We start from the raw sequence: 576,716 nt of genomic DNA, 5'->3' as shown, positions 1-576,716 counted from the left end.
TTGAGTTCAAGTTCTCCCTCTGATAGCCCATGATTTGAATTGTGTAATTTTGAACAGTCGTTTATTCTCTGAGTGCTTTGGGCAGCTCTTTAAGATTAGAAATTGCAGAAAAAGTCTCAATCTTCATTAGTGGGTAGGTCATATTGACATTCTGTGTACCAATGCAGTCGTACTTCAAGTTTCTATTTCTTTAATAATATATTGTTTTTCAGGTCTTTGGACAAAGATCATATAGTTAAATTAATTCAGGAATACTGTGATTCTTATCATTCTTTTCTCCTTTTCTGCCATACAAAATTTGGAGCTCTTTTGTATTTTTTTTTCCTGTTTGTATATCACTGTGACTGATGAACTGATTTCCTGGAAGCAAGCCTCTCTTTAGGCTAGAATCAAGCTTGGCTACTTATCAGGTAGCATGGACCATCATTGAAAGCATCCTTGAAATTCTTTCAGCTTGGAAATACTTGTTTTTGTTCCACTGATTTAGTATTTAAGAATCCAAGGAAATGATTCACATTAAAACTAGTTTGCTAACAATAAGTAGACTTGGAGGTGGAGTGAGAAATATAGCCAAGAATGTATTAATTTAACCAGTGTTTGTTAAATATCTTCTCTGTGCAAGGCTAGACTGTACACGAAAGAAAAAAAAAATCTGTTCCTGCCCTCAAGGAACTTACATTCTTCTGGTTTAAAACACAAGTTGTACGTTAAGCAAATACATGGAAATTTGAAGAGTTTTAATAAGCTTGAAGAATTATGAAAGGCTTTGAGTTGGAATGAACTCATGAAGATTTTGACTCCTGAAGAATTTTAAGGGTTCATTAGGTTTCTCTTAATAAGAACACTGAAGAGCTAGCTTTTGAATCTCCAAAATATTTAGTAGAGTTCAGAAAAATCTGTAACATTTCATAAGGATACCATCTGTAGATATTAAAAAAATCATTAGCTTCTTTAATGGCATTGGAAATAATACTCATGGCTAACAGTAAGGTAAGATACTATTGTATCCAGGCTGATGACCTGTTGAGCTGTCTTGCTCTGGGATTCTTATCCAACTATCCCAGCCTCCACTTTGTCTATTTTTGATTATACAGCCAACTTCACAGTGGTTGTATCTTAAGGTTAGTTGTTATACAGATCAGTAAATTCTGACCAAGTAACTTTGTCAGACCTTTTTGAAATTAAATTCTTAGATTCTTTTTAGTGGTCATGATAACCAGTTGCTCTGTCCTTACAATTAGCCCAATAAATTATAAGCCTCATGAGGACAGAGGCCAGGTTATTTTTTTTCTCCTAAAGTATCTTGGATTATGCTTGGTAGATAGTAATATTCAATAAATATTATTAATTTGATTTTGTTAATACAATTGACTATATAGACTTGAAATGCTAATTGGCTGGAGCATTGGTTTCAAAGATATAGAAAAGGGGCCATTAAACCCTGCCGGCCACATGATGACTTCAAAAACCCCATTTTAACAATGTCTATATTTTGTTGTAGTTTTATTTTTTTGTTAAACATTTGCCAATTATATTTTAATCTAGAGTTTGTAGGCCTTACATTGCCTTTTTGACATTTGTGGTCTAGCAACACAGTTCTGTTGGCAAATCAACCCACAGTTATTTGTGTCAAGAACTATGCCAACCTATGGCACATTGAAAAAGGCAAAAGATAGTCCCAATATGCAAGCAGCAATGAATGGACAAACAATATAAACTGGAAATAATCAAAGTTATTTAGGGTTTGAGACTGAGTTTTAGCTGGAATTTGAAGGATGCTAGGGAACTCAGGAGGAGGAGATGAGGAGGGAAAGCATTACAGGCATATAGGAATAGCCAGTGAAAATGCGTGGAATCAGGAGATGGATCTCTTGTTGAAGGAGGCCAGTGTCATTGGATTGAAAAGTACAAGGAGGGGGACTGGGGGGATATAAGAAGTGGGGAGACAGTTTATGAAGTGCTTTGAATACCAAAGAGGATTTTTAAAAATTTATTCCAGGAGGTAGTAGGGAACTCTGTAGTTTATTGAGGAGGGAAGTGATATGGTCAGACTTAATGCAGATATTTGTCATAGTTTCCTGATTCTGAGACCAGCTCTCTAGCATTATGCCTGCCTCTCATCTTTGAAATTATAAACATATTTCAGGCATACATAATATAAAACATTTGGAAATGTTTTTATTTAATCTTTTTAGCTGTCAACCAGCTTGGGGAACAAAAGGATTAATTTTAAATTTGGGCTTCTATTTAAACTAGAACTTTAAATATTTGTGAGAATTGTTTACTGTATTGTATGTTTTAGTCAATTTTAAAAATTCTTTTTCATTGTAGCAAGCAGTGTTGAATAAGGAGGAGACTAAGAACGATACCTGCATGAAGACTGAATTGCTGAAAGATATTACAAACAATAAAGAAGAAGGTAAGTATATATTTTCAGTTAAGACCTTTCCTGCCATTATTTGAGTCAGTGGATTTGACATTGGTAAATAAATACTGAAGCCTTTATTGTTTTAGTCTTCAGACTTCATTTAGTATAATAAATTAATTTTTCTTGAATGGGTATTCAGTAGTGCTTATTGCATGCTATATACATACTAGTTATTGCTTATGAGAAAATATTTTTTCCATAAATGGTATTGTTGCATTTTTTCCCTTTTCTTTTACTTTGAACTGGACAGAATTTGTAGGGTATGTATGTAGGTTCATGAAATGAATTGAGTAGGGAATCAAAAAAAGACTTTATCTCAAAGGCAATTTCTGGTCTGTTTACTTTACTGTTTACTAATATATGATGCTGTAGTTTGCCTAGTTTTATTGCCTTCTTACTCCCCCTTGATTAAGAAGTTGACTTTTTGACCTTTCTGCTAAATTATTTAATCTGCCTGATCATCAGCTTTCTTTTTCATAGAGACCTGAAACTTGTTTTATTTTTTTGTATGTGAGAGCCTAACATTTAATGATCAGTTAATTAACTGTATCCCTTAGTTTCTTTGGTTATTAGTAGTCCATATTGTTTTATTGAACTATTTTTCATATCTAGCACATTTTTATTGATATTTCTTGTAACTTGGTAATGAACAGTGTTAATCATCAAATACTTCATGAAATGTTTTTGCAAGAGATCTTGCAAAAACCATATCTTCATACCTCTGCATTAATTATCATTGTCTCTTAAAACTAAGTTTGGAAAATGCTTTCCTTAGAATTCGTCTTTGTGTGATTGTTCATGGATTGGCATCAATATCTTACAGAGGAAGGAAATAAGGCTGCTCTTTGGTATCTGAGTAACACAGAACTATACTACATTTGAATATTGGAAGGAACCTTGGTAGTCATTAGCCTAATGAAAGAAATCTCCATTATAACATATCTGGCAAGTGACTATCCAACCTCTGTTTGAAGACCTTGAAGGAGAAATAAATTCACCATCTCTTGAAATTGTTCTTTCTATTTTTAGGCAGTCCTAATTGTTAGGCATTTTTATGTTCCTTAACTGGTTTCTGTGCTACTTAAACCCATTGCTGCTGGCTCTACCCCTTTGGGCCACAAAGGACAAGTCTACTCTTCCACTGTGACATCCTTTCAATTACTTGGTTAGATATTATGTTCCTACTAAATCTTCTCTTCTCCAGGGTAAACATCCTTAGTTCCTTCCGTTGATTTTCTGTAATATGAACTTAATTGTTCTTCAGTTCATCAGTATCCTTTTAAAACTTTTATGTCCAGAACTGACCATAGTACTATAGTTGATGTCTGACCCAGACATAGTACTAAGGGACTAGGCCCCTTACTTCTGAAAGCTATTTTTCTGAAATGCCACTCAAGATCATATTACTGTTTTTGCCTGTCATATTGCACTTTTTAATTATATATTGAATATCATTTCACAGGTGTTTAGACATTTTTCAGAAAAGTTGCTGCCTAATCATGCCTTACCCATTTTGTACTTGTGAAATTGATTTTTTTTTTTTTTTTTTTTTTGTTTTTGCAAGGCAAATGGGGTTAAGTGGCTTGCTCAAGGCCACACAGCTTGATAATTACTTAGTGTCTGAGGCCAGATTTGAACTCAGGTACTCCTGACTCCAGGGCTGGTGTTCTATCCACTACACCACCTAGCTCCCCTGAAATTGATTCTTTTTACCCTCAAACCCACATTTTCTTTCTTTCTTTCTTTTTTTATTTTTTAAGATTTTTCAAGGCAATGGGGTTAAGTGGCTTGCCCAAGGCCACATGGCTAGGTAATTATTAAGTGTCTGAGGTTGAATTTCAACCCAGGTACTCCTGACTCCAAGGCCACTGCTCTATCCACTAAGCCACCTAGCCTACCTCAGACCCACAGTTTCTTAATGGAAAGAATGTGGAATTTAAAGTAAGAGGACTTAGGTTCAAATCCAAAGACTACAATTTATCTTTGACTTTAATGTTTGTGGGCATCAGTTTTCCTCATTTGGAAAATTATGGCGTTGTACTTAATTGAAAAATGAAGGTGTTGGACTAAAGTGGAAGGCCTTTCAAGTTCAAAATATATAGTATTGTATCTTTACATTTCTCTGTTGAATTTTATTTTATTAGATTAATTCAATCTCTAGACTTTCAAAACTATTTTTGGATCTTGACTGTCATTCAATGTGATGGCTATCCCTCCCAACTTTGTATAATCTGTACATTTGATGAATATGCCCTCTATTTTTTTCCTGATAACTAATTAAATGTTAAAAATGTTAAAACATAAGTCCAAGCACAGATCCCTGTACCATTACATTGAAGACCTCTTGCTAAGTTGACATAGAACCATTCATAAATATTTTTTCATATTAATCATCTTTTAATTAATCACATTTATCAAAAACTTTATTTAAATCTTGGTACCCCTCACCTAATCTACTGCAACAAGCTCCTAATTGCTCTTCTTTACTCAAGTTGATCCCAACTCCATACACTTAACAAAGTGTGAAAATCTTTTAAGTGTCTAGAATTGACTGTATTTCTTTTACTGTATTTCTCTCCCCCTCCCCCTCTCCACTATTAACTTCCCATGGCTTCCTTCTGCCTCTTGGGGAAAAAAAAATAGAAACTCCTCTTTTTTTTTTACTTTTGATCTATTTTACAACCTGATTTCAACCTATCTTTCCAGTTTGATTTCAAACTATTCACTTTTCTATAATCAACAATTCAATAAAATTGACTTCATTGTATTGTTCTTAGAGGGAACTCATCTCTTATTTGTACAATGCCTTTCTCTCATGCTGGTATAAATTTCTTCCTCCCTGTGTCTCAGAATCTTTGATATACAAAGTCAGCCCTATACTCTCCTGCCCTTAACTACCTTGCTTTTATTTTCTGTTAATTCTTTTGTGGGTACGTGTTGTCTCATCTCATAGTATGGAATCTTTTTTAAGAATAGGCATCTTTAAACAGCATTTAGTAAATGCTTGCTGCTTGATGACACTAATTTATTGCAAATAATGATCAAAGTACAAAATATTTTTGCACAATTTCATTCTAGATTTAAAAGTGACATAGAGTGCTGGCCCTGGAATCAGGAGAACTGAGTTCAGATTTTGCTTTAACATTTAATAGCTGTATGACCCTGAGCCAAGTCACTTAATTCTGTATGCCTCTGTTTTCTCATCTGTGAAATGAAGTGTCAAGGGGTGGCTAGGTGGCACAGTGGATAAAGCACTGGCCTTGGAGTAAGGAGTACCTGGGTTCAAAACTGGTCTCAGACACTAAGTAATTACCTAGCTGTGTGGCCTTGGGCAAGCCACTTAACCCCATTTGCCTTGCAAAAACCTAAAAAAAAAAAAGAAGTATCAAACTACTTTAATATCTTTACCTAAAATATCCCCAGTTAGGTCACAAAGGGTCAAATTTGTATGTTTTTCAAATGCTTGCAGATTGATAACAATGATTTATGGCAAGTAATCATCAAAATACTAAAGATTTTTGGTCAAATCTCAGTCTAGATTTGAAAGTGATTTAAATGGACATTGATGCTGGTCAGAACACAGCAATCTTCCTAAGATAATTAAAGATAATTTTTCTCTAGCAAGTTCAACATGTTTTTAAATACATTGCAACTAAGATTGCTTAGGGGACAAAAGAGTAGAAAGATACTTGACTGTTGAAATGGGTACAGAAATTGAGACACAAAACAACCAGTACCCAAACTAGTAACTGAGGGACTACCAAATCCTAATTTAAAAATTGCAAATCTTTAAATCCATATATTCTAAAAGAACTTAGAATACTGTGACTCTTGAGTGTTCCTATTTTAAGATTGTCGTTATTAGAATAGCAAAAAGAAGAGCATCTCCTGAGGTCACCTTGGAGAAGTATTTGAAGGGACAGAGAAAGAAAACTGAAATCAGCTTCTCTCAGACATACCCAAGTCTGCCTCATCATTTCCTTAGCATTTGAGCCTTCCATCTTTCCCTTCCTCCTTCTCTGTACCTATTCTTTTCTCTTGTTCATAGCCAAACCCCTAGAAAGCCCTGTCTTTATTTATTTAACTCTGTATTCTTCCCTTATACCCACTTCTCAACTCTTTGCAATCTATTGCTGGACTGAAATTGACTTCTCCAAGGTTAGAAGTAACCTCTCTTTTGTAATATTTTATAAATTTTTTTAGTATGTTTGTTTTATTTTCACATCTCCCTCATTTCACATAACTAATCAACTATCTCTTATAACAAAAAGTAAAGAAGAAAATTCACATTTTATCACTATATTAACTGAAGTAAAAAATAATGAAAGCTTGAACCAAGATAGTAATTGTGTGAGAAGAGAGGAGGAGCATAGAAAAAACATTGTGGAGATAGAAAAGCAAGATTTGGCAACTAATTGGATACATAAAGTTAGGACTGTTGGCTAAAACCAAAGTTGTGAATATTGAGAGACTGAAAGGATGGTGGTCCTTTTAACAGAAATTTGATTGATTGAGGTGGAAATAAAGGGTTCCAGAGATGTCTTTGGAAGATCCAGTTTAGAATGTCTAATGGGCAGTTGGTAATATAGGGCTAAAATTTAGAAGAAAGGCTAGAGTTGGATTTATAAACCTTTATGTTATCTGCATAGAGATAGTAATTAAAACTTGGTGACTTGATGGAGGTAACAGTTGTGTGTAGAAGGGAAAAGAATGTCCAAGACAAGAGTTTTCTTTGGGTAGGATTAGGAAAACCCAAAAGAGAGATATTATACAAATGGAGAAAATAGTCAGTGAGATCATTTGCAGATTAAAGGCCACAGAATGTAATTAATTGAGAAAAGAGATTTTTGGTTATTTTGGGGAGAGCAGTTTTAATTGGATGAGGAAGCTAGATTGCACACAGTTGATGATTGAATTAAATGAAAGGAAGAGAAAGCCCCAAATATTGGTAGCCTTTTCTAGGAATTTTGCCAAGAAATGGTAGAGAAATATAGGGCAGTACCTCACAGATCAGCTTTCCATTCTCCCCCATTGATGAGATTATATCATTCATTTATGAAATGATTTTTGACCATCCTGATTTTGACCTTCCTGAACATTTTCTGAGTTGTACTTCCTAAAATGTTGTGCCTAGAATTAAACGCTACATATTGCCTATCATTATAGTCTTGGACACTATACTTTTTTTTTATTTTTATTTTTTGAATTTTGCATGGCAATGGGCTTAAGTGACTTGCCCAGAGGTCACACAGCTAGGTAATTATTAAGTCTCTGAGGTTGGATTTGAACTTAGATCCTCCTGACTCCAGAACTGGTATTCTATCCACTGTCCCATTTACTTGCCTAGACACTACACTTTTAAGATTAGTCTTTTGGACTACCATATTATTTTGCGGATTCACAATGAATTTGCAGTCCACTTAAAGACATAGTCATAGAACCACAGACATCCTCCCCCCCCCCCCCAACACATCTATCTTTATCAGTCACGCTCTTATCTCACCAAACATCTTCAAATTTCTATTTGTGAAATTAATTTTTAAAAACTTCATATGTAAAACTGACTTTTTATCTTTTTTACAATTTCAGTTTTAGATTTGCTTCAAGATCTAGTGAGAAATTTTTTTAAGTGCCTACTATGTGCCAAGCACTTTGCTAACCCTTTGGGACATGAAAACGGGTAAGAAAATCAACCCAGTTCTTTTGATCTCAAGGAAAAGCACAGTTTAATGGAAGAAGAAAGCAAACAAACAACTATGAATGAACAAGACATATTGGATACCTTGGAGATGATTCCAGAGGGGAGAGTACTAAGATAAGAACTAGGAACAGCTTCTTGCTGAAGATGAATTATTAGCTTAGACTTGAAGGAGGCAGAGACGAGGAGGAAAAAAGTTCCAGGCATGGGATCAATCCATTGCTTTGTTTTTGGATCCTATCATACAATGTGCTAGTTATACTTGATTCAGTTAATGCGTCAATTATACATTTAAATCATTGATATTTAGAAAAAAATGAAACATCACCAGGCCAGGTGTAGATATTTGGGAGACTGACTTTCTCTTTGACATCAATTCATTTAATTCCTTTTTGGGTTCACCTATTCAATCCGTTCCAAATATTGTTCTCTTCCATATATCTCCATCTTTTTCTCAATCATAACATGAATTTCCTGATCTTCTAGTCTAGTAACCCTGTCAAAAGGAAATAAGGTTGTGGGGTATGAACCTATTCTTCGCTAGTCCATGCTTTCTCTTAAGTTCACTATTGTTCTCTTTTGTATTTTCACCAGCCCATTCATTTAATAATATTTCCTAGGATTTTTGCCAAGAATTTAAGTCAAACCAAGAACTATTCAGCTATAGTTTCATACTCTATTTTTTTGAAGGTGGCAGTATTATTTACTGTTTCCCAATTCTTCAAGCACCTTTTCCATGCTGTATGATACATCAGGGGTTACTCAAAATGGATTGTATATGCTATTTATGATTCTTCTGTATTTAAAGATGGAGTTTATCTGGGTTTGATAACTGAAACTTAATTAAGGGGTAGTTAGGACCTCTTTTCCTCATATGTTAGGGAAAAAGTTTTTCTTTTGGCAGAGAAAACTGAATGAGAATGAGCAGTTCTACTTTCTTTTGTTTGTCATTATCTTTTCTTATTCTTTCATTGATCCTTCTCTTCTTGAAGGGACATAATAACTATTAGACCAAGCCTTCCCTTTTTTAGGTGAAGAAACTGTGATCCTGGTAAGTTAAGTGACTCATGAATGGTAGGAAAACTAGGAGAGGGCAATGTCATAAAAAGCCAGGAAGAAGTGCTTGCATTTGGGAGGTATGGTTAAACTGTCTGAAATAATTGTGAAGAGATCAAGAAAGTGACATTTGAGAAAAAGGGACTTTGTATGTGGAAAAAACAATGACAAAAATAATGAAACCCAACTTTATATAATTATAATGACCCAGATTGTCCTGGTAAAAGACATGAAAAAATGCATTTTCTTTCCTTGATTGGATGCTATTATTGCCTATGTGGAAAATTTCAGTTGACATAATTGTATTGAACTACCTTTCTCCCCATTCTTTTGTTTATTTTTTGTTACAGGCAGGGTAAGGGGATGGCAAAGATGAAATTTAAAAAGATTTTGATTGCATATAGTTGGAATAATTATTGACAAGCATTAAAAAAATTGTTGCTAATTTTGGAGATGCCATTTTTAATCCAGCAGTAGAGTTGGAAGTAAGAGGGAAATGAGGTTGAAGAATCAGTTAGTATAGGTAAGTTTTAGAGTTTGTGAAAGGGAAGAAAATTATAGCACAGTAGTTTCAGAGGATATAGCAGACCAAAGTGTTGTTTAAATGATGAGATAGATTTAGATATATTTGTAGATACTAGGGAAGGAGCCATTGGATCAAAAGAATGATGACTAGAATTTTCAGATGAGTGGAGATAGGATGGGATCATGGGCATAAGTACAGAGTTAGTCCATGGCAGGGATGATGACTCTTTGAAACAGGTATAGAAGAGGAAATAAGGAAGGATGATAGTGAAAAATGATTTTTTTACATTCTGATATAATTTTTAAAACTGAAATATTCAATTATTAATGTTGACTATAATCAAATGGTAGCATAATAATAACATTCCAAAGCCAATAAGTGATTTATTATTTGCTACTTTAATGTAGATTTTTTTCATTTCTCTATTGTTGTCACAGAAGTGATAAGAAGGTAATATCTAATGAATTCATTTGTTTGTGACAGCTGAAGCAAAGAGAATTCAGAGTATTCACAGAGATGAAACCTTGGTCTTTTTTTTTTTTTTTTTTTGCTGTGAGTTTGGGTAGGATTTAAATGTTTTTAAATTATGGTATAAAATTTATGCTCATTAGGTATATAATTTATGCTTATTAAAATGACACATGCACAGAAACTTCCAAGCAATACTTTTTCCCTTTTGTATTATTCTAAGGGAACACTCCAATATCCTTGCCAAGAAATCTATTTGTACAAGTATGGTCTACAGGACCACGAAGAGTCAGAAACAACAGAATGAACAGTAGTTTAGTTAGAGTTCTGGGCCTGGAGTCAAGAAGACCTTTAGTTCAAATTTAACCTTAGACACTATCTTTGTGACCCTAGGCAAGTCACTTAATCTTTATTTGCCTTAATTCAGTGAATGAGACAGTAAACCAGTTCAATATATTTGCCAAGAAAGCACCTTGGACAGATTTTCCACGGGATTTCATAAAGTTGAACTTGACTGAAAACAACAAGGGAACACAGATAAGATTAAGCATTTTCTCAGAGGCTTATATTTTAAGAAAGCAGTCCTTGATGTAGAAACTACATTTAGTCAAGTAAGCAGCTTGTCTACAAATTAATAGCTTCAGGTATTGTCCAGAGCACCTAGAAGATATTTGATTGTTCCAGAGTCACATATTCAATATTTATGTGTCAGCAGTACTTGAACTCAAGTCTTCCTGTCTGTGACGCAAGCTATCTAACCAGTACCACTATGAAGCTTCTCCTATTAGAAAAATGTTAACAGAAATCTTCTCCCCTGCTAGTCCCCCCCCCCCCCCCAACCCAGAAGGATTCAGTTTCCCAAATTTTTATGTAGAATGTTTATAGTGCTGGGATTTTGAAGATGAAAGATACAAGATCCTTAAAGTATTTATGATTTCTTCATTGTACACATTGCTTTCACTGATCCATTCTGTCTTTCAAGCAGTTGATTTCATTAGCTGTGTTTGAAAAAAAAAATCATTCTTGTGACTGATACTCTGTTAAGGCATCTAGAGTAACATTCAGTTTTTGCCTTCACAGTTTAGAAATCAAGTTATTAAGCATTTATTAAGTGCCTGTTATGTGCTAAACACTGAAGATACAATGCAAAACAAAAGAGTCAGTTCTCTTGAAGACCTCTTGGTTGAATGAGGGAATCAACCTGTGCAAGTTGAAAAAAAATACCTCAGTTGAAAGACACTAAAATTAAGAACATAGAAAGATTTCTATTAGAATGTAGGGTTTTGTATGGCATGTGAAGAAAATAGAAAGCTAAGAGAAGAAACCCAGGAGTTGTTAGAGGTAGTGTCTTTTGCTAGAGTAGAACGGAGGCAGTTAACAGTTTGTTGTAAAATGTTTATTTGAATGAAGACTTATACCAGGATGATGACAGTATAAGAAGTGGTGAACCAGGTTGGTGAAGGACACTATGTCTGTCTATGCTTTATAAAAATTAGTTGAAGGAACTAGCATGGGTTGTCTAGCATGGTGAAAAGAGGACTAAGGAAAGAATCACACTATTTTGCACAAAATAGTATCTTTGATATTAGAGATTTAAGTTGTTCTGTTTGGGCCCTGAAGGCAAGTCCAAGAATACTAGTTAGAGGTAGAAACTTAATTTGGGCTTGATGACTGGAATAACAAATGGAACTGGCCTTTAGTGGAATGGATTGTCTTCTGAGTCTGTGAGTTCTTTCTTAATGGAAATAATCCAGCAGAGATTGAATAACACTTGTGAATGTTGTACTGTCTGCAGATGCATACTTTTATCATAATATTTAAAATTTTCTTCTAAGTATAAATGAGTTGTATTTTGTTGACAGTTTTTTGAATTTAAGGATGTGACTAATTTTGAATATTCCTTTTAAGACAGATTTTATTTTTGAGTTTTACAATTTTTCCCCTATTCTTGCTTCCCTCCTCCCACCCCCCACAGAAGGTAATCTGTTAATCTTTGCATTGTTTCCATGGTATACCTTGATCTAAGTTGAATGTGATGAGAGAGAAATCATATCCTTAAGGAAGAAAAATTAAGTATAAGAAATAGAAAAATTACATAATGAGATAACCATTTTTCCCCCTGAAATTGAAGGTCTTTGGTCTTTGTTCAAACTCCACAATTCTTTCTCTGGATACAGATGGTATTCTCCATTGCAGATAGCCTGAAATTGTCCCTGATTGTTGCACTGATAGAAGGAGCAAGTCCTTAAAAGTTGATCACCACCCTATGTTGCTGTTAGGGTATACAGTGTTTTTCTGGTTCTGCTCATCTCGCCCAGCATCAGTTTATACAAATCCTTCCATGCTTTCCTGAATTCCCATCCCTCCTGGTTTCTAATAGAATAATAGTGTTCCATCACCTACATATACCACAGTTTGTTAAGCCATTCCCCAATTGAAGGTCATTCACTTAATTTCCAATTCTTTGCCACCACAAACAGGGCTGCTATGAATATTTTTGTACAAGTGATGTTTTTACCCTATTCATCTTCTCTTCAGGATATAGACCCAGTAGTGGTTTTGTTATATCAAAGGGTATGCACATTTTTGTTGCCCTTTGTGCGTAATTCCAAATTGCTCCTCAGAAAGGTTGGATGAATTCACAGCTCCACCAAAATTAGATTAAGAGTCCCAGATTTCCCACCTCCCTTCCAACATTGATCATTGTCTTTTCTGGTCTTATTGGCCAGTCTGAGAAGTATGAGGTGGTACCTCAGGGATGAATTAATTTGCATTTCTCTAATAAGTAGTAATAAGTATGGATCACTTTGATTTCCCCAGCTGTAAATTGACTTTGCATATCCTTTCACCATTTGTCAATTGGGGAATGACTTGTTTTTTTTTTTTTGAAAATTTGACTCAGTTCTCTGTATATTTTAGAAATGAGTCCTTTGTCAGAAATACTAGTTGCAAAGATTGTTTCCCAGTTTACTACATTTTTTCTGATCTTGGTTATAGTGGTTTTGTCTGTGCAAAACCCTTTTAATGTAATCAAAATTTTCTAGTTTGTTTTCAATAATGTTCTCCATCTCTTCCTTGGTCATAAACTACTTCCCTTTCCATAGACTAAGTAAGACTAAGTCTGATGAGAAGAAGATTCAGGTGGTTCTAACCACCTCCTTTCTTCCCCTCTAATGCAATAGATCTTTTGTACCTCTTAATGCAATGCGATTTACCTTGTGATTTACCTGATTCAATCTCCTCCATCCTCCTGCCTCATTAATGTCTCCCCTTTTAAGAAGATATTCACAGAAAAGTCATGAGTGTCCATCACTTCTGGTTAATAGAGTTACAATTCTTGAGAGTTATTAGAGTCTTTCTCCCAGGTAGAGATATATAGCCAGTTTCATCTTATTGGATAGCAGTCTCACGAATAAGTCATGAGTGTCTATCTCTTCTGGTTAATTTAAGCACATTCTCTCTAATGGAGTTACAATCTCAAGAGTTATGACACTCTTTTTTCCCACTTTGAGATATAGCTGGTTTCATCTTATTGGATAGCAGTTTCTCCCTCTCCCCCCCTCCCCCTTTTAACCTTTTCATGTGTCTCTTGAGCCTCCTGTTTGATTTTCTTTTTAGCTCTGGTCTTTTCATCAGGAATTGTTGGGAGTCTCCCATTTCATAAAATGTCCATCTTTTTCCCTGGAAGAGAAGGCCTAGCTTTGCCAGGTAGTGGATTTTTGGCTACCCTCCAAATTCCCTTGCTCTTCGGAATATCTCATTCCAGGCTCTTCTATCCCTTAATGTTGATGCAGCCAGGTCCTGTGTAATCCTTACTGTGGCTCCTTGGTATCTAAATTGTTTCTTTCTGGCTTCTTGCAGAACTTTCTCTTGTATATGATAGTTTTGGAATTTGGCCACAACATTCTTTAGTGTTTTCATTTTAGGATCTCTTTCCAGAGGCAATCGAGGTCTTCTTTCAATACAGTTTTGCCCTCTGGTTCCATGATACCAGGGCAGTTTTCCATCATTAAATCCTGTAATGTTAAGTCCAAGCTTTTTGTCTCTTCAGTGTTTTCAGGAAGATCTATATTTCTTAGGTTGTCCCTTCTCAATTGGTTCTCAAATTCAGTTTTACTGATGAGGTATTTTAAATTTTCTTCTATTTGTTTCTATTTTTTGGTTTTGTTTAACAGGCTCTTTTTGCCACATGAAGTTATTAGTTTCTGCAGATGCCATTCTTTTTTTTAGATAGGAATTTTCTTCATTTACCTTTTGCAACTCCTTTTCCAATTGGTGTATTCTATTTATGAAAGAGTTTTCCATTTGACCAGTTGAGGTTTTGAGACAATTGTTTTCTTTTTGGCATTTGCCCAATTGTATTTTTCAATGATTTGTTTTCTTGTTGGAAGGTGTTAATTGTCTCTTTCAAATCTTCCAATTGATTTTTAGACTCCCTGATTTCCTCAAGGAAGTCTTTTTCTGCTGGAGATCATATCATATTCTCCACAGAGGTTCTACGTCTCTCCAAGTTAGATTCTTTTCCTTCTATGAATTTTTCTATTAGCCCTCCTTTTTCTGTCCTTTCTTCATTTTACTAAGACCTTATGTTGGCAAGGGTCTGGTTCACAGTGGTTTGGTGTTGAGATCCACAGAGACTTTATTTACTGGGCTTAGTAACTCCAAGTTGGCTGTCCAGAAGACTGTGTTGGTTGCTTTTTCTGGAGTGACCATAATTTGAGGCCCTCTCCCTTAACTTGGAGTTGTGGTTGAAGCTGTTGAGTATTTTTATCTTTGATCCATGGTGGATTTTGCCCTAGGGCGAGGTAATTGCTCTCCCTGTTCATAGCTGAGGGAGGCATTCTGCTCACATGTCTGGGGTAGAGGTGGGCTGTAATTGTGTTTGTTCTGGGAAGAGGCTTCACCTGAAATGAAGTCCTGGAACTCTCCAGCTATGCCAGCAAGCTCCAGACCTTCAGTGCCACAGCCTTTGCTCACTAGTTGGCTGATTAGGCTTGCCCTGCTTTTAGGCTTTCAGGCTCTAGTTTGCTCCGCTGATCAGGCTAGTCGAGCTCTCAGACTCTCACCTACCCCATCTCTGATCAGACGGGTTGCATTTTCAGTCTCAGGATCTTGGCCGCCTCATTGATCAGGCTAGTTGAGCTCTCAGGCTCTGATCCTATTCTGTGCTCCCAGTAGAGTCAGCCCTCCTCCCAGCTCACCCACCGATCCCGGAGGACAAACCTTGAAGTAGATCTCCTTCTCCTACTTTATCTTTCTGGGTTTTGTTGATCGGATTTCTGTTAAGAGGTTTGTTTCATATTATTTTTGAGGGAAGATCAGGAGGTTAGCACTGTGCCTGTCTTCTCTGCCACCATCTTGGCCCTATGTATTCTTTCATTACTATTTTGCTTTCTGGTTCCATGATATCAGGGCAGTTTTCCATCTCTAAATCTTGTAATATTAAGTCCAGGCCTTTTTTCTCTGCAGTGTTTTCAGGAAGTCCTATAATTCTCAGGTTGTCCCTTCTTGAAGGTCAGTGTTTTTGTTGATGAGGTATTTTACATTTTCTTCTATTTTTTTTGATCTTTTGGTTTTGTTTAACAGAATCTTTTTGTCTCATGAAGTCATTAGTGTCTACACATTTCATTTTTTTTTTTTTTAGAGAGGAATTTTCTGTATTCATCTTTTGTATCACCTTTTTCAGTTGGTCAGTTCTGTTTTTGGAAGGTGTTTTCCATTTGCCCAAGTGTAGTTTTGAGAGAATTATTTTCTTTTTGCATTTGCCCAATTGAGCATCTGGGAATTATTCTCATTTTGTATTTGTCCAATTGTATTTTCCAAGGACTTGTTTTCTTGTTGTGAGATGCTAATTTTCTCTTGAGTTTCATTTCCCAACTTTTCTTTCCTTTTTTTTTTAGCACTTTAGCCTTTTTTTAATTTTTTTTTTAGGTTTTTTGCAAGGCAAATGGGGTTAAGTGGCTTGCCCAAGGCCACACAGCTAGGTAATTATTAAGTGTTTGAGACCAAATTTGAACCCAGGTACTCCTGACTCCAGGGTCGGTGCTTTATTCACTGCGCCACTTAGCTGCCCCCTTCCCAACTTTTCCAATTGATTTTTATACTCCTTCCCTATTTCTACAAGGAAGTATTTCTGGGCTGGAGACCAATTCATATTCTCCTCAGAAGTGCTAGATCTCTCTGTATTGGCATCTATTTCTTCTGAGCATTTCTCCATTGGTCCCCTTTTTGCTGTTTTTTCCCCTTCATTTTTCTAGGATCTTTTCCTAGGCTCTCAGAGGTTTGCTTTTGAAAACCCTAGAGGCTTTGTTCACTTGGCTTAGTAATTCCAAGTGCTGGCCAGTAGGGGGTACTGGTTGCTTTCTCTGTCATGGTTGAAGCCCTCTCCCAATTATGGAGGGAGTGAGGGAGAAGGTGAGGAGTGTGTGAAGAGGGTTAGCAGGGTTTGAGTTGACCTTGAATGATGGGCTGGAAGCCAGTCTCTCTTTCAGCTGAGTGTGCTCTAAAGTCCACATCTGAGCCTGCAGGTGGGGTATGGCTGGGTTGGCTACCATTTGTTCCTGGAAGAATCCTCAGCTCCATTCTCCACTGACCAGATGTGCAGACCTTCTCTCCCCCTGGCCAAGCACTCTGTACTAAAGTTGGATCTTGGCCCCACCTCTCACTAAAGACTCTGTGGCTAATGCTGGTCTTCTGACTTTCTCCCTCTGCTGTCCCTGTGCTGACCCTCTGGTTCACAGAAGATCCCTTTAGACAGACCTTGTTGTTAGATGTTCTTTTCCTAGCTTCTTTTTCTGGGTTTTGTCAATCGAGTTTCTGTTAAGAGGTTTTTTTGTATTACTTTTGAGGGGACACCAGGAGCATTTAACACGGTGCCTGTCTTCTCTCCACCATCTTGGCCTGAAAGTGATTTTTAAATGTTTTTTTCTTAATATGATTAATTATTTTCCTAATGTTGAATTGTCTTTGTATCTCTAGCATAGTCAATCAGTAAACATTTATTAAATGCCTACTATGTTCCATGAATTGTGCTGTGTACTAGGGATATAATAAGAGGCAAAAGACAATCCTTGTCCTCCCAACTCTCAGTCAAATAAGTGACACAATATGTAAACAGCTTTGTAGAAACAGAATAGATGTAGGATAAATATGAAATAATCAACAGAGGGAAGGCATTACATTTAAGAGAGATGGGGAATAAATTCCATTAAAAAATAGGGTTTTAGCTGGAACTTGAAGAAAACAGGGAATCTGGAGGTGGAAATGAGGAGGAAGAATATTCTAGACTTGGGGAATAGCCAGAGAAAATTTCCAAAGTCAAGAGATGGAGTTTGTAATTCCTGTAGCAAGAAGGAGGCCAGTGTCAATGAATCAGAATATTAGTCTGGGAGTAATGTGTAAGAAGATTGAATGGGATACTTGGTGTTGAATTTTGACTACCAAACTTTTGATTTCTTGTGTGTTTCTGAGGCAATGGAAGCCACTGGAATTTGGGTCAGGTTGTAAAATGGTCCAGCCTGCTCTTGAGGTAAGTCACTTTGGTAGTTCAACAAAGACTGGAATTGAGTAAAGAGTAGACTTGGGGCAGGCTAACCAGATTTTGCAAAGGTAAAATTGACACTCCTTGACAAACAGATTTGAAGTGTGCGAGTGTGAAATAGTGATAAGTCCATAATAACACTTAAGTTGCAAGCTTTGAGGGTGTGGGAAGATGATGTTGCTCTCTAAAGTAATAGAGAAGTTCGGAGGTGGATAGAGTTTAGGGGGAAAGTTATTGAGTATAGGTTTGGTTATTTTGAATTTAAGATATCTATCTATTGGACATGGAGTAGCTAAGTGGAATTGCTTGGCTTAGAGTTATGAAGAGTATAAATCTGAATTTAGACAGTAGCTTTATGACTCTTGACAAATCATTTAATCCTGTTTACTTCAGTTTTCTCATATGTAAAAGAAAATGGAGAAAGAAATGACAAAGTACTCTGGTGTTTTTGTCAAGAAAACCCTAAATAAATATGTTTATAAAGAGTTGGACATGACTAAAACAACAGGACAACATTGGACATCCAATTTGAGATGTTGGGAAGACAATTGGTCATGATTGGAGGTCATCAGAGAGATTAGGAAAGAAAAATTAACATTAAAGTGAAGTAGGGTAGAGGGAGAGGAGAAGAAGGCTTCAGCTTCACCCAGTTGGACACCTAAGGAAAGAGGATGTGACCCAATTGAGAATCCAGCAAAAAGAGTGAGAAAGAGCAATTTGAAAGGTGGGAAGAGAACTTGAAGAGAGTGGTACCCTCAAAATCTAGAGATAATCAATATGAAGAGTCTATAGATTCAACTTTATCTTCATGAATAAATTTTTAGATATTTTACCATAGTCTTACTGACAAAATTTTCTTTAAAATATTTGAATTGATAGTTGTTAATGATAGTTGTTATTCATTGGTTTAGGAATTAGAACTTTTTTCTTACATTAGACTTTGGTAAGGTATTTTCTTGATTTCTCAGAATAATTTATGTAGTCTATAACCATTAATTTGCTCCTTAAAAGTTTGATAGAAGATATGTTCTAGGAATTTCTTTTTAGTTGTAAGTTGGATTAATTGTCCACAAGGGTTCCTTTGAACTCAACAATTTTTTAGGTTTTTGGGTTTTTTTTGCAAGGCTAATGAGGTTAAGTGGCTTGCCCCAGGCCACACAGTGTGCAGATTTGAACTCAGGTACTCTATGTGCAAATTTGAACTCGGGTACTCCTGACTCCAGGGCCGGTGCTCTATCCACTGCACCACTAAAATGCCCCCATAATTATGTTTTTCTTAAAAACAAATATGCAAAATAAAATCTTTCACTTGCAGTATTGCTGAATAGACCAAAACTTCATATCATATTTTATCTTTTCATTGGTTATGCTGGGTCTCCTTTTTTAAATGATCTTGAAAGACTTGAAAGACTTGTTGGATTAGAAGTGAAAGTGGCAGCTGTAGGTGTGTATAATAATAATGATACAGGTCCTTTGATTTTTCTTTTCTGTGCTGTTTACATTGAAGGAGGACTTGGGCAAATTTTTCTCTAGCTCTTATTCTAGAATAGGAAAAATAAAGACAACACTTAACAACTAATCCCAATGGATTGATAAGAAAGCTCCTGATATCCAGAGTTTCCAGGGACTGAGGGCAACTCTGCTATCTCCTTGTATAATAGAAAAATGAAAGGAATCCCTTCCCTCAATTTTTCAACATGGTTACTGATGAAGAGGGGGAGAGCCTTAGGGACTTCAGGAGAGAGATTATTTCATTAGGGATAAGGGAACCTTGGCTGACACTAACTTTTAACTTGAGGCCCAGCCTTTGAAAGCAATTTCATTCTCTAATGAGAATAGGAATGTTTCTGTTAGCCACTGTTGGCGGTTTACTCTGCTATATTTTGAAGAAGGGAAGTAAAAGGCTTGGATTAGATTTATGACAGATTAATTCTTACCAATAAATGACCACTTAGATCAGAGTTTTAAAACCTGTACTTGATTGATAAGCCCTTGGGGTTTGGTAGAAGAATGTATTAGCTAGAAGAATGTATTAGCATTTGCTGGGACATTTCAAAAGTAGTGTTTGATTTTTGATAGGTAAATAACTGAATTGTCCAACATTTACATGTTGTTTGCCACCCCCTACCCCCACTCCTGTGATTCATTTTTGTAAGTCTGTGATGTCAAATTCAAATAGAAAGAGATAAGATGAGCTAGCTAAACCATATATATATGGCTTCCCAGGGGTTTAATATTTCCTTAGAAAACCACAGATTAGCAGAATCCATGTTGTTTTGTATTTGTTTTTTGTTTTGTTAAATATTTTCTAGTTATATTTTAATCTGTTTGGGGCTACATTAGGGAGTGCTGGGCTGCAATATACCTGTTTGTCATTTTTGCTATAGGGAGATGTGGACTATGGATTCCCTTTTTCTGATGCAATTAGCGATCTACTTTTTATTTGTCTGGGAGTACAAAGAATGTCTGGGATCACACATTGCTGGTTTGTCTGAGAAATAGAATTTGAACTCAGGAGTTTCCTGACTCCAGGAGCAACACTGTCTATTATTATTATTATTATTATTATTATTATTATTATTATTATTATTATTATTATTATTATTATTATCATTAGGCAAGGCAATGGGGTTAAGTGGCTTGCCCAAGGCTACATAGGTAATTACTGAGTGCCTGAGGCTGGATTTGAACTCAGGTACTCCTGACCCCAGGATTGGTGTTCTATCCACTGAGCCACCTAACTGCCCCTTGTCTCTCATTATTTAAGAATAATACTTCTAAATGCTTCTTTTCTTTTATTTCCAAATTACACCTCATCTTCATCTTATAACTTGGTGTCTTTTTTCCAAGTAGAATCAAATGACCTTGTCAGAATTAAAAAGTACAAATATTGCCACTGATAGAATATATATTGAACTTTTTATTCACTGTATTTTGGACAAAGAACAATAAAAAAAGAGAATTTTGGTAAAGTTATACAACCTCTAAGAGAATTTTGGTAAAGTTATACAACCTCTGTCCTAAAATTTGGGGCTCTGATGTTTATTTTTTTTCTTTTTCTTTTTCTTTATTTTTTAGGTTTTTGCTAGGCAATGGGGTTAAGTGGCTTGCCCAAGGCCACACAGCTAGGTGTCTGAGACCGGATTTGAACCCAGGTACTCCTGACTCCAGGGCCGGTGCTCTATCTGCTGTGCCACCTAGCTGCCCTACTTATTTTTAAAATAGTAAGAATTATTATTCAGACTGTCCTTAATATGAATTGCTGGTTATGCTCTGAAACAAATTTTGTTTTGTTCTCCTTTAGCATATAGTAAATGGTACATTTATAAATATTTTTTACTAAACATACATGCTATTAACTCAATCTTTCCTCATTGCTTACTACATAATGAAGTTTTTTTTTTACTTGGAACAATGAAAACTTTTGCTTTCCATTTTCCCAAATAACCGGGACTTTGTTTTTCAGGTAGATATTTTCATTATTTTACTTTTTACTAAATATTCCTATTAGTTAATAAAATCTACATAAAACTATTTTTGGAACATTGATATACTTTTAATTAAGTTAATAAGACCAGAAATATTTTCTTTAAAATGTACACTTTATTTTTATTTTCCCCCAAATTTTCCTGAAGCTTTAGCCTTATTAATTGACTATAAAATTTCTTAACCAATGTATTTGAAATTTAAAAAGTTATGTATGAAAATATGAACACCTCTCGTGTGGACTGTAGAATTTAAAGTGAGTATTTTTTGCCAAGCAGCTTAAATTTGGTAATATTTGGTGCCAATTCTGCTATAGTCTAGGAAGTTGGTCTTAGGCAGAGCACAAAATTAGGGAAAGGGAGGACCTTCAATTTACACCTGACCCCTTTACCTAGTCCCATAATTTTTGGGGGTCAATCTAAGAAAATTCCTGAGCTTCAGTTATGTTACATGGAAAATATAGATACTAGTATTGTATTGGCTACCTGACTATTCTTCCAGTGTCAAATGGGATCAAATGAGGGAATATTTTAGAAACTGAAAAGTGTTATATAAATTAAAAATAGGTACTGTAGGATAATAAAAAGAGTCAGAAGAGCTAGGTTTTAGTTTTCTCTTGTGAAATGTGATAGCTGATCTTGTTAAATTCTGATTTCTTCTTTTGTAAAATGGTGGTATTAAATAGAAAAATGAATTTCCCATCTCACATAATTGTTGCAAGGAAATCTCTTTGTAAACCTTTAAAATCACTACATATAATTGTGAACTGCTAAACCATGTTTGACTTCTTGTGGCCTCTTTCCGCAGGGGGTAATGCCATGGCTGCTGATGAAAGTTCAACAGAAAAGCAAGGAGGGGAACCTCAAATGGCAACGGATGGTGAAACAAATGGTTCTTGTGAAAGAAATGAAGCCAATAGTCATCCCAATCCAGCTAAACACACTCAGGACAATACAAAAGCCAGCCCACAGGAACCTGCTAATAAACTAACCAGAATAGCTGAAAATGGAATTTCTGAAAGAGATAGTGACTTTGGGAAACAAAACCATGTGAAAGCTAGTGATTTCACCCAGACTTCTCTCACAGGAAGTAATGGCTATATCTTAACCAAACAGACATTACCAGAACAGCCCATAAGGACTACCAGCACTTTGGCTTCTTCTCTTCCTGGCCATGCTGCAAAAACACTTCCTGGAGGATCCAACAAGGGAAGAACGCTAAGCTCATTTCCTCATGTACAGGCTACAACACCTACCAAGCTAGGTGAAGGGAGTAAAGATCTAGATCATAAAAAACCTGGCACTACAAATCCTGATGTTAAAGTTCACAGAGCTCGGAAGACTATGCCTAAGTCCATCCCCAGCTTGGTAATATACTCCCTGCTGTATTGTTTGTCTCTTGAATGTGTTATTTTTGATTATTGACCAGAAGGGTGTGGGTTGAGAAGATGAAAAGGGCTATTTCACTTTGTTTTTTCCGTTTGACTTATGAAATTAAAAGGTTTATTTTTATATGTCAGATAATCATGGTCAGATCATTGATATACTTTCTTTTTCAGGGTTGTTGGATGACCAGTTCTCCTCTTTTTTGTGCCCAGGGCTCCAGAAAAAAAGCTTATCAAAATATAGTGCTTCAGGAGTGAGTGAAAGACTTATTTAGGAAAATTACAGAGGATTCTGAGTCTTTTGATACTTATAGCTAAATCCTTTCTTTTTTAATAATGCCTGGAAGTGTGCATTAATTCAATATTTGAAGGAAAAGTTGTAGAAGAGGATGAGGGAGAGAAGAAAAAAAAGGAAGAAGATCTTTTAAAAGTATATTAGCAGCCTTGGCTTCCCACTTAATATTCAGTTAAACATTCAGATAGAGCTATAGTTTTCATTTTGGGGCAGAAATCCACCTTCTTATAGTATATATTCATGCTGTGCAATTGCTGGTTCCATAAAAATCTTAATTCTGCTTTGGGAGTGTGAAACATAAAGAAGGGGCAGATCATTGGACTATGTTTTGCCTTAACAGGATGAAAAGAACCTAATTCCCACTTCATGTTGCAGAAAAAAAGTTGTGTTTGTTACTGGAATACCTCTTTGGGCCCTGATATTTTTGGGGAAGTGACATCTTGGGAAATTTGCAAAAGAAAGGTCAGAAGGAGGAGGAACGAGAAAACAGGTCATAAGGTACAATAGCAGACTGATTTTTTCCTTGCTAGTGGAGGATAAGAAATGTGTTAGAAACAACTACCTTTGGCCCTATTAATTTCAAAAATACAGTTCATATGTGAGAAGTGCTAGATTAAGAGATGGGGAAATTGGGTTCTATTCCTAGTTCTGACTGAATGCTCAAGTGATCCAGACTTATGAAAATACTAAAGTTGTTTTAGATTTCCTGTTCTATCCTTTGATCTGTTGTTGTTTTGCTAGGCATTGGGGTTAAGTGACTTGTCCAAAGTCACATAGCTAGGTATTTATTAAGTGTCTGAGATCAAATTTGAGCTCAGGTCCTCCTGACTCCATGACTTGTATTTTATTCACTGCTCTACCTAGTTGGGTTTCTTTAGTTCCTTGTCTCTACCAAATCCAGAGGCAGTAGTGACTCAAAACAGCTATAATAATCAGTCAAGTATTTATTAGCCTCTGCTTTGGGCCTTTCTTAAGTTTGAGGACATAAATTCAGTGAATGACACAATTTTTCCTTCTGAGGAACTTACATTCTCATGGATCGAGACAAGAATACATATAGACAAATATCAAACAGAAAGGATAAATAGCAATAAGTTCAAAATAATTTAATAGGGAGAATGCTAACAGTTGAGGGAATCATACTTGCCTTCAGGTAAGGTTCCCACCTTAACATCAATTGAGACTTGTAGAAGAATCAATGAATTTAAGAGTAAGAAATTGCCCCCAGGTCGTCTGGACAGATAGTATAGTTAGGGAGAGAAGGGAGAGGTATAAGGATGGTAGAGAGAGTAACATAATACTGCTTGAAAGGTGGGCTAAAGCCAGGTTTGAAGGATTTTTAAAACTGAACACATCAGACTATTTGATTATGGAGATATCTATTAATTGAGCAAGGTAGTGATGTAGTCAGATCAAAGCTTAAGGAAAATCATTTTGACAGCAGTGTGTAATGGATAGAAGTGGGGAAAGACTTCAGGTAGGAATACCAGGTAAGAGGTTATTGTAATAAGGTGAAATATGATGAGGACTTGAATTAAGATGGTAGTATATGAGTAGAGAGAAAGAATCTTAATGCAAGAGATATTGAGACAGAAATGGGAACAGTTTTTAGCTGATTTTTAGGATGAGTGAGAATGAGAAATTTAGGGTAATGCCATGTTTATGAACCAGAGAGACTGGTAAGAATGATGGTGCCTTAGAAATAGAGATGTTCTGGAGAGTAGTGGTTATTTTGGCAGGGGAAAGATAATGACTTTTGTTTTGGATTTGCTGAATTTGAGATTTCTTTGGCACATCCAGTTGAAATGTTCAAGAGGCAATTGGTTATGTGAGATTGAAATTGAGAATTTGAGGTTTGATATAGAGCAATAGGAGGCAATGGGAATGATAGGCCATGAAAATTGGAATCCAAGAGTGTTGTCTGTTTGACGCAACACTAAGAGCTTGTGAGCTGAATAATGAAATGGCAGTGGAGACTGAGAAACAATGGCTAAATAGGTAGAAGGAAAATGAAGAGAAAATAGTTTCGTGAAAGTAGTCCAGAGAAGAGAGAGTATCCAGGAAGATAGGGTGATTAGCATTGGCAGATATAGTAGATAACGAGAAAAGATAAGCACTGAAAAAAGGCCATCAGTTTTGGCAACTAAATGATTATTGAAAATTTTGGAGCTAATAGTTTTAGTCAGTGTACTGTCTCAAAAGAAAAGAGGAAGTAAAGACATGAAGTGTAGTCAGTTTTTTCTAGGAGTTTGCCTGAAGAAGGGGAGCAAGATTTAGGTTGATGATTTGAATAGGGATAATAGGATCTAGTGAAATATTTTTTAAAAGATGGTGGAGATGAACTTATTTTAAGTCATTTGGGAAGAAATCTGTAGTTAGAGATTGACAATTATAAAAGTTGGAATTAAGGGCACACAAACAGTGACCAACCTTGGCAAGGTTAAGGGCTATCTCATTGTCAGAGACTGGAACAGGAAGAGAGACTAGGGAATGATATCAGTGGGTCTTAGGGAAGTAGAGGTAGCTCATTTCAGTAATTAATTGTCAGAATTCTCAGTTAAAATGGGGGGAAGAAGTGTTTTAAAAGTTTGAGGAGGGAAGTTTGCAAAAAAAAATCTATTTTTTTTTATTTTTTTAGTTTTTTGCAAGGCAGATGGGGTTAAGTGGCTTGCCCAAGGCCACACAGCTAGGTAATTATTAAGTGTCTGAGACCGGATTTGAACCCAGGTACTCCTGACTCCAAGGCCGGTGCTTTATCCACTACGCCACCTAGCGGCCCCTATTTTTTTTGCAAGGCAAATGGGGTTAAGTGGCTTGCCCAAGGCTACACAGCTAGGTAATCATTAAGTGTCTGAGGCCGGATTTGAACTTAGTCATTCCTGATTCCAGGACCTGTGCTCTATCCACTATGCCACCTAGCCGCCCAGCAAAAAACATTTTTGAGGTGTAAGGTAATCAATTAGGGGAAAATAACACTTGTCTTGCTATGGTGAGGTTGTTTGAAGTTGTGTCTTTTAAATTTATAATGTACCTAGTCTACAGAGTTGTGACTTCATTTGGTTATTTTTCAGAAACAGATGAGTGCAGATGAAGGAAGTAGACTGTGAAAGTAATCCAAGAATGAAGTTTTTAAAGGAACAATAGTGGTAAGACAGAGGGGTTATGGATTCCAGCATAAAAGACAAAAAAAAAGGGTAGTTTTATTGACAAAGAGTAAGGTCAAGATTAGAGAAGGAGGAAAATAAAATCAGATCAGAGGCAGTAGTATGAGATAGTTAAATTTGTGTGAGAAAGTACTGAGAAGTGGAGAGTTTAAAGGTTTCCAAGGGGTAAGAAATAAAATTTAGGGTTCAAACAGTGAATGAATTCATAAAAGAGACTCAAGACTCAAAGACATGAGGGGTACTTAAGTCTTATTAAGCAGTTGCAAGGTTATGAATGCAGACTGATCTTTGGAAAATAAGCAGCAAATGGGGGATATTCTGTGACTTATATGGGGAAACAGGACTTGGGTATATGTGCTGGAAGGGATGGGATGGGGGGGGTCAGTGCAAACACAGTTTAATGGATCATCTCAGAATGCTCAAGGATAATTAGCTCATTTTGAGTCACAGTGACTCTTTGGGTAATACCTGTTATCGCAGTATTTTTTGTTGTCCTCTAACCTCTTACCTTTTGTCTGTTTGGAATCCTTTGGGAGGCAAGTTCAGTGCCCTACCTAATTGACAATATTTGAGTACCCAGGAAAGTTTTTATCAACCCAAAGTCTTGTACAAGATGGTGAACTTTCCTAGAGATGATGCAAAGACAGTTTTTCTATAACAAATATTTCTTAGAATATACAAAGTTAGCATAGAAAGGTACAAATTTAACTATTTGCTTTATTCCTAGTATTTCCTCTATCGCAAAGATGATTTTAGGATGAAAGGTGGATAGGGAAAGGTTAAAGATTATAGCTAGAGGAATATTGGAGATTTCAATTGGGGAAGTGAAACACTTGTTGGTAATGTTGAATTTTAGTGTATAATCATCTTTATGTATTACTCAAGTGGAGTAGGTCGTAGATTTTAAGTCCTCTAGTACAATGTTGGAAGTTCAGGAGGAGAGGAAAATGATAAGCCAGGTACAGATCTTTGTTAGAAAAGAGGGAGAATTATTGGGGCAGGGGGTGTTCTATAAAATAGTTGCTATACTCAAGATTGGATGGAATATTTTGATAATGTGAAATTTGAAGGAGGAGAAGTTGAGGAATAATGGTGGCAAAGAAAGAGTCTGGAAATAGCTGTATGGAAAAAATTTTCTTCTTCTGGACTATTGTATAATGGATTGTGGGTGATAGAATAGCCAGTGATATAGAGGGGGATGAGGGATATAGTGTCAAAGAATGTGTTAGAAGAAGGTTTGGGATGAAGGTAGGTTTTTTTACTATGAAATTGAAATTTCAGTAGGCATAGTATGGAACATTGATAAGATAGGGTTGAAGAAAAGAGTTGTAATAAAAATATAATAAATAATTTTTTACATAATATTTATATATTTATGTCATTGGTTAATAATATATTTCTTTGTACTATAAATATCAATATAAAGAAATATAAAAAATAAAAGTTGTGGTTTGGGATAGTTTAATTTTCTCCTTTTGCATCTGGTGATTAATTTATACCAAGGTAGAGAGAGAAGCAACTTAGAGAAATTGTTGGATGTAGGAATAGTAAAGGATGGTAGGTAAAATTAAAGATTTTAGTTTCCAGGGGATATTGTTGCTTAATCTGCTTATTCTGTTTAGGGTTTTCAGTGTTGCGGAGGACATTGGTTCTGTACCTGTTCCTTACTGCTACTGTTCCCCTCAGGGATGGCAGGGCAAAATTTTGCACCATCTCCCGAATGGTACCAAAGAGATTTTTTTAAAAGCTCATATCTGACCATGTGTTATCCCTACTACTCGGTCATCTTCAATGACTTCTTAGTACCTGTAGAGTCAAATATACACTCCTTTTTAGTTTTAAAAGTCCTTTACCATCCAGTCCCAGTCTGTCTTTCTAAACTCATAAATTTTCTCCAGATTTTAAATTTGTTCCTCACACACTACCCATTTTTATCCTCAGTTTTGCATTGTTCCCCTTGCCTGGCATGCACCCCTTCCTCTTCTGTGCCTCATAGAATTCCTCTCTTTTTTTAGTACTGAACTCATGACACCACCTTCTACCTGAAATGTTTTGTGATTCTCAATGGTGCCAGTGCCTTGCCTTTCAAACTGCCTTGGTTTTTATATTTATCCTTGATGCATTGCAAACACACATATACATATTCTTACATCTCCTTGTTTTTTCACTTTCAAATGAAAATTCTATATGAATAGTGTTTGTTTAATTCATTTTATTTATATCCTCAGAACCTAGCACAGTGCCTGGCACATATGTGTAAGTGCTGTATACTTATTGATTAATAGATTTACCATAATCAATTGTTACTAGTTTTCTACCTGATTCTTTACCTTGTAATTTATAGCAACAAATTCAAAATCATAGGTGTAGCAATCATTGGTTCTTGTGGTTAGTTACTGCCTTCATATTGTAATAAAACTGTACTCATAAAAAGTTTCTGATAGTTTTCCCCATTATTATTTTTATTTATTTTGTTCTTTTTCCATTTACATGTAAAATTTTTTTTTGACATTCATTCTTTAAAGTTTTGGGCACCAATTTTTAAAATAAAAATTATCAAGAGGATTTAATGGTCTCTCCAGGGTTTTAGAGGAAAATGACAGGTTGGTTATAAGTCTAAGGCAGTGAATCTCATAGGTACTCTCTGGAAATTGAAGTATTAAGTCAGATTAATAATGAATGAATGATAGCTCATTTAATATCTTATAAAATACTTGAGTTGCTGAGTAATATTTTTTCATTCACAGTTAACTTTCTAAAGAAGAATATGCAAAAATCCTTTGCTGAGTTATTCATTAGAGAATCATACTCTTTATTTTCTTATAGATCAATAAGGAATTAATCTGCTATAGAAGTAGAAAATTGTAAGGTGCCTGCAAGAGGATATAGTAAATGATTCTTCCTTTAAAGATTATACAAGTTTAGAACTTCAAGATATACATAAAATAAAGAAATTAGAATAATACAAATTATGATGCTATGAAGTATGAAATGATATAGTATAGACACCATGGAATGTTAGTAGTCCTGAGAAAAGAGCCTATGACTGGACTGGTTGGGGATATATCATATCTGAATTTGTCTCTTTGAGATTATAATGGTGATAATAGTTGAAAAATATGACTTGTTCTAATTTATTTTTATATGACACTTTTCAGAAATGCACCTACTATTTAAATATATAAATATATATTAAATATATTATAAATATATTCAATATATATTCAATATACACAAATATAAAAATAAATAAATATTTAGATATAAATCACTTTAAATTGATGCCAGCTGTGTTATGTTTATAATACTTTCATACTTTACAAGATCTCAGTTTATCTTCCTGCTTTGGAAGATATTTTGTAAGATGCCATGGCCAATTTCCTTCTTTTCTTAATTTATCTAGAAAGGCCCCCGACCCCCCCCCCCCCCCCATAACATTCATAGTTCATTGTACCTGTAGGAATTAAAGCCTTCTCAAGTATCATTTCATGATTCTTGTACTCATTAAACATCTAGCTAAGAGCGATGTTTATAGAAAGCAAATCATGAAAATCATAGTTTTTACTAAAACTTTAAATTAGATTTTTTTAAACTCTAGAGCTTGCCTTAGATTGTCATTGTATGTCTCCAAGAAAGTATTTATTTTGATATCTGTTTTGATGTGTATGTCTCCTCTGTCATCCTTTCAGTCTTTTATTTCATTTTGCTCTATAAGGAAAAATCTATCGTCATTGTAATGTTTATTGCCCTTTACTTTCTAATTTTATTCCTAGCTTTTGTTTCCTTGGTTCCTATCTTGTCCCTCTTTTTGCATGACTTTCTAAGTATTGCTTCTTTCAATAAAACTTTTCATTTTAAGAATCCTTTAAATACCCCTTTTTTTTTTTTTTTTTTTTTTTTTGGTAAGGCAAATGGGGTTAAGTGGCTTGCCCAAGGCCACACAGCTAGGTAATAATTAAGTATCTGAGACTGGATTTGAATCCAGGTACTCCTGACTCCAGGGCCGGTGCTTTATCCACTGCGCCATCTAGCTGCCCCTAAATACCCGTTCTTAATTAATTTCATCTTTCAAATATTTTTTGCCTTGATTCAATCATGTATAACTCTTTGGGACCTCATTTAGAGTTTTCTAGTAAAGATACTGAAGTTGTTTACCAAATCCTTTTTCAGCTCATTTTTCAGATGAGGAGATTGAGTTTAAATAACTTGGCAGTTTCACGCAGATAGTATATGTCTTGATATCAGGATTGAACCCCAGAATTTGAGAGTCTTCTTGACTCAAGGTATAACACTGTTACGTTCTGTCCCACTTAGCTGCCCCTAGCTCTCTTAGTATAGGACCTTGAGGTAAACTTGAGATGGACTTAGGAATTATCCTGAATTCTGCCTTCTTAACTGAAGCTTTTCTTTCACCTGAAGATATCATGCTTCCTGTCATCCTTATTTTCATTCCCTCAGTGAACCAGATTGAGCTTGGGTGTCACTTCTAACCCACAAATCTCTCGTATCTCAACTTTTACCTCAACCTTTTAATCAGGGAAATTTAACACTGACTCATTATTTTTGTTCAATCCATGACCATCATTCTTAAAACTTAAAAACTATTCGACTTAATAAATTCTTAATTTCTCATCTCCTTTACTCTACAGACCTCTTTATGCATAAAAGCCATAAACTTTTATGGCTACATCCTTTACCTCATCATTATGTCACTATAATATCTCTAATATCTGTTTTTAAAATTAATTTTGTTTATTTAAAGCAATCAGGTTAAGTGACTTGCCCAAGGTCACACAGCCAAGCCGTTACGAAGTGTCTGATGCCGGGTTTGAACTCCCGTTGTCCTCACTCCAAAGTTAGTGCTCTATTCACTATCTTATCTAACTGCCCTTAGCATGAGGGTCTATTAGGAAATAGGGGAAAGAATGGTTTCCATTCTGGACGTGTTCGCCTTTAGATGACTATGAGACATCAGCCACTTGACCTTTGCTAGCTGTTTGACCTTGGGTATGTCACTTAATCCTGATTGCTTCAACTCCAGGGCCATCTCCAGTCATCTTGATTCATATTTAGCCAATGGACCCAGATGTCTGTGGAGGAGAAAGTAAGACTGGTAATTTAGCACAACCCTCCTGCTCACTCAAATCCAATTCATGTGCTTGTCCTGGCATCACCTCCCTAATGTCGTGGTCTTCTTAAAAAATGGACATTATCCTTCCAGTCACCAAGTTTGCCACCTAAGCTTCATCCTCTACTCTTGCTTCTTCCTCATTGCCTATACCTGATTAGTTGCCAAATGTAATATATTCTACTACTACTAAATTATCTCTGATTTATTCATGTTTCTCCACTCATAAGATCACCACTCTAGTTGATGGAGGTCATCAAAAACTCTAGGCTGCAGACTAGTGTTAACAGTCACTTTGTTGAATTCCAGGTTATCTTTCCCTTTCTCCATCATCAGCTGCCAGATCATAGAATGTCAGATCTGACATTGGCATTCCCCTGCTCAAGAATCCTTAGTGATTTCCTCTAGTATTAGAATAAAAATTCATCCTCTTAAAAGCTCTTTACATTGCCTTCAGATTGTCTTTACAGGCTTATTTCTTAATATGATTTCATGGCATGCTTGCTTTTTTTTCTTAATAAATATTTCATTTTTTATATTATTTTTACAGTTATATGTAAACATAATTTTCAATATTCATTTTTATAAGCTTTTGAGTGAAAAAAATTTCTCCCTCTTTCCCTTCCATCCCTCCCCCTCCCGAAGACATCAAATAATCTGATACAGGTTTTACATGCAAAATCATGTTAAACATATTTCCACTTTAGTTATATTTTAATGAAGAATTAGAACTAAATGGGAAAACCATGAGAAAGAAAAAAACCCCAAAACAACAAAAAAGATAAAAATAGTATGTTTCGATCTGCATTCAGATTCTTTGGTTCTTTTCCTCGATATGGATAGCATTTCCCATCATGAGTCTTGGAATTGTCTTGGAAAATTATATTGCTGAGAAGAACTAAGTCTGCCTTAGTTGATCCTTACACAATGTTGCTATTTACTATTTACAGTGTTCTGCTTCTGCCCTCTTCACTCAGTGTCAGTTTGAATTAGTCTTTAAGCTTTTTCTGAAATCTGCTGCCTGTTCCTTATTTCTTATAGCATAGTAGTATTCCATTATATTCATATACCACAGTTTGCTCAGCTATTCCTCAATTGATGGGAATTCCCTCAATATCCAATTCTTTACCATCCAAAAAGAACAGCTATAAACATTTTTTAATATGTGGGTCCTTTTCCCTTTTTTATGATCTCTTTGGAATTTAGAGCTAGTAGTATTATTGCTGGTATGCACAAAGTGGTATGCACAGTTAACAGTCCTTTTGGGCATAGTTTTAGATTGCTCTCCAGAATGGTTAGATTAGCTTATCATTCTAACTGTGCATTAATGTTATAATGGCATACTTGTTTTTTAAAAAACATTTTATTTGTTTTCCAATTATATACAATAGTAAATTATACCCATCATTTTGTTCAAGGCTCCGAATTCTACAATTTTTCCTTCCTCATCCCTTCCCTCCCCAGAAGGTTTTCTGACAGTCTCTACATTGTTTCCATGCTATACATTGATGTAAATTGAATGTTATAAGTGTAAACACAAGAATAAACCTACCCCCCCCCCCCCCCAAGAAGATGGGAAACCTCAAGAATAGAGGGGAAAAAAATTGTACTTCAGTCTGTGTTCAGATTCCAATGGCTCTGTCTCTGGGGTCAGTTCCTTTCTTTATCATAAGTCCATTAAAGAAGTTGCTTCTATATTTTCCCCACAGTTGCTATCACTAGCTATACCTCCACTCTTTTCCTCCTCACTCTCATTTATTCTATTCTTTCTCTCCTTTCATCCTGGCTCTGTCCAAAAGAGTGTTGCATCTGAGTACCCTCTCCCTTGATCTTTCCTCTTTTCTGTCACCTATTCCCCCCCTTCCCTCCCCCTATTTCCCTTCATCCTATTCCCTTCCTCCCATCCTTCTCCAGGGCAAGACAGATTTCCTCACCCTATTAAGTGTGTATACCATTTCCTCCCTGAGCCATTTCCAATGAGAATGAAGGCTCACTGATTTCCCCTTGCCTTCCTCCCTCCCCTTCACTGAAAAAGCTTTTTTTTGACTCGTGTGTGAAATCTCTCAGCTTCTTCTTCATCTCCTTTTCCTTCCTTCTAGTACTTTCCCCCATCGCCCATTGACTCCATCCCTTTATCACATCATACCATTATATTCCGCTCCTTCCTATGTCCTATCTATATATGCTCCTTCTAACAGCTCTTATAAATGAGAAAGTTCATATGAATTATCAATGTCTTCTTCCCGTGCAGGAATACAAACAGTTCAACATCATCAAGTTCCTCATAGTTAGTCGCTCTCTTCTGCTCCCTCTGGTTCACCAGAGTCCTGTACTTGGAGATCAAACTTTCTGTTCAGCTCTGGTCGTCTCTAGGAAAGTTCGCAAGTCCCCTGTTGCATTGAAAATCCATCTTTTCCCCTGAAAGAGGATGTTCAGTTTTGCTGGGTAATTGATTCTCGGTTGTAAACCAAGATCTTTTGCCTTCTGGAATATCATATTCCAATCCCTTCAAGTCCTTAATGTCGATGCTGCCAGATCCTGTGTAATCCTGACTATGGACCCTCGGTAGTTGAATGTCTGTTTCTGGCAGCTTTTAGAATTTTCTCTTTGATTTGGGAGTTTTGGAATTTGGCTATAATATTCCTGGAAGTTTTTCCTCTCAATTTCTATTTTACCCTCAGCTTCTAGGATCTCAGGGCAATTTTGCTGTTATTATTTCTTTTTTTTTTTTCTTTTTTAGGTTTTTTTTTTGTAAGGTAAAAGGGTTAAGTGGCTTGCCCAAGGCCACACAGCTAGGTAATTATTAAGTGTCTGACATTGGATTTGAACCCAGGTACTCCTGACTCCACGGCCAGTGCTTTATCCACTATGCCACCTAGCCACCCCTGTATTATTTCTTGAAAAATGAAGTGTAGGCTCTTTTCCTGGTTGTGGTTTTCAGATAGTCCAATAATTTTCAAATTATTTCTTCTGGATCTGTTTTCAAGGTCAGTTGTTTTTCCACTGAGATATTTCACATTTTCTTCTAATTTTTGCCTTTTTTTTGAAGAGTTTTATTTCTTCCTGATTTCTTGAAAAGTCATCAGCTTCCTTTAGTTTCATTTTGCATTTGAAGGAGTTATTTCTTCAGAGAGCTTTTTTTATCTCCTTTTCCAGCTGGCCAGTTCTGCTTTTTAAGGCATTCTTCTCCTCATTTGCCTTTTGTTTTTCTTTTTCCATTAGGCCTAAACTGGTTTTTAGCATTATTTTCTTCAGTATTTTTTTTGCATTACTTTCACCAAGCTTTTGATTTGGTTTTCATGATTTTTCCGCATTGCTCTCATTTCTCCTCCCAATTTTTCCTTCACCTCCCTGAATTGCTTTTCAAAGTCTTTTTTGAGCTCATCCACAGTCTGTTTCCATTTTCTATTTGTCTTGGAAGTTTTGGATGCAGAAGCTTCGATTTTGTTGTCATCAGAGTATGTGTTTTGACCTTCCATAGGACTGAAGTAATTCTCTATGGTTAGATCCTTCTTTTTCTGTTATTTACTCATTTCCTCAGCCCAAGGCTAATTTACAGCACTTCCAAGGCTTTGGGGTTTTGTTTTTGGGGGGGGGGGCACTCCACTGGGACCTTTATTCTTCCAAGGTCTTAAGCTCTCTAGCCCATGTGTGCTTTCATATGTAGATGACCACAGCACTACCCTCTTCCCTGAGGCTATAAGGCAGGATCCAGCTATCTTAGTAAGGAAACCTAAAGGGCACCCTGATTCTTGAGTGTAGGCAAACAGCAGAGTCCTGCCCCAGGAAGAGCAGAGAGATCTCTGCAGATTTCCCTTACCTTCTTTGGGGGTGCAGGATGCTTTCTCCTGATTCTCGCTGGAGGTTCTGTGGTTGGTGCTCCTCACTCCACACTCACCCAGGGGCAGCAGAGTTCTCTCCTCTCCTCTTCAAGCTGTTGCTGGTGCTCTCTGGGCTGGGCTGGACTGGGTTTTGCTGAGCTGGGCTGGGCTGCACAGTGGCTTTTTTTCCCACTCCAGGTCCTGGTGAAGCACACTTTTCATGTGGAGGTTCTAAGTTATCTTGGACTGGGAAAATGTATCACTCAGTCTTTCTGTGGGTTCTCCCCCTCTAAATTTTGGCTAGAGCCCTCATCTGTTTGTTTTTTTGGGGTTTGGGGGGTCAGAGTTGTCGTGAAATGCTGCCTTCATGCTGCCACCTTGGCTCTGCCCCCGCCGGCATACTTGTTAATACTCAGATTGAAGATCTTATATTTTGTCTCTTTGCCTGTGTATTGGTTGTCCCTATTCCTAGAAGGTACTTCTAACTTGAGACTCTTACAGCCTCTGACTTCCTTCTAGGCTCCACTGTGCCACTCATTGGCCAAAGTGGAGGTAAAGGTGTTTGGGAATTTTTGGATTCATATCATTTCCAGTATTTTTAGTGGTACTGCCAGTACTTGGTTCTCCTTCCCTGGTATAAATATTCTTCTTAGACAAGACTTAGGCATTGCAGAAATTTTCTTTATGAAAACGAGCTTTTTTGGAAACCGAAGTGTGCATTCACTAGCAGATAGTCATTTAGTACTGACAGTGAAGTGTACTTTTACTTCCAGGGTTGATTATAAAATTAAATAATTGTCTTTTAAAATCCTTTATAACTTGGTCCACCGCTACCCTTAGTCTCATGTGCCCTGTGATCCAGTGACATTGTCCTCTTGCATTTTCACTGCTTGTTCCTCATGTATGGAATGCATGCTCTTTGTCTCTGTTTCTATCTGTCTGTCATTCTCATTCTCATTCTCTCTGTCTCTCTGTCTCTCTCTCTCTCTGTGTCTCTCTCTCTCTCTCTCTCTCTCTCTCTCTCTCTCTCAATTTCTCAATCTCTTTGCCCCCCTCTTGGCTTGGCTTCCCTGACTTTTGTCTTATCCCACATAAAATACCACCTTCTATCAGAATCCTTTTTTGATCCTCCTCAATACTAGTCTTATAGATGCATTAATATGATTCAAATTAGAATTGAACCAGCCATAAATGGGTATCTAGTGCCATCATAGCAGATAAGAGAAAAATCATTTGGTTTCCGAAAACTTCAGTTGTGTGGCTATTAATAGTTAGATCTTCATATTATGTCTTGTTAATCTTCATATTTTGCCATTTATCTAACATCTGATTTCTCTATTTTGTCCAAAAATTTACTTGTCAGGAACCTATATTCTTTTTAAAAAATAAACCATAAAGATGGAATATAGTTATCATAAAGATAATTTTCCCAGCTTACTAATTATACTAAAAATATAGTTTTCAAAACATTAGAATATTCTGATTTTTCCCTAAATTTTAGTTTTACTTGTATATCTAACTCTGAAGGGATTATGTATATTATCTTGTACTTTAATTGAATTGATTTCTGTTATTTTGGTCTGTCATAAAAATCTTTTGATTATATAGATTTTCATTTTAACAACTTTTAAAAAATAGAACTAAACTTTTCAAATTAATAAATATTAATTACTCACTGTATGCATCTCTTGACAGCTCACCCCTCCATTTGGAGAGGAATGTATGTATATCTGTGTCTGTATGTGTCTGTGTATATTTGGGGAATGCTTTCTTGTACACCTGTGAAATAAGACTTAAAAGCTCGCATTTCTATGGTGCCTTAAGGATTCCAAAGGATTTACTTTATAATTTTTTTCATAACAACTTTTTGAGGTAGGTAATGAGAACAGGGGAGCTAGGCATTTCAGTGAATAGGCTGCAGAGCATAGAATCAGAAAGACCAGAGTTTAAAATCTGTCCTTAGTCACTTAACTGTGTCTATTGTGTAACACTGGCCACTTCACTTAACCCTTTTTGTCTCAGTTTCCTCATCTGTAAAATAAACTGGAGAAGAAAATGGTAAACCAGTATCTTTTGCCAAGAAAAGCCTAAGTGAGTTCATGAAGAGTCAGATGCAATTGAAAAGAATTGATCAATAAAAGAAAGAGACGGTGTGTGTATGTGTGTACTTTGGGTCAGGTCTTGAAGGATGAGTCATTATGACAAAGACTATATTTTTTTTCTACTTTTTATAACCCTTAGCCTCCTACAACCTACATGTGAAAAAGCAATCAGTAATTAATTACTTGTCAGATGAATCTTATATGGGAGACACTGAGGAATACAGCTTCAAGCATAGGCTGACTAGAAATCCAGAATTTAATATTTTTGAGGCAAAGAGGAAAAATGAAATTGAATAACTTGAATTTCATGTAGACTCATAAGAGTTCACCTTGGTTACACGTGGAAGGGACTTTAACAATAGAATTTATCTTCTCCCCTCATTTACAAATAAGGAAACCAATTTACACAAGCTGGATAATAGGAGATCCAGGTATTTGTATTTAGTTTATTCTTGTTATTTTCAGTTTTGTATTTGATAACTCAAAAGTGTCCTAATATTTGAATGATATTTATTTTTCATTAAACAATATAGTAATAATTATAACTTGAAAAACTTCCTATTACCATTTTAAGGATTCACCATATATTAGAATCCTTTTAATTTTTTTCTTATCCTTCAACTTGAGTAGAAGATAGAAAATTTAAGTGAATCATAAATGTTGATCGTAGATTCAGAACAGAAGGGATCCTTAGAGAATCCCTTTCTTTATGGTTTATATTGATGTTTACATTGGTGATTTTTCTCTCTCTGTTCAAGACTGTTTTGAATTTTTCAATTCAATGAATTTTTTGCCCGGGAAGTAATTTATGTCTAATCTAGTTGGTAACTAAACATACTTTGGTGTGCTGACTTGGTACCTACCTCTTTTTCATATTAACTGTATAAATTCCCAGAAAATAAATAAGACAGATATCTGTAATTATGCAGTGAGGATTCTTTTGGAAAAATGAATGAGGAAGCAATTGGTGTTAATCCAAAACAAAGACTGACTAGAGATTACTAATTTGTTTTAAGGCAAAGAGGAAAGATGAACTTGAATAGACAAATAGAATTCCATTTAGACTCATAAGAGTTTAACTTGGTTAGAGATGGAAGGGACTTTACCCTCTCCCCTCCCTTACAAATTATGAAAATTATCAGCCAGATAATAGGAAATCCATGTCTTTGTGTTTAGTTTAAACTTGTTATTTTCAGTCTAGTATTTGATGACTCAAAAGTGTTCCAAAAAAGTTCAAAAGTATATATTTATTATGGATCTTTTTTGTTATAAAATAAGATCTATTTAAATTTTAGGTGCTTGAAGTGCAAGATGCTCTAGAAATGAAATTTTTCCTGTACTTGCTTGAAATTAATAAAAGCCTGTCCTCAATGTGAACCATGTAACCATCAAAAAATCAACTTTAATTTTGGGACTTGAAAACACAAAAGAAAAATATTTTTTCAAGAAATATCTTGAAGCATCAAAGAAACTTCCTTAGAGTTACATATTGGTTTACACTGTTAGGGTCCCTTAGGATGATTGAGATGACTTTATAATGTGGATTAATATGACCAATTAACAAATCTTTCCTTGCCCTGGTTGTTTTAGGGCAGTTAAACATTTTGTCAGACAAGCATCAGAGGTTCTTTCCCCCTTCTAGTATGTAGAGGTACACATTCCTTTCATACCCATTCTGACCTGTATATTGATAAACAAAAACTTATGATGTTACAAATGGATAAGCTTGTGAGCCTTTAGCCAGGAATGGAGGTGAATGGATCAGGGGCTAAATTAAGATTGATAGTGAATGTATATAGGAAACTAGATAGTGGTTAGGTAAATACCAATGACTTTGACACAGTATGCTTTATTGGAAAGATCATTGAATTAATCTAAGTTAGAAATATTATTTCATCATATATTAACCTTGTGATTCTGAACAAATCATTTGATTTTTCTGAGCCTTGACTTCCTAACTTGTAAAATAAGGATAATAATAATAATAACTTGCTTATCTCACAGGCTTGTTTTTGCATATCATATGTGATTATGGCTGTGAAAGTGCTTTGTCAACTAGACAAAAGTATTGTACCAGAGGGAAATGTTATAGTTATTCTCGTACCTTTTAATTCAAATACTACACCTTTCCTTTATTCATCATTTTTATTACAATATTTACTTTCCAGCTGTTTTTTAGTCATTTTTTGTATACAGAAGTACTATAAAACTAATCCAAGATTTTTAAAATATTGCTCTGGTATTGATGATTTTGTCCATTTGTTATAAGCCTGCTAATTGCAGTGTTTTTGGTTAGGATCTAGACTTTTAGTTTTATCAGTATTGGACACTCCCAGAATGAAAGCTGGCTTCATCAATGCAGTTTTGTAATTTACCTATAACTTACTATCTTAGAATGTTGCAAGGGCCTCTGAGTTATCAAGTGTCCAGCACAGCTAGCTTTGAAACTATTTCTGACTCAAGGGCTAAGACTCTTCTGTCCAGGACATCATGCTATAATTCTTATTTATAATAGCCTTGCTGATAATAATTATCTAAAACTTTCCTTTCTATATCTTCAGATTTCTGTAAAAGATTGCTAGACTGCTGTTTATATAGTTTTTCTTTTGGATTTTATTAACATTTAAGTTGGGAAGATTATTCTGATTGGTAGATGTAGGATTAAGGTAAAGCAGATAAATCCTTTTTTGAAGACTCTTCCACTTTTCCATGTTTACTCATTTCTGATATAGTCTGCTGCTTAGCAAGAATTGGAAAAAGGTTTAAAGTTCTCCATCCAGACTGAGTCACCATGATAGATCTTTCTATATATAGAGGTTCATATTCCTTTCATACCCATTCTGATATCTACATAACAAACATAAATTAAAGACAGTGCAAATAGATAGACATTTCAATCCCCAAACCCCTTTCCTCCAAGAGCAGCTCAGAACTTTTTTTGGAGGAGATAAGGAAACTATGTTATTTGATGATCTTTATGGTTTTTAAAAAAATGTCCTAGAAAGTCATCTTGAAGAAGCATTGTTCATTTGTGTGGCCCACATTAGCAGTACTGCGTGTGTTTTGGATTTTTCTGTTCATTTGAGTTCTTTGATAAAATAGTGTCTTCTAGTATTATTTAGTTAACAAAATACCTGTAAGTAAAAGGCAAAAGTCTGTGGCGTGAATGGAATGAAAAGCATTTTATCTTTCTTCTGTAGTAGTCATTGAAATAATGTGAGTCTGAGAAGGTTAAAGCTAATTCCTAGGCAGATATAATGGTGATTGTTAGCACTTTTTTTGGCCACATTGTGTTGCACTGTTGTAAGGGGTATGGGATCAAATGACAATTCATTCATTTGTTTTTGAGGGTGAATATAAAAAGTGTTGTATTTTTGTCTTCTCACTGTTGGATATTCTTTTTAGGTTTTTGCAAGGCAGATGGGGTTAAGTGGCTTGTCCAAGGCCACACAGCTAGGTAATTATTAAGTGTCTGAGGCCAGATTTGAACTCAGGTACTGCTGACTCCAGGGCTGGTGCTCTATCTACTTTATCACCTAGCCGCCCTTATTATCTTTTTCTTAAAACCTAACCAAAAAAACCCTAACTAAATCCAGCAGTTCTGATTTTTATTTGTTGGTCATTTGAAGTATTTTTCTATTTAAAATAGTACAGTTTAGAAAAAGTTTGCTTACATATCTCTTCTTCATCTATTTGCTTTCATGTTTATTTTCTGGAATTTATATGTCTATATATGTCTGTCTCACATACACACAGACACACACACACACACACACACACACACACACACACACATACATTCAGTCTACATTTTAAGTATTAATCCAGCCTGTCAGAGCTCACTGTCCAAAGAGCACTGTTCCTGGGAGCATGAAAGAAATGAATTTAGTCTCCATGCTTATATACTTAAAGTAAAATTCAAGTTCTATCATCTGGAAGTGAAAAATACTGAAATAACAATTACTGGTAGAGGAATTCAAATTTTAGTGTAAACAAATTTAATAAATGAAGTTGTTTAAAGAAAAATATTTTGAGGTAATTTCTAAAGAGAGAAAGAGGCAGAAATTTGTAGAGAAATTAATTACAGATATTCTAGGTGGAGTTTATGACCAGTTTATGAAAACACAAGTAAATAGGATATTTAAGGACATCCTGATGGTTTGTTTTAGTCTTCATTAGGGAGTTATATGAAGTTGATATAGAGGAGGAGTTAATGGAGTACCTTCAAGATTTGTTAGAGGAATTTAGATTTTATGTAGGATTGGCAGTAGGGAACCTGTTTAATTTATTGAACAGAGAAATACGGCATTTACATGTTGGCTAGTGTCGTGTTTAACTCTCAAGGTCATAGAGACACAGAAATAGGAAAGGCCATAAAGAGCTATAGTTGTAAGTATGTTATAGAAAGTTATGTTAGTATATACCAGAAGATGTTTGGGGAAATAGATAGACTCTGAGATGCATTGAGGTCTAGTGATGAGAACCAAATAGAATAAGTAGTAAAAAATTGAGACTAGCCAAATGCTAGAGAAAAGGAACTGGAGAAAGTCCAAGAAGTGTAAATTTTGGAATGATTTTCATATAGATGATAGTTGAAGTCACCTCACATGAGATAGTTTTTTTGATTATTTAAGATGAAATAAAACAAAAAACTAGCACACCATGATTCAGGTCATTGTCATGAATTTTTTTTTTTTTTTTTTTTTTTTTTTGGCAAGGCAATGGGGTTAAGTGGCTTGCCCAAGGCCACACAGCTAGGTGATTATTAAGTGTCTGAGGCCACATTTGAACTTGGGTACTCCTGACTCCAGGTCTGGTGCTCTATTCACTGTGCCACCTAGCTGCCCCCATTGTCATGAATTTTTAAAAAAGATTACTAATTTGCTTTTTTAAAAAGTTCTTAAGAGCAATTATTTCTTATTACCTCTGTCTTTTAAAAAAATAATCATCTTAAGGCTTTAACTTAGACCAAGAATACTTTGGTCATTATTCATATGTTTTATAGCACATATAACACATAAAAAGATTCTTAGGTAAATTAGTTGATCTTGTCCTCTTCAAATACAAACATTTTCAATTAAGGGGATTATCAGGAAAAACTAAATTTTTTTTTTTGATTGAAAATGTTATTTTAGTGACAACTTCTTTGCACTTAGTCATTAATTCTCTTTGTTTTGAAGCATGCCACCAGTAAGGACCCCAGAGAAGTTCGGGATTCTAGAGATCATAAAGAATCAAAGGAGGAAAGCAACAAAAATGTTTCAGAGTTTGGAAAACAGCAACTTTTGCCCCCTCTCTCATCCCTTCATCAGTCGCTACCTCAGAACCAATGCTACATGGCCACCACAAAGTCACAGACAGGTAAGAGGGAATACCTAACAACAATCCTTGAAATCTGTTGATTAATGTGTAAAGTATCTTTTCTGTAGAACATAAGAACCCCAAAGAATGCTTGAATTTTATTTCCCTTAGAATTGCTAAATCTTTTCATATTTACCCCTGAGATCTTTGATAAGTTTTTTTTATGCTTTATAGGAACTTGGTGAAAACAATTTTTTTCTTTCAATACATTCTTGTCTTAGTAAATTAACTAAGATTTCCTGTCTTTTAATACTTCTTTTTTTTTTTAATCTTAGGTGAAAGTTTTCATTTTTTTTAGGTTTTTGCAAGGTAAATGGGGTTAAGTGGCTTGCCCAAGGCCACATAGCTAGGTAATTGTTAAGTGTCTGAGGCCACATTTGAACTCAGGTACTTCTGATTCCAGGGCTGGTGCTCTATCCACTGTGCCACCTAGCCGCCCCAAAAGTTTTCATTCTTAAAATATGACAAAATAGTATAATTTTGGATTGAAAACTTAGATTTGTAGAACATTTTCAAAGAAGTGCATTTTAGAAGATAGGGAAGAAAGAACTCTGGAGGAGGGAATTAGTTGATTCACGCTTGAAATACATTTTTGCCATGCTTTGTGAATTTGAGCCCAACCTTCACCTTCCTGGGTCTCAATAGCCTTCTCTTTAAAATGAAGTCATGGGATTGCCAAAGTCCTTTCCAGCTGTGCTCTTATCCTATGACTTGGAAGTCCATACAAAAACTCAAAATTAAGCTCACCAAGTTTATTCTGATTATGACTAAAGAGATTATTAGAGGATTTTTTGTTTCAATGAATAAATTATTGATTTTTTGTGAACCTGTGAGTGTTTATATTAATATAGTTACTTTTTGAAAGATGTAAGGGTGCATGAAAAATATTTCTTTTAAGGATTTTAAGCTTTGCTTCTGGAAACTCCTTTACACTGTTGCTTCGTGATATATGTAAAAAAAAGCAAATTTATCAAAAGTAAACCAGCTCCAGTATTGAAAGATTCCAAATTAATGAAGATCTCATTATTTTAATTTATACGAGTACATACATATACATTTATATACACATATACACACATACATACACAATACACGCTTATACATATTTATCTATTTATTCGTTTTTTCATTTATATTTACTTTTTTTTAACTACCACATTTTGACCACAAAGGATACAGCTATTTTGGGGCTGCATAGGAGACACATGCTTTCATCCTTACCTTTAAGGAGCTTGTAATCCAATTAAACAGCACCTTGTAGTATCCATTTTCAGAGCTAATTTAGTTCTACTTAGTTTTATTAAAAGAGTAGTTAAACCTAATTTAACATTTCCAATGACTTTTCTTTCTTTTTTTTTTTTTTTTTGTTTTTTTTTTTAGGTTTTTGCAAGGCAATAGGGTTAAGTGGCTTGCCCAAGGCCACATAGCTAGGTAATTATTAAGTGTCTGAGGCCACATTTGAACTCAGGTACTCCTGACACTAGGGCTGGTGCTCTATTCACTGCGCCACCTAGCCTCCCCTCCAATGACTTTTCTCAAAGCATTCATTTTTTTTTTGTTTCCTTTCTGCATTGTATTTTTCTTATCTGCAAAATAGAACTTCTTGTGATCATTATAACAATAATATTTCTAAGTTGCTAAAATTCTAAAATTAATAAATTCAAGAAACCTCAAATTCCTGTTTCAACTCTTTCCTTTTCTAGTTTTATTTGTAAATTAAGGGATTGGATTCCATGATCTACTGTTTTTAATTTCCAAAATCTACAAATCTGTTCACTTAGAGAGATGATGCTAATGAAGCTAGAATCTTGTATTTATTCCTCCATAGCCCCATTATCTTGTTTATAATCTAAGTGCCTGCCTTTGGTTACAAGACTGATCACACTAGAGACCATACACAGATCAGGATTTTTTTTTCACTTACTGCTAGAACACAAGTGTTTTTTTTTTGTCCTCTTTATGAGTGCATTAGTATCAAATCTAATATTTAAATTATCTCAGGGTTAAATGGGTGAACAAATGGATTAAAAAAATCCTATTCTTAATGTCTTTTACTGTATATAGCAGGTGTCATACTAGTTTACAGGCAGAAGTGGAGGTGAAAGTCAAGTGAATCTTGCTTTCATTTTCTTTTTCTTCCCATTCTTACTTAATAACATTAATAAGAAACAGTTGTCTATCTTTTAAAAATTCCTTTAAGTTTTTTCAATTCAATATTATTCTACATCTACCTTGAAAAACTTTGTGCAAAGAATTAGGGAAAATATAGAAATATATAATTTACTATACCTGTCCTTCATAGAGGTTTGAATATATATCCAAGGACATGATCAGGATTCTGAAAGGCCATGTTCAGAACCCATCCACTCCAGTGAATCTACAACTGGATTCCAAATCTTTATTCTAAAACATAATCTATTCATGTCAGATTATTAAACTTCAAGCTTAATAGAAATGATAGAAAAATCAGCTTTTTTTTATAGCCAGTTGCTCCAGGTTGGCATTTTCTGGTAGGAGATATTTTGATTATTAATTTTAGCCCTATGTTAGCTGAACTGGTGGTTCTTATCTAACAGATATCAATATGTAAGTGTATTTTATATAATTTATCTTAACTTTAAGGAACTTTGTTACTAAATTAATATCAGTTCATTAAATGAACATATGTGTAATGTCCCAGTGTCAACTCATTGCTTTTTAAAAAATTTTTATTTTTTGCAAGGCAATGGGGTTAAAGTGACTTCCCCAAGGTCACACAACTAGGTAATTATTAAGTGTTTAAGGCCAGATTTGAACTCAGATTTCCTTACACCAGGGTCAGTGCTCTATCTACTGCTCTACCTAGCTGTCCCACCACTCAATGCTTTTTGAAGAATGATGCACATTGCTGTACAAAGTCCTAAGCATATGGTGAATTTATGTTGATAAAATTATCCCATGCTATTATTTTATGCTGAAAAGCCATGTCTAATTTCTTTTCACAATAATAATGTTCTGGTGTTTTAAAAGAAAATAGAAACTGAGAAAATAATTTGTGTTATATGGGCTTTGGTAGAAATTTCAGTCTATTAGGTATCTGCCCACTGACTGTTAAACTTCAGGCAATAACTACCTAGCAGTTTCTTTCTTTTTTTTTTTTTTAAGAGTAAATGAAAACATTGCTTCTTTATTAATGGGAAAAATTATTCACAATTGTAGGTTCACGGCTACACACACACACACACACACACACACATGTGTATGTGTGTGTGTGTATATATATATATATATATATATACATACATATATATGCTATTTTCAAATAATCTCTTTTAACAAAAAGAGAGAGCTTTCTGGGGAATAACAGTGAATGGATTTAATAGCTAACTTATAGACTAGAAAGAGGAGCTTTAACACCTTTTCTTTAAACACTACTAGAATCTACTATCCCCTCAAATAGTCCTTATGTCTCTTCTCCCTTTTGCAACTAGTATCCAGGAAAAAAAATGTTTGCACTTGTTGCTTTCACTTCCTCTTCTTTTAATCCTCAACTATCTATTCTGGAATAGATATTCCAAAATAAACGGTATTCTAGCAGCTAGTACCTTCTGATTTTATTACTCTTCTGAAACTTTTGTATCCAAAATTACTAACAATCTCTTAGTTGCCAATTCTTATGGTTTTTTTATCTGTTCTGAGCCTACTTGTTTTCTCTGTTACATGACATTGATTTTGGATGCTCTCTTTTGGGATTTCATGATTTTCCCTCCCAGCTTTTTTTTGTGACTTTTTTCTTTCTGTCATCCTTGTTATATCCCTTAACAATGAGCATTGCTCAGAACTCTACCTGGTTGTCTTTCTTTCTCTAGGTTTTTTAAATAAACTCATTAGCTCCCATAGATTTAATTATCTCAATACAGAAAATAATTGCTATCATTTGTTTTGTGCTTACATTGTACCTGACATTGAGGTACAAATGATTCACAGATTTGGATGGCCAATTCCATTCTCTTCCTGATCCTGAGCTTCATTTTTATTTCACCAAGTACCTCTTGGACATTTCAAATTGTAAGTTGTCCTTGATATCTCAGATTCAACATGTTCAAAATAGAGCTCATCCTCCTCTCTAACCATTCTTCAAATTTTAAATTTTTGTTTAAGGTATCATTGTTTCCCTATCTTTCAAGTTTATCACCTCAGCTTTATTCTTGGTCCTTCATTTTCATTAACTCCACATACCCAATCAGTTGCTAGTTTTTGTCATTTTTTTCTTTCTTTGTGCAGCAGTTCACATCTGACCCACTTCTCTCTACTTTTAAAGAGTACTACTTTAGTAATTTTTCTTGCCTAGGTTACTTCAACAGCTATTAAATAATTCTCTCTATCTCAGTTGTCTCCCCAATACATTCTGTTCTTCACATAGTTGCCAAAATGATTTTCCTTCAGCAAGAGCTGACCCTGCCACTCATTACCTACCATTCCCCCTCCCCCATTCAAAAAATCTTCAATCTCCCCCTTTTCCTCTAGCACCAAATTGAAATTCCTCTGTTTAGTTTTTTTAAATCCTTTGTATCTTAATGCTAGCCTATTTTCCAGCCTCATCATATGTTATTTTCCCCTCCAGTACTTCACAGTCCTGCCAAGCTACTCTTCATCTCCTGCCTCTGAGTCTTTATATAAGCTACACTGCTCCACCCCTTTTCTCTGACTCCTTATTCCTGAAATAAAATATCTCTTCCCTCTGTTGCTTTAGAGGAATTCTCTCTTCCTTCTAGACTTTGCTCAAAGTACTTTAACATGAAATCTTTCCTATTTCTACTGATTTGGTAATGTTCTTCTCCCAGCAACCTTCCACAGTACCTTAATTTAACTTAAATTTATTTATATTTATTCTCTTCATTTTCTGAAATAATATATATGTACTTGTTTCCTCATTAGAATATAATTCTTATGGATATGGATTGTTTCAGTGTATTTTATAACAGTGTCCATAACAATGCCTGACTCCTAGCAAAATACCTTAAAAATGTTTGGTGGTTAATTGATTGATTGTATACCAGCAATAACCAATTAGGCACTTTCCTACTGACTTGTTTTTAGAGATATATATTTACGTTGATTTTGACTATTTTATTATTCATAGAAGTGCCTGGCACATAGTACACACTTAAATACTTGTTGATTGTTATAGGAACAAATAAGTATATGATTTATGAAATAAATATACTGTACGTAATAGTCAATCAGTAAGTATTGATGATGCTGATGATGATGCTGATGATGATGATGACAATGAAAAAGTGTGTTTAAAGGTCACTACTGATCTTGGCTTGTTTCATTGAAACTAGATTGCTTTTCTTTGCTTAAAGTCATCCCATTTCTATGGTTGATTTTACATTTCTTTGAGAAAAATTTGCTCTCTTACCATAATAGGTATCTTTCCTCCATAATGACACATTAATTTCCTAGTACAATTATCTAAATTTTCTAGCTAATCTATTCTTTCTGTTTAGACATTTTCTATCAGTCACCTCACCCTGAAACCCCCGACCCCCACTTCCTTGCAAATCCTCAAATTTATATATATCTTTGTGTTTGTATGTATGTGTTTGTGTGTGTTTGAGGATCGACTTGGAGATTTCTGAATGCTAGGAAAGTATTATGGTGAGTTAGGAAAAAATAAACATTTGTCAGTGAGGTTTAATTTTAATTGAGGTTTATAAAAATTATGATAAGACTGTCCTTTTAACTTAACTTTCTTTTATTGCTTGCTTTTTGTTTATATTAAAAATAGTATTTAGTGACATAAGTTGTCTTCAGCTATTTTAATTAGGAATTCATTTTTGGTAAAGTCTGTAAGATTTTTGTTAAGCAACAGAACTTATTGTTAGAACAAGGAATTTGTCAGTGTTATCTATAAGACAAGACAGTGAAAGCACCCAGCTCTTATTGAAGTCCTGGTTGATATAATTGTTCAGAGTGGTAAAGTTGAAAGGCATTGGATTTGGAGACTAAGAACCTTGGTTCAAGTTTTGTTATTTATTGTTGGTGAACTTTGATAAATTAACTCTTAGCTAATTAAAGTCAATTAAACTCTTATTCTTAGTTGCCTCGTCTATAAATTGAGTGGGTTGATGGTCCCTAACATTCCTGTGACTCAAAATATTATTAAATTATTGCCTAAACTACAGATTGAGGTCTTTGAAATTAATTTTCTTGATCTTATATCTGCCAATTTAATCATATCAAACATATAACATTACACTAATATTAGCAGTTTCTTTCCTTAGAGCCATTTATATGTCAAGGTGTTAAAAAATGTTATGAACTTACTACTTTTTATCACATTTTTTACTAGGTTAACCAAGACAAGAAGAAAGGAGGGAACATACATCTTTGTGTGCTCATGAGATGATTGAATAAAATTTATGATAAATTTATTACCCTTTATATCTATTTATAAAAACATTGATATTAACTATTATGGTATATCAATCAAAAATTAAATATTCATCAGTTTCTATGTAATTTTTAGAATGTTACCGTATAGAACAATACAAAGTTATACATAGTATGCTTCTGAGTTCTCTGGAATAATTTGTACAGTTTTCTAATATTTATAAGCTTCAGTTGATATTTGATTTTATATTTGTGAATGAAGATCTTAACCTATTTATACTTAGCTCATGTTATTCTTTGCTATGTCCTTTCATAAATAATTCATAGAGGATCTTCTCAATTGACTGAAAACTTTCTTCCCCCCCCATGTTTCTTTACACTAGTATAACATTCTGTTTGTCCCTTTTTCATCCCTGACTCTTTGTAATTGATTCACTTTTTCTATTATTTATCTCTTTGATGACATTTTATAACATTTTTGAAGCATTTCATTGTTAATAATATGCTGCAATCTACTTATGTTCATAATGGATCCTTCTATTGTGCTTTGGGTCACTGGCAGGTTTTTTTTTCTTCAGAGATAGTGTTCCATGGTTTGTGACCTAGTCAATGAAAGCATAGTGGTGGTGTGACAGAGGGACAGAGGGAGGCATCATTTGGGAATTAATGAAAATGAATCTGTATTTTTCTCAATCCAGTCTTCTATTTGATTCTGGGTCTAAGTCATCCATTTGTAAATATTTTCTAAAAATACATGTACTGATGGGTTAATTCAGTGGACTGTTCATCCAACTACATGCAAAATTCTAGAAAATAAACATTCTTCCTTCATTCTATACTTCCTTTCCCTTGTGGTTTAAGTGAACTCTTTAGAGTAAAATTAGGGTTTTAATTTTGAGGGCATATACTGTTCTGAACCTTGATGTAATCAGCTAAATGTCACCTTCATGATGAGAATCCCTTCCATTTGCAATCTATACAGAATATTTTTTTATGATACTAGTAAACATATTTCTCTCTATTTTATGACACACTTCATATTGCTAATTATAGGATCATTCTGTGATTGTATTAAATATTCAGTAACATTCTATAATATTAATACCTGAACAATTTATACCTTTTTGGAGAACTTTTAAGTCTGCAGTTTGCAGTACTGGTTAATTTTTTTTTTAATGCAAACTAACAATAAATGTATTCAGATTTTGTATTCTCAGTACTTTTAGTTAGTCACTTATTTATGAAAATATTCTTGGGTATTGAAAATCATCTATAAAAATCTGACTGTCTCATATTTTGTATCAAGGTTACCTGAGATTCATGGGTTTTTTTTTTAAACTATAAATCTATAGATATAGGGAAGTGGATTATTATATATATATATATATATATATATATATATATATATATATATATATATATATATATAGTTTTTAATGTCCTCTCAGTCTCTTTTTGCAGTCCTTTTTTTTTTTTTGGCAAGGCAGTGAGGTTAAGTGACTTGCCCAAGGTCACATAGATAGGTAATTATTAAGTGTTTGAGGCTGGATTTTAACTCAGACACTCCTGACTCAAGGGACAGTGCTCTATCCACTGAGCCACCTAGCTACCCCTTGCAATGCTTTTTAAAAAAATTATTTAAGGTAATGAGATTAAGTGACTTGTCCAAAGTCATACAACTAAGCAATTACGAAGTGTCTGAGACTGAATTTGAACTCAGGTCTGCTTGACTCCAGGGCTGGTGCTCAATCCAATTCTCCACCTAACTGCCCCAGGCAGTGGTTTTTAAAAATTTTGATTCTTTGTCTCTGTGATATTTTGAAAATTGATCTCAATGTTTTAAAATAATTTCTAATTTTTTTTAAAATTGGCATTTCCTCTTCATGTGACATTGATCCCAGATATCTATGTACTTATGTGTTAGTTCCATCAGTTATTATTGATGATGAGAATAGATCACTAGAGAATCACTAGCAAACATGTACCCTTTACTATTTATTATCATATTTCACCTATAATTTTTAATGAGATGATCTGCATTTTTTTTTTTTTTTTGTATTTTTTTGCTGATGCAGATTCATTTTCTCCTTCATTGCTTTTAGCATGTTTGGAAGGCAATTTTTGTCATGAAATTTTCTGCTTTTCTCATCCATGATATTTGTACTTATTGTTGTAGATACAGATGCACAGTTCTTCTGTAACTTAGTCTTAGAGCTATATGGGGCCCTGAACCAATAAGTTTGTGCATTAAACTTTTGCTTCTATTGACTGCTTTAAGAGTATAGGATTATTGATCTCAAGCTGGAAGAAGGTACCTTAGATACTCTCTAGTTCATTTCCCTCATTTTACAAGCGAGGAGACTGATACCCAGAGAGGCTAAGTGACTTCCCCAAGGCCATAGAGATAGTAAAGTAAGTCATTTTGCTTGTCTGGGAGATCGAAGTTGACCGATTCAGTTTTGAGACTCTTGGTTATGTGAGTGCTTTACACTAGTCAAACTTCTTTAGCTTTGTCATTTGCTTTTATCCTTATCATTTACCTTTATCTGTTCCCATATTTCAGAGTCAGCAACTATATTGAATAATCATTTAGCTCTTGTAATAGCCTTGTTTTCCTCAGATCTTTAATTTTTCTAATATTATGCTGATTTTTACATTTCCTATACCTAATTTATGTTCATGCACTTCCTCTAATACATTCATATCTTTTAGATACAGTTATTATTCTTTGTGTCTTTGTCTTTGGTGTTTTATTCTTGCCTTGTCTAGTACCTTCTTTCCTCTTAAAGGAAATAAAACTTGTTCTATAGGCTGGAAGTTTCTGGGTAGTCTATAAGTCTCAGATTTTGATTTCTAATCTTGAACTATATTTTCAAACATTTAAAAAAAAATCATTTCCTTCTCCATGCACTCTATGACATTAATGTCTTTATGCCCACTTTGACATTAATGCCACCAAGCATTGAGGCATATTTTAATTTTGTTTCAAGGGTATTGTTGGATCCTTTATAGGATTTCTTTGTTTCTTTATTCGTAGCTACAAAGTAGCTTGTAATATAATTATCTTCATACTGACATTTTGCTTCTAAACACTGGGCAATTTTTGGTTTGTCCTTCTTTAGGCCCCATCTCATTATGTGTATCATTTATCAGTAAACTAGCTGATTTTCCTCCCCCCCCCCCGCCCCCATATCCACATTCTCCTTTTCTCTACCTCTTCAAATAGTAGGAAGTATTCGAGAAGGAAGCTTAAACAAATGAAGAAAAGGGTGAAGGGGGAAACCAAAGTGACAGGAATGTTTTTATCTAGTCATTTTGAAAAAGCTGTTTGTGGATTGTAGTGTGTAATGTGTTCAGAACCAGGCTGGGAAGGTTACTGTTTTTCTTGGACCTTCCCCCATTTTTAAGGTAGGTATAAAGTAAAGATCTTTTGTAAATCTAGTTGTAATTTATAAACTAAACAAGTAAAAAGGGTATAACTGCAGTAGTTCTGTTAAAAGTATTAAACATGCTTAAATAGTATTTCACTGATTTTGGTGATCATTCTGTTAACTGTCACCTACTTTTAAAAAATGTTTGAATAGTATTTCCTTCTTCTCTCTTTCTGTTCTTTCCCTTTTGGCTTTTTTTTTTTTAGCTTGCTTGCCTTTTGTTTTAGCAGCTGCAGTATCTCGGAAGAAAAAACGGAGAATGGGAACCTACAGCCTGGTTCCTAAGAAAAAGACCAAAGTTTTAAAGCAGAGGACGGTGATTGAGATGTTTAAGAGCATAGCTCATTCCACTGTGGGCACCAAGGTGAGAGTGACGTGTGAGGTACTTGCCTCGTGTGCTTTTTGGAAAAACAAAGGGTACTATATTTCCAGTCCTATCATGATGGAGGGCGTCGTGTGAGAATTTCTGTGATGGCAGTAGCTTGCTGAACTTCATGTTTCATACTGTTCTGTTAGAAAATTTAGGGCACAGAAGACTGTGTCTAAATAGGTAATTATTTCCTCCATGTCTGGCTATATATCAAATACATTTTAGTTTTTGATTCAGTGCTATATTTCCATTCACTTGAAAGCCTCATTTTTATGAGATTTCAAATTTTCATTTTGTCAAGGAAATTGCTATGAACCTACCTTGATACCATTTGCTTGCTCACATTTCAGAGCGAGAAGGATGTAGGTGATAGTAGCCTTCATGTAAATGGAGAGAGCTTGGAGATTGACTCAGAAGAAGACGACTCTGATGACTTGGAAGAGGAAGAAGATCATGGATCTGAACAACCCCCTGCATTTCCTGTAGAAGATAATAGGATCTCTAAAGAGAGTATATCTGAAATTGATAGGTCCCAAAAGGTATTTTAAAATCTTAAGAATTAAAATTGGAACATGGAGTGCAAATTTGGCAGTATTTGCTGAAGGTTAGCGTAAATTTAGAAAATTGATTAGGGATAGCCACTTTAAGGTCATTAAAAAGTTTTATCACTTTTTGCCTTTAGTTGGAATTTTGTAACTTTTTTTCTTTTTTTCTGTATAATCAGCCAATCAATAAATCAACAAGTATCTCTTAAGTGCCAGCAGACACTATGCTAAGTGTTGCAGGTATAAAGATACAAGTGAGGCATTTCTTGTCTTGACTTGGTTCACATTCTTTCTTTATTTCTGACAAGCGATCATAGGTCAATTATTTTTGGGCTTGGTGAAAATAATTCATCCAACTAGCTGATATTTATCAGTTATTTGACAACTTAACTGCATATTTTCTGGATATGTTACCATAGACTCATATTCCTAGTCCCTAATTAGACCTAAAAACCAAGAAATTACTTTGAAAATAAATTTAGAAAATTATATTTCCATTCATTTTTCACTAGAAATAGTATTTTATCATTGAATTCTGAATTTGTTGGATTGTGGGAATAAGAATGTATTCTGTTAGTTTTAATTTTTCAAACTGATGTTCATTTCTTCTTGAATCTCTCCCTTTAAATTGATATTCCTAAAACACAGGTCTGATATTGTTTCTCCCTTGTTCAAGAAGCTTCTACCCAAATTCTGCTGTTTGGCATTTATAGCCCTTCACTATCTGATTCCACTCATTTCTAGATTGATTTCTTATAACTATCTTGATGCACTCTATATTCCAGCCAAACTGGCCTATTTTGTGGTCTGGTATTTAAGGCACAGGGCAGCTTGATTGAGCACTGGCCTTGGAATCAGGAGGATGGCAGTTTGAATTCAGCCTCTATTGCTTACTAGCTGTATGCCCGGGGGCACATTACTTAACCCATGATTGCTCCACACCCAGGACCATCTCCAGTAATCCTGTTTCATATTTGGCCACTGGACCCAGAGGGCTGTGGAGGAGAAAGTGAGGCTGGTGACTTAGCACAGCATCCCCTCATTCAAATCCAATTAATGTGCTTGTTATGGTATCATCTCCTTAATATCATGGTCTTCTTCACGAATGAAGGACAAATATTTCATACTCATACTCTCTCTCTCTCTCTCTCTCTCTCTCTCTGTATATGTGAGGCACAGGACCTGAATTCAATTCATAGCTATGTAATCTTATGCAAGGGACTTAAATAATCTGGGCCTCAGTTTTGCTATCTATGAAAAATAAGGTTTAGCTACATGATCTCTTAAGGTCCTTTCTAACCCCAGGTCTGTAATTTCTTATGACATTCCATCTCCCTTCTTCTGTGTGCAAGCTCTCGGGCCTGAATTATTCATATTGAATCCCTAACTGTTTTATGGTTCACTTTCTTTCTGTTCCACCTTTTTAAGATGCCTTTCTTGATTCCCTCAGTTATTAATGCTATCCTCAATCCTTTTTCTTACTTTGTATTTATTTTTGGTATTTCCTAATTTGTGTACATGTTGTATCATGCTGTTGTCTCCCCATTTCCTACTGTTATTTTTCTCTCTAAATTGGTAACATGAACAAATTCTTAGGGAAAGGGAACATGGGTACCCATACTAGCAGGTAAAATTTATTGGGTCTTTTAGTATGTTAATGGCTTATATTCTTTAAGAATAAAATTTCTTTCAGCTTACTTATCCCTTAGTTGGTGAAGAGAATTGGAGGAGAGGGTTGTCATCTTTTTAGGCCATGAGGGTTAGTAAGATTAGTCTTAATTAAGTCTTGGCTTTTTCTCTGTCACTTAGCATAGTTCCTTGTATATGGTAGATGCTTAATAAATTTTGAATTAAATCTTTTCTTTTGGATTTGTGCTAATTTTAGATGGAAGATGGGGAGTCTGAAGAAGAACAGGAATCTGGAGAATCTGGGGAGGAAGAAGAAGATGGTGATGAGTCTGATTTGGTAAGAGACACAGTTATCTGTTCTCACTTTTTTTAATTTAATATTTATTCACATTTTGTACAAATGTTTTTTATACATTAATAAAATATTCTTGTTTAAAAGTAAACAAAATACCCCCTCCCCCCAAAAACTATAGACTCGCTTGAGCAATAAAGTAAAGGGGAGAGAAAAAAATTAAAATTAAAAAATAGTAATAATTATAGGTATGGCCAGGTGGTGCAGTGGATGGAGCACCAGCCCTGGAGCCAGGAGTACCCAAGCCCATATCCGGCCCCATACACCCAACAATCACCCTGCTGTGCAACATGCAAGCCACCCCAACCTCACTGCCCTGCAAAAACCCCAAAAAGAAAAAAAAGACCCAAAATAAAATAAAATAAAATATTAATAATAGTAGGGGCAGCCGGGTGGAGGACAGAGCACTGGCCCTTGAGCTGGGTCCAAATCTGGCCTCTGACACCCAAAGATCACCCTATGCGGCCCCAAGCAGACCACCCAGCCCCATTTTCCCTGCACTCCCCCCCAAATAATAATAATAATAATAAAAAATGTGCTTCAGTCTGTGTTCCAACACCACCACCTCTGTCACGGGTGGATCACATTCTTTATGGTAAGTCCATCACAAAAGTTACTTCCATAATTTTCCACCATTGCCATTGCTGATCGCAACTCCCTCCTTTCGTATTTCTCCACTACCATGTACTATATTTTCTCTCTCTTTTCACTCTGACTCTGCTGTAGGGTAGCTGAGTGGTGCAGCAGACAGATCCCTGGGCCTGGGGCCAAGAGGCCCCCGAGCCCATACCACCCCTTAGGCCCAGCATATACCTGGCTCTGTGGTCCGGGACAGGCCATCCAATCCCAGCCCCTTGCAAGAAGTAAAAAAGAAAATGTTTATATCTGACCACTCTCCCTCCATGGTCCATCCTCTCCTCCATCACTTATATTCCCCCCCTTCCCCTTGTCCCCCCCCCCCCTTCTTACTCCAGATGCCTATACCCCATTGAGTATATATGCTGTTTCCTCTCCTAGCCACCTCTGATGAGAGTGAAGATTCCCTCATTCCCCCTTGCCTTCCCCCCTGCCATCTCATTGCAATGGTTCATTTTTTTTTTTTTTAGGTTTTTGTTAGGCAAATGGGGTTAAGTGGCTTGCCCAAGGCACTGCTAGCTAATTATTAAGTGTCTGAGACCAGATTTAAACCCAGGTACTCCTGACTCTAAGGCCGGTGCTTTACCCATTAGGCCACCTAGCCGCCCCTATAGCTCATTGTAATAAAGAAAAATCTTACTATATGAAATATCTTGGCCTATTCCCCCTCTCCTTTTTCTTTCTCCCATTATATTTCCCTTTTTTTCTATTGACTCCATTTTTACACCATATTTTATCTTCAAATTCAGCTTTCTCCTGTGCTTTTTCCTGTAGAATCTCCTTCTACCTTCCTGCTCTATTAATTGAGAAGGTTCATATGAGTATTATCAGTGTCATTTTTCTATGCAGGAATACATGCAGTTCATCATCATTAAGTCCCTCATATTTTCCCCTTCTTCTCCAATCTCTATGCTTCACCTGAGTCCTGTATATGAAGATCAAACCTTCTGTTCAGCTCTGGCCATTCCAACAGGAACATTTGAAATTCCCCTGGTTCATTGAAAGTCCATCTTTTTCCCTTGGAAGAGGACATTCAGTTTTGCTGGGTAGTTGATTCTCAGTTGCATTCTAAGCTCTTTTGCTTTCCGGAATATTACATTCTAAGCCCTATGAGCTTTTAATGTAGTCGCTGCTAAGTCCTGTGTGATCCTGACTGCAGCTCCATGATATTTGAATTGTGTCCTTCTGGCTGCTTGTAATATATTCTCTTTGACTTGGGAGTTCTGGAACTTGGCTATAATATTCCTGGGTATTGTTATTTTTGGATGTCTTTCTCAGGGAGATTGGTAGATTCTCTCAGTTTCTCTTTTGCCCTCTGCTTGTAGATTTATGAGAGAGAGCCTAAGAGATGATCTCTCTTGTCACCATTTTGGCTCTTGTTCTCACTTTTGTAATAGCACTTAGATTATTCCAAGTAAGTATTATTTCAATAGTGATGGTAGTGCTCTCTTAAATGATTATCACTTCTTATGCCATAGTACACCATTTCATTATTGACTCTGACCACAAAATCCTCTACATGATCATCATCTTTCTGGTAATGAGCACCTGGGTCACTGCTAATCTCTTTCTTGAATCCTTTGCTGTGTAGGAGAGCTTGCTAGGGCTTCTTTACTTGACATTGTTTTTGAGAGCCCATTTTTCATCTTAATGCATTGGAAGCAATGAAGTACTGAATGAATGTTGTGTGAAAGCTCCTCATTCCACCTCTGATATCTTCAGGACTACCAGGAAATTTCTATTATCTTATATCAACTATTTATTCATGGATCCTGTTGGAAATCGTATGTGCTTCACCTTTCTTTTCAGTATGCTGAACTAGTTAGTATGCTGGTGGGAGTCACAGAATAGTTCATTTCCATTGTGAATAAGGAAGGTGGTGTATTGTGGCAACATGTTAAGAGTACCACTTTTGAGGGTACATCTTTGTCCTGCCACTGATCCTTCTGTGACCATGGACAAATCACTTTTCTTCTCTGATCTTGTTTGTGAAATGAGGTTTGAACTAGCTGATCTTTGAAGGCTCTTCCAACCTTGAATCTAGGTATTTCTCATGGAATGGTGAGGAATATTTCCTGTTTTTATTTTGATTCTGAAAATGTTCTCTTGAATTATATCTGTAACTACTTATTGTGTCATCCTTTTATATGCAAAAATTAACTTTTCTTGGGTTGTGAAGGCCCAGAAAGGGAATTTTAATTCATGTTGTTTTAATAAGGATTTTGTAGTTGAAGCAGGAGTTGACATCAAATATAAGAGGAAAGTATAATGCCTTGTATACAGCATGCACTTAGTAATTTGTTGAATTTCTTTGAAGTTTCATAATTTTGTTATCTTGTAAATAAATTTTGAGTCTTCATTAAACTTTTTTGCATTAAAAATCTTGAAGAAACATATAGTTGATACCTAATCCACCATAGAGAGGTTTATTTTTTCCATTTATGAACTTTTAACCAAAAAACCTTTTTTTTTGTATTAAAATTACTAAAGTTTCTGAATCATAATTAGTACTGACGTTGAATGTAAAAATACTAGATTTGGGGTAATGTTGGCCTTCATTAAAGATATAAATGCTATGTACATTACAGTTAGGCACATTCAAGTCCTTGACCCAGAAAGATATTTAAGGACTGATTTAAAGGATTTATTTGAAGAAACAGAATTCAACAAGTTGCTTTTTGGGGGGGGGCAATAGCGAGGAGCAGGGGTTAAATTGCTTGAACCATTTTGCTGCTCACACTTTTATTTTATGTGAATTCTCTTTTGATTTTTCCAGAGTTCGGAATGTAGCATTAAGAAGAAGCTTCTGAAACGGAAAGGAAAGATAGACAGCCCATGGATTAAACCAACCAGGAAAAGGAGGAGGAGGAATAAAAAGAAACAAAGTAGTATTTTAGGTATAATTTATTGAATGTTTGTATTTATGAAACTGAAATGATCCTAAGTAGTGTTTTTTCTCCCCAGCTAATCCTTATCTGTTTATTATAAATCATAAAAATAAATTTCCCTCTTTTAAAAGCAGTTATAAGAGGAAGATTATTTAATTATAGTATGGAAATCCAAAAAAATTCATATTTATTTCTGTAGAAGTTTTGAGCAATGGACTCTAAAAGAAATCTTACAATCTAAATTCTTAAAATCTAATGTTAAATACAGAAGACTAAAAAGTCTTATTAGGACATGCTCTTAGGGTAACTTACCAATTAAAATTTAGCACTGTAATATTTTTGAGGTTTTTGAAATTCAGAGTCCAAAGATAATTTTCGTAAATTGCTCTAGTTGAGAGAGCCAGTAAAATTGCCCATATTATAATATCTGTTGCACCCATCTTCCCCAGTAACATGGGACGGCCAATCCACTTTTTGTAGTTGAAAGAAGTTGAGAAGGCTTGTAAATATACATAAAATAGAATTTTTTTTTTTTTTTTTTGCAAAGCAAACGGGGTTAAAGTGGCTTTCCCGTTGCCACACAGCTATGTAATTATTAAGTGTCTGAGACCGGATTTGAACCCATGTACTCCTGACTCCAGGGCCGGTGCTTTATCCACTATGCCACCTAGCCACCCCTAAAATGGAATTTTAAATAGATGTCTTTGAGGAAGCCCAAAAGGTGTGTTATTCTTACTTGTTGATATAATTGGCCCACCTTGTCACATCTTTGTTGATAACTCATAAACAAAGCACATCAGAAAGACTGCTGCTGGCATCTTTTTGGCACATGTCTTAGCCCTGTACAGTAGGGGCTTTCTTGTCCTTCTCATCTATTCTATGAAGAGTTACTGTATATCTAAGAATTAGAATATTCTGTTCCCTTCTCCTTCTTTTCCAATAGATGTATATAAAAGTGCTATATGTGTTTCTCCTTTTTAATTTATTTCTTCCATCTACCCATTCATCCTTGGAAAGGGGAATCTGAGATTCCAAATTGACTGAATTATTAGAAAGAGATGGTATAATAACAATGATAGTTATTATTTATATAGTGCTTTAAGGTTTGCAAAGTGATTTATAAGCTATCTCATTTGATTAGTAGTTTTCATGTCTTAAGTTTTTAATAAATATCTGAATTAATTTAATAATTTATGTTTGCTTTTTAGGTTCTATTAATGGTTTGTATTACAAAGACCATGTTTATTGTGAAGCATTTATTTTTAAATTTGAAAATTGATAAAGAATTATTTTCATGATCCTACACATTTATGCATTCAGTTCTATGTGTTTATAAATGATTTTTGGACTATAATTCCTAATTTAGGAATAAATTTGCTGGAATTGTTAGAATGAATGAACTTGTTTTAAGATGATAGTATCAAGAAGTGCTCCTGAAGTATTAGCAGCTATTCCAGTGTTACATGTTATCTGTTTTCTGAGAATCACTACTTCCAAATTCACTAGGTTATAAAGGCTGAATCTCCTTTTAGACACCTGTGCACTCATGTCTTTTCATCAGGGCTCCTCTGTCAAAGTTCATTTTCTTTTTTGCTGTTGATATTTTATTAACAGTATGAATCTGACATATTTGTAAATTCAAGGTGAAAGATTCATGATTGGAATGGAATTTTCCTCTATCACATAGGGCTTTTGAATTTAAAAAACATCAAAGCTGAATAGCATACTATATTTTTACTTTTGGTGGTAGGAAAGGATTCATTCATGCTGGGAACTAGCATAAGGTTATTACTTTTGTTTCTTGATGTATGAAAGCATGTGTACAGCATTAATGTATACACTTTTGCCCTATTGGGTGGTTGGATAGCCTCTCAGACTAACATACATAAAATAATGTAGATGCAAAGTCTACAAACATGCTTGTTTGTTTTTTTAATACTGGTTGTGAATTATTTCTCCTTATTGGAAAGTTAATCGATTAGTATCTTTTAAATTAATCTACTTCACTCTGTTCTCTGTATTTATGAATATTTAGTTTGTTCATTTCTTACCTTGTGAATTTGAATATATTCCAAGGCCTACTGGAACTTTTTCAATCTAGAAAGATTTAATTGAGTTCCAGTCTAACTTGACTTCCATAATTTTAAAGAACCCAATGAATGGTATGCATTATTTTTCTTTCCTCCTATTCTTTATAAGCAGTTTTAATTCCATAGAAACAGATGTGCTTCTCTTTTTGATCCCTGTAGAGAATATCACCAATGGCTAGATCTAAAGTAGCAAAATTTCATCTTCCAGAATCCGATTTTCCACAAATATAATCTTTAAATGTCTTAGACTCTTTGGGGAGGGGATAGTAAGGGGGGTATTCTTTCATGCTCCCATTGTTGATCTTAACTCCATCTCTAGTGATATACTTTCTATTACATCAGATGGGTGAGTAGTAAGATGTCCCCTTTCCTTGTCTCTATTGTTTTTTACATAAAATGATTATGAATTCATCTGGTATGAGGATTTTTGATTGGTCTGCAAGTTTGGGGCTTTGATCCAGCTATTTATTTCTTAATATTTTGAAACTGGAAGCTGCTTTACTAACTGTAAGTCTTGACCTCCAAAATCCAAAAGTCAAGATTTTTTTTCCCTTTTATTTCTTACAAAACTTTTAAGTAGTCTAGATTCCTTCCCGATTTATTCTAGTATGTGATTACATCATCTAGCTGATATAGTTGCAGTGAAAGGTGTTTCTGCATGTCAGTGCTTATATTTTTCTTAATATTCTCTTTATATATTTTAATGAAATGGAATTTTGTATATAGCCTAAGTAAATGGCTATAATATACTTAGATATTTTATGGTTTTTTAGCTTATTTATTTATGTGGATTTTAATAGACTTGTGAATATGGCCTTGATAGTGCTTTACTCATAATGGATGTGGCCTGCATGTATACGCAGTGTTTGATTTTATGAATATGTGCATATATGTATATGCATTTTAAATATAGGTACTGAAACATACAAGTCATCTTTGGGAAGCACAGGACAAGCTGGGCAGGAAAATAGCATGGACTATATGGAGGTTTCTCTGGATTCTCTGGATCTCCGAGTAAAAGGAATTTTATCTTCACAATCAGAAGGTGAGTGTCAGCTTTCTAAATATGGCCATGTACCATTTTGGTTCTTTGTTTGCCTAGTTTCTTCTCTGTATTAAGACAATGCCCCCTGGTGGATATTAATAAGAGGATTTGATGAGATTCATCTCTTAAAGGTGAATGTATAGGGAGAGATATCAAAATGTTGTAGTGGAATAAACTGGGAGCATTAAACATATTTCACTGCATGTATCAGTGGTGATGCTAATTTTTACTTGTAAGGATCCTTTCAAAATATCATAACTTTAGCTTTGGAAAGAAACGTCAGTGATCATCTAGTGTTTTCCAGATATTCTTGATTTTGCACTCTAATATGTATATATTTTCTTACTTTTATATTACATTCATCTTATATTAATTACATACCTATTACAAAATAAGTAAAAATTGAGATAAATTGATCCTAGAGTCACTTGAATTTCCTGCGATTTATTGAGTTGGAATTTGATAAGAGGTTGTGAACTTTACAAAAAACAGTTTGACAGAAGTCCTCAACCCTAGCTTGGGTAAATAGATAGAAAGGGACAGATGGGAGAGATGTAGATAGAGAGGAGACATGATTTGACAACTTACTGGATTTGTGGATTAAATGTGACATTGAAATTGTGAATGTGGTTAACTAGAAGGATGGTATTATCCTTGACAATTTTGAGGCTTGCTTTCTACTCATTAGACAGTCCTTTTAAAAATGAAAATTATGTTACTCTAGAATAGCCTGCTTTTAATGATGCAGTGCTGGTTCCATGTAATCACAACTTCCTTTACTAGATGTTTTACTAACAATTCGTTTATAAATATGCTTTAGAATATTGCCTAGAGTCTGAGTCAAACCCAGTGCTACTGTTATAATTTTTAAACTGGGACAACATTTGCCCTTCTTCAGTTCTGTGGAGCTTTTTTTTTCCCCACATTATGCTAGAGATCCTTCTCAGTGGCTCAGCAATCATATCTGCCTATTCATTCAATACCTGGGGATATAGTTCATATAGGCCAATTGACTTGGAATTCATTAGGGTGGCTATTTTTTTGCAAATCTTAAAGTATATACACATCATGATGATGATGTTGATGATGATGTTATTTGTCATTGTTGCTATTATTTTCCTTAATAGATGAGCTATTATATTATTATTTTATCCTTTATACTTTACCAGATTCTCTCCATATAAGAGAAAATTAGGAAATAAAATTAGACTTGAGAACTGTGCCTCACCTTTGTTATAGGTTTTCATTTCTTCATTCTCTTCTTTTTTTTTAATAAAGATCTAAAACAACTAAATTTCCTCAGATTATTCTCAGCACTCCTCTAGGATTACAACTATTATGTTCACTTTTTCTTGCCAGCTCTTGCTTCCATCATCTGTAATCATTCTTTTAGAATTCATGCTGGTTAGCAAAATCTTTCGAACTCTTTATCCCTTTGCCTGTTTATTGCAGTTGTTTTACTTGAGTCATCAAAATTTCATTCTTGGGAACTTTTTATTCCTTTTGCTGACTTCATTCTGGAATTTTAAATCATAGGGTTTCTAGCCATGATTTCTTTGAATAATTTAAAGTCTTTTATCCAAAAGTCTAGCATGCATGATAGAGTGTTTCTGGCTTCCTTGAAATCCTATATCACAAGCTCTGTGATAGAGTAGTATAGTTTTTCCTTGCAATCAGTCTCTCTTTATTGGTAATAATAGTATCCTAACTAGACTCTCCTATTTACTGATTCCTCTATCTTTTGAAAGCAGATAAGTTAGGAACATATCTGCTCATCTTTTGCCAGCAAGAGTTCCAGCAGATGTCCACAATTTGAAGTCTGTCATCACTTCCTTTGTTCTAGGCTTAAAACTTGTTCCGCAAATTCCTCTTCTATTTCTTTTTTTCTGTTTAGGTGGTCTATAGTATTCTATTTCTGTATCATTAGATCTTTTGTTAAGATTCTGTCATGTTTTTACCTTTTGTGGTTTCTTCATCTTGGCATATCTGCTTAATATACAATATTACCTCATCCCACCAATTTATAAATGTTACCCTATTTCTTAGGAATAAGGTAGACATTTTTAGAACTATTTTCTAGCCATAGATCTCAGCTTACCAAGTCTCAGTGATAATGATGAGGTAAAATTTGCCTTCTTTTGTTAAGATCTCTAGTTTACCTTATTTGAACTTATTTCATTACTAGAAGGCTGAATCCTTGATCATGCTTACAGAGTGAGATTCTGGAGTTAGACATCTGAACTTCTCAGGCTTATCTGATTGCTGTAATAATTTTGGAAAAGTTATTCAAGTTTTTCATAGATTAAAGCTTTACCATTTTGGGGGGATAGAACTGGATCTGTTATTTCTTTGGTATAGAGAATTCTTGGTGAGGAAATTGCTAGAGACAGACATCTATTGTTACTTAGAGTCTTAACAGAATCTGGGGCTCAGAGATAAGGGGACTTTCCCAGGCTGCCACTTCTTAGTCAATGTTTGAGGTAGGACTTGAACTCATGTTTTCTTTGACCTACTATGCCACATACTCTCTAATAACTTATCATTCAGAATTAATAAATGATTACTTGATTTGGATCTTGTGAATTTTATGTTGTGGCTTACGTTTTTAAAGATTATTTGTGGAGAGTGGCGGAAAATGATAGGTCTTATAATCATTAATATCTCTTCATTGATATCAAGTTTTTGATGATTTCACATTTTTGTGTGGATCCATATATTTATCAACAAGTATTTAATGAGTCATAACTTTAAGGCTTAAAAGATACATAACTTGCATTTTTAATGTTTTTGAGCTCCTAAATCATAATTTTTCTAAAGAGCTCTTTAAGAGGACCTAAATCTGTCATCATATCTACTGGAAAAAAATTCTATTTATCTCCTCCCCTCCACTCATTTCCCATAAATCCAGTTGCATTTTGATAAAACAAAAACCACAGAACAATCATTACTGTTCTACCATTGCAGCTTACAAAATCACTAAATTTTAGATTTGGTAGGTACCTCAGTGACTATCTAGAACAACTCATATGTGAAAAGAATCATCATATTATTTCCTTTAAACTTGAAAATAAAATTTAGTCCAATCAAATGTAGATTTAAATATGAAACAGGCTTTTGACTGTCAGATTATTTTTTTGCCTAAAAATTAGAAACTTAAGTCAGACTACTGTGTTCTAGTCCTATTCTGCCTAGTATTCACAGTATAGTTTTAAACAAATAAGTTAGAATCTTTAGTGTTCAGTTTATCCATACATACAATGAAAAAAAATGCAGAATGTATAGGTGTCCCTACCAGCTCTAACATTCTAAGACTATTTGATATTGAAATGGAGTGGAAGCCAAGACTTTAGAGCAGGGGTTCACCTTTTTTTTTTTTTGAATGTCTCTGGACCCCTTTCCAGAATAATATATTTTAAAAATATAAAGAAGAGGGGTGGCTAGGTGGCGCAGTGAATAGAGCACTGGCCTTGGAGTCAGGAGTACCCGGGTTCAAATCCGACCTCAGACACTTAATAATTACCTAGCTTGGGGCCTTGGGCAATCCACTTAAGCCCATTGCCTTGAAAAAAAATATAAAAAAGAAAATATAAAGAAGAATACATAGAATTATATAAGAAATCAGTTTGAAATACAGTTATCTAGATATTTTTTTAAAAAATCTACTTTCAAGAACTCTAAAGATCCTTTGCCCTCTTTCATTTACAAGGCACACCCACAAGCATCCATGCCCCCCACATATAATATTATATATGTATGCATGCATGCATGCATATTTATATGTAGTTCTGACTTAGAAATAACTCATTTCCTATTTGAAAAATTATCAAAGCATTTGTAAAGTCAGTTTTTGAAGGAAGAAATCTAAACTATTAATAACCTTGTGCAAAAAATATTCTAAATAATTAGAAAAATACAAATTAAATCAGTCCTGCGGTTCACATCCATCAGATTGGCAAAATTAGCCAAAGAAAGTGGAATATACAAATTTCAGAATTTTAGAGTTTCAGTGGAACAGGCACTTCAGTGTACTGTTGATGGAGCTCTGAATTGCTGTAATTATTCTTTAAAGTAATTTAGAACTATGACTAAAATGTTATTATAGAATGCATATTCTTTGACTTAACAATTCCATTACCAGATCTGTATGGTGCCAAGAGATCAAAGAAAGCTGAAAAGAGTCTATATATGCAAAAATATAGTAACTCTTTTTGTAGTGTGAGAAAGAACTGGAAACTAAGGGAGTCCATATCTCTTAAGGAATGGCTGGCTAAGATGTGATCTATGAATGTAATGAAATATTATTTTAAATAGTGATGGAGGGGACAGTATTAGAGAAAGTTGGATGTCATATAAATTGCTACAGAGTGAGGTAAGCAGAATTGGGACTTTACAATGTAAACACAAACTGTTTAAAAGACTTCATTCTGATCAACACAGTTCAACAAGACTCATGCTGAAGAATGCTTATATACCTACTAACAAAAAGAGGTTATAGTTTTTTTTTTTTAGGTTTTTTTTTGCAAGGCAAATGGGGTTAAGTGGCTTGCCCAAGGTCACACAGCTAGGTAATGATTAAGTGTCTGAGACTGGATTTGAACCCGGGTACTCCTGACTCCAGGGCCAGTGCTTTATCCACTGCGCCACTCCCTGGAGTCAGGAGTACCCGGGTTCAAATCCAGTCTCAGACACTTAATCATTACCTAGCTGTGTGACCTTGGGCAAGCCACTTAACCCCATTTGCCTTGCATAAAAACCTAAAAAAAAATAAATTGATATATGCATATAGATGCAAACACAAATACATACAGATGTATCTTATCTAGTTTGGTTGTCTGTGCATATTTAAATAAAGAATCGTAGTTTTTTTGGTGGGTAGATGAGAAGATCGGAAGCAGGGAACATAATACTAGTTATAGAATTTTGTAAATTAAAAAATGGTTTAAAAACCCTTCTATAGAATAAATCCTTTATCATTAGAAAAAGAAAAGAAAATGGGCTAATTCTTTTTTTAATATTAATGCTTTGTTTTCCAGTTATGTGCAGTAGTAGTTTCTACCTCTGATTTTTTTTTTGTAAGGTTTTGAATTTCACAATTTTCCCTACCCTTCCTCCCCTCTCCCCTGCCCCCACACAGAAGGCAATCTAATAATCTTTACATTGCTTCCATGCTGTGCATTGATCAAAATTGAATGTATTGAGGGGAAAAAAAATATCCTTGAGGAAGAAATAAATTATTAGAGATAGTAAAATGATATAGTACATAAAGACAATTTTTTTTTTTTTACAAAACCTGAAGATAATAATCTTTGGTCTTTATTTAAACTCCACAGTTCTTTCTCTGAGAATAGGTGTTACTCTCTGTCACAGATACCCTAAAATTGTCTGCTTATTACACTGATGGAATGAGCAGATCCATTAAGGTTGATAATCACCCCCATATTGCTGTAATGGGGTATAATGTGTGAGGGGCTAATTCTTACAGAATCTCCTTAGAATAGTAATTACAAAGTTAAATATTTCTTTACTAAGGATGAATAATACTGGAGACTGGACTTAGGATGTAAGATCAAAGGAATGATCAAAGTTGATAGTTAGATATTTGAGACTTGTAATTAGGAGAATACTACCATCAATAGGAATGCAGATCTAGAGGGTCAGAATAAAAGACACTGAATTTAATGACATAGTGAGATATGTGTGTATCAGCCCAGGGGCAACTAAGAGCTGAATTTGTAGATTTGGTAGTCATAGGCATAGAGTTCAGTATTGATGTTAACAGGTTTGGATAAGCTTGCAAGAGGAGAAACAGTATTGAAAAAGCAGAACAAGATAACTGGCTGATTGGGAGAGTTATTTGTTGAATATTTCTTTGCATAATTGTTGAGGTGTGTGGCTTTTCTTCAGTTGTAGTTTCCAATATAACCTTCTGGAGTCATTGGTATCTTAGCGAACTCTTTGGCTTCACTTTGAATCAAAAGAATTCGCGAAGGATTACATATACAGATAATCAAGTAATGTAGAAAACATGACTTCTTATCTCAACTTTCTCCCTATTTGGTATTTTTCCATTATTCTTCAAGAATGCCTTGATTGGTGCTACTAACTAGCAGTGTAACTTTGTTTGCTTATTTATAGTAGGATGGAGGCATCTAGTAGAATAGAAGAGATTAGGGGAGTATCATTTTGCCAGGGTTCCCAGTCTTCCTCTGACTCTTGACTTCTGGCAAGTCATTTATTCTCCTTGGCCTCAGCTAGATGCTTCAGTGAATACACCACTGGTGAGAGGCAGGAAGAACTGAGGTCAAGTCTGACCTCAAACTAAGAGCATTGTGACCTTGAACAAGTCACTTTACTGCTGCCTCCCTGTTTCCTTATGTTTAAAATGGGAATAGTAATGGTTTCTGCCTTCTAGAATTATTGTGAGAATAAAATGAGATATTTGTAAAGTCCTTTATGATCCTTAAAAATATACACTGTGTTAATGCTAGCTATTAATAATAAAAATTATAATGGTAACAACAGCTAATAATTTTAAGTAGTATTACTATATTTCTTTTTGTCACTAAAATGAAGAGGGTTGGATTAAACCCTCAATTAGGATACTTCAGTCCTATCAGAAGTAGCTCTGAGGTCTCACTCAGCATCCTTTTATTCTTACCCTCTTGATCTCTACATTGCTATTGATGGTAGTATTCTCCCTAGTTTCAAGTCTCAGTTATTAATAATAATAATACTCTCTCATTCATTCAGCAAATATTTATCACATGCCTACTCTGTGGATTATTTAGCTAAAAGCACTAAAAGATATGGTCATTACACTTAAGTAGCTTATAGTCTAGTAGGAGGATAAGATAGAAGAATAATGTGAGATCTGAAAATGAAAAAGGGGGAATGGACTGTAGATTCAGGAAAAACTTCCAGGAGGAAGTAAAGCTTGAGTTAGCCTTTAAGTTGTTTTTTTGTTTGTTTGTTTGTTTTTGTTTTTGGCAAATCAGTGGGATTATGTGACTTGCCCAAGGTCACACAGCTCAGTAATTATGAAGCATCTGAGGTCGGCTTTGAACTCATGTCCTCCTGACTCCAGGGCTGGTGTTCTAACCATTGGGCAACCTAGCTTCCCCTTTGAATTAACTTTAAAAGAAAAGGAAGTGAAGAAGAGGAAGGTAGTTACAGACATTGAATACAGCATAATAAGCAACAGAACAGAAGCAGGAGAATACAGGACCTATGGTGGGGATAGACTGCTGATTAGGTTCAAGCAGAGGATTTGAGGACATTGGGAAAACAGGAAAGTGCCTGATTTGTACAGGTCCTTGAATATCAAGTAGTTTTGAATTTTACTCATTAGTCACTGATATTTTAATTTATTTTTTGTTGTGGGCTAGATGATAATAGAATTAGATTGATTCAGAAGAAGTTTGTTGGTCAGATTAAAAGAACAATCATCAGTGATTCCATGTTAACTTGAAAGAAGATCTCCAGTGTAATGTATCAGGGATCTTTTTATTAGTCTTGTGCTATTTTAAATCTTTTAATTAATAACCTGAATAAAGTTGTAGTTGCATTTACAGATGACTTTAACCTGGGAAATTTAACCAACAAACTAGATAATAGAATCAGAATCCTAGGTTATCTTATCTCTATTTTGTATATTCCTATATATTTACATGCTGTCTCATCCCTTAGAATAAATTGCTTCTTAAGAGTAGTAAATATTTTGCTTTTGTTTTTGTAGCCTCAGTACTTAACACAATGCCTGGCACACACATAGTAAGGATTTATTAAATTAAATTTTTACACTTGAGTTTAAGAAGTCAGTTTCATGAGTTTATGAGTTTCATAAGATGAGGGAAGAATTTAACAAAAATTGCTTTTTTGACTTATATTGGTAATTTGATGGACTATAAGCTTAAGATATGTTGTGTGTTATTAAGGCTATTTAACAAAAGATAGTGTTACTATGGAATATTTATTGAATGTTAATCATAATTTCCAGGAGTAAGTGGTGATACTTTACCATGGTCAGACCATATCTGTAATATATGTAGTGAGTTTCTAGAGAAAAATATTCATAGTGGAGAAGAACCTTGAATTCCTGATACAATATTAGGTACTTCGGAGATGCCTAAACTGGTGAAGATGGAAAAAAATCTATTTTATTTGACAGAAAGTAATCTATGAGACAAGTTCACTAATATGCTAGGAATGACGACTGTATAGTGTTCATAGAGTAAGGCCCCAGTGTCATTTGTCATAGATTGATAGACTTTACACCCTAGCCAGTCAAAGCCCTTGAAAAGCAGTAAAATAGTCTGTTGATTTTTTTTTCAGGTTAAAAGAATATAAGGGATTTTAGGGGGGGACAAATCATAAGCACCATGAGCAGTTGGCGGTATTGAGATGGACCTTGGTGTCTTCTATCATTCATAAACATGTTCACGTGGATCCACATGCACTGAAGCATGGCACCCTCTGCTGATGAAGATGTGCTTAACATTGTTTATCTAAAACATACTAGAGGTCCTCTATCCTTAGTGCTTTTTGAGTCGAGGAGAGGAATGAAAGATCTGTTTTACATTTAATTAATAGAGATATATGAGAATATTAATAGATCGGAATGTCTGAAATATTTAGTTACCTTGGTTCAAAGTTTTCTATATATTTTATACAAATAGGGAAGATGAAACCCTGATTATTCCTTTGATCATGGCACTTCTTGGGGAATCTGTATACAGATAATCTGCATGCATACAAATATGTTTTAAGTATGTGTATGCATGTATGTATTATATGTATATATGTTTGTGTCGAAAAAGAGAAGAGAGCAATATCTACAGGGTATATGCTACAGTATAACTGCTTTTCATTGTTGTTTGTGATTGAGTTTCTGGACCCTTTATTAATTTTTTTTTTTTTTTTTGTAAAGGCAATTGTGGTCTAATGACTTGCTCAGAGACAGATAGCTAGTAATAAGTGTCAAGTATTTGAGACTAGATTTGAATTCAGATACTCGTGATTCCAGGGCTGTTATTCTGTCCACTGCACCATCTAGCTGCCTTAATTTTTTTTACCTTACTAGTGCTTTCCTTTATGTCTTGACCTCCTTCTGTTTCCTCAAATTATCTTTTCTTTAAGAATTGGGACCAAGGGGCGGCTAGGTGGTGTAGTGGATAAAGCACTGGCCTTGGAGTCAGGAGTACCTGGGTTCAAATCCGGTCTCAGACACTTAATAATTACCTAGCTGTGTGGCCTTGGGCAAGCCACTTAACCCCATTTGCCTTGCAAAAAAACCTAAAAAAAAAAAAGAATTGGGACCAAAAATGATAACTTAGAATTATTATAATTGATATTGATTCATATAATAATTGATAAAATTATTATAGTTCTATTCAGTACTATATTGTATTTCAGATTTTTAATGGGAAAATATTAAGTCTAACTAGTTTAGAATTCCTAAATGAACATATTTTTGTAATTGTTATAGTAAGGAAGGTCTTCCTTTGGGGTTTTCCTGTTATCCTTTCAGTATGAAGTATTTTTGTACCAAAAGAACTAAACAAACAATGTGTGTGTGTGTGTGTGTGTGTGTGTGTGTATGTAATGTATTGTTTACCTCTTTTTATAAGGATTTTTTTCAGTTCTTTTGAATAAGGAGAATTTTTAATACTTTGAGAATAGATTGATGGATGTATCATATCACATCAGTCCTACCCAGAGAATCTTGTGAGAAACCAGATCATCGCAGATAGCAAGGCAAATCACAAAATCTTTTTTCTCATCTATCTGTCTTTTTCATTGTAAGAGTGTGTGATGGAACTATTATCCACTTTTCGTGTGTGTGTGTGTGTGTGTGTGTGTGTGTGTGTGTGTACATGCAACACACAATGTTGGTAATTAAAGAATAGCCTGATTCATGTAAAAAGGTGACTGAATGATTATAACATTCTTGTGACCTCTTTGCCTCAGCTTTTTCTTTTTTCTTTTTGGCAAGGTAATGGGATTAAGTGACTGGCCCCAAGGTCACATAGCTAAGTAAGTATTAAGTGTCTTAGGCCAAATTTGAACTTAGGTTCTCCTGACTCCTGAGCTGGTGCCATATCCTCTGCGTCATCTAGCTGCCCCATGCCTCAGTTTTTTTTTTTTAATATTAAATTCACTTAATGGTTTAGGCTTGTTTTTTCTTTTTTTTTCTTTTTTTTTCAAGTTTTTTTGCAAGGCAAATAGGACCAAGTGGCCTGCCCAAGGCTACATGGCTAGGCAATCACCAGGTGTCCAAGACCGGATTTGAACCCGGGCACTCCTGACTCCAGGGCCAGTGCTCTGTCTACTACGCCACCTAGCTGCCCCGAGGCTTGTTTTTTCAATATAATTTTGAGAATGTATAATGAAATTACATATCAGTAAAAGCTAGTAGTAATTAATTACATGATGTTAAACTTTTAGACCATTATCTTTATTGACCTAAAATGAACCTGAAACATATTATAATTCCTCAATGAATTCTTTCTTCTTTTTAGGTCTATCCAATGGTCCTGAAGCAGTGGAAATTGATGGCCTCCAGGAAGTGCCTCTCTGTAGCTGTCGAATGGAAACTCCAAAAAGTCGTGAGATTACCACTTTAGCTAACAATCAGTGTATGGCCACTGAAAGTGTAGATAATGAGGTAAATGACATCAGTTTTTCTGTACATATAGAAATTGAAATTGTTGACATCACCATTAGAAAGTACAACTTTTCTAGTTTTTTTTTAAGGAAAGCAAGCTTTTGAAGGATCAAATCTATAACAGTTTTTTTTAGAAATTGGAAATTTGGAAATTATTGTATACTTAAGAAAGTTTATTCAGTAGTGAACTATTCTTGCAGATTCACTCAAAGTTAGTTTTAGACTTCTTGTTATGTTTTTGTAGTGCCTTTCAAGTCTTCTCACATCTTATTCCACATCATATGCTCTTGAATGAAGAAACATTGGTCTTCTTTCTCTCCCTTGAAAAATTATTCCATTTCCTGACTCTGTGCATTTTCTTTTGTTGTCCCTCATATCTAGATTGCTCTCCCTCCCCATCTCTGCCTCCTGGCTTCATTGACTTCATTTTTATCCCAACTAAATTCTCATTTTTTTATAGGAATCCTTTCCTAGCTCCTCTTGTTTCTAATACTTCCTTTTTTGTATAGATTTGTTTGCTTTTTTTCTTCTCCATTAGATAGTGAGCTCTTTGAGAGTAGAATTTATCTAGTACTTAGCATAATGCTTGTACATAGTAAGTGTATAATAAATGTTTATTGACTAACTTGAAAAAATGGATTTAAAAAAATTGATATTTGTTGAATCAAAGTGCATGCAGTATGAGTATTTCTGTAAAGTTCTCTCCTATCCTGCTATTCACCCTAGAGTTAAAGGCTGGAGTTTTGGTTTATTGTCTCCTTTCCATGAAATTAGAAGCCCCCAAATTTTCACTTTCCTAATTTAAAACTGTCTACATTATGCACAGGTATTTTTTCTCCAACAACATATGTATTTTCTCATAAATCAGGGCAACTTCATAGAATTAATACTGAATTAAGACAGTTGTTCACTCTCACTGAATGTTTAGATTACTCCATAGACCACTGGATGAATGCATGGTACTTTATTCTTTGGGCATTTAAACTCTGGAGTATTAGGTTTGTAACTTGGTAGTTACTTTCTTCCCTTTGATCAGGCCTTTTATGTCCTTTTTTCTCAACTTCCCAAGCAGACTGTACCCTAGATTTTTTGCATTTCCCATTGCCATTATTTGCTTTCTCTGAAGGTCTTTCTGCCTCTGCTCTGTCACTAAGCTTCCTCCCCAATATTGCTTAACTATCTCTTTTTTTGTTTCAGCTTAATCTCCAAGTCAGTTTTTTGTGAAATGGAAAAGGTGGAAGTGGGGGAGAGAATTAAGAAAAAAAAAGATGCCAAGAGAGAAGTGATGATTTCTTTGACTCTTGAAATCCTCTGCTGTTATTTTTTCAGCAGTTGTACGGAACTTGACTTAAATGTAGATAGAAGAGAAATTGGTCATAGTGCCCAGTCTTCCAGACTCCTTTTCCTTTTATATGAATCTTTGAATTTTTGTTTCAAATTGTTAATGGTTGCTATCACAAGAATTTTCTTGTCAATTGTAAAAGAAAAGTAGACATTGGAAGATAATGCATCTAAGAGAACAGTACAGATGGTCACGATTTTCCACTTTCATATACCTAGGTCTTCCTGGATACTCTAGGTCTTCCTGGATACTCTTCAGTTTCCTGACTTTCTTGCTAATTAATTTATATTTCTCTGGGACATGTTCAGCTTCTTTGGGATTTAGATACCATAGTGAAGCTATGATTTCTTATAGGAGTTCTTCTGTCTTAGATAGTCTGTATAATTGAGCCTTGTAATTAGTTGGAATTGTTGAGAATTGACTATGGTTTTGGTTTTAGAATTGAAAAAAATTGGAAAAAAAAGTGATAGAAATTTGACTTTTGAAACTGATCAAGAAATAAAATAACCCTGTTGAATTTTTATAAGAAGGATTCAGTTATCATATTTTAAAATGAATTTTTAGAAGTAGCCTGGTTTTCAAAATAGGTTGGTCTGCTTTTACCTACTTTAAAATGGTAATGTCTGTGGAAAATGTAGTGAAATTTTTTCCATTTAAACACTTTTTTTCTGTGAACTTAGTGAAATTAATAGTAATAATTATGATACTGTGCATTTTCACAGGGTTTCAGTCACATTCTCAAATAGATTTCAAATCTCATAGATTTGTACATTCTCTACAAAAATGCAGATTTCATCAGGGGAGCATTCTTGCTGTCTATTTCTTATCCTAGCTATATGAGAAGCCTATTCACTCTTTCATGTGATTTCTCAGTGAATTTAAATTTTATTTCATAATTTATGAATATCCATTGACATATATTATCATATTTGATCATCAGAGAAATTCTGTAAAGCAAGTATTACATTCCCATTTTATAGATGAAGAAATTAAGTCTCCCTAGTGTAATATACCTTGGTTAAAACTATTCGACCAGTAAATGCCAGAACAATCTTCTATCATTCCGACTCATGATTTCATACTTGTGATAACTTTGGGTACAGTCTTGATATGTGGAAAGTAAGAATTCAAATTCAATTTTGTGACTTGAATAATCTCAAGCTGGCACAGAGTTTCAGTTAAATAATTTGCTTGAGCAGTATATTATCACCGGTATTAATATTCTTATCACATATGAAATGCTTTAATTCATTTACCTTTTGGTAACAAGTAATAAACTTTCTGTGAAGATTCTTCTTGTCTCTGATATAAGGCTTTTTACATTTCACCTGTTCATAAACTCTTGTAGGAGCTTAAATTGTTGAATTAAAAAACTTTTTTTTTCTGGGCAATTGACTCCATTTTGCAATTTAATTTTTTTTTTTTATTGCTCTGATTGCAGTTGGGCAGATGCACAAACAGCGTGGTTAAATATGAATTGATGCGTCCATCAAATAACGTCCAGCTCCTGGTGCTATGTGAGGACCATAGAGGGAAAATGGTGAAACATCAATGCTGCCCTGGTTGTGGCTACTTCTGCACAGCTGTAAGTCTCAAGTTGATCCTAGATGTGACCTTTATTCTGGATATGACCCACTATTTCCATTTTGTAATATTAGTTGCATATATTTCTGATAAACAATATTTTTACTCATCACTCTATTTTTATTCATACCATATATCTCCCATCTTGCATTTAGATAACAAAAATTGTTTTTCTCTGGATCTGTTCTGGTAATGTATCAACTATGAAAAATAATTCAAAAAACAAGATTTTGAGATTTGGACCATCATTTTATTTTTAAAAGCACTGAGAAATATAACTTATCCCTCTTTTGCTGTAGTGGCTCTTTTATCACCAAACCCCTAAAATTGTTGTTATCTCATTCTCTAAATGAGATTTTTTGGTTAATTAGAAATGAAGACCTATCAGTCAGGGAAGCACAGTGCTCTTAAATGGATTCCTTTGAGGCTTCTTTTCACACTTATGTCATCTTCTCAGTGACCATCACATATGCATTTTAACTTTTCTAGTCTTCACTAAATATTTTTTCCTATATTTTACCTGATTTCTTTCATTGCTGTGTAGAATAAAAAGTACCTTTTCTCTGACACCTCCTGAAATGCTTTTATCTCATTTGTTCCACTTGTCTTAGAACTTTTTCCCATCATCCTAGATTTCTATTATTTCTTTCTCTCAATCCTAAATTTCTTCCTCTCCCAATTCTAAAAAAGAAACTAACTTTACCTTAACCATTAGGCTATGTAGTAGCTTCCCTCTCCTTTCATTTTCCACAAGGCTTCTTAATAGAATCATACATTGCTTCACCTTTCTCAGCCCTCATTCATTAACGGTTTGTAATAGCCTTTTGCCTTTAGTCCCTCTCCTCTCATCTATTTCTTGTCATATTTAACTTCTTGTAACACTTCTGGTCGTTATTCCAGTAACTTAAAATAGAACTTATTAATTATTTTTTGTGTCATGTACCCCTTTGATATCCTTGTAAAACCCATAAATTCCTTCCCAAAATTATGTTTTCAAATAATTGAAGAAAACACTAAAGTTCAGATAGTAGTTAGTGAAAATAAGGCTAAAATATTTTTTCTTCCATGGATCTCCTGTAAAATTTATCCAAATACTTTTTGAAGTCCTTGAATCCATGGTTAAGAATCTCTGATATAAAACTTTAGTCTTCCTTCCCCTTTCCAATCTAATTGTCAACTAATTTAATTTCTTGACCTGACATTTAGATCCCTCTGTGGTCTTGTTCCAGCCATTTTTTTCCTACCCTATATTTCTTTTCTCTGTGTTTTTTATTTTTGCTTACTATCCCCCTTCCATACAATATTTAATCCATCCCTTCAAGCTCTTTTTCAAATTTTTCCTCCCTTTGAAGTATTTCACAGTGGATGTGATTTTTGTGAGCTCATCATGTTCATCTGTCTCTTAACAAACCTCTTGTTTACCTTATCTTTCACCATTTATTATGTATATGTATTTACTACTAATTTTAAGATTATAAGAGGGCAAGCACGGGGTTTTAACTGATTTTTTTTTATACATGAGAATTAATGATTAAATGCTGTAGTTTACTTTGCTAATATTTACCAATGTTTAACCCCATTCTACTAGTTTTCTATTTAGATTATACTTAATTTGAGGATAAAACTTTTATAAAATGTGATAGCAGTTTACAGTGTATCTATTTAACTACTTGAATATTTTACTTTTTCATCTATTAAATACGGGACAAAATTAATTATTATAAGGTCTCTTATAGTTCCAAATTCTATAGCTTTTATCTGAAAATAAATGTGAGAACTTTAGAAATATTTTGAATTCTTCAGAAAAAGAGGTTATGTTAATTTTTTTCTATATACATTTTACTTGTTTGATCTATCTGATCTGATGAAGTGATGATTAGAATAAAGTTCTCTTTAATTCAATCTGCTCATTCTTTGAGCTGCATGCACATACACTCAAAAGTCTAGTGCCCTTAAGAGCCTCACATTCTTATTCTTGACAGAATGTGATTGTCCTATCCTTGACTGAAACAGAACTGGGGAATGGCTGCTCTCTTTGGTTTTACTAAATCTCTCTTTTTTGTTAAACTTAGTCAGATTTTAGATTCCAGGAAACACCTGACAATTAAAGAACAGCCAATAGAATTACCATATTCATTTTTAGTAATATCAATAGCTAATGTTTATATTGTACTTTTAGACTTTCAAAGCATCGAATTTATATTACTTCATTTGATCTTCATGTCATCTGTATTATAGTTTGGGGATATCATTTATATTTATCTTACAGTTGAGATCAAAATCTGGAGAGGTCTTTGACATGGTCCTAATAATTAGCAAAATTTTGGGATTAACATACAAACCCAAAATTTTTGATTTCATGTCTAACACTTTATCTACTGTGTAGTATTGAATACATCTAGAGCTGTGTTAGGCACAGGATTGATTTTCCCTCCCACCTTCCATCTCCTGTCACTCAGTATATTTGTCAGTTTTTCATTATTGACAACAGATTGACATGGACCCATCTATCTCTTCCTTCTTCCCAGCCTTTTCTCCCTTCCCTCATCATTTGGAATTTATTTGTCAAGTGCTACCCATCCAAACAAATAAATCCTTCAAATGACCTTTGTTCCCTCTTTCCTGTCTTTGACTTCCTTGAGCTGTATGTATAGAAATCCACTTATTTTTTCATCTAGTATCCAAAGTGACTAACAGCAGTGCATTAAGGTGCAGAAGTGACCGACCTACTCACTTATCCTAAACTTGCAAGTCACATTTTCTAGTATCTTTTAGCTCCAATGTACTGCATAGCTCCACCAAAATTTGTCAAGGACCATATACAGAATTTAATATTTATTTATGACTACAGTGTAACCTTAGTTACCAGTGGTTATAATAATAAAATGTAATGATGTTGCATGAATGGGCTTTGAGGGCTGCATATGACCTATAGGCTACTAGTTGAAGTAGAATTAAGAGTCTAATAAATGTTTTTAATGATTTAAAGACATCTATTGTCCATCCTTTATGTTTGTATAAATAAGTCTTGATTATTGTGCTCCAATTCACAATTATAGTTGGATTTTTCAAAGAAAATAGGAAACAAAAAGCATATAGGGTCTCCAGTTTTGTAACAAAACTTATACTTCCCCTACTTTCCTAATTTTATTTTGCAATTAGTTAAATAATTTGTGTCTTCCCCACTTCCATCCTAGAAGTGAATAGGTCAGCTCTCTTGAAAGCTAAATTGAACTGTTGTTCCTTAGTATATTCTTGGTCATGAGCCTTTCATAGTTATAGGTATAGGTAGTAGCTTATCACTGTTGATTCCCTTTCATTCTAATGGGCTAAAAGACTGTGATTAGCTACTTCATAGTTGTAGAAGACTTTCTGGGTATTATTTTTTTTAAGTCATAGTTTAAAATTAATAATTCTCTTTGGTTCTTCTTTTATCTTAAGATTCTTTGAACCTTATGTTTGCGAAGAGGGAAGAATCACCTCTATTCTGGAGCCTAGGTTCTGTGTATTACCAAAAAAAGTTCCAAAACAGAGCATAGGTTTTTGGACTTTATATAATAATCAGTAGCATATTGTTTATCAGAAAGCCAACTATATGATCCTGGTTACAATAAAATTAACCATTTGCATGTTTTTCTCTATTTAAAATTTTTAGGGTAATTTTATGGAATGTCAACCTGAAAGTAGCATCTCTCATCGTTTTCATAAGGACTGTGCCTCCTATGTTAATAATACGAGCTATTGTCCTCATTGTGGTGAAGAGACCTCAAAAGCAAAAGAGGTGACCATAGCCAAAGCAGACACTACTTCTACAGTGTCGCTTACCTATGTTCAAGAGAAACCAGTCACTGTAGAGGGAAGGGCTGACACTACAACAGGTAGCAGGTAAGCTGGAACTTGTTTTTTTGGGGTTTTTTTTTTTTGTTTGTTTTTTTGCAAGGTAATGGGGTAAAGTGGTTTGCCCAAGGCCACACAGTTAGGTAATTATTAAGTGTCTGAGGCTGGATTTGAACTCGGATACTCCTGACTCCAGGGCTAGTGCTCTATCCATTGTGCTACCTAGCCGCCCCTGGAACTTGTTAATACATTCATTTTGTTAGAATTAGCAAAATAATATTAGCATAATAATCTGGGAGATTAGAGCTCTATTAATGTTATCTTTGGAAGCATGTGTATATGTAACATGCATGCTTTGTCCTGTTGGCTTCTTAATAGTATTATTTCTTTTCATAATTAGTAAGCATTTAAAAAGCTTCATTTTCATAATTTCTATTTATTCTAATATGTGTGTAACATCAGTTTTCTAAATATCTTTCATTATACTTATAGGAATTCTTCATCTTTTTAAGTTGATGTTTAACTTTTTACTATTTTATACTTAAACATTTCTGAGTTTCAACCTGGCTCTCATATCACAAGCAAATGTATATTAAGGAAGTTCTGATGTAAAAGAACTCTTTTGAATTCTTCTTCAATTGTTGTTCTGAAATTATTTATAATATGGACTACACTCTGATCTGTCAATTTATGACAGTCTAGTTTATAGCACTTTTGTATAGTATTAAATGTTATATGTTCTCAGGATACTAAAGTAAATCATTTTATAAAAGAACAGATATATAATAGGAGAAAATATGAAGTATTTGGAAGACTTGAGTTTCTGAAAAATAATTTTTAGATTTGTTTTCTTTACTCAATGTTTCTAAAATAATTTTTTTTATACAAAGTGGAGCTGGAGCACAGTTGTCTGAAGAGGAGAAACCTGAGAGTTCAACTCCTCAAGCTCCTGAAGGCTTCGAATTATCTGGGTCTTCAGTTTTTGTCAAGCCTACTACTGGTCTTTCACAGGGACCAGTAAAAGAAACCTTGGAAAGTGCTTTGATTGCTTTGGATTCTGAAAAGTAAGTTCTTTTATGAACTAATAAATGAACCCACTGATTATTGTTTTGAGAAATTTAGTTAGAGGATGTTTCTGTTTATCTTAGTGGTTCTTCATCTATTCTAGCTTGACTTTCTTCCCACTCACTTTCCCAGATTAACTGAATCACTTGAAATGTTTGATGGAATTGATTGGTGAAGTGAAAGTTATTTTCTGTCTTTTTTTATCTCCTTGTCTGGGTTGCATCTATAATGTCTCATTCTCTAAAACTTTTGCAAAATAGTGCTTAAGAGAGGTCGAAGCATGCATTGTGTTTGAGGCAGCTAGATAGAGCACAAGAACTGGAGTTAGGAGGACCTGACTGAATAGCAGCAACAATGGTATGTAAAACTTGAGTTCAAGTCCTATTTCTATTTATTTTCTGACCTCAAATCATTTCACTTTCTACACACCTTATTTTAATTATTTATGAAATAGATATAATAATACTTCATAACACCTATCTTATTTGACTATTGAAAATGAAAACTCTGTATACTGTAGGAATATAAAGTATTTTTATTGGCAGTTCACTCACATTTTCACAAATGCAGTTTCTTGGATCTTCCAATTTTGTGATATTATTGTAGCTTAATTACCTGTTCATTAACCAAGAGAAAAAATGACCTAAGTCTTAAACTCATGCTCATTAGGATTGTCTCTGTGCTAAATAAAAGGATTGAAGGATGGAGAAGAAATTTTCTCACCAAATAGTCTGAAAGATAATATGCCTGTTGTGTACTGAGCCAGGCTTTGTCTCTGACTTTATTTGTAGATCTAGGAAAGTGACTTACTCTCTAAAGTCTTAAGTGTCTTTTGTTATGGAAGTTATGGAAGTCCTCCTGAATTTTGTCACTCCGGCATTACATATCTTGACATGCAAATAGATGTCTTCTAGGAACAACATATATTCTGTCCTCAAGGGATGACCTTCTTTACCAACAAAGTTAAAAAATAAATCATTCATTTACTCTTACCTATGCTGGATTGCTGTTTTTCTGGATTTCAATAGAAGTGAGCATTCCTGCCTCTTTTCAAAAATCAACATTAGATATGCAGTATTAACTAAATTTATAGGGTTTGTACTAAAGTTTATTGTAATTAGGCTTGTAATGTTATTATAATAAATATGCCTATTTTGTTAGGGTAGAATTCTTAGGAGTAAAACCTTCATGCCCAAACTATGTTGAACCTGAAAATGTTATATTCTCTAAAAGTAGGTATTTTCAAGTATAAATGCCAGCAACACTACAAAGCATATATAATTGTTTAGAAGATTCCCTAATAACTGCTCTAATGTAATTTTTGTAATGGACTATCTTACTCAAATAGACTTCCCTTAGAAATGAAGTATCAAGGTGACCTATGAATTCCAGTTAGCATGTTTGAATTGATGAAAGGATGTTCTTCTTGTGCTTTGCTCCCATATCTTCCCATCTTCTCTAGCAAATTGCAACTCTAATAGTTTTGTTATGCTTCTGAACTTCAACCTTTCCCTATTGATTTCTTTCCTGTCATCTTTACAATCCCCAATTCTCCTTCATTCTTAAAAAGATTCTACCATTTATCCCTTCAAATTTTGATTTTATAACTAACCAGAATCATCGAGAAAGCAATCTTCATTTATCGCTACCATTTTCTCTCTTTACATTGAGTTCAATTCTTTGCAATCTGACTTTTGACTTTGAAATTGCTGTGATCTCTTAATTGTTAAATCTAATGGTCTTTTCTCAGTTCTAATTTTTATAGCCTTGGCACTATTGCCTATTTTTCCCTCAATTTCCTCTCTTCTGGGAATTTTCATTGCTTTTCTTTTTCTGTCAGTTCACATTTATGTACATCAAATCCCCTTCCTATTTGATGATTCCTAATGCTTTGTCTTATGCACTCATCTCTTCTCTTTCTACATATGTTGTCTTGATGATCTTATCAGCTTCCTTGGGCATAGTTATTATCCTTATATCAAATCATCAGGTCTATATCTAGTTCCTTTTACCCCCTGAACTTTTGTCTCACATCATCAGCTACTTATTAGATATTTCAAATAGGATATCTTAAGCTTAACAAATGAAAACCAGAATTCATTAGCTTTCTTTCCCCCTAATTTATTTCTGTCTCCCAAGTCATCTATTTTAAAGGTATTCAAATCTTCCAGGTTTATAACCTTGGTATTAATGTCTCCAACTCCTCATTTTCTATTATCCCAAATATCCAGGCAGCTGCCTGATCTTGTCTCTATCTCCATAGCATCTATTAACATCTGATTCTGTCATGCAGACTAGTCTAGGCTCTTATCCTCCTTGTCTGGATTATGTGACAGGAAGCTCCATGGCTCAGAGGATGGACAGCTGGGATTGAACTCAGCAATTTCTGAATGAAAATTCAGCTTCCCACATTATATAGGTGAACCTAGGCATTAACCTCTGCTTGCTTCAGTTTCCTCAGTTGTAAAATGGTGATTATAACAGGACCTACCTTGAAGGGTTGTTGGATCAAATGAGATAATATTTGCAAAGCCCTTTAGGATAGTGCCCCACACTGTACTATATTAAAAAATGCTCCCCCCCCAATCTTTTTATTGGTCTCCTTCCCTCAAGCCTTTCTGAATATTTCCTTTCTAGGTTTCCAAAGTACTTTTCCTTAAGTACAAATCTGATTCAGTTACCTTCCTACTCACTAAACTGCAGAGGATCCCCTTTTCCCCAAGGATCAAATATTAACTGTTTAGTTTTTGAAGCTTTTCACAATTTACAATCAAACCTAATGATCTTTTTTCAGTCTTCATCCTTAGTGACATATCCATAACCATGACATTATTGATGACTGTTCTCCAGAAGACTTTCTTTCCTAGAAATTGTGACATTGATTTCTTCTGGTTTCCACCCTGGACCACTTAATCTCCTTTATTGGCTTTTCCTTCAGGTCCTGTCCACTAAGTTTGCCAAGTGTTTGTTGGTTTCTCTTTTTCCTTTATACTTACTATCTTATTTTTTTTTAAGTTTTTGCAAGTCAGTGGGGTTAAGTGGCTTAAGCAAGGCCACACAACTAGGTAATTAATTATTAAGTGTTTGAGGCCAGATACTCCTGACTTCAGGGCCTGTGCTCTATCCACTGAGCCAGCTGCCCCACCTCTACACTGTCTTACTTGGTGATCTCATTTTCTCCTCTAGATTCAATTATCATTTCTCTGCAAATGATTCTCAGATTGATTTATCTGTCCCAACATCTCTCCTAACTTCCATTTCCTTATCACCTAGCTTTTCTCTTAGGCATCTCAAACTGGGATATCCCATAGTCATCTTGAACTCAATATGTTCAAAACAACTCATTTTATGTTTCCTCTTAGCCCCCCACCCCCACATCCCCAACCTCCCATTCACCTCCCTCTTCACTTCCAGCCCAACCATCACTCTTACAGACTTCCTCTTACTTTTCAGGCCACTACCATCCTCCCATCAGACTATTGTTACTTCCTGTCATTTCTAATTTGCATCATTTCTATATGAACCTTTGTCTCCATTCATTCAGCTGCTACCTTGAAAATTCTACAATATTGAATTCTAGAGCATTGAAATAGATTTCTGGTTGGTCTCCCTGTTTCAGGCTTTTCTGCACTCCAGCTCATTTATTGATAGTCTGCTAGAGTGAAATCAGATGTCTTACTATGTTCCTTCCTATTTAGTAAATTCCAGTGACTCCCTTGTAACATCATGATTAACTAGAAAATCCTCTGTGCACCACTTAAATACCTTAATAACTTTCCCTCTTGCCTACTGTTCCATTTTTTTTTACACTTTACTCCTTTCTATGTACTCTTTTTATCCAATGACACTTAACTTTATTTCAGCTTAACACGAACATGACACTCCATCTCCTAACTCTTTTACTCTGAATATCTTGCCCTACCTGGAATACACTTCCTTCCCATAATAGATTCTTAATGATGATTGGCTTTTATATCATTCTATTGTCTCTTCACTTTTAGAGAAGTGGAGATAATTATAGGAGAAAAGTAATGAAAGTATTCATGCATATTTTTCTATTACTGAATCATGTCTCTTCCAGACATCATTTTTGTCTTGGTATGTTTAGTCTGTTCATTGGGCCATCTGTACTAAACTAATGAAGAAAATAATAGCTAATTTTTAATTCTCTATTCAATGACCTTTTCTCTTACCTTTTCTCTTATCTATATTTCATAGTTTATTCTTTGGTGACTGAATAAGATGTTTTCTTTTATATGTAATTAATTATGTTAACATCATGATATTTTTCAAGAGATAACCCTAAGAGATTGCCATTATTTAGTTACTCATAGCACCTGTATATATTAATAAGGGAGGGTTTGAATCCAAATTCTAAAGGGCTACAAATAATAAATACAAGTGCTTTTCACATCTTCTTGTAGTCATCAGTGATATTCACTTCTCCTCCTGTAATAGTTGTTCTTTATCAGAGCAGAGCATAAATGGGAGAAAGGGAATAAACATCTCTATAGTGCCTGTTCTAAGGCAGGCACTGTGCTTAACTAATCACTTTACAAATATATCATTTGATTGAAGACAAGAAGAACTTAATCCATGTAGATTGTTGTTTAGTTGTCCTCTATGGAAGAAGTGAATCTTTAATGACCTCCTAACCTATATTGAGATGTTTCATTTGTCATCTCTAAATGTTTTTTGGCAATTCATTTCATGTGAATTTTGCTGTATGGCCTGTAAGATGCAGTTATTCTTAAAGTAGCAAGATAAAAGACAACTCACCTCTTCTATCAAATTCTTTTTTTTTTCTGTTCATGCTATTCCTGAAAAAGATTTAGTTTTAGACTTATCCAATCATTACTTGCACTTAACCTATCAAATACCTTTGGATACATCAAGTTAATAAACTTATGAAGTACTCTTTCTATTTAAATGACTTGACAAATAAGTGCTTCATAGCATTTCAGTTATTAGAGATAATTCTGTAGAGAACTACATCCCATGGGATATATTCTTAAACTGAGACAAAAATGGCTTTTTTTAAAGTCACTAATTAATTTTTATTTCCTAATAGACCGAAGAAATTGCGTTTCCACCCAAAGCAGCTTTACTTTTCTGCCAGACAAGGAGAACTGCAAAAAGTATTGCTTATGTTAGGTAAGTCGATTTTGTTATCTAAGTTTATTATCCTTGGTGGCCCAGAATTTGAGATTGCTTACCAACCTAGTATTTGATGCCATATGATTTGATATGTTGCTCATATTGGGCACAACTCAATTTGGAGTCTTATTTTTTTTTTTTACCTTAGTTTCATAAAAATAAGATGCATGCATGTCTATCTTGAATTTTTTTTCTTTTGTTCTATTTCTCTTAATGACAGTCATTTCGTTCCTTTATCAGTGTGTTTGTGAAAATATTTTTTCCCTGTTGAAGCAGTCATTTACTAGGAATATGAGTATGAAATCAAGCGAACATATAGATGGCACATTACTATTACAGCTGGATTACTTGCATAGTAGATTATTTTTAATGATTGTATTATCCTTTTGCTTAATAGTTATGTGCTTATGGACGAGTCATAGTCTCTGAGTTTTACTTTCCTTATTTGCCAGACTCTTGGAAAAATAGGGTAATACCCTATCATTGTTATCATTGTTATAGCCAATTCTGGTCTTCATACTAATAGATAGTAAGTTATTTACTTAAAAATAATTTGTTTAAATCCTGAATCCTTTTTTTTTTTACTTTGTTTTGATCATAAATAAACCTGCATACCTAATATTCTGGAAATCTCTAATGCATGGAACAAAATGGTGAAGGTCCACTGTGAAGACCTGATTCAAAAGAAACTAAAAAATTGTTTGACTAAACAGATCTAATGCTGCTTTGCTTAGCTCTTTGATATTAAATGCTGTACTAAAAATGGAGGTAGCCATCAATTTGGGCCATTTTTATTGATATTAACAGCTTTGAACTGCCTTATTTATTTGATTTGTTAATGAAACTGATCTAGCATTGGATTTTATTAAACTTATAGAATTCATTATGTTTTATCAAAATTCTAATGATATTCTAATGATCTAGCACTTTAAACATTGTTTCCCAAAATATATTTAGAGACTGCATAGTGGCTAGAGGATCTTAGATGATCCACAGGAATTTATTTGCTGCTTACTGTGTGCCAGGGACTGCATTTAGTTCTGAGGTACTAGCTTGCACATGCTAATTGGAGGTAAAAATATGCAAAAAAGTTGTATATAAAATACAGTTTCTTAAACTGTGTAATGGGTATAAAAATATCACTTATTGGGCAGCTAGGTGGCACAGTGGATAAAGCACCAGCCCTGGAGTCAGGAGTACCCATGTTCAAATCCGGTCTCAGACACTTAATAATTACCTAGCTATGTGGCGTGTGGCCTTGGGCAAGCCACTTAACCCCATTTGCCTTGCAAAAACCTAAAACAAAAAACAAAAAACAAAAGCCCCCAAAATTTTACTTATGAGGACCCTCAGTTATGAGGATCAAATGAGATATTTATAAAAATTGTGTGGCACAGTGCCGAAGTATAGTTGATTTTGTTTAAATGCCTTTGATCTTCCCTTTCCCTATCATTCCCTTTCTTCCCTTCTAGGCATAAAGTGATATGGGTCTGCACCAGAATGCAGATAGCAAGCATTTATTATTTGTTATGTATCAGGCATGGGGCTAGGTAAGAGATCTGCTAAGTCAAAAACTGAAATTGTCTTGTGTTCTCTAAATAGTGTGCAGTACACAGATACACCTAGATAAGCATATACCCAAACCAGTTAGGGAGATTAGGCACCTGCTCTTGGGGAGATCAGGAGTACAATGTAATGAAGCTGAAAAGATAGGTTGGAGCCAGATTGTGAATACTTTCCAAGTCAAATGGAGGGATTGATAGTTGATCCTAGAGACAAGAGGGAGCCCCTGGAGTTCATTCAGTAAGGCCATAAGAAGGTTAAATGTATTAAGGAAAATAATTTTTCTAGTCCTTTGGTGGATTGGACCTTAAAGCAGGACAACCACTGAGGAAGTTAGAACAGTAATCCTTTAGAAGAGGAGTAGAACTTGAAGAGCAAAGGTGGGAAAGAATATTCTGTGAATGAGGTATTAGTGCATAGTGGAGTGAGGGCCTGCAGTCAAGAGTACCTGGTTCAAATCAGGTCTCAGACACTTAATAATGACCTAGCTGTGTGGCCTTGGGCAAACCACTTAACCCCATTTGCCTTGCAAAAATCTAAAAAAAAAAAAAAAGAGTAACAGGTGGTGGTAATTTGCTAGACTTCAGGGTAGCAATGAGTGACAAATGATTACAATGTTCATAGTTTGAGTTCTATTTTAGCATTTTAGTGCTTTCAGTCATATGGTGGGTGATGCCCAGTATGGGGGAGGAGGCTCAGCTAGCACTATTCTGGAGCCTCCTGAATCCTTGTGGTGGAAGAGGTGAATGCAGGGCCAAAATCAGTTAGATTCCTCTAGAAACAGACACATTTTAGCCGTGAAAGTTCCTTGTATTTTCAGTGGACCAAATGGTACTAAGAGAATGTAAATTCCAGGAAGTAGGGATCATCTCATTCTTTGTATTTATTTCCTGAGGGCCTAGCCCAGAGCATGGTAGAAAATGATGTGCTTAATAAATGCTAGTTGCATTATTGAGACTTCCATTTAGAAATGAAGTGCCCAATGTTCAGTTGAAGAAATTTCTACATTGGGATGATAATATCAATCAAATAAGTCCTTCTCCCCATCTCACCCCAACAATAACAACAACTTCCAGTACAGAGTATACTTTTTAAAATTTAGTAATGTACACACATATTTGTCCTTTTTCAATCTAGTTTGAAGTTGTAGCAGAAGCTGTTTTACATGAAATTATAATTAAACCGTGGTTATTTTACAGTTGATGGGATTGATCCCAACTTTAAAATGGAGCACCAGAATAAAAGAACTCCACTCCATGCAGCTGCAGAATCTGGCCATGTGGACATCTGTCATATGTTGATTCAGGTTCATCTTTGTCATTCACAACAAATCTTTTTTTTTTAATATTCTTTTAGAAGTATTTTAATCCCCATATGATGATACATTAGAAAAAAATACAGGATTTGAAATCAGAGAAGTTGGGTTCGCTAGCTTGCTCTGTTTCTTATTACTTGTGATATTGTGGGCTCCTATCTTGCTCTATTTCTTATTACTTGTGATATTCTAGGTCCCTTTCAACTCTCGGTCCTTGGTCCAGTGAACCTGTGATGACACGATGATGACACAGTTTATAATTGGGAATGAGTGTTCTGCGCTGAATTTAGGGGATTTAAGTTTGAATCCCAACTTGCTCATTCTTATCTTTGTGTCCTTGGGCAAGTCATATTATCTCTCTAGTCTCAATTTTCTTATCTACCAAATAAGGATATGGTTGTTCTGAAAAGCACAAATAGATAAACAAGATAGCACATTTCAGTCCTTAAAGTGTTCTAAGTATGTTAGCAGCCACCACCACTACCATTTCTATGACTGTAAACAAACTAATTAATGATTAGTTCACTTTTGTTCCTTCTTTGCCATGAAAAGAAGCTTGGATCTTCATATAGTTTGTTCTGAAAGAGGATTTCAGGAAAATTCAGAATGCAATTGAAAATTGACATCTTTTAAGTAAATCTGCTTTTCTTTATGCAGCAACATTTAAAATCTTTAAAAAACTAATTTTTACTCTTTTTTATTGTTTAGTTACATTTAATCAATATTTTTTTTCACATTTATTGTAAATATACAGTTTCAATTATATATTTTTAGTTAGATTAAATTTTTTGGTTAGACTAACAATTTTAACATTCAAAATATTTTCTGTGAAGAAAATATATTTTGAAGTCCAAACCAATCTTTTCTTTCTCTTTTGGGAGACTTAAAAGAGCCCTACCTATTTCTGCGTTACATATTGAAAGATGAATTAGACTTTTTCTGCTAGGCTTGAAAAGGCAAAGCTACGAGTAATGTATTGAAATTGCATAGATGATATGTTAGGAAGAAATCACATGAAATTTTATATTTATGCATATATACACACTTATGTACCCACATAAACACAAGTGGGCACGTGTAATATTTTGCAAACCTTAAATTGCTACCTAAATATTATGTGTTATTATTGGATTTGATATAAGTAAAAACTTCCTAGGAATTAGGAGTATTCCCAAAAGAAATGGTGTTTCTAGGAAGATAATTAAAGAAAGACTTAATGATCACTTATCAGCTATGTTGTAAATGGGTTTTTTTCATTCATTTATGGTTTGGACCGAATGGTGTTTGAAGTCTTTTCTAACTTTTAACTTCTTTCATGCTGCAAATTATTTGCAGTTCTAGACAGTTCATATTTTAAATAACATTATATCTCAATGAGAAATTATTCTAAGTAGGTTGTTTAAAATGGATTCCCTTAGATAAATTGTATTAGGGATTGTTTCATTGATGTATTTAATTACTTGTGAGAAAGCATGCAGTATAGGTAGCATAAGAATGCTTAGTCTTTTCCTCTTCTCAGTGTTCAGATGTGAAGTGTGAACAATAGTTTATCAGTAGGCTAGAATTATGATAATTATTCCTGCTTTTTCCTCCACTGTCATTTATTTTTAATAGGCTGGTGCTAACATTGACACCTGTTCCGAAGACCAGAGAACGCCACTCATGGAGGCATCAGAAAACAACCATTTGGATGCTGTAAAATACCTCATCAAGGCTGGAGCATTAGTAGATCCTAAGGTATGATTATTAAGAGTCTAGTTCCTGTAAGTATGTTGATTTCCCCAGGAGACAGAAGAAACTTTATTTTCTATAGATAAGGATTATGTTACAGTACTTTAAAGAAGAAAATACCTTGACTAAGAACTTCAAATTTTTATTCATTGTTTGCAAACACTAATTTTAATACAATCTAGCAAATTATAGCTTTCAGGTTAGGGCAGCAAGGTGGTGTAGTGAATGGATAGAGTGCCAGGTCTGGTATTAGTCTCATTTTCCTGAGTTCAAATCTCATCAAATGTGAATTGGAGAAGTTATATAACCCTCTTTGCCTCAGTTTCCTCATTTGTAAAATGAGGTGGAGAAGAAAATGGCAAGTCATTCCTGTATTTTTGCCAAGAAAACACCAAATAGGGTCACAGTCAGTCATGACTGAAACAACTGAGGACAACAGCAGCAAGAAACTTTCAGCTAATTGGCCTTTACCTCCTTGAGACCAATCCTTCAAGTCATGAATGATCTTTTCATTTTTTTAATTAAATTTTTTTATCTTGAGTTTTACAATTTCTCCCCCAATCTTACTTCTCCCCCCCACCCCCACAGAAAGCAATTTTCAGTCTTTACATTGTTTCCATGTTGTACATTGATCCAAATTGAGTGTGATGAGAGAGAAATCATATCTTTAAAGAAGAAATATAAAGTATAAGAGAAAACAAGATCAGACAATAAGATATCAGGGTTTTTTTCCCCTAAGTTAAAGAGAATAGTGCTTGAACTTTGTTCAAACTCCATGGTTGGGGCAGCTAGGTGGCACAGTAGATAGAGCACTGGCTCTGAAGTCAGGAGTACCTGAGTTCAAATCCGGCCTCAGACATGTAATAATTACCTAGCTGTGTGGCCTTAAGCAAGCCACTTAAACCCATTTAACTTGCAAAACAAAAAACAAACCTAAACTCCATGGTTCTTTATCTGGATACAAATGGTATTCTCCATTGCAGACAGCCTAAAATTGTCCCTGATTGTTGCACTGATGGAATGAGCAAGTCCATCAAGGTTGATCATTTCTCCCATGTTGCTGTTAGGATGTATAGTGTTTTTCTGGCTCTGCCCTTCTCACTCAGCATCAGTTGTATAAATCCCTCCAGGCTTCCCTGAATTCCCATCCCTCCTGGTTTCTAATAGAACAGTAGTGTTCCATGACATACATATACCACAGTTTGCTAAGCCATTCCCCAATTGAAGGACATTTACTTGATTTTCAATGCTTTGCCACCACAATCAGGGCTGCTATAAATATTTTAGTACAAGTGATGTTTTTTTCCCTTTTTCATTATCTCTTCCGGCTATAGACCCAGTAGTGGTGTTGCAAAGGGTATGCATATTTTTGTTGCCCTTAGGGAGTAGTTCCAAATTTCTCTCCAGAGAACTCCACCAACAATGTAATAGTGTCCCATATCTCCCACAACCCTTCCAGCAATGATTGTTATCCTTTCTGGTCATATTGGAGAGTCTGAGAGGTGTGAGGTCGTACCTCAGAGAAGCTTTAATTTGCATTTCTCTAATAAGTAATGATTTAGAGCAATTTTTCATATGACTATGAATTGCTTTGATCTCCTCATCTGTAAATTGCTTTTGCATATCCTTTGACCATTTGTCAACTGGAGAATGGCTTTTTTAAAAAAAATATGACTCAGTTCTGTGTTTATTTTAGAAATGAGTCCATTGTCATAAACATTAGTTGTAAAAATTTTTTCCCAGTTTACTACATTTCTTTTGATCTTTGTTGCGGTGGTTTTATCTGTGCAAAAGCTTTTTAATTTAATGTAATCAAAATCATCTAGTTTGTTTTTAGTGATGTTCTCCATCTCTTCCTTAGTCATAAACTACTCCCCTTTCCATAGAGCTGACAGGTAAACTAGTCCTTGATCTTCTAATTTGCTTATAGTATTGTTTTTTATGTCTAAATCCTGTATCCATTTGGATCTTACCTTGGAACAGGGTGTGAGGTGTTGGGCTACTCTAAGTTTCTTCTATACTAACTTCTAATTTTCCCAGCAGTTTCTTTGAAAGATCGAGTTTTTATCCCAATAGCTGGAGTCTTTGGGTTTAATAACAGCAGATTACTTTAATCATTTCCTGCTATTACACCTAGTCTATTCCACTGGTCCACCACTCTATTTCTTAGCCAATACCAGACAGTTTTGATGACTGATGCTTTGTAATATCATTTTTCGATTAGGTGGGCTAAGCCCCTTCTTTTGCACTTTTTTTCATTAAAGCCCTGTAAATTTTAGACTTTTTATTTTTCCATATGAATTTACTTAACAACTTTTTCTAACTCATTTAAGTAATTTTTTGGAATTTTGATTATTAGGGCACTAAACAGGTAGTTTAGTTTTGGTAGAATTGTCATTTTTATTATATTAGCTTGACATATCCATGAGCAGTTGATGTTTGCCCAGTTATTTAAATCTGTTTTAATTTGTGTGAGAAGTGTTTTATAATTGTTTTCAAAAAAGTTTCTGAGGCTGCCTTGACAAATAGACTTCCAGGTACTTTATATTATCTGAGGTTACTTTGAATGGAATTTCTCTTTCTAGCTCTTCTTGCTGTATTTTGCTAGTCATATATAGAAAAGTTGAGGATTTATAAGGGTTTATTTTATATCCTGAAACTTTGCTAAAATTGCTAATTGTTTTCAAGCAGTTTTTTGGATGATTTCTTGGGATTTTCTAGGTAGACCATCATGTCATCTGCAGAGAGTGAGAGTTTTATCTCTTCCTTCCTTCCCGATTCTAATCGCTTCAATTTCTTTTTCTTCTCCAATTGCTGAAGCTAACATTTCTAATATGATCTTGAATAGTAGTGGTGATAATAGGCATCCTTGTTTCACCCCTGATCTTATTGGGAATGCCTCTAGCCTCTCCCCATTGAATATGATGCTTGTTGATGGTTTCAGATAGATACTGCTAAGAACAGTCCATTTATTCCTACACTCTAGTGTTTTAGTAGGAATGGGTGCTATATTTTGTCAAAAGATTTTTCAGAATCTATTGATATGATATATAATTTCTGATAGGTTTGTTGTTGATATAATAACAACAGTTTTCCTAATATTGAACCAACCCTGCATTCCTGGGATAAATCCTACTTGATCATAATGCAAGGCAAATGGGGTTAAGTGGCTTGCCCAAGGCCACACAGCTAGGTAATTTATTAAGTGTCTGAGACCGTATTTGAACCCAGGTACTCCTGACTCCAGGGCCGGTGCTTTATCCACTGCGCCACCTAGCCACCCCTGTTGTAATCGTTTTGCTAAGATTTTATTTTAAGATTTTTGCATCTATATTCATCAGTGAGATAGGTCTATAATTTTCTCTCTCTGTTTTAACAGAGTTCTATCTTCCCCTATTTTCCCAAAGATTTTATATAGAATCGTAACCAGTTGTTCCTTAAATGTGTGGTAGAACTCACTTGTAAATCTGTCAGGCCCTGGAGATTTTTTCTTGGGAGTTCATTGATGGCTTGTTGAATTTCCTTTTCTGAGATAGGGTTGTTTAGGTATTTAATCTCTTCTTCATTTATCCTGGGCAACTTATATTATTGTAAATATTCATCCATTTCACTTAGATTGTCAAATTTATTGACTTAGAGTTGGGCAAAATAATTTTGAATTATTACTTTAATTTCCTTCTCATTGGTGCTAAGTTCACCTTTTTTGTTTATGATACTAGCAATTTAGTCTTCTTTTTTTAAATCAAATTATCCAGAGGTTTAAATTTTATTGGATTTTTTTTTCATAAAACCACATTTTGGTTTTTTTTATTAATTCAGTAGTTTTTTGCTTTCAATTTTATTAATTTCTCCTTTAATTTTTAGAATTTCTAATTTGGTATTTAATTGAGGCTTTTTAATTTGTTCTTTCTCTATTTTTTTTAGTTGCATATTTAGTTCATTGATTTCCTCTTTTTCTAATTTATTCATGTAAGCATTTAAAAATATAATTTATCCCCAGACAGCCACTTTGAGTGAATCCCATAGGTTTTGGTATGTTGTTTCATTATTGTCATTATCTAGGATAAGATGATTAATTTTTTTTCTATAATTTGTTGTTTGATCCACTCATTCTTTAAAATGAGATTATTCAATTTTCCTTTTGTTCTGGGTCTATATCTCTCTGGCCCAATGTTGCACATGACTTATTGCATTGTGATCTGAGAAAGATGTATTCACTATTTCTGCCTTTCTGCAGTTGATCATTAGGTTTTTATGTCCTAATAACATAATCAATTTTTATATAAGTGTCATGTACTGCAGAGATAGAGGTATATTCCTTTATATCCCCCTTCTATTTCCTCCATAAGTCTACCATATTTAGTTTTCCTAACAATCCATTTACCTCCTTAAGTTATTTCTTGTTTATTTTATGTTTCGATTTATCTATATCTGATATTTGGGAGGTTGAGGTCTCCCACTCGTAGAGTTTTTCTGTCTATGTCTTCCTGTAGTTCTTTCAGCTTCTCTAAGAATTTGGATGCTATCCCATTGGGTGCATATATATTTAGTATTTAAATCACTTTATGGTCTATGGCAACTTTTAGGAGAGTATAGTTTCCTTCCTTATCTCTTTCAATGCTATCTATTTTTGCAGTTGTTTTATCTGAGATAAGGTTTGCTACCCCTGATTTTTTCACTTTAGCTGAAGCAAAATATATTTTGCTCCAACCTTTTACCCTTTCTCTATATGTATCTCTCTGCTTCGAATGAGTTTCTTGTAAGCAGCATATTGTAGGATTCTGGTTTTTAATCTACTCTGCTATTTGCTTCTGTTTTAAAGGAGAGTTCATCTCATTCACATTCAAAGTTATATTTACTAATTTTTTTTGTCCTCCATGCTATCTTCCCTCTGTTTGTATTTTCTCCTTCCCCCCATCCATCTTCCCCAGTATTTCATTTCAGAATACCACTCCCTTCATTGTGTTTGCCCTCCTATATCACACCCTCCCCTTTCTTTCCCCTTTCCCCTTTTCCCTTCCCTTCCTTTTGTAAGTTCCCCTTTTTTTCTCCCCTTCCCTGTCTCCATCCCCCCTCCCCTTTTCTCCTTTTAATACTTGAAAGATTAGATTTTTTTTTAAGTTAACTGAGTTTGTGTGTAAGTTAACTTTAAGCCAAATCTGATGAGCAGATGATTCAGGTGTTTCTTATCCCCTCCCTTCTTTCTCTCTATATTACCATAGGTATTTTGTACCTTTTAGAGTATGATATTTACCCCATTCAATTGCCTCTCTCTTCCTATCTCCTTCCTGTCTCCTTTTTAAGGAGGTAGTGTTTTTAAAATCTTTCTGAGTCATAGAAAATTCTGAGTATCTCATTTCTAGCTATGTACATTGGTACATTCTATCTAATTAAGTTACAATTCTTTTTTTTTTTTTTTTTTTTTTTTTAGATTTTTCAAGGCAATGGGGTTAAGTGACTTGCCCATGGCCACGCGGCCAGGTAATTATTAAGTGTCTGTGGTCAGATTTGAACCCAGGTACTCCTGACTCCAAGGCCAGTGCTCTAACCACTGCGCCACCTAGCTGCCTCCCACCCCCCACCCCCCCCCCCCTTTTTTTTTTTTTTTAGATTTTTCAAGGAGGTACAATTCTTGAGAGTTATTAGAGTCCTTCTCCCAAGTAGGGTCGTAACTAGTTTCATCCCATTGGGTAGCAGTGTCATGGATAAGTCACAAGTGCCCATCACTTCTGACTAGGCACATTCTCTCTGTTAGAGTTACAATTCTCAAGAGTTATGAGAATCTTTTCCCCCATGCTGGGATATAGCCAGTTTCAACTTATTGAATAGACGTTTACCCCCCCCCCCCCCTTTTTTTTTTTTTAACCTTTTCATGTGTATCTTGAACCTCCTGTTTGATGTCAGAATTTTCTATTTAGCACTAGTCTTTTTATCAGGAATTTTTGGAATCCTTCCATTTTGGTTAAATGTCCATCTTTTCCCCATGAAAAAGAAGGCCCAGCTTTGTGGGATAGTGGATTCATGGCTGCATTCCAAACTCCCTTGCTCTTCAGAATATCTCCTTCCAGGCCCTTTGATCCCTTAATAAGGTTGAGGTGGCCAGGTCCTTTGTAATCCTTACTGTGGCTCATTTTTATTTAAATTGTTTCTTTCTGACTACTTGCAGGATTTTCTCTTTTATCTGATAGTTTTGGAATTTGGCCACAATATTCCTTGCTGTTTACATTTTAGGATCTCTTCCTGGAGGTGATCCATGTATTCATTCAATAGCTACTTTGCCCTCTGGCTCCATGATATCAGGCCAATTTTGTATCATTAAATCCTGTACTATTAAATCCAGGCTCTTTTTTTCTCTTCGATGTTTTCAGGAAGTCCAATAATTCTCAGGTTACCTCTCCTCGACCTATTCTCAAAGTCAGTGGTTTTGCTGATCAGGTATTTTACATTTTCTTCTATTTTTTCTATTTTTTGATTTTGTTTTAACAGGCTCTTGCTGTGTCATTAGTTTCTGCAGACTATATTCTTTTTTTTTTTCAGGAGGAGTTTTCTTCTTTTACCTTTTTCAACTCCTTTTCTAGTTGGTCAGTTCTCCTTTTGAAAGAGCTTTCCATTTAACCAATTGAGGTTTTGAGAGAATTATTTTCTTTTTGCATTTGCCCAATTGAGGATCTGAGAGAATTATTCTCATTTTGTATTTGACCAATTGTATTTTCTGATTATTTGTTTTCTTGTTTCAGGGTGCTAATTGTCTCTCCCAAATTTTCCAATTGATTTTTATACTACTTCCTTATTTCTTTTAGGAAGTCTTTCTGTTCTGGAGACCAGATCATATTCTTCTCAGAGGTTCCAGGTCTCTCTGAGTTGGGGTCTTTTCCTTCCAAGAATTTTTCTATGGATCCACCTTTCTGTTGACCTTTCTTCATTTTGCTAAGGTCTTGAGTTGGGGAGGGGCTGGTTCACAGAGGTTTGGTGTTGGGATCCCTAGAGACTTTACTCACTGAATGCAATTTCTCCAACTGGCCAGTAGGAGGTGTTGGTTGCTTTGGGAGCCATTGAAGCTGTTAAATACTTTTTCTTTCAATTAATGGTGGCTGCTATCCTGGGGTGAGGTCATCCCTCTCCCTACTGTCAGCTGAGTTGATTCTTCTGCTCTTACACCTGTGCCTGAGGCAGAAGTAGTTTGTAATTGTGTCTGTTCTGGGAAGAGGCCTCAGGTGCAGTGGAGGCATGGACTGGACTTCCTCATAGGGATGGTGTCTGCTGCTCTCCTGCTGCAAAACTCTCTCCCCAGCCCCATTGGCAAGCTCAGAGGATCAGTGCCAACACCAATGCCTCTGCTCCCTAGTAGACCCAAGTTCTTGGGCCCTTGGTCTAGCCCCACTGCTGATCAAGCAGGTCTAGCACTTCTGCCCTCATGCTCCAGGGGGGGGGGGGGGGGGGGGGGGGGGGGGGGCTCCAATTCAACTGCTAATCAGGCTGATCAGCACTGATCTTCCCTTTATGGTGGGACTCACCCAAGGCTGCAGAAGACAAATCCTGAGGTAGATGTTCTTTCTCCTGGCTTTTCTTTCTGGGTTTTGTGGATGAGATTTCTGTTAAGAGGTTTGTTTCTTCTCATAGATGGGGAAAGATCAGGAGACTTCAGAACTTTGCCTGTCTTCTCTCCACCATCTTGGCTGGAAGTCTCTTCATTGTTTTTCTCAAAGCACTTTGTATGTCTTTCTTAAATCCTCCTGGCACATACTATTCTTAGTTTATGATTATTTTACAACTGTCATACAAATGTAATATGTTTGTAAATCCTCTGCTAGCCATTCCCTCCCACTTCCTCACAAGACTTTGTGGACAGAGGAGGCCTCATGGTTTCCATTTCCTGTCCTCTTACTCCCTTTATAAAACCTACAATTTGAATTCTGACTCCTTGCTCAACTGAACTGACTCTCTCCAATGCCAGCAGTGAAATCTTAATTGCAAAAATGCAAAATATGATGGCCTATTTGCAGACCTTATCTGTTTTTTTAACCACATTTCAGTTTCATCATTGTTGACCCCTGTCTAAAATAGTTATTCCTCTTTTTTTCCCCCCATGGCATTCCAATTATTTGATTCTCTTCCTTTTCCTTCTTATTGTACATTGGTGGATCAACAGAATATTCCTCTTAACTATGTCCATATTCCAACCATTTCTCCTGGACTCTTTTTTTCATCTTTCTCTTCACACTCAAGTCATTCCATGTTTATAACATTGTTGTCATATTGTCATAACAATAAATCAGCAAAATTTTAAAAATTTAGTTTTTTCAATTACATTCAAAGATAGTTTTCAATATTCATACTTCTGCAGGCTTTTGAGTTCCACATTTTTCTACCATTCTGCCTTCCCTCTACACTCTCCATGGTAGCAAACAGTGTAATATATATTGAAAATGTACAATCGTGGGGCGGCTAGATGGTGCAGTAGATAGAGCACTGGCCCTGGAGTTAGGAGTACCTGAGTTCAAATCTGGCCTCAGACACTTAATAATTACCTAGCTGTGTGGTTTTGAGCAAGCCACTTAACCCCATTTGCCTTGCAAAAAAAAAAACTAAGGAAGAAAAAGAAAATGTACAATTGCATTTAACATATTTCCATATTAGTCATGTTGTGAAAGAAGAATCAAAACTAAAGGGAAAAAACCCAGGAGAAAAAAGAAAAAAATATGAACCAAGTTTTAACAAGTGAGTACAGTGTACTTTGCTCTGCATTTAGTCTCCACAGTTCTTTCTTTGGATGTGGATGACTTTTTCTTTTTTTTTTTTGCAAGACAATGGGGTTAATTGACTTGCCCAAAGTCACACAGGTAAGTAAGTATTAAGTATTTGAGATCAGACTTGAACTCAGATCCTTCTGACTCCAGGGCCACCTACCTGCCCCCTATGGATGGATTTTCTATCACAGGTGTCTCAGGATTGTCCTTGATCTCTGAACTGCTGAGAGGAGCTGCATCTTTCATGGTTGATCATCTCACAGTGTTGCTTTTAATATGTACATTCAGTATCAGTTCGTGAAGTCTTTTCAGGCTTTTCTGAAGTTCGAATACTCATGATTTCTTACGGAACAATAATAGTCCACATTCTTATACCACATCAGTAAACTTTTATTCAGCATTTAGTATGTGCTGGACACTGAACTAAGTTCTAGAAATACTATGAAAGGGGGAAAAACACTCCCTGTTCTCAATTTGCTCAGGGTTATAAGGGAGACAATACACACACAATTACATATGTGTATAATACAAACAGCCTTATCATATTGGAGGCACCTATTGTCGATGGCCTTCTGAAGGAGCTTTGTATCACAAAATGGAGGAGAAATATGAATAGATAGCAATCATGTTTTCAGCAAATATCATCATAACAAATACAGCAAAGCATCAAACAAATAGCCTTTGAAATAGGGTCCTAGTTAATAAATCAAAATCATCTGCATATAGTATGAACTATATATCAGAGTATTATCATCCATTCTGCTTCTAGAGTTGTGCCAAGGATGTTTTCATGAATCTGCAGATGATAAGTTTTTGCCCTTACGCTTTTATTAACCAAAAGAAAGTTAATCTCTTCAAATCCATATAATACAACGTTGAAAGCAATGGCAAGATAGCAATTAGCCCCAAGATTGGCTTTGAATTTCATAGTATAGAATGAAAAAATAACTTAATATACTTAGCACATTAAGGTTTGCAAAGAACTGAACATACACATATCTTATTTGACCTTGACAGCCCAATGAGGTTATTGTAAATTAGAGGTTCCCATTTTTCCAAAATAGTGAAGAAAATGCAAAACTATTGACCAGTGTTGTTGGTGCTAATTTTTGGCAGAAAACATTGCAAAGTTGGTTAGTGACCCTTGCATATCTTTGTGAAGAACATGTCACTCCATTTTCTTTGAACTGTATTTCTTTTGAGGGTGCTACCAATTTCACAATCTTTTTGAGTCATCTTCACTTCTTTTCTCTCCCATATTTACCCATGTCCAAGTTCATACCAAATTTTCTTGACATCACTAAATTTCTTACATGCATTACTTCCACTTAAAAGCACAAGCCCTATCAATTTCTTCCCTGGTTTATTACATTACTTTGTTATTATTCAGTCATTTTTTAGTCATGTTTGCCTCTTTGTAATACCATTTGAGGTTTTCTTGGCAAAGATACTGTTGTGGTTTGCCATTTCTTTCTGCATCTCATTTTATAGCTGAGGAAACTGAGGCAAACAAAATTCAGTGACATGCTCAGGGACACAGATATGGTAAGCATTTGAACTCTCTTCCCGTTTCTAGACTCATTATAAAACTACAGTTTTATTATTACTTCAGCTTCCTTATTGGTCTCTTTCTCTCAAGTCTCTCTTTTCCCTTTCTAGTCATTTTACATAGTTGCTGAGTTGATATTCTAGTTGACAGACCTTAACATGTCATGTCTTCAGTTCAGGAAGCTCAAAGTCTTCCTTTTGTTTCTAGGATAGAAGACAAACTTCTTCATTTGGCATTTGAAGTCCTTCACAGCCTAATTTGATAAAGTATCATTTCCAGATTTTATTGCATATTAATTCCCTTCATATTTTCTGTGAGGGCTAAATTGCCTCTGCTCCTTGTTCTTCAAAAGTGACATTCTGTCTTCTATCCTCTTGCCTTTGTATATTGTAACCTGTGTGTGTGTGTGTGTGTGTGTGTGTGTGTGTGGAAGGTCCTCTCCCATCATCTCTACATCATAATATCCCTTTGTTTCTTCAAAGCTTAGATCAAGAGCTGTCTCCTACATAATGCCTGTTTTATCCTTACAGAAGCTACTGTTTTCCTCATCCCCCACCCAATTACTTTGTATTTCCTTAGCTGTATGCCAAGTATTTTTTCTGTGATAGAATTGTAATTCTTTAAGACAAGAACTAACTTCTTTTTTCTTTTATTATAAATCCTTGGCATCCTAGTTTCTGGTTCATAATAGATGCTTAATAAATGTTTCTTAGTGATGGTTGAAGATGTGGTCAAGGACTAGGTAAAGTTCTGACTTATGTATACTAGCCAAGCATGAGCTTGACAATCAATTGAATGCATATATGCCAAAAACAAAAGACCACTTGGATGCTGAACTGGATATATGTATGCTTCAGCCAGACCCTGAGGCCAGTGATTGAGGCCAGTTTTCCTTGTAGAGACTATTTTTCAAGTTTATAACACTGGTAAAGACCCTGAGTTTAACAAATGAAATGATCTGACTAGTTGTAGTGATCTGTGATAATTTGTAAACTTTATTTAATTATCAGTTCATACATTCTGTGTGTGTCTTTATTTTTGATAATGTACTGGATGAAACATTTGAGAGTTTTTCCCCCTTTTGAATTGGTTTTATTTTTTGACAGGATTAGTAGTCTGGTAGAGTTTTGTAGATAGTTATCCTAATTTTTGCAAAGCATCTAGCATCATCTTTTATGCTATTCCTGTAGATAGGAGATAGATAGATAATTAAATATGGGTCAATTTGTAATACAATTAGGTGATTTTGTAGGTAGTTAAGTGATTCAGCTTGAAGAATAGTTGTTGATGGTTAAATATCAACTTTGGAGATTGTCTTCATTGAAATGTCCAAAGAATTTAGTGGATTCTCTGTTCCTAGTGATCTTCAAGTAAAGACTTGGTGACCTTGTTGGGGTTTTTTTTATCGGAGACAAACTGTCAGATTTGCAGATGACACAAAGTTGGAACCAGTAACTAACAAAGATGGCAGAACCAATAATCAAAAACATGTTTATAGTCTAGAATGCTTAATTGTAATAAATCAGATAAAATTATTATGGCTAAATCTTAAAATTGGGTTCAAAAATTTAGTTTTTTCAAGTAATAGTTTTTGGCATTAGATATGAGTTCATCTGATAAAGAACTGGGTATCTTAGTGGACTGCATATTTAATTTGAATTAATAGTGTAGATGTGATGCCAAGGACTAAGTTGATAACAATTCCTTTTTATTCTTTCCGGGTCAGGCCACAATTGGAGTATTATGTTCAGTTTTATCTCTGCTATATATTATAAAGTTCATTGATAAGTTAGCAGTATACAGTTGTATAAGAATGCAACCCAAAACATCAGAATGCATCAAGCTCATGCCAAATAAGTATCAGTTGAAAGAGATACACATCTTTAGCCTAGAGAAGAGAAAATTAAGAGGGGGTTTTGAAGCTGATCTCAGATATTTTAAAAGTTATGATTTGAAGGATGTCTTAGATGTATTATGCTTTTTCCCAGAAGCAGAAGTAGGAATGGAATAGATAGAAACCACAAAGAGTAAAATTTATTTTTCACCTAAGGAAAAGCATCCTAATGGCAAGCACTGTACAAAAGCGAAGCCTAACTTTGTCCTATTGTAGCAGATGTCTGCTTTGGGAAGGGACTGGCTGACTTTCTTGAGCATGCATGTTATAGTAAGATTTCTTTTCAGTTCCTAGTTGCATTAGGTGAGTTTTTTTAGGTTCCTTTGAATTTCTTTTTTAAAAGATATTTTAAATGGTACTTTTGATTTACCTTAGTACTCAGTGAATTAAATGAAAAGGTGGTTATGGGGAAAAGGAATATTAAATAATGGAAAATGTGGTTTTTGCTTTAAAAAAAAATCAGGCCATTCATTTATAAATTGACTTTAGAAGTTTTATGGTTATATTTCTTGAATATTTTCTTTGAGAAGAGTCAAAAGACCTTACTTGGTGAACACCAAATATTATCACCACAAGAAACTGCTTGCAGGAAAATTTGATTATTGATAGAGGAATCATTCTTGAATCAGATGTCTATTCACAGATTATACTTCTTAGAGCAAAGACCAAAAATTTGTTACTAAATTGTAAATAATTATAAACATGAGAATATATATTTTTAACCTTAGCAGCTCCAAATAAAGCTTTATAGCTATTCATTCAGAAAAATGGAAAGTAGTTAAAAAATATAGACATTCAGTCTTTTACAGCATTTTTTAGATTGTATCCCAAATGTAAATTAAGTAGCATAATATTAATGAAAGTCAAATTCTAAAGTTATTTAAATACTTAGTATCCTTGCCAGACAGAGGTAATTGCAAAGTCATAGTTATTGTAGTGCAAATTTATTTCTAGAACAGAAATAATCTAACATTAGAGTCCACTCAAATTATCAAAAATCTAGAATTTTTTTTTTTAACTTCATATAATTTCATTATAGTTTTCATATAATGCTGGTATCTAGGACATTTGAATGTAAGTAAGTCATACTCTCCCACCAATGCACACAGTGTCTATGGGCGATAGTTGGCATATATTTATGGCACTTTGCCAGGAAGCACATGAGTAGGGGAATCATAAGCTTAAGTCAGTTCGCACCTGTGGACTTTAATAATTAATAATCCATACCATATGAAGTTGCTTCTCTGCTAACTATTTCCCTTTTGTCACTTATTCCTTTCCTAATGGACAAAACCATTGATAAAATAGTGATAAATTCCTTTAACTCAGAGCTATCTTTATTTTATTTTTTTAATTAATTTTTATTAAAGATATTTTTTGAGTTTTACAATCCACCCCCCCCCCCCCACACACACACAGAAAGCCATCTGTCAGTCTTTACTTTGTTTCCATGTTGTACCTTCATCCAAATAGGGTGTGGTGAGAGAGAAATCATATCCTTAGAGAGAGACAAGAATTCTAAGAGGTAACAAGATCAGACAGTAAGATATCTGTTTTTTTTCTAAATTAAAGGGAATATTAATAACTTGTAATCATTTTGCTAAGGTTTTATTTAAGATTTTTTGCACCTATATTCATCAGGGAAATAGGTCTATAATTTTCTTTCTCTGTTTTAACTCTTCCCGGTTTAGGTAACAGTACCATATTGGTTTCATAGAAAGAGTTAGGCAGAGTTCCGTCTTTCCCTTTTTTCCCCACAGAGTTTATATAGAATTGGAACCAATTGTTCCTTAAATGTTTGGTAGAATTCACTTGTGAATCCAGCAGGCCCTGGAGATTTTTCTTTAGGGAGTTCAATGATTGTTTGTTGAATTTCTTTTTTCTGAGATAGGGTTGTTTAGGTATTTAATCTCTTCTTCATTTAACCTGGGATACCTAATATTTTTTTAAATATTCATCCATTTCACTTAGATTATTAAATTTATTGGCATAGAGTTGGGCAAAATAATTTCAAATTATTACTTTAATTTCATCTTCATTGGTGGTGAGTTCACCTTTTTCATTTATGATACTAGCAATTTGGTTCCATGTACTGCAGAGAAAAAGGTATATTCCTTTCTATCCCCGTTCAGTTTCCTCCATAAGTCTACCATATCTAATTTTTATAACAATCTATTTACTTCCTTAACTTCTTTCCCGTTTGTTTTATGATTCAGTTTATCTAGATCTGAGAGCGGGAGGTTGAGGTCTCCCACTAGCAGAGTTTTGCTGTCTATGTCTTCCTGTAATTCTTTCAGCTTCTCCTCTAAGAATTTGGGTGCTATCCCACTGGGTGCATATATATTCAGAATTGAAATGATTTTATTGTCTATGGTGCCTTTTAGGAGGATAAAGTTTCCTTCCTTATCTCTTTTATTGCTATCTATTTTTGCTGCTGCTTTGTCTGAGATAAGGATTGCTACTCCTGCTTTTTTTACTTCAGCTGAAGCAAAATATATTTTGCTCCAACCTTTTACCTTTACTCTATATGTATCTCTCTGCTTCAAATGAATTTCTTGTAAGCAGCATATTTTAGGATTCTGGTTTTTAATCCACTCTGCTATTTGCTTCCATGTTAAGGGAGAGTTCATCCCATTCACATTCAAAGTTATGATTACTAATTCTTTATTGCCCTCCATGCTATCTTCCCTCTGTTTGTATTTTTTCCCCTCCCCCTATCCATATTCCCGTGTATGTTGTTTCTGAATACCACCCCCTTCAGTGTGTTTGCCCTCCTATATCTCACCTCCCCTTTCTTTCCCCTTTCCCTTTTTTCCCTTTTCCCTTCCCTTCCTTTTGTTATCCCCCCCACTCCCCTTCCCTTTCTCTGTCCCCCCTCCCCTTTCCCCTTTTAATACTTGAAAGGTTAGATGTTTTATAAGTTAACTGAGTATGTGTAGGTTGACTTCAAGCCAAGTCTGATGAGAAGAAGATTCAGGTGTTTTTCATCTGCTCCCTTCTTCCCCTCTTATTACCATAGGCTTTTTGTACCTCTTAGTATTTCTTTTAAGAGGTTTATTTCATGTGATAGATGGAGAAAGATCAGGAGACTTTAGAACTGTGCCTGTCTTCTCTCCACCATCTTGGCCAGAAGTCATCTCAGAGCTATCTTTAACAGTACGCTTTGAAATTGTTATTCTCTGTACTTGTTCAGTAACAAGCAATTTCTTTAAACCATAAAACTTCAAATCTCTTCATTCTGCTTCTCTGCTCAATGCAGACAAATCCCACCAGTTTATTCAAGAGAATGCTACTTTTTTTAATATAGCTTCTATCAAAGTGAAACATATTTTCCAGGAAGCACTGCGCATATCAAAATAGATGGAAAATCTGTGTCCTGTAATCATATTGAGGACTTAAGGCTTTCAAGAAGTTTCCCCTTCTTTCCAGGTGCAAATGTCACTACAGAGCAATAAACTCAAGCCATTCTTTACATAGTCAGAATTCAGCTGTAGTTCAATCAGCCCCATAACTGAAGAACTCTTAGCCTACCCATTCTTCCTGCCAGCCAATCACCAAAGTCAAGTCTGTCTTCTTGTGAGCACACGTCTAGCAAAGCTGTTCCAGAGTTAGCTGGAATCTCCTTCAGTCTTGATGATGGTGTTTGTCCTTTGTTCTCAAAAAAGAGCATGATATCAGGAAGGTGATACCATGACACGCATGTGAATTGGATTTGAAGGAGAGGGAGCTGAATTAAACCACTGGCCTCAGTTTCTCCTCTACAACCATCTGGGTCTAGTGGTTAGATATCAATCAGGATGACAGGAGATAACCCTGAGTATGAGGCAGTCAGGGTTAAGTGGCCTGCCCAAGGTTACACTGCTAGTAAGTATTAAGTATCTGAGGCAGATGCTATAGCTACTGTCCATCTATCTGCTCTTCACTCATAGCCTTCTGTTTTCTGTCTCCAACTTCCTGTGATTTCTCCTGCACTCAGATTACTCTTCTCCTTTTCCTCTTTCTCTTTTGCATCTTTTCTGCCTTTCTATGTTTGGTAATGCTTCATACCAGAACCTCTTAGTAGTCATTCAGTCCACTTTATCTTATGATGTCCAAAGTTTAAATAATCTGTCTTTCTCTCAGCTGTGAATCTATGAAAAGACCTCCAGCAATTCCTTAATATATTATTTTTTGGGGTTATTACCTTCAAAATTTTGTAAGCAGATTTGGAGTAGTCAACCATAGTGTCCTGCAGCTATCATTTTTTTCAGTCATTGTTCTTCCTTTAAACATACCATCTTAGTACTTTTAGGACACAGATCATTTTAGGGTGCTAAAAGAATATCCTTTTACCTCTTCTCAGCATTTCACCCAAGTGACTGTTTCTTTTCAATTGATTTTAACATTTCCTCATAGACATCTTTCCTGAACTTTTCAGCAACCAATCTCTTCACATCTGAAAGGAAGCAATACCACACACCTTTCCCAATTCTGCAAGATCTTTTTTGCAACATATGCATAAATTAGTGATCTTTGTAGTATTTTGCCTTTGATTTTTTTATAGCTGAACACATTAATAGTCCTATATATGTATGTGTATATACACATACATATAAATCAGTCTAGATTTAATTGTGTTTTGATAACACCAAAAAATTTAGTTGTGCAAACATAGCCTTAGATTCTCTTTAGACAGTATCTCCCTTGCATGAATTAAGATCATACAAGAATCTTAGATAGATGTAACTATTTAATATCTTTTCCTAATCTTCTTACCATCAGTACTGAGCAAGGCATAAAAGAGGAATGTTTGCATTCATGAAAATTGTCCTACACAGAATCTAGATCCTAGTAAAACCCTTTAGGTGCTTCTATTTGTGAATGAAATTATGCTCATATGTTTTTTTTTCAGTCTCAGGATATTGAGGTAACTTTTTTTTTATTAGATTTTTGCAAAGCAGTGGGGTTAAGTGGCTTGCCCAAGGCCACACAGGTCGGTAATTATTAAGTGTCTGAGGTTGGATTTGAACTCAGGTACTCCTGACTCCAGGGCCGGTGCTCTATCCACTGTGCCAACTAGCTGCCCTTTGAGGTAACTTCTTAAAGAGATCCATGGCTACTCAGAAACTATTGACCTAACAGTCCACATTAGTAAAACCTAGTTGGTCAAGAATGTGTATTCCTTGGATTATGATATGTAGTTGAGTGAGCAGAATATTGATTTCATAAACTAGGACTTATATCTTATACAGGAACTACAGGTGGGAGGCTGGAATAGGTTAGGCAAGATTACATATGGGAAATTGAGCAGGACTTTAAGTGATATTTTAACTTATTCAGTTACGTTAAAAAGCCTACATTTTTGATGAGTAATCTCTTGGTGCCCTAAATAACAATGGAAATATATATATAGTGGATATAAGAGGGCTCTACCATTTTAGCAATAATGACAATATATATCAATAAAAATAAATTCTCTAAGAAATAAACTTGGAAAAAGACATATGTCGTTTGTATAGTGAGGGCAAATGACTGCTATATCTGCTGGGCAAAAATATAGAAAAGGTTTCCAACGTTTTAGGGGTGTGTGTGTGTGTGTGTGTGTGTGTGTGTATGAAGGCATGGACAGGATTCATACATGATGAGAAGGTATGAATGGCTTGGAATCAGAATTTCCAAAACTATTTTTATCACAGATCCTTCAAAGTAGTGCTCTTGGAAGAAGGTCACTAAGAGCTAACCTGAGTAATTGGGGAATGTCATGCCAAAGTAGTGAATTGTTTGGTTATGGAGAGGGGAGAGGATGTTGAAAAACACAATAGTATACTTTAATTTCGTCAAGGAGGAAGAAGAGGGCCCAAGTCAGAGTCCTTAAGGACAGTTGTATTCTGGATGAGAATCCAACACAGGAGACAGAGTCACAAGTATTCTGACAGGTAGAAAGAAAACCAGGAAGTCTTATCTTGAAGAGCTAGAGAAAAGAGAGTATTAAAGAAGTGAGACAGTTCAACAACTTTAAAGGCTACAGGGAGGCCTAGGAGAATGAGGATTAGGAAAAAAAGACCATTGGATTTGGCAACTAAGAGATCATTACTGACTGTGGAGGGTGCAGTTTAGCTGGAATGATAAGATCAGAAGCCAGATTGTAAGGTGTTAGGAAGGTGAGAGAAGAGAGGTACCTACTGTAGATGTCCTTTAGAGGAGTTTAGCTAAAAAGGGCAAAAGGATAATATAAAGTTAGGATGATAGTGGGGATGGAAAGATCATGTGAGGGTTTTTTCAGGATAAGAAATGACCATGCTTGTAGGCAGTAGAAAATGAGCCAGTAGAGAGGGAAAGATTGAAAATAAATGAAAGAATGGAGGTGACAGGGTAATTTGTTGGAGAAGGATGGAATGGGGTCTCTTGAACAAGTAAAGAGGTTTGCTTTGGAAATGAGTAAACATTTCATCATGTGAAATAGGAATGAAGAAGAAATAAGTGATATCACATCACATCTGAATTTCTTACCTCCTCAGTCCAGTCTCCTTTCTCATTCCCTGACTGCAAAGGGTAGAAGATAGACACATCTGTAGAATTCCTCCCCATGAAAAGAAGGATCATCAAAGCAATTATCTCATCATCTCCCATCCACCTTCACTCCTGGCTTCTTTTTCAGTGTTTTATTCCTTTCTTTAGATTCTAAGGTATTTGAGGACAATGACTTAGCTTTTTCTTTTCATTCTTTTCAATGAATAACAGGATTAGGAAGTGTGTTTTGCTTTTGGTTATTACTTACCTGATATTTACTTTCCCCTTAAACACATCAGTTCTTCCTCTTCCACCCCCTCCCCCCATCTGTTTATCTGTGGAAGTTTCATGTATTTCTACACAAAACTGTTGATGTATATGTATATTTTTAAGTGCCTGTGTTCAAACCCTTCTTTTCCTTTCAGACTAAAATATAGTTAATCTGATGCTCTCATCTATACTTCCATGTTTTTGTACCTTTTTTCCCCATGGACCCCACTTAGGAAAGATAGCAATTTCTACCCATGAAAGTAAATTATCCTTATCCCCTCCATTTCTTTTTTTTTTATTAATAATTAGCAATAATTTTTTATTAGAGATTTCTATTATTTTTATTATCCTTTCAGCATTCTCCTTCTCAGTGTTAAGGCTTATTTATTTTTTCTTTAACTTCATTGTTCATTATGTTTTGATTGCCAGTTCTTTTGCTTCTGGGTTTTGTGGATCTTATAAAACATTCATACTTCAGTGTAGGGTTTTCCTGTGTCTCTGATTGTCCTTGTATTAATCTTTGCCTTAAGATATATAGGTAGCAGTTTAAATGTTGCCCAATCTAAATAAAAATCAGTTCTCAGAATTCATTCCTCCTAGGGCTTTACCACTCCATATCTTCACCAAAGTAGAAACAGTAATTGTTGAAACTACCAATATGTGTTGAAATTGGGGTGTGAGCTATTTGTAACTTTTTCAAAGCACACAAACTGAAGAAACCTACTTTTTTTTTCCCTTTGAAAGAATTTGGATGAGATCCCAAGGAATGATTCTTAGTATCTTAAAGAAGGGAAAGAAAATAGAGCAAAAAAGAAGATAGCATAATTCTTTCCTATTTGTTTCTTTCACATTTTCTCATTTCTTTATAACTGACCTTTATAGTTAATACAGACTCAATAGAGAGAAACTGTTTTCTTTTTTTTTTTAATTAACCTTAAATTTTATTTTTCCAGTTACATGCAAAGGTAGTTTTCATCATTCATCCATTTGAAAGTTTATGAGTTCCATAATTTTCTACCACCCTCTCTTCCCTTCCCCCTCTACATTGTGGCAATCTGGTATAAATTTGTACATGCACAATTGTGTTTAACACATTTCCACATTGGCCCTATTGTGAAAGAGGAATTTTAACTAAGGGCAAAGAAAACCATGAATAAGAAAGAAAAAACATAAAATATGCTTTTTTTCCCCCTGCATTCAGAGTTCTTTCTCTAGGATGTGGATTTTACATAATAGGTCTCTCAGGATTGTCTGTGATTACTGAACTGTTGATTGGACCTGTATACATCATAGTTGATCATTGCACAATGTTGTTGTTAATGAGAACAATGTTCTCTTGTTTCTGTTCACTTCACTTAGCATCAGTTTATACAAGTCTTTCCATGCTTCTCTAAAGTCTGGCTGCTAATGATTTCATATAGAACAATTGTTCTTCATAACATTCATAAACCATAACTTACTCAGTCATTCCCGATTGATTGGCATCCCTTCAATTTCCAGTTCTTTGTCACTATAAATAGAACTGCTATAAATATTTTTGAACACATGGAACTTTAACCAGTTTTTATGATCGCTTTGGGATAGAGTCCTAATAGTGGTATTGCTGGATCAGAGAGTATGCACAGTTTTATTGCCTCTTGGTCATAGTTCCAAATTGTTCTCCAGAATGATTGGAACAGTTCACAACTCCACCAATGATGCCTTAGTCTCCCAATTTTCTCATATCCTCTCCTGTATTGATCATATTCCTTTTTTGTCAACTTAACCAATTTGATAGGTATTATGTGATACCTGAGAGATGTTTTAATTTGCATTTGTCTAATCAGTAATGATTTGGGGCATTTTTTTCTTATGGCTCTAAAGAGCTTTAATTTCTTCATCTGAAAACTGCCTGTTCATATCCTTTGATCATTTATCAATTAGAAAATTACTTGTACTCTTACAAATTTGATTCAGTTCTCTGTATCTTTTAGAAATAAGTCCTTTATCAGAAACACTAAATGTGAAAATTGTTTCCTAGTACTGCATATTCCTTCTAATCTTGGCTACATTGGTTTTATTTGTGCAAAAAATTTTTAGTTGAAATCATCCGTTTTGCAGTTTATAATGCTCTCTATCTCTTGTTTGGTCTTAAATTTCTCCCCTCTTCATAGATCTGACAGAGTTATTCTTGTTCTCTTAATTGGTCTGTGATATCACATTTATGACTTTTCCTGTACCTATTTTGATCTCATTTTGATATTCGATGTAAGCTGTGGGTTTATGCTTCATTTTTGTCATATTTTTTTCAAGTTTTCTCCGTAACTTTAGTCAGTGAGTTCTTATCTAAGAAGCTAGTGTCTTTGGGTTTATCAAACATTTGATTATTGTGGTCATTAACTACTATTTTTTTTGTACCTAATCTAATCCACTGATCCATTTCTGCATTTCTTAGCTTGTACTAGGCATTTAAAGTAACTCTAGAACGATCAAGATAAATTGTTTTTCATACCCCTCACATTGTATACCTGACTAAATAGTTTCTCAAATGTTAGTTCTCAATGAACAGCTGAATATTGGATGAATAAAAGGATACCCATTCTCTTTTTCTCAATGTTATTTTTATTTGTCTTTTGTTTCCTATCACCTTTATGAATATATCTCTTCCCCCTTTTATGCTGCAAGTTATACTATTCATCAAGGATTTAAAAAGGAAGATATGAAAGCAATTTTGCAAAATTAACCAACACATAGAATGAGTCTGACAAGGCATCAAATATTCCATCCCTTATAGATCCTTCCAGCACAAAGTAGAAGCATTTTTTTGCCCTTCACCCAAACCAGATTTTGTTATTGTAATTTATGTGGTATCGACATTTTATTATAGTCACATAATATAATTTGTTTAACCATAGTAAATAAACATCTATTTCATTTGCAGGATTTTTCCTTGAGCACAAGAAATAGTGCTATAAATAATTGGTCTACATGTCTTTAACAGAGAGAGAGAGAGAGAGAGAGAGAGAGAGAGACACAAATTCTTTATATGTATCTGTGTGTCCTGGAAAATCATAGCCCTTTCTTTTAGAATTGTTCCAAATTGCATTTCAGATTGTTTGGACCAATTCATAAGTTTTTTTCATAAGTGTATAACTGTTCCAGTTTTTCCTACAGCCCTTCCCAACAATGATTATTTCCATATTTTGAAATTTATTTTTCACAATTAATTGAATATGAATTGTTTCAGTTTGCATTTCTCTTCTTTTTAGTGATTTTGGGACATTCATGTAACTGTTAATCATTAGTAAAGCCTTTTTTACAGACTATTTTTTTTTTGTTATCACTTACTCACTGAGTAAAGACTCTTGGTTTTTAAGTGAGTGTTAATGCCTTTTACATCTTGGATGTCAAATCATTATTAGAGAGTTTGTTGGCAAAATCCACCCCCCCCCCCCAATTTCTGGTCTTTATTTCATTGTTTTTGTTTATGCAAGTTTTCCAATTTTAAGTAATTAAAATTATTTCTTTTGTTATGATATTCTGTCCTTATTTTGATTAAAAATTGATTCTGGAGGGGGCTAGGTGGCACAGTGGATAAAGCACCGGCCCTGGGTTCAAATCTAGTCTCAGACACTTAATATTACCTAGCTGTGTGGCCTTGGGCAAGCCACTTAACCCCATTTGCCTTGCAAGAAAAAAAAAAGCCCTAAAGATAAATAAAAAATAAAAATAAAAATTGATTCTGTTCTCTACTACCCATAATTTGGAAAGAGAACCTACATAATATTTTGTGTGCTTGTGTTTGTGACTTTTTCTAATTAAGGGCTTGCTTCTGTTTTTAGCTTATTATGTTTTATAGTATAATATACTTTAAATTCATTTTCTGTCAAATTGCTATAAAGCATTTTAGGAGTTCTTGTCAAATAAAGATTTGTTCCTTGTATAATTTATGTTCTTTATTGTTTGCTGAACATGTAGTTATTGAGTTTTCTAAGGCTTACTTATCTAAACTTTTGTAATTGATTAGCTTCCTTATTTTTTAATTGGTACCAAATTATTATTACTTTATACAATTTGAATTTTAGAAATGTCCCATTGTGTGTGTGGGGTTTTTTTGTTTGTTTTTTTAGGTTGTTGCAAGGCAAATGGGGTTAAGTGGCTTGCCCAAGGCCACACAGCTAGGTAATTATTAAGTGTCTGAGAGGGATTTGAACCCAGGGCCGGTGCTTTATCCACTACGCCACCTAGCTGCCGCCCCCCATTGTGTTTTAATAAATGTTTTTGTAGTATTCTCATCTGAATTCAAGAAAATCTCAAGTTGATGGTGGTATAATTTTTTGTTCATTTCATTACACCACTCTTTAGAATATCTTAAGAATGATTATTCTGTGTACTGTCTGAGGTGAAAGCCTACTTCAGAGTCATGAGAAAAGAGTTACACAAAGAGAGTAACATTGCCATGTGGATTTCATTGACCTTGTTTCAACTATTTAAGATGTTTAAGGGAAATCAACAGTTGGGTTCATATTCATAGGATCCCTTCATTGTTTGCCTAGTCTTTTAAACATAAAACTGAAAGTTGTTTGCTATTTGAAGATAAGAGACTGTCATAAAACATTTTCTTTATCACTTCATTTTATTTTTCTTTAAGGATGCAGAGGGTTCTACATGCTTGCACCTAGCTGCCAAGAAAGGACACTATGATGTGGTTCAGTATTTGCTCTCAAATGGACAGATGGATGTGAACTGCCAGGTAAGGTTCACAGTTTTGGAATGGCTATTCCACAAGATATGCTGCCCCTTAGTCGTTTGAGTAGTTAGTGCTAAGTGGTGATAGAAGAACTTTATCCCTTTCAAAATTATTTTAGGTACATACTTATTTTCCAAACGTGTTCAGAGCAGAGAGGGACTAATTCTTTGCGTGTTACAGACTATTTCCAAAGAGGTTACTCAGGAGATATTTGTGTTAAACCAGTAAATGCTCTTTGAGGTTGTCCACCTTATACAAGGCCTTTTCTTAGGTACAGACCGTGGGAGGATTCCAAGTCAGATGTCACTTTCCTGCATTCACCATACCTTATTAGGATTCTCAATTTCCTACGACCATATCATAGTTTTGTAGTGCTTAAACCATTTTTTTTTTACGGTTTTTGCAAGGCAAATGGGGTTAAGTGGCTTGCCCGAGGCCACACAGCTAGGTAATTATTTATTATCAGAGGCCGGATTTGAACTCAGGTACTCCTGACTCCAGGGCCAGTGTTCTATCCACTGTGCCACCTAGCCACCCCCTTAAACCTTTTCCTTAGTAAATCTGCCTCGGAAACCTGCTTGATAACTAAGAAATAGCAAAAAACCTAAGTTATAGAAGAAAACAATGGTATTATCATCTATTTAAGCAATAATGTTAATAACTGATAGGTTCAACATTTGCTTATGTGTGATTTCATGGACTTAAGTGTGTGCCACTTTACACTGACTCATAAGCTTCAATCCTTCAGAAACCCATTTCATAAGCAAACTTCACTTCTTTTTTGAGATAAATTTCCCAGTAATTTTCATCTTACTGGGGGAAAAAAAGATTAATCCCCCAAAGAATTTCTAATTAGCTGGACTGCAGTGCATAGAAAGGCCTAGTCTTTTCTCCAGAAGATGTGCAGCATTTGTGCCTCCACTCCTGAAAAGTTATCATTTTCCATTATAAACAAGATGATTTGAAAGGAGGAGCTAGAAGGCCCCTTAGGATTTTGTTTCTATTTCTGGGTTTTTATAAATCATTATCTTTTTGCTCTAATAACTACAAAGTTTATAATCTATTACCTAAGAAAAAATACTCATCAAAAATATGGTTATATGCAGTGGATAGAGCACTGGCCTTGGAGTCAGGAGTACCTGAGTTCAAATCTGGCCTCAGACACTTAATAATTACCTAGCTATGTGGCCTCGGGCAAACTACTTAACCTCATTGCCTTGCAAAAAATTAAAAAAAAATAGGATTATAATTTATCAGCAGATTCACCAGAGTTGATTAGCTCCTGCTCTCAGCATTAACAATTTACGACATGCCACCTATTCATACTAATATGTGTGAAAGAGAAAAAGAAACTTTAATTTTATTTTTTGTAAATCCAAATCAGGCCCAAGAATTCTTATTTCCCATTGCCTCAGAAGAAATCTTGCAGAATTTTTTAGAAAATCTTGATTAATAAAGGTATTTCTTACATTGATTTTAATGTGAGCCATATTCTCTGCTTCTAGAAAACTGTATTTGAATTCAAGTTCTACTACATAATACCTATACATATTTGACTGGGTGCATTACGGATTTTTATTTTGTAACCTTTTCTATTCCTGATACAGAGTAATCCTTTTATTCTTTAACTTTATCCTTTACTCTTACTTACAGAGAAATTCTTCCAAACTTTCTCTTCTCAGCTTTAGTCAAACCTGCCACACCTCTCTATTCTCTCCACTTTTTTGAGGACTTTATTTGCTGTAGAAATTAGGCTATTCATTGTAAACCCCATCTTCTCTTGTCTTCATTGCAAAACCTTTTTATATCATTGCTTGCTTTCTCCCTTTACTTCAGTTTCTTTGGATATTTACATGTGTTCTTGATCTCATATCAGATTGCCTTTTCATTCATCCTACCTCTACTTTTCAGTTTTTCTCTGAGTTCCTTCACTTCTACTCCAGAGTCCTTGAGTCACCTCTTCAGTAACTGGAACCCTGCCCACTGACTGAAAACAGACAATGGAAACCCTCTTCAATCCCAAGGCTTTTCCATACTTCTTTAGAAATCCTTAAGCATTCTCCAAAGCTTTGGTCCTATGCTTTTTTTCTCATCTAAACTCCCAGAAAAAGTTGTCTACGTGTGTTGCCTTTAAGTCCATTCCTACCTTTCACATTTCAGTCTCCTTGAGTCTGACTTTTCTCTTAATTAGTTAACTGAAACTGCATTCTCCAAAGTTATCAGTGATTTCTCAGTAAATTCTGATTGTCTTTCTCAGTCCTCTTTCTCAATCCTTCTTGACTCCTCTGTACCATTTGCTGTTGCTGACCATCTGGGATTTCTCTTTCCTCTCTAGAACTTCATGACTATTTCCTCCTGTTTATGTCTGACTCCATTTTTACAACTTCGTTTACTAGGTCATCATTTGTATCAAGCCTCCAACTGTTGCTACCCCAAAGCTTTGCCCTTTGCATTTTCTCACTTTTTTTTTCGCTCAACTTACTTCCTGATCACCTCCCTTGGATTTAATTATCATCTATATTCAAGTGACTCACAGTTATATTATTCCCAGCATTTTTCTTTTCTGAATTCTACATCATCCAGTTACCTGTTGGACATTTCAAAATTAAAACCCCATAGACATTTAAAGCTTACTTGTTCAAAACTTAATTTATTATATTTTATGACTGTTTAACTTGCCAATTTTTGTTGAGGCACTACCCTTTTTCCTGTCTCTTAAGTTCATAACCTTACCATTATCCTCTCATTTTAATTTTATACAACTAACCAGTGGCTTGACTACTAATTTTACATATGCCTTTTCCTCCATAGTACAGGACCTTGTTTGAATCTCTTGCTTGAATGATTGCAGTAGTCTCTTACTTGGTATAACTGACTCAGTTCTTTACACGAATTTATAATTGTTAGAGTGATTTTCCTTAAAAACAGAGCTAGCCTTGTCATTTTTCTGCTCAGTAAACTCCAATGTCTCTTTCCTGTTTCCTTTGGGATCAAACATAAATTTTTCTGTTTGATTATTAAAATTTTTCATAACTTACTTACAGTCTTTTCAGCTGTATTATGACATTGCTCTCTTATCTACAATCTGTGATTCAGTCACTATAACCTCCATTACATTCCTCACACATATAGTATTCTATCTCTTGTTTCTAATTCTTTATATTGGCCATCCTTCATACCTGGAATGCACTTTATCCTTGCCTCTGACTCATTAATTTCTTTCAGGATTCATCTCAAGCACTATTATCCACACAAAGCCTTTCTTGATCTCCCCATTTTAATGTCTTCCTATCTTAAATACCATGTGTATGTATGTAAAATAGGTAGCATTCATAAAGAACTTTGATACATATGCTATTTATTAATATCGCTATTTCACAGATGATGTCCCTGAAGCTGAGATAGTCTTTTAAATGATTTGCTCATGACCATATAACTGATAAGTCTGTGCCACAGAATTTGAATTCATTTTTTACTGAGTCAAAGTTTAGTGCTTGCTCCACTAAATTAACCTAACTTCCTCAATTTATTTGACTGTTTTGTATTCTCTTCTCTTCTCTTCTCTTCTCTTCTCTTCTCTTCTCTTCTCTTCTCTTCTCTTCTCTTCTCTTCTCTTCTCTTCTCTTCTCTCTCATTTTTATGTGCTTATATATGTGCAGTTGTACATAGTAAGGACTTAAAACATGTGCCTTGTACATAGTAAGGACTTAAAACATGCTTGCTGAATGATCTTTGTGATCTTTTAAAAACCTTCACCTGACCCTCCCTTCAGGCTTTGTTTTTTGGTAAGGTAATGGGGTTAAGTGATTTGCCCAAGGTCAAACAGCTAGGTAATTATTAAGTGTCTGAGTCCAGATTTGAACTCTGGTCCTCTTGACTCCAGGGCTAGAGAGCTCTATATACTACCCCATCTTATTGTCACTTGACCCTTTCTTTCTATTAGTTTAACATCTTATCTTTCACCTCCCTCTAATAGCCATTTTCCCTGAGAAAGTTTTCCATATTTAGTGTCTTCACTTGCTCTTCACATAGTCATTTTTTCCTTTCCCTTCCCTTTCTTTTCTCCTTCCCTTGAAAGTTATTCCTGCCCTGATATTTTCTTCCTTCTTCTTTCTCTAGATATTTCCCCATTAGGACTGATATATTTACTATACCAAATTGTTGATAAATGTTTCTATGCCCTCCTTTTTTCTGTTGTTCACTTCTACCCATTCTTCCTTGTTTGTATATTCTTATGTATTCCAGTTATGATGAACAGCAAGTTTTACTATCTCTTTATTCCTCATTTCTACATTAGTTTTTTTTCTATTTACCTTTTCTTCTCTTTTCTTTTCCGAAAACTTCAAAATCAAATTGGTCTACCTGTAGTATCTTTGCTTTCCTTGTTTAAATATCTCAGAACCCTTTCTTTGAAGACATTCAGTTCAGAAAGTATTTGTTTCTTCTCCTTATTAAAATATTAGTACATCATATATTTCTTTCCTTTTGCTCAAATACAAGTCTTGTTTTTATATTTCAAAGTTTCTACTCATCTCTGATCTTTTCATGAGAAATCCTTAAAACTCTTTCATTCCATTAATTGTCTCTTTTTCCCCCCTTTGGAATTAAACATACATTATTATAGGAGAGGTTATTGTTGGTTTACATCTTTGTCAACTTTTTATTTTTGGAATACTATGTTTCATGACCTCTCATAAAAAGAAGTAGTTGCTAAGTTTATTGTGATCTTAACTATACTTCTTTGGTACAATCAGTGCTTGCTTGGAATACAAGTATTTGTTCTAGCACAATTATAGAAATTCCCTATAGGGGACAGATTTAAAGGCAATGCATGGGCAATTCCCTATAATAGGGAATAATTTGTGCATAATGTGAAATTCACATTTGCTTTATGTGTGATTTCTTGGGCTTAAGTGTGTACCATTTTACAATGACTCATAAGCTTCATTGCTTCAGAAACCCATTTCATAAGCAAACTTCACTTCTTTTTTGAGATAAAGTATTATATTTATTGTATATCTTATGGTACAGAAGGAGCTATGACCCAGTACTTCCCTCTTCTTCCTCCCTCAATCCTCCCCTCATCTGCCTCCATGGCCTTTGCCCTGGTCTCACCTTCCAGAATTTCAGCCAGATGAAGCCCAGGGTAAGCAGCAGTTGGAGGCCATGGATTCTGACATTATTCATTGCAGTATTTGTGTATTAACCATTTAACATGTATAATAACTGACAAAAATTTGAGTTGTGCCCCTAAACCTATTTTCCATAAGTCCTGTGGTTTTTAATTGCACAATTTTGCGTAACAGTGATTTTTAGGAATGCATGAGTTGAGTGAACAGAACTGACTATACTTGAATTGCTTCTTTTCTGACTGCTTGCTTTTTCTTTGACCTTCTAGATTTTGGCTATTAATTTTTGAGACTTTTTCTTTTTGGAGTTCCTTTCAGGAAATAATTAGTACATTCATTCTGTCTTCATTTTCCCTTACAATTCAATAAGTGAGACATAAATTCATGATTTATATATATATATATATATATATATATATATATACACACACAAGCTTGGGAGTTTTTTTGTTCATAGTTTTCAGGCAGACAAATGATTCTTAAATTTTTCTTAATTTTTTTTCCTCTAGATCAGTTGTTTCTGATAGCAAATCTTATGTTTTGTTTCTATTTTTTTCCCTAGTTTTAAATTTTTGTTTTAACAATATGATCTCTTTTGGCTATTCTAGTTTTCTGGTAGTCTTATTTCTTTAATAAAGTTTACTATCTACTATTCTAAGACATTTATTTTTCCATTTCTTTTATCTCTATCTTCATTTCTTCTAAATATTCATATAGTTCTTGTTTAAAATACATTTTTTCCTTTGCTTATCTGATTGCAGTTGTCATGGAGTTATCCTTCCTATATGGAAATCTCCAAGTGTACGATTGTTTTTTATATTGCTTAGTAGTTGGTTGATATTGGTTTGATTTGCTCATATCTCTAGCTTTAGTTCTTGAATTGGGACTTTGCGTGAGTGCCAAACTAAGGGGTATCGATGAAATTTTATGTGGTAGTTTAGAGTGGTCAGCCTTATTTTTACTCCTAAAGTCTTATAGACTACAGAAATCCCTGACTCAGGGCTTGTTGGCTCCCTTTCTTATTTATTGCCTTTGAGCTTTTCACTGACCTCTTTTGCATTTTGGGGGTGAATATCTTGAATATTCTTTTTGAATAAGAATATTCTTATTGATTATCTTGATCACTGCAATGTCTGATATGAATTTCAGGGTTTAACTGCAGTAGGGATGTGAGAGCAATATGGTTTGCATCCCATTCAGATAACCATCTCTTGAATTTCTTCTTCTGGGTTTTTCTGGTACTTATCTGGATGGTGGGGGGGGGTTGCCTGTAATAAATCACTTTTGGTATTTTATTTTCTTGCAATCCCAGCGTGGTTGACATTCAGTTTACCCATCCCTTTAAAATGAGGTGACAAATGGGTTTTTTTGTGACCTTTTTCTTTTAATGTGTTACTGGCAGAAGTGGAATTATAGCTGGTAAAATAACTAGAATCTTCACCTCTCCAAAACCATTTGTTTGTGTTTTTTTCTGCTTATTCTGAAAACTAGGATGATGGTGGCTGGACACCAATGATTTGGGCCACTGAATATAAACATATTGATCTTGTGAAACTCTTGCTAGCTAAAGGATCTGACATCAACATTCGAGACAATGTAAGTGTGTTTATATCACTTTGACACTACAGATGTGGAGAAGTTTTTAACTAAGCACATTACTGATAATATTTTAAACTCTGTTGATGTAATTTATTCCTCCCTCCCTCCTTCCTTCCTTTCCTCCCTTCTTTCCTTCCTCCATTTCTTATTGACACTGGCAGGTAATTCTATTATTTACTTTTCTCAGTATGATATGAAATATTTTTTATATTATTCTTGATGTTAATGAATTGGATCCAAATGACCTGTTCTATAAAGAAGAAAATTTGTTTCATAGTTCTAAAAGGTTTTGAGATGCCATACAATGAATTTTTATTACAAACTTAAACTGTCCACAAAAAATATAATAAGAAATTAAATCGTACTTAGGTCACTTAGCTTTTAACAAAGTAGATTCAAATAAATCAAGCAACTGCAAAAAAAAAGGTATAAGAACAGTTTTTAAAACTCAAAATATATATTTTTTAAATGATTTAATGTCTTAATATATTATTCTGACCTTTTATTATGCCTCTTTTATTATGAAGAAATATTCATGACATTGTATTTTCCTAGATAATTCTTTTGGTAACCAACTTAACTATGTTTTTTTTTTTCTTTTTGGTTTGTTTTATTTTGTTTTGTTTTGGTTTTTTTGCCAAGTAATTTATTCTGCTTGTCAAATAAATATGTTCACTTTGACATTGAACTCTGACCCACTGAGATTTTTTGGTTCAGTTTTATAAGCTTCTTTTATAGAAGAGCTATACATAATTTTAGAATACTGTTTTTTTTTTAAATGAAACCTTCCACTTTGCCATATTCATATAGGAAATCTCTATTGGTCATTCATTTTGACATGTAAGCAGAATTATAATTAATGAAAAGAGTAGCCATCTTAACTATCTTTTAATTTATGATAAAAACAAAGTACTATAGGTAAAACCCTGTGGTATAAATACAAAGTGCAGACTAGTCTCTGTCTGCAATGAGTTTTCACTCTAATGGAGAGGTGGACAACATGTAAGTAAGATGTTTTCTGGATGAGACGTTTTTCCAGTAGCAGTGCAATAATGATTTGATGCTGGCTCCAGAACTGGCAGGGGGCAGGGTTCCCATAGAGCAGGGAAGATGGTAAAAAGATAGGTATAAAGTGAAGCATGACTAGAGTCAACCTAGATACTGTGAAATGATTCCCTAGTCACGGCAATAAAGTCCTAGGGCACAATTTTCTGAGCCAAAGAAGACTGGAAGGGGGTCTTTTTGTTCCTGGAGCAAAGCATACTGAAATTCAAATCTGATGAAATTTTAATTATTTATCTTATTTATCTTCTTTCTAGGAAGAAAATATTTGTTTGCATTGGGCAGCTTTTTCTGGTTGTGTTGAAATAGCAGAGATATTATTGGCTGCCAAGTGTGATTTACATGCAGTAAACATTCATGGAGACTCACCCTTACACATTGCAGCCAGGGAAAACCGCTATGATTGTGTGGTGTAAGTATGACTTAGATTATCAGTACCCCTAATTATTCTGGAGTTGTATATATGTTTGGTTGGGAATGTGGTACATAAAAAAGAAAAATGAAATTCTCCAAGAATTAATAAATTATTATAATAAATTTTCATACAGATTTTGATTTATAGCCTTTCATTGTACCTGTTTACTGAATTTTAGAAGAATAATTCTGTTCTCTTTCAGTTTGCAATTAGAATAAAAGTGAACTAGTAACATCAACCAAGATACCCAGCACTTTTTCTCCTATAATCCTGAAGTCAATTTTTCTGTTCTTTTTGGAGGGGAGTATTGGAAACCCCACAAATTATTCATAATAGAAAAAAGAAAAGCATATTTATCTGGTTTTTAAAATTAATTGAGAAGTCACACACACACACACACACACACACACATATATAACAGGTGTGGATTTCTTTTTATGTTTATGCTTGAATTAAGTTTCAGTTACAAAAGGACTATTCAGAGGAAGATACTCTGTAATGGGAGAAAACTAGTTTGGAACAAAGTAGTGATTACATGTATCCCATTTAATGCATAATTGACAAATCTTTGAGAATTGACTGTATTGTCTAATTAGATTCTAGGAAACTTAAAATACCACTTACTATATCTTCATGGGATAGAAATTGCTTCATTTGTCCATTCTCAATATGTTTACCTGGTGTTAAGAATCTGAATCAAGGATTTCAAAAATATTATGCTAACTCTAATTCCTTATATGCCCTTTTTAGTTTGAATGTGGTTTGTAGTGGTTTTTGAAAAAAAAAAATTATAGGGGCATCTAGGCGGCATAATGGGTAAAGCACTGGCCTTGGAGTCAGGAGTACCTGGGTTCAAATCCAGTCTCAGACACTTAATAATTACCTAGCTGTGTGGCCTTGGGCAAGCCACTTAACCCCATTTGCCTTGCAAAAAACCTAAAAAAAAAAAAATATAGAATAGTGCTGAGTTATTTTCCTTAGTAAAGTCGAGCCTAATTTTTCAGAATCTTTTTAATTCTTAGACTTTTAATTCCTAGTACTTTAAATGAAAGTAAATAACTTTCATTTTAATACTATATAAGGTTTACAGATATTTCTCCTTCCTTGAAACACTTCTTGTCCACCATAATCTTGAGTATTCGGATTGGGTTTTTGTTTTTTAGCCTTTTTCTTTCTCGTGGCTCTGATGTCACCCTAAAGAACAAGGAAGGAGAAACACCACTCCAGTGTTCCAGCCTCAACTCTCAGGTCTGGGGAGCTCTTCAAATGAATAAGACTCTCCGAGAATCTTCCAATGAGAAGCCTGTCCAAGTAGAAAAGACAATGAGTAGGTAAGAATGACTTAAATGTCAAGTGAGGTAGATTCTCCATCTGTGGATGAATTTCTAGATTAATTAAATCAATTGTGTGATAAATAATTCATGAATGTGACTGAAAATGAATTTGAAAATAAAATAACATTTCTTTCAAGTTGAAATGTTTAAAGATCATAATTAGAATATTTTTTCTCAAAGTGCTACCCTGTTGATTTATGGTTTTTTTTTATTAATAAGTTTTATTTTGAGAGAACTTCATTTTCAAGTAGAGAAAGTTTATCTTTTTTTCTCATTTCCAATGATAGAGATATTGCACGAGGCTATGAACGAATTCCCATTCCTTGTGTCAATGCTGTGGACAATGAGCCATGCCCTACTAACTACAAGTATGTTTCTCAGAATTGTGTGACATCCCCTATGAATATTGATAGAAACATTACACACTTGCAGGTAAGTTAAGTGCTATATTTTGTATATCTAACTGATTGTTGTACATTGTCAGAAGTTGAAGAAGATTAAAACATTCTTTGAAACAAATATCTTTGGTGCTTCCAGTACTATTTTCTTATCTATAGTTGCTTTCAACCCTCTTCTTTGCCTTCAGAAGACTGTTAAGCGCTCCTTTTGTATATGTTAGAAATGTTAAAAAAATAGTAACATTATTTTGAAAGAACATAGAGAAAACTTGAAAAATTTTGCATCAAAAGAGATTCATTGTTTTTTCACGAAGAATTGGACATGACTGAAATGATTCAACAGCCACAAAATAGGTTTTCTGGTAAGTCATGTTGTGTGTGTGTTTTTTTTAAATAGTGCTGTTGTATCTTTTCTTTTTTTCAGTATTGTGTATGCATAGATGATTGCTCTTCCAGCAACTGCATGTGTGGCCAGCTCAGTATGAGGTGCTGGTATGACAAGGTGAGCATCATTTTGCCTCCCATAACTTATTTCTTATTTAGTTCTCACAAGGTTTTTCAGTTAAATCATTGAAAATAGTGATGTATGTCAGTGATATTCAGTTCTTTAAAAAAGAAAAATTCTGAACAATTACCTGCCAAGGTTTTTAAAAAGTATTCTTTCTTAGAGAACTCCCAAATCAGTCTGTAACAAAAATTTAGCCTTAACACATAACCAAATCATTACTAAATAACTTTTTTCTTAGCTTTTGAATTTCTAACCCTTATTACTTAACTTCTAGCTTTTTAACATCCTGGCTTTAATCTACCTTGTACATCATTTTCCTTCATGCTTTTATGTTTCAATCAAGCTGGTCTACTTTGTTTTTTCCCCACATGCCATTTTATCTCTCTTGTCCATAACTTTGTGCAGGCTGTTTACTTGTAACTTATGTCCAATTGCTAAGGAAAGTCTATTTGGCATAATATTTATGATAGCTGCACAGTCATCAATTTTTAAGAGTCATATTGATTTTTTTTGACAAGGCAATTGAGTTAAGTGACTTATCCAAGGTCACACAGCTCGGTTATTATTAAGTGTCTGAGGCCAGATTTGAACTCAGGTACTCCTGAGTCTAGGGCTGGTGCTCTTTCCACTTTGCTATCTAACTGCCCCACACATTGATCTTTTAAGACTTAATTATTTAAATAGCTTCATGGCTCTTTTGTTACTTCAAAAATAGCCAGAAGTGCATTAAAATGTTGTTTAAAATAGAAATCACTGATTCAGTGTTAGTGTTTTCTATTAATGCATCAAGTGCTTCAGTTACAAGTTTGGGTTCTTCTAATACTTTTTAAAAAATGAAATTGGTGGTAGAGTGGAGAGAAACCTTGGTACATTACTGATAGTGATTCTTATCAAACTAACCTTTAGTAATTGGAATGGATTCTCAAACACACAGATTCTTTATCAAGATCAGTACTTTGGAATCTTTTCTCTTTATTGCTTAAATTATCTGCACAATTACGGTAACAAGTATTAACTGGAATCTACTATGTGTGTGTGTATATATATGTATGTGTGTATGTATCTACATATATGAAGTACTTATAGAAGTCTTTGAGAGGACATGAGAACAAGGAGGAAAAGTTAATTTAAAAAACAAAGAGTGGTTCCTGGCCATATAGTGATGAGACAAAAATATACTCTCATTCAATGATAATAGAATATTGATAAAATAGTTTTTAAACAAAATAATGTTATAAATTGCATATGAGAATCACAAAGCATAGAATAAAGTGAGATGTCATAATGAGGGTCAGATTTATTCAAGGAAACCTTTCCATTGGTTGTATGATTGAAATATCACAGCATGGCATTATCTAAGGCTTAGAAATGGAAATTTCAGCAAATATGTATGTTTTCATCATTTCTAATCTGAAGTTAATACTTGGCATCTGCACTTTATAACATTTGTAGGGAGCTGAAATTTTATCTTTGTGTGTGTGCGTGTGTGTGTGTGTTTTTGTTGCTTTGCATACCTAAAAGTACCTTATATAAATGCCTGCTATGTGATCTCCAATTCATTGATTTACATACATTTGAGTATGTAAAGTATAATAATAGTGAAGTAGAAAGAAATTTTAACTGGTACTGGGAGAAGACAACTTTGTGACTATGAGCAAGTCAAATCAATGTCTCTGAACATTATTCTCTCATTAGCAAAATAGAAGTATAAGTCTTACCAGATTTACCTCACAACATTTCAAAATCATGAGCTTGTTTGTAAAATGCTTAGTAAATATTAAGAAAGATACTCTGTATCTGACACTTAAGTAACTGGTAGTCACTTCTGTTTTTCAATTTCCTCGTCTATAAATGGGGCATAGTAAGACACATAACATCTATATCACAAGATTGGTATGAAACACAGAAGAAATTATATTTGTAAAGCCCTTTGCAAACTTTATAGGCTCTATAAATGTCAAGTATTGTAGCTTATATAAATGTTTCCTTGTAGTCTTATTAGCTAGGAGACTGAAAGTATCTTCATGACTTGAAAGAAAGAGTAAAGAGAAATGAGGAAATCTTTGATGCTAATCCTTGAACACTAGGGACCTGAACAGTTGGAATTTGTTGTAGTAGGCAGTCAGGAGCCACACTCTTACTGTAAACATAATAATAATAATGTGCTGAAATGATTGACTATGTGGATAATAAAAAAAAAAAAGGGAGAATGCCTTGGGAGTCTGCATTAGAATGTCCTTCTGAAAGAAGTGATCTTCTGTAGTCTTTCTGTTAGGAATCATTAATGACTCTTATTACTAAAGTTCACAGTTGTAAAATCACTTTTAAACAATATGGTAGATATATAAATAACAAAATAAGATTTTTTTTTTGAATGGATAGAGTATCAATCTTAGACCTGTTTTGGGGTCCAGAACTTTCTAATAAGAGACCTTGGATATGTAACTGAACCCCTTTAAATCTGTTCATTGAAGTTTTCTTATTTGGGATATATCACTGAGTTGTGATTAAAATGCTAGATGAACTATTTACAAATATTTAAGTTTGAGATTTCTTTTACTTTCAACCTTTATTTTTCCTGAGTATGGAGTGATTTGTATTTCCTCTCTGTTGCTGATGTAAGAAAAATAAATTTTATAATTATCGAGCTCCCATTGAATAATCAGTATATTGATTAATGGTATTTCATTTAAAAAATAGAAACAGTAATATAATTGATGAATTCCAAATGCATATCTCTCCTCATAGGATGGTCGACTCCTGCCTGAATTCAACATGGCAGAACCTCCTTTGATCTTTGAGTGTAATCATGCTTGCTCTTGTTGGAGGAATTGCCGAAATAGGGTTGTTCAAAATGGGCTCAGGTAAGTTACATATATTAACTACTCAAGAAATGCTTATTGAATTGAATGAATTATTGGCTTCTTACCTAGAATTCAAGTCATGTTTGACTGGGTAAGTAATAGCAAGTAATAAACAGGAACGTAGTAGATAGAATTTTAAAAAGTATTGAGTATAAATAAGAAGTTTTGGAGTGACTAGCTGCCTTGTGTTCTTAGGTGACTGGATTTTTATCATTGAAAGTGTTTGAGCATAATCTTTATGATCATCTGTTAGTTATTGTAGCAAGAACTCCTGCATTGGTTGGGAGAATAGTCTGGGAATTCCCCAAGGTCCCTTATAGCTCTGAAATTTCCTTGGTTCTAATATGAGGATAGTCTTATTTTTTCTAGATCATACTCTTTAATTGCAGAATGTTTTTTTTTTTTTAGATCATCGGTTTTAGAGCTATAATAAATAGATTTAGAACTTCAACGGACTTTAGTTGAATCACCTCAAATTTTTTTTTTGTATTATAAGGGGTTTTATTGAGTAGTAATCTAAATAAATTATAATTAACATTTTATGGCACTTTTATGACTCAGAAAAAACTTTCTTCATGATGAGTTCATGAGGTATGTAGTGCAAGTGTTGCTTCCATTTTACAAACACGTAAACTCGGGGTGAGAGGTTAATTTGCCCAGAGTGGTTGTTGTGAGGATCAGATTAGATGTTCTTTTTTCACTACAGCATACATCCCATTGTTTCCTACAAAGATGGTATCTTCCATTCCTCAAGTATTGTAGTGTTTACAAACCATACATAATCTCATTTGATCCTCAAAACTATGTACTTAAGTAGTATAAGTATTATTAATACCAACATTTTAAAGATAAAGAAGTTGAAGATGAGAGGGTAAGTCCCAAGAATCCCTAGCTAGCAAGTAATCAGGGTCCTTAATTAATTTCCAATGCAATGCTCTTGACAAGAACATCATATCACTGCCTCTTCCCAAACCTGAAAATCAAAGTCCATGAGAAACAAAGTTTCCTAGATTCTATTATAGAGTTACTGTTCCAGTACAGATCAGTAAGTTGAAGCTTACAGTTGGCTCCTGATTTTCAGCAGCTAATGGCTGTGGTTTGTTGCTGTGGCTTGTTGCTGTCTCTTACAAGCCTATTTGAGTTGGATTGGAATCACCTCAAAGTTTAGATGAAGAAACTGAGGTTCAGGGAGGCTAAGTGATTTGCTGCACGTCACCAAATTAGTGAGTGGTAAAGTCAGAATTGAAAATCAGGCCCTTTCATTGACAAATACAGTGCTCATTACACATGATAATATACAAGAGAGAACTACTTATAGTCCAAACTATACACTGTATACTGTTTCTTTGACTGTTGCTTTAGTGAGCTCATAATTAGGTGACTGACGGTTTACCATGTATGTTGACATAATAATAACACGTTTTCTTTTCATAGAGCTCGATTACAACTTTATCGGACACAAAATATGGGTTGGGGTGTACGGTCCATGCAAGACATTCCACTGGGGACCTTTGTCTGCGAGTAAGTAAGGTCATTGGGTGACTCATATTGCACTTTTGAATTTCAAATTCTTTGGCATGGAATTTATTGCTTTATAATTTCTAGGTTAGTTTTAGATGGTATCAACCCAGAATTTACATGAGTATAAAATATCTTGAATGTTCCAAGTAATGGCAGAGCTTAAAACACAAAGCTGAAATAGAAATTGGTAGGGATGCCAATGAATAAGCTTCTCTTCTCCCCATGGGAAGGAAAAACCTCATTCATCTGATCCTGAAGAGAAGGGATTATCAGTGAATTTAGTGTCTTCATCGTTAATATGGAAATGAAATAAGGAAGGGCCAGTGGAGTCCAGCATCCTCACTATCAACAGGGATACTGGAGATCAAAGATCAAGGGTGTCTACTAATTTCATTGTTCCACAGGATAGCAAAAGAGGGAGAGTCAAATCCAGTGCCTGCTACCTTCCCAACCCATTGTCAAAAGACCAAGAAAGCATCACTATCCTTCTGTTTAGCCATCCTCAACTTGTGACTCTCCTTTAGCCTCCATATCCAGTCAGTTGCCTAGTCTGACTTATGTTCCCTTCCCTTTACTCACAAAGCTACTGGGATTTTAATCATATATTTATTGCCTTTTACATGTACTTACTCTAATAATCTTACTTGTTCCTGGATCTGAAAGCTCTTCTCTCCCTAATCCATTCATCTTCCACATACCTATTAAAATTATTTTTTTTAAAGCAAAAGTCTTACCTTGACACTTTGTATTTCACTTATTCTAGTGATTTTCTCTTAACTCTTAAGTCAAATGAGAATTCCTCTTTTTGTCACTTAAAACCTTCAAAAACTGGTTCTAACCCCCTCTGTCCAGCTTTATTATACATAATTCTTCTTCGTGCCTTCTTTTTATTCTTATATATAACACACCAATTGTTTTTCTTTGTACATCCATAGAATTCACTCCCTTTAAAGCTTAGCTCATGTACTGCCAATTGATATCCCCCCAACCAGCTATTAGTGTCTCCTCCATTTTATATATGATTATATATGGGTTTTTTTCATTGATCAAAAGTAAATTAATAGGCAGAGATTTTCATTTTTGTGTTTGTAGCCTCAGCAACTAGCTTGGTATCTGGTAAATAATAAGTGCTTAATAAATGATTGCTGGTTTATTGACCTTATCTACTCACCCTCATTTTAGAACCATTGGATTTATTGCTGCTTGTGACTTCACTGTACTCTTTGAGATGTTGAAAGAACAAAGATATCTCTTATAAACAGATTTCCTATTGAACGACTTTTGAGGTTGGCAGCCAAGAAAATACTACTTTGTTTTAAAATAAAGAAAAGCATGAGAATAGCCACTGCACATAGAATGTCTTTTGATTATCTAGTGAAATTGTGAAAAGTTCTAATTTAATGTGCTGTTAATTCTAAGAATTTAATATCTATTAAATTATATTACTATTGAAAAGGGAAAGATCTCTTTTTTATTGCTGAGGAAACTAAAGCACATGGCCATTAAGTAACTTGCCTAGGGTCACACAAGCTAGAAAATTTTTGAGGCCAAATTTGAACTCCAGTCTTCCTGATTCTAGTACCCAGTTCTCACTACAGTACTGCCAGCTCTCTCTGTTTCTGTAATGTAGTTTTTAAGGAACAAATAAGTAATCTAATGTACCTAAATCAGAGAAGACATGAACAGAATAAGACTGGCAATATTGGAAAAGACCAGATGAGGAATAGCTTTAATTATTAACAAAAAATTATATGTGATCCCAGAGATAATAGACAATTATAATCCTGAACAAGGAAGTAACAGTACCCTAAGTAGCATTTTAAGATGTTAGAGAGCAGTTTAATGGGTTACTCATTGGTTGCCATTACATATATGTAACTAGGTTTTCCATATTCAAGCAGTTGTATCAATGTACTATTACAAGATAAGTCTTAATTTTTCAATTAAATTAGACTACCATATTTGCCTATGGCACAATGAGTTCCTTATACATTCTCATTTAAAAACATTTAGAAGGTGTTTCCTCCAGAGTACCATGTATCTGGTAATGATATTTGTCCTTTGTTCTCAAAGAAGACAATGGCATCAGGGAGGTGATGCATTTACCAATGTGTGAAATAGATTTGAGTGAGGAGGAGGGCTGTGCTGAGTCAATAACCTCACTTTCACTTTTGGAGCCATCCGGGTCTAGTGGACAGATGTGAATCAGGACAACTGGAGATGTCTCTGAATGTGAGGCAATCGGGGTTAAGTGACTTGCCCATAGTCACACAGCTAGTAATTGTCTGAGGCTGGATTTGAACTCAGACCCTCCTAACTTCATGGCTGGTACTCTACCCATCATGCCAATGAAATTATACATCTTAACCAATCAATAAAGCACCAAAATGAAAAGTGAAATAAAAATTGCTTAGTGATCAGGTTTGCAGGGCAGTTAATTTTTAAATTAGGAAATCTGTCAATATGGTATGTAAATCTATTATCCACATCTTTATTTTTTCATAAATATATTTACACATGTGAATGAAGAATTTGAGTCTTTCCTTGATTTAAATTATTCTGTTTTCCCACTAGCATATATTAGAGATGGAGTTTTTTAGAAGGAACTTTTGTTATAAAATTGAATTTGCTTCATCCTTATTAATATCACTAAGAAACCTGACCATTTCTTCTTTAGTTCAAAAATCCTTTGAAGTTCTATAGCAAGAGAAAGCCTTTATCTTTTATCTTAATAAATAAATCCTTTTTGCTCTGTACCTATATTGTCACAGTTTTACAAAGAGCCTACTTTTTAATGATCAGTTTATTTATAATCTGCTTTATTATTGATTACTATTGTAATGACTTGAACAATTGTGTCTTTATTCATGCTTTTTGTTACAAATGATTTTCTGTGAAGTGTGTGCAATGTATGTATCCATATTTTTCCAACTGCTACATTTTAAAACTAATGTTTCTAGAGCTGTCATGACACAACCAAAATCCTTGTACCTGCTGTGTATAGGCTTCTGGGTCACCCCCCTTTTTTCCTCAATGAGTTTGGTACACAGTTTATAATTTTTCTCTTTTCTCCTGCCCTCAAATTAAGGGACTTCAACATATAAACTCTTCCTCAAATACCCTAAATACTTAGATCTTTAACCCAATTACTTCCATGACCAACTCTTCCATTCCACCTCAGTCACAGAAAAAGATAGTTATACCCTCTATTTTCAATTGTCTACAAATGTATCACCTCCATTTTCAAGAATTCCAAAATCTCTTTATTTGGTAATCTATTTTTTTCTGCCTCTTCCTCTGCCTTTCCTTATGCCCTGCTCTTCATCCACACTATGACTTTTAATTCTTCAACACTTCACTTCTCTCCTAAGCCACCTCCCTTGTACTAGTTACCCTCTCTTTTTCTAACCATTTTACCTCTAATTCTGCCCTGAGCTATGTCAGTGTAGCACCTAGTATTGTTTCTGCCACATTGTCATTTACATTAAAACATTTGTCTGTTATACTGATTATTTTTCTTGATGTGGCCATTGTCATCAGTTGATATTTAAAATAACACCTTCTGTAACATTAACAAATCTTTCAATAATTTATCATCCGTATATAATTTATGGGTGTGTGTGTGTGTATATATATATATATATATGCTATTTATTTAACATATAAGAATATATAATGAAAATTTTAAATTACACCTATTGCTTTATCTACTTGTAATGCAAACTTGGGAAGAGTTAATTTTTTTACTTGATCGATAACAAAGTTCTTCAGGCCTATGGGTATAATCCTGCAGGTTGAAACTTCTAAATTGCTTTATATTTTACTCAGCAGGTATAATTTCAGTATATCAGCAATTGTACCAACATTATTTCTATGAAATGGAATTTTTTGGTAGTCCTGTATGTAATCTATTTATAGGTTATTAAATAGTCCTTTTTCGTTAAGGCATGATTTTTTGAGAAAGTTCATTTTTTGCACAATAAAATTCTTTTTTCCTATGGGAACATTTTCTTATTTTGCCAACATATTCTGCAGGTTGTTCCAAAACATTTAGTGTACTTTAGAGCTAAGACTTTTGAGATACCTTATACTTTCAAGATATCATCTAAATTTATTAGAATTCATACTATTTGGAGCTAATACATTCATATTATGCAAGTGCAGTTTTTGTCAGTTAACATACTTAATGTAATAATAAAAACTATTTTCTATATTGAGCTTCTTTGTATTTCATTTACTTAATCTGTCTTAACTTTTGTACTAGTTAAAACTGCTTCTATTTTTCAAACCAGTTCTATAATTGTGTCAGGTGTGAAAATTTATTAATTTACTTTCTTAGAAATTTAATAATACAAAATTTGGGAAAATTAAAATTTATTGTTGTAAATTTTAAGTGATTATTACCATTGTTAAATATTCCAGTAAATTGAATATTGTAGTTTTTTTAGAAATCAGTTTAAAAATTGTACATAGTAATATGATATTCATGTTTTTATATATATAAACCGTTTTTATGGTATATTTCACATAATGATTTTTAACTTTGAGTTTTTTACTTCAATTCAAATGTAACATGTACTATGAAGGCATAACTTTTGAAACCCCTTCTGACTATTGCTAATGGTCTTTAATCTCACTTTTTGTCAGTTACATTGTAAACAAACACAAAGTCTATCTAGTTTGAACATAACATTAAATGTTCAAAATGTTACGTTTATGTTGAACAAATTTGATATGTTCACTTTTCAAAAAAATTTATTTGCATTTTGTTTTTGTGGAAAAAGAATGATGCTTTTGTGAGGGACTTGTTTCTCAAACTATTCAAAGACTTTTGTCTATGACTTCTTGCTCTTTCTGAATGAATTTTCCAATCAGGTTTTTTTTTTTTAAGGTGCTGAAATCTGTGCTTTTGAGGATGGCAAATCAATGTGCTCACTCAGTTTTAAAAATCTAACCCAGAGATTTCTTTGAATTTATCATTAAATGTACAAAGGTCTCTCATTGCCATATTTTACTTCCATTCTATAGATATGTTGGAGAACTGATTTCTGATTCAGAAGCTGATGTCCGAGAAGAAGATTCCTATCTCTTTGATCTGGACAACAAGGTAGTGTGCTTTAGGGCAATTCAGGGATTACTGTCTAGGACCTAGGATGAAACTTTTCCCCTCATCTGCTAAATTTTTCTTTTACCCAGTACAACCTTTAGCTATTTTTGTTTAGTTTAATTGATATAAAAGGAAGAAGATAATCTTTCCTCATGTCTTCTTTGGGGCTCAGATTGATCGTTTTTATAACCTTGAATTTAATTTTATTGTTCTTTTTATTTACATTGCAGTAGCTGTTCTGTATAGGAGTTCTTGGTCACTATCATTTCTTACATGTCTGATCATATTTCCCTGAATTTTTCAAATTTGTTGTTTCTTATAACCACATTTATAAATCATAGTTTGTTAAGCCATTTTCTTATCACTTGGTATACATTTTGCTTCTAGTTCTTTGACACTGTGACACTGCACAAAGTATTCCAGCTTCTAACTGATAAAAAGTGATGGACATATAGCTCATTTGGTTTTGATTTTTTGTTCTGTATTGCTTTATTTCCATATATCTTTTATATTTCATATTTGTCATTTTATAAGATAACTATTTCATTTTATTCATGTACTTTGATTTATTTAATTTTTTTCCAATGGGTTTTTGTGGGTGTTTTTTTGATTGGCAAGTACAAATTGTGCAGCTATGACTATTTTAGTATAGTTGCAAAATTGACTCTGGAATCAGAGAACCTGAGTTCATATCCTATCTTGGAAACCTGCTGGACACCATATTAAATGTTCAAAATGTTGCATTCATGTTGAACAAATTTGGTATGTTCACTTTTTAAAAAACTTTTTGCTTTGTTTTTGTGGAAAAAGAACAATGCTTTTTTGTGAGGGAGTTTTATGATCTTGGGGAAGTTATTAAGTCTCCTTGAGCCTCAGTTTCCTCATCTGCAAAATGAGGGGTTTGGTTCAGACGACTTCTCAGGTTCTTTCTGCTTATGTGAACTTAGGACCTTTTTTCTGTTTTCTTTAGTGTGTGTGTGTGTGTGTGTGTGTGTGTGTGTGTGTGTAATTTTAAATTTTATTTATTTAAGGCAATGGGGTTAAGTGACTTGCCCAAGCTCATACAGCTAGGTATTTATTAAGTGTCTGAGGCCTGATTTGAACTTAGGTCTTCCTGACTCCAGGTGCTCTACCCACTGTGCCACCTAGCTGCCCCTTTTTTCCTTTTTTCTGATCTCCTTAGAATATAAATCTAAGAATAGAATTAAAGGACCAAGGAGTATTTGTTAGACCTACTTAGTAATTTTCTATTTTAGGTTATTATTGTTATATTTTAATAGCTTTACTAAAATTTTAAAAATATATAAATAAAAAGTGTGGTAGAGAAAATGAAAGGCTGGAACTTTTGTATCCATCAAAGGCTACACTTAAACACAAGATAGCTAAAATTTTAAGAGAGTTGTTTAACAGAGTACTTTATTGTTATGATTGTTATGAACAGGAAAAAAGAAATTTTATCCATAATAGAGGACAAAATTTTAAGATACATTTAAGTACTATGGACAGGGGAATAGGGTGAAAGGAAGAGAAAGTGATCTAATGAGGGAAAAGAGGTTTTGTTTTGAAATTAAATTTGCTGTATTGTTGTTCACTTCAGCCATAGGCTTGGTATTACATATTTTTTTCCAAACTTTAATCCAAATATTGCCCTTTGAAATGTGAACCAGCTAATTAATCACTGTTCTGAGACTTCTTTGATTCAAAGTATTATAAATTAAAATCTGAAACATATTATAGAAGTGTGAAGTAAATTCAGCTCTCTTAATTTTACAGATTGGTATTATCAATCTTTTTCCTTAGTCTTTAATAAATATAACTGTGCTAGGCACTATAACCAGATAACAATTATTATTTGGGTTGGAAGGAGGTATGACCTCAACAATAATAATGAGTATTATTTCCATCTACCAGATGAGTAAGGCACATGGATGGAAATCTTAGCACTGAATTTATCATTAGTTTGATTTCCTTCACAGCCATATAGCAGAGAAATGCAAAAATAGAATGTCCTTCTTTCCCCCCATAGTGATGTATAAAGCTATGGAGTTGTTCTATAATGTTACAATGTATGACCACAAAGGATTAATGGTGAGTTAGTGGTTGGGCCAATTGGCAAACTCTTTCAGGTATTTCTTCCAACCTAAGTCCTAGTAATAAATTTTTAGGATAGAGGAGAATTACTGAGCAATGTATTCTGAGATGAAGATTATATAGTTGCTGATTATTATTCTTTTTTTTAGAAAGATTTTATTTATTTTGAGTTTTACAATTTTTCCCCCATTCTTGCTTCCCTCCCCCCCCCCCACAGAAGGCATTCTGTTAATCTTTACATTTTTTTCCATGGTATACATTGATCTCAGTTGAATGTGATGAGAGAGAAATCATATCCTTAAGGAAGAAAAATAAAGTATAAGATAGCAAAATTACATAATAAGATAATGGTCCCCCCCCCCCCCCCCCCCCAATTTGAAGGTAATAGTTTTTGGTCTTTGCAGATTCACCTCCAAAAACAACTAGTGATATAAGGATAATCAATTTCTTTTATTTAAATATGAATTATAGGACAGCTGAACTTAAACTTAAAACTCAAAGAGGAAAACTGGTTACTAGAGAAAAGCTGAACTTTTAAACTTCTGCACCTAAAGACAAAGGATTGTAACTTTAGATAGTTATATAAAATGGTGATTGTAATACTGAATATACTCAATTACAAAGGGGTATCAGAATCAGTTTGGTTTTTTTTTTTTTCCAATATGGCTGTGTAAGGGAAGGCTGAAGGAGAAGTAAAAGGCACTAGAGTATGATCCAGATAAGAGGCCTTCACAATTCTTGAACATAGAGGTGGTGCATTTATGATTGAAAGCAAGTTCAAGGGTATGATCATCTTCCTGTATGGCTGAAGTCAGGTAGAAGAGTAGCTTATGGGAGGCAGTAGGTTGACAGGGAAGGAGGGAGTGATCTGAGCAAAGTAAAGGTCCAAACAAAGTATTCTATGAATAATACTTAGATACTTACCTTTAATATGTTGATATTACCTTAGAAGAAGATACTCACTGGAGTGGTCCAGAGATGTATTGTTGAACATATGCTGTTTACTTATCAGCTTTGCAGGTAACAAAATTGGGAGGGCTAGGAAACATACTTGATGCCAAAGTTAATTTATAGATTGGTCTGAATCTAATAATATGAATTTTGGATTATAGTTTATTTGACTCTTCATTTACATTTACCTCCTGTGCCATGATTTAATTTTATCTCTACTTTGCTCACATCCATCCCTTTTTCTCCATTCATATTACTACCCTAAATCAGCATTTTATCACTCCTCAGTCAGCTTATTGTAATAGTCTCCCATTTATACTCTTTATCCAGTCTCTCACCTCTTCTGTTATATTTCTCTATAGCTGCCAAATTAATACTTCTAAAGCATAAGCATTATCATGTCATTACTTCCTCAAGAAGTTTTAGTGGTTCCGTAATGTTTCTGGTATTAAATAGATACTGTTGGCATTTAAAGGCCCTTACACTATGGATCCAACCTATATTTCCAAGCCCATTTCACTATGTTTTCTGATGCAGTCTTCTGTTCCAGCAAAACTTGCCTGCTTGATCATCTATGACAAATTGTATGTGTGATTTCACACAAGCTTTCCCTTATCTTTAGAATGATTTTCTTCTTCTCAGAAAGCCCTTACTTGATCATTAGAAAAAGCTATCCACATCCAGAGGAAGAACTATGGAGTCTGCATGCAGATTAAAGCAGATTAGTTTCACTTTTTTCGTGTTTTTTTCCTTTTACTTTGTTTCTTTCATAACATGACTAATATGGAAATATGTGTAACATGACTGCACATGTATAACCTATATCAGATTTCTTGCTTTTTTGGAGAGTAAAGAGGAAAGAATTAAAATTTGGAACTCAAAATCTTAGGAAAAAAAGAATGTTTAAAACTCTTTACATGTAATTGGAAAAAAAGAAAATACTATTTACAAAGACAAAACAAAACTCTAACTTGATCCTATCATCCCTAATAACTGATCCCATTTATCTCCTATCTTTTGTGGCTAAACTCCTTGAGAAAGCTGTCTTACTGGTACTTTTCTCTCCTCTCCCTTTCTTCCAACCTTTCTTAAGGTCCTTTTCAGATCTCACCTTCTGTTGGAGGCCTTTACCCACTCTCCCAACTACTAGGATGTCCCCCTTTGGGAATACTTTAAAATCCTTTTATATGTGTGTCTCTCCTATATCCCTGGCTATTAAGATACTGTCTACCCCCCTAGGATGAAAGGTCTATTTTGTTTCCTTCTTTGTATCCCTAGGGCTTAGTGTAGTACTCCAATCACTTAGTAAGTGATTGGTGACTTACTGACTGTTGGAACCTAATCAACTCTGTATCATTTTCATGATATTCCAAGAGTTAGATCTACTTTTCTCCCTGTAACTACTTTGTACATTTTTCTCCAGGAGAATTTTTAATCCTTGAGTTCATTTCATTCCTTTCTTTCTAACAGTCAATCATTAAACATTTACAAAGGAAACAACAACAAAAAAAAGGCCTTTCCTGTACTTAGCATCTTATTTAGTACCTAGGACACAATAGATGCTTAGTTACTGCTTATTGAATTGAATTGGGGATTTTGGTGGATTGAATTAATAATATAATTAAACAACCAAAGCTAATACAGTCCTGGAGTTCTTTAAGGGAGACAGAGTTTTCATAGAATTTAATTCTGATGTGATTACTGATTCTGGAGTATTTTGTTCTTTCCTAGGCACCCCATTTAGAAAGGATACATTTCAGCTCTTGTGTCTAGAGGAATGTCCCCCAGGATAGTGAATGTCTTTGTAGCTATACCATACAAAAATTGGTAGAAAAAACTGGAGATGTTCATCCTAAATAAGAGATGATTCAGAGACATCATAGTTGTTATCAGATATTAGAAGAACTGTCATGTGGAAGAGGGTGTAGACTCATTTTGTTCAATTCTAGAGAGAAGACCCAAGCACAATAGATGAAATTGATGAAGAACCAATTTTAGAATTGATATAAAGAAAAATGTACCAATAGTGTAGCTGCTGATTTGTTTCTTGGGTTCAGTTCTGGGTTCAGTTCTGCCCTGCAAAGAATCATGACTCAGACTCGGGAATGCAGGTTTTGGAAAGAAAATAGAGATTTATTAAAGGAAGTTATAGTGTATTCAGAAAGGGACAGAAAAGTTAGAAAGAGTTTTAAAAGAAGACCACATGAATTGCTGATTAAATTTTGGGCAGGTCATCTGGCTAGGGTTCCACAGGAGACTGCAGGGTCAAAGAGTCTGCCTCTCCCCTTCTCTCCCAGAGTCCATGGGAGGGGGTGGCGACCTGGGCATGACCCAAGTCCCTCATTGGTGATTTTGCCTCTTGGGAAGGGGTCTCTTTTGGGTGGTCTTCCAGGACCTGTGCTCCCTGGCTGCCCCACCAAAAGAGAATGCAACCTGAGTAGGATGAAATCTGAGATTTTTTCAGTAGAATATTATAGATTGGGAAATAGTCAACTATGTGCCCCTCCTCCCTTGACAAAGCAACTTCTGGAATATTGGTGAAGAGTCAACTGTGACCCCATCTAATCTGTTAATTTTCCATAAACCTTCACCACTGACTGTATCAAAGGCATTGGTCAGATCTACAAACATTGTAATCAGATCTCTGTTTTGCTCTTGGCATTTTTCCTGGAGTTTTCAAGCAGCAAACACCATATTGACTGTTCTTTGACTCTTTCTGAAGTCACTTTGACTTCCCAGGGAGGTGACCGCTTTCTAGGTGAAGGAGCAGCCTATTAAGGAGGACTCTACCATCAGTAACTAAGAGAGAAACACTTCTGCGATTTATCATAGGGCAATCTGTTCCATTTACCTTTAAATCAACGTGGCTCCATCAGCACTGTGTAGTTGAGATCTATCATATGTCTTTTACCCATAAATAACCTTCAGGTCTTCATAAAAGCACTTTGGCTTATAAATATCTACATAAAACTGTATTTTATCTGCCTTCTTATTGAGCCAAGAGTCCTGCATATCTCTAAGCTTCACTTGTACTTGACTTTTGATGGAATTAAATGCTGCCTTCTTAGAATTAGATGAACTATCCAGTTGATAAACCTAGTGGAGTTTTCATTTTTCATTTATCAGCTTCTATCTATCCCCATCATTTTCATCAAACCAGCCTTGAGGTTTGCGAGTACACTGACACAGATAAGTAAATGCAGTGTTGTACACCAAATCTCTGCCCAGTTTTTTTTTGTTTTTTGCTCCACTGATGCCAACTATGTGTTGGCTCAAGTTAACCTCCAAATGAGCAACAGACTGTTCCTGCTCAGAGAGACACACTAATAATCACTTGACATTAATGTTTTTAGTGGTCATTTTGCCTTAAGGCCACCAAATTTGTTGAATGTGAATATTTAGCTTGGAGAGGATGAGTCTGTGATCAGTCCAGCACTCTCTGCCATACATTGCCTTAGTCACTCTCATATCCTGCCTGTCTCTTTTCCTTAAAAATCACATAGTTTGTGTTTAGGTAAATGGAAGACAGTGTTTATGAAGAGAAGGCCATGAGATGCATAAGTCTTCAGTGGTAGGTGACCTTTGCTATTGCTATTTTCAACTCCATTCCTCCCAAGGCCTTCCTGCCTTGTCTGGTAGTCTTGAGCCTACTCTAGCATTAAAGTCACCCAGAATCATAAGCTTATCTTTTTTGGTTCATTGATGATGTGTCTCCAGGATGTCATAAATTTTTTTCCTTGGCTTCATAAGAATTCATCATGATGGGACCATAGTGCTGGCATTTTCCTGCAAGTGGCAATCTCATTGTCATGAGTCTTTAATTCACAGCTTCTGGTATACATACAAACTTGTTGACAAGATTAATTTTGATTGCAAAACCTACTCCAGCTTCATGGTGTTCTCATTCACTGTGCCCACTCCAGAAAAATGTATATTCAGCTCAGATTTTTGTAAGCTGGCCTTCTTTTGCCAATCTTGTTTCACTCAGGGCTACTATTTGGATATGATACCTTCTGTATTCTCTTACAACAAGCGCTGTTTGTTTTTCAGGTCTATTGGATATTGTGTTATCTGTGAAGTTTTTCATGCACTGATGATTGTTATTGGTTTTTACATTACTTATCTTTCCCATTATACTCCTGGCTCCCCATTCCAAAGACCCATTATTGAAAAATTTTTTAAGAGGAAGAAAACAATGTAAAATTAACCAATGTATTGCAAAAAAATCAGACCATGTGTAGTGTTTCATGTTATCTCTGCAAAGACCTCTGGGAAGATTGTCTACTTATATCTCTTTTGATAGGATTAATAAGCTTAATCATAATTTCACACCATTTGATTTTATTTGTGTCACTATAATTCTTGATATTTATAACATATCATTTGTTGTTGTCTTGGTTGTGCTTATTTCATTTTGTGTCAATTCAAATGCCTTTCCATGTTTCTAAATATTCTTCATTTTCATCATTTCTTATAGAATATGCCATTCATATAGAATATGCTATTCATATAGAATAATATGCCATTAGAGCAATTGCTACAGTTTCTTTGGCTATTTCCCACCTTTTTTATAAACCTATGGAATTTTAGGGTATAGTTGATGGGGTAACATAGATACTATTTTTGCCTTGGTAATGTCACTGAAATTTTTGTGTTTGAACTAAAGTCATTGGGATTGTAGGGTATCTAGAACCTGAAATGTGCTTTTCAGAAGCCACAATTTCTAGTAGGACAAGGTACTAAGCTCCCCTAATTTGTTGATGATGTAAAACTGAATGTGTGCCATATGAAGTATGATGTGCCATTTGCTCAAGATATTTAAGTGAAAATATCTTTGTTTTAAGCTAAGGACACCGAAGCATAGTAGTATTTATTAAATTTACTAAAAATATTGTTATTACATTCCATCAAGCAATAATGTTTCACTTATCTAAACTTCTTGGATTTGGTTGCCTTTCCTATCCTGAAAGATGTCTGAAAAGCAGAAAACAATTAGGAAAGCCAAATATGGTGGCATTTCAGTTCACCAAAGTTTATTCACCTGTATTTATAGTAGGAGGGAGCCCCATCATCAAACAATTCAAAAAGCAGTTATTATGCATTCTAGCATATATCAGGGGAAAGTCAGCTAGTACTGAATAGAACACTGATCCTGGAGTCAGGAAGATCTGAGTTGAAATCCACCTGTCATTATCACAAAGCAAAAGACTATTTAAAAAAAAAAGAGAGAGATCTGAGGCTAGAGTCTTGAAAAAACAAAATTTAAACCTTGATTTGAAAAGGCTCTTTGCAAGATTCTTTTGCCTGTTGGGTCATTATAGGACTTTGGAAGTGTGTACCACAAAGACCTTTGTATTCCACTAATGAAACTATATGTATTTACTTTTTGTACCACTGAAATGGATCTGTAACTTAAGTTGGCTGTTTGTATAATTATTCTACTTTGGCCAAATCACAGTAGCTTCTCTTAATTATGAGAGTCTTCTTATTGACATGATTATATTCTGAAACTAAGATTTTGGAGGTTTGCTTTATAATTTTAAGGAAGTACCTTTTGTGGACCCTACAATTATGCTTTATATACTATTAATTTATTCATTTGGTATGAAGAGATAGCAAATCCTTGAATTCAGGGCTCTTTGACCACAAAATATTTATAGAAACCAATCCTTCTCCAATAGCCTTTAAAACCATCCCTTCATGGGGCAACTAGGTGGTGTAGTGGATAGAGCACTGGCCCTGGACTCAGGAGTACCTGGGTTCAAATCCAGCCTCAGACACTTAATAATTACCTAGCTGTGTGGCCTTGGGCAAGCCACTTAACCCCATTGTCTTGCAAAAACCTAAAAAAATAAAAAAAACAAAAACCATCCCTTCAGTCTTCTTTAGCAGATTGGACCTCAGTTTTCTCTCTCTCAAAACTTGTTTCTCCCTTTCTAAGTATTCTTTTTTTTTTTTTTGCAAGGCAATGGTGTTAAGTGATTTGCCCAAGGCCACACAGCTAGGTAATTATTAAGTGTCTGGTATTCTTGATGCCTTCAAACATACCATAGATTTCCCCAGTGGGCCTGCCCCATTCTTTTTTTAATTTTTTCTTTTTATTTTATTTAAGGCAATGGGGTTAAGTGACTTGCCCAAAGTCACACAGCTAGGCAATTATTAAGTATCTGAGGTCACATATGAACTCAGGTCCTCTTGACTCCTGGGTTGGTACTATATCCACTGCACCACCTAGCCCGGTGCCCCCCCCCCCCCCCAAAAAAAAAAAAGCTCACTAGACTATACCATTCGCTTAGGCTCTTCTATATCTATACTCCTTTTCTTGGCCTAAAGTCTTTTTTAAAAAAACCATTTTTGTTTCCTCTCTTTCATTTCTCAACCCTTTTGTCATACTGAAAATATTCTCCCCAGGGTTAACCAGTGATCTTCTAATTGCCAAATCTAATGGTCTTTTTTTCCCTTAGACTATCATGTTTATTCTATATTCCTTTTTGATATGTCTGCTGCATTTGACACCTTGAATAACTCCTTTCATTTGGTTCATCAAGTAGATCACACCCCCTGACTCTGGGTCTTCTCCAAGACTCTGTCATAAGCCCCCCTACTCTTTTCTATATACTCTTGGTATCCTCATCTTTATTTCATATTTCCCATGAGTTTAATTATCATTTCTATGTGATGACTTACAGATCTATTTCTAGTTCTAGTTTCACCCCTGAGCTTTAATCCTATATCAACAGTTTTCTATTTGAACCTTTCTGACTGTCAGAAATTCAAAATAGAGATCTTTTTCTTTACCCCTTAACCTACCCTACTTCCAAATGTCCTTCCCATCTAATGAATTTATAACCTTGCCTTTTCGTTCCTCTTCATCTCACATATCCTATCAGTTGCCATTTCTTGCCTCCATAACATCACTCATGTCCAATTGTTCTCTTTACTCTTGAGACCATTACTATAGTTCAGACAGTCATTATCTCTTGCCTAAATTATTGCAACAATCTCTGAATTGGCCTCCTTGCTTCAATCCATCCTCTACCTTGATGCCATAACAATTGCCCTTAAGCTCAGCTCCTGCCCTCCAATAATTAGTTCCAGTGGCCTCCTCTTTCCTCTAGAATCAAACTGTATAGTTTACAAAATTTTTCACACTCTTGCCCCCAAATAAATTTCCAGTTACAGAATTTCTTCCTTTAAGACTCAGCTCAAGTTATTCCCACAAAATGATAGTGCTCTCCCACAGAATGATAGTGCTCTTTCTCATAAACTACCTTGTTTCTATTTCACATCTCTTTGTAATTAATCTCTTTATATTTTGTATATACATTTTATATGTATATTTTTTTTGTGTGTAAACATACTTATACTTTTATATACATAGGTAGGTAAATAGATAATATCTTTGTTAGCTGCCCTTATTGAATTTTCTTGATGTAATAGGATTATTTTATACGTTATATTTGTATACAAACTTAGACTCTAGCATAGTGACTGTAACATAATAAGCATTAAATAAATACTTGTTTGATTGATGTTTTGTTGGCCATAGTTGTTGTTGTCTTATATATTGGAAAACCTAGTGATGACTCCACTCCTCTGTTATATTTCCTCATTTTTCTCCCAAGGAAAAGAAATCCTTCTGCTTCTGACTTGGACACTACTGCCTGTTATCCTCAGTTCAGTTCCTGACCTCAAGTCTTTTCTGCTTTTGTCCTTCCTTTGTCCATTTCTTCTTTTTAACATTAACTATGTTTCATTTTTGCATACATACAAACACATGTGTGTGTGTGTGTGTGTGTGTGTGTGTGTGTGTATACACACACACACACACACACGTGTTTCATTTTCCCACCTATTTCTGAGACTGTTACACAGCAGCCTCCTTCTGGGGGACTCCTTGCTTAATATCTTTCCCTATTCTAATCCTTCATTGAGCTGCAATGTGATTTTCTTTTCTTTTTTTTTAGGTTTTTTTTTTGGCAAGGCAAGTGGGGTTAAGTGACTTGCCCAAGGTCACACAGCTAGGTAATTATTAAGAGTTTGAGGCTGGATTTGAACTCAGGTACTCCTGACTCCAGGCCTGGTACTCTATCCACTGTGCCACCTAGCCGCCCCTAAAGTGCCTTTTTTTTTTACGCATAGATCTAATCATATCAGTCTGCTTAACAAAAATTCTAGTACTTCCCTACTGTATCTGTGATGAAATATAAACTGCTAAAGTCCTTCACAGTCTGGCCCTTATTTTTTCATTGTATATTACATCCCTTCCCACATACTGTTGTCCACCAAACTGCCTTTCTCTGTGGTCCTCATAGGTGACACTTTCTCCTCTATCCATTACTTTTCTTGTAATATCCCTTATCTGGAATGTACTCCCTCTTAATTTATCTTAAAGAATGCCATACTTGGCTCAAGTTACCACTTTCTATGTGAATTCTTTCCTGTTCCCTATAAATCACAAGTGCCCTATCTAGCAACTTTGTATTTAACTATCTTATCTTTTTATGCTTATTCTGTATTTACTTAAATGACTGCTTATAGAAACTTCTTGAGAATATGGACTATTTCACATTTGTTTTAGTAGTTCCAGCATGCACTTTGCTTGATACAAAGTAGATATTAATAAATTGTTTATTGGTTGATTGATTACCATGCCTTGCCTTTTAAGTGTTCACCCTTTCTCTCCTTCATGTCTTGAACTGTCACTATGTTTACTACTTATTCCTCTCATTTCTTCTCTTTACTATCTGGCCAAATATAGTCATTTCTTTTCAGTTCTGTTTTCCTGATGTCTGACATTTAGCATTATTTCCAACTTTCTTCCAGAATACTTTTCTTTGGTTATATGCTTCAGTGTTCTTCTGCCTCTCCTAACTTCTGCTCCTCCTAACTTCATTCAATATACATCTATAGTAGTATTTTGACTTAAACAGCATGCTATACTTTTCCTAAGCTTTGTGATGTACATAGTATTATTTCATGCATTCCTTAGTTCCACACTCAGTAAAGTATATAACCATATTTAAATTTGATTCATAACCATTTACTGCATAAAATATAACTTTTCAGTCAGTATGGCTAAGGCTGTCAGAATTTTTTGTTTCCTTACTCTATTTTCTTTTTATATCGTCGTAATTACTATTTTCTGTGTTTCTCTTGTTCAGTTTTTCTTTATCTTATTTCATAAAGGTCTGTCTAGTTTTCTTTATATTCTTTGTATTTGTTGAACTTAATTACACTGTAGAACTCTTATTACATTGTTGTTTAGTTGTATCCAACTCTGTGGACTATACTGTGTCAATATTGCCCATGGTGTTTTCTTCGCAAAGATTCTGGAATAGTTTGTCTTTTCTTTTTCCAGTGGATTAAGGTAAACAGGTTAAGTGACTTGCCCAAAGTCACATATCTTCTGAGGCATGATTTGAACTCAAGTCTTATCTTGACTCTAGACCTAGTGTTCTATCCACTGAGCCACCTCACTTCTTCTTTTATTACATTCCTATATTATAATTCATTTAATCACTCTCCTGATGTTGGAAATATTTCTCAAAGGCTTTGCCAGTGGAGCACAAATTCTGGACGATTCTTCTTGGCTGAAAAGACTACAAGTAGAGGATCAGATTGGAACTTTTTTCCATAGAATCAACCTACCTAATCAAATTAGAGGCACTTGTCTAGTAGACTGGCCCCTGGTGATGAAACTACTTTTGACCATGAAAACCTATGGGGGGGAGATGACTCCTTAGTTCCATATCAGTGATAGTGGCAGGGGTGGTGTGTGTGTGTGTGTGTGTGTGTGTGTGTGTGTATGTGTGTGTGTGTGTGATATCAAAGATTTAAAGCTTGAAGAGACCTTAATATCCATTAGCTTTAACCCCCATACTTTATAGAGCTAGCCCTACATCTCATAAGTTTCTGAATCGTGATTTGAATTTATGTCTTCCTGACTCTTAAGCCCAGCATTCTGACTGGCTTGCATCACCAGTAGGAGATAGAGGGTCCTACAGGATGACCAGGAACAACTTTAATTTACTAGTATTCTAAATTTGAGATTTTTGTCTTAATGACCAACAAGTGATGGAGCTAAATATCAATCTTGAAATGATTCCTGTAAGTTTAATCAGGAGAGAGGAAGGAATTGAAGCTAAATGAAAGAATAACTATAGCTATTCCTTGGAGAATTAAAGAAATTAGCAGAATTTTTTTTTTTGTAGGAACCAAACAGAAATATTGTATTATAGATCAGTTGATCACCTTGTATTTTAATACTGATTATAAATTTTTGCAAAAGTGCCAACATGAAAATTATTGCAGCTTATATACTAATAGCAATTACTGAGGATGAAGTGGTACAAAATTCTACAATTAGCTTGAAGAAATCTTTCAAATCAATTAGATATATGCCCTCCTATTTGATGACTTCAGTACAAAGATGGTCACTTAGTTCAAACAAGAATTGATAGATGGTTGACCAAAGAACATTATGAAGCATGAAATTGGGGCGGCTAGGTGGCACAGCAGATAGAGTGCTGGCCCTGGAGTCAGGAGTACCTGAGTTCAAATCTGGCCTCAGAGACTTACCTAGCTGTGTGGCCTTGGGCAAGACTCTTAACCCCATTGCCTTGCAAAAAAAGAATGAAATTCACTAAATTTTAACATAAGAGAAAATACTTCCTATGAAATGTGCAAGTTTTCAGAACAAGAAACAATGACAAATATATTCCATATTATTAACCCCAAATAATTTAAACCTTTTTAAAAGCAAGTGATAAATGACCTATAAAAGTAAAATTTACATCAACTAATGATTTCATACAAAAATGAAAAGTCAATGATTGCAAAGTTAGGAGACAGAATGAACCCAGAAAGCATCTTAATTATCAAACATTTGACTTGCTTGCCAAATGGGGGAGTAAGGACTGCCTAAGATAACATCAGTTAAATGTAAACTCATTTGTAAAATTCTTTGAAAAAAAGACTTCTAGCCTAGATAACTACCAGAGATGGATCAGCTCCTACAAATCAAAAAATAATGCCAAGGCCAATAATTCTAACAAAAAATATAAGTTATTTCTACCCTAGAACTACTCAAAGATTCAGCCAGATGCAAAAAGGGAGCATCAACAAAACCTACATCTCTGCAAGTTAAAGAAGATATCACACTCTTAATGGAACAAATATGAACCAGAGATAGTGCTTTGTGTGTAGATGTAGCAGAAGAGGAGGACCACAGGATTGGTTGAAGTCCATAGTGGGAAGCAGTCAATGTACATAGTAAATTCTACAAAAGAACGCATTCTCTGAAAATTATAATGGACCTATCAGATGTCAGTAACTCTAAGAGTGACAGTAATACATGATGGAACAAACTTTTTAAGCTGAAAAAATAGAAGAAAATGAGAAATTTTATATCAGAAACAACTGACCTAGAAAACAGGGCAAGGAAAGATAATTGGACTAATTAAAAGTCTTAATTTTTTTTTTCCTTCAAGTTGGACACTTTTTAAAAAATTATTTTATTTTTAAATTCCTCCACCTCCCCATTACATGCAAAAGCAACATTTACTTCCAAAACCTTAAGTTCCAAATTCTCCCCCTTCCTCCTACCCCCACTCCCCCCATTGAGAAAGTAAGTTTCTTAGTGTAGGTTAAAAAATCTATAGCAATAAAAAACTACTACAATAGTCCTGTTATAAAAGTAAACATAACACCACCACCACCCCCACCACCACCCCTGCACACAAACGGAGAGACCTCAAGGAAAATAAATTGAGAAAAAAGTATCCATCAGTCTATATTCAGATACCATCAGCTGTCTTGGGAATGGATAGCATTCTATATCACAAGTCCATCAAAGAAATTGCTTCAATATTTTTTTCCCACAGTTGCTGTTGCTAGCTGTATTTCCCTCCATCCTATTCCCCCTCATCCCCATTTATTCTGTTCTCTCTCCTTTCACTCTATCCCCCCTCAAAAGTGTATTCATTTCACCACCCTTTCCCACTCTTCGGTTACCTACACATCCCCCCTACCCCCATTCCTCCTTATCCCATCCCTTTCCTCTCCTATTTTACTCCAGGGATACATTTCTATACCCTATTGAGTGTATATTATTCCTTCTCTGAGCCACTTCTGATGAGAGTATGGCTCACCCCCCCCCCCCCCCCCCCATTCCCCCCATCTTCCACTCTACTCCAATAGCTTTTTCTTGCCTTCTTTATGTGAAATAACTTCTCCCATTCTGGCTCTCCTTTCCCTTTCTCCCTTATTAACTCCTTTTTAATATACAATACCTTCAAATTCAACTCCCTCCTGTACCTTGTCTCTATATATGCTCCTTCTAACTGCCATAATAAATGAGAAGCTTCATATGACTTATCAGTATCATCTTCCCATGCAAGAATACAAGCAGTTCAACATCAAGTCCCTCATGATTTGCCCTTCTTGTCCCCTCTCTCTATGCTTCAACCTGTGTCCTGAGCTTGAAGATCAAACTTTTTGTTCAGCTCTGTTCATTTTATCATAAAAGTTTGAAAGTCCCCTATTTCATTGAATATCCATCTTTTCCCTGAATGAGGATATTCAGTTTTGCTGGGTAGTTCATTCTTAGTTTTAATTCAAACTCTTGCCTTCCAGAATATCATATTCCAACCTCTTAATAGTATTTAATGTGGATGCTGCTAAATCTTGTGTTATCCTGACAATAGCTCCACAATATGTGGATTGTTTCTGGGGAGTTTTGAAATGTGGCTATAGTATTCCTGACAGTTTTCATTTGGGGATCTCTTTCAGGAGGGGATTGGTGGTTTCTTTCAATTTATATTTTACCCTCTGCTTCTAGGATATCAGAGCAGTTTTCTTAGAGTGTCTAGGCTGTTTTTTTGATAGAAAAAAATATCTGTTTTCCAAGTCTGTTGTTTTTCCAGTAAGATATTTCACATTTTCTTCTAGTTTTTCATTCTTTTGATTTTGTTTTATTGTTTCTTGATTTCTCACAAAGTCATCTGCTTCCCTTAGCTCTATTCTATATTTGAAGGAATTATTTCTTTTTCTGTCTGGCCAATTCTGCTTTTTTAACACTTCCTTCTTCTTCTCATTTTTGGACTGCTTTTTCCATTTAACCCCAAATGGTTTTTAAGATATTTTTTTATTTAGTATTTTTTTGTAATTCCTTCTCCAAGTTCCTGACTTGGTTTTCATGATTTTCCTGCATCACTTTCATTTCTCTTCCCAATTTTTCCTCTACCTCCCTTACTTGATTTTCAAAATCTTCCATAGTCTGAGATCAGTTCATATTTTTCTTGGAAACTTTGGATGTAGGAGCTTTGACTTTGTTAACTCTTGAGTGTCTATTTTGATCCTCCATAGGGCCAAAGTAATTATCTATGCTTGGATTTTTTTTTTCTTTCTGTTGTTTGCCCATTTCCCCAGTCTATGAGTTGATTTTAGCTCTTTGTTAGGGTGGGGCTCTTCTCTCAGAGTGGAACATGTACTGTCCCATGCTTTTGAGGGTTTTTGCAGCTGTTTTCAGGAATCCCCAGGGACCTATAAGTTCTGACTTCCTCCTAGGTCTTATGAGAGGCTCTGACTGTTCTTCTGACCTGTGCTGTGGTCTGTGGATGGCCACAAGCACTCCTTTCTGCCCTGGAACCATGAGGAGATCCCAGCTCCATTTCAGGTGGTACTCTGTATTGTGCCTTTGCTCTGTTTTCTGAGACTGGATCTGAGTATGGGCAAAGCAACAGAGTCCTGTCTCAGGAATAGCAAAGAGATTTCTGCAGCTTCCTCTGACTCCCTTACCATTTGTGTGCTGAGTGTTCTGGAAGCAGCTTCCGGGTGACTCCCTAGGCCTTCTCCTGATCCCCAGGGACCATATCTTCACTGAGGTCTGCACTGGATTGGGCTTCTCTCTTACCCTGGTGTGACAGAGTTTCCTGCTGAGCTTCCCTATTGTTCTTGGTAATCTCTGGACTGAGAAGTGTGGAAATTGTCACTGTTGCCAGCAACCCAGGCTCCCAGTGGATGACTGGGATCCAGGACCCAGTTCCTGGTTGACTGGAGCTGGTTCTTTCTGGCCTGCGCTTTGCTATGGACTCTTACTAACCCCAGTGCAACAGACCCTTCCCACGGTTCTTCCAAGTTGTCTTGGGCTGGCAAATTGCTTCATTCAGTCTTTTTGTGGCTTTTGCCACACTTGAAGGATTTGTTTAGAGTCATTATTTAAAGGTATTTGGAGTGATTTGAGGGAGAGCTCTGGTGAATCCCTGCCTTTACTCTGCTATCTTGACTCTGCCCTCAAGTTGGACAGTTTTTTAAAAATCATAAGTGAAAACTGCTCAGATCTGTTAGAACTGGGAAGCAAAGTTAACAACGGAATATATATTCAGCTCTTGAAAGAAACCCTAAAAAGATAAATCCCCAGATTGTCACAGCTAAATTCATGTCTCCTATACCAAAGAAAAAAATACTGAATTTAGCTTGAATGAAGCAGTTCAAGATCACATATAAGCCATGTCAGCTTCAACTTTAAAAGTGAGAACTTGGAATATAATATTCCAAAGAGAATATGGGCTTATAATCAAGAATGACCCTTCAAAATGAATGTGATCCTATTGAGGAGAGGGGGAAATGCAGAGGATGAATCCTTAGTAAAATAATACCTATTCAAATGTTTCTGATTCATAAGAACTTTGAAGTGCAAACATAAAATTTAAGAGAAACTAGAAAGAATTTATTTTAGAAATTGGAAATTGGAAAAGACTATATTCTGATATTCTAATGGTAGGAAAGGATTGAATATTCCTTTAGAACTTTAAAAGCTTATTGAAGGAATTAAATAAGAAAAACAGATCCTGGGGGTAAGTCTTATTTTGAGAGGAAAGAGAAAAGAGGGTAAAAAATATTCCTGTATTAAAAAAAGGAAGAAAAGTGTTAGTTGAGGAGAATTTAAACATGGAGAAAAGGGCAAGGGTTCTAGTATCCATTGACCCTCACTCATAACTGATTTGGATAGGTGAATGTTGAAACCATTTGTACACACAAAGTGCTATAGAAATACATCAAACTCTACAGGTAAACAAGTCGGGATAAAAAGAAGAGGGACAATTTTGAAGGGGATAAAATGCGAGGGAGGGGAATAGTCAAAAGTAGAACAAACTTCCTGATCCTGAAGGGATGTTTGAAAGTTCCTGTCTTTTGGGGAATAGCTGATCAAATTGTGGTGCATGCAGATAATGAAATATTATTGTATGATAAGAAATAGGACAAGATTTTTAGAGAATCTTGGAAAGTGTAAGTTGACACAGAGTGAAATGAACAGATTTTATACAATGACAATAATATGGTAAGGAAACAATGTGAAAAACTTGAATGAATTCTGATCATTTTCCAATCAGGTCCTTGGAGGACCTATGATAAAGAATGTTACTTATTTCACCCCAGAAATGATGAAGACTCAAGACTAAAAAGAGAAAGTTTTAAACCTAGCTACTGTGTGCATTTATTTTTCTTGAAGGATTTCCTCTCTGACCTTGTAGTTTTAATTCTGGACCAGGAGTTGGTGGATTGGGTTAACGGTAGTGATTCCAAAGAAAGAGGTCTATTGAAACATTTTGTTAAAGTCACAAAAGGAAATAGAAGGAAATTTTAAGTCAAGTATAGATAACCATGAACATTTTAGAAAGGAGGTAGAAGAACTATATACTTTTAGAAAACAACTAGGATGAAATGAAGACTCATCATTCCATATGCTATTGCATATGTGTTAATTGTTGTGCTCTCATTTTTGCAGAGTATAAGAATTACTTATTGGGAGGAAGGACTTTATAAAGTCAGAAAAAATTTACGGTGTAAAGCAAAATATTACAAAGGATAATGGTGTATATGGTAATGAAAAGTATTGTTGACTAAAAGCATCTTCCCCACCAAAACAAAACAAAATAAAATAAAATACATAATATTGCAGGATAAAACTAGTCTAGAGAAGTTTGGCAAGTTATTTAGCTTAGCTTAGTCAATCTAGGGGCATTCAAGAATGAAAAAAACAGAAACAGGACTACAAGCAGAAGAAAAATTTAAAAGATTTTTTAAAACTTTATTGCCACAAACTTTGTTCCATTCAGAATAGTGGAACCATCACACTGAACGTTCCTGAGGTACTTATAAAGTAAGTAGGAAAAGTGTTAAATAAAAACGATAAGAAAAGTAGCCAAATTGCATCAAGTATGTGTAGAAGTGGTCCATGTTGGAAGCAAGTAAATTATGAAAGCCTTAAGGGAACAGTTTATAAGGTATCAGAAGGAAGAGAAGATTACAAAGACAGTGAAAAAAATTTTAAACCTTACTGATATCAGAAAGAGGTAGTATGCCTCCATCATCCCATCTATACAAAATCTTTATGAGAGTCATATATACACCAAATTAGGTCTTCTCCAATGAAGCTATAAGGTAAGACTTTTCACAAATAATACTCAACAATGAGCTAAATCTTTACTATCTCACAGATGATTGAAGATGTAGTGCATGTAATAATCTAATAAGATTATTAGAAAGTATTTACTGGTTAGAGCAAGCTTTTTTTTAACAAGGTATCTTCTATCCATCAAGATCATTCAGAATTCTCTGGAAGCTGTAATAATAGAAAAAATAAAAACCCTGATCAGTAACCCTCTGATGATAAATACCAGGTGAGGTATCAACTTGAAGATGTATGTTTAACAAAAATATTTGATGTTGTGATAGAAGGAGTACAGCAATAGGCCTAGGTTAAGGAAGGATTCTGTTGTTTGAATAACACTATTTTGAGCATATCAAGCTCCAAGATAACTGCTGAACCTTCTAGAAAGATCTGTAATTAATTACCTAAAGGATCTAGCCTATACATCTAGAAAAAAGACCAAATGGATGAGGAATGTTTATGGCCCAGATTTCAACTTGATTGGACAGCATATAGAACTTTGTTCAAATGATTTTATGTGGGATGGAGAGCATGTTGGGACCCACAGTTAAAAAAAGGAGAAAAGCAGATTGCCTTGAGGGAAATTGCGAAATAGTTTCTCTGACCCCAAAATTCCTATATAAGCAAAGCCTATCTTTCAATGCAAACATTTTATCAATAATACTTATATGGCAGCACGACTCATTAACCACTGCTTATGAATAACTAAGGATGAACATCACAAAGAAGATAATGGAAAAATCACATTTTGTGTGTCAATGGGTTCCATCGTGTAACCACCATCAAGTCCTTCTGAAGAAGTCTAAACCTAAAGGATGTCATCTAAGAGTTATGGCAGAAGGAAAAAGTCTAGGTTTGCAAGAGAGGGAATAACAATTGACTGACCAGAGTAGGGTTCCACTCGTATCTTTGAGATGTCCCAAAAATCAGAATAGACCAAATGAAAATAACTTAGAAAAAAATTATATGTTTATTTTTAATTTTTGAACTAGAACAAGCATTTCCATGACATAATTCAATGAAGAAAGGCGATTGCATATGAAATTACAAATCTGTTATGTGCAACTTGCTATTCCTTTTAAATATATAAAAAAAATTATCACTTTTATTTTTTTCTTCTCTCTCCTCTCCCCACCTTAGAGATGGTTATTAGACTCAGTTATGTCTAACAATGATTTTTAAAACAAAAAAAATGAAAAAAAGGGACAAAATAAAAAGAATTTTTAAAATGAAGAAAAAATCTATCAAATATGTGGAAAACTTCAAAGAGAAATAACTGAAGAATGAAAGGATCATCTTAAATCTGTGACCAAAAAACCTCAAATGTGGCTATCATATTTCAGGACATCATTAAGGAAAATTTCCCAAACATAATAGAACAAGAAGGAATTATGAAAATAAAAATAAGCCATGAATCACTTCCTGAATGAAACACCAAAATGAAAAGGACTAACAGTGTCAAAATCCAGAACTTTTAAACAAAATAACCAAATATAATCAGAAAGAATTCAGATATTGAAGATCTATAGAAAGAATTCACAAAATTTTATCAGCTAATACATTAGATGAGCAGAGAACATGGTATAAAATATTCCAAAAAGCAAAAGATGAGAAACTTAATACAGCAACATTAAATATTATCCCTTCAAGGAAAAAAAATAAATTTTCATAAAATAGAGTATTTTCAGATATTTCTAACAAAAAAGCTGAAAAGGAGTTTTGGGTAGCTCTGTTGTTAGCAAGTTCTTCCTAATAACATGCCTAGATTGACCTCTTTTAAGCATCTATCCTTTGTTCCTGGTACTGCCTTGCAGGACTGAAAAGAACAGATCTGATTTCTCTTCCACATGACGAGAGTCCTTCAGAACTTGGGTAGCTATCATATTTGAACTCTTATCTTTTTTCTCAAAGCTAAACATACCTAATCCTTTAATCCAACCCTCATAAAACATGATCTTAAGGCCTTTGACTATTCTGATTGTCCTATGAACATTCTTATACTTTTCAGTGCCCTTATTAAACCCTGACATCTATAACTGAACATAGTACTGTGCATAGAGTATGAGACACTGCTCTCTCCTCCCTGTCTAATCACTCTCTTCAGTCTCCTTTCCTGGATCATATCTAGCTTACAACTCTGCTTGCCCTGTAAGCTCTCTCTTGGGCTCTCTTCCCTTCTCCCTTAGAGAGATATTTGTAAAAATATTACTTAGCACAGTGTCCACCACACATATCTCCAGCCATTTTCACTGACTGAATATTTTTACTCCTCTCCACCTCCTGACTTTCCTGGCTTCCTTTAAGCCCTAGCTGAAGTCTCTGAAAGAAGCCTTTCCCAGCCTTCTCAAATCTTAGTGCCTTCCTTCTGAAATTATCTCTAATCTATCCTATATATATCTGGTTTGTACATAGTTGTTTGCGTGTTGCCTTCCACTTTAAACAATGAGCTCCACGACAGCTGGAACTATAGTGCAACACTGCCTTTGTATCCTCAGTGTTTAACTTGGCCCAAAGTTAAATAAATGCTTGTTAACTGACTGACTGGCATAAGGTCTGTTGAAGGCATAGTACAGTGGGACTATCACCCCATTATTTGTAGAAATTATGTTCCTTCTAATGTAGCCCAAGGTTGCATTAGTTTGTTTGGCTACCACATCATATTGTCAAAAATCAAAATTTAAGTTAATCTAGTATGATTGTTTTTGATGAATCTGCTCCCTCTCTTTAATGATCCATTCTAGAATTTCCCAGGAATTTTGGGCAAGCTCATTGGCCTGTTGAATGCAGACTCTGTTCTCTTCAAGTTCAGGACATATGCCAGTCTTAGGCTGCTTTTCCTGTTCCTCTGATTGCTGAAATATATTGGCAGTGGCTCCTCAATGATTTCTTCCAGTTCTTTCAGAACCAGAAAATGTTATGCCTCTGGTTCATGTAATTTGAATTCAGAGGCAGCCAATTGTTCTCTTAGTTTCTCCTTTCTTATCTTGAATATGTCACTTTTGTGAACATATTGTTCTATTATTTCTAATGTAAAGATAATTTTCTTCTGGAAAGAAAACAAGTGGAATAAGTGTTGAGATTCTCTACCTTTTCTCTGTTGTTAGAGATCACTTTTCATTGTCTTACCTTCCCTCAGTTGTCACAGCCTCTGCTGAGTTTTAGCATTTCAGACCCTGTTTTTTTTTCCTTCTTTAAACTGTTTTTTGAATTTTATAATTTTTTTCTCCCAATCTTGCTTCCCTCCCCCCACCCCCCCACAGAATGCAGTCTGATAGTCTTTACATTGTTTCCATGCTATACATGGATCAAAATTCAATATATTGAGAGAAATCATCCTTAAGGAAAAAATAAAATATAAGAGGTAGCAAAATTATATAAGATATTTTTTTAAAAAATTAAAGGTAATTGGTCTTTGTTTAAACTCTACAATCCTTTCTTTAGATACAGATAGTATTCTCCATCACAGATACCCTAAAATTGTCCCTGATTGTTACACTGATGAAATGAGCAAGTCCATTAAGATTGATCATCAACCCTATGTTGCTGATAGGGTATATACAATGTTTTTCTGGTTCTGCTCATCTTGTTCAGCATCAGTTCATGCAAATCCTTCCAGGTTTCTCTGAATTCTCATCCTTCCTGGTTTCTAATAGAACAAATAGCGTTCCATAACATACATATACCACAGTTTGTTCAGCCATTCCCCAATTGATGGACATTCACTCAATTTCCAATTCTTTGCCACCACAAACAGGGCTGCTATGAATATTTTTGTCAAAATGATGTTTTTACCCTTTTTTCACAATCCCTTCAGCGTATAGACCCAGTAATAGTATTGCTGGATCACATTTTTATTGGTATGCTAGTTTGCACATTACCCCCTTTGGGGTAATTTCAAATTGCTCAGACCCTGTTTTTATAAGGCTCTACAACACTTATATTCATCTTATATTACCTTGCTTCATTTCCATCATTTATATATTTTCTCTTTAAATCTAGGTTTGTCAGTAAGTTTTCTGTCTAACCATTTCAGTCTTTTCAGACAATTCATTTTTTTCCTCATTGGAAGTATGTGTCTACAGAATTTATTCTTGAGTATTTCCTATTCATCCTTCACTGACTTTCCTGAAGCATTTTAGAACATAGAATTCTATCTGTCTTTCTCCTAGGGGGCATTATGTCACTATATCCAGTATATTCTTTCCTTCTATAACAAAAGGTTTAGGATAGAGTGAGCATTTCCTATAAATTTCCCATTGGGTGCAGTCCAACAACTGGTTCTCTACCGTTGGGAAGATTTCAGATCAGAATAGAATTTCCACTGGTTGATTCCTCTACCTTTTGAATGTTGAAATTATTACTTAAGGGGAAGCTAGGTGGCGCAGTGGATAGAGCACCGGCCCTGGAGTCAGGAGTACCTGAGCTCAAATCCAGCCTCAGACACTTAATAATTACCTAGCTGTGTGGCCTTGGGCAAGCCACTTAACCCCATTGCCTTGCAAAAACTAAAAAATAAATAAACAAACAAACAAATAAATAAGCAAACAAACAAATAAATAAAATTAAAAAAAGAAATTATTACTTAAGGGAAGTTAAGTTATTAGGTGCTCTACTTTTGGGAACAGACTACAGAAGATGACTGGCTAATCAAAGCTACCCCATTACTATTGTCACATGCCCCTTGCATCTGGTTTGTGATTTGTTTCCTAGATTCCCCATGTATTCTTTCAGTAATGACAAATCACTTGTACTTCTCTTACCTTTAACCTCTAAACAAATTCCTTCTATCATGTTCTTTCCTTCTCTTTCCTGGATTTTCTTATGGGAGTATAATTTGTTAATGTACAAGCTTACTCTGCCCCTAACCCCTTTTACCCTCCTAGTCTTTGAATAAAATATAACCATACTGAACATGGGTTTCATTCCACTGAGTGACACCCCTTTGCATTAGGATTGCTAGTTTTTCTTCTTTGTTGTCTGGTTTAGGGTTATTTGTATATAGATACCTAAAGCTATGAATTTACTATGGGTTCTTTTGGGGGACTATTGTTCATTTCTGGGTGCTTTCTGGCAGGTTAGGGAGGGTGAATTTTGGGGGGATCTTGTTGAATCAAGTACTGCTCTGCTTCATCCTGCTTTTTTTTGATGTCAGGATCAGTTGTTTTTGCTTTTGGCCTATAACTTCAATTTGGAGGCAATAGAAAGGAAAGTGGAATTCATCTTAAGAGCATACATTTCAACAGTTTTTCTGCATAAGCATTGTTTATGCTATCTGGAGTCAGTACCCTTATAATGACAGTTGAATTCTTCAAGTTACCATGGAGTCACGTGGACATTTTGTTTCTTCTTTGGAGTATTTTTCAATGGCCTACTGGTGACCTTTGCTGTGGAGATAACCACAGTAGTATTTGTATTTATCAACAGAAAGTGGACTTTATAACAAGTTCAGACACTGTACCAAAATATAAAGAAACATTACAGTTACCTTCAAGATAAAGTGAGCAAATCCTCCCTACCTTTAACTTATCATTTCTGTATTATGGAAAACTTCTGGTAAGATCCAACCTATATCAAGAGATCCCTTAGTACCATAGTTCCTGATTGAGAATGTGATCAGTGATAAATTCTCACATATTAGGTTCATAAATGTTTTAAATTGGTATCACAGTCTATATTGCCCATATTAATGACTTTGCACACTGCCAGACACATAATTGGTACCTAATAAATTCTTATTCACTTCTCTTTTTTTTCTCTCTCCCCTTCCCTCTTTTCCTGGTAAATCTATAAATCTCCTTTTAGGCTGCACCCCAAATCAGTGAGGGCAGTAGATCTTTGGCATAATGTTTCTCTTTTGTGTGTTCCACAATTTAAGAGTTATGATGTAAAATTCTTCTTGCATGACATTTAAAACCTGAGACTTTCATTCTGTCACAAGAGACATCTCCTTAACCAGCTGTCATAATCAAAAGGTATTAAAATCTAAAATGGGGTAAAACATCCCCACACATAACATTTTCTTTTACAATTCTTTATTGTATATTTTACATAACTTCTTCCTTTCCTCTCCCTCTTGAGTCCTTGACTCAAATTTTACTGAGAACATAAAGGCCATTCTTTATATATCAGAACCCTACTTTCTTCTCCTTTAATCTAGACCGTGATTATGAGGTGATCTTTTTCCTTATTAACAGAAAGGGATTGGGAGATTGGTATTGCATCAGTGTGGAAGTATAGAGTGGAAAGCTTTAGAGGAAAAACTATTGAATTCAGTTTTGGACATGTTGAGTTTAAGATGTATTTTGTATATTCAGTTTAAGATATTTGAAAAGCAATTGGAATTCGAAGATTGGAGATCAGTAGGAGATCGGGGCAGATTAGTATTGTCATTTGAGAGATGGTAATTAAATCCTTGGAAGCTAATGAAATCACCAAGTGAACAAGTGCTATAGGGAAGAGAGAAGAGGATCCCAAACAGAAATCTGAGAGACAGAGGACATGGTTCAGAAGAGGGTTCAGAAAAGGAGACAGAAAAAGAGCAGTCACCTAGATGGTAAATGAATCAGGACAAGGTAGTGTCCTGAAAATCTAGAGAGAAGAGAATATCAAGGAGAGAATGATCTGCTGATGTCAAGGAGAATGAGAACTGAGAAAAAAAATAATTTGGAAATTAGGAGACCATTAGTAACTTTGGACAGAATAGTTTTAGTAGAAGGATAAAACTGGAAGTTAGATTATAAGGGACTAAGAAGGTGAGAGAAGAGAAAATGGAGGCTACTATTGTAGACAGCCTTTTGCAGAGTTTACCCACCAAGAATAGAAGAGAAATAAAGTGATAGCAGGAATCAAAGGATCAAATGAGGGATTTTTGATGGTACACTGTAGAGAAGGAGGCAGTAGAGAGATCCTTGTGATCAGGATCTTATCTAAACTTTTATCTTAGTCCCTAATAAAGTGTTCATATAAAATGAATATTAATAGTCTAGTCTGAATAAATGAATGGTAAATTCCTGTATATAGAATCCTTGTTTACTTTCTTCTACCTCTCTTCCTATGCTCATGCTACCATAACCTTTCATAACCACTCCCCAGATTTTTTAGTGCAATGGAAATTTTTAAGCTTTTTTATTTTGGCTATCTCTACAACTCTAGAATATTTCTGAATAGGTACTGCCACAATAGATATTCAAGCTATTCAGACTCAGAAAGAGTATTGTCTTGTTGTTGCCTATTCAAAAGAAAGGAACTTGTGAAAGTCTTCTGCTATATATTCTTTCTTCCCCCTCATTGGTTTTGCGTGTTCACTGAAAATTGACTTGTTTCAGTTGTTTTAAATCAAACCAAAGAATCCTCAAAATTCAATGTAATGCTTTTCTTCTCTTCCTCCCCCACCCCAGGATGGAGAAGTTTACTGCATAGATGCCCGTTTCTATGGCAACATCAGTCGTTTTATAAACCACCTGTGTGAGCCCAACCTCATTCCTGTTCGTGTCTTCATGTCACATCAAGACTTGCGCTTCCCTCGGATTGCCTTCTTCAGTACTCGGCAGATAGAAGCTGGAGAAGAACTAGGGTACGTACTCTTGCATTATCTTATACTGTTAGGTCTTCTTTTTACATTTTACATATTTGTATAAACATACACAGGTAATGCTGGAATATGCTTCCCACATATTTGCTCATATGCAATAGTATTTATAAAGGGCTTAGCACAGGACCTAGGGAAGAGTGGTCTTTTAATAAATGCTTTCCTTCCCACATATGTACATGTGTAGCTGTTTTGCTTTATCTCAGAAATACTTTCTTCAGTTTTCTGTTTTTAAGAATTAGCTCACTAGTAATGGGGAAATTTCATTTCAATTTAATTTTCAGTTTAATTTCCCTTAACCTATGTGGCAGGACCTGATCCAATTTTTTTTCCCAATTCTATAAATACAATACAGTTTTAAGAATATGAAACAGCAGTGTTCCTAACAGTCAATAAAATCAGACTATTTTAATGGGAACTCAACCCTTATCTATCCATCTCTATGATTCTCTGTTACTTTGGGTGTTAAGGGTAAAAGGAATTCAAGAAGTGTTATACTACTGTTTCAGTAGAAATCTTTGATATAGATAAACTGGGACAACAAAGTTCCAAGTACATTCAAGTTATTATCAGAGCTAGCAATTACCAATAAATGGAAACCAAGGTTCCTCAGAAACAAGAAAACCATCTCTGGGGTTTTATAGAACAGCCCTATAATTGATAATGAGAAACAGAGCAGGTTTATACAATATTGAATAAAAATTTCCAAAAAAAAAAAGGAGAATAAGGAATTGGAAAATTGGTACAATTCCTGAGGAATAAACAAGTTGCCTTGCTGATTTGCTGAGATATAGCTATTGATTATTAGAATATTTTACATCAGCATATGAAAGAAATAGGAAGCTTCTAAAAGGTAGTAGCTTCTGACAAGGGGAATTCCAATGGAAAACTGCTTCTCACACCTACTTTCCCTGTTTCCCAATTGCCTTCAGCAAAGCATTTACATCATTTGATTTTACAGCATGGAAAGACCTAGCTCACAAAGCAAGGATTATTATGATATAATGGAATTAATGAATCTTAGATTGCCCAATTCCCCTCTTTGATTCTTGTGGCATACCTCCCATGAATCTCTCATAGACATGTGCTGAAAAGTGTTTGTGTGTGTGTCTGTGTGTTTTCAGCATTTTGGATCTCTGTAATAGTCTCAGGGATTGAGTTTAACCAAACTTCAATTCAGCAATTAATATAGCAGACAATACAAGGTGGCAAGACAGGAGAACTAGGATAATAAGAACCCATTTAAGTATGATTGACAATAATTCTCCACCAGAAAATCAGATTACCCAAGGAAACCAGGAAGAATGTTCCTACATGAATTACTGTTTTCTGCTTACATGGATATTTTTTGCAGATTGCCAAATTTCATTCATAAGCTGTTGAAATTCATGGACACTGGTGATAATCTCTCCTACATATTGATACAGGAACAAGACTGATTAATTAATAACTTAGGCTCTACCCTGAGAAACAGTGAAAATATCTAATATACCATAATGGTTCTGCAAAAACTATTTCTGGGGGCAGCTAGGTGGTGCAGTGGATAGATCACTGGCCCTGGAGTCAGGAGTACCTGAGTTCAAATGCGGCCTCAGACAGGTAATTAATAATTACCTAGCTGTGTGGCCTTGAGCAAGCCACTTAACCCCATTGCCTTGCAAAAATCTAAAAAAAAACTAAACTATTTCTGTTAAAGAATTAATTCCCACTTGGAGGAAGAGGACAGCACTAGATGTTTCAGCAATGGCTGTGATTATTCCTTGGTCTAACTTCATTTTTGGAGAAATATTTCTGATTGATTTCATGACATATCCCAGTCCAAAATTTGGGAATACAGACCAGAGAAATTTTTTCCATGAGTAGATTCCTTTATGGGTTTGAAGGCTTATGATCTCTTTTCCTATGCTCATGCTCTTGTTAGACCCATAGAAAGATTATGAATGGATATTGATGGGGCCAAATAGACTAACTCTTATATCCATACTACTCCAGGGGAAGGGAAGAGAAGAAAAGGCTGCTTCAGTAAAAATAAAAAGTCGGCTGGGAATTCCTAATCCCCCTGCTCTGGAATAAAAGTATCATAAGAGTTAAAAATAAAAGGTTCCTAGATTTGAGTATTGTCATTAAAGTGGAATTTAGCAGAAATGAATGACTCTTGTTTGTTAATATTGGAAAGCATGAAAATCTTATTATATATTTGTTTCATATCATCTCCTACAAAAATAGTAGTATTTTCATCTTTTCTTCTGTTGATATGGAGAGGAAATTCATCTGACAGAGGTTCTACAAGTGGGAAAGAGGGAATCCTGTCCTTAATATCCATCATGGATTGGCCTTCAAAAGTTACTTTAAAAATTTCTGAAAGGTGAGGAAACTTAGAGGATTTAATTGTCATTGACACTTAGTTTTTTGATTGCATTTGGAATAGGCTTTCCCAGGCTGATTGGGATCCAATAATCCAATTGGGAAATACTTGATATAGACCAGGGATGGAGAACCTTTTTCTGCCAAGGGCCATTTGGATATTTATACTATCATTCACCTCTATATTAGGTCAAACAGTTACCCCTTAAAAAGTTCCTAGATTTATTGAATTTCAAGCATCAGCGCAAATGATTTCATTGGCCTCATATGACCTTGACTCCATAGTGGAAGTTGTGTAATGACAAGTCCAAAGGCCCAGCCTGTAATTCTGTTCCTGTGTAATAAAGTTCTTTCAGTCTGCTCTGTAGTTCCTGTATATTAGAAGTAATGGAAGTATCTCCTCCCAGTTATGTTGTATATACAGTGGAGAAAGGTTTTGCTTTTATTGGAGGGTGTCCAAGTAAAATTTGTTGCAAGGGATAAATAATTCCCCCTTTGGTCAGCTTCATAAATGAAATAAAGCAAGCAGGGGTACGTCAGCCATTTATGATGGCTTTCAGAACTCAGTTTGCCAAACACAGTGGTAAGTTTTCTGTTCAGGCATTCAACATGGACTGAACTCTGGGTAAAAAGGAGTTTGTAACTTAGGAATTATCCCAAGAGCAGAATGTTTGGGAAAGAATAAAATCAGTGAAATGTGTCTCCCTGTCTGAATCTCCACATGCCAGCAGACTATATCAGGGTACAATCTCTTTGTGAAGCTATAACTTTAGAACCAGGAAAGGCTTCTGCCAACTGAGTGAACTGATCACAAAAAGGCAAACTTTTAATGGTTTGTCTTGGATGTACATATTCAATCTGCAGGTATCCAAAGGAAGTATAAACTAAAGGGTGACTACCAAAGTGAACTTTACAAAGACATGTTAGCTATATTTCTGATAAGTAGGACAGAAAACAATAATGCCTGAGGCTACCCATGCCTGCCTTATTAAATCAACAATTCCCTGAATTCCAAAATGAACAGCCTAAACACTCTCCCCCCCCCCCCCCCCCCCCCTTGTGTACAGAAAGATATAACTTGGTGAGGGAAACCTCAGGGGAGCAATAGTTTGCCTTCCACAGTCATCCAGATCCCATCTGTCTTTTTAGCCTTAAACCATTGTTTCCATTTTTCAACTTTAGGTCATTATAGGCAAGAATTAAATTGTCTTCCCAAGAAAGGAAAATAAGAAAAACAGATTGAAATCCTTTTAGAACTGTGAGTTTTGCAGCAGTGTCAGCATGACTGTTCCATCATAAAGACAGGATCAGTTCCAGTGGTGTGAACAAGGCAATGAACAATGACTAAAGCAGTCAGTAATCTGATAGCTGATAAAAGTTCCTTGATGAAGACTGCATTAAGTGATGACTTCTCTAGTTGATGTCAGAAAGCCATTTTGTAGCCATGGCATTCTGATGGCATTACAGACACTTAATGCATTCATGAGTTGGTGTAGATGATTGCACTGTTACCATCAGCAAAAACATCAGGTTTCTGTGAGTGCAATCAACTCAGGCTGCTTGGGCTCTGAAATGAAACAACAGGGGCTCCGCAGACAGTTTCATGGTTGGAGACCATAGTAGCACCTAAATATCATGTAACATTCCTCAAAAAAGGACCCATGCGTATACAAAACATAATCAGTATTCTGCAAAGGGAGTCAGAAAGATCATGGAAGAGTTTTTCAGTTACATCCACTAGAGAGAAACCGTCTTGTAGTGACTGATTGGTTGATGGGGGAGAAGTGTAGCAGAGTTGAGGACAGCACATTGCTTAAGAGTAATATTCTCTTTCCTTCGCAAAGTTACTTCATACCTAGCAAGTCTTTGATCAGAAAAAGCTGTGATGATATAAAAGGATTTCAATCTAATGAGAACATAGTAGCATTAGAAAGGGCTGGAATACTCAAAGCTTGAACTGATAATAGGGTTTTTTTTTAAATTCAACCATAGCTGTAAGAGGTTGAGGCTCAAGTTGTACAGCTTCTGAAACCATCTTTAGTCAGAGAATTAAAGGTTTTATAATCTCACCAAAAGACAAACCCGTTGTTGTCAGTGTCCAGCCACACCTGAAATGAATGCAGCTGTTTCTTGTTCTTCAGAGATGATAATTAATAGAGAACCTGTAAAGAATTTGAGGAAACAGAATGACTGCCAAGAGATAAGATGAAATCAAGCTACTCCATTTGAGAGAGGCACCATTGACCTTTTGATTTGGAAACATTATGACTTCTTAGATGAAGCTGGAGAAGATCACAACTGTCTTCTTGACAGATCTCTGTATTGGGTACTGCTAATAAAAGCTCATCCATATACTGCAGCAGAGCAGAGCCCTTGAAGGTAATGTGGCTAATTACTGCTGCTACATCCTTGAAGCAGATGAGTCCATTGTGTCTTCCAGGTAAAGATTTACAGATACTGTGAATCTGAGTGAGGGGAGAAAACGCTGAACAAAGGTCTACCTATCACAGCTCTGGGAAATGTAAAGACTGAGAAGCCATTAGGGGAATATGAAATAATGGTCTTCATTTTGTGTAAAAATTCTCTACCCAGAATATTATCTAGAGATTGAAGCATAAAAAGGAAAGAATGTTTATCTGAGAGACCACCAATGGTAACTATTTGAGAAGAAAATTTGAGGATGGATTGGGATTGTCTGATAACTCCAGGAGTATTTTGGGACCCAATCTAGTATCTGAACTAGAGGTTCCAGGATCATAACAAGTAATCATAAAATGCATTAGTAAATTTACACAGTAACATAGGGTTAAGAATCCTGTAAAGCCTAGTATGACTGGGGCAAAGATATCAGGATCAGGGAAAATAAAATTCCTTATCAGAATTTATGATTTCTGCCTCTGTCACACCTTAATGTTGCAAATTTCCCTTTATTTCCTTTGAAACCTCCATCGCTACTATCATTAAATTCCTCTTCTGAAAATTCACCATCTAGCAAGGTGCCCCTTCTTGTAACAGTAAAGTGATTTGATTTGTGTGTCTCATGGTTACCAGGTAAAATGTGAAAAGGAGCTGAGGATGTTTGGGCAACCAATTGAGGTTCTTGTATAGGTTTTATTTTCTCTTTAATCTCTTCATAAACATATTGAGTGATATTTTTAGGTTCACCAATGGTCTTTTCTTGCCACCCAGGGCAACTTTTATAAGAAATAGATACATATTTCTGGCATGGATAAGCCAACAAAGACTCAATTAATGATCTCTTGTATTGATTGGATCTACCTCTTTGTATCACTTAGCATTTTTACACAACCTGTCATAAAAGTGGTAAGGAGTTTCATTCTTTTCTTGGATTATTTCTTGAAATTTGCTCCAGTTTTCAGGTTGAAGAATATATGCCTCTATTCCCGAGTTAAGAATTCCCTTGCTTTTAACATCATGGTATAATCAGCTGAATTGTTAGGGTTCCCGTGGAGATCTTGCAAAGGTCAATTAGGAAGACCCCTTGAGCAGACTCGGAAGAGGGGTCTCTATGATGGCAGTTCTTTTCCCAGGGAAAGGCAAGGTTTCCATTAAGTCAATTACATCTCTGATTGATTAAAACCCCTAAAGATGACCTTAAATAGGTTTATAAAAACTACAGGTTCTTCATCAAATTTCTCCTTCATGTGGTGAGATCAGAGGGACTAAAAGGTTGATAGAACCTTAGGGATGGAACCATATTTCCATTTTGGATGATATCATGTATGTATCTGTCTTGTAGTCAGTCCCTTTTTTTCAAAAGAAGCAACACCTCCTACCTTACTTTAGTAAGGTAGGAAAGTAGGAGTAGAAGACAGAATAGGATAGAAAAAAAGAAGACCCTTTAAGAGACTGAGCATATTCCATCAGACAGAGCCATCCAGCAAAACCATTAGTACTTGCTTTAGATGAGCTGTTGAATAGCTTAACTTAATTTCTTTAATAAACAATAATCAAAATTAGCATCCCTAGGCCAGATTAATTTGTTAGCCAAATCTCTTGCATTCTTACACTACATAATTTTATAACGCATTTCTTTGATATGCCCATACTCTTACTTATGAACTGGAATTTTCCCCTGGTTAAGGAATTTTTCCATAGTAGAAGGGTCCCATTGGTATACTGCTGCTACTAGACTCCATCACTCTCTTGAGGTGTCGCTCAAAGAAGAATTCCCCTACCCCCCCATCTTCCCCCACCCCCAGCAAAACTTCCCAAGAATCTTCTCATTGGATTGGCCCTGTTAGATTTTTTCACAAGTTGTTTGTCAAACAGGGAGTTAAATAAGGCCCTGGTATATCTCTCATGTGAATAAACTAAAATAGGGTTTTCCCTTTCCCTTATAAACTTTCAAGGGAATAAAGTGAGTTTGATCTTAAACTGCAATGACTTTAGAAGCTGATTAATTTCAAATATTGCTTCTATGACAAGAGTCAGAAATTATTTTCAAGGCTTGGTTGGTATGTTGGTCTAGCTGTCTTGGGATTTTCCTACTTTTAAGAGAGAATTCTCTATCTGTAAAAAGGATTTTTTTTTTGTTTGTAGGAGAAATAGTCTATCTTTCCCTGCTTGTAGGAGAGTTTCCTCTGTTTATAATAGGGATTTTCTTACCTGAAGGAAATATTGCTGTCCTTGCTCCATCTGTAACAAAATGCTTTTGTCCTACAGGTGATGTTCTCTCATTCAGGATCTTACCTTGACTTGGAGAAATTTGAATTGAGGTTGAGGGGGTGTCCAGCCTTCAGAGAGGTCTGTCTCAGGCTGGGAGTCCCAATTCTCAACCTCCTAGCTGCTTGTCAGTTTTATCATGATAGCTAACAGCAATAAAAATAAGCTGAATAACAAGATTCTAAGTGTGATCAGTTTATTGGCAAAACTAGCAATTACCAATAAATGGGATTTAAGTCTCCTCAGAAACCAAGGATACCACCTAGGGACTTACTGAGTGTTGTTGATAATAAAGAACATAGCAGGTTTTTATAATATTTTATAAATCTTAGATGTTGCTTCTGTTACACATTAGTTGAATGACCAAGAGTGTCACTGACCCCATGTCCTGAACAGTTCTCCTCAACTGTAACTTACCAATGAATGGCTGCCATGTGTCAGTGTTCCCAGCACCAATAACATCCCCAGGTCCAAGGGAAAAAAATGAGCAAAATTTTCTCTTACTCTAGACATCTTAACTGTTCATTAAATAGAACTGATATAAAGAGAAGAGCTGTGTGTGTGTGTGTGTGTGTGTGTGTGTGTGTGTGTGTGTGTCTGACTTATAAAACAAATTAGTAGAACCTTTTTTAGGTTTGGGTTTTTTTTTTTTTTTTGCAAGGCAAATGGGGTTAAGTGGCTTGCCCAAGGCCACACAGCTAGGTAATAGTGTCTGAGACCAGATTTGAACCCAGGTACTCCTGACTCCAGGGCTGGTGCTTTATCCACTGTGCCACCTAGCTGCCCCGCCCAGTAGAACCTTTTTTAAAAAACTTATTGTTTACATGACTTTTCATGAAATTTTTTTCTTTTAAATAATTGAATGAGCTGTCCTCTCCCCCTGGAACAGGACTCTGGGGCTCTGACCACATTCAGATCCTGATCCCAGTCTAGGCCCCCCCCATAGAACAACAGGGCCCCCCCACCTCGGCCCCATGGCAGAGTGGGGCGCATATGGTCATTCACAGACCAGGAGGGAGGACAGAGCCTCACACACTGAGACCCTTGTGGGAGTGTCCCAAAAGCTCAGGAAGCACCCCAAAACCAGGCCCAGGCTGGGAAAATGAGCAAGCAGAGAAATAAGAGGAAGACTATTGAGAAATATTTTGCAAATGAGCCCAAGAAGGATCAAAAACTCAGTCTGAAGATGAGGAAGCACAAGCTCCTGCATGTAAAGACTCCAAGAAAAACAGAAATTGGGCTCAGGCTATGACAGAGCTCAAAAAAGACTTTGAAAATCAAATGAGGGAGTTGGAAGAAAAACCGGGAAAAGAAAGGAGAGAGAGATGCAGGAAAAAAATGAAAGTGAAGTCAGCAGCTTAGTCAAGGAAATCCAAAAAAATGCTGAAGAAAATAGCATGCTAAAAACCAGCTTAGGTCAAATGGATAAAACAGTTCAAAAAGTTATTGAGGAGAAGAATGCTTTAAAAAGCAAAATTGGCCAGATGGAAAAAGAGATAAGAAAACTCTCTGAGGAGAACAAATCCTTCAGACAAAGAATAGAATTCAGGGAGATTGGTGAATTTACCAGAAATCAGGAAGCAATACTTCAAAACCAAAAAAAAAAAATGAAAAATTAGAAGAAAATGTGAAATACCTCATTGAAAAAACAACTGATATGGAAAACAGACTTAGGAAAGATAATTTAAAAATTATTGGAATACCTGAAAGTCATAATCAGGAAAAGAGCCTTGACATCATTTTCAAAGAATTACTACAGGAAAATTGCCCTGATATTCTAGAAGCAGAGGGCAAAATAGAAATGGAGAGAATCCACCGATCCCCCTGAGAAGGAGATCCCAAAAAACCAACCCCTAGGATTATTATAGCCAAGTTCCAGAACTCCCAAGTCAAAGAGAAAATATTACAAGCAGCCAGAAGGACATAGTTCAAATATCGTGGAGCTGCAATCAGGATCACACAGGACTTAGCAGCAACTACATTGGAAGCTTGTAGGGCTTGGAACACAATATACTGGAAGGCAAAAGAGCTTAGAGTGCAGCCGAGAATGAACTACCCAGCAAGGCTGAATGTCCTCTTCCAGGGAAAAAGATGGACTTTCAATGAACCAGGGGAATTTCAAATGTTCCTTTTGGAATGGCCAGAGCTGAACAGAAGGTTTGATCTTCAGATACAGGACTCAGGTGAAGCATGGAGATTGGAGGAGAGGAGGGAAATATGAGGGACTTAATGAGGATGAACTGCATGTATAGAAAAATGATACTGATAATATTCATATGAACCTTCTCAGTTAATAGAGCAGGTAGAGGGAGCTTTGATAGTTGAAGCACAGGAGAAAGCTGAATTTGAAGATAAAATATGGGGTAAAAATGGAGTCAATAGAAAAAAAAGGAAATGTAATGGGAGAAAGAAAAAGGAGAGGGGGAATAGTCCAAGATATTTCACATAATAAGATTTTTTTTATTACAATGAGCTGCTGCAATGATATGGAAGGAGGGAGGCAAGGGGGAATGAGGGAACCTTTGCTCTCATCAGAGATGGCTAGGAGAGGAAACAGCATATATACTCAATGGGGTATAGAGATATAGAGTAAGAAGGAGCGGGGAGCAGGGGGAAGGGGTGGGGATATGAATAAAGGAGGAGAGGATGGACCATGGGGGGAGAGTGGTCAGATATAACACATTTTATTTTTTTACTTCTTGTAAGGGGATGGGATTGGAAGGCCTGCCCAGGACCATAGGGCCAGGTGGATTCTGGGCCTAAGGGGTGGTATGGGGGCTCAGGGCTTCTTGGCCCCAGGACCAGGGATCTGTCTGCTGTGCCACTCAGTGACCCTACAGCAGAGTCAGAGTGAAAGGAGAGAGAAAATACAGTACATGATAGTGGAGAAATAAGAAAGGAGGGAGTTGCGATCAGCAATGGCAATGTTGGAAAAATATGGCAGTAACTTTTGTGATTGACTCACCATAAAGGTGTTGGAACAAAGACTGAAGCACATTTTTTATTAATATTATTTGGGGGAGGGTGCAGGGCAAATGGGGCTGGGTGGCCTGCCTGGGGCCACATAGCAGGGTGATCTTTGGGTGTCTGAGGCTGGATTTGGACCTGGGTGCTCCTGGCTTAAGGGCCAATGCTCTGTCTGCCACCCAGCCACCCCTACTATTATTACTATTTTATTTTATTTTGGATCTTTTTTTTTTCTTCTTTTTGGTTTTTGCAGGGCAGTGGGGATCGGGTGGCTTGCATGTCACATAGCTGGGTGATTGTTGGGTTTACGAGGCTGGATATGAACTCGGGTGCTCGTGGCTCCAGGGCTGGTGCTTTGTCCATTGCGCCACCTGGCCATACCTACAATTACTACTATTATTTTTTTTTTAATTTTAATTTTTTTTCTCTCCCCTTTACTTTTTTTGCCCAAGGAAGTCTATCTATATCATGGGGGGAGGGCTATTTTTACTTTGTAAACAAGAATATTTTATTAATGTAAAAAAACATTTGTACAAAATGAGAAAAATAAATTAAAAAAAATAAATAACTGAATGAAGATTTCCTGCTGTATAGATGCTGTGAAGTTCGAAGCTCCTTTTATTTCTAAAATTCCAGTTAGTTAATCCCCCTCATTTTACAAGTGAAAAAAACAAGGTGCAGAAGTGGATATAACTTTAACAGATAACACAGGAAGCTATTGACAGAAATAGGACTGGCATTGGCCCTCTGATGTCCAGTAAAGTTTTTTAATACTATATCTAGATATCCAATATCCTCATTAGTCCTTCCCTTTCTTGTGGGTCTTTCTTGCTCAGTTTGGACTGTAATATTCATGTGACTTTGAGCCTTGGAATTCTCAACAGCACCCTGCTCTATCCTTTTATTTTTACATTACAGTATTTTCTAAATATATCCTTTCCCTTCCCTATATATCAAGCTATTGTTTGCAACAAAGACTTAAAAGGTGGTGTCTGGGCTGAGGGGGGGGTGGACTAACCCATCAACTATCTGACAAACACACAGACTATTTTGTATCCTTAGTTGTGCTTCTGCACCACTCTCTGTCCCCCTCCCCCAAGATTTTTTTTCTGATGAGACTTCCTAAAAGATCTTAACTTTCAACTTGTGTAAACAACTCTTCTGTGTTTCCTAGATAAAGCAGATCTGTAAAACGTTCATGAACAGTTACTCTCTTTCCTAATTTATGTTCTTCATTTTCCCTTTAATTTGTTTCTTTTCCTCTTGTGAATTTCTTTTCCCCTTTGATCTTTCCTTGTTTAATACTGTATCTCCCCAAATCCTGGAGCTATGCTTTTAGCTTCTATTGTATAGCCTTGAACCTTTGGCAGATTGAGAGTGGAAACACAGATCCTGGGATTCTGTTGATCACAATAACCACTTATGAACATATACACTAGAAAGCAAAGTCACTGAAGTCTAGAAAATAAACTTTTCCGTATTTACCTGTCTAGATGAAAGAGTGCCTTGGACCAGGAGATTTTATTATAAGAAATGCTTATACTTCTACTATATTAAAGTCTTCAGTTCTTCCCAACTATCAGACCCACAGGAAGTTGACCTCATATTTAATATTGGGAATTGATGAATGGGTCTTTATTCACACGTGATCTCATAAAATCTCTTAAAATTCATTTCTTTCCTACTACATTTGAAGTAGCACACCTGTTTAGAAATGATGAGAGAAAAAAAAAGATATTATTGGTAGAGTTAATAACCAGGGCAAGGAAGGTGAACAATGAATGAAAAATGAGTTTCCCTTTAGCATTTCATTAACATTTCAGTATTGATTTGATAGAAATAAAAGATTTAGGAGCCCTCTATTTCTATTCCCTAACCACATCAGTCAAATCAGTGCTGATATCTTCCCCTTCACTCATCTAGTCTAGCATTTACTCATCCATTAATTCACTCATTCAGTAAGTATTATGTGTAGAAACCTGTAAAGGAGACAAAGATCTTTGAGAATCTTAAAAGATCTCTATGGTGAAATAAGCTTGATGTGAAATGTTTGATGCCATGATTAAATATTCTCTCTCTTTTCTTCCCTTGATTTGATCTCTTCTCAGGTTTGACTATGGAGACAGATTCTGGGACATCAAAGGCAAATTTTTTAGCTGTCAGTGTGGGTCTCCCAAGTGCAAGCACTCCAGCGCAGCCCTGGCCCAGCGTCAGGCCAGCTCTTCCCAGGATACCCAAGAGAATGGGCTCCCAGACACCAGCTCTGCTGCAGCTGCCGACCCTTTTTGAGGCCCTGATCACCAAAACTGACATTGTTTCAACCCTCTAGATTTAAATACTGTTTAAATTTCCATTTAAAGAGGACAAGAAATCTACAAATGAAGTCCAAGAGAGGTCATAAGATTTAGGGGCTGTGCCACCGACTGTTACTTGAGGAATTATGAAATAACATGCTGAATACTTTTTTGTTTCCGGTAAGTTCCCAGTTCAGTAGCCTGGGGCTAGGGGGGCGGGGGTGGGGAAAGATGGGATGACCCATTTTAATTAGGGGAAATGTCAGAAACACCATACCGTGGGTGTGATAATGGTGTTGTCAGAGGCAAGGTAAAAATTCCCAGCCATCTTAAAATGGCATTACTAGTTAGAAAAGACCATTCAGTCAAACAATGTCCCAGTCCATGACAGTGAACTTTGAAGTACTTGATGTCACTCTTCCTAAAGTTTCCAGAAGTGATTTACTTGGCACAGGCTTCTGAGTTTCTGATGGTGGTTTTGTGCATTTTGAAGTTTAATTTCTTCCTCTGGATCTGGTGATTCCCAGTGATGCTGTTAAAATCATTTTGGGCAATGCACACTCTTCTAAAAGATGCCTGTTAGTCATCAAGCTCACCTTTCTGGAGTCCTTTTCTTTCCCTTTCTTGAAGCCCCTATTTTGTGCCAGCCTGCCAAAGCCACCATCACTCCCACAAGCTGTCTCCGTTAAAGAGTCTGGCCTCCTTTGAGGGCCTCCTCAGCATGTTACTGGTTCAGTGTTTGTTTCCACGGGTGACACATTACAGAAGGATTTGTCTCTTCTTTCACATTAACAGTTTTAGGGAGGACATTTTTAAGGAATTGTACAAGACACTAACTTGGAAAAATCGGTTTGCTTTTTAAGAAATATATATATACATATATATATATATATATATATATCTAGACACATATATCAAACCTCTGACTGGCATTTCTTTGAGAGGCTACTGAGCTCAGTAAGAGCTGAGGAGAGCCAAGGATTGTGTAACAGGGAGAAGATACCAACGCACCAGCTCATCTGCTCCTGTCAGTTTATTTGATGCTGGGCACCTTTTAATTTTTAAGCCACATGCTATGATGATTAATAAACTGATTTATTTTCTACCATTATTGAACATTAGGACAAACAAAAAATAAAAAAAAACAACACAAACAACGGTGCTGATTCTGGTGTGATTTTTACTCACCAAGTAAATATAAACTATCAATTGTATAAAAAGAACAAAGTGATTTTAGTATAAAATGCAGGAGAACCTTTTTTTAAATTGTTAGTATTGTAGTGTGAATAAATTTGCCATCAACTTTTGTGTGATGGCTTGGCAGGTCATATAATTTTTTTTGCATCTATCTTTTTAAATACTGTAATTAGTGCAGTAACCGTGGGTTTTTTTGTGCAACTCTTCTAAAACATTCATAATGCGGTCATGTTTATTTTTTTTCTGTTAAAATGTTTTTGACAGTTTTAAGAGCAGTCTTTTGGCTCAGACCATTTCTTGTTCTGTTTTCAATGAAATCAATAAAAAAAAGTACTTTAAATGAGTTTTTTATTATGATACTGTGTTTCTCAAATGGTGTCTGCAAAAACGCCTCAGCTTGACTGGATAAGATGCTTACAATTTCAATACATACTTCATTTAACCAGCAGTTCTAGTCCTAAGTGATTATATCTGGCCCTTCATCTTTGAGCTTCTGACCCTGGTTGTGAATAAATGGAGTATCAGGAAGAATTAGATAGAAATGCCTCAGCCTCCCTTTCACACATAGTCAGAGTTCTCCCAGCAGCTCAGTACACGGAGTGACCTAAACAGTTGTTTCTTCTTTTCACACTAGAAGTAGTTTTGAAAGATGGACAGGCCAGGGTTTTAGACCCAGATCTGTAGGGCAAATAGACCCAGGTCTATAGTGGCATTGAAATTGTATCTCAGAGTCACTGCAGTCATCCCATAGACACAATCAGTGAATAAATAAGAGTTTTCCTCTTTAGTGAAAGAAGACATGAAAAATAAGAGAGTTTAGGCAGTTTTCCATGTGGAAACAGAGTGCTACATTTGAAATCAAGAAAAACTTGATTCAAATCCTGCTTCAGACATTGAAAAGTTATGACCCTAGACAAGTTATTTGAACACTTGAGCCTCATCTTCTTCAACTAACTTCAAGATGGTGGATAATAATGACAACTTCCCTTACAAGGTGGTTGTATGAGAAGCAAATGAGACTATATAAAGCACTTCATTGATAAAAGCACTACATCAATTCAATATTATTAATAGTTTGTTGTATCACCAACTTTTAAAAATAAAATCTTCTAATTTATCTGAGTGCTAAGAGAAATCTTGGAAAAGTGAGTAAGTTTTCCCACTTATGTCCTAGACCATCTGAGTTCATATCAGGTCTGATGCTTTTTCCGTCTTCACCCAGCACTGTGTGAAGCCCTTTAGCATTTTAAGTTTTGGAGCATTAAATATAGAAAGAAGAAGTTTTTTAAAAAAGCATGATATGGCTACTTGATTCCTTTCACCATTGGAGACTCACATATCAAGATGGAGTAGTTCGGGGTGGCTAGGTGGTGTAGTGGATAAAGCACCGGCCTTGGAGTCAGGAGCACCTGGGTTCAAATCCGGTCTCAGACACTTAATAATTACCTAGCTGTGTGGCCTTGGGCAAGCCACTTCACCCCATTTGCCTTGCAAAAAAAAAAAACCTAAAAAAAAGATGGAGTAGTTGGTTTGAGAAGGGAAGAGTTTAGAACTATGAAACTGTAGTAGCTATGTATCTTAATGTAGTAGATAGAATAAGAGAAGTTACCAAATCATTTTCCTCATGTGGAGATCAGGAATGTCAGCAACATTTTGTTGAAACTGTAGAAATATTTACTTGCCTTACCCTAGAGAATATTTGTGCCACTTGAGCTCAGTTAAACAATGAAAGTTGACCACTTGGTGTCACTGTGTCTGGATGAGGTTAAAGGGGTACAGTTTCTTTCCTGCTCTTTAGAACGTGAACTAGAAGAATTCTCAAAATGAACTCATTTATTTCTTTATCCATTGTTTCCTTCTACATTCTTTGCTAATATTAGAATCTGGTCCTAATGATTATTCTCCCACAGTAGGGAATTCTTTTTTTTTCATCAAACCATACCTAGGGAAGTTCTGGACAGACTTAGGAATTTAGAAATGTTTCTTAAGGAGCAAGGATGACTTTCTGTGAAGGGAAGAAGGAAGGGACATTTGAGGATATGTAGGTAATAAAATAACAAAAGTTAGTAATAAAATGATTTGGATTTTTTTTTTTGCAAGTTCCTGTTTAGTGTGGCATTCATTGTACCTGGTTCCCTGGATTAGCTGGCAAAGGGCAAAGTAATTCCATTATTAATTGCCTTTGTTTTCAGGAGGGCATTGACAAATAACTTCATTTCCAAGGTGTTGAAATAAAAGTTTATACAACCATAGAGAATATGAAACAAGTAACACCTGTATTTTAGGCATTTATTTCTGCATGTCTATCCAGTGTCTAATGACCCTTATCCCTCCCTTGGTAAGTACATCCATATTGTTCACCTTCTATATATAATCTGAACCACTGTCTTCAAATATGAGCTATTATTATTAGTGGACCAAGCAGTGGTTCTTGGATAGGAGGATAGGTTTAGGCTTTGGTTTTGGTATAGAACCTTAACTTTGCAACTCTACAGCTAATACAATTATACTTCTCTATTTTACTTTGTGCCATCAAGGCCAGGCTCCTACGTATGTGACCAGTTTGTTATCTCCTGGTTCAGTTAGCTTTTACAGTTGCCACACATCACATTCTAATTCCAGTTATAAAATGTCTGTCAAGGTGTTTCATGAGGTTTCGAAAAAGATTATTAATGATTCAACCCTGTGTCCATCTCCAGTAGAAGAAATCTTTATTATGTATATTGCTCTTTGTAGTAGATTAGTAGAACATTTGTTTATTCCTTAGAAAACAGACTTGACCAGGCCTTGGACAAGACCTTGGACGGATCTAAATTTGTTGTTACATTTATTTATGTTTTCTTTGCATCTTACTCCTGTTTATCCATCTGAGAGATTGTCAGTTATAGATCTAGAACTCTGAAGGTCTTAGTAAAAACTAAGGATAATTAAACAACAATGTAGAATTTTGTTTTAGATTAGGAATTCTAATATCATTTTCCCATTTAGTATACCTCTCATACCTAAATGAATCATAGTCATCCATGTAGCTAGATACTCCTTCCACTGCAACAGATTGCAATATCTTCATGACTTTACAACATCTACAATTCTTGGCATATCTTTCCCATAACTCTAACTTGTTGGATATATATCCTTTAGATCTTGTATTATTTCTTGGATACCAATGTAGTATCAAACTTTTTGTCTTTCATCTCTCCCTCTTGTTATATGGCCCAGTCTACCTCTTCCAATAATACTTACCTTAATATTTTTAACATTCTTTCCTTCCCATTTTCCTTCCCTCTTTTCCTCTTTCTCTTCTCTTTCCTGCTACTACTTCTTTCTCTCTCCCTCCATTTTTGTCTGCTTGTGTCTCGTTCTCACACACAGACACACCACACCAAAAGCATTTTACAGAATTTGACATGTGACCATAAAGAACCAAGAGAGTATTTTTTTAGTTAATGTTTGTTGTGTCCAACTTTTTATGACATTATCTGGGGTTTTCTTGATAAAGATTGTAGAGTGCTTTGCTTTCCAGCTCATTTTACAGATGAGGCAGTTACATGACTTTACCAAAATCACAGATTTAAACTCTGGGAAGGTAAGTCTCCCTGGCATTACATCTAACTGCACCCGTGAATATTAGTGTTAACAAAATGGGCCTTTGTGACAGCCAGAAGCCTCATAGAAGCAGTTACTGAATGTGAGGCTCTGTAAGTTTTGGGAATACAAAGAAGTAGTAATGTACTTGCCTTAGAGGCAAGAGGTTGTACAGCAGATAAGAGTCAAAAGTCAGTGAAGATCTGAATTCGAATCTAGCTTCAGGAACTAGTTAGCTTCTGCCATAGTTCCTTCAACTGTAAAATAGACATAATAGCACCTATTTCCCAGGGTTGTTTTAAAGAATAAATGAGATATTTGTACAGTTTCTGGCACTTTATGGGCACTTAATTTTCTTTGCTCTTAAGGAATTCATATTCTAATGGTAAACACAATATGCAAACAACTATGTACATAACATTCATATACAATATAAATAAAAGGGAAGTAATGATGGAGGGCTGGGGTGGGTTGAGGATAGGGTAGGAACCAGGAAAAGCTTCTTTTAGGGTTTTTTTTGGTAAGGCAATAGGGTTACGTGGCTTGCCCAAAGCCAGACAGCTAGGTACTTATTAAGTGTCTGAGACCGGATTTGAACTCAGGTACTCCTGACTCCAGGGCCTGTGCTCTATCCACTGCACCACCTAGCTGCCCCCAGGAAAAGCTTCTTAAGAAAAGTAAGATTTGAGCTGAGGCATGAGACTTCCAAGCAACCTAGGAAATAGAGATCAGATGAGGAAACATCAGAAATGAGGTATAGTGTAAAGGCAGAGTCAAGTTGAATAGTCATGAATATGAAATGACATGGAGGTCTGGGTCATTGGTTCTTAGACATGAAATCTAAGGAAAATAAAGTATAAGAATAGCAAGGAAAGGAGTCCATATTGTCATGGGTTTTGAAGGTCAAACAAGATTCATATTTAATCCAACAGGTAATGGGGGAAACTGAAGTTTATTGAGTAGAGGTAGTGGGAGTTGTTGTGGTCTAATCTGGTCTTTTAGGTAGATCACATTGGTAGAAGATCATGTTGGTAGCTAAGATGAGGATGAACGCAGAATGTAGAAAAACTTGGAGATCTGTTCAGCAATTACAGTTGAACTGATGGGACCTGTAGAGGTGTGGCAATGTCATAAGAGAGAAGGGGCTTATATGTGAGAAGATAGAAACGACAGAATTTAGCAAATTGGAAATGTGACATGAGTGCAAATGATGTCCAGTATGATTACTGAGATTCTGAGTCTGCATGACTTGGAGGATGGTGGTGCCACAGCAAGTAATATCAAAATTCGGAAAAGGCAAGGTTCATGAGGAGATATAAGGAGTTATATTTTGTGTATGTTGAGTTTTAGAATGAAATACCCTATTCAAGATGTCCAATAAACAGTTGGCAATATGAACTTGGACCTCTGGAAGAAGGTGAGAGCTGGAGAAAGAGATCTGAGAATTACCTGAACGGAGATGATAATTGACCTCATAGGAGCTGATGAGATCATTATCTCTCGAGTACCTGTCCAAGATGATTATATTGATGAATTAACTGAATGAACTTCCCAGTTAACTATGATGTTAACCATGTAGTTAATTTTAACTACATTGGCGGGGGAGGGGGGGAGTGCTGTTTCTCAAGGCAGTGAGGTTAAGTGACTTGCCCAAGGCCACACAGCTAGGTAATTATTAAAGTGTCTGAGGTCAGATTTGAACTCAAGTCCTCCAGACTCCAGGGCCAGTGCTCTGTCCACTGCCACCTAACTGCCCCATAACTACATTTTAAAATTAAATTTTCTTTTTTTTATTATTATAAATATAATGTGAACATTTCAGTCTACAAAGAAAAGGTCAGGTAATTGTATCCAAAACACAAATTCTGCTGTATAATTTTTTTTTTAAAGTGTATTAAGCAGATTGATTAATAAAAGTTGTGCTTGTTTGTTCCCATCTAAATTTCCATTTCCCTCTGTATATTTGTTTTATTTTTCACTGATAATCTTTTATTTATGTTCTTTTTTGCATTACTGTCACTACCCACCAACTTTACCCTCTCTCCACAAAGTTTTCATAATAAATATAGTCAACTAAAACAAATCAGGCTATATACCAAAATGATACTTTTTAAAATTTACTTTATATTTCTAGTGTATCTCCTGGATCTTTTTTCAAGTGACTATGGAGATTTTTTGTATTTTTCTGCAGCTTGATGCATTTAAAACAATGTCATCCCAACCCAACAAAGATTTATTGTCAATAATTTACCTGTGAGTAGGAGTATCTGAAGAATTTTACCATCCATTGCAAATTTCTTATTTAATAGGATGTTGCATGATTTTATAAAGCATCTATACCTCCTATGATATTGCTACTCAGATGATCATTGAAAAAGTCTTTTTCACTGTCCCTCATGTCTAGAATGTATTCCCTCATCACCACCTCATAAAATCTCTCTTCCTTAGTCAATTAGTCAATTTGTCTGATGCTTCATGACTTTATTTAGGGCTTTCTTACTGGAATAGTTTGCCATTTCCTTCTGCAGCTCATTTTACATCCTGAAGTAAACAGGATCAAGTGACCCAGGGTCTATATAGGGTCTCACAAATAGCAAGTACTTCTGAGGTTGCACTTGAACTCAGGTCTTCCTTGACTTTGGACTCAGCACTCCAGCCATTGTGCCACCAGGAAGCCTTTCCTTATCTCAATTGCTAATGCCCTTCCTCTCAAATAATTTTCCAGTTATTTTTATATTAATTCTTTATATGTTTCTGTGCTATTTTTGTTTTATTAGAATATAAACTTTCAAGATTATTTGTATCACAGCACAGTGCTTGTAACCACTTAAATATTTGCTGAAAGAATAACTTGTTGAAAGGATAATTTATATTCAAATAAGGGGAGTTGATACATATCCCCTCTGATCCCTATCATCATTAAGGTTCCTGGAGGAAGTTCAGTTAGGCAAGACCTGGGAGTGGTTTTGTTATATCTTAATGATCTTAAGAATGGAAAGAAGGGAAGGGAATTACAATGGGATGGTGGGGAGGGAAAAGATTGGGGGAAATTATTTCTTGTAATCATGGTTCACAAGTACATAAACTATACAAACAAGGAGTTGGGGGTGGAGGGAGCAGCTGACACTTGAACCTCACTTTCATCTGATCAACAGAAAGAAGAAAATACACTTATATAGAAATATATTTCATCAGTAAAAAATGAGAGAAAAGAGAGACAATTAGGTGGAAGATAGATTAAGGAAGGAATTAGTCCTAAAGAAAACAAATTTTAAATTTTGAGGTGGCAAAGAATGGAATCTCAGGGGTGCTCCTCAATTGGAGAACAGATGAACAAGTTATGGAATAGAAATGTGATAGAATGCTATTGTGCCAAACTCTTATTCATATAATGATCAATCAGGATTCCAGAGGATTAATGATGAAACATGCAGACTGTCTTCTGAAATGCAAAATGAGACATTTTTTAGGAAATTAACATTGTAAAAATTTTGATTGACTATACATGTCCATAATGAGTTTTGTTTTTCTTGTATTCTCGGTGGAGGTAGTGGTGGGGATTGCATGAAGTGTTGGGGTGAAGGTGGGGTGTGTGGGAGGTATATGGAAACTTTGATCAACAAAATTACACAACCTCAGGACTTTATGGAACATGCTGCCCACCTTTTGCATCTCTCTCTCTCTCTCTCTCTCTCTCTCTCTCTATATATATATATATATATATATATATATGTATATATATATGTATATATACATATATATATATATATATGGTGGGGAAGGGAAATGGGAGAGATATTTGAAAATAAAATTTAATTTAAAAAAATGCTTGTTGGTTGTTTATAGATTTCTATGATTTTTAATATTTGTGTATGAGGTGCCTAACTAAAGAAGAGTCTTTAAGGTTATTTTGTTCTGTCAATTGTAATCTATTATCAACCATGGTTACAGTATAGACACTGGATTTTTATATATTTTGCACCCCTCAGTTATGTGACTTGTGACTGTAGGAAACAATCTGCTAGTGCCTATTCTCCATTCAAGGCTGCCTTTAGTTCTCATACAATCCTTACAACAATTTTATAAAAGTTAAAATATGACTAGATAACTTTTGGTGTCTTTTCAGCATTTGGTGGGGGGAGGATAAAAAGTAGCATTTTCTATTTTTTGGAATATTTTCTTTTGTATCATCCTGAAAATTGATCTTATGGGATCTTTAAAACTATTTTGCTTCCTCATAGATTCTTCCTGACTTCATCAGATTAATTATTGCCATTGACCAATAATTCCTCAGGTGCTGAATCCCTCTTGAAAATGGTTTAGTGTACATACAGTGGCATATTAATTCATTTTATATTCATTTGTTCTCCTTTTTCTAGTTTCATTGCAAACTTTTTATGTATGCTCTGGTTTGACAAGGTCTTATGCCAAGCTCTTTGCAGTCCTTTTTTGATCTTCAGATGCTTCCCCCCCCTTTCTTTTGAGTCAATACTCATACTCTCACATTTGCCTCTGAAATGTTTTAAAGATGAGTTTAATGTACCCTCTACTGATCTTGCCTTTGTCTCCCATATCCTTCCAGGGTAGGGAGTTTTTGTTTTGTTTCATTTTATTGTTAGGTGAAACTATTTCAAAACTCTTTGACATGTGTTGACTTTTCTAAGAAACAACGAATAGGATCAATATCCTTACTTGTGCCCATTTCTCATTTTTTAGTCAACTTATTTTAAATAGTTGAGAAGTTAATACAATTGCATTGACTTTCTAGTTTTGTGTCACTTTGCATCTTTGTTCCAGCCAGATGGTGATCTGCATATAGACAACCAATTCTGAAGACTTTTCTGGGTTAATAACTAGTTGCTCTCTGTCTGATAAGATAAAATCAGATTCATCTCTTGTAATGTTATTTGGTACTCCACATGTTCGATGACTATTTTCTTCAAGAAAATGGTTGCTATGGTAATATTGCAATGGTTGCTGTGTTACAAGTTGGTAGATATTTATTGATCCTGCTGATTTGGGAAAGCCATAGATCTCTATCTCACAAAATCTTTATAAACAGTACACATGGGTTTTAGTATCAGTGGATTTGAAAGATGGCTATTCTTGCCAGCCTTCTAGACAGTTTAAATTGGTAGCTTATGGCGGCTAGGTGGCTTAGTGGATAAAGTACCGGCCTTGGAGGCAGGAGTACCTGGGTTCAAATCCGGTCTCAGACACTTAATAATTACCTAGCTGTGTGGCCTTGTGCAAGCCACTTAATCCCATTTGCCTTGCAAAAACCTAAAAAAATAAAAAAAAATTTTTTAAAAATTGGTAGCTTATGGCTCATTAGAAGATTATGAGTTTTTTTGAAAATGAGTTAGAAGCCATTCTGTGAGTTTTTTTAAAATATTTTTCAAGACAGTAGGGTTAAATGGCTTGCCCAAGGCCACGTGGCTCAGTAATTATTAAGTGTCTGAGGTTGGATTTGAACTCAGGTACTCCTGATTCCAAGGCCAGTGCTCTATCCACTGAACCACCTAGCTGCCCCCAATTTTTTTTTAAAGCAAAATAAGGGAGCAAATAAGGACTTTGCTACACTTCTGGGCCAAATTTGATTTTTTCCCTCAAGAAGAATGAAAATAAAACTTTACTCTTGGGCTAGTTCCTAAGGATTAAACACTCAAAATATTTCCCTCATGGCAGTGATATCTTCTCTGCTGAGGAATAGCAAAATAGACTTTTAACATTACTTTAATGTGTCCCCTTTGAAATCCTGTTTAGCCCTAACCTACAGCTTCTTAGATTGGCTGTGTCTAACCTAGTAAATAGCTAATGCGCAAAAGGGGTAAAATTATACCAGAAAATAGTATGTGCCCAAGTTGAATTCCTGAGTCCTTGTGAAATAATTTCTATTGAATATAACTTTTCAGTGGAGATCTGAAGTCAATTACAGGGCTTAAACATTCACATGAGTCTGCAAGTATTAATGGTTTCAAAGATGGCCAAGAGGTGCTAACTGGAGTAGGTAGAAAAAGCTTCATGGAGGGCAGTGGACCTTGAAGGAAATGTATTATATTAATGAATAAGAATGGAAAATACATTTTCAGTTGAAGGAAAATGTATTTCAGTTGAGGCATCCATTGATGGGACCAGTTAGGACCAGAGTGAAGGGGAGGAATGGAGAACTATGCAAAGACTGGATAAAACTAAACAAAGGGTTTAATTTTAATTATCTTAAGTGGAAACAAATGGTAACTTGGGAATGATACTAAGGATGCTTGAAGTTGTCCTAGTGAGAAATGGTAATGACCTGGTCTTAAATGTGGACCCTGAGAATGAATAGAAGGTAACTTGAGAGCTATTGCAGAGGTAGATTTATCATGGTTCCCTATGAGTAACAGAAGAGGATGATGAGAAGACTATCTTTTTTTGAGCTTAAGTAGCTAGGAAGATAAGGCTATTATCTGATGCTTCAGCTGGAAACTATTGCCCAGTCCAAGCATCTGACTGAAAAGAGGGCGGGTAGATATGACTATTAAATGTTTATGAGGAAAACTTGGGAGGAGGATCATATTTTTTTTTGTTTTTGCAAGGCAATGGAGTTCAGTGATTTGCCCAAGACCACACAGCTGAATAATTTTGTCTGAGGTTGGATTTGAACTCAAGTCCTCCTGACTCCAGGGCTGATACTCTATCCATTGCACTACCTAGCTGCCCTGGATCAATGTTCTTTAGGAAGAAAGCTCAAACTCATGTCTCTGATAGAACTACCCCACTAAAGTCCCAACTTTTGCAGAATGTCTCATCTGGGCACTGAGTGCTCATATTCCCTGGGCCAATCCTTAACCTTGAAAAACATGCTAGAATTTCTAATAGCTCCCAACAGCCACAGTTTTTTAAAGCTTTCCACAATTGTCTCACTCTAAATGCTAACTTTTGCTATAGGATTCCATAGACCACTCATGTGTCCCCTTGAATGTATTTCCATTTTTTGTCATCCCCCCTCATTGTCTTTGAAGCTGAAATCCTCCTTAAATCCTTGTCACAGATCTCCTTCCTCTATTGTTTGTATCACATATTGTTTTTAAAAAGTTGGTAATTTTTATATGTGTTTCCCTGACTTATCTTTAAGCTCTCTGAATACTGGATTTATTCTTAAATGGTTTCCCCCATAATCCTTAATCTAGGATTGAGATGAGTTTCATATAATACTTAATGAATTCTTGTATCTTGTTTCCAGAATATAAGACTAACAATCTATCCTTTTTCTGGGCTGGATGGTTGTACCCTCCACAGTGAACTCCTCACCTGCCTCCAGGTGCTGCCTGATCTTGTGCTGCAGGTCCAGGGAGAACAGCATCAGCCTTGGGTTAGAATCCAACTAATATTGCAGCTCAGTCATGCCTTAACAACCAATTCTTGCAGATTCTGTTTGGGCAAGGATGGGAGAGAGAACCCAGTCCCTGGAATCCCCCACAACCCTGAAATATCAGCACCCTTTTTGAGGGTAGAGATATTTGTTCCTGGACTGCCTGATAGCTACATGAATTCCTTCCTGGGCAAATGGGTTTCATGACCTGTGGAGACCAGACCCCTCAAAAGTATACTTCCATTTACAGAAAAGTGGGGGCCATTAAAGACCTTTCTTCAGTAGATAGTGATCTTGAGTTGTATACCCCTGCTGAATGCTCATCTTCAGCCTGTCTGGGAGCTGCTTCTTGGCAGTTTTTCTGAAAAGTCAACATCACTCCAATGAACTCTGTCCCCACTGGCTTCATATGCTGAGATTTAATTGCTGGGAAACTAAAAAGCATGCATCCTATAAGTCAGCACCCTGAGGGAAAGCCCTGGTCAGGGCTCTGTGAGGTTTGATGTGTTTCAGCACCCTAGTTAGATTTAAGACTCAGCTCCTTTTCTGATTTCTATCATGGGCTGCTCAAGGAAATCTGTTTCACCAGATGGGCTGCTCGTGAAGGCCAAGTTACTCTGTCCTAGGTCTGCTTTGTGCCCAGCCCAGCCTGCTCAGTGGCTACAGACCAGCAGAGGGAGCTCCGACCTTCCTGACTCAATCTAGGAACCCTAGGCATCTGGTCTTTGGGAGGCATGGAATAATCCAATCCCCATCCTGAGATTAGTGCTCAAAGGGAGCCTTCTGGGGGAAATATTCATCATCAGTGTCTATGTCACAGTCATCCAAGTGACTGAGTAGTAACTTGACAGTGCCTTGGTGGTAGTAGCATAATGAAGCCTTTATCTGTTCTTAGGCTAACCATTGCCTACATAGCTATAGGTGCGGTCAAGAGATGACTTGAGTGACTGTAGAGGGAGGTTCATCAGGTTCTGTTCTATTTGGGTTAGAGACGGGGATGAAGAGAAGAACAACACTTTAAGGCTAGACAATTAGGAAGAGAAGGCTGTTTGGGGATTAGCAACCCCTCCAATTCTAGAGGTCCCTCCTGGAATTGGGAGGTATCAGGACCAGTTCTTATTAGTGCATCATCTAAGCCTACTCCAAGTTCCTAGATGCCACTGTTTTGCCTCAGGTTGGGACCCAGATGTCCCCACTCCTAGATTCCCTTTTTCAGCAGCCCACAAGTAAGAGGGAAGAAGGAAGACTACTGAAAAAACTGAAGTGAAGGAGCTTGTCCAAAGTTTAGTATTTGGTGCTGCTGAGGACAATAGTAGTCTGGGAAGCAAGTCAGTCAGCAAGCATTTATCTAATATAGCATGAGAGGCATTGTGCTAAGAGTCACAAAGGCAAAAACAGCTTCACCATCAAGGAGCTTCATTTACAGGTAGACAACATGCAAACATACAAGTTCTATACAGAGTAAATTGAAGGTAATTTCAAAATGAGGGCAAGGGTATTCTTGCAGAAGATAGAATTTGAGAAGCATCTTGAAGGAAATCAGCTAAGTCAGGAGGCAGAGAAGATGAGGAAAAACATTGCAGTCACAAAGGACAGCATAGAAGGCATAGAGTTGGGAGATAGATCATCAAATAGTCCAGTTTAAGTGAATTAGAACATGAAGAGGACTAAAGTATATGAAAACTATCAAGGTAGGAAAGTTGGTTTTGAAAGGTAGTTATGAAAAGATTTAAAGGCCAAATAGAATCCTTTTTTTTAAGGTTTTTGCAAGGCAAATGGGGTTAAGTGGCTTGCCCAAGGCCACATGGCTAGGTAATTATTAAGTGTCTGAGACCGGATTTGAACCTAGGTACTCCTGACTCCAGGGCCAGTGCTTTATCCACTATGCCACCTAGCTGCCCCTGAAAAGAGAATCTTTTATTTGATCTAGGAATCAGGAGCCAGTTGAATTTATTGAGTAGGAGGTTGATGTGGTCAGACTTGAGATTTAGGGAAAATCACTTTGGGAAATGAGAAGATAGACTGGTATGTGAAGAGACGAGACAGGAAAGAAATAAAGTTATGGATTACTATGTGCAGGCACTGCTTTTCAAATATGATCTCATTTGATCCTCAGAACAGTTCTGGGAGAGAAGTACTCTCTTATCCCCATTTTATAATTGAGGAAACCAACCAGCAATAGTTAAGGAAAGTGATGAGCCCCTGTACTAGAGGGGTTATTGTGTGCATAGAAAGACTTAAAGAAGGGATGTTGTAAAGGCAGAAATAGCAGAACTTGGCCACAGATTGAATATTGATGTTTGTCCTTCAATTTTGAAGATCATGACTTTAGGGAGGATGCCATTGAAAGGACATGAATTGGATTTTGAGTGAGGGGGTGCTGTGCTAAGTCACCAGCCTCACTTTCTCCTCCAGAGCCATCTGGGTTCGGCGGCCATATGTGAATCAAGATGACTGGAGATGTCCCTGGATATGAGACTTAAGTGACTTACCCAAGGTCACACAGCTAGTATGTGTCAAGTGTCAGACTGGATTTGAATTCCTGTCCTCCTGACTCCAAGGCTAGTGCTCTTCCACTGTACTGCCTAGCTGCCCATATTGAATATTAGGTGGAATGTGAATGAAGAGTCAAGAATTTGTGGATCTCTTAGGTGTTCTTTCCATAAGCATGGACCATCTTGTTTAATTTTTAACATGACCCTGACTCCTCAGAGTGATTTATTATCAATTCCATGAATTCTATGTCACCTGTAGGTGTTCACGATAGATTTCAATATATACTTGTTAAATGTCTACTCTCTCCAAGGGATAGTGCTAGGTGCAGGGAATACAAAAACAAAAACTATTCTCAAAGAGCTATTGGAGCAGCTCCATTCTAGTGGAGTGATAGATACATGCCTAAGTTTAATGCCAGGGAAATGAGGCAGAATAAAAAATAATTTAGGAGGATTAGGGAAAACTTAGAGTTGTTCCAAAAACTGTGCCTTGAAGGAAGACAGGTTTCCAAAAGTTGAGGAGAAATCATTGGTGCATCCCTTTCTTGACATGACTTGTATCAATGTACATAGCTAGGAAATGGAAAATAGAGCTGATGATTTGCGCTGGGATGGTTATGAAAGTAGAAAGAAGGAAATGCTCATAGTAGTCAAGTTTAACTGGAATCTATAGTTTGAGAAGCAAAATTGTATGGAAGAAGAGTGGGATTGTGGAGGGCCTTGAATGCTGGATAAGTGTATATTTTTTAATAGGAAAAGGGGGGCTACTGAAAGTTTTTATTTGTGTGGAATTGGAGAACAGACAGTTTCCAAAAGAAGAGTAATCTATTCTAATGCCAGAGTTTGGGGAGCAATCAATCCTGCTAAACTGCTGGTTGACAGGGCTCTCTCCTGGTCCTGTTCTATTTGTTTTCACAGGTCAAGACATTCTTGGTCTACAGAGCCCAAGTTGTATTATCCAGAATAAGATAGACTTCTGGGTTAACCCTGAGTCTCAAGCATTAGCCTGGAAAGCCCTTGTCAAGGAACAGAGAGAAACCTTAGGAATCATCATTTTTGCCTTAGATTTTTCTATGTGACCAGTTTAGTATAATGGAGTATCTGTCAACAGAAGCTCAGACATCTTTACTTGAAGACTTCTGCCAGATGTAATGGGTCCTGATCAATGCTATCAAATACTTGGCAAACATCAGTGATCACTGTCATGCTTAGCAGAGACCACTGAGGCTATTATGCTTGTTACAAGGTAACCATTCAGTACTGTTGGGAATCAGACTTTAAAATCTTACAGCTAGAAGTAACCTTTAAGGCTCTCATTTTACAATTCAGCTTTAGTTAAGTTTTGCTTTGACCAAAGTTCAAGATTTGAACCCAGGTTCTCTGTCTCCAAATCCAGTCCTGTTTTCACTGTACAATACTGTACCATATTTTTTGACTCATATTAGTGAAAAATAATACAATAATCCTGACTTCAAGTGAGGTGGGGACAAGAAAACCAGAGTTCAAGAATAGGATATATGAGGGGTGTGGTGGCAGGGGAATCTGTTAGTGGTAGGACCTAGACCCCCAGATTACCCAGTCTGTGGGGGCAGAGACTTAGCTTCTCTGAGGTAGGAACAAGAGGGACACAATTATGAATAAATGAATACTTCAGGAATTTGGTCATTAAAGTAGAATAGAAAGTCAGATCAGAGCAAGAACCCCAATATCGCTCCTCTAGGTTGTAAACCTAGAATTATATTTCCAGTGCCTTATGGGTAGGACCAAAGGAAATTAACTCAGGTCCAAGCTGAGCAGAACTGAGTTTGAATAGGATTGGAGGGCTCTCTATAAGAACTGTGGAGATTGGGAGTTTTAGGACTTGAGTCAGGATCATTCCCAATGATGTTGATGCTAATGACAACATCCTGAGTCCCTGGCTATCTTCAACCCTGAATGAAGTAGAGTTTTGTTGTTCACCAAAAGGTTTGTTCTCTATTAACCATATTGTATCCTAGGTACAGGATATCTATATATCTAATCTATATGTGTACATAAGTTTAATTTCACCTTGCCCATGTGACCTTGGGTCAGTGGAGATTGGTATGATTGGTATGACCTGAGCACATTCCAACAACATGAGCCCAAAGAATTTCCCTTTTCCTAGTGCCATGCCTAGTCAGTCCTTTCTGTGACAAAATAAATACTCATTAACCTTGATATATAGCTCTGGTCAGGACTGGCTTCATCATTGTACTTCTATCAGTCCTAGTTGTGTACGCAGAATTTCAGAGGCCTTGGAACTATGAAAATTAGCCCCAGTCAGCCTTGGTTGTGATCACAGGTTAGCCTTGGCTATGATCACAAAGGTCTGGTCCAATTAGGTCTGAGTTCTGCCCACATACACAATGAGTATTCCTAGATGAAGACTTATTGAGGACGCAGATACTGTCTGCAGGGTTGCTGCAGAGAGGCTGTAGGACACCCATGGATGAATAATGTATGTCCATATATTTCTATGAGGGTGAGGACCATTTTTCACTTTTGTCTTTTTATCTCAGCACTTAGCAATGTCTGATATATATATATATATATATATATATATATATACATATATATATATATATATATGTACATATAAGACTCAATAAATGGTTTACTTGAGAATCTTTTAATCTCTGATCCTTACTGCTCACCTGTCAAGATGGGGACTGGGGAAGGGAAGGAATCGCTAGCCTTTGAGGATTGAGATGGGGTTCGGGGAGAGGTGGGGGTTAGCCTTGGGTATTCCAGCCACTGGGAGATCTCACAGTTTCCCAGGAGGAGGTTCTTGTCTGAGCCAACAACACCTTTCTAATTAGTCCTGATGAGAAGAAAACATCTCACTTTCCTCAGGGAGCAGTGCACAGTGGGATCTCCCAAGCACCATCCAGCCTCTTCCTCCCTGCTCAAACCTGGGAGGTGTGGATAAGGAGTCCATCTCTGGAGTAAGGATGAAATTCAGTGGAAATATAGGTGCTTGGTCTCTGGGCTTCTTGTACAAATCCAGTGACACATAGATCTGTGGTGTAAACGCAATTCAGGAGGAACCCTTAGGCAATTTTCCTAGTCCCAAATGGGCAACTTTGGTCTATTAGACCCAATCCTGTCTAAATCTTTGTGTGTCCTATGTCTGATGCATGATCGTTTTTCCCTGTGTCTTGGTGTCTCCTAGGTCTTTGTGTTGAGGATAGGGGGACCACTGTCCTGGACCAAAAGTCCTTCCTCATCGTAGGGGTGGGTGTCCTTTGGTCATCTTTGAATTTCTCCTCCTTGCGTCCTAGCCTACCTAGCACAAGGATACCTCATCTTACCTATGGAGGCTGAGCCTTGTTGAGCCTGAGATGATGGAAGGCATACTCACGAAACTGAGGGGACAGTCAGGTTATTGTTTTAACGGCTATGATACTTTCACTTTCAGATCCCTCCCTCCCCCCAATCTCAGTCCAGTTAATCTCTCTTTAAACCTGACGGATCTCCTGAATCTTCCTTTTCTCATATGAGGAAAGGGATTGAGGAACAGCAGCTAGGATTGACTTGACATTATGTGGAAGTAGTCAAAAGGAAAAAAAAATCAAATCCAGACTACCCCCGCCTTTCCCCCAGATACGTCCTTCTCTCTCAACCAGGAAGAATCAAAGTTTATCTTCCAATCTTTTCCCTTCCAATTAGTCATGCATTTCATTTCTCCGTCCATCCATGCGTTTCCGTGCACCTCCTACTACTACTGCGGGGCTTCTCTCCGGGTCTGTCGAACTGAGATTATGGGGTACGCGTAGGGTCAGCGGCTGCCCGAGGTGTGGTCCAATAAAAGTGAAGGGGTCTGATCCTTTGCCCGACTTTTTGTACGCACGCTGGATTCTCCTTTTCCTCTTTTTACGCCACCCGAGCCAGGAATGCTCTGCTTTTGACCAGTGAGTGTTGGTTTCGCTGCAACTCACGTCCAGCAGGGGATCTGGAGTCCCAGGAAACCTGGTGGTGAGAGTCTGTTGGGAGCTTCCTGCAGCGGAGCCGCGGCAGCGCCCGAGGGCCGTCAGCACTGGACAGCGCCTGCAGGGTCGCCTCCGAAGCGGCGGCCAGGCCGGGGGACCCGGGCCAGGCGGGGTTGCACTGCCCGCGGGCTGGGAGGCGCAGGGAGGGGGCGGGCACAGGCGGGGAAGGGGGCTGGGAGGGGCTGGCGCTCACATTGGCTGGCTCTAGTCACGCGGACGCACCCTTATAGGGTCCGGATCTGGGTGGCCGCGGACTCGGAGCGCGGACGGAGCCGCTGGCGGAAGGCGCACCTGCCGCCCCCGCCCCGCCCGAGCCCAGCTCCCGCTCCCGTCCCCGCCGCCTCGGCCAGGCCTGAAGCGAGGGGCCCGAGACCCAGAGCAGAGGACGGAAAGAGGGCAGCCCGGGACCGCTCGGGGCGCCCCCCGCGCCCTGGGACCCGTCGGGCCCGCGCCGTCTGACCCTCAGTGCGCGCCGGACCCGAGGGCAGCCGGGGGGAGCCGGCCTGGGGGGATGCGCCCTGGCCCCCCGGCGGCCGGCACCGGGCACCGGGCTCCGGGCAGCGCAGCGCTGAGACAAGCGGCGGCGGCGGAAGCGGGCCACCGGCAGTCATGGTCCGTTTTGGGGACGAGCTGCCCGGGCGCTATGGAGGAGCGGGCCCGGCGGGCGGCGGCCGGGGTGGCGGCGGGGCCGGGGCCGGGCCCGGGGGCCTGCAGCCGGGCCAGCGCGTGCTCTACAAGCAGTCCATCGCGCAGCGGGCCCGGACCATGGCCCTGTACAACCCCATCCCCGTCAAGCAGAACTGCTTCACCGTCAACCGTTCCCTCTTCATCTTCAGCGAGGACAACGTCGTCCGCAGATACGCCAAGCGCGTCACAGAGTGGCCATATCCTGCTGGGCTGCCTGCGGGGTCCGGGGCTCGGGGGTGGGGGGCGTCCGGTCTGGGGTCGAGGGCGGCCTGGGTGGGGGTGGAGGATTGGGCGGGGCTGGGCCCGGGCGGACCAGGGGACCTGCGCGGCCCGGAGGCCTTCTGGAAGGTCTGGGGAAGCTGAGGACTAGGGACTGCGGGGCTGTGGCCGGGTGGGGCTGCGGGGGGAGGAGGGCGGCTTCTTGGGGGCGGAGGACCTGTCTGGCTGAGGGCGATTTGTGATGGAGAGGAGGGAGAGCTTCCTGGATAGTCCTGTGGAGCCTTGGGAAATTTGTTGGAATGGGGGGGGGGGGTGCAGGAGCACAGCCCAGGGTGCTCGGACATCTCGGTCAGAGCTAGGTATCTTTGCGCGCACATAGACCCAGACACTCCCGACCGCGGACTCAGGGCGGCACAGACGCAGAGCGGGGGGGAGAGCTGCAACAAGAACCTGGAGGACACCTGAGGGTGAATGGTGCGTGTGTCCATATGAATGTGTGTTCATGTGGCTATGAAACATATCATGTGCGTATGTAAATGCACGTTTCTCCGTTACATGTGTGGCTGTATACATGTGTGCGCGCTCACGCGTAGGTTCCCCCTCCTTACCTGCCCCCAGACCCTGGGGTGGGCAGCTTCTGCTGCCATGGCTCCCGAGGCCGGGCAGTGAAGGAGGGCGTCGGCTAGGCTGACTCGGGAGAGTGCCTCTGTCCGAGGTGCTGAGGCCTCCCCAGTCCGCTCTCTGGATCGCGGCCCCGCCCTCTTCCCCTTCCCTCATCGGGGTGGGCTAATCTGCTAGGCTTTTTAGAGGGGTTTCTGGGAACGGACTTGACAGAGAAGCTTGCACCTGGTTTTCTTCCGTACTGTGTCCTCAGCAGGACCAGCATGAGGAGCATTCATGGAGTAAGCTCCCAAACCTTTCACAGGAGCCTCACAGGTCAGTTAGGGTTAGAAAATTAATACAAACCTTTTGGGAATGAAAGCAGAATCATCCTTATGACTGGGCTATCAGTTTGAGGGATAGTTTATTTTTGACAAATGCCTCATCATCAGAGAAGTTATGATACTGGCGGGGGTGTTCTGGGTCTCCTGTTTATGGGAAAAAGAGGGAAGTACAGCCTCAACTTCTGGGAACCCTGTTGTGTTCCCAGAGGTTTCTAAACTTCTAGGGCAAGAGGTGTCCAGTCCTACTCTTGCCTAAGTCACCAGTACCCCCACTTTATTACTGCTACCTCTGTTTCTCCATTCTTTCCTTAACGTCTTCCTTGCTCACTCCCTTTGAGTACATGATCCTGGCCACTATCATTGCCAATTGTATTGTCTTAGCTCTGGAGCAACACCTTCCTGATGGAGACAAGACTCCCATGTCTGAGAGGCTGGTGAGTGGAGCTAGAATTAATCTGTCCTGGGGAGGGGAGAGAATAAAGATCACAGAATAGAGCCCCTGAGAGAGTCTTCAGGAACTAGGGAGGAAGTTGAGAACCTGATCTCATCATGAACCTGATAGACCACCATGGAAGGTTGAATTCAAGAAGGATCTAGAAAAGATAAACTATGACTTTGGGTGAGGGGTGTCTTCCTAGCAAAGATATAAAGGCAGACAACTAAAGGCAGATCACATTAACTTTGCAACCTCAGTGCCTAGCCCAGACCTGATTTGTACTATAGTCTAGGACTGCAGCCAGAGACTTGTGGGTGACAGAGGGCTCTTTCATTAGGAATCCACTCTGAGCTCTGCTCAGCATTCCCTAGGATGCTCCAGACTCTAATCAGCTATTTCCTGTCCAAATGCCCCCTCCTATTACAATTTTTTTTGCCTCTGACTCCAGTCCACTACCTCTTCCTTCAGGCCACTTCCACTTTAGAATTTTCTCATAAATACAAATTTTTTCTTATTATCCAAAATTGTCTTATTTGCTATGGTTTTTAACTCTGTCTTAACTTCTTAGGAAATTCCTAAGGAAGTACATGCAGCATTAGAAAGACTAATTAACTAAAAATAAATGTACATTTTGAAGATCTATGTTACTCTTGCTCTTCCATAGGAAGCTTGGAATTGGAGTGAGCTCAGAAGTCTTTGGCTTCACTGGGTGGTATCTCTTGAGTTCCTAAATAGGGTATTGCTTCCTTAGAGGTACCAGAAACTCCTTATCCTTTACTTCTCCAGTCACTGATAGGAGATGGTAGAGATAGCCCATTTAGGCCTAAGCAGAATTTCAAATTCATCAAATCAAAACATTTATTACACATTTATGGGAACTGTGGGTGAGACAGGGAATCAGACATGGGTCCTACTCCCTCAGGTAGATTATGGCATGAAGGAGACTTGGAAAGGAGTAGAAGTAGACCTCTCTCTTGAAGGAGAACATTATCTGTGGGAGGTAAGGCACACACACAAAATGGTGAAATGTTTAATACTACCAGTTAGTAAAATGAATAGGATTTGGAAACTATAGAATAATATGACAGCCTTTTTGAGGTAAAGCAGTCTTGAAGAAAGGAGACTAGAGATAGGAATGAGTATGGCCTTGTGTGGAGAACTTGGAAGAGACTGACCTGATGTTTATTTGAGAGATCGAGATGAAAAGGTACTCTGGAAAACCAGTTAAATGGAGGCCAGAAAGAAGGAGAAAGGATTTTTGAAGCCTATCTGAGGCTAACATGGAAAGGGGTGCTGTTCCTCTTTTCTGGAAGTGATTATGAGCTCCCTTAATTTTCTGGAATTATGTTTGAAGGCAGTGCAGACACTTGAAGGAATGAAAAAGAATAATTCACATCCTGTCCCATGGTGAATGAATCAGCTCCCTGGCCCATCAGTGGGGTCCACAACCAAGGAGAAACCAAAGCAAATGAATGGAGGCTTGCCTCTCTTTGACTCATTCTTTCCATGGCCTTTCCCGGGGGAGATCGGGTGCATTGGACTGATAGAGGATATCTTTAAACATGAGATATTTCTCTGCCCCAGGCTTGATAGCATAGCTGAACTGATCACATTGATTTTATACTGTCCCATTCTATCCTAATCCCTTTCCTTGACTAGAATCTCTGGGTTTTGAGTCCCTAGGAGAGGTGTTCCCAAGATGTTTCATTTGAGATCCTGTCCCTATCCAGTTGCTCCTGTGGTCACTTCTCTTCACTAGCTAATGGATTTTTGTCTTCTGATCACAGACACTCAGAAGTCATGTCTCTGAGTTGTCCATTAAATCCTTCCTGACAAAGTAGTTGGTTGCTTCCTGGCACAGCTCATACCTCCAGGTGGTGTTTAGGACCTGGTAATAGGATTTTTCTCTGCTCCATCTTGTGATAAATGGGGCTCTAGCCAGGGTTCATAGCTAGGGGTTATACATAGTTGAGGTCTGGGAATATTAAATTCATGTGGTATACCTCATAAATACAACAGTTATCAATAATTTAAAAAAAAAGAAAGACCCAGGGTCTGAGGAAGTTGAAGACCCCTTCCTAAAAGTTTTAGCCAACAGTGACTTTTGTGATTTACAAAATATCCCTGGTCATTCCCAGCCTTTTTCTTTATGCTTCTCCCTTCTTCTAATATGATCCCACATCAACATTATTGCCTTCAGTTAAAGTTTCTCTAAAATAGAGATGGGCAGATACTTGGTTTGTGATTAAGGCTTATGGTGTCCCAAACTCTTAGGAGTTTGAACAAAGTATCTATACTATTCAAATTGGACTTTCATTACACTGACTGACCAGTACTGAGTCTCTTGCCCCACCTTTGTGTGCTTACCTCTGTGTTCTGTGCCATTGTGAATCCTAGTCCCTTGTCCTTAAGGAGATCATTCTCTTTAAGGAGTCAGAATATAGATAAAAGGAATAAAGACAGTATAGGATAGGGTGTGGTCACATACCTAGCCTGTCTAGCTCAGACTTCAAGTGTTAGAGAGGTTTAGAGAAAAGGGAGAGAAGTGAAGCCTGGGGTGTTCAGAATTGATTTTATAGTAGAGTATAGGACTTTATCTAGGACTTGAAGGGTGAATAGGTTTTTGGTAGGAAAAAAGTTCAGATGTGAAGGAATGAATGAATCTTATGTGTAAGAGACAGGACATATAGGGCATGTGGAGAAGATGGGTTTGAGATAAGACCAGCAAAGTAGGCTGGAGACATTGTGGAAGGCCTTGAATGCCTGGTTGAATTTGTATTTTAACCATGGAGGGTGAACATAGAAGCAGTGGATAAAAGTCCTAGGGAAGGAGACTTTGCCTTGATGAAATTCAGTATCTTCTTAATTAAAGGAGCTAGCCAGACACAGAATGGGTTGTCTCAGGGCCTGATATGACCACTTCTCAGGGATGTTGTGGAGGGAATTTCTGCTGAGGATTGGGTGGGATTAGATGGCCTTTTAGTTCCCTTCTGCCTGCTCAATGTGGTGGTTTATGAAGGATGAATGAATCATAGTGAAAAAAAAATTAGTTGGCAAAACCAGTAAAGAGGTTTTGTTATTGTTTTACAGTAGTTCAGGCAAGGTGACAAGGGCCTTATGAGAACAGATGCTGTCAGAAGGAAGAGCAGGGAGAGATGAGGATATTGTACTCATTCTAATTCTCATGAGTTTTTGGAAGGGAGGAAAGAAAAGAAGAAACAAGCATTTAGAAAGTGCTGACAAGGTACCAAATGCTTTTACAAATATCTCATCGATCCTCCTCAAAATCCAGGGATATAGGCACTATTATCTCCATTTTAAAATTGAAGAAACTGAGGCAAAGAGGTCTGTTCCTCTCCTTTCTCAGGGTGACACAGCAAGTAAATTTTGAGGTTAGATTTTAATCAAGACTCTAGTACAACACCCTGGCCACTATACTACTAACTTCCTCAAAGGAAGTAAATACTTCTTTCCCAGTAGAGACAGTATTGTGGGCAGCAGTATACAGTAAGAATCTGACACCTTCAGTATATGCAGCACTCTCTCATCTCCATACTTTTCCCATCTCTGAGAATGGCTTTACACCATGTTTATCCTTCACAGGTACATCTCATATGCCATTGTTTCCATAAATCATAGAATCTTAGAGCAAGAAAGGATTCCAGAAGTCAACTATTTCAACCTGAACAAAAATTTCTCTGCCATCTCTGTCCCCATTCTCTCTGCTTTAAAACCCTAACTTCATGAGTTAGACCATTACACATTCTCTAGTTCCTCCAAAAAGAAGTGACCTCTCTTCTGTAACACTATGTTCCTACTATTCTTATGGCCTATATATGCATTATATCTATCTATGTCATGTTTTACCTCTCCTACTAAATTAGAAATTCTTTGAGAATAATGATCAAGTCTCATTTATTTCCTCAATTCCATCTCAAAACCAAGGACCTAGACATATAAAGAATCAATCATTATTAAACTTGATGTCTAAATGGTTATGGAGGATGAGGGAAAGAGAAGAGCTAAAGATAATTCCTGGCTTATGAGCCTGAAAGATGAAGAGGATGGTAATGCCATCACCCAAAATAAGGAAAATTGGAGGAGAGCTACAGTTTTAGGGTGAGAAATAATGACTTTTACTTTAAAAACAAGTCTGAAATGTCAGTTAGACATCCAGATAGAGATATTCAACAGAAGATATAAAATCCAAGTTTTGGAGACAGGGAGACTTTTCTGTGTTAGGGAAAAAGGGGAGCAGAAACCTTGAGTCCTAGACCAAACTGCTTCTATCATTTCTGCTCTTTGGGTCATTCACAAAATGAGTGGGCAGAATTTGATGACTCCTAAAGTTCATTCTGCTTTTGTACTCTGTGAATGACATTTCTCTGATTTGAAGTTAAGAGTTGAGGTAGACAAGAGGAGTTATTCTCATGGAGGTAATATTATAACCATATGAATCTGAGGGATCATCAAACTAGAGACCTGAGTAAGGACGGAGTTTCCATACTTAGAAAGTAAGAGCACGAATCCCAGGGAAATGATGAGAACTTTTCCTAGGCAGATAGTAAACTTCCCAGGACTAAGGCTCATATCAACTTGTTCTTCTTTGACTGCCCCCTAGCCTCAATCAGCACAGGTAGGACCCCAGGGATTCAGTGTTAGGCTGGCATCTCTGGACCTGACTGATGTGACTTGTCCTATTTCTCCCCTATAGGATGACACCGAGCCCTATTTCATCGGGATATTTTGTTTTGAGGCTGGGATCAAAATCATCGCGTTGGGCTTTGTTTTCCACAAAGGCTCTTACCTGAGAAATGGCTGGAATGTGATGGATTTCGTGGTAGTCCTCACAGGGTAGGTGGCTGTAATAGGGCCAGCCTCATGGCCCAGAAATTCTTGCCTTGGGGGATCACCATCAGGGCTTTCCATGTTATGATGCAGCATTGGAGGATGTGTGACTGGCCAGGTGAGGGAGATGGGTCCCCCCCATTGGATACCTTGATATCAGTGATAGGACTATCTCATCCAAGGCATTCACCTGACTCCCCAGTACTCTTTTCCTTTCCCTGAAAAGAGAGCTAATCAAACCAAACCTAAGACATTTCTTTCCTGCTTTGCCCTTGGATATAGGTTCACCTCATTTAATTCATTGCACGTGTTCTTGAAGAGATGTTTAAACTGAATCTTTTCAAATAAATTCTATTTTAAGTACACTATTAGAGGAGGAAGGGGATTTATTTGGAGGAACTCTATTCACCTGATAGTAATGCCATTAGTAAAGTAATAGAAATAATAATAACATATATTACTTTAATGTTTCTGAAGCACTAAACATAGATGAACTCATTTGATCATTATAATAACTCAGGAAGATGGATATTTTCATTATCCCTATTTTACAGAAGAAGAAACTAAGGTAAACAGAGGTTTAAGTAACTTCCTCAGGGTCATATAATTAATTAGTAAGTATCTGAAGTAGAATTTGAACTCAGCTCTTTCTGATTTCAAGCCCAATGCACTCTAGTTTTTCTGCACTACCTTGCTACCTCTACAAATATTTATTAAGCACTACTATTTCTAGGTACTGTTCTCAATGCTAGGAATAAAAAGAAAGGCAAAGGGGCAGCTAGTAGTTAGAAAACCTGCCCAGGATTTAGGAGGATCTGGGTTCAAATGCTGACCTCAGATACTTGATTCATACTGGCTGTGTGATCCTGGGCAAGTCCAATGAATGGAACAAGTATGTTGCAAACAACCTTTTTGAGTTAATCTCAGAGAGAAGGCACTGGCATGAAGGGAAATCAAAAATGCTTTTTTTCCCCCCCTATTATTCTTTCTTTTATAAAATTTTTTTCCAGTTACATGCAAAGATAGTTTTCAACATTCAACCTTTTGTGAGCTTTTGAATTCTGCATTTTTCTAGCACCCTCCCTTCCCTCCCCCCCTTCTCATGGCAGAGAACAATCTGATATAAGTTGTACATGTATAATTGTGTTTAACCTATTTCCATGTTGGGCATCTTATGAAAGAGGAATTAGAACTAAGGGGGAAAAGATCATGTGAGAGAAAGAAACAGAAAGGTGGAGTTTAGCTGAGATGTTGAAGGAAGCCAGGAACCAGAAGGCAGAAATGTGAAAGGGAAGCAATCTAGCTATGAGGACCACCATCAAAAATGTCCAGAGACAGGTCTTGTGGGAGGAATAGTCAGGAGACTGGGGAGTACATAGTGAGTTGTAAGGGATAAGATGTCTGGAAAGGTAGAAAGGGGACAAATTCTGGAGGGTCCTTAGATGGTTATTATCTCCTGATTCACCTTCCATGTAAATCAGACAGTTGTTCATAGTTGCTAAAAGGGAGGGTTCTTATAGTGGTAGATAGTGGAGTGGAGGTGACAAGGGGATATTGGTGGGTCTGTTTTTGATTAGACATAATTCCCTCATTAGGGAATAAATCTAAACCACTCAGTGTGAATATTCAGAAACATCTGTTGTGTGCTTAGAGCTACCAACACATAGAGTCTCTGGGAGGGGGCAGGTTAATTAACCCTGTGGAATGGGAACACCACCCTCATTTGAGAGTCTGGAAACCTGGGTTCTATACTTAACTCTGCCAGTGGTTCATTGAATATTAATGCTAGGATGCCTCCTCTCTGGGCCTTGGTTTCCTCATCTGCTGAATGGAATCAAAATGTCTACAGATGCCTTGGCAGAGCTTCTGTGTATTTGGTTGTGATCTGTGAACAGAGGAGGAGCATCAGATTGCTCAGGGAGTTTGTGATATGAGGCTGTGAATATTTGGGCCACCAGGATTTCTGATTACTCTTGTACTGACTCCTGTTCATATTTGCGTAGCTGGGTGGTCCCTATGGATGCCGGGTTGGGGCCTCCATTTCTTGGAGGCCTTAGGCTTGTCCACTGTGATCCAAGGTGACAGGTCTACATTTAGAATTTCCATAGTCATTATGTAATCACACAGGAGAGAAGAGAGAACCTCTTCTGGGGCATAGGCAGTTGGGTGTCACATAGAATGTTGGGCCTGGCATCATGAAGTCTTGAATTCAAATCTGACCTCAGGCACTTACTAGTTCTGTAATCTTGGAAAAATTACTTAATTTCTTTCTGCCTCAGTTTTCTCAATTGTAAAATGGGAATAAGGTCTCCCAGTGGCATGAGGAGGATCAAATGAGATAATATTTGTAAAGCAGTCAGCAAAGTCCCTGGCACATGATAGGTGCTTAATAAATATTTAGTCTTTTCCTCCCCAGCATAGATAAATTAAGATGAGCTTATATAAGTAGAGAAGCCCTGAGCCCAAATTTTGGGGCTAATGTGAGCATCATGATAGGATCACAGAATCATAGGCTCTCAGAATTGGAAAGGAGTTTGGATATCATTTAGTCTAATTACTGTTTGAACATGACTCCTTTATACAATCTTCTCAACAAAAAGTCAGTCATCTGTCCTCTTCTTGAAGATCTCCAGTAACAGAGAACCCTTCCAATGGTCTGCTTCTCTAATCATGAAGAAATTTTCCACACAGGGATCCTTATTTGCTCTTCTAACCGTCACTCCAAGTTCTTTCTCAGGGACAAGTAGAACTTATCCAATCTATCATTTCCTTCCTTGAAGCCTTTCCAGTACTTGAATATGACCACGTCCCACTAAGTTTTATTTTTAGTTCATTAAGTGGAGGCTCTTATAGAATGGGGTTTGTTTTCTTCACTATCCTGATTGCCCTCTTCTGAACATTGTCCAGTTTGACAATATCCTTCTTCAGCTTTGACCCTTAGAACTGAACCCAGGCTCCAGATGTGATATAACCGAGGTAGAAGACAGCAGGGCTATCATTTCCCTTCCTCTTGGAATAGTAAGCCTCTTTTAATTAAACCTAATTTATTTTTTTTTTTTTGGTGTGGGGAATATCATACTAGTGACTTGTATTGAAATTGTTGCTGTTTAGTTATTTTCAGTCATGTCCAATCCTTAATGACTTCTTTTGGAGTTTTCTTGGAAAAGATACTGGAATGGTTTGCCATTTCCTTCTTCAGCTCATTTTACAGATGGGGAAACTGAGGCAATAGGGTTAAATGATTTGTCTAAGGTCATACAACTAGTGTCTGAAACTGGATATGATCTCAGGTTTTCCTGACTCTAGGCCTAATTTTTTTTGTTTGTTTGCTTGGGTTTTTTAGGTTTTTGCAAGGCAAATGGGGTTAAGTGGCTTGCCCAAGGCCACACAGCTAGGTAATTATTAAGTATCTGAGGCTGGATTTGAACCCAGGTACTCCTGACTCCAGGGCTGTTGCTTTATCCACTGCGCCACCTAGCTGCCCCCCTAGGCCTAATGTTCTAACCATTACATCACTAGTTGTACCTGTATTGAACTTGTGATTCAGATATTTTTCACATAAATTGTCTTTCCCTTACCTGTATTTTCACACCGGATTATTTGTATCCTATTATGCATCCCTATTACCCTGCATTTTATTGAATTTGGCCTTTCTGCCCAAGTCTTTGAGTATGGTGACTACCAATCAATATCAACACTCACCAAGGGTTTATTAAATGTTTCATGGGGCATCCTGACTAGGAGGCAACATCATCAATCTGGGACCCTTGACTCTTCCCAGACACTGAGCCTCTTCTCTTTGGATTGTCTTTGGTCACACTTACTGGATGATGTTCAATGGAGCTGCATTCTCTAAGGAGGATGGTTCCTGCAGAATGCTTCTGTTCCACTGGCAGGGCCTGGATGTTGGCATGTCATTGTCGGATCCCTGTGTTTGCATGGGCGTTCTGTGTCTGTCTTGCTTTGGCAGGGGATCCAGCCTCAGCATTGACAGCTTTTAGGTAGATCCATTCCTGGCTTCTCTCTGAACCACTGGCTCAGTAATGACTTTTTTGCCTTGGTTTGCTAATCCTTCAGCTCTGTTGCCAGGAAGCTAAAGAGGATTCTTTGTCACCCAAGAAGTAGGAAAAACATGTGCTGGGGCTTTCAAGAGATACTGGAATGGAATCAGAATTAATAGTAAAATAATAAAATTCCCATTGTCGTTCAAGACAAATCCTCTGGTTCAAATTTTCCTTACCATTAGGAAAGGAGACAATGAAGCTTTAAAACCAGGGATGTCCTTTTTATATAAATGAATGTAAGAGAATGTTTCATTCAGAGGTTTTTCCAGGAGCTGTGGGGCATAGACTGTGGTTTTAGTCTAGTGTTTCTGATGGTTTCAATGAGTTGCTGTCCCCTGGATGTTTTCCATGGATTCCATGAGAGATACTGTCTGTGAGACATTTCCAGCAGTTTTACACAGTCATGCCGTTGTCAATGGTTAAGAGTAGGGGAAGGAGGGAGTAGGGGGAAAAGGGGAGAGAGATTATCCTCAGAATTATTTTCTGAAGTTCTGTGGTTCATGGTCTAGAGCTATGTCCACTGGGTTCATTGGGATGCTACCCATGGGAAACAATGGAAATTCTGGATTTGAGGACTCCTGAGCTGAGAAATGGTGTTGAAGGTTTGCCAGGGCACCTTTAAAACCAAAACCAAGGAGCCCTCTGGCCTCTGAATACAGGTGCAACTTACTTGCATATGTGTCACAAGTATGCTTTCTGTAAACATCTTGGGGAGGCCAGTTGCTTGTAAAGTTATGTATTTTATTTTGTGTGAATCTATAGGGGTCACTCTCAGGGTGGGACAAGACTGAGTGGAGAATGGGAACAGAAATGACCTGAGACTCAGAGTATTATCTGTCTTCTTCAGAACTTCTCCCCAGTGTGGGTCTCCCAAAGTGGTCTCTCATCAAAGTGAGCATCTTCTTCATCTTCATTGAGCTCCTCAGAGAGCTTTTCCTTCTCTGAGATGAAGAAAAAAGTCCCCATACCAGATCTGCCTGTCTTGTTTGGAGATCCGGAGCCCAGTGGGCATCGGGGAAAATATCTCTTCATGGTACTGAAGTCTTGTTATCTTGAATGAAGGAGGAAACATAGAGGAGCTTAGAACTCCCTGAATAGGGCCTGTTTCTGGCTTCCCAATATTTTCTTCAGGCCCAGGGAGGAGTCTGTGGTTGGAAATAAGCCCAATCTTTCTATTCTAGGATAGTTCTTTGGAAAGGTCATTTCAACTCAGAAATGTGTCAGTCTTCAGTCATGATGGTTCTGTGCAACCTGAGGCACATGTTCCAGGAAGACATCAGAAATCCCTTTTCCTTTCTAGGGCTCTCCACTCCTCCCCACCCTTCAGTTAGAGAAAGAGTTTCTAATTTCTTCCCCAGTTGTGGAACAGGCCCATTGCACTAAAGGTGGTCATTTTGGGGACCAGTTGCTCCTCTCATTGTTGCAACCTCTTCTTTATTTCAGTTCTGAGGGCCATTGGTTTCCCTAAGGGAGTAGGAACTGGACTGTCTTGGAGATAGAGGTTGCATATGGCCATGAAGTCTACCTTTGGTTCAGTGATGATGAAGACTGAACTCTGAGACCCTCCTGCATCTCCAGTGAATTCTTCCTTCATAGCAGCTTTGAGAAATCTCCAAGTCTCTTAATCTCAGCCATGTAGAAATGTCCAAAGGTCTGTCTTTTCTCTAAGGAATCTTATCTCAAGGTTTGAAGTCTACCCCCAGGTCTCTCCCATCTTCCCCCCCCCTTCTCTACTTGACTCAGATGTTGGTTTTTCAATTACCCACTGAGGTCAGCAACCTTCTTCTTCTTCTTCTTCTTCTTCTTCTTTAGGATTTTTACAAGGCAAATGGAGTTAAGTGGCTTGCCCAAGGCCACACAGCTAGGTAATTATTGTCTGAGGCAGATTTGAACTCAGGTACTCCTGACTCCAGGGCCGGTGCTCTATCCACTGCGCCACCCCAGCAACCTTCTTAATTACAGATTGGCACCATTTACTTTTGTTCTCTTCCTAGGCACTTTGAAATGATATTATTTGACTTGATGGCTTAGAGATGGTGCAGGGGATGAATGAAGTTTGCTAGAAGGTAGCGAGCATAATCTGGTCACAAAGAAGGGTGGGCAGTTCAACTCATTTCAGTTCATCTCTGCTAACATGGTTGAAATACCTAAGGTAAGCAGAGCTCTATACTTGGTATTGGGGGAGATATGAAATTTAGATAAGACATGTCCCTGTCCTCCTTTTACTCACAGGCTAGTAAGATGAAAAAAATATACAGAGATAACTATTAGTAATAGTATAGTGGAAAGATAATTCCTGGCTCTAGAATCAGACAGCTTGGGTTCAAATGCTCACTGAAGTTCAGTTTCCTTATCTGTAAATTGAGGAGGTAAACTAGATGCCCTTTAAGACTTGAAGTCTATAATTCCATGATCATAATTACTTGTGTGTTAGGAGCAAAACAGTACTCAATGGGATCTCATGCATTAAATCAGTGATTGGGAAATCAAAATTTACAAGGTATTTGACAATTCAATTTAGTAAATATTTATTAAACATCTATGATATACCAGGCAATTTACAAAGGGCTAGGGGATACAGATAAGAAAAAGGAAGATAGTTCTTGTCCTCAAGGAGTTCATAATCTAATGTGAGAAAGACAATACATAAAAGGAAGCTGAAAAGTGGGAGGTACTAAGGAGCATCCAGGGAAAGGACTTGTAGTTCCATGGAGTCAAATCTAGCAGAGACAATGAAGAATGAGCTAGAAAGTTCTGAGTCTTCAATAAAGGAAAGTTTGGGGAGGAGTTTATTGTTCTGTTCTCCAATCAGAGGGGGAGAAGCAACTGCGGGAATTGAGAAGATGTTGAGTCTCAAAAATTAAGCCAGAATTCTGGGTGATGAGAATTTCAGTGATCAGATTTTCCTCATGTAGGCAGGATGTTTTATGGAGTTCAAACAAAGCTGATTCAATGATGGGAAATGGAGGTAAGATTGTCTAATTCTATTCTTTGGAAGAAGATGGAGTGATAAGGGTTATGCAATAACAGAGTTAAATGGAGTAAGAACTGAGTTGGAAGGTCAGACTCTAAATGTTTAATTCAAAGTGGCAGAAGATCTCCAATGGAGTATCCCAGGGATCTTTGCTTTTGATATATGCATCAGTGACATTTGGTGGCATGCTCACCAAACATGCAGATGACACAAAACTGGAAGGGAGAGCTAACATAGAGAATCAAAGAGTTAAGATTCCAAGTATCCTAACAGACTGTAGCATTTGACTGAATATAAATGGGATCATGAAGAGACAGGTAGTGAAAGGACTCAACAACAATAACAACAAAACCGATAAGTACCCAAGGTGGGATTTGAACCCTGGAACTACAAGTCTTCCCATCTTTCTGTAGTTCTACTCTGCCTGCCTACAGAAAGGCTTAAATATATGGCACTCAAACTGAAGTGCCCAAAAGCCTCCTAGCAACTCTGATGAACACTTTGTTATATTACCCTAGTAGAATGTAAGCTCTTTAAGGGCAGGGACTATTTCATTTTTGCTTGTTTTTATCTTTATATCCCCAAAGCTTGTCACCATGTCTTGCTTACTAAATATTTATTGAATTGAATTACATTTTAATCACAGGGAGAAGTAAAAACAGACATTGAGAGAAAGATGGGAGAGCATATGGTGAGAATGGAAGGGGGAACAGAGGGTAAAGCTTGTCCAATTTGTCTAGAATTTTTGGAGGGGAATAAAATAAGGTAAGGTTGAAAAGGCAGAGTGCAGAAGGCATTGAATGCCAAGCAAAGAAGTTTGATCTTTGCCTTTGAGGCGGTAGGGGGCCACTGAAGATTGTTGAGCAAAGTTACATGGTCAGATTTGAGCCTAAGAAAAATTAGCCTGGCAGCTTGTCAAGAAGAGATGAAAACAGGGACAGAATGGAGTTTGAAAGACCTATTGAAGGCTATTATGATAGTCCAGCTGGTGGTAATGAAGGCCTGAATTAGGTTGGGGACTCAATTCCTTAGTTTGGATTCACAAGAAACAGGAAGGGGACAATATGACATTATAAATCTAATCAGCAAAAGACCCAGCCTGTGCCCTCGGGTCTTTTGTGCTCCTGAGAACATCTGGTTACTATGAAACTAATACATATTGAAGTCATCATGACTGCCCTATTGTTACCATGTTTCAGTGGGAGACTTTGTATCTTCACTATCTATCAGGCTCTGATTTGGGTGTTTCTGGCAGGCCAGAAATGGGGTAGGGAGAAGCAGCACAGTTTGGCAGAGTGGATTAGCGAATAATCTCATATTGGGTCTACATTTAGAGCCTGTGCTGTTAGAAAGGGAAGGGGCTCTAAATGTAGGCCAGGTTTGTTTCCTGGATAGGGAGAATAAGTGTCCCATAGAGCCTTTCTTAAACGTGGGGTGACTTTTGAAGAGAATATTTTCCAAACCTGCATTCCTTCCCACTTCCTTCTACTCCTTGGATGAAAGGGTCTATCACTTTTTCTATCTCTGTCTTTTTAATTTTTCCCTTTAGATTTGGACAGGAGACAGAGTACCAGGCAAAAATTCCCATTGGGTCTGGAGGCTTTGGCCAGAACTCTGTCCCTTATCCATCCCCTCTTTCCTTTATTTTACCAAGCTCAAGCAAGAAATCCCTTCTACCTGCTTCTGATGTAAGCAGGCAGAGGTACTCTCCCAGTCTAGTATCCAACCTGGTTGTTCTCTTTTTCACCTCTGCCTTCCACACCAGCCATCCTTCAGGGCGCAGTAGGAGCATCATCTGCCCCATGCAGCCTTCCTTTGCCACCCCAGTGACGACCTTGATGTCTCTCACTCCAGTGATGAAACTGATGTCTCTAACCCCAAGTTCTGGCAGTCCTGTTTTTTTTTTTTTAACTTTTTGCAAGGCAATGGGGTTAAGTAGCTTGCCCAAGGCCACACAGCTAGGTAATTATTAAGTGTCTGAGGCTGCATTTGAACTCAGGTACTCCTGACTCCAGGGCCAGTGCTCTATCCACTACGTCACCTAGCTGCCTCAGCAGTCCTGTTTATCCTTTTCCTTGCACAAGGTTCCTCAGGCTTAAGCTGGGCATCTCTTCCCTCCTGTCCATTTCTCCAAACTAGAGCATGCTCCAGCTAATCCCTCTTGGCATAATCCAGTCCCATTCATGGAACTGTCTGAGTCTGAAGGACTCAAACAGAGCCTTCAAACTTTGGATTGAGGAGCCAGGGTTGGCCCCATTTCTGAGTGGAGGTTCATGGAATAGATCTGAGGCTGAGGGATAAACAGGGTTTGGGGAGGGGTGGAACTCTCAAACCTCATGGATCTCAGGAAAGTCTCCTGGCAGTTCTCTGACCACAGAGTCAGTCAGAATCCTCTAACTAGTTCAATTCAACATATATTTATGAAGCACCTTCAAGGTTCTAGAATACTGATTAAAAAAATATTGTCTCTTCCTTCAAAGAATTTGCTTTACTGTGTTTTTTTTTGCCCCAGCATTTAGCATGGAGCCTGATTGTTACTTAATTAAAGTTTGTTGACTTTACTATATCCACATAGTGATACATATACCCAGATAAGTGAATACTAAGTTATACAAAGTCATTTTAAGAGGGAAGGAAGGGCATTACTGCCATTGTAGTGAATGACTAGCCTGAGAAATCTGAGCCAATCACCTTAATATTGGGGGCTACCAATGGGGGGAGGGGGCAGATCAACAAAGACCTCCTGTGGGAGGTGGAAGCCTGATCTTTTCTCTGAAGAAAACTAGGGATTCTGGGAGGCAGTGATGAAAAGTAATTTTGGAAGGATGGGGGCACTCAATTGAGGGAATCAGGAAAGAATTCTTGTAGGAGATGGTACTTGAGGTGATGGTGTCTTAAGAGGCAGAGGAATCAAAGAAGCAAAGGAATAATAAAAGAAGCATCAAAGGACCTAGAGGCAGAAATAAGAGAGTTCATTCCAGATATAGGACAAAGACATGGGTCAGGAAGTGGAATGCTGTGTATGGGGCAATTTTGGCTGGAATGTAAAATGTGTGAAGTGGAGTAATGTGAGATGAATCTGGAAAGATAGCTTGCAATCAGATTGTAAGAGGCTTTATATGCCATATAGAGGAGTTTTTTTAATCCTAAAAGCAATGGGAAGCCATTGAAGCCTCTTGAGGAAGGCAGGTAACATTGTCAGATCTGTACTTTAGGAAATTCAGTTTAGCAACTTTGAGAAAGATGCATGGGGAAGGAAGAAGAGACTGGAGGCAGAGAGATTAATTAGAACCCCATGACAATAGCCTAGGTGAGAGGTCTAGGAAAACTTCCTTTACCTTCTCATCCTCCTCACTGTTGTGTTCCTCTCACTGTGGATCCAGGTCTAGAATCCTTGTACAAAGCACAGTGTTTCACACCCTCAATCTTTTGCCATAGCCAGAGGAGGGAAGGATTCCCTGAGATGAAGAATTAGTCTGGGGACCTCAGAAGGACCAAGGTACCACTGACCAGTTTTGTGACCCTAAGTAGGTCACTTAGAATAATTGAATTATAAAACATCAGATCTAGAATCTTAGAGACCATTGAGTCCATCTTCCTTATGTTAAGGAGGAAGAAGCAGAGGATCAGGTAGAAGGGTCTTGTCCAACATCATTTACATTAAATCAGGTCTATTCAGATGCTCCCAAATGAGGGCCTATGAATACTAAAACACTTTCTACTCCTATTTCCGAATCCTTGAAAAGGCAAAAATTCTGCATTGGGGTTCAGAGGCAAGGCAAAATATGAAAGTGCTATGATGCTGCCAGGCTGAGTCTAGGTGCCCTCCTCCTGTATCCTTCCCAGAGAAACAATCCCCAAAAAGCCTTTGCAGCAAGAAATAAGACTGAGGACATACCAGTAAACATTTTCCTATGCTGAGAAAGCCAAGTTTATCTTGTTCTCAGCAAGGTCCCTGTCACCCATCTTTCTTCTTTCAATTCTTTTGACTCATGCTGTTCCATTAATCTCCTTACAGTTGTGAGCATGTTCCTCACCTACCCAGAAATATCCAGTGATTCCCATTTCTACAGGATAGGATCCAAGGTCCTTACATTGGCATTTAAGTTGTTTTGCATTTTGACTACCACCTTCTTCCCCCAACCTTTATTTTTCTCTTTCTCTCCCTCTTTCTGCTCCTCTTTCTCTTCTCCCTCCTCCTCATCGTTGTTCAAGACACACAGTCCTCATCTTTTCCAATTTCTACCTCTTATTTCCTACTTCATGGGTAGCATAGCATGGTCTGCCTAGGGCCCACTAGGGTCATGTGCCAGAGGAAGGTCACTCCTTCCCTTGGGGCTTGCCCTGCCTTGGATGAAGATAATAGGAAATGAGAGGCCATTACATAGCAAAAGCCAGATGATTCCTCTAATTGTGGAGGGAGGATTTCAGTAAGTCATTTGACAGAGTCTCTCATAATATCCTTATGGGCAAAATGAAGAAGTGTATACATTTAGGTGGATTCGAACCTGGTTGAATGACCAGACACAAAGAATTAGTGAATAATGAGTTTATGTCAACCTAGAGGGAGGTTGCTGATGGAGTGCCCCAGGAGGCTATCCTTGGCCTTGTGCTAGTCAATGGTTTTTTAAATTACTTGGATGAAAGCATAGATGGCAGGCTGATCAACTTTGCAGCTGACAAAAGCTAGGAGGGGTAACTAATATGTTGGATGGCAGAGTCTGGAATCAAAAAGAATGATAGCCTATTGCATAAGATGGAACTTAACAGGGAAAAATGTAAATGCATACAATTGTGTTAAAAAAAATCAACCAGACAAGTACAGTAAGTCAACTAGTCTTTATTAATTGCCTACCAACCAGCCTCTGATACTTACTAGCTGTATGACCCTGGCCAAGTACTTGACCCCTTTTGCACCAGTTTCCTCATCTGTGAAATGAGCTGGTGAAGAAAATAGTAAACCACTGTAGTATCTTTACCAAGAAAACCCCAAATGGGATCAGGAAGAGTCAAAGTCAACTGAAAAATGACTGAACATGATACAAATACAAAGAAGGACAAAAACCAAAACAGTGCCTGCTTCAAAGGAGCTTACAGGATGCAGAACTAAATAGCATATATGAAAAATATTAAGGAGCTTTAGTCAGCTGCAATTTGTGTCATAGCAGCTAAAACAGTCTACAATGAGAGACTCTTGCACAAAGGAGGTCAAGGTCCTGGTCAGACCACATCTGAAGCCACAGGTTCAGTTCTAGACACCACATTTTAAAAGGAAGGATGGTGACAAACTGAAGCCCATCCAAAGGATAGTCAGTTAGTCTGTAAATGTTTATTAAATATCTAATTTTGCTAAGCCTTAAGGATACCAAAAGAAAGAAAGAAAGAAAAAAGACAATCCGTGTGCTCAAGGAGCTCACAATCTAATGGAAGACGAGACAAAGAGAATCTGAAAAGGGATGAGGCATAGCTGTACTGGAAATGATGAGACAGCTGTCCTGAGGATGTGGGAGAAGATACCACTGACCACATCTCCTTTTCTCTGTCCAGTGAGTGGGGAGAGAAGGAAGAGTTCCAGGGAGGAGGGATGTGGAAGGGGGTGGGCTGGGGAGGAGGTTTGGACTTGCAGGATGAGAAAATTCTAGATGACTAGGAAGGTGAGAGGATTGGAAACCATGATATATAGAAATCATGGAAGGAAATGGATTGTTTAGTCTGGAAAAGCCAAAGGAGAACTTGTAGTTAAAAGACTTTCTTGTGGAAGAGAGATGTCACTTTTCTACTTGTCCTAGGTGGGGTGGGGTTTAGTTCTGCGAACTAAAGCATTGAATAAAAATTGCAGAGATTCAGGTTTTGGCTTATGTAATAAAAAAATTTCTAACCATTGGGTCTAGATCCCATTAGTGTGGAGAACCTCATCATTAAAGCTCCCCCTAACAATGAAGCTCAGCTATTCTTGTGATTGTTCATCTTAGCAAAGGTATTATTAACCTGAGGATCCATAGATAGATGGATTTCAGGGATTCTATGAAACTTTTAATATTTTGAAAATCATATTTCAGTATAATTGGTTTCCTTTGCAGTTCTAGGTATTATGTTTCATGAATTTAGCAGTGAGTTCATAGGTTTCACCAGTCTGTCAAAGAGGTCTAGGACAAGAAAAATAATAGCAATAATAATATCTGTCATTTATGTAATGCTTTGAGGTTTACAAAGCATTCTTATATAATTTATCTTATTTGATTAAGAACCCATTTCTTAGAACCAAGATGTCCAACATTTAGGCCCCATGCTTCCCACAACACTCCTGAATGCCATAGAATTAGATATAAACTAATTGGGAAATAGTTAACAAAATAAATGTGAAAAGAATAAAACACAGATAATCTTACATTTTAAAACCAAGTCAATATTCTGTCAGTAGGGATCTTTTTGAATAACTTAGTGACCTTATTTCTACTTCAGTTTGTCACCACTGTCTACATCAGAATGTATCAGGAACAGGAATTCAACTCAAATTTTCTGTGTTCAGCCTCTGACTCTCTACTAGGCCATACTGCTTTTCAATGTGAGGTGTTCAAAAGGGAATTGGGCTGCCTCAAGAGCTAGTGGACTTCTTATCACAAAAAATCTTTCGGTGAAAACCTGTTGACCATTTTTCAAGGAAATTGCAGAATGATTCTTGAGTTCCAGAGGATGGTAGGGGCTTTTTAGTCTCCTAGATTCCAAATGAGGAGGGCCTAGGATGGAGGAAAGAAATGATGCTGTGTAAGGAAAAGGGGTTGAAAGATGGTGGATGATCACAGGTCAGAATTCCATCTCTTTAGTCTGGATAGGAACAAAAGGACAGAGATGTGGGAACTGCAGCCTCTTAGTGGCTGACCCATTCTGCAGAGCAAGCTTGTCATCTGGCTTCCTTGAGAAGTTGCAGCAAAATGTTTACTCAGCCAGAAAGACACTCTGAGGAAAGAAATGGCTTTTGACCACAGGCTCCAGAAATTGCTCAGTGTAGTGTTGTTGTTATTGTTTTTGTTGCTGGTGTGTGTGTGGGGGAGAGGCACACATATGGTTAGGGAGCTCAGTCTGGAGGTTTGAGCCCCATAGGCAACAGTTAGTGGGGGGGGGGGGCTTAGGGAAATGGAGGTGAGAGGTAGGATTCAAAGAGGTAAGAGCTGCAGGACTTCCATCCTGGGGAGGGACTGATAAAGTCATCTCCTTTGGGGTTTTTTTTGACTCAAGACTACTGCTTCCCTGGGCCTGGTTTGCAGTGTCAGCATTCCCCCTCTCCCAAAACACATAGGACCTTAGAAAGTTGTTCAAACAGGGACTGTGAAGGAAGAAGAGCTTTTATCTACCTTATCCATGCTTCTCTAATTTCCTTCCCTCCATTGAAGAAAACGTCTCCTCCTCCTCTCTAGATTCCAGATTTTTAGGAAAAAGAGTGAAATGGGAAGTTGGTTCTCCTCCTCTCCTCCACCAAACTCTCTCAACCCTCCCCAAGGCCTTGAGAACAATCTCTTACCTATTAATTCCTGCAGAGGTATGCAGGACCAATAGAAGCTTCCAGGTTTAAAAGGCGGGGGGGGGGGGGGGGTAGAAGGCTTCCCTAACTTTGTTCACATTTCCCAAGGCTGGTCGGCTATGTCAGACCACGTGGCCTAATAGGAGAAATTTCCATGAGCAAATCTCTAAGGCTAGGGGCTTCCTGTGCATTAATGGGAATGGCTCAAATTCCACAGGACAGTTAATCATTTCAAGCTCAATGATTCCCACTCCTGACCTGGTAAGGCTTGCATGATCCAGACCTAAAAATAACTGAATTTGACGTGCCATAGCTGTCCATGTCCTGTGGAAGTAATAGAATTGTATTTGAATTTCTCCCTTTGACCCACTCCTCAATTTGGTGGTTCTTCTGAGTTAGCATCTTTGTATTCTAATATCTAATATCTCTGCATAGTATCTATAGATGTCCTGATCTTTTTATTATTGGGACTTTCTTCTTTGGGTCGGGCCATATCTCTGCATGGGGGATCTGACCATCTTTTGTCTCCTGGGACATAGCTGGAATGAAGAGCAAGAGTGAGGTTACTTCCATCTCCAGTCTCTCTGGCTCCCCTGAATAGGCAGGGAAGGTGGAATCCTGCACTGGGCGTGGGGGAGGGGAGTAGCTCCTAACCCACCCCCCTTCCTCTGGAGAGTCCTGCTGGCTCCAGTCCCTTTCCTTAGCCCACAGGAGACTGCTCTTTCTAGAGTCCTGAAGGAGCCAGCTGCCTGTCTCCCAGGTAACTAAAGTCCCCTGGGAGGGGGTTGTCAGGGGAATGTTTACAGTTCCAAGACTAAGCCCTGTCAGGGCGTTTGCCTGCCAGGGCCTCTGGGAGGGGGAGCCCTTTACTGTGAGGCAGGGAGGGGGGCCTTTGTTGGGGCCTCAGGGAACTGTTGCCCCTTCTATGGGGACCCTAGGGAGAAGGACTCTCCTGCCCTGAGGCAATAAGCAGCTATATTGACTTTCCAGGCATTGTGTCTGGGCAGTGGCCATTGTGGCTGGACTGTACTGAACTGGGGCTGGGGAAGGGCCTTGATAATATTTCCTTGTTGAACCATTCCAGATCTTCTTCTGTGAACTAATTGTCCCATACACAAAAAGCTTAAACTTGGTCTGAGGTCTGTGGAGTGGCAGAGGATAAGGGGCATCAGTAGTATGTGGGACCCTGCTAGTAGCTAGTATGGACAGATAACTGTACATGTACATGGGCACCTGACCTGGAGTTAGGAATATTCATCTTCCTGAGCTCAAATCTGGTCTCAGACATTTCCTGGCTGTGTGACTCTCTGTAGTAAGTCACTTAACCCTGTTTCCTCAGTTTCCTCATCTGTAAAATGAATTGAAGAAGGAAATACAAACTACTGCAGTACCTTTGTCAAGAAAACCCTAAATGGGGTCATAAAGAGTCAAACACTACGGAAAATGACCGAACAACAAAAAATAATCACACAATTGATTTGGCATTGTTAATATTCCTGGTATTGATGGGTACACTATTATTGGTTGTACTAAGAATAAGAGCTTGTACTGATAGGTGTTGAAAGCTTAGGACTGACCCCAAGTGACATCTTTGTTGCTTATGATGACTGGGTTGACTGAGGGCATGAAGGAAGCCTGTGGGTTCCTCAAGGATAATTTTGTTTCTCCAGCCCCAAGCAAAACAAAGCACATTAACTAGGTGCTTGATGCTGTATCTGGTGGACAATCTGGCCATCTGGTCAGTCGCCCACCAGAAAATGATATTGTCAGCATCTCAACCAGAACCATCACTGACATCAGCATCTACATCAGCACCTACCGTGGCTTCTTCCTTCTGCATGAGTCATGAGAGCATAGCCTGGGAGTTGGACCTGAGAAATCAGTCAGTTTAGCCTCATTTTATAGATGAGGAAGCAGTCCCAGAGATGTGAAGGAATTTGTCCACTGTTAAGTAGGAGAATGAAGTAAAGATAGTAAGTGGCAAGGCTAAGATTTGAACCCAGGGAGTTGTTGACTCCCTGACTCTAAATCTAGCCTTATTTTCTCCTGCAACACATTGAGATTCTTAGCCATGAGACAGGCTGATTTGTGTACTCCTGAACTAATGGCCACTCTTCTCTGGATTCTAGTTTCTCTCTTTCCTGAGGATGCAATTTTTAAAAATATTCTGTATGATGGGAGAATAGGGATCTTTCTTTTCCCAGATCAGGTTTGGGGACATTGGGCAAAGGAAGAATAAAGACACGTTAGTAAATAATCATTAGTTGATTTAATCACCCTTACTCCCTGGTTTCTTTCCTCACAGAGGCATATGATTCTGTGTGTCATTCCCCAAATAGGTATGTGCGTGGATATTTCTTCATTCTTGCACATGCTTAAACATGTGTTTGCCACAATTCATCTGCAATCATGGGGCAAGCTTGGTGTTCTGTTATGCCTTATATAAAATACCAAAGGCATGCACAGCCCTGGGGATGTGGTGAAGTTTCCCATCTTCTTCAGCAGACGCCCCCACGACTTCAGTATTTATAGAGGACCCAGTGGTGGGTGGCAGGACTATGTGCACTCCCCTCTCTTCTCTACCCTTCCTTCCCTCTTCCTCCCCCTTCTCACTTCTTTCCCATTCTCTCTTTTCTTATAGGTGACTTTCCCTCCCGCTCACTGACCTGTTCACTTTAAAAAAATCATTCATAAGAAAAATAATTCATGTTGCCTCCCTACCCCCTAAGTCCTTCCCTTCCCAGAGTCTCCCCAGAATTATGGCGGTCTCTCTGCGGTCAACTCAGTCAGTGTCTGTCTCTCTGTAGCAGAATCTATAGCATCCTGTGGTTGGATGAATAGCTCTGGTTAGACTGGTGTCTTCTTGTGTGGCCATTTCAGTTATTCTCTGTGACTGGGCATCTTTATTGACCTGGTCAATATTTATCCCTGTAACTGCATCAGAATTGTTGTGGTCCAGCCAGAAAAGGGGTCTTATGGAAAAGAAATGAATTTTTAATTCAAATTCCATGTCTGACCTTAGGCAAGTTTCTCTTCCCTTCTGGGAGTCTTAATTTCTATGACCATAAAATGAGGGAGTTAAGACTAGATGTTCTTGGGGTCCCTTCCATCATTTATCTCATGATCCTTTTAGCCAGCATTTCTCTACAGATAGGTCAGTGTTTCTTCATGACTGTTTAATGTTTCTCTCCAAGGCCAGGTTGATATCTTCCTACCTTGCTTCCTTTTCCCCCCACACTGGACATGTGTAGAGGTACTCTTAGAGAGGAATGCCCTCTCCCAATGCATTTCCTTCAGTTGATGGTTTTGGAGAGTTCTCTGGGGCTCTGAAGTTCCAGGTCATATGGTCTGCTCAGGGGCACACTGGGGAGAGCTTTTTAAACCCATGTTTTTTCCCTCCACTACTTGTTGAGTGACTCTGGGACAAGGTCAACTTGTCTCTTTGGCCTAATCCACAGAGCTTTGCCTAAATTGGTCAGTGTTTTTCTCTCTATGTCTAGGTTACTATCTCTATGACTATGTTAGGGCTATATTGTATATCTGGGTCAGTCTCTCTGTCTCTGTCTCTGTCTCTCCTTTTTTTCCCCCCTCACTCTCACTTTCTCTCCTTTTCTTCCTCCCTACTATAACCTTTTGTGCTCACATCAGAATCTCTCCTGGTTTGTTTAGCATCTCTCTTCATATAGTCTAGTTAGTGTCTCTCCAATATCAAATCAGCACACTGACTGTTATTCCAAACTGTTCCCTGTCCATATCCTTAAAATGATCGCTGTCATTACCCAATCCTGCCCTCAAGCTGACTCCTGATCTCAACCAAAGATTTAACCCTGACCACAGCTCTCAATTTGACCCCAGATTTATACCAGCTCCTTTGTCTAACTTCAAACTTTTTCCTGATCCAGTATCATGCCTGATCTTTGACAGGTAGTAATACAGAGTGATCAGAGCTCTGGCCCTGAAGTCAAAAGCCTTCACTTTGATTCCTGCCTCAGATACTTACAGCCTTGTGATCAAACTCAAGTCAGTTTTCTCATCTGCAAAATGAGGAGAATCTTCCTATGACTGCCTACTCATGGGACTGTTGTGTTTTGCAAATATAAAGCATGGAAAGTGTTTTATAAATGTGTAGTTGCTATGATTGGTCTTGGAGCTGTGGATGACTTAGTGAAGGGCAGTCCAGCTGCCAGCTGGGGACACAGCTCCCGGCCTTTCCTGAGATCCAAAAGCATTGGTTTCATGGCCAATAGTTTGTTGTAAATGGTGGGGCCTTGCAGGAAAACCTGTTTGAGATCATTATTCATACATGTGCTTCCAGGAACCAGGTCTGCCTGGACTGGGTCTTCGTACTCATAGTCACATCTATTTCTGATGTTGGCCTAATGCCAGTCTGGGAGGACACATTTTATTTTAGCTCCTTAATTTGTTGTGATATATATATATATATATATATATATATATATATATATATATATATATATATATATATCAGCAGCTAGGGACCCCTCTAAATAGAGAAGGGATGTCTCTATAAATCCCTGTCACCTTAGCTGGTGAGTACCAATGGCCCAGCCACCTGTGGGTGACCCCTGAGGCCCCACACCAAATATCAGTATTCTGGCACATAGAGAGATTTCCCACTTCCCTCTTCCCTTGCCCATTATCCTGGGAATGTACAAAGTGCATTGCAAATCTCAAAGTGCGATAAAAAAATGTGCTGTTGCCATTAGAAAACAGGTAATGAGCTCACCTGCTGTGGCCAAGGATTCTGAGCTTTTATAAACCTTAAAGCATTATTGGAATGTGATTCTTATCATTGTTATGAAGAGATTCAAGCCTTTGCCCTGCCTTGGGAGATTTTAAGCATATTTGGGGATTTCTGATTTCACCCTAGAGGCCCCTGGTTCTGCCCCCAAATTGTGTAGAAATAAACAGACCCCTGTGGTGTCCCTAGCATCCTGTGATGTCCCTAGCATTTTAAATGGACATGTCACCTACCTGGATCCTTTTTTCTGACTCCCAGGCCCTTCTCTGGCCTTCATCTCAAATGACCCTTTATGAGAACAGTCTGTTCTTTAGATTGACTCAGATTGCAGAAAAAATCCTGAAAGGGATGCTTCTTCCAATTTAATTCAATTTAACACCCATGATGTGCCAAGCACTAAGTTAGAGATATGAAGTTAAAAATGCAAATAGTCCCTTGCCCTCAAGGACCTTACATGTACAAAAAAAATTATAAGTATACAGTTGTACAAAGCAAAAAATCTAATCTCTTCAGCTGCCACCAATAGTTTTATAAGCCTTTGTCTACTCCCTATAAATATGTATCCTAAGATCTCATGGGGGGGCAGCTCCCACCCATGCATATGCATTTGGCCACAGAGCTTAGAAGAACTATTAATCATGTATATTAACCAAAAACAACAATAACAACCATAAGAATGGCTCCAAGGTTATGACTCTGAGTGACTGAAAAGATTGCAGTTAGTCTTTTCCATAGACATATAAAGTTGTTAGGAAAATGGGAGTTTTTTTGAGGGGTAAGCAAATAGTTTCAGTTTGGATATGTTGTTTGAGATATCTAAGAGACATCCAAAGAGAAATGTGTAGTGTGCAGCTGAATTATAGCTCAGGAGAGAGATGAAAGCTAGATATAGAAATTTGAGACTCAAGTTCATAGAAATGATAATTAAAGCATAGGAATTGATAAGATCATTAAGAGAAGAGTGCAAAGAAAGTAGAAAAGATAGGGTCCTATGGTTCATCTACTCAAAAGGGCAAGGAGATTGATGATGATCCAGCAAAGTAAAATGAGAAACAATGGTCAGAGATGTCAGAGGAGAACCAAGAAAGGGTATCATAAAAAATGTATTATTATTATTATTACAGTTTTATGGATCGGGAAACTGAGTGACAGAAAGGTTACATGATGGATCAGAAAGCTACATCATTTCTATCCAGACGGTCTCACATTGAATACAGGTAAGGAAGACTGAACTGGCCAGATAGGAGCTGCCACTGAATCTATCTAAATCATGGTTCAACAGTGATCAACAGTGTCAGAAGCTACAGTGAGTTCAAGAAGGATGAAGATGGAGGAAAGGCCATTGGATTTAGCAATTTGGAGATCATTGGTAATATGGAGACCACAGTTGAAGGGCCAAAGTCAGAGCGGGAACACAATTTAGCTGTCCCAGTCTATTAGAGTCTTATCTTTGTCTCTGGTTCCCTCCTCGGGTGAGTGACAAAGTTTGGAGGGAGCCAGAACTGTCCTTGGGTGGGGGTGGGGGTGTATGGGAAGCTGCTGACCACCTGAGGAACTTGTAGGGTCTGGGCTACCTCATAGCCTGTGGAATCTATGTAACCTGTCTTGTCTATCTGTCTATGAGTCTGATGTGGATTACATAATGAGAGTCTCTTGACCCACATTGCCAGATACTGGTTACTTGAGACTGGAGGCTTGCCATTTATTTGTCTGCCTTATAATGCTGGATTCCTGATAGGTGATGGAAAGACAGACAGATCAACAAAGAGCATTTACCTGATGGATTATGAACCATGGAGCCATGTGACCTTAGTTGCCTGAAACTGGCTACATGATGGGCTATGGGATATGGGTCTCCTAACACTGATTACTTAATACTGATTGCCCAGTTGAGCTTGAGATATGGGCCACCTGACTCTGCCTGACCCTGTTCTCTTGATAGCTGACAATGCTATCATTTCCCCACATTAAGGGAGCCTCATTTGGGGGATTTCACTATTTTATGGAACTAGTAAGCTGTTTGGAACTTTCCAATCCTGATCTGCAATTTTTCTCCCAAATCCACCATCTCATTGGTAGTCTAGGGTTCCCAATACTAGTTTCTCTCACAAACAAGGATTTGCTGCAGTGCTTAGGAAGGTTCATTTCTTGCTCTTGGTGATTTTAGTTGCTCTGGGAAGGATCAATTGTCTTTGATCTGTTTACACTCTGATAAGGGTACTAGATAGCCTGAACATTCATGCTCTGCCCTTGGTGGAGAGAACCATGATTTAGATAGATTCAGTGGCAACTCCTATCTGGCCAGTTCAGTCTTCCTTACCTGGATTCAACGTGAGACCGTCTGGATAGAAATGATGTAGCTTTCTGATCCATCATGTAACCTTTCTGTCACTCAGTTTCCCGATCCATAAAACTGTAATAATAATAATAATACATGTATTTACAACCTAATGACATTGTCTTGCCAGAAAGTGCCATTTACATTGAATTTTAAAGTTTGCAGAGGACTTTATGTACTTTTGTTGTTCAATCATTTCAAGTGGGTCTGACTGTGACTGTATTTGGGATTTTCTTGGGGAAGTGGTTTGCTATTTCCTTCTCCAACTCATTTTACAAATGAAGAAATTTAGGCAAAAACAGGATTAAGGGATTTTCCCAGACTCTCAGTAAATGTATCCGAAGTTGGATTTGAATCCAGGTCTTTTTGATTCCAGGTACACTGCTCTATCCACTGAGCCACCTAAGGTCTTACCTATAAGAAAAGGGGAAAAACTTCAGTCCTGTTGTAGTTATCATTCAGACCTACATATATTATCTCATCAAATAGTCATAACTACCCCCCCTGAGTTAGGTACTATTATTATAATCCTAATTTAACAGAAAAGAAAACTGAGAATCAGAGAGGTTAAGTCATTTTCTTAGTTAAATTTAATTAGTTTGAGGCAGGATGAATCTAGGCTTGTAACCTGTTATTTCTACTTCAAACCTAGCTTCTTTAGTATTCATTATTCTCTCTTCCTTTGCTCTAGTATCTGACTCTCCTCATTTGTGCTCTTGAGCCTGTCTCCTACAGGAATTTATTCCCTCTCTCTTGTATTTGATCTCTCCTTATCCACTGTCTCCTTCCCTACCATCTACAGATATTCCCAGTTCTCCTGTAAAAAAACAAACAGATCCTTCACTTGTCACTGCCATCCCCTCAGTCTAATGTTTTATATAGCTTTTCCCTTTCATAGACAAACAGGAAATGGTTGTCGTTGCTCATTCATTTCCTCATTTCTTACCTTATTAATCCTTTACAATCTGATTTTTCCCACTATGAAAGTGTAAACCTTTTTCCAGAGTTACAAGTGACTTCCTAACCAATAACTTTTTCCTCAGTTCTAATTCTTAACACTGCAGCTTTTGACACTATCTACAATCCCCCTCCACACCCCCTTGACTTCTCTTAGCAGTTTTTTCTCTTTATATATGAGACTTTCAAATCCATATATCCAGCCCTCATTCTTTTTCTGAATTCCAGACCTTTATTGCCAAATGCAACAAAGGAAATTGTTGATGCCCTATAGATGTTTCAAACTCAAAGTATACAAAACAGAACTTAACTTGTTTTTCCCCCAAAATCCATCCTCCTAACTTCCCTATTCTTTTTTTGCTATCCCCATCCTTTCAGTCATCCAAGTTCACAAACCCTGAGTCAACTTGAATTCTTTAGTCTCCTTACCCTCCATATCCAATCAGATGCCAATGCTATCAATTCTACGTTCACATCTTTTGAATCTGTCACCTCTCTTTATCCATAGCCATCAACCTGTTCATCAACCAGTTCAACCTCATAACCTCATCTTTTGCAATTGCCTGCTAATTGGTCTCCCTTCTTCTACTCTCTTCCCCCTCCAGTCCATCTTCCATACAATTGCCAAATTGACTTTTGTAAAGTACCAGCATGACTGTATCTATTTTCTGGTATAAAATACATACTCTTCTATTTGGCATTGAATGGCCTTCACAAAATGCCACTGATCTTACTTTCCAAGTTGAACTTCCTTTCATACATTGTTCATTCCATCTCTGGAATGTTCTCCTTCCTCATCTTTGTCTCTTAGAATCTCCATCTTCAAGGCCCAACCCCAACAAGAGGCCTTTTCTTATTTCCCCCATTCTTAGTGCCTCCATGCTTTTCCCTCAATCCTGTATCAAAGCAATTTTATATTTATTTTGCTTATTTTTTATATTTCTTGTTTATTTGTATACATTTTTCCTTTCACAGACAACTGGAAATGGTTTGCCCAAGATCCCCAATGATAGGAATTGTTTTTTGGTTTTTGTTTTGTCTTAGTATTTCCAACACCTAGCATAGGTTGTCTGTCTATGTGTCTGTCTGATGTGGGTTACATAATGAGAGTCTCTTAACTCACATTGCCAGATACTGGTTACTTGAGACTGGAGGCTTGCCATTTATTTGTCTGCCTTATAATGCTGGATTCCTGATAGGTGATGGAAAGACAGACAGATCAGCAAAGAGCCGTTACCTGATGGATTATGAACCATGGAGCCATTTGACCTTAGTCGCCTGAATCTGGCTACATGATGGGGCTATGGGATATGGGTCTCCTAACACTGATTACTTAATACTGATTGCCCAATTGAGCTTGAGATATGGGCCATTTGACTCTGCCTGACCCTGTTCTCTTGATAGCTGATAATGCTATCATTTCCCCACAATAAGGGAGCCTCATTGGGGGGGGGATTTCACTATATTATGGAACTGGTAAGCTGTTTGGAAGTTTCCAATCTCACTCTGAAAATTTTCTCCCAGATCCACTATCTCATCTTGCGTAATAAATTCTTATTAAATCAAGTTCAAGTGGTCCTCCATGAGTGAAATGTAGTACTTCCTCATCTCTGGCTTACAGAATCTCTTACTGATCCATCACATTCAGCAAAGATACTGGAATGGTTTGCCATTTTCTTCTCCAACTTATCTTACAGATGGAGAAACTGAGACAAACAGGGTTAAGTGACTTGCTCTGAGACATACAGCCAGTAAGTGTTGGAGTCTGGATTTGAACTCAAGTTCTGGTGTTCTATCCACTCTACCACCTAGCTGCTTCTAACAGAATCTTTAATTTCCTTTAAAGAACAGCTTTAGGCACCAACTACATTTCACAAGGCCTTTCCACTTCAACTTTTAGTGTTCTCTTTTTCTTGAAATTACTTTGTATAACTTTGAGCATACTTTTAATTGCTCATCGGGGCCTGTTCTTAAACTAGAAGCCATGAAACTTAAAAAATATATATTTTGAGGACCATCTTTCAATATAATAAATTACCTTTGTGATTCTGTGTATTTTATTTTGTGCATTTAAAACATTATTCTGAGAAGGGGCCCATAGGTTTCATCAGACTATTGGAAAGGGTGAGAGACACATAAAAAAGTTAAGACCCACCTGATACATATTATTTCATGGCCACCTCCAGTAGAATGCAAATTCCTTTAAGTCAAGGACAAATTTTTTTCTTTTTCATAATGGATGTTTATTAAATAGGTTTTTGAATAGAATTGAAATGGACAGGGGAAGACAGACCCAAGGGGACTCTGGCTAAACTATGCCCTTGAGCTCAGAACAGAACCTATCTCTTTTTGCTGTGAACCCTGGTTCCTAAGGGTGTTTGGACTGTTGGCTGAAGATTCACACAAGCACATGTGAAGGGTGTTCGGTTCTTCTAACAGATGCATATACGTTCAGGGCACAGCAAGGTGGAACAGTGGATGGAGCACTGGCCCTGGGGTCAGGAGTACCTGAGTTCAAATCCAGCCTCAGTGGCTTAATAATTACCTACCTGTGTGGCCTTGGGCAAGCCACTTAACCCCATTTACCTTGCAAAAAAGAAAGAAAGAAAGAAAAGAAACCTAACAGATTTATGTTCAGAGAAATGATGACTGTGGAAGTCATGTGGAAATAGTGCTGGCATGAGGGAGAATTATTCTATTGATAGTGATGCCCACTGCATTCCGAAGAAGTGTATGTAGGGAACAGTTCTAGGCTAGAAAAGTTATCAGGCTGAAATGGTATGGGAAGAAGGGAATTGATTGCAGCTGGGTGCAAGCCTTTCTCTGTGAAGTGATGTGAAAGGAAAGGGTTTTCTTTGCACCAAGATGGGGGAGGTTCACTGTGCACAAAGATGAAGGAAGGTTCTTTCTACAGAGAGATAGGGAGGGATATCTTTGTACTAAGGTAAGAGAAGGGTTTCTTTGTATAAATATGGGGGAGGAGTCTCTGCTTAAAGTTAAGGGAGAGATTTTTTTGGGCAGAAAGACAGGGGAAAGGGTCTTTACCTAAATATGAGAACAGGCTCTCTGCCCAAAGATGGGGGAGGCTTTCTCCACACAAAGATGGGGGGAGGTTCTCTCCCTGCAGAGGGGAGATTGCACAAATTGGGGATAGTTTCTCTTTACATAAAGATGGGGAGAGCTTTCTCTTCACAAAGATGAGGGGAGGCTCTTTTGGCACCAAATGGGGTGATCCTTTTTGTACAAAGATGGGGGGAGGCCTCTGTAAAGCAATGCAAGGGGAAGCTCTCCAGGGATTGGTTGGTGAGACTTTCTCAGTACAGGAAGGGGGAGGAGCCCCTGTCTTTGCAGGGATGCAGGGTTAAGAAGCTCTCTGTGTTCAGGGTTGAGGGGGATGGAACTGTTCTGTGTTCAGGGATGTAGGATGTCAATTCTCTGTGCAGGAGTAAGGGAACTAGAGGGAGGGTGTCTTGGTTCAGGGAAAGAGTCTCTGTGCAGGGATGAGGGGACTAGGCTCTTTCTGCAAAGATGGAAGGCAGCTCCCTCTGTGCCAGATTAGAGGAAGGAGATTTTCTACATTCAGGGTTGGGGGAGGTGAAAGGGAAAGGCTCTCTCTGTGAAGTTATAGGTGGAGTCTCTGTGCTGGAATGAAGGGACCAGGTGCTTTCTATGAAGGCATGGGGGAGGGGGCTTTCTGTGTAGGGATGGGGGAGGGGGCTTCCTGTGCAGGATGGGGAGAAGAATATCTGAATAGGGATGGGGGAGGGGATTCTAAATGCTTGGCTGGGAGGAGGAAGAGGGAACACTCTCTGTGCCATGGTTGTAATTGAAAACAGCCATTAGATCTGTCTAATGGTATAGATCTCATAGGGCCTCTGGCCATTAGCTATGACGAGAGTTTATGAACCAGACTGAACACCCCCACTCCTTAACCTCTTCCAGACTGGGGAGGGGATGGGGATTAGAGAGCCATTTAAGACTCTTCTGCTTTCTCCTGTGTTTCTTTGTCAACCTTATCAAAGAGAATAGTGCAGTATATAAACAAGCATGAGACTCAGAAACTTGATCTTTTTGAATTGTTGAAACAATTCAAGTAAAGCTAGGAGTTTTCAAGAGGGTCATACCAAAGAGCTTTGTTTTTACACTCTGCATGGGCCTAGAGAGGAAGACAATTAGGGGCTCTGTTCACTTAGAGAATAAAATCCAAGCTATCAAGACCCAAGTCTTTTAGGTTGAGACTTAACCTATAATATCTGTATTTCTATTGCTACCTATATCTATAGTAGTATATCATTTTGGGTTTTTTTTTTTTTATTTAGGTTTTTGCAAGGCAATGTGGTTAAGTGGCTTGCCCAAGGCCACACAGCTAGGTAATTATTAAGTGTCTGTCACATTTGAACTCAGGTACTCCTGACTCCAGGGCCAATGCTCTATGCACTGCGCCACCTAGCCACCCCTATAATACTTTTTCTCCTCACTTCTCAGAATTCTTTCCTTTAGAATAAGCTCAAGTGATACCTTCTGCATGAGATTTCTTATAGTTGTTTTCCCATCAGGATTATCTTGCATCTGCTCTGTATGTATTTTACTCAGTGAATATATTTATGATGCCTTCCCCATTAGCTTCTAAGCTCTTAGAGGATATATCACTGCTTACCTAATACTTGGTAGGTGTTTATTGATTGAATGTCTAGTCGAGTGATGAGGATCTGAATTATGGTAGAGAAGGTAAAAAAAGAGATAAATGAGAAAGTTGTGATGGAGGAAGGACCAATTAAACTTCATAATTTATAGCATATGAGGCGTGATGGAAAGGGAAGACTTTAAGATTTCAAGAAAGTGCCCCATATAATAATCACAAGAGATCTATATTCAAATTCTACATAATTGGCAGCAATTGCTGCCATCATTATTGTTATTTAACCTTACTCTGTTCTAAGTAGCAATTCAGAGACATCCACATCCCTTGGAGAGCTGAAAAAAGAATGAACTGGGAATGGGAAGCAGGGAGACTAAGGGCAAAGGTGAAGAAGACTGTGGCATCAGGAACAATGAGCAGAGGAGATTCTATCTAAGGCAGAGAGGAGGGAGATTAGTCTGAGAGGGAAAGTCTTTGTCATTACTTCTAGTTTCCTTTATATTCTTCATTGTATAATTTCCTGACCTCTCAGGATACCATTCTCTTCCTTCCCACCAGCCCAAATAGTTGAATGATACAATATTACCAAGCATTACAGATTCAGTTGCACCTCCCTTTATATTCTAGATATAGTTGACTATAAAGTGAATTTCTCTCTGTTGAATCTGATTTTCCCATTGATTTTCTACACACACACACACACACACACACACACACACACAGAGAGAGAGAGAGAGAGAGAGAGAGAGAGAGAGAGAGAGAGAGAGAGAGAGAGAAATTATTCTCTGGGACAGGCATGGAAATGGATGGAAAGGATAACAAAATCATGCTTATGGCACATTTTTTAAGAAATCCTATATGTAAAGGAATTGTTTCCAAATTATAAGATACTAGATTTGAAGGTAGAAGGAATTTAGTTCAAACTCATTTTGGCAGATGAGAAAATGGACTCAGAAAGGTTAAGCAGTTGCCTAAGGTCACATAGCATAAAATCAATCCTCAGAGTAAGTCACAATCTAGTCCAGGAGACTCTGTCCTCATATGCCCTAGTTTATCTTTTTAGCCATATTCTGCTTTTGAATTGAAGGAAATAATAGGGGTTTTTTGAGAGCTGGGAGTGGGGTGCTGATGTCCAAGGATCCTGAAGTCCAAAGAATTGGCTGTTTCTGTGAAAGATTTAGGAGATCTGAAAAGGATGGACTCTGTGTGAATCAGTTTTGAGAGCTATTTCCTATAGGCATCTTCCTGACTTTCCTGACTTTGGGCAGTATGCTATCATGGATAGACATCTAGGCTTGGAGTTAGGAATACCTGAGTTCATTTTCTGCATCAGATCCTATCTTCAACAATACATATCATTTAATTGGTGAGCCTCAGTTTTCTTATCATTAAAAGGGGTATAATAATATTTGTAATAACATGACTAATATGGAAATATATTAAACATTATTTTACATATTTAATCAATCATATTACTCAGTGTCATGGGGAGGGGGGGAGGGAAAGGAGGGAGAGAGAAAAATATGAAACTCAAAATCTTCCAAAAAATGAATGTTGAAAATTATCTTTATATGTAATTGGAAAAAGTTTTTTAAATTTAAAAAAAGATTAAAACATAATACTTGTGGTACCTACTTCACACAGATGTTGTAAGGCTCAAATGAGAGTGATATATGTACTTTTCAAACCTTAAAGCATCACCCCAAAGCCTGTCCCCAGCTGCTCTGAATGTCCTTTCCAACCTTTTCTGTCATGCTTTTCTTCTCCAGATCTTGTTGTGAAGAGGCTGTCTGGTGGCCTGGGTAGGATCTGAAAAACTCTAAAAAATGGCTGATTCTGGATGAATGTGTTTTGACCCAAATTAAGACAGGTAGCAAACTGGGCTTAATAATAGCTAACATTTATAGAGTGCTTTAAGGTTTACAAAGTGTTTTGCAAATAATATCTCATTTCATGTTCATAATAGCCCTGTGAAGCAGGGTGCTATTATTGTACCCATTTTACAGATGTGAAAACAAGCTTAGGGATGTTAAAAGTCAAACAGGGTCACACAGTTTGTAGGTATCTGCAAAATGATTTGAATTCAGGTTTTCTTTGCTTCTTGACCAGTGATCCATCTAACTAACTTACCAGTGGCTTTTTAACAGCTTCCCCAAAGGGATAATGCCATCTGCCATTTCTTTGTCTTCTCTATTCTGAAAATCATGCTCACTGCTTTGGTTATATGACACTTCAAACCCAGTTTTCTGAAAGAGAAGTCACAATAATTATAGGGATGCTTCCCTGTGGAAGCAAGCAGAGTGGCCCTGCCCAGGTTTAGCTATCCTTTCTTGCCATGCCCTATTCTCTGTTCTTTTTGCTTCTTTTCCCTCTCCCTTTTCCATATCATTTCCTGCCACCATGTCTTATCCCTAGTCCCTTAGGCTCCTGAGTTGGCTTTTTCTATGAAGCTACTTTTCATAGAAACCTAACAGAATGTTGAGGAAGTCTGTGGGTTTGTCATTTCTTTCTGACTCAGTGGGAAGTCAGTGCCCTGGTGTGGAATCTTTCTCTCTTCCTCAGGTAATACAACATATATGAAATTAGTTTTAAATCTGAGGCAGATTCCTTGGTGGGAAAAGTTACCACTCACTGTTATTTCTTCTTGACAAAATAAGGCACTTTCAGAATGTTGTGTTTTTCTCCAAAGCTCCATTATATTTTTTCTCCTTTTGAAAAAGTAATTGCCACTCACAGGATAATTACTTCAGAGACCAGAGCTTGGGGAATTGAGAAGTTGCCTCAAGGGTGGGGCACGCAGATGGCATCACAATAGCATTCAAGGCTCCATCACTCAGCCTGGTCCTTATCCTCCCTTCAAGTTCATGGACTCAATTAGAGTTAGAACTATAAGAAAAGTTGGAAATTATTAGAACTATGAGGAAAGTTGGAAAATGACTTCATTTTATAAATCAGAAAACTGAGGCCCAAAGATGAAGTGACTTGTTTGATAATAAATGTTAGTCCTTCATTCTTGAAGAAGACTGCAACACCAGGGAAGTGGTACCATGACTTGCAAATAAATTGGATTTAAGTAAGAGGTACTGTCTCTTCCAATCATCCTGATCAAATCTGGCCATCAGATCAGATGTTCAAAATAAGAATATTGATAATAGTCTAAATGTTGGGGGGAAGGGATTATTTTGCTTCAAGTCATACTGTTCATGGGTAAAAGACTCAAGTCTGAATCCAGAAATTCACCAAATTCAGTGATTTTCTGCAATATGAAATATTTTTCCAGTATATTTGAGTAGTCTCCCCTTTTCCATCCTTCAGACCTTATTCTACCAATAATGTATTAGTGTGCCTATCTCCCACATTAACTATTTAGTGTCCCAATTGAGGGGCTTCTACTTTGTTTCCAGTTCTTAGCTATCAAAAAAAGAAATACTAAAAATATTTAGGTATTTATGGAAAATTTCTTTTTATCATTGATTTTCTTAAATTCTTCCCTTCAAAGGGTATGGATATTCTAGTCACCTTATTTGAATAATTCCAAATTGCATTCCAAAATGGATGCAACATTCCACAGTTCTACCAATAATGTATTAGTGTGCCTATCTCCCACATTAACTATTTAGTGCATGATAGAGAAAGGTTGAAGGTGAAAGCAACTGTATCCTGGTCACTAAGTCTTGATCAATGCAAATAATTGTTTTATGATATTCCATGAGGACAGAATTCAGGGACCTTAATTATTTCCTTGATTGGGAAGGAATAAGGATGGTCTATGAGGCAACTTACCCATTTTTGCTTTGATTAAACAGTGCCTGGTATGCTTCAACAGGAGATAACATAGAGTTGTAATTAGGGTTAGGGGATGGGGGCTTTGTTCTGGGATGCAAATTTAAAAGTCAGGAAAGCATTTGTAGTCTTTTAGCACAGAAATTATAATAAAAAAAAGTAGGTAGTAAGGATTGTTTAAAATGGGAAGCTACTGAATAGACTGCTTCCTCCTCCTCAGTAACCATAATACAGGTGAGAAAATCCCAGCTCTCTGTACACCACTCAGCACCTCTGTGGTGTCTCAACTATAGCAGTTGATTTGAGGGAATGTTTTTTTTTTTTTTGCCACTGATCCTGGGGATGTTTTTTGCTGCCTTAAGCACTAATGTTTCTAGTTATGACTCTGGGTTATAATGGTAGCTTGGATGAGAGAGAGCTGTAGACAGGGAAGTTCTTAATGGAACCTGAAGAAATCTCTGACCTTGAACAGAATAGGGGAGATCTTAGAGTTGGAAGAAGTAGGAATTAGTTTGGTCTCTGATGGACATGTCAGGATCTAGCAAATATATTGTAGTTTGTTTAAAATCCAGATTAGAACAAGGTTCTGGGCTAGACCAGTCCTGAGATCTCCTAACATAGGTCTCTTGAAGTCATTCTGTGCTATTTAATATCAGGATTTGGTGATTTGGTGGCTTTATAAAGAGGATGAGGGAATCTAGGGTCCTGACACTGCTATAGAATAGGTCACTCACTTGTCCCTTTCTATCTTTTCTATATTTTGCTTCCATATTTCTTCCAAGAAATGAGAATGATCTTTGGACAGGAAAAGATGGAGCAAAAATGGCTAACTGGAGGTTGATGCCCAAGGTTTACTTTATAAGAAGCCCCTTGATGTACTTGGTCACCAGGACTCAGTACTCAAGTCACCAATTCCTGACATTTTATCCTAGGATACTGAATCAATAGATAAAATAACTGAGCCACTACCATAACAGCAACTACCTAGCAGGGTTATTATGAGCATCAAACAAAATAATATCTGTCAAAAGTACTTAGCACAGTGGCTAGCATAGAGTAAGCACTATATAAATGCTTATTCTTCCTCTCCCTCATGGGCTAAATGGCAGTAGTTAGATGGATTTAGGACAGGTTGAAAGGCTTGATCTAAGCCTAACAATTCAACTTGCAGGTAAGGTCTTGAGAGGGATTGCCCTAATAGCCTGTATAGTGCTCTCAGTTAACATTTTGATCAATGACTGGGACAAAGGCTGGAATCACCTGCTTTATCCAATTTATAGAGGACAAAAAGATGGGAGGGAAAGCTAATCCCATGGATGACAGAGTCAGGATCCAAAAAGATCTTGACAGCCTAAAACATGGGGCAAAGCTAATAAGATGAAATTTAATAGGAATAAATTACAGGGAGCATCTTTGAAATGATCTGAGCTGAGATCAAGCCAGGAGCCTCTTTTGGCACCACAATGCTCCATGCTTTCTAGTTGCTGAGGATTTTCAAAGTCACAAAGTAGCCCCAGAGCTTCTTAGCCTGGATTCTGTGCATCTGGTTTCTTGTCTGTTTTTCCTAAGTAAGCATCAACAAGCACCAATAATGTATAGTTTATTATAAATCTTAATCAATTAAGTTTTCTAAGACACTCTTGTATGTAAATGCAGTTTCTTTTTCTTTTATAATTTCTAAAAAAATAATACCTTCTCTTTGTTATATCTTTAGTTATCCCAAGTATCCCTCCCTTGCTTTGCCTCTCTCAGAGAGCCATCCCATATTACAAACAATATTTTTTGAGGGAAAAAAATCAACACAATTGATCGATATATTAAAAAAAGTCTGAACACCTATGCAATGTGTAACACTTGTAGACGTCCTAACTCCACTAAGGGAGTTGTCCGCATATTTTTTTGTTAAATTTACTTTTGATTTTTTTTGATGTGTAGTTCTTTCTATTTATATTGTAGATATTGTGTTGTCATTTTCCTAACTCTACTTATTTAATTTTCCATCAGTTTACATAGATCTTTCAAGGTTTCTCTGTATCCATCACATATTATTTCTTATAGGATAATAATATTTCATAAAATTAATGTACAATAATTCTTTAGCTATTTTTCCCAATTGAGGGGCTTCTACTTTGTTTCCAGTTCTTAGCTATCAAAAAAAAGAAATACTAAAAATATTTAGGTATTTATGGAAAATTTCTTTTTATCATTGATTTTCTTAAATTCTTCCCTTCAAAGGGTATGGACATTCTAGTCACCTCATTTGAATAATTCCAAACTGCATTCCAAAATGGATGCAACATTCCACAGTTCTACCAACAATGTATTAGTGTGCCTATCTCCCACATTAACTATTGCCACTTTGCCAATTTTCTGGGTGTGAGTTAAAATCCAAGGGTTGTTTTTATTTGCATTTTTCTTCCTATTAGGAATTTGGAGCATTCTTTCATGTCATTGTGAATATTTTGCAATTCTTTTGAGAACTTTGTTCATATCTTTTGGCCACTTATCTATTGGACGTCAAATTGTCAACAGAGAGATTTTATCCAAAGATTTTTTCCTCTTGTTTGATCACTTCCCTTTGTGTCCTAGGTAAATTGATTTTATGAGTGCAGAAGTTTTTCAGTTTCAAGTAATCAGTTACTATTTTATTCACTATAATGACCTCTATCTCTTGTTCACTTAAGAATATATTTTCTATCCATAGCTGTAAAAAGTTTATGATCTCTTTTTAATTTTTTTAAATAGTGTATAATCTTTAATATTAAGACTGTAAATCCATTTAGAATATGTTACGGAATATGGAGTAAAGTATTAATCTGAGTTTAATTTCTGTCACTTTGCTTTCTAGTTTTCCTAGCAGTTTTAAGGAATTTTTCCCCCCTAAGTAATTTATGTTTTCCACTTTACCAAGCATTGGGTTATTGAGTTCTATTGTTTCTAATTCTCTCTTGTTAGATAATTTTGAAGATTGCTTCTTTTTAATATAATTTGAGATTTACAAATACTAGTTACTTTCCATCCCTATTTTCTTTTCATCATTTCTCTTTATATTCTAGATTTTTTTACAACATGAATTTTGTTATTATTTTATCAAATTTTATAAAGTATCCCCTTGGTAATTTGATTTTTAGTTTTATATTAACAATATAAATTAATTTTAGTAGTATATTAATTTTCATCACATTGGCAAAATCTAACCAAGAGCACTGAATATTTCTTCAACTATTTAAGTTGTTCTTTATTTCTTGAGGAACACTTTATAATTATATCTATACAAGCCTTTTGTATGCTTTGGTAGATTGATCCCCAGAGATTTCATGCATTTTGAGGTTATTTCCCTTTTTATTGGTTCTTGTGTTATGGAGATACTATTGAGTTTTGAGGATATATTTTTGTAGTCTACAACTTTGGTCAAGCTATTAATTGTCTCGTTAATATTTTTGCTTATTTTCTAGGATTATTCAAGTAATTCATTATATCACAAGCAAATTGGGATAATTTTGTCTCCTCTTTACCTATCTTTATGCCTTTAATTTCTTTCTCTTTCCTTTTGCTATTTTCAGAGCTATATCAAATAATAGGAAGAGTAGGCATCCTTATTTCACTCCCATATTTATAGTAAAAAGTTCTAATATATCCTTATTGCATATAATGCTTGCTTTTGGTTTTAGATAGATGCTTTTTATGTTATTTTAAAAAAGGGCTTACATGCATAAACTGTAGGGATTTTTTTGTAATTTGTCAAAGACCTTTTCCGCATTTGCTTTTGTATGCTTTGGTTTATAATATGAATAATAATTTCAATTCTTTTCCTAATGTTGAACCATCATTGCCTTCCTGTCATAAATTCCACTTGGTCATACTGAAAGATTTCTTGGATATGTCATTGTAGTCTACTAGATAGGATTTTATTTAATTTTTTTGAATCAGTGATTATTAAAGATATTCACTCATAGTTTTCTTTCTGTAGTTTATCTTTCTCTGGTTTAGATATCAGGACTAGATTTGTCTTATAAAAAGGATTCTGGCAAGGTGCTGCTTTTTCCCCTTGAATTTTTGAGAACAACTTGTGAAACATGGCAACTATTTTCTAAAAGTTTAATAGATTCTCATCAGGACAAGAAGTTTCTTTCTTTGGTAATTTCCTTAAAGCTAGATCTCTTTCCTCTTCTGAGATTGGCTTTTTTAAGATCTCTAATTGGTGTTCTGAAAATTTGAGTATTTTATACTATTGAAAGTATTTTATTTTCTTTGTGCCCTTAAATTTTATTATACATAATTATACATAATACATTCTGATTATTATATTTATTATGGGTTTGCTGTGATTTTTCATGGCTATTTTATTGATTTGATTTTCTTTTCATTTTTAGTCAGATCAGCTGGGAGTTCACCAATTTTATTGATCTTTTGAAAGAACCAGTTATTAGGGTTTTTATAATTTTTAGGAATTTTTGTTTCCAGTTTATTTCTTCTCTGATTTTTAATATGTCCTCATATGTGATTATTTTTAGGTTTATTTATTTGTTGGCTTTCTAATTTTTAAAATGTATATTAAGTTCATTAATCCTCTCTTTTTCTATTTTGTTAATGTATGTTTGTAAGGATATGATTTTTCCCCTGAGGACTGCTTCATCTGCATCCCAGAAATTTTGGTATGTTGTTTCATCATTATCATTTTCTTTTGTATAGTTTATTAATTGTTTCTATGATTTGTTCTTTGAACCACTCATTATTTAGAATTTCATTGTTAAATCTTCATTTGATTCTGTATCTTTTATTTGGAGGACCAGTATTTTTATTGATTAATTATCTGTAAAGGATATATTAATTATTTCTGCCTTTTTGCATTTATTTGCAGTTTCTTTGTGCCTTTTTACATGGAAAGTTTTTGAAAAGTCCTACAAATGCTGAGAAATATGTATATTCTTTAACTGTCCCATTTGGAAGATATTATAAATCTTTTAACTCTAGTTTCTTGAGGAATTTGTTCAGTTTCATATTTTCCTTTTGTTTATCTTTCTCTTAGACTTATCTAAAACTGATGGAGGAATATTGAAATCTCCTGCCACTGTTGTGTTACTGTTCATCTTCTTGTAGCTCAGATATTGTTTTCTTTATGAATTTGAATGCTAAGACATTTGTTATCTATTTCTGTATTACTGATTTTGCTTTGTTGTCTAAGGTTCCTTTCTGCATAAAATAATTTCCTTATTGTCCCTTTTCATTTTTTTGAATACTTGTTTTTTCTTTGATAGCATTATGGCAATTCCTACTTTTCTGGATTCACTTGATATATTCCCCTCCCCAACCCCTTCCACTTCAATTTATTTTGTGTATGTCTTTGGGTTTTTTAAAATGTGTTTCTTGTAAGCAACAAATTGTATGGTTTTGTTTTCTTATCCCCTTTTTTATTTTATTGAATTGTTTAATCTATTAGCATTCAAATTTATTAAAATTAGGTTGATTTTTTTCAGTTCTAGTTTTCTTTCTAAAATTGTTTCAAGTGCTTCTTTATTTTTGAATATCTATCTTTTTTCCATTTATGGTTAAGATTAGATTTGTGATCAAGATAGGTAACCCATTTTGGACTATTTCCAGAATTGTATTGCTCTTAGAGATTGAAATTAGAGACAATTTTTATCTAATACTGAGTTTTTCCCAAATTATGATCTCTCCCCCCCTTCTGCTATAAACACAGTTCTAGAGTCCTTTAGTACTTTTCCTTAATCTTTTTTTCAGGGAATCCTGTTCCTATTTACTTTCTTTCCCTTACCCATGATCTCCTCTTGTTTATTATCCCTTTCCCTTTGGGGGTTTTGCTTATTAGTTCTTTTTATCTCTCCTGCTTTTACCTAATTATATAATTCTTCCTCCCTCCACTTTTCTTCTCAGTCAAGTAAGTCCTTCCTTCCTCTCCTCTTACTCAGTCCTGTTCAACAGTTTTTTTTACCCTTTGCCAAAAAAACTTTTCTCACTTTCTTCCTTATCTATCCTCTTTTTCTGTCCACTCTAGACCACGATTCTCTAATTATTCAATAATTATATGATCTCTTTTTTCTCTCTCTATATTCCTTATACAATCAAAACTTCCAAAGTATTCATTCTAGGTGGTCTCCAAGGTATCCATCTCTAGGATGTTTCTCTCATATTTTGCCCTTCCATATTATAACATAATTGTAATCTAATCATAATAATATATTGTAATATATTATGAACTCTCACCTACATAAACACATTAATTTATCTGTAGACCATGTTTCCAGGTTCTCTCTATAATACCTCAAGCCCATCTCTTCACTGTAACCTCCTTGGGACTTTCACTTTCACCCTTGTCTCCTTGGGTACAAGGAAGTTTCCTAGAAAGTTTCTTACTGATCTCTCTGCTGCCATTCTGTTGCTGTTGCTATCTTTGCTGCATTTACTCACCACTTCTGCATTTCTATTGTTTGAGATGCTTGGGAAGCAATTGATTTCTTCAGTTCCAGTTTTCTTTCTAAAATTGTTTCAAATGCTCCTTTATTATGAATGTCTATCTTTTTCATTTATGGTTATGTTTGGATTTGTGACCAAGATAGGTGACCTCTCTTGGGCTAAGACCAGAGGTCTATAGCTCTTCAGAACACATTATTTCATTTCCTCTTACATTTTCTGATTGGGGCAGAATAGTCTGAAATTATTTGAATTTTCTTTCCTTTGTAGTTGAAAGATTTTCTTTTGATCATTTGCAGAACTTGTTTCTAAATCAAATAGTTAAATTTAACTGCTATATATCTTGGTGTTTCCCAGATCACATATAGAAAAAAAAGGCTGCAATTCTTTTAATCAATTATTAATTTTCTATTTTCAGAATTTTGGGAAAGTTCTTTTGTATTATTTTCTAAATTATAGTGTTGAAGTTTTTTATCCTGCTATATTCTTCTAGGAGATATATAGTCTTTAGGTTATCTCTATCCATTTTGTTTTGGAGACCAGTATATTTTGTTTGCATAATGAGCCTATTTTCTTTTAATGTTACTGGTTTTTTTGATTCTATTCTTTCAGATAGTCCTTTACTTCTGTATTTTTGTTTTTCCAGTTTATTATTCTCTTTTTTGTTTTTTTGGTGAAACCTGCTCACACAAGTTCCAGTTTTTTGTTTTTATGCTGCCTGTTATTTTTGCTGTGAAGATCACAGTTCTGTTTTCAGAATTCTCATTTCTCCTTTGGACCACTCAGGAATAGTGTTTTGTGGTTCCATGTTCTTTTCAAATTCCACTGGGTGCTCTGTATCATCAAGTGTTAGACATTTTCTCTTGTTCTGCAATATTTATTCATAGATTCCTGAACTCATTTACTAGATCTGAAAGCCATATTTCCTTCTGTTGTTAATATTTTCTTTGCTGATTTATTTACTTATACTCAAGGTTTTTGAGTTGCCTTTTTTCCTGAGATTATTGGTCATTTTTCTAACTTTATCTCCTCTGATGGTAGTTTTCTTGGGGGCTAGATCTCAAAGTGTCTCAGCCTCCTCTCACCTTGAAAAGTTCACAGTTTACCACCCTGATTGGTTTTTGGGTGGTCATAATTAGCCCAAGTTGAATACTGGTACTCTTTTTCTCAGGCTTAGTGCAGTGCTGCCTTCCCAGGCCCCCAAACATAGTGTTCTCTTCTGCTCCCTCTGGACAGTTCCAAGTTTTCCACATTGGTGTTGCAATAGGTTTTAGTTCCTGAAAGGCTGGCTGCTGCCTGCCCTATTGGCTGCTTGACACTTTGTAAACTTTGGCAGCCTGGGGTCCCTACAGCATTTTAAAGAGGAAGGAGGAACTGAGGTGTGGGACTGAATTTTCTTGCCAACTCATATGTCATGTCCATGTGTCTAGTACAACTTCACTGTTGGTACCATGGTAGGTGGGGGAAGAGTTCTGAATGAGATCATGGTCAGTATCAGTTTGTGATTTTTTTCAACCTTTTAAAACCTCCAAAATCATTTGGATTCTAAGATTTCTAGATGAAGGACATAGCTGAAGGTATCTTGATTTCTATTTTGGAGAAGTTTGAAAGGTTATAGGGATCAAAGAAGTGGTTTAATCCACTATCTTATTGCTCTAACCATCAGGAAGTTAAACTTGTTTAAAATATTTTAATAACTATATCTAAATATAATTGGTTTCATTTATAATTTGATGTATTTTGTTTTGTGTATTTAAAAATGTTATTGTGAGAAGAGGTTTAGAAGCTTCTCTAGATTGCCAAAGAAATCTATGTTACAAAAAAAGGTTAACAATCCTTGTTCTAGATTGTTTCTGGTCTTTTTGTTCTTATCTGATCAGCCTTTAGGGAATTTCCACATTCTTGGACCCACAGACATGCATGATCTAAAATCATTTTCACATATTCCTGAAATGGGTATACTGTGGCTGCCCATTCTGGTATTAGTGCTGACATTAGGTTTTCTCCTGGCCAGTTATTCCCAGTTTAGTCATTTCTCAATGCCTGTTTGCTGTGTGACTTTGCCCTGGTCCATGGCCCAGATTGGTCTCCAAGCCTTTGATATAAAGTCATCTTAATATTAGATCTACCCAAGCTATGGTGTAAAGTCTTGTTAACTATAGGACTTATCCAGTCTTTATTATAAAATACTACAATTTGGTGCTCTTTCTCATTTCTAATATGAAACTCTGTTGTTCTTGGACTTGTTCAGGACTATAGTTTAATGCTCTGTAGGATTGTCCAAGATTTTGAAATGAAGTTCTGCAAGACTTTTTAGCTGCCCATATCTCTAGAGAAGTTTATTTTGCAGCTGTCCATGTGAATGTGAATGTGAATGTAAATGTGAAGCCCTATTAACTTCAGAGTATGAATCAACTATTATGAAAACTTCCCTTGTTGCTCTTGCAGGGCAAATGATTCAAAATTGCTTTGGGAGTAATTCTAGAAAATCAAGGTTCAAGGGTCTCTGGAATCCTAAGCTTTTCCTGACCCATAGCTATATTTATATGGGCTTGGACAACTCCATGACCAGTAGATGACAACTTGTCATGGCCACATCATATAGGATCCACCATCATTGGAGGTGTTTACAAAAAGCCCAAATGACCACTTGATGGATCTACTATAGAGGAGGTTCATTGCTTATTTGCAGCTTGAATTAAATGGTCTCTCTTTGGTTGCTTCCAACTTTAGGATTCTATGATTCTGTGGATTATCTTTAAGTTAAAAAAAAACCCAACTTCATGAGTACAAGATGGGGGAGATGTTGCTAGATAACAATTCATCCAAAAAAAGATTGAGAGTTTTAGTGGACTATAAACTTGATCTAAGTCAACTGTGACATGGCAGCCAAAGAAAAGAGATATTATCCTGGCTTGTGTAAAGGGAATCACCGTGTGCAAGAGGGAACTGAAAGTCAACCCTACTATACTCAGTCTATAAATGGAGTTCTGTATTCAGTTTTAGATACCACATTTTAAAGGACATTGTTAAACTGAAGTGTGACCAGAGGAGAGACAGAATAATAAAGGGCCTTGGGATCTTAGTTGATTTGGTTAGAACTTGTACTGATTAGAAAATAATGAAGGAAAGGAGTCAGACTTATTTGGAGTGTCCCTAGAGGGCAGAAAATAGTAACAATGGTCAGAAAGTTGCAGCAAGATGATTCAGACTCCAAACAAATCAAAGCTTACTAATTATTAGATTGGGCTGCCACAGAAGGGAGTAGATTGCTGACCACTAGAGATCTTCCTGTGAAGGCCGGATAAAGATCCTTCCTGGGTATGAGGAGATTCTCAGCTAGGTAGTTTGGACTAGATAATCTTTGTGACCTCTTTTGGCTCTGAAATTCTGTGATTCTGCAAAATGGTGCTGAAGGTAGAGGCAGTGAGAAGAGATTTGAGTGATTGAATTATTGTGGAGCTTGAACCTATAGATCTTAGTCACTTGTTAGAAATGGGATTGATTTGAACCTTAAGAACCATGATCAATTGGATGATCACCCATGATTCCAGAGGACCCGTGATGAAACATGATACCCACTTCCTAATAAGAGATAAATTAGGGAGCAGTTAGGTGACACACGGAATAGAACACTGGCCCTGGAGTCAGGAGTACCTGAGTTCAAATCCAGTCTCAGATGCTTAATAATTACCTAGCTGTGTGGCCTTGGGCAAGCCACTTAACCCCATTGCCTTGCAAAAAACCTTAAAAAAAGAGATAAATTCAGGTTATAGAATGAAGCATATTTTTTTGACATAATCAATATAGGAATTTGTTTTTCTTGATAATGTACATTTATTGCAAGGGTTTTGGCCTGGTTTTTTATTTTTCCAATGCACGGGAGGGGTGAGAGGGAGAGAAAATCAATTTTTGTTCATTGAAAAAAAATAAAAATTTTAAACCCAATAAACTATAAAGGTACTTTAATAAAAATATAGAGTTGAGGGAAATGGTAAAGTTAGAGACATCACTGCAATTTAGAGCCTGGGTAATCTGAAAGACAATGATAGAATTTTGGAGATGATGAATTTGTTTTTGGAAATGTTATGCCTTAGCATATGATGAGATGTCAGATGGAGATGCTAAGTAGACAACTGAAGATATAGGATTGGTACTGTAGGAAGAAGATAAGGAAATGTTTGTACAGAGACATACTGGTTAGTTCCCCTGTAGAATGAGCCCTGTCCTTGGTACTGAAAGATGTCACATTTAGGTAAGTACCAATTATAGCCCATTAGAAGAACATATGGGATATATAAACAATATTACTACAGTGAGAAAAAGGATACAAGATAAGTATGCAACAGATGAGTGAGGAGGGAATTAACAGGAAGCTTCAAAGAAGAGATGTAAGTTAGCCTGGGTCTTGAAGGATTAATGAAATTTCAGAGGGCAGAGATTGGAAGAAAAGGGGTAGAGACATTCTAGGTGTAGGAAATACAAGTAAAGGAGAATAGAGATAGGAAAGATAGAGGGATACTATTAGTATAGCTTTGTTGGAGCATAGATATATGGAAATGACTATTATGGTCCTGGTGAAGTCATTTCTTTTTTATAGGATTTATAGGATTAGTTTATAGATAACTATAAAAGGAAGAGGTTGTAGTTCTAAACTTATAGCCCTGTGATCCTAATAAGGTTGGAAAAGTAGGTTGTGGGCAGTCTCACGGAGGGATTTGAATGTTTACAAAAAAAAAGAGTTCACATTTTACTTTTGAGGGAAAGTCCCTGAAGGGCTTTGAGAGAAGGAATAATCTGGTCAGATTTGCATATAAGAAAGATTAGGTGGTCTTCCTTTGTTTCCCTTTCTTTCTCTCTTCACATTCAAATCTAGTCTCAGACACTTATTATCTGTATGGTCATACACAATTCACTTGACATCTCTAAGTAGATGATTCATAAGCACAGAACTCAAGATAGCCAAAATAGTCTTTTCAGCAAAACTCATACTTCTTCCTAATTTCCTTATTTCTGTCAAGGGATAATATAACACGAACTTCTTATAGTCAGGGACTATTTTGATTTTGTCTTTGTATCCCTGGAACCTAGTACATTGTCTAGCACAGAATGGGCACTTTGTAAGTGCTTATTAAATTAAATTGAATTCATTTGAATTAACCATTCTCCAATTTCCAGGTTAACAATCTTGGAGTTATCCTCACCTGCCATATCTAACTAGTTGCCAAGTCTTGTGACTTCTCTCTCTCACCTATCCCTTTCTCCTTATTTACATATCCCACCCTATAGATTTCTATAACTTAATTCTCATAATAACCTCCTAGCTTCCAGCTCCTCTCCTCTCCTATCCATCCTCCAGCTGCCAAACTCATATTCTTGAAACATGGTTTTGACAATAAATAGCCTAACAGTCCAGGCTAGATGGCCTGATCTACTCTGGTGATTAAATGAGATTTTGATTATAGAAGTGATAACATTTGTGGACTGACTGAATGTGTAGGGTGAGGAAGAAACAAGTATCAAGGATGACTCTGAGATTTTAAGTCTGAGTGACTAAGAGTAGGGATGATAGCATCATTGAAAGAAATAGGGATGTTGGGAGGATGGACAGGTTTCAGAAGAGATCATAAGCTTTATTTTAGATCTGTTGAGATGGTACTATTAGTGGGATGTCTAGGAGATTTTCTTGTAGGCAGTTGGAAATTTAGCTCTGAAGTTAGATATAAAGTCTTTTTTTCTTTTTAGGTTTTTTCAAGGCAAATGGGGTTAAGTGGCTTGCCCAAGGCCACACAGCTAGGTCATTATTAAGTGTCTGAGACTGGATTTGAACCCAGGTACTCCTGACTCCAGGGCCTGTGCTTTATCCACTGCGCCACCTAGCTGCCCTGATATAAAGTCTTGATAGTCATTCACACAGTATGTTAACAGCCTCCCTGCCCCCACCCTATGCTTGGAATGCTTTGTCTCCTCACTTCCACCTCTTGGAATTCCTACAACTCAGCTCAAGTGCCTCCTCCTACAAGAAGCCTTTGCTTATCCACCCTTCATTTTGTATTTATTTTTTCACATTTTATATTTATTTAATCATGCACAAGTTGTTTTGTACTCACCCCTCCCCAATGGAATGTAGGTTCCTCAAGGGAAGAAATGTTTTCTTTCTTTTTTTTGTAATATTCTCAGTGCCTTATATTGTGCCTGACAGATAGCAAGGTTTAATAAATGTTGATTGAGCTAGATTGAATTGAAGAATCAAATGAAATAGTGAGAATATAACAAACAAGGACAACTTTGAATTGTGATTTGTGATGAGACTTGGGAAACAGTCATATACTTGGGTCACTGCCTTAGGGTCCTTTTAACTCAACTGAGTCTTGGATGAAGGAAGGAAGGAAACAAACATTTATCAATCAACTATACTGAGACAGATACTGTATTAAGTGCTTTATTGGTAGTCTCATTTGATTCTCACAACAATCCTGGGTGGGAGGTGCTATTATTATTTCCATTTTATAGTTGAGGAAAAGGAGGCAGACAGAGGTTAAGTGACTTACCCAGGGTCATACATCTAGTAAGTGTCTGAGGCTGGATTTGAACCCAGGTTTTTTTGACTCTAGACCCAGCACAAAAATCACTATACAACCTAAGGGTCTCTAAACCCTTAGTGGCAATTTAGAAGAAGTCACAGTCACCCATCTGCTCTTGTTCACAAATGTCGGAGATAACCTTGGGTTCCTCTAAATGACCTCTCCTGGACCATTCTTAGATATCTGTGATGCCAATTCCAGCTCCTGCCTAGGGAGTTAGGTTTGGGTCTTTGCCAGTGTGGTGGGTGGCCCTCACTTTGGTGTGGAGATGGGGGTTGAGGCTGCACATGTTCATGATAAAATTAGGTGGGATCTCCTAGGATATCGCTCTGGCATCCAAGTAGGGTGAGTGGGAGCTGGGGAAGGGGGTGGCAATCACATGTTGGGAACTCCTGCAGCTTCCTGGCTCCTGGGGTCTGCCCAGCCAGTGCCAAGGACTAGTTGCTCAGTGGTTAGGGAGCTCTTAGGAATGTCAATCCCATAGTCCCTGCCTTGATCTCATTCTTAAGTCCTGGTATTACACCTGACCTCAAGCCAGAAAGCTCTGGGACTTGCTCCCTTTCCTTTCAAATAGGGTTCCTGTTACAAACCCTCAGAGTCATTGATGGCAATCAGAAGATGGGTGTCTGTGGAGCCACAGGAAGAGAAGACATAGGAACTGAAAGATTAGGTCCAAGTAAATGCCTGTCTTGCCTTCTTGACTCCTGTGGAAGTGAGTAGAGGGCATAGGAGAGGATTGAGGTAAAGAAAAGCAAAAGTTGGAAACTATCCTATTCTTACTAAGCTCTTTTCTGACCACTATTTCTAGGTCAATTCAGAGAAAAGTGAATGCCTCTACATTCTTTTGAAAAGGACAGGAAGAGACAGAGATAGAGATGGATATATGAAGACAGAGATGTGGAGATGCCTAGCGATATATAAAGAGATAAATAATAGAGAATGTAAGTTGAGGAGATAGAGGCAGACAGTGAGATCAAAAGGATACCAAGGCTTTGACCATTGTCAATAAGAACACTTCCTACCCTTCCCCCAGCTTCTCTGCTGTTCCCATGGTAACCTTCTGAACAGAGCCAAGAGGCCAGAGACTGAAGAGAATTGAGTTCTGAGGGATCTTGATGATGCTGGATCAGCTCCTGCTTCTTCTGCTTCCTTCGCTACCCATCCTTCCTCTCCCCCCTCCTTTTACCCCCTTCTACCCCCCACCTCCCCACCACATCAGACTGGGCTGTGCAGGGCATCAGCATCAGTGTCTCTTTTCAGTCCATGATCTGGGGTCTCTGGCCTGGGTTGCCTATTGGAGATGATCTCTCCATATTGAAAAATTGAAAAATAAAAGCAAACGTAGCAACTATGGTCCTGCCTGTCATACTCAAAGAGTGTGTGTGTGTGTGTGTGTGTGTGTGTGTGTGTGTGTGTGTGTGTGTGTGTGTGTGTGAGAGAGAGAGAGAGAGAGAGAGAGAGAGAGAGAGAAGATTCAAATGGGGTTGGAGGCAGGGGAAGGGAAATTTTTCCTACCTAGAAACAGGGAGAGCCTCTGTTCAAAGGAATGAAGTGCCTTGGTTGACACTTCTGATAAAAGCCTCTTTCTTACTCTAGGGAAGGTACAGCTGCTCCTGCTGCCTGAGTCTTGTTCCTTATCCTAGCTGCTGGGGAGGCATTGAGGAGTGGCTATAAATTGTCTCCTGGGCTTTTCTCCTGATGCCGGGAATTGTCTGCCTGAGTGTGCGGGAATCCCTCCCCCCACCCTCCCACCCCCACCCCAGGCCAGGCCAGCAGGTTCTCACTGTCTGTCCCTGTTTGCTCTTATTTGGTCCTCTCTAGTCCCATCCAGTGTGGGCTGGTCTAAGCCAGTATGCTCTCAATCCCATCTGGTCCTGTCTGGTCAACTTTTCTCTGGTCTACTCTATTCCTACCATGTTCTGTCTAGTTGAAAGAGGTCATCTTTTCCCATCCCTTTCCATCTTATGACATCTTGTCTGGTTGGGTCTTGTCTGAGCTATCTTGTCATATCTTTTACTGCTCTGTGCTATCTGCTCTGGGTCAGTTCTTATACACAATTTGTATCTCTGATTTCTATATATCCCAAAGTAGAGACTATAACCTTAATTTCCCATCTTCCAGATTTTAACTCTGAAGTAACCCATTTCCAGAGGTGGGGAGGGAAAGACTGAATTGGGGGGGGGGGAGGGTATGGGAATAGGAGAAAAATCTGTCTTTGAGCCTTGTTTATACTGAGATCCAGGAATGCTAGTCTAGGGCTGATGGAACTCAGATGTGTACATGAATGATTCCTTCCCTCTAGACTCCTACCTCTCATGGGGGGCCCTGGGGTGGCATTGTAGGAAGCTGTTATCTTCCTTAATATCCTCTGCTCCACTCAATCTCTCATATATAATAACCAGAGATTCATTCAGCTCTTGATTTTGGAATTCATATTTCCATTTTGCAACATCCTTTGGAATAAGGAATTTAATATTTTTTCTCCCCACTCTAAGATATAGGTTTCCCTTTTATTTATTTCACATTTACAGCTTTGGGCATGAATATGTGAGAATGTTGGACCACATCCTAAGTATTTCGGACTCTCTGCAGATTATGAAAATGACATTTTTGGGGAAAATATAAGCTGATGTCTATAGAACAGTAAATCACCAGACCTTTCTAATCAAGGACTTTATGGATGTGAACATGGGGATAAACATGGTCCTTTTGTGTGATGTATGTGTATATGTGTATATCTGTAAGCATAAGGTGTAAGTAACCATGACTTGGGGGTGCTCGATAAATGATCATATTAGCATTGTGTACTTATTTGATATATTTCAAGTAATTGTTATATGTGAGACTCTGCCCTAAGAAGTAGTTGTGTGTGTGTGTGTGTGTGTGTGTGTGGTAGGAAGACAAAAAAGATAAAGTATACCTTTTGTCCAGTATCTTGCTACTGGTTGTGTAAATACAGATCCTATAAACACTCTTTCAGGAAGCTATTCTACTAGGAGTAAATGTGGAATCTGTTTCTTGGGTTGTTTTTTTTTTTTTTTTTTTTTTGCAAGGCAATGGAGTTAAGTGGCTTGCCCAAGGTCGCACAGCTAGGCAATTATTAAGTGTCTGAGGTCACATTTGAACTCGGGTACTCCTGACTCCAGTGCCAGTGCTCTATCCACTGCACCACCTAGCCACCCAGAATCTGTTTCAAGAAATACCATGGGGCACGATTCACTTTTATACAGTGTGTGCTGGTTGGCCTCCATGCCTTCACCTGGGTCCTCAGAGAATCCCTTGTTTCCCTCAAAATTCTGTTTAAATCTTTCCAGGTCCTCCTGAACCCTCTACCCCTACTTCCAACTGCTAAACCTTTCTCTCCCTTACCTCATCAATTTATATCATATTTATTTTGAATTTGTTTACTTATGAATACCTTTTCTCCCACAATAGATTGGTCTTCAAGGTCAAGGAATTTTCTTTATCCTCAGAGTCTAGCCTACTAGGTGCCTAATAAATGCTTGTGGATTGATTGATTAAAGACAATATTCTTTCAGTATAAGCACAGTGTCACATGTGTCACTCTATGTCCTGTATATGTAGAGATGATATTGTGGGAGTAAACCTTGACACTCTACACATGGGTAAGCATGGTACAGTGAGTTCAGTCATTCATTTATTCAGCAATCAATTTATTAAGCCTCTACTGTCTACCTGCCAGACACTGTGTTAAGCAATAAAGATGTAAGCAAAGGCAAAACATGATCTCTGACACCAAGGAAGTCCTATATGACTGGAAGTGATACCTTGCAAATTACAAAATATGTACAGTGTAAGTAGAAGGTTGTTGCTGCTGTTCATCGTTCCTTCTTAAAGAGGGCCGATGACTTCATGAGGCTTAGCAGTGGAAGGAAAATTCAGAGGGAAAACACTGGTTGGGGTGAGGTGGGCAGGCAGGTCAGAGAAGACCCGCTATAGGACATGAGATCTGAGCTGAGTCTTGGAGGGAACCAAGAGAAGAGGGTGAGGAGGGTGAGGCTGAGTGAAAAGATATAGAATCAGGAAGTAAAAAAAAGCAAATGGGCCTTTTAAATTGGATTTTAGAATATATGGAGGTATGGAGGGGACTGCAGTGTATGAGGACTAAAGGAGAAGTAGGAAGGGGCCAATTAGTGAAGGACATTTAAATTCCAATTAAAGGATTTTTTTATTTGATCTTGGGGGTAATAAGGGACTGCTGGAGTTGATTGAGTTGGAAAGGGATATGGTCAGACCTTAGCTTTAAGTAAATTCCTGTGGCAGCTGAGTGGAAAAGGGAGAGATGTGAAAGATGGGGACCAACCAGAAAGCTTTTGAGTAAGTACTGATGTGAGGTGATGAGAACCTGCCTTAGTGTGATAGCTGTATTAGAGGAGAAAAGGGATTATATTAGAGAAATTCTGTGAAGGCAGAAGTAGCGAGACTTGGCAATGAGTTGGCTGTGTGGAATGATCTTGTGGAAGATGGTGCTACTTGAGCAATGAAAGGGAAGTTTGGAAAAGGAGAGAGGAGATAATGGATTCTGTTTTCATCATATTAAATTTGAGATGTTGGGATATCCAGAAACTCCAATCTTGAATTATCATTTGATAATCTTCAGAGAGATAATCTTCAGAGAGAGAGAGATTAGGGCTAACTGTTTTATACTTTTGGAAATCAACTGCATAGAGATAATATTAGAATTCATGGAATAGGACAAGATCACCAAGTAAGAAAGAGAGGGAGAAAAGAAGACTCAGGATAAACCGTGTGGTTGGTGAGAATGACATGGCTAAAGATCCAGCAAAGAAGACTGAATGAACTCTGGAGTTAAAGTGAGGAAGATTTGAATTTCTCTTTAGATATTTAGTAAATTTTTTTCAACTTTATTAAATATTGAATAAGGAAGTAATACCCAGAACACCCAACCCTCAGGGTTATCATGAAGGTTTAATGAGAGTGAGTTAGGTCCTTTAGTTAAAGAAGTGTAGCACTCTCTGGGTCAGCTGTAACTCTCTATAAGGGAAGTTAGGTGGTACCATTGTGGATAGAATACCAGATCTGGAGTCCGAAAGTCTCATCTTCCTGAGATCAAATCTGACCCAAGATACCTACTGTGTGATCCTGAGCAAGTCATTTAACCCTCTTTATCTCAGTTTCCTCATCTGTAAAATGAGCTGGAGAAGGAAATGGGGAACTACTCTAATCTCTTCTAAGAAAATCCCAAATGGGATCAGAGTCATACATAACTGAAATGACTGAATGTCTTCTGATATGACACAGTTCAATGCCACACTGACAAGTTAGAGCATTACGAAGAACTTGGAGAATGAAATTCAGTAGTTATGAATGTACAGTCTCAGCCTTGAGCTCAAATATTAGCTTCCCACATACAAATTAGGATAGGCATGGCTAGATAACTACAATTCTGGAAAAGATTTGAGCAAACAAGATACTGTGGTAAATAACAAAAGTTAATGCAAATGGGCTGTATCAAGAGGGGCAAAGCTTCCAGGAAAAGGGAGAGGATAGTCCCACTGTACTTTGCCCTCATTAGTCCAATCTGGAAAATTGTGTTCAGTATTTGAATGTTATGATTTAAAAATAACATTGATTAAGTTGGCAAAGTGTCTAGAGAAAGGCAACCAGTCAAGGGTCTTGAGGCCATGTTGTATAAGGAAGTTGCTTCTGATTATGGAATTGATCATTTCTAGTCTGAAAAAGAGAAATCTCAAGTTGTGTGTGTGTGTGTATGGGGGGGAGAAGATAGTCATGTCTAATTACTTGTTGGGTTTGTAATGTGGAGAGAGAGATTATTCAACTTGTCTTGTGTCACCCCGGAGGGAAAGACCAGAAGCAATCAGGTTAGGGTGCAAAGAGGTAAATTTAGGCTGTCTTATCAGGAAATGTTTTCTAGTAGCCAGAGCTGTCCCAGAGGAGAACAGACTTCTTGGAGGGGATGGTGCATTCCACATCCTTGGAGCTCTTCAAGTAGAACCTGAACAACCATTTGGTGGACATATTATAGCAAAGATTCTTTTTGTGTTTGAGTTGGACTGGATGTACCTCCCAACTCTCATATTCTATACGTGTAAGTCATACTTTGCTTATGACAAAACTTGGTAATCTGCATACATGTGTAGAGATTCTGTACATTTAAATATGATGCTCAACATTGAAGCATGATATCTGTGCATATTGATTACATTGACTCAAAGACACAAGTCTTTGGAGAATGGCATATTAAATTGGTTGATAAGGAAACAATCTTTGGAGGGTGATATTCATCGATTCAATAAGAGTTTAGAATGTGATTAAAAACAAAACAGCATTGGTTCAGATAGAATCCTTTGAAAAATTTGAGGAAGGGAAAGTTCACTACTTAGTTGGGAGTTGGGAGATGAGGGAAAATTTTGTAGAGGAGATGGCTTCCAAACTGTGTTTTGAAGGGAGAAAAACGAAGTGAAGAGAGAATGTGTACTGAGTCCTGTGAAAGGACTGGATAAGCTTAGGGATCAGCTGGTGCAGTCCCATTTGCTTAGACAGTCAATCAATTACTCAGTTCAGTAGCAAGCATTTATAACCACCTGCCATGTACTAATCCCTGGGTTAGATGCTGAGCATTCAGAATGAAATAGATTCTGCTCTCTACATTCTTTCAGAGAAGATAAGTTATATACCCTATGTATATATATATATACGTGTGTGTGTGGGGGTGTACACACACACACACACACACACACACACACACACACACACATAGGTTTGTGCAAAATAAAAGATTATGGAGTTGGGATGCTAGTGGCAGGGGCAGGGATCACAAAAGCCATATTTAGTATAGGGTTTTCTAATCTTTTTTGTATCATGGATTCTTCTAAGGAGTCTAGTGAGAACCATAGGCCTTTTCTTAGAATAACATTTTTTAAGTTGATAAAATAAAATATATAAGATTACAATGGAAACTAATTTTGTTACAAATACAGTTATCAAAGTATGAAAAAAGTAAAACCAGGTAGACAGACACAAAGATAGGGACCCCTAAGAAGGTTGACTATTGCATTGTCTTAAACTAAGAAGTCTTAAAAGAAGCTAAAAAATCATGAAAGAAACTAAAAGTTGTGGGGTAAGGAAGGAAATACATTTAGGAATCAGGGGGCAGCCTGAGTAAGAAAATGGAGATAAGAGATGGAAGTATCACATGTGAAGAGCAATAAGACTTGTTTGGTGGGCTCCAGTGTGAGTAAAGGGTAGTAATGTTCAATAAAACTGAACAGGCAAGTTGGGACTACATTGAAAAAGGCTTAAGAAGACACAGAGTAGAGTTTATATTTGAACATAGAGGTAATAGTATATACTAGAGTTTATTGAATAGGGAGTGCTACAGTCAGACATTTTGGCAGCTGAATGGAGGATGGAATGGTGAGAGAATAAACCTGAGATCAATTAGAAGGCTATTTTAATAGTCTGGGGAAAAATGGAATAAGGACCTGAACCTGTTGGTGATGTGAGGGAAAAGAAGGGGACTGATACTAGCAATGGTGCAGAGGCAGTAATGATAGATGTGGCAATTGATTTGAGATGGGGGTGAGAGAGTAGAGCCAAGGCCAACATGGTGTTAGTGAACTTGGATGGCTGGAAGCATAATGGTGGCCCTTGAAAAATTAGGGAAGTTCAGAAGAGTGAATGTTGGGAGGAAAAGAGTAAGTTTTGTGTGAGGCATTTTGAGTTTGAAATCAGTCAATCAACAAGTATTTATTAAGTAATTACTATGCATCAGGCACTATGCTTTTGGGGCAGCCAACCTATTCCAAATGACCAAATGACCAATAAGGAATGAGAGACTGGAGGTTGTGAGAAAGTCTGAAACTAGAAGGTAGACTGGATGGTGCTAGATTGTGGAAGGCAGCAATCCTAGAAGTAGTAAAGGAGTTTTGAGCAAGGGGGTGACATGATCAGATCTGTGCATTAGGAATATTACTTTGTCAGCTCTGTAGGGAACCAATAGAAAAGGGGAGAGACTGGAGAGATGTAGAGACCAATGAGGAGACAATTCTAAGTTTCAGCTTTTGATGATGAAGAGCCAAACTGCAATAAGGGATGGGAGAGGGAGAAGGGGAGGGATGGACATTATTCTTTTGTCATTAATTCCTCCCTCCATTTTTTATTTATGCCCAGCATGAGTTCTTTATCTCCAAGCAGTCTTCATTAGACATACTGGACAGGGGGATGGCAGGGACCCACCCAAAAGGCAGTCAATGATGGGATTCTGACCTTCATGTAGTCTATGAATGATAGACTTGACTGGGAGCAGCAGGACAGACGGCAACAGGAGAACAGCAGCCTTTTCCAGCTGGGCAAACCTTCAGGGCAACTTGCTTTGGTTCAGTCTGCACATGGAGTTGAGAGAGTTATTAACACCATAGATCCATTTGCAAGAAAACACGACTGCCCCATTCCAGTTTATGTATAGGCTGCAGGTTAGAGGAACTCAGGCTTCAACTTCAGAGCCTGAAGGTGATGCCACACAGGGATATTGAAAAAGCAGGAAAGGGTCTGATCCTCTCTCATTTTATGTGGTCTTGCTGTCTGGTCACATTGTATCATGTTTTAAAAAACTGAGAGTGGGTCTTTCTATCCCACCCAAACTTGCAGGACCACTGGACTTGCAGCAGTCTCCCATAGACCTGATCCTTCTAATGTTTGGCAGGGAAATTTTTACTTCCTTAGACAGCCTCGGAGTTCTTTCCCCCATTCCCATATTGAGTGGGACTTAGGGCAGACTCTTGAACAGTTTGGCCTACAAGCTGCTGAGCTCAAGAGATCCACTGGCCTCAATCTCCCCAGTAGCAGGTATTATGTGCATATGCTGCCTTGTCTAACTTTACACCTCCATTTCTTATGGAAGTCAGAGTTGAAGGAGACCTCCAAGATGATCTAATTATCTAATCCAATACTCCTACCTTTTTTTTTTTTAAACAGAGGGGATGACTGAGACCTAGAGGGGAAAAGTGATTTTACCTGAGTAACACTGAATCAGTGAAAGGGCCAGTTATTTCTTTTCAGTTGGTTTGACCTGCAGTCTTTGCTTCTGTCCTGCTATCTTCTCCATTATCCTGGATACATAGTCTTATCTAGGGACTGATAGCAGAACAGCAGTTTAGCTCTTGGGCAGCTGAGTCTGAGCCTCTGTATTTTCTTCGGTGCTCTGACATCTCAGCTATGGTAATTAGGATCAGGGGTTCAGTTTGTCGGTCTAGCTTTGAGGCCAGTCTGTGGTTGGGTTGAATGAAATGCATTCAACAACCATATAACATTTAGGTGTTTAGACTGTATTCAACTCTGGGGGAGATAAGGAAGTTTATATTAGACAAGAGTCTAGGAAGCCAGAGATCAGGGATAAGGGCTCAGTCTGACCTAGAGGCCTGAATAGGGCAATTTTGCTTAGTGGTATTGTCCTGAGGCTAGGAACATCTTGGGGAAAACTAATTAGAAGCCAGGCATGCCTCCCTTTTTTAGATAGGTTATAGTGTGTGGACATGTTTATGAGATATATTGGAACTTTATAGTTATGAAACCCCATATTTATCTCCCTAGCCTTAGATCAGTAATAATGTACCTGAAAAAGCTAAGACCCAAGTGACATCCCACTATTGCTGAGCTCTTCCTATGGGACTATTCCTTCAGCCTGGGGTGGGGTGAAGGGGTGTCAGGCTTTGGCTCAGACTGTCAGTAAATATTTATTAAGCATCTATGGTGTACCAATGTGTTCTTCTGTGGCACTGGTCACTCTGGGACTAGAAATCAGGCCATATGGATGTAGACCTTGGTATTTAACTAGACTTTTCTGCCTATGCTGGTGGTTTCCCCCTTAGCCTTATTCTTCTTCCAACTTCCTGTCTATAAAATGGAATTACAATGTTCATTCTCTACCAGAGAATAGGTTGAATATTACAGAACAGGTTTACCATGGTGACTCTTTTCCTCTAGGGGTTTTGGAGGGCAAAGATCCTCCATAAGTGGAAGAATTTTCTTTTTTTGCCTCTTGGGACTAGGTTGCTAGGGGTTCAGTAAAGGGTACCCAGTTGATACTAAAATGTTTTCCCACAATGGAACATAAGCTCAAGAGACAAGACAACTTGGGGAATGGAGCAGAGTTATTAGACTCGTGGAATGTTAATTTTTTGGCTAATTATATTCTGAGTGAATAGTGTAACTCTTGACATCCCATGTGGATTCCTAGCTTTCACAGAATGCAAATCCAATGAAATTTGAAGATTCCATGATTCTGCACTGTAAATAAGCATGTCTCCACAGAGGAGATGAAGAAACATACTTCCCTCCCTTCTTTGTAGAAGGGGGAGTCTCCAGATATGCAATGTTGCGGATCCTGTCAGACATAGTTGTTGTGATAATTGGTTTTACTGATCAGCTTCCCCCTTCCTCAACTCCTCTTTTCTTTTTTATTCTCTGTTGCAAGTGATAGTTTGCTGAATAGGGGATGGCAAAATGATATATTCCAAAATAAAGATAATGTCAAAAACAAAATATGTCAATAAAAATAAGATTTTCTGAATCACAGAACCAGAGTAAGATTTTTTTTCCTGTGCATTCTGGGAGTATGCTGTTATCCTGAACCTCAGTGATCAATGGACAGGGCTATGGATGCAGAGTGGGGAGACCCCAGTACCCATATGTCTGGATCAATGTCTGTCTCCTGACTCATTCTGTCACATGAAAGCCCAAGGCAGACAGTGTAAAATCCATCGAGTTCTAGGAAACATTCAGTTCTGGGTCAGCAGACAGCACTGACCAGAATGGCAGATGGCATCTTTGGCCCCATACAGCCCTTTTCTCCACTCATCTCCAATGTTCTCCAGGATACACATTAGACCAGGGTTTTTTCCTACAGTCTCCTATCCCACAGATAACTGGGACAGGGGAGCAGATGCTGGAGAGGAGTCAGTGGATGCTGAACTCTTCACCCGGAACAGGAGGCTGGGGGATGTCAGACTATGAGTCAGGCAGGCAGTCAATGTTTATTAAGTAGCAAGTACTATGTATAGTACTGGGAATATGGAGAAAAGTAAAAATCAGTCCCCACTTTCAAGGAGCTCAAAGTCTAAAGAAGTGGGAGAGTTTGGGGGACACAACAGTAGTATACAAATTGCATATATATATATATATATATATATATATATGTGTGTGTGTGTGTGTGTGTGTGTGTGTGTGTGTGTATACATACATGACAAATTGGAGGCATTCAACAGAGGCAAGGTACTAGAATTAAGGGGGATTGGGAAGCATAATTGAGCAACATTGTGGTCAGCTGGGGAATATGAGGGAGGGGGGGACCTTGGAGAGTGGTCTGGCTGTGTGGACATTGCCATGTACCTTCCTTCAACATAAGAGATTGAAGTTGTGCCCTTTAACTATGGGGAATCCAAATTCCCCACTGGATGATGTGTTCCTAAAGGCTGAGGATAGAGTTGCTGCCATATTTCTGTTGTTTACTCCTAGACCTCAGCTTAGGGAACAACCTTAACAGATCAGTCCATTGACACAGAGGAGGAGGCAGACTCAGGACTTGCCTTCAGGGAACCCAAAGCTAGGGGGTAGGGGGAGATGGAAGATGAAGATAATGTTCCATTTTGTTTCCTTATTCTGAAAATTGACTTTCATTTTTTCTTTCTCTGGTTTCCACTCAGGATTCTGGCTACAGCTGGCACTGAATTTGACCTCCGTACCCTGAGAGCTGTGAGAGTGTTAAGACCATTGAAGCTGGTATCAGGGATTCCAAGTGAGTTTGGCAAAAGTTGTCTAGTGACTTTCATGTCTTTCTTGGAATGGTCTCCTCTCCTTTCCTCTCTTCCCCACCCCAAGGACCTGCCCATGACCCCAAAAGTCTTGTCCAAAGAGTAGGACAGGCAGGTTAATTTTGGAGGTTTTTCCCAAACCTTGCTGACTAATTCTTGATGATTTAAACCCCAAAGCTGATATAAGTGGTGAAATAGAAGGGCTTCCATTTGTGAATCTGTAAATGTAACCCAGAAATAATCATATTGGTAACAAGAGGCATTTATAAAGTATTTTATAGTTTGCAAAGCACTTTACATTTATTTTCATTAAGCTTCACAAAAGCCCAGTGAAAGAGATATTATTATTCCCATTTTACAGATAAAGAACCTGATGTTCAGGGAAATCAAGGCACTTATCCATTGCTAATAAGTGTCAGAAGTGGAATTTGTCTCCCTCCTAATTTCAAGTCCATCACTCTAATGCCTCTTTTTAATCCAGGGGAGGAAATGATGATGATGTGATGATGAAGGTGATGATGGTGATGAAGTTGATGGTGAAGGATGACACAATGACAATAATAGTATGCAGTGAATGAAGTGCTGCACCTAGAGTCAGAAAGATGCAGGTTCAAATTCAGCGTCAGACACTGGTAGTATTTCTTGGAAAATTACTCAACCTTTGTCTACCTCAATTTATAAGCTCTCTCTCTCTATAATATATATATATATATATATATATATATATATATATATATATATATATATACTAGCTGTTATTGCTATCAATAGCTAGCATTTATATATTCCTTTAAGGTTTTTAAAGCATTTTACAAATATTATCTCATTTTATCCTCATAATCACCTTGGTAAACAGATGCTATTATTATTCTCATTTTATAGATGAGGAAACTGATGCTGAGAAATTAAGAGACTTGCCTAGGGTCACATCACTAATAAGTGTCTGATGCTGAATTTAAACTCAAGACTTGACTCAAGGTCCAGCCTACTATCCATGTCACCACTGAGCTCCACCATGTCATTCATTGTCCTTTCACACCTGAAGAAGGGGTTGGCTGAGCTGTTGGAGGTCTAGGCTCATGCCTTTGTCTTTCTCCCCCCAGGCCTCCAGGTTGTACTCAAGTCCATCATGAAAGCAATGGTGCCGTTGCTACAGATTGGTCTCCTGCTCTTCTTTGCAATAGTCATGTTTGCCATCATCGGACTTGAGTTTTACATGGGCAAGTTCCACAGAGCCTGCTTCCTCAATACTACAGGTGAGGGGTCAGAGGTCAAGACCCATGCTTTTATTTTTGCATGTCTAGAATTTTCCCAGCTGGTTGAAGATGAAAGACTAACTGTGGACATGCGGTCTGTCTCCCCAGACTGAACATGTGATGATCTCTTTTAACAGCACTAACTCCAGTACAGACCTCCTTAGGCAGCCTAGCTTGTCCCCTACTCCTTGGGACTCACCATATTGATGCCAGACCTGCTGTAGGCTCAGAACTCCCCAATTCAAGGAGTTCATTAACTTTAGCCTCCCCAGTAGCAAGGATTACAGGCTCCACCACTCCTACCTCATCCTATCTCTAAAGAGATCTTTTGGTCCAAGGATCTTTAGACTTGGAAAGGATCTCTGGGGTCCATCACTAACCATATGGACTATTGTAATATATACTTTATATATGGACTACTACCTCTGATCAGACAATGATTGTATTGATCTCTGACCCAAAGACCTTTACTGGGAAGTTGGAGAAGTACATGTCCTAAGTTTCATCTTAACCTGAGATATGGCTTCTAGAGAACAGTTAAACCAAACTCCTCCTTTGATATATGAAATGGAGGTCCAGAGAGCAGAAGTGACTAACCTAAGGACATACAACCTGGATTTAAACTCAGATCTTTTGACTTGAAAGACCCAGTGGTCAGAGAGTCACACAAGTTTTCTGGGGAGATGAATGGGGCTCTTGTCTCCTGGAGTGAGCATAGTCTAGTGAGCCTCTATGGGCCATATCCAAGGAGATACCTGCAAGTCAGGATTTAGGTGGTTGAAGCCCAGGGAAGCAGACCTAAGGCTTTGGCAGAAAAAGACTTTGTTCCTTTAGGGTCCCACAAGAGGGCAAAAAGCATGAAGTCAGCACTTAAACTAGAGGGTAGTGGTTAGTTGTCCTGGAAAGAAAGGATGTGACCCGGATATTTAGGTCTAAAGGTAGAACCTGTGACTGTGAGGGGTTTAGAAAATTTTTGGATTAGGGAGTCAGGGCTGTAGAATGAAGAAAGTCCAAAATCCTGAGCTCAAATCCCATTTGATACTCACTACCTTTTGTGACTCTGGGCAAATCACTTAATCTCTCTGGACCTCAGCTTCTTCATCTGTAATATGAGAGGAAAGAGAACTAATGAATTCAGAGTGCAGAGTAAAACATTTTTATTTTTATTGATTTTTTTCTCAGGACATGGCTAATAAGGAAATTTGATTTGAATTTTTATATGTATACCATTACATACAGATGTAATGGTTTTTATTTTTCTTGCCTTCTCAATATGTGGCGGAGGGGGAGAGAGAGAAGGAAGAAAATTTAGAACTAAAAAGTGAAAATGAATTTTAAAAAACTGAAAATTAGAGGATAGGTGACAAACTAATATCAGTTTTAAAGTACTATAACAAACTAAAAAATGAGGGAATCAGTCTAAATCATCTCTGAGGAAACTTCTAGATCTATGAGCCTATGATATTAAATTCTAGAGTTATGTAAAGTGCATATGCAGAGGCTCTTATTGAAGAGACAAAAACTCCCAGTATTTTAGTCTATGGTAGAAGGACTGAATTCCCCTTGTGGTTGACAGTAGGACCCTATCTGGGAGCCTCCTTTGGAAGGTTGACCCCTACCCCATACACAATGCCCTTCCTGGCCCTGGGTAATCCTTGGGTTCTCAACAGTGGGAAGGGAATTCACATCAATCTGACATCATGCTTGCCAAAGGCTCTATTATCTGGCCATCCCATCCTGTGTATTTGGACTATTGACTCTCAGCAACCCCTATGGAATGTCAAAGATTGTACTGGCTCCTGCCCCCAAAGCCTTTACCAGGAGAGGCCACCAGTTCTAGGTTCCCCAACAGCCTAGGATCTAGATGGCTAGGTCTCTAGGCTCTGTGGATGCCCATGGGCCAGAAAGTGAGTGTCTGATATAGCTTTTGCTCAGCTTTTATTTATATTTCTGTAGACCCACATACAGATCCTGTTGGAGACTTCCCCTGTGGTCCTGATGCCTCAGCCCGACAGTGTGAGAATGGCTATGTCTGCCGAGAATATTGGCGTGGACCCAACTTTGGCATTACCAACTTTGACAACATCCTGTTTGCAATCCTGACTGTATTCCAATGTATCACGATGGAAGGCTGGACAGATATACTTTACAATGTAAGTCAGAACTCTATCTGGGAGCCGGGGGACTGCAGAAGGAGAGACTGAGGCATTAGGAAAATGACATAGCCATTCTTCATTCCTCTTTAAATTTAGTTCTCCATTCTTTGTGCCTCAAAGCTGATCCTTCCCCAGTGATGCCAGGGCTAAGAGCCTTCAGATATTATCAGTCTTTTCCAGTAGTCTGATTGTACCCACCAAAAGGAAAAAAAGAAACACTCTATTACATGGTTTTTTGGCAAGATCACTACTATGACAGGTAGATTTGGGGCCTCACTTATCCTCTAGATTCATCCAACTCAGTGGGAATAGGTTCAACCCATGTGATCTATGCTTTGACAGGATATTCAAAGACTCTTACTTATCTATGGTCCCAAGGTCCTGCCTCTGGGAGAAATGAACTTGATTCATGAGCCCTCTACTGTGGGAGGAAGTTAAGGGATTTTCTCTCATCTCTGGTTTCTGGTTCATTTGGGTGAACAAGAAGGATTTGTCAAATGGTGCCACACCGATTTCTAAGTATAAATCTGTAGGTTGATGAGTGTTGACAGGATAAGAGCGTGCATTTCCAGAGAGGCATGGGAAGAATGGAGGCTTCTGGAGCAATAGTTTGGTCTGGATGACCCAATTCAGAGGGAAGATTTAGAGTCAGGATTGCCAGGAAAAATCCAATAATGTTTGTCCTTCATTTTTGAAGAAGACCATAACATCAGGGAGATGATTCCATGACAAGTACATGAATTGGATTTGAGTGAGGGGAGGAGGCTGTGCTAAGTCACCAGTTTCACTTTCTTCTCCAGAGCCATCTGGGTCCAGTGACCAGCTACGAATCAGGAAAATTGGAGATAGCCTTGGATTCTGGGCAATCAGGGTTAAGTAACTTGCCCAAGACAGCTAAGTAAGTGTCAGAGGCTAGATTTTAACTTGTATCCTCCTGATTTCCAAGGCAAGTGGATAGCACTTACTAGCTGCACTCAACTGGTTAGTGGCAGAACTTGGCAATGGACCTGGTTCTTCTGATCTCTAGTCTTGTGCTCTTTCTACCAAAGACTTCACAGACTTTCACAGTCTTCAGGAGTTGGAAGAGACCTTAATAGGACCATTTAGGTTGGTCCTTAATTGGTCCTTAATAGGCCATTTTGCTCAGCTTTTATTTATATTTCTGTAGGAATGAGCCTGAAAGGAATCCCAATTATAACATACCTGGCCTGCCTCTACTTCAAGAACTCAAAGGAGGGGGAACTTACCTCCTGAGGCACTACATTCCACAGTTAGATAGTTTTAATTATTGAGAAATATTTTGTTTGATGTCAAACCTAAATTTGTCTTTTTTGCAATTCCCACTCATTCCTCCCAGTACTTCCCTCTGCTATTAAATATAATAAATATAATGCCTCTTCAAGATGATAGCCTTTCAGATATTTGAATATTAGAAATTAGAAATTTGTTGCCTTGGGCACCTGATGCATCATTGCTTATAGTGTTGGGCACCTGTTGCCTTAGGCACCTCTTCTTTCATTGGATATTATGTAGGTCAAATGATTCATGATCAGAGTTGGAAGGGACACTATTTGGAACACCTTTCACATTGGCATATTTGCCTCCAGATTCTTTTCTTCTCTTGTCTAAATATCCCAAGTTTCATGTTCCTTCTTTGGATCTGTCCCAGAAGTGCCTGCTCCAGAGAGAGTTAAGAGGCACAAAGCAAAAATTATGGCCCTGAAAGTCCAGCCTGCTTTCTTGGTTTGTTCTCTTTAATAAGTCACACTCTAAAGCTGGCTGTTGTAACTGTCTCCCTTCAATCTCACTGCCACGAGGCCTTTCCTAGATCCTGGCTCTCTGGATAAACCCAGGCTAAAAACCCCTTTTCAAGGATGAAAAATCTTCCTTTTGACTATCTAAAACAGAGTACACTTAAAAAAAGACTGTCAACTAAATAAAATAAGTTAAAATAAATCAAAGAAAAAGAAAAATTTGATTCTTTAATTAACTTGTTGACATGAGGGTCAAGATGAGATAAGAAAATAAAAATTTGTAGAGCATCCAGACAGCTTGGGTGCCAGACATTCCAGCTCTGTTGAGCCCTGTATGGGTTGATCATTGGTAGGAATTATCCAGGCAAACAGCAGTTAGCAATACTAATAGAGAACAAGGAAGTTAAGAGCAGAGGATAGTATAGAGTTGATCTAGTTCATGAAGGGGTTGATATTGGAAAGGTAGAAAACTGTAGTGAGAACAGGGATAATGGGAAGCTCCTGAGGGGTAGAGAAATTAAGATCAGGATAAGAACAAATAATTGCGTGGAGTGGAGTAGTCCATTTGGAGAGCTGGAATGATTGGGGATTCTGGTCATTTAGAGATATTTAAGAATTCCTGATCATGGAATTGGAACATAGGTGCATGATGGCAAGATCAAGGGTATGACCAATTATTATGCAGCTGAGGTGAAGTGAAGAAGGTCATGAGACTTGGGCAGATTGAGGAATGTGGAGGTCTGAGTATTTAATGGTATATCAACATATGTTGACTATTATTATGATGATGACAGGAATTGAAACAGGAAGGGATACTATGAGAACAGAGGAAGAATATATTGGGAGTTAATAGATAATAATCACTAGGTTTGAGTGATAAATTTGGATAGAGTGAACCTCAAGGGAGAAGAGGTTGCTGTGTGACGGTAGTAGAGGGAAAGTCTGGAAGTGACAGTGAAATACAAGGAGTATTTGGCATCTGCCTCCAGAACCAGGAGGTTTGAGAGAAGATGAAACAATATTGGAAAGAGATTGGAAAGAAACTGGGAAGCAGTGTCATCTAGTATGAGCCAGGTCTTGGTGAGAGCCAGAAAGATGAAAGGAAAAGAAGAGCAATGATTCTAAAATAAAGGAAAGTTTGTTAATTATAGACTGAGATTTCCAGAGGGCACAGTAGGAAGGGTAGATATGGAGATAGTGAGACCAATGTTGAGATGCTAGGTAAAAGAAATGGCAGGAGGAGTTAACAGCAGGGGATGGGTAGGACTTCTTTGGTAGACTGGGACTCAGTTTCACAGAGGTGGGGAGAGTAAGAACTTTATAACCATTGGGAAATGAGACTAGGCAGAATGTCAGTGGAAGAGAGGAGTTCCTCTGATGAAGGTAGATGAGTAGGATGTTTTCCATCTGGTTTCACTTTATGGTTTCCATGTTTTGATGCCAACAGTAGCAACCCATTGGTGTGGGCCTTGGGAGGGGCATGGACTCCCCGATGGCAGGCATAGCAGCAGTCTGAGACAGGCAAACCCAGTGGTGTAGGCATGAGTGGGTTCTTTATTTCTTTCTGGGATAACTGTTTCTGCTACTTCTCAAGGAGCTTTCTCCTGCTCTCCTACCCTTTCTGCCTGGTCCTCCTCACTGCCTTCGCTTCTCTTCCTCCCCCACACCTCTACCCCTACCATATGCTACCTCCTCTGGAGTCTCCTGGTACTGGTAGCTGGGTGGACTATTTATTACTGGAGTCATCTCATCCTATATTTAGTTTCTTTATTTTCAGCTATTCCTAGAATTTTCAAGATTAGTATCCAGTGTTCGGTGCTTGAGCTTCTGAGAGACTTTGTTTCAGGAAACCTAAGGAATGATGGTGCTTTCTCCCTACCCCAAACCCACTACTAATAGCCCCCTTCTGCTGACAGACTGTGCTATGGATTCATATAAGAGAGAGGGGAAGAAGCTGTGGTGCTAAGGTAATAGATACTTCCTCTGAGAATTCCTGTTGACTTAGGATTGACGACATGCTCACCTCAGTCCTGATATTGTTCCAGGGTAGGTTACAGGCCTTTCCAGGGTTACATGGACAAGGATTCTATTGCTGAGAAGGTATTAGAATCCATGCTGCTGCTGTGACAAGGATACAGGCTTAACTTTGAAGAGAAATACAGGTTTCTGCCTTGCTCTCCAAGAACTCTGGGTAGCTTCTTGTGGACCCTGTCAGAAATATATATCCCAGGCTGTACTAAGGAGGAAGGAAAGGTTGTGACAGCCCTTCCAGGAGACAGCATGGCAGCCCATTGTTACATATCTACTTCCTGAGGGTTCTGCTTCCTCACTGTCATTTGCCAGTAGGGAAAACCCCTTTGCCTGTTGGTGATCCTAGGAACCAGCTTCCCAGTGCCCAGGAAGATATAGGCATTTTCCTGGGTAAGCTGATGCATAAATCCCAGCTTCTGGGGAGGTGGACGTCTTAACTATGGGAGTTCTTAACTATGAGATGCAGTGGGCTAAACTAGTATCTTAACTAGGTCTAGTATCAAAATGGCAAACTGCTCTCAGGTTGCCTAAGGAGTGGTAAACCTGCCCAGATCAGAACAGAGCAGGTCAACATTCCATTCCTATTAGAGGTGAGATCAGGTTTGTGAGTAACTCTTAGCACTTTCAGCCTGGGTGAGATAGAAAGAATCCAGGCTTTAAAAACAAGCAGATAAAGAGTGAAAGCTCTATGATGGTAGGAATTACTTGATTTATTTTCTTTACACATCTAGTACTGAGCACAGTCTCTTACACACATGATTAATAAATGCTTGGTAAATTTCCCTCTGCTACTTGGACCCATGTGCTAACATTAACCTCTGTGTAGCAGCCTCTGCATCTCTCAATTTCCTCTCCCCATCCTTTTTTTTTTTAGGTTTGGTTTTTTTTTTTTTTGAAAGGCAATGGGGTTAAGTGACTTGCCCAAGGCCACACAGCTAAGTAATTATTTTTTTTTTCAGCTAGGTAATTAAGTGTCTGAGGTCGGATTTGAATTCAGGTGCTCCTGACTCCAGGGCCAGTGCTCTATCCATTGCATCACCTAGCTGCCCCTCCCCATCCTTCTAATTCTCATGTAAGACTAGGATTTTTTACTCTAAGAGAAGAGCTTAATGGTTGAGGGAGGAGGAAGGAGAGGCCAGGCAATCATATTCCCTTTTTGGAAGGCAGAGCTAAAGTGTTCCTCTGTAGGATCAGGAAGGAAAATAACAGAGCTATCAGTGGCTCCTCCATGCCCTATGTGATATGAAGCAAATCCTGGGCCTTCCTAGAACTGCCAGTTCCTTTTCACAAAATAGTCACCGATTCCTAGATCTTTTATTGGAAGATTGTGGGATTGATTAGGTTAAGGTTTGAAAAGCATTGAGGGAGGAAAGAAAGGAAAGAAAGAAGGAAGGAGTCATGTATTATGTCTCTGGGGCAGAGACTATCTAGATTGGGCTGTGGGTGGGGAAATGGGGTATCCTCACCAAAGAGGTATAATGAGCATATTGTTTCTTATCTGAAGAAGATGCATTTACCATAGGTCTCATAGCTGGGTATAGAAGTTTGACCTATTCTTATTGCTCCCTAGTATACACCCTCATGGACCTAACTAGTCAAAACAGGACTCTGGGGTTGTGTGGGTGGTGTAGCAGGAGGGAGAACCTTGGAGGAGAGCCCAAGTGGGCATTGTTCAATCCCTCACTCCATCCACCTGGCTCTTCCCTCACACCCTCAAGGGTTTTGCTAAGCTCAGCTGCACAAGCAACAGCCTAATTGTGAAGTTATCTTGCCTGTAAGACTGTGATGCATTAGGTGCCAATGCATTCGACACCTGTTGCACTGGGAGCCTGTTGCATGGGGCACCTGTTGCATTGTGAAGTATATGGAGTACCATAAGTCAAATGTTTGTGCAATTTTAGAATCACTGAGTTCATAGTTAGAGAAGGAAGCCAAGGGTCCGAGAGGGAATGCTTTGCCCCACATGATGCAAGTAATAGCTTGTGGGCAGTCACACATTGTTATATATTGACTCTTTAAATCTACCAGTCTTCCAGTATTGAACTTAACATGTTGAACTTGACCCAGGAAAAGGGTGATCCTTACTCTGAATGCTATATCCAACCTTTGTTGGGAGTAGCCACTTTAAGGGCCTTGATGTCCCTTCCCCTGGAGAGACAAATATGAAGTATTAAGCCCAAATCAGATTCTGGGCAGGTCTAATTTAGAGATCGTGCCTTTCATGCGGAATGATCTAATGACAGGATTTGGCGAGAAAAAGGCATCACGTGCCTGGTGGAGGGAACAGAGACAGGCAGGGACAAAGGCGATAATGAGGATCTTGGCTGTCCTCTCCCTGCAGCCACCAAAGGAACCAATTTCCACAAAGAAACTTTAACAAAAGACAGCCCCTAAAAATAACCAGTGAAGTCTGTGATGGACCCACCCTCAGTGTGGAGTTTTACCAGCAGGTTCTGAGCACATCTCTTCCTTAAATCCCCAAGCCTTGCATATCTGTGTATCTGTAGGGGAAGGGGAGAGGGGACAAGAGGAGGTCAGCCCTAGCTCTGCAACAAGCCAACCTGAACCAGGATCAGAAGCCCGGACCAGGCTTGACTTGTCCAGGGCAAAGTGCTGACCATGAGTCCTGAGGGAGAAGTTGAGGGCAGAATCTGGTGGTATCTGGACTAACTGGGAAAAGAGATAATTTTGAATCTGACAGTTTAGGGGCCAAGGGCAATATGTCAGACCAGGCTAGGTGTTCCAGCAGAAATAGGATCCCAATATACAGAAAGAGATCTGGGTTGGTAATTTGAGCAAGAAATCAGCAAGGTATTGTTCATCTTCTGATAGAGAGGATGGATTCTAATATGCAGAATGAGGCAAGGTTTTTGAATGTGGCCAATGTGGAGATCTATTTTGCCTGACCATGCAAACTATTACCTTGTCAAGAGGTAATGGTGGAAAGGGGGAGATGGGAGAAAAAAATTGTTTGGTAATTGAAAAATATTTAACTAATTAAAAAAATAAAGTGAAGAAAGGGGAAAAAAAGAAAAAAACAGCAAGGAATAGAATTTGGAGAGACATCTGGATGTCAAGATCCAAAGTGGGTCTAGGATAGACTGCCAGGGTTAAAGTCAGAAAGACTCATCCTCATGACTTCAAATCTGGCCACAGACACTTAACAAAAGTGTGATGTTGCACAAGTCATTTAACCCTATTTGCTTCAGCTTCCTCATCTGTAAGCCTGGAGAAGGAAATGACAAGCCACTCCAACATCTCAGCCAAGAAAATCCCAAGTGGGGTCACAAAGAGTTGTAAATGACTGAAATGACTGAACAACAACAAGACCTATACAGAAATCAAACAATTGTGTTGACTGGACTCAGACTCACTATTGGTCTCTCCCCAACCAGTCATTTGTGAGGGTTATTTTCCTTTTCTCTGACATGGGGCACAGAAATAGGGTAAATAGTTGGTCTCCCTGGGTGATGAGATCTGGAGTTAGGATGGAATAGAAGGAGAAGCATAGCAATGAGGTGAACAGTATTTCTTAGCCTGGGTGTTGAGGAACCACAGAATTGTGGTGTAGAAATGCTAGAAACCACCTATCCTGCCCTGTTTGATATGATCCTGTTTGTTCAATCCTGAGTTCAGGAAAAGTCAAAGATAGGGGAGAGCAAGGGAGGGGAGGCACAGGAAAAGGATGAGCCAGCTTTCTTACCCAGGGACAGGGTAATTTCTAGAGCAGAGGTTCTTGGGGTCTGTGAACTTTTAAAAAATTTTGTGATAATTATATTTTAATATAATTGGTTTGTTTTGTAAGTCTCTGTACTTTGTTTTATGCATTTAAAACCATTATTCTGAGAAGGGCCCATAGATTTCATCAGACTACCAAGAAGCTTAAGGATATACAAAAAGGTTAAGAACCCCCTCTTCTGGAGGGTGTGTGTTAGGGAGGGTGTTGGATAGTTTGGGGAAGAGTGTCTAGTAGCTATTCTATCTCCAATTTCTTATTCCTTTCCTGTTACTTCTAGACTAATGATGCAGCAGGAAATACCTGGAACTGGCTTTATTTCATCCCTCTCATCATCATTGGATCTTTCTTCATGCTCAACCTGGTTCTGGGAGTGCTCTCAGGGTAAGATGGGAAATGTTACCTCATGTCCCAAGATATTCTCTTGGTAAGATGGGGCCATGTAAGGTCAGGAAGCTGGGGGCTCAGGGGAGTCTTGGAATCAAGCAGGATACACAAATGTCACATTAGTGGCTGAGGCTCAAACACCAGCCCAGTGATTTGCAAAGTACCTGGGACAGCTAAAAGCTTTTAAATCTGACAGCCTTGAAAGGGAGGAGAGGGTTCCCCAGACCCTTCCTTAACTCTTTTCTCCCCAGGCTCAGCCTGGAAGGAGGCCTGAAAAGAGGGCAATTGAAGCCCCACAGTGGCCTGGATTGGCCTCCCCGGAGGTCCCTGTACTGTTCATTCAGGCGCTGCTGGGCTCATGTCATACGTTAATATTTAATACTGAATTAATATTTGATGCCTTGCACCGGGAACTGTGATTTCACAGTCTCAGTGGAGACTAGGCCCACGCAGCAAGAACTCTTAGCTTCCCCCCCTACTCTCTTAAACTCCCCCCCCTCCTTTCTTTCCCCTCTTTGCCTTTCCCTTGGCTCTGAATACTGTTTCTCAGCTTTATCTCTGGACACTTCTGTCTCCCAGAGCCATGATATTCCCCCAGTTCTTCCCTCTGTTCTCCAAAGCCATAGAGCCCTTAGCTATTCCTTTCTGTATTCCAAATTCATATGTATTATGATTATGAACCTCTGGTTGTGATTCTCTGCCCCTGACCCCCTCTCTCCCCTAGATGGATAGGTTAGGGATAGAGTTGAGAATAAGGGGGACAGCAAATTGTGGAATCAGACCAGACTCTCCAAATATAGACCTGGAAATGACTGACCTGACCATCAGAGTCCCAGTGGGAGATGTATTCTTCCCTCCTTGACCCCCAACCCCAGTAGACTGGACCCATTTATGATCTCCCACCCTGGATCCTCCTCCAATAGGGGAGGGAGCAAGGAGGACAGGAATTTGGCTTGACCAGAGAGATTGGGAATGCAGCCTGTTTTTGTATTTTGTGTAATCAGACCACTTCTAAGTCTCCACTGTGTGCTGTGTAGAAAGGGGTTTAGAAAATGACAGGGAGAAACATTGTGTCCAGTTTTGTCTGAATGAAGTGTGCTCTCACTGCCCTCATGGCCTTGCTGACTAACCAGACTTTGTGACGGCTCTGATGCAGCTGGGGCTAGGCAGATGAGTAGAAATAGGTTGAAGGAATATTTAGAATTTAAAACCCAGAAGTGTGGAGACAATGACTATAGTAATTCCAAATTCTTCAGGCCATTTCCTGCTTTCAGTGATTGTGGGGGCATTTTTGGAATTATAATCTATAATGCCTTCTCTTGGGGAACCTGAGTCAGAGAGGTCTGAGGATGATCCCTGAGCATTCACTTAGATCCAGATTAATTCATCTGGTCATAGATAGGAGCTGGTTTAAGCCCCATTTCATATAAATGAGAAAACTGAAGCCCTGGAGAGGGAAGGTAACTGACTTGAAGTCAAATATGTAGTAAGAGGTGGAGTCAGGATTCCAACTCATGTTTTTTAACTCTGCTGTCCCAGTATCTTTCCACTGTCTCAGTGGTTTATTGTTTATAGGTCCTATTTGCACCCCTTTAAAGGTGCAAGACGCTCTCCCAGAAGAGGGCCAGTTTGTAGAATCAGGGTAGACATTAACTGTCTCAAGTCTTATTGTCCTGAAGGGGAAATTAAAGGGGTCAGAGTTTGCCCCAGTCTCCTAGAGAGACTATTGGAGATGATTACTGGGCACTTCATGGGCTCTTCCCTCAGCTTCTGCCCACATATCCAGAGCTGCTGTGCAAGTCTGGAGGGTGGCTCTTTTTGTGATCTATCTCCTGGGCAGAAGACTCTGAGTTATGCTTGGAAGTTACTTTGAGAGGAGAGATTAGATACAGACCCTAGAAGGCCACCACAGGCATACACACTTGCAAGCTGATGAAACATTATCACAGGAGCAGGAGCAGCCTGGGCCTCCTGCAGTCTGAGGCTGACATAAAGGGCCCACAGCACGGTTCCCTGGTACCCAATGCCTGCAGGTGGCCTGGTGCTTTGATGTCTGGGCTTCAAAGCACAGGGAAGGATCAGGCTTTGAAAGGATATAGCATCTTTCTTCTTTGTTCCTAGGGCTCCACAGACATTTTCTTATTAATCCTTGGGGCTTCTTGGTAAAAGTAGGAGGCAGTTATAGTTAAGTACATTTCACAGATGGAGAAACTGAGGTCCTCAAAGTAGAGTGGCTCACTCATTGTGGAGTCAGAGATACAACTAATTTTTCTGGTTCTTTTCTTGGCTCCTGAGTCTAGGCTTTTAAGTTTTCAAGTCTAATTTTAAGATGGCAACTTGTGCTCCTCAACTGAGCTCTGTAGCTAGTCAACAAGTATTTATGGAGTGCTTGTGATGTGCTAGTCACTGTTCTAAGCACTGGGAAAACAAAATACAGAGACTGTACCTGCTCTCAAGGTACTGACATACTAATTGGAGAAGACAAATAAAAGGAAGCAGAAAGTGTATATGGGTGGGAAGTGGATGATGACCTGGACAGAGTGGCATGTAGGGAGATTGTCTAGAAATTCTAAAGTGAAGCCTGAAGAAGAATGAAACAATACTGGAGGTTCTAGGTGCAGTCTTCTAGTCAAGAGAGGTTCCTGGGATGGAGGGTACATCCAATGTGTAAGTTCTAGGGCTTGAAGGTGTTTTAGGATGAAGAAGTTTCTGGGGCATTCCAAAGGAAGTCTGACATGTAGCCAGAGAGGGTTAAATATAGACAGCACTCCCCTGGTATACCACTCACTTCACTTCAGAGTAATTGTTCCCATCTTTCAAGAAGATGTTGAAACTCACCAAATAACACAAACCTCTAGATTCTGCATTTCTTTTTTAAAGGAACTAAGCATCATCAATGACTTCTCCTTTTTCCCTTGGGAGATATGGGGTTCAGGGGAGAAATATAAAATGCCAGTGCAGATGTGGGTTGGGGAAGATCTCCAGATAACAAACTAAAGGTCTAATTGAATTGAATCTATACTGCTGAGGACTGTGGCGGCAGAGATCAGAACATGACTGAAACTAAAGAAGGTATAATGGAATAGTGAATAGAGGTTTGAACTCGGAATAAGAAAAGTTTGGGTTCAAAACCTGCCTCAGACACTATTTATTTATTTATTTTTAGATTTTTGCAAGGCACATGGGGTTAAGTGGCTTGCCCAAGGCCACACAGTTAGGTAATTATTAAGTGTCAGACCAGATTTGAACCCAGGTACTCCTGACTCCAAGGCCGGTGCTTTATCCACTACGCCACCTAGCCGGCCCTCTCAGACACTATCTATGTGGCCCTTCTCTTTTCCTCAGTTTCCTCTGTTGGATGAGATATTAAGACTCAGGTGGATTCTAAGGAGACTTCTTCCAGCCCTAAGCCTACAACTAGAATTCTTCACTGTGGTTAAGGATTAACATATGCCTAAGGTAAAGAGCAGCTATGGAGTCAGACTTGGGGCTCTGTGGCCAATGTTGAAGAATCGGTTTTTGTTGAGAGTGAGTGTGTGACTTGAGGATGTGATGGGGTTTACTAGGAAGTCTATGGTCAAGATGTTGGAGGCTAATTTATGACTGGCAATAGTAGTCATTCTGACCTGGGTGTTCTCTTAACTCCAGAGCTAAGGTCAAGAGTCAGTATAACTCTGAGGTTAGAGGACAGCATAGGTCTAGTACACCTCTCTCCCCAAGGGTCAACTCTCCTCCCCACTACCCACCCCTCGCTACATCCCCCCGCCCCACTTTGTGTGAAACTTCTAAGGAATGCTGCTTGAATCCTAAACTATCTTTTGCCTTGGGATTCAGAAAACTGGATAGCTTTAGCTATGGAGCTTTCTTTTCTGGTTCTGACTGGAGGGAGGCAGCTCCTCCTGCCCAGAGAGACTAACCAGGCAGACTTCAGCAGCCAGGACATGACCTGGGGATCTGAACTCATTCCTGCCCCAAGACCAGAAGATCAAACAACCTTTTGTCTCCCCAGAACAGTGTGAGAATACTGGACACCAAACCCAGGGCCTTTGAGGTGATGATGACAGGAGGTAGAGAGAAGTCTCTGTTCCTTCTGTTTCAATCCCTTAAGTACTCTATTTATCTGGGCCTCAAAGGTCCTCTTGTATAAGTGGGGAGTATAGTAACTTCAAAGGGAAGTCATCTCTGGAGCCTTTGAAATCCTCTCATTCCTGCTCATCTCCCCACAATACCAAGCACCCCAACCACCTGCCTGCTCTGTGACTATCTGGTCTTTCTGAAATTTCCCTGTGGCATTTTTGTTCATAGATCTCTTTCTTCATCTCACATGTTTCTTATTTAACATATCTTTTTTCTTCTTCCTCTCTTGATTCCTGGTTCTCTCTTCAAACCCAATGTCTAGCTCAGTAACAGCTGAAGGACAATCAATCAACCAGCAGGCTGAGTTATATTGTGGAAAGATCATTGACTCTGGGTTCAAATCATGCCTGTGATGCTTAGTAGTTTTGTGACCTTGGACAAATCATTTGACCTCCCTGAATCTTCTGTTTGTAAAATGATTGGATTAGATGTCCTCTGAAGTACGTTCTATCTCTGGATCCTTGTCTTACTACTTATGACCTATAAATACAATATTTCTTCCTTTATAATCTCCCACTTCTCTGGGACAAAGGAGGAGGTATTTTCTAGGAACATTAGGGTAATTTTTACCCCATGGAGTTCTCTTAGAGCATTTCCTTGTCACATCAGGAACTAAATGGATGAGAATGTGCTGAAGTTGTTCTGTGATTATCCATACTCTTTATCTTTAGGAAGGAGAAGCTTGAAGTGTCCTACCTCAGGAGATCCTAGTCTAGAAAGGGAAATTTGATTCACGAACTTAGAGAAAGAACCTCCTATAATGATTGGAACCTCAAGTGAAGAAAAAGGAGCTCTGATGCCTTCTCTGATCTGATAACTGGGTGACCATGTGATATGTCATCAGTTCCTTTACCTTCTTATCTATAAAATGGTCATAATACTTGCTCTGCCTCCCACACAGGTTTGTCATGAGGAAATCCACAATTCATAAATCTGAATGTGGTCTAGGGAATGTCAGTGGTTGTCTATGATGATTATCAGACCTGGGGAGGCATGTGGTTCTTAAGACCCAGCCAACTTGGTTTAACCACTGTCCTTCCCTTGATCTCATCCTCAGGGAATTTGCCAAAGAGAGAGAGAGGGTAGAAAACCGCCGGGCCTTTCTAAAACTCCGCAGGCAGCAACAGATTGAACGGGAGCTTAATGGTTACTTGGAGTGGATCTTCAAGGCTGGTAAGATGTTTACTCTCTCATACTAGGTCAAGGAACTGCCATCTTGGGTGGTAGGATGTCAAAGGAGGGTCAGATATGGGCTTGTCTATTGGGGATCACAGGATTTGTTCCTGGGTTCATTGCTGCTGTCTCCCCTTCCAGAGGAGGTCATGTTGGCAGAAGAGGACAAGAATGCAGATGAGAAATCTCCTTTGGATGGTAGGTGACTTTCTTGTTTATTCTTCTCCACCCTAAGGGATCCCAGGTGTGCTTGTTTCCACAATGTTGGTAGGCTCATCAGGGATTGGGCCCCGTAACCATCCATGTCCCTTTCCTTCTCTCCACAACTCCCATCCCACCAGAGTCCTCTGTGTAAGTGATATTATTTTCCTTCTCCTGGCCTCCTCCCTGTTCCCCTTGCTCATAAGATTCATCATCACAGAATGATAGAGCTGGAAGGGCCTTAGGGATTATCTCCTCTAACACCCACCTTTTGTTGATGAGAAAATTGAACCCTAGAAAGGTCAAGTGACTGACTCAAAGGCACATGGTTAATAGTGGAAGGACCATAATTGAGAAAGGAAAGCATTCAAGGTACTAGGGAAAGAAACTGGAGGTTGATGCTAAGTACAAGTTCTGGCCCTCTGAGGTCTTGGCCTATGTGGCTGTGATTCTGATCAAAGGAAAGAGGAGCAGGAATGCCAACAGGAAAGTTCACTAGCACATAGTAGGCTCTTCACAAATGCTTGTTGACTGATTTGATGATAGCATCTAGGGGCCTGGGATATTCCCCTGCTGTGCTGCTCACTGGGACTGTTTCTCTCCATTATCTCTACTTTGTTTAAAGCAGTGCTGAAGAGAGCAGCCACCAAGAAAAGTAAAAATGACCTGATCCACGCAGAAGAGGGGGATGATCGCTTTGCAGACCTTTGTTCTGTTGGTGAGTCCAGCATCCTCCTTGCTCATGGCATGGTGACAAGAGAAGAGCTTGTGGATGCCTCTGTGGGCTGTAATCAAGCCCTATAGGGTTTATGCTGACCCCAGTTTGCCTTTACTTGACTCTGAGGAGTTTCTGTAAGGCTTGGACCAAGACATCCATCAGAACTGGGGCAAATTCATCATTTGCACGATGATGATCAGAGTTTCAAACAAAGTTTTCAGGAGGATCCTCTTTGCTCACTCAGGAGGGCAGCCTAGGGTGACAGATGGCTAGCAGGTAACTGGTCAATCTAAGCATCATAAGCACTGATCCTTTAATTGGTCTGCATGGATAGCTTTCAGGAACTATTCATCTCTTCCTGTTCACCAGTCTTGCAGTTCGGAGAAACTGTGTAACATCATCCTAGGTAGAAATCTATGTTTGGGTTGATGAAATCACCAGGTACATCTCAGATCCCCTTCTTTCAACAAACATGTGTTAAGTAACCACTGGATACAGAGCATTGTGCTTGACTTTTGAGAAATATAAGGTTTAGGGGCGGCTAGGTGGCGTAGTTGATAAAGCACCGGCCTTGGAGTCAGGAGTACCTGGGTTCAAATCCGGTCTCAGACACTTAATAATTGCCTAGCTGTGTGGCCTTGGGCAAGCCACTTAACCCCATTTGCCTTGCAAAAAAAAACCCTAAAAAAAAAGAAAAGAAATATAAGGCTTAGGTAAGATATGGGGTCCTGTAGTCTAATAGAGAGAGATAATAAGTAGAATATATAATATTATATGCTGAGTGAAAAAGAAAGGCAAAATGTTCTGTCATTGCTATGGGGGAGATCACTGCCAGTGAGGGACACAAATCTGGAGAAGTTGGTTTGGTTTTAAAGGATGGGTTAGAATTCAACAGGCAAGGTCAGGGAAGAAGGGCATCCTAGGTGTGGGGAGCAGTGTGAGCAGAGGGACAGAAGCAGAAAAGCAGTGACTTTTCAGGGACAGTTTGGCTAAAATAGAAAAACATAAATAGGAATAATATGAGGGGCAGCTAGATTGCTCAGTGGGTAGAACACGGACCCAGGAGTCAGGAGGACCTGAGTTCAAATCCAACTCAGACATTTAATAATTACCTAGCTGTGTGACCTTGGGCAAGTTACTTAATCCAATTGCCTTAAATAAATAAAATTTATAAAAATAAAAAATATAGGAGTAATATGAGGGAAGACTGGAAAGAAAAGTTAGTTTCTGATTGTCTGAGTCTGAGTGCCAAGTTTACAGACTGAAATGAAGTCTGCTATATTAAAGGGACTGTGCTAGATCAAAAAAGGAGACCATCCATGAGCTTAAGGAACTTAAATTCTACTGAGGGAGCAGTGTTTATACTGTACATAGATAAATACTAGATAATTTAAGGGGGGAGTGGGAAGGAGGAAGAAAGAGAAAGAAGTCAGAGGGAGAGAGGGAAAGAGAGAAGAGAGAGGGACAGAGGGAGAGAGAGGAGAGATAGATGAGAGAAAAGAGAGAAAGAAGACAGAGAGAAAAAGACTCAGAGGGACAGAGACAGAGACACAACACAGAGAAAAAGAGAGACTAGAGAGGGGACAGAGGGGAAGACAGAAGAAACGAGAGGAGAGAGAGAAAAAGAGGAGAGATATAATAGATGAGAGAGAGAAGAGAAAAAAGAAAGAGGAGACACATAGAAAAATAGAGAAAGAAAACTGAAGAAGAGGGAGAGACAGACACACACACACACACACACACACACACACACACACACAGAGAGAGAGAGAGAGTTCTCTAAGAGGGAGGATGAGGAAAAGCTTTTGTATAGGAGAAAGCACTTGAAAAGAGCTTTGAGGGAAGTAAGGTGAAATGTGGGAAAGGAATGCTTTCAAGAATTGAGGAAACAGGGGAGACTAGGTGGCACAGTGGATAGAGCACTAACCCTGGAGTCAGGAGTACCTGAGTTCAAATCTGGCCTCAGACACTTAATTACCTAGCTGTGTGGCCTTGGGCAAGCCACTTAACCCCAATTGCCTTGCAAAAAAAAAAAAAGAAAGAAAGAAATGAGGAAACAACCCCTGAAAAATCTCTGAAGTTTGAGGTGGAAGATGAAATGCTAAGTTTAGAGAAGTTAGAAGGGAAGGAATATGAAATAAGTTTTCAGAGATAATTGGAGTCAGATTTTGGAGAGCCTGAAAGTACTGGACTTAGGAGTTGTACTTTGTTCTAGGGGCAATAGGGAGATACTAAAGATTTTTGAGCCAGGAGTGATGAAGTCAGAGCCATGCCTCAGGCTTGGAGAGTCACTGAAGATTGTTGATTAGAAGAGTGACTTGATCTGATTTATATGTAAGGAAAATTATTCCTGCAGTGCAATGAAGCATGTATTGGAGGGATCAGAAAGTGGAAGCAAGAGCTAGATCTGTTGTTTAGAAGTTCATTAGCCCAGGTGGATGAAAATGAAGGCCTATAATTGGATGGAGATTTTAGGTAAAAGAAGAAACAGATGTGAAAGACATTTCACAGGCAGAATCAACAGGACTTGGAAAATATGAAATGAGGAAACACTTGTGGGCCAGGGCTATTATGTGGCCCTTGAGGAATTCCATTCCTCACCTTTCCTGATCTTAACTTGAGATAGAGATTATGGGTAATTTTTTTTTTCAAAAAATGATTTTTGAGAGTACTCAGTCTAGATAGGGGAGAGGAGAGAGCCTACTGAGGTCTATCTTCTGTACCTGCAACAGGACTCTGGGGCTCTGACCACATTCAGATCCTGATCACAGTCTAGGCCCCCCCTAGAACAGGGATCCCCCCACCTCAGTCTTGTGACAGAGGGGTGCGCTTGTGGTCATTCACAGACCAGGAGGGAGGATAGAGCTTCACACACTGAGATCTTTGTGGGGGGGGTGTCCCAATAATACTCAAAAGCTCAGGAAGCACCCCAAGACCAGGCACAGGCTGGGGAAATGAGTAAACAGAGAAAAAAGAGGAATACCATTGAGAAATACTTTGTCTATGATACCAAGAAGGATCAAAATACTCAGTCAGAAGATGAGGAAGTCCAAGATCCTGCATCTAAAGATTCCAAAAAAAAAACCCCACCAGAAATTGGACTCAGGCTATGATAGAGCTCAAAAATGATTTTGAGTTCATTTATGGAAAAAGTAAAATAAAGTAAAGCACTGAGCATATAAAATAAAGAGCTGCAAAGGAGAGGGAGGGAAGGAGGGAGAGAGAAAGAGAGAGAGGAGAGGAGAGCTTGGTGGTAAAGTAGATAGAATCCTGAGCCTGAAATCAGGAAGACTCCTCTTCCTCAATTCAAATTTGGTCATAGACAATTAACTAGCTCTATGACCCTGGGCAAGTCACTTTACCCTGTTTGTCTCAGCTTTTGTCATCTGTAAAATGAGCTGGAGAAGGAAATGGCTAGTATCTTTGGCAAGAAAATTCCAAATGAGGTCACAAAGAGACATGACTGAACAACAAGAGACTAGAGAATTTCTGAGTTCATCCCCTAAGGGGCCAAGTCTCCAAATGTGGTTTCCATCCAGTATGGGTCCATAGCCTTCAGCTAGGCCTTCCCATGGGGAAAGCATTGACCTTTTACCTCCTGCTCCAAGGAGACTCCAGTCTTGCCACAAGACTAACATAAATCTGAGTGCAGACCCAAGCAGGAAGACTCCCTGCCCAGACTAACTCCTTTTACTTTGTCTTTTTAAAGATAGTAACCACTACCAATGCTTAAGGAGACTTCTATTGCAATTAAGGCTTAAAACACCAAGAAGCAAAATGGTGACTATAGAGCATGGGGTTCTGGACTGGGAGCTGGAAAGATCAGCCTGTCTGAGACACTTACTAATAATGTGAACCTGGGCAAGTTACTTAACTTCTCTGAGACTCAATTTCCTAATCTGTAAAATGAAGCTGTGGACCTTGAAAAGTGTCTGAGTTCCCTACAAACTTTAAATCTATGATCATATGCCCCGTCAAATGTTTATTTCAAACCAGCCATGGCCCAAATGCTAGATCTGACCCATGCTTCCTATCATACAATTTTATAATCTCACCAGTATTTTACATGTTATTAATATTATGTACATAGTTTCTACTAATAGTAGGGAAGGGTTATTTCATCACAAATTGCTAATAGGTGGGCAGGGTTGCCTTGGTTACTTCCTTATACAAACAATTTGGCTTTCCATTAGGTGTGGTTAACCAAGGCAAAGATTAGAGCACCTGTTCACTCAGTTTCTGCTTTTTATTTAAAAGCATAATACTTTGTTAGGAAAATTAAGCATAATTTTTTTAGTTTGTACATAGGAATTAAATAGTATGGTTAAATAGATTATAATTTAGAGCAAGATTTAAATCATTAGAAACCTTAGTCAAATAGGTACCTTTCCCACTAATGGTTAACTGTTACCAATCACTGCTTAATTGATCCTAATTTTAAATATGGTTTAATAGATTATAATTTAGAATTCTAGTTTTTTAATCCTAGACTCTTATATGCTACATTTTTAACTTCCTGATCTTTTATAGCCTTGATCTTGATACTTTTAGTAGACAGCTTTTCTAAAGCAGATGTGCATCTCTGGTTTTAGTGCTTATACTTTAGGGCTTCAGGGCAGCTTAGTGTCAAAAAGCCAGGTAGATTTTGTTTTATTACAGACTTAAATTCTCTTCCCTTGTGCATCCACTTCCTGTATCTAGCCTTCATAAGAAAGACCCCCAGCTGCTCTTCCTCCCTGTTCTCAGTTTCTGTTTCTTTTTCCTGATGGCCAAGCATAAAGAGGGAAAAACAGTGTGATGCCACTGCTGTATGTGAAAGCCTCTGATTGTCTGTCTTTATCTGATTGGAATGGAGTAATTTTCTGTCTTCTTCTGACTGTGTTACTCCAATCTTCTCTTCTCCCCCCCCCCCCCAACTTCCTCTCAGTCCTGAATTTGCATATGGTGCATAAGTTTGTTCATAAAACACTAAACCTGCAGTCTTTTCTGCAAATTAGCCTGGGAATTTCTGATTTGAGCCAAAGAACTCCTCTTGGCTTGGTGATAGAACTTTTCTGGTGCAATCTAGGATGCTGAGGGGAGGTGAAGAAAGGCATTCAGACAGAGGATCAGTTCATGAAAAAACTCAGAAGGCAGGAAGGAGTGAATAGATTGTATCCAGGCACTAGACAGCACTTACTGATTTAAGGAAAATATAGAAAATAAAATTGGGGCGAGCTTTGATGTTTGAACCAAGAAGTTTGAACTTTATCCTATAGGCAGGAGAGTACCATGTTGGATCCTAGATTAGAAGAGTGACATGGATCGACTAGGGCGTTATGAAAATTATTCTGTCAACCTGAACTTTATGGAGAGAGACTTGAATTCATCTTCCTGAGTTCAAATCTGGCTCCAGATATTTATTAATTGTGTGACCCTGGTGCAAGTCACTTAATCCTGTTTGCCTCAGTTGTCTCATCTGTAAAATGAGCTGTTCCAGTATCTTTGCCAAGAAAACCCTAAATGGAATCATGAAGAATCAGAGTTGGAAGAGATCTTAGAACATCAAGGTTTATATCTGGAAGGATCTTAGAACATAATTTGTCAAAGCTTAAAGAGGGAATAGCATAATGTAGCAAGTAAGGATAGATAATGACTGACTGGAGATGCATGTTGATTGTGCCTTGGGTTCCTCCATGTCCAGGTTCTCCATTTGCTCGAGCTAGTCTGAAGAGTGGGAAGAATGACAGCTCCTCCTATTTCCGGAGGAAGGAAAAGATGTTTCGCTTCTTCATCCGCCGCATGGTGAAAGCTCAGACCTTCTACTGGATTGTCCTCTGTGTTGTAGCATTGAACACGCTGTGTGTGGCCATGGTCCACTACCACCAGCCCCAGGGACTCACCAATGCTCTGTGTATGTATGTGGGCTATGCTCACCTCTTCTTTCCCTTCTTCTTTCCTCCCTCCTTATCTGAATGTGTCCTACCTGTCCCTCCTCATCCCTTTCCTCTTTCTTCCTGTTTCCTTCTTTCTCCTTACTTTCCTTCTTTCTGAGTTCTGGTCTAAACTTTAGTTGTCATGATTAAGGTGTTCAGACTGGGGAGAACAGGGTGGGGCTCTAAGTGAAAGGGGGGTGCATACCTTCCAACCTAAAATACTTTGTGCTCTAGCTTACCCCTGAGACCCTAGACCAAAGTTAGGTTCAGGAAACCAGGTAATTTCCAGGTCAAAAAGCTAGAAGTGTTCCAGAGAGTCCCTATCCTCTAGTCACTGCATCTCCAAACTGACCTCTGGATTCTGTTAGGCCAGGGGTGAGTTGGAATTAGTTTGAAATCAGACCACCTTCAGCAGGAGGGTGGGGTCCTTCTTTTATAACAGCCTCTGCCTTAATGGCAGGAGGCTCCCTGCTGCCAGCTGGTCTCACTCTTTTTAAGATGCACATTCTTTAGATCCAGGGCAATAGGAACAATGAGTAGGAGGCTGAGAAGAGTAAGGAAGTAAGAAACAGTAAGAAGAAAGAGGAGAGAGTTGTATGATGGTGTTATATCTCAGGTCTTCATAGAGAGGATCCATACTGCTCTTGTCCACCTCTTTCTCCTATGGCCCAAGCAAGCCAAGATGGGAATAAACTTAATAATTATGTGGGCAATGACCCCTTCTTCCTGTGATACTTGAAATCCCAGCCTGGAATCGGATTCTGAAATTTCATTATACCTCCCTCTGCTGATAGCTGTGACTTTCAGTTCTTCCTGGTGATATTTATTATTATTATTAATCATCATTGTCACCATTATTATTTATTTAAAGGCCCCTGATTTTTCATCTGGAGAGATCTTAGTGACCAGTCACTTCATTTGACTCCCTCATTTTGCAGATGAGGATACCAAGAGAGTTTAAGTTGCTTGTCCAAGGTCACAGAGCATCTAAAGGATGAGTTCACACAGCATAAAAGTGAATGGGTTCAAATCAACTTTCTCAGGCTCCAATTTCAGTATCCTCCCTTATTCACTGTACCACATTACTTCCAGAGCTACACTTATACTATGAAGAAACTATAGAAAGCCAACAATTCTCAAACTTTTTGGTTTTAGGACCCTTTGTTCTAAAAAATTAAGGATACTACTGGGATGGCTAGGTGGAGCAGCGAGTAGATATAGCCACCAGCCCTGGAGTCAGGAGGACCTGAGTTCAAATGTAACCTCAGATACTTAATAATTAGCTAGCTGTGTGACCTTGGGCAAATCACTTAACCCTATTGTCTTGCAAAAACCAAAAATAAGAAAAAATTGAGGCTACTCCCAAAGAACTTTTAGTTATGTGGGTTATATCTATTGATATTTGCCACATTGGAAATTAAAACCTATTTATTTTAATATATTTTAAAATAACAATAGGTTAATGTAAATAAATAATGAAAAAACATTGCATTTTCCAAAATGAAAAATTTAGTGAAAAGAGTGTCATTGCTTTATACATTTTTGCAAATTTCTTTAATATCTATTTAGTAAAAACAGCTAGTATTCTCCAATTTGTATCTTCATTCAAATTGTTATAATTTGTTCTATTGATTGAAATATATTTTATTATTATTATTATTATTATTATTATTATTATTATTTGGTTTTTGGCAAGGCAATAGGGTTAAGTGACTTGCCCAAGGTCATGCAGTTAGATAATTTTGATGGAAAAATATCAATAAAAAGGGACTTCACAGAGATATGGAATTGGAAAAGGGAGAAAAGGTGTAAGTATTTTAGGGGGGACAATTGCAATGGATAGAGCACTGGTTTTGGAGTCAGGAGAATGGGAATTCAAATCTGCCCTCAGATGATGATGTCATGGTCTTCTCTGAGAATGAAGGAAAACATTATCATTAAATTTATGAACTTGTGGGCCTCCTAAATGGGTCTAGGTCCCCTGAAAGGATCTCAGGATCCAGGAATGAGGACCACACTATTGCTGTAATACATAGAGAAATAGAAGTGTACCTTTGAGTTTGTCTTTGGGTTGAAATGGTAAAAATTGTCAGTATTAACACCTGTATTAGTATATGACTGGTAAATTCTAGGACAGACTGCACTAGTGATAAGAGATAAAGCTGGAATGAAGGTGGAGGCAGGCAATCTGGGAAAGCACCTGTTTAGGGTAATATGAGGAGGGTGGTTGTTACCAGCAGGTGAAGAATTCTGGGAATGAGGCCAGAGGTAACAGGTAGAAAGTGTGGAGGCAGGCAGTGGACTTTAGGAAGATCTAGTGGTTGAGGGGTGGATAAAAGTTTGGCATTAGGGAGTCTAGTGTCGGGGTGAGAGAGTAACCAACCTCAGACTCTAAACATGACTGGATAATGAGTATGATAGCTGGAAAGATTGATAAGTCAAGGACCTGGGAAGGCAACCATGGGAGGAACTTGGGAATGAGAAGTAAGATGGTGTCCCATTTACTGGAAGGGGTTTGTAGGATAAGGGTTTGGTCATAGGAAATAGGTAAGAGTCCTATTTTTTTTTTTTGCTAGGCAATGGGGTTAAGTGGCTTTCCCAAGGCCACACAACTAGGTAATTATTAAGTGTCTGAGACCAGATTTGAACCCAGGTACTCCTGACTCCAGGGCCGGTGCTTTATCCACTACATCACCTAGCCGCCCCGGTAAGAGTCCTATTAAAAGGACCAGGGTGCACAATTGGAGCAGACCCAGCCAGATTTTCCTTATATTCCCTTGGCTTTATGTTGGCTTGTTTCTTGTTCTGGGCTGAGCCTGGGGGCTGTCCAGGAGGCGGGGTGGGAGGAGAATGGGAAGGGTTGGTAAATGGACCCAGCTGGGGGACTGGAGGGATGTGGGGACAGTGAGCCAGGATGGTCATTAGAGAAATAATAGGCTATTGTGCAGAGGCAATTAGAAATCATAAATTTAGAACTTCTTCTAGCTATTCAATTTCTGGAAATTTCTCAGCTTTTAAAGGGGGAAAAAGACTTTAGATTTCAAACCCTGTTGGGGAATTTCAATAACCTGGTTATGACTTGTGGCTGAATCCTGAATAAACTTTGCCTAATGAAGGGATGGAGGTTAGGGGGACAGTTTATCAGGTGTTAATTCACTTATTTCAGAATTCTTTTTAATTCAAGGAGCATTTACAAAATGTTTGGTATCTGTGGAGACTTATGCTAGGTGGGAGGAGAAAAAGGGTTTAGGTTAAAATCCTCAAGGCTGGGTGTGTGACAATTCAAATAGTTATATAATGCAAACTAGAGCATGAGGAGGGTAAAATAGGTTCTATGTGAGGTCTTGGTGGTCACTCATTAAATATGAGGTATGGGGGGGTGGGGAAATAGGGCAGTGTCTAAGATGAAACCCGATTTTTGAAAATAGGAATCAGAATGTTAGGCATAAGTGTCAGAATTAGGAAGGGGTTGGGGGGGTGAAGATAATAAGCTCAATTTTGAACATGTTAAAGTTGATGTGTCATTCATTAGAGCCAGCTATATTGTCCAGTAGATAGAGTGTTGGTCCTGGAATCAGGAAATCTGAATTCAAATTTGATTTCACACAATTATTAGCTGTGTAAATGTGACTCTAGGCAAGCATTTTAACCTCTGTTTGCTTCCATGTCCTCAGCTGTAAAGTGGGGATAACAGTAATATCTATCTCCCCAAGATGACTATAAGAATAAAAATAAGAAATATTTGTAAAGCATATTGCAAATCTTAAATCTCTGTTTAGATGCTCCTGTTTATTATTGGTGTTTCACCTTGAGTTTACTATATTCTATCAGCAGTAAAGATGTGATCTGGAACTGAGATCTCAGTATTAGAAGCAGAACTTGTGTGGTGGGAATAACTGAAGCCATGGAAATGAATAAAATTGATTATCAAGGGAGAAAATGTATAGAGGAAAACTAGGAACAATTTAACCTAAGCCTAAGGAGAGGAAAGTGTTGAGACAGAGCTGCTGGTCAAAAGCACTACATAATGCAGAGAAGTCAAGGAGAATGAAAATGAAAGAAAAGGCCTTTGGATTTGGTAATTGGGGAAATTAGCAACCTGGGAAAGAGCAGTTCCCACCGAATGGTAGGGGTCAGATAAATATGGCAAGAGAGAAGAAACAGGAAAATAGATAGAGTCATCAGATACACAAGATCAACTTCAAGAAATTTGGCATTGAAGGAGAAGAAGGGGGCAGTAACTATGAAGAAACTTGGGAGTTGAGGTGGCTTGATGGGTTTGAAGTGTTGAAGGGGGGAGACTGAGGCTGTGAGCAGAAGCAGCAGGGCAGGTAGTTATTGTATTATTTTTGAATGTTTTAACTCCTGACACAGCATTAAGGCAGGCCTTGGACAGACTTAATTCCTTAACTTAAAAAAAATTTATTGATATCTTTTGTTTTTATAGCAGTTTCATTTCCAGCTGTATCCCTCCCCCTTTTCCTCCTTCAAGCTTGCTCTTGTAACAAAGAATAAAAAAGAAAGAAGAGGGAAAAAAGGCAGTTTAGCAAAACCAAACAACCCCTCAATAGCATCAGACAATACATACAATGTTCCACATCCCCCCCAACCCCAGCAAAAGAAGAGAGGGAGGTGTGTTTTCTCATCTGTTCTCTGGGCTCCAACGTGGTCATTATAATTACACAGTGTTCAGTTTCATTTTTTTTTTTTTGTTCTTTCCATTTATATTATTGTCGGCATTGTGTATATTGTTTTCTCAATTCTGCTTATTTCACTCATTTAGGTTTCTGGTATTGAAAATGGAAAATGCCTTTGAATTCTGAAAACTTTTATGAGAGACTCAATATTCCTATATCTATGTCTATTCTGTCTCTATCTCACCTATATCTACAACCATTTCATCTATTTCTTTCTCTAGCTTATGGACATATGGGGATTGGAATGGGTTAGGAATCTCGAGATAAAGTTACTCCTTTCACAAAAACGAGTTGACACCTTCTCTTCAACCTATCATCTTAGAAAGTTGAGTAGAATACTGAGAGATTGGGGGACTTAGCAGGGTCACACAGACAGCAACCTCGGGGTTCAAGGATATTTCTCTATATATTATGTCATAAGACTATGTGGGTGTCTCAGACTATAGTAAGACTGTAAGCAACAGAACAGCTGCCAATCTGTCTTGGTAGAGGGTGTTTCCTCATTGGGACTTTCTGCAAGAATGAAACCAAAGCCCTCCTCCCCCAAAAAATGTGTTCCTATTTTTTTTCAGCTTCTTCCAGTATTCAGAATGATCATCTCACAAGAATGGCCTATCATTGTTCAAGAGAGGTCATTCAGTTTATGACTACTGATCTAGAGCCTACTAGGTGTCAATCCCCCTAACAGGTGCAATTTCTGCTTGCAAAGAATTTATGTTATAATGGGGGGAAGACAAGAAAAACACCTAAAATATGCATAGAATCAATATAGTTTTTAGAAAATGCCCTTGGCTGGGGTGGTCTGCAATCTAGCCTCTTCTATAACTAACTAATCCTATCCTAATTTAAATTTTAAAATACAGCTTTAAAAAGCTTAAAATTGTACTTTGGGTCACCAATAAAAATGAACACACATATGTAGACATATATTTATTTGTTTGTAAATGTATAAATATGTATGTATATGTCAATATAGATGTGTATATTTGTGTGCGTGCACACACACACAAATTTTGTTGTTGTTATTCAGTCATATCCATTTCTATATGACCCTTTTGGGATCATATAGTGGAGTGCTTTGCCATTTTCTTCTCCAGCTCACTTTATAGATGAGGAAACTGAGACAAAAAGAATTGTGACTTGCCCAACCAGTAAGTGTCTGAGACCAGATTTGAACTCAGTTCTTCCTAATTCTAGGTCTGGCACTTTATATTATCATTTCACCGAGTTGTTTTTGTATATACATATGTAAATAAATGTAAAAGAGATCTCTTGTCCTGCCTTAAAAAAGATCATTTGGTCCTTTCCCCAAGTGGCATTGTAGAGTAGATCCTTTCATGTATGAACTGGTGTTTCACTTGATCCTAAATTGAGTTTGTACAGCCAGTATAGATGCCAATAAAAGGCACAATCAATTTCATATTGGTGAGGTTTTGGGGCCCAGCATCACCCTGGCCCTGGCTTTTCCGGGCCACTGTGGAGCTAAGCTTTTATTACATGTTAGACGTTGTGATTGCTCCTGATCTGTCTGGTCTTTGTCAGAGGAACATTTTAGACTTAGGTCATCCTATTCCGAGGCTGACTCTCCATGCCTATTACCTCAATGCCACTGTCTTTCCTCCATGCCATCTCTGAATTCTGCCTGTTAGGATTATGCCTTCCCTGGCTACCCAACTGCAGGGCCAGGGTTTAAATGCAGTCATGGGCTATCTCCTTTCCTGACTGCCCTTTAAACAAAACAAATACTTTTAGGTTTTTGCTCCTTCTGTGCACAGAAGATAAATAAGAAGTCCAGAAATACAAAGTCTCAGTGCTGAGTCTAGAAGGCAATATTTTTGTTTCATTTCTGGATGGGGAAAGATTTGTAGTGGTCACTTCCTTGCTTTATGTTCCCCTTGCTTAGCTTTTGCCTTCAGGTTTTTTTCCCCCTTCCTGTGAACCTCTCATGTTCCCTGAACTTACTCCTGTCTTCAAAATTCATTCTCTACCTTTAGACTCTAGGGAAGACATAACTACAAGTAAAATACTGCTTGAATCATAAAGTAAGATGTTTCTGGGAACAGGCTTGAGCTTATTTTCATTTCAAAGAATAACCCTTTCTTGAGTGTCTTCCCAGATTCCCTGGCCTAGACTAGTTCTCAAACCTCACAGTCCACTGAGGATTTTACCAAGTGATGGTGTTTACACAGAACTCTTATGCACTTAGATTGAGCCAATTTGGACTCTGGCAATTTGGGGGACTGGAGGCCAAGGTTCTATCCCATAGGGCACTGTGGCCAGGAGACCTGGTCTTAGAGGCTGAATCTAAGATAGTGGGAAGAGACTAGAATTGAACCTTTGAGAAATTCTCCCATGCCTGGAAACACTCCCCAGAGACTCAGTTACTCTATTAAGTCTACAGGGAATAGTTAGTTGTGGTGTTTTCTCTTAATTCTCCTAGGAGCTGTTTATAGAAGCCAACATGAATTTTCCCATTTTGGCTTATTTTCATTAAAATGTCAAAGTCAGTAAATTTTTATTCTCTGCCTTGTTTTTTTCTTGTCTTGATCTTTCTGTCTCTTTCCACATGCTTAAAATTGACCTTAGCAAGCTTTTGCACAGCTGCTTCATCTTTTATCTGCTTGGGGAATCCACGTTTTCTTAATCAGCCCTTGAATGAAGGGATTCAATCAATCAACAGGCATTTATCAAAAGTACCTACTAATTAAATGAGAGGGATTATAGTAATACAAAGGTATAAGCAAAATAGTCCCTACCTTCAAGTAGTCTATATTCTATCAAGGAAGACAGATATGCACACATATGCATAATATATGCATTCATATACATATACATACATACATACATATATATATATACACATTCAAATGATAGATTCAGAGTGATAAAATAATTTGGGGGAGAGACAGTAAGTAGTAGCTGAGGAGATCAAGAAAATCTTCCTGGAAAAGGTAGTGATTGAGTTGAATCTTAAAAGAAACTGGATCACTGTGGGATAGCCTCAAACCAAGTCTATCATTAATCCTTAAAGCTGAGTTCTAATGAATGGTATTCCACCTCATCAGGGCTAGTAAGAAACCTCTATGATGAGCTCTTGAGTATAGATTGAAATGTAATTTTTCCACTTTATTTTTCTTCTATTTTACAAAAACATAGCTAATATAGAATTATGTTTTATATGATTTCATATGTATAACTGATATATAGCTTTACTTCTCAATGGTTGGAGAGGGTGTGCAAAAGGGAAAGAATTCAGGATTCAAAAAAGTTTTAAACAAATGTTTAAAAATAAACAATAAGTTTATTAAAAACTTTTAAAAAATGAGTTTAGGGTATCAGGTAGAAACACATATACACACACAGAGGAAATCTATGAGGCTGTTGTTGGTCAACTTAACTTATTGACTTAGTGGAAATAAGGCTGAGGTTCATTCTAAGGTGTGTTCACTTAGGACTGACTGTTAAAATAAGTGTCATCTTCCAGAGAATAACTGAAACCAGCACAACCTAAATGACTGCAAGCATTTCATCAGCAGTAGGAGGGTATATTAGAGACTGTCCACTGGGCCAAGAGTGATCTGGAATAGAGTGTTAGTGCTGGGGACTGGGTGGATGCCAACTAGAGAGTTTGTATGTTGGGGATGGGATGTAGACCAAAATCAATTGAATGCTAGTCAATAAATGAGCCAATACTGGATTCCAGAGACAGAGGGATTACTTTTATGAGCTCTTCCATATTGAGGAATTTGTTTGAGCCCTCAGGCCATAGACAGGTGAATATAAAGACCTGTGGCCAGCCATATTGGCCATACACAATCATGTGTTTAAAATCTCTTTAGGACCACATAACAATTCTGGGCTTAAAGGGACTTTTACTGCTGAGGAAAGAATGAAGCCTTTTGTTTAATACATGGGTAGTTATGTTTTTATATAGGTAATATAGGTTTATATATGTTTATAGATTAACCATGCTCTGCTGTGTGATTTGGGATAAGTTATTAAATGACACTCATTTCGAGATATCATTAACACTAGATGAAAATATTTAAAACTCTGTTAAGTTACTTCTGCCTATTTCTTAAACACAGAACATGAGCATTATATCAGCTGACTGAACATTTCATTTTTCATCTGAATGTTTAGTGATTTTTGTAGACACAGCCAGTGATTTCTGATTGTCCCATTTTATGTTTATATCTTCCCCTCCGGGAATGCATGTAATAGGCTCTTAATAAGTGTCTGTTGAATTGAATTGAATTGAACTGGACTGACTAGAACTGTCATTTGTCAGTCAAGGGGTGACAGAGATGAGTTGCTACTTGCCTGAGGGGGATGTACAGGGCAGACAACCAGGCCAAGAAGGAATCAGGACTGGCATTGTCTTGAACCACACATTGAAAATAAGATTAGATTATTTGTACCAAACTTTTTTCTCTTATTAAATTCCATTATGAAATGCTTCTGTTGAGGACAGTTAAATTAAATTTCCAATCTGAATAGATGCTGGGACCCAAATGGCATTTTTCAGTCCCTAGACAAAGCAGTGTATCACAAGACCCTAGACTTAGTGCTAGTTTCCAAGTTCATTAAGTGAACTCCAGCCAAAGAATTCCCATCCATCTTTGCTGTTCTGACAACTACAGAAGCACATTGAATTCAGTTCAATTACAAGATACCATGCTAGACACTGCATATAGAAAGATAAAAAGAAATAGGCTTTTCCAATTTTCAAAGAACCTACATTTTGGGACTTCAGTGTTCTTATGTGTGTGTGTGTGTGTGTGTGTGTGTGTGTGTGTGTGTATGCATATACATGAATTTTGGGAAATGGAAGGAACTAAGATTTGAGGGGATCAGGAGGGGTTTCCCAAGGAAGTGGCAACTGAACTCATTCCTGAAGGAAGCCAGGAATTTTAAGAGGTGGGAAGAAGGGACAGACTATGCAAAGGCTTAGGAAATGGGAACTGTCTTGTTGAGTTGAGTTAAAAAGAACAGTAGGCCAGTTTGGCAAAGATAGTGTGTAAAAGTAATATGAAAGAAATTTGAAAAAATATATGAGAGGCATATGAAAGGCACACTTTTGTGTCAGTCAATCAATAAACCTTTATTAAGAGTCTACAATATACCAGACTGTAGCAAACTTCAAATGCTAGGTTTGCATTATATACTTGAGGCAATAGGAAATCAACCAGTGAATATTTTAAGAAGGGTAATGAATTGGTTAAACCTGTGTTTTAGGAATATTAAATTGGGAACAGACAACCTAAAGAGAGGAAAAACTGGAAGAGTGGAGGTAAATGCAGTCATCCAGAGGAGAGGTGATGATGAAAGAATGAATCAAATTAGTGAACCTTTTAGAGGAAAAGGATTTGAGAGATTCAGGAAGTATCATTGATTAGACTTGGCCATGGGGAGTGAGGGGAGGGGAATAACTTAAGGATGACTTAAAAGATATAAAACTGAGTGACTGGAAGAGGATGATCATGTCTTCAATAGGGAAATAGGGAAGTTTAGAGGACAGATGGATTATTTTTTGGTGGTGGGGGTGGGGAGAGAATTGTATTCCTACATACAATTCTTCTGGGGTCCAAGATTAAATGTCTCCTGGAAGCCAGAGACTACCTTGGATGTTCTGATACCTCCCCTTTGAAAGAACTAACGAATTTTGATAACCTAAACTCTGTCACTGAGTTACCCATTTATTTTCTAGAAAGTTTAAGGGAAAGAATATTGTATTTAGAGTCAAAAGATCTGGGTTCAAATTCTAGTATTGTCACTTCCTGAGTGACCTGGAACAAGTCCTTTATTTTCTTTTTTTCCCCCATCTTTAAATTGTGTGTATAGTAGTATGTATGTGGAGAGAAATGTCATCTTTAAAGCCTTCCAACTTTAAAATCCAAAGTCACAGTGACTTTATCCTCTGTTATATGACTTCTTTTCTCTCACTTTTACTTGAAACTCTGGTTTCAATCATTTGTGTAGGAAATACTTGCTGAGCTTCTACTATAGGATCCCTTACTGGAATGTCCAGGGGGAGAGGGGGAGAGTATGGTATCGGACATAATGTAAAATGGTACCTGATTAGTTACCAGATGTATAGAGAGGAATATAGGCTGGCACCAGGGAGAGAGCACCGGGGGTTGGAGTGACCAGGAAAACACTCATGGAGGAAGTAGAACTAGAAGGCTTGGGAGGAATTGTAGAGTTGGGAGCAAAGATGGGAAGGCAGAACCTGGGATACAGGGAGCTTCAGGCCTAAAGAAAAGAAATGACAGGGACAAGGAGGAGGATGGCCTATCTAAAGATACTCCCTCCCTCCCACCCAGGAACAACTGCTCCAGACCTGGTAGGTGGGCCTTGGTGTGTGCAGCCTCAGCTTTGTAGCTTTGAATCTGAGGCATGTAGATCAAAGAGCTTTTGAACTTGATTCTAGCTTTAAAGGGGACACTTAGAGAATCTGAAGGTGGGTTGCTTGCAATGGAAAAGTCCTTGTTTCAGGTGGTAGGAGGGTCCCCTTCCCAGCTGATAGCCTAAACATCTTTAAGAAGAACATGTACAAAGAGCTACCCAGGACCATGAAATGAGTCAAGACTCTACAAATGTTGTGGAGAAGGGAGACATACTCCTGTGAACCACAAAGTTCTTCATGGATTAGTTTTTGATCTTCCCTTTCAGACAATTAGGGTAAGGGACACAGACTTCCCCTCCACCTCTATATTTCACAAGGCAGGGAGAACCTATCTGTAATGTTCCATAAGAGGTAGAGATAGCAATATGTCAGAGCATCTGAATTAAGACCCATCTTTCCCACTTTACTACCTGTGTGACTATGGGTAAGTTATAAAATAAAGGGATTAGACTATATGTGTTTAAAGCCATTTTTCTATGATCATACAAATTGAGTAGTTAGTAACATGATCTTCTTTTAGTTTAGTTTTAAAATATGGCTATTAGTCAGCAGATACCAAACAGCAAGACATTTGTTGCTTAGGTGGTATATCTTAGAACAACTCTTCAGACCATTGAAAGAAAAGTCCTCCCTCCATGCCCTCCTTAGGATGCACAATGAACATATAGAAACGTATTCTGAAATCTTGTGTAACACTCTTGTATTGTGGCTTCTTGGGGATGCTCATCCTCTCTCATCTCTCATTATGTGTCATCTGTTATAGTTTTTGAAGATTTGTGGTTTCTGGCAAACCCTACTGAGGCTCTGTCTTCCCACTCCAGAATAATTTTTCCCCTCTCCCCTCAGGTTGCTGCCATCAAGTGACTGATGATACCTTGAGTTTTATTAGTCTTATGCCTACACAAGGCATCCGATCTGATCCTTGCAGGAGGACAGGATAAGTTATAGAGAAACAGATCAGTGATAAAGAACAAATAGGTTCTCCTGCCCCTTGAGTTTTATTCACACTTGGGGAGTGATCTCAGCAGGAACTACCTTATCTAGGGATTCTATGAGCACCTTTCTTACTGGGTAGGTGAATTGTATCTGCTTAAAGATCCTCACAGGCTCCCATGGAGTAGAATCCTTGAAAAAATTATGGATCTTCTCCTTTAGACCAAGGAAAAGTGACTGGGGATAAGTACAGGGGAGGGCTTGGGAGAGGAAAATCATTCAACAAATATTGATTCAGCAACTCTCATGTGATTTTCATCTACTCTGTATATTACTGGCAAATTGTCTCTTTAATGAAAAAAGTGTTTGCCTTTCTTTGTATCCCAGCATACCTGGGACATTTAATAGTTACTGATTGATTGCCAGCCAGGGAAGCAGGATTTGGAGAAGACCCAGGTCCTTAGGGTACCAGAACAGAAATATGGAATGGCAGGGGTAGAGCTAGACTCTTCTTGACCAGAGTGGTGAGAGGTAGCAATCTGTATCACTGAGGAATTAAAAAAAGATGAGCTTGTAATACCAGTTCTATAACTTTCTAGCTGTGTGAAACTGGGAAATTGACTTGCCTCTCTGGTCTTGTTTCTTCCTAGGAAGTGGGGATTGGGTATGATATTCTGTGGTCTTAAATAATTCTTTCCAAAAACTATAAGTATTTAAATTCAAAGATGGACACCAACAATTGGTTACAAAACCATTCTAATTTCTACTTTAAGTTCAAAAGCTTGTTTTCCTCATTTCTAATGGGAAAAAATTTCATTCCTTGCTCTAGAAATATAATTTCATTTGACAATGAGAAAATTGCCCTTTTCCCTTATTACTGCTGTTCAAATGTCACTCTTCAAGTTTTGCTGAATTTCTCAGCATAGAAATCTCTAGCAACATCTCTACTTGGTTCATGACTTGTAGTCTAAGCCCATGGGCTAGAATTTTCTTGATCTGCACGATAAAGATGATTTGGCTTAAGTCAATCAGACAACAAACATTTAATAGGTGCCTATTGTATGCTAGGGACTTAGGTTTCAAAGAGAGTAATAGTACTTGTAAAGGTGAGGGGAAGGGAATTTCTTTCATTCTTAAAAATGATAGATATCTTTTTGTTTTTATGTCACCTTCATTTCTCAATATATTCCTCCCTACTTACTCTTTCCCTCCCAGAGAGTATTCCTTGTAATAATTAAAAAGTGGTTTAAAAAAGGTAGTTCTGGAGTGGCTAGGTGGCCCAGTGGATAAAGCACCAGCCCTGGGCCCTGGACTCAGGAGTACCTGGGTTCAAATCTGGTCTCAGACACTTAATAATTACCTAGCTGTGTGGCCTTGGGCAAGCCACTTAACCCCATTTGCCTTGAAAAAACCTAAAGAAAAAAAGGTAGTTCTGTAAAATGAACCAGCACCTTAATCCAACCTGACCAGTATATGTAATTGTCACACTCATGGTACCCAACTTCTGCAAAAAAGGAGAGGGAAGTATATAAATTTCTCATTTCTTCTCCAGAGTCAAACTTAGTAATTATAATTACATGGTTTTCAGGACTCTGTGTGTGTGTGTGTGTGTGTGTGTGTGTGTGTGCGCGCTTACATGCTTTCTGTTTACATTGGAAGTTGTATATAATAGTATCCTGGTTTACCTTGCCTTGCATCATTTCATTAGAGTCTAAAGGAGACTTTTGCATCTTTATAAAGAAAGTTGCTGACAGACTGGTCCTCAACAGTCTCTGAGATTCCTGGGATGGGGTAAGGATATCCCTTCCCTTTGCTATTCCCAGGGAAAGGTGCTATCTGCAAATATTGGTTCTGGCTAACCTAAGAGGAAAGGGGCTTCTAGAGAACCAATCTGATATGTTACATAAGAACTGAGACGCAGAGCCTTTTCATATACAACCATCTTATGAGAGTTTATTTTATCAAAACCCAGGACTCTAGAGCCTCATTGATAGGGAATTGAGTTTTTGAATGTCTGGCCTTTGGAAGAGGAGGAAGCAGACCCAGCACTCATCCCCTTTCTTCCACCAACCACCTAACCTGGGGCCCACAACTGCTTCTTATCATTGCTCAGCTCTCCACAATGTGGTCCCAGGAGATCAGTGATAGCCTATCCAGGTCTCTACTCAGATGGAAGGCCATGAAGATTATTTGGGCAAAGTCATTTCTTCAGGAGAAGCTTCTTCTTACTGTAAAGGATCTCTGGTGTCTAGCAGGCACCTGGGGAACTTCCAAGGGGGACCCACAGATAATCTAGTCTCTTTTCTGGCTTCTAGATTTTGCAGAGTTTGTTTTCCTGGGGCTCTTCCTCACTGAGATGTCTCTGAAGATGTATGGCCTGGGACCAAGAAATTATTTCCATTCGTCCTTCAACTGCTTTGACTTTGGGGTGAGTGATTACCTTAGGGACTCAGAATGGGTGTCAGTAGGGAGCAGAACAATGGCCATACCCCAGAACCTCATTGTTGTGTTTTATGACTCGTCTAGTTTTTGATTTGGGGATTAGAGGAACAAAGTTAAGCAATTTTCTCCTTTTCATTTTAAAGTCTCCTGATGAGATTGGCATGTATTTTAGCTAAATATGTTATTCCTAGTCTCTAAGGAAAATTACACTAAAAACATCTAGCCAGAAACACCAAATTCTAAGATCTTAAGCCAGCATAAAAAAAAAATTCTTCATCCTCAATACCATCGACAAAGGTAGCTGGTCACCTCCCATGTCCTTCTCTATCTTCCAAAATTATAATTTTCAGCTGGAAGAAAACATATGCCTGTAAGACTTTCCATTTCTTGAATAAGACTTTGTGGTCACTTTCTAGTTTTCTTTTTGACGTTGGTGAAAGGGAAGAAAGAGTTCTGGACCCGGAGTTGGGAAACTGCTCTAAAACTTGTTAGCTATCTAACCTTGGGTGAAATGCTTCCCCTTACTCAGTCTGTCTTCTCATCTCCAAAATAGATACCAGAATTGATGTCAGGGAAGGACTGCATAAATTCAAAAAAACAATATAAATGTGAGATTTGGTTATTCTGTCTGTTTTACCAATCTTAGCATTGCATTGTGGATAAGACACAGGACCCAGAGTCAGAAAAACCTGGGTTCAAATCTACCTTAGACATTTACTAACTCTGTAGCCCTAGACAAATTGCTTAACCTCTCTATGCCTCAGTTTCTTCATCTGTAAAATGAGGGAGTTGAACTGAATGACACCTAAGATAGTTTCCATCTCTTTATGATCCTGTGAATCAGGTCAGCAAATTTGATAATGTCCCCAGACTCTCCTCTCATATACATGCCTCATATACATTCTCTATGTAGAAGAAGCAAAATAATAATAATAGAGACAGTGCTGAGAGGAGGAAAGTATTGGAGAGAAGTAGAGGCCATCTGAGGGATATACCTGTTGAGCTAGGATTGAAGGAAGGTGAAGATCCTTCTTGGTGATCAGAATGATTTGTACAGATAAAATGATATTGATTCTTCATGTACAGAGGGTGCTGACAATTTGACAGGATTAGGGTTCTGAATGATCTGATATGGAAGAGAAGTGAGGCTATTAATGTCTGGCCCAACCTGGGGGCTTCCCTGGGAGGTAGCTCCACCCACTCAGATTTGGAATCATGTCCTGGGCCTTGCTTCTTCTCTAATTACTGATCCTTCCTCCTCTTTTCCCCTATCCCAATAAGATGATTAGATGGGAGAGGGAAGCAGTTCCCACATTTTATTCCTCACCTCATTGAGAGGGTACATACATGTAGACCATTTGGGGGGCATTTTCCCATGTGTTCATACAGGTCATCGTTGGAAGCATTTTTGAAGTTATCTGGGCAGCCATCAAGCCGGGGACTTCATTTGGTATCAGTGTGCTAAGAGCTCTTCGATTGCTGAGGATTTTCAAAGTCACAAAGTAGGTCTAGATTGTTCTGGCCCCTTTTATCTCTGCTCCAGAGAATTCCCCTCCCACTTCCTACCCCTCCTGCCCTTTCCTCAAAGCCTCCTAATCTGAATAGCCAGGGGTGAGTCTGCTTAGGTTCTTTCTTTCCGGTTCAATAGTTGAAATTAGATTTTCTCATTGTCATTACCCAGATACCCCCCCCCCCCCCCAGTCAATTAGCAGTCTATTTGTTCTATGGCTTTGAACCTGGACATGTTTGCTATCCAAACTCTGTTGTGATGTCCTATTAATCATAGGACTGTCCTGTTCTGATATAAAGACTTTTTTTTAGCATGGGACATGCTAAAAATCTCTAGCATAAAGCTCCAAAGCACATGGAATTACTTAAATCTCTCTTGTGAAGCTCTGTTTTAGTTGATGGGATGTCAATTTTGTGATAGAAAGTCCTGTTGGTAATGGAACTGGCTGGTGTAAAGACCTGATAAAACTATGGGATTATCCACTTTGTGGTGAAAGTCTTGATAGCTATGAGACTTCCCACTTTCTGATATGAAACCCTATTAGGGAATGTTCCCAGTCTAGAGCATATTTGCCTGTCCAGGTCTCTACTGTAAAACTCAATAGCATATGGTACCTTATTGAAATCACTGGTGTGAAAGACCCTCTTAACTACAGGAGATGTAGTCATTATTACTGTAATAAATTTTCTTTTCTTCTCTGATAAGACAGCAATTATTAGGAATATTAAATTACTTTGGGATCTATTCTCCTTATGTGCTTTTTTAGGTGGAGTTATCTGGAATCCTGAGATTTCCTAAACTATAACTGTGCCTACAACACCTAGAGAAGGAATTAAAAATGACAGCATATTATGGTTGCCTTGGGGGTGGTGGGTCTGCCCTTCTAGAGATGTTCAGACTTAAAGGCTGGAAGACCATTTGTTAATATACCATCAAGAACCTAACTTAGATTCAGAATGCACTCTGAGACTTTCTCCAACTCCAGGATTCTGGGATTTTACTGTCTTGATTCCTGAGAAAGGATGGGGATCACTGGTTTGAAACTAGGCCTATTTCTTCATCTTCCCTTCTTTCCTCACAGCCCAACTAGGAAACCAGAGTGAACAGTTTGGTCAGTTGGACACCACTGGTCCCCTCTTCTCTGGCTCCTGTACATATTAATGTGAAGGCAAAGCTGGGAAGATGCCTGTTCTGATCCTCAACATACTCTGTGTCTATCTCTGAGGAGATGATGGCTATTCTTTAGATGCAAGGCTTTAAAAGACTTGACATTTATCATAATTTGCTCTGATGTTTTTGTGTTCATGCATATCAGCTTTCTGTTATTCATATCCTTTTGGAAGAAGGTTCTTGGAAGAAAAGAAAGTAGCTTTTACCTTCATTTTCTTACTGATTTTAGTGGATTAAATGCTTGCCTTTTGGGGGGAAGTCATGAGGAATAATAAGTATTTTTATATCTTTGGCCCCAAATAGCTATCCCATTTACTTATTGCTGGTCTCAGGGATCTCTAGATAATCCTAGAGAAGGGCTCACCTACTCAGGAGCTATCTCATCACTGATCACTCTTACTCTCCGTCCAATCACTCCCATAAATAGGCAGTATTGTATCAAAGAAAGAGCCACTGGTCTTGGAATTAGGAGACCTTGATTCTGGGGCTTATTCTGCTAGCTGGGTGCCCTAAGCAAGTCATCTTACCCCTCCAGGGATAAAATTTAAGCATGGTATAATCACATCTCTCTTACCTCCTCCCCTCAAAACTGTGAGAATCGAATGAACATGAAAATCCTTGATAAGCTGTAAAATGTTATAAAACATGTTATTGATTTTAAAATAGCCATTTTCCCAAAACAACCAATCAGAATACATTGAGAAAACATATTGGTAAAGAATATAAATTACTCCTCTGAAGGTAGCAATTTTAATTTTGTAAAAGTCGGGTCGGCTAAGTGGTATATTGGATAAAGCACTGGCCTTGGAGTCAGGAGTACCTGGGTTCAAATCAGGTCTCAGACACTTAATAATTACCTAGCTGTGTGGCCTTGGGCAAGCCACTTAACCCCATTTGCCTTGCAAAAAAAAAACCCCCACAAAACAACCTAAAAGTCCCAGGCTATATCCAGGCTATATTCTGGCACTTATAGAGGTGGGGGTCCTGAAAAGGGGTGGGACTGGAATGGGTGGGATCAGACTCTCTTGCCCTTTATTAGCTGTGTGACTTTGAGTAAATTTGAGGAGGTTTTTGTTTTTTTAAATGTTTGATCCCATATATGAAAAATGAGAGCAGCTGCCTCTAGGCCCAGGATTATTTATTGCTTCCAGCTTTCCCAAAACCTCTAAGGCAGTTGAGAAGGAAGGTCTGAGAGGGATCTAGAGTTAAGCTTGGGACTAGTGCCATTTATGGCTAAAGCCATTTTTCCTTCTTGTGGCTTGAGAATAATACTGGGTTTATCTATTGCTTAGGTCAGGGATACACACACATACATCCCAAGAGTTAAGAATGCTGATTGGGTGACTGTCAGCCCTGCCATGTCTTTAGCTTTTTTTTTTTTTAACCTAACCTCTCTTCTTTTTCTGCCTTCCTTCCCTCTTTTTCCCCTCTCACTCTTTCCCTCTTCTTTCCTCTCCCTTCTCTCCTTCCCTCTTTTGTCCTCACATTTTCTACTTCCTCTTCCCCCACCCCCTTCTCTTTTTCCACCTGCTCTCTTTCTCTCTTATATCTCTTCTTTATTTTCTCTGCTCTCTTCCTTCTTGGATTTTCTCATTGTATAAGAACATCCGAGACCAGAATGTATCTACTCCTCACCTCTCACTACCCAACAGCCTACCATCTACCATGAATACTGTGTTTACATCATCAAAGCAGGATAGATCAGGACTCTCTCATCTTTCCAAAGATAGTTAGGTGGTATGGCATGGAGTCAGGAAAAGCGGAGTCCAAATTTGGTCCCAAACACTTACTAACTGTGTGACCCTGGACAAGTCATTTAACTCTACCTGCCTCAGTTTCCTAAACTGTAACATGGTGCCAATAATTGTACCCACCTCCTCAGGGTTGTTGTGAAGATCAAATAATATTTGTAAAGCACAGTGCCTAGCTTAATAAATGCTTGTACCTTCCTTTCAAAGGAGAACATAAAACCTCCACTCTGTCAGGTCTCAGCTTCCTTCTTTCCCAGCCTCCCTTCCCTTGGACAACCTCCAGTTTACTCTTGGCACTGAAGATGATGTGCTGGGGCCAGGCTTCTGGCTACCTGCTCTATTAGAATACCAGATCATCCTTCTCTGGGTGATGGCCACTGTTGGCTGCTGCCTGGTTTCTCTCTAATTTTTGGTCAGCTGTCAGTTGCCTTGTTTAGGGGTATTCTTTCTGAACTGAGTGTCACAGTGGCTGCTCCTCATTTTGACTGGGCAGTTTTTTTCCCCCCTGTTGCTTTCTTTGAGGTTCCCCCTCTTCCTGGGTCAATTTCCTATCTCCTCTTGTTTCCCATTCTTAACTTCCTGTAGTTGTGTGAGGAATGTGTAATAATAATTGTAATCATAATAACTCATACTTCCAATAGGATTTTAAGTTTTTATAAAATTCATTCCTGATCACAATCCTGGGTATGTGTGTGTGTGAGGGGGAAGGGGTGGTGTAGGTGATATGTGATTATCCTTACTTTACAAATGAGGAAGCTGAAGCTCAGAGAGAATAAGTGACTTTCTCAGGGTCATGTAGCTAGCTAAGTGTTAGAACTCACATCTGAACTCAGGTCTTGACACCAGGACTCTTTCCCCTATAAGGTTCTTATTCTTTCAAACCACCCCTCTTAGACATTTTCTTCTGTTTCCCAAGGGATAGAGATTTTGTTCTCCCTTCAGGGATTTCATTCCATAAAGTATTTGTGGCCCATCTCTCATTCACACTCAGGAATCCTTTAATTCAAATAGTCCTCTCTTTTTCTTCTCTTTTCTTTCTCTGTCTCTTCCCCCCCTTCCTTCTTTCTTTCTTCTTCATTCTCTTTACTCCCCCCCTTTTTTTTCTCCCCTACATAAACTGCATAAGAAATTATATGACTGCTTTGTGAGACCACAACCCACCCTCACCTCCCAGATCCCCATGGAATGTTCCTTGTTAGATAGAACAATGGCATGTCAGCAGAGACTCACACCTCAGAGTCCCAAAGGTGCTAAATATGATGTATCCTCATGTGTGTGTGTGTGTGTGTGTGTGTGTGTGTGTGTGAGAGAGAGAGAGAGAGAGAGAGAGAGAGAGAGAGAGAGAGAGAGAGAGACAGAGAGACAGAGAATATGTGTTTCTGAGTTTTCTCCTGGGATCACCTGGTGTTTCTGTCTCTTTATCAGATACAGTTTAAAATGAAGGGCTTGGATTAAAATGTAGGATTCTTAATCTTTTTTATGTTTTATGGACTCTTGACAATCAGGTGCACATTTAGAATTCCCTTCACAGAATGATGTTTTTAAATGCATTAAATAAAATGCAAAGGATTATAAAAGGAGCTTATTATATTGTTCTCAAATATTAAAAGCAACAGGTTCATGGACCCAGGTTAATAAACTGTGGCCTAGGTAGTCTCTTTTAGCTTAAAGTTTATGATTCTATGAGCTTGTGACTGTGGCAGATGTTACCTAAACCTGCTCTATGCTGGTCTGTGCTTGACTGAAAGAAAGAGGACAGTTAGGTGGTATATAAGCTTTGAAGTCAGGAAGATCTGAACAAGTCACTTAGCCCTGATTGCCTCACCAAAAAAAAAAAGAAATACAATTGGCTGAGAGAGAGGAGGTACAAGAGCATGAACTATAGAATCCAGGAATCTATCTACTGAAGGCCAAAAGGAGATATAAATAAGAGTAGATCACTGGGGACAGCACCTTCCTATCTGTCTGACTAGGATTATCCTAGAATGAGACCTTGGATCTCATCCCATGAGTCACAGAAGGACAGCAGCCAAGAGTCTGGTCTTGGAGGTCAACTTAATCCTCATTTACTCTAGGTACTGGAATTCCCTTCGGAACTTGGTGGTCTCCCTGCTGAACTCCATGAAATCCATCATCAGCCTACTCTTCCTTCTCTTCTTGTTCATTGTGGTATTTGCCCTGCTGGGGATGCAGCTTTTTGGAGGACAGTAAGTGGATGAAATGACTTTTCCTTCCCTGTCTGTGTTGGGGGCTATGAGCTATGACTCATTCAAGTGGGTGGCATAGGCAGATGTGGAAGGCTGATGGCATCCATCAACAATCACCTTGGGAAGGGTGGGGGTGGTGAGAAGGGCCAGTGGCCTCAGCTTGAGAAGAGTACAGAATTGGGTCTGAGACAGAAGCAGATAAACATAATGTCAATGGAGCCATTGCCCTGGGCTGCCATTTTGCATCACCTTTTACTTGGTAAATAATGACTCACTGAAGGAGGCTCCCGATAATGGTGTTGCTTCAGGATCTGGACCTGTTCTTGTTCTTCCTGGTACTGGAGGGAGCCAGAGAAAATGCTAAGGCAGACCATGGGGCAGGACCTGACTGAGAGACTATGAGATGAGGTCATTATCTGGGTCAACTTCTGGAGCTACATTTGGGATATCTCAGGATAAAATTTCCATTCTCTGTAACCCAATAATTCTGTGATCTATAAATCTGTTTCATTTTTTCTCCATTGCAACTAGCAAAGTCTTTTTGAGAAATTCAATTTCTATATTAGAAGTAATCATGAGGCATCTAGGAAAAGACCAAATAACCATTAATGGTATTTTTCCTCATATCTCCTGTTCAAAGGATTCCAGGGTAAATTGTTCCTGGAGAGTTGGGGTCCTGAGATATAGGATTGACCATGATCAGGAGCAACAGGAGCTTGTCTGTGTAGAATTGCTAGTATAAAGGACAATTTAGGCACTGTATGGATTGACCTACTGGTGATTTATGCATGTATGGGAGCCTCTGAGGTAGCCAGCTGAGTCCCACTGTGGACTGTCTCTTCCCACAACTTTTTGTTTCTCTCAGGTTCAATTTTAGAGATGAGACCCCGAACACCAACTTTGATACTTTTCCGGCTGCAATTCTCACAGTATTCCAGGTAAGACTCTTAGTTCCATCTGCTTGGTAAAGCAGCATCAGGAGGATGAAAGGGTTTATGTTCTCCAGAGAGATACTGTCTAAGGCAGTGTCACCATGCTTTAATGTCTTTCCTTCAAACATACAGGATGAGGTGGGGCTCCATTTTTGTGAATAGGAACTTAAGGTCCCCTCAGACTTCTTTTCCTGCTTTGCTTGGGGGCCAGATTAGAGAGTACTTCATATATAGTACACTCTGGCTTAGCCCTAAATGCTACCCCACTTGCTGGAAAGGAGAGAATCTTCCCCATACTCACCAAATAGGACAGTGATTTTTATTAGGAGCAGCCTGGAGGTTTACCATCTAGTTGCCAAGTGCAGAGTTGGGTGCTGGCTGGGACTTGGGAGTAGGCAAGGGGAATGGGATAGAGGTTCATCAGTGTCTTGATCAACCCAGGTAAGGAAGAAGTCTGAATCTCCCTTTGAATCTGGAGGAAGGAGGAGAGAATAAATTTAGAGATAAATCTTGGGTCAGGGGAATTTGAAAGCTTCAGGAGAAAGGAAGCAGCAAGGTATATCAGGAAGATCACTGACCTTAGAACCAAAAATACTGTCTTCAAGTGCTGGTTCTGCCACCTGAGTGACCTTAAACAAATGACATCACTTCTCTGAATCTGTTTCCTTCTCTGTAAAATGGTCCAGACCAAGCTTCTTTCTCCTTTTCATTTTGAAGATAAGGAAACTGAGGCTCTGTTGCTTACTATCTAAATGAGTGACTTGGGGAAGTCACTTTGCTACTCTGAGTCTTAACTTCCTTATCTGTTTAAAAAAAAAGCTAAATGGCACAGTGTATAGATTGTGTGTTTGACTTGAAATCAGAAGACTCAGCTTCCTGAGTTCAAATCTGACCTCTGACACTTAATAGCTGTGTGATCCTAGGTTAGTCACTTAAAACTGTTTGCCTCAGTTTCCTCATCTATAAAATGACCAGGAGAAGGAAATGACAAACCACTCAGGTATATCTGCCTGAAAAATCACAAATGGGGTAGGAAAAAGACTGAATTGACTGAAATCATCATCATCATCATCATCATCATCATCATCATCATTATTATTAATTGTTCTCCAGTCACCAATCACCTCCAGTCCTATGATGACTTCAGTCCCTACTGCAGGTCTGCTGAACTCAAGCAGTATTTATAGTACACAACAAGGATGTGTTAAAAAAAATGTTCAATGCCAATTTCTAAGGTGTAAATATTTATAGTGAAAGTTTACCAATCAGCTTGGGTTAAAGCTGGCTCTCAACACATTCCTAGCTATGCCCTCTTTCTGAGAGCAGAAATAGAGAGAGGGGAGTGCAGGTCTTTGATAGTTGCTCCAGTAGATGTAGGACAGGCCAGAAGGGCAGGGAGGGAGGCCAGACTTGAGCCTGAGTGACCCTGACTGGGGTATTCTGAGAGGAGGCAGCAGAGTGAGTCCAGGATAGATAGAGAAGGTAATGATGAACTGACAGGAGCAACACAGTTAGAAGCCCAGGAGAAGTTAGAGAAAATGTGATCCAGTCCTTAATCTCTGAAGATTGAAACACCTTCTGTCCCTTGGTGCCTCTGCCTCTGGTTAAGCTCTTCCCCAAAAGAAAATATCTGAGGTTCTTTTAAAGCATAACAAAACAAAACACATGTGTTTTCATCTTTCTAGGTCAGGAAGTCCCTTCTTCCAATTCAGATTGCTCCTTTCTCTCATACATATAGTCTTTGCTAGCTTCTTTGGGGGTGCTGAGATGTTGAGTGACTTGGCCAGGTTTTCAATCAATATATTTCAAAGGCAAGATTTGAACACAGGTCTTCCTGACTCCAGGGGCATGTTCTATCTACTATGTCACAGAGACCTCTTTTTGAGGTTCTTCTGAATTTAGATGAATGTTTGAGCGGTTCAGGGGTCTAGCTGGGTGCCTTGGATGATCTCCAGTTCCTTTCTAGTATGACAGCCTCCCCATTCACTGCCACCTCATCCTTTTAATGCAAAAGTCTTGATTTATAGGCTCTCTCAGAGAAAAACATGCTTTTAAGACCTTTTATATATACATCAAGTGCTTCTGGCTAAAAAAAGACTTGCTGGATAATTATTTCTCCTCTGTGAGCTGCTCGGTAAGCCTAGGGTCTTGGAATTATATTCTAACATCCTCCCTTTACCTTAGCCCAAGGCCTCAGCAGGAGACATTCAGGGCAGCCACGTGTTCTCTCCAGATCCCTGCCCTTCATTCCTTCTCCCTGACCCAGCAATGACTTGGTACTGATAGGGTCTCAAATGTGCCTCTAATATCCCTTGTCTTAGAAGGCAGCTTTCCTTTTTCTCTGCTGTTTCATGGTAAGAGGTCCAGACTGGGGCTCTCTGAAGTGAGGGGTGGATCTGACAAAGGGGAGACAAAAACTATTCACACTTATAGATTACATGATGATTTAAACCAACATGTAGTCAATATGTGGGGCAAGATTCAAGGGCCTGGGTCCCCTCCAGTTTAGTTGCTGGAATCTTGACCAGTGACTCAAAGACTTTTCTTGGTCCTTAGCTTGAACTCTCACTATGGGTTCTGTGTGTGGGTATGTGGGTGTGAGGTATGTGTATATGTGTGTGTGGAATGTGTGTGTGTGTGTGTATGTGTGTGGTGTATGGCATGTGTATGTAGTGGTGTGTGGTGTGTGTGATATGTGTGTAGTGTGTGTATGTGGTATGTGTGTGCACACATCCATATATGTACACCACACATCTCTCTCCTCTGCTCTTCACCCCATAGATCCTGACAGGAGAAGACTGGAATGTGGTGATGTATCATGGGATCGAATCCCAAGGTGGAGTCAGCAAAGGAATGTTCTCCTCTTTCTATTTTATCATCTTGACACTATTCGGAAACTGTATCCTTTGGCCCTGAAGTCGGGGCTGGGTGGATGACCTGTGGTGAGGCGCCCCATTCTCTGGACCTGGTCTTTCTTCCATCCAGAGTAAAGAGCTGGAAGAGGAGCCCAGGTTCTTCCTGGGCTCTCCTGCAGCCTGGGCCAGTGCTTGGGCCCCAGCCCAGGTCTGGCCAGCTTTGGAAAGTTGCCTCTACCTGAGTCACTCCTGATCACCCCAGCTTCTGGGAGGGTGTATGGGGTGGCCTCTGAGGGAGCATTTGGTCTGTGCCTGAATTACAAAAGCCTTCATTAAAGACCATTGGGGTTCAGCCTATTGGCAGAATCCATGTTTCCCCGACATTCCCCAAAGCATGGACAGAGCCCTACTTTATTCCAGACTTCTCTGGGGACTTAGAGTGCGGAGAAAACAAAGGCTAAGGGGGCAGCTAGGTAGTGCAGTGGATTGAGCACCAGCCCTGGATTCAGGAGTACCTGAGTTCAAATCCAGCCTCAGACACTTAATAATTACCTAGCTGTGTGGCCTTGGGCAAGCCACTTAACCCCACTGCCTTGCAAAAAAATAAAAGAAAAAAAAAGAAGACAGAGGCTGAGCAGGGAATGCCTATCTTCTGGGAAAGAAGACCCAAAGAGAAATGGACTAATGGTGGTAGTAGTGGTAATGGTAGGGTCGTGGTGGTAGTAGCAGAAGTACTAGTAGTAGTTGGAGAGCTCATCTGGCTTGTCTAGGATTTGGAGTCACAATTTTGGGTTAGAATCCTAACAGCCAGTTAAAATACTATCTGACTTGGGATAAGTCATTTTCCCTCTCTTGTACTTCACTCTTAATTTATAAAATAGGGGCATTGGATTAGATAATCCCTAAGGTCTTTTCTAACATTAAAGCCTGCAGTTGAGTGTGGAAGGGCTACCAGAGTCAAGAGGAATCATGGATTAAATAGAATGGGCTTCTCAGAGCTGCACTGTGAAGGAGTGGAATAAAATGGTAGAGGGACAGTGATAAGGAAGGCTTAGGGTTAGGGAGTGCATGAAGTAGGGAGGCAAGAGATTTGTCTATCCAACAAGGAAGGTGACTGAGAAGAAAGTCTGAATGGGTAGAAAGAGAGAAAAGATGGTGCGAGATGGGGCAACTGGCCCAGTTTCTCACATTTATTATTGAAACAATGATGTTCTGTTACTATCTTACATAGAGACAAATAGTATATAAATATATACATATATGTATATATTTATATAAACACATATGCATGAGCACACACATATCAGGCCAAGTCCCATGTATAAAGCACACAGAAATACCCATCTCCAGCGCAGTTTAGCCAAAGACAAGTCCATAGTCACACATCTATACACAAATAACATCTATAACTACATAGAGGCATATACATGTATACCTAGCAATAGGTAGGTACACACCTGCACATTTTCAGACAGACCCACAGTCCACGTGCATGTATACCTTTACACACAGATTCATACATTCTCACTGTTATACATGTGCAAGACAGTCAAAGACATAGCCCCAGTTAGACATACATACATATTCATAGCCTCATATAAACAGATAGGGGCACCCCACCTCCTTATAGTCCCGAATGGGAGTCTTGTCATAGTAATACACACGTATGCTTGAGCACATCTAGTTTTACACAAACATACACTGACTAAGCCACCATCTTAAACAGACAGTCATGTTCACATGCCAGACAGTGGCTCACATTGTGGCACTGACCCCTCTCAGACTCTCAGAACCTCTTCCTTGTTGCCATGGAAATAGAAACTGGGAGACTTTATAAACCTTAATATGAATTATTATCATTTTTATTATCTGATAACCAACTGGGTTTCTACTGCCATGGGGAAGAGGAAAATACTACCCCACCACCACCAAAATGACTTATGTCCTTTCTGGAAAAGCAATGCCAGGGGATTGAGACCACTTACTTTGGAGAAACTATCAGGCTTTACTGTAAAGTAATTGCTGTTGGTGAGTTGCTGATGGAACTCCATTCAGGAGAATGAGGAGTGGGTCAGAAGGGTTGGTGGCATGGGAATTCACAAAATCACAGAACTTGTTCTTTGTACCAACACAGCCTACAGCAGGGGATAGAGGAGAAATGGGGGTGGGGGAGGACCTTATCTGGATGTTCCTTCCTTAGCTGGAACCTGATCAGACACTCTTCTAAATGTCTTCCTGGCTATTGCTGTGGACAATCTTGCCAATGCCCAGGAACTGACCAAGGTGAGCTGGGAGTAGGCATGAACAGCTGGTGAGGTAAAGGTAGAGGGAAATTGGAGCAGCTTTCTCAGTTTCTTCACCAGGGCTTGTGACTGGAAACCCCCTTTGGCCTGACTCAGATCTCCTTCTCCAAGAAATAAGGGATAGACTGGGGCTGTCCATCCTAAGAGTAGCCTTGTCTACCAAAAAGAAACAGGACTGGAAAAGGTAATTGTTTCTAGGCATGGAGATTATCTCCCTGAATTCTTGTTTCCTCACCTTTCTCTATGGAATATACTGGTTGCAGAAGGTCAGTGATTCTAGTCGTGTGTGTGTGTGTGTGTGTGTGTGTGTGTGTGTGTGTAGGATGTGGGCCAGTAGTCTGAACTGAGGACTCTTACTCCAGAGTCAACTTTGTAAGCAGAAAAGAAAAGTCCTTAATCTGTAGGGTAGGAACTACTTTTTCTTTCTCTCTCTCTCTCTCTCTCTCTCTCTCTCTCTCTCTCTCTCTCTCTCTCTCTCTCTCTCTCCCTCTCTCTTCCTTCCTTCCTTCCTTCCTTCTTTCCCTCCATCCCTCCTTCTTTTCTCTCTTTCTTTCATTCTTTCTCTTTCTTTCTTACCTGACCATAGATAGAAAAAACATGAGTTGCCTTATGTGACATTTGTCCAAAGTGGGAGTCAGTGTAACCATTTCAACTCTTAGAAGAGTCCTAGAAAGGTAACCCCAGAAGTGGGTGCTGTTTTCCTAAAAGAACAAGGTTATTTCCACTGCCCAGTTCTGCCCCTTTCAGACTTTGTCTGGGGCTCAAGGGTCATTCTAAGGGTAGACCTCAGGCACTAGGCTAGCCAGCCTCCCAGACCTTGAAAATCCTTCACATATACCCCACCCCATCTCCCATCCCTCAGAAGAATCCACAAAAGAATCATTTTCTCTGGATAGACTTAGATTACTTCTTTGCTGGATCCACACCTGAATTCTTTGGATAAGCTACAGAGGGGAGGTTGGTCTCCAATTGGAACAGAACCCCCTGAACACCAGTGACTCCTTGCAATTGCTTATTCCAATTTGTGAGTAGTGCCATTTCAGGCACCAGTCAGTTTGAATCCTACTTGTCCTCTTTAGGCAGGCATAGTATAGATGACTGTAGGAGGCTAATTTTTAGAAGAATACATCAATAAGAGTTCTTGATAGAAAGCAATGAGGCTTGTTGGTCTGAGGAAGAGAGGCAGTATGATATTGTATGTGAATTCTTAAGCTTTGAATGTGTGAGGATGTGTGTGTGTGTGTGTGTGTGTGTGATGGACCTCTTTACAGTCTGGTAAAGCCTACAGACCCATTTTTAAATAATTGAAGGAAATGCTAAATTTCAGTTATAGGTTAGTGAAAATAAAGGTGATATGTTTTTCCTTTCTTTCTTTTTTCTTTTTTCTTTTTGTTGAGGCAATCAGAGTCACACAGCAAGTATCTGAGGTTAGATTTGAACTCGGGTTCTCTTGACTTTGATGGTGGTACTCTATCCACTGGGCCACCTAGTTGCCCTGATATTTCTTTCCTACACAAATTCATGGACTCCTTGAAATCTATTCCCTGTGAATTCTAAATTAAGAAGCCTTGATATAGTGGAGGTTTGGATTTGACATCTGGACAACCAATTTACCTATGCTGTGTGAGCATGAGAAAGACATTTAATCTCTCTGAGTCTGAGATTTTTTTTATCTATAGAATGGGGATAATGACAGCATCTATCTCACAGGTTACTCTGATACTGAAATGATATAATATACATGAGGCACTTTGTAAATCTTGAAATCCTTTATATATGTGTGCTATTATTATTATTATTATTAGTAGTAGTAGTAGTATTTTTATTCTTAGAGAAACCCATAAATAGCACAAAGCCTATAGTTCTAGGCAATACATATCCCCAAGTTTGATAAATACCAGGGAAGTTGATTCTAAGGTATTTGAAATGGTTTCTGGAAATGGCAAGGAAGAATTCATATATTATAGCAGAACTGGGACTTTCTACTAGCCAGGAGCTGAAAGGTTCTATTTTATCCCCTAGCAACCCCTGTGCATACCTCAGTAGTCTGCCTTCATCCACTGGCCAGGTCCCCAGATCTCCAGGGAGTAGATGATTAGGCTGCTGCCAAGACATCTAGAAAGTGACAAATATAGCAAAAAAGAAAAAAATTGAAACCACCTAGAAAGCTGCAACTCTAGCCAGAAGGGACAAATATAGTCAGGAGTTTACAAACAGATTGAGAAAGCTAGAAATTTAGCTAGAAAGTGAGAAACATTGTGTTTGGCAAAGCGAATGGACATATAAAGGGAATGAGAGGAATGAGAGGATCAGAGAACAAAGGTGGGGGCAGGAATATTTGACACTCTTCCTCTCACCACAGTGAGACCAGTCCTGCTCTGGCTAGTTCAGATATCCTGATAGGCAGGATCCTAACCTCATAGATCTAGAGACAAAGGGGACCTTGGACACTAGTTAATCTAATGTGCTCATTTTACAGATGAGGAAATTGAGACCAACAAATGTTAATTGATTTGTCCAAGGTCACAAAGCTGGCAAGTAACAGAACCAAGTTTCAATATCAGGTTCCATTATTAAAAATTCAGGATACTTTCCAACATACCCCTTGAAATAATACCTCCTGATGGTCAGAATCAATGTGCTATGCTGGATGGATGTTCATGTGGAAGGAAGGATGTGCACAAACTTTCACAGGGAGACTGCTGTTCAGGGGCAGCTAGGTGGCAAAGTTTAGTTTCCCAGTCAGGAAGACCTGGATTCAAATCCAGCATCAGACACTTACTAGCTGTGTGACTCTGACTTAACCTCTGCCTGCTTCAGTTTCCTCACCTGTAAAATGAGGGTAATAGTAGCATCGTCCAGGGTTGTTGTGAGGATCAAATGGAAAGATATCTGTAAAATGCCAGGCACACAAAGTAGGTATTTAATAAATGCTTATACCTTTCTCCTTCTCTTCTTCCCCTGATGCTCTGACGGAGCTTTTGGATTGCTATTGGTCAGAAAATCAATGTGTTGTCCCATTTGCCCATGTGGGAGGAAGGATATATCCACTGGGTTTTGGGTGGCTGACTCTGGCATATTTCCAAATTCCCCAAGACAAAATGAACTATTATGTACTATAATAAGTACTAATTGTGGCCATTTGCAAGATTAGAGGAAGAAAGATGGAGTAGGGCAAGAAGAGATGCTTTTCAAAGCTTGCTCCACAGGTGTCACAAGCACCCAGGTTAGAAATTTCTCTACACCCAGAGTCCCAGCTGTATTAGTGTGTAGAGTATGCTTTAACTTTAGAAATAGTTTTAATTGCTTTCATTAGGTTAATTAAACTAGAACTCTGGACTCATTCCAAATTTCCTAAATTGGATTGTGAGACAGAACTGACTCTTTCAAATGATTATGTAAAATTTCCAATTCTTCCCTTGTCCCACATCACAGACAAATGGGCTCCTGGACTGGAGCCTTCTTGATTTAGGCACCTCATTGTTCTCTGCGGTTACCTCGGAAAGAACAGAATTGCTTATAAGCCAAAAAATCTCTTTAATGAAACCCTGAAACTGTCCCACATTTCCCTTCTTTATAGTGCAAACACAGGCTTGGCTTATTAAACATATTGTTCACTGATTAACTGGTCGTTCCAGATTCTTTAGCCTTTTAAATCGTTTTTATTTTAAGAAGTTTTATCCTACAGGTTTGATTTTAGAATCTGATTCAAGAATGTACAAGAAAAAGTTGCCTCAACCAGACCCTCCATTAAGTTCACATCTCTGCCACACTGGTCTTTTTTTTTTTTTTTTTTTTTGTGCTTTCAAGAATCCAAAGCCAAGCCTTTGAAGGGATCCACTTTTAGCATGCTGTGTAGCCTTAGGCAAATCACAAAGCTTCTCTGGGAGTCAGTTTTCTCTTCAGTGAAATAAAAGAAGTCCGTAACTTTGTAACTTTCTGATTTTCCAAACAGGATGAGGAAGAATTGGAGGAAGCAGCCAATCAGAAACTTGCTTTGCAGAAGGCCAAGGAGGTCGCTGAAGTCAGCCCCCTATCTGCTGCCAACATCTCCATAGCTGCGTAAGGGTGGTTTTCTTCTGGGGGGGGGGGGGTGCCCAGGATGGAAATCTGCTTTGTAGATCAGGGAACTTGGGTGCAGCTTCTGTGGTTCACTGACTACTGTACTCTGGCTTCCTCATGGCCAGACCTAGAAGGAAGGAGTCAGAGGTTGAAGCTCTTGTCCTCTCCTTTCCATGTGAGCTCTTGAAAAGAATTCACCAGGTGAAGCCTCATGATTGCTATGAGATGGAGTAAGAGGATTATGTGAAAGGAAGAGGATTGCTTTGGCTTATGGGGTAGAGATGGGGGAGTGCTGGGAGCCTACCATGTTCTATTAGGAACAATATGAGAAATCTTATGTTGTATGGAATATCCTCCAGGAAGGTCTGAGCCAGAGTTGGAGGTCTATTGTTACAGAAGCCTTTAGAAAGAGACAGAGAAAGGTAGTATAGAAAATAGGTGGTGCAGTGGATAGAGTGCTGGGCCTGGATTCAGGAAGATCTGAGTATAAATCTACCCTCAGACTCTTTCTACCAGTATGAACCTGGGCAAATCACTTCACTTCTGTCTGCCTCAGTTTTCTCAGCTATAAAATGGGGACAGAAATAGCATCTACTTCCCAGCTTGTTATAAGGATTAAATGAGAAAATATTTGTAAAGCACTCAGCATGAAACCTGGTACATTGTTGGAGCTTAATAAATGCTTGTGTCTTTCTTAGTTCTACCTTGTCCAAGCAACCAAAAGAAAGATATTTGACTTCATTTTAACTTAATTGAAACAAAACTACCCTTTAAATTCAAGTTGTTGTGCTTCTTCATTTTGTTCCTTTCAGGGACACATCTCTGATTTTACGTTCTAAGTTAGTGAGAAATAGGGAAATACAATATGAAATTTTGTCTTTTCAGCTTTTCAGCCATGACTCCTTTATAAAGCTAGACATACCACTACTAAGTGCCCTACAGTCTTGAAAGAATTAATAAGGAGGTCAGATTAGCAAAATCAAAGAGTATAGAGTTTGATTTGGTGCCAAAGGACCTGTTTTCAAATCTTAACTCCACTAACCTGTCACTTGTCTTCTCTCTGGGCCTCAGTTTTCCTGGGATAGAAAAATGTAAAAATTCTGTTTTTGGTTGAAGGCTGCTTTTGTGTGAGTCTCTCCTGCATTGGGATTTGGTATTTCCATCACCACACAAATGACTGATGGACCACCAGCCAGCAAATCTTCAGTTTATTGTTAGTTTTCATTTGTCTTGGTCTGGTTAGTTTGATTCCCAGGGAAGTCTTGGAAAGTCTGACTTTTTACTTTGCCACTTCCCCAGCTGTCATAATTCATTTATTACTCTAGAGTTTTATTGGACAAAATTGTCCCACATCAACCTCAGAAGTTCTGGATTGAGAATTCAATTCAGTAGTTGAGTGAGAGTTCAGGTAATAGACCTGTGGAAAGGTAGTAGATGATCAGTCATTGATGAGAGTGTTCACAACACATGTAAAGGTTGATTCCTAGCAAAACCCACAAACATGAAATAGTACCTGGTTTGTATTTCTGGAACTCTTGCCCCCTACCTCATCCTGTGACCCTCAGGGATAGGGTTCCTCTTTTTATAGAAATGTCACAGGAATTGATTTCCATTTTTTTCTAACCTTTTCACCTGGTGAACTCTATTGGGGAGATATCTCCCAGTTAACTGTGACAGGTTAATAACGGGATAAAGGGCTGGGGGGGCAGAGGGGGAGGGAGGGACAATGATTCTTTGGAAATATGTATGTTTGAAAGTAATACAAATCAAGATAAGTTGACTCTTTAATGTTCTGACCGCTCCGTTTCAGCTCATGGTTTCACTCGGGCTTTGTGGTTTTTTTCTGTTTAGCATTTTCCATGCTTTATTGTTTCTAGAGGTGAGTGAGTTTGTTCAGTTTGTCCCCTGTTCCCTCTGAAGCCCTCTGTTGTATACAGCAGTGAGTCTGCTCCCACCCTGGACCTGAGTTCCTGTACCAGACAGAGGGGAGGGAAGTTGGGTGGGTTGTCAGGGAGTCATTCATTGGTGCACAGATGTTGGGAGAAGCAGAGATAGGAGGAGAACCTTGCCCCATTCCCCCCCCCCCCCCCGCCCTTGGAAGTATAAATTGACTTAAACTTTAACTAGAAGCAAATTTGGAAAATACTAGCTTCCTAAGTTCCCTTTGACCTTGGAGGTTCCTCCTCACTGCCTCCTTCTCTCTACGTAGGATTGCACCAATGCATTGTACAAAAGGGGCTGTGCCTAGCACATATATCAGCACCTTCCTTTCTCACCTGCCCCTGGGATATGAGATCATCTGTCCTGGAGATAGGCCCCTCAGAAATACTGCTGACCTCAGAACTTGGGGTTGAAATATCATTGCCACCTTCTAACCTTTTGCTTTCATGTTTCCAGAGTAGTCTTTGAGGTGGTGTATGGGCGGGGCAGTCAGGGCCTGGAGTGGAAATATTCAGTCCAGTGAGTGTGCATAACACACAGAGATGATCTTCCTCCTCTATGGCTTGTATTTTATGGTCACTTTTGGTAGTGGATCCCTAGACCTCTATAGATAGAAATGCTGTTTCGGGGAGACTTCTGAGTAGGGTAGAGGGATACAAAACAAAACTTTGAACTGTGCACCCTTAATAGTTTCTTTGTAGCACTGTGTTGGGAAAGGAGATCCCCTTCCATCCAGGAGGAGTATGCACCCTATTTGAGGGCCTCAGGGGAACATTCTCCATAATTACCCTAAACCTAAGAAAATCCCGCCCCCAACTCTCACTCTTGTGAGGTACTGTTTCTCCTCTTTCTCTTTTTCCTCTGTCCCTTTTGTACATATGTTGGGGAGCAGGGTTGGGAGTATGGACCTTTATCTTCTGCAGGTTCTGACTACCATTAAGGTTTTTTTCTGGCCTCATGTTTATGATTGTGTCTTTAATGAACTATTACTGGTCATGGCTGTCAGTCATGAAATCTAAACCAGAGATCCTTGCAAAAAAAGCTTCATGAATCACCAATAAATTCCTAAGGAAAGGCTCCTTAGATAAGTGGAGATGTTCTTGGGACCTAGTGGACCTTTGTTTCCTCTTTTTTGCCTCCAGTGAGCCTCTTCTCCCTATGTGTTTCCTGATGTGTGTTTTTGCCTCTCTGTATGGGTCTCTGTGTTCCTCTGTGTGAGCCACTGTGTGTTTGTGTGTGTGTGTATCTAATTGTGTGTTTTTGTTTGAGGTTGGGGAAGAGGGGAAGAGAGAATGTGAATGTGAATTTCCTAGTGTTTGTTTTTTTCCTTTGTTGTGGTACAGCCATCCAATATAATGCCATGATGCCCAGTGAGGCAGCTGTGTGCCCTCCTGTCTGTCGGTCTGTCCATATGTCTGTGTGTCTTTGTGTTTCTCTATCTCTTTTTCTATTTCTCTTTCTGCACGGTCATGGTAAGTAATGAAACGGAATGATGTTGACATGTTGGGGTAGAGAGTGGGGGGTACCTTTTAGAGCTGGTTCTAGTCTGCCGGGTTCTAGTCTGATGGGGTGATATGGAGTTCCATGAGTGTCATGATGGAGACCTTGGGAAAGTGATGTCAAGTGGAAAGAACAACCTTCAGGATTTGTCTTTTTGGGGACTGAGAAATAGGATGGAAAGATGGTTTCTGCCTATCTGAGGGACAAAACAATGTAGAGATCTGTGTTCCCAGATCTCTAGAATGCATTCCAGAGCTAGACCATTGTGAGTTTGGCCAGTGAATCAAAGGGCTTTAATTTAATCTATGCCCTTAGAACAGAAGAAAGGTCATCTGTCAAAAAAAAGAAGGCAAAGAAATCTATAAATCCCTATTTTGGAGACTTGTCTATGACAGATGATTGGGTATTACAGTGGCTCCAGACATCCATCCTTCTCCTTGACCACTGGGATGATGTATGGTGTTCCATGACGCATTCTAGGTCTGTGTATTCGCTACCCATGGCTTTTTCTGGTTTAATGGGCAGCTGATGGTGTAAAGAGACTAGCTCCTTTTGGAATCCTACTATGATTAGACTTACTTCCCACTCGTGAACTTTTAGCAATCCAAGTTGTCTAGATTTGGACTGTGACTCAGAAGAACTTCAGTATTACTGGGTCCCATGTTTTCCCTTCTCCCTCAGCCCCAGAACCTTTTTAGTTCTGGCATTCAACCCTGAACAAACTGCAAGCTGACCAAGGGATACGGTTCAGCTAATGTTTGCTAATGGTCCCTGCAAGAACATTAGAGAACTGGCAAATCCAGGGTTTTATCATCTTTCTTACAAGATGGACCTAGTACCAACTTTACCAAGAAGCTTCCAAATCCCCTGGAGCAGTAGTCCTGCTTAGTCCTGGCCTTCAGGTAGAGGATCCAGTCTCAGCCTAAAGCAGGTCTGAGGGAATTCCCTCAAGCCTAGACCTGGAAAGGAACTGAGACAAGGAATAGAATGGAGAATCCAGTCTTTGTCCTTCCTAGCACCTTGTGTAATCATCTCTGGGCTGACCCATCTCCTGATTTCCTTATGTTCTCAGACTTAGAAGGAATATGCCTTCTTAAGAAGCTAAGCCTAGGAAACTTGTGCTCACATTTCATTGCCCAGACCAGAAGTCATTAAGGCAGCTGAACAAATTGGAAAGGACAGTGCTCCTTTTTAACATATGAATTTTTTTCTACTAGCTGGTAAGATTCTACTGCAGTCGGCTTGAATGTGTAATTCTAGATCACCATGGTATTAAGAAGTTTCATTGATGAACTGTCTATCTCTAGTTTCAGGAATCTTTTTTTAAGGCTTTTGCAAGGCAATGGGGTTAAGTAGCTTGCCCAAGGTCACACAGCTATGTAATGATCAAGTGTCTGAAGCCGGATTTGAACTCAGGTACTCCTTGACTCCAGGACCAGTGCTCTATCCACTGTGCTGCCTAGCTGCCCCCCTTATTTTTATTAAATTTTTTTTATTTTTAGGTTTTTGCAAGGCAATGGGGTTAAGTAGCTTGCCCAAGGCCACACAGCTAGGTAATTATTAAGTGTCTGAGGTCAGATTTGAACTCAGGTACTCCTGACTCCAGGGCCAGTGCTCTATCTACTGCACCACCTAACTACCCCTACAGTGCTCCTTTTTGAGAAGCCTCAGAGGAAAAAGAAGCCCATTGGTCCATCTTCAGACAATTTAACTGCCTTGTGAGAAACAGTGATGTAAATTAAATCCAGTATTTAGATTTCATGGAGGTATTTGGGTATTTTAGAGGCAGACCCCTTAAGGAGGAGTCAGAAGAAATACATTTCAGTCAAGATTCTATTTACTACTTCCCCATGGACAAGTAATTTTCTTCTTTTTTTTTCTGGACTGACTTTCCTCTTCTGTAACAAAATTTGAAATTGATAATCTCCAGGATCCTAAATAAGTGAGTCTAGTCAGGGTATGCTGCTAAAGGTTTAACAACCAGTTATCCTGGGGAAAATTGTACCCAACACACTTTTAAGTTTAATCAGAAACTAGTTGCATTTTCCCCATCACTTTCTTAAATCTAAACCAGAGTTGAGGAACATCCAACCTTCTGGTTCAAAATCTTTTTGTCTGGGGGTGGCTAGGTTGTGCAGTGGATAGGGCACTGGCCCTGGAGTCAGGAGGACCTGAGTTCAAATCTGACCTCAGACACTTAAAAATTACCTAGCTGTGTGGCCTTGGGCAAGCCGCTTAAGCCCATTGCCTTGCAAAAACCAAAAAATAATTGCACACCAAAATCATTTGGTCTGGTGCTGCCATGGCAACTGCAAGCAGGATTCAATAAATATAGGAACTTTTTAGGGTTGAGTTAATCGAATATTTGACTAATTTTTAAGTTGATATTTTGTTTGACCCTCAGATGATGTTCAGTAACCAAATGACTCTTGAAGAGAAAAGATTCCCTGCACCTAGTCTAGACAATCATCTAAACAATCATGCCCTGATTTTTGTAGGATTTGTTGATTTTAAAGTTTAAACATTCACCTGAATAATAACCTGAGCTGGTACAATCTGACTCCAGTACATCCCTGATTCCAGCATTAAAAAAATGTACAAAGTATTCAGAAAACTTCTTAGTTTTAAATTTATGATGAAAACTTAGGCAGCATGGTGGCACAACGGATAAAGTCCTGAACTCAGAGCCATAAAAATGAGTTCATATTCTGCCTCATATACTAGCTATGAGACCTTGGACAAATCATTTATTATTTTCTATCTTCAGATTTCTGATCTGTAAAATGGAGATAACTAGCACCTACATCACAGGTTGTTGTGAGGATCAAATGATAAAAGTGGCCTTTAAATGGTAATTATTATTGTTGTTGTTGATGTTGTCGTAGTTCTTAATAGCTTAGATTTAAATCATTCTCTAAATAATCTATAAACTTGAGTTTCAAAATTGTGTATCAAGTCTATAAACTTGAGCATCAAAGAGTTCTCTCACCATAGATAGAAGATACCTGAACTGAGGTTAAGAGACTGGGAAAACCAGTAGAAGGAATTTTGTTGGGTTTTTTGTTTTTTTTTTTCTTTTTTTTAATGGTAGACTTATGTGGGACAAACTGAACAGTGATCTTTAGCTCATGGTGCTCCTCTTCACACACACCAAAAGGCAATCCCTGGCAGTGATCCTACTCCAACTCCCCCAAGTCATGGATGCTTGTGACAGAGCCTGAGAAGGGTGTCAGTACACCTTCTGGCTGAATGGAAAGGAAAAAGACCCAGAGCCTCAGACCAGTTTTCAAGAGGTTGGAAGGTAGAGGTAGAGGAATGGGGGAGAGGCCAAGGTTAATGGTTTCTCATTATCTTCTGAGCTTTGGTTTTTCAAAGGGTATTTTCGGGAAGGGGTGGGAGTCAACTCTGGTGGCATTTCTTCCCACCTACCTACCCCTGTGTTCCCTTCTTTGAGGAGATGGTTTTCTTTTGTAGCTGGTGCACTTTCTGAAAGCCTCCCTGGTTTCCTTCCAAGATGCGGCTGCAGTCATTCTCCAGACAAGCCAGGCCAGGCCAGGCCAAAGCTGTCCAAGTCTCTTCCCTATGTGTTAGAATTTTATCTTATTTTTCTCACCTTTGGTTCTGTTCTGTTTTTTGCATGTGCAGTTTTGTAAAGCAAAATCGAGGCACTGTATCTCGCAGCTCATCCGCCTCCAGCGTAAATTCACCGTGAGTTGCTCTCTGTTACAATATTCCATAAATGGCTCTCTGATATATGCACCCATGTGGCTCATTTCCTCGCCTGCTTAACTCCTATTCCTTCCTAAAAGCCATTCACATCATTGGATCAAATATCTCCTAGGCCTGGATGGGTCGTGTCAGCATCTCCACCCTGAATAGAAGAACTGTCTGATGTTTTGTGTAGGAAATGTTATAGTTCAGTACTACTCCCACCCCTCCCTTTTCTTTCTCTGTCTCTGTCAATCTGTCTGTCTAGTCTGTCTGTCTGTCTGGTCTACCGTCCCTATCTCTAACATGCCTGACTTTACTATTTTGGTTTCTTTTCATTTTGGATATTGTGTTGTCTCTGGTGGTTTTTGTGGTTCTCCATGTTTGGGCTTGGGCTTTGGGCTGGAGAAAGGTTCATGAGGACAGTTAGAGGGCTCAGCCCTTTGATAGATCTTCTCTAGCATTGCTAGGCTATGGATCATTTCAATGAGATTAGGAGATCACCTACCCTATAGGCTTACACTGTGAGACTGGGGAGAGATACCAGGCAGGGACTACATAAGTCACTTGTTCATTTATTCTCTAAGCAAAGATAAAGAACCTGGAGTCAATTTTCTGGCTTAGTCATCTGAAAGCAGAGCAGGAGAGTCCTGGAGACAGGATATGAGAGGCAGATTCAGCCATAGGGCACCTAGCATTGGAAAAAGATTCTGAGATAGATCTGCCAGCCTCGGTGCTTAACCACCTGACTCAAGGTCCCGCTGTGCTCCCTAAATGGTGTCTCTCTCATTTGTCTGACTTTAAGCCTGTTCATTTTGAGAAACCCTTAAAGCTTGTTTCCTAACTCTTTACTAAAACACTCATCAGGATGGGATCTATTTTGGTCAGAGTGTGCCATTTTCCCCAAACTTCATTTTTATCTCACTGGATTCATGAAGGAGAATCTTGTTCACATTGGTCCATGAGTGGCAACAGGCTGACCTAGCCCAGAAACTGAACCTACTGCTTTGCTACCAGGGGTGCTGCTGCCATGCTGAATCAGACCTTATCACCCCCAATGCAGTCATAGGGAAGATGTGGACTCCTCAGGTGCTCTTTCTACATTGTCCTTTTCTTGAAGGATTGGATTTCTATTTATTTATTTTTATTTTATGGTTATCTTACTCCTGTCTTGTCAGAAACACCCTCCCATACTGGGGCTGCTCAGTGACTGATTTCCACTGATTGGTGACAATTAGAAGCAGGACACCTCCCAAGGCCTTCCCAATATGTTAGTAGAAGGGGAAGCTAAGTGGCACAGTGAATAGAGTACCAGTCCTGAGTTCAAATCTGACCTCAGGCACTTAATACTTACTTAGCTATATGACCCTGGGCAAGTCACTTAGCCTTGCAAAAACAAAAATGTTAGTAGGAGCTCTTCCCCTTTCAGTGCACTCCTATGGGCTAACTGGAATAATATGATTCCCCAAAACTGGGAAACTCAGTGAATAAGGACTTAGGTCCCCTCAGAGTGAGGGAGGCAGTAGCTAGCATGACTGACACTTACTAAGGGAGATCTGGGAGAATCTATACCCACTATAAATAACCAGTCTAAATGACCAGGTGTTCAGATCTTCTACCAGGCACAATTCCTGTCTTCAGTTTATATTTCTATCAGTATTTTATACTGGACTAAGCTTCCTCCAAGTTCATAAGAGTGGACCCATTACTCTCTCTCCTGTGAGTTGATTGGACATAACAATGGAGAAATTCTTTCAATATTGCAGTTCTGTAGTTCCCCTTTGATGTACTTCAACCATGGAGGTAGCCTTAAACATCTAGCTAAATGATGGGAAGGAGCAATGGGTTGTCCCATTTCAACACTGGATCAGAATAGACTGTAAATATTAATTATCTAAATTAGGTGGGGAGAGCAGGGATATATTTCAATCAGAGATTTGGATTTGGAATAAGGGAGACCTGGGGTCAAGTCTTCCCTTTGACATATAACTGGCTGTATGACTGGAAGCAGATGATGCTATCTCAGGATTATAAATTCTAGATCTATTTCTTTTTTTTTTTTTTTGCAAGGCAATGGAATTAAGTGACTTGCCCAAGATCACACAGGTAATTATTAAATGTCTGAGGATGGATTTGAATTTAGGTCTTCCTGACTCCAGGGCCAGTGCTCTATCCACTGTGCCACCTAACTGCCCCTCTGGATCTGTTTCAATGAAGGGAATTTCCACTATTTTGTCATAGTTCTCCACACATATGAAATAATAGATTTGGAGGAAAAAAGAGAGATTGAAGCAGCATCCATATTAGATGCAAGGCTGGCTTTGTAGTTAGAAAGATCCAGCTTCATCCTGTCTCTAAATCAAACTAGTGGGCACCCTATCTAAATCTCAGCACCCCAGACAACAAAGATTCTAATCTATATCATAGTGGGAATTCCCAAACACTGATGAAATCATGCATCTGGACACTCTTCTCTTTCTGCCTTCTCCTCATGAGTCCAGGAATCAAATATTTTGAAAGTACCACAGATGAACTCTTTAAGTATCTTGTTTATTTAAGTCCAAGCTTGAGGTGAAACTGGTGGTTCTCTTTCTAAGGCTTTGCTTGGTGGCACTGAGGATTGTTTTTATAGGATTTCTATGAGCAGAAGCCTCTAAATCCAAAGGATGTGTGTATGTGTGCAGTTTCTAGCATCCTCAGTTAGGTCTGTATTTACAACAGCCCCTCAGTAAATGTCATTAAGTAAGACACCAGATCTCTTCATGAGGGTATTTAGGGTAGAAACAAAAGAAAAGGAAGAAAGGCTTCAGAGGAGCCCTTCTCTACTCCCCTTACATGCTTCAGACATACTTCAGCCCATTCCAAGGATTACACTCTGGAGTGTGGATACCTGTGAATGGTCCCAGAAATAACCAACTGAATTTTCATATTGGGAAGGCAGGAGAATGGGCATTTCACTTTATGCTAGCTGTTATAAATCCTGATTCTACTAATACGTCTTAGAAACTTTCTTTGGGGAATGGGTATTCACACAGAGATGGGCAGGAGAGCCTGGATTCTGGGCCCATAGAGCTACAGCTTTAAGCTGGCCTGGATAGGAGAAGATGTCAGTCAAACCAGGTTTTGTGACAGAAGCACATAGATAGCTGTGGATCATACTGATAAGGTCACTTGTGGGGTTTCCATGAACACCACTGAGTCTAAGCAGATATTAGTGGAGGTGCTCCAGACCCAGCAGCTTCACTTGCCTCAGCTTCTATTCATCATGTCTGCCCCATCTCCATCCATAAACATGAATGCAATGCTTACTCAGGTGCTTTCCTGTATTAGTGCTGCCATCTACCTGATCTCATCCCATTTCCCATCCCTGTCCACAGGCCGGGCCTCTGAAGCTGAGACATGGCCATCTGTGCTGGGTCAGTTGAGAGGGCTATGAGAATCATCCAACCAAAGGTTTTACTTTACAGGGAGTTTTATAAAGTCCAAAGTATTTACTCAAGGAAGAGTAGCTTTTCAACCTAGTTAGTGCAGTATTTAGAACACTAGCTTAATGAGATTCTGGGATCAATCCTAGATTAAACATGGCCACAGTGGTACAATGAAAGGAGAAATGGATCTGAAGTCTGAGGACTTAGGTTCAAATTCTATGATTAAAGGCAGATAGTATTCATTGAACCTTTCTGGGCTTTCAGGAAGAGGGTTTTGGACTAAAATCACCTCTAGATCTGTGCTCCAATGATTCAGGATTAATGAGATATCACATCTGCCATTTTGATTCACAGTATAAATTGGAGATAAGGGTCCATGGACTTGCCATTGGTCACAAAGTGACAGTACCAAATTAGAGGATATACATGTGAAGTGCTTTGTAACAAAGGAAGCACTAGAGATAATTCAGGAGTTATGATACAGTTGTATGAATGCCTTGACATTGATGCTGATGGGGATGATGATGCGGTGATCAGTCTCACAAATTGGGGGGTGGACACATCAGGCAAAATCTCTACTAGGGAGGATGGTGACAAAGGAGGCCCCAGCTCCTCAGGGCTCTTAGGGCTGGTAGAATGGAGCTTATCCACAGGGACACAAGCTTGGGGTAGTCTCCTAGTGCTATGACACTGATAAAATTCAGTATTAAGGCTCTTGACAGGCTCCCAGAAAGTTTTGATGCCTGTGGGGTAGGGTGAGGGGAGTATAAGAGGTCTTAGTGATGTTTCCAAGTGTCAGGACCGAAGAGAATAGAAGTGCCTCAGTGTCTCTAACTATGGACAAAAGAAGAAATAGCTCTTATTTATTTGAATAGTTGCAAAATGATTGTCCTAAAATGTGGTTTGAACTGTGCAGGAGGTAAGATGGTCCTTCTGATGCCAGATATCCTTGGGGAGGGAGGCTGCCCTTGTTCCTTCTGATGAGATTCAGTGGAAGTGGGGCGGGGGGAGATGGTGTAGAATCCTTGGTCGCCGAGCCCTTGGAGAATATCTGGGCAGCACTTCGTCATACCAATGATGGCCTAATTTCTCCTCTGATTGTTTCACCCCCCCCCCATTTCTCTTCATGAAATAATCTCTTCATTTCTCCTGGCTCCTTCACAAACTAACCCATACAGCTTGCAACTGAAACCGGTGGCTCAAGGCCGAGGAGTGTTTGTGTGTGTGTGTGTGTGTGTGTGTGTGTGCATGCATATACATGTGGGTTAGAGTCTAGCCCAACAGACTGTGTAAAACCTGATAGGGTTCCCATAGTTACAGGGCAGCCTCAGAAAATTTCCATCTTTCTGTCCCTGAGACAGAATTCTGTTGTGAGCTCCCAGACATCCCCTGGATCTAACCAGCTTTTTCTTAGTAAAGCCTAGTCCCAGTCCTTGGGGGCGAGTGGAAGCAGAAACCGATTTCCAGTGAAGTTTAATTAACATTCATGCTAATTTCTTCCTTTTCCCTGCACTCTCAATCCCAAAGTAACCCAGTTGCTCTGGACATGTTTGTGTGTGTGTGTGTGTGTGTGTGTGTGTGTGTGTGTGTGTGTGTGTGTATGTGAGTATGTGTGGGAGGGGAGGGTAGAAAAGAGGATGGGAAGGAAGAAAAGAAAGGATGATAGGAAGAAGAGACAAAGCTCTTTAAGCAGGAAGGAATGGGGATGAAGCTAATGGTGTTTATCTCCATCCCTGCTCAAACTTCTTGATTTCTTAGGCCAGTTTTGATAAGACTGCAGCCTTATATATCTTTCAGGAGCACCCAAATAATACCTTTCCATATGCCTGACTTCTTTGGGTATTTCTTTTGATCCAGGGCACATCTGTGAATCACATTCAGGATCCCTTCTACCAGTTCAGAAAACTCCCTGTCTTCAGTCATATACAAGTATTACCCCACTCCTCAGCCATCTTCTCCTTAGTTCTCCCAGTTTCCCCCCCAAGAGATTGGCAAGACTATCTAGTGGAAGATAGGAAAACTATCCATCAGCATTCCTAGGGAGTAACAGTGTGCGTGGAAGTAATTTGAGTCCAGCTAAGACATCAATTTTGTCTCTTCCTCCAAAAATTTTCATGAAGAGATCTACCAACACAGTAAGAGACCCAGGTAACAAGGATCTCCTCAGAGGCATGAATGAGGATCTGGGAGCATAAAGTCTCTCCTTCCCTCTGTGTCTGTGAGCATCTGGTCCAATTCTAATTCCCTAGTTGGACCATTTAAGGTCAACATTTGTGAACTTTGATCTTGTGACAGGTGAGAGGGAAGGAAGTTCCCCTGCAGGAAACTAACCCCACCCAGCAGGTTGCAGTGAGGGATGAGGGTCATGTATTGGAGGAGGGGAGGAGGAGAGAAGAGGTGAATGGAGGAATGAAGGTGGAATATGGTATAGTGGCTAGGGCACTGGACTCAGACTTGGGTTCCAGTCCTGCCTCAGATACTTGCTGGGCAAGTTATCTAATCTCTCTGAGCCTCAGTTTGTAGAACGAGGAGGTTGAATTTTCTTGAATCCTAATGTCCTTTACAGCTCTGAATCTATTATCTTGCACTGGGACTTCATGAAGTACCATTTCCTTCCTTCTCCTCCCCTCTCCCCAACCAGAACAGGCCTGTTATGAGCATAGATGATCCAGGAGCTTCCTTCACCCATAATTCTACCTCCACTAACCATTTCTCTCCATCTCTGTGTGCTTCCTTTATGTGATTTCCCCTCCAGAATAACAATTTTAGACCTTTTAAGATAAAACAAGTTTAAAAAGAAAAGGAAGAGAGGAAAGGGAGGAGTGTATGGGGGGGGGGCATGTGAAGACAGGAAGATATTCACCCCCTTATCTTCCTTTCTTTCTGCAGCAAACAGCAGAACTCAGCCAAGGCCAGATCTGTGTGGGAGCAGCGCACCAGTCAGATCCGGCTCCACAATTTTCAGGCCAGCTGTGAGGCCCTATACAGTGAGATGGACCCTGAGGAGCGTCTCCGCTATACCACCACCCTCCACATCCGTCCTGATATGAAGACTCACTTGGATCGACCCCTGGTGGTGGAGCCCCGTGGGGAAGAAGGCGTCCGCGCCTCAGGGGCCAAAGCAGGGGCTGGGGAGGGGCTGGAGGCCACAGAGCCAGTCAAAGTGTCCCCCAGCGCACCTGCTGAGGGCCCTGAGATGCCCCGCAAGCACCACCGGCATAGGGAAAAGGAAAAGGAGAAAGAAAAGGAAAAGACAGGGACTGGGGAGCAGGAGAAGATAGACAGTATCAGGGAGGAAAATGGGGAGTCGGGCATTGCCAATAAAGAGGACCGGCACCGGCAGCGCCGGAGTCGAAGTAAGGAGACTGGGGGCAATAAAGAGGGGAAATGTGAACGTTCCCGGGGCCAGGAAGGGGGCCGGAGGCACCACCGCCGGGGCTCTGTGGAGGACATCACCACTGAGAAGGAGCACCGGCGGCACCGTGCCCACCGGCACTCGGCAGAGCCACCGGGCAAAGAGGGCAACGGTGCCGTTAGTGGAGCCAAGGCCGAGCGTCGGGCGCGGCATCGGGGCGGCTCCCGCTCCGGAACCCGGGAAGGAGAGCCTGGAGCCAAGGGAGAGAATGGAGAGGAGCCTCCCCGGAGGCATAAGACCAGACACAAGGCCCTATCCATGTATGACTCTGTGGAAAAGGAACCTGGAGAGAAGGATGGGGAGCCTGCTGAGAAAGAACTGCGAAATCATCAGCTCAAGTGAGTGGTGGCAGCCCATGGCTGTCAGGGTCCTGAACAAAGGGTCTAAAGGCTAGGATCTGGAGGAGGGCTGTTGCAGAGGGGGCAGGGTGGGGTGGCTACCTGCCCCAGAGCAAAGCAAGTCAGACTAGACTTAAGAAGAAAGATGATGTAATTGACATTTGACTTTACAGCCTAGTGTTCCCTTCTCAGGCATTTGTTGAGCACCTGCTGTGTGCACAGGGCCATGACACTCTTCTTTTCCTTAGGTAATGCTTAGAAATTTTAATTTCCCTGAGACCAGTAAGAAGGGGCAGAGTGATCCACTATGGAGAGGGGAATGGGAAATAATAATAATAGCAAATATTTACATAGTACATAGCTACGCAATGGTAAGTGATATATCATCTCCCTCACAATAATCCTAGGAAGGAGGTGCTATTCCCCATTTTACAGATGAGGGTGCTGAGGCAGAGAGGTCAAGTGATTTGCTCAAGCTAATAGTGGATGAGAACATATTTGAACTCAATTCTTCCTTGACTCCAGTCTCAACTCTGCGCTCTGTAGCTGCCCTGAATAGCAGCTAAGAAAAGTGTGGCCAGAGAAAAATAGACCCAAGTGCATGATTTGGGTGGTGGGATAGGACTTGAGGAAGAAAGGATATTGCTGAGTCAAAATGGAAAAGAGATGGAGGTCCATGAATATGAGTGAGTGAGCACATTGGCTTCAAGGGAGGAGACAGCACATAGGAATGAGAAGTAGAAATGGCAAGAGTTGACAATTGATCATGCATATACTGGCTCACAATGCCCTCCCCCCCAGACACATCTGTTTTCTATCATCCATCTATCTACCAGAATTTCAGAATTGGAAGGAACCTCAAAGGTCATTTTGGTCCATTTTCTTTTAGTTTTCCTAATATACTCTATCGCATAGATAGCCATCTAATAGCCATAAATAGCCATCTAATCTCTGTTGAGATACTTCTGACTCTGGGATGGGGAGATAGGTCTCATTCCTTTTAGAAGAAAGCCTGTTCCATTCTTTGAATGGCTCTGATTGTTAGGCAAATCTTCCTTAGATTGAGCAGAAATCTGTCTCCCTTTAGTATCTTTCACTTGTCTCCTAGTCTGTTCTCTGGGATGACACAGACTAACTCTTATCCCTCCTGAGGAACCTGGTATCCAAGTCCTTCAGCAAGCCCTTGTGAGGTTTCTCTGAGAGCCTACCCACTATCTTAGCTGATCAACTCCAACATGTTTCAGTCCATCAGTGCCCCTCTTAAAATCTGGGATCCAGAACTGAATGAAACTCTTCAGATATGGTACATAGGGTCAGATCAGGCCTCAGTATAGTGGTATTGTCATTGTCATTCTGGTCCCTTTTCTTCCATTTTTGCAACCTAGCAGCCTAAGGCCAGGTTAGATTTCTTGGCTCTTCATAAAACTAGGTAGAAGCAAATTAGGAAGATTGAATAGTTTTGATTTTTTCCAGTCTGACTTCAGACATTCTTTGAGTCCATTAGCATGATGCCATCTGCCCCCAAGCATTGAATTTCTTCTCCCTTGTTCCTTTTCTTGCTTCAGTTCATGTCTATAAAAGACCTTTTTGTTGTCCTTAACATTTTTTTTGCATGTCTAATAGATTTCCAGTCTTTTTGGAGAGAGAAAACATTTGGACAATGATTGAATTTAGAGAAGGATCCAATTCCTCCATTTAACAGATGAGGAAGTTGAGAGGAAGTAACTTGCTCAATGTCACAGAACTGAACCTGGAACTCCTAGTCCACTACTCTCTCCATTTAGATGAAACATTTAGAGAATTCAAAAGTTTATTTTTTGTTACAGCCCAAGTTCCCTTTCACTGTCACTTAGATAAATCATCCAATCATCCCCCCCCCCCCCCTTGAGTCTTTGTTTCCTTATTTGTAAATGAGAGAGTTGAATGTGAGGACCTCTAATGTCCCTTTCCAACTCTAATACTGCTGTGGTTCTAGATAGATACCTACAATACAATAACTCAATCGATAAACATTTTTAAAATGCTTACTGTGTTATCAGACACTTTGCTAAGTGTTAAGGATACAAAAAGAAGCAAAAGACAGTCTTGCCTCCAAGGATCTTACATTATAATAGAAGAGAAAAGGTAGTTTTGACCTAAGACAAGTCAGAGAAGACTTCTTAGAGAAGGTCAGTTTTCAGTATGTACTTTAATGAAAATTTAATGGTTGCTGAGCTGAAATCTGCCCCCTTTCTTGAACTAATTTCCATGGAAACTGGATCATTTATTGGATTTTCCATTAAGCATTACCTAATGGTTCTTCAATTCCAGACAATTCCTGCCTGTTCTCCATCACACACTTTCTTCTTCTCCACAGTCCCTGCACTGAGCATCTAAAGCTATTAATTCTTGGCTACTAAGGAGAGTAGAATAGGGGTATGTTCTCACTTGTGATTAAAGGATTGCAGATTTAGTGGCAGAAGGTGCCTTAGAAGTCATCTAGTGCCAATCTTGGTTTTTATAGTTGAGGGCACTGAGGTACAGAGAATGTAAATAACTTATACAAAGTCCTACAAGAAGTATGAAAAGGAAATTAGTAAATGAGTAGGGCAAGATTTGAATTCAGGTCCTCTGGCTGCAAAACCAGTCTTCCAAATGTATCACGCTGACTCTCTAGCCCTAATGCAAGTGTAGAGAGTAAACCTACCCCTGAGGCATATAAAGTATCTTAGAGTCACAGACTATAAAAGTCATCATGTCATTTTGACTGACAAGTAACTGGGAATCTAATAGGTGAAGGATGGGCTGATGGGCAAATGTATGGCAAATCTGCTTACTCTGCCTGGTAGGTGGGCACTGGCCATCAAGAATCTGATATCTGCTCTTGGTTTGCAGGGAGAATCAATGTGAGGCAGAGGCCAGTGGTGGAATGGTGGCCATCCCCATTCATACACTGCCCAGTACCTGTCTGCAAAAGGTGAGTGAGCAGCCAGAGGATGCCGATAATCAGAAGAATGTGCACCGGATGACCCAACCATCCCTGGAGACCCTCACCATACGCATCCCAGTAACCCTGACTGCCCCTGGAGAGACCACAGTTGTTCCAAGTAAGTGGTTTCCTGGCCTTCCCTCCACCCTACCTCCTCCCTGCAGGCTCTGGGTCCTTGTTAAAAATACTAACCAGAGGGCTGGAGTGCCCTGGGGATCTGAGTGCTGGAGCAGTTTGGGCTCTTTCTTGGGAGCAGGCCTCAGCACAGGGATTTTAATCTGGTTAATGGAGAGACAATATGACAGAATTATTAACCTCTTTCTGAAGGTCTTCTGGTTTTCAATCTCTTGGCTTCTCTCTTGAAAACTGAACCTCAGATAACTTCTCCCAGTCCTCACTCTATAATGTGAGTTAATGTGCCTCTCTAAGTCACTGTGTGACTTCTCCATGGTGTGTGTGAACAGGGAAGGGCATTTTAAGCCTCCTTTCCTCTTAAAGGATATTGTTCCTTTTAAAAGGATATTCAGCAAAGAGTGGGTGGATGGGATCCTTGATTCCCCTGCTTACACTGTTCTCTCATTCTGGGTATCTCAAAGCCCTTCACCCCCATGGCAGAGATGGTGTCCAGGCCACATTAGAGAAATAAATTCCTTTTCAAAGAGAAAGAAAGTGGCTATTTGAAACCTACCCCTCCACCCCACCAAACACCAGGATCCAGGGAATAGATTAATTAAAAAAATCATTCAGTCAACAAACAGTTATCATGTTTACTATGAACCAGGCTCTGTATTAAGCTCTGGGGAGACAAAGAAAGGCAAAACCATAGTTCCTTCCCTCTAGGGCCTCACATACTAAGGGGATGACAACTTCCAAACAACCGTGTTCCTCGAAGATATATCTAATGTAAATAGGATGTAATCTCAGAGAGATGACACTAGCAGTTGTGGGGGATTGAGGTGGTGGCAGGGAAATGTAGGAAAGACTTCTTGTAGGGAATTCCTGACTCAGCAGTCTTTTGTTTTCCTACCTGAGATCAACTTGCAGTGTCTTGCTTTAAAAAAAAAAATCCAATATATGAATATCTGAACTTGGAAACTTGGAAAACAGATAAACTGAGGAGGAGTTTTTGCATTTCAAGGGAGGGAGTTCTTTTAGCTTCCTTTCACATATCAAAATAGAATTCAACTTACAAAAATTAGATTTCTTCCCCTATAACTTCTCAGGAATACATCCATTGTAAAAGTGCACTTCTCCAGTGTGGTGATTTTGCTACCTGGCATCCTGGTCAGAGATGGGGGAGGGAGAAGTGGGACTAGCTGTAGTCCTTCCTAACTCAGTTCTTTTTGATTCATTTAAATTGATCACCATTTATTAACCTCTTGATAGTGTTTACTTGTTATTAGAAACCAAGCCAATAAAGTGGCAAAGAACCTCATTACCAACCTCCCCCTCAAAAATAGCCCCAGAAACCAAGGGAAAAATTTGAAATGTGAAAAACCAGCAGGTGTATATGAAACATGGACTCAGATGAGTAACATTGTGACTTCTCACAGAGGTGGGAGATTAGATATTTCCTTAAGGGAATAATGGGGGAGAATGTGGAAAGAGTGTGATATGAAACAAATATGCACCAATTAGGAGGCTATAAAAATGGAAAAAGAGATGAGAAAGGTTTGAAATAGGAGTTTGACTTTGTGGGTGATCCATAGACACATATGCCCTTCAGTTCTCTTCAATTCCACAGCATTTTTCAAGTAATTAACTGCTACATTGGAGGTACTATCCTTTGCTTCAATGATTTGAGAATTAAAAGGAACAAAGTCAGCCTTCAATTAATTTCTGTAGTCCTGGGGAAGTAGTCTGTAAATAGATAAATAAATTGTAAGATAATTGGAGGAGGGAACAAAACTACTAGGACAAGACAAACTCTTAACTTAGGGTCCATGAACATGATTTTTAAAAAAAATTCTTTGATAACTGTTTCAATATAAATGATTTCCTTTGTAATCTTCTATGTTTTGTTTTATACATTTAAAAACACTATTATGAGAAAGGGTCCATAGATTTCACCAGACTGCCAAAGGCATCCATGACACCAAAAAGGTTAAGAACCTTTGGTATAGGGAAAATCCAATAAGACTTCCTATGCTAGGGAGCACCTGATCTCAGTGAAGTAAGCTAAGGATTTGTGAATATAAAAAGTTAAAGAGACAAAAATTTTGGGTAATTAATCACTTTATTAATCATACTAGCAAATAATTAATGAAAGGGATCAGTGGCACTCTGGAATACCAAAGACCCCTCATGGAACTCTCTCAACATTTCTATGCTCTTGGAAGAGTGAGTATTCCTGGGAGTGTTAATCAATTTTGATTGACTAACAATGAGAAGAATGAATATTATAAGAAGAGATGGATCTATTCTAATGAGGGACTAGGGGAAAGGACTGATTATTTTTGTTCTCAGTCCACCCCCAGCCTCTGTAGTTTAGACAAAGGATCTATCCCAACCAAACCTGAATAGAACACAATGGGCTTTCGAATTTGGGTGGGGTCTCAAGAAGATTGGGGAGAAACTTAATCCAATCTCTTTTTCACAGGATGCTTTCCAACTCAGTGCAATTTATGCTGTTTTTATACTACCCATGTATGGCAATTTTCACCAGCAAAAAAATAAAAGAATAATTTGTGTAGAATGCATATTGGATTTTTTAATTCCATCACTAATAAATAATCTCTATGGTGTTAATTTTTGGGAGTGTTTTTAAGCAGTATTACTGACCAATGAAACATATCCCATAGAATTGGAATTTTCAGTCTGGTATGTTTTCCATCTGTATGATGCAGACTAGTCAGTATGCACCTACCCTTATACTGTTGTGTTGTTGTTTTGTGTTTGCTTTTGCACTTCATGCTTTGCCTGTCATATTGATGACATGTGTTCCCTGTCTTCTAAGAAGTTGTAGCTAAGAACCTTGGCCCTGGAGCCCTTATGTAGCACTACAAACCCTGAACGTGAACTGTATTTTTTTTTCTTTTAGGAGAGGTCCTCAATAATTATTTTATTTTAATGTGACCCCTAAGATAACCTGCTATAGAGAATGAGGAGATAGGAATGGAAAAAACTCTTGGATATCCCCAATAATTGATTATTTAATAATCATTTCTGTCAGATTCTAAGAGGCTACAGTGATGAGAGAATGTATCTCAGGCTCAGAGGACAAGCAGATACAAAGACATGTTTGAATGCTTAGTTGGGGAATGGGGTGTCCATGGGGGTGAAGAGCAAGTAAACCAGTTTGGCAGGGATGTGAGATACATGAAGTAGAGTGGTGAGAAATAAATCTGGAGAGGTAGGCTAGAATCAGATTGTTGAAGACTTTAAATATCGAAATGAAATGTTGTTTTTTATCCTATAGACCTCAGAGAGCTAGTAAAGATTTTTAAGTTGAGGAATGACATGCTCAGGACTGTACATTAAGAAGATTATTTTGGTAGCTGTGTGGAGAATAGAGTGAAAATGGGAGAGATTAGAACAAAAAGCTCAATTAGACTACTGTAGTGAAAAAGGAAAAAAGTGTCAAAGGTCTAAAGTAGGGTGGTGATATGAAGGCAGGGGAAGGGTTTCTATTGTGAAAGTAGAATTGATAAGACTTGGTAGCTGATTGAATGTGGTCAGTGAGGGAGAAGAGAAAATGGAAAATCGATGTTAAATTTGGAACTGTAGAAGGAAATTGGAAAATTCAGAGATTGGGTTTAGGAGAGAAGCTAATGACTTTCTGGGATTTGTTTTATTTGCATCTTCACAAAAGGAAACTCAGTTTAAGGCATATATTTTTTAAAGTTTGCTTCCTACAGACCCAGTTGTGAAGTAGGGCTTCCCACCTGCTCTTTTGACATCTTTCTCCTCTTTCTTCTTCCCTTTTTAACCCTGTATCTTTCCAGGATTCCAAGGCCCACTTGAAGGGAATCCTAATTTGAGATTATTGGATTTACATGATTGATAACAGGTTTTGTTCTCTTAGTGTGTGTATTCACAGTTAGAAAAAAAAAGTTAAGATTCTTGGGGGGAGTCTATATTTATTTTTATTTTTTTTAGGTTTTTGCAAGGCAAATGGGGTTAAGTGACTTGCCCAAGGTCACACAGCTAGGTAATTATTAAGTGTCTGAGACTGGATTTGAACCCAGGTACTCCTGACTCCAGGGCCGGTGCTTTATTCACTGGGCCACCTAGCCGCCCTGTCTATATTTATTAAGCACAAAAATAGTCCCTTTTAGAAGACTTTTAGAATTTTAAAATCCTTTTAGAATTAGGATTAGGATTTTATTCTAATGGAGGTGGGAGAGAGGCAATGAAGAGGTGACATACTGCTAATCTTCAAGTGATTCTATTCATGAGTTGTATCTAGTTTGAATTGCATATCTATTTTACCCAATGGGGCAGCGAGGTGGTGCAATGGATAGAACACTTGCCTTGGAGACAGGAGGATGGGAGTTCAAATCCCACCTCAGATACTTGACACTTACTAGCTGTGTGACCTTGGACAAATCACTTAACCCTGATTGCCTCACATCCAGGGTTATCCTGATTCGTATCTGGCCACTGAACCTAGATGGTTCTGGAAGAGAAAGTGAGATTGGTGACTTAGCATAGCATCTCCTCACTTAAATCCAATCCATGTGGTTATCAATGGTATCATATCATGTTATGGTCTTCTTCAAGATTCTCCCTGGAATTATACAGGGCTTGAAGAAAGGTCTGAACATTAAATTAATGGAAGTAGGCTTACATGTAAACCAAAATATACTTTATATTTATTTAGTATTTTATTTTTTCTCCAATTACATGTAAAAATAATAATTTGGCATTTATTTTTTAAAATTTCAAGTTCCAAATCTCTCTCACCCTCCTTCCCCTCCTTCTTCCCTGAGACAGCAGACAATTTGATATAGGTTATACATTGCGGTCTTGCAAAACATATTTCCCCATTAATCATATTGTGAAAGAAAACATATAAAAAAAGAAAACAACCCAAGAAAAATAAAGCAAAAATAAAATACTTCAAGCTACATCCAGTCTCTATTAGTTCTTCCTCTGGAGGCAGATAGCATTTTTCCTAATGAGTTCTTCAGAATTGTCTTGAAACACTATATTCACAGTTGATCATCATACAATATTGCTGTTACTGTATGCAATGTTCTCCTGGTTCTGCTCTCTTCACTTTGTCTCAATTCACGTTCATCATTTCTACTAGTGCAATAATACTCCATCACAATCATATACCAAAACTCATTTAGTTATTCCCCAATGGATAAGTGTCTCCCCAATTTCCAATTTTTTTTTGCCAAAAATAAAAGAGCTGCTATAAATATTTTTGTACATTTAAATTGTTTCCTTTTTCAAAGCAGGATTTTAGATAATAAGTAAAATACTGTTCTGGTCATAAAGTTCTCCTCATAAGGAACTCATTAATAAATAAAAATCAGCATACCTAACAGTTTATGGCTGCCTATCAAGATATAAATAATACATGTGTTGTATGCAAATATACTATATATACACACATAGATTTTATTTACACAAACATATATATATCATATGCTTTGTATTCATATGCTTTATATGCTTTTTAAAAATAAGCTCCATATTACAGAGGGTTAGGGGTATGGTGTCCTTTCAATTTAAATACATGCAAAATTTTTTGGCCCTCCCTTTTGTACCAGAGAAGAAGTTTGAAATACTGTTAATAAATAAAATATGTTGATATTATATAATATTATACATATATGTTTTGCATTTATGAGTTTCTAAAGGGTTGTCTTTTGGCCTTTTTATTGTCTGTAGCTTCTGTGAAACCCCACCAAAACTCCCATTTAATCTATTATGCTGACCCTCAATATGTCAAAACTGAGATGGGAAAAATCATGATGTGGAAGAGATAATTATAGATTTTATAATAAGGTGACATAGAGAGCTGACCTTAGGATTAAGGAGACATGGAGTAAAGACATTTAAAGACATTTGGCTGTATGACAACTCAGCACTCTAGGCAACTCTTAAGACTGTTAAGAAGAAAACCAGTTGCTGTTCTTCATTGGTGTAGCCATTTTCCTCAGCTAGGAGTTCTTTCCTCGATGAAATCTTATATCCAAATGAGTAAGGACTAGATCTGGAATGTCATTGGTACAAGAAATTCTTAGGTAAGGGGACTGCTTTTACTATTGCAAAGGTGATACCTGCTCTGCAAATTATAGTCTTAGAAAGTTTTCTGGAGCACTGAGAAAGGAGAGATTTATTGTTATTTAATCATTTTTCAATCATGTCTAGCTCTTTATGATCCCATTTAGTATTTTCTTGGTAAAAATACTGGAGTGGTTTGCCATTCCCTTCTCCAGCTCATTTTACTGAAAAGTGAGACAAACAGGATTAAGTGACTTGCTTAGGATCACACAGCTAGTAAGTGACTGAATCCAGATTTGAGCTCAGGAAGATGAGTCTTTCTGACTCCAGACCACCTAACTGCCATCTATATCTATGCAATTTCTTAGTGCAAATGGTTGACTTTGATGGAGGAGAAGAAGGATATCTGGGTAGGCTTCCATTCAGAATTCTTCAGGATTAGGCTAGAAAATTGTCACAAAAAGGTATTCAGTAGCCACAAAGAAGGAGCCCATAAGACAGCAAGAAAGATAAGGGAGAAACCTCAGTTTGACATATATTTAAACCTCCTAGATCAGTTAGAAAAATTTTATTAAGTGCTTACTGCTGGGTTTAATCCCTGCAGATCAAAGATAGTTGGAAAAACATCCTTTTCCTCAAGGGAGCTCACAGTTTAAAAGGCCAGGCAAGAGATATGTGGAGATATGAAACTAATACAAAAATTTCTGAATTAAAAAAATAAAACAACTACCAATAAGTCAAATTCTCTCCAATTACCAAGATTTTAAAGGGATTTTAAAAATCTACTTGTCACTCATCACTAAATCTATTTCCTCATCTGTAAAATGAAAGATTTGCAAGTTCCTTCCATAATAAATTTATGATATCAAAATCTTATAAGCTATAAAATGTAAAATGACACTGAAGGAGAGAATCCTATTCAGGTCAAAATCTTCATTAGCTTGGACAGGCCTATTCAAAAGGGTTTGTTCTGAAGCTCAGGATCTTTTAGTTTGGTAATCAAAGTCCTGGAGAGGAGACTCCAGCTCTGGTGACAGACTGTCATTGCTTCACTCTCTAATATAGTAGTTGACTTTTCAGGAGAAATGACAATACCTTCACCTAGTATACATCCAGTCACTATACACTGACAATGATCTAAGCACATTGCCTAGATCTGCTGCCATATTGCTTTGTGAGCTCCTCCGTCTGACTGTGTGCTCTATAAGAGCACAGACTATGTTATTCCCAATGCTTAGCATATAGTAGATACTTAATAGTTGCTTATGGTTTCCATAAAATAGATTTGTCAGTGATGGAAGAGGAAGTGCCTAGGTAACTGAGGGACTTTTTACTTGCTACCACAAGAGAATCTGGTGTGGATGAGGAAAGCTCACCACTGGAACCAGAGAAGAGAAAAGGTCTTCCTCAGCAGAGTGAAGAGAGGGACAGCTTGAATAATCAGAGAATGAAGAAAAGAGGCTTCACACAACTTTTAAGTGTCAGTATCAGGATTTGAATGCAGGTCCCCTCACTCCAAATGAAGAACTATTTCTACTATAGCACTCACACCTGTATTACATGTAGAAAAGGGCAACAGAATGAAGGACCTTTAGTCCATGTCAAAGAAAAATTGGTTAAAGGAACTGGAAATGTTTTGCATGGAAAAGAGAAGCTCGGGGTAACATGATAGCAGTCTTTATGTATTTGAAGGACTGTATAGAGGAGGGATTAGGCTAGTTTTATTTTCCTGGGATGCGCTCAACTGGAGCAGTGGAAACTAGAAACTAATTTAGACTTGATATTTGAGGGAAAAAAAGCTTGCTCACAATTGAGTTATCTGAGAGTAGATTTGGCTACTTCAAAAAAGTGATGGGCTCCTGCTCTGTGGACTTCTTCAAGGTTTGATAACCATTTGTAGTAGGGATTGCATTTTTGATTGGGTTGGGCTAGAAGTCTTTTCTGACTCTCAAATTCTGAATTATTTCTAGTTTACAAAATGCTCTTTATTCTTTATAAAGCATTCAGGAAGTGCTACAGGTATTTCAAATGAGTATTATCTGAACAAGGAATCATCTGTAGTTGTGCATACAATGTACTCCCATAAGTAGGTTAATATTTCCTTGATGTTTATTACTCATTATGTGTGTGTGTGTGTGTGTGTGTGTGTGTATGTGTGTGTATGTATGAGCAATCACTTCCTCTTTCTGAATCTCAGTTTCCTCATCTATTGAGTGAAGGGATTGGACTAGATAGTCTCTGAGAGTCCCTTACATTTCTAACATTTTGTGAATCTACAAGGAGAATGTTTTAGCATAATTATTCCTTGGTATGGTCAGGTTGGAACTGAGGGAATGAGAATGGAGGCAGGGAGGCCTGTGAGGAGGCCAGGATCACATTGATCTAGGTATGAAATCATGAGGACCTGAGGGTGTGTCTTAAAGTGTGGAGGATTCTTGAGAAATCAATGTCTGAAGGACCCCTCCAGGAAGGATGGTGAAACTAAAATCAACACAGCAAAGAGGGGTTGTATTTCCATATGAATAACTCAAATTGGTGTGCATCCTTGCACTGGGACCATAAAAAGTACCCAGCAAAATTCTGAATTAAATTGGATTGACTTGAGTTTAATTGAAATTCAGGCATTTACTGTCTTAATATGAAAGATTCTCTACACAGAAATAACAGGTGAGAGTAAGCCAGTATTAATGTGCCTCTGGTTCTCATTTTATAAGTTTGGGTTTGTAAGGTCATACTTCAGGGGGCCATTTATTTTGTCTTAGATGCTCTGCTTGTATTTCACATTAGCTGCTTCAAAGTGAATGGTTTTGTCTTTATTATGTCCTCATAATTTAAAGGGCTGGACTTCTCATGGATGTAGACAAATGAGACAAGGGGACTATTATAATCTTTGTCATTCAAGTAAAATATTATTCTATATTTATAATATTTACAAAACATAATGATCATCATCCTTTCAAATTAACAAAATGTTTCATTATGGCATAAAAAAATCTTGAGAAAGAAATAACAACTGACTAATGATTATAGTTATCAATATAATACTGAATTAAAACACTATTTAAAGAAATATAACACACAATTTCATTGTTTCTTATAAATAGTTAACTGTTATTAATAATCATTTAATTAAACTATATTTCTTTTAGTTCCAAACAGAAAAATTATCTCTCGGCTTTCTCTGAACTTTTCCGAAAACTTTAGATTCTATCTGGGGCATATATACTGAGCCAGCTCTTATCCTTGGGTTTTAGGGCAGTTTAGAGTCAGAAATCCTGAGACCTCACTGAAATAGATTTCACTGAAATTTCCAAGAGGCTGTAGGGATGAGTAAAGTTGGATTTGAGAGGATGTTGGTCAGTTAACATTGTGATGTTTCTCTTTCACAATTGTTTCCTAATGCTGTTCCACCTCTCCCTTGGGTGATTGGGTTAAATCTGCTCTGACAGTTAATAATGGATTTAATTTGTCAAATTACATCTTATGAGTCAGTGTATTTTATGAATGGTCCCAGGAAATCTGTCACCCCTGAGAGCTGAAATATCACCTAATGAAAATAATTAAAAATGAAAAATTGAACATGTACAAGGGAAATAAAATCCTTCTACAGAAAGTTCAGTTAAAATTAAGGTAGAAGCTTTTCAACCTTCAGAGATCTTGGTAGTTAGGCCTCAGCAGTATGTTTGGGTATCACAGACAGACCTTTGAAGAGAAAGTAAAAGAAAGGAACAATGAAAGTAGAATGTAGAAAAGGAAGCAGAATAATGAGCTATGTATGCCTATGGAATGGATACTATACTAAGTAGTGATGCCATGACAAAAAGTGAAACAATTCCTGCCTTTATGCAGCTTACATTCCAAGGGGAAGATTTATATCTATTTGCATGTGTGTATGTATGCCTATTTGTATAACCATAGTTATAGTCACAATATTCACATATTTGTTTATATATCCACAAATTGAATATGAGATACTTTTAAGGAAGGTAGGCTCTTGTTGTCTGGTCAATTTCCTATATCCTTTAAGGAGAAAAGGGGCAAGTTAGAGAAAGTTCAGGGATTTCTCAATTGCTAAAGCCAAGGCAATGTTCCTATTTACTGAAACTTTTCTGTTTGGGAAGAAGTGCTCAGGAACTGTGGTCAGCTTAGGCACTGAATTCCTCATGTTCATGTTCTTTCTTAACCACAAACCATGGACCTGGATCTCTCCATTGGAGTGATGGGTTCAGTTCCTGACTTATGGAGTATCAACTCTAAATGAGTCCTTCCCAATTCAGTCATAGACTGAGAAATATGTCAAGTTCCCAAGTTCTGAGTCTCTGAGCCCAGGTGTGATCAAGGCTCCAGATCTGGTACTGTGAGAATGGCAATTTTGTCTCTGGCATTTTCACCAGTAGGGGCTAATCTTAATGCCTGCCTTGTTTTCCCTGATTATCTACAATGATCTTGTCCTCCAGACCTTTATATGATTCTGTCTGGAATCTGTCAGTTACCATCAACACTGTGATTACCAAAATTCTTATTTTTCACCCTCTGTGAAGAGTAATACTTTTATTTGTCCAAAAACTAGCTTATTCAAGTTTTACTTCTGTAATATTAGTGATAATAATAACATCTACTTCCCTGGGTTGTTGTGAGGGTGAAATAGGATAAAATCTATAAGGGGTTTAGCACACAGTTATCTAAATATTTAGCACACATATATTTATGTATTGTTGTCATTATTGCCACTTCCCTTTTCCATGTTCAGTGGACCACTCTGCACTCTATAAATCTTAGTTATCATTAATGCACACAGTGAATCTTCAAGTATTCAAGTTGGGGATGAAGAGGAAATGGTAATTTCTTAGTTGAATTGAGAAGCTCCTTTATCCTCCACAGTCTAGAACAGGAGTTGACAACTTGAGGTGTATGTTCCCTGGTTATTCTACCATATGGAAGACTAGATTCATTCATTCATTTATTCACTCATCATACTTTTTAAAAAAATATCTACTGTGAGCCCAGCTTGTGCAAGTGCTAAAGGAAATCACTAATTTAACTAAGATATGGCCCTTGCCCTATGGACCTAGTAGGGGGAGGAGACACAAACTTCTAATGATTTTAAGTGGATTAGAATAGTACAAAAAGGGCGGGGGGCTATGTAAATTTCACAAAGGAAGTTCATTCTCAACTGAGGTAAGCAGGGAAGGCTTTATAGAGAAAGTGGCATATGAATTAGACTTTAAAGAATGAGTAAGAATCAAAAAGGAAAGAGGGAAGAAAAGATATTATAGGGATAGGGAAGAAGTTTAGAGGAGTGAGGGAAAATAACAGGTATAGAATGGGCAGGCACCAATCCATTCCATAGTATAGTCCATAGTTAGGGCATCTAACATTGCACCTACATCCTTCTCTCTCAGAGCTGCATAGTCTCCTTCAGTCTCACTTTAATTCTGGTTCCTTATTCTTCAAGAACTATGGGTAACTCCTGAGCTGCATTGTGCTTTCCACTTACACAAACCAGTAACAATAACAGCATTGACTTTAAAAAAAATTTATTTTTATTTTTGTGAATTATAAGCACTTATTTCTCTCCTCCCATGCCTCCCCCATTTAAAAAAAGAGAAAGAAAACTCTTAGATCAAATATCCATAGTCAAGCAATATTAATTCCCAGAGTGGCTATGTCTGGCAATATGTGTCTCATTCTACATCTTTCTGTCAGGAAGCGAGTAGTATTCTTCATTATGAATCCTTTTTGGTTGGCTATTTTTTTCTTTATTTATTCTCATTTTGTACAAATAATGTTTTTTTATACATTAATAAAATATTCTTGTTTAAGAGTAAACAAAATACCCCCTCCCCCCCAAAAAATATAGACTTGCTTGAGCTATAAAGGGGAGAGAAAAAAAATTAAAATAAAAAAAATAGTAATAATTGTAGGTATGGCCAGGTGGCGCAATGGACGGAGCACCAGCCCTGGAGCCAGGAGCACCCATGCCCATATCCGGCCCTGTACACCCAATAATCATCCAGCTGTGTGACATGCAAGCCACCCCAACCCCACTGCCATGCAAAAACCGAAAAAAGAAAAAAGAAAAAAACAGACCCAAAATAAAATAAAATAGTAATAATAGTAGGGGTGGCTGGGTGGCAGACAGAGCATTGGCCCTTGAGCCAGGAGCACCTGGGTCCAAATCTGGCCTCAGACACCCAAAAATCACCTTGCTATGCAGCCCCAGGCAGGCCACCCAGCCCCATTTGTGCTGCACCCCCCCAAAAATAATAATAATAAAAAATGTGCTTCAGTCTGTGTTCCAACACCACCAACTCTGTCACAGGTGTATCATATTCTTTATGATAAGTCCATCGCAAAAGTTACTTCCATATTTTTCCACCATTGCCATTGCTGATCACAACTCCCTCCTTTTGTATTTTTCCACTACCATGTACTATATTTTCTCTCTCCTTTCACTCTGACTCTGCTGTAGGGTAGCTGAGTGGTGCAGCAGACAGATCCCTGGTCCTGGGGCCAAGAGGCCCTGAGCCCTCATACCACCCCTTAGGCCCAGCATCCACCTGGCCCTATGGTCTCAGACAGGCCATCCAATCCCAGCCCCTTGCAAGAAGTAAAAAAGAAAATGTGTTATATCTGACCACTCTCCCCACCCATGGTCCATCCTCTCCTCCTTCACTCACATCCCCCCTCCCCTGTGCCCCCCTCCTTACTTCAGATGCCTATACCCCATTGAGTATATATGCTGTTTCCTCTCCTAGCCACCTCTGATGAGAGCGAAGATTCCCTCATTCCCCCTTGCCTTCCCCCCTTCCATATCATTGCAATAGCTCATTGTAATAAAGAAAAATCTTATTATATAAAATATCTTGGCCTATCCCCCCTCTCCTTTTTCTTTCTCCCATTACATTTCCCTTTTTTTCTATTGACTCCATTTTTACACCATATTTTATCTTCATATTCAGCTTTCTCCTGTGCTTCAACTACAAAAGCTCCTTCTACCTGCTCTATTAGCTGAGAAGGTTCATATGAGTATTATCAGTGTCATTTATCTTTACAGGAATACATTCATTATCATTAAGTCCCTCATATTTTCCCCTTCTCCTCCACTCTCTATACTTCACCTGAGTCCTGTATTTGAAGATCAAACCTTCTGTTCAGCTCTGGCCATTCCAACAGGAACATTTGAAATTCCCCTGGTTCATTGGAAGTCCATCTTTTTCCCTGGAAGAGTACATTCAGTTTTGCTGGGCAGTTGATTCTTAGTTGCATTCTAAGCTCTTTTGCCTTCCAGTATATTATATTCCAAGCCCTACGAGCTTTTAATGTAGTTGTTGCTAAGTCCTGTATGATCCTGACTGCAGCTCCACGATATTTGAACTGTGTCCTTCTGGCTGCTTGTAATATTTTCCCTTTAACTTGGGAGTTCTGGAACTTGGCTATAATATTCCTAGGGGTTGGTTTTTTGTGATCTCTTTCTCAGGGGGGGATCGGTAGATTCTCTCCATTTCTATTTTGCCCTCTGCTTCTAGGATATCAGGGGAATTTTCCTGTAGTAATTCTTTGAAAATGATGTCAATGCTCTTTTCCTGATCATGACTTTCAGGTATTCCAATAATTTTAAATTATCTTTCCTAAATCTGTTTTCCATATCAGTATTTTTTCAATGAGATGTTTCACATTTTCTTCTAATTTTTCACTCTTTTGGTTTTGAAGTATTGAGTACTGGTTTCTTGTAAATTCATCAATCTCCCTGAGTTCTATTCTTTGTCTGAAGGATTTGTGTTCCTCAGAGAGTTTTCTTATCTCTTTTTCCATGTGGCCAGTTTTGCTTTTTAAAGCATTCTTCTCCTCAATAAACTTTTTGAACTGTTTTATCCATTTGACCTAAGCTGGTTTTTAGCATGCTATTTTCTTCAGCTTTTTTTTGGATTTCCTTGACTAAGTTGCTGACTTCATTTTCATGTTTTTCCTGCATCTCTCTCATTTCTTTTCCCAGTTTTTTTCTTCTATTTCTTTTCCCAGTTTTTCTTCTAACTCCCTCATTTGATTTTCAAAAGTCTTTTTTGAGCTCTGTCATAGCCTAAGCCCAATTTCTGTTTTTCTTGGAGTCTTTAGATGCAGGAGCTTGTGCTTCCTCATCTTCAGACTGAGTGTTTTGATCCTTCTTGGGCTCATATGCAAAATATTTCTCAATGGTGTTCCTCTTTTTTCTCTGCTTGCTCATTTTCCCAGCTTAAGCCTGTTTTTGAGGTGCTTCCTGAGCTTTTGGCACACCCCCACAAGGATCTCAGTGTGTGAGGCTCTGTCCTCCCTCCTGGTCTGTGAATGACCATAAGCACCCCCCTCTGCCACGGGGCTGAGGTAGGGGGGGTCCTGCTGTTCTATGGGGGGGCCTAGACTGCGATCAGGATCTGAATGTGGTCAGAGCCCCAGAGTCCTGTTCCAGGGGCAGAGGACAGAGCTCAGCAGTCTCTCTTCACTCCCCTCCCTAGGTTCAATGGGCTCATGCCCTGGGGGCTCCTGCTTACCGGCTCCACCTACTTCTGTCTCCTGGATCTGGACTGTGGTGGCCACACTGCTCTCTGTGTGCCCTGAGGGCTGGACTTCACATGCTCACTCTGGCAGAGGTCCCCTGGCTGCTTCCCCAATTTGTGCCCGGTGCTCCCCGGGGCCTAGGTCAGGAAACTCCCCTGCTGCTGTGAGCTGTGGCTCCCAGCGCCCTGGGGCTGCCTCCGGGATGCTGAAGTTCTTTCGCTCTGGGGAGCCACCCCTCTGGCAGGCCACCCCTCCAACCCCATGGAGCAGAGCCTTTCTGCCCTTTGCCAGGTTACCTTGAGTAGAACTGCCTCACTGGATCCCTCTGTGGGTTCTGTCTCTCGAAAATTTAGTAGTCCTTAGTTTTGAAGATTTATGAGAGAGCACCTAAGACAGGATACACTCTTGTCATCATCTTGGCTCCGCCCCTGGTTGGCTATTGTATTGACCAATTTCTATAATCTGTAATTCATTGTGGTTGGTCAAGTCTTTCAAAGTTGCTTGTTTTTTACAAAGACAACTAGGTAGCACAATGAGGTGATAACCTAGGTGGGAAAGATAGACTTTGAGTCAGGAAGATCTGAGTTCAAATCTAGCTTCAGACTTACTTGCTATGTGATTCTGGGCAAGCCATTTATCTTCTTTCTCAGTTTCCCCATCTGTAAAATGAACATAATAGCAACACCTATCTCTCAGTGATGTTATGAAGATAAAATGAGAAAATGTTTATAAAGCAATTTGCAAAAACCTAAAGCAATTTATAAAGGCTGGCTATTATTACTGTTAATATTGATACTTTTATCATATAAAATACCATCCTGATTCTGCTAACTTTACTGTGCCTCATTTTATACAAATCTTCTCAGGTATCTCTGAAATCATCTTTTTCATCATTCCATATAGCTCATTTATATCCTATTACATGAATATATAATAATGTGTTTATTTGTTTATCAGTTGATAGGAGCCTTCTTTAGTGTCTAGTTCTTTGCTACAGAAAGCACTGTTATAAATATTTTTGTATATATCAGTCTTTTCCCTCTTACTTTGATCTCTTTGGGAGACAAGTCTCATAGGGGTAGTGTTTCTGGGTCAGAGTATGTATATCTCAGTAACTTTTAAGACATTCTTCCAAATTGCTTTCCAGAACAGCTAGACCATTTTACTACTCTGTCAACAGTGCATTTGTATACCATTTTTTTCCCTGAAGGCCTTCAAATATTTGTCACTTTACTTTTTAACATTTTTTTTCAACTCTACCAGTGTGAGTATGAAAGGGAAACTCAGTTATTTTAATGTGAATTTCTGTAATCATTGGTAGAGCAGCTAGGTAGCATAATGGATAGAGTGCTTGGCCTGAAGTCAGGTAGACTCAGGTTAAAATCCAGCCTCAGACACTTGATAGTTGGGTGACCTAGGGCAAGTCACTTAACCCTATTTGCCTAAGTTTCCTCATCTATAAAATGAACCACTTCAGTACCTTTTGCCAAGAAACCTCAAAAGAGGTCACAGAGAATCAGACATGAATGAAATAACTGAACAACAAAAAAAATTTTTAGTGATTTGAGTAGTTTTTAACATATTATTGGCTTGGATTTCTTCCTCTTTAAACTGTCTGTTCAGATTCTTTGACCATATATCAATTGGGGAATAGTTTTCATTCTTATGAAATTTGAATCAGTTCCCTTATCTTTCTTTAGTGTAAGACTTTTTATCAGAGAAACTTGCTGTAAAGATTTTTTTCCTCAGCTGTTTTCCTTTGAATCTTGGCTGTAATAGCTTTATTTTTACAAAAACTTGCCAATTTTATGTAATCAAAATTGTCTATTTTATCTTTTGTGAAACTCTCTATCCTTTATTTGATCATGAAATCTTCCCCAATCCATAGAACCAAATAAAATTTCTTCTTTAGCATCTCTTATTTGTTTATGAAGTGACCTTTGACATTCAGTTTAGAGCTTATCTTGGTATATGATGTAAATTGTTTGTCTTAGCCTAATTTCTGCCAGACTGCTGCTTTGCAGTTTTCTCAACAGTTTTTGTCACCTGGCAAGTCCTCACCTCAGTACTTGGGAGTTTCTAAGCTAATAGGTTCATTTGACTCTTAAAAGTGAACAATTCATTAAATGAGGAAGATCAATGAAAGAATAATCATAGCATATTATTACTAAGTAGAATACAAAATCATAAACCTATCTACAGTCATAATCTCCCAACTATGTGCACACACAATGTCCATGGAGGAGAGTGGAAGTACACTTATATAAACCCAGTAGTGGAACACATGAATATGTGATCCAGGAGCAGATTAGAGTTCCCAGGACAACTCATGACTTTGGACTCCAGTCCTGGATGATGTTGGTGGTTGCTTTTAAGCAATAGCCTATACCAAAAATGACTTCTGAGATTCTCTGTCCTCTTGCCTGAAGAAAATTAAATTTTTCTGACTCCCAGGCTTCTAAAACAGTATGAAGCACTTCGAATAGAGCAGATACATCATACTGTTTCAGTGAAACAGTCACCCTAAGCCTATGGTCTGTAGCTTTCCCCTTGACTGGGTGTAGAAGTAGTTTTTTTGTTGTTTCAGTGACAAGCTGTTCCCATAAGTCAGTGAACTATAAAGCTTTTTAGATCTGCTCTATTGAGTTCTGAAGAGTTTCCCCTTTAAGCTATAGGGGGCAGCAGAAGGTAAAGCAGTCAAGATCTTGGGGGGCTGACTTCTTTCAGACTGAAAATCTTCCTAAAAGAGGAATGCACATGAACCCATACAGGTCTTCACACAGCAGGATTCTGTGGTTTCCTAGTGCAACTACAAAACTCTCCTCTAAAATAGTCTCTAGTTCTGTTTTCAGAACACATCTGTCCTCATCTTTCTTACTATAGATGAAGCTAAAGAGCAATGTGGACAAACCTAGCCAACTCTTCTCATTCCTTTTTTTTTTTTTTTCTGCATTAGCCATTTTTCTATATATGACCTTTCATGAATTGGTGTCCCTTCAGTATCTTTTCCCCCATTCTTATCAATACAAAAAGATTTTTTTTTTCTAAAGGTGCAGGATTCCAGAGTTCTGGGAACATCCTCTTCCCTTGTCTGACTCTAATGGTCAGTTCTCCTTTGATTATAACCATATTAAGAATTTGACTCCTTTATCTATGTTCCTTACACTTTTCTTTAATAAGTATACTATTTGTCTTTGTATAGCCACCTACATTTTAATGAATAACTATTTTTCTTTTTCTTTGTTTCACATAATGTATAAAAATTGCTTGCTGAAATGTAAATAATATATTCACCAACTACTGCTAGTGGAGAATGGCACAATCTGAATATAATAAAATGTGTTCCTGAATTGTTCTGGCTTATTGGCATAGCTAGTCAAACTGATAAACAGATTCATGCAAAATATATATTTAAAATATGCAGTTTTCTCATTGTTTCAAAATAGTTTTTTGATTTATAATTTTTCAAGTGTAACCATCAAAACTCTTAAATTTAAACTGTGGGATAGATTATTTTTTATTTTTTTTAACAGGCCTGAAGGGCATGACTGATTCACTTGGCTAATTCCTAGCTGTTATCTATGCAGTTTCACAAATGACAATAATAATATTCCAATACTTGAAGGACCTGTAAATTCTTTCCTAGTAGGTACTCCCTACCACAATGTATATTGAAATCCTTTTGTTCCTTAATAGATAGTTTTTCTGTGGTCAATCTGGTGAGAAATCTCTTAAATTTAGCTTAACTGATTTTTGGACAAGTTATTAGTCCATCATTGGGATTATACTACATGTCTTTCCAAATTGTCTGGACCTGTTCAGTCACAGTCCTCTCCACAGTCAGGGTCACCTCCAAATCACAATTAAGGCATTGCAACAGGGCTTTATTGGGAGGACAACACTAGTAATTGGTTTCTTCTTCTTTCTTTTTCTTTTTTTGGTGAGACAATTGGTGTTAAGTGACTTGCTCAGGGTCATATAATTATTAAGTATTAAGTCTGAAGCTTCCTGACTCCAGGCTCAGTATTCTTTCCATTGTGCCACTTAGTTATCCCTATTAATTAATTTTACTTTACATTCCTACAGTGCTTTATAGTTTCCAAGAAAATTTCACATCCATTATTTCATTGGATACTAATAACACTGTGAGGCTGTTATCATAATTTTATAGATGGAAAAATATAAATGGAAGAGATTAAGTAACATCATTTATAAGTAGTAGAGACAGTATTAGAACCTTGCTCTTTTGATTGCTAATCCATTATCCTTTCCTGGTGTTTTTTCTTCCCTTTAGACTATACCCCCAAAAGGGAGAGGAGTTCCTTGGTTCTTTCTTTTTGCCTCTGGATGGTGTTGAGCCTGTTGGCATGTGGTGAATTAGAACTCTGTAGGCAAGTTATTGACCTTGCCTTTTGATTCTTATTTCTTTTAGTGAACAATGTTGACTTTGAAGGTAAAATGGAAGAGAAGAAGGATGTGGAGGCTGGTGATGTGACAAGGAGTGGACCCCGTCCAATTCTCCCCTACAGCTCCATGTTCTGCTTAAGCCCCACCAACCTGTAAGATTTCCTATGCTCTCTTACAAATATATGTACTTGTTTGTGTTCTATGTATATGTGTGTGGAAAATTCCCTACATACCAGAAGTCTGATCTGTGCTTTCTAGAGCCCTGTGAAGGAAGTAGCAGAGCCAGCCTTCAATATGTAGATTTTAAACCATCCACCAAATGGGCTGTAATTAAATGACAAGTATTGATCTTCCATGTTCCCTGCTATGGGCTGGATGCTCAGGGGGACTCGGGAAGTGTGAGACTTGTTCTCTGCCCTTGAGGAGCTGACACTATAGCTGGGAAGACAGGATTAACTCACAGGAAAGGATTATAGGGCATTGGAAGTGTATGCCATTCTAGCCCTCTCCTTTCATAGGGAGTAAAGATTTAGAATCCTGGAAGGACTTAGGTTCCTTCCTGACTGGATAGCTGGTTTACCTAGTGGGCCTGGTTTGGGCAGTTTTCTCCTTGTCCACACCTTGAGATGCATGCCCATCAAGTCCTTCAGGAATCCTGAGTCCTTGCTGCTCTATGGACAGAGCCACAAAAGAGGCTATATTAAATAGTGTAGATTATGAAGTGCTGAAGTTCAGAGGTGAAAGACATAACTGTGGGCTGTACTAGCTAGGGAAGACTTCTTAAATAAGATGGATCTTCAACTGGATCTTGAAGAATGGCTAAGATTTGAATGAAAGAAATTCATTCCAAGTGCAGGAATCGTGTGTGTGTGTGTGTGTGTGTGTGTGTTGAAAGGGAGAGAAGATACACTCAGATCAGATGGAGCAAAAGTTCAGTTAATTAAAATACATTTATTCAGTGTCTATTATGTGCTAATAGCTTAACAAGGGAAAGTATTGAGGATGCAAAAAGAAGCAAAAGAGTCCAGATCCTCATGAACTTTACAATTTAATGAGCACAGGGAGTGTTGAGGCAGGAGAAGGAAAGTTTGTAAGTAAGGCAGGGACTAGGGGATGACAAACCTTTAGTGGCAGGTCCCAGAGTAGGTCCTTAAACAAAGGAGTGACATGATAGGGGCTGTGCTTTAGGAAGTTTAGCTTGATAAGAATGGGCAAGAAAGGCTTGGAAGCCAGACTGCCTGAACCCTTCCCCTAACAACCATTTGTTATATAACAACCATTTGCTTTACCTTTTTAATCTCCTCTGCCCTCTAAGTGAAGATGTTCCCCTGGGCTCAGTCTGGCCTTCTGCTCTTTCCTCTTCATAGTCACTTCCTCAGAGGTCTTATTTACTTTCTTTTTTTTTTTTTTTTAGGTTTTTTTTTCAAGGCAAATGGGGTTAAGTGGTTTGCCCAAGGCCACATAGATAGGTAATTATTAAATGTCTGAGACCAGATTTGAACCCAGGTACTCCTGACTCCAGGGCTGGTGCTTTATCCACTGTGCCACCTAGCCACCCTGGTCTTACCTACTTTCACAGATAACTTCAGCTACCAGCAAAACTCCAGAACTCTGAGTCATTCTTAACTCCTCTCTCCCTCGTATCTAACCAGTCTCTAAAGCCCAATAATTCTCTCCCTTTTTGGTCTCTTTCCCCACCCTCCTCCTTTCCCAGGACCTCACTTTGGAATGTACTTCTGTCTGAAGACTGTATGATCTTGGCCTGTACTTGTGTCCAAAGTCTGTACATATATACCTGTATCTGTGCACCAGAGTACCCTCTGTCCTATACCAAGTTTTTGTTTTGTATCTATTGTCACATGTTTGTACCCATTTTGTTGGGTTTTTTGTTAGTCATATCTGACTCTTCATGACCCTGTGGACCATACTGTCTATTAGGTTTTCTTGGCAAAGACACCAGAGTGGTTTGCCATTCTTCTCTAGTGAATTAAGGCAAATAGAGCTTAAATAACTTGGCTAAAGTCACACAACTAGTTAGTGTCTGAGCCCAGATTTGAATTCAGGTCTTCCTAACTCTAGGCCCAGTACTCTATCCAATGTGCCACCTAGTTATGTCTGCAGGCTATATCTAATAACACATACCTATATGTGCAGAACTGAAGCATGGACATACCCATGTCTTCAGCCTATACATATCATCACATGCACATCTGTGGTCTGCACATGCTGTCACATAGATATATCTTGGGCTTGTATAAACTTATAAACACATGGCTTCAGGAAAATTTCTGAGTCAGAGTCATGGGGCATCTACCCAAGTTCTTTCTATGACGTGGGCAAAGAATTTTGTTCTAGGAGAGTGGTATTTTTGTCTATGACATTATTCTCATACTGTAGGTGAAACTCTTAAAACTCTCTTTGTGTCTCCTAATTAGCCATTTGGGGGTGTCTCCTCCAAGACCTTATATGAACCTCACTGAAATCAATTTGTGTTTTTATCTCTTATCAACTCTGGAGGGCACTGAAATTCTTATTTATCACTTGCTGTGAAAAGTAGCATTTTGATTTTTCCAGATATTACCTCCTTCAAACTTCACAGGATATCTGTGAGTCTAATTCTGCCCCTTCCCTATGGTCTGAGATTGCTTCTACCTTCTCCATTTGGAGAAGCTCTGCTCTCTGTTTTCTGTCCCAAACTGGAGATTGAATCTTTTAGACTTCAACCTAGAATATAAGATAATAAACATGGAAGACAGAGTTTGTAGGATTGAGGTGATAGCACTGACTTTGGAATGGTCCTGCATGACAAATATAAACAAATTGGAAGCTGTGTTTTATTTTTAAAAATGAATTTTCTTAGCACAGTCACACAGTCTTTTCTGAATACATCTGTTCATTCTCAACCTCAAAATGAATCTTTCCTTTTAACAAAAAAATGGGTAAACAAAAATTGCTTATAGTATATGTGACATTCTATATCTACAATCTTTCCTTCTGCCAAGGGATAAAGAATGTTGAATTATCTGTTCTTCAGGACCATTATTATTTGTTTGGAAATTTTATTTTAGGTTTAGGAAATTTTTATTTAACTTTCATGGGTAAAATAGGAATTATGTAGGGAGGTGGGGGGATGAGGAGAAAAGAAGAGAGCAGAAGGGAAAGGGAGAGGGAAAGGGAGGGAGGGAGGGAGGGAGAGAGGGAGAGAGAGAGAGAGAGAGAGAGAGAGAGAGAGAGAGAGAGAGAGAGAGAGAGAATGAATGAATGTCATGGGAAGGTAGCATTTTTTTTCCTTAGGGTGAATGGCTTTTCATCCATCCTGATTATACTCCATTCTCACTCTCCTTCACCCATGGGTATCTACAACTCTTTCCTCTCCTCCCGTGCCAAATACCAGGCACCTCAGATCATCTGATCATCCATTTTGGGGGATCACTCATGCAGCTGTTTAGTCCCACTTAGCTTTGATCTCTGTAGCAGCCTCTGACAGTCCCAGACTAGGGTAAGAGGTGTTCCAGGGATGATTCTGTGGACATTTCTTTGCTCATTTCTTTGCCTTTTCCCTGCAGGCTTCGGCGTGCTTGTCACTACATAGTGAATATGCGTTACTTTGAAATGGTCATCCTTGGGGTCATTGCCCTCAGCAGCATTGCTCTGGCTGCTGAGGATCCAGTACTGGCTGACTCTCCCAGGAACAATGTGAGTGACTACTGGTAGAATGTCTGCACCCCCTCTCCTCCTTCCAGCTGGCCTGGGGTACGCCCTGACAAAAAAATGGAGAAGCAAGAGGAGGGCTTGTCCTAGGGCTAGTGGCTGGACAGAGGTGGGGTCAGAAAAATGAACCTTAGGTCTAGACCTGAAAGAGACCTTTGAGGTTATCTAGTTCAAACCCATTTTTCAGATGAACAAACTAAGGCCCAAAGGTGATAGTTCCTGAGACTCTAAATTCAACATTCTTTCCATTATACCAGATAGGAAGAGTGATTGACCCAAAGTCAAACAATAAGGTAGAAGGTAGAGGAAGTAGTTAACTCATCTTTGCTTTTATGTTTCCCTTGAGGTTGAGTAGTTGTTCTCAGGTAAAGAGCCCACTCACATTCTGGTAGGGATTCTCAGCTGGAAGGACCCCTCCCTTTTCCAGATTATATTTTAGGAAGCTCAACTGCCAAACATGAATGTTCAAAGTAAGTAGAATCAAGAAAAGCAACCTCAGCAGATGCTTCTTTGGTATTTTAGAGAGTAGTGTCAAACTCAGATAGAAATGAGCACCAATGAAGATCCATGTAGGCATGTAGTGACATTAAAAATCATGTGTTGACATTATCTCCATTTTATTATATATTTATTTTGTTAAGTTATTTCTCAATTATATTTTAATCTGGCTCATGTTGTACTCTGGAGTCACTTTGATATCACTGCTCTAGAGATACAAAGTACATTTTATGTGCCATTCTCATCTGATCCCTTTGAAGCAGTAATATTGGGATTTTATTTTTTTATTTTTGTTTTTTTTTAGTAAGGAAATGGGGCTAAGTGGCTTGCCCAAGGCCACACAGCTAGGTAATTATTAAGTGTCTGAGGCTGGATTTGAACCCAGGTACTCCTGACTCCAGGGCCGGTGCTCTATCCACTGTGCCACCTAGCTGCCCCCAATATTGGGATTTTAAATCCCATTTTTCTGCTAAAGAAATTGAGGCTCAAAGAGGTTAAGGAAATTACCCAAGTTCACATAACATATGATAGAATTAGGACTAGGATCCAAGTCTCCTCATGGGTTCTTTCCAATAAAATCACTTGTGTCTCTAAATAATGGAATGGAAACTGTGGAAATCATCTGACCTGCCATGTGCTCAGTCTCTGAAAATTCCCTTATTGTGCCTTAGGTTCTCAAGTATATGGATTACATTTTCACTGGGGTCTTCACCTTCGAGATGGTAATTAAGGTAAGATCCAAGATCCAGCACCATCTAGGATCACTCAGCTACTCAACAAGGTTTGAACATCATAGGCCAAGCATGAATTGGAGGTGTTGGGATCTTATGCTCATAGAGGATAAGGACAAATTTCCTTAGTTAATAAAGGCTGGGTCTCTGAGGACTAGCATTGTGAACTCTGGCTAGATGAACTCTGAGGCTCTTTCAACCCTGGGAGTAATTGGTATGCACGTTGTGTGTCCCAATATGCCCAACATAACTTTGTAGTGGGGAGGAAATAGAGGACTGTGTCTGTACATTGTTATGTTTGTTTGGGCCCCTGGTTTGCATGTAAATGCATGTATGTATGTTCTCAGGGAGTCCCTAGGGGAGGAATCATGCTTCCCAAGTAGTCCCAAGGTTTTCAGTCTTCCTCCTACCCATGTGAGAGAAAGAGTCGAATAAAATAGAGAGACTTATAAGGGGCTCTGGGGATGTGGGGAGTCCTTGAGTATAGTCCATATGGGATATTCATTTATGAAAAGTGGTGCTTATTGATCCACATAATTTTAATTCTGAAGTCCTATGGAGTGAGAACTCTTATTATGGGGAGATCAGGCCTGAACTGGGTTAGGCTGGTTTTGTAGCCTTTGAAAGAGAGAGAGAGAGAGAGAGAGAGAGAGAGAGAGAGTAACTGGGTAGTTCATGAATGAATGAAAAAAATCATCAAGTGCTTATTCTATGCTAAGCACAAATCTAAGTGCTAGCTATACAAGTCCTAAAACAAAAAAAAAGTTCTGGTCCTCATGGATTTTACCTTCTAAAAGAAAGAGAAAAACATGTAAGAGAGTGACAGCAGAGGAAAAAAATCTGTTTGGAAAATTATAGGGATGGTGAGTGAAACCTCAGGAAAGTGGACTATTACACCTTTTTCTAGGATGTATGACAGCTTTACAAATCCCATGGTTTGTAAAGACAGGCAGGACTTGCCTCCTTTGCCTCACACTAATGCTAATGGTCTATGTTTCTCTTGGAGATGATTGACCTGGGACTGCTGCTTCATCCTGGCTCTTATTTCCGTGACCTGTGGAACATTCTGGACTTCATTGTGGTCAGTGGGGCCCTGGTGGCTTTTGCCTTCTCGTAAGTCACTTTTCTCCTCTGTCCCCAGTTCCCCAGAGTCAAGGGCAAAGTGAGCAGGATGGGGAAGGGGGGAATTGGTCTCTGAACTCTGTGAAGGAAGAGGACATGAAGGAATAAGGGTTAGATCTAAACATATCTGACAGATTGAATTTCCAGTCTGAGCCTTCCTTGCTGGGGGAAGGGACCCTAGGACTGAGTCTGAGAACAAAGGGGCCATTTGCCTCTGGGGTAATAGATCCTCATTTTGGGAAGTGTGCTTAGTGCTGGAGAGAAGAAGGAATCCAGATGGACAGAAGTGACTTGTCCAGGGTCATTCAAGTATCTGAGGTTGAATCTGAACTAAGGTCTTTCTACCTCCATACTCAGTGTTCTCTATCTACTGTGCCATCTGGCTGCCTTCATTTTATAGAAGAGGAAACTAAGGCTATCTAGAGAGATTAAGTGACTCAATATCACACAGCCAGTAAATGAAGTGAGATTTAAATTCAGATCCTCTGGTCCCAAAGCCATTGTACTTCCTCAATTATTCTCTCACCATTTAGGTGCAGAGACACATTTGAGTCACTTTGAAACAGCCTAAGACTCCACCTGTGTCTCAAACACCTGATATTTTACCCAAAGTCAGATGTATTCTGTCTGCTCAAGTTAGTGCCTGTCCATTCTCCATGGGATGATTTGTCTTTCTCATAGGAGTTTTCTTTATGTTTTGGGCCCTTCTTGTCTTTGAGGGCCCACTTTCCTGCCCTAGGAGACAAATATCTTTCCTGTTAGGTGGGGAAGTCACTCATTTTATGTCCAGGAAAAGATTCTGATATATGCACTACATACTTGAGACTAATTTTCTTAGTGTACTACTTTGCAAATGTCACTCTCCTCCTCATATGCCCTCAGTGGCTCTCTGCTGCCTCTCAAATTATGTCCAAATGCTTTGGCCTGAAATTCGGGACCCTCCACACACTGACCCTGGTTGATACTACATGCTGACCAGAGTGGGTGTGTCACTGGCTTTCTTGCTTTCCTGCTTTCACTCACACTGTTCCCCAGCTCTAGAATTCTCCTCCTTGTTGTAATCCTATTCAGTCTGATGTATTGGGTGGAACTTTGGATTTGACTTTAGGAAGATCTGGTTTCAAGTCCTGCCTTAGACACTTACAAACTGTGTAACCCTGGACAAGTCAATTAATTTCCCTCTGCCTCAGTTACCTCATCTGTAAAATAAGGGAGTTGGTTTTGCTGCCCTCTCTCATCCCTTCCAGCTCTAATTTTTTTTTAATCCTGTATTCTATGGGTCAAGGCATAATTCACATGCTACCTCCTCCATGAAGTCTTCCCAGACCCCACCCCTCTGGAAAGGCTTTTTTCTCTTATGTGCTCCTAGAGCACTTTGTATCTCTCTCATGGCTGTTTTCATGTCCTACTTTTTTTTTATTTTTTTTTGCCGTTCTATGAGTAAGTCCCTATCTTGTTTCCTCTGCTAGACTGTAAGCTTCCTGAGGACAGGGAAGGGTGATGTCCTATGTCTCTGGCAGCCTTGCAGGACAGGGCCTTGCACACAGTAGGAATTTCATGAATGTTTATTGAATTGAATGGAATTTTAATTGAATGATCATTCTGGTCCTAGAGCTTATTTCTGTAGTCAGTGGTCAGATTCCAACAAGAAATTCAATTCAGTTTAATTAAACAGATAATTATGAAGTGCCTACTATGTTCAGGGCACTTTGTTCTGGGCTAAGGATACAAAGATGACAAACAACACAGTCCCTAGCCTCAGGAAATTTATTGTCTGCTAGAGGGAATAGAGCCACAAATAAAAAAGCAGAATGGGATAGGGTCAAAGGAGAATCAGATCAATGAATATAGAAAAATGTGCCTATGATTTTGTGTGTGTGTGTGTATGTGTGTGTGTTTGTGTGTGTGTGTGTGTGTGCACTCATGTGACCCTGGGAGCTTCTGAAAAGACTGAGTTGGGTTTTGAAAGGTAGAAATGGAAAGAAATACAGAGAAGAATTTTAACTATGGGAAAATGAGGTTGGACAGTACATTTCAGATATACTCAGAGGCAAGAAAAATGTTGCAAGCAGCTACTATTCCAGTTTGGCTGAAATATAGATACTAAGATGGATATTAGTGTGATATAAGACTTGAAAGAAAAGTTGTAGACAGATTATGGAGGTTCTTAAACACCAGGTCTTAAATGTCTCTTACTTTAATGAGCAATAGAAAGCCAGAGAAGGTTTTGGGAGCAGGAAGTGACTGTACATTAGGAAGATTGTTCTGGCAGGATATGTTGCCAGGTATATTAGAGAGAGGATTGCTTGGAGACAGGAAAACCAGATAGGAGGCTATTATATTATAATCTTATCTAGAGAAGGTGAGGACCTGAACTAAGTGGTGGCTTTTCTAGCAGAAAGGAAAAGAAAGATATGGTATATAGTATGGAAGTAGAATCAAAAGAACTTAGTAATCAATTGACTTTGGGAGAAGAAGGAGAGAAACAAGTAGTTAAAGGTGCCATCTTTAACTAGGTGACTGGGAAAATGTTGGTGCCATTCACAATGGTGAAGGCAGAGAAAGAGTTAAGATTTAGAAGGTTCATAGACTACAGATTTCACAGATAAGGATACTGAAATCCAGGGAGGTTAGGTGATTTACCCAAGGCCACAAGTAATAAGCATTAGAGATGGGATTTGAACTAAGGTCCTCTAACTTTAGTTTTGGCCACATTGAATTTGAGACACCAAATGATGTCCTGTAGTCAACCAGAGATGCCGAGCACATTGGCAAGAAGAGGTTCATCCCCATGAGTCACCCTGGGAGCTCTTTTGAGCTTTCTTGAGACAAGGGCCCTAAGTCCTGTCTTTTCTTTTTTACTCTTCTGTGTCTATCAAAGCCCATGTCTTGCTGGGAATGAGGCTTCCACTGTCTCTGCCCCCTACAGTTTATTTTGTACAGCAGCATGGAACCTGCTCTTCTTCCCATCCCAGGGTCTAGGGCTCGTCAAGGATAACAACAACAACTTCACCAAAACCCCAGGAAAAGCCTTTGTTTTTCAGAATCAATCAAAAAGCTAATTTAGATTCAAGTATAGGTCACTGGCTAAGATTTGTTTAGTTTAGAGAAATTTGCATTCTTCTTTTCCTGCAAAAGATTAAATTGGCTCCTCTAAGACATCTGTATATACTATCATTTTGTGTATGTACCACCCGCCCATATTTGTGTCTCTATGTGAATGCGTGTCCCCATAGCTATCTCTGGGTGTATTTCCCACCCAGAGATGCTCCCCAGATGCCTGTGTGCTCAGATGAAGCCCTGTTGTTGTTCAGTCTTTTTTAGTCCTGTCCAATTCTTTGTGATCCTATGTGGGATTTTCTCAGTACAGATATTGGAACGGTTTGCCATTTCCTTCTCCAGTTCATTTTACAGATGGGAAACTGAGGCAAATAAGGTGAATTGCTTTGCCCAGGGTTGCACAGCTAGAAAGTGTCTGAGGCTGGAGCTGAACTCAGGAAGATGAATCTTCTTGACTCTGGTACTATGGTGCCGCCTAGCTGCCATAGATGAAGCCTCCAGTTCAATTTAATTCGGCAACCATCTATTAAGCACCTACTAGGTTCTAGATATTATGCCAGCTCCTGGAGATACCAGGAAAAAAAAAATGGAAAGATCTTTGACTTTGATGGGTTTATAATATATATATTTTCAATTCAGAGGACAAAAACTAGACCTGTGATTTCATTGAAATAGGAGATAAGATCCAGCCTTAGACACTTAATAATTATCTAGCTGTGTGACAGTGGGCAAGTCACTTAACTCCATCACCTTGCAAAAACTAAAAACAAAACAAAAAAAAAGAAATGGGAGATAAGAAAGTTCTCTCTACCAATGTGGCACTTTCTCTGAAATGTGTTGGCATATCAAGTTACCTACATCACTGAGGGCCACAATCCAGTATATGTCAGAGGGTGACCTTCAAACCTAGATTTTTTTTCACTCCAATTATACCCTACTGCTTATGTTTAAAAAAAAGGCCAAAGTAGTTTTAGATGGTAGGGTGAGGGGAGAATGGAACATCAATGCCAGGAGGAATTGGGAAAAACCTTGTGTGGGAGATAGCACTTGAGCTGATCTTGAAGAAAGCTATGAATCCAAAATGCAGAGAAGTAAGGAAGTACAGCAGCCTGGCTGGAGGGGGGAGGGGGGGCATGCTGTGACAGTGGGATGTTGGGGAAGGAAGAGACAGTTTGTACAAAAACCTAGAGGTGAAAGATGGCAAATCACACATAGGGATGATCCAGGAGGCCAATTTGACTGACAAATGGGAATTTGTTGGGGGTCTAAGGTAAAATCAGTATGGAAAATTAGGCTAGGGCTTTTTTTGAAGCTAACATTGGGAAGCCCTTTTAGAGTATTAGTCAACAGAATGATTTGTACTATATGGGACAACCAAAGAAATGCATGAAAGCCTATCTTTCTCTAAGGCCTTTTGTGGAGAGATGAGTTTCTGGTTGCCTCCTTAGATCACAGTCTCTTTTCTGAAAACAAAGCAAGGACAATCTATAATAAGACACTTTTCACCTCTTTCCTAATTTCTTAGGGACTGGGGAAGTAACAGTATACTGACCAGAACTTCAGAGGCTGGCAAGCAAGCACTGTCGGAAATCAGTTTATTTCAGATTTGTGAATATAAAGATTGTCTCCACTGTGGCACAATCCCATGGAGTCACTGAAAAAGTTCCTTAAACTAGTTATTTGGGGTAGGTAGCCTTGGAGTGGGCAAACTTTGGAAAATGAATTATTAACAATATTTGGAGCATCTCCAATGTATGTATGGTTTATTTTGGAATTATAAAATACTACTATACTAATAATTATATTGTTATAAACCATAAAAATAGGAATTAGAATTAAAAATTGGATGAGATAAAAATGAAATCTTGTTTTATCTTAGAATCCATAGGAGCCACAGAGTTTTTGAGTAGGGGAGGGACATGATCAGACTTATACTTTAGGAAAGTCACTTTGGCATCTTGGTGGAGGATGGATTAGCAGGGAAAGAGATTTGAAGCAGGGTGATGGATCAATCAGGAGGCTATAGTAATAGGCCTAGAGGGAGAAGATGAGATTCTGAACCATTTGCAATTATGTAAGTGGACAGAAGAGGATAGATATGAAAGATGCTGTGGATGCAGAAATGCAAGATTTGGTAATTGATTGGCTATATGGAGTAAGAGGGAGTCAACTCCAGTTAGGAATTGAGGATGACAAGATTGCAAACCTCAGTGATTGGAATGAAAATGATATTTTTAATATAAATAGGAAAATTTGGAGGTAGGGTGGAAAATAATGCACTGAGATCTGTAAAGCAGATATCCATGTCTGTTCATCCTGTACAATTAACTTTGTCCTATCCAAAAAAACCTGATAAAGTGGTGGTATGAGCAGGGTTGAGGAGGTTTACTTCATTGGCTACTACCCTGGAATGTAGAATTTGCTTTCTGAGGAATATCTGGAACAGCCAAGAGATGTCCAAGGGGCAGGATGTGGTGACCCTGGGCACCTAGAGGTAGGTAGAATTTTGTATGCATAATTGTTGGTGAAGTTGCTCATGGCTGCAAGAGGAGGTGGAGTGTAGGAGTGCTGGGTGTGATGATGGATGAAGGGGTTGGTGTGGTCATCTTGAAGCCTAGTGATTGGATGCTGCAGGGAGGATGGAATTCATACTCCCATCACTTGGGGGGTCAGGGCCCTCATTTGAGAGACCTAGCTTAGATTTCAAAGCCTAGTTAATCACTTTTTGTTTGTTATTTTGGTGGTATTTAGACACAACAAAAGCAACTGCAAAACTCTGTGTTTGGAAAGAAAGAGATTCATGGGAGCAATGCTTTGCTGATTTCCCCAAACCAGAGCTGGGTAATTTCTACCTCTGTTAGATTTCTGTTTCCCTTGCCCTTGAGAGATGCTGGGAAAAGATACAGCTGAATGTGCTGTTTAAGGTTTCCATTTTTTATTTTTTTTGTGAACTGGGTTAGGGGAGGGGATCTGTAAAGTGTGTGTGTGTGTGTGTGTGTGTGTGTGTGTGTGTGCGCACGTGTGTCTGTGTGTGTAGAGAGAGCATTTACATGCACAGATGACTTCATTTGTTGATTTCTCTCTGTGTCACTGACTCTTCATTCTTTCTTTGTCTTCCTGTTGCTGGACTCTGTAGGAGCTTTATGGGGTAATGCACTCTTGCTGTCTCTCGTGCCCTACTAATAATGCCTGTGCACTATTCCACACCCTTAAACCACATCCCAGACAACATGGCTATAATCCATGTTATACTCATTCCATTGGCTTTGGAATCAGTTGAATTCCACTGCTCATCATGTTTAGGCAATCTCCTTCCATCCAGTTGTCATCTGCCTAGTAACATCAGCATGCTCCTCAGAACCCATGTCTATCTTACAGTTTCTAACTGTGTTCCCACATAATACTCTGGTCAGCAGCAACCTTACCTCAAGACTTAGAGATAAGACATGCCTATGATTCACATACCTGGAGTCAGGAGAATCCCAGAACTTATAGCCATTTGGCAGGAGAATCCCTGTATTTGCAGCCTTAAAGAAAGAAGAATCCTACAATTCTCAGTTCATAGGCTGGTAGAGCAGTTCCAGTCCAAATAATATAGCTTCCTAATCATTTTTTTGCTTTAGTTTCTTATGACAAAGGGTACCTGGGGATTGAATTTTGATATTATCCTTTACCTGTAGAATGTAAGCTTACTTAGAGGCTAAAATGTTCCTGAGTCAGCAGTCAAAAAAATATAACTACTTAACAGTGAATTCCAGCAGTTACAGGTGTAGAACTTGGGACCTTAATCTATAACACAGGTTACAAATGAGGTGTCTGAATCCCCAACATTCTTCCAAGAAACATGGGAACAGGAGAAAACCACAGGTACCAGCATGAATCAGGGCTTTTCCCTGTGCCCACCTACAGATAGAGGTGGGCACAGTTGGTTCCTGAGAGCATAATGTTGCTCCCTCTAAATAGCTCCTCTTGCTTCAACACAATAATTATCAGAAAAAGAAAGAATAGAATGCCCTTGAGTTGAGGATTTTTCAGGAAGAGGAATGATTTTTAGCAACTTTTTCCCATTTTATTCTCAAGATCCTGGACCTGGGTCCAGTTAGGAGATAAGAATCTTAGAATTCCAAAGTTAGAAGGGATGTTCAAAATCATCTAATATAGGAGCTCTTAACTGTTTTTGTGGCCTGGACCCCTTTGACAGCCTGATGAGTTCTATAGATCCATTCTTAGAATAATACTTTTAAATGCATAAAATAAGGTTCACAGGATTATAAAGGAAATCAATCACACTGGAATATGATTATCAAAATATTTTTTAAAACAAGTTAGTGGGCCCCAGATTATGAGACCCTGACTAGTGCCTGAAAATTCCCCTTGAGAGTGTCCCTAAGAATTGGTCATTTAGCCTTCAGTTGAAAACTTTAAGGGAAGACAGGTCCACTACCTCCCAAGGCATCTCATTCTATCTTTGAACATCTTTAAGTTAGTATTTTTTCTTTTTAAAAAACAGAATTAAGTTTAACTCTTTCTCTCTATTATTTATGGTCATCTAGGAAAAGTAGAATGTATCCAATCTCCCTTCCACATGATTTTCTTTCAAATATTTGAAAACACTTATCACATTGCCCTTTTGCTCACTCCCTAACCCCTGCAAGATTTCTCTCCCCAATATAAATATCCCTAGGTCCGTTAGTTCATCATTTAAGGAATGGTCTCCATTTTTCTTTCCATCTTTTTTGTCTTTCTCTGGATTCACAGCAGTGACCTTTCTAAAATGTTATACCTAAAACTAAAAGCTGCACAAGTGTGATCTGATTAATACACAGTACAATGGGACTATCTATCACTTACCTTAGACTGGACATTATATTTTAAAATATTATAAGTACTATAAATTTTTTTTGGCTCACTAAAATGTCTGAGTCTGTTTCACATGAACAGTGATCCAGCCATCTTTATATTCTTCATTTTACAAAATTGTAAAGTTGATTTTTTTAACCCAGGTATAAAATTTTTCCTTATCAAATTTAATCTTATTGAATTTGGCCCATGGTGCTGGCCAGCTGAGATCTTTTGGGATTTTGACTGTCATAGAATGTCTTAGCTATTATTTCTACCTTCATGACAGATTTGAGAAGTGTACTTTCAATGTGTTAAAGCCATTGATAAAAATGTTGAACAGCTGAGGGCCAAGGACATGTCCCTGGAGCATTCTGCCAGATAATTCCCTCCAAGTTGACACAGAGCCATTAATAACTACTCTTTAGGTCCTGTCATTCAACTTGTCTGAATTGACCTACCTGCACAGCCATTTAACCTGCATCTTTCTATTTTATTCACAAGCACAGAATAAGAGATTTTATCACCTGCTTTGCTGAAAACTAGGAAAACCATGTCTTCAATATTTCTCCAGTCTAATGGTTTAGTTAATCTATTGAAGGGTACGTGGTTACTTTGGCAGGACCACTTGTTGATGAAACCATATGTATTCTTGCTGATTACCATTTTACAAGCTATTCCTTTAATCATATGTTCAGTAATTTTTTCCAGAAATCAAAAGTCAAATTCACTGGCCTATAATTTATACCTTCTTTTCTTTTTCTTTTCCTTTTTTAAAAAAATGGATTGCTATTTATTTGCCTTTTGTCAGTTTTTTGTGGTGCCTTTCTCATTCTTCATGATTTTTCATAGAATCACTAATAGTGGCTTAGCAACTACATCTTTCAGTTCTTTCAATATCCTAGGATGTAATTTTTCTGTGCCTAGTGATTGAAACTAACAATCTGCTCTCTTACCAACACTTCATTGATAATGAATTCTCCCTAACCACTAATGATTTTTATTCTGTCTTTCTCAATCTAAAGATCATTCTTCATGAAAGGGAAAACAGAAGCTAGATAAGAATTAAATAGTACTGCCTTCTTCCTGTTGTCTGCTGCCATTTTCCCCATCTACTATGAAGCACTGGTCTTCTCCTTGGTTTGATCTTACTCCCCTTGTAAATTATTTCTTATGAACTGCTGGCTCTCTTTATTGATATTCTTCAACAAGAGCTCCACAAGGGCTTAGGTTCACTGAATATCTCTGACTTTCTCTCAAACCCAAGGGAGCTTTCTTTCCTTCTTGGCATTCATTAGTGATCCTTATTCCACTTTGAGTTCCAGAAAATGGACAACAGACCCTTGAAGACCCCTTTGCTGGTCTGAGGACCCAGCTTGGCCCTAGATCTCCTCCTGATTCTTATGGTGCTTCCAGATAGACTTTCTGGCCACTTATACCTTATAATTCTGGGTCATTAGGTTTATCTACTGGCCACATTTATTCAGGTTTTCTGTCTTCTGAACATGTGAAAACTAATTTTACTTTATGGGTCTGTGTTTTCTGAGAACAAAACTACTCCACCTCCCATGCTAAATATCATTTGTGATCACAGAGGTAGTATTTGAACTCAGATCTTCCTAACTCCCAAGGTCAGCATTCTATCCATTGGATCACCTAGCTGTCTCTGCCTCTTTAGAGGCTAAACTCAAAGTCTAAAGAGGATCAAACCTATTACCTGAATCTTGGGAGCAACTAGTAGAGAGTTTTAACTAACCAGCTACCCCAGGGGCCCTACCTGTCTCATGAGTCTCTCTTTGGAAAGTGACCTAACAGCTATTTTTATTTTCCCTTCCCCAGAGGTAGGCCTTCAACAGGTTCATCAGCTAGGGCTAGTGTGGACAAGAGCAGAACTTTGTCCATCCTCCTCTTCTTTTCCCTCTCCTTTCCTCTGTATTTTCTTCCCTTTCCTTTTCTTTTGCTTCCTTCCTTTCTCCTTTCCCTTCTTTCCTCTTGTCCCTTCTCCTCCATTCTCCAGCCTCTTCTTCCTTCTATTCCTTTTCTCTTTCTACTCTTCCTTTTCAACATTTTTTATTCCTCTTTCCTCTCTCTTTCTGTTTCCATTCCTTTGCCTCCCTCCCTGTCCTGGAGTATAAATCGAGGATCCTGGGAAGTCTTGGGGCTAGCTTTCCCAGAGATCCAGGATGCCAAATCTCATAGCAGGGAAAATCCCCACATTCATTTCTATGGGTTCTGACATCATCTGCACTTAGTATTGAGCTCCTGTGTGTGGTCTGTACCTTTCCCCTCCAAATACCCCCAACCAGGATAGCATCTGCATGCACTGAATGGGAAATACTATTTCATCCATGTAACAGTTTCCTTGTTACATGGCTTAGCATGTCTGATCACAGGAAGCTGATCAGGTTGAGGAGTTGCTCCCCTTCCATGAAGATGGAAACATTAGTCTGCCTAAACCAAAGTTTGCTGCTTCTCTGTCCCCATGAGACTCAGAGCTGTTTTGCTTTAAAACTCAGTTTCTTCCTTGGTAAAGGAGATATCCAAACAGACTTGCTCTCAAGGAGGAATGCCTTTGTCCTCCTCCTCCTCCACCACCTCCTCCTCCTCCTCCTTCTCATCCTTTTCCTCCCTCAGATATGAAGTTTGCTTTATACTATATAATCAGGCACTTCTTTCTACCTGCTCTCAGCTGTTTGTGAGAAATTTCCAGGGAAGAGAAGAGATGCTGACATGTTCATGGGCTACAGTAAAGGGACAAAGTTTGGGCAGTTAATGTTTCTGGGATTGAAATTCAGCCTCTCAACCCTGCATAACAATGGACCCAGGACTTTGGTATGCAGAATGAGTCCTGTCCACAGCCTGCAGTGGTGTACTTGGGTACAATAGGGTGGGGAAGGGGGTTCTTGAGAGCCAAACGCAAGCCAAATTCTTCCCTCCCTGTTTTTTTTTCTCTGTGGCTTTTCCCTTTCTAGAGGAAAAGGGAAAGACATCAGCACGATCAAGTCACTGCGAGTACTCCGAGTCCTGAGACCTCTGAAGACCATCAAACGCTTGCCAAAACTAAAGGTTGGAGCCTGAAGGAATTAGGGTCCTAAAGGGATGGATCTTGGATGGGGGACTGATTGCTTTGGTCTCTTGTTTTTTGCCTAGTGTGAAAGAAGGGAGGGAGAGGTACTGATTTTTGAGACAAAGGTGCAGGGGAAAGTTTGACTTATTTTGATCACTTCTAGAAAGAAGGAGATGGCCTAGAGAGGCTAGAACTACAGGAGGAAGGGTCTCATGTTTGTCCAAAATATCTAGACAAAATTGAATTCTTTGTATTATTCTATCCCCTACTAGCTCCAACTCTTCCTCTGGACATGTCACAAACATGTAGAAAAGTGACTGATCCCATTCAATGTCCTTCAACACTGAGCCCAAGGAGCTCAGAGCACCACTCAATGAGAAGATAAAGGAAGAGGGAGGAACCACTTCTTCCTTTTTCCACTGCAAGGCCTGTACCTAAGGGCTCAATTGGAAGGTTTTCTGCCTCAAATGAGTCCTTCATAGGCCAGACTTTCTTGGTTAGACATTGTTTAATAGCAATTTACCTGGATCCTAGACCCACTCTCAGTCACCTCCACACAATTGAAATTTTCTTCTTTTTAATGTCCAACTAGGCTCAATGAAGAGATGAGAATTGATACTATCAAAACCATCCAGCAATCACTTGTTTGGCTAGGAGTTAGAACATAGGATCTTTTGGGATACTGACCATTTGTGATAATAATTCTCATTTATACAGCACTTTAAGGCTTAAAAATTTCTATCCTTGTAACAACTCTGTGAGGATCGATAGTCTAAGTATTATCCCCATTTTACAGTTCAGAAAACTGAGGGCTAGAGACATGAAGGGACTTTACCAGGGTCACACAGTTATTAATGATTAGAATCACGATTTGAATCCAAGTTTTCTGACTTGAAGATCAGTGCTCTTTGCAAACCAAGTTTTCTCTATTCTAGAACACAAGGAATAGGTCATCTATACTCTATATTCCATATCTTCTTTATATTCTTAATAGGTTGAATTTTCAGGAAAATTTCTCTCTCAACATTGTGCATGCCATTTGTGTGATTGTGCTAAGTGACCCCTGAGTCTCTGAGGAGGACCCAGCCCATGGAGCTTTGCCTAAGAGCTTGAGTAAGAGATGTTCTTTGGCAAGTTGAGGTCCCATCTTCCCCAAAGACCTTGATGACATTTTTCACATCCACCCTCAAAGAAGTATTTCTCATTTGATCAGAAAATAGATCTACTAGAGAAAGTATTAGAGAAAGGCAGGCACCCTTGCAGAAGATCAAAGGGACTTTGAAGAATTCAAAGGGACTTTAAGACATCATCTAGAAACCCTTTCACTTAACATACAAAGCAGGCAAGGCCCAGACAGTGAAGTGATTTGGCTGAAGTCAAATGGATAATAAATGACAGAAGTAAGATTTGGCCTCGGCTTTTTTCTCCTGTCCCACATCATCTTTTTTATGAGGCAGGCACTCAATTTCTCAGTGTATCCAGCCAGCAGGTGATCAATATTAAAGGGAAGTTCTACCTAGACTGGTGGAAACAAGACATGGATGTTGTCCTCTAGAAACTCCCAGTTTAAGATGCTTCTGTTTTATTTCCATTCTCAGAATATCAGGTAGATGGGAGCATCGCTGAGCTCAGCCTCAGCTTATTAGCAATTGGCAAACCTGAAGCATCCTTCTCTTCCTCTGCCCCACAAATACCCGAAGTGAACAGGACCCCCAGCTTAGTGGTGGCTTTGGTTTTTTTCTCTTTCTCTTCCTCTTTGTCTTTCCACCATCCCTCATTTGCCCACAATTCTTTCCATAGGCTGAGCTTGTCCTCTTGCCTATACAAGCCCTTCTTCATTACTGTCACAGATGTAGGCCATCTGTCCCATACCCTAATTCTCACATTCCTTCCTCCAGAGGTCCTGGAGGAACCCTCCTCCCATACTCCCAGCTCTGCCTTCTCTCATGCTTCTCTCTCCACAGGCTGTGTTTGACTGTGTGGTAAATTCTCTGAAGAATGTCCTCAATATCCTCATTGTCTACATGCTCTTCATGTTCATCTTTGCCGTCATTGCTGTGCAGCTCTTCAAAGGAAAATTCTTCTATTGCACGGATGAATCCAAAGAGCTGCAGAGGGATTGCAGGTAAACTGAGTCACAGCCAGGATTGCCATGACAGCCATGACACTAAGTCCTCCATAGGTCAGAGACCTCAAAGATAACCTCAGCCCAATATCTTGAGTGCACAGTTTCCCTGTTAGAAGCTCTAAAGGGCAGCCAAGGATTGGCAAATGTGCTTTAAATTTTGGAGAAGCCTTCTCAGCTTTAAAGACTAGCTGTAGATGAGACAGTGTTGTTGTTCAGACATTTTCAGATGTGTCCAACTTTTTCTGAACCAGAAAATCTCTGTCCATGGGACTCTCTTGGTAAAGATATTAGAGTGGTTTACCATTGCCTTCTTCAATGGCAAACAGAGGGTAAATGATTTCCCCAGGCTCACACAGCTAGGACGTTTCTGAGGCTTGATTTTAACTCAGATGTTCCTACTTTTAAGTCCAATGCTTTATCCACTGTACCACATAACTACCCCATAGATAAGCCAGTAAACACTTACCAACCAGTAAACTCAACATAGCAACATTGCCTTAGCAACAACTTATATCTCTGTATTACTTTAAGATTTGCAATGTGCCAGAATTCCTCATGTCATGGTGGTCCTCTGAAGCTCATTATCATTATCATCATCATCATAGCTAACATTTATTATACACTTTGCAAAGTTTTTTACATTTATTATTTCATTTTATCCTCACAATAACTCTGCTGAGGTAGGAGCTATAATTATCCTCATTTTACAGATGAAGAGAATGAAGCAGATGAAAATTAAATGACTTGCCCAAGGTCACACAACAACCAAGTATCTTAAACTTTATACTCAAATCTATCTGAAACCAAGCCCAGTGTTTTATCCATTATACCACCTAACAACCTAGATGATAGTGCAACTCTTATTGTCTCTATTTCATAGATGAAGAAACTGACAGTCAAAGAAATGAAATGACTTACTCAAGTCCTCTCCATGACCAAACGTTTCAGCTTCTTTCTATACCCCACGTAGACCTTTTCAAAAATTATTAACCAGACCAAATCAACACTTCTTAGAAACCAAACATAGTAACATTACTTAGGAATAATCAGTAACCAAACATGGTAATGCTGCATAGGAACAGACAGTAAAATTGGCTCCTGTATGGAGTCATTTGACTTGTTGATTTAATAGAAATGGCAGAGTGGGGGATGGCAATTACCTATAAGAAATTAGCATGCATATAACTCTAGAAAGAAGTTAAAATAAAAAGACCCAGGTGAGACCTATCCAAGTAAGCTCAGTCCTTCCATGATGACTCCAATCCTGAAACATGCCCTTTATTCTCAGAAGATTTCTGTCGCCTCTGGGACAATTGAGTACATGCTGCTCAGTGAGTCAAATTCAAGTGACCAGAACCACTCTCTCTCTCTCTATCATAATGATGAACTGATGAGAGAGAGAGAGAGAGAGAGAGAGAGAGAGAGAGAGAGAGAGAGTGTGTGTGTGTGTGTGTGTGTGTGTGAGAGAGAGAGAGAGAGAGAGAGAGAGAGAGAGAGAGAGAGGGAGGAGGAGGAGGAAAAAGGAGGAGAGGGAGAGAGAAGAGAGAGAAAGGAAGACATTTTTCTCTCTGAGGTGATTGGGTTATACTTGTTTCTGAGTTAAAAAGAAATCTTTGTGTTTAATCCACAAATCATGATGTGTTGACTGTACAGAGTCCTCTGCTATATTCTGAAGGAGATAAAAAGTTTAGATGAAGCATATATAGTTCCTGTCCTTATGGTTCTTAGAGCTTAATAGAAGAGAAAACCATAAGGACAGACAACTTGAAGTGCTTTCAGTTCCCTCCCTTACTTGGGAACGAAGTATAGGAAGTATTGGGTAAGTAGCTATTCTTTTCCCCCTGTAAATATGCCCTAGAAAATTTATCTTGGAAGACAGTTTGGAGGCAGGAAGGAGATGGAAATTATCAAAGTAGGTGTTAGGAAAGAGCACCCCAAGACTGTGAGAAAAAGAGGGAGACTGGTGATGAGATGTTGGGTTTAGGTTAGAAAGTAGTGAAAAATGAAAACTATGGTGCCAAAGGCAGAGATCTCCAGAATTAGTTTGAAGCTGCTAAAATGTTTCAAGAAACTAAATCATCTAGACCGAATGGCTGGGCTTAAATACTTTACAATGGCCATTTATTTGTATAGAGACTTTATTTGAAAGAGGTCATTATTTTTGCTAGACCCCACTCTCTTTAGATCATATAAACTTTTCGTATAAACTTTTACTAAAGCTTTTCAAGGAGAACAGTTTATAAGTAGCAATGAGCATAGTTTGGGGAATGAGTGAGAGATTAACCCCATTTAGGAGAGATCAAACATCTGTTTGAATTTCTAGGTCTTGTTGCTCCAAATGGAGATGGGCAACTGGTTGGCTAATTCCACTGTCAACTATTTGGACCAACTTTCTTGGATTTGGCTTTTGAATCAGTATTTTAAGCAGGGGGAAAAGTCAACACTTGACTCAAAGAATCATAGAGCTGGAACGGACTTTAGAGACCTGTTTAGAGACCTTTGTTTTACAAATGAGGAAAGTGGGTCTCAGAATGACTTGTCCGAAGTCATACATGTAGAAGCAGGTTTTGAACTCAGGTCCTCCTGAGTTATTAACAAAGGGATTTTGTCTCTTTCTTCTCTCCCTGACTCTGATACATGCTTTCTGTAGGGAAAGAATATATCCTCAACATAACTTTCTTCCTAATCTAACTTGTGCTCCATTTTCAGGGGTCAGTATTTGGATTATGAAAAGGATGAAGTGGAAGCTCAACCCAGACAATGGAAGAAATATGACTTTCACTATGACAATGTGCTCTGGGCTTTGCTGACTCTTTTCACCGTGTCTACAGGAGAAGGGTGGCCGACGTGAGTTGTCGCAAGATTCTGTGTGGTTGGGAAAGGGAGGAGATAAATAATAATGTTGGGGGCTATTGAGAACAAGGAAATTGCCATGGAGAGAGTCAAGACAGCTGCTCTGGAAAGGATCATAAATTTAGAATTAGAAAGGATTAGAGAAGCCCAACTCTCTCATTTCACAGATGAGCAAAACAGTGACACAAAAGGTTGAAATGACTTACCAAATGTCCCCCAACTGGTAAGTGCCAGGTGTGATTTGAACCTAGGTCTTCTTAACACAATGTACCGTATTCTATCCATTATATTGTTTTGACTTTATTTTTTATTAATTATTTTAATCAAAGACAACAAGAGCTAGCTAGGAAAGATATAATGTGTTTTACTTTGTACTTCTTCTTTTAACATATTTCATTTTTCCCTAATTAAATGTTAAAGCAATTTTTAAAACATTTTTGGGTAAAGTTTGAGTTCAAACTTCTATCCCTTCTTATTTTCCTGAAATGGTAAACAATCTGATATCATCCTGCTATTTTTTAAAAGATTTTAGAGATGAGCATAATAAAAGGGGAAAGGGATGTAAGACACCTTTATACTAATATGCATTTCTGAATATGATTTTAAGAGGTGGAGAGTGTTTAAGTGAATATCCCGCCTAAATAATATAGATTGTATCATTGATTTAAAGCTGGAAGTGATTGTAGAACAGATCTAGTCCAATATTTTCATTTTATTGAGTAAAGTGAGACCCAAAGAGGTTAAGTGACTTCCCCAAAGTCACACAAAATCAGGATGTGAACTCAAGTCCTGGTTTATACCTCTAGCACTTTTTTTTTTATGGTGCACCATATTAAAGAGACAGTCAGTCAAAAAGTATTTCTGAAGTTCTTACATTGTAGCAGGCACTGTACTAAGATGTGTTGCTACAAAAAATCAGATCTCCTTTTTGCCCTCCTAGGAATTGGTTTGTCATGTTTGCCACAACACAGAAGGCCTAAGCCCTAGCTAGGGAGCAGGTCTCCAGCAGAGGCCAACACTAACATATAATAATAACCCTTGTCTGCACACATAGCTACCTTAGGGTAGCTAGGAGCAGTCCCCTGCAGAGTACCTAGCCCTGCTTTTCTTACTCCAGTTTGAAGAGTTTAGGGGCTAAGAGAGAAAAGGTAATGAGGCAAGAAGAAAGATGATGAAGTAAACTGTGGGAGGGAAATAAGTAGGGCTCCTTGTGCTTGCTGGGTCAAGTCATTGAGCCATATCACTATGATGTCATTATGATCTGGTTGTAGAGTGTGTCTATTTAAAAGTAACATAACAGTAATGGTCTTAAAGTTAGGAAGACCTGGGTTTGAATCCTGTCTTGGATGTTTATTAGCTGTATCACTCTGGTGACATCACTTATTTCTCTGAGCTTCAGTTTCCACATCTGAAAATGGAGATAATATTGGGATATTTCTCACAAGTTTGTTGCAAGGATCAGATAAAATCCTGTCTATAAAATCAATAATGAAAAACTTAAAGCACAGTATAAATGTGAACTATTATTATAAATTAGAGAAGGTACAATCATGCTATGAGAGCAAAAATGAAAATTTCCACATCAAGAGAAATAAAGTCTATAAAATGCTTAAAGGGAGCATAGATAATAAACTAATATTAATATTAAACACTTATATGTCAACTGGCATAACATCTATATTCATAAAAGAAAAAACTTATTTCTCAGCACTACATGATATCTTTACAAAATAGTAAACTAGAATTCCAAAAATTATTGATTTTTAAAATAAATACTAATCATATCTTTTATGACCATAATTAATTATAGGGACCACAAACAAAAACTATAGATCTAAATGAAGACAAAAATAGCATTTTGAATTAGTGGGTCAAAGAATACAATCTAGAAAAAAAAGAATAACCGTGAAAAAATTACAGTAATAAGACTATATTCCAAAATTTGGGGGATTCTACAAAAACAGTCCTCAAAGTGAAAACATCATATCTTTTAGGACATGTGTCAATAAAAGAGCACAGAATTAATTAACTGAATATGTAATTTTAAAAATTAGAGAGTAAACTCCAAATCATCATAGGGTGAAATTTTGAAAATTCCAGAAGAGATGACGGTAGAATTAATAAACAAAACTAAGATATAGTTCTTTGAAAAGGCTAACACAGAAGAGTCAGTGATAGAGCTAGGAATATAACTCAGCTCTCTGATATCCAGTCCAGTGATCTTTCTACTTCCTCACATTCACTGTGGGTGGGAGTCCTTTCCCAAATCCAGGATCTACCTTGTGTCCCAGAAACTAACTCCCTCTCCCTTTATTTGTTTCCAGGGTTCTGAAACATTCAGTGGATGCAACATATGAGGAGCAGGGTCCAAGCCCTGGCTTCCGTATGGAGCTGTCCATCTTCTACGTGGTCTACTTTGTTGTGTTTCCCTTCTTCTTCGTCAATATCTTTGTGGCATTGATCATCATCACCTTCCAGGAACAGGGAGACAAAGTGATGTCAGAATGCAGCCTGGAGAAGAATGAGGTACCTTGTGAGTCCTGGCCTTCCACAGAGGAACCCATCAGGTGGTGAGGGGAGAGTTCCTGGCTGACATCTGGGGCTGCTGGGGAAGCCTCTCTCCTTCCACCTCAGCAGCACCAGGTTCTTGGTAATGCTGTGTCCATGGGCCTGGGATTATAAGACATCTATGTATCTTGCTCTTTTGTTGATTTGTAAAGAAATTTGATATGACAGAGAAGTCATATGTGACTCTATACTGATTCTTGGGTGGAAAACTTCTTTACCCTCAGAAGCATGACTTTCCATGAGTCTCTGCAAAAAGAGACCTAGATTCAAATGGAAAATTCTTTGTCCATTCATAGTCATGGTCCAGTAGTGGCTGACCCTATGAGGATATGGTCATACCTCTTGACTGAGGACAGGGACTCTCAAATGTGGCACATTACAAAGGGGGTGCTTGGGTGCCAATGGGTTCCTTGCTAGGAGGCAGCCTATTTTTCTGTCTTGAGTATGTCAGGCAGGGGAAAGGAAACTGTATTGCTGAAAGAAGTAATCTTGTTGCTAAAAATCTGATCTTGCTTGAAGGTACTGAGATACAGGAAAATAGTTTTTATTTGAAGGCAGTACCAGGTAGATTCTTCCACCATACCTCTATATTACTATCCCCTCCCCAGTCTAAGTTCAGGATTTGATTGGGATTAGAACTTGGCAGACCAAAGGAAAGCAGACATTTTAATAAGGATCAAAACTGTGACCCATCACCTGAATTTTGAAGTGTTCATGGGTGCTAGATATACCTCTTTTTTTTAGCAGCAAAGGCATCAAGCTCATTTGCCATGCCTTGGGTAGCTTTGGCTAAAGTTATCTTAGTCCTAACCCAGGTGCCCTCAGTCCCCTAGGAAAAGGGATCTTATTGGTCATGGAAAGACTTAATGGTCTCCCTCATTTCTGATTGTCAACTCTATGATACAAACTGACTCAGAAACTTTAGTGGTCCCTGGGACTTATCCACAGCCTGACAGTTATCCAATTTGAGACCCTATTGGTTCCAACTTATGTTTTATGGACAACCCTGGGCATTTCTTATGTGATACAGGGACATAGAGCAGGCACTGTCACCATTGGAATAGCAATATGACAAAGAAAGAACATTGGTTTCAAAGTCAGAGTATGAGTTCAAATTCCTGCTTTTCTATTACTTGGAGAAGATCACATATTGGACAAATCATCTCACCCTCTGAGATTCAATGGTCATAATAATAATAGCTCTACTAGCTCTACTATACCTATAACCACATGGAATGGTTATGAGCTTAAAAATAAAATGATAGCAACTGCAAAAATGTACAATTTGTAAACCACATCATTCTAATTACTACAAGGGGACATTGGTCATGAGGAAAAAGACAATAGAGCTCCCTCCTCTAGGAAGTCAGGTCCCTTCAAATCTTGGCTGCCAGCAGTCTTGAGGGGTAAGGGCACCATACATGTTAAGAAAGGTTTTTAGTTCTTTCTGTTCACCTTTTCAGAAGAGATGTGCTTCCCTTTACCGTTGGCTCCTCCAAGCTCACTGTGCTGTCCTCTCTCCCTGCAGAGGGCTTGCATAGACTTTGCCATCAGTGCCAAGCCCCTGACCCGTTACATGCCTCAGAACAAGCAGTCCTTCCAGTACAAGACATGGACGTTTGTGGTGTCCCCGCCCTTTGAGTATTTCATCATGGCCATGATCGCCCTCAACACAGCTGTCTTGATGATGAAGGTGAGTAAGCCCACATTACTCAGGTATCTTGATGCTAGCCCAACACAACAGAGGTAGCTCTCAGAAGTCAAGTGGAAAATAGGAATACCCCTAGGAAAAGTGGTGGTTGTAGAATCTCTGCCTCTGCTGCCATATTAAAAGGAAATTCAATTCTAGTCAATAGATATTTATTGAGTACTTAACTTGTGTGAAATGTATGTAAGGAAAATGAGTATTTGGCCTCAACTGATTCTATGTAGAGGACTCAACCCCTTTGCTATGTTAGTATAGCTTGCTTGCTGAAACAAACTATGGTAGGTATGAAAAAATACTGAATTTGAAGTTAGAACTCCTGAGTTCAAATCCTTATTTTATCCCCAATGATAGATATGGCAGTTTCCCAATCTGTAAAGTAAGAGAATTATATTAGATCAGACGCTGGCAAGCTATGAGCATGGACCTGTTTTTTTATTCAACCTCTGTGCTAAGAATTTTTTTTTCATTTTAAAATAAGTGAGGAGTGACTAGGTGGCACAGTGGATAGAGCACCAGCCCTGGAGTCAGGAGCACCTGAGTTGAAATCCGGCCTCAGACACTTAATTACATAGCTGTGTGGCCTTGGGCAAACCACTTAATCCCATTTCCCTTGTAAAATAATAAAATAAATAAAATAAAATAAGTGAGCTATATTTGGTCCTTGGGCTGTGGTTTTCTGATTCCTAGATTAGATTAGATTAGGTGGTGCTACTGGGTAGTGCAGAGTGCTAGCTCTGGAGTCTGGAATTCATCTTCACATGTTCAAATCCTACCTCATACACTTAACTACTTGGGCAATCACTTAACCCTTTGTTTTCCCCATCTGTAAAATGAACTGGAGAAGGAAATAAAAAACTTCTCTAGTATTTTTGACAAAAAAGCCCCTAATGAGGTCACAAAATGTTGAATACAGCTAAAAATGACTAAACAACAACAACAACAACAATAACAACAACAACAAAACCAGGATGGTCTCTGAAATCCCTTCTAGCTCTGGCTCTTGATCCTATGATTCTAAGAACTTCACTTGCAACTGAAAGCCCAGACTAGTTAGTTCTTTATAATGTGCTATATGTACCCCCTTTAATAGCAAGCCTTTTTGTTTCCTCTCCTGGTTAGTTCTATGGAGCCCCCTATGAGTATGAAATGATGCTGAAAGGCTTGAACATTGTATTCACTTCTATGTTCTCTATGGAGTGTGTGCTGAAGATCATCGCCTTTGGGGTGCTGGTATGTTGTCTGTTATTTCTTTCAGTTCATTGCACAGTTCTTAAGAGCATACTAGGTAGAAGGGCCCCAAGCTTGAGGATGGGATTTGACATCAGAGTCCCACAGTTCAAATCTCAGTCCCGCTACTTATTACTTAATTTTGTCCAAGACATTCAAATTTTCTGGGCCTCGATTTTGACATCTCTAAGATGAAGAGAATGGACTAGATGAACTCAAGTTCCTAAATCTATGACCTTGTGTTAGTATGCATATTATAAGGACAAAGAACCAGACAAAGAGAGAGGTCCAGGCAAAATGCTCTAAGAAATTCGTGGAAGAAGAGATCACTTTCAGTTGAATAATCAAGGAAGGCTTTATAGAGGAGGTTACAGGTGCTTGCCCTGAGCCTTGAGGAAAGATAAGGATTTGAAGAAGTAGAAATGGGAAGAGAGGACATTTCAGAGGAGGGTAAGACCTTCATGGAGGACAGGAATAGTGGGATTTAAGGAGCTCATTGTGAAGAAGAAGAAATAGAGAGTAGAATTTAGCACTGAATATATTAAGATATAAGGTGATATAGCTTGAAATATTAACAAAGTAAGAGACGGTCTGTTTTTAGAACAGAAGATCAAAAATGTTTTTTACCAGTGGGGAAAGAGACAATAGAGGAAAGAGAGAGACAGTGGCAGAGGCAGAGATAGACAAAGACAGAGAGAATAGAGACAGGAATAAATAATCAGAGAGAAACAGAAGAGAAATAGTAGAGGTGAGGACAGAGAGAGAGAAAGAGAGAATGGGAGGAGAGGGAGAGGGAGAGATAGAGAAGAGAAGAGAGGAGAGGAGAGAGCTAGAGACAGAATGGAGAAAGGAAGACATACAGAGGAGAGAAGAAGAGAACAGGAAAGGGGGAGGTACAGATCCTAGAGGAGATTCGAAAGAATGGGATCAAAATCACATGTACAAGTGTTACCTTTGATTAGGAGGAGGTTATTACTCTTCTGAGACTAAGGAAAAAGAGGCAAGGATTGGTAAAAACAAGAAGAGGAGAGACAAGAGAGTTCATAATAGATGGCTTCAAAACATTTCAGTGAAATAGGATTTAATGTCAGCTATGAGATAAGCAGATGAAAACAGGGTCCTGGGTTCTGAAGATGGTCTGAAACAATCACCATGGGGTGTTTGATAGGAAGTCATTGTGCCAGGATTAAAAAAGATTTCTGTCTAACAGTGAGGGCCAGTTGAGGTCAGATAGCATATATTTGTAGAGTATCCAGGCTGCAAAGTTTTGTTACTCCCAGCAGTAGCCAGGTAACAAAAGCAAATAAGGTAAATATTAGAAAGGACAGTCAAAGGACAGGGGCAAGGAGTTTAAGGTAGTCACTTCTACTATGTGACTTATATCAGCCTAACTTAAAAGATTGATTGATATGTGAAAGAAGGGGTTTGTATTGAAAGAAAGGATGGTGAATTAGGAAGACAGAAGTGATAGGGATTAAGGGGAAAAAAGTGACAACGTAGATGAAAAGAATATTTAGAAGAACTGAGGCAATGAAGTGAGAGGGAAAAAGACTGTGATTACAAAAGGGAATTCCAGAGATCATATCTTAGATGGAGAGGACTAATGTGCAACCATGGAGACCATCAAATGTCTCTTGGCATCTGGCAATCTGTTAGGAGACCAGGATGTTAGAAGGACCATTGACATAAATGTTGAAATCCCTTTGGATGATAACCAGGAGTTATGGGGAATATTGATCCACATGCTGGTTCAATTATTATTAAGGTGGGATGATATCCAAAAAAGTCAGTAGATGACAGCAATCAGGATCTGAACTGGATGATATCATAGGATGATGTGAACTTCAGAGGTGGAGAGTTTATTGAGTGATAATAAAAGCCAATAGGCAGTAGGCATTAGGGAAACCTAAAGAATATGCTAACTCTTTTTCCTGGTCCTGGGAGTGCTGGATCATAAAAAAGAGGTGCCACCATGTAGGTAGGGGTGAACTTGAAATCACATAGCCCTTGCTAACCAGCCACCATGGATTCTTCTCCAGAGCTCCCTAAGGCAAACCCAAACAAGAGCCATGTTGATCAGTTGCAGGTAGAGGAGAGTTTTGCCTCATTCCTCACCCCAATCCCGCATCTTGGATCTCATGGAAGAGCCTGAGTGGTCAGCATGGGCCAAGGACACAGGAGAGGAGTCCTGGAGCATGTGGGACCCTATCTGGAACTGCAGCATAGAATTTCTCATGACTAGACTAGGGATTCCTCCTCAAAATATGGATCTTCTAATGCTGAGATATGGTTGATCAAGTACCAAAGGAAACCATGAATTTCCTACTATATTAAAATTTAAGGTTTGGGGAGGAGCTTGGGATGATCCTTGGAAAGCCTCAGATAAGGAGATGCCCTTGTCCAAATACCCATTCTCAGTGGGTTGGCAAAATACAACAATTAAATTAAGACTCTCCACTTGGGATAACCAGATAGTGCAATAGAGTGCTGGGTCTGAAGTCAGAAAGGCTTCCTGAATTCAAATCTGGCTTCAGATATTTGCTAGTCATGTGATGCCGGGCAAGTCACCTAATTGTTTACCTCAGTTGTCTCATCATCAAAATGAATTGGAGAAGGAAAATGACAAACCACTCCAGTATCTTTGCCAAGAAAAAATTCAAATGGGGTCACAAAGAATCAGTCACAATTGAATAAGCTCTTGGATCATTGTCTTCCAGTTTGGATCATTTTTATGGATATATCCACAATTATGTCTCTAATCAGGAGACTCTGTCCACATGAACATGTGTCCATATGATAATGTCAGTCATACTCATTCCATCTGAAATCTGGGAATGCCATAGTAACAACTAAACAATTAAAAGGGCTGTCATTCTTGGTAGCCAGATGTGGACTCTGGGCAGTTTCTGGTTTGTACCCCTGGCTAACACATTTAACAATAATTGACTCACAGTGGTCATCTAGAGTTCATGGTTTTGTCAATTCCTTGCCCCCTTCTCCCGTCTCAATATTATTTTCTCTAGTTTCCATTTCATTCTGTAATCTTACCATTGGTCAGACAACATTTCTGTCCTTTTTTTTTCCTCCTAGAATTATTTCAGAGATGCCTGGAATGTTTTTGATTTTGTAACAGTATTGGGAAGTATTACTGATATTTTAGTAACAGAGATTGCGGTAAGTATGATTTATCTTTATCACTGTCAGAAAAAAAAATCCTTCTCAGCTGTGTTTGCCTCATTCCTCTATACCTCCTAGAGACACCTCCAGAACTGACTGTTGTTCCCTCTTCTAGTGAGGACCCGAACCCACCTGGAACTTTTCCTTTTCAGGAAGACTGGGGCTACTTTTCCTTATGAGGAATCAGAGTTATGCCTCAACTTAGCCAAACAGACTCCTGAATGAGGATGTATATAGGCTGGCAAAAATGAACTAGAGAACTGAGCAACAGATTGATGAATTTTATCAATGCATGATCAGTCATAGCAGAGGAGATTCCCATATCCAAGGAATTAAATGGGACTGTCAAGAGGCTAACTGAGGTGCAGTGGAGAGTTGTGAGTGTACCAACAACTTTTCAGCTAAAGTGCCCAGAGGTGTAAAGAAAACTGAGATGCAAAAGAATAGATAAAGCAATCCCATAGTGACAGCCATTTGTACCTCCCAGAAGGAAGGAAAAGTCTCAGCTCTCCTCCACCATTAGCTGAAGACTATGAGGGATGTCTTGGTCAATAGGTCTAATGCTAGACCTAAGCAAAGAGTCACATGGATGCTGGCTCAGGAAGCCTTCAGTGGCATTTCTAGTCTTATGAAAGGACCGATGGCTTTCTTAGTGTTGTGTTCTTTGGCCTCTGAAGGCCTGAATGGACTTTGACTGTGTAAACAAAGGAAGGTTGTAGATACCAGGCCAATGGAAAGCAGTACCTATTTCCCAACACCTGAGCTGGCTCCACAAGTGGCAGCAGGCCCTGAGGCAACTTACTCTCCTTGCCCATCCCCTATCCCCTTTACAAACTTTATGATGTCAGAATGTTAAGGGCTTCTTTTATTATTTTGACTTGTCTTTGCTCCTTATGAAAATGTAAGTACTTCAGGGACCTTTTAAGTCATTTATACCTTAGTATGAATGAATTGGTGTGTTTAGTCGTAGAAAAAAAGGTTAGAGTCTGAGTATGGGAATAACTTGAGGATACTCAGGAAAGAAAGACTATGGAAAGGAGCATACATGGAGATAGGGTCTAAGACTGAAACTTCACTGATCCTTGTCATGCTGCTTGAGTCTTAGGAAGAGTGATCCCAGATCTGAGTCTAGAGGGGGCATTTTAAATTTGATGACCTAGGATTCCCCTTGGACCTATACCATAAATATTAGAACCAGAGAATCTTAGAGTTGGAAGGTACTTTGGCTGCCATTTAGTTCAGTCCATACCAAAAGGAATCCCTGCTATATGTCCCCAACAAGTAGTTATCCATTTTCCTTTTTAAGACTTCTTGTGAGAGGCTCACACTCTCCCCCACAGCAGTAGCTGATCCCACTTTTAGATAGCTTTAATTGCTGTGAAGTCATTTCTTACATCAAACCCATATTTGTCTATGCAATTTCTGCTTCTTGCTTTTGGTTCTGTCACCTTGGGCCAAAGTGGAGTAAATCTAATGCTCCTTTGTGATAGAACTTCAAATGCTTGAAGTCTTATCAGGTGTCATGATAAAAATCTCATATGGAGAGTTAGAGTTCCCAGATAACTTCTACCTCAAGAGCAGGGCATTGGACCTCATGGGATTGACTCTTTGTTGCACTTCACTTTGTTGGAGTGTATAGTCTTAATTTCTTGGGGGTAGCCAAGGCTACTGAAGGTCTAAGTACCTGTCCAGAAATTTTTCTTAGCTTTGTTGCTATCCTCCTCTCTCAAGAGTACCAATCTTTTGTCTTTGACCTGTTTCCCCTTGACTTTTCTTCATTTTGACAATTTGGGGCTTCTCCACTGGGATACCAGCTGCCATAATCAGTTCTTTTCAGATCTCTATAAGGTTGCCCTTGTTGGTAATCATTCCTACTAATACTGTAACTCACAGCTCTTCACCAATATATTTTCCTGGTAATAGATCACTCACTAAAACATTTAAAGCATTATCCAAAATATTTATTGAAAATGCAAAGCAAAATAAAAAAGAATTATAAAAAAACAAAAAAAAATTTTAAAAAGAAAATACAGGGGTGGCTAGGTGGTGCAGTGGAAAGAGCACTGTCCCTGGAGTCAGGAGTACCTGAGTTCAAATCCAGCCTCAGACACTTAATAATTACCTAGCCGTGTGGCCTTGGGCAAGCCACTTAACCCCATTTGCCTTGCAAAAAAAAAAGAAAAGAAAGAAAATACAAACACATAATATTTATATAACATTCTGCACCTAATCCCAAATCACACTCTCCTGGCAGTGCATATGATATATTTGTAGAGAGTCCTAGGGTCCTAGGGCATATGTGAAGGGAATGCAAGTAGCCAGGATAAATCACGACTCTGGAACTGTATTCTTCATTAATTCTTTCTGTTTGGGAGGCTAGGTGGCTAGCACCAGTCTTGGAGTCAGGAGTACCTGAGTTCAAATCCGACCTCAGACACTTAATAATTACCTAGCTGTGTGGTCTTGGGCAAACCACTTAACCCCATTGCCTTGCAAAAACCTAAAAAAAAATTAAAAAATTAAAAAAATTAATAATTCTTTCTGTCTTGGGGACTGTCTCTTGATGAGCTTAACTTCTCAGTGAACAAATGCTTCTACTACTAAACTGAGTTGATCCATGTTATGCTGAACTAACACCTTGGTAGGAACACCATCTATCTGAGCTGGACAAAAAGATCTGTTAGAACATTTTCAAATGTTCCAAGTATTTCCTCTGCTTAGCTTGAATTTGTTCCTTGAAATCAAATGTAGTACCCATCACTTCCAACTTTGGGCTTAGATGATGTCTTCAGCAGAAGTGTCTACAAGGTTATCACTCTTACCTTAATATTGTCAAAAAGTCTTTTTAACTGCTTCTTTGTCAGAATTCTTTTCCCTCTCTTCTTTCTTTTTCTTCCTTATTTTCCCTCTCAACAATTATAGCACATATAATGCAGAGAAGTATCTTTGGGCTTCTGTTTTTCTTAATAGCAAGGAGCAGTAGGGAACAACAGTATATTCTTTCCACTCTTTCTCAGTAAGTCATTTATGAGCAGCCACCCTGCCATATAAATCCTTACTTGCTATCTCAGAACAAAAAAACGCTACTTTCTTCTGAACACTCAACTAGATCTATGCCCCAGGCAAGTCAACTATCAAAGATCAACCTCCTTACATCTATAAGGACAGTAACCTCAATGCAAAGATTATTTTATGTTTATCTCCCCTGGGAAAACTTGTTCATAGTCATTGAAGGGAAAAATCTAAAAGACACTTTTTAGTAGTTTTCTCTGTACCCAGGCTTAGCAAAATCTAAATAATAGAGAAGGTACTTTCCTGCCAGGGGAATTTGTACTTTAGATCCCTTCTCAGCTGTTGGAGAGAAATCTTTTAGTCTTTTCCTGTTTTTACATAAAACCAAGTACATTTTTGATCCACTGTTGAGTAATTTTCTCCCTCAAAATCTCAATAATAGACATTTTTCTGAGCTGTTTATGTAATTAGCAAAAAAAAAAGTGTTTCACTTTGCTTTATCTACATAGGCATGACTTGTTCAGCAAAAGATATAAAAACTGAGTTTTTAACTTCTTGAGGCTTCTGGGATTACAAAATGAATGAAGAGGTCATCTAGTCGAGCCTTTAGCTTCCAGGGAGACCATAGTTATGAAAGCATGTACAGGACAATTACTTATCTACTCCCCTAGTGTTCTCACTTTAGTCTTGTGATTATCTCTAATATCTGTGGAGCAGTCCTTCCTCACCTATCCCTATCCCCAATCTGCATCATGAACCAAGACAAAGGCCACACAAGGCTATTAGGTTCCTGTTACTTGGCTTTTGGTTTGCTCACAATGGGATAGAGAAAGATTATACATCTTCCCTCTCTCTCCCTACTACCTTATTCTCCATAGTCTTCTGATAGGAATAAAGAATCTCAGAATTTGTTGCTTAGAGCCTCAGAAACATCAATCTATTTGCTTGTAGATAAATTCATGAGTTTCTTTATGTGACTAGAGGCACACACACTATTAATCTTTTACTATTATTTTTCTTGATCTCCCAAAGACAATGAAATTTAGAGTAGTAGAAACAGCACTGAATTTTGAATCTCAAAATTCTGAACTAGAATCCTGTCACTGTCACTTAAGGCCTGCTTGACCTTTGGCAAATATCACTCTACCTTTTTTTTCTGGACCTCAGTTTTCTCATCTCTGAAATGAGAGCATTGGACTGGATAATCTCTAGGGTGTCTTCCAGCTTTAAGTCTATGATAGTCAAAACAATCCATTGCCCAGACAAAGTAAAAATGAAGGGGCAAACAGAGAACCCTATTATTTAAAGGAACAAATGGATTGGTTTGGTATAAGATATCAAAAGTGGCTAGCAACACTGATCATGTTCACCAAGTTAGAATGCCATTTCCATGGGTAGGGATATGAAGGCAGTTTCTTCATTTCAAGGGAACCAGGCTTGGTGGGTTCTTGATTCTTTCTACAAATAGCATGACCCAAAACCATGTCTTCTAAGAGCTCAAGACACTTGGACAGAGTGATTCCCTCCTTGAAAATCATATTTATTTTGCTAAAATGTAGCACCTAAAACCCTTAGCTTATAGCTCCATTGCCTGTTGACTCAAGTGGTTCTGCATTTATTTCCCTGCCTTGCTGAAGAGAAAACAGCAACTAGTGCCCACATAAAGTGAAAGTAGAGTGATTGGGGGGAGGAGGGGAGGGATGAAGCATAAAATCCTGATGAACAGTTCTGATTACCAGCAAATCACAGGGTGAACTTTTGGCTTCCCCTCTCCACCCTGGGCAGAGACAGATGTTGTACCCTATGTTCTTTTCTAAGAGTTTGATGCTTCTCCATGTGCAAAGCCAAATCTCCACCTTGCACACTCTGCCCCATTCTAAACATTCTGTGTCCTAACCTCATGTAATACATAACAGCAGGTGAGAAAATAATTTGGCTCATACCTTCAGGGAGTATCATTGCTCACACTGTCAAGCAGGTAAGGCCTATCTCCCATATGGCCTTTCTTGGAATGAATTACTCAACAGAGGAATGAATAAGCTTCCAAATGAACTGAGTTCCTCCTTCTCCAGGACTATGAGCTTTCTTGATTCCCAAGACTGTGGTGGTCTCATGCTGTTAGTGGCTTGTCTTGCCCAGAATTAGAGTAAGTTCCATTTCTGGTAGAACCATGACCTTGGCTGCCTGCCAAGCCCTCCTGTGGAAAGCAGATGGTCAGCCACATTGGCTGTGGATTCAGGTCCAGGTACCACAAGAGGGAATTGAGCTAGACAACTTGGGCAGTGATACTATTCCAACCCAACATATTAGTCCTACTCCCCTGGAAAATTCAGACTCCCCTCTCCCCCAGCCTTTCTACTTTTACCAAGTAAAATCAAAGTGATTCTTAGTACTTTCTCTTGGGTCTGCTGTGTGTCAGGCTTCATGTTCTTTATGGAAGTAGTTTTTTTCCTCTGACAAAACCTGGTATGTTATCTTCTTCACCCAAATGTATAACTCAAGTCGATGAGAATCCCTGGGAAGGGGATATGAGGGGAGAAAGAGAGAGAGAGAGAGAGAGAGAGAGAGAGAGAGAGAGAGAGAGAGAGAGAGAGAGAGAGAGAGAGAGAGAGAATGAATGTGTTGCGAGGGTTGTTGTTGGGGTCAGAGGGCATGATCAAGCAATTTCCAAATTCCAGCAAAATTTCTTTGCCTGGAAATAAAAGCATTTGTTGTCCACAAAGTGTCTTCAAATTTGCATTACAAAAAGAAATGCAAAGAATTCCCACCTAGTCCCTTGAACTTTAAGATTTTTCAAAGACAGATTTTGGTGTGATGTATTTTAGAATGTGAATAATTACCTCCAATCAAATAATCTTCCAGTGAAGTATTCAGTTTGAGTTTTTTACTTGTCCTGATGACTCATTTTCTCTTTTGTTTTCTGTTTTGTTCTTTATTTTCCTTAACCTACCTGCTGAATCACGCCATCCAATCAACATACAATGCGAAAACCCATGTCTCCGTCTGTATGTTGTGCGCCTGCTGCTCAAAATACCCCACTTTGTAAATAATCTTGCCAATGTCCATCCATGAAAACATCACATATAGGAAACGGTTGGTTTCATGAATTTTAACAGTTCTTAACAATTTTCTGCTTTGATTTGATCGTCTTTCTGTTTACTTTCCCCCCCTTTGGTTCTTTATTCCCTTGCTCCAGCAAGGAAATGTATGTGTATGTCTTGCGCTCTTGTCCTGAAACCAGTTGGCTTCCTTGTGTCTTCTCTCTCTCTGACTTGTTGGGCCTTAACACCAGGCAGAAGCTACTAGCAGGCATGGGGCTCTTACCTGCAATTGTGCTCCTTGCTGCCTCTTTTAAAAAGGATGCTGGGAAACAACCATAGGCATTATTTTGGTCTGGCCTCTAGGCACTGTCTGGGTAGGGGGTGGGCAGGTTTCAGCTGGCCCTTGAACTGGAAAGGGCCCAGCACCTGGAAAAGACCTCAATTGTTAAAGGCTGGCTCTGGACCAGAGACTGCTCAACCCTCACTATCCTGGCAGTTATACTCAGCCTAGCCAGGAGAGCAGGTTTGTTCTGCATTGAGTGTTTCTGTTGCACAATTGCTGTCCCCTCCTCAGATTGAGTTCTAGTCTCTTCTCCCAGCTTGACCACAGGACCTTTCACCTCCACTTTGCCCAGAAACAGAACTCCAAGAAAGGTAAAGAAGGCAGTGTCCTGGGTCATTCCTTTCTGAACAGAAGCTTCTTGAAAACATTGGTGGAAACATCAAGCATGTCAGCATATCAATAGAAACTTCTCTGGGAATGAAAGCCAGAAGCAAGCTTGGCTACCATGATTCAGATGAATTGTACTGGATTGGATCACTTTCTACATGCACTGGATTTTATTACTTGTGTGGGCTTGACAGCCACATGAGGATGACTTACACCCAGTTTCAGTTTGGTAGTCCTTAGCTCCTGCTAGAAATACAGGGGAAGAGATCCAAAGTCAAGTCACCAGCTTCCATACCTCTCCTGCTTCTTCCTTGGCCTTCCTTGATTTTCTTTTAGATGTGAATTTAGCAGTCATCAACAAATATAGACATTTCAATATACAAAGAACAAGAAAGAAGATGTGAACCCCTTCCTGTTTGTTATTCAAACAGCAACTGTGGCACTTGATCTTTTTAGGATTCTGCCCAAGTGACCTCTGCTCCAAGAAACAGTCACTGCTCACTTTTCAAACCTCCTTTGCCTTCCCATAGACTGCAGTCACTCACTTCTCACCCCTCTTTCTGTTTCTATTCTCTCATTGCTGCTGGACAAAGCAACATCTATGTGGCCCCTAAGAATCCCCAATCTCCTGCCAAAGGACTTGGAACGCAAAGTTGGGCCAAGCTCATTCATAGCCCTGTGACTCCATGGGAAGTTTCAGATACTTGGACCAGGAGTAGTAATGTAGACCCTCCTGTCAGGCCCTAGAATGGGGGTGTTTTCTTAAATCATTCCAGGAAACAGACACATTGCATAGAATGAATTATGACTTTGATCCTGGCTGGATAGACAAACTAGGAGACTTTGAAGTTCAGGACTTTGATTTATGAGAGCTATGTTTGCATGTGTGTGCATGCATGCATTTATGTACGTGTATGTATGTGTGTGTGCCCATGTGTGTGTGAGGAAGGGACAAAGGCAAAAAAATAGAGATTTCTAAGTAGAGAAATGAGTATAGTTTCAAAAGAAGATACCTTCTTGCCATGCTGGGCAGGATTCTGAAGTCAAGAATATACCCTTTTGGTACATCACCATAAGATTATGGTGATAAATTTTCAAATGAAAAAACTAGTTCACAAATTTTTAAAGGATTACCCATCATGCAGAGGACTCTATGCTTGATATGTTATAGAGGAAACAGATGGATAATTCGATTAAAATCAATGAACAATATTTTAAGTGACTGCTATGAGTTCATCCCTGCTTGGAATTGAGGGAGACCTATGATTTCATTGGTTTAGGAAACACTCAAGTAACGAGACTTCCTTTCTTAATGCAAGTGTATCCCTTTTCTGAAAAGCAGAGCCTTTGAGAGTTATGGAGGGGACAGAGAGGAAGTTCAAAGTCACAAAGTCAGTGTTTGTTAAGAAATAGGCCTGGAACGTTGGTTTTAACTGGGGAGACAGAGCAAGACATGAAGTAGTAGCTCAGCACAAGGTAAGTGCAGTGCTTAATAGGTTATGAGTGTTCAAACTGAACAGGCTAGAGGAAGAGTACAGAAAAATAAGGGAGCATCCTTGGTTAGAATGGTCAAGAAAGGTTTGATGGAAGAGACTGGTCTTGAATTAGACCCAAACAATGAATAGAATTTGGATAAGAAGAGAAACAAAGGAGACTAATTCCTAAACCTGTTCTATCTGCTCTACATTGCTAACGTTTATTGGAAATACCATCATAAAAAGAAAAGACACAACTCCTACTCACAAGGTACATATATTCTCTGAGGAGAGAAGAATACATGTTCACACCCAAGTTATAATAAAAGGTATCATGTGATATAGTCAAAGAAGAGGTTCAGATAAAATGAACTAGGGAGTGTATTGCAGGCAAAGATAGGAAATATATGAAATCGTCCAGTTGACTTGGGATGTAGAGGATGTAAAGAGGAAAAATATGAAATAAAGCCCAAAGAGTAGGTTGGAGCCAAATTATGGAAAGCCTTAAAGGTTGGAGGCAACAGAGAGACATCGAAGGTTTTGGAGCAGATAAGTGAGATCTTTAGACCTGTGCCTTAAAATTTTCTTTTAGTATTGATGTGAAGGATGAGGAGAGGCAAGAGATTGGAGGCTGAGAAACCATTTAGGAGACTATTGCAAGAATACAGGTGAGAGATAATAAGGACCTAAACAGAGACAGTAGCCAGGAGCATGAAAGGAAAATAGAGGATGATCCAAGTGGTTCCATAAAGGTAGATTGGTCAGAACTTGGTACAAAACAAGTAGGACAGTGAAGAAAAGGAATCAGAGATGATTGATTCTTAGGAGCTCTCATTGCTTTCCCCACTTGGCCAAAGTGCTTACTTGAAGCCTTCCCTACTTCCTTCTGTTGCTAATGCCTGCTCCACCCCACCCCCCAATCCCTTCTGTTTACTTGTGACTATTTTGTTCAAATTTATTTATTCATACATTATCCTCCCAAGAGTATAATCTCCTTGAGAGCAGGGATTGTTTCATATTTACCTTTGTGTCTGAACTACTTAACTCAGTGCCTATCACATTGTAGGTAAGTTGATCCCAAGGCTTCAAGTCTGGTAGGTGCCTACTATATTTAAGACCTTATGCTCAGTTGTGCTATGGGAAAGACAGGTGGCAAGATCCCTATCTCCTTGGGGTTTACCTTAACTGGGGAGATAGAGCAAGGCATGAGGTAGTAGCTCAGCACAAGGTAAATGCAGTGCTTAATAGGTTATGAATATACAAACTGAATGTGCTCCAGTAAAAGTACAAAAAAATATGGGAGCATCCTTGATTAGGATGGTCAAGAAGAGGTTGGAAGAGACTGGGCTTGGATTAGACCTAAACAATGAATAGAATTTGGATAAGAAGAGAAAAAAGGAGGCTGAAGTGCACTAGGATGGGCAGCAAGAACAAAGAAGTCAGAACGACCAGGGAATAAGGAGCAAACTAGTCTCTTGGGAGTGTGGGGTGAATTCAAGGACAATCAGAAATAAAATTGGAAAGAGTGAATGGGACCAGATTTGCTTTGAATTGGTCAAGCAGAAGCATTTGTATTTTATCCTATAGTGTAGAAAATGGGAAGCCATTGCAAGTTGCTGAAGAGGAAATGACTTATGCAGGGCTGTGCTGGCAGTAAATGCATAATTGACTGGAAAGGAAGAGCTATAATGCTTATACTAGTCCTGGAGTGAGATAATAATAGTTTGAAATCTTCTAGTGACTATGGGAGTGAAAAGGAAGTGTAAGGCATTGGGAAAAAGACTTAGAGGAACCATGTGTGAATGTGATGACAGAGGTCAGAAGTGCAGCCGATGGAATTCTAACAGGCTGAGGAATCCTGATCAGATTTAGATCCCTGGAATGGATGCAGATGCCTCAACACTGCATCTAGGGCCATCCTCAATTGTCCTGATCTGTATCTGGTCATCTGAACCCAGATGACTCTAGAGGAGAAAGTGAAGCTGGTGACTTTGCACAGCACCTCCTCACTTGAATTCAATTCACTTGCGTTTCATCCCAACACCTTGATGTCATGGTCTTCTTTGAGAACAAAGTACATACAACAATAACTGTCCAATTCGGTGACCAAACTTCTCTAGAAACCAGCCTAGGTCTGGTGCCTCAGCCTTGCACTAACTTTAATCACTCTTAGGAAGACCATGGCCATCTGGGAGTGAACTCTGTTCAGATTCAGGAGAGATCATTTCTCTAGGGTAGTGATGCCAAATTCAAATAAGAAGGGAGACTATGTATTGATTTAGAAAAACCACATATGACCCTTATCTATCTTTTCATTTATTTTGTTAACTATTTCCCAAATACTTTTAATCTGGTTCTGGTAGTGGTGGTTCCTTCTCCCATCCCAACAGTGTGTTGACACCTCTGCTCTCGGGACATATCCCCCTTCTGGGAAATCAATCCCTTCCCTAACAGCATTTCAACAGAAGTGTTTTTGTCCCCAGATCACCACCTATACCTTAGTACCTGAAATTTGCCCTTCCCAAATACAATTATGGAAATCAATTGATCAACCAACATTTATTAATCATTCAACAGGCATCTGTTAAACAAAATTGTAGTTGATGGTGTGCCAGACAGTTGAACTAAATGCTGGGTAAATTAATGCTGAGTAAAATAATCCTCTGCCCTCAGAAAGTTTACATTCTAAAAAGATGACATTTGTACCTAGAAGAATATGCAAAGGTATGTACCTTACAAGGTAACTTTGGGTGGCTGTGGAAAGCTTTTGACCTGCAACCAACAGAAATGGATAGCCAGAGGTGAGCTAGCCCTGAAGGTAAATGCTTTGGAGCTGGAAGCCAGGTCCTAATTTTCTCTTCACCTCAGCATCATCCCTGAGGATTCTACAGTGTGAGTGCCCTGACAAGCATCCCCACATACTACCCCCCCTTCTCTGTTCTAGCCCTGCTGGGGCTTTATTGCTGCTTCCCAGGAATGGAGCCCAGGGATTCCAGGAGACAGGCAGCCCCCATCCAAGACATTGACAATTGTCCTGTCCTGATGTCCAACGCCTCGTGTTTCCCTGGGTTTGCATCACAGTGTATCAGGCATGGGGCCTGCCTCACTCTGAGGGAAGCTTTGTCACTGCTCCCGGTGGAAAATCATCTTCATACCAAAGCCAAGGAAGGAAGTCCCACCAAGGGATTTGTAACCTCTGTGTTGGAGATACTCTTGTGCAACAGAAAACAATCAGGCAGATGGAGGGCATTCATCTAAAGAAGCTAATCCAAGCCAGAAATGACTTGGTGGGCAGCAAGGGGACCTGTGCAATACTGTCTTGGTGTTTTCCCTGCCATCCTGCATGCATTCAGTTTGGAAACTGCTAGAGCAGCTATGGATTGGAAGGAGATGCCCCAGTGCCCAGCAGTGGGTGCCTAGGCAGTGCTTCTCCCCCAGCCCCAGGCTTCAGGGGAAGCTCCCTCCATAACTTCCTATCTTCTCTCCAGTTAGACTCTCCTGGGCTGCCTCAGGGGGCCTGTTCTTCTAAGTCCCTTTGGGAGTCTGAGGTGTGAGATCTTGGCCTAAGGGGAAGCAGATCAAAAACTAAATTAAGTGACAGAAGTTTGTGGAGTTCAGGGAGAGACTCAATAATTAGGGTAAGCTTTCACCCACTTGACCCATCTTCTTCCTATAACCCCTTTCCTTTTCTCCTCCCATAGATGTTACTTTCCTGGTGGGCTTCTATTTAAAGAATGCCTCATTTGGGGCCCAATGGTTTACCCTGTGGCTACCACTTGAGCCCAAATTTACTGAAAGGATGATGAGATGCTAGATGGGTCTCACTGGCATGGGGTAGGCATGTTGGTATGAAACCCTGAAAGAGGGAACCAACTGCAACTTCTTCCCACTCTGGGAACCCTTTCCCTTTTCTAGGACCCCTTCCCAGCAGTATTGGAGTAACATGTGACCTTCCAAGAGCACCCTAAGGAGACCCTAGGTGGTTTTACAATTGTTACAACTGCAGTGTGAAATGCTTCTGTAACCTGAGATTAGTGGATGGGTGTAGAATGAGAGTCTTCAAGGTTATCCAGCTCTTTACAAAGTAATGAAGTCTGGGGGCAGCTAGGTGGTTCATTGGATAGAGCACTGGCTCTGGAGTCAGGAGGACCTGAGTTCAAATGTGACCTCAGACGCTTAATTACCTAGCTGTATGACCTTCAGCAAGTTACTTAACCCTATCGCCTTGCAAAAAACCCCCCAAAAACAAAAAAACAAAAACAAAGTAATGAAGTCTGTAACAGAAGGGATGAGGAGATTGTCAGAAAACCTTTCCATTCTCTCATCTCTGGCATAAATAGACATAAATTCTCAGCATAAGGTTATGAACATCTTTTGGCCCATTCCCTTCTGTCTGCATGGAGCTATAGAACAAACACTAGATATATAATCTGAGGACCTGGGTTCAAATCTACCTATGTGATCAGGGTAAATTACATTACTTCATGGGACCCCAGTTTCCTCATCTGTGAAATGTGGGGGACAGAGGAATTGGCCTTCCAGAATTAAACATGTGATATACCCTACCTGGAGGCTTTCCTGTGTTACTTCTCAAGAAGACTTTGTTCTCCTTTGTGTTAATGACCAACAATATAGATGATAATAACAGCCATCACTTACATAGTGCTTTAAAGTGCTTTTCTTTCATTTTTCTCATTTGAGCCTCTCAGCACTGCTATGAGGCAGGTAATCTATATTGGATATAGCTCTTCTTGTTTTACAGATAAAAAAAATAACTCAACTTGTACCAGGTAATGCAGCTAGTCCTAGACCTTAAATTCTTCTCTCCCTCTCCTGGGTTCCCAGGGGGCCTATTATCAGTGAGGCAGTGAATACCATTTTACCAATAGCCTTGAGAGGAAATAAGAAAGGGTACCCATTTTGTGGAGTTTAGTGATTCTTCAAATAGAGGAATTAGCAAAAGCAGAGAAATAATTAGATGAACCTGGGACTTGGAGACCCTGCAGCTTTTCTAGGGTACCCTGGGGTCCCAGCATAAGAAGGGAGGGCTACAGCAGCCTGGGTTCTGCCTGCAGGAAGAGCCCAGGAGAGTCTACACTCCCCTGGCATCCGCTTCCCACTGCACTGCCTGCTTCTGTGGCTGCCAGGGAGCCTGGCCCCTTCTGTCGCCGTTTCATTCAACACCCTTGTGTTTGTCTCTTTTCTCTTTCTTTGATGACTGAGTCTGACATACAGTAGCTGTGTGAGTCTGAGCTGCTTTTGCATATGTAGTTTTAAATTGAAGCAACACACTCAGACTGGTACGTGCATGGACCTGATCAGGCAGGACGGCACTACGACACCACACCCACTGGTTCCCCCTGCACTGCTGCATAAAGGGGCCATCCCAGGAACTTGGTACAAGCCAATACCTTCCAGTTTTGGGGAAGTTTGGGTGAAACTCACTCAAGGGGATAGATACCCTGTGATCAAAGGAGTCTTGAGGAAAGAACTGGGAAGGTGCTTGACAGCTCCTCTCTGGTAAGCTCTGGCTGGACAGGGCTTTCTTGGTGTCCATCTTTCCCTGCTGCTGTGATTCACTGATCACTGGGGGCTCGAGTTCCTGGGGTGAGGGATGGGTGCCTTTTCCACTCAAGCCACCTATAGAGCAGAGAAACATGTTCATGTCTGTTTCTGTTTTGGAAAGGTGAGCTACATGTATTCTGCCCTCCTTGAAAAGCCACCAAACTCCCAGGTCAAGAGCCTTTGCCGTACCTCAAGGGGGATAACTCTGAACTCTTAAGAAGGCGATGGGCACCTTGAGTGGTCCCGGCTGAGGATCATGTCCGGTGTCCACTGAGTAAAATGCCCTGCTTCTCAATCGGAGGTTCCCTGCTCGGCCCCCTCGGGTAAGGGAGGGACAAGTGCTCCTCTGGGGCACCCTCTATCGAGGCTGGCCAGATGCACATCGGGGATTGGCTCCTCCTGTGGAGCTCTGCTTTGGCAAGTGGGCAGCCCTGGAAGGCAGCTGTGCCCCTTCTTGGCTAGGCACTACAGGAGACCCCAATCTCGATCATTGACGCAAGGCTGCAGGAGACCCCCTCCCTCTAGGGCCCTACCCTGCCCTCCAAAGCGAGCCAATGAGCTGGCTTTAGAAAAGGCCTACCCAGGCCCAGGATGGTGTGTCCAGGACTCTGATCTTTCTCTCCTGCCCTGGTGAAGGGAGGGCCCTGGAGTGGAATGGGGTTTTCTCTGATTTGCTGCATGTGAGATGATTTGCAATGACGAGTTTTTCTTTTGGAAGGTTTTCTGGTGGCCGATTGCTGCTTAGATCGTGAAGCGGTAATTTTTTATTTTATTTTAACCTCTTTTTTTTTAACCCTTTTTCTTTGGGGTGGCAGGGGGCACGGGTGGGGATATTTGGGGAGTAGCTGGGCTATACTCATGGGAATAAGTTTCCAAGGGTCAGAGAAAGCTCTTTCCTCTTTGCAGAACAACTTCATCAACCTCAGCTTCTTGCGGCTTTTCCGGGCAGCCCGACTCATCAAGCTGCTTCGCCAGGGCTACACCATCCGAATTCTCCTATGGACCTTTGTTCAGTCCTTCAAGGTGAGTGAGGGTCAGTTGCCAGGCCAAGTAATGAAGAGGCAGTAGATAGAGCACTGGATTTGGAGTCAGAAAGACTGGCATTTAAAACCCAACTCTGCCACTCAAACTAGATGTAAGACCATGGGTAAGTCCTTTAATCTCTGTGCCTCACTTTCCTTGCCTGTAAAATGGAGATAATAAGCCCTTTACCACATGAGAGTGTTTATGAGACTTAAATATAATACTGTCCACTTAGAGTTTTGAATCCTTTAAAGTGTTACACAAATCTAGGCTATGTTTTTTTTTTAATTATTATTAGAGAGTAGAAGAAAACAGGGATTATTTTCCTTAAACTAGAAGTGGGTCTAGTCCTTGCACTGGATTCAAGCAGAACTGAACCACAAAGAAGCCACTTCCCCATCCAGGACCAGTTAGGGAGCAAGCAGCAAAATTGTCCATTGATGCTTATAAATAGGTATTTATAAGCATCAACTCTGCCCCTTTCTGCCAACCAAATGTACATTGGACAGATTTTCAAATTTAATTTTTGTTATTAACATTTTCTCCAACACTTTCCTAAATCTAGATAATCAACAAAACAAAAAAATCAAGTCCTGATTTGTAGCATTGGCTGATTCCTGAAGTACAGATGTTCTGATCACTGAAAAGTTAACAACTGACTGGGGAACTGGTTTGAGCTGCCGCCAGCACATCCCCTTCTTCCAATCCTAGTTTTGTCCCTGATTCACTTTGTCATCTAGGACAAATCACTTAACTTGACTCAGCCTCATCTTCCTCATTTCTCAAAAGAGATAGACTTAGACAGCAGTGTTCAGAATACCTGAGTTCAAGCCTTGATTCCTTTACTGATCAAATCACTTCAAGGATCATGAGGATCATACATAAGAACTATAAGTTCATTTTACAAAGGAAGAACCAGACCCAGAGAAATTCAGTACCTTGCCCAAGGTCACACAGGAAGGACTCAGAAGAGTTGAAATTTGAATAAACTTAAAAGTCAAGTGATCTATACACTCTAATATTAGATATTTTAATGTGAGGAATGGCATTATTTACCTTAGAGTTGCTGTGAAGAAAGTGCTTTATAAATGGTAAAAGATAAAGCAATATAACTTTATTATTATTATCATTATCAAAACTTAATTTAACAAAGCATGCCTTGTGAGCATCAAAAGAGATAGCAAAACATGAAAAAAAAGATTTGAGAAGCCAAAGACTGGGTTATTCATATTCATAAGATGGATTATTGATGTTATTGTCATTGTCACTGATAGCTGCCCTTTTGCCCTGCAAACTGTAAAGTACAATACAGACATGAATTCCTTTCCCCTCATTTGCTCTGCCTTTCTTAAGGGTGGCTTTTCTTATCAGACTTGGTTTTCCTTCTCAACTCATATCCTGCTTCTCTCCAAAAGTCCAAAAATTTCCTGGCAACAGGCATCACATACTGATTTAAAAGCCTTCTCCAGACTGGTCAGCAAAATGTCAACTCAGGGATGGTGTCCTGATTTCCTGTTGGAACTTGATCCTGAAAGTAGAGACAAAAATGGGCATGCTGAGATGTTATATGCTCAGTATTGTCTCATGTAAACATTTGTTAGGCATCTACTAAGGGCAAATACTGAGCTTGGGGTGAAATTATGTAAAGGTGAGAAACAGGGCTACTAAACTACCCACTTCTCCTTCTATTTAGCTACTCTAAGATGTTTTAGTTTCTTTAAATGTCCCTATTTGTGATTTTTTTTTCCTGTGGCTATCTTGCCTGTTTTTAGCCTCTTTTTCTCCATGTTACCTTATAGAGCTGTCCACCTTCTCCTGAAATATTGTAGTCTCCCCTGGGCAAGCCACTGGGGCCTCTGTGTCTTTAACCCTGATAATATTTGACCTTCAGGCATCATAGACCCTAAATCTGGTGAGCCATTATAGGTATCTCTTCCTCTTACCTAACCTTTGCCATAGCACCTCCCCAGCCTTACAAAGCCTCTTTGTCAAGTTCCCTCATAACCCAGAGATTTTGTGTGTGTGTGTGTGTGTGTGTGTGTTTATAAAGTGTTTTCTATGCCTTAAAACACTACAAAAATATAGGGATCATTGTCATTATTCATGTTCTTACTGGTAGTTTGGTTTTACAAAACCACATTTCTCTGTTTAGGGTCCTTCCAGGGTAACCTCAGAAATTGTATTCTGCTGGCCATCCAATCAGAGCTAGGATTCCTTTCCCTCCCTCACTATGTAGAGATTGATATATGTATTTTAGTAAGTTCCAGGATTTACTCTAGATGTAAGAGACAGAAAGGTAAAAAATAACCCAAAATAAATCATGTTCTCCAGAAACTTACATTATATTGTCAAAGAAAGCATTTGCATAAAATATACAGTTAGATTCAAGGAGACATCTGATATCATTTTTATCATAGTTTTTAATGGTCATTCCCCCCTCCCCCAGAGTCCTTTAATTTTCATGTTCACTGTGCCTATTGAATAATATAATCTGAGGGTCCAGGAGGCAGATCTTTTGTATCTCTCATCCCTCCCCCTTCTCCTCTACCACACTGGCCCTTCTCCAATCCCATTTTTAGCCCATTTTTCCTCCAGAGCTTTTTGAAGGGCACATACAAGAGGCTGTGTGGGAAACCAGTGAAAGTCATTTAGTTAGGTGTTTGAAGAACCTTTTTAAAGTATGGTTTTGCATAAAAATTCTGTTTTAAAAATAGAATCACCATGGAATTAGGGGACTATGGATCACAGAGAGAAAAAAACAGGCAGCAACATAAAGGAATTTTTATAGACAGAAAAGAACAAATAGGAGAGTTTCTCTGGAATCCATGTTGAAACTGGTTTCCTTTTAGATTTTTAAAATAATCAACTCTAGGGAGTGTCCAATGAATCCTTCAGATTTGCAGATGGTACCAAACTCTTCTAGGGAATGAAATACCAAATGATGGCGATGTACAGCAAGGAGCTTTCAGGGGCTTTGTCAATGAACAGAAAAGAGGGCAAATGAGAGTCAGAGTATTGAAGGAGCTGGAATAATCTAGGCTGTTTTTAGGGATGCTGGACTCTGGGATATGAGTTAAACTTAGACTGAAGCCTGAGTGTCCCTTGAGAATTCAAGTGTTTATTAAGAGTCCAGTTTGTGTCAGGCAATGGAGATGGTTCTGGGGTCAAGACGATCTTTGTCCTTAGCTTACATTCTTTTGAGAGGATACAACATATTCATTGGTAAGTAAATACAAAGATACAAAATAATTTTGGGGGTAGAGTATTAACAACTAACTGAGGTGAGTGGAACAGTTGTTATTATGTAAGAGATAGTATCTGAACAGAACCTTATAGTATGCTAGAGATTCTAAGAGGTGGAGGTCAGGTAGTGGGGGCAGCCTGAGCAAAGACCTAGAGATAAAAGAGGGAATGTCACATTTGGGGACTGACATAGGTCATTTTGATTGAGCATTGGCCCAATGGGCAACAGTAACCAATGAGCCAAAAAAAATGTTAGGCATCCTCAGACAATGGGACCATGCAAAATCAGACACCATATTCATCCCCTATTCACATCGTGATGGAGTCTGCCTCAGAAAACCTCATGCCAACAAGTGGTGTGAGAAAACAAGGCTAATGGGAAGAAGCCTCTGATCTCCAGGCTGGACTTGGGAGACTTAGAATACAACAGAAGCCTGAATCTCACTCAGAGAATCAGGGTCCCCTCAGTTTGTAGGCTTGATTCCTTAGATCATTAACAGCATCTCCTTTGGTATCTCATTTCACAGGCTCTGCCATATGTCTGCTTACTGATTGCTATGCTATTCTTCATCTATGCCATCATTGGCATGCAGGTGAGTGCTCATGCTGCCAATTTCACCCCTGAAAGAGCTGAAGAGGGTATAACTGGGGACAGGAGGAACCCTGGCACTGCTGCTTCAAAACTGTGACTTTGGTCAATTCATGTCACCTCTCCATCCCTTGGTGTCCTCACCTATAAAATTAAAGGGGCTGGATTAGCTGTTAACTATTCACTAAGATTCCTTCTGGGTGGCTAAGTGGCCCAGTGAATAAAGTGACAGGAAAACTCATCTTTATGAATTCAAATTCTATCTCAGACCCTTTACTAGTTGTAAACTAGTAGTATGACCCTACCAAGTCACTTAACCCTGTTTGTTTCAATTTCCTCATCTATAAAATGAACTGGAAAAGGAAATGGCAGGGGTGGCTAGGTGGCACAGTGGATAGAGCACTGGCCCTGGAGTCAGGAGTACCTGAGTTCAAATCTGGCCTAAGACACTTAATAACTACCTAGCTGTGTGGCCTTGGGCAAGCCACTTAACCCCCACTGCCTTGCAAAAACCTTAAAAAAAAAAAAGGAATGACAGAGCACTCCAGTATCTTTGCCAAGAGAATCCCAAATTGAGTAAGAAAGAGTTGGACCCAACTGAAATGATTGCACAGCAACAAATCTTTCTCACTCTAAGATCCTGTAATTCTTGATGCACACAGGTGGACCCATAGCCAAAGATCTAGGCAGAGATACACATAAAACCTCCAGAGAATGCATATAGTCATGGCCATGGTATTCAATTTTGTGGTTATGGCCATAATCTCAGAGGTCTTCTAGTCTAATCCCTCATTTTCTTTTGTTTGTTTTTTCCTTTTTGTTGTTTTTTTGAAAGGCAGTGGGATTAAGTGACTTGCCCAAAGTCACACAGCCAGTTAATTATTAAGTGTCTGAGGTCGGATTTGAACTTAGATCCTCCTGACTCCAGGGCCAGTACTCTATCAAATGCACTCCCTAGCTGCCCCAAACGCCCTCATTTTAATAGATGTTGTAACAAGTGACTTGTCCAAGGTTACATAATTAAATATCACAAGTGAGATTTGAAGCCATGTTCTCTGATGACAGTCTACTGTACCTTGATAATTAAGGGATTCAACATTTAAACAATTTGTCTGTCAAAAAACAGAGACACAGGAGGGAATTGAAAGGAAGCTCCCTGCAGTATTCTTTGACTACTGTGCTCCTTTTTTTCAGAGCTGGCTAATAAGACAATGATAGGGGCTGGAATTTGATTTTTGAATACCTGAATACATATGACTATGTCTTTGTCCTTATCCCAATACAGAGAAGATTAGCATGGTCCCTGCGCAAGGATGACACTCAAATTTGTGAAGTGTTCCTTTACTAAGTCATCCCTGGATGAGCAGCTGTGAGCTCAGAACCTGAGCTTAGAGTTTCTTATGTCTTACTTTTTCTTTCCAGGTCTTTGGAAACATTGCTCTTGATGATGAGACTAATATCAATCGGCACAATAACTTCCGGACATTCCTACAAGCCTTAATGTTACTGTTCAGGTATGATCAATCTTTAGGTCTGCCACTATGAACACAGAAACATCAGAGGTGTATCCCAATGCTCTACAGGACTAATAGAAAGACGTCCCAGCCACCCTCACCCCCCAACAAAGTCCTAGTTCATGTAGGGTAAAGTCTAACAGGTGCCCCCCACCCCAGCCCTTGCAGGGGATGATATGGTAGGAGCTTTTCATGTCAACATTTATAATAAATGAGGCTGGATTTTGGAGCATCCAGTGTCTCAAGCTTAAGATTGGAATGAAAAGAGGTCCTCATGGGAATCCTGAGAGCTAACAAAAGTAGGTTTATTTAACAGTCACAGGGGAAGGTTATTCAGAGCAGGAAAATGATATTTAGTGAAGATGCAGCATTGATTTAGCAAGATCAGCTTCCTTGTTACCATATTGGTCATATTGCTGGTTTACCTGTCCAATTCTTTGCCACCACAAAAAAACTGTTATAAATACTTTTGTACATGTAGGCCCTTTCCCAAGTCTTTTATGATCTTTTTGAGATACAGACCTAGTAGTGGTATTGCTGGATCAAAGGATATGTATAGCTTTGGGCATAGAGGAACTTACATTCTAATGTGACAGCACATAACAGGAAGCTAGAACCATAGGAATGAGGTATGTACTCATTGACATGCTTTGGAAATGGTTGGGAAGTGACATAGAGTCCTGGTTTCAGATAAGATGATACACCAGCTCCTCTGTCAGAGACAAGTGTTCCAGGGAGGAATTCAAAATCATGATGGAAATGGAATGGAAGGACAGCTAGAAATTTGGAAATAGTGATCAGAAAGTGACATGGTAGCTTGATTCTGGCTGAGATAAGGCAAAACCTTACCTGTCAAGAGCCTAGGGTTGGTTCCAGGAAATAGAGTCCAAGATGAGGAAGATGACCCTATGGTTATGCCAAAATATTTATAGCAGTACTTTCTGTATTTGTAAAAACTGGAATCAAAATCACTGTGATAGGCAAGATTGTATTTATCTCACCTTTCTTGGGCAATTCCTCATAAAAGAGAGAAGTGTCGCTTGGGAGGTCCAAGAAGCTGCCTGGAGATAATTAGCTAGTGTGGTGAAGGAGCATCATGGCAATTTGCCCACTCAATGAGGTAGAAAATAAGACAAAAGGATCTGGTTTTATTGACTTCCTGACCTGATTAAGCATCATTCCCCCATCTGGAGATGATGATACTTCTCCTGGCTTTTGTCCCAGGAGATCAGTCACAGCCACTATACCAGCCTACTCACTTCTGGGTAGAGACTATTAAAGGCAACATGACCAAGTAGAGAGAATGCTAGACTAGAAATCAGGGAAACCTGAGTTCAAATTCCATCTCAGTTATTTATAAACAGTGTGACTCTGGGCAAGTCACTTAGTATCTTTGAGCCTTTGTTTCTCATCTGAGTAAAAACAAACATAATAAAGCAAATAATTTGTGGGTAATTGTGAAGTTCAAGTGAAAGAATGTATATAAAGTTCTTTGCAAACAATGACCAACAGGTGGGTCTGTCTCAGATTGCTAAAGTCATGAAGGCACTGATCTGGAAATGAATGTGGTTTCAGTATGACTCTCTGCTATAGGACTACAGCAATGCAGCCATTGAAGCTAAGGGCATTTTGTCCCTTCTTCTCTTGTTTTGTGTCCTGCCTAGCTTTAGAAGCATTAATACCTGGTTTAGGACAGAGTCTTTCTTATCTATTTTCTATAGAGACCAGGGTCCATTTCGACACAAATTTGCACGTGTATTAATGGGTCCTGGTAGTGATAAGGATAATCTTATATTGTTGGCAACTAGGATGGTAGCAGTCTTTGATGACTTGCTAATCAATTTATGGAATTATTAATTGAATAAGGAAATGAGACCACAAGGGGATCTCTCTGGGTTGAGTGGTGACAGGCACATCCAATTCTTTGGATATTCTCCAGGAAAGACCATGATGACAATGGGGAGTTATGCTTCAATCACATTTAATAAGGTACAGAGGATACAGTGACAAACAACACAAAATAAAGAAACAAATGGCATGAGTTGGTGGACCAGAGGTAGACAGCTTGGGGACTGGATGAAATGGTGGAAGGCATTCAGTGGGGGGAGGAGAATGAGGGAGGGGAAGAGCACAGAAAGTCACTTAATTATAAATTGGGATTAGGAGCACTCCAACAACATAAACCCTTAGAAGAGTACTGGGAGGTCAGGAGTCTGGGGTCTTATTTTTATAGGACTTTCTTGGAGGACAGATTAACTCTTTATCTGTGACACCCTGGGTTTAGTCCATTAAAATCCCAAATTATCAGTAACCTCCAGTGTTTTATTGGTCTCACTGTGAATATCTGGAGCCTAACTGAGGTTTACAGATTATGGTCAGTTAGCAGGGTCCTCAGCAAGGGCTGGCTGGCTTCCCCTGATTTAGCACATTAGTCTTAGTATGTGACTTTAGTTAATTGTGAGATAGTTACAAATAACTTATACTACTTTGATTTTGGGGAATGTTCTGTCAGCGACTTCTAAGTTCCCCCTTTCAATATTACTTTCTCTTGGACTCCTATGTGAAATAAAGCATTCTGAGACCTCACCTTTACTTAAAATTAGAGAGAAAGGGAATTGGATTTAGAAGTGAGATCAGAACCTTCTGACTATTACACAGACCAGTAATGGATCATATTCCCAATCTTCCAATCATTTTGAAGGTTCATTCAGACATTGGACCAACTCAGACATCAGGGACCTTACAAGCTAAGAATCTGACCTTTCCCTCTTGTAAGTGGATCATTAAGGTGATCCTTGATGACCTTTAGGAATATTTATGAGGCTTGTAGATCAGAAAACCATACACAAGGAAATGAAGAGAAGGGGCTTTGGAAAATATGTTGACCTTCACTGGGGACACAATTTTGCCACAAAAAATGTCAGCATCATATTTTCTACAAGTTTAGACCTTTTAATCTATATACCTGAACTGACAGCAGTGATTGCCTTTATTTGACTGAAGATTGGCCATGGGTATAGGATGGAACAGGAAGAAAGGATGGAAGATCTGCCTTACAAATGATCCTTCCTGAGACTGAGGGGATCTCCTTTACTCTCATTTGCAGGAGTTTAGTACTATGATTCTAGACTATATAGGTCCTTAGGGAGAAGTTAGGACTAATTGAAGAAGAAAAGAAAATTATTATCCACTATTATGTGCTACCATGATCTGTTTTGAACTTTTAGTAGGATGAAATTAAGGTTGTCCTGTATTCAAGGCACTGTTAACTTATATAGTGGCTGGGAGTCTACATTTGTAGATTTCATGAACTAAATTCTGAGATTCCTAGAAAAACTTCATTGGGGGCAAAATGAACCAAAAAAATGACTTAAGACTCTGGGCCACCAGTTATATAACTACTCTAAGAATTATTGTAAAACATTTTTATTTTACCTCCTAAATTCTATATTCTTTGTTGTCACAGATGGCTTCTTTCCAGGATCCCTAAACCTTACTCTCTTTCACAAACTTTGGTTTCCAACAACATTGGCATACTTAAAGTTCCTCTCACCTGTGTGCCTTTACATTAGCTGTCCCCTGCATCCCCCCACCCATACCTCCACTCCTTGGATTCTCTGACTTCATCTAAGACTCCACTCAAAATCCAGTTACTCCAGCAGGTCCCTCTCTGCATGGTTTCCTTCTACTTTGTCTAGCTTTTTTTTCATTTCTTATGTATTTTATTTGATTTTTGCCTGGTTACAAGCAAAAACAAGTTTTAATATTCACTTTAAAAGCCTTGAGTTCAAGGGGGCAACTAGGTGGTTCAGTGGATAGAGCACTAGCCCTGGAGTCAGAAGGCCCAGAGTTCAAATCCAGCCTCAAACACTTAGTAATTACCTAATAATTACCTTGGGCAAGTCACTTAACCCCATTGCCTTGGGGGAAAAAAGCCTTGAGTTCTGAATTCTCTCCCAATCTCCCTCATTGAGAAAGCAAGTTATTTGATAACAAGTTAAAAATGTGTAGTCATAATAAACATTATCACAATAATCTTGTTGTAAAAATAAACATAACCCCCCTCCAAAAAAAAAAAAGAAACTTCAAGAAAAGTAATGTAAGGGGAAAAAGTATGCTTCAATTTGTATTCTGACACTCTCAGCTCTGTCTTTGGGATAGAGAGAGTCTTTATCATAAGTCCTTCAGTCTACTCAATTTATACCTACCTATTTACATGTTGTCTTCCCAATAGGATGTAAATTTCTTGAGGGCAGGAGCTGTGTTTTTGTTTTTCTTTATATACCTAGGCTTAGCACAGTGCCTAGTACCTAGTGAACACTTCAAAAATGTTTATTGACTTGTATTTATGTCCTCATAGAGTCCAATACAGGACTTCATTATATAATAACATTTCAATATATTTCTTAGTTGAGTGGAAAGATGAAAAAATGAGTAAGAGATAGCAACTGATTTCATTTCTATAAGCACCTGAAGTAGAGAAAGTGGGCTTTGATTGAATCAGGGTAGATTTAGAGTAGATGTAAGCAAGTATTTTTGATGTGCAATAGATTCAAGTTTTTCTAGAGCAGAATCTAACATGGAATCTATTTAAGCTGGAAGAGATGCCCTTCTGTCTGGTTTGACTTTGGTTTGGTGTTTTCCAGTGACCTTAAACTTAGAAAGCAACTTCAAGGAAAAGTAATGGGTGATAGTGGTTCAGTGGGAATAAATGTTTTTTTCTACTCTTAAATTTCCTCACAACTGGGCCAGTGTCCTTTAGGAGCCTATGATCAAGAAGTCCTGGCTCTCCCTGCAGAATTTCACCATGACTCTGTCCCATTTTTGCAGGAGTGCCACAGGGGAAGCCTGGCATGAGATCATGTTGTCGTGTCTCAGCAACCGTCCCTGTGACCCTGAAACCAAACTAAAAGATGAATGTGGAAGTGACTTTGCTTATTTTTACTTTGTCTCCTTCATCTTTCTCTGTTCTTTTCTGGTAAGTCTAGGTCATTACATGTCTGCCCCTTCCCTATCCCCATCCTCCCTTTGGTACCCTGAAGCATCCTCCACTTATATCTGATTCCCCAGATAAACTTTGTTTGTAATTCAGCCTCCTTCCACTCTTCATGCATCTCCTGCTGATTTCTAATTAGTGTTCATGTCACATTACTAGGCAGTTCCATTTTAAAAGCTTTTATTACCCTGGTGATCAAACCCTTTAATCCCAGAAGCAATCATTTGGTAATTAACTCATTGTGAAGGGTTTTCTTTCTCTTGTGGAAAGTACCTCATGCTTTTAATTACCAATTGTCTGCCGTGCTTCAGGGTGAACAGGGGTCTTTCATACTTTGGGAATGGTCTGGGGAGAAGCTTATGGACATCCAGAGACTGTATTGGTTTCTTTTGCTCCTCTGAATAGTTTGTTACATTTTCCTTAACTTATTATTAGTGACCCATGAATCTTTTTTTATACACATCAATGTCTTAAGAACTTGGGATCTTTAATTCTGGCACTAGTTCACTTTAGCAGATTATCCAAAACTATGTATGTTCTTCCAGATCTTTCTTTGAAGACCTGAGTGTGAATGCATCTGGAATTAAAAGATTCACTGATTTTTTTTGGCAGGTTCTAGATTGTGATTTCATCAATGCATGGAATTCTAACAATACAGACAAGCAATTCTTCTATAACTCATAGGCTTACTGAGTTTCCTGGGACCCTGAGAGGTTAAGTGACTTGCTGGTAGTCACACATCTACCATGTAGAGAGATGGGATTCTGACTTAGATTTTTCTAACTTCAATGCCATCTCTCTATCATACCATGTTATCTTTCATACATGTCAGGTTAGGGACATTTTAGTTCAAAGACAAACATATAAGCCATTGTTCATCAAAAAGCAATTTGCCTCAGACAAATAATTCCTTTACATCAGACACATGGTCTTTACCTCCTTTGAATAGCTTATTATACATTCCATAGTCAGGTGCAGATATACAGAAGGGAGAGGAACAGGGCTAAGGTTAAAGAGGAGAGAGGAAACCCTGAGGACATTGGCAAATAACTTAACCTCTTGGTCAGCTCAGTACCAAATAGGTTCCCAAGTCTCAGAGCTTCTTTGAAGTTACCAATGAGTGATCTTAATGTTTTGGGGGATACCTCTTGACAAGTCTTTTACCAGATTGTTTCTTGTTGCCTATGAACTGGGGGACCATAGAGTTAGAGATAAGTCAGAAATCAATATCATAGTTGGTGGATTCCATGGTCTCTACCTTTTCTGGAGTTTGTCTACATAGTAAAAGAAGTGAGCAGTAGAAGTGAATACTGAGAAAATTTAAACCAACCCCTCCCTCCCAGTCAGAAATTGTTTAGTTCATTTAGATTGGATTCTCCATTGATAGCAGTCACTAACTATCTTTATTTCATTTTTCCCAGATATACAGAAGGATTTTTTCTGCTTTTCTAGAAGGAATTTTTTTGCTTTTAAGGATTTCTGTCAAAATATCCTTGATTAAATATCACAGGTTACCTTTGATGTGACATTCTGCCCTATAATTGCCCAATTTGGGACATCTTTAAGGATCTGTGAATGACAAAAATGTCACCTGCCCTGCAGTGTTCCCAAGCTCACTAGTAAAAGTAGGCCAAGGTGTAGGCAGAATGTACCACCATATCCCATCTTAATTCCTAGTTACCTGCTATCACTTTCCTCCCAAGGTCCTTATTAAGGATTAGAATGAGAAGCAGTGAGAGATTAAAGTTTAATGAGAGGAGGGCAAAGGAAGCAATTAAGTCTAGTCAGATGTATATTGGATTTGGTGTCAGAGAACATGGATTAGTTTCTTTGTCTATAATTTGAGGAGTTTAAACTAGTTGATCTCTTAAGATTCCTTCCAGCTATGTTTCCATGACTGATAAGAACATGGAATAAAAGTGAGGAGTAGAATTGAAAGTAGATATGTGTGGGGAAGCTAGTTTGCACAGTGGATAGAGCACTGGCCCTGAAGTCAGAAGGACTTGAGTTCAAATTTGACCTCAGACACTTAATAATTGCCTAGCTGTGTGACCTCAGGAAGTCACTTAACCCCATTGCCTTAAATTTTTTTAAAAAAGAAGTAGATGTGTGCACTTTTTAAGCCACATCCCAGTCATAAAACCCAGGAACAGGCTTACTATAGGATTATATCCTAGTAACTGGAAGCTATTTCTAGTGCATAGCATGGACAGGCCTTCAGGATAGTGTTCAGGGTGTTTTATGGTAGTGACTGGGGAGCAGACTGGCTCAATGAGTATCTCTTGGAACCACAAAGGGGCTAGGGTAGAAGAGAGAGTTGTAGAAGATCTGAGGTTTTACCACAGGTATAAACAGGGAGTCTAAAGTGAAAAAAGGAGTTGAGCATTTAGATAGATCTCTTCCTATAGCTCTCTGGAAGGAGGGGTTTTATAATTTATGATGGGGGGGAATTGTTAAGCTGAATTGGATTCTGTATTCTTATTACCCTTACAACTTTTGTGCTTGTTGAAGCCAAGAAACAATGAGGGGTAGTTAAAAAAATGCTGAGTTTCCAATGTGGTATTTTCTAGCTGCCAAATGCCTGAAGACTCAATGACCCACTTTTCCTATGTCCTCTTTTCTTCTTTCTTGTAGATGCTGAATCTCTTTGTGGCTGTGATTATGGATAATTTTGAATACCTAACTAGAGACTCTTCCATCTTAGGGCCTCACCACCTGGATGAATTTATTCGGGTCTGGGCTGAATATGACCCAGCTGCATGGTACGTATATGCTCTGTATGGTCTCAGTGCTGTGGAGGTCCCTGGTGGAGACAGTTCCACAGTTCTTGCTCCCTTAATTCATAGTACTGGGAGAAGGGGTTAAACTTGGCACTACCATGATTAAAGGAAGGTCCCTTTTTCTCAAAAGGAGCAAACATATTTGAACACTATTCTTAGAGGGATCTCTTCTCCCTTGGGCATGATCACTTAAATTCTGATGGCCACTCTGTTCCTAAACATAAGTTTAGGAAATTAACATGCAGGTCCTATGCCCTCTGCAGTTCTTGGGCAGTCTAACATTTATAGACTATTTTGATGATGTTTCTGTTTAATCTACATCTACTTAGAAAAGGATATTTCCTCAAAAATGTTTCACTTAACCAGATCTTCAATATGGTGGTTGTAGAAAAATCTATTGAAAGATCATCCCAAACCATAGGATTCTGGGAGTTTTTTGTTTCTCTGGACACACACTTGCTAGACTGTCTTGTCACCAAGCTCTGATGCTCTTGTGGGAATCACAAAAGGTTTGACTTCTGAGTATTTGAGACATGAAGAACACTCTAAAGTGAAGTGAGACTTTTTTTTAAGGTTTTTTGCAAGGCAATGGGGTTAAGTGGCTTGCCCAAGGCCACACAGCTAGGTAATTATTAACTGGCTGAGGCTGGATTTGAACTCAAGTACTCCTGATTCCAGGGCTGATGTTCTATCCACTGTGCCACCTAGCCACTCAAAGTGAGACTTTTAACAATCAAATTTGCCTTTCTTTTTCCAATTAGTCATTTGTTTAAGGTAGAGACCTCTGTTACCTTCATGAATTTAACTGATGGTAGAGAATCCAGATTATCTCAGCATAGATAATCTCGCTGGGAAATCTTCATTTCTGTCTTGTTAAGTTTCCCTTAAGTGATATTCATTGTGAAATTATGTGTGTTCTGGAATGGTTGAATGTAAAGTAATATATAAAACTTTCTAGGAAATAGTTGGTCAGCCTGTCATATTCCTTTTGAAGGTAATCATATGTTCAAAATCCCTTTATAACTCATTTATAAGATGGGAAATTCCAAATAAACAATTACATATCCCACTTACGGGATCCCCATCATCATGGAAGGCTAGAAAAATAATATAAGATTTGTTTGTGTTTCAAATATTTTGGAATGTCTACCTTGTGCAAAGCAGGGACTATATGAATTAGGGTTTTTTCCTCAAGGCTTCTCTGTTGGGTGAAAATTTCTCAAGTCTCAGTGCACAAACTTGGTAAGAACTGAAGGAGAGAAACATTCCCATGGGGCAGGGGTGCCCATTGTTGACATTGGCCCCTCCCTGAATTCTCTCTCTCTTCCATCCCCTCCTGTCCCTGCTCCCTTTGCATGGCTGTACTCAGCATCAGTCCATTCCCTAAATGAACCTCGAATTTTAAGAAAGAATTTGTTCTTGTACTTACAGGCAGAACTACCTCTCAAGGGAGAAAATTTTCCAGGGAGAAATGCCCTAAAATTCCTTCCAGGCAGGCACTGATCCCTAGAGACAGCTGATCCAAAGTTCTTGTCTCAAAGAACTGGGATGCTTTACACTTTGTCATCCTGGTAACTGTCACATCAGAATAGTTATTATTAGACAAGGAGATAATAACCACATGCCCCAAATCTCAATATCTCAGGCTGTCTGAGCAGCACCAGGATCTGTGGATCAGACCTAATGTTGAGTGCAGTCATGTAATATGGACCCTTGTGGCCTGCAGTTATTCCTTTCTTCTTTCAGCTTTGCTTGTTTATTTTTTTTACAACATTCCAAAAGAAGTCTAGGCAAAATTCTGTCATGACCAAACCAATGTGGGTTTGGATCAGAAAAGCTTTGGAAGATTCAGGAAGGCACTTTGGCCTTTGTGGAGGGGATGGCACTGAGGTGTTGGAGTTCATCATTTTGCCAGAAAAGAAAACAGAGTTTCCTTGGAATTATCCCAATCTTTTTACTCTTGGTTTACCTGTGTATCCTCCATTAGTAATGATAAAGAAGTAGCAATCCTAAATGGAAAACAATACAAAAGGACATAGTACCCTTTAGAAGGAAACCAAAGACAGGTCCCCAAAGGGATGAGTATGTCCTCAGTTCAGCTGACTTAAGGGAGGATCACTATAGTCAGAAGATTTAACTTTAGATTGGGAGAAAGTCAATGACAAAGTCACATTCTCTTCATGTTTGGACTGACTCTGTTAGCAACCCCCTCCATAGTCCAAGTCTTAATAACCATAATAGCTGACATAAAACACTTCATATTCATTATATCATTCAAACTTCACAAAACCCCTGTGAGGTAAGTACTTCAAGTATTATTATCCCATTTTATAGATGGGGAAACTGAGGTTGGGAGTTGGTAAGGGACTTTTCTTTGGTCACAAAACTATTAAATATCAGAGGGTGGGATTTGAACCCAGATCTTCCTAACTTCTAGCTCAACATTACTAGCCCTATTCCTCGCTGCCTCTTTTGGCTTCCTAGGCAAAGTGCTTCAGGTCTCTAGAGAAATTCAGGGCAGGAACTTTTTTTTGCCCTCCATTGTCTAGGCAGTACTTGCAGTTATTTGGTCTGTTTTTCCAGGGGATATCTTGTTATGGGAAAACAGAGACCTCACTATGATGATTTTCTGAAACTTGAATTAAGGAGCAATCTCATGTCAGAGAAAGGAAGAGGAAGAAAGAAAAAAGCTCCAAAGCTTCCTGAGTCAGGTGCAAAAATGTCAGCCATAAGTCAGCCAAGGTGAGGGTACCTAGAGATGAAGCTCCTGTCTAAAGTAACAACTATGGAGACTAGACCTTTCAGTCACTACCAGGCAGCTCCCTTCTAGGAATGAACGGTTAAGTCATTCATTTCAGCAGGTACTTTTTGAAAATCTGACAAGATCAACTAAACAGATCAGATGTATGAGTCAAGCCTGAGATTAGAGGCTAACAAATTCTGGGGGGAGAGAGAGAGTCTGAACAGATACTTGTTCCCCAAATTCCAAGAACTAAAATTAGAACCTTTCCTTGAGGGAAGAAGGAAGCTATTATAGAACCAATAAGAAGAAAATTCTACTGGACATAAAAGAGAAAGCTCATTTACTAAAAAGGTATAACACAAGTGAAAAGCATATCAAGCTTCATGGATAGCTTACTTCGGTCATTTCCTTGATGATGAATCCTAATGGGCTATTAAGAGAGGTTGGGGATATCTGTGGTTGCCTCTAACATGGTGATCATGTAAGGCTACTGCAGTGACCCCTCCTGTGGATCTGAAGGATCCTGACCAGACAGGGGAGAAGGGAGAACTCCAGCCTGAGGGAGAGACAGAACTCTCCCGACTTTCAGGACCATGGACACAGGCATCTTCCTTTTTGGGTCTGACCTGTTGAGTTTTTTTCCTCTTGTTTAAGGAAGCTATGAAATAATAAAAGGTTTTTAAAGAACTTTCAAAGTAGCCTTAGTGGAAAATGTCCTTATATATCTGGGAAGGTGGAAGGTAGAAGAGAAGAAGAAACTGCAGAAGCACAGGTCCAACATGATGAAGCCAGAATGGTTTGACTCCTTTCTGTGACTTTCCTCCTCTATCTATCAAACTGAGATTTCATGTTGATTGTCACTCAGAGGGATTAGGAAAAGAATTCTTCCCTTGGGCTTCTGCCCCTTGTCTAACTCTAACTCTTAGTCCTTGATACATGGTGTTGGAAATGCTTATAACTAGAGCTAAGCACTCCTGCAGCCTGGCTCTCCCCTCCCCACTCTGAGTCTTGGCAAGATGAGGTATCTTTTTTCCCCAAAAGCCCAGCAGCCCCTCAGTGGGGGCTGCCTTCCTGGTCCCCTCCCTCTCAAGCAGCCTCACAAGATGTGCCCCTTTTCATGGGGGAGGGGGGAAGAGGGGAAGGGTGGGTCATCATGACTTTGTTGTTGTAACATGTGACATTTCCTTTCTAGTTGCCGGATTCATTATAAGGATATGTACAGTTTGTTGCGTTGTATTGCGCCACCCGTTGGCTTAGGAAAGAACTGCCCTCGTAGGTTGGCCTACAAGGTTTGCAACTTCAGAGAATCCATCCAGCATAATTTCTTTCCTACCCGAAATGCCAACAGTAGACAAAAGTAACCATGATGTGTCTGACCCCATGCCTGAGACAGGAATGACTGACACCTCCCTTTTTCTCTCCTCCCCATCCTGCCCCTCTCCCTCAGCAATCTAACCTCCTGGACGCTTTGTTTTCCCCATCTAATTTCCCCACTTCCAGCTGGCTGGAGACAGGCAGTCTTATGAGACAGTGCACAAGAAAGTTGTTTGAGGGTGTGGAGGGAGAGGCTGCTGTAGGAAGAAGCCTGATGGAGGAAGGCAGAACTTTGATTCTCTGGATCATTGGGGATCCCAGGAGAAGATATTTATTTTCCTGCTTTCCTCCATCTCCTTCTCAAAACATACCACACACACACACACGCATGCGCGTGTGCACATGCACACCCACACACATATACTTGAGGTTTTTGCAACTGGGTAATAGCCTATATTTATATAATACTGTAAGGTTTACAAGGGGCTAACCCCAGGACAGAGAGTCAGACTGGGCCAATGACCTTCCCTCCTTGGTTCATTGAAGGCTTTATTCCCCTCCTTGACCTCCTTGGTTGGGTAGACTGTTGTTCATGAAAAAGCCAAAGATGGGAAAAGAGAGGTTGACAGTCTAGAATATTGACCTGGGAGCACTGCCTATCAGCTGGAGATGAATCAAAGCTAGGGCTTTGGCACAGGAAGCCAAACTCTAGCCAAGGAATATGTTATGGCTCAAATAGCACAAATATCCCCTCTGAATTTTTCAGAGATGGGTTGGAGCACTTTGTAAAGTTGAGGACCTACATGATACCCCTTCTACTCCCCTACTCTCCCCTCCCCCACCTCATATCCACATGCTCACAGAAAATCAGGCTGTCCTCTCCTAGCTCTGGAGGAGGAGGGAGCAGGTGTCAAGGGCATGATCAGAGCTGGAAGATTTTTCAAAGGTCAAAAGATGGTGTATAATACGGTGTGGTTAACCTGTCCCTCAGAGCAGTGAAGGCTTGACTGGAACATAAAGAAGGTAGAAAAGCCCCTTTGCAAATTGAGGTGTGACTGAAGTCACTATAGCTGTCTCTTGCATCCAAAGAGACCCAAGGTTCCTTGGCCCAGAATCTTTAAAGCTGATGCTCAGCATGAGTCACTCAGAAGCACTCTGGATGTTATCTGAGTTCTATGATCCAGAAAGAATGGCAGGAAGATAAGAGGAGTTGGCCAAGACCTTGGTGTCTCATTTGCTCTTTCCTCTTTGACCTGCTGTAATAGAGCTAGCTAGCTCCATGCTAAGCCTCAGCTCTTGAATAGAGTAATGTCATCAACTCTCTGGTCCAAGCTCCTCTGGACCCCTTGTGGGTATACCTTCTCAACCCTTGAACAGGGTCCCTACCCACCCCTTCCTCTTGGGATTCAAGGCTCTATCTATAGGACTAGTGTTCCCTTTGCAAGGTCCAAAAGATCTCTAGAGCCAGAGAAGGTACTTTTGAGTTTGGCCTTGGAAACTGGGCTCTTTCTGTGAATTTACATTCCAAAATGACTACTTTCTCATTTCATTTGTGTTTTATGGAAGGATTTTTCTTCTCCCCATCCCTTTTTTCTTCCTTTTTCCTTTTTCCTTTTTTTTAGCCTTTAATCTAAATTGGAAGAAAATCTTGACCAAAAAAAAAGAAAAGGAAGTATTGGCTAGGATTCTATGAGTCAGAGCTTTATCTGTCCCATAACTCTGTCTACCAGCTCTCCCTGGCATGGTGAATACAAAGGTTTTTGGATTTGGCATTTTTAAATTATTTTTTTTAAATCCAAATAAGAAAATAAAATTAAAAAGCCAACCTAGCCCACCCCTCCCTCATCCCTTTCCATGTCCATTACCTTAGACATCAATCATCCCGTCCACTGCTGCAGGGATTAGAGCATCAAGGTGTAACTTGGACCTAGGGATCTCTCTGCAGACTAGGAAAATAGGGATCAGGGCTGGGGGAGGAGGGCACTGGAGAAAGGGAATGAAAAAATAAAGCAGAGAAATCCCTCATTTTACCTACTTTTAATTTTTTTATGTTTTTAATGGAAAATTTTGATTAACTGGATGTTTTCTTGTCTGCTTCCTCCCATTCCTCTCCTTCCCCCATCCCTTCCCTTCCTTCCTAACCTCTGTGCTGCCCTCCTGCCGCTGATGTCCCCTCCCTGTGGTGCCTCTGCCTCTTTCTGATTGGTTCCCAGTGGGCGCATCAGTTACAGTGACATGTTTGAGATGCTGAAACACATGTCCCCACCCCTCGGCCTGGGAAAGAAATGCCCTGCTCGAGTTGCCTATAAGGTAGACCTCTTCTCCCTCCTCTACCCCTCCATTTCCCCACTCCCTCCGTGAAAAGCTTCTTGTGCTGGGGTTAGGATTGGGGCAGCCTGCTTCCCAGTGTTTGCACAATCAGGGTGCACTTCCTGGGCTACCATCATCTTCAGTGACCAGAGTCAATCCCTGAGGCTGGGGGCATTTCCTGACCCATCTGGGGATCTGTGGTGTGTCCATCTGTCTGTCTCTGGCTGTATTTGCACCTAGCTCTATCATTGTCTCTTTCTGTATCTTTCTGCTTTCTTCCCAGTCTGTTTGGGAGAAAACCTTAACACGCTCTTGTCCCAAGTAGGAGTCTCATCCTCTTGTCTGGAACTTTAAACTTACTAAAGGGTATAGCTGAGTTTGAGTGACTAAAGAAGGAGATGGCAATTTATCATGTCCTCTCCTACTTCTCTTTGACTCCTTTGCTGGGCGCAAGAGTGATAGTTCAAATACCATGGAGCTCCAATTTACAACTTAAAAATGAAATCCCTAATAATGGCCATTTCTGCTATATTAAGGGAGTGGTGGAGGCAGCAGGGTTGGAGATTTAACTGCAGGTGACCCCTAAATATTGAGTATCATTGATCTTCTTTCCTCATCCCTCTGCCCCCTGACCTCCTCCCTTTTCCCAAATTACCAAAACTAAATCTACGCAAAACTCTACACCTATATGCCTATAAGTGTGAACATGCACACTTATCCTAGGTATTTCCTGTGCACTCATAACAAATCCTGTATTTCCATAGACCACTATATCAGATCCTTAAATCACCCCATGCTCAGCCTCTATATTAAGCACCTGGGTACTCAGAAACCCTTTAGATTCTCCTTTTATTTTCCAGGTCAAAGGCAGATAAGAATGTAGTGAGTGACCTTGCAAATCTCTTAGGTAAAGTTGTGTGGGAGTCTAGACCCATCAGTGGGGGGGGGGGGCACACTTCCTTCCTGGTCTCTGGAATTTCTAAATGAGAATAGTCACTTGACTTTGACCTTGAGTAGCATTTGTCCAGAAAACCTAAAAACATCATTCCTGAGCGACAGAAATACAATCCTGAACTCAGATGATGAACAAGAAGGCCTGTATTTGGAGATGTCTATATAGATACTACTGGGTATGTTCTTGTAAGGAATGAGAGGTGTGATTGCATGGGCAGGTTTATGTCCTCTGTCCTTTGGGCTATCACAGCACATCTCAACCTCTATTATATGTAGCTGCCTTGACTCTAGCCCACAGTGTAGGACAACCATCCTAGACTTTCCTTTGAGGTCTTTTACCTTCCTGCTACTGAAAATGAAAAAAAAAAACCCAAACAAATGGACTTAAGCAACCAAGGCTAGGTATAAAAGCTCATCAGGGGATTAAAGGAAAAGTTGACATTCCTTGATTACCCTTGCAAGGCACAGCTATCCCTAGCAGCTAAGTTGTGCTATGGGTAGACTTTCAGGCCTGGAATCAGGAAGACCTGAGCACAACTCCAGTCTTAGACACTAACTGTATGACTCTGGTCAAGTCATTAATTTCTTCCTCAGTTACCTCAACTGTAAAATGGGGCCTCCCAGGACCATTGAGAGGATTAAATGAAATAATATTTGTATAATTCTTAATAAATACTTGCTGGGGCAGCTAGTGGTGCAGACCCTGGAGGCAAGGAGAACCTGAGTTCAAATAATTACCTGTGTGACCTTGGGCAAGTCTTTTAACCCCATTGCCTTGCCAAAACAAAAAAATTAATAAATGAATACACACACACACACACACACACACACACACACACACACACACATTTGTTTCCTTCTTTGCCTTCTTCTGAAAAACAGGGCTGAACCTTAAGCACAGCTTTCCAAGAGATAGGCCTTAAGGGGGACAACTGTGCTTTACAAGGGTCTGTATTCTTTAGTCTGGCAAATGAGAAAACTGTCCCTGTTGGATGAATTGTCCTCTATCCAGTCTGTGGTTGTAGTACTTCCTCTCTTTAAGTCTATGATAGCCTCCATTTTCCTCTAGGTGATTTTGGACTCTCAGTTTAGAAATGAGACCCTGAGCCCAAGCAAGTACACTGTCCTCACGAGCAAACAGCCAGTGGACTCCCATTTGAGTTTGACCCAAGAATGCAAACTAGGGAGTGCTTGACACTCATTCCCAGCAAGCTCTTGATGCCCGTTTCTGTCAGCTTGTTCAGAGTGAACCCCAATGAAGGGCTCAGCCCTGCTTAGATGAATGAGTAATCAGACCTGGCAGAATACCTGAGACCCTTACCCCTGTAGCCTCTGTCCCTTGAGCTGACAATCACTTCACCTAAGCCCTAGCTTCTCTCAAGCCCATGCTTTCTGGGGTATCAGATGTGGTATGTGGGTTTCCCTAGCCCCCTCATCCCACCCCATCTCCCACTCTGAAACCCAAGTGAACCTATAACCAGACTCCCCTACCCTCAGTCCTGGAACTGAGCTCTGAGGCTCTTCTGGACTGGAGAACCAAGTCAGGGTGTCGGCTCTGCCTCTCATCTGCTCTCTCTCACCTCCTGGCCAAGGCTTTGGTCCTCCTGCCTTCTTTCATTTTCAGTGACTCTCTTTTCCCTCTGCTAGCCTGTGTGGTTCCCCTGTACTGTGCCTCTGTCCCGGTGTTCCCTGTGTGTCTTTGTGTTGAATCCCTGTGTCTCTGGTGACTGTCTCAGTGCGGCTTGTGTGGTGGTTCTTAGACTACACCAGCCTCCCTCCAGGAAGCTGATGCTTTTTACTTTCCTCTCTCCTCAGCTAGTCAGAACCAGGCCCTGCGGCAGAGTTGGCGTGCATGTGTCTTGATGCTTATCTTGTAATGCCTGCATGTGAGTGTCTTTAACCTCATTCAGAAGCAGGAGAGCTCCATCCATATAAAGTAGGAAGACTAGCAGAGGATGCTGCAAAGTCATGGAAAGGGAAGGCTTTCAGCAAATCATGTACCACCACAATCTCACAAACAAATTCTAACCTTGGTCAGTCTTCCTCTTCCTGTGGTCTCACCATGCTATTCCCTCCCTTCTCAAAAGACTCATTATTAAATGACCCTGAAATAAAAAGTCTTTTTCTGTACACCAAGCATACCTTCATGAGGCCCAGCCAAGTGAGGGAGGAGCTATTTGCAAGGCTATTTTTCCAGGGACTAGAGAGGGATCAGGCTCAAAGAAGACCTGCTCAACAAATGTAGGAACTGAGCCTATTTCTGAGGAGATAGTAAAATGGGAAGCTTTTCTCCAGCAGTCACTGTGGTGAAGAGGATCATACTGGCATTTTCCAAAGGCAATGGGATAGAAAGTCACAAAATTCTTGACTTCCAGCATTGCTGTTGAAGAGGCTACTTGCCTCTGGGATATGCAAATTGTCACAGCAGATGAATTAACTGACAGCAAACAATATTGATAAAAACGTACTTTGTTTGAATAATTTTTTGTGGGAAACATTTTTTATAGATAGACTAGTTATTTTAGTGATTAGTGTGTTCTTCAAGTGGCAATGCCCTTTACTCATTGCAGGTTGGGTTATTTAACATTCCTTTAAAAGCTTCTATAATATACTTAAGTGTTTAAAAACTTGACAGAACAAAAGCTAGTCATAGTCCTGATCATTGAATGTTGGAGCTCAATCAATTTAACTCCCAAATTTTATAGAGGAGAAAATTGAGACCCACAGCAGCAACTTGCCCAAGATCATACTGTGAGTTGGAAACAAAACCAAGACTTGTTCTTTTGACTTTTATTTAGTCCAGGACTCTCTGTACTGTAAGATGTTTTTATAGATTCTTGTTGAATTTCATCCTTTTATTTTGTATATTCAGCTCATCAACTTTACCTGTAAAAAGCATGACCTTTATAGCTTTATATTACTTTCCTGCATGTTTCTAGGCTGTGCAGTGGATAGAATTCTGAACCTAGAATCAAGAAGACTGACTTTCCTAACTGGTCTCAGGTATTTACTAGCTGTGTGACCCTTGGCAAGTCACTTAACCTGTGCTGCCTCTGCTTCCTCATCTATAAAATGGAGATATTAATAGCCCCTACCTCCCAGGATGGTATAAAATGAATAGTATTTATAAAGTGTTTTGGGATCTTAAAGTGCTATTTAAATGATCGTGGATTCTTCATGCACTCACCTGTCCAGCCAAACTCCCTTCTCAGTACTTTTGGCCCAGGCTATCTCCTGTACCTTAAGGTACTTCTTCACATATCCTACTTCGAATCCCAATTTCCTTAGAAGTTCAGCTCAGGAACCACCTCCATGAGACCTTTCCTAATTATCTCATTTTTGAGGCCCTGTCCCCTCCAAAAAACAAAACAAAACATTTTAATTATATTTTGTATAAAGAGAGAAAGAGACATAGAGAGTTAAGGTTGTCTCAGACTTTTTTGTTAGTGCTAGTTGCTGGACATTGGAGAGGGGTATACCAGAACTTCTGTAAAGGCTGCTTTACTGCTCCTTACTTTGCCCTTGCCAACTAATTTGTGGCTGCTGCAGAGACTTCCTCACCCCAGAATGCCAGGCCACTAACAAATTCTCTAAGGTAGCATCTATTGTATCTTTCCCCTGCTACCCTCTCCAAAATTGCCAAAGTGAAGGCTCCATATGAAGCCCTTTTTCTCCTAGGTGTTTGTCCCAGGGGCATGAGCCTACCTGCTAAGCCATGACTCCAAGAGGAGGAGTCTATCCTTGCTTGCCTGATTGAAACCAATGTTGTAGGTGACAAAGAATAGGCTCCCTGAGAAGACTTTGACTTTTAGTAATCCAGGAAGCTAAGGCATTCACTGTAACTAGGGATATCAGGTCAAACCTCCATTCCTCACACTTGAGACAGTCTCTAGAACAGGAAATCAGTGGCTTTTAATTAGGCTCAGGGGTCTCCTGGAAGGTTCACTTCAGTGACTTCTGGGGAAGAGGAGACAGAATGAAGAACACTAGCTTGGAGTTCTAGTACCAAGTCTGTTCTGAAGTAGTTATATGATCTTGAATGGGTTTCTTATCTCTTGAACCTCATTTTTCCCTTCTATAAAAAAAGGGAGTTGAACTAGATGAACTCTGAAACCTCTTTCAGTTCTTACAGCTATTATTAATATAAGCCTCAAACAAGAACCTTTCCAAGGGACCTTTTTAGTGACTAGTTTTTGTCTTCAAATTCCTGTTCTATTAGTCACTATCAGTGAACAAATTTTTGTATGCTAGAGTCTGTGGAGGATCTAAAGAGAATGTGAAAGTCCTTGCCCTCAAATAGCTTGCAATCTAATAGGAGAACTCACATGTACATATAGAAATCTATACATGATATGTACTAGCTAGTGAAGAAATCAGGAAAGTTTTCCCATAAAAATTGAGATGAGAATAGTCTTGAAGGAAATCAGCTATTCTGAGAGGCAAGATGAGAGAAATTATTCAGACCCCAAGCTTTAGGACCTTGGCTTAGTGAGTTGGAGTGAATCATTGAACTCTCATTCCTATCCATTCATTCAAGTGTTGTCTGCCCTTGAATTCCTCTGGAGGGTAATCAAGGAGAAAAGGAAGAGAGAGTCTGATTTCTGCCTAGAGTTCATTTCTGACCTGATCTAGAAATAGAACCCAGGACTTCTTCTCCCTTTTGACTATAGGAGCCTAAAGTAGTCTGGCTAAGAGAGAGACAGGCAGACAGACACACAGACATAGAGTTTTTATTGTGCCAGGAATTAAGGAATGATGGAATCAGCCAGACCATAGAATTTAATAAAATACTGTTCTGAGGCAGTGGGAAGGTAGGATAGAAAAATAAGAACCAAAAAGTCTTCTCTTTTTCTTTCCTTGTCAGAGGTACATATATATTCTGTAGTCAGATACTAAAGAGATTCAAGGAGAAAATCTCTTCAATATAGATTGAGGAAAGCCAAAGAGAACAGGGTTTATGCTAAGCCAAATAGATGGTCATCAATGGATGGTCTATGGAATCCCAAGAAGGGTGAGCTCTGGCTTTCAAAGGCTAATGTAACTATTTACAGGACTGTCACATTCACATAAAGGGATACAGCCACATAGGTAGTATATTATTTCAATCGGGATTTTATTGGGTGACCATTTCTAGATAGTAATGGAGCCCCTGAATTGCTGATTCCAATTTTGTCAAATGAATGACCAAATCATACCCATTTTCTGACATCACACTCCAGTTCTGCTTCTTCCTTCCCACAAAAACCACTATAGGAGAATCACTTTCATCTTCCTCTCTCTCACCAGAAGTAGCTCTGTGTCAGTGCAGATGAGGGCAGTGGAGGGGGGAAGGAGGAAAAGCCTCTCAGGGAAGCTTGTGAGTCTGCTTTAACCTGCATTGGAGCCAGTCGATGGTAGTAGCTACAATAGTAGTACCATTGCACTCCAAAGGGTCCTTCTCAGCTTGCACCTGGAGGTTTTGTGGGAACAGGCTTTAGGACTGGGTCAGGTACTAAAGACTGTAGTCTAGAAACCTAAAGGCTAAGATCAAAAATGGGAAGAAAGCCCTACTATAGTTTTGAGAGTTCCAGCTGATCCCTAGCTTATTCTTCCAGGATGGCAGCATGACTCCTGAGCTGGAGACAAGGGCTGACATTAGGGTAGGTGCTTTGGGAAAGGAAGAATCTGAGTGCCTCTTTGGTCCTATTCATTGGCAGGGAGGTAGATGTGGTTATAGGAAAGGGAATGGCAGACAGGTTTATGTAGGTTGTTTATGGAAATTGACAGTCAGACCATCCAGCTGACTCAGTTAGGTAAGCTATGTTCTCAAGACTTTTCAGATAGGCAGGCTGCTATTGGCTCCTTTAGAGACTCTTGAAGAGACTCCAGGAAATGTCCAAGAAGCAGAATAGAGACCAAAGGAGAATATCCATGCAGGTCCTAAAACCATATTCCAGAGGGAAGGTCAAAGGCCCCTGTTGTCAGCTCCTAACCCACCCCAGGATGGAGCTCTCCTGATAGAAGATAAGACTCATCTGCTTATACTTCACGCCCATGCATCTTCTGTCTCTTTCCATCCCTAACCTTCTCTCTCTCACTGAAGTGGGACTCCTTCAACCTCCTGCAGTAAGTTAACCATTGGATTGCACTGAATATTGATTGTATATGTTCTAACCTTTTGTGCGCTGAGAGGCCAGGGCCTGTTGCCTGGGGGATCCTCTATTGAACACACTAAATTGGAACTTTGCCAGCATTTCATATTAGGTCTGACTTCTTAGGACTGAGAAGATTATTTTCCTGGCCCCTGTGGGGAAGGAGCAGCCAGTTCTGGCACCCAATCCCTGACCCAGCAGAGGTAAAAGATTGGATTAGGACAGTGCCTTGTAGCTGTGGCTGCTGCCTGTCCTTTCTTGGATGGACCCTAGATCATGAATGAAATAAGTTATCATGGAACTAGACATTTCTATGGTTTTCCTCAAGCAGATCTCTACTGAAAAAGGATCCTTCCTTTGAACACTAAATGGGAGAGGCTAAGGTGGGGACTGGGGATTAGGGGAGGGGCAGTGGCAAAAATGGCAGAGCAAGAATGCAGTAGAACTTGGGGTCAAACTAGACAGTCTCCTTGCCTTCCCTCCCCTTCCCTCCTCTTACTCAACTCCCTCCACTCACAATAATATTAACTGCTGTTCTGGAGTTCTTTTCCAAAGGCAAAATCCCTTAAAAGAAATTCTGCAATGGGATAATCATGAAGGAACCTGGAAAGGGAGTCTAACACTTTGGCCTGGCTCTGGACTTCATTTCAGGTCATTACCAGAGAGTGACCAAGTTGATTATACATATTAGATTATATAGATTAGGTATCTTGGAGGCCAATGGACAAGGTTCCCTTGCCTTGCAACTGCTGGTCCAACCAACAGAGCTGGGCTAGTGACCTAATTTCTCAGGTTTGTAGGACTCAATTATTGTTGGCCATCTTGCTTCCAGAAGAGATTCACTCCCTAGGGATGGGGAAGATGACTTTAGAATGAACTTGGTTTTGCAGGAAGGCTCAGGGTCTGCACCTTCCTGGTTGAGAAGTCTGCTCTCCTCTCACCAAGCTGAAACCTGGCAGTTTTTCCGTATTGTTCTGACCAGATTGTTCCAAACATGCTTATTGGGTACTGGGATTTGAATTCCTCCCTGGGTTGGAGATGGGGCTTCTTATGGGAACAGAACAAGCTACCTCAGGCTCAGTTCAACATGTTGGCTGCCTCCACTAGGACCTGAAATAGTTGTTTTCCCTAAGTCCAAGGGACAAAAAGGTGACCTGACTGAACAAATTCTTGGAGAAGAGATCAAATCCTTGATTAGTGGAAGTTTCCTTGCTGATGCCACTGACTCAATGATCTCAAGGATCAGTTCACCTTCCTCCTTTTAAATTGAAGGCTATCTGGTTCCTGCCTACCACAGGAAAAGCAGCCTCAGGATATAGGTCTCCTTTCTGTTTTATGACTTTCTCATATTCTGACTGGGATCCCAGTTCAGTTAGAGAGCCCGGACCTCCCTGACTTGCTGCTTTACTTCTTTTTGTCCATGACCCAGTTTTCTAGCTTAAAACTTAAAACTTGGAATACCAGATCCAGCTAGAATGGATTGTGAGGTGGGGGAGACTAGGGGCTATATTGGAATCAAGCAAATGTTCTTTTCAATCCCTTCCCACCCTAATACACATGTAAGATACTTCACAAGTCTAGACAATGAGCAAGCTACCTGACCAAGACTCCTTGAGGATTATTTTGTGGAAACGCAGATACTTAAGATTTGCTTCTTCTGGGACTGGAAAGAACAATGAATATCTCCCCAAGAACTGTTATCAAAAGGAATTTCTTCTGTTACTCTCTGTTATTTACTTCCATATCAGTTACCAGCACTAAGATCTTTCCAGAACCTTTCCCTTTTGAAATGTAGATAATGGAGGATTCCTCTGAAAAATGGAAGATGCCATCTGGAATCTAGACATCCAGGAAAGGACTGACTGCTTTCCTCCTTGCCCCATGCCATTCTTCAAATTCTCTATGTGGTTGTTCATAACCTAGAGAAGTCAGAGGAACATAGATAAAGAACTGGGAATGACCTGAAAAGCTATCAAGTCAGACTCTTTCATTTCTCAGAGAAAGAAACTGAGACTTTGAAAAGAGAGGTGATCTGCTTAAAGTTTCAAAGGGATTTGAACTCAAGTCTTTTGGATTCACATCCAGGGCTCATTCTTCTCACTGTACCAGTCAACTCCCAAAAGGACATTTTAAAACCCTGACAGCTTCCAGCAACCTGGGAGGGAAACCCCCTCCAAGACAAAGAGAAGTATATCTCCTTTTTTGGAAAAGACAATACAAGTTGGAACTAGTCACCAGGATGGAGGAGGAACTGGAGGCTATATCTTATAAAGACCAGTTGAAAGAACCAATGATATATATCCTGCAGAACAATACACTTTTGGAGGGTTATCATATTTATCTTTAAGTATTTGCAAGGATTTAATTGTTTGGAAGTTCTTGTAAGTGTAGTTCATATTAGAAATGAATTCTGCTTGGTTAGCCCTATAGGGCAGAATTTAAAACAGTGGATGGAAGCTACAAAATGGCAGGTTTGCAGTTTATTATGAAGGGAAACTTCCAAACAATTAGAGCTGTCTATAAGTGGCTTGGCCTGATACCTAAGGTGACCATTACCTTTGACTAGACCTCTTAAACAGAAGTTCATTAGGAATGTTGGAGAAGGGATTCTTGCTTCTGGTTGGAGTAGAGGACTTCTGATGCCCCTTGCAGTCCTGAGATTCTGATTCTTCCAGAAGTAATGGGGAAACCTTACCTCAGGCAAATGCCTATGCCTGGATCACCTCCCTTGTTCTCCCTGCAAATCCTAGACTATCTCTTTTCTATTTATGACAGACCTTTCTGAAGCCTGAGGGCCTAAGGAAGGGATCATGGCAGACAAGTTGGGAACTTTTAACATTAGAGGCAATAACCTAGCTCAGAAAGCAAGAGGAGCTATTTGGGCAAGATTCTCTTGGGAAATGAAGAAGTGTTAACAACTCCTTATGTTCTGGAAGGGGAGATAAGAACCTTGAGATACAGCTGTGGATTCTCCACATTTGATGCCTTCTGTGAAGAAGGACCACAAGGGGTCAAGGATTGAAGGGTAGCTTGAAGAACTGTGTGGTCATGTTGTAGTAGAGAAAAAAACAGGGGTCACTTGAAAAAAAAAACTGAGTCTTAAGATCTTTTACCTTCCTGGTAAGTGCCTGGAAATTCCATTTCTTCTGCTTGTGGAGAAATGAGACTAGATAGATAATAATTAGCTAAATAACCAAGGAGGGAGATGCCTAAGACTGTAGGGATAAGAGCCAAGCCTGGTCAGCCCAAGGTTAGGAACAGAGAAACTTCAGAAAGAGGGATATGTGTCTAACTTCCCTTCTACTGCTGGCACCCAGAGAGTTAGAGATATTCTGTCCAGTCTGGAGGTTCAGGCTCTTTGCAAAGTGGCTACTCAGAACTAGCAGCAGGACTTTTCCCTCCCCTGTGCAGTGGAAGGAGACAAGGACATGGGTACCTGATGCCTAAGACAGACCTCTGCTGAAGAACTGAAACCTAGATTTGAATTTGGGATCAGAAGGTACAAGTGAGTCTTTCTTGAGGAAGGGCACTTCCAATAGGTCTCCTTTGATGTTAGCCTTTGATGAAGAAAAGTTTAAGGAGGCTGGTTTTGGTTTGGCCCTTTGGTATCTGAGGCTGACTTTGAGGGGAATTATGAATGCTGGCAAACTTCCCACTTTCTACTTAGATTTGCCAATGTCATGTCTATCCTCCTGGTAGAGGAGAGCAGGCCAAAAGCGCACCAAAGCTTAACTTTTCTTAAGCCCTCAAGTCAGCAATTGGGAGGGGGAGGGTCAGACAAGAGGGTGGCTGGCAGTCCAGGCTCTTATCCTGACCCACACTTGGGTCTTTCCCCAGCGCTTGGTGCGAATGAACATGCCCATTTCCAATGAAGACATGACTGTGCACTTCACTTCCACCTTGATGGCCCTCATCCGGACGGCTCTGGACATCAAACTTGCACCAGGTGAGGAGGTAAAAGGGCTGACACCTTGAGCAGGGCTGAACTAAGGAGCTGGGCAGGAGCCACAAAATAACTATCCCTATTTTTGCTCAAGCACAGCCTGAGAAGAGGACTGAATTTTTCTCTAAGCCTTGAGTCTCTGACAAAAAATTAAAGTTTATTCTTCAGGAAGAGCACTGTAAGCCAAGCATTATATTTAACCCTGTGAGATAAAAAAATTCAAACAATACTGAATTCTCACCATCTTATTTCTTACAATCTAATGGAGATACCCAAAGGGCATGCAGATATACCTATAATACACAATATTCTGTAATTATGTAAGAGAAGTACAGAACAGACCCCCATATAATATTTGAGATGGGGAGAAACTATCACTGACAGGGGAAGCTCAGGGAAGAGGTTCTGGACAAAGAAATATTTGAGTAGGACTTTAAAGGAAGGATAAGAATTCAAGGAAGAGGGAACAGGGAGACACCCCAGTTCTCATCTTAGGATTTCTGTCTGCTATACTGAGGAAGAACTTTCTTCTTCCTGCATAGCTTGATAAAGACATTTGCAAGAATATTGTTGTGAACTATCCCTTCCAAAAAGAAAGTGGCCACAAAATTCATCCATTGGTTGTCAAACCAGTTTAGATCAAAAGCAGGCATATTGACATTTCTGTATTTATTGTGCTTTCAGACCTGTGCTATTCACTGTCCTTGAGGTAGTAAGGAAGGCCAACTTACTGCTCAGGGCCTAAAATTCTGTTTAGAGACACAAGACCCACAAGAAGTAATTAGGGAATGATACAGAGGGGGTAAAGTGCTGGATTCTGTCATACGAATTCAAGGTTATAGAAATTCAGAGAAAAATAGGTGTGGTCTGAAGGCACTGAACAGAGGGAGATGATATGGTTTAGGACACTGTAGTCCATTTCTTGAGATAATGACACCTGACACCTCCTTGGGAGTACTAGGCAGGAAAGGAAGGGGGGGGGGGGCGGGGGACTAAAAAAGATTCACTAAGAATCTACAAAGCCCAGACTGACAACTTGGGCTTTTAGCTCAGCATTTGATTATGATAGTGCTCAAGAAACCTGGAGAAGGTCTGGGCTGAGGCAGTCTATATAACTTGAATTGCCTCTGACATCCTCTTTGCTCTCTGCATGCCTTTTCCATATTTCCATTTCCTAAGTGGCAGTTAGCCCTTCCCCTTTTACCTTTGTTCTGACTGAAGAAAATCATTGGGCTTTTGATGAGACCATCTAATGAGGATACTATGTCTACAGTGTCCCTTGTCTCATAAAAGGGTAGGATGTTCTCCCAGAGAGGGAGACTGTTCACCAGGAGAGAAAAGTAATGAATGAACATGGCTGTAAAAGGACAACCCCCTGTCTCAATGACATGAGCTTCCTAGATGAGAGAAGATACAGATTTCAGTCCTATCTACTAAAATAATTACCCTTTCTGTCAGGCTCCAGGGAGCCCTCTGTTTTCCTAGCAGGTGGAGAACTATAAGGCTAGTATTGAATTTTTTTTCTGTGTTTTGAATCCAACCCCTTCTCTCCATTCTAGAGTCTCATTACCACCATTCCAATAGCTTGCCAAACCACTCTTTCCACATTCAAATTCTCCCCTCATGTAGCCATGCTTCCCAGGTTGACGGATTCATCTTACTGATATATGACTTTGATATAGACTCTCCTGCCTAGAAACCTTATGGCTCCTCAGCACCTGAAGAATAAAGATAAAACTTGTTACTGTAGTAACTGAGGCACTTCACAGTTGGTCTCCAATTTAACTTACCAGCCCTATTTCATATTACTTCCCATCATGGTACTCTCCACTCCAGCCAACCGGCAGTGCAATGACATTCTCATACAGCCATTTGCTTTCTTGCCTCCTGTGTCATTCATTGTTCATGCTTCTTTCTTCATGTGAAATACCTTTTCTCATATATCTTCTTGTTGAAATACAATCCATCACAATGAAACACATGTTTGTGGCATTTTAAAGACCCAGATTACATATTACATTTTTATTGAAATTCTCTTTTATTACCTCAAGTGGAAGTAGCTGGTCACTATCTCCTAGTATTTCATGCCTCACAAGTGATATTTGCCAAAGTTAGCTTTGAATTATGTCCCCATTAGATTGTTAACTCTTTGAGTACAGGGATTCTTTTTTTTATTTATTTTTCAAGGCAATGGGGTTAAGCAGCTTGCCCAAGGCCACACGGCTAGGTAGCACAGGGATTCTTTTTTTTTTTTTTTTTTTTTTTTTAGGTTTTGGCAAGGCAAATGGGGTTAAGTGGCTTGCCCAAGGCCACACAGCTAGGTAATTATTAAGTGTCTGAGACTGGATTTGAACCCAGGTACTCCTGACTCCAAGGCCGGTGCTTTATCCACTATGCCACCTAGCCACCCCTAGTACAGGGATTCTTGAAGATATTTTTATTTCATTGTTTCCCACTGAAAATAAAAAAAATTTAATATTTATTTTTTAAAATTTTGAGTTACAAATTCTCTCCCTCTTTTCTATTCCTCCCTCATCCCTTGAAGAGGCAAACAATATAATATTGATTATGCATGTGAAGTCATGAAGGCATATTTCCATATTAGCTATGTTGCAAAGGAAAATATACATATGAAGAAAAATAAAGAAGAGGGAGAAGTCTGCTCTAATAGAGTGCAGGGAATCTCAATGTTTCCAATAGCACATAGCAGAATACCTACTATTCAGTAAACACTTGTTGAATGAATTTAAGGAACTTTCCTCTGTCTCTTCCTCTCCTTGTTCTGGATCCATAGCTGGCATGAAACAGCATCAGTGTGATGCAGAATTGAGAAAAGAGATAGCATCTGTTTGGGCTAATCTGCCCCAGAAGACACTGGACTTGTTGGTGCCACCACATAAACGTAAGTAAGAAAGTAGAGGAGCAACACTCCTCACCCTGACCATTTTATCTCTCCCCTCAAAAATGCTTGCCAAGAAGAGACTGAGAAGATGGAGGGTGATGAAGTAAGGAATGTAAGAAATATATATGGACAGGCGGAATGGTAGATGGTGGAAGTTAGATACAGGGCAGTGGTCAAGGTCAGAACAGATATTGTGCACCTATTTACCTCTTGGTGCAGTCAGTATTGCTTTCAGAATGTAGATCTTTCCACCCACAATAGCCTTGCTCCCTTTTTACTACTGTACACAGTCTTGGACTACTCATTGTGAGATATACCAGAAGATAAATCTCACCTCTCAAAAGGTAGACAAAGAGATGACCTTAATTCCAGGAAGGTATTTAGAAATCAAGGAAATTTTAGTGATATGAAAGTGACAGCAATCTTGAGAGAAAGTGTTCATGTCCTAAAAACCTTTTTAACAACCAGAGCTGTACAAAAATGACATGGACCATCTTGAAGGAAAGTGAACTTCCTGTTACCAGCAGCAGAAGTAGGATGGTTATACCTTAGGGTCTTGGTAATATAATAAAAAAGAATTCTTGCCCTGGAAAAGAAGTTAGACAGATGACCATTAATATTCTTCCAGTTTTCAAAGAATTAATCTCTGGGGTGGCTAGGTGACACAGTGGATAGAATACCGGCCCTGGAGTCAGGAGTACCTGAGTTCAAATCTGGCCTCTGACACTTTAATAATTACCTAGCCATGTGGCCTTGGGCAAGGCATTAACCCCATTGCCTTGCAAAAAAAAAACAAAAACAAACCTAAAAAAAAGAATTAATCTATGCCTTCAAGAAACTCATAATTTGGGAGCACAGAACATATAACATTTTCTGATAAACAGAATGTCATTTTCAAAGGAGTATATTAATCGATATAAATTGGTATTATTCAAATTGATTGAAGTTGGTTAAGTTGTGGATGACTTCCCAGAAGAGGTTAAGTTTGGAAGGTAACAAGAAAATATAGGCAGCTCAGTGGCACAGTGAACAGAGCACTGAAGTCAGGAAGACTCAACTGCCTAAGTTTAAATCTGGCTTCAGATTTAAACTAGCTGTGTGACCCTGTTAATTACTTCCTCTGTAAAATGGCCTGGAGAAGGAAATGGCAAATCATTATAATATTTTTGCCAAGAAAACTCTAAACTAGGGTCATGAAGAATCAGATATGACTGAAAAAAACAAACATATATAAATATAATTCAATTTGACAAATATTTAGAAGGTGGCACAGTGCCATGTCTGGAGTCTAAGATGAAATCTGACCTCAGACACTAGTGTGTAACCCTGGGTAAGTCACTTAACTTTATTTGCCTCAGTTTCCTCATCTGTAAAATTAGGTGGATAAGGAAATGGCAAACCACTCCAGTGCCTTTGCCAAGAAAACCCCAAATTACTGAAATGACTGATCAGCAACAGCAAAGGCAAAAAGTGAATTTACAGAGAGAACATCTCCATGGTAATAGCAGAGAAATGAGAGTGAGGTTGGAAGAGGACTAAGATATATAGGGTTTTGAACATTAAAGATCTTGGATTTGATATAATAAATGATGTTTCCACAGAGATTTTTAAGCAGGAGAGGTACAGTGCATGATATAGTACATAATATATGATAGTATGTATAGGAGAGATCAGAGACTGGAACAACTAAGAATCTATTGGTATAATCCAGATTTGAGAAAAAGAGGTCTCAATTGAACCTAGCTGGATTGGCTATGAGAATAATTAGCACTCACTTCCCATTGCTAAGAGAGGTGCTCAAAGGTAAATTGTCCCATAAAGAAAGATCCTGGTATAAAAGAAGGGATAGGAACTGGACCTGTGATTTCAGTAATTTAGGGAATTCCCTCTAACACTTTAAGCCAACATCTGTTCTGCAACTTAAAAAATTTAGAAAATTGCTTAGAATGCTGAGGGTTGAAGTGATTTGAACATAGTTACACTATTAGCATGTATCAGAGATAAATAAGACTTAAACCCAGGTCTTCCTGGCTTCAAAATAAGATTTTAATGTACTACACTACAGCCATATTGAAAATAAAATCAGTTAAGTGATCTTTGTGTGAAAAAGGATTAGACATGTCCTACTCAGCCCCAAAAGAGACTGGGTAGAAATTTCAGGGAGGAAGATTTTTGTCTCCTTTTAAAGAAAAACAATTAGTGCTGTCCAAAAGTAGAATGGCTGTCCCAGGAGAGAGGGCATTCCTCATCACTGAACTTTTTCCAGAAGATACTAAATAACCATTTATTAGGACAATTGTAAAGAATGTTCCTGTCCCTGTGTGAGTTGGACTCTTTGACCTCAGAAGCCTTACCCAAGTCTGAGATTCTATGATTCTATATATTGTGGATCTAAAGAATCAGAAAACTGAATAAGATTACCTAGGATAGGGGCAATTAGGTGGCACAGTGGATAGAGTACCAGCCCTGGAGTCACGAGAACCTAAGTTCAAATCTGGCCTCAGACACTTAATAATTACCTAGCTGTGTAGCCTTGGACAAGCCACTTATCCCCATTCATTGCCTTGCAAAAAAACCCTAAAATAATAATAATAATAATAATAATAATAATAATAATAATAATAATATTACCTAGGATCACAGTCAGCTAAGATAGGGCCTTTGTACCCTTGGTGCAGCTAAATGCCCCAATAGTACCTCAAATCTATGTTTTTCTTTCTCCCTAAATGTATTCCCCCTCCTGACTTTGCTATTTTTATCAGTGATACCACTATTTACCCTGTCTCCCATGTTCTAAATCTCAGAGTAATTTATTCTTCCCACAGTAGATGTTTAATGAAAGTTTGTTGAGTTTTTGAGTAGGTTCACTCCATTAATGATTAATGAATAAGTAGCCTTTAAGTGATAAAGAAGATCATGGAGGGTTTAGTGTGATTTGGAATATTCTAGACCTTTAAGAATGAAATTTAAACTGGGTTTTGAAGGAAAGGGAGGATTTTCCCAGGGAAGGGCATTTCAAGTATTAGCACAGATTTATTAAGGACACCAAGGTAACAATAACTCTGATGTACATGGCAGACAGTGGGGGGGGGCAGAATATTAGTATTGGTAAAAAATAAGGTTACATAGAGATGATGGAGGTCAGAGGATAAAGAACTTTGGAAGCTAGGAAGAGAAATTCAGTCCTGATACAAGAGAGGGATATACAAGAGAGGGACAGGTCAAAGATAGATGTGTTGAAGAAGGGTCCTTTTGGTGACATGGGAAGAATGCATTTTACCAGGAATTAGAAGCAAAGAAGGCAAACAGAAGGCTATTGTGGTCATGCATGCATACATGAAGAGTTGAGTGCATGGGGACCAAGGTTAGAGTTTTGTTGAAGTAAATCAATACTGGATGAATAGATGAAGGAATAAATGAATAGAATGCATCTGAGAGTCAATTAAAAAGAAAAGTCTAAAGAATTTAGTAATTGGCTATAAGGTGGGGAAGGAGAGAGAGGAATTAGTGACGATACCAAAGTTTGGAACTCAAGCATCAAAGGGAATGGTGATATTACAATGACATAAATGAAGAAGTGAAAAAATGTCTATAGTGATCTTGGTCTCTATATAAAGGTATATAAAAAGTTGGGTCTCTTTGGACATGTACTCATTGTGGGTCTAGCATTTGTGGAAACAGGGTGGGGGAGGGGAAGAAAGTTGGTATGAAACTTATTTCTCTCTTGCTTTTCCTTTTTTTTTTCTTCTCTATCCTTTTCTCTGAATCCACACTCCCCATGATTTTCCTACTCTTTCTTCCTCCATTCTCACATTATATTTGTCTTCCTCCCTTTCAACTTTACCAATTCCCCTTCTCTCCTCCATCTCTGCCTCCAGCTGATGAGATGACTGTGGGAAAAGTCTACGCAGCTCTGATGATTTTTGACTTCTACAAGCAGAACAAAAACACCCGAGACCAAGGTCACCAGCCTCCGGTAGGCATATCCTAGATACCAAGAATAGGGAACCTGGGGGTTTGGGAGAATATTCTGGGAATCAGGAGGAAGAAGAGGAGTTAAAAAAAGAAAAGAATTACAAATTATATCCAGTGTGGTAACACAACTGATCTTGGAGAAGTCAGCAGGAGTTCCAGGGAGAGTTCTTTCTTTGTGAAGGACTGAGCTGCCCTGGAATGGGTTTAGCACAAGAGAGGGTCCTGCACCTTGAAAAGTGTTGCAGTTCCAGGATTCCCAGTGAGTTCAAGCTCTGGGAAGGGTACTAGCAGAGCAGAGTAGCATAGACTTATGAGTGACAAGCAGATATTGTCCTACGTTAAAAGATCCGAGAAGAAAAGCTGTGACACAGGTTTAGATAAGCTGTGTTGTCCAGCCCAACATTACTGAAACTTCATGGTGCCTCATATGCTGTGAGTCGCTATTTCATCACTAGATATCTCCTCTTGGTGCTGTGCCAGTCATTGCTGGAGCACCCAAGTGCCTCACTGAAATGAGAAGAAAAAAATTGTTTTCAAGGGCCAGGGACTTCAACAGTACCAGACCATTACCAAAAGTCTGGCTAGGTGGCACAGTGGATAGAACACTGGCCCTGGAATCAGGAGTACCTAGTTCAAATCAGGCCTCAGACACTTAATAATTACCTGGCTGTGTGGCCTTGGGTAAGCCACTTAACCCCATTTGCCTTGCAAACCCCCCCCCCAAAAAAAAGTCCTGTTTCCTATCAAATCAGACCAAGAGGTAAAATGATTCTGGCAAAGGCATGTCTTTGCACGATACAATCCTCACTAAAATAAACATAATTATGTGTAAGTGTGAGTCTTGTCATAATGCCTATGATGACATGGTCCTCTTTCAATCCAAAGGATGAACATTGAGAAATTAAACCTAGGAATCTACTTAAATTCCTTTCTCATTTATTTCTGGTTGACATGAGGACTGTGGATCATAGATTTTTGGCCCATCAAGTGCCCTATGCAAAAGCCCCAATACTTTTAAATCACATTGGAACTAAAGGCCCAAGTAGGCTCTCTTTATTGGACATTCAGTTAAAAGGCAGATTTCTGGATAACCTGGAGAAGAGAAGTCTTGAAGGAGAAGAGAAGACATGATTGGTGGTTTCAAGTATTTGGAAGACTGTCATTAGGAAGAGAGATTTAGAACTGATCTTGACTCTTAGAAGTCAGAACTAGAAACAATGCTGGAGAAATAAATTTCAGTCAATAAATTTCAAGTCAACATAAGGAAAAGTTTCCTAACAGTACTATTGAAAGATGTCTCAGGAGACAATGAATTCTCCATTGTTAGGGAGTCATCCAGGAAAGGTTAGATAATCACTTGCTTGAGTTATTGTAGACAAGAAACCTACTTAGGTATTCATTAGACTAAATGACTTCTTTATTCCCTTCAAATCTCTGATTTTATGGTCTATTATCTTCCCTGGCAGAACTCTTGTATCTATTTCACACAATACGGATATCATAGGATGAGATATCCAGGGGATCCATCACTATTTTCTGCAGGAGCCACTACCTATTCCCACTGAAGTCCATCTGCCTGTTCAGAGCCCAAAAGGCAGCATGGAATTTCTTTGTATTTGTACACTGAATGGGGACTATAAAGATGATCTGCAAAACAACATAGTAGATAGTACCTTTATATACACCTTCCCCCTCAGGATCTTCTTGTACTGAGTTATCTGATTTCTTAGGACCTGGTTTCCTCTGGATATGAAACAGTCAAGACTGGGCATAGAACTTTCTTTTTCTCTTTAGGTTTTTGCAAGGCAAATGGGGTTAAGTGGCTTGCCCAAGGCCACACAGCTAGGTAATTATTAAGTGTCTGAGATCAAATTTGAACCCAGGTCCTCCTGACTCCAAGGCCTGTGCTTTATCCATTACGCCACCTAGCCGCCCCTGAACTTTCTACTCTTGGAAAGTTGGCCTCAGGATTCAAGTTATGACTTCTATTTTTTCCACCTTAAAGGCTTCTGCCAGTATCCCTGCATATCTTTCTGTTACAGACAGGTCCTGTGTCTCTGTTCCACACCCAAGGTCAACCTGCTGTGCTCCGAGGTGCAAGAGTGTTCTTGAAACAGAAGAGTTCAACCTCCCTCAGCAATGGTGGAGCCTTGTGAGTACTGGGCTTTGTCAGAAAATACCTGGTCCAAAAGAGCAGAATTACTGTCAGGAGATGGGAACAGTACTAATTCTTCCTTAGCTCTTCCTCATCTTCAGTATTATATTGTCTTAGAGAGGACATGGAGCTGTCCTTGGTGCTAAATCTGAGAGACCATCTATAAGCACACTACATGGAAGAGAGACTCATGGAGTCCTGAAGGAGAATTTTTTTTTAAGGCATGACTAGAAAGAATTTACAGAATAAATCATTTTTACTTGTTTCTTTGGTTCCCTTCTGAGCTTTGATACTCAGAAAAAGTGGTAGCACACTAAAGAGACAGAGAATAGAAAAAATTGAGAAGGGCCCAATTGTGCTTTTTTAAAAGCTAACATATAATGGGAATGGAGCTATTCCTGTAGTCAATCCTACTCCAAAGCTCCTGATAGGAAGATAAGTCATGGGAAGGTATTTTCAAATGCAATATGATACTACACAGAATCCCAGTGGTTTCATCACATACAATAGACCATTTCTCACTCAGTTGCCAGGGATATATTCTGGTACGAGAAATAATTGTGCAGAAATGTGTCATGAGAAAGGCCATATTGTAAAGTAGCCATATGACCCCCCAAATTTATTGCTAGAAATGATAATTTCTTCCTTTATAGTCTTTTCTTAACCTCTTGTCTCAAATGTTGCCCGTTTTTTTTTCTATCTTTCAATAGACCACACCCAGGGAGTGGCATCAAGGAGTCTGTCTCATGGGGCACCCAGCGCACTCAGGATGTCTGCTATGAGACCAGAATGCCCCTGGAGCGTGGTCATTCTGCAGAAATTCCTGTGGGACAACCCAGCAAACAAGTGAGGGTGTGCAATGGGGGAAGGGGATAGGGAGGGAACCTAGGTGATTGCCTTGTTCTCTTAGCCAGAGTAGTAATAGTGTTCCTCTGCCTTGGAGGGCTGCTGAGATATGACTACCAGTGTACAAAGTGCATGCCTTCCTTGGTGTGTGGGGCATGTTTGTGTGTAATGGTTTATTTATTAGATATTTGTATTTCAAAATGTATTCATCATTTGATTCATTTCATCAAATTTTGGGGGGAGGCTATTATGCATAAGACACTAGGTTAGGTGCTAGGCACTCAAAATAAAATAGAAATGGTCCCAATCCTTTGAGAAATTACATTTTACTTGGGTGAGATAGAGAAATATACAGATAAGTAAGAAGAAGATAATTTAAGGAGATGAAAACTAACTGTATGGGTGGAATGCGATGGGAGTCAAGGTAAGGAAAAGCTTCATATAGCAGATGACACCTGAGATAAATGAATAAAAGGCAATGGTAAGAAGTGCATTGCAGGTATGAGGGACAACCTATGCAAAGATATGATGAGAGAGAAAATAAATAGTTCAGGAAATAGCTCATAGTCTAGTTTGGCTGAAATATAAGAGTAAATAAAGGAAATGACTTTAAATAAGTCTGACAGTTCATTGTGGAGGGCATTAAATACCAGGTTGTAAAGTTTGTACTTTGTTTTAGAGGCAATTAGGGAACCACTGAGAATTTTTCAAACAGTGGAGCAGTGGGACCTATGTTTCTGGTAGCTATATATGGAAGATGGCTATATATAGGAGAAGGTAGACTAAAGGTAGGAAGAAGAATGAGGCATTTAGTATCATCCAGGCAAGAGATGATGGGAACCTAAACTAGGAAGGTGGCTATATTGAAAGATAGGGAATGGACATAAGCAATATTAAGGAGTCAGCTGATTGGATAGAAGCTGTAAGGGAGGAAGAGAGTCAAGGAAGATTGTCAGATCCCAAACCTGGGTGAATGCCCTCAAAAGGAAAATATGGGGATGGGGCAGGCTTAGAGGAGAAAGTGATTCCTATTTTGGATTTATATCCAATAGAACATTCAAGTAGAACTGTGCAGCAGGCAGTTACTAATATGAGAGTGGATTAATTATACATAAGTGGGGTTTGTGTATGTGTGTGTGTATGCGTATGTGCGTGTATGATAACTGAGTAAGCAATGTATGTTTATGTGTTCCTATATCATTGTTATCATGGAAATTCCCTACGCTTTGGTTATCTTTCTGGTTCTTTAAAAGAACAGATCCTCAAAGCTCATCTCGACACCTCAGGGACAGACTAACAAAATCTCTTATCTGGGATAGTGAATACTTTCCCCCTTTTGTCTGTGTTCTACACTATTGTTTTGCTCTTCAGAAGCAGCTTGAAGTATTTCTGGGGAAGGGAGTGATTTTCTTGTACAAGTTCAGAGAACTTCTCAACTTCTTCTGCTCTACCTCAAAGGGTTACTTCCCTGAACTGGGAGGAGAGAAGTAGAACTTTGGACTTCTAGCCACTGACCTAATACTGTGATTCCCTTAGGCTGTAGAAATGCAAGAGATGGCCCAGGATGTTACCAGTGGTGAGCCCCAGCCAGGGCTGGAGAGCCAGGGTCGAGCAGCCTCCATGCCCCGCCTGGCTGCGGAGATGCAGGTGAGTTCAAGCATGAAAGTGTGAATAGAGTGAATTCAGACTCACTTAGGTTAGTGAAGATAATTCTTCTTTTCTTTCAGGCTTCTTTGTTCTTTGTTTAATATTAAGTATGTTCCCAGAATGTCTGTACTTCAAATTCTAGAACCTTTGGGTCTGCTCTCTCTATCCCACAATCTCCTCCCAGGGCTCTCACTAGTTCTTGAGATCAGGAAGCTTCTCCCAAAGCCTTTCAGTTTAGAAATTTGTTTTTTTTTTATTAAAAATACTTTACCATAATATTTTCTTCTTCCCAATGATTATGTTCAAGCCTATGTTTAATATCCTCACATCTATATATATATGAGCATATGAAGGCTATCTTTTCCTTTTTCTAGAAAGGCTTACCTTGGGGCAGCTAAGTGACACAGTGGCTATCTATCCCTTGGGGATTTAGGTAATAGTAAAGTACTATTCCATGGTTATTAGTACCTAAATTGGTCCTGTTCTCAACTAAGAGTGAGACTACAAGAGAAACCACAAACCCAAGTGTCCATGGTCACTTGGGGGGAATATGAAAAACATGAGAAACTGACTACTTCAAGGGTCCCTAGGTGTTATATGGGGTTGGAAGAATGTCTTCTCCAAAGTGTTCTGGGCAGACCAGGTTGAAATGACATTTTGGTCCTTGAAACTGGATGTCTCTGCCACACCCTCTTACTGAGGCAGATGAGCAATGGCCAAAGGGCATATCTTCTTCAAAGCTGTAGCTCGAAATATCCTGCTGGAAGTCTGAATTAGGAAAGCCTTAGGGAAATATAAGATACTTGTGTATCTGAATCCTCCCTTGAATAACCAGTGGCCTCTGTGTGTTTTTCCTCTTTGTACTTCCCAACCCATCCTTCCTATGTCGTTTCTGGACCTTAACATTTTGTTTGGAGTTTTCCTTAATGAATCTTCTTTCTTCTTTCCTTGGCATCTGATGGCTACTTATGTCTTTCTGCATTCTCATTCTCTCTCTCTCTCTCTCTCTCTCTCTCTCTCTCTCTCTCACACACACACACACACACACACACACACACACACACATACTTTTGTACTTCTATTTTCTAATCTCATTTCCATTGTTTTTCATGTCTCCTCCTCCTCCCTGTTACTTCTCTTCTTCTCCCATATCTCTTCCAATTAACCCCTTTTTCCTCATTTCTTGGTTCCTTCCTCCCATCTCCCTCTTCCTCCTCATTCATCCCATTGTTTGTCTACCGTACATCTGCCGCACATCTGCCCTGATGTTTACCACTGGCTGTTTTGTCCCTCATCTTGTCCGCCGTGTGTGCAGAGGAGCCAAGCGCGATCGCCTGGGAGTTACCTAGCAGTATGTAGCTTAAACTATATTGACTCTTTTTCTGCATATATGAAGACTTGTTGCTCTTGAGCTCTTTCCTCTTCATGCTTGGAATACTTCTTGTGGGAGTGCTTGGCTTAAAATGTTTCTGCAGCCCCAGAGTACTCAAGTCAAAGAGGAATGGTACCCTTGATTGGTCTCTGTGGGTGAAAGCTCTAGCACAGGCCAATACTTTTTTTTCATCCTACCAAGGACTGTAAATGAGCCCCTCAGTTTCCACATGATATTTTCTCATGGTTGCCATTTAGCTCTGGAAATATCCTCCTAGATTTGCCTCCCTTAGTAGTTGGGGAGTACCCCCAAAGAAGCCTGCAAAGGGGACTAGAGATGGTAATCATAGCTAATCTTTTCACACACCACTCTGACTCTCTGCGATTAGCCTCTCCCTTTCCTCAATGGAGAGAGTTGGATATAGTAAAGCTGTTCCTAAATCATCTGTCCTTAGAGATTTGGATCCTTCCATGTAGCATATGAGGAAAGAGAATAAGAGGAGTGGTGGCCAGCAGAGATGAGACATCCCTTTGAAAAGAGACTGTAGTTCTTTATTTCCCTTGCCCAAAGCCACAGAGACTTAAGCTAGATTAGACCAGCTACGTCTTGCCTCTAGAGAAAGAAGAACAACTGAGGTGAAAGTTTGCCTAGAGAGACTTATACCAGTTCTAGGGCCTTGTAGCAGGGATTTTCTCCTGACTAGATTAGGATGGACCAAAAGAGAAGTGAGGGACTCAAGCTACCCTAAACCTTCTTTGATTACTTTGCTTTTTGATCCCCAACCATTTTAAAATCTAGACTTCCTGTCTGAGGATAGGATGGGGTTAGAAAAGTTTTAATTGTAGTGTTGATCCTGGTCCTTTAATAACTAACAGTTAAAGACAATACATCTGAACTCAGCATTGCGAGCATGTCAAGGAATTTTCAGGGCTTTGGGGTAATAGGCAGCTGAGGGCATGTGGCTGCATCCTGGGGTGAGACTCAGATGAGTCTGGTCCTTCCAGCAATCTCATAGCCTTTCTTTCTCTATTCCTATCCCAAATAAATTACTTTAGCTCTCCTGCCTTGTTTGTTCCCTCATGCTTCTCTGCCCCTTTCCTTCCTCCCTACCCTATATCTCTTCCCTTAGCTCTGTTCCCCTAACAACTGATGGGTTTGGCTAAGGTCTTTCCTTTAACCCTCCAACAGCCCATTCCAGACACAAGCCCCATGAAGCGCTCCATCTCCACTCTGGCTCCACAGCGCCCACATGGCTCGCACCTTTATGAATATGGCCTGGAACGTGTACCCTCAGGCCAGCCTCAGCATCACCACCATCATCGCTGTCATCGGCGCAGGGAGAAGAAGCAGAAGTCTTTGGACAAATGTCCTAGTCAGTCAGCTGATGGGGATGGGGGTGAGTCTATACAACTTCTTTTTTAAGTTTTGTTTTATTTATTTAAGGCAATGGGGTTAAGTGACTTGCCCAGGGTCACGCAGCTAACCAATTATTAAGTGTCTGAGGTCAAATTTGAACTCAAGTCCTCCTGACTCTAGGACCAGTGCTCTATTCAATATGCCATCTAGCTGCCCCCTATACAACTCTTTTAAAAAAAATTAGTAAGTTTATTTTATTCAATAAATATTTATTGAGCACCTATAATATAGTAAAATCATTTTGCTTGTACAGTACTTTATAAAGAGTATCCATATATTATAAAATACATATGAAGTGGCATGGATTTGTGGTTAGAAGATTTGGGTTTGATTCTTGGAACCCCTACTTACTACTTGTGAGGTCTTGGGAAAGTTACTTCACTGTATACAACTCCTTTTGAACTTTGGGCCCCAGGAAGGAGGAGAGAGAATCTGACCTGTCTCTCATAGTCTATAAAAACTCCTAGAACAAAAAAATGACTCTTAATAATTGCAACAAGAGGCCAGACTAGAGAATGACTTGGAAGGGCCCCAAAGAATCTGTCTGATATTTCTTACCTATGTAGAATTCACATTCTGTATGAATTAACCTATCCATTAGGGGAATATCTCTGGCTTTAAAAGCTCCTTTGGGATTGGTCTGAGCAGGCAGAATTTTTTCACCATATTTGCTGGTCTCGCCCCATCAATTCAGAGGCTCTTGGCCAAAGTGCTTCTTGACAACTTTCCTGGGTCAGTTCCCCACTTTGGAAAGGAAGAAGACTATGTTAGTTTTTAGGAATGAGAGATAATGTACTTTAGGACTATGCCTGTCTAAGGAAGCAACATCTAGTGATTAGGGAGTCTGTGACTTCCTTGGGAGAAGAGATGATTGAGATGAGAAAGATGAGTAAGGATTTGGGATTGGTATGGTGATTTAAAGAAGGGTGTTGGGATGGGGAAAGTAGATGAGAGGAGAATTGGAGTAGAGGTAAGTGATAGGATTGTGATAGAAATTGGATTTGAGATTGGGGTGGTGGATAATGTAGAATATGGAAGGATGGAGGTGTTGGGTGAGGTCTTAGTGGGGAGGGGGTGAACCCATACTTGCTAATTATAGATTAGAACTAGATGGGGCCTTAGTGGTCCACTATCCAATCTCATTTTACAGATAAAGAAACTGAGTCCCAGGGAGAGTAAATTATAGATGGGGTAAATGAAATGGAAAGTGGGTAAGATAGATGATTAGGGGATTATGATGGGACTGGTGGTGTGAGATAGAGGGTGGGGGTGGGGGTAAAATTTTTTCTCCAGTTTCTCTGTTTCTTACTGTGTCTCCATCCTATATTTAGCACCAAACCACAATGTGGGGATGGCAGCTCCATCAGGGGAAGGTTCAGCCCCATGTAAACATGAGAGAAAGCAAGAAAGGGGGCGATCCCAGGAGCGGAAGCAGCTCTCTTCCTCCTCTTCAGAGAAACAGCGCTTTTACTCTTGTGACCGATTTGGGAGCCGGGACCCATCACAGCCCAAATCCTCCAATGGGAGTCGTCCTACATCACCTCCTGGAGGGCAGGAGCCAGGTCCCCATAGACAGGTGAGAGACTGGAGATGTTGGGAGAGGGGTGGAGTGACAAGAGGGAGAAATTAAACTGTGCCTGGGGCTCATACTTGGTAAAATGATGACCCTTCTGGGTTCAGACTAAACAACCTCAAGGCAAAGATTCTTAACCTGAACAAGACAGAACTGAGAAGATTTGGGGAGTTAACTGAATGGGAGAAGAGAAGGGTCCTGTCCTGAAGGCATGAGACAGATATAACTCCCTTTCCAAGGGTTGTGGTCACTGCTATGGTACCAGGAACCTTTTTAGGAAGATATCAATTCATAAAATCCCACAGTTGTTCCAACCAAATGGAGCCATTACCTGGAAAGTAGTGAAGAAACACTCAAGCCAAAGTCTGGGGCCTTGAGGGGCTGGGATTGGGTCCTGTTCTCCTCAGATTAGAGTGTTATATGAGACCCCCCCCCCCCAGAAGACAATTAGTTTTTCAGAAGACAATAATTCCACTTCTCTCCCTCTTCCTCCATCCCAGCTATCACAACCTATCTGTCCTGTCTACTTCTGTCCAGTCCTGCAACACCTCACCTGAACAAAGTGTCAGGATACTCTTAGGTTTGAACCTAGAGTTGAATAGCGTACCTCATAGCTAAGATAGTTTAGAGAGTCCTACTGGGGGATCACATCTCCAGCCCTGGCTCTTGTTATCTGTGAGGAATCTGACCTTAGCCAGACCGTGTCAGTGCTGACTCTCACCTTTCTGTAGAGAAACTGGCTATTTTCTTAGTTCTTATGTTTCACCTTTTCTGTGAGGTATCTGACTAGTCCTTTCCTCAGTCCTTTGTTGTTATCCTTTCTATAACGATTCTATCCTCAGCTCTCTTTTAGTCCAGCAGTCATACTGTCTATGAGGCAGACCAGAAGGTCTTTCTGTGAACCAGAAACAAAACCCATTGTTCACAGGGGTCACAGCCCATCCTTAATAGCCAACTCCTCTCCACTTTTCTCTGTCCCAGAGAGCCTTTGGGCAGACAAAAAACCCCCCAGATTTTCTCCTATTCCCCTCACAAGAGTGTGCAACTTCAAAGAAAGCTTTGGGTCCTGTTTTCTTCCCAGAAAAACAAGTCCTGTAGCTACCATAGCTTTGTGAATCATCAAGGGATTAAAAAAAATCAAACTTTTAAAAATTAAAAAATATATTTTTTATTATAGAATGACACATTATAAGAAACAACCAGTTTGGCCCTAGGACCAGAAAGGAAGGGTGTTTCTATAGCAGGTTTTCCCCAGAATAGCAAACCTTGGGCACACTCTTCCTCCACATTTCCCAGTTATAACTGCTGATGTTGATAATAGTAAGAGTTGCAACTTGTTTTGACATCCATCCCTGTTCTTTCCCCATCCAGTCTACTGTTTATTCTGGTGTTATACTTGTTAGTGAGTCAGTCAGTTTCTGTTCTACAGCATCTCCCAAATGGGACAGATAATCCTGTTTTAATTGGTCACTCTCTGGCTTTAACTTTTCAACACCTTACATCTCTTTTTAAATCGCTTTTTTACTTTCCCCTTCCCTTAACTGTGGTTGTCTATCCTTTGGTTTTCTGTGTTGCCATTATCCTCACCCTCATTCCCTGGTCCTTGGTGCTTCTGAGCTTGTCTTTTGCTTCTGTCACTTGTCTCCCCTCCTCTTCCTCCTCCATTCCCTCCTCCCCTTCCTCCTCCCCCACATGTACTGTGTGGCTCTGTCTGTCTGGTCTGTGTTTTTATTTTTGATTTGCTCTGTTCAATTTTCATGTAGGGTAGTGGTTCAGTTAATGGGAGTCCCTTGCTGTCAACATCTGGTGCTAGTACACCGGGCCGTGGTGGGCGGAGACAGCTCCCCCAGACACCTTTGACCCCCCGCCCCAGCATCACATACAAGACTGCGAACTCCTCGCCTGTCCACTTCACCGGTTTCCAGACCAGCCTGCCCACCTTCTCCCCAGGACGGCTCAGTCGAGGCCTTTCCGAGCACAACACCCTGCTCCAGAGGGATTCTCTGAGCCAACCGCCAACCCCAGTGTCTCGGATTGGCTCGGATCCGTATCTGGGACACCGTGACCACAGTGATTCCTCTTACCGGGCCCTGCCAGAGGACACACTCACTTTTGAGGAAGCCGTCGCCACCAACTCGGGCCGCTCCTCGAGGACTTCCTATGTGTCCTCTCTGACATCACAGTCCCACCATCTCCGTCGTGTGCCCAATGGTTACCACTGCAGTCTGGGGCTCAGCTCGGGTCCAGGGACTAGCGGCAGCAGGGCGCGGCAGAGTTATTATCACCAAACCGATGAAGACGACTGGTGCTAGCATCCCGGCAAAAACACACAGCACACACCCAACTCGGCAGGTCTGTGTGTGTTACAGTTGATGAGTTTTATCATCTGAAGGCTGGGTCCCTCCCTCCCCCAAACCTGGGCTTGCTCGGGACTGCAGAGGCAATTAGCATGATGACACGGAAGGAGCTTGCCCCCAAGACTGCTCTTTGGGGGAAATCTGCTGCTCTTTTATGTCTCCCTCTCTCCCACTTTCCTCTCTCTATGTGTCTCTGTGCCTCTTTGTCTTTCTCTCTCTGCCTTTATCTCTGTGTCCCTCTCCCTTTCTACCTTGTTTGACTTTCTGTCTGTCTGTCTGTCTGTGTCTTTCTCTCTCTCTCTGCACTGGACAGATCAATAAAATCTTTTTTTTTAAGGGATGTGTTTTTTTCCATCCCTCCCTTGTCCGCTGCCTTGCTGAGTCTCATGGCATACATTTGAAATTTCTCTCAGTGGCCAAGAAGGCAATGCTGGACCTTCACCCACATAAATGGACCTGATTTGTGGAGTATAGTATTTGTGATCTGGGCTTTTTTTTTTTAAAGAGGTCTAATTCTTATCCAGAATAGACCTATATTTATCTTGTTTAATTATAAGTGATAAGGGGGCAGAATCTACCTAAAAGCTGCTGAAAATAAGGCTATAGGAGGATTCATCTAGACGTAATGGTTTAAGAGAGATCCTCTTTTCCAAGGAGACCAAACCTTGAAGTTCAAAGTGTCCTAAACTGGCAGACTTATCTGCATTCATATGACATGTCCACCTCTGCCAATTCATACATTAAACCACCACAGAGATCCCACACAAAGCTGCTCAGTCCTCCTTCCCCTAAGGACATATAATAACACTTGATGAGGACTATCTGAAAAGAGTCCTAGCTGCTGATTCTGTTTTCCAACTGTAACCCTACCCCTTCACCATTTTGTCTTATTTAGATACTTTCTTTTTTTTTCATGTCCCCCCCCCCCCCCGGCAGGGGGAGGTACAGAAAAAGAGAAGAAAAGGGAGAGGGGGAAGTAAATGTAATTGGTTTTATATCCATCCAGGAGCTAGAACTAACTTTTCATTGTGTGCATTTTTGTAAATTGTATAGTAAACAAGGAAAATGATCTCATGTAGAGAATTCGTCCAGTGTCATTCTGGGTCCCACAACTCTGTCCACTGTTCCAGTCACTCACTACCAAGTGCCTAACCTTTGAAATGTTTCACATTGATAATGCAGCCTCCTGCTTTCCTTCATCCAACCTTGTGAGGAAGGAAGGAACTTGGATGGCATGTCATGCTTGAGTCCTGTATGAAATCTCCATGTATGTATTTTGCAGACACTGCTAAAAAGAGGAACCAACTGAAAAACTGATGAAAACAAAGAATTAATTTGTACATTGTTGGATGAAGAATTAATTTGTACATTGTTGGATGGGAAGTTTAAAACCAAGAGAGAAAAAAAATCAAACTTGTTTTTAAAAAAGTAGGGTTTTTTTCCCCTGTCCTTGGGTAGCACTGAGGGTTTGGTTAAGAGACAAACTAGTGGAGAGTGTGGTAGAAACCTTGCAGTGGGAAATAGCAAATAGGCTCTTTTCACAGCTATCATTCCCTTAGTTGGGGTAGTTCTGACAATGTTGTGTAGTGTGTAGTTGTTTTGAATGTGGTAAGGAAGTATTGTTCATTGTTTCCTGTTTACAATCTGATTCTCAGGGATGAGACATCTATTTTTTTTCCTGTGGGGATGATGATGATGGTAGTGAATGTCTACTTTTGAGTGTATGGGGGGGGGGGGGAGGGAGAGAATTATCATTCCAGATAAAGAGGGAAATGGGTAGCCAGAAGTGGAGAATGATTGGATGGGTGGGTGAAGGAAGTAGTCAAGGAAAGGACAAGGATCATTAGATATTAGATTCAGACCTGAACAGAACCTTAGAGATTATCTTGTCTAACTTCCTCATTTTATGGATTCTCAAAGATTAAGTGATTTGGTCCCCAAGGTAATAAGAAGTAGAGCAGGGATTTGAACTGGTCCTTGGATGTGAAATCTAGCATTCTTTTATACTGGATCATGCTGGAGAAAGATCCCCCACAAAGGATGGGAGGAAACCAGACCCTGTGGAATACAGAGCAGCTTCCTCATACCTTGTATCTTGAGAGCCAAAGGAAGAGATGTTTGGGGCAAAGAAGAGATGAATAGGGCAAGAAGGTTTGACATAGGAGTTGAGGGAGTAGCTACAAGGCAGCAGACAGGATCTACAACCCAAGAGAAAACAGAACCTATGGCCCCAGGAGGACCCTTTCAGCCTCTGCCTAGGTCTGCTTGGAGCAGCTGGACCAGCACCTGCACTCTTCCAGCCTTGTCCATAGAGCAGATGGAGAGAGAGAGAGAGTTAAGACAGACAAGTACTAGTGGAAGTTTGGTAGTTATCTGCAAAGCAAGCTTTTTACAGGGGAACTCTTTAGGGAATTAGAAGGCATCAAAACCTTTTGTCTTCTGGAAAATAAGTGTGTATCTAGACCAAGGGCCTCACACTGTTTCCTTTAGTGTTTACATTTCAAAAGTTCAGATGCTTTTGTAGTTGACTTATTTTTAAATGTCCACTAGTTCTCATCCCTGGGTTCTACTAAAAGACAACTTTGGTGTGAATGCATGTATGAACTTTGATACACTACATGGTGCCCGAGGTATGCTGAGGTATGTGTGCACCTGTGTGTGTGTGCATGTATGTACTACAATGCCACGAGGTGCAGAGAGGTATGTTGAGTGTGCTAAGCTGAATAATTTAACCCTTAGGGCTATGCAACATAATGACACTCAAAAGCAACCAATGGAACAAGACTTTCACCTATTATGTGGCTTTACCTGCTGGATTCTCTGTTTGGGGCTCAGCATAATTGTGACCAAATGTTTGCTACATTTCCCTAAACACAAAGGCACAACATTCTGGCATTATAAAGGAGCCAGAGGATTTTAATTCAAGGAGTTAAAAAGCAAAAGACAGTCCCTAATGGCATATGTGGCCATTGTTCCCACAGTGAAAGGTGGCAGGACCTTTTTTGGGGGCATTGGGTTTTTTTGTTCCCTAGCCCCAACATCCCACCTATTTCCCCATCTTTCCTGTTATTTTTCACAGTTAAAAAAAAAGTTAAAATTCTGTACAGTACCATGGCTGTGTTTTCATAGAAGGTGTTAGGTCATTTATAGTTTTGTCTAGACCTGATTGTCACTTCCACAGCCTCAGTTTCTCATCTGTATCCTTTCTCAAGGTGATGAGGGGGTGCGAGGAGGAGTGGCCTGGCCTAGGTCATTTCTCCACTAGGTGAGAACTAGGGAAAGAGGAGAAAGGAAACCAGAACACTATTCTCATCGTCCTGTCTTCCTTACATGGGGTTTGGTCTTACCATCTTTTCATACGCCTACATCACAAATCCCATAGTGAGTTGCCAAACTTTAAATGCATCAACCAGTTTTCTGCATCTGGAATCAGTCTAGCAGTGGCTGTACTTTGAATAAATCATGTTTGCATGTAAAATATATACATATATACATATATATACACACACACAAGTATGTGCATGGAAAATGTTTATCTTCGTACTTTTTTGATACGATGTATTCTTCAGTTGTTCATTTTTAAATATATTTGATATAAATTGAGGGTTTGTTGCAAAACTTTATATTTAAGAACAGTGTTAAAAAAAAAGATGTCCCAATCATGCAACACAACTGGGGCTTAAAAAAAAAAAAGTTATGTGATTGACTAGTTTGCTGCCTGAGTCATATTTATCAGCCAAACTTTGGATTCTGCTGTTGTTTCTACAATGACATTTTGTATGAAGCAAAGTCCTTGAATTAAAATAAAAACTTAGCAAAAACTAAACCAAACCAATATGCTGCGCCAGATGATGTGTGCAGTGGGGTCTGTAGATGGGAGTTCACCAGGGTGCTGAGGATCTTTCTAATTTGAAATAGGCTTTACCTGGGCTAACAGAAAAATATGGTAATTCTATGGAAATGCTTTTTAAAATGGGGGAACTAGTTTCTTTGAGACTCAGATCCAGTTACATTGTTTTATTGCTGAATTGTAGAGAGAAAACCTCTCTTGCCTTCACTCATTCTTTGATATGCTAATCCTCAGATCATTTGAGAGCTTGAGTGGGTGACAGAGCTATTCAATAAGGAGCCTGGCCTGGATGCTACCAGTCTCTGTCCTATGGGAATTGATATCCTCAAACACCTTCAAGTGGAAAATTCTTTTGGTCCTGGATATAATAGTGGTCCCTTCCATGGTCTGCTCTGGAATATTTAAGAGATATCACTTCTGATAGAAATGGCAATGAGGTGGAAATGTTAAGATAATAGAATCTTAGAACCAGAAGAAACCCTAGAGACTACCTTAACCAACCCACTATTTTACAGGTAAGGGATTTTGAAGTCTAAATCAGGGAAGAAACTTGCCTAAAACCACATAGATAATTCATGGCAGCACTAGAATTCCCATTTCCTGATTACTACATCCAACACTACAATTTAACGTGCCTCTTCCATAGACTTTTCTTACAACTTCAGCATTTCTGATGTCAGACTATAGAATTGAACTACTTCCAAATACTGTATAAATAAAACTCAGCTTAACATGCATGGATTCTGGATTCCCTGAGGCTCATACAAATTCTGAGCACTGCCCATATGTTTACCCTGTGATGGGATGCATTTTACTTAAGAGTCTAAAGAGATAGGAGTGTGTGTGTGTGTGGGGGGGGGAACAGCTATGCAACCACAGACACTTACTAATTACCTAGCTGTGTGACCTTAGGCAAGTCACTTAACCCCATTGCCTTAAAGGAAAAAAAAGAGATGGGAGTGGATAAAATCATTAAAACAACCAGAAATACTTAAATCTGGAAGACATTCCCAATTTTTCCACACTTAAAAAAATGAGACAAAAAAATTTGTCATGTCCATTAAGTGGCAGAGGAAAAGAGACCAGGCCAGGAGAGGGTGCCAGTCCTCATTACTAATGCCCATCAGAGCTAAGAGAGACCCAGGACCTTCTATTCCCACATCTTAGCTTTGGTCCACTATGTCAGAATTCCAGAAGATGAAAGCTGGAAATAGGGCTGGGATGGAGTGGGGGAAAACTTTGGGGGAGATGCGATCTGGTACACAGAATTAGACTCATCAGTGTTATAACATTACATTTGAATAGGACATGGAAAATTACCCAAAGACTTTTCCCATTTCATTACCTCACTTAGGTCTTGAGTGCTTTTCTTCTCAAATTCTACTATTTGATTATCTTCATTCATTAACAGTAAAATAGTGTGATTATTTAGTAGATTTACTACTCAACTCAATAGCTCCAGATACCTGCAGTCACCAGATCAATCATCTACAACCATAGCTGTCAGGCAGCATGACTGGTGATCTACAGCCTGAGTGGCAGACTCCAGCCCTGTTATTTCCATTTGTCAGGTTTACCAAGGTTCTTGCAGCTAAAACCCTTGTCTCTAGTCTGGAAAATGAGGAAAGATAGCAGCTTTCATCTGCAAAATATATCTAGCATCTAGGCCTCTACAACCACTACTTCTACCCAGGATACCTTACCAGACCAACCCCTCCTGCCATGACCTCCACTTTAATCAAGAGGAGTAAATTAAAACAAAATTTTAATGCTAAAGAGAAGTTTGATAATATTTAAAAAGTCCAAGTGATAAGGCTTCTCTAGAAACTCAAGCTGCAACTACTGCAAGTGGTTAATATATTAAGGGGAAAAACTGGAATTCTTATATTTAAATATTTAATACTGATATAATAGAAATACAGGGATTTTTTAAAAGGACATTAAAAGATAAAGGATAAAAAAATGCAAACTAACAATAAAGATCTAAAATCAGTAAAAGCAAAACAACAGAAAAAGTGAATATGGTATCTGCCATGTTGACATGAGTTTTCCTTTAATTGTTACAGGTTGTACCCATTTGTGCCTTCTCACCCTTTGCATTTATTATACTTCATTTCTTCCATCTATCCTCCATGAAGGATCCCCGCCCCCAGAATGCTGGAGGTCTTCTATATGGGGTACCAGGCAAGCATTCTAGCTGCCACTTGTTTTCATTCTTGCCACATGATTTTTTTTTTTAGGTTTTTGCAAGGCAAACAGGTTTAAGTGGCTTGCCCAAGGCCACACAGCTAGGTAATTATTAAGTGTCTGAGACCAGATTTGAACCCAGGTACTCCTGACTCCAGGGCTGGTGCTTTATCCACTATGCCACCTAGCTGCCCCTTGCCACATGATTTCAAAAAAGTAAAAAAGCATTTTGCCAAGACTATAACCATTCCACTGAGTTAGTACAACAGTGATTTTTATCTGGTATAGGTATTGCAAATAGGCAACAAGTTGGATGGGATTGAACAGCAGGAAGGGAGCAAGCTAGATTCACTTTGGTAATTATACACTACTTTGCTATACTAAGCACAAAAACCAATATTTAAACATAAATGTATAAATTTCTACTGTGTGGATGTGAACTTTGGCATACCACTATCTCTGATCAAAATTGCATGTGAACTAAATGGAAATGGAGAGACATGTGGGTTGTGATATATTTCAAAGGATGACTTCTATGCAAGAAGTGATATAAAGGATATTATCAAGGAAATACATCATCAAAAAGAGGAAGTAAGTCCTAGTCATATAGTGAAAATTTTTTTTAGATTTTTTTTCAAGGCAATGACTTGCCCAAGGCCACATGGCTAGGTAATTATTAAGTGTCTCAGGTCGGATTTGAACCCAGGTACTCCTGACTCCAAGGCCGGTACTCTGTTCACTGCACCACCTAGCCTCCCCCATATAGTGAAATTATTACAAGTGAACAAACTGAAGGCTGCATTCATACTTTTCTACTATATAAAGATTTAGAGGAAGTCTTCTGGCATGCATAGTAGATACTGTATGGAGGATCTATAGGAAAAAAAATAATCATACAGAATGAGAAGGCATAGATGGGAGGGAATATATCAATGTGATCACAGATCCACTATCATACTGAATACTGAAGCATAATTGTTTTGGCCACAATGGAAACCCTCTGCTTCCTGATTGGGTAGGATTGTGCTTTCTGGGTAAGATAGTCTTTATCTCAATTCCCACCAAAATTTTTCTTATGTTCTTAAAATCCCTTTCCAGAAATAAATCTATGAATCAGATTCAAAGTTTTGCTGCTATTTATGTTCTTTGGGTAAGCAACTCTTGATGGCACTGCTTTCTTTGAATACATTGGTAGATGTGTGACTGGTAGATAGAGTTTTCTCTCTGCCTTAGTAACTAAAATCATGGAGGTTATTAATTGCATCAGTAATTTTGAGTAGCCCTGATTCCTTTCTCAAAGTTCAAATTTATAATTCAATAGAGAAAGCTTATATTGAGTTCTAATCCCAATAATAGTTTGCTTTAGGGTGAGTGAGGCCTAATTTCTTTCTTTCCTTAGTCCCTTCAATTCTAGCCAGTATTACTATTGGTAGACTTTTATCTTATAGCTGAGGTTCTCACCAGTCATTCCTGCTTTAGGGCTGTATAGTTTATTTTCACCTAAAGCATAATCTCTAGAGGAAGTTTAAGACTGTTCTACATGTTCTTGTATCATTGTCCCTTCTTTCTTTGAGTCACATAGAACCATCATCCCATTGAGAAAATCATCAGGTGGCTAAATGGTACAGTGGATAGAGCACCAGTCTTGAAGTCAGGAGTACCTGAGTTCAGATCTGACCTCTGACAATAATTACCTAGCTGTGTGGCCTTGGGCAAGCCACTTAACCCCATTTGCCTTGAAAAACCTAAAAAAAAAAGAAGAGAGAAAATCATTATAGGATACAAGAGACTATAAATTTTCTGCAACCACCCTATTTTTTTCCTACCCTATAATAATGTACTCTGATTTCTATCTCTATCTAGAGATGTCTTCCTTAGTACTACTAATAGCCTAGAACCACAGAATTACACAAAAGGCCTACTTTGATCAGTAAAAGTAAACAGAGGAGCATGGAAAAAAGGCAGCAGATTATGGCCTTTCACATTTCTTCTTCAGGGAAAAAAAGGACCACATTACAATCCTGTAAGAATAGGGCAAGAATGAAATGAGTGTGGCAAGGGATGACAAAAAGTGTTTTGGTTCTTTTTAAGTTATACTGGAGAAAACTAAAAAGGAAGAATTGCTACACAGGGTAGACCAGATATTAAAAAACCATGTGAAAAAAAAATACACAACTCTGTTGGTTTGCTTTTATCTTCCAAGAAGAATAATGCTTGGACTGGGAAGAACAAAAAAGACTAATAGAGAAGTAGGGAGATGTAACATCACCTGGTTGTCCTTAAAGTGAGATGCCAGGCTAAGATCAGCATACTGAAAGAACTGGTGGCTATGATTCTGGAGTCATGGCTCCATTCACCACCAGGACAAGTTGAGTGATCCATGAAAATAATAGAAAGCAGAAAAGCAGGACAAGAGGGTCAACTATAATGAATTACAAAAAAAAAAGGAAAGAAGAATTTATAAGTTGACTTCTATGCCAAGAACAGATTAATTTTCATTTTAAAAAATGTCTTAGTGATTTTTAACCTTACGTCACAATTCATTCCTGGAAGGAAAACCTGCCCCCTCCACACTGTAACCTACTTTATAACAAAAACAAATTGAGGAAAAACAAAACAAATACAAACCAAAAACCTGCCTGTGACAAGATGTATAAACATTCTGCCTAAAGAACTATGTTTCATCATCAGTGCTTTTTGTTTTTCTATTAAACAAAGATACACTTGCTTTCGGTAATCTCTCCCTTACAACGTCATTGTGCACGTTTTTCTTTCGCTTTTGCTCATCTCACCCTGCATCACTAATACAGGAGTCCCAATGGGATACTTAGGGGACGAACATGCTGGAAAGGTTCTCTTCCAAACAGACTCCAGTTCTTGTCACTTAGAAGCGGCTGCTTGTTGCCCGCACCTGGGGCAGCGCCCTCCGCAAGCGCTGCGCCGAGTGCCCGGCTTCCATCCGCTACGGCTGGTCTCCTCCAGTGCCCAAGCCAAAACCCTTCCCGCCTCGAGGGCTCAGGCTAGGAAACCGCCCCACGCGGTTACCACGGGGACGGCCAGCCCATCCCTCCCCCTTCCGGACGTCCGAGAAGAGAAATCTCTGGTGCGTCCCAATCCAAAGCCGGCTCATAGGGAATACATAATGTAGGCTTAGTTTATGGGGAGCCCAGGGAGTGGGGAGCCCCGAAACCGGGTCAAATCCCCGCCAAGCCTCCGCTCCAGTCAGCCCGGGAGCGCCGCAGAGGCCTCTGGGACTTGGAGGCGCGGAACGGAAGCCGCGACTTGGCCTCGCTACGACTCCTAGGATTCTTCGATCACGTACCGGATTTCCCAGTACTTCCGGACTACAACTCCCAGAGGTCTCCGCGACGCAGTTCCGCTCCGGACAGTCCTAGAAGCACCACTCCCCCCCCTCCCGCCCACCCTCAAGTCTGTGGACTGACAGATGAGAGCTGGGCCCGTCCTCCCCCAGGCGTGGAAAGCCTCTGTGCTGGTGGACTCTGGGACCGGGGAGATCCATCTTTCCCCTCTGGAGACCCCCCTGAGGCCTAGGAGCATGTTTCTGAGGGAGTGTGTGATAGAGATTTACAGCTAGCATCTTAATCCAGCCTTCACAGTTAGGGAAACTGAGGCCTGGGCAGGTGAGGTGGCTTGCCTGGGTTCACTCAGCTAATAAGCAGAGGTTGAACCCGAACCTCCAGCCCCTCTGTCCTTAAATTCAGTCTGGGTCTCCATGAGAACCTGAGAGCCTTCCAGGAACCCCGTCTGTGCCCCTTGCCCGTGGGGATGCCCAGCGCTCCCCTGTGGCTCCCTGTCTTTGTGTCTCTAGCCCGGGCTTCACTGGTCAGGTCGTGTGGCTGGGGCTCCCCACACTAGCCCCGGGGTCAGAGTTCACTGGAGCCCGCCCGAGCGGGCTGAGCCAGAGTCAATGTCCCCTGCAGGAGGGACCTTGTTCCTGAGTTCCAAAGTGTCAGCATCACAGCAGTAAGCCAGCCAGGAGGGCTAACCGTGGAGGAGGACAGTGCATGTGAAGAGAGGTGAGAATGGCAAAAGCATGGTGTGGTGGGGGGAGTAGCATCTCTCAGGCTGGGAGAGAGAAAGGGGCTCAGGGGAGGGGAGGGTCTTACTAAGAGTCTCCAGTGCAAGGAGCTGGATTCACAAACCCTGACCCCTGGAGTGGGGAAACAGGGCCACTACTACAGGGGTCCCAATCCAGAGCCAGCATTGGTAATCATGACAAATATCTTCCTAGAGATGACAGCTGAAGGTAGAAGAATCAATGAGGCAGCTAGGTGGTGGAGGGGATAGATGGCTAGGTCAGAAGTAAGGAAAACTTGAGTCCAAATCATGCCTCCGACACTTACTTGCTATGTTAATCTCTCCCATTTGTAAAATGTGGATAATAAAAATGGCACCTTTTTTTCAGGGTTATTTTGAGGATAAAATGAGAATTATATGTAAAATATTTTGCAAACTTTCAACTATTCTGTAAAATGTTAGTTGGCTATTGTTGAAAGAGCAGAGAAAAAGGCCAAAGGCAAGAGTTTCAGGGAACAGCCACTCAAGCAAGGGAAGAGAAACAAGGGAAGGAGTCACTGGCATTTCTGACACTAAGAGAAAGGAAGGGGAGAGTATCCAGAAGTAGGGAAGTAGTCAGATGCTACAGAAAATTATGGAAGGGGGCGGCTAGGTGGCATAGTGGATAAAGCACTGGCCCTGGAGTCAGGAGTACCTGAGTTCAAATCCAGCCTCAGACACTTAATAATTACCTAGCTGTGTGGCCTTGGGCAAGCCACTTAACCCCATTTGCCTTCCAAAAAAAAAGCACCCCCTAAAAAAATAAAAATAAATTAGATGCAATTGAAAACAGAATGCAGGAGATACCACAGGAGAGTGTAAAATGTTTATTGTTGATTAGATAAGGAAGAATCAAGGGTGAAATTGAAAGTGGTGATGAAGGTAAGAAGGGCAAAGGAAGAGTAAAACGAGGTGTTGTGGTCAGAGTAAAAATGATTTTTTATATTCAGGATCTTGGAGATTATTCTCATGGGATCAAAGGTGTAATTATTTCAACCTTAAGGGAAGAAGATTTCTATTGAACCTACCACTCTTACATTCTGCCCTCCAGAACCACACTTGACTTCTCAGCATTGTCAAAAAAATAACCCCTTTTCTTCTTAAAGTTTAATCCCAAATCAGAGCTTCTGAGTTCCATCATTAGTTCCCTAAAAGATCTACTGGTCCCTCCTCCATGCCCTAATTTATCTGATCGTTTCATGAGTGTACAATGGTGGAGACCAGAGATGTCATCCCTTTGTCTTTGCACTAGATTTTATCAAGATAATTCACCTCCCACTCACACAACAAACACCAGTACATAGAATCTAAAGAGATTGACTACAGTTGATTACATCATGATATTTCCTGCTATAAATCTGTAAATTCCTTCTTTGCTTACTTCATACTTTTTGTTTGACCTGAATCACGGAATCTTAAATTTGAATCATCTAGTCCAATTTATACCTCAACAAAAATCCCCTCTGCAACATGATAAAATTTTAGGAAAACTGATGTCAGGGATCTCTAGTCAAATGAATCCCATCTATAATATACCCAACAAGTAGTTATTTAGTCTTTGCTAAAGGACCTCTAGCAATGTCTTCCTTCTACTACCACATTTGGGTAGCTCTAGTTGCTAAGAAGTTTTTTTTAAAAAAAAGTGTTGTTTTTCTTCACCAGGATAAAAGTCTTCAGTTCCTAATTCAAGGTCAGAGTCTTCAAATCCCTCACCATTCTAGTCATCCTTCACTAGACTCACTACTTTTTCAATGTCTTGCCTAAAATATGGTGTTCAGGTTCAATAGAAACCTTCATAAAAAAACTGGAGATAGAGTGTTCCTAAGTCTACCACCATCACTGCATGGTGAGGGGGGGAGCAAAGGCACTAGCACTATCTGGAGTCAATTCAAGACCTGGAATTTTGTTCAGCACAGTGTCTTGTTAGCCTTAACCCAGCCTAGGATCTATCAAGTAGAATGGGTGGCCAAACAAGTTGAACAGATTTTCACAAGTTTTTTTGGCGGGGGGCAAGGCAGTGGGGTTAAGTGACTTGCCTAGCATCACACAACTAGGTAATTATTAAGTGTCTGAGACCAGATTTGAGTCCCCCTGACTTCAGGGCCGGTGCTTTATCTACTGCTGCTTCACAGGATTTTTAAGACTACTCTGGACCTTTGTCTTGATCCATGTCTCCTGTTATGCTCAATTACTACTTTAGCTCCTGGCTTTGACTTCATTTCAGTCTATCCTGAATTGAGTTGCTGCTATACCCTTTTGACCCACATTGGTCTTTTACAGACCTTGCCTTTTGCCTGTGGGCCTTTAAGGTTGTCTTATCTAACCAAGTTATGCTTCACCCAAGTCTTCTTGCTCCTGAATCTGGTCATGGCTCCTGGACACAATATATAGTGATCTTAATCTGCAGACCTCTACACCTAGTTCTAGATTCACTCCTATAGTGGAGAATGCCAGATTTCTCTGTGTTATTGGCCCTGAGCTAAGCAGGCCATATAGGAAAGGAAAAATATCATGTCTTATTTTCAAACCTGAACAATATATCACATTTCAAAGTAAAGAGTTGCCAGCACAGTGCTGACCACATAGTTGGTAGAGCCTCTTTCTTGAGAGGCAGTGTGTATAGGATTTGGAATAGGGCGAGCACCAGATTTGGAGAACTGGGAGAGAATCCTGTCTCCTATATTTATTTAGCTGTGTAACCATGGCAAAATTACTCCACCTCTTCTGTTTCCTCATTCATAAAACTGAGATACAAAACTGAGCTGCTTGTACTAACTCATAGGGTTACAGTGTGAAGAACATTTTGAAAAACTTAAAAAGTATTATAACAGTATTAGTTACTATTATTCACAGACTCATAGAATTTTAGAGCTAGAGTCAGAAGGAACCTCAGGCACCATCTTATCCAACATTCTCATTTTACAGATGAGAAAACAGACCCAGGAAAGTTGTCTAGGTCCTGAGCTGAAGTCTTGCATCACCAGTTACACATTGGATACATCTTACCTAGATTGTTGCATTGACCTTCAAATTGGCCAATTCCCACTCTAATCCATGCTTAATACAGCTGCCAAACTAATTTTCCTTGATCTGACTCTATTACATACATACATACATACATACATACATACATACATATATACATACATACATTTCCACTCTCTCAATAAACTCTAGAATCATTAACAACTTGGTTTGACTTTTAAAATCCCTCACAACTTGGTCCCAACCTGTCTTCTTTGATCTTCTATCTGTAGAAAAATTGACCTTCTCTTTGTGTTCTTCACCTTTGGTCCTCCCTGCTCTCTCTGTGTCTTTGCACTGACCTTCCTCCTCTCTGCCATCCATTCCCATGATGACTTCAAGGTACAACCTAAGCTCCAGGAAGGCTTTCCTGATCCTCAGCTGCTATTGTCCTCCCTCACTACTGGACTTTTATCTGCCTCCTCTTTAGGTCATAGTTATTCTTTATGTACACGTTGTCTCCCTCATTAAAACTCCAGGAGAGGAGGATTTTTTTTTTGCCTTTGTATCCTTAGCACATATCTGACAAAAAGTAGATACTTAATATAAATACTTATTGATTAATTTAATAAATAGATGACAAAGCTTCCTTTTTCCTTTTAAATTTTTGACAAGCCTCACTAATTCTTATTCAGGAACAAGTTAGATTTGTTGGATCTCTGACTTCCCTTTTAACCTCTGAGATGCTACAGTTGAATTGGGCTCAATTCAGGTAAAAGTAAAATGAAGAAAACAATGTTCACCGACTCTCTGGGGTTATCTTTACCCTGACCTTTGGGAGTGATGGAGATAATGTTTGTCCTTCGTTTTTGAAGAAGACCAAGACATCTGAATTGGATTTGAATGAGGGAATGGGTACTGTGCTAAGTTAGCAGCCTCACTTTCTCCTCCAAAATCATCTGGATTCAGTGGCCATATATGAATCAGGACAACTGTAGGTGGCCCTGGATGTGAGACAGTCACAGTTAAGTGATTTGCCCAAGGTCATACAGCTAGTTAGTAAGGTCAAATTTGAACTCAGGTCCTCCTCATGTTCTATCCACTGCACCATCTAGCTGCCCCAATTGATGGAGACAAAAGGAAATAGAAAGAAAAGAAAGTTGGGGGTTGTTTTCTGGCCTTATTTTGGCTCACTTTCTCTTGCAGCATAATCAGTACTCCCCAAGGGAATGCCGTTTCCACTTTGATTCACTGATTCAAAATAGATTTTCTAGTTTTCACAGGAGACTCAGGGTTTTTCTCACCCCTTATTTAGTTTGGGTCCTCCTCAGAATTGGTGAGTTAGGAAGTCACCCCAGTCCTTCCACTCTGGGGGGAGGATGTGTATTCTTGACTGGTAGTCCAGTAGGGACTCTCTCAGGAGTAGGCAGAGGGAGAGAAGGGGGAAGCTCCAGGAAAGATGGAGAATTCCCAGTTCAGTAATCATTAAATTCTCGCTGTGGGCTAATAAAGAGGATAAGTAGAAGGTGGGATTTTAGGTGAGACTTGAAGGAAACCAGCAATGCCAGGAGATAGAGAGATGAGGCAGAAAAAAATAAAAATAGGTCAGTCAGGAGACAGAGTGTCCTGTTTGAGGAACAGCAAGGAGGCTAGTGTCACTGGATCAGAGAGCATGTGGGTGGGAGCTCCAAATGCTAAGCAGAGGGTTTTATATTGGAGTTGATAGTAGTCAGTGGAATTGATTGATGAAGGTGAGGGGGATAGTTGTATACTCTGCTTTAGGAAGTACATTTTGAAGCTGAGTAGATAGTCTGGAGTAGAAAGAGCCTTATGTCAAGAAGATCACCAATAGATTATTGCAATAGTCAAAGCATGAAGAGATGAGGATCTGTACCAGGGTGGTAGAAATGTCAGAAAGAAAGGGGGGGCATATATAAGAGATGTTACAAAGGAAAAGTTGATAAGCCTTAACAACATTTTAAATATAAGTACTGAGAGGGAGTGAGGAACTGAGTATGACACCTAGGTTGGTGTGCCTATAAGTAGTAGTAATAGGTAAATGACTATAAGTAGTAGTAATATCAGTAGTAATAGGTAAGTTAGGAAGAAGTGTGGGTTTTGGGGAAAAGATAATGAGTTCAGTTTTGAACATTCTGAGTTTAAGTTATCTAAGGAACATAGAGATTGAGATGTCAAATAGAAGATATGAATATCAAAAAGAAGAGGTTGACTGACAGTGTCAAAAGTTGCAGATAGGTAAAAACGAATGAGACTTGAGAAAAAATGGTCATTGGATTTTGCAATTAAGAGATCATTGATAACTCTGGAGAGAGCAATTTTAATTTAATATTGAGGTGAGAAACAAGGCTATAGTTTTAAGGAGAGAGTAAAAGGAAAAGAAGTGGAGACACTGATTATAGAAAACCTTCTTAAGGAGCTTATCCATCCAAAGGGTTGAGATATGAAATGATAGCTATTGGGAATGAAAGGATTAATAGAAAGTTTTTTGGAAGATGAGGAAGATATGGCCATATTTGCAGGCAAGTCACTATTAGGAAGAGATTGAAGATAAGCAAGAGAATAGGGATGATAAAGGGGCAATCTATTGAAGAAGATGGGAGGAAATGGGGTCACTTGTACATATCAAAGGGTCCACTTTGGCAAGAGGAGGGCTATATCTGTATGTGAGATAGGTGAAAAAGAAGATAGTGGCAGAACACATCTGGAAGGTAATCAGCGAGGGAGAGAACTTTCATCAAATGCCTTCAATTATATGAACAGGGTTCTCAGCTAAGAGGATTGGGAGAGAGAGCAATGGGAGGTTTGAGGAGAGATGAAAAGGTTTGAAAAAACTGTTGCAATTGGTGGGTCAGTGAATCAATTAATGAACCCCCACAGGAACCATTCTGATAAAGCCTACAGTTTTGTGGATTCATCTTAAGGATAAAGGGTCCCCCTAAGTCATCCTTTTCCTTTGTTGCTTGAACAAAAGAATCTTATTTTTAGTTTTCTAGGAAAATAACAAGGACTTTTTAAAAAGATTATTCTTGGGATCAGAGGCAGAGGCAGTTAGCCAAGTGAGTTAGCAGTACTAATGACTAGAAGCTGAGGATCTATTTCAAATGCAGAAGATGAAGGATAAAGGAAATAATACAATAACCAATAGAAATTAGTCTAGTTTTATTTTTTGCTAGTGTGATCAACTTGTGTGTATTTTCTCCCAGAAAATGAGAGGGCTGGAGGAATGTCTATATCACTGATTAAAAGTTAAAATGAAGTGTACCTTGAAAATGTGGAAAAAAATACTACAACAGGAAAATTAATCTGAAGAGGTCATTGAGAATACTTCATCTCTAAGAAGAAAAAAGAAGGGGAAAGTAGAGAAAGAAGGAGAAGTAGAATGATAGGAGCTTTTTGTCAGACTTTGCGTGTTCTCCCCATGGATCTGGTCCCTTTAGAAGCAGCTTCTCCTATTCCACAAGGGGCTCCTAGGGGAAGGAATCTTCCAACTCCCTCAACAGAAGTTCAGAAGGGTGACATTTCTTGTGCAAAGTTGCCCAGAAGATTGTACTTTCACCAGAATTAAAATTCATTCCATAGTCATGGATGTGGTCATAGGAGATCCCAATGAGCCTGCTGCTGCTGCTGTAACTGCAGATGGGTTAGTGAGGCAGTGAGGCAAAAACAGCAGGTCCTATGTCTGGGATAGAGTGAAGAAGGCCCTTGAGAAGATGATGATCTAGAGATAAGAGAACCTTAGACATCTTCTTATCCAAATCTTTTATTTCAGAGATGAGGAAACTAAGGGCACAACAAATGATGACTTGCCCAAGATCACACAGAAAGTCAGGATTTGAACTCAGATCCTCTTGCTCCAAAAAAAGCTTGGCAGCTCAATGGATGGAGCACTGAACCTGGAATCAGAAAGACCTGAATTCAAATCCAACCCCAGATGCTTTCTAGCTGTGTAATCCTGGGCAAGTCACTTAAGTGCTGTTTGCCTCAGTTTCCTCATTTTTAAATGAGTTGAAGAAGGAATGATTGACCTCTCCAGTATCTTTGCCAAGAAAAACCTATGGACAGTATGGTCCATAGTCCTCATGGACAGCAGGTCACCAAGAGTTATCCATGACTAAAGAACTAAACAACAACTCCCCTTACTCCAAAACAAGTATTTACCTCACTGAACCATACTACTTCTGATTCCAGATCTAGCACTTTCCCCCCTGCTCTGTGTTCAACCCTGTTAATTACTACTTGCTTCTGGACAAATTAAGGGTGACAGAAAGAATTTATAAAACATTCCCGGGATTATGAAAATCTGGGCAAAAATCAAACTTTTTATAGCTGAAACTGGAATTTTTAATACTACTTCCAGTGGAGGGTAGGGACTTCTGAAAGAAAGAACATAGGAAGAAAACAATGGTTTAAAAAGAAATGAGACTTGGATGCTGGTCCTGAGCTTTTGAACAGAAACAATAGGCTCTTCTTGGTCAGTGATGGCATGCTCCAGTGAAAGCTAGTAAAACATAAATATGGAGGGGTGGCTAGGTGGCCCAGTGGATAAAGCACCGGCCCTGGAGTCAGGAGTACCTGGGTTCAAATCTGGTCTCAGACACTTAATAATTACCTAGCTGTGTGGCCTTGGGCAAGCCACTTAACTTGCCAAAAAAACCCAACAAAAAAAACATAGATTTGGGGTCAGACCAAGGCAGCTTTAAATTGATTGAAAAGTGAGGAAGGGAAAAAAAAACCCCATACACGTATCTTCACCAAGTCAGAGATTAACAGGCACAAAATTGTAAGAATAGTATCAATGGACATTATCAATAATTCATAAGAAATAATGAAGATATGATATTACTCATCTGTCTCAGATATTTACATATACACATATGTGCAGAGTCTAGGTTATAAAGGGAATTTAAGATCTTGGGGAAGAGAACAATCATTTCTTGATGCTAAGGTGCTGTGTGCTTTACAGGTCCTATTTCATTTGATCCTCATAACAAAACTTGAAAGTAGATGCTATTATTATCCTCATTTTACAGATAGGGAAACTGAAGCCAAGAGAAATTAAATTACTTGACCAGGGTCAGAAAGTTAGTAGGGATTTGAGTCTGGATTTGAATTTAGATCATCTTGATTCTAGACCCAGCAGTCTATTCACTGAACCATCTTACTGTTTAGTAGGTAAATTCAGTCCTGTGTTTTCATTAAAATTTAGACAAGACGTAGACCATGGTTCTACTTTATTTGAAAGGGCAAGGGTTAATAAAAGGTCTGGTAGAGTAAGAGTGTATATATTAAAAAGAAATACTCCATGGAAATCTATGAACCAAGGAAAGTAAGGTATGGTGAACAGTACTTTTAGCTTAGATTCAGTTAGAGGGAGAAAAAGTTAGAATATTATAGTCCACCTGGACCAAAGGAAGAAATGGATGGTGAGTTCATTATGGAATACTTTTGCTGTCCAGACATATGGTGAAACCCTATTTTCTGACAAAAAAAAGCCACCCCAAAACAGTGGAACTGATACATTCTTGACTTTCTTTTATGATAACTTTATTATCCAAAGAATGGAAGAGGTGACAAGAGGAACTACTTGTCTGAACATGATTCTGACCAAAATATGAGGAACTGATTGCTAGAGTTGAAATTCTGGAAACCTTGGGAGGAAAGTGATCAGGTCATACCTGATCAGGTCATTTGTCTATTGTTTCAACAAAACTATTAGATTAGGGAAATATCTGAATGTCAGCAAGTTATTTGATAAGGTCCCTAATCATGTACTTGTGAAAAGATTGGAAAGATGTCGATTGAATAGCAGTGTGGTTAAGTGAAATTTAGAATGGATGAATGGACCTGGAAGAAAGTTATGCATATAATATCTCAGAGATGCGGCAATGCCCATATTTTGTTCACACTGTTTTTGTCAGTGACCTGGATAAAGACTTAGATGACCTATCAACAAGGGTGGACAAATAATTGGATGACAGAATCAAAAAAATTTCAGAATGCTGAATCAGAATAATGAGTCTAACAAGATAAATTATAGAAGGGGTAAATGGGGAATCAGAGGTCAGAGCTGGAAGGGAAGTAGAAGGCAGCATGACCTCGGGGTGCACTCCTGGAGCTTGGGTTAAAACCCTGTCTCTGACACTAGGTTTTTAACTTCTCCGAGTCATTTAACTTCTCTGAGACATAATTTCCTCATCTGAAGGGTCAACAGAGTGATTTTTAAACTCAAATGAGATCATGTATAAAGCACTTTTACAATTTTTAAAGCATTATATTGGAGTCAAATGTGACCTCAGAAACTTCGTAGCCGTGTGGCTCGGGTGGAGTCCCTTCCCCATTTGTCTTGGTTTCCTCGTGTGTAGAATGAGCTGGAGGAGGCGATGGCAAACTCTCTCGGTATCTCTGCCAAGGAGACCTAAACGGGGTCCCGACGAGCTGGGAACGACGGAAAGGCCTGGTGGCCACAGCGGGGCCCGCAGGGCGGCCGCAGGTAAACAGCTGTTTCCCAGAAAATGCAAATAGGGATTCTGTCCGATTCCGAGCTCAACATTGCAGCCAGGAAACGTTCTGTGGTTGCGGCCGCATCAAAGCAGTGTGCGGGCAAGGCGCTGGCCATGGCACCCTCTAACACAACGGCCTCGCGCGCGGTGTTGCCGGCTTTTCTGGCCTCGTTTTAGGGAGAAGGTGGGAAACCGAAGCGCGTCCATCGGACGGGAGTTGGAAACGCTGGCAGCCGGGCGTCTACTGAAGGCCCCGGCGGAGTCCGGAGGGGTCTCCGCGGGCCGCGGGGCCAGGGCCGCCGCCGTGCCCGGGCGGCGGGTGGAGGGAGGGCCGCGCGGGGCGGGGCCCGAGTACAGCCGGGGCGTGGGGAAGCCGAGCCGCAGGCATGCTGGGAGTCGTAGTTCAGTGGCCCCGGGGGGCGGCGAGGCGTGCGGCGCCGCGGGAGCCAGAAGGCTGGGCTCCTCCCCTGCCCCGCCCCCGCCCCAGCGGGGCCCCCGCCAACCATGAGCAAGGGGCGCCCGGGGATGCCACCACGCTCGCTTTCACCTCCAGGCCTTGTGAACTCTGCGTCGATGCCAGGCGTCTAGAATGGAGGAACTTGCCCTCATTTGATGGTTTATGATTGCGGGAGGCTTTGGCACATACCGCAGCCCCGCATTTGTGCACGCGGACACCGATGAGCTTAAGTATTGTAGCTACTTAGAGAAGGAAGGGAGGGCTAGAGAAATGGCGCCCCAGTCACCCGGCCTCGTGGCTCCCACTACTGCATCCCGGCACCCCAATGAGGCGGACGCAGGTAGTCGAGATCATCCTCATCCAGCAGATGACCAGAGGAGGGGCAAAGAGGCCACATGCCGCTCATGGCCTCACACGGAGCATCACATCTGGAATCTGAACCCCGGCCTCCTGTGCACTCAAGTTCTTTCTCCCATGTTCTACTGCTTACAGCTGGAACCAGGGTTGTCTTGTTTCCCATTAAAATTGTGCTACTTTGGAGTAAATTATGGGAACTCTGAACGTGGTGTTTCCAAGTGTTTTTCTGTTCCTGGAGAGCACTGTGTATGTGCGCCTTACTTGTTTGTGTATCTGATATTATTCTGGGAGTTCTTTTAAAGCTTTGTACCATTCAGGTAACTGTAACACCTCATGTAGATTGTCCACAGTGTGAACATGGTACATTTTTGTCTTACACCTTCTTCTGAAAGTTGCTAGTGTTAGGTTTGTGATTGAGGGTGCTGGGCCCTCCTACTGACATCTGCAGTGGGACCTAGAGGGGAAGCTCTGGACTACAGAGGGTTGTAAAAGTGTGATGGACCCCAAGTCTCCCAGCCTTTCTATAGGAATGAACAGCTTAGATTGAAGGTGGAGGAGGATACTCCAAGACAGCAGAAAACATCCTTGAAGGAAAAGTCTGATCTGAGGCCTCTCAGGCTAATATTTGAGGACAGAGACCAGATATTGACTGAAGAAGCAGATAATGGAGTAGTTCCTGATTCTAACTGGGAAGCTCAGGATTTAGTTAAGTCACCACAGCTAGAGAACAGTGAGCAGGAGTTGACTATGAAGGATTTGATCAAAGTGCTTGAAGAGAGAGGTGAGAACTATCAAATGATTGCTAGTGGAGAAATGTTTCCCCAAGGTGGAATAAAGGCAAACTGACCTTCTTTTTGAAAGGTAGTGAGTCTTGGGTAATATGGGGATGTCTCCCTTGTGTCATCATGTGATCTTCCCAATGTGATACTATTTCATTCCCTGTGTCTCATCCAGTTTCTCAACTTTTAGCATCATTGTGTATAGCAAGTAACTTATGGATTATACTCTGTTGACTACTCCTTTGGAGGAAAGAACTTAAAAGTGGACTGGAGCCAAATACCCTGTTCTGTAAAATATGCATTTGAGATGTTCCTGCCATTTTGATTTTAATTCTGTGTCACAGAGCATTGGACTTTTCATTCTTCATACCACATTCACATTATTGCACTAACTTGCTAGACAAGCCAATCCACATTTTTATATTAAGAATTATAGGAAGTGACATAGAAAATAGCTACAGACTAAATCAAGATTTATTACGGGGTGGCTAGGTGGCGCAGTGGATAGAGCACCAGCCCTGGAGTCAAGAATACCTGAGTTCAAATCTGGCCTCAGACACTTAATAATTACCCAGCAGTGTGGTCTTGGGCAAGCCACTTAACCTCATTTGCCTTGCAAAAACCTAAAAAAAAAGATTTATTTCAGGTATGAACAAGAATAGGTGTCAACCAACATCACCATCAGCATTGAGTGAGTGCTGGTCACTGCTAGTTCTGGGACTTGAATAACCTTGTTACTCTTCGATCCGACCTTCAGATTACTGGAATATACTCCGATAAAAAGAAACCTTTATTCTGACAGATTTACAGTGAGAACTATTGCCAAGTACCTTTCCTCTACCTCACCTTTATAACTAGGCAAAGAGATAAGAGAAAGAGAGAGAGAGAGAGAGAGAGAACACCCATATGTACAAAAATATTTTAGCAGCTTTATTTGTGTTGCCAAAGATCTGGAAACCAAGTAGATGTCAACAGTTGGGAAATGACTGAACCAGTTATCACATATAATATTATTTGTGTCATAAGAAATAATGAAAAGGATGGTTTCAGGAAATAACCTGGGAAAATCTTTATGGACTCATGCATAGTGAAGTGAGTAAATCCAAGAGAACAATTTATACACAAACCACCACATTATAAAGACAATGGAAGTACTTAAGAACTCTGATTAATACAATGACCAACTGTGATTCTAGGATACTGAAAATGTGGCATGCTACCAACTCCTGGTGCATAGCTGATAGACTCAGGATCCAAAATGATCATACATTTTTGGACATGGCCAATGCAGGAATTTGTTTTAAGACTTTAGAGTTTGTTTTGGGGAGGGTGGAGGTAGGAAGAGAGCTGAGGGGAAAAGTAGGTGAAAGAGTAAATTCTTGTTGGAAAAAATAAAATTCATATTAAAAAACAAAGAAATGAACAGGAATTGCACAGGATGAGAAAAGACTTCAGTTTATTAGAGTGAAGGATATGCCCATCTTGGAGCCATTGAAACAATGAACATTAATCAACAATTAAAAAGGTTGTGACAAATGACTTTGTTTTCATTATGACTTTTTTCTTCTTTCTCCTAGGTTTGCCTTTGCAGAACTCCACCCTTCCACAAGTAAGAAGCCCAGGGTAGGAGACAATGGTTCCTGAACTCCTGTTATCCAGACCTCAGGTAAATTGGGAATTTTTAGTCTGTTTCCTGAAATACCATCTTATTTCAGAGTACTTAAAAATGGAAATATCTTTATCATCTAGTCTGGTCATAAAAGATCTCAGTTCAATTAAAAAACTATTTGTTTAGTATCTACTACATAAAAGTACTGTGTCGGCTACTGGGGAAGATTCAGTAATGTAACTTCAAATCTACTTGGGTGGCTTTCAGATATAACCTAGAATGTGGGTGAAATAAGAGAGATGTAATGTCCAAACAAACTTTTGATGTAATGTCCAAAGAAGGAAAGATTATTTGAGATTTGATTTGGGTCTAAAGATAAGTAGTATTGCAACACAGAAAGCAGGAGAAGAAAAAAATTCCAAATATAAGAAATGAACAAAGTAAGGCAGAGCATTAGGGAAACATGAACTCTGTATGGAGGAAAATCGTTTTCTAGTTTAGTGGAATCTAGTAGGGACTGATGTGAAATAAGGTGAAATAAGATTCTTGTAATGTAAAGTCAGGTGGCTCCAGATTGCAAAGAGCTTTTTTTTTTTTCTTAAGCCATGTTTTTAGGAATTTGGGCTTTTGGGTCATTATTGACATATTTTGAGCTGACTTATACTATGATCAGATGTGTATAAAAGTTGTTTTTTTTTTTTTAGGTTTTTGCACCAACTAGGTAATTATTAAGTGTCTGAGTCAGCATTTGAACTCAGGTACTCCTGACTCCAGGGCTGGTGCTCTATTCACCTAGCTGCCCCAGATTTGTATAAAAGTAAGAATTTCCTGGCAGCAGTGAGAAAGATAAATTGGTTGAATAGAGAAACTAGAAGAAGGAAACCCAGCTGATTGGGTAAATGATATCAAATGGTAGCCTGTGCTAGCATATAGATACTTTGAAGAGAATCAAGGAGAATCATAGAATTAGAAGGAAACAGGCCAATTTTTTTTTTTTTACAGATGAGGAAATTGAAATAGAGAAAGGATGACTTGCTCATAATTATACAATAAATTAATATCTGAAAGAGTGAACTGTGCAAACTTGTGAAAATAAAATTGGTAGAACTTAGCAATTGCTTACTTAAGGGTAAATAAGAGAGAGAGAGAGCAATCAAAAGTAACAAAGGTTTTGAGCATGAGTGACTGAGTGATTTTGTTACAATTGATAGAAAAATGGAAACTTGAAAGAAGAAATGTTCAATTTTGAACATTTTGAGTTTGAGATGATGGTAGTACAACACAGTGAAGTATCTACCAGGCAGTTCAAATTGTGAGTAGTTGTAGAATTTGGAAAAGTCCAAGACCAGAACCATTTGTGAAGAAATAATAAGGTTAGAGAGCAGGTTCTTGAGATTTGGGGGAACAGAGAAAGAAAGACAAGTTAGTTCACATTAGATAACTTCATTATCTCAGGAAAATAGAAGTTCAGGTCATCTTTTGAGAATAAAGTGAAGGTTTATTTGCGTTTGGGTGACAGAGAATATTAAGAAAAAAATTTGGTATAATTACAATGGGAAATTTGGCAGTGCATCATCAAAAAGTGATAAATAAGTGGGTTTACTAAGAAATCCTAGCAGTAAGAACCCCAGTTGAGAGGTTAGATAACATGAATTTGTAGGGGAGCCAATCAGCATTGTGTTATATGAAATCATTCTGCTTGGCAGCCTTATGCAGTCCCCATTGCTACCAAATTGATTTTCCTAAAACACAAATTCAATCAGATGACTCCCTGCCCCCTCCCCGAAAGAAGCTCAAATGACCCTCTATTACCTCTAGGATAACATTCAAATTTCCTGGTTAAAGCATCCAAAGCCCTTCACAGTCTACTACTGCCAGCCCTCCTTTTTATACTGATTACACATCTCTATCCTTCCCTGCACATTTCATAGACAAATTGATCTATCTGCAGATTTTCAGACACTATATTCCGTATTCTGCTTCAGTCCACAGGTTGACTGGCCTCCAAACTTAGAATAATCTATATCCTCACTTCTTTCTCTTAGACCTTTTAGAATCTCATCCTCCTGCCCAGGTCACCTCTCCTACCACCTCCAATCAAGGGCCCTTCCTTACCAACTCTTAGTGCTTCCAGTACCTTCCAGGATCCCCTGACTCTCAAATCACTTTGTAAGATTTTAAATTAATTTTCTCTTTGTAGCAGTTATTTTTCCCCAAGAGAATATCTTTAGGATGCTTCTTTAGGACAGAGAGGTAATGTTAGTTTGTTATTTATATACCTAATGCCTAGCATTTGGTCTGCCTTAAATTGATGCTTAAAAAAGTACCTATTGAATTGACTTGAATTGGAGACTGGGGGATGGTTACCAGTCATTGGGATTAACCAACAAGGAATGGGAAAAGGGTCCTAGGACAGTCAGTTATTAAGTGGGAGTTAGTGAGTTGTTGAAGTGGCTGATCTTGGGGTCTACTGACTGGTGCTGAGGCACCAGAGAGCCTGTATTAGAGGAGACTCAGAAAAGGAGCAGAAATCTGGAGCCATAGGAAACCAGAAACTTAAAAAAACAATGTTGATGTGGCTTCACAACTTGGAGAAACCTAGAAATAGGCCTAATTTCTTTGTTCTACCTCCCTGCGGTGAACACACTCAATTCAGTTTGATTCATTTCAACTTAATATACCTTAATTATCTGCTGTGTACTAGGCACTGTTTTGGAGATACAAATTTTAAAAGAGACAGAGAGAGAGATAGAGAGACAGAGAAACAGAAAGAGACAGAGACAGACAGAGAGACAGAGACAGAGAGAGAGAGAGAGAGAGAGAGAGAGAGAGAGAGAGAGAGTGAGAGAGAGTGAGTATTTCTGCCCTCAAGGAGTTTACAGTCTTATGGGGAAGGGGAACAAAAGGAAGCTGAAAAGCTGGGGGAAGGACATGAACCAAGCAGGACTGCTGATGGAAAATGAAGCTAGAGCTTTCTATAAAGGAGAGTTTAGTAGTACTTTCCCCCTTTCCAGGTCTCCAATCAGAGGGGAGATAGCTGAGGGTCATCATAGATGTAATCCTTCCTTATCTCCCAATTTTACCAGTCATTGGAACTCTACAAATTCTTTTCAAAGTTCTCCTAAGATACCACCACCTCCAGGAAGCTTTCCTTGATCACAATCATTTCTTACTTCTCTCTTCCCTTTCAAATAATCTCTTATGTACTAATAGATGTGTTTTTTATTCTTCCATTAGAAAATGTGCTCTATGAGGCCAGAGACTATTGAAGTTTGGTTTTGTTTTTTATTTTCACCTTTGTATTCTCAGAGCCTGACATAGTATATTGATTATAAATGTTGAATTGAGGAGCTAATAGATTGAAAAGAAAGACAGGGAAGGGTTACAGTTCTGAAATCAAGATAAGGACAAAAGTAGGCATAAGATAAGGGAGAGAAGAACTTCAGAACTGTGAATTATAAGGGATAATGATGTTGTCATATCAATAAACAAAACTGAAGCAGGGGAAAAGTTGAAGTTGAGTAGATGAGGGAACTTGAAGGTCAGGGAGCTATAGGAATCCTCCACACAACATTTGGAAGGAAAGAATTTCAGGAAAAGTTCAAGGCTATAGAATTTTATTTTTAATAGGGCTGGCCTTTCACAGATCACCAGAGAGGGACTGAGGGATCTGCCCAAAGAGAGTGCAGACAGGCTGGAAAAGAGAAAGGATTAGATTCCTGGAGAAAGAAGAAGACATGCTATGACTTACATCTGGATTAGCAATGACAGATACTAGATTTGGTGAACCAGCAGGTTGTTATGATGAAACATATTTGTGGTAAGAGAAGGAGAGACACTCAAGTAATTTGAAACCTTCCCCCAGCCCCACAAAATGCTAATTAAAATGTTTGTGAATTATAGTTAGGGATGTGCTGGTTTAACAGCCAGCTCTCAAAAAAAATACTATGACACATTTTAAAATTCAATCTGTGTTATTAATATTTTCTCTATCAGTTTTAAGTTTAATCTGCATGATTAATATTTTCTCCATAACTTAAGTGTAGACAGGAACAATACAAAAAAGATAAGCTTCAATTTGCAGCATGTGCCAATTTCCAAGGTATAAATGCTTACAATGAAAACTTCAGTTGGCCTAAAGGAGGGCTCCTAAATCACCTGAATATAGTATTTCTGCATCCCCTTTAAACTAAAATCCTGCTCATTTTAACCAGAAATCATCTATCCCCCAGGGATATGAGGTGAGATGAGATCTTAGCTTGCTGTGAAAAATAGTTGGTATTTGGCCAGTTAGAAAGGATTAAAGAGGGAGTAACACTGGACAGTAAAAAAGAAAAGCATGAGCAAAATCTTGGAGGCAGGAACAAATGTCATTTGTAGAGTTCTTGCTTGAAATGGATTTGAAACCAAAAAAGATCAGTATAGATTTGGGGAGTTTTTTACCTGGGTCACAGAAGCACTAGGTTTTTCAGGAAACCTAAAGTTTAAATAAAACAATAAGTTACTATGGTGTTTATAGAACAAGTTCAAAACTAAGGTTGTCTATAGTGGTCCCTCCTGTGGAATGGGAATTTCTGTTGAAGATAGATGTATTTTGCTGCATCTAGACAATTCTAAAATCATTTGAGAAAAGTTAAAAAAAAGATGCCTCATCCTTATATGTTCCCCTTATAATGTTCCCCTTTATAAGTAATAAACCATGTATATTCTATAGTTTCTTCATCACTCTCAGACTACATTGTTTTGGCTTTTGTTGTTTGTTGCTGTTGTTTGTATTTTCATAGTTTATTGCTCAGTTAGTGAGCTACTGGAAAGCTCAAAAATAATGTTGTAAGTGTGAAAAAAGGAGTGATTTATTGCCTTTATTTTTTCTTTTGTTTCCATTTAATCAAAACAGTTACTTTTACACTTAAGCAGTTTGCTTAATCTAAGAGATCAGGTAGGATTGGAGGGGCTGAAGAAGGAAAGGGAGAGGAGGGAGCAATGGGGCCTGACTTCTGGCATCGGAGATGTGGAACAGCAGAAAGAGGGCCAGCTCTCATGCAGAAGGTCCAAGAGTGGTTTAAGTGGACTTCGGTTAATATTGATTCCTCATGCCTCCTGAGCCAGGACAAAGTGATCATGTCATGAGCACCTGGAAAAAATTCTTGAGTTCTCTGGACTGGATACTGGACTCCAGTATCATTGTCTTAAATGGATGACTCAACTTCCTGGATAAGGAACTTGCCCACCAAATGACCTGGATCTGATTTTGAAAGACAAGGCTAGAGGGGAATCACTTCCTCAGAGTATTCAACATTTCCATAGGAACTGTGGCTGAGGCAGCTAGGTGGTGCAGTGGATAGAGCACTGGCCTTGGATTCAGGAGGACAGGAGTTTGAATCCAGTCTCAAATATTTGATTCCAACTAACTGTGTGACCTTGGATAAGTCACTTAACCCTGACTGCCTCACATCCAATACCATCTCCAGTCATCCTGATTCATATCTGGCCACAGGACCCAGATGAGTCTGGAGGAGAAAGTGAGACTGGTGACTTAGTACAGCATTACCTCACTAGAATCAAATTCATGTGCTTGTCATGGCATCACCTCCCTGATGTCATCTTTGAAAAGGAAGGACAAAAAACATTAGATACTGTGGCTGGAGGTGGAGCTCACATACTGTGACATTTCAAAAGTTCAAGAGACATAGTTTCTGGGTAATTAGACATTTTATTAATAATACTAGTACTTTATTAATAAAAGAGGTCAGTGGCACTCTCAAATGCAACTAAAAACTTACTATTTTTGTTGTTGTTCAGCTATATCTGACTATGACCCCATTTGAGGTATTCTTGACAAAGATACTGGAGTGGTTTGCCAATTCTTTCTCCAGCTTATTTTACAGATGAGGAAACTGAGGTACACAGGGTTAAATTACTTACCTAGAGTTATACAGTTGATAAGAGGCCAGATTTGAATGCAGAAAAGATGAGTCTTCATGACTCCAGACTCAGCACTTTATCTATTGTACCACCTAACTGCCTTCTATAAAGTTCTGCAGTGATTCAAAGTGATAAAATTATTTTCTAATCCTTAGAGTTTGGGAACTTTTAAGAATCTTAGAGATATCCATTCTGATTCCTCATTTTATCTGTGAATAAATCAAGAGCCAAATAGAAGTAAATAAAATACTTTGGTTTTAACAAACATTTATTAAACAACTTTTCATTCTAGAATTTTGAAAAGATTATTGGGAAATTATTGAGTAGTCAGAGTTTCTTTAAAAAGTGATTCTGGGGTAGTTTGAACGCATGTCTGTTTTTTTTTTTGAGGGCATTTATTTTTAATGGGAACAAACCAATCAAAATCACAATTTTCATTTAACCAAACATGCATAAACTGCTTACTATAAAATGCAGAAGGTGGGTATATTACACGTGTAAATACAAAGGGAATGATTTTTTTAACAGATATGAAATGACCAATTTGCACACCAATTTAACAGTCAATTTAGTCAAGAAGACATTGTAAAGAGAAAATACTTTTTTGAAGCCAACTGTCGGTACTAAAAGCATGAAAAAAATTTGCTATGGAATGGTTTGACTCAAAACAAAATTAAGGCACCTGCTTCAAATTTAGAGCAAAAATTTGCATTTTTAAAGTTATAGTAGAATCTGTTAACCAAGGCATTTATCTTTAATGACAAACAGGGACCTGGTTATGATAACTCGAGTGGCAAAAATACAACTAACGAAGGAGATAGAGCCCTACTTCCCTTAGCTAAATGCCAGTACTAGCAGCTTTTGCATTCTTTTATAATTTACAGGAGTAGTTTACTTACCTCTATTAAACCTTCGCTACCAGTGCCGTTGCTACTTTAACAGTTTCTGGTTAAACAGATTGGAAGCTAGTTAAGAGAATCCTGTCAACTGTTTTTCATGATGTTATCAAAACGAGGGTGTGGGAAGCAGTAAAAGTCACTTCCCTATTTAGCACATAGACCATTTTCATTAGTACACAAACCAAGCTTTGTCCACTGCCTGCCTGTAAGTACAGTCAAGGAGAAAAAGCCATTAGTGGCCAGCTGGGCTGTTTTCCAACAGTTTCTTAAACTCATAACTTAACTCAAAACTTAGCTCTCTCTTCTATCCTCACTATAACAAGAAATGTTAGCTGATAGCAACTTAAAAGTCAAATATCACACCCCTAACTTTTAAGGTTTACTTTGTAACCAGATGTCAATACAACTTCACATAAAAGTATCTTCACAGAGGAAATTCTAATCCTCAATCTAAAAAGAGTAGAATTAAAGTTGACCTTAATTTAGCCGGTGTGCCTTTTTTTCTTTTTTTGGTATTGAAAGTGCTATCAACATGCGTTGAGGTCTAAAGCACAGCTGGACTCAACAGCATGTCACAACCTGATAAATGAGTAGTGGAATTTCTAGAATACCTATTTTCTAAGCCATGCTATAGCTAACTCAGTATGGGCTAACTTGCAAATGTTAACCTGTGGCGAATACCCTTGATATTTGACACAAACAACTCAGGTGACATTTATAGTACACGTATTAACAATCATCGACAAGTTCTACCCTATCCTCATCTCAAAGAAACTGCAGTAACTAAAGGTGGCGACAGAATGTTTCCTCAGGTTTTGTTTTATGGCCTCTTAGTTTATTCAACCATGTGAAATGCAAGGTAGAGTTATAATCTTATTAAAATAAATTTTCTGGATCTAAGAATCTCCCTCTATAGTAGTATTTTGAAAGCCTTTTCATTTTCAAGTGCCAAAGGCTGCAGGGGGAAATTAGGCTAACTACATCTAGGTGTTCCTTTAATAAGCACCATAATACAGCACAGCTAAGTTTACCTAATGAAGTGTGCTTTCGATTCATAAGACAGCAATAAAGTGCCTAGCTGCTATATAAAAATCAGTTTCCAAATTTTAAATTAAGACTAACTGCATTTATACATTAAAGGGCAAAGGAGAATCAAAGACTTTTTGTCTATACAGATTTAGTTTAGGTATCTATACCACATACAGGTTACAGAATCACATAAAATGAGAATTTATACTAGACTGAATAAGTTGGGTCCACCGTCGTAGATCAACAATCAAATTTTATTGCTTTATACATGTGGTGCTTTTCAAGGCACTGTGGTATGAACTAGAAAAATTGGAATGACTTGTGAAGAAACCTTGGAATGACACATGAAGGATGACATGAAGAGTCATTCTGAGGCAGGATGCTTTACGGAACTGTTTTTAAACCAAGGTATCAAACATCAGGAATGAGTTCAAGTGATAATTCACAGGAGAGTGAAAACATCTTTAAGGTCAGTACTTCACATGCCCATCCTGATACTCTGAATAATCTGGAAGATGGCCGAGCCGCAGACCACGAAGATGAAGAGCGCCAGCAGCCAGGGCCCCACGGACGCCTTCTCTTCGGGGGCGTTCCTCGACGTCTTGGCCACGTTGCCGCGCTGGGTGATGTTCTTGCTGTGCTTCTCGTTGGCCATCCGGATGCTCTGCTTGGCCACCATCTTGCAGGCCGCGCCGCCGCGCTCCTCCGCCGGGGCCGCCGCGCTCACCGGACGGGGCCCCGCGTCTGCGCCTGTGCGCCGCCTGTCCCCGCGAGGCCCGGGCCTTGGCGGAGGGGGCCGCCGCGCAGCCGAGCTCCGGAGCGGACGGACGGACGGGGAGAGCCGGACACCGAAAGGGCCGCATGTCTGTTGTTTTGATAAATTTAAAACGTATTATTAGGGAAAAACAATGTACCTAATGCTGCCTTTCACTTACTACATGTGGTTTCTTGTGTAAAATTGCTTAATCTCTTACGGTTTCATCTATTAGTGAAGGGTTTGGCTAGATGAGCTCTAAACTGCTTTCCTCATGGTACAATTATGAGAGGTTGGAGAACAGGAATTTCTTCAACAAGGTGGTTTGTTGATTTTTTCTTTTTTCTCTTTCCCTTTCTCTAATAACACAAAGGGATAAATCGAAAAGTACAAAAGCTCTTAAAAAACTAGAGAAAAGTAGATTATGTTTAAACTTGAATTCTATGACGTTCTTTACCACCATCCTTTTATTATCTCCCCTTCCCCCCAAAAAAAACCAAAACAAAAAAAAATTCACTTCATTCTTCCAAAATTCGTTCTTCTATTAAAAATATCCACCATTCTCTGAGTCAAGTAGACATGAAATCTTGAAATCACTTGATTGTTTTCTTTCTCTTTCCAGTCCTTATACCAGCTCTTACTGATTCCCCTACTGTTTTGCCTCTAGAATCTTTATCTCCTTTTCATTCCTACAGCCACTGCTCTTTTGGGAAAGGGCCTAGCATAAACAGAAATGTGTTTGCTGTTTTAGAAATTAGTGACATTTGAGGATGTGGCAGTGGACTTCACCCAAGAAGAGTGGAAACAGCTTGATCTTACTCAAAAGGACCTGTACAGAGATGTGATGCTGGAAAACTATAGGAACCTGGTATCTTTAGGTAAGGGTTTATTTCTTCTCTGACTCAAAATCATCCATCTCTATTTCTGCAACTTTTAAAGAAGCATGGCCTCTGAAGTGCTTAGCTGAATTTGGGCTTGACTTATACCTATTAGGGTCTTTAAAAATTTTTTTTGTTATTTTTGCAAGGAAATGGAGCTAAGTGACTTGCCCAAAGTCACACAACTAAGTATTATGTGTCTGAGGTCAGATTTGAACTCAGATCTCCTGATTCCAGGGCCAATGCTCTATCCACTGTGCCACCTAACTGGCATGAAGGGTTAATCTGTATAATTTGAATCTTAATCCCTTTTCTGCACATAGACAGAATATTCCTTCTTCCCTTTTCCTAGAGTTAATTGGTCTTAAAATTAAGGAGTAATAAATAGGTACCTTCATTGTGCTGAAGCTGAACTCAGAGTCTTCTTCATCTTTTACAAATCCTAATGACCACAGGCAGAGAGGCTGGATTTGGTAGTGGTTCTATATCCTCAGAACAACACTCAAAACTTGTTTTTTTCCGCTGTGAGCAGGCCATCAAATTTCCAAACCAGATGTTATATTTAAGTTGCAACAAGGAGAAGAGCCCTGGATAGTGAAGAGAGAAATCCCAAGAGGCACCTGTCTAGGTGAGTAAATGAGAGTCAGGTAAATCGAAGGCAATGTAAGGGTTAGGCATGAATGATTAATAATCTTGGAAATGTTTATTGGGTAGCTTTATTCAATTCCTCAGTGATCAGTGGAAAAGATGGAAACCATTTGGTATCAACTGATAACTTGATTTCACTTCTCAGTACCACAGAATCTTAGAATTAAATATCTTTTCCACTGACCACCTAATATATTCACACCTTCTGTAACCTTGTTGATAGCTGCTTATCCAACTTTTCCTTTAAGCAAATTCAGAGCTCAGAAAAAGTTCAGTATTTTTTGAGGCAATCCATTATATTTTTTGGTAATCTGTTATGAAACTCTTTAAAATTATTTTTTTCAGCTTTTTTGTAAACTTTTTTTATTTTACACTTAGATACAAAATGAGAAAAGAAAATAAAAACATTTCTATGTGAACAACAGACCATGAAAGGATTCAATATAAAACAATAAATTTCCATTTCAAGAAAACCTATATAATAAATACTACCCAGATATTGTTTGCTTCCTTGTTGTTTCCTGACAGGAATCAGAAAGTAGACAAGTTGCTGTGAGATGGTGGTTGAAAGATGACTCTAATTCAAATATACAATTAGACAGACTCTGAACCTCATTCTCATTGCTTTACTATACACAGAGATAATTGGAAACCAAGGCACAAGTTCTGACTGAGATAAATTTACTGACGAACACATGATGAGATTGAAGGCACATATCACTACTAGCGCTGTTTTCAGTCTTTTTCTTTCCTCTTTATTCATTCATGGCTCTTATGTAGAAATATGTCTCCATCACAACTGATGACTCTTCTCTCATGTTCTAGTGCTCAACCACCTAGACTGGCTTCCCTCTTCCACCTCAACCTAGATTGATCTTTCCATTCTTTAAACTTCTAGATTACTTTTTCAGTATATAACATGGCATTTAATTATATATGCTTGCATAATGTTTTATAATTGTTTTCAAGTGTTTTAGTCTGATCTAGAAAACATGTGCATTATGAAGTTCAGTTCATCATCTCTCGAATGGATTATTATAGTCATCTTCTAATTTACCTGCCTTTAGTTTCTCTCCTCTTGGATCCATAGTTCACATAACTGCCAATGAAATATTCATGAAATATAGGGCTAACTCTGTTAGTCCCCTGCTCAGGAAAATGCTGGAAGGTCCCTATTACCTCTAGGAACAAACTGCTCTTTTTGGCTTTCATAATCCTTCACAATATGGTTCCAGCTAACTTTTCCAGACTTAATCCAGACATTGATCCCCTTGAGGAAATTGGACTATCTATAGCCCCTCATTCTACTAGGAGAACTCCATGCCTTTATAGAGATTAACACCCCCCCCATGCCTAAAATACACTCCCTCCTCACCTTTACTACATTGTACCCTTGATTTCCATTAAAACTCAACTTAGGGTTGCCGGTAAGGTTGGTGGCGAAGCAGAAGCCTGCACCTGCCTGCGCTGCCTGGGTGGGGTGTTTTCTCTCCATCCTGCTCCGAAAGCTTTTCCAACCAGCTACTATGTCAACAGGCAGTGATGTTTCCCTTTCCTCTTATGATGAGACTTCAGGATCAAAACTTGCCCAAAAAGCCAAAGAGGCACCATTTGTCCCAATCGGAATAGCAGGCTTTGCAGCTATTGTTGCATATAGATTATACATACTGAAGAGCAGAAGGAATACTAAAATGTCTGTCCACCTGATTCATATGCGTGTGGGAGCCCAAGACTTTGTAGTAGGAGCAATGACTGTTGGTATGTTGTACTCCATGTACCAGGAATACTGGGCAAAACCTAAACCTTAAGAGGAAAGATGCTGTCTTCATGCTGATGATGTTTTATAGAGCTAGATACCTCACATTGAAGTTATGTTTTTTAAAAAATCATCTAGAGATACACAGTTCTAAAAAGCAGCACATATCAGACATAATCATGATATTTAAGATTGGATTTTTTTCAAGGAAGCTTTAGTTTCCTAGGTGATTCAAGGTATACTGATTGGTATCCAAAAGTTAATTAGGGGAGCAGAATTAATATAAAAGAACTGGTCATTGAAACTTACTTGGGTGAAAAATTATTGATATTTCTCAAAGCTTAAACATTAATGACTAAAGAATTAGAGGCCCAAGACTCAATTTACTTCTTTTGGTTTAAGATGGGGAATATTTTGAGATATAATATGGGAATCTGCTTTAACATAATTCAGGACGCATTTACCTCCTTTTCTTGTAGAAATGTGGAACTTACATGTCTAGGTCTGCTTGACTTTGACTAGGGCCAAAAGAACATTTGTAAGAAAAACATGAAACAAAATATTATGGCAAGTTTTCCTCTCTACCTTCACCATAGAAAACTTGTTTATATTTAAGATGAGCCTTGAACAGTTGTTAACCAGGCTACTTAACATAGTAGTATTTATTATAAAGTTATTAAAAGATGAAACTACTACTGTTTTTAAATGCCATCTGTTTTATATGTATTTGAAGTGCTTTTTCAAGCAGTAAAGATAGAAATTTAAAATGTGTGCAATATTGTTTTCTAGAAGAATCATGTCCAACTGAAAAATATATTTTAAGAGTTGATGGTTTATCACAGTATGAGAAGACTAATGTGAGCATTCTTCTTATACAAACATTGACCTATTTAATGCTTTGTTACATTTGTGGAATTGTGATATTTAAGATGAATTTACATTCCATGGTAATAACATAGTACTGATATTATTAAATAAAATGAACACATAAAAAAACTCAACTTAGTTGGTGAGCATGGGGATTTTACTGATATCTCAGCCTACCTTCAAAATTATCTCATAATTTTTCTTGCATTTATTTTGTATATACTACGTAAATATGTATATGTTCCTTACCCTACCCCCCCTCAAAAATAAGACCTAGACATTGTCATTAAGGAACTAGAAGTATTAGGGGATATTATATTTGTACACTAATAAATAAACTTTCCAGAGGAAGAGGAGATCATCATGACTCTTTGGAGGAGAATACCATAAGTTGAATTTAGTGGTGTTAAGGATTTAAATAGGAAAAGAAGATTAAATGTTCTAAGTAGGGAGACTACTTGATCAAAGATTTAGAATCAGGAATGATGTGGGAAATAGGAAATTTGGGAATGTACGTCAAAGAATAATTTTAATTTTTTTAATCTTTAAATGAGTAGGATAGATTATGTAGCACTTTGTGAGGTTGAGAATTATGGGAAGCCATTAGAGATTTTTCAGGAGAGAAGGGACATCATATTAAGGTGTGACTACAGGGCAATAGTGAGATAGATAGCAACAAGGACCAGGAGAAAACTGAGCTAAGGGAACCAGCATTTTGAAGCCACCATATTTGCCAAATATCAGAAGTAAGCCAAAGGTATGTGAACCAGGAAATCAAAAATGTAGGAATTTGGTCTGATAAAGTAGGTCCTGGTAGTCAGGACAGATAGGAATCTACATTCCAGGGAGAGCAATGCAGAAAAACCTAAATCCTATGTGAAGGATTTTTTTGTCCTTTGTTTCCCTTATATGTCCAATTGAATGTGACCATTTTGGTATTGCAGCTTTACAGTATGTGATTGTATGGTTACTTTGGCTACTTTCAGCTCTTAGTGAAGTGCCAGGTACATACTGAGTAAAATTTACACATTCACTAAATGTTTTTATCTTACTATTGGGCCTCTACTAGATGTAGGAGAGCTGATTATGGAGGATTATTTTAACAGGCAAGATCAATTGGTAAAGGTAACAGATTGGAGATGGGGATGCAATAGATTTTTTTTTACAATGTTATAAATATAAAATGATTAGGACTTAAACTTCCATACTGCTTCCTCTAATCCTAACTCACCTTCTACCATTTTCCCTTCCCCATATCCATTCTATTTAGTCTATTCTCCTTATCATAACCTTTATCTTACAGGTTGCCCTGTTCTGCTCACTTTGTATGTTGGATCAGCTCACTTATAGCTGTTCCCGTTCCTTTGTTGATCTTCCCTTACCATTCTGAATCTTCCTCCATGTGACCATATATATATATATATATGTATGTGTGTATATATATATATATATATATATATATATATATATATATATATATATATTAGTTTTTGCAAGGCAATGGGGTTTAAGTGGCTTGCCCAAGGCTACACAGCTAGGTAATTATTAAGTGTCTGAGGTCAGATTTAAACTCAGGTACTTCTGACTCCAGGGCTGGTGCTCTATCCACTGTGCCACCTAGCCACTGCCATGTGACTATATTTGAAAGCTATCAACACCATATATACCTTGTACTTAAAATGATAGTTTCATTATCTTATGACCACCTTAACAAGTTTCGGTTCTTTCAAGAGATGAGACATTGAACATTTGCTTTTTTTTTTTAATATTTCAGAGTTGGAGACTAGTCCTGGAATCAAGAAGTTAGCTGTAAAGCAGGAAGATGAATCAACTCGGGAAACAACAATGGAAAGATTCACAAGAGAGGGTCTTTGGTATTCTAAATTAGGGAAACACTTTGAATGGGATAACCAGTTAGGATGGCATATTGGGAGCCAGGAGAAACAATTGAGGCAGATGACCATAAGCCACAAGAAAGTTTTCATGGGGAAGATAGCCCCTGAATGTAATGAATTTGGAATCAGTTTTAGTTTGAGTTCAATCCTTATTGCAAAGCAGAGAGTTCATATAGGAGACCATAAACTTCATAATGATGGAAAGATTTTCAAACATAATTTAAATCCAGTTAGACATCAGAGAATATATGCAGGGAAGAAACAGCACTATGAATGTAATGAATGTGAGGAAACTTTTAGTCAACATGAACAACTGATTCAGCATCAGAAAATTCATGTTGTGGAGAAACCATATGAATGTAATGAATGTGGGAAGGCCTTCAGCCGGAGTACAAACCTTGTTCAACATCAGAGAATTCATACGGGAGAGAAGCCCTATGGATGTAATCAGTGTGGCAAAGCTTTCAGTCAACGTGCACACCTTCTTCAGCATCATAGTACTCACACTGGAGAGAAACCTTATGAATGCATTGTATGTGGGAAAACTTTTAGCCAGAATACACATCTTAGTCAGCATCGGAGAATTCATACTGGAGAGAAACCCTATGACTGTAATGAGTGTGGGAAAGCCTTCCGTCATCTTTCTTCCCTTACTCAACATCAGAGAATTCATACTGGAGAGAAACCTTATAATTGTAATCAATGTGAGAAAACTTTTAGGCGATGTACAGAGCTTACTCAACACCTTAGAATTCATTCTGGAAATAAACCCTATGAATGCATTGAATGTGGGAAAGCCTTTAGCCGGAGTACACACCTTAATCAACACCAGAGAGTTCATACTGGGGAGAAGCCTTATGAATGTAATGAATGTGGGAGAACTTTCAGCAGTAGGTCATCCATTGCTCAGCATCAGAGAATTCATACTGGAGAGAAACCCTATGAATGTAATGAATGTGGAAAATCATTCACCCGAAGTACAATACTTGCACAACACCAAAGAATTCATTCTGGAGAGAAACCATATAAATGTAAGCAGTGTGGGAAATCATTCACTGACAAGTCATCAATTTTTCAACACCAGAAAGTACATGCTAGAGAGAAGCCCTATGAATGTCATGAATGTGGAAAATGCTTCAGTCAGATTTCATACCTTATTCAACATCAGAGAATTCATACAGGAGAGAAACCCTATGAATGTAATTATTGTGGAAAAGCCTTTGGCAATAGATCATCCATTATCCAACATCAAAGAATTCATACTGGGGAAAAACCTTATGAATGTAGTGAATGTGGGAAATGTTTCAATCAGATTTCATACCTTACTCAACATCAGAGAATTCACACTGGAGAAAAACCTTATAAATGTAATGAATGTGGGAAAGCCTTCAGGTGGAGTACACATCTTACACGACATCAAAAAACTCATGTAGAAGGGAAAGTTCATAAATATAATTAACAAGTATTCATTAAGCACCTACTTAAATGGAAAATTTTATGTTTGAAGAAGAATATTGAATAAGACATGGTTCTTGGTCTGGAAAAACTCAAAATCTAGAAGGAGAGATCTAAATAGACAAACATGTTAGAATGTGATAGTAATCAATCCTGCTTTAAAGTCTGGAAAGTCAGGGCAATTAGGGGTATTAAGGTATTAGTGGGCAGTAATCATTCAGAAGGATAATCCTTAGGAGCAGCTCACTTAAGATGGGGTGAGAAAAAAAATCAGAAATAAGAGAATCAGGTCAGATCTGCCTGTTATAAACAAAATCAAAACTATGAAGCAAGTACCAGGTGAGCAGGTATCACTAGTAACTTAATTGAAGGTAGAGATAAAAATTGCATAATTAAAGCAGGCAGAAACACAAGGCACCAATGGTAGACCTAGTATCCTTGATAGGATGTAGTTTTATTGGGCATATGCATTCCAACTTGGTAACTGCTGAAAAGTGTCACCTCCTTCCCTATTTATATCAAACTTTGGGGAACATTGTCGTCCAACTGCAGCTTCCAAAAGGATTCCAGATTTTTTCTTCAAAACAGATTTCTGATATCTTGTTCCAAACATCACAAATGAGGTTATCAATTTTGGCACCATACAAGTAGTACTTCATAGACATTTGTCTTTGATTCTGTTCATCTGATCAACTAAGTTCCAGTGCTTACATTGAGAAAGGAGATGAAATATAATTGTACCACATATATTATAGAGGGAATTCTTAAGGCAGGAGAAATCTGTTTGACTATTGGATTTGATACTATTAATGGATCTAGTGTTTTGGCAACTACTGATACCTAAACAAAGTTTGAAGGTCACTCCTTCTGTAGTTGGTAACACAACCAGGGAAGCCAAAGTCCATTAAAAGCACATGATTGTCACCCATGCATTATGTTCATTGCAAAAGACTTTGAATATTCTTGGGCAGTTAAAAAAAAAGACGAGATTTTTGGAAACTGAAGAAATGTATTCAAGAGTAAAATGATTGGGCATCTTCAAAGGAAACTTTGCTTTGTTGCACAGTGTGCATGTTTTGCTGGGACCTATCTTGCTGATTCTGCTGATATTATAAAGGCTAAGGAGCTATTACCACAGCAGCCACTCATGATGCCAGGAAGACTTGTGTAGAATGGTTTTACTGTAGAGATCACAGAGCAATCAAAAGCTCAGCAGAACTCTTTGAGTTCAGTAACTTCTGAAGACTGGAAACATGTAGATTTAGAAAACTGATAAAGCAATGTGAAATAGTGCTTTTTTTTAAAGTAACTTCCTGGACTGATCAAGGAAATGCCTCTCAGGCTTGGGAGTGATGAACAGCTTGAGAAAAAAAGATATCATTTCACTGGAGTTGCTTTCTGACTTCCAAGATGAACTACTCTTGATTGTAAGCAAAGATGAGACAAGATGAATATTTTTTTAAGATGAGGTTTATTTAGAGTTTGTAAATTATTTTATTTTTTTGTTCAGCAGTGAGCAGGAAAACAGAATTTGTTTACTTGACTAGGGATAAAGTGCAAACTAAAGGGAATGTTCTTAGTCAACAAACACACATGTTGCTGACTTCAAATCGGGATATCCTGGTTTCAGATTCCACTTCTGCTACTTAAAGCTTTTGTGACTCTGGACAAGTCATTTTAACCTTTGTTAACCTAAAGTTCCTTATATTTGGAAGTGTATATGGGGGGTGGGGCTGGGGAAATTGGACTAGATGGCCTCTGAGTTCCTTTCTAGCTCTAAATCTATGTTCCTGTGATCCCATAACATTTCCCACAAGAAGTTATTAACAAATGAGTTTCCTGATAAAAATCACTATTGTGGGTTGAGCTATAATTATTAGCATTTTAGAAGAAGTTAAAATGTATTAGAAAACCTGCTTGAGAAATCTACTTGTCTAGCTGTGATGTTTTGACCTTCAGATTTAAGATCTTAACAGTATTTCTCTTGAAATTGACCTTATCTGAGAAGATAACTATCTCTAACCACACTCAAGTTTAAGAGACTGGAAAAATACCCAGGGATTTGAGTATTTGTGTAATGGTTTGGAGTCACTTGTTTCAAGTCATGCTGTATAAAATTGAAATAAAATCTAGTTGGCTAGGTAATATGACTTGCTAACAATCAAGCCTGAGAGCTAAATCAGATGAAAAAGTTGTGGTCTAAAGTAGGGTTCAGGGATTCCTATGAAAGAGAAAAGGGGATTAAAGTGAAAAACTAAAAGGTTTAGTAGCAACCAGCTCTTCTTTTGATTTAGCCATTGGAAATATGCATTTATTCTGAAAAAGACATACATAGCCATGCCTTGCCAGCATCTCTTAATCTGTTTTGGTTTTACTGCTTATACACCAATAAGTGTATTAAAAAGAGGGAAAAATTATGTGATATGAACTAAAGGTGAAATCTCTAGCCAAGGGAATCAAGGAATACTTTTTAGAGGGAAGGTAACATTTGACCTGAACCTTAGAAGATTATCTGGGATATTAATAGATGGAGATGATGAAGGAGGGTGTCCAGCTTCAAGAAACATTGAGGTAGCAACTATATTCAGGGCACTCTACCAAGTTATGGGATAGCTGCAAAGATTTAAGTAAACCAAGCCCTCTGCCCCAAAGGGCTCACAGTTTACTAGGAATAACATCAACAGACTCAGACAGAAAAGTGTAAGGAGGGTTTAGGAATAGTGAGTCATCCAGTTTAACTGGAGTACAGTATATGAAATGATAGTATGAATCAGATTACTAAGGACTTTGAATGCTAGGCTAAGGAGTTTAGATTTTATTTGTAGGAAAAGTAGAGCTCTTAAAAAAGTCAATGAGTGATAACAATCAGACCTGTGCATTGGAAAGCTTAATCTGGCAATTATGTTTAGGATGGCTTGAAGTAAGGAGAGACTAGAGACCATTGCAGTGATCTAGATGAGTTGTAATGAGGGTTTAAAATAGTAATATAGATAGTACTTGGTGGTTGATTGGATAGGTGAGATAAGGAAGGGATCTGTTAACATTTAATAAAATGGTAGTATTGTTGATAAATTTAGGTGTAATATAGTTCTCAGAACATTCTAGGATTCAAACTGGTGGCACCTTCTAGAATCTACCCTGTTGTGACTAAGCCATTTGAAATATCTTTCATGCTGCCACAAACTAATATCCATAAACCTCCCTTTCAGCAGTTTTATTCATGTTTTCTCAGAACACACCATTTTCCTGCACTTACAGGTTCCACTCATTTCCCCCCCTCATATTTTACTCATACCACTATTTCAGCAGTCAAAATCTACTTAGCTAAATTGGAAGCTGCCTTGTCTTACTTGCAAAATTTCCTAAATACTGCCCAAACAACTTTTAAATGGATTACTGACCACCTGACTCTAGATGCTTCCTTGCAGGTTGGTTGAGCTATAATGTAAGTAGTGAGTCTGGTGGCCTTCCAGCTAAAGTTTCTGTTGCTACCTGAATCTATTTGGTCTTTATCAGTCACTGTTCCTTAAGGAGCAATGTTTCTACCCCTTAAAACTTCATTTCATACTCATATTGGTATGTAATTTTCATGTCTGGCATCCATATAAACCTTTATTTTGTGACCTACTGGTGAATGACTAAAGGAGCATCCACCAGAACATGTGGAAAGGATTATCAGAAACGTGGGAATCTATGCTAAAAAAACCCCAAAACAACTTATGAGACAAATTCTTAATCATATTCACAGATTCAAGAGTGGGGAGGGACCTCATCCTTTTGGCTTTGATAATTCTTGTATCTTGTTCTTATTGCAGACTCTTGGCTTTGCCCCAATTTACTCCTGGCTAGTTCACTTTGTTATACTTTGGCCTATAGTTATCAGTTAATCTTTTCACATTTCCCTTAACAAGTTAAAATTTGTGAAAACCTTTAGGTGAAGAAAAGTTTCATCATGCATTGGAGGAAAAGAAACTAAAAATGAAGTGAATAAAGGAAAATCTTTAGATTTATCCAGTGATTAAATATTCTCTAGAGTCTAGACTTTATAGGTCATAACCAACTGTGGTTCAGAAATAAAAGTGTTTAATCTTCCCCTCACCCTTTTATTTCTGTTTTTCTTCACTAAAAACTGTGGCCACTTGAAAATGGCAGTGTACTGACTTGATTTCTCAACTACTAAATTTCAGTCTTCCTAAAAATCTATTTACAGATAATTTAGTTTTCATAATGAAGTCAATATAACAAAATATTTTAGAGAATTTGGTCATCCTTTTATTTACTAGAAATGTGCCTGTAAATTAAATTAGTTTTTATCTAGGAATAATGTTAAAATAGGATGTCATATTTTTAATTTAAGGACACACTTCTTTATAGAAGACCAACACTTTTTAGCTGTGTGTATAGATATGATCTCAGGCTTGGTAACTATAGTAATTTAGTGAATCAGAGATGTTCTGAATGTGATTATTTTATCCACAATTGCAGATCAAAGCACCCTTACTACTTTCTCTTCCTATATAGTCTTTGTCTTTATTTTTCCATAAATTCTGTGTTGTTTTCTCAATCTTACTTGACTATAGGACCAGCCAAGGACTGTGATTGAATCCTGCCTATGGAGGATTGTGTTGTAGTGGCAAGAACTTTGGATTTGTAGTCTAGGGTTTGGATTTCTGCCTTAGCTTAACTACATATTACTTGGATAATTGATTTCATTTCTTTAGGTCTCAATTGCCAATTTCTAGATTGGATGCCCACAAAGTAATGCACTGATCTTACTTTTTCAATCTAAATTCATGATCCTTTGATGTAGTCTCCTGAGTATAATCTACCCAACTGGCCAGACCAAGATGGGAAAACAGACAAATAAATAATAAATTTTATTAATTAGGGACTAAGCAAGAGCTGAATTCAATGAATCAGAAAGGCCATCATTAGAGTAAGAAGTATGAAATTTTAAACAAAGGGCTTACAGAAACATTTTAGGGACTAGAATAGATTAATAGTGCAAGAGCACTAGTGGTATATTCTTGTTGTTTTACTTTTTTCAAGCCCATATTGCAAGAGCAACAAGGAGAAAATCAAGCAACAATTCAAAGAAACTGGATATCCATACAAGTTAAGCTTTAACAAAAAATTCATGCAGAACTTTTCAAGTACTCATTGTGGCAAATGTCGCATTTATGGTATGATAAGCTTTCCTTTTTTGTTCCAGTGATGGACATCAACCTACTAAGCAAGTTTTCTCCTTAGAAAAGTCCTGGGACTAGACTTAGTGGAATTGGACCAGTTGAAGGTTTTTGATTAGGAAGAAGAAAATCAATATTCCATTTCCCAGATTCTTTTCTTTCTTTTTCTTTTTTTAATGTTTTTGCAAGGCAAATGGGGTTAATTGGCTTGCCCAAGGCCGTACAACTAGGTAATTATTAAGGGTCTGAGTTCAGATTTGAACTCAAGTACTCCTGACTCCAGGGCCGGTGCTCTTTCTACTGCACGACCTGGTGGCCCCCAGTCATTTTCCAGTTTCTTTCCTTTAATCATATCCTTTCTTCCTGCTTCTACCATGCATTGAGAGAGCCCTTGTGCTATAAGTTCATAGAATTAGAGCTGGGGTCTTTGTGAGTCTAACCTTTTCTTTTTTGACAAACCTGCATTTATGTATGGTCAGTCTAGCAAGATTTAAATTGAACTTCAGAGTTCTAACGGAAAGGCTACAGAACTTACCACCTACATAGGGGAGGGTCTTAAGGCTTAGTGTCCGCAATTATTCTTAAAGATCAAGCCAGATAGAGAATAAGTCATACTTGATTGGTTAAATATATGAATTCTATAGTTGTCAACCTCCCATTTATATGCAACATTGGCATCTTGCAGTTTTTTGTTCAATTTAGGCTGCTTTCTATTTCCTCAAATATTGTAGTTGAGATTTGGGTATGGGGTAGGAATTGGGGATGAAATTAATAAGGAAAGCAGATGGAATGTGTAACTGGGATAATATTTCAGAATCTGGTTGGTTCTTATTGGTTGGAAATTGGATTGTGACAAGCAGCAGAGGAGTTTAATTTTTTTTAAAAAGTCTAGTAATACATTTTTAACTTCATTAAAAGAACAGTGCACACATATGAAAAGTAAATTTCATGTAAACCTATGATTAGTTTTAGATGAAATGTCCAGAATATACCCAATTACTTTAGGATGATCTCTTGCTTCTGGTGCAGTTGACTGTGGAGGAAGTTTTCATTAATATTAGGTCTGTGATCTTTTAGGACTCTTCTCAACATGAGTGTGCATGGTTATATAGTTTGTCACCATTGATGTTCTATGACCAGCATAAGGTTTGATGGATGACTATTATATATATATATATATATATATATATAGCCTTTGATTTGAATGTCCATTGAATGATCACTTGACTTACAACAAAGGCTGAATAGGGTGCTTTCAACAATATTAACCCAATAAATTGGTTATCCAGCAGGGGAGAGTCTAGTCTGATAGACTTTGTACTTAGAAACAGGCAGAAGACCCAATCTGCCTTGAGGAGCAGGAATTGCAAAAAAGTCATATCAGCTTGAAGCTTGTTGACTGTCTTCCAGAGATCAAAGCCTGTTGACATCTGAGATACCATATTATCCATTCTGATAATTTCTGACAGCTAAAGAGATATGAACCCCTGACAGACCTTGTCATAATACAGGTCCTGATAATCTGTATCATGAGAAGCCATAATGGGGAAGGAAACTCTCTTCTCTTTTTATGTGCTTAATAGCACTCACTGGGAATAAGTTAGTCCTGGCATCCCCTCATCAGGGAAGAAGCTCTTTGGATACATAGAAGGGGGAACCTTATCCTGGCAGGCAGTGATCAGGGCAGAATAAAAATGACACAAATTAGAACCCCTGTTCTTAAGTAATGTGAAGAGGTTACTATGTAATTGGACTGTCTCCCTAGGGATTCCTAAAGTGATTTAACAGTGGTAGAGCTAGTTCAGGGAATGAAATGATCATAATAATGATATCCATTTGTACCATTTACAACAATGGCATGTTTCTACTACCATCTCTTGGGTGGTGATAGTTCCACTGTCGTGAACTTCTAGAGAAATCACTTACTTGGTAGTGAGTATAGACATCCTAAAGAAGCCTTTCCTCAGGCAGATTTGCAACACTCAATGATTATCACATATTCTGTTGTTTATATTCCTAAAATATTATAAATATATACATATGTATGTATAATGTGTATATATATATATTTCAATATATAAGTTGAATCATGACCAAATATTTTATTAGCTGGGAACCTAATCTGATAGATCATTTATCTTATTGACTAGGCTCCTCCTCCTCCCACCAAAAAAAGAAGATATTGAATTGCTTCAACTAATGGATAAAGACTAGAATTTGAAAGGACTATTTTGAGTGTTGCCCCAGATAAGACACAAAAATTTAGCAACTTAGCTGTCTAGTAGACTAACAAATAAGCTCAACCAGAAGTTGGCTCTTTAAATGCCTGGCCTTGAAAGTCGATTGACAGATTGCTTACACCAGAGAGGCTCTGCAGGAATTTCTGTTGAAAATATTATAAGAGAACATCAAAACACCAATCTTACAATGTTAAATTAGTGGTATATTCTTGTTGCTTTTACTTTTTTCAAGCCCATAAATTCTGTAAGATTTGAACTGAAACCTAAATGTTACTGAACTGAGACAAACTATCCTGCAAGCAGAATGTTGAAGTTTCCAAAAGAGAAACTAATTACAGATGTATAGTATAAGTGAAACTGGGTGGTGGTGATGGGAGTTCTGCCCCCTAAAGAAAACCACTCATAGTTTAAAATGATATGACACTTTGTTTGCTATTCCCTTAAGTCCACTGGAAGGAAAGAAAAGAGTAACAAGTATTTATTGATCCAATTGTGCTAAATTTTGAAGGTAAAAATACAAGCAAAAAGCTTGACCTGAAAGAACTTGCTTTGTAATGGTGAGAGGTAACACAAAGAAGATTCCTGAAGATGAGAAGGATGAAGGGATAGTTGGTCCTAGGCTGAGGTGGCCCCAGGTTGAGAGCATTTCCAAGATGAGACACCACTTGAGGCAGTGCTTTAAAAGTCTGGAAAGTCAAAAACAGAAGAGGGATCAGAAAGATGCTCCCACAGTTAGGAACTAGGAGAAATGATGGTCAAGATACAGGAATGCTATGTGTGATGAGGTTGGTGCGTGTCTATTCTGCAGAGGAAATGGGAGCAGTATTATTCCAAACAAAAGCTTAAAAGCAAATTTTGTAAGTCTTTGGAAGGGTACCAAAAGTTGCCTAATATATTAGAAAAATAAAGTAATTGCATTTTAAGGTAAAATCGACCTATCAAGATTTCATCAATGATTGAGAAAGACTTTGACTCTTACCAAATTCTCTATATCAAGCCAGCCCCAGTCCACACTTCTTGGTCCATCTAGCAATCTTCTACAAAACTAGAACTTAAACAGACATTCAAAGTCTATATTTTTTTTTGGATAAGTGTAATCAGTATTAATGGAAAAGACCTATCAGTTGAACAAATTCCCACATTAATTAATTTAGTCAATGATATTTGTCCTTTATTCTCAAAGAAGACCATGACTTCAGGTAGGGGATGCTATGACATGCATATGAATTTGAGTGAGGGGGTGCTGTGCTAAGTTACCAGCCTCACTTTCTCCTCTGGAGCCATCTGGGTCCAGTGGCCAGATATGAGTCAGGATGACTGGAGATTGCTCTGAATGTGAGGTAATTTCTCTTTTTCAGTCTCATTTGCTTGTCCAACCACATTGTTTTTCCAAAATGAATGTTTTAATAATATAATCCTATGATTATGCATCTAAATACTCCCCAGAACAGAATTACCTCTCTATTGCTCTTCCCTATTAGAATATGTCTTTTGAATAAACACAAGGATTCCTCCTTTTGTATATATGAATCCCTAGGACTTAGTACAGTATCTAACATAATAGATGTTTTATGTCTTTAATTATTCAAGGATTTTGAGATGAGAATACCTAATTTCTGACTCAACCCTTTTTCAGTTAAGTCACCAGTACCTTTGACTCTCCTTATAATCCAATTCTAAATGTGGAGCTGGATGGTGTCTAGCTAGTGCGAATAGAAAGTGAGAGAAATAGCTGCAGAGAAATTCAAGAACTTGAATGGTAAGAAAAGAGAATTCCCTTTGATCAAATACTCTATACTTAAATATCAATGTGTGACCAATTATATGTGTTTCTGTGCATTAAGGCAAGGGAAATGACCTAGACTTTTAGGTATGATTATCAGCTAAGGACTGCAACCATTGATTCAAGTAATAACATGACATTTATGTTGTAGACTCTGCTTAAATGCTTTACAATTATCTCATTTAATTTGCACAACAAACCTAGAAGTAGGTACTATTATCCCCATTTTACAGTTGGGGCAAATAGGTTAAGTGACTTGCTTATGATGGTCACAAAGTTAATAAGTGGATTTGTTCAGAAGATTTTTTTTTAGGTTGTTTTTTTTTTTTGCAAGGCAAACGGAGTTAAGTGACTTGCCCAAGGCCACACAGCTAGGTAATTATTAAGTGTCTGAGACCAGATTTGAACCCAGGTACTCCTGACTCCAGGGCCAGTGCTTTATCCACTGCGCCACCTAGCCACCCCTTAATAAGTGGATTTGAACAGGCTCATTCCCTCTTTCCACTGACCCACCTAGTTGTACATTTTTGGATGTGATATCTTATTAGGTAACTGGGAAAGTAATGAGGAGCATCAACCTTTCTCATTGCACCAATTGGCCCCAGCTTGTAATCTATGGTGATTTCACCTGCCTCTGAAAGTTTTATAGGAATTTAGTAACTATTAACACTCTAGAATTTGATTTTGTACTCCAAAACTGCTTAATGACAATTGTTTAAAAAGCTAATGTGTTACAGTTTAGTGGTTTTCAACTCCACTCTCCACCCCTATGTATAGTATTCTTTGTCAACATTAAATATGAGTTCCTGAGTAATTTAGCCTGCCTGCAAAACCTCTCCTCCTCCTCTCTCACCCCCTTACCCTTGTCTTTATATCCCCAGTATTTGCAGCAAGGGTAAAGCTGGGTTGAGCAGGAAGTAAACTGCAGCTGGTGAATATGGAAATCTCAGGATGTTCAAAGGAATTTTAAAGCATTAGCTAGAGAAAATCTAGTCACATGGATTACTGCTCTAGCTTCTGATCCAGAATCTCACTTTACTGCAAAGGAAATGGGCCCATGGAAATGATCTTAGAAGGCACTTTTTCAAGGCACTTATTTTACAGATGAGTAAACAGATCAAGGTTTGTTGGTATAAGTGACTTGCCCAAGGTATTAGAAGTACTAAGTAGAACCACAAGTTAAATCCATGTCCTTAATTTGAAATCTACCCCCTCTTCACTGGGGCAGCTAGATGGTGTTGGTGAATAGAATACCAGCTCTAGAGTCAAGAGGACTTGAGTTCAAATGTGACCTCAGACTCTTGATACTAATTAGTTGGGTGACTTTGGGCAAGTCACTTAACCCCATTACCCACAAAAACAAAAAAAGTTTCAAATTTGCACATTGAAATGTAGTATTAAAAACTCAAATTTATTTTTAGAAGGCCAAGACCAACAAGATTAGGAAAATACCCTGGAGTTGGTAGTTTATGCTGAACACAAGTTATGAATAATCTGAAATTTGAGATTTCAGGGATTGGAACTTCTAGATTGAAAAAGGAATTTCTTATAGTTTGCAACATGATGAAAGAAGAGGATATTCCATCCAGTGAAACCAGTGAGCTCTTGGACAGGGTAAGTCTGAAGAGAAGGAATAATTTGTTCAGTAACCCCCAAATTATGCTTACCTTCTAGAGGACTCAGGGAAGGTCACATTCTGTTTTTGGCCCAAAATTTTCCATAATGAATAAATATATAAATAAATGAATTTACACATAATGTATTATATAACTTTTGAGCAAATTTTAAACAAACCAAATCTGAAAAAGTTCTTGATACATAGCTACATATATCAAAACAAATTCCCACATTTAGTCAAGGATACTTGTCCTTCATTCTGAAAGAAGACCATGACCTCAGGTAAGTGATGCATATGAATTTGAGTGAGGGGGTACTGTGCCTCACTTTCTCCTCTGGAGTCATCTGGGTCCAGTGACCAGATATGAATCAGTATGACAGGAGGTTGCCCTGAATGTGAAGCAATCAGGGTTAAGTGATTTGCCCAAGGTCTCACAGCTACTAAGTGGCAAGTATCTAAGATCCAATTCAATCCCCATCCTGACTCCAAGGCCAAGATAGAGCACTGACCACTTAGTAAGAATTTATTAACTGCCTATTATGTGCAGGCATTGTGCAAAGTATGGGGGATAGAAGGGAAAGAGAAAAAAGTCTGCTCTTAAGGAGCCCACAGTCTGAGAAAGTTTTTCTCTTTTTGGCATCTTAAGTTCATTACCTCTTTGAAAGGAAATATATTGATCCCTATATTGATCAGTTTTAACATCTTCAAATTGTTGTCATTGTCTAAATTTTTCTATTTCTACTTCTTAGAGTGCCTCCAGTATTTGTAATAAAATATGGTTTTGAGTACAGAGAGTACAGCATACTACATGGACTAAGCTACATTACTCATGGTACCCAAGAGTCGTCCTTGTCCAGTTTCACAGTAACACTGGCATAGCAGAAGAAGCAGGGACCAGAGCATGCATGCCAGTCCATGGCCATGCTGGAGCATTGGAGCAAGGAACAGGTGAGCAGTGCCATGGACAGAGTGCTAGATCTGCAGGGAGAGCTAAGTTCAAATCCAGCCTCAGATATTTACTGGCTATGGAACTCTGAGCAAGACACTTAATTGCTAAGTGCCTCAGTTTCCTTCACTATAAAGAGGGATAACAGCACCCACTTCCCAGGGTTATTGTGAGGATAAAATGAGATATTCGTATCAAGCACATTGGGTTGTTGTTCATTCATTTTCTTTTTTTTCTTGTTTTTAGTTTTTAGTTTAGTTTTTTTTTTTTTTGCAAGGCAATGGGGTTAAATGGCTTGCACGATGCCACACAGCTAGGTAATTATTAAGTGTCTGAGGCCAGATTTGAACTCAGGTACTCCTGACTCCAGGGCCTGTGCTCTATCCACTGCACCAGCTAGCTGCCCCCAGTCATTTTCCAGTTGTGTCTGACTTCATGACCCCATTGGTTTTCTAGGCAAAGATACTGGAGTAGTTTGTCATTTCCTTTTCCAACTCATTTTATAGATGAGGAAACTGAAGTAAACAGGGTAAAGTGACTTGCCCAGGATCATTCAGCTAATAAATGTCAGAGGTCATATTTGAACACAGGTCCAGCACTCTACCCACTGACTCACCTAGTTGCCCATAGCACATAACTGGTATTTAATAAATGTGTATTCCCTTCCCCACTTCTGCCATAAGAATGTCAAAGGCAGAAATGTCACTTGAGGGCATCCCTTGATAGTGTGTTCCTTCTGATTTTATACAAACTTTTTGAATTGAAGTCAATTCATCCAGGACTCCTAGATCTTACCCCTTTGTATTATGAAATTCCAGAACAGTGACTTGTGACCACAACTTGGAATCTGGTTTACTATTCCCTGTGTTAGACTTGGAATTTCAAGAAGGAAAGAAACAAATACTCCCCTCCCTAAGGTAACTAGAGGGTTTATTAAATATTGAACAAACTAGGTGGAAATACTCACTCTTCCATAAAGGATACAAGGGAAATGTGCATTCTTTGTACCACTTCATTGTCATATACTAGGTCCCATCTTTGGCCTAGTGAAATTAAAAATATACACTTTATAAAAGCATCTGAATATAGCCCCATCTGGAACTTATATAAGGTGGTCTATAGACCTTTCAAAACTTCTTGTATGCTTCAGATTGCTTATAGACCATCCTCTTTCACCAAGGGGCTTTCTACAATCTGGGTCAATGTGACACTCAAGGATACTTTTGACACCATTGTTATATTAGATATTGCCAAATAATGGATTCATTTGTTGTAGAAAAGATAAGACTCTATAGTAGAATATGCTATTTACTCCCAGAGGCACAACTTGGCATGATATAGCTTTACTATGACATCCTAACCTCTTAGCTGAAGTCAAGAATTCTCTTGACTTGTTTACCAGGAGACTAATATAGAATGGATTTGGAGGATTTGGAACTGATGCAGCTCATAGGGGTAGAAAGTGTAGCCTTCTACCCAGGCACAATGCACTGCCAAGCAAGTACTACTCATAGACTATCCTGCTTTCCTTTATGGGTGGAGAAATCATGATTGTACCTACTTACCTTCCTGTCCCATGACCCACAAATTTTCTGATCTTCAAGATTGAACTGCTAGGCTCTTGGGTATTTCAAAACCTTATTATGGTGACCATTAGGCTTTCTGCAAAGCTTATAAGCTCAATTCTTTTCCAGAAAAAGTGAGTGCTCTGTGCAAAATACTCTGCCTTGGCAGCAATTGAAACAACTGTAGGTGCCCATTTAAATTTGGATCAGTGATCTAGTGATCAGAAGACCAAACTTCTGTGGTCACAAGTAGGGACACATTGCAAACTACTTATCTTGAATATAATCTATTCCCCTTTTTTCCAGGTAGTAAAGAGATTTGATTTCCTGATATTCCTTAAATGAATGATTGAATGAGACACAGGGAAGTGTATAATTGATTCCTAGCTCTGCTGTATTTTTTCAAGTATTTTGATTGTATATCTAGTCATTGGTCCTATTCAGGTCCTGTAGAAGAGCTACCTCCCAAGTACCAGTACTGTGGGGATGTTTACATCATCCAGGTAAAGAAATTGACCCATCAAAGGTCAGATGATAGCACTTTTAACCTAACTATGGAACTTCCCTTTTACCCATTCATATCTATTCATTGATTATAAAATTTTTTAAGGAAAAAAAATATTTTTTTTAGGTTTTTGCAAGGCAAATGGGGTTAAGTGGCACCACACAGCTAGGTAATCATTAAGTGTCTGAGGCAAGATTTGAACTCAGGTACTCCTCACTCCAGGGTTAGTGCTCTATCCACTGTGCTACCTAGCTGCCCCAAGAAAAAAATATTTTTTAAAAAGGGTTCTCTTTGCTTTCCATTACTCTATAAACTGGTAATTACCTCAATATTTTAATTAATCTGTGAATTTATCAATCCAGAAATGACTTCCAACAGTGTAGATCCAAAGTCATTCATCTCCTCTTATCCTGTATGACTCTTGTTTAGGTCTTCATATACATAATAGTGTTGGAACTCTTGACATTGTGTATCTTTTAATGGAGCATGCCAGATCTTATGCTAAATACATTTCAAAATTAGTCTGGACAATAGGTATTTTCAAATATTCATCAACTATTTCTTGCTCTTTCTTCATGAGCAGACTGCTCTTATTGTAGTCATACATTTGTCTGATAATATCATTTATCCTGCTATTCTTAAAATTTTTTCAATGGCAAAATGTGTGACTAATTTATATCTACCATATGAATGTTTTTCTAATAGATTAATTGCAACTTTTATTTTTTTAAAGGCTGTGATATTCCATGATTTGTGGAAGAATACTATTATTTTAAGAAGAAATTTTGGAGTTATTAAAAGCAATTGTGAGAGCATCTAGGTGGCTTAGGGGATAAAGGGCTGGACCTGAAGTCAGGAAGACTCCACTTCCTGAGTTCAAATCTTAGCTTACATTCTTACCAGCTGTGTAACCCTGGACAAGTAACTTAACCCTGTTTACCTCAGTTCCTCAATCTACAAAATGACATAGAGAAGGAACTGGCAAATCACTACAAACTTTTTGCCAAAAAAATCTCATGGGATCAGAAGGAGTCAGATGTAACTGAAAATAACTGAACAACAACAAAAAGCACTATGTAATTTTACAAGTGATACAGATTTCTCTTTTTTTAGGCTTACTTGATTGTCCAACCACATTGTTTTTCCAAGATGAATGTATTAAAAATATAATCCTATGACTATGCATCTAAATACATATCATAATTAGTCTGGACAATAGGTATTTTCAAACTACTTGTTTTTTCTTATGTATTAGTTTGACAGTTTTGAAAAGGAGTTTGGATCTTATTTAGAAGCTTCTATAGCGGTTTGGGTCAACTACATATAAGGACCTATGCGGCTAGGAGTAGTGAATTGTAATCTCTCCATTATATGCATAGAAAGATTTTGCCTTAAGATTGAGAAATGGAAGTGGTCTCTATGACTGACAGGATATGATGCAATGATTATTGCACTAAATCATATTTTCTGGAAATCTTAATTCAAATAAGTTATAATTCAAATAGAATTTGGTAACCACCACAAAACAGATGGCTATAGGCCCCAGAAGTAAATAACCAAGAAAGTAGCAAATGAGGATTAAGGTTCATGGTCAGAGGGGTATATAACTGCATATAGCCTACTCAGGACCCAGAAGTCCCCCATTTCTCATCAACTTTGCAGTTAGAGTCAGCCAATATATCTCTCTGAATCCATTTGAAATCAGCTTCCACATTACTAGCACTATGCCTTGCCTGCAGCAGGTGCTCTAATTTAAAAAAAATCTACTGGTTTATCATGCATTCAGAATACCAGATATGAACAGCTGCCATAGGTTTCATGTCAGATTGGTATTGAACCAAATTTAGTTGAACTAAATCTTCCTCTCCCACAAGACCCTATCCAACTCTTAAGATTCTGTAACTTCACATTGGAGAGAATGCAAGAAATAAAGATATTTGGTAGGGGAGGGGGAGGAGTTGCAATGATTCAAAGCAAATTAAAATTTTAGGTCAGTTGTATTTGATCAACTATATTGCATTTTTAGAAATGCTAACATGAAAACCTTTTAAAAAATCATGTAATCCCTGAAAACCATTATTCAGATTCAAAAAATCTAGATGCATTTCAAGAAATTATATAGAAAGCTGCTCAAATTTATTAGAACTAGAGGACATGGTGAAAATAGAAAGAATCCGCCAATCATCTTCTGAAATTCCAAACTGAAAAAAAAAAACCCCAACTAGGAATATTATGGTCCAAATTCAGAGCTTGCAAGTCAAAGCAGCAATAGCAAGCAGCCAAAAAGAGCTGAAGTAAGAAAGACAGTGTTTAGTATAATACATGATTTTAAAACTACCATAAAGGAGAAAATCTTGCAATATTGTATTCCAAAAGGCAAAAGATAAAGACAACGAACAATAATTTATCTTGCAAGCCTATATAATTTTAAATAAAATTCTAATAAAAGACTTTCAAGTATTTTTGATAGAGAGACCAGAACTTTGAAATGTTTTTTTTTTATATGAAGAATCAAGTTTAAAAGGTAAATATATGTGAGCAATTGGCCTAAACAATTATAAAGGATGCATTTTCTGAAAGGGGAAGAAAATACAAGTGTCTCTCCAGGATGTCTTCAAGAGTCAAAGGAATGAAATAAAACAAACATAAATCCTAGATGTAGTTTGTGTTCTGTTTTATTGGTTCTCAAAGAGGAAAGGAAAGGAAGGGAAAAGGGAATATCTTAGGGAAGAAATGAGGACAGAACTTTATCGTATAAATGGGTATGCATGAAATAAAAAAACTGGACAAAGTTGGGAGGGGAGGGGAAGTGGAGAGTACAGAAAGTAATAAGCCTCAAGTAAAACAAACTTCTACTTCAGTTGATAATACCAAAGGAGGGGTGTGTCTATAAGAGAAAAAGAAGCCATAAAAACCACAGATTGAAGTTATTTTAGTCAAAAGAGGAGTAGGGATTAGAGTAGGAATAGACTATTTCCATTATAAATCACTAGGACAGATTAAATTTATTCTCTTTTTCCACCACCTTCTTTGTTATAAAAAGGTAGGAAAAAGTATAAGAGATTATGATAAAGAGAAGCACACGATACTCCTAAGAATGAACATGAAAGGGATGAGTACTCATAAAATGGAGGTGTGTAGCAGAATAGATTAGAAAAGAGAACTCAGTAATATGTTATTTAAAAGAAACACAAGTGAAATGTAGATTATCACAGTTTAATTGAAAATAAATTCTGCTTCAGGTCAATTTTAAAAAGTAGGACTAGTGATTGTAATCTTAGAGCAATATTTTTGTCTATAAAAATAGACAAAGTTAAAATAGAGAATCAGGTAAATACAATAATATACATTCATCCATATGCTAAGTGGCATAACAACTAGGTACTTGAAGGAAAATTTAATCAAATTATACAGAAAAACAGTCAACTAAACTATGATATCTCATTGTTATTTTCAGATATAGGTAAATATGAGAAAGAAAGACCTGAATAGAATTTTGGAAAAATTAGATTTGATAGAATTTGGCAGCCATTTTCCCATGAATGGGAAAAGAAAAAATAAGGAGCTATGTGTAATCTGGGAACATATATGAAAGAAGTACTTGGCAGGTCAATTCATCCTTCCGATGCTACAGAATAGCCCACACTGTCTGGTAAGATCATTATGTTACTCTCCCCGGGAGTGTTGTCTCTGCTAGACTTTTTCCATTGGTCTCACCAAGCTTTTTTCTTCTACTCTCTTTAGGACCCTCTACTGGCTCCCTAAGTTCGGTTGACTAAGAAACTTAAAGCAGTCAATGGTAGGCTAAGCACTTGAAGTGTCTTTCTATAATTTAGGCTATGAGAATTTGTCAAGTACCTATTATTTGTGATAAATGGGTAGCAAGGTGGTACAGTAGATAATGCACCAGTCTGAAGTCAGGAAGACTAATATTCATGAGTTCAAATCCAGCCTCAGATATTTACTAGCTGTGTCACCTTGGCCAAATCACTTAACCCTATTTGCCTCATTTTTCCCATCTGTAAAATGAGCTGGAAAAGGAAATGGCAAAGCACTTCAGTATCTTTACCAAGACCCACATGGGATCATGAAGAATTGGACACAACAGAAAACTGAACAATGGTAAATAATCATTGCTAGTCCCAGGGGGCTAGTATGTGGCATCCCCTCCCTCTCCACTAAAAGACCTCTTTGCTTTGGATCCCCAATGTGGTGATCAGGTTAAAGTCCTGCAAGACGCTAACCTCTAACAAGGTTTAGGTTTCTTCTCTCATATTCTTACATTCTTCACACAACTATTCCCAGAGAGGTCTGAGAGGGGAGGAATTATTTAGAATTTAGATTTCACTCTCTGAATGAATGAATGAATTTAATTAATTTAATTCATTCATATCTAGGATTCCTTTTCTCAGCTCTATACTCTCTAAACAAGCACATATCTTCTGGCAACTTCTGGTCATCCTTTCTGATGCAGAAACTTCCTTTTGATTCCATTTGAAACTATGACCCAGAGACTGGGTTCTACTGTCAAAAGTACATTATAATCCTGATAAAGATCAAGTAGAGATAGTATTTTAGTGGTTCCCTCTTAAATTAAATTTTGGAGATTCAAAGGTATGTCCTGGTCAAGTGAGACATTTTCACACTGTGCTTAAGCCTTGCAAGAGGATCTTAATGGAGGAAAGTGACCTCTAGTGGACAAAAAGTCAGACAAGGAAATTGCGGCACTATTGCAATGGCTATTAAATGCTGGATATATATCATTTTATTGACCACTTAGGCAACGAAGCTAGAATACATCTCCTGACTTTAGGGAAATTCCATTTTAAAAGGCAAACTGAGTTCAGACGCTGCTTTTTAGTCATCTTTGTATGTTATCTAGAGCTTTGCAATCTATGTTGTCACTTTTTTTAAAAAATGAAGGGAAATGGGGCAGCTAGGTGGCCGGTGGAAATAGCACCAGCCTGAATGGTGAAGAAATGGTGAAATAGCACCAGCCTGATATCAGGAGGACCTGAGTTCAAATGTGATCTCAGACAGTGAATAATTCCATAGCTGTGTGACCTTGGGCAAGTCACTGAATCCCCTTGCCTTGCAAATGCCACCGCCCCCATGAAGGGGAATGAATCTGATAGAAATGACATGACAGAGAGACCAGAATCAGAGAGCTAACCATAATTAGACTAGTTAGTTTTAGATCTACAAGGGACCTTAGACTAGTCCCTTCATTTTACAGATGAAGTCACTGATTCACAGAGAAATTACATGATTTGCCCAAGGTCGAAGACATCATTAGTGGGATTACAGATGAGGCCTTCTGACTTCCTCCTGGCCCTTTTTATCTTGTACTGATCTACTTTAAATTTGTCTTTTGACTTCTTTAGATTTGAATGCATTTTTTTTTCTGGGTCAGATCTATTGTTACCCTCTACTTCAAGAATTCATGATTTTATTAGTGTTAGTATTCCCTCTACAGGAAATGAAGATCATAATGCCTCTTTCATAATTAGTGGAAATTCACAGAAGTCCTAACCTTTTTTGTGTCCTGAAACCCTTGGATAGGCTGGTGAAGCTCCTCAGAATAGTGTTTTAAAATGCATAAAACAAAATCAATAAAATTATAAAAGAAACAATTATATGTAAAGACAGTTATTGAATATATGTATATTTTTAAGTTTATGGAGCCCAGATTAAGAATTCTTAGACTCTAAGCCTTCTAAGGAATCTCACAGCCTCTGGAAGAGCTAATAAAACATCTTCATGGTGGCATGACAAAGCTATTTAGCTGAATAATCACTGACCTGTTTGAGATCTGGCCTTGAATTGTCCCTCTTAAACTGATTTAATCTCCAGAGACTGGCAAATCCTTGTGGATAGAGGAAGGCTAGCCAAGAATTCTCAGTTAAGAAATGGGGCCAGGGTGGGCAGGGGGGGGGGGAGAGGGAGAGACAAAGAGAGGAAGAGGAGATAAGAGAGGAGAGACATAGAGTCCATTATCCCAAATATGAGGACCCACATTACAGTGCTTCATTAGGGGTTATTCTTTAAACACTGCATAGAGGGTGTAGTTGTTATCTGACTTTAGCCCATATTTACAGTCCTGGTCAGGGTAATTAGTTGGCACAATGGATAAAACACTAGACCTGAAGTCAGGAAGAACTGAATTCAAATTCAGTGTCAGATACTTATTAGCTATGTGACCCTGGGCAAGTCATTTAACCTCTGTCTGCCTCAATTTTCCTCTTCTGTAAAATGTGATTAATAATAACATGGACATCTCAGAGGAATCAAAAGAGATAACTGTAAAGTGCTCAGCATGATGCGAGTGAAGTGCTGGCAGATATTAAGTGTTCTATAAATTTCAGTTATTAGTTTTAAAAATTGTTAATATCTAATAATAACAGCTATCATTTACATGTTATTATTATTATTTTTTAGTTTTTGTGAGGCAACAGGGTTAAGTGGCTTGCCCAGGGCCACACAGCTAGGTAATTATTAAGTGTCTGAGGCCAGATTTGAACTCAGGTACTCCTGACTCGAGGGCCAGTGCTCTGTCCACTGCACAACCTAGCCACCCATTTACATATTATTTTAGTACTTTACAAATACTATTTCTTATTTTCTTTACAACAACTCTGAGAGTCAGTTCTGTTATCTCCTTTTTATAGTTGAAGAAACTGGGGCAGGCAGAGGCTAAATAGCTGCTAAGTATTTGAGATTAGCTTTGAACTCAGTTCTTCCTAAGTCAAGGCCCAGTACACCATATACATGGGCAAGGTAGAACAACCATATTTGGCTGTAAGTCCATATTTTTAGGGGTTTCCTCCTAAATGCTTTGGGGATTCAAGATAAATCTCATCCAGTGGAGACATTTTCTTACTTGTGCGTAGGCATTGTAGGAGGAATCCTTCCTTAATGAAGGAAAGTGACCTCTAGTGGACAATAACCAGACAAGGCAATTGCATCACTATTGCAATCTACTAACACATTCACCCATATGATCCCTCAAAATTACAGTCTAGATTTTAATGTAAAGATTTTAACTATATTTACAACTTTATTTATTTTTTTAAGGTTTTTGCAAGGCAAATGGGGTTAAGTGGCCTGCCCAAGGCCATACAGCTAGGCAATTATTAAGTGTCTGAGACCGGATTTGAACCCAGGTACTCCTCACTCCTGGCTCCAAGGCTGGTGCTTTATCCACTATGCCACCTAGCCACCCCTATTTACAACTTTAACAAAGAAATGTATAGTATATTTATTAGGATGTGCATCCAGGGAATTTTATTGTATTTTTAAAAGACTAACATTTATCTAAAACAAACATAAAGGACATTGTTTTTATTCATCAAAGAAAGTAAAACTTAACTCTATTCTTAAAAAAAATCTAACAACTAAACTTTACAGGAATCATACAAATTTTTTTAAATTTAATTCAATGGGGTTAAATGACTTGCCCAAGATCACACAGCTAGGCAATTTTTTTCCATATTTGAGGCTGAATTTGAACCCAGGACCTTTTGACTCTAGGGCTGGTGCTCTATTCACTATGCCACCTAGCTGCCCACATACAAATTTTTCAAAGGTTTCCTTTAAACTAAGCCAATCCTGTTATCCCAAAATACAGAACAACATTTTCAGTCTCAACTAGTCTAAAAAGCCTCTTTCCAGCTGAAGTCTGTTCCTCTCTCCCTACAATATGCCAGAAAGGGCCGGGGGGGGGTACATCTTTCTAAAATGCAAAATTTTTACTTATTTTCTTTTCCCATTCAAATAGAGTTCAAGGCTATGTACTATGGACAAAGCCATAGTAAATAAAATGACCAAAGGAGTCAAGGGGGAAGAGAGAGGGCAGGGAAGAGAGCAGAAATGGTTTGGCTGCAGGAGGATGGAGCTCCCCCCAAGGAGGAGTTCCCCTGACTCTGAAGAATCCCAGATTTTGAAAATCAGCCCTAGTTAATCTTACCCATATGTAACATCATCAGCCTCCTTTAAGACCTTCAAAGAAAAGAACTGACTCCCTCTTAGACATTCTAATTATAAGGGATATTTCTGAGACCTCCAACCCAAACTGGCTTCTTTGCAACTTCATTGTTTCTGGTTCTTCCTTCTAAGGGGAGCAAAGAGAACAAATTTAATCTTTTCTCCATGTGTTAGACCTTTAAAACACCCGAAGAAACTTTCTCTTGTGCTCTCAGTCTTATTTTCTTCAGGCTGAGCATACCTTTATCCAGTCTTCATAAGGTATGGAATCGAGGTCCTTCACCATCTTAGTTGCTCCTTTTTGGATAATCTCCCATGTATCCACATTCACAATACTCAAGATGGGCTCTGATAAAGGCAGAATAGAAGGTATTTTTCAGTTTGTGTCCAACTTGTGATCCAATGAGAGGTTTTCTTGGCAAAGATACTAGAATGGTTTACCATTTCCTTCTCCAGTTTATTTTACAAATGAGGAAACTGAGGTTAAACAGGGTTAAATAACTTGCCCAGGGTCACTCAGTGTTTTCTTATTAAAGATTTTATTTATTTTGTTTTACAATTTTTCCCCCAATCTTACTTCCCTCTCCCCCCAACAAAAAGCAATTTGTTAGTCTTTACATTGTTTCCATGTTGTACATTGATCCAAAATTCTTCCTTAAGGAATAAACAAAAAAATATAAGAGATAGCAAGATCAGACAATAAGATAGCTGTTCCCCCCCCCCCTTAAATTAAAGGGAATAGTCCTTGAAATTCATTCAAACTCCACAGTTCTTTCTCTGGATACAGATGGTATTCTCCATGGCAGACAGCCCAAAATTGTCCCCGATTGTTGCACTGATGGAATGAGCAACTCCATCAAGGTTGATCACCACCCCCATGTTGCTGTTAGGATGTACAGTGTTTTTCTGGTTCTGCTCATCTCATTCAGCATCAGTTCATGCAAATCCCTCCAGGCTTTCCTGAATTCCCATCCCTCCTGGTTTCTAATAGAACAATAGTGTTCCATGACATACATATACCACAGTTTGCTAAGCCATTCCCCAATTGAAGGACATTTACTTGATTTCCAATTCTTTGCCACCACAAATAAGGCTGCTATGAATATTTTTGTACAAGTGATGTTTTTACCCTTTTTCATCATCTCTTCAGGGTATAGACTCAATAGTGGTATTGCTGGGTCAAAGGGTATGCGCATTTTTGTTGTCCTTTGGGCGGAGTTCCAAATTTCTCTCCATAAAGGTTGGATGAGTTCACAGCTCCACCAACAGTGTAATAGTGTCCCAGATTTCCCACATTCCTTCCAACAATGAGAGGTATGAGGTGGTACCTCAGAGAAGCTTTAATTTGCATTTCTCTAATAATTAATGATTTAGAGCAATTTTTCATGACAATGGATTGCTTTGATCTCATCTGTAAATTGCCTTTGCATATCCTTTAACCATTTGTCAACTGGGGAATGGCTTTTTTTAAAAAACATGACCCAGTTTTCTGTATATTTTAGAAATGAGTCCTTTGTCAGAAACATTAGTTATAAAGATTGTTTCCCAGTTTACTGCATTTCTTTTGATCTTGGTTACAGTGGTTTTATCTGTGCAAAAGCTTTTTAACTTAATGTAATCAAAATCATCTAGTTTGTTTTTAGTGATGTTCTCCATCTCTTCCTTAGTCATAAACTACTCTCCTTTCCATAGATCTGACTAGTAAACTAGTCAGATTGATTTTCCAATTTGCTTATAGTATTGTTTCTTATGTCTAAATCCTGTATCCATTTGGATCTTATCTTTTTTTTTTTAGGTTTTTGCAAGGCAAATGGGGTTAAATGGCTTTCCCAAAGGCCACACAGATAGGTAATTATTAAGTGTCTGAGACCAGATTTGAACCCAGGTACTCCTGACTCCAGGGTTGGTGCTTAATCCACTGCCCCACCTAGCTGCCCTTGGATCTTATCTTGATAGATAGCATGAGGTGTTGGTTTAATCTAAGTTCATTCCATATTAACTTCCAATTTTCCCAGAAGTTTTTATCAAAGAGAGAGTTTTTATCCTAATAGCTGGACTCTTTGGGTTTAACAACAGCAGATTACTATAATTGTTTCCTGCTATTACACCTAGTCTATTCCACTGGTCCACCACTCTATTTCTTAGCCAATACCAGACAGTTTTGATGACTGATGCTTTATAATATAATTTTAGATTGGGTAGGGCTAAGTCCCCTTCTTTTGCATTTTTTTCATTAAATCCCTGGAAATTTCTGACTTTTTATTTCTCCATACGAATTTACTTACAACTTTTTCTAACTCATTAAAGTAATTTTTTGGAATTTTGATTGGTAGGGCACTAACCAGATAGTTTAGTTTTGGTAGAATTGTCATTTTTATTATATTAGCTCTACCTATCCATGAGCAGTTGATATTTGCCCAGTTATTTAAATCTGATTTAATTTGTGTGAGAAGTGTTTTAGTTTTCAAAAAGTTTCTGAGTCTGCCTTGGCAAATAGACTCCCAGGTATTTTATATTGTCTAAAGTTACTTTGAATGGGATTTCTCTTTCTAGCTCTTCCTGCTGTACTTGCTAGTCATATATGAAAAAGTTGAGGATTTATGAGAGTTTATTTTATATCCTGCAACTTTGCTAAAATTGCTAATTGTTTCCAGTAGTTTTTTGAATGATTTCTTGGGATTCTCTAGGTAGACCATCATGTCATCTGCAAAGAGTGAGAGTTTTGTCTCTTCCATCCCAATTCTAATTCTTTCAATTTCTTTTCCTTCTCTAATTGCTGAAGCTAACATTTCTAATACAATATTGAATAGTAGTGTTGATAATGGGCATCCTTGTTTCACCCCTGATCTTATTGGGAATGCCTCTAGCCTCTCTCCATTGAATATAATGCTTGTTGATGGTTTCAGATAGATACTGCTAAGAGCAGTCCATTTATTCCTACACTCTCTAGTGTTTTTAGTAGGAATGAGTGCTGTGTTTTGTCAAAAGCTTTTTCAGCATCTATTGATATGATTATATAATTTCTGATAGGTTTGTTGCTGATATAATTGATTATACTAACAGTTTTCCTAATATTGAACCAACCCTGCATTCCTGGGATAAATCCCACTTGATCATAATGTATTATCCCAGTGATAACTTGTTGTAATCATTTTGCTAAGATTTTACTTAAGAATTTTGCATCTATATTCATCAGGGACATAGGTCTATAATTTTCTTTCTCTGTTTTAACTCTTCCTGGTTTAGGTATCAGCACCACATTGGTTTCATAGAAAGAGTTAGGCAGAGTTCCATCTTCCCCTGTTTTTCCAAAGAGTTTATATAGGATTGGAACCAATTGTCCCTTAAATGTTTGGTAGATAGAATTCATTTGTGAATCCATCAGGCCCTGGAGATTTTTTCTTAGGGAGTTCAATGATGGCTTTTTGAATTTCTTTTTCTGAGATAGGGTTGTTTAGGTAGTTAATCTCCTCTTTGTTTAACCTGGGCAACTTATATTTTTGTTACTATTCACCCATTTTACTTAGATTGTTAAATTTATTGACATTCAGGCAAAATAATTTTGAATTATTACTTTAATTTCCTACTCATTGGTGGTGAGTTCACCTTTTTCATTTATGATACTAGCAATTTGGTTTTCTTCTTTCTTTTTTTTAAATCAGATTGACCAGAGGTTTATCAATTTTATTGTTTTTTTTGATAAAACTAACTTTTGGTTTTATTTATTAATTCAATAGTTTTTTGATTTCAATTTTATTAATTTCTCCTTTAATTTTTAGAATTTCTAATTTGGTATTTAATTGAGGATTTTTAATTTGTTCTATTCTCTAATTTTTTTAGTTGTATATTTAGTTCATTGATTTCCTCTTTCTCTAATTCATTCATGTAAGCATTTAAAGATATAATATATCCCCTGACAGCTGCTTTGAGTGAATCCCATAGGTTTTGCTATGTTTCATTATTGTCATTATCTAGGATAAAATGATTAATTTTTTCTATAATTTGTTTTTTGGTCCACTCATTCTTTAAAATGAGGTTATTCAGTTTCCAATTGGTTCTGGGTCTATTTCTCCTTGGCCCAATATTGCATATGACTTTTATTGCATTGTGATCTGAGAAAGAAGTATTCACTATTTCTGCCTTTCTGCAGTTGATCATTAGGTTTTTATGTCCATGGTCAATGGACAAGGTCAATTTTTGTATAAGTACCATGTACTACAGAGAAAAAGCTATATTCCTTTCTATCCCCATTCAATTTCTTCCATAAGTCTACCATATCTAGTTTTTCTAACAATCTATTTACCTCCTTAACTTCTTTTTTGTTTATTTTATGATTCGATTTATCTAGAGGTTGAGGTCTCCCACTAGTAGAGTTTTGCTGTCTATGTCTTCCTGTAGTTCTTTCAGCTTCTCCTCTAAGAATTTGGATGCTATCCCATTGGGTGTATATATTCAGTATTGAAATTGCTTTATTGTCTATGGTATCTTTTAGGAAGATATAGTTTCTTTCCTTATCTCTTTTGACACTATCTGTTTTTGCAGCTGCTTTGTCTGAGATAAGGATTGTCAGTAAATGTTTGAGGTTGGATTTGAACTCAAAGAGATGAGTCTTCCTGACTCCAAACCCAGCACGCTATCCATCGTGCCACCAGGCACTAAATGCTAGTTGATTTTACTTGAATTTTTGTTTCTGAAGCCATTTTCCCTCTTATAATCACCTCTTTCTTTCCTAGCTATTCACCAAGCATCTCTTTGATGAACTTTCTCGAATTTTCCCATGAATTGATAGAAAATTTACTGGCTTATTTTGTACATTGTTTTTCTTCCCTGTTTTGAAAATTGAGCATTTGCTTTTTTTTCCCAATTTTTTTTGAATCTTGTCCATATTCCATGATCTTTGAAATTTTACAAATAGTCACTTGGCAGTCACAACCAATGGTTCTTTTGGAAGTTGAGAATGTTGATTATCTGAATCAATTAAAGAATTTGTCGAGGACAACTAAATGCTCTTTTATTTGCTCCTCGTTTTTCTTGGTTATCAATTCTTGGTGGTAATTTTTGTTCCATCATTTCCAGGGCAAAGGTTTTCTCTCTGGCAGAGAAATCAGTAGCAAAGTAAAGTTGAGCAGCTCTGTCTTCTCTGCTCTAGTTGTCACCCCAAGCAAAATTCTTTGCCTTTAATTCTCCTTTTTCTTAGTAGATAGCTTAAAAATCATGCCTTTTTGTTGCCTTCAGTTTCCCTTACCAGCTTCAGATCAATCTTTAGCATTCTTGGCATTATTTTTACAGAACTGTATCATATTCACATATATATGTATTTCCCTCTGTTACTTGGATTTGTTTCCATCTTCCATACTTTAGATTATATGTTGATTATATGTTGATGTCAACCCAAATGTGTATGTATACTATTCACCTGTTTGCCGAGGGGAGGTGGGTGGAAAGGGAAGTGGAAGGAAATTATATAACAAAATGTGCATGTGGATGAGGGTTGAAAAACTTTCATAATGAGGCGGCTAGGTGGCGCATTAGATAGAGTACCAGTCCTGGAGTCACGAGAACCTGAATTCAAATCCAGCCTCAGACACTTAATAATTACCTAGCTGTGTGGCCTTGGGCAAGCCACTTAACCCCACTGCCTTGCAAAAAAACAACAAAAAAAGAAAAACTTTCATAACATGTAATTGGAAAAATAAAATAAAATATCAATTGTAAAAAATAAGAATATATGTTGAATTATTAATAGGAAGAAAGTCATAAATATTTTAACAGCATTTTTTATAATGGTAAAGAATTGGAAACAAAGTAGATTCTGTTGGGAAATGGCTAAACAAATTGTAGTATATGAATGCAATGTTATATTACTGTGCTGTAAGAAATGATGGAAAGATCTACATCAGGGTAAAGTATGAAGAACTAGGAAAGTAATATGCAGAATGAGAAAACAATGCAAACTATACTTACAAAAGTCAAAAGTGAATAGAACAAAATTATAAATATCAAGAATGACATAAGTGGAGGTGGGAGGTCCATAGTTGTGTCATCAATTGCATATACTTTCAGATTTTTTTCAATGTATTATTAGTTGGACTTATTTTTTTCATCCTAGTTATTTATTTGGGATACTTCTTTGAGAGGGTTGGGAGAAGGATATTGGGAATAACTACTAATGTAAGAAAAAGAATACAAGAATAAACATTTTTTTAAAAGAAAAAATAAAAAAGGAAAGTTGGATGATGAATTTTCTGCATATTCACAGATATATCTTTATACAAATCTGATTTTCTTCCTTCTTGGAATTATTTCCCTTTTTGTCATATGAATTTTATTTTTTAACATTTCCCATATTTCTTGGACTAACTTTATTACCCTGTCACATTTTAGATGATATATTCTACCTATATTTCCTCTGAAAGCTGCTTTCTTAACATCTAGGGTTCATTTTAGTCAAAGACTGGGTTTCTTCTCTATAATAGATTCCACAAAGGAGTGGTCATGCCACCTCTTCCATGCTCCAGATTCTACCATTTCCATTGGGAGAACCTCTGACATTTTGGGCTCCACTAAAGTCATGTTCAGACTTCATCTGAGCAGACAAGGAAGGCAGAGAAGATGTGACAGAGCAATCCTGGACTACACTGACTGTTGTACCTGAGTTTCATGGAAATGGGGAAGGGAAGCAAGTAGGTAGGAAACCGGAGTAGTGTTAGCAGCAGAGGCTGCAACAAGCAGAGACTGTCAGAAACTGGGAAAGCCAAATTCACCTCCACCCTCAGTGACATCCAATCCCAGGCAGTCAGCCATGAGGAGAGGGTTCCTACCTAGACAAACTTGGCACAGCTCACCTTCACAGCTAGGAATCTTCACAATTGGACAACTTGTGGGGAAAAGCACTCATTTCTATTGTCAAAGTAGACACTGTTAACTGAAGAACAATAGTAATCAGTCTTAAAACTAAGTATTAAATCCAAAATTCATAGGGCACCATTTTGAACAATGACAATATATTTTTTATATTGACATATTAATTTATATACTTTTCTACTTTGGGGCTTCAGAAATAGAATTTTTATTTAATATACCAAAATTTGGAGAGACATCTGGATTTGTTGTTTAGAACCAGGAAGATGCAAGTTCAAATCCACACTTCTGCCCAGGGCTAAGGGACCCTGGGATAGCTACTTAACTTTTGAGAGTTGCTTTGAGAATTTCTCCAGGACTCTAAGTTGTAGAGAAAGTGCTATCACAGGCTGGTTGGGGTTTAATCAGCTTAGAGTTTTTTATACAAATGAAATCACAGGTCTAATGCCTAACCCAAAATATATGCACTTAAGTCACCATTATCCAGTAGAGAAAAAAAAACAGGATTCATAGCAAAAAGATATGGATTCAAGATTTGGGCGCAAAGTTATTCTCTTTTTTTCTATTTCCTCATTTTCTTCCCTAAAATAAAGATTCTCTTAATTTTTAGCATTAAAGGATAGCTAAGGTCCTTTCCAGTTCTAAATCCTTTATCTGATTTATTTGCTTCTAGTACTTAGTTTACACCAAGGATGGAAATTTAAGGAAAGAAAGCAACACTAGATTAGTGGGTAGCATTAGACTAAATTAAGAGTATGTTATTAGTACATTGTGCTAAATAGCACTGTCATAACTTCCTCAATGCCTCCCAGAATCCTAAAGTAATTTAGACTCTCGAGTTCTCTTCTTACTCACTTTTAGTAAACTTTAACATTTTTATCAAACTAAAAATGATATGCTTGTGAACAAGTGGGGAAGAGCTGCTATTTTTATTTAAAAGGATATTTTGAAAGTTTAAAAGTATGTAGTCAGAGAAAGGTGGAAATGTCTTAGATAAGAGGATTCACACCTAACAGAATTAAGTATTCTTGCTTGTGTTTGGGAGGAAGAGTTGTTTTGAGGGACCATTAATCAATCAAGTCCTCAAATCCACTTGACTTATTATAGGGTATGGGTCTTTGTCAGAAAGGGGCACCCCCTGGAGCATACAGTTCTATGTGTTCTGATTCTGCCCCAAGGGATGTATGCTTGGCTGAGATAATTTAGCAACTTCAGATTGGGCTCCATGGCTCAGGAGGGATGGAGGTGGTTAACAGTAGAGCACCATGCCCAGAAGTCTCCCCATTCAGTCTATAATAAGAGTTGTGGAAATGATTCCATTCTCTTTTTGTGGGTCTCCTTTTTCTCTCTTGAACTTCCATTGGGAAGTGAAGTTGAGTGAAGATTTTTCTTTTCCTTCCCTAGTGTCCTTCCCTCATGGTTATAAGCACCTTGCAATAGAATACTGACTTGTCTAGGTTATCCTGAGTCCTTGGCTCCTGTTTCTTTTCCTAAGTACGATCAAGCAAGCAAGAAAAATTTGTGATGTATCTACCCTGTGCCAGACATTGTTCTAGCTAGATAAATTTAAGAAAAGTCCTTACCCTCTTATCTTCTAATGAGGGAGCAATTAGTAAACTGGAGAATTGGAAGTTTCTAATCCTGAGACTGTGGGGTCAAGATTTCCCAAGGTAATGAGTTGAGTGCTGATTTCTACAAAGGCCTGTTTCTCAAAGATCCCCACCAAAATTATTCTGTAAAGGAAGTAACAGTCATTCTGCTTAGATGATGCAAAAGGAAAGTGATATGAGTGCCATATAACTGTTCAGTTGTCCTGCGAAATTATCTTTACCTTTTTTGGGGGGAGTATAATGATTGTAATAAGCAAGTTGAAATATTTTATGTGTTCTTTATATTAAATGTATGTTTATAAGCCTTTTGTATTTTTTTGTGTAATTGTATTATTTGTATTTTCTGTAGTGGTAGATATAAACAACTGCTCTATAACTGACATTGTACATTGATTCCCTAATCTAGAAGGGACTCTGTTGCCCACATTTGGGGAGACTCTAGACCTGAAGTAGACTTAAGTTTTACTTTAGAGAGTTCTCCAGAGTTTACTCTGGGATTAACACAATGACCTAGATTATGAGAGAAACCTGACTCACCACTTTGGGGTCAGTTTCTCCCTGGATAAATCTGCATTTGTGTGAACCCAGAACCTGAATCTTTGTTTTTTAACATTTTATTTATTTTCCAATTATATACAATAGTAATATGTATCCATCATTTTTTTGCAAGGTTCTGAATTCTTCAATTTTTAGCCCCCTTTCCCTCCCCCCCAGAAGGCTGATAGTCTCTACATTGTTTCTATGCCATAGATTGATGTAAATTGAATGTATTATAAGAGTAAACATAAACCCCCTATGCCCCCCCCCCCAAGAAGATAAGAAACCTCAAGAATAGAAAGAGAAAAAAATTTGCACTTCAGTCTGTGTTCAGATTTCAATGGCTCTGTCTCTGGGGTGAGGTGCTTTCTTTATCATAACCCACCAGAGAAGTTGCTTCAATGTTTTTCCCACAGCTGCTATGACTAGCTGTACCTCCACTCTATTTCTATTCTCTCTCTCTCCTTTTATCCTGGCCCTGTCCAAAAGTGTGATGAATCTGAGTACCCTCTCCCCCAATCTTCTCTCTCTTCTATCACCTATTCCTCCCTTCCCTTCCCCCATTCCCCCCTCATCCCATCCCTTTCTTCTCACTTTTCTCTAGGTTAAGATAAATTTCCTCACCCTTTTAAGTGTGTATGTTGTTTCCTCTCTGAGCCATTTCTGATGAGAATGAAGGCTCACTCATTCCCCTTGCTTTCCCCCTTTCTACTCCATTGAAAAAAGCTTTTTCTTGACTCTTATGTGAAATCTCTCAGCTTCTTGTTCATCTCCTTTTCCTTCCTCCCAGTACTTTCCCCCATCGCCCATTGACTCCATCCCTTTATCACATCATACCATTATATTGTGCTCCTTTCTATGTCCTGTCTATATATTCTCCTTCTAACAGCTCTCATAAATGAGAAAGTTCATATGAGTTATCAATATCTTCTTCCCATGCAGTAATACAAAGAGTTCAATATCATTAAGTTCCTCATAGTCAGTCCTTCTCTTCCACTCCCTCTATGGTTCACCAGAGTCCTGTACTTGGAGATCAAACTTTCTGTTCAGCTCAATAGGAAAGTTTGAAAGTCCCCTGTTTCAATGAAAGTCCATCTTTTTCCCTGAAAGAGGATGTTCAGTTTTTCTGGGTAGTTGATTCTTGGTTGTAAACCAAGATCTTTTGCCTTCCAGAATATCATATTCCAATTCTTACAGGCCCTTAATGTAGATGTTGCAAGACGCTGTGTAATCCTGACTGTGGAGACTTGGTAGTTGAACTGTTTGTTTCTGGAAACTTTTAGAATTTTCTCTTTGATTTAGGAGTTTGGGGATTTAGCTATAACATTCCTGGAAGTTTTTCTTTTGGGATCTCTTTCAGGAGGTGACTGGTGAATTCTCTCAATTTCTATTTTACCCTCTGCTTCTAGGATCTCAGGGCAGTTTTGGTGTATTATTTCTTGAAAAATGAAGTCTAGGCTCTTCTCATGGTCATGGCTTTCAGTTAACCCAATAATTTTTAAATTATTTCTTCTGGATCTGTTTTCAAGGTCGGTTGTTTTCCAATGAGATATTTCATATTTTCTTCTAATTTTTGGCTTTTTTGGAAGAGTTTTTTTCTTCCTGATTTTTTTTTTTAGTTTTTTTGCAAGGCAAATGGGGTTAAGGGGCTTGCCCAAGGCCACACAGCTAGGTAATTATTAAGTGTCTGAGACTGAATTTGAAGCCAGGTACTCATGACTCCAGGGCTGGTGCTTTATCCACTGCACCACCTAGCCGCCCCTCTTCCTGATTTCTTGCAAAGTCATCAGCTTCCTTTAGTTCCATTATGCATTCGAAGGAGTTATTTTCTTCAGAGAGCTTTTATCTCCTTTTCCAGCAGGCCATTTCTGCTTTTTAAGGCGTTCTTCTCATTTGCCTTTTGTTTTGCTTTTACCATTAGGCCTTAAACTGGTTTTTAACATATTTTCTTCAGTATTTTTTTGTATATCTTTCACCAAGCTTTTGATTTGGTTTTCACGATTTTTCTGCATCACTCTCATTTCTCTTCCCAATTTTTCCTCCATCCCCCTTAATTGCTTTTCAAAGTCTTTTTTGAGCTCATTCATAGTCTGAGCCCATTTTTCTCTTTCTTTTGGAGGTTCTGGATACATAAGCTTTGATTTTGTCATCATCTGAGTATGTGTTTTGGTCTTCCATGGGACTAAAGTAATTCTCTATGGTCAGATTCTTTTTCTGTTGTTTACTCATTTCCTCAGCCTAAGACTAATTTACAGCACTTCCAAGGCTTTGGGATTTTTTTTTTTTTTGGTATACCCCACTGGAACCTTTATTCCTCCAAGGTCTTAGGCTCTCTTGCCTATGCTTTGATATGTAGATGGCCCCCATACTTCCCTCTTCCCCAGGGCTATAGGGAAGGATCCTTCTATCTTAGCATGGAAGCTCAAACTGCAATATCTGAGTGTAGGCAAACAGCAGAGTCCTACCCCGAGGGAGAGCAGAGAAATCTTTGCAGACTTCCCTTACCATCTCTGGGGGTGCAGGCTGCTTTCTCCTGATTCTTGCTGTAGATTCTGCTGCTGGTGCTCTTCATTCCACACTCACCAGGGGCAGCAGAGTTCTCTCAACACCCCTTCAAGCTGTTGCCAGTGATCTCTGGGCTGGGCTGGGCTTCACTGTGCTGAGGCTTTTTTTCAGCACCCAGCCCTGGTGAAACACACATTTTTCGTGGAACTTCTAAGTTATCTTGGACTGGGAAAACACATCACTCAGTCCTTCTGTGGGTTCTGCTCCTCTAAATTTTGGATACAGTCATCCTTTGCTTGTTTTTTTGGTGTTTGGGGGGAAGGAGTTCCCAGGAAATGTTGACTTCATGCCGGCATCTTGGCTCAGCCCCAGAATCTTTTTTTTAACTAAAGTTCAAATGGGTGTCAAATATTATTTTGATTACTACTTTATAATCAGTCAGCCAATAAGTAGCTATCAAATGTCTATGTATCACTGTTCTAAGCACTGAGGATACAAAAAAAAAGGCAAATCACAATCTCTGCCCTCAAGGAGCTTACCATCTAATTGGGGAGACAAGTAAATAAATGATGTAAAAACAAGCTATGAACAGGACAAATAGAAAATGAGAGAGAGGAGGCACTAGAATTAAAAAAGGACAGGAAAGGCTTCCTTAAGAAGGCACCATTTTAGTTAGGACTTGAATCCAGGGAAGTCAGCAGGTAGAAATGAGTAGGAAGAGCATTCTAGATATAGAGGACAGCCAGAGAAAATGCCTGGAATCAAGATGGGTCTTATATATGGAAGATCCAGGAGGCCAATGCCACTGTATTGGAGAATATGACATAGAAAGTAAGGTGTAAGACTACTAGAAAGGTGGGGGGGGATAGGTTATAAAGGGCCTTGAGTGACAAATAGATTTTTTTTTTAGATTTTTCAAGGCAATGGGGTTAAGTGGCTTGCCCAAGGCCACACAGCTAGGTAATTATTGTCTGAGGTCAAATTTGAACCCAGATACTCCCGACTCCAAGGCTGGTACTCTGTCTACTGCACGCCACCTCGCCACCCCGAGGATTTTTTTTTTATTTGATCCTGGAAGCAATAGAGAGCTACTGGAGTTTAATGAGGAAGGAGGGGAGTGGAGTGATAAGTAGCTGCACATGTGCTCTAGGACAATCAATTTGGTAGATTGAACAATGAACTAGAGTGGGGAGACTTGTGGCAGGTTGACCGACCAGCAGGCTATTTTTGTAATCCAATGTAAGGTGATGAGGACCTAAATCAGGGTAGGGACAGTCAAAGGAATAAAGCGAGTATATTGGAGAAATGTTGCAAAGGTGAAATCAACAGGCCTTGGAAACATATTGTATTTGGGAAAGTAAAAAGACAATGAGGAGTCAAGGATGACACCTATGTTGCAAGTCTGGGGGACTGTGAGAATGGTGATGTCTATGAAAGTAATGAGGAAGCTTAGAACAAGAGCATATTTAGGGGGAAAATGAGTTCAGTTTTGGACACATTAAATTTATGATGTCCAGTGAACATCTAGTTCAAAATGTCTGAAAGGCAAATGACTGCTGGAAGATGAAAAGATTTATGAAGGCAAATTTGTTGCCTATGCAAAAAATGGATAGCATTTGGCTGAGATTTTTTTGGAGTGGAAAGGAAATTGAGTAGTGGGAAATGGGGAATGGGGTCTAGATGATGACCAACAGGGTGAGTTAAGGTCGGTATCTTTTGCTTCTATTTTTTATCTTGAGATTCTTGACCTCGTGTACCTTCAGATGAATTTCACTATTTTGTCTAGTTCTGTAAGATGAGTTTTTATGTATAGATGAATCAAGCCAACTATCTTACAACTTCCTATGTTTTAGGATTGTATTCATGAACCTTAGATTTATTCCTAGGTTTTTTGTATATTTTAATTTTAAAGGAACTTTGAGGAAAGCAATGATTGGTCTACTTCCTTTTCTACACACACACACACACACACACACACACGAACACAGTTTACCTAGATGTCCTTTATATCACTTTTCTCACTCAAGTCACTGTTAAACTGAAAGAGACTTTAGACATCATTGAGTCCAATACTTTAATATTATAGATGAGGAAACACATAAGTGGCTTACTAAAGGCTTACTTAGCAAGTCCACTCCTCCCTGCTGCCTCATCCACCTAAGTGGCTATGACACTCTGGGTTACCTGATCCCACAAAACAGATAAAATATAATTTTTAACTTAGGCTATAGGGGTGCTATGTTAATGTCAGTTTTACACTGAGAAAGGATTTGCTAAGTAACTGAAAATGCAAAGATTAAAGGGGATAAATTTCAACTACTCAAGATAAATGCTTTTAGGGATTTCAGTCTTGTTTAAACGCAAATAAATGTGAATTACAAATGAGTTATACTACCTCCCTAATTCAAGCTGTTATAGGTACAACTATATTTCTTCGTAAATATTCTCATTTGGAATGAACTCCTGTATTTGTCTAAGTTTAGCTGAGGAAATACCCAAGGAGATGGCACAAACTAGTCCTTATGGGCAATGTAACTCAAAAAAAAAAATATATATATATATATCTATATCTATATCTATATCTATATCTATATCTATATATGTGACAGAACTGGAAACCTGAAAGTTTCACAATAGAAGTAGGTTTTGTCAGTTTAATTATTTAAAAAGTTGGGTTTTAGTATTCCAAATCTAATAACCAATATTCTCATTTAATATACTTTCTTGGGAGATACAACTATTTTTCTTACCTTGTGACTGGAAAAAAAAACTTTAAAGTTCCACAGATGTCTTGAATGCACTAATATAATTCAAATGTCATTGATAAATGATGCACATAAATTCCAAGGGTGCAATATAATGTTAACTGAGAATGAATATAAACTGGGCCATTAACCATGTAGTCCTTAACCTTTGTAATTTAAATGGATCAAAATTTTGGGAGTACCTATACAACAAATACTTCTGATCTCATTCATATTAGAATTATGAATTTAAACAAAAAGTAGCCTTTTGTTTGTCAGATATTCCCCTGAGATTCTCCACATTTAAAGATTAAATGTTTAACTAGAAGGTCACTAACACGATTAGACCATATTATTTATGCATTAGACAAGGGATACTTTTTTTATTCAATGGAAACATTAGCAGCACAGTATATACAGCTTTATTTGTAAAATGATATTCCAAGAAAAGGAACATTTCCATCTTAGATCTAGCTAAATACCATGAACTAAATACCGAAGACAAGCAACTGTTGACATTAAATGACACAAAAATATGTAGTTAGTTTTTAAAAACAGCAGCACTTTAGGTAATAGGAAGTTAACAGTTTATATTTCTGAGCCATAAGTGTGTGGATCTTTAGTGTGACACCACCAGCTCTGGAAGATCTTTAATTTTTGTATGTTACACCAGACACAACAGTAGACACAGGAGCCAGGTAGCTCTTTTATTTAATGACCATGGCCTCAAAGAATCAACTGATGCCTTCCCTTACAGATGACTTTCCAGTTTCTAGAGAAATAAGGGTTTTAAATAGTCTGGATAGTGCTAATTTTATGATAACGTATGAAGATTATTAAATTTGAAATTCCTGAAAAAGAGTTTAGTCTTTGGCTTATTTGGGTAACCCAGTCTCTTGCCTGGCAACATCACTGTAAGTTCATTTAAAGGCATGAAATATAGTTACCCTTTCTTTTCAGACTTAGACCAAAGAATAGAGACATAATTCAAAACGGGTTCTGCAGGACATTTACAGTTCATCAAAAGGTCATGTATGTGTATATTCTATATACACACATATCCATTTTTCACTTTTTTCTATACTATGTAAGAAATTTCAAATTTTCACCAATTTCCTTCATTAGATTTTTAAGGCTCTTTAAAATGTACAAAAATTTCCTTTTTATATGTCAAAACTGAACACAAGTTGCTTAAACATTTTGCTGTTTAACATTTAAAGAAATGTCATCTCTGCATTTCATAGCCTTAAAAAATCAAATAAATTAATTAAAAGGGCAAATATAAATATGTGAAGTTATGTAATTTTAAAAACACAGTGCCTGTAATATAATGTTGAAAATACTACCAGATGTCCATTTTTTCATTTTCAGGAAGTGAATTTTTACTTGAAGTTATTTAATAAGCACAAAAATAAAACAGTCTTTCTTTAAGCTTCTCAGGGCAAAGTATATTGGATGACAATAAGGTATCTGGTAAAAAGATTAGGTTTTGTGGATGATTGGAGAAAAACAACCATTGTGCTGGTGACTCAATTAACCCTTGTATGCTTTCAATTAGCTTACTGGGTGAATCAAACCTGATGTGCCACTCTCTTTTTCAAGAGCCTGGGTTCCATGCATATTCTGAATAATACTGAAGAGGCTGAGTAATGATTCTTCTAGTCATTAGCCTGTAAAAATTCTTTAGAGCCATAATCTATTTGCCTATGCCAATGTCACATTAGTAACTAATTATATCGTCCGGACTACTATGAATTAGTCAGAACTAAACTAACCATCTACCTGAATGGAAAAAGAGAATTTCAGAAAAGTGGAGATTAAAAAAGTCAGACCAATTCTAGCTTAAGAAAGTAGGTACCAACATAAAAAGAAAGTAATTTCACTAAATCAACGAAAAGAAAAAAATAGGTAAAGTACTTTTCAAAATAGCACAACACAGAAGCAATGCTAAGAAGGCTAAAACGTCTTAACTGCATTTTATTGCTATATGGTCTCATACTCATGTATGAGCTCAATAAAATTCATGTTTCATATTACTGACAAATTCCAGATCAGTAAAATTGCTGTTTCTTCTTTCTATATAAAGATTTTGAATTTCAACTTACATACTTAAGATTTACACATCTGAAATTTTCTTTGCACAAGTCTGTGACCTTACTACCTTGTCAAGACTATGTGACATAATATTTAAAACATAAATGTCAGCAGACCAGGGTACAGTATACAGTATTCCATAAAAGGGCTTATAGATTATACAAAAAAAGGTTATGCTATCCTTAATCTGTGAAGAAACTGAAAATAACCTGTTATGCTAACCTACAGTGCAAGTGTTTAAGTAGAGGAGAATGTTATTTACAATTTCCCCCTTATTTTTGCAGGCTAAACAATATACTATTTCACATTTATATATTACACTTAAAAATTTTATATAAGTTTTCTGTTTGGACAACAGCCCTACTAGACAACATGAAAACACAAACTGCTAGAATATTTTGGATTTTAAAATATAAAGGGAAAACTATTTTTCTATGCATTTTAAAGAACATTAAAAATCCTAAAGTAATCAAAAGGCAAATGTGGTGAAAGTTAGAAATTCTTATATAATTATAGAAAAAAATTGAAGATAGCCAATGAAAAGCCGTACTAATTATATAACAAATTTCACAGATCTCAGATGAATATTTATTCCAAATTGCTTATATCCATATAAATTATATGTAAATGGAAAATTATATATGAATATAGAAAATCATCTAGTTGATGTAAATAAGTGCATATATATATGTGTGTATATATACATATAAATATGTATACACACACACACACCAATATCCCCCCCCACACCTCCAATTAGATTTCTCAACTCTAGGACCTGAAGCAATGAATTGGTAATTTGAAAATTGAAAATCTAGGGAGATGAAAATTATGGATAGCCTTCACATTAAACAAAAGGCAAATGAATGTAACAATATATAAAGTTTCCTTAACAGTCTAACTTTAAGAGCTCAGGACCACACATACCAACTTTTCCTTTTTATTTGGCTACACAGATTTTAATTTGTGGTGAAAAAATTGTTAGTACACAGACTAAAGATCTATTAAGTAACTTTAGAAAATTATTTAAATCAACAGAGGTCAGTTAGTACAGAGACACTTTTGAATTTACCCTGCAATTTTAAAGAGCTACATAATATTTAATCACAAGACACAGTCAATGTGAATTATGTGTTTTAAATCTTAGACACTTTGAGTGTTTGGGTTTACTGTGTACATTTTAGGCTAGTCATGCCTTTTGGGGCATGTAAAAATGACAAGAAAGTAAACAAAAATGAACAAATACACTTTGGATTAAGTAATCTAATTCCAGTGTATCTCAAAAGTAGTCTTAGATAATTGAAAGGTTTTTCAGTCGGGTTATCTTAAAGATTAGACCATTTTCTTCACTAGTTTAGGAAGACTGAGAATTCTTTCCCCTTTTTAGTTTTACACTCTTCATAATTTGGGAAAAGTACAATTTGCATTTCACTGTAAGTTAAATTCATCTAACAACTAAAAATCTTAAAGATTATTTTTTTCTTAAAAATTATTTTTAAAAAATCTAGTTTTGTGTAACTATAAAAGCTAAATCTCATTACTCTAATTTAGTTACAGAAAAATACTAAACTGAGGTCAAGAAAGCAGGGACTGTCTATAGGGAGCATTGCCACTAATTACATTCTGAGATTTTTCATCTTCTATATATTCTGAGAAACTGAGTAGTCAGTTGCTTCAGAACAATAGTAGTTTCCATCTCAGTTCAACCACATCTGGGTTTGTATTGCATATTCTTAAGAACATCAATCATGTTAACTTAAGACATAAAGAATCTGCGACATTTCTCAAAATACCCGTTCAGGAATCTCTAACATTAAACTTGGACAAAGTTTTTAGAACTTAGCTTGTAAACTGTTCAGAGAAAAATCCATACAAGATTTCACATACATATGATCCTCACTATGTAGAAACAAAATTGGGTAGTTTGACGTATTTCTGATTTTCTTTTTCCAATTAACATCACTATCTCTTTAGAAAATCTACAATCTGCAAACTCACAAAAATGTATCTATTTACTTATATATATGATCTGGTTAAACAGACTGGTAACAATATTTTCCAATCTACTAAACTATATAAAGAGTCAAACTCGGTGCCAATGATTAAGGGCAGATACCACTAAAATCCAGAATTCAAACCTGGACATTTAGAGTATTGCCCCCAGAAGTGATTTTGTGTACTTGTAAAATTTGTGCTTTAGGCTGGGGTTTTGGAAGAAGCAAAATAATTTGAATCAGCAGTTTTCATTTTAATTACACAATATATACTATTTTATGCATCTTTGTTGCAGAGTAGTCTTTAGGGTGCTGCCTAGAAACATTTTAAACTGGAGTTTAGTTTTAAAGCATGGCTGAAATATAAAACAGCCTTATTGAAGTGATTTTCTTTCCCCTCAATGGAAGAAATAGTTGTTTCTAGGCAGTTTGCATTCACCAGGTCACTTTTAAAGGAAATCCTGCTATAAGATTAAAAAAAAATTAGCACACCACCAAGAAACTAGGAGAAAAAATGAGGATGTTTAAGTATACAGCAGTCACATTCTCCAGCCAATCTATGCCAGGGGTGACCCATGTTAACAGGTAAGCAAGTCATATACATGTTGTCAGGCTCTCACCACTTCCCCCCTTATGTATCTTTTTCTTAATATAAATAGAAGACTTATTTTTCTCTGTAATAAAGCAGGTAATATTTCAGAGGGTCAGGAAGGGGCAGACTCAAGACCTTTTCTCTCAGAAAGTTTACAGGAGGATCTGGCTTCATTTCAGGAACATTTTTTTCCTCCTCTTCCCTTCTTTCTTCTTCCACATCCTCACAATTGTTGTTGTCATCAGATGGGTTGGAAATACGACTGGCGAAGACTTCTTTGTCCAAGAAGACAATAGTTTCCATTCGACGGCGTCGAACTCGTCTACGCTTAAACCTGGGTGGGTTTTTCAGTCCATTTCCACTTTTGCTCATTGTTTCTTGATGAATTATCTTTTTAATCGTTCCTCGGATTGCAATTCGAGCTAAATCTTGGAGGCTCCGAACAGCCAATGGAGCTAAGATAAAGAAGAATTGGAGTAAATATTGATAGGAAATCAGAACAAAATCTAGTCAATCAAAATCAAATATGCAAATTAATTTAAATACCTGGATAGCTTAAAATATTTGTGATGTTTGAGTTTTGGCAAAGTTTACTGAACAAAAAAAATTTCTGAAAATTATATTAAGCAGTTATAATGTTTTACATTCATAGTATACCTTGCCAAAACCTAGGACTTCACTTTTTCAGAGAAATAAAGGGAGAAACCTGAGTCATTACACCACATGAAAAGTGAGAATTGGAAATAAAAATTAAGATTCACTTTCCTAGCCACATTTGATTTCCTTCCTATACTTGATTACTTTTTTCAGGAGGTTCCTGGTTAGTCAGTCTCCTAATTATTTGGAGACTAATAAAGTAAAGCCTTTCAAATGATTTAATAGAATTTAATAGAGGTAGTATTCTACCTGGTTTTTTTTTAGTTTTTTTTTGCAAGGCAGATGGGGTTAAGTGGCTTGTCCAAGGCCACATATTATTAAGTTTCTGAGACCGGATTTGAACCCAGGTACTCCTGACTCCAAGGCCGGTGCTTTATCCACTACGCCACCTAGCCACCCCAATCTACCTGTTTTTTAAAAGCTAGAACTGCTGGATATTTCACAAAACAGAGAAAAGCAAATTGAAAACTACAAAAAATAAAGTCCAAGGACCAATAGATGTTGGTCCCTAAAAAATCCTAAATATCAAGCTCATAATTTTATTTAACCAGTGTAGGGAAGGAGCATGAAAAACAAAAATGCAATCAGGAAAAAGAAAGAGGACCAGTCATGTAAATGAGAGCAAAGAAATAAGAGAATGACAGTCCTGGTGATATAATGGTATCTAAAAAATATTATAAAGTCAAAAAGCAGGCCTCTATGGAAGGTTTATGGCAGGATATAGGCCAGAATTATAGAGGAGGCCATGGAGAGAACACCTACCTACTCTCATGAAATCATAGCTACATCCAAATATATAAGGGAAGGCCAAAAATATTTTATTAAAATATTTTCAACTCAAAAGAATAAATTAATGGTGGAAGTTAAATATAAACCATAATAACTAGAAATAATCAGAATTCTTGACAGTAAAAAAGTAAAGATTACACTCCTTTCAAGTTACCAGAAGACAAGTCTAGAAAGAATAGCTAGGTTAATGTCCAGAAAAGTCTCTACTTTGTTATCACAGTAAAGAAAAGAGAGGTAGCAGGAAAGGAAGTCAGTAAGAGAAAATTACTGACTTGGGTCAGTAAGAGATAATTTAAAGTTCTTCTTCTAACACATACTAGCTGTGTATGCCTGAACAAGTCACTTTAACTTCTTGATACAAGAGAAAATTCTCTAAGATTCTAAGTTACAGGAAAAAGTTTCTGATTTGTATCTGTGGAGAGAACTTCCATAATAGGAGTCCTCAACAGCAATAAAATTACAAGTTTGAACCAAAAAAGTGAAAAAGGGATGGCAAATAAGAGCCATAGGAGCTATATAGCCATATAGTTCAACATAGCCATAGTTCATGAGGAACAAGTCTAACTTCATTTTCTTTTTCTAACAAGAGTAATAACCTTACCAGGTCAGGAGAATATAGATATAGATTTTATTAAGTCATTTGACTAATTCTTTTATGACATTCCTATGAGTATCTAAGAAAGAAAAGGGCAAACAAGGAGAATTTAAAACTGATTGAATGACCAGATTCAAATAACAGCCACAAATGGGGTGAAATCAACCTATAGAGTAATCTCTAGTAGACAGTCCTAAACCTTTATCCATTACTCTGTGATGGGTCAACAGTATCTCAACAATTTGGATATGGACATAGACAGCATAGTAATAAAATTAAAAACACTAAGAGGAGAAACTACCATCTAAATTCCAGAATCCTAAAAATGGTCCAAATTTAGTGCAAGAATAATAGGAATAAACCAAATTTTATACTTGGATTAAAAAAGTCAAAATGCATATAGAGTGGAGGAAGTTTGGTTAAACAACAAATATTATGAACAAAATTCTGTGAGGCTGAGTAGATTATAAGCTAAAGAAAGCTAACATAACACTAGTTAGGCTCAATTAAGAGAGACACAGTAGGGGCGGCTAGGTGACCTAGCCGTGTGGCCTTGGGCAAGCCACTTAACCCCATTGCCTTGAAAAAAATCTTAAAAAAAAAAAGACACATAGTATGTAGAAGAAGGGAGGTGGTAGTTTCACTTTTTCCTCTTTAGAGGACATCTAGAATATTATATTCAGTTCTACATAACCACATATCAGGAAGGATATTAAGAAATTGGAGAACATCCTTAGGGAACCTATTCCAGTAGCTCTGCCAGCAATTCAGCCCCCATTTCTTCCTGGGAAGAAATCCTTAAGGAGATAGGACCTGGAAACTACCTGTGTAGGACCTCCACAAGCCCCAGCCTCCTCAATGGAAAAGATATAAGGAAGTGAGTATGTGTAGTCTAGGAAAAGTCTGTAGGAACATAAAAATTTACCTTCAACTAGCCTGAGATCTGACATATGGAAGAACAGGATTAACCTTATTCATGCTCTGGAGAGCATGGGTGGGAACTGTACATAAACTGATGGAAGGTAAAAATTTCTAACAATTAGAGATATCCAAAAATGAAATTGGCTGTCTCTGGAAAGAAGAGGTCCTCCTTCACTTATTCCGCCTGTCTAGGTACAAATGACCTCTTGAAGTCCCCTGCAACTGTGATATTATGAGTCAGTGAACTATATGGTCTTTCATGTTTTATAGAAAACTCTCTCCTCTTACACACACACACACACACACACACACACACACACACACACACACAAACACACCTACTCACACCAGTTTGAAGATTACTGAAAAACAACAAAGAAATGTGACATTGTATGGGATTTTGTTTTAAACATAAACACAAATATATATTATTTGGTAAAAAAGATAGAGGAGTTAGTCAATGATAGGCTAAAATGTTATAAAAAACCTGCATTTCTGAGACAACTAATTATCAAATAATCAATTTTATTAAGAAAATGCCCCATTTAAAGAAGTATATTTAGTGAACATTCAGTCTAAAAGTGAGTTTTACCCATAATAGGGGAAGGAGGAGAATGAGGGAAAGAGGCTGTAGTTAGTGGGGGCATAGATAGGTCGCTCTGTATCAAAAGCCACAGGAATTAAGGCCAGAGGGATGGAGGATAAGAAGTAGGACAAACTTCTAGTACATGGATTAGCAGAGTTTCTCTGTACACAACTTTTCTATTCTGGAACTAACAATGCTGTATACTTCCCCAAGCAATCTTAGGCATGTATAATTCCTATAATTCTGTGGTTAAATTCTTTTGACTGTCTCACATTTTCTTCCTCTCCCCATACCTTCCAATTTCACAACTCATAATATACCCTCAAGGGTTTATATAATAAAAAGGAAACTAATTTTTTAGAGTGGGGAAGAAAGTATAATTTGATGATGTAAGTAAATTCATGTAAAACTCTGCCTAAATTCAAATGCAGTTAACTGTACAATTTTAAAGGGCTTTTTGTTGAAGATAAAATTTGATATATGGTCACAATTCAATTTTCAAATAAGTTTTATTACAGTCCCTGATCAAACAGGAGAAGATTAAATCAAATACAGATCTTTGTACTTACGTAATTGCACAAGTCTTGACTTTCCTGAATCTGAATGACTGGGCTGGATCAGAGGAGCAAAAGAAACAGCCAAAATCTTTTTGGTCTCCCAAGCAGAAGGACCTGTTCGAGTTATTTTAGTCAGCTGATCCAAATACAAAATGAGAAAAGTTTAAATATTTGGCTATTATAAAAGAATTTAAACAGTTATTCTTAAAATCTAAAAGACAAAAAACAGACATATACTTTGACCTGTGAGAATGAAAGTCCCTGCTTCAAGTTTGTCTTTGATTCTCCAGTGCTTTATGTAATGGTTGGCACATAATGGTGCTTAATAAATGCTTGTCGATTGATGGAGAGACCAGAAAAAGTCTAAGCTAAATATGATAATAATGGAAAAAAATACAAAGTGAAAGTAGAATCAAGGTATCATAGGTTGGAGGCAGAAGGGATGACATTAGAAGTCATCAAATCCAACTTTCTGATTTGACAAATGAGGTAATGGACTAGGAAGGTTAAGTAAGTTAAGTGTCTGAGGCAAGATTTGAACACAGTCCTTCCCAACTCCAAGTTAGCTATGTCTCACTGTCTCTCAGGTTTACAGAATGCCTTGAAGTTTACAAAAAGCTTCCCCTAACCACAGCAAGTATTAATGCTGCAGTCTACAGATGTAGAAAGTAAAGAGAGGTAAATGACTTGTCTCTAGTCACATTAAGTATGCTGCATCAAGTTCAGGATTTAAACTCAGATCTCTTTTGACCAGCACTAACTTGATCAGTCCATGTTCTGCTAATGTTTGCCGAAAATCACTCAACTAAAACCTCACTACAATTATTTTAGCTGCAAAAAGGAATTCAGCATAACTTTGGAATTACTTAAGAAACAATGCTCTACTTATAACAGTCCTGTGATAGAGAGATCATCCAGTGTAACAAATGTTTCTGAATGTTCCCAGATCTCTAAACTAGGTCAGAGTACTATTTTCACTTGCTAGGGCTTTAGAAGCATTGTTTGTTTGAAAGTCTTAGCTAATCAAATCTAAGCTAATAAATAAATCCCCTAAGTAAACAAGATTATAAATACTGCAAAGGAGAAGACAAAGCTTATCTTCCTGACACTTCCCTTTTTCACAGTCTGGTTTCCTGCCATAACTGTTGGTTAAAGAAAACAAGGAGAGCTAATTTCACTTTCTAGGGTATGGTGGCCTTGAAAGTCCATGTGGATTAAAAACTGCAGACAAATGAGTAGCTAAATTAATTTTTCTGGGTGTATCTCACACTACTACTGAATACTGTACCACAATGTTTTTGTTTAGAACACAATGTCCAAGGGCTTTCCAAAAACAATTTCATTTTGTTGATTTTATTGGTACCTTTTTCTATTTATATCTTAGTCATGGCCAGAAATACCTTCTCCCCTCAGTGGACCTTTCCTCGTGACAAAGAAAAATAGATAAACAAAACTAACTGATATGGAAAGTGTATATGTAACATTCTCTATCCATCCTCTTTCCACTGATCCAGGATCAAGATAGGTCATTATAATCACACAATATTTAGCTTTCAAATAGCAACATTTTCATGGCTCTCTTGGAAACTCTGTGTTTGACAATATGCAAAATGACCTTAGGAATTTTTAGGGAGGAAATGGATCATTAATTTATATTTTAAAAGTCTAGAAACATCATTTTAAAATTATAGCAAAAACTAATGAAGTCTAGTAATTTAAAATTGAATAACTTTGTTTCTTCCACAGTCTATACATTATAAATTATACATACATATAAATTATACATATGCATATGTATTATTAATTACAATTATTTTACAATTATAAAATACACTTCTTTTATGCATAATATAAAACCATGCAATAATTTTTCTAAATTATTTCGGCAGACCTAAGAGCTAGATGGAGTTTGTATTGTTACAACAAAACAATGTCAATTTAAAAAACAACATTCAACCAGAAAATGCTAAATTTAAAATTTGGCATCTTTATTCCTCTGTGATAAAGAAAAATACATCTCAACATTTACTTTGTCATCATTTCAATGGCCAGCCATTTCTAAAAGAGACAGTTTTTAGTAAGATTACAGTTTGCTATTTTTTTACCAAGTAAAATAAGATGATTTCCTAATTGGCAAAGCCAAAAGATATTTGTCTTTTTATTACTGCCTCTCCCCTACTTTCAGGATTTTCTGCTCTGTGGGTTTCAGAGACTTCAATTATGAATACAATGAGGAAAGCACTGGATTTGGGGAACGACAAACTGGATTCAAATCCCAGCTCTGTTTCCGCCAAAGGGATGTAGCCCTTCTGGATCTTAGCTTTTTCATCAATTAAAAAGCTAAATCTTGTAATTCTCCTACCACTCTTTTCTTTTGATATCCTTATCCTCTTCCTATTACCTTAATGCAGGTATCCCTTAAGGGTCCATACTCAGTGCTTATCTCTTTTTGGTCTTTTTCTTTTCCACTTGGCAATCTCATTTACTCTCCCAGTTTTCAAATACCATCTCTTAGTAGGTGATCTTTTTTAGTCTCCCTTTAACCTCTCCCCCGAGGTCCAGACCCATATCTATAATTGCTTACAGTTCATTTTCCTTATTTTTTCTGAACAAAAACACTAGAGTCTGTTCAAATATATAACAGAATATGTAAAGAGGATTGTATATGAAACTACAAATCTTCATTTCATGCTTTTTAAAAAAGTATATGACAAATTCCACACATTACTTAATTAAAAAATGTTTATTGAATGTTGTGGAAAAGATGTGTCCCTAAAGAAATAAGAACTACATTTAAGAATACTGCATGCCTCTTAAAATTAGGTTTGCTAAAGGAAAAACAGTGGCTTCCTTGATAAAACTTGTTTTAATCTTATTACCACTGTGCTGTATGCAAAATTACTCACCAAATTAAAGTGAATACTAAAAATACAGGAGGACTAACTCTTAATATGCCGATATTATCCTTATTGTAGCAAGTTTTTCCTACAGCTTTCATGTGCCCATTTTTTTTTTACAATGTCAGATGTTTCTAACAATCTGTAAATTATTTCTTAGCAGCTTCTGATCCCAAACCACATAGGTAAGTAGAAAAGTATATTCCTGGAGTCCCTTTGTAGAGTTCTGTTAAAGGATCTTGAATATAAATTTATACTACTGCTTCTAATTTTATCCTTTTTTTTTTTTTTACTATTTCTCCTTACCCTTTTCTTTATATCACTGAAATTTCCTAGTCTTTTTTGCCTGTTAATAAACTTATTATTGTATCTTTGGATGGGAGGAAAAATAGTATATAAAGCAAAGGACTGATAAAAGACTTTAACAGTGGGAGTTATTCCAAGATCTACTAATCCAGTAAATGACAGTCTGACAAAAATGAGGAAATTAGTAGACTATGCCTAATGCTAACCATTTTGGTCCCAATTTAAAATTTATGTTTATGATGATACTACAATGAGCCCAAGGGCTGACCATAGTTTCAGAAAGTCATCTAGAACTTAAGTTACCTCATCTTTAAAATGAGGCTACATGAAGCAGATGACCTCTAAGGTCCTTTCCTACTAGCTCTTAATCTATGATCTTTTCACAGATTACTGATTGAGTAATTTGCTTTATGAAACATCCAATAAAGGATACTTCAGTCAAAAGCAGTATAAAGAAGGTGCATAAAGAAGGGTTGAAATGAACGTTCAAGCTCTCTATGAGTTACATTGTTGCCTACACTGTAACATGATTCTGTATTTTGGTATAGCAAAAATTATTGATGTTTTCATGGCAATAATTGTCTCTAAAAGAAGTTAACAATTAAAAGGAAGAAAGAGAGGGAATAAAGCACTATATTCATGAAAGTAAACTAACCTTTTCTTCTAGTGGCATGACAAGAATTCCCCCAACTTTAAGCAAACTCTTCATGTAATCTTCATGTTCTTTTTGAACTCCAGCACCACAATAAACACGATCATATTGAGAACAATCTGGAGAAATTTCCAGACAGTTGCCCGTAACAAAGGAAGGTTCACAGAATTCAAACCTGAGGGTCAAGAATATTTCATATACTTTGCTTAAACCGCAACAAGTCTATATAACCCTAAGTATTATTCTATCACCTCAACTATCTTCAGCTTTAAACATATGTATATAAGCACTTTATGGTTTAAACAATTCTTTACACCATAAGAGGAGCAACAGTGAAAAGAGCATTGGATTGGGGGGGATGGAGTCCCACCTCTGCCACCAAGGAATTAGATGATTTTAGCCAAATCACTCTCCATTTGAGTTGGGGGAGAATGACTTCATACTACCTATCTAAACAAGTATGAGACCATTAAATTTATAGCATTATTTAAAGTAAGTCCACTTTAAATAGATAGATTATGCATAATAAATTTCTATTTTACAAATGAAAAAAACTGATGATTAAGGAACAAAGTGCCTTGTTGAGTAAGTAGCAGAAACAGGAGTAGAACTTTTGACTTTTAAGCCAAGAGCTCTTCCTATTCAACTACACTCTTGGAGTGTCAAATATTTAGATACAGCAAGGATATAGTGATAATGTTAAATGGACTGTACTGTACTCTAAGGATAAAATCAGAGTTAAACAACATTAATATAAAAGGCTAACTATCTACAGTCAAGAAATAAAAATTAAGTTGTTGATAAAACATTAACTTATTAAAATATATTTTTAAAATATACTGAGAATTCTAATAATTTAAAGTAATACATGTAACCCATAGTGGAAACATGACATTGTTTTTTTAAAAATCCAATCACTATGAACATTTCCCCTGTTTCATAATTAGATGAAATCAGTTAAAAAAACTAAGAGAAGAAACATTTTAAAGTTTCTATAAGCAATTCTTAACAGTAGAACATTGGTGTTATCTCAACTATTATTAATTATGTGAATTAATAAGAACAATTATGTTCTAAAATAAAAGTATATGTTTAATTTATCTGTGTGCTAGGACATATACAAACTGGGAATAGTTTCTTTTCAGTTTAGCAATATTAGGGACAAATTTTGCAATTCATCTATGTCTAAGGCTCTAAATACTTAAAATGGAACCACTTCAAAGTATGGGACTTCAAATGTGTGGGAATAAAACCCCGATTGACCTTTGGAAACTCCAATCCTCCCAACCTCAACCTAACAACAAGGTTCCAATACTCTTATTTAGGATCCATTATGCAGGTGTCTAAAGTGAACTGAACGATCTCTCCTTTTTTATCAATTTGTTAAATTCTAATTATAAACTTGGATCCAGTTAAAAAAAAATAGCCTTACTTGTCAAAGCTATCACTTGTTCTGATGAAAAAGTCCAGTTTCTGCTTGGCATACTCTATCACGTCTGAATGAAGTTCTACCCCATGGTTTACACCAAAAGGACCTAAAGTATTCAGAAACAAGAAAGCTATTTATATAACCATAACATGGAGCCCCCCCCCCTTTTCCATTTATCAGTTCACTTCAGTTACAAAACATTCCTTTGCTTTCATACTCAATTCAATTCAACAAGTACTCAAGTGCAACAGATCCTGCCTTTGAGGAGCTTACAATCTATGAGGGATAGAAAGGAAGCCTCAGACATACAGTCAAAATCTATACATTGCAAATACAATGTAAATGTGGGAAGATGGAGATAATATGTGGAGGGAATTAGAAAAGATTTCATAAGGATGATGACACTTGTGTTGAGCCTTGATTATATTCCAAAAGGCATTGTTAAAAATATTATTTAAAAATAACAGTTCTACATGATATACCTAAATATGCTTTCAATTTCTTTTTATTTGAGTTGCAAGAAGTATTATATATTGAACACTTGAAATTAAGTTCTAAGTTTTGCCTTTCCAAAACATTTGAATTCATGTCAAAAACCTTTTAGTACTTTGGTGTTACTTTAACTTGGAACTCTACAATTTTTAAGGTCTGGAACGTTGAAATTTCTGATACAATCCCTTCTTTTACTTCCTTACTCTCCCTAAATCAGTTTGTCTTCATTATTATGACATTGGTCTCCAAATCCCTTTCTATTCTCCCAACTCAACCATATTCACTCTACTATTGCCTCATCGTTTGGAGTTGACCCAAGATTCTTGAGGGAGTCTAACAGCTGGCCTCTGAGTTGGGAAAAACTGAGTTCAAATTCTATATCTGACACTACTTATGTGATCCTGAGCAAGTCACTTAAGTGTCCCAGGTTAACTCCCTACAAGATTAACAGATTGCAGAGAAGATGTCAACCTGTATTGGCAAAGAAAGTAGTTCCTTCATTAATAAAGTCTATACATGTGTACAAAATTTATACAATTTCTACTATCATCCTACTCTATTATCTCCTCATGGCAGAGTTGACCCTGGGTTCTGGATGCTAGGACCTGTATAGGTCAACTTTTAATAATTCTACCATGTTGAATTTGCCAAGACATATTTCAGCTGGAAGGGCTTTGAAAAGCTTGAAAAATTTCAAGTACAGAGACAGCAATGAGTAACAAGTCTATAATCCAAAGATCAGTCCAACTAAATTCAGTTTAATCACTAAAAGGCTGGGCAGTGAATGATGAATATTGTTGGCCATAGCAATGTATGAGATTATTTGTTTATGAAGGTGAAGAAATGTTGGTGTCTGTGTTTATGGAAGGAGTAGCTATGAACTTTCATAATGTCAAGAAGTATAAAACTGAATTGATAGTTAAAGAGCTCATTTTTCTTTCCTTTAGGCTTTTTTTTTACAAGGCAAATAGGGCTAAGTGGCTTGCCCAAGGCCACACAGCTAGGTAATTATTAAGTGTCTGAGGCTGGATTTGAACTCAGGTACTCCTGACTCCAGGGCTGGTGCTCTATCCACTGTACCACCTAGCCTCCCCAAGAGCTCATTTTAAAGTATACATCTCCCTAAGCCTTTTCCTCAGGATTTTTTAAAAATGGTATTTTATTTTTTCTCTAATTACATGTCAAGATGATTTTTAGCATTCATTTTTACAAAATTTTGAGTTCCAAATATTTCTCCTTTCCCTCCCTCTTCCAAAAATGGTAGGCTATTTGATGAAGATATACATATGCTATCATGTAAAACATATTTCCATATCAGTCACAGTTGTGAAAGAAGAAAAAGATTAAAAGGAAAAACCATAAAGAAGAATAAAGTGAAAAAAGTATGATTCAATCTGCATTCAGATTCCATCAGTTCTTTCTTTAGACATGGTTAGCATTTTCCAAAGTGAGTCTTTTTTGTACTTGTCTTGGATCATTGTGCTGCTGAGAAGAGCTAAGTTATTCATAGTTGATTATCACACAATGTTGCTTATGCTGTGTTCAATATTTTCTTGGTTTTGCTCATTTCATCTTGCATCAGTTCATACAAGTTTTTGTAGGTTTTTCTGAAATTTTTGCCTGTTCATCAATTATTATTATACAATAACCATTACATTTATATACCACAAGCTTGTTCAATCATTCCTCAATGGATGGGCATCTCCTCAATTTCTAAAATTTTGTCTTCACAAAATGGGCCACTATAAATATTTTTGCACATGTAGGTCCTTTCTCCCTTTTTTAATGATCTCTTTGAGAAACAGACCTAAGTGGATCAAAGGATATGCAGCCTGATTGCCCTTTGGGCATGGTTCCAAATTGCTCTCCAGAATATCTGGATCTGTTCATAACTTCACCAACAGTGCATTAGTATCCCAGTTTTCTCACATCTTCTTCAACATTTACCATTTTCCCTTTTTGTCATAATAGCCAATCTGAGTTGTGAGGTAGTACCTCGGAGTTGTTTTAATTTTCATTTTTCTAATGAAAAGTTATTTTGAGCACTTCTTCATATGCCTTTAAAGAGCTTGGATTTCTTCATCTGAAAACTGTCTGATCATATCCTTTGACCATTTTATCAACTGAGGAATGGCTTATAAATCTGACTCAGTTCTCTATATATTTGAGAAATGAGGTCTTTATGAGACACTGTAAAGAGTATTTCCTACTTTCTGTCTAATCTTAATTGTATTGATTCTGTATGTGCAAAAGTCTTTTAACAAAATTAAAATTACCTATTTAACATGATGCTTTCTATTTCTTCTTGGTCATAAACCTATAACTCACTTAACTTCTCATTAGCTTCCACTTGCCCAATTATAACTTTTAAGGTATTGTATTCCTTTTGTATTTTCTTTTCTATTTGGCCAATACTAATTTTTAAGCAGCTGTTTTCTTTTTCCAAGCTGTTGACTCTTTTTTTTATAATTCTCATGCATTATTCTCAATCCTTTTTCCAATTTTTCTTCTACTTCTCTTATAGCTGCTTTTTGAGCCCCTTGATGAATTCTGTGTTTGAGATCATTTCCCCATTTGCCCATAGATATCCTCTTCTTAATTTGTCTTGATCTTCCCTGTTATCATAATAACTTTCTATTGTTAGATTATTTTTGTTGCTTTAATCTCTTTTGGTCTTATTCCTTTCTTTTAAATTTGAGCTCTGTTCTTGGGGTGGAAGGGACACTGTTTCATATTTTTTTATGCCAGGGACTATAGGCCTTTGCCTGTTTACCTGGTGTGGCACTGATGTTGCCCTGAGGTTCACAGGGGACCCTCTTGTCTGGTGTTGTGCTGAAGGGGTGAAGTGGAGAGTGCCTGGTGCTGAGGGAGGTCAAAGGGGTCTGGCAATTTACTTGGTGCTGATCAGGGGTCCTGATACTGATGTCTGTCTTAAGCCAAAGCTTGTGGGGGGTGTTTCTGCATTTAGCTGGAGCTACTCTGAAGCATGTGGAGGTCTGGTCACTGGAAGTTGCCCGACTACTTGGGGCTATACTGAGACATGTCATGATTCTTGGAGTAGGAGAACGCCCATTCCCCTGGCTATGTTGAGGCATATGTTGGGTCTTGGTCTTAACATTTGCCTGCTCCACCACACAGAGGCTCAGGATCTCTCGCTGGTTTGTTGGAATGGGGCTTGTTGCTGTCTTGCTGGAATGCTTCTTGATCCAGATTGCATTCCCCTATTAACTGAACGAGAAAGACCTTTCTTGATGATTCTCCAAGTTTCTTGGGCTAACAGATTGTTTCATCTCATCTTTTTGCTAGTTCTGCTCTTCCAAGATTTGTTCTGGGGTACGAAATTTTATGATTGTTTGGAGGTGAATGTGGCAAAGTTATGGTGATTTATTGTTTACTCAACTATCTGGCTCTTAGATCCCAACAATTTTGTATGAACCTAGAAATGGTATCTGCTTTTTACCCAATATTGTAGTTGCTTTAATAAAAAAAGGGAATTTCCTAATTCAGCAATTTAAGATGATATATTATAAGATACTGAATCTCCTAATATCAATAGCACTCATAAAGAAATGAGGGCATAGGGCATTAATCACTAAAAATCTATTTACTTAAAAACAATATACTAAAAATAGTATATTAAACCTATGAATATTATAAATTCTTGATATATACATATACATAAAACCCAAATAATTTTTAGATAAACACAGCCTCAAAACTTAACCTACATACTTAAAATCCCAACTCCCCATTAGAAAAAATGCTACTGAAACTAAATTCTGAAGTCATTACAAGAGAAAAATGTAGTCCCTTCCCCACCCCAGTAGAATGTAAGCTCTCTGAAGGTGGGAGCAATCTAGCTTTTGTAGTATTTTTATTCCCAGGACCTGGCACAATTTCTGGCAAAAAGTAGGCATTTAATTAATATCTAGGGGTTGAGTTAGTTGACAGCAACCCTGAAAAAGAACTTAAAACTTCAAAAAATTTTATTATTAGTTCTATTTTTGACCCATCAGAGTGGGTTTATAAATTTTTTAATCTATGATCCTCCATTTTTCTTTGGAGGTAGGAAATATAATACAGATCTCAGCAGCTGCTGGCCAGGTTAAGAGGTTTTCTGGTCACTGGCTCTCCTCCCAAGAAGAGTGGGGGTCACATCTAGTCCTGCTAGATTTCACAAGATCTTGTGGTTGGTTGTTTTTTTGTTTTATTTTTTTAGGAGTCAACTAATTAGTAGTCAATTAAATATTAGTTGAATGAATCCTGAAGAAAGTATAAAACAAACATTTAAGTACCTACTATATCTAAGGCACTGTGCTAGCCATTGGGAGAAATATGAAGTTTAGAACAGGTAAAGTCACTACGTTCAAGATGCTCATAATCCAGTTAAGACACCAACAATAAAATTGCAATAGAAAGTACTGCATAGAAATAGAAATGTGATATAAAGTAACAAAAAGGTAATAGAAATGTAATATAAAGTAACAAAAAATAAAATTACTTCTGTGGGTTAATGGACAAAGGGCTATCATTATGAAGGGATTAGGGAAAGTTTCATGGACAAGGTAGAATTTAAATTGTATTTAAAGAAGGATAGAAATTCAACAGGCATAAGGGAAGGGAGAGTATTCTTAGCCTAGGGAATAACAAGTAAAAGGACATCAGCAAAAAAGCAGTAAACAGAGAGCTGTGCTTTCCAGAACAAAGAACAGAGAAAAGAGAAATATGAGATAAGGTTGGAAAGGAAGGATGGCACCAAACTTTGAATGACAACTAGAAGTATTTGAAATTTAAAAAGTAGGTAGCATGAAGCCACTAGAGATTTTTGAGGAAAAATCTGACAAGGTAGAAGCATAAGAAAGTTGATTTTAACAGAAGCACAAAGAATGGACTGGAGGCAGGAAAACCTATAAAGAAAGTGGTCTGTCAATAGTCTAAATGGTTCATGATGAAAGTCTATACTTAGTGGTAGTAATCCATGATTAGCATAAGCCTGGTACACATTAAGTTTTAAATATATGCTCAGTAAGCTAAATTGATGAGATGACTTATTGTAGAGATAAGACAAGGTAATACAAAGGATAAATCAGTGATTGAATGGGAAACTTGGGTGAATGAATGGTAATAGGCAGAAATAGGTCAAATGGAGAACTGTGTAAATGTTGAAAAATAATGAGCTCAGCTTGGGACATATTGAGTTTAAGTTGCTATTGGGTCATTCACGTGAAGATAACCTGTAGTAGAAATAAGGACCCTCCAGGAAAGAGAGACTAGTATTAGAAATAAAGATTTGAGTGTCATCTATATAGAAATGGTCACCTATACAGAAGCTCTGAGAGTGAATTAACCTGGCAAGGGAGAGGATATATATATATGTGTGTATATGTATATGTATATGTATATGTATATATATACATACATACACATATATGTATATGTATATGGAGAGAGAGACAGAGAGAGAGACAGAGAGAGAGAGACAGAGACAGACAGGAAATTTGGTCTTCCACCATGGAGAATCATAAACAAACCCCACCACTACCATCACCATTCAAGAAGTTTATGATCAATAACATGTCTAGTAACTTAAATTCCTTTTATTTTAAAAGATTACCTATTGTACTACATAAGAAATTTTACTATATAAGAAACAGTAAAGGCTATAACTAGTCAGATTCCCATATCCTCCTTACCTAAAATGAGTCCAACCATAGAACTGAGATAACCAGTGCCACTACCGAGATTCAAGAATGAAAGTCCAGGTTGTAGATCCAGAGCTTCCATCACTTCTGAATATATACATGGGGCAGAAAGGTGAATATTGCCATGTTTCCAGGCTAAGTCTTTATAGGCATTATCTTTAAATTCTTCAAGATAGTAGTCTGCTCGATCAATAGCTCGAAATGCTTGCTCTACCAGCTCTGTCCGGATATACTGTGCTTCTTTCAAGTTATCTATTAGTTCATCATTGTCTTCTCCAGCACTGACAGCACCTCCCATTTTCAAGGATAATGCTTAAGAAGAGCTACAATTACTAAGGGAATAAAGGGAAAAAAAGAGGTAAAACAAAGAAGAAATGGGAAAAAAAAGTTCTGAACACAAACTCAATTCAAATTCTCAATTAAGTTGACAGAGTAAGATCTCTGACCAAACTAGGAAAAGGGGACAACTATATTAGGTAATCTATTCATTATATTTACCAGATATGGAAAAAAGATGATTCTTCCCTTGAATTTATTCTCTCTTATAAAGGATTTAACATCAAAAATATTATACCACATCAAATTCTGATATATACTTTGCAGGACATGCAAGACCAATTCATTAGTCATGACTGCTACTACAATCCTTTAAAACTATTAACAAGGTATAATATTCTGTTTTTTTCCTTCTAGTTTTAAGAGGGGAAAAAATACCTACCTTACATTCTTCTCAATTGTTTTCAAGAGGAAAACTACAGCAAACTTCTTTTTGAGTTCAACAACTACATAGTGCAAATGGAAACTTTTCCTTAACTTATTTTTCTTAGGAGAAACTTATATTTCTCCTATAAAAATGAAGAATTTTCCTTTCAAAATTATCTTTATACCAAAAAGTCATAGCTTTATGTGCTATAAAGACAATAGTATACCTTTAATTTTAAAAAGTTATCTTATTATGTAATTTTGCTATCTCTTATACTTTATTTTTCTTTCTTAAGGATATGATTTCTCTCTCATCACATTCAATTTAGATCAATGTAACATGGAAACAATGTAAAGACTAACAGACTGCCTTCTGTGAGGGAAGCAAGAATGGGGGAAAAATTGTAAAATTCAAAATAAATAAAATCTTTTTTTTTCAGGTTTTTGCAAGGCAAATGGGGTTAAGTGGCTTGCCCAAGGCCACACAGCTAGGTAATTATCAAGTGTCTAAGACCGGATTTGAACCCAGGTACTCCTGACTCCAAGGCTGGTGCTTTATCCACTATGCCATCTAGCCGCCCCTTTTTAGGCTACTTTCAGACTTTTCTTCTCCCTTCATCATCACCCTGCTCTGGACATAGTCCAGTTTGTCAATGTTATTCCTAAAATAAGACACTCCTTCCCCAATTGAACATAATACTAAAGATGTGAAATGACCCAGGCAAAACAAAGCAGAGCCATTAGTTCTCTGGAGGCAGACACAGTATTTCTATTAATATAATAGAACCTAAGCTCACACTGGCTTTTTAATTGCCATGTCACACATTTTCAGTTCACTCAATTTCCCCAGATTCTTACAATGTTGGAACATCACCTCCCACAAGGGAAGAAAAAAAGACTGGATTTAAGTTGACAAAAACTGTTCTTGGCATAGACTAGCCTTTAACAAAAATAATTAAAAAGGGGCTAATTTATATATATGACATATATGTATAATATACATATATATGATAGCCAATCCTAAACAAGTTAGTACAATACCCTCTTACAAGTAGGCCTTGTAAACAACCTAAAATAACTTATTCCCTAAAATATTCTTCTTCCTCTCAAAATGCTCAGATTTCATTCTCACAGATTAAAATTAAAGTCCTACATCATTTCTCTATAGCTCAGGTGTTTGAGGATCAGCAGGATTCATTATTTTGATTTGTGTGATTGAACACCATTAATTTAAAAATAAACCCAAGCAACAAAGCAACCAATTTTCAAGTAGCAAGGAAAGAGATTTTGTCAGCTACTTAAAAGAACAAGTTTTTTTTTTAATGGATCAATTTAGTAAAGTGTCTTCCTCTAATAATCAACTGGGCCTTTAAAAAATTTAATATGATAAGGGTAGGATGTATTTTTGGAGAGGAGTAAAGGGAGAAGAGTATGTTAAGTGGAAGGTTTCCAAGGGTTATTTTCTAAAGGCAATCTGTAACCCTCTGGATGCAGGAAAGGCTGTATTCCAAAGTTTGCTAAGGCCTAAATGTGGTTTAAGGTGTTTTTTTTTAAATCATGCAGGTATCACCTTTCTATTGATTCATTTAATTAAAGTCTTTAGATAGTTAGTGACCCACTCAACACTTTACTAGAACTACTCTTATCAAAACTGTCAAATTCCTAAACTTTCCTGCAGTTTCCAACTTTTATCCGTAACTCTTTATAGGACTAATACCTCCTAACCGCTAGAAAAATCTTGTGAAAATGCCTGTGATCTTAAGTTCATGAAGACTCGCGGTTGGATAATTATTAATGTCTTAAAAGAATAAGGCATTCTGAAAAAACCCCATCAAACAATCCGCATCGAGGAAAATCATCTCTGAAAGAACTTAAAAGCAACGTCAATAATTTCAGATGCAGAAGGAATTTCGCTGTCTTACCTAAGAAGTCAGAGAAAGCCAAGAACTACCTGCACGCTTGCCGCAGAGCCGGCCACTCTAAGGCTGCCTGGGCTAGGAGCCACCGGGAGGCCAAGCTCAGCGGCCGAGGCCGCCGGTCCTCCGGGAGCCGGGCGGGTGCTCGGGAGGGTCGGGGCGGCCTCCGGGCTGCGGATCCCCGTAATCCACACCACTTGTCAGCGGCGCTGCGCCGCCCCCCCCCCCCCCGCGGAGGGACTGCCGGGAGCGGCGCTGGGGGGCGGGGCGCCCGGAAGTGCGGGGTTCGAATCCCGCCTCTGCCCCGTTTGACCTTGGCTCCCCGGGGCCGGCGTCAGGGCCCGAGGCGCCCCGCTCCGGGGCCTTGGGCCGGGGGCGCTCCCGCGGGGGCCGCAGCTCTGCACGGGGACTTGCCCGGGGCTTCCCCAGGTCCCGCCCGGGGGGGGGGTCGGGCCCCGGGGGACGAGCGGCGGCCCCGGGCTCCCGCCCCCGAGCCCCCACACCCTCGGCCGCCGGGTCTACCTCGGGCCTCGGCGGAGACGGGGCCCGCGCTGCGCCGCGCCCTGCGGTCCCGGGTCTGGGCGCCGGCCGCCCCGCCGGGGCCCGGCCCCGCCCGCCCCTGCCCTCGGCGAGGCCGCCCCCGCCCCCGCTGCGGGCTCCGCGGCTTCCGTCAGCCCCTCACTCGGCCCCGGGGTCGCGGCGGCGTCTGCTCCGCCTCCCACCGACAGCTGTAAACATCCGCCCGGCTGACCCCGAGGGGCGCCAGTGCGCCTGCGCCGCGCAACCGCTCCGGCTCGCGTGGGGGCGGCAGCTTCAGGACTCCAAACGGGGGCGGGGCGGGGAGGGGGGGGAGTCTTAAAGGAGAAGCCGGGGGCTTTGCCTGGGAAGGGAGCATGCGCGGGGCCTCGGGCGAGGTGGGGGCGGGAGCGAGCGGAGGAGGGGGCGGTGCCTACAGTTGTAGCCTCCCCCTATTGGAAGTGGGATTGTGACACGCCCCGCCCCGCCCCGCCCAGGCAGACCGTGCCAGTCGGGCGGGTCAGCGCCCCGAGCCGCGGCCCCGCAGCGCCCCGCGCTTACGGCGCAAGTGCTTTCTGGTGTCCCCGAAATCTCCCGTCCGCGGCTGCCTCCTTTCGTCCCGGACGCCGCGCTCTGGACAAGCACAACAAGCCGGCTCCGCCCTCCTGGGCAGCGGGGTGTGAAGAGGGAGGAGATCGGGAGGTGCCTCCTGCCCCAAGGCCAGGCAGGCGGCAGAGTGTAGGAAGCCCGGGCGGCTAGGGGGCGCGGTGGATGGAGCCCCGGCCCCGGACTCAGGGGACCGGAGCTCAAATGCGGCCTCAGACGCTTAATAATTACCTGGCTGTGTGGCAAGCCACTTAATCCTGCAAAAACTAAAAAAAAAAAAAAAAAAAGTTTCCAAAGGCCCTAACGTGGCAGACACTCTGCCAAGTTCTGGGGATGCAAAGAAAGGTGAAAAAGCTCAGTCTGAGGGGGAAGGCCACACGCAAAACAAGCCACGTATGGATGCCTGTGTGCACACAAACACACACACTTCTACACCTAGCTCTATGAACATATACTGTCAAAACCTAATAATTACTATAAGTTTTTACAACTGTTCCTGTCTTGAGGAATGGAATGTGTCCTCCTTAGACTTTGAAAGGAAGACCTCCTGGTACTTAAACTCACAAAAAAAAAATGTTACCGGACAAAACAGCATTGTAAAAGCATGGTTCTAAAATAATAGAATGGTGTCCAGGAAAGCTTAAGGTTTTTTGTCTGCTCTTGTTATGTATGTTCCCCTCCCCTTGTGGCTGTATACATTTTCTGATCTCCCTCTGCTTGGTGTGGTAATGCTAGAAGAGCCTCCACTAAAGGGGGAAGGCAAGGGGGAGTGAGTGAGCCTTCCTTCTCATCAGAAATGGCTCAGGGAGGAAATAACATACACACTTAATAGGGTGAGGAAATCTCTTACCCTAGAGAAAAATGAGAGGAAAGGGATGGGATAAGGGGGGGATGGGGGGAGGGAAGGGGGAATAGGTGATAGAAGAGAGGGAAGATTGTGGGAGAGGCTACTCAGATACAACACACTTCTGAACAGGGCCAGGATGAAAGAAGAGAGAGAGACAGAGAGAGAGAGAGACAGAGAGAGAATGGAATAAATGAGAGTGGGGAGGAATAGAATGGAGGGAAAATACAGCTAGTAATAGCAACTGTGGGAAAAATATTGAAGCAGCTTCTCTGGTGGACTTATGATAAAGAAGGCAACTTACCCCAGAGACAGAGCCATTGGAATAGAATAGCCTCCTCTAATAATAGGTTAATGGTAAATCTCAGAGAATAAAACCAAGTCTAATCCATATTTTTTTTTGTAAAAGAAAGATTTTATTTAGAGTTTTACAGTTTCCCCCCTAATCTCACTTCCTTCCCCCCCACCTCCCACAGAAGGTATTCTGTTTGGTCTTTACATTGCTTCCATGGTATACATTGATCCAAATTGAAGGTGATGAGAGAGAAATCATATCTTTAAGGAAGAAAAATAAAGTATAAGAGCAAAATTATATAATAAGATAATGGTTTTTTAATTAAAGGTAGTAGTCAACTCCACAATAATTTCTCTAACCCATATTTTTTTTTGGCAAGGCAGTGGGGTTAATTGACTTGCCCAAGGTCATACATCTAGGTAATTATTAAATGTCTAAGGTCACATTCCAATTCAGGTCCTCCTCACCCCAGGGCCAGTGTTCTATCCACTGCACTGCCTAACTGCCCCATATCCACATTTTTTTGATATGTGATATTAATCTTATATTTTAAGGTTCTTATAATTTTAAAGGTTAACAATACTTACATACAGATCTTGTTTGTGTGTATTGTGCATATATATATATATGTGTGTATATATAAAATAAGTATTTTTGCTGAATAAATTGAGGGAAATCTCAGAGGGAAGGCACTAAGATTAAGGAGGAATGTGAAAGGCTTCTTGAGAAAGGTGGAACTTAATTACTTATGTTTAAAGTTAGAGGATGCTTCCATTTTTTGGGCATCCTTAAAAATGTCAATTATTTATTAATGATAATAATAAAACATGAAGTTCAGAATAGATGATCTCAAAGGCTTCCAACTTCAAGCCTATTGTTGTTTTTGACCACAATGGAGTAGAGAGAAGTAAGAACATATCCCTAAATGAAGCTTAAGATTGTCTTTTGGCTATTTTGGCTGCCATGTTAAACTGTTGACACATACTGAGTTTGCAGCCCACTAAAATTCTTCTAAAAATACAAACTATTCCAGTTATATTTTCCCATTCTGTACTTGTACAGTTTTAGTTTTCCCCTAACCTAATTGTTGAACTTTTAAATTTATTCCTATTGAACATCGTTTTATCATATTTGGGATATCTATTACTCTTCATTCAACAAATATATATATATATATATATATATATATTTGTTGAATGAAGAGTAATAGATATCCCAAATATATATGTATATATATATATATATATATATATATATATGGTGAGGCATTGGACTTAAATGACTTGTCCAAGGTCACATGGCAAATAAAGTGTCTAGTATTTCAGGTCACATTTGAACTCAAGTTCTCCTGACCCTAAGACTAGTGCTCTATTCACTGAGCCACCTAGCTGCCCCATAACAAATATTCATTAACTAGAATCTTGGAATCTAAATTTCTCCCTACCTAACATTTAGCTCAGTACTAGCTAGAATGTATTGCTTTCTTAGACATCTTCTTTTGGAAACCTCTATAGTCTATCTTTGTTCTTGGGACTCCAATATTTTACAGTCTGACTCTTGACTACCCCAGGGGGTTGCTACCTCTAGGTTCTAGGTGTGTCTCCATCCTTTAAAACTGTAACTCATGGACTCCTACCAATTTGTTTACCTTATTAGTCAGCCAGAGGCCATAATTAATTGAAAGTAAAGGTGTTTGATGAAATGCCAGAAATGAAATATAGAAATAAAACATTTCAGGACAGCTAGGTGGTGCAGTGGATAGAGCACTGGTCCTGGGGTCAGGAGGACCTGAGTTCAAATGTGGCCTCAGACACTTAGCAATTACCTAGCTGTGTGGCCTTGGGCAAGTCACCTAACCCCATTGCCTTACAAAAAAAAAAGAAATAAAACATTTCCTCCATTAACCTGGGACCTGTTTTCACAAATCTACACAGCATTGTTGGAAATAATAGGCACACTTAGGGAGAGCACATGGAAAGAGAGGCATATTTCTAGGAAACACGAGGCCAAGACATCCAGGTACAGACCATCTAGTTGGGGTACCCACCTTTCCTTGTCCTATCTAGCCATGCGGTTTGGACCAAGGCTGATAAATCATACAAAAGGAGAAAAGTAACAAAAACACTCCATATATAGTAGTAATAGGGAATGGGATAGGTAATTTACTTCTATCAGAAAGGAATACTAAGTATAAAAGACTAAGAAGATTCAATAACATCTAAGAATGCTTACTATATACTGCTGAAGGGAAGGGATTAAAGTAGTTTTGCAGGACTACCTTTCACATTGACACTGCACTATCCAAGCCCCACACTAATAGAATCACCATTTTCTCCAGTTTTCTTGTGTCTGACTTCCATTTGGCAGAAGCTTCTCCTGCCTTTAGCCACCATTACTTCATGCTGTCTAGAATATTTCTAGATCTTTAAAGTTTACCTAGTCCTTGGGATATATCCATCTCAGGGATTCATTTGCATAATATCAGGAAAGACCAAACACAAAAGAGACAGAAGCTACCATATGGAGGGGATCAGAGGTTGAATTAGATGAGCTCTGGGGTCTTTTCCAGCTCCAAATCTTATGAGTGTTGTAATCATGAAGTAGAGAAGGAACCTGGACTTCCCAAGTCACATTTTGCTACCTAGAGAACTGCATTCAAATAGAAACTGTCTCTTTTTATCATAGATGTAGCATACTCTCTTCCTATTGTTGTCATGGGGTCATGGCCAAGGAGACACTCAAGTTCTCTCACATCACGTCAAGATGCCAATGCTTTCACCAGTGTGTTACATGTCCAGAAGAGCCCCAAGGCTCTCAGGTGGTCCATTGGATCCATGCAGAGAACAGCTACAAATGCTCTATAAAATGATGCTCATTATTCACATACACCCACACTTAGATAGCTCTGGTAGGAAACACTTAGGCTCTCTTGCCTTTAATGCTGCAGGGTTAATATTTTCTAAGTGATGTCATCACACCATTGTGTGTCTGTCTCTGCTTTCAGATGGGCCAACTCCCAGTTTTTTTTTTAGTTTCCGTTTCTATCAGTTGTTACTCAGTTGGACACATAGTCTCTGCCAGACACTGCTCTGCTAAATTATTTAGATTTAAAAGTCTTCATTGTCTTCAGCTTCTGGCTTAGTTGAAATCCTAATTTACTTTTTTCAAGAAAGAATGAATATTATCATGCTTTCTCTATAGGTTTTTCCCAAATATTTTAGAACAAGCCCAGACAGATCTTGGCCCAGGATTAGCCAAAAAAATCTTCCCTGTTTTGTTTCTTTAGAATCTTGACTACTAAGACTTTTCACTTCCTTAGTCAGAGATTTTTAATTCTAATTTTGAACAAGAATCAGGAACCTCCCAGCTAGCTAATATACCTTTAGGTATATTTGGGTTTTGTGCCTCTATGTCAAGGTTCTCATCCTAACTTATGATGAGCTTTCCATATATCTCCCAAATTTTCAATTCCTGAAGCCTAATAACAATTCTTTGCCCAAGAATTACAACTATGGGGTTCAGGGTTCTCCAGTTTCCACAATCTTAAGTTTTGTTTCATGTAGTCTAGTGGAAGAGAAAAAAGAACAGAAAATGACAAGTCCAGGGGGAAAGATCATATATATCCTCAATCACTTTTCCAGTTCTTTAATTTGCAGATATAGCCAAAGTCTGAAAAGGACTTTGTTATATTCTTTTGCATATATTTAGACAATAATCAGAGGAGGGCCTCCATCATCTCAATGAAATTATAGGGAGGTGACTTTTTGATTGACATTTTGATTGTTTTCCTAGAGGGCATATGTGCCTCATGGAGGTCATGGGTTTCAATGATTAGAGATGAATTAATTGGAGGGTCATGGATTTCAATGATTGGAGATGAATTAATTGACTCAACTTATTGTGGGTCAACAACTTTATTCTGGATCTACACAAAAGAGGGTCAATTGTGTAGTTACTTTTTTCCCTTTCCAGATGATAGGTCAGGGAGAATAGAGATAAAAGTGGACTTAAGCACTAAAGTATTTCCACAAATACCCACTAGGCAATCCTGTTTTCTGCTTTGGGTCACAGGCACATAAGAGTTTCATGTGTTTTTGTCTGTGCAGCCTGCAGAGAATTCCTGGACTGTGAATTCTTGCCTTTTGATGATTGCATCCAGACTTAAAGAAGGAGTAGTAGTGATATACTTTTCAACATGTAGCAGCTATGGATAGGGGAACTGTCCAAGAGTCAGAAATTAACATCAGATTTCTGGATAAATGGTGCAATTTTCCTTTGTCAAGGAGAGAGGAGTTTCAGAGTACTGAGATTCTGGAATCCATGCTTAGGGAGAGGGAAAGGGATTTTTTGGAAAGAGAAGCCTATCACCCAAGTGATTCTCAGACCTGGGAGGAACAACAAGGGACTATAGCTGCAAGATGAGAGATAAAAGATATAGACATTGGGCTGACTTATTCAACAGTATAGTCTTATAGGAAGATAGTTGCCTTTCTAACAATCTTTTCAGAGAAGTCTGAACTCTCATTTTAGTGACACACAACTGGAGGTCTTATGTGAATTCTTAGAAGTGACCAATGGATTCAACGAAATATTGGAGATTTGCTTTCTTTCCAAGTTTATTTTCTTTCTAAGGGTAACCCAAATAAAAATTGCTGCTATGAGTTTGGGAAATTGTATTTGTCCTAGTGAAAAGATGGGATACGCCAAATTATGGCTATTGTAAGGAAAATAATCTTGGTTTATACTCTCAAGTAAAAATCAAAGACTCTTAGCTGGAGATACTTTTTTAGTTATTAGTTATATCCTTGTTATTCTACATGCTAATGGTTACTACAATACTAAGATTATTTAGTGGAAAAAATTACATCACTTGTTTATGGGCTATGGTGAATCCTTTATGTGTTTTTTTTTGTATTTTTCTATAGGATGGAATAAAAGCTTTTGTGTACTCAGTCTATGTATTAGTACCTTGAGTACTTATTTTTGATCTGTAGAGACCTATACAACTATATTCCATTTATATTCTGAGATTTCCCAGAGGATCTCTGAATTAGGGCATAATGAACCAAAGTATCTCCTAAATTGGATATGGTACATGTGAGGAGGTGGGATTTAATGGAACTTGTACAAATAAGGAAACCAATGTTTAGAGATACTACTATTTGTAATGTAGGACTAGTTAAACTATGGCTGTTGCAATTAATTTCAGTATTTATTTGTGTTTTCTGTGTCCTTTTTGGCCTCTGGTGGTGAAGTGGATGGAATGAGGAATCTGATCTGAGTTCAAATTTGGCTAATTGACTGTAAATCTTCCATTTGAAGAACATTTTATACTATGTGACCCTGGGCAAGCCATTTAACCTCTGCCCAATTTCCTCAACTTTAAAATGAAAGTATAATAGCAACTCTCTCAGATGGCTGTTATAAAGATCAAATGAGATTATATTTTGGAAAAGTACAGTGCCTGGCACTGAAAATTCTTGTTTTCCTCACCTTTACCTTTCTTATATCACACACACACACACACACACACACACACACACACACACACTTGTTTCTTAGAATTTTCCAACTTCAAATGCCATCATTCCTCTAAGAAACACAAATGAATTCACCTTTTTTCCCTAAAGAATGTATAACTGGATACACATATTTTTATTAATTATTATTAATTAATATTTATTTTAAATGTTGTAATTTAAATAATCAATGAATAAATCATTAACTTAAGCTTTAGTTAAATAATTAAATAGATAATATTTTTTGATAATTATTTTTATTTTTTTTAATTTAAGGCTATGGGGTTAACTGACTTGCTCAAGGTCACACAACTAACTAATTATTAAGTGTCTGAGGCTAGATTTGAATTCAGATATTCCTGACTCCAGGGCTGGTGCTCTATCCACTGTGCCACCTAGCTGTCCCCTATTTTATTTATTAATATAATAAATGTTAATTATTTTGACCTCTCCTATGTTAGGAACTTGGTGTATTATAAATTGTCTCCACTCCACTACATAATCTTACTATTATAGTTACCATTAGCATGTAGAATTACAAGGATATAGCTAAAACCTAAAAAGTATCTACATCTGAGGGCCTTTGATTTTTTACTTGAGAGTATAACACAAGATCATTTTCCTCACAATAGCCAGGTTATTTAGAGGCAATTCTTTCAGGAAGATTATAACTATATTAATTGGCTACTACTTGTATACCTGTGTATTGAAATTATTTTTCCCTTACTTTTGCTTTCACCCCCCCCCAAAACCAACTCTCCCCTATGTTCCCAATTATAATTTCTCAAATAAGCATCTACTTGCATCCACGTGGTTCCAGAGTGTTTGAGAACATAGACCTCAAGCTCCTCCACATTCTTCTTGTTAATCTGGCTTAGACAGATGGAGGTGGGATGGGGAGTCTATAATTTTTATTTTCTTCAGCCAGTTTTAATTCTCAAAGATCCCAAAACATAGATCCAAATACTAAGGTGACAACATTTTGCTCCCTATAAATGATGATGACATCTGGAAATAACTGAAAAGGAAGGAGTTTAGCCTAAAAACATTTCGGAGATGATATTTTTTTCTTATATAAAAAAGAAAGCTAGGAAGTCATCTTTCGAGTTACCATATCACCATACCAAACTGGATACAGATTAGTAGCACCATAACAGTTTCCTCCTACCTCCAGCCCTCTTGAAGCCTTGGATGGCTTTGTAGAATATTTTTTAATAGAGTTTTCAAACTCCTGGCTGCATGTAGCCCACAATACTCCTGAATGCTCTGGAAACCAGAATAAAATGTAATGAGGGCATGTTTAGCAAAATGAATAAAAATACAATGTTATATTTAAAAACTAAGTCAAGTTGTAGCCTAGGGATCTTTATAGATGATTTAGTGACCACCTATTTCTATTTGAGTTCAACACCACTGCTTTTATAAATCTCATTTGGACACCTAAATCTTATTTATTGTTATTATTATTTTTACCTTCTCCAGTGTTGATACTTAGTTGCAATTTAATTGTTTATTTAGAGCGAGACCTTTGCTACCAAAGGAATTTAAATAGATGAGATAATCTAGCAAATTTATCTTATTGTAAAACTCAGGGAATTCTCCAGTCAGTGACTGTGAGTCAACTTGCTCATTTTCACATTTGTTCATTGTTACACTTCTGATTAGTTGTAAAAATAAAGATTCAAACTTCTGACTCCAAGTTCAGCTGCTTCCAAAGACTTTGACAGTCATAATGTGAAAGATATACCAGGAATGGGAGAATGTGCCAAAAAAGTACAGGACAAGATGGGAAATAACTAGCAGTCAATTTGACTGGAATTTGGGGTACACAAAGAGAGTTGTGAAAAATTAGTCTTGAAATATAGGATGGATCCAGATTGTGGAGGGTCTTAAATCAAGCTAAGGAACTTGTATTATATTCTATTGTCAATAGGGAATTATGGAAAGTTCTTGATTAAAGGAGTGTTAAATCATCAGAAGACTGCAAGATACATAGGAAGCTTAACTTGACATCTGTATGAAAATTAGAATGGAAAGGGGAACCCCAAAACAGAGCTTTCTGTTAGGAGGCTATTAACATCGTCTAGGCAGAAGTAATGAGGGCCTGGACTAAAGTGGTGACAGTGTGATATGAAAAATATTGTGAAAGTAGAATCAACAGGACTTTACAACTAATTGGATGTGATAAGTGAAAAAGAGGATAAAGACATAGATGGTACCTGGATGATTCAGAGAATGAAGGTGCCATAAATAAAAACAGAAAAGTTAAGAGAGGGACAGGTTTCAAGGGGAAGATATTACATTTAGTTTTTTTCATATTAATGAATTGAGATATTAGTGGGATGTTTGAGTGAAGAAAATTGAAAGTATGAGACTAAAATCCTCAGGGGTGAGATGGGAGCTAGAAAAAAGAACATAGATTCAAATCTGGAAGTGAATTTAGAAACCATCTAATCCTCAGGACTGCAGGCAATCCACATGTGGTCAGCAGACCTCTCCTGTAGGGTCTCAACTAGATGAAAATGTAATTGGGAAATATTTGCCAAAAGAAATAAAAACATAATACAACACAGTTAATGTCAATTTGTGATTTTCACTCAGTCATTATGAAATCCACAGGGATCTTTTTAAAAAAAAATTGAGTTTGACACCACTGATTCTAGTCCAACCTTGCTTTTATAGCTAAAGACACCAAGTCCCAAAGGAAGGGAAACTTGCAGTCACACAACTAATTATCTCAGGATGAGGATTTAAACTCCATGGATTTTGTTTTTTGGCAAGGATAACAGAGTGGTTTGCCATTTCTTTCTCCAGCTCATTTTATAGATGAGGAAACTGAGGCAGAGTTAAGTGACTTATCCAGGGTCACACAACTAGTATCTGAGGCCAAATTTGAATTTGGATCCTCCTGACTTTAGGTCTAGAGCTCTATCTACTGCATCATCTCGCTACCCTGTGTTTCAATTTGAAAATTTCTGAAACCAAGACAGTAGATGAGAGCACTGAGGAAGAGAATCTATAGATGGGAGAGTGGGGAATTAAGCCCAGAAAAAGAACAAATCTCCAGGAAAAAGAAAAAAAGAGCATATAAGTGAGAGGTGAGGTTGTTCCAAAAAGGGAACTGAATAGCAGTATGAAGTTTGGAGAGCAGGACCTACCCATAGGAGTGCCAAGCAGGAAGGCTTGAGGAGGATAGCAGGAGTTGTATCTGCAACCAGACCAATCATATAGAGATTGTGATTCTTGGATGATGGTGCAGATTAGAGGGTTTCAGGGTTTTGTAGGTTCCTAGTTTTCTATTCTGTGTTTTCTGTGTGATACAAATCCATGTTCTCTAAATTCATGTATTTTAAAGTTGGATGGGATTTTAGAAATAATATAGTCTAATCCCTTTAGAGATAAAGAAGCAACCACCACACTATGGAATTTGATCATGTCTTATTGACAATAAGAAGTCAGTAAATTGTAAATTACATGTTGGAAGCAGAAGTTTCATTTCAAAAAAGGGTTATAAAAGGATGGAGAGTTGTTAGGAAGAAGGGAAGGAGTTCCTGTATCTAGCTAGGAAAACAGATGGTAGAAAAGGGAGGTGAGAGGGTGACAAGCACAAATTAGATTTACATCTTTGCTATGAACAGCCCCACTAAAAAATACAATACCCAAGAGACCCTTTGATGTCCTTTCCATCTCTAAATCTATGCTCCTGTCAAAGCAAAATATCACAGATGCAGAGACCACTTATTTCTGTGGACTGGACACACAGCTGTGGATCCTGCAGCTGCAGCAGGGTGTCAGAGGTCCTGGGTATGCTCCATGGAAAATTATTTTATGAAGAAACTGTAGCACACTATTTATGTTCTTCAAGTATCTATATTTAATTCTTATTCTGACATACTACTACAACTCCGTATGTACAGTCCAGATGCTAAATATTTTAAGATTTCATACAGCATATTTCTAAAAACAAAAAACTGAATATCAGAAAGTCTAAAATTCAGTTAGAGGTGCAAAAATGAGTTAGTGGTCGTGCTAAATTTAGAAATTGGTGAAACTGTAAATGACACTTTGGGAATAAGAACCAAGGGACTGGTAAAAAAAGAAAGTTTTTTCTGCAATTGAAGAAAAATTTTCTTCAGTACTATGATTTTTATAGGTCATAGAATTATAGATTTAGAGATGGAAGGGACCTAAGAAATTATATATATATATGTGTGTGTGTGTGTGTGTGTGTGTGTGTATGTGTATGTAGTAGAATCCTCTATTTTACAGGAAACACACCTAGAGAGGTTCTGATTTATCCAGGTTTACATAAATAGTAAATGATAGAGCTGGGATTCAAATTTGATGCTGATTCCAGGTTCAACATTTAAAATTTTATTTCATTTATCACACAATACTGTCTAGATCCACTAGGTGGTGCTTTAGATAGAGTACTGAACCTAAGTTCAAATTTGATCTCATACACTTATTAACTGTGTGACCTTGGGCAAGTCCCTTAATCTTGATTTGTCTGAGTTTCTTCATCTGTAGAATGGAGATAATAAAAGCAACTACTTCCCAGGGTAGTTTTGAGGATGAGAGTATATTTTTGAGTGCTTTGTAAAACATTTAAATGCTATATAAATGCTAGCCAATATTGCCTGTAAAATAGGAGATTTGGTGCTTGGTTAAAATTTTGCAGGTTAATACCAAATTTCTTAAATTATGTGTCCCAAAGCACTATTCTAAGAGAAAGAGAGATAAAAAATTTAGACAAGTTAAAATCTCTACCTTCATGGAATTTGCTCTCTCAAAGCTATACAAATACATTGGACATAAATTGTGGTACTGAGATAAAATGTGCTATGAGATACTCTTTCCAACTAGCCCTCTCATCTGAGGATTGCATTCCAAAGTGTGGCTTCCACTACCACAGATTTAATGATGCTCCCTTCTGTTTCAATTAAAGAATAATTTTTTACAAAAGGAAAACAGGCTGTTAGTACCTTGTCATCTGGGATTATATCTTGTGACTGTATCAACTGAGCTGGGGGGGATGGGAAACAAATCTCCACTTCCTCACACAAAGAAAAATGCAGAGTATGATATAAATACTGAAGGAAAATAGATGACCATGGAAGGGGTTATGGAAAGCTTCATGGAGAATGTAACAATGAATTGGGCTTTAAAAAATTAGTAAGCATTGATTGGAGAATAGCTAAACAAATTATGATCATGAATGTAATGACATCACATACCATGAAAAATGATGAAGATAAAGAATTCAGAGAATCATAGGAAGACATATGCACTTATGCAGAACAAATAAACAGATTCAGGAAAACAGAATACACCAAGGGATTATCAACTTGTTTCTTGCAAGATTTGAATGCCCAATTCAGTTAACATTTTCTTTTTCACCAAGGGAATAGCTACTTCCAGAGGCCATTTACAGAGAAGGGTTATTTGGCATACCCTCCCCTAAATCAGAGTCATAAAGTGGGGATATAATCTCTGTTGGGTGGTAACCTCATTCCAGTCCCCTATAGATGGGGGCTGATGGATTACCAGATGAGCTTTGAAGCCTTAAAATCATTATGGCGGATGGGGCAAGGGGGAAGGGAGACTTCAGTGATTTGTGACATCATACTGTTCTATTCCTCAGAGTCATGGTGAAAGCTTTGAGCAATATTTTATCTTCAGGTATGGCTTTCAGTGAGTCCTCCTCTGGTTTCTTCAGATTCACAAGACTATGATATTACCCTTGCCAGGAATTCCGAATTGCCATCAACCACCCATGAACACCAGGAGGGTGGAGAGAAGAGAGATGCTGGATGTCAGGTTATCCTTTTTAAAATTCTTGCTGAGATTTCATGAACTTGAAGCCACAGTTCAATTGTATCCTATACAATGACCAAATCTTTTGGTCCCCCATTCCTCTTCCTATAACATATTAATAAAATGGAGGGGGAAATATGACACCATAATCAGAGATTTCAGAAATATATAGTGGGATATTATTATGTGGTGACGAATAGTGAGGGCATCTAGGTGGCAAATGAATAGACTTATCTTGCTGAGTTCAAATCTGACTGCAGACACTTACTAGCTGTATGTCCAGGGCAAATCACTTAACCTTATTTGACTCAGTTTCCTCAACTGTAAAATGAGCAGGAGAATAAAATGGCAAACCACTGCATTATCTCTGCCAAAAAGACCACCAATAGGGTGGTGAAAAAAAATGAAGATAAGAAATAAATAATGAATAAGCAGAATTCAGGGAAATGTGGGAATTCAGGGAAACGTACACACACACACACACACACACACACACACACACATATACATATGTATAAGAATGGTTGCAGTGAAATAAAGAGAAATAGAACATCACACACATTATGATAATGCAAAATTAAAAAATCTACTAAAAAAAGGTTGGAATCAAAATAACTGAAAGTTCAATCTTATGGTATCAATGCTGCTACTATAGGAAGGACAGGGAATTCTCTTATATGCAGAAACAAATAGGTGGGTAGCAAAGCTTAGGAGACTTTCTGCATTCCTGTGTTTTAGAGCCTTGTCCCAGATTTTTCTCAAAGTAGGATTTAGAAGAATCATCACCACACAATATGTCATAAATTTCTCACAAATTGTCTTGTTTGTTTCCACCTCTGGGTGGAGTTTAAGACCTGGGACAGCTTCCAAAGAAAGTCTGTGCCTCATTTCCCACTAAAATGCTGTTTCCTTCTCAATTCTTCATGAAGCAAGAGGAAAATGCATTCAAATTATAGTTAAAAGTGCATCTTATACACAAAATAAGAAATTGAAAGGCACAGTACTAAAGAACTTTCCAAGCAACCTGCATCTTGCTCCTGTTCCTTTTGGGCAAAGTCAGAACTCCCAAATTTCTAGCTTCCCTTTCCTCAAGGAAATATACATTCCTAGTGCCCACTGATGGAGGAAAACTTTTACTCATTCCCCTAATACTTAGTTTATAAAGTGGCGAAATTTATTTCCATGACCCACAAAACACTTGTCCACTTCAGCTTCTCTAGACACAGCTATCATTTGCATCAAATCATCAGTTTAACTCTGGACCTTGCATGTCACTGATCTTTTCTGAGATCACTAGAGGTCCAGAATCCCTGTACAGTCACAGATTGGTCTCCTGTATGTACCAGATGTGGTGGCACCTTCCTGGCACTGCCAACTCTAAACTTCAGAGGGATGTAGGTGATGGTTTCCTAGTACTTTGAGCAATCTCTCTCTATGACATTGGGAGTGTCTTTTGACCCCGGACTTAAATTTCTCCTGTCTATAAAATTAGAGGATTGGACCAGATACTGTCCAGCTCCAATTCTATGATCCTGAGATACTATGTAACATGCAGAGAAACTAAGGAGCTGATAGTTAAATTTTCAGAGTGAGCCTTTATGCCTCAGATATCATTCCACAGTTAGGACTTGATTTATTGATTTTCTGATTTTCTAGCTTTAAGAAAAACTTAAGAAAATTAAAATAATGCAGACTAAACTTTAAAAAGGGTCCTCAGCACAGTTTCTCCCCCCTTGGAGAGTCAGTTGTTACACATTTACCAGTATATTCCGGCCTCTGTCCCAGATCACTACATGAAGGGCACTCTGCAATGTGGTTTTTCTCCAGAATGTATCTGGAGACCCAATTGCCTAGGTACCCTGGCATGACCATTTGTTATGATGCCCCAAAGTTGTTCAGTCTTTAGAGATTTTGAGCATTGAAAAAATATGGGACAATTTCACTACGGCCTTGTTACTTTCATAGTTTCATTTAATTTCCACTAGTCTCTTACATTTTCAGTCCAGAATGCATTCTGAATAAATGAGTTTGTTGTTATTTGGTCATTTCACTTGTGTCTTTACTCTTCATGACTCCATTTGGAATTTTCTTGGTAAAGATTCTAGAGTTATTTTTCACTTTTTTCTTCAATTCAGATTGAATCGAGATGAGGAAATGAGGCAAAAGAGGGTTAAGTGACTTGACCAGGACCACAGAACCAATAAGTATCTGAGGCTGAATTTGAACACAAGTCTTCCTGACTTCAGGCCCAGAAGTCTAGTCATTGGACCACTTAGTTGCCCCAGAGTAAGTAGGTTTCATACCTTAATTGTTAAAGCAAGTATAATGAAACATATCTCCATTTTTTTTTTCAGCAGAAAGACAGAAGACTTTAAAGGCAGAATGTTGCATATGTTGTAAGATTTGGTAAATGTGTAGTTCATTTTGTTCTTACTTTTTTTTGGTCATAGGGAAGGGAATAGAATTTTTAAAGTGCCTATTATGTACTGGACACTATGTAAAGTACTTTTCAAATATTATCTCATTTGATCCTTATGATGACTTTGTGAGGTATATGCTGTTATGATCCTCATTTTGCAGTTGAGGTAACTGAGGCAGAGATTAAATGACTTGCCTAGGGTTCCATAGATAGTTAAGTGGCTATGTCCAAATTTAAACACAGGTCTTCCTTCCTCCAGACCTAGCACTCTACCACCTCTGTAGAGGAGGTTTCAATTCTGGAGTGGGAACTATGTGGAATGGAGGAATATAACCAGAAATAATTATGTTATAAAAATGAAAGACATAATTAAAATTTAAGTATAATATTTTTACTTTTGTGGAAATAATACAGTCCAGTATAGAAAATGATGTGTTGAGATATTCAAGAATGAAGAGGAATAGTGGGTGAGTAGGGCCAGTCCTTAGGATTATTATGCAAGATCCCAATATCATGGATGCACTCCAAGTCATTTAGAACAATATAATCTCTATGGATAACTGTCTATGATTGCAAAAGATTTTTTCTTTGTGATGTGAATTAGAACATTTTGGAACTGAAATTCAGGAATACTGGAGAATTTCAGGGCCTACAGGGAGCTTAAGATCTTTTAGTTTGCCTTCCTCATTCTATAAATGAAGAAACAGCTCCAGAGAGAAAGGAATTTACCCAAGATGATATAGATAGTTAAAGGCAGAGTCTGCAGTAGAACTCAGGTTGCCTATACCCCCGCCTAGTGATCTCTCCGTAATCCATTTTGCTTTACTTTTCTAACTACTAATATTTCCAGTACAGACTTTAGGTATTAATATGTATAATTAATTATGTTACCCTAGGCAAAGCTTTGCCCTCCTACCCTTGTAAAATATTGAAATTGATTGAAATTGGGTGGTCTCAGAGATAGGACTTTTTTTTAATTAAATTTTTTCAATTATCAATCACTAATTAATTCTTCTTCTGTATCACCCCCCCCCCAGATTTTTTCAAGGCAATGGGGTTAAGTGGTTTGCCCAAGGCCACACAGCTAGGTAATTATTGAGTGTCTGAGGCCAAATTTGAACCCAGGTACTCCTGACTCCAAGGCCGGTGCTCTATTCACTGTGCCACCTAGCCACCCCTAAAAATCTTTTTAAACAAGTAAGCATAAGCAAACAAAACAAAGTCCCATGTTGACCATGGCCAAAAATGTAAGAAAGAAGAACTTTGAAAGTACCAATCTAGTATTTTGGAAGTGTGAAATGAATTACAAATAATATAAAATATAAAAAGAGTTAAAGCTCAGTATTTTAAAAAATGCATGATTTTGTCTCTGTGGAGACTTCTTTCACTGATTGTCATTCTTTCTTACCTGGGTAAATAGTTTCATGAGTTGCCATACTCCTTCCCAAAAGAATCTCTTAGTGGCCAGATCTTTGTTGCTGAACTTCTCCCAACTTACTTTGGTTGGTGACTGGACAATGGACAAACAGACCATGCCTTTCCAGTTAGGAAGAACTTGGCTGACTATATTACCACAGGAAAAGGAAAAATCTACTACTTCCTTATTTCTATAGGGAATGATAGTAGGGTGCCAAGTGGAGGACAATTATTCTGCATAAACTCACCACAAGGTGTCACCAAATATACAAAGATTAGAATTAGGGAGAAGGAAAAACCCACATCCCCTTCAACCAACAATTCATTTTTTTTTTTTTTGCAGTAGTTGGAGAGTATAATTGGCCACTATTCTATCTAGCAAATTTAGTACATAATTATCTCATATGCCATATGGGAAAGCATCAGTTTAATATGGGCACTTAATAAAGACTTGTTGAATGGTTGAAACAGTAATGATCTGAAATATATTAGTAGATATAAAAATTGGCAGAAAAATGTTATTTTAAAAAAATGAAATCACTTGCATTAAAAACCCCAATCAACAGGAAATAGAAGAGCTTTGAAGATATTGGTTTTGTCTTGTTCTGAGTTTTTTTAGTTAAGGAATTACAGATATAGAAGCTACCTTGCAGATGTGGACTGGAAAATTGATCTATAACTTAGTATTAATGTTTCCTGAGGGGTTTAGAGGTTAAGTGAGATGATTAGGCTCACATATCCTATTGTGTGTATGTATGTGTATATATATATATGTATATATATATATATATGTTTGTGTGTGTGTTTGTATATGTGTTTGTGTGTGCTTACATAATGCATCCTCCCACACACAGATACTCACAGGAAAGATTTGAATTTGAAGTCTTTTTGACTCTAAAGTTCATAATCTCTGAACTGTGCTTCTAGGAGATAATGGGATTGGACAATGTCCCTTGGATTTTTAGACATCCATAAAGTAAACACTGTCATACATCCACAATGACTTATATATAATTACTTTATCCTTATTTTTTTCTGTTTGTAGTCCTTCCATTTTCATCCTTGAATGCCTATGGGTAAATTTACTAAATTGAATATCTTGTTATACTTTCTTTAATTTGTTTCTCTTTTCTACTACTCTGCCTTGAAAGATGATTCTGCTGATAATTACCCATCATACTTTTTTTATAAGGTTTTACAACTGAGTTTATATTCCAACCTGGCATTGCTTTTGGCAGCTATCTCTCTATTACATGTGTTCTGGACTTTTTTGGTCTCTTTGTTATGGCAATAAATTTATATTGGCTAAAGTTCTTGCCAAAATTATTATAATTGTTATTGATGCTGATTCCACTGTCCATTTCCCATTTATGATATTCAATTACTTGCTAAAATAAATCAGGGTTCAATTGTTTTAGTCTTTTCTGCTTATTCATTTAGTCTTTTCTCATTATTGTTTCTTTTTGTTTTTTACAATTTCTGAACCTAGCCTGATGAATTAATGGTTTGAATGTACACAAATATATGATTCAGGAAAAACTCTCCAATCAATAAAAAGGCTATTTTTTGTTTGTTAAAATTATTCTATTTCATTCTTTATGATGTTGTTTGGTGCTTACCATGTTTACTGCCTATCAATTCTGAAAAAAATGTTTTTGATATGAAAACAAAATTTCATATAATCTACTGATCTCTGGTTTTTGTTATTTCTTTGTCCTGAATCATGCTTTCTCATATGCTCCTCCCTTCTCTCAATTTTTGCCACTCTGGCACTGAAGTAAGCAAGTAGCAAGTTGACTCAATTAGAATGCTCTTATCAAATCCTGCTTCTTCACTACCTGTGTGACTTTAGGAAGTCACTTCATATCTCTAGGCTACAGTTTCCTCATCTGAAAAATGAGGCCTTATCTATGAGTCAGTGAATTGCTAGAAGAATTATTCAAACTATTTCTTCAGGAATGATGTAAGTACATAAGTTCTAATTGTTTTCAAGGTGATCTTTTGGCAAATACTTTTGGCAAAAAACTAATAGCAGTAGTTCAATACACGATGACCAAATGTTGAAGAAGAAATATTTGTCTAGTTTTTTTTAATATTAAAATATTATTTGTGCTTGTCTGATAATTTTCTGAGGGCTTCTGACCTCCCTTTCCATTTGTTCGAAAGTGAGCCTCTGACCCAAATTCTCAGACATAAGCCCCTCTCAAATGTAAATTCTCTCCATTGTTCAATGTAAATTCATCAAGACCTCAGTCCATCCTTCTGCCTCCTCTCCCCAGCTTAGTCTTCCAAAGTGGGTACCTGACCCCATCATGTAGAGGGGTCATGAATCAATTTAACTCCCTTTTCCCTGACTCCTCTGCACATGAAGTGGACAAGACTAAAAATATTTGGCCCACATCTCCCTCCATGCTTTATTTTTGAAGATCTAAACTCAGTTATTTCTTATGGTAGCATTCTTATTCCTTTCTTCTTTCCCTCAGGCATTCTTGTTTTGATCTTTGTTATTCAGTCTGTCCCCAAGTAACTTGCTGTCTCTCCAGATGACTTAAATTTGTGAATTCCTTTTAATCTTTAATATATATGAACTTTGCAGGCCTATAAATTAAAAAACCTAAGGTTTTATACCTTCAGGAATAGTCATGAGTTTTTCATTTAAAGAACCCCAATATTTGGAATGACACCATCAATTTCCCATCATCATATAGATCCTTTTCAGTATTGATTGCATATTTACTCTAAATATTTATTTATAGAAAATACTTATATTGTACATGGTATTTCCCCTGACAGAATGAGAATTTCTTGAAAATAGATTGTTCCATTCTTTGTATTTGTATCCCCAGACCTTAGTTGACACATAGTAAGTACTTAACAAATGCTATTTGATGGATAAATCTGACAATATTTCCTGGTGTCCAAGGCTATAGCCACCATGGAGTTGCTGTTGAAGCAAAATAACTGGCATTCAGTTTTTCCATTTTCCAAGTGGTGGTGATAGAAGTAGAAATCATATAATATAATCTCTTATGGATTATTTTTGGTGATATTAACATGACACATGAATGTAGTTTATTATTCATTGCTATTATGATATGGAAGGAAAATTTCCTATCACCATTTCACTGTTTTTCTACTTCATATTAATGTATAAATACGACAGAAGGTTAAGTGATCAAGTAAGCAGAGCCAGCATTCATTTCAGAATATGTCATGGTCCTGTCAGGTCAATGATGGGCATTTTTTTTGGACAATGACATTGAACTCTTAGCCAGTAAGAGTGGGACAAAGCCCAGAAGTGTCTTTAGAATTCTCACATTGAAATAACCATTGTGGGCCAGCAAATGTGCTTGGAGTTTCTTCCATGGAGAAAGTGACATTGCCCTTGAAAAACTGACTCTAGTACCTAACACCCCATTAAAGTAGATGACTTCTATTGTGAGGGGGAAACTAGTTTTCTAAAAGCCATCTTGACTTATTCACAGCTCTGTATGCCTCATGAACAACCTCTTTTACTTTGACTTTAATTACATTTTTTGGAAGCTTTGTTCAGAATCGAGTTACTCCTCATTAGTAGTCTTTTAGGAGGTTCTGATAAGAGCATCTACTGCCTGCCCCTCTGGCTCACCCTGTGAACAATTCTATCAACACTTCTCATTGTCCGGGTTTGACTTTGAATTAAATGATGTGATATGTGAAGGAAAAAGTACTTGACAACCATGTCACTAACACCTGATTTCTTTGAGGACAAAAAAGACCTGAACTCATCTCTTTCCTTTTCTCCTTCAAATGTGCTGAGTCTGTCCTATTTTGAGACTGTTACCTAGACTTTCCCAGAACTGCATTATCCTTATTTTTTTCCCCTATCCTTCTGAAAGCAGTGTATTTGTCTCTTTCATTGGTTCTTTTTCCCTCTATCCATTACCTTAAATGTAGGAAATATTTAGATTTTTGCTTCTTTTTAAAATAAATTCTCTCCTTCAGAGAAGTCATAGAATACTGGTGTTAGGAGGAATGGTAGGGGTCATTTTCTACCAGTTCAGCAATCTCTTCTACAACATTTAATTTAATTCAACAAAAATTTATTAAATGCCTATTGTATGCAAGATCCAGTGTGAAATTCCAGTGCTAGATTCTGAGGAAAATAGAGGAATGTTTTTCTGTCCCCAGTGACCTTGATATATAATTACATTATTAGGTAGGAAGTGTTCTGTGTTTAAGAGAGGTACATACATAAAAGGTAGTCAACTAGCCTCTTTTTGAACACTTACACTGATTACTTTTTGAGGTAGAGCTCCATTTTCAGATAGCTTTAATTACCATAAAATTTTTCCTTAGATTGAACTGAAATTGATTTCCCTATTACTTTTCTTGTCTTTTTTTTACAAGGCAATGGGGTTAAGAGACTTACCCAAGGTCACACAGCTAGGAAATTATTAAGTGTATGAGGCTGGATTTGAACTCAGGTCCTCCTGAAACCAGGGCTGGTGCTCTATCCACTGAACCACCTAGATGCGTCCCCCGCCCCCGCACCCAAATTACTTTTATGTATCACTTCTGGTTCTCTCCTCTGGAGACACAATGTCTCTTTTTCCCCCAATCGATATTTTATTAAAGATTTTATTTATTTTGAGTTTTATAATTTTTCCCTTATCTTACTTCCCTCCCCCCACTCCCCACAGAAGGCAATTTGTCAGTCTTTACATTATTTCCATGGCATGCATTGATCCGAATTGAGTGTGATAAGAAAGGAATCATATCCTTAAGGAAGAAACATAAAATATAAGAGACAGCAAGATCAGACAATAAGATATCAGCTTTTTTTTTTCTAAATTAAAGGTAATAGTCCTTGAACTTTGTTCAAACTCCACATTTCTTTCTCTGGATACAGATGGTATTCTCCACTGCAGACAGCCCCAAATTGTCCCTGACTGTTGCACTAAAGGAATGAGCAAGTCCATCAAGGTTGATCATTGCCCCCATGTTGCTGTTAGGGTGTACAGTGTTTTTCCTGGTTCTGCTCATCTCACTCATCATTAGTTCATGCAAATCCCTCCAGGCCTCTGTGAATTCTCATCCCTCCTGGTTTCTAATAGAACAATAGTGTTCCATCACATACATATACCACAGTTTGCTAAACCATTTCCCAATTGAAGGACATTTACAATTCTTTGTCACCACAAACAGGGCTGCTATGAATGTTTTTGTACAAGTGATGTTTTTACCCTCTTTCATCATTTCTTCAGGGTATAGACCCAGTAGTGGTATTGCTGGATCAAAGGGTATGCACATTTTTGTTGCCCTTTGGGTATAGTTCCAAATTTCTTTCCAGAAAGGTTGGGATGAGTTCACAGCTCCACCAACAGTGTAATAGTCTTCCAGATTTCCCACAACCCTTCCAACAATGATCATTGTCCTTTCTGGTCATATTGGCCAGTCTGAGAGGTGTGAGGTGGTACCTCAGAGAAGCTTTAATTTGTATTTCTCTAAATAAGTAATGATTTAGAGTCATTTTTCATATGACTATGGATTGCTTTGATCTCCTCATCTGTAAATTGCCTTTGCATATTCTTTGACCATTTGTCAATTGGGGAATGACTTTTTTTTTTAGGTTTTTTCAAGGCAATGGGGTTAAGTGACTTTTCCAAGGCCACACAGCTAGGTAATTATTAAGTGTCAGAGGCCGGATTTGAATTCAGGTACTCCTGACTCCAGGGCTGGTGCTCTATCCACTGAGCCACTTAGCAGCCCTGAATGGATTTTTTTGTAACTATGACTCAGTTCTCTGTATATTTTAGAAATGAGTCCTTTGTCAGAAATATTAGTTGTAAAGATTGTCTCCCAGTTTAATACATTTCTTTTGATCTTGGTTACAGTGGTTTTGTTTGTGTACAAGCTTTTTAAATGTAATCAAAATCATTTACCCAACTGATATTTTGTTTTTCCATTTATATGTTGCAAAAGTTTTCCAACATTCATCCACATGCATCTGCACATTTATAAGTTACATAATTTCCTTCCACCTTCCCCCCCCCCCCCTTAGTGGTGAACAGCCTGGTGAATATTGTACATATGTATTTGTGTTTAACATGTTTACACATTAGTCATTTTCAGCATGAGGAATTAGTACTAAAGAAAAAAGAAAGAAAACTATGAGATAGGAAAGAAAAACATGAGAATTTTTTAAAAAGTGAATGCAGTGTTAATTCAGATTCTGCAGTTTTTTTTATTTCATTTTTCTTCCTCTGGATGTGGATAATATTGTTCATAGTAGGTCTCCCAGGGTTGTCCTAGCTCTGGACCTGCCAAGAGGAATGGCATTCATCAAGACTGATCAACTTATAATGTTGTTGTTAATGTGTACAATGTTCTCTTGGTTCTGCTCCCTTTGCTAAGCATCAGTTCCTGTAATTCATTCCATGCTTCTCTGGAGTTCAACCAATCAGGGTTTCTTATAGAACAATAGAACTTGTTTAGCCATTCCCCAATTGATGGACATCCCCTCAATTTTCAATTCTTTGTCAGTACAAAAAGAATTGCTTTGAATATTCTGGAATATGTGGATTTTTCCCATTTTTCATGATTTTTTCTGAATATAGGTCTAGTATTGGTATTGCTAAGTCAAAGGGTGACAATGTCTCTTATAAGATAGATATTCAAATGTTTGAAGACAGAAATTGTTTCCTTTTGTAACTAAGGTTTCTAGTAAAATGTGGTACATTTTGCATGAGATTCTCCTATTTAGTAGAGAGAATACTGCTGTGACACTGTATGACTGCACAAGGGAAAAAGTTGGTGTGAGAGTTTGAGATAAGAGATACTCTGATACTCTTCTCTCAAGGGCACATGTTTCTCTACTTGTCTTCATGACCAAAGCTATTAATGGGGAGGAAGGGAGGGAGGGAGGGAGGGAGGGAGAGAGAGAGAGAGAGAGAGAGAGAGAGAGAGAGAGAGAGAGAGAGAGAGAGAGAGAGAGAGAGAGAGAGATTGAGAGAGAGAGATTTTGAAAGAAATTGATTTTGAAAGATACAGACTTGTAAGGGAAGATGAATCCTCTTCAATATGCTGTGTTATCAACCTCTTCTCCACTTAGGCAAAGAGACAAGCAATTAGAGACTTTTTAGCTAAAAACCCCTATTTTTTATGTTCTCTAGTTTAGCAACTTTTATTCCTTCAACTGTTGTTCCAAGGATACAATTTCCAAACCTATTCATCCCTTTCCTGGTCTTCTCTTAGTTTTGTTGTTCATTCTAGTCATATCTGACTCTTTGAGACCCCATTTCAGGTTTTCTTGGCAAAAATACTGGAGTTGTTTGCAGATTCTATTTTGAGTTAATGCCATTTGCATTTTCCATTTCTTTCACTCTAGTTTCAGGTGGCAAGGCTGAAGCCACACATACTTTAGGACTGCTTCTCCTTCCCAATCAATTTACAGATGAGAAAACTGAGGCAAAAACCTGCCCAGGGTCACACAACTAGTGTCTGAGATAGGTTTGAAGTTATTTCAAACCTGATGCTCTATGCACTATGCCACCTAGCTGCCTCCATCGATTTGCCAATGTCCTTTCTAAAATGTTGTGCCTTTTACTGAACATAGACCAGGGAAGACAGTAGTATGATCATCACATTATTTAAGAGCCAGTTCATTGAAAAGAGCACTATACAGAATCCAAAGGCTTGACTTTTCTGTCTGATTCTGTGATTTCCTGTCTGTAAAGTAAGTTATTTCATTTCTCTACATCTATTTCTTCCTCAGTTAAATGAGGAATAAAAATTCTTTCCCTTTCCAGACTAAAGAATCATTGTGAGGATGAAATGAGATAATACAGCTATTAAGTCTTTTACTCATAGAACTGTAAGTGGTGAAAATATGGGTTGAGATAACTTTTATCCTTTAATGGTCATTCTCCAAGTCAGCTTTGTTATGTTTGCAGGACAACATGAGTTTTCTCAATGGCAAAACCTCAGAGATTTGAAGTTTCCCTTCTATGATGGCTTGAGCTTACAAATGGGATCATATATGTCAGGAGAACTCAGAAGGGAGATGACTGGTAGTCAGGTGAAAACAGGAAAGTAGCTAAATGAGATCACAATAAGAGAACAGGTGGTACAAACTTGAAAGAGATTGATGTGTGTGAATGTGTGTGGTATGTGTATATGTGTGGTATGTGTATATGTGTGTGTGAGAAAGACATGAAGACTAATTTTTTTTCTTTCATTTGGATTTCATTCTGCTCTCCTAACATGATCACTAATGGATCTATTTTTTAGCTTGGTTATAAATGTAGAGCCTGTATTAGATTGCTTTCTGTCAGGTAGAGGAGGGGGAAAGGGAGGCAGGGAGACAAAACTCAAAACCTTGCAAAAAAAGGTTGATTAAAATAAATTAATAAAAATAAAATATATTTTAAAAAGATACAAAAAGAGAAAGAAAGAAAATGAGAAATAGAGAAACACATAAAGAAAAAGAATGGAAAAAGAGAGACAGAGAAATACAGAGTTGACTTAAAGGAGGGTGCCAGTGGACAGGAGGTGACAGTAGGACCAAACTGTAAGCAATGAAGAAGGAAGCCATGTAGGAAACATGGGTGATGGTCTGATAATTCCAGAGACCTGGAAGGAAGAAGCAGTGCTAAATTGTCAGTGTTGCTTCAGTTTTGCTCCCTAAGACTAGAGTGAGAGAAATGAAAAGTACAAATGGCATTAAACCATAAACTTCACCATGAATGCTCTGAAATAGCATTAATTGCATCCTTCTTCCACTATGGAGGGGAAGCAAAGGGATTAAAGGAAAATTTGACTATAATTACCCTGGAGATATAGTAAATAGTTCACTAATTTTTTTTTCAGTGACACATACACTCTAAGCATAATAAACTGTGAGTTTTCCCTACCTCAGCAACTTTGATTATATGATTAGCAGCAGTACCTAATCAATGAATCCTTGGACAATTTTCATCATATAAACTAGTGTTGTTGGAATGTAGAGTGAGTAGAGGGGAGTAAATATAAGAAAGCTGGAAAGAAATGAAAAGGTTCCAGTTTATAAAGAGATTTAAATCCAAAAGGAGAATTTATATTTGATCCTGGAGATCAATTATAAATAGAGAGACACCAGAGCCTGTTAAATAGGTGAGCTGTCATGATTAGAGTTATACTTTAGAAAAACCATTTTACCAGTTGAGTGGAATAGCTAGATGGCACAGATGGAACACCAGACCCACATTCAGATATACTTGTCTTCCTAAATTTAAATCCGGCCCCAGTCCCTTAATCTGGTTTGCCTCAGTTTTCTTATCTGTAAAATAAGCTGGAGACAGAAATGGCAAACCTCTCCAATCTCTGTCAAGGAAACCCCACTTGGAGACATGAAGAGTTAGACACAACTGAAGTGATTATACTACATTAAACAATAACTATAGCTGAGTGGGAAAATTGTAATATGGAGAGACATTGATATAGGGAGATTGTTTAGAAGACAACTGCAGTAGTCTAAGTGAGAAGCAATGAGATCCAGAACTAAGTTTGTAGCTATATGAGTAGAAAGAAAATGATACTTGAGAGGTTGTGAAGACAGAAACAAAGACTGGATATGTGGGATGAGTGAGTTTGAGGAGTGAAGGATAAACGTGAGATGTCTTGGCTTAAAGAATGGGGGGTAGGCTGTTATGGGATGCTTGAGGAGAGAGGAGTATGTTTGGAATAACTGCTATGAAAAATGGGATAGTGAATCAACTGGAGGAGGAATAGTATTTTTTGCCTTACTGCTGTGAGGGACCAATTGGAATTAGATGATATAAATTTGTGGGGGGTCTTAGCCACATAGTTTTATGATTTGTTCCAGCTCCATTCATCAGCATGGTTGAATAAGTATGAAGGAGTTAGATTTTGGGAATAATTTGGGATTGGGACTTGACAAGGTATGATCATCAATAGGACATAAGGGCAAGGGATTTCAGGGTGGAGAATAAAGAAGGACTGGGTTAGCATCAAAGGGTTGAGATAGAGAAGGAAGAGAATAAGGTCCATGAATCCATTGAGGGCTGAATAGAATAGAGGTCAATATGAAGATGATCAACAGGGTTAGTGGTTATTAGGAATAGGGAGAGATGGAATGATAAAATTATGATCATATAAATTTCAGAGTTAATGCATTTGGAAATGGAACATTTTTGGTAGTCAATAAGTATGTATTAAACTTTTACTATATATTTGACTCTGTTAAATTCTGGGGATATAAAGAAAAACAAAAGGCACAAAAGGGAGCTTAAAATCTAATGGAGGGGAGGGCAGCTAGGTAGCACAGTGGATAGAGCACTGACACTGGAGTCAGGAGGATCTGAATTCAAATTGGGCCTCAGACACTTAATAATTACCTAGCTTTGTGACCTTGGGCAAGTCACTTAACCCCATTGCCTTGCCAAAAAAAATCTAATGGAGGAAACCACATATAAATACAAACTTACTATGTAAAGGATAAGTGGGAGATAATCCAGAGGGTAGGTACTAAGTTTAACAAGGATCAGAAAAAGCTTCTTGTAGGACTTCAATTGAGATTTAAAGGGAGCCAGGGAAACTAGGGATTTTGAGATGGGAAGAGAGAGTATTCCAGGCATGTGGGACAATGAAAATGTCTGAAGAGATAGCTAGGTGACACAATGGATAGAGCACCAGCCTGGGAGTCAGAAGAATCTGCCTCAGATACTTGACACTTACTAGCTGCATAACCTGATTATCACTTATCCCTGTCACTTAAGTCACCCTGATTGCCTAGCCAAATCAAAAACAAAGAAAATGTCTGGAATCAGGTAATGGAGTATATAATTCAAGGATACTGGTGTCACCTTATTGTAAAGTATGTGGAAGGGCATAAGGTATAAAAACACTGAAAAGGTGATTGGGGGGGCAGATTATGAGGTGCTTTGATTGCAAATAGAGGGTTCTATGTTTGGTTCTGGAGATGATAGGGAGTCGCTATTTACTGAATGAGGGATAGGTGATATGGTCACACTTGTACTTTAAGAGAATCCCACCAGAGTGAGAAATGATTTGCCACAGAGGGCTGACATAGGGGTTTTGAAAGCCAGCATCATATAATAGGGTCAGAGAAGAGAAGGAGGCATATGTTAGAGATGCTGTGACCTGGACAGAGATTAGGGCTAGAAAAGTAAATCAGACAATCATATGAAACTATGGAAGCTGCTGAGACCATCAAATAAAAGAGTATGGAATGAGAAGAGAAGCTGGCTCAGGACTTGGGGGAAACTCACATCCTGGAAAGGGTGGTGAGGGTAGTGGTATCAAAGGAAGGGAGCCAAGTCTGAGTGGGAACTAGAATATGGAAAGAAAGAGAAAGAAAGAGGTTTAAGATGAAAGAAAATTTGCTCGTTATGGAGCAGGTATTCCAGAGGGTAAAGTAGAAAGAGTGGGTCAGATCTGGTGTGGGACATTGCAGGGTAGAGTAAAGGTATATAAGTGTGAGGGAATGACTAGTCAAGGATAGGGAACAAGGTTTGTACATTGGCAGTTAGTTCAGAGTCAGTGAGATGGGGAGAGTATAAAGAGTTAATAATAACAGTAGTAACAATGGAGAACTGTTAAAGATTTGAGCAATGGAGGAATGTGATCAAAGTTACCATTATGAATATTAATGTGAATCCTTGTAGCATGTATTTAAAGGTTAAAGAAACTAAATGGGAGTGGAGAAGTAGCTATTAATGACAAAGTGGCCATTAAAATGGTATAATAGGCCAAAAAATAAGTCAGAAGGGCTTGAAATAGGATAGGAGCTGTGGGAATAGAGAGAAATAATAAATAGAACCATGAATTTTAGTAGTAATGATGTACCTCAGAACTCAAGTTCTTGCTAAATTGGAGGTAGTATCTGTATGCTTTGTCTTACCAATGGCACCTGAATTAAACACAAGGACAAAATGTATTCAAGTACACTAGGCCACATAGGACAAATTGAGTTAGTCAAGGCTCAAAACATGCATATTAAGAGGATACAAATTTGGAAATCACATTAACAAACGGAACTTCTTCTGTAGTTCTGAGCAGTTCTAAAGATGAATGACAAATCATTTATTCCTGACTTTCAGGGCAAGATCACATATTTAACAACTAGAGTTGTTTTTGTACTTCCATTTTAGCATCTAGAGGTTGCAGTAGTAGGCAGGCTCTCTATCCTGGGAAAGTAGTGGTTCAATTTGCATCTATTATCTCCTCACTCTAATGAACAGATTACCATGTTGCATCTCCAAAGCATCCACAAATATCAGGTGTCCATAGTGAAGTGGTCTTAGAAATAGAGCAAGGGTACAAGCCTTTGTGTGGAGTACATTTTCAAGAAACTGCAAGTGTATATAAAATCTTCATTAATATGATTTGTCTTCTCATAGCATTCTGGAAGTAGAAGCAGAATCAACAATTGTCCTTATATCAGGAGAAATGTACCTTTGTTTTTTATGGCTAGCTTGCTGCATTTTTATAGAAATTCTTTATGAAGTTAGGGTTGCTGCTCTTTTTCTCATGGGAATCAAAAACTTGGACAGAATTATTATCCTGTGTCTCTCTAGAAAGTCTCCAAAGGTCATTTGGGTTTGGAAGTGAACTCTGAATTTGAAGTAGGTATTATCCTAATAACTCAGAGATAATCCTAATTATTTCAGGGCTGTACCCTTGGCTAAGTGACCCATTCTGGAATTAAACAGACAGAAAAGGTTTTCTTTATGATCAGTATCAATACACAACCAGCAAGCACTCAAGGTCATAGTTCATGGAAGAAGGGCATGAAGGATCTAAAAGAGGTTGATAATATAGATAAGGATGAGGATAAAGAGAGACATGGAGCTCAGGATGAGGATGAGGGTGATGAAATAGATGTAGATGGAATTTGGTAATTATATAGAAGATGGGGATGGGATAGGGATGGAGTGGGGAAATAGATATGGTGGGGTTGGAGATGGAAAATTCTGAATGGAAATGGGAATAGAGAGTGATAGGGAAAGAGACTAGGATGGGGTAGAGATAGGATGGAGAATGTGGACAGGATGAGGGATGGAGAATAACTGATAAAGGTGGCATTTGGAGTGAAGGAGATGATAGGTATGGGGATAGGGCATGGGAGATAGTGATGATGATGAGGGATAGGGTCTGGATGGGAGATGGAAGATGGGTATTAGAAATAAGCATAGGGGAGAGAAACTCAGCAGAAGCTTTATTCGTGTCCAGGAAGAAAGGAGTAGTTTAATACAACTTTCACTGCTGGTTGGATAAGACTAACTATTGTAGGAGATTTGGTGAAGTATATGAAAGATGGGGAAAGTAAATGGCAAATAAAGTTTGTAGTATCTTGACTGTGGTAGCTTGGATTTTTTCCTCTTATTTTTCTTGGTGGTATCATGTGTGGCCTTGGTTGGGTCTCAGAGAATGGCTGCTTGGTGGGACTTCCTTTTGGGACTATGTATATGTTTGCCTAAGGGTGGGTGAGGATGAGTTTTGAATAATCCACAGTTGATGGTTTGGTAGCCAGGATTCAAAGTATAGCCCAAGAGGGAATCTGAGTGGTAATAAGTCATAAATTTGAATTTAGCTATCAGAAATAAAGCTTAGTCCCTTCTCTTTTTTAAAAGCTATTTTGTTTTATCTTTTCAATTACATATAAAGATAATTTTCAACATTTTTCTACTTCCTTCCCTTCCCTTCACCTCCCTATGACAGTGAGTAATCCGATATAGGTTATATATGTACAATCATGTTTAACATATTTCCATATTAGCCATGTTGTGAAAGAAGAATCATACCTAAGGGGGAAAAACACTGAGAAAAAGAAAAAAACTTAAAACAAGTTTTAAAAAGTAAAAATAATATGCTTTGTTCTGCATTTAGATTCCATAGTTTTTCTCTGGATGTGGATGGCACTTTCTATCACAAGTCTTTTAGAACTGTCCTTGGTCACTGAACTGCTGAGAGGAGCTAAGTTCATCATAGCAGATCATTATACAATGTTTTCTTTTAATGTGTACAATTTTCTCCTGGTTTTGCTCACTTCACTCAGCATCAGTTCATGCAAGTCTTTCCAGGCTACTCATGATTTCTTATAGAACAGTAGTAATCCATCTCAATCCCTTCTTGCTGGGAAGATTGTCAGTAGTGGGTCTCTGTGTTAGAATGTGACAATGGGGATGGGGATGGGGGAGATGATGTGATTGGGATAGAGAATGGGGGAAGAGAGTTGGTGGGTGGGAGATAAGATAAGAAGCATGTTTGGGGGATGGGAGATAGAAAAGAGCTGAGGCTAGGGAAATAGGTGAGAGGATGACACCAGAGAAAGGGAGATGGATAGGGGATGAATTTACAAGATGATAAAATGGGGAGGAGTGGAAATAGTAGAAGATATGAGGATGGAATCAGGTTTCTTGTGGATTTTAGAGGTTGTATGGGGTATGATTGAGATGAATGGATGCTTGACTTATTTAGCTTTTGATTGTATTTTTAAATAAGAAGAAAATGTGTTTGTGCAATAAAGAGATGTTCATATGAAAATTCATTCCATAAGACACATATTTGTGGCCTTAGAATCTTTTTGAAGCATGGCAGACCTTTTGGGGGTTGGGGTGGGAACAAGGATGATACATCTATAGTCTTTAGGCACATTTCTGTTTACCACTTTTACCACTTCAGCTGAGAAAGCTGTGACAAAATCAAAGCTATAGAAAACATTTTTGACAGTGTGTGAAAGAAACAGCCAGAAGCACATCTAATGGCATAAAATCTGCTCCTATGAAGAGTGACTGAGCCAATGCTGGCAATGTATTCTAGGCAGAGCAATGGGGGATGTGAGCACTTCCACTTTTTGTTGAAATTCTGGTCTCTGCATTTCAGTTAATTTTGTATCCAGTATCATTTGAGAAATTAAATATTTTAGACTAAGATTGCAAAGATCTTTTGAGACTTCTTAAACCATTCACCAAATGTCTACTGACTCAACCACATTTACTATGCCTTTGAAAATTTATATTTCTTGCTACCTTTATCATACTTCTTGCTTCCATAGTTAATGTTCTCTCTAAATCTACCATTTCAATTCATATCAGATACCTTTATATCTGCATAGCCTTCTAGTCTTCCATGGCTCCTTGGCTCTATTTATTTTCCCATGTTTCCATCTTCTAGCAATAACAAACTCACATTTATAAAACATTTTGTGGATACAAAGAATTTCACATGCATTATCTTATTTGATACTTATAGCTCTGTAAAGTAGATAATGCTATTGATTTTCTCATTTTATAGATGAGACAATTGAAGTTCAAAAGGGCAAGGTGACTTGTACTGGGTCACTCAACTAATAATTGAAGGAACCATGGCTGGAATCCAGATCTTTTGATGCAGAATTCAGTATTCTTTAGACTTCAACATACTCCACATCCCTCCTCAATCTGTATCCTATCCTCCACTGCATTCCTATGTCTCTGTGTTTGTACAGGGAATGGCATTTATTTCAGTGACATTTCTGTCTATGTTTCTGTTTCTAGAATCTGGGACAATTCTATTAACATGGTGAGTTCAGATTTTTTGAAGAATTATGATTCAAAATTTGAAAAGGACCTCAGAGACTCACTGGTCTAACCTAGAGGATCCATGGGGTCATAGATCAAGAGTTGAAAGGAACCCCAGGGATTATTTAGTTCAATTCCTTCATTTTACAGATGAGGAAACTGTGACTCAATGAGATGAAGTACTTTGTGCTGGGTCACACAGGCAACAAGCATCAGAAGCATGACTTGAACTCTGTTCCTTTGACTCCAGAATCAGTATTCTTTCTTCCACATCACAATTAGTAGAGATCTGTCTACATAATTTTGACAAGTGGTTATTCAACTTTTGTTTGAAGACCTCTCAGGTTCATTTTTGGACAGCTCTAATTATAATATTCTTCGGTATATCAAATTAAATCTTTTTTTATAATTTCTATCCACTTGCAGAACAAATCAAATCTTTTTTTCTGGACTGACCCTTCAAATGCTAGAAGATATTATGTTCCCTCAAGTCTCCCCTTAGCCAGGGTAAACATTCCTTGTTCCTTCAACTGATCTTCATTCTGTTTGCTTTACCCTATATGAGTTCCATTTTGTTAATGTTTGTGCTAAAATGTAGCACCCACACCTGGACATACCAGCCATGATTTCTTTCCTGATTTTCTAATCCTTTTGACAGTAGTGGAATGAGGTAAGGAAAATTAGTAAACATGAAGCCTGAAAAAGAAGAGCTTTCTATAATTATTGAGGACCTAGACACAAGATTTTCATTGTCTGGTTACCTGGGTATAAGCCTAGAATAGGAATCTCAGAATTCTGTGCATCTAAGAACATCAAGTCAGCATCTTGACTGGTACCTGGGGTCTATAATTAACAAACTCTCTCCTTTTGAATCAGTCCATGTGTCTCAGAGTCAGAGGTTACTTAAGCAACAATATCCCTCCCCTGCTACCATTCTCTGCTTTCTTATCCCAATCTATCCTCCCCAATCTCCATCCCACTTAGCCCTGCCCTTCCATTTTGCCTTCTGGACCTCCTATTCTATTATTAACAAACACCATTTTATATATTAGATTTATCCCTCTTATATTCTTTCCATCTTTGGATCAACATGGAAACCTGGCTCCAGTCAGAAGGCACTGCATTACGTGCCCATCTTTTCCAGCTCTAGATGCATCTTTTCTTACAGTCCCAATACTTCTTGACTTGATTCAATCTAACCTCTTTTGAATTTCTCTCCAACCATCTATATCATCCAGTAGAGATTCTAATTGATATTATCTTTCAATTACTAGGTCATATCCCTTCCTTTCTGAAGGAATTTAAGACTTGACTCACATTCTTCCTTTCCAACACAATCAATCTACCACAATCTTATATTTGAGTACTTTAAAATCAGGGTTGATGTCCCCTTCAACACTTTGGCCTCCTAAGCATCATCAGCTCTCACAACTTATACCTCTATTTCATTCATAAAAAAGTCTTCAAACTTCACAATAATTCTGAAATTTCTTTCTCAGAACATTATATCTTATTCTTTCCTATCTCCCCTATATCACACCTTCTGGGTCTGTTTTTAGTTCTTATTCTGATCTCTAGCCCTATACTCATTTCTACTTTCCCAACCCATCAGCCTCTGCCCTCACTTGACTTTGCAACTGATGGGTTTAACTTTATCCCAATTTCTACCTTCAAATTCCTTGCCTCTTTGCCCTATTCTGTCTCATCTTTTCCCAAACACCAACTCTGGGTTATCTTTACCAATTACCTTCTCTGCTCTTACTCGTGTGATCCCTGATCCTCATTGTGCTGTTTTGGGCCACTACAAAATTATTCTCTCTTACCTCAAATAGGTTTTTATTGTTAGATGGCAATCTGTTTACTCTTCCCTAGTTGATTGTGAATTAAATGCTCAGCAGAGTCTGTTACAAATCTTTTCTTCTCCCCTCAAGTCATATCTACTCTCCTCCCCTTTCTCTCTCCACAGAGAACTTTATATGAATAAATTAATTAATAAAATCAATAATTTTAAATTTAAATTAATAAAATTTTAAAAAATTTGCTTTTTGCAAAGCACTGTACTAAGCACTCAGGATACAAATGGAAAAGTAGAGATAACCCCAACCCCCTTCCTATCTTCATAAAGCTCTCAAATGATCAGTTATGGGCAGATAGATGGTTCAGTGAATAGATCACTAGCCTTGGAGTGATTACTAGCTGTGTGACCTTGAGTAAGTCACTTAACCCTGATTGCCTCTCATCCAGAGTCATCTCTAGTCATCCTGATTCATATTTTCCCACTGGACCCAGATGACTCCTGAGGAGAAAGTGAGGCTGGTGACTTAGCACCCCCCCCATCTAAATCCAGTTCATGTGCTTATCATAGAATCACCTCTCTGATGTTGTGAGTCTCCTTTGAAAATGAAGGACAAACATTGTTGTTTCCACTTCAAATGATCAGTTGATGTTGTAGCCATCCTCTATGTCTCCTCTTTTTCATTTCTAAGCTCCCTGAGAAGAGCATCCATAATTGGTAGTTGGTCCCCCTCTTTTTCTCCCATTCTCTTGGAAACTCTTTACAATCTGACTTCTTACCTCATTATTCAACTGAAGCTCCTCATTCCAAAGATATCAATGATCTCTTAGATGCCAAGCTGAATGGCCCTTTCTCAGTCTCTATCCTTTTTGACCTCTCTACCACCTTTGACACTGTTTATTTCCATCTTCTCCTTCATACTTTGTTCTCTCCACATTTTCATGATGTTCTCTTTTAATTCTCCTCCAATTTCTCTGACTGCCTTCTTAGTCTCTTTTGCTGGGTCTTTATTTGGGTTATGTCTATTAACTGTGGTTGTTCGTCATGTCTTTGTCTTTGGTCCTTATCCCTTTAAGTTATTTTGCTTGGTTATCTCATCAGGATTTAATTTCTATCTCTGTGCTGATGATTTTAAAATCTACCTTTCTAGCCCTATCCTCTCTGCTGACCTTCTGTATCACATTTCAAATTGCCTTTTGGACATCTTAAACTGGATACCTAAAGACATCTTAAACTCAACATTTTCAAAGTGGAATCTTTTCCTATAAACCTTCCCTTCTTCCCAACTCCTCTGTAAGTGTGGAGGGTAACACCATCCTCCTGGTCACACACCTAGGCTCACAATTTAGGTGCCAATCCCACCTCCTTGTTTTTTCTCACTCCCTTCCCCCATAACTAATCTGTTGCCAAATCCTCTTCTTTCTACCTTCACAGCAAAGTTAATATACATTCCCTTCTATTGTCTGATGCTGCCACTACACTGGCATATTCATTCATCACATCATTCCTGTACTGTTTCAATAGCCTTTGGGTTTGTCACCCTCAATTCTCTTTTCTGCACTCCATTCTTCCTCCACTCAGCTGCCAATTGATCTTCCTTAAATATATAAGACTGACCATATCATACTCTCCCCCCTCCCAGTCTCTGAACTCTAGTGGTAGCTTATCACCTCTAGGATGAAATATAAAATTTTCTGTTTGACTTCATATCCTGGCCTCTTCTTACCTTTCAGTCTTCTTACACATTCTTTCCTCATATGTCCTTTGATCCATTGACACTGGTTTCCTTGCTATTCCTCATTATCTATCAACTCTGACACTTTTATCAGCTATCCCCCATGCCTGAAACTCTTTTCCTCTTCCTCTCTGGTTCTCAGTTTTTCCTGACTTTTTTTTTTCAAATCTTATCTAAAGTCTCACTTTCATTAGGGAGGACAAAGCAAAGAGTGCTGGACCAGGAGTGAAAAAAAAAATCAGAATTCAAATTCAGCCTCTGACACATATCAGCTATGTGATTCTAGCATATCAGTTATCTCTGTCTCAGAGGCAGGATTAATCTCTGTTCCTCTAACTCACAAAGGTTAAAAATGAGATAATATTTGTAAAATGCTTTTCAAACCTTAGGGTGCTATAAAAATGCTATGATGATAATTGATGATGGTGATGCAAGAAGCCTTTCCCAATATTCCTTAGTTTCAAGGCATACCCTCTGAGATCATCTCTAACTTGTACTGTACATAGATTGTTTACATACATACATACATACATACATATATATACATATATATATATATATATATATATATATATATATATATAAATATATGTACATGTATTGTCCCCTCTTCTCCCACATTAGATGTGAGAACCTGGAGAGTAGGAATTGTCTTTTCTTTTTTCTTTTTTGTATTCTTAGGGCTAGAAGGCACTTAATAAATAATTGCTGACTTGGGTTGACTTGAATTTATTTTTTTAGGTTTGTTTTTGTGGTTTTTTTGCAAGGCAAATGGGGGTTAAGTGGCTTGCCCAAGGCCACACAGCTAGGTAATTTTTAAGTGTCTGAGACCAGATTTGAACCCAGATACTCCTGACTCCAAGGCCAGTGCTTTATCCACTATGCCACCTAGCCACCCCCTGACTTGAATTCATTATTTCTAAGATGAGATTAGAAGAATCTGGAAAAGGACTAGGGGAGAGAAAGAGTCTGGTCCATGGGAAAGGGGGGGAACCAAATCAAAAAATGAAACTCTGCACTAGTTCTCCCATAAAGAATAGATATTTGTTGGTTTGCTTTTTCATAGAAGTGTTCTGATCATTGCTGTTGACCCTGTTTGGGCATATCTGGTCTATTTGGAACCAAAGTTAGGGTAGGAGCCTCTTGGCCTATCAGATTGGAGCTCACTCCATTCACTAAACATTATTTGGAATTAATGCTTCATTTGCTACATACTCTTCAAAGTCCAGCTAGCTGTTTTTGTCTTCAGTAGCCAAGGATGTGCTGGTAAATGGTTATTAATTGTCTGGGGAATGGGAAAATGTATGCAAGGCACTTTTAAATTTAATCTTCATTATCAAATTTTCATCATTCTTGAGACTAAACAATTAAGCAAAACAATAGAAGTCAAACTCATTTGTACCATTTCTGATTTTTGAGGTATAAATATTTATAGTAAAAGTTTAACTAGTGATTTTCTTGAACCAAAGGACCTGTTAGCCTGCATTACCTTTCTTGTAGCATTATGTCCTTGGGCCAGAAAGGACTCAAGTTCTTGTTTCCAGGTAGGAATCTAGATCTGAAGTGAATCTGTTGTGTCTAAGTCCCACAACCACTGTCATGAGGTCAGACCACTACTTACTATTCTTTTTCCTCCATTATAACTTAAATCTCTTAGATCAATTTCCTTTTGTCCTGGTCTCATTGAAATTACTATACAGAACCACCCTGTGCACTGGAGAATACTTAATAAATTCCTAAAACTTCTTGTCTTCAGATTAAACAAATCTATGCCCTTTGGGCTCTCCAAATCCTTTATTTTTCCAACTCTAGTTAGATTTACAGCAATCTGGGGAGGTAAATGAGGATTTCTATGTGCAAAAATATAGCACAGGAATTCCTAACTTTATCTATATTTTGTTTTTGTTTGAGAGGAATTCTTACCTGGGGCAAATCCTTAGAATTAATTGTAGGGACTAAGGCTTTAAAGGATAAACAAGGTCAGTCAGAAACTTCCATTCAGGTTTAATTCTCTCAGTGCTGTGTCTGATCTGGAAATGAAGCTGCTCTTCTTTAGTGGATAGACATTTGGTTCCCCTTCCCCCTTCCCTTTCCCCCATACCCAATTGTCCAATATTAAATCAAACAGACTTGGGAGAAAAAAAGGCAAAGATAAAGGTTTTCCAAAACTTAATAGTAGGTTTCTTTACTGCTTTGGTCC

The 576,716-nt window shown here is 38.3% G+C and overlaps 4 protein-coding genes and 3 pseudogenes across 16 annotated transcripts in view; 5 read left to right on the top strand and 2 right to left on the bottom strand.

The window, feature by feature from the left end:
- Nucleotides 1-173,267, top strand: part of EHMT1 (euchromatic histone lysine methyltransferase 1) — a 281,275-nt gene extending 108,008 nt beyond the window's left edge. For 5 of the 8 annotated variants that reach the window (XM_074210547.1, XM_074210544.1, XM_074210546.1 and 2 more), the window contains 26 exons: nt 2,332-2,419; nt 22,010-22,569; nt 42,277-42,457; nt 52,473-52,630; nt 52,987-53,175; nt 55,067-55,147; nt 58,575-58,695; nt 61,690-61,821; nt 72,339-72,484; nt 75,268-75,411; nt 79,066-79,295; nt 80,138-80,311; nt 85,384-85,466; nt 88,232-88,338; nt 89,962-90,084; nt 113,658-113,759; nt 120,377-120,481; nt 121,804-121,958; nt 123,125-123,292; nt 123,583-123,727; nt 124,118-124,195; nt 126,950-127,065; nt 128,500-128,586; nt 133,615-133,693; nt 160,589-160,764; nt 172,905-173,262. In XM_074210547.1, the coding sequence (XP_074066648.1) occupies nt 2,374-2,419; nt 22,010-22,569; nt 42,277-42,457; nt 52,473-52,630; nt 52,987-53,175; nt 55,067-55,147; nt 58,575-58,695; nt 61,690-61,821; nt 72,339-72,484; nt 75,268-75,411; nt 79,066-79,295; nt 80,138-80,311; nt 85,384-85,466; nt 88,232-88,338; nt 89,962-90,084; nt 113,658-113,759; nt 120,377-120,481; nt 121,804-121,958; nt 123,125-123,292; nt 123,583-123,727; nt 124,118-124,195; nt 126,950-127,065; nt 128,500-128,586; nt 133,615-133,693; nt 160,589-160,764; nt 172,905-173,085 (3,867 nt within the window). In that variant the 5' untranslated portion in view covers nt 2,332-2,373 and the 3' untranslated portion in view covers nt 173,086-173,262. Of the gene's footprint in view, nt 1-2,331; nt 2,420-22,009; nt 22,570-23,221; nt 23,380-42,276; nt 42,458-52,472; nt 52,631-52,986; nt 53,176-55,066; nt 55,148-58,574; nt 58,696-61,689; nt 61,822-72,338; nt 72,485-75,267; nt 75,412-79,065; nt 79,296-80,137; nt 80,312-85,383; nt 85,467-88,231; nt 88,339-89,961; nt 90,085-113,657; nt 113,760-120,376; nt 120,482-121,803; nt 121,959-123,124; nt 123,293-123,582; nt 123,728-124,117; nt 124,196-126,949; nt 127,066-128,499; nt 128,587-133,614; nt 133,694-160,588; nt 160,765-172,904 lie in introns of those variants that run through there. The other 3 variants (XM_074210543.1, XM_074210542.1, XM_074210548.1) reach the window with 3 other exon arrangements.
- Nucleotides 173,268-192,340: 19,073 nt separating this feature from the next.
- On the top strand, nt 192,341-441,816 carry CACNA1B (calcium voltage-gated channel subunit alpha1 B). Its single transcript, XM_074210540.1, has 46 exons — nt 192,341-192,615; nt 193,910-194,015; nt 198,732-198,871; nt 254,623-254,714; nt 255,834-255,986; nt 257,943-258,139; nt 265,944-266,047; nt 271,245-271,360; nt 271,502-271,558; nt 272,190-272,279; nt 277,963-278,172; nt 292,549-292,661; nt 294,065-294,177; nt 299,182-299,313; nt 300,179-300,251; nt 303,027-303,144; nt 305,316-305,383; nt 309,359-309,465; nt 322,932-323,795; nt 326,670-326,881; nt 345,911-346,037; nt 349,452-349,581; nt 350,766-350,825; nt 351,832-351,938; nt 362,819-362,912; nt 364,878-365,038; nt 367,751-367,888; nt 370,219-370,420; nt 371,991-372,155; nt 373,290-373,400; nt 376,488-376,571; nt 391,244-391,360; nt 395,131-395,196; nt 396,615-396,706; nt 401,537-401,684; nt 404,337-404,464; nt 410,753-410,849; nt 421,772-421,880; nt 424,672-424,779; nt 428,658-428,755; nt 430,797-430,906; nt 431,620-431,761; nt 433,292-433,402; nt 435,963-436,170; nt 437,522-437,766; nt 439,527-441,816. Exons 1-46 carry the CDS (start codon nt 192,341-192,343, stop codon nt 440,073-440,075), a joined length of 7,047 nt encoding a protein of 2,348 aa, XP_074066641.1. The 3' UTR covers nt 440,076-441,816.
- LOC141510560 (U6 spliceosomal RNA) lies at nt 396,442-396,540 on the top strand (annotated as a pseudogene).
- A 7,766-nt stretch (nt 441,817-449,582) lies between the features above and the next one.
- On the top strand, nt 449,583-498,387 carry LOC141505051 (uncharacterized). 4 transcript variants are annotated; one of them, XR_012473534.1, is made up of 6 exons: nt 449,583-450,194; nt 462,890-462,978; nt 472,280-472,406; nt 472,936-473,034; nt 477,452-489,850; nt 490,604-498,387. XR_012473534.1 is itself a non-coding variant. In XM_074210539.1 (5 exons), exons 2-5 carry the CDS (start codon nt 462,946-462,948, stop codon nt 479,029-479,031), a joined length of 1,836 nt encoding a protein of 611 aa, XP_074066640.1. In that variant the 5' UTR covers nt 449,583-450,194; nt 462,890-462,945; the 3' UTR covers nt 479,032-498,387. The 4 variants fall into 4 exon arrangements, 2 of the variants coding, with proteins under 2 accessions (XP_074066640.1, XP_074066638.1); XR_012473533.1 differs by having other exon boundaries at nt 477,452-496,522; nt 496,615-498,387; XM_074210539.1 differs by having other exon boundaries at nt 472,939-473,034; nt 477,452-498,387.
- Nucleotides 471,011-471,511, bottom strand: LOC141505053 (stress-associated endoplasmic reticulum protein 1 pseudogene; annotated as a pseudogene).
- LOC141505052 (HIG1 domain family member 1A, mitochondrial pseudogene) lies at nt 473,470-477,078 on the top strand (annotated as a pseudogene).
- A 17,075-nt stretch (nt 498,388-515,462) lies between the features above and the next one.
- Nucleotides 515,463-538,574, bottom strand: PCMTD2 (protein-L-isoaspartate (D-aspartate) O-methyltransferase domain containing 2). 3 transcript variants are annotated; one of them, XM_074210536.1, is made up of 6 exons: nt 538,514-538,574; nt 535,365-535,705; nt 529,183-529,285; nt 527,754-527,925; nt 523,908-524,031; nt 515,463-520,245 (listed from the first exon to the last, which is right to left on the bottom strand). In XM_074210536.1, the coding sequence occupies exons 2-6, from the start codon at nt 535,669-535,671 to the stop codon at nt 519,863-519,865; spliced, it is 1,089 nt and encodes a 362-aa protein (XP_074066637.1). In that variant the 5' UTR covers nt 535,672-535,705; nt 538,514-538,574; the 3' UTR covers nt 515,463-519,862. The 3 variants fall into 3 exon arrangements, with proteins under 3 accessions (XP_074066637.1, XP_074066635.1, XP_074066636.1); XM_074210534.1 differs by lacking the exon at nt 538,514-538,574 and adding an exon at nt 537,998-538,496; XM_074210535.1 differs by lacking the exon at nt 538,514-538,574 and adding an exon at nt 538,027-538,496.
- Nucleotides 538,575-576,716: the final 38,142 nt, after the last annotated feature.

This window comes from Macrotis lagotis, chromosome 1 (assembly GCF_037893015.1).
Source record: "Macrotis lagotis isolate mMagLag1 chromosome 1, bilby.v1.9.chrom.fasta, whole genome shotgun sequence".
NCBI classification, from domain to species: domain Eukaryota; kingdom Metazoa; phylum Chordata; class Mammalia; order Peramelemorphia; family Peramelidae; genus Macrotis; species Macrotis lagotis.
Note: the sequence above shows the minus strand (reverse complement) of the source record. Positions and strands in the feature narration are given on the sequence as shown.

Coding starts and splice junctions, on each gene's coding strand:
- CACNA1B (XM_074210540.1), top strand. CDS start 192,341: ATGGTCCGTTTTGGGGACGAGCTGCCCGGGCGCTATGGAGGAGCGGGC. Junction 266,048..271,244: donor GTTCTGGGAGTGCTCTCAGG/GTAAGATGGGAA, acceptor TCTCATCCTCAG/GGAATTTGCCAAAGAGAGAG. Junction 305,384..309,358: donor ATGCCCAGGAACTGACCAAG/GTGAGCTGGGAG, acceptor TTTTCCAAACAG/GATGAGGAAGAATTGGAGGA.
- LOC141505051 (XM_074210537.1), top strand. CDS start 462,946: ATGGTTCCTGAACTCCTGTTATCCAGACCTCAG. Junction 462,979..472,279: donor TCCTGTTATCCAGACCTCAG/GTAAATTGGGAA, acceptor TTGCTGTTTTAG/AAATTAGTGACATTTGAGGA. Junction 473,035..477,451: donor CCCAAGAGGCACCTGTCTAG/GTGAGTAAATGA, acceptor TTAATATTTCAG/AGTTGGAGACTAGTCCTGGA.
- PCMTD2 (XM_074210536.1), bottom strand. CDS start 535,671: ATGGGAGGTGCTGTCAGTGCTGGAGAAGACAATGATGAACTAATAGAT. Junction 529,286..535,364: donor TATGGTTGGACTCATTTTAG/GTAAGGAGGATA, acceptor TGAATACTTTAG/GTCCTTTTGGTGTAAACCAT. Junction 524,032..527,753: donor TCATGCCACTAGAAGAAAAG/GTTAGTTTACTT, acceptor TATTTGGATCAG/CTGACTAAAATAACTCGAAC.